The sequence below is a fragment of the Drosophila albomicans genome, chromosome X (genome assembly GCF_009650485.2).
Source record: "Drosophila albomicans strain 15112-1751.03 chromosome X, ASM965048v2, whole genome shotgun sequence".
In the NCBI taxonomy this organism is placed as follows: Eukaryota; Metazoa; Arthropoda; class Insecta; order Diptera; family Drosophilidae; genus Drosophila; species Drosophila albomicans.
Window position 1 is genome coordinate 20946660 of NC_047627.2, and position 541088 is coordinate 21487747.

Genomic DNA, 541088 nt, shown 5'->3' on the forward strand with positions numbered 1-541088 from the left:
CAAACGAATTCAAATTAAATTTGATAGTAAAGTAAATTTATTTGTGTTAGAAAAATATGAACAAAAACATTAAAAATTCATTAAACACAATTTTCATGAAGAATGTAAACAAAAAAAAAATTGATAAACAAATTAAAAATGTATTTCATTAAATTTGTTTTACTTCTTAAAAAAAAATGTGTATTTAACGATTGACAAACAAATTTAAAATGTATTAAATTGAATTTTCATACTAGTGGCGGAAAAATATGAAAGTAAAAATAATAAGCAATTTAAAAATGTATCTAATATAATTTGTTTTTTTTTTTTGTAATAGAACAATTTGAATGACAAAAAATTGAGAAGCAATTTAAAATTGTTTGAAGTCTGTAAAATAAAGTTTTAAAGTTTACCTAATATTGGAAATATATAAAAAATGTAATATTTATTAAGAAAAGTCTTAAGAATTACAAAAAAATGTCGTTTCTATGCTATTTGGTAATTAATGAATATGCGACAAAATTTGTATATTTTATTGATTATTTGTCGATTTTATTGAATTCCATTTAGTGTAAAATCCTAAAGCTCATTTCATTAATGCCAACTTCCGTTCATTGCAAATAGTAGAAGCGTTTTTGTTTGTTCTTCAACTTCTTGGTCGCGACACAAAAGCTGTGGAGTTTATGTCACGTGCAACATGCAAATGTTAGCGTCTCTCTCTCTCTCTCTCGCTCTCTGTCTCTGTCTGTCTCTGTGTTACTTATTTTTTTGTTTATTTAATTAATTTGCGCTGTGTGATTCTGTAAAAGCTGTAAAGCGGACGTTATCATAAGAAATCATGGCTAAACTTAGATTGTCTTTTGCAAGTTGATTCTTTTTGTTGGTTTCTGGTTTTGCTTTGGCTTTTGCCTTGACTTTGCTTTGCTTTGCCTTGCTTTGGTTTCATTCCATTCCGCACTGTGCGTTCGTTCATTTGTGTTCCATTCGGTGCTGTGTCTCTCGTGTCTCTCGTCTCTCTGTTATCTTGTTAATTGTGGGCACAACATTTTTGAAGTGCTTCGTAAGTTTTCGCACCTAGAAAACATTTTTGCCTTTACAGCTCGGGCGTCGATTTAATTAGTTTAATTGTTATCCTCGACACGGACACCCGATAGCAGCTCCGTCCTTCCACTTTACATCCAAATACAAGTAGTCTCTGTGCCTTTATAACTGTATCTGTCTCCCTTAGCTAGTCTCCTGCTCCTGCTCCTGCTTCTGCTCCTGCTGATGGCCACGGTGACGACGTCGATGTCGATGTCGATGTCGATGACGGTGACGATAGCTGGCAACGGAAGTGGTTTCACAATGGAACTTAATGAGTATAAGCGGAAATTTAATCAGCAGTATAAATAATGAAATGACAGCTGAATGGTTGGACTCAAATAGATAGCTGCGATGGGAATAATATATATGCTCCTCTTTTTATTGTATATATACATATATATCTGCAAGTCGGACTAGTGCTGCTGTTTGGACCTTTCGTTCGCTGCGTGCTTTGCTCCAATGAACCAAAACTCATTTGCCGGCCTTGTTGTGTGTTGTCAATACGAATTGCTGTGCAACTATTGTTGTCACTATACACAAAGAATGTTGACTTTACTTTACATTGGGCAATCAACACTGTTATCTAATTAATACAACGCAATTTAAATAGTCTCGATAATCTTACAAATTTAACATTTTTATATTTTTCTATTTGTGGTTTCATTCTTGCTTATCAGTTTATTAAATCTTTATGAGTTGAGCAAAATTCAATGTTTTTTTTATGAGTGTGAATGTTTTTGTAAAATTGTTAAAATAGACTTAAACTTTGTTTTGAACTTTGGGAGGTTATTTTGCTTACATTAAAAGTGTAAGTGTGTAAAAAACAATACAAAAATTGACTCTTTGTAAAAAGAATTCATAATTTTAATAATATGAGTTTAAAGCAAAGAAAAGTTTTGCTTAATCAGCTTAAAACCAAGTAAAAAAGTTACATCCGAGTGTGCTTGACTGTTAGATACTTGCTACGCATTTTGAATAAAAGAAAAACAGTGCGGTATAATTATTAAAATATACCAAAATAAAATACCAAAAATACTAAAATGTACCAATTGCTATATATGATATGTATACTGATATAGTACTACATTTATACTATACCATAAATAACATACCAAATAAAATATACTAAAATATACCAGATTGTCTTTGAATATAAATTAGTTTATTTTCTGCAGCTAATAAATGCATAAATTCTTAATCACAGCTCGTATGAGTAATATACCACACTACCCTATAGTATATTATTCGTATGAGTAATATACCTCACTACCATATAGTATATTATTCGCATGAGTAATATACCACACTACCCTATAGTATATTATTCGTATGAGTAATATTCCGCTCTTGCATTGTGTAGTATATTAGAATATTAATTATACGAGCTGTGCTTAAGAATCTTTATATTTTTCTCGGAAGAGTAATATACCACATTCGTATATTTTCTGTGGTATATTTTTAAAATAGACGCCATTACAGTGTGGTATATTACGCATACGAGCTGTGGTTAAGACATTAGAGCCTCTAAAATAAATATTGACTTTTTTGTTTAAATAACAAAAGCCAAATATTTATGTTGACGACTAACGAATAGCTATCGCTGACTATCGGTGGTTCCAAAATAACTATCGATGACTAACGAGAGTTGAAAATATTCGAATATCGAGGGTTTCAAAATAGCTGTCGTCGAATATCGATGAGACAGGCTATCGATCGATATTTGATTTTTCTTATAATAATTGAGCCGCACATTGTGAGAAAGCAGTGAGAGTCGAAAACACCTTTGGCGCTTGCTTATATCAAAACAAATATATATTTACATATAAACATAACAAATATGAAAAGCAGAACAAAATGAGGGAAATGGTAAAAAGTGTTTTATTTTTGCTTTGACAAGGTTTCATTTTTTAATATTATGTCAACTAGCTGTTGTTGTTCTTGTTGATGATGATGATGATGACGATGTTGTTGTTGTTGTTGTTGGCGGTGGTGTTGTTGGAGTTCTGCCCTCGTGATGGAGAAGCAACAAAAAGTTGTTCCATTTGGAGCAGACGAAAGAAACAATAGTCAAATTCAAATGAAACTTTGGCGGAGTTCTAGAAGGCTTGTTGTGTGTGTGTAGTAAGTATGTGAATATATGTACATATATCGTAGATATGCCAGAGTAGGGTTTACTGATTGTGTGTTGTGCTGCGGAGCATGCAATTTGAATTGAACTTTCCACAAGCAAATAAACACACACACACGCGCTCACACACACTCACGCACATGCTGGGAAGCGACAGTTAGAAATTTAATTTTCCAATTCATAAACAATTTCTGCAGTAAAACGAAGCAAGTATGGTAATAATAGTAAAAATAATAAAAAATAAGCATACCACAAAATAAAGACGCATTTCAAGTGTTTTCCTACCATTTTCCCTCGTTTTTTTTCTTCTTTTTTCTTTCACCCCGTTTGTTGTTGTTTGTTTCGTTGCAACGCCCAGTTTCAGTTACGAGCTAAGTCTGAGTTCTAGCCGCAGCCTCAGCCTCAGCCTCAGCGTCAGTCTCAGCCTCCATCTCAGTATGAGGTCCCATTCCCATTTGCTAGATCCATTTAGAGTGCTGGGCGTGTTTGTCGCCTCGCCTCGCCTCGCCTCGCAACGCGCTTTGATTTGCCTTTTTTTGCGATTGTTTTTGCTTTTGGCGTTTTCCCTTTTTATTTGTTTCCCGCGCATAACAAATTTCCTCTTCATAAGTCAAGTCATTCGCTCTAGAATTTTGGCAATTGCTTGCCTCTCAACCCCCCCTCCGGGAGTTCCTCTTGTCGTTCGTTTCTCGTTACTCGTTTCGTCCCCCGTTTCTGTGACTTTATGACTTTCTAAGCTGCACAAATCGCTTAAGTCGGTTTTATCACACTCTGAATTACATTGAATCACGAACTGCAAAGACTTTACAAAATTCACACACACACACAAAGAGGAAAAAAAGAATCGAAAAGCCTTTATAGTGTAGTTTACTATCTTGTATCAGAGTGTAAAAGATAAAGTGGCCAAAGGAAATCCCTGAAAACATGATGTAAACCATTTGAAGAAATCTCTTTTTTTTAGCACTTTCCCGAAATACCGCGCACACATTACGCATAATTATGTTCGCTGGAATTTGCATATAGTACTTGCATTCTTTTTATATTTTTGTTAATGTTTGTGTATTGCTGACTCAATGAAGAAGTATTTTACTATCCGAGTTTAATCATCGAAAATAATTAAAATTAAAGTTCCATAAAAACTCAAAAAATTCAAATGAAATATATAAAAGCATATGTTACTTGACGTCAAAAATATGTTTTTTAATTAATGAAATATATAAAATTAAGTCTGTATAACTAAAAAACTAACTCAATGAAAATGCAATATTATGATTAGAGCTTAGTCATCGTACATAATTTAAAATAAAGTTCTATAGAAACTCAAAAAATTCAAATGAAATATATAAAACTAAGCATATGGCATTTTACGTCAAAAATATATTTTTTCATTAAATACACAAAATTATGTCTTAATAAGTAAAACACTGAAGATGCCTTTTTATTGTCAGATTTGAATCATCTATAATAATTAAAATTAAAGTTCTAAGCAGATTCAAAAAGTTTAATAAAATATATAAAACCAAGCATATAATTTAGTTGGCATTTAACCTCAAAGAGCGTCATGCACATTTGATTGATAGAAATTCTGTCGAATTATAGGCAATGACCTTTTCGCACTTTGAAAGCTAAGCAAAGTCTGCGAACTTGATATAATTCTGCACCACTGTTGAACAACAACTGATTAAAAACCATCTAATCAAGCTAAGCAATCTTTGCTCTGCTGCCTTAGCTGATCCGCATACTCTATTTTCATGGCCCGTCGCCTAGTCGAACACTCACACTGCATATGACAAATATACTTTATAATTTTTGGCAATCACTTTTTCACACATTGCGAGATTATTCGATGATTACCAGCAGCTGTTTTCTTAAATTGTGCATTTGATTTTCTTTACATATAGTACTATATCTGCTCAGCTGTTGAGGAACAATTGAGGTGAAACACTAAAGCAAGCTCAGAAATCTTTTTGAAGCCCACCTGCCTGACCACGCCCACTAGGCACATCAGCCCACTCTAATATCTCGGTTCGCCGCCTATACAAATTTACATACAAGGTATGGCACTGATATTATACAATTTTTGGCAATGACTTTTTGACCCTTTAAATGAATTATCGACAAGCAGCTTATTAATCAATTTGCCGTACTTCTTCATAACTGTTGAGGAACAGTTGATTAAATGCGTACCTAAACAAGCTAAGCAATCTTTGGGAAGTGGGCGTGGTCAGGCGCCCACTTAGCCAGTCCAACTTCACTAAAGTCTCGGTCCGCCACATAGTCAAGCACAAACACACATATTTCCCATACATAAAGTCAAATTTTTGGCAAGCCATTTTCACACTCGATTCCTTTATAAGCAACTACCTTAAGGTTCTGCAGAACTGTTTAGTTAGAGTCACAACTGTTCAGTAACAGGTGATCAAAAACCTCCTAAGCAAGCTGATGGTAATCTATGTGAAGCTCGCCTGCCTGACCACGCCCACTTAACTCGTCCGCCCACTCTAATATCTCGGTCCGCCGCCTAGTCAGACTTAGACACTGAATATGGCGCAGATATATGCAAATTTTTGGCATCGACTTTTTTCAGTCACATATTCAACTAAGTGACCAGCAGCTTGCTCAGCCTTTTAGTTCTGCTCAACTGTTTAGTAATAGTCACAACTGCTTAGCAACAGTCGACTAAAAGTTCCCTAAGCACTTTAGGAGAATCTTGCGAAGACTATTCCGCCTGACCACGCCCACTAAGCGGATCCGCCTTTACCGATATCTCGGTCCGACGCCTAGTCAAGTTGGCATACACAATTTGGTAGACATAGATTAAAATTTTTGGCATGTCAATTTCACACTCGATAAAATGCGAATGCCTTCAAAAAGTGGTCCACTGTTGAGTAATAGTTGAGTGGAAACTAAACTGTTGAGTAGCAATGCATTAGAAGCAAACACACACATTTGAACATGAAATTCTCAATTAAAGATTCTTTGTTAAGTTCTATTACTCAGCCACGCCCACTTAGTTGATCTGCCTTTACTAATATCTCGGTCCGCCGTCTAGTCAAACACACACACAGAATATGAAGCACATTCAGTCAAATTTTTGGCAAGCCATTTTCACACTCGATCATTTACTAATATAAGTGATTGTCTACAATGCTCTGAGGTCCAGTACAACCGTTGAGTAAGAGTCACAACTGTTCGGCAACAGTTGATCAAAAATGTCATAGGCATGCTGAGGACAATCTTTGTGAACCTCGCCTGCTTGACCACGCCTACTTTGCTTATCCAACCACATAAATTTCTTGGTCCGCCGCCTAGTCAAGCACACACACTTCATATGGCGCTGATATACTCAAATTTTTGGCAATGACTTTTTCAACTTTTAAACTGAGCTTAGTTTGTCAACTTGTTGTAATTCTGCGTAACTGTTAAGCAACAGTTGATCAAAAACCTCTTAAGCAAGCTGGTGGGAATTTTTAAGAAGTTCAGCTGTTTGAACCTGTCCACTTATCACATCCAACTCTAATTTCTCGATCCGGCGCCTTTATAAACACACACGCTGAATATGAAACGTGTAGAAAGAAATTTTTGGCAAGGACTTTTTTACATAAATCGATTACCAGTTAATTACTCTGTCAATGCCTTGTAGTTATATTCAAATCATACTAAACACTAATGATCTTAGATTAACGTTTAAGTGCTTTAAAATTGGATTAATATTTATTCTTGTAATGAGGTTTGAAATTAAGTTGATAGGCAAAAACATTTGGTATTTTATGATACTTTAAATTTTCAATATTCAAATGATTCAAATTTAATAAAGTTGTGGTTGTACTAAAAAAAAAGAATAATTTTTAGTCACTTAGGTAGTTGAATTTAACAAAAGTGAAAAATATTCATTGCTTCACCTTTTAACGTAGACACAGTAAAGAGACTATAAATTGTAGACATCAGAGGCGTAAAAATGAAATAATCTCTAGTGCCTTATACTTCATTGAGAATGGACAACAATAGTCGGAGTTGGTTGATGTATTTAGAGTGTGGTTAAAGCGACACATTGTGTGCGTTTTTGATTGAGATTTGCACAGACTGCGGCTGCTGTTGCGGACTGCGGTGAAATGAGACGGAAACATAAACAGGAATCGGGAAAATCGGGTATCTGGGATCAGAGAATCAGGAATCGGGAATCGGGGACGTGGACATAAACAGTGGCGCATAAGTGGCCCTATAATCACTTCAATCACGTTTGCATAATTGTTCAATTATGAAGCAATTACGGAGAATCCGAAGCCTTCGAGCTTGGTCCCGTTGTTATTACCGTGCTTCTGCCGCTGTTGTTGTTGTTGTTACTGTTCTTGTTGTTGTTGGTCGTCCATTTGCCAGGACTGTTATCAGTAATATGCCAAACCGAAAAACGTTGCCAGGCGACCGCGCGTTGCCACCAAAAATCAGCAGACATTTGAAAATTGCCAATGGGCGCTCTTCATTGCCTCCTCTCCTCTTCCTCCCCCCTCTCTCCACTAAAACCAAACCAAAACGCGATGCCTCCTCATTTCCCTCCATCTCCGGTGCCTTCGTCTGTGCGGTTCTCTTTGTAGCCTCGACTAGAGTTTCCCATTGCGGTGGCCACTGTCCCCAATGCTTATGTGTGTCTGTGTCTGTGTGTGTGTGTGTGCTGATGTGTCATATTAATTAAGCGTTTGATTACCACACACACACACACACACACACACTCACACACACAACGCTTCTGCCAAATTTGGTTCGATATATTTGCTGCGTATTTTTCGGGTTTCCCAAAAATGTTGCTACCAGAGTTGGTTTTGGGTTTTGGGTATGGTTTGAAATTGCAGTTGGCTGGCGTTGAAGTTGCTCGACGAGTCGAGTCCTCCATGGGTTACAGGCCGGAGATAATTGCCTGAAATTTTATCGCTACCAAAATAAAATACTCAAACTCAAACTCGTTTTGTTCGCTTTGTGGCACCTGCACAAAATGTTCTGTGTAGACAATTGCACAAAACAATTCCCAAAACTCGATGGCAATTCAATTAGTTTTATTCGCGTTTCCGAAAATGTTTCATTTTATTTGTTTTTAATATGATATTGTTGGCACTTTATCCTAACTATATATGTATATATGTATTTGCTTAATTAGTTAATAAAATTATTGGTAATTGTTGAGCGTGGATATCGGTGAACTTTCATTTCATTTCAATTACTTATTGGTTTTTCAAATTAACCATAAAATTAGTGGCATCTCTTTAAATTGAATTTTTGAATTTCATAACATATAAATTACTTTCGATTGTGATTGTCGATGATGTTCGAGCTTAAGCAAAAGTGTGGAAGAAATAATTAAGTAAATCTTAAAATTAACTATATTTTTACTGATCTCTAAGCGGGCAACCTAACATACAAAATACATACGAGTCCATTATCAGTACACCATATTCTTCAGATCTTAACGTAATTGAAAATGTTTGGGGCGGGTTAAAAGAGAAGTTATACGAAGGAGGATGGCATTAGGAAGATAAGGAAACATCAACTGAAGCTGTTAAACGTACTTTGGATGAGATTTCCTTCAACAACAAAGATTCCTTCAAATCATTCTATGAAGAATCGGGTAAATGAAGTTATTACCAACGAATGAGAAAATTATTTTGTTTTATTTTCTATTTCTAATAAACCAAATACCAAAAAGAATCTTCTCTTATAAAAAAATTAAAGCGCCTAAGTACGTTTATTCATATATATCATATTTTGAGTACCTTTAGAAAATGTTTGAAAAATACAATTTTGATAAATTTCTATATATTTTAAGTACCTTGAGGAAAATGTTTGAAAAATACAATTTTGACAAATTTGTATAATCATTTCAATATCATATTTAAAGTATCATTAAATACCAATTGCTTTTGAATATCAACTTCACTTCAATCATCATGAAAATAATAAGTATTAAACATATTTTAACATAATTAAAAGTGCGTCTAATCTTGAACATTGAGCATTTTATATCATGTTTTCTATATTGGTTTTTCTCGCAAGTTAAACTGAACATTAAACTTTTTTGAACTCTCTCTATTCATTTGAAACAGTTGTAAATGTTTTGAAATATTATATTGTTATTTAATTGAAAAACGTTGTTCAAATTTAATGATGATATTCTCGTAATTATTTATATTATTAATAAATTATAGTTAAATCAAACACTGCTTAAATTCCATTCCATGTAATCAAGCAAATAAATAATTACGATTTTCGATAGTAATATTCATTTATAATCATCTCCATCTCTTCGCTTTTGCGACAGACAGCGAATGGGTAATTAGGCGAGTTTCTCTCGTGCATCAGAGAAAATTTGTAGCTCACGGTCATAATCTAAATTGCAAATGGTCGTTAATAGCAGATTGAATGTATTCACAGCGTTCACATATGTGTTTGTATGTATGTATGTTATGTAGTATGAATGTATTCGACTGGTTGCCGCTTCATTAGAGCCAAACATTTCCACCTGCTTCTGGGGCAGTTATCAAAATGAGGCATTGACATAAATTAAATGAAAGGCCACCGGTGTCAACGACTGACCAACTAACTCACTGACTGACTGACTGACTGACTGACTGACTGATTGACCGACTGATTGCCGCACACTGACTCACTGTACAGTGGTCACTAAAAGAGTGCTCATCATCAATTAACGTTGACAAATGCTAAAATTGTGATTTCGGGTGAGGAATGAGACACATCTGGTGACCGTGTGGGAAAAAGCGGCCAAAAGCGGAATGGTTGGAGGACATTGAGCTCTCTCACACTCGTTAGGCGGCTAATTGGCAGCCAGCTGAAAGTCAAACAAAAACCAAAGAAATACTATCGACCAAAGCCAAAGATTAGAGCCTGAAATCTGTTGGCCGAACGAACAAACACACACACACACACACACACACATACGAACAGGACGACACAATATCCTAACGATGTTAAAAGCTGCATTAAGTGTCAATCATACAAAATTCCCATCATCTCTCTCTCTCTCTCTCTCTGTCTGTGTGTGTGTGTATTTTACTGTTTTGTTTTAGACGCATTCATACTGAAGTGATGATAATCGTTGTGTGTTGCCAGAATACCTTAGAATTTCGGCAGACAAACAAATCAATTTGATAGTTAATTCATTTGTTCAGAGAAAAACAAACAATCTTTTCGATTTTATTCGATTACTTCTAAAATTTGCCTTAAATTTATTTTTATTTTCGATTTTTGGCAAAAAAAAATCAATTTAATGTCAGCAGCAGCAATAATAATATAAAATTAATTAATATTAATATAAATTATCTCTGAAATAATCGAATATAAATATGTATAAACATTTTTTAATATTTTTCACTTGTATTTATGATTTATAATAACTTATCAAATGTATTATAAACTTTAATGATTATCGTAATAATCATAAAATATTCAATGGAATTTTTTAAGAGAATGTTAACATAATATTACTAATTGAAAGTAAACAAACCCTTTTTTTGTATTGTTAACAATTTTTAAATAAAGAAAAGGATTGACTGAAGACTACTTAAGTTCTGTTAGTAGAAGTTTTATTAGTTTTTATATACAATAAGCAACAATTATTCAAAGACATGCAAATTTTGTGTATTTTTCCAATTTAGAATGAAAATTGCTTAATGAAGTGCATTTCTTGTAATGGAAAGAAGAATTAGGAAATAAAAAATGAAGTTTTCTTTTACAATTCATAATTCGATATTAGATTCATAAAGATTCTAATAATCTAGATTTTGTAATTTCAAAATGAAAGTTGTTTAATTTAGTTAAAATTGATATTTTTAATTTTTGTGGTTGAAATTAGAAACAGAAAATTAAATAATTGAAACTTGTTATTAAACAAATTTTGCATTATTTTCAAATAACAGTTTTTGTTATCGTAAGATTAATCCGATATTTTGGATTTTCGAATTTCAGGATGAAAGTTGCTTAATTTAATTATTTTTGATATTTTCGATTCTTCTAATGAAGTAGAAAACTGAAACATTGAGATTTCAATATTATTTTACAAATTTTGATTTAGAAAATTTACAAAAATTGGATTATTTTATATTCATTATTTATGTTTTATAAAAAATCAATGAAATTGGCAATCTGTGAATTTTAAAATGAAAGTTTCTTGACTTTTATATATGTGATATTTTTGAGTTTTGAATAGAATCATTGAAAATGAAAATTTATTTTGCAAATTTTTGTTTTGGAATTTAAAAAGATGTATTATTTAAAAATCATATTTTATGTTCTATATAATAATAAAAGAAAAACTGCTATTAATTTATTATATTATCATTATTAAACACTGTATTAGAGTGCTTTTAGTTTTTTATCGAATCTATCCTAGAAATTCGCCCTGTTGCCACATATTGGGCGTCTCTTATGACTCGCAACGTCAAGTTGCGGTGGCATTCTCCATGACCACACACTTCTGTGCGTGTGAGTGAGTGTGTGTGTGAGTGTGTGTGTGTGTGGCGTAGAGCACAAATAAAGCAACGGCAAAAAAGAGACAACCAAAATTGAAGAGGTCCTCTGACATGTGTGTTTGCCTGAATGCGTGTGTGTGTGTGCGTGTGTGTGTGTGTGTTTGTGTGTGTTGGGTGCGTATTGTGTGCGTGTTGTGTGATTATCGGTCGCTTGTTACACGTCTAATCTGTTAAATCCTGTTTACCAAGATTACAAATCAATTGTGGCCAAACATAAAAACACATGGGGCACCAAATTGTTACACCATCCACACACAAAACACGGAGACGAAAAACGCACAGGGAGACAGACGCTGTAGAGAGATAGAGAGAGAGAGGAAGTTGAGGGTAGTGGATATTAGTAACATTCTCACCGAGTCTGCCACACGTACGAACATAAATAGCTAATAGTGCCATCCTCATCCTTAGACAATGGATTTCCTTCTTTAACTTGCCCCAAAAAGTATGAGTCACTTTTTTGTTGTTATCGAGTGTTTATTAAACTTAATACACACACTTTATAGTGTATAGAGTAGGACTCAATAATAACGTATTCAAAATGGGCAAACTTTTGTTTATAAATACCATCGACAAGTGCAAACTTCAGCCAGTTGAGCTCAGTTTTGATGTGGAAGAAACAGGGTTTTAAACTCTTTGTCAATGCAAGTTGTGATCTGTTTTAAATATATTTTTTTTTATTTGAGCTAAGACTTTCTTAAAGGGTTTTAAATTGTATTACGGTTCCATCATGTTGGAATTTGGTCCAACGATCAGATCGCAGTAGTACAAGTAAAAAGACAAGCGTTGATTTCGTGGAAATTATATTAAACGTTTATTAGACAGTCAATTCATTTGCTGTGTTCTATTCAACTTAACGACTCAAAGCGAACTGATTCATTTCGCTTTATTCTATGTATACATATGATGAAATTCAATACAAGGATGCCATATCAATTAATGCTTAACTTAGAGTTACCAGATTATCATTTTCTTTCTTACGCTAATTCGTTAATTCGAAACACATCATTCATTCCGTGTTAGAATACAATTTTGTCCATTAACTATTTTCCAAAGGAAGACATAAACACTAAGGTTGATTTGTTTATATAAAGTTGCACAAGCAAAACATTCTACGTTTGAGATTAGTTGAGCTTCGAAAATTTTAATTTTTAATCCATTTTATTATACCCGCTACCCATAGGGTAGAAGGGTATTATAACTTTGTGCCGGCAGGAAATGTATGTAACAAGTAGAAGGAGGCATCTCCGACCCTATAAAGTATATATATTCTTGATCAGCGTCAACAGCCGAGACGATCTAGCCATGTCCGTCTGTGTGTCTGTCCGTCTGTCCGTATGAACACTTAGATCTCAGATACTATAAAAGATAGAGCTATAATCTTTTTTCGACAGCATTTGTTATGTTTGCACGCATATCAAGTTTGTTTCAAATTTTTGCCACGCCCACTTCCGCCCCGCAAATAAAAAAAAATCGAATAACAAGTGTAATTTTAAAGCTAGACTTGTGAATTTTGGTATATATAATAACAACTATAATAGTTATGATTCCTGAATGTTGCGATCAGATAAAAATTGTGGAAGTTATTAAAGAAATACTTTTGTATGGGCAAAAGCGCCTACTTACTAGGGTCTGAGTTGCTTTGGCCGACAATTTGGTACATTGTGCCGTCTATGGTATATTTTGAATGGTGTACTATGTCGATATACCAAATATACCATTTGGTATATTTTTAGTATTTTTGCAGTATATTTGGTATATTTTGAGAAAATACCGCAAAATATATTTCTGGTGTCTCACAGTCGAGTACACTCGACTGTAGCTTTCTTACTTGTTTCTTATTTGAATTCAAGTTTCATTTTTATATTTAACATTTCATACAAAATTCTAATAAATATATATTAGTATATGTAAATCGTCTATAAATTTATTTTACGACCTTGTTGAGCTATTCTAATGGCACTGACAAATTCTTAAAACTGCTAACTAAACTACTAAAAGTGTATTAAATATGAAATATAAAATGTAAAATTTGATAAATGGTGAAATTTGATTCGTTTTTGTCTAGAGTTTAGGGTAAAATGAAGAGCTTAATTTTTTTGTGGTTTTTCTTCCTTGCAATATTGTATTTGAACAATGAAATCCGTGTTTTTTTTTTTTGCAGAAATTGAATCAATCACATTCGAATGCAGTTATGAACGTAACGCAAACTAGTCTAATGGAGATGAATGTAGTATTTGTGTTCTGTTCGGTTTCGGTTTTGGTTTGTGTTTCTGTTCTGTTCTGAATATCTGATGGCTTCATTAGCTCAGTGCACACAATCGAGTGCACGCATAATATGTTGGCTATTGTTCAATAATATTACTCGAATTGTTGTTAAATCTCTCAGGCACAAAAAAAAAAAAAAAAGAAAAAACTGAAACGTTGACCATATAAAAATAAATTGTATGTATAAGGTTGTTTTGTGTGATATGATAAAAAAAGGAGCAAAAAAAAAGAAGAAGAAAAAAAAAATACGCATGCAGCAGCAGAAATGCGTGTGTGTTTGTGCATACGATATTTATAAATGCGTTGAATGAAAAACCTATAACATTTATTAAGGTATTAGCCGAGGCATGGGCTACCATATTATATAGCACTGATTAAAATCATGAAAATTCAGCACATACCATACTATACTATACTGTACTTTACTATACGCATATCGCTGCAACAATCAGATAAATATTTATGCCTTCAAGCTACGATGGTGTGTGGCTTGGTGTGTGTGTGTGTGTGTAAATGCCACCCTCTTTTGTTGCTGTATTAACTCAATACAATTTTTATTAACACCCATGTGTATATCATCAGCATAGAAACCAAACTAACAGTGTGCGAGAATCTACAAAATGCATCTGTATGAGTGAGTCCAACATGAAGAAATTGTTGCGTGAATACGCGCAACTATTCTATACTCTAATAGGTGAAGTAATAGAATAAAATATTAGAATATATTGCAAAATGAATAAGCGAAATTTAATTTAATTTAATTTTTATATGTAATGGAAAAAAGTTAGATAATTTGAAAATTTGTAACAAATAGATAAAAAAAGGAAATATATTATAAGAAATTTCTGAAATTTGTAAGAAAAATTTTAAAAAGGCTGCAAACAAATTTGAAGATATTTAAATTATTTAATATTATTTATGTTATATAAGAAAAAATTACTTGGAAATAAAAGAATTGTGGAAAATCAAATACAATAATATAAATATAACAAATATATAATATACAATAATATAAGTTGTAGACAAATTTGAGTTAATACCAAGAAATGAGTATTATTTAAATGCACAACTTAGTTCTGAATATTTGTATAATTAAAGTTCAGAAAATAGAGCATTATAATGTTGCAAAATTAGCGAGAAAATTTTCCAATATAATTTGCTGATATATTTTGGGAACCAAAAATGAGTAAATTTTATTTTTATAAGAAAATACAACGCATTTCGGAGTAATGATATACATAAATCGAATACAGAGAAAATATTAAAATTTTTTTCGATATACAAAAAAAAGTAAGTTCGTTTTGAATAATTAAATTTTTGAAGAACAGAAATTAACTTACTCGAATTTTTCTTAATCTAACAAAAAACATATTATTTATATTACATTATATTAAATTATATTATATATTATACTTTATTTGTATTTAAAAAAAATAACAAACACTTTTATTTATATAAATATACTAATTAATTTATTCGAGCTTATTCGAATTTTTCTTAATCTAACAAATAACATATTATTTATATTACATTATATTATATTATATTATATATTATACTTTATTTGTATTTAAAAAAAATAACAAACACTTTTATTTGTTTATTTATATATTCAAATATGCAAATTTTTTTTGGCTTTAAGTTTTGTTGTACAAATTTTTCATGGACTTGTAACATTTTGCATGTAATAAGTGAAATGCTCCATCTGTTAATACAAAAGTAAGTCTATATATACATGCTATAACATACATAAAGAGAAAGCCTTTGAAAGTAGATTGTATGGATTCGCTTTGGGTTTCAGTTTGAATCAATGACAATATTGTCTAAGGGTGCGTGGGTTAGGGAATAGGTCCCCTTAGGGGTTGGGTGTATGTGTGTGTGTGTGTGTGTGTGTGTGTGTGTGTGTGTGGGGCGAAGGAATGGAGAAAGGGAGGAGGAAGGGGTGTTGCCGTTGCCGTTGCAGCTGCCATTGGAGACTATAATTGATGTTATCAAAATATTGTGTGTGGTATAATTTATCAATAAACACCAATCGAGTGGAAATAATTTGATTATGCTTGATTTGCTTTTGAGCCATATTTGTGGTGTAAACAGTGGAAAGTTGCACCACACCCGCAGACACACACACAAACACACACGCATAGAATGTAAGCCAATTGGGTCTGTGTGACACTCATTTATGTTAACGATAAACACCAAAGAATCTGGTTAGGCAACAACAACAACAACGAAAGAAAAAAGCGAAAAGAAAAAAAACAGGAATTCATTGACTTTGCGGGCATAATTTATGCGTATTTAAAGCCTCTCATTAATTAGCTTTTAATCAAACAAATTGGCCTTAAATTATATTATCTATAAACGAAACCTAAGCTGATATTTAATTGTTCATTTGCGCCCACTTTGATGCGTTATTAAGGGCCAGGTTGTCAAGGAGATGGAATGACTAAATAAAATATCAAACAAGTAAGAAAAGCAACAATCGAGTTTGCTCGACTATGAGATACACGCTAGCTACATTCAATAAAAACCATATTATAAAATGATACCAGATAAATATAACGCAAAAATACTTAAATATACCAAAGGCTATATTTGGTATTTTGATAATGTAGTACACTTAAAATATACTATATAGTGCAAAAAGACATAGCAACTAAAACGTTTTTGTTCATACAAAATTTCTTTAATAACTTCTATAATGTTTGTTTGATCCCAACCAAATTTGCAGAAATTGCGGGGTGGAAGTGGGCGTGGCAAAAATTTAAGGCAAGCTTGACCTGAGATACAAAAAAATTTGGTTTATCCAGAGATTTATTGAAGTAAAACAAAGTGTAGTGCAATTCATTTGTGTTCAATACTTAAAAGCTACTGACTACTTAAAATATGTACATCGGACTATTGATATATATTGTAGTATAATCAGATACATATCTAACATTATGTATTCCAATACTCTATTTATACCAAGTGCATCTGCTTGAATGATGCAGTTCTATGATGCAAGTGCACCAAAATTGCATCACACGAACAGCTGTTTAAAGGTAAATAAAACTCAGGCAGTTTGAAATAAATAGAAACAAATCGTTAATTAGTAATTCAAAAAGAATAAGTATGTATATTTAAATTGAATTCATTTATTCATCAAATTGCTCTGCTTATTTCTGTTTTAAATTATAATAAGTAACTTACTTTGCAACGATCGTATTTTTATACAAAGTGGTCAAATTAAACGTTCCTTAAACATTTTCTTATGCCTTTGTTTATATCCTTTCAATCTTTCGACTTTGGTTTTATTTAAAAATAAATTGCAAAACAATTTTAAATAATTTTAAGTAAGTCGACTAATCAGCTGATTTCGATTGATATTGATTAGTATACCAAAATATTAGCCGAAATACGGTCACATTTTCCGCTTATTGAATGATGCGTCAGAAAGTTTAACTTAATGGATATTTCTGCGATGCAGTCCAGTCTAAATAGCGCACAATGAAACTTAATTAACTTATAAAACCTATGCTGTTTGGCAGTAACTTTAAGTTTTCAACCTTGATGTGACTATCAACAACTGACTTTGCTAAACGTTGTCTGACCAGCCACGTATTTAATGAATTAATTAAGCTGCCATCGAATACAGTTTAGCTGGAAGACACTCCTTGCTTTGAACTTGTCTAAATCATATTTGTAGTCCACTTAGCCAGGCCAGACATTCTCTAACCTTTGGTGTTCTCTCTTTAATTTCGTTCTTCTCTTGCCACTCACTTGTCGCTCTTCATCGCGTTTGGCTTTTGTCAGTGCCATAAGCAGCATAGTTTAACTAGCTATTTTGGTTGCTCATTTTTTTCCCTCAAGTCAAGTCAAGCGCAAAGACAAAGGCAGAGGCAAGAGAGGCAAGAAGATGGCATGTCGGTGAGACACACGTGACTAACGCTTTATTACCATTTCTCTTCATTAATTTAATTTTTTCGTCTGCAGTAAACTGATTTCGTATGCAATTTTATTGTACTTTTGTACTCGTGCCTGGTGCGCGTTGTTGTGTCGTTATGCTGCGCGACTCCGTCGTCCTCTATACACACACACATACATACACCCAGCCTCAGCCCTTGTCCTTCTTCGACACCGCCCGCCCACCTCTTTGCTGTTTTTCGGTGGTGCTTCTCGGTGTCTGTTAATTTAACGCAAGCAAAGCACAATTTTTTTTATTGCCGCGCCAAATTCAAGTTTGCCTGCCTCGCTACCCTGCGTTTCTCTGCCTCTCCGTTGTTCTTGTTGTTGTAGTTGTTATTGTTCCTTTTATACTAGTCGCATACCCTTGCTGAGACTCAAAAAATAAAACATCCTGCACTATAAAGAAAAAAAAACTAGTTGAAAGAAAAAGAAAACAAAAAAATTATAGAGCAACAATGTGTATATTTTAATAACAGTTTTTCTTAGCAAACGTCGTATTGACATTTTCATTTTTTTTTTTTTTTTGAATTTTATTTAAAATTGAATTCAATGAACTTGAAGCGTATTTCATTTTAGTCGAGTTCTGATTTCAAATTTAAGTTTTTGTGACCTTTGTGCATTTATTCATAATTTCGTTATAGAGTTGAAATATTTTACAAGCTTCGTTGACTTTGCTCAGCTGACACAATAAATTGATTCATTTTTTATTGTTTGCCGTATTTTTAACACTCAACTTTGATGCTTAAAAAAAATTCTCAGGAACATCGAATGAGTTAAAAGGTAGATTTTTAAAAGTTATTGTTTCATAGTTGTAAATGCAACAAAAATTGGCAATAGGTCAGAAAATTTGCGTATTTTATTATTTATTTTTAATGTTAAATATAACAAAATGTAGATCAATAAAAATACATATTTAAACATTATATATTATATAATATTTAGTATATCAAACAATTTTGTAGTAAATAAATAATAAATTCTATATTCTGAAAAGATTTTAAAATAAAAAATAAAATGTTTATAAAAACATTACAAATAAAATGACAAATATTATAAATATTAAAGAATATAATTCTAAATTAGCTATAAGACAAATATAAAATAAAATATAGTGAAGAGTTTTGAACAAAGAAAATAAAATGCTGAGACTTATTAGCAAGAAATTAAATAAAAAGTAATATAAAAATATATGTTTATATAATTAAAATTTAAAATTAATTCTCTTAAAAATAAAAATAATTTCTTTAAAATAGAAAATTAGCTATAAGACAAATATAAAATAAAATATAGTGAAGAGTTTTGAACAAAGAAAATAAAATGCTTATGTTAAGACTTATTAGCAAGAAATGAAATAAAAAAGTAATATACAAATATATGTTTATATAATTAAAATTTAAAATTAATTCTCTTAAAAATAAAAACAATTTCTTCTAAATAGAAAATAACATGCTTAGAAAAGCATTCATTGTACTAAAAGTATAATAAATAAAATGAGAAAAATGTAATAAACATATATATAAGAGTATTATTATAAATTTGCTTTGTAAAAAAACAAAAAACAAAATGTATATTGTGAATAGTTTTCTGCATGGAAATGTTTATAAAATTGTGGAATAAGTTAGGGTATTAAAGCAGCCATGCAGCAGCGATTTCTATTATATGCATAGGCTTTCCTTAACTTTTGTTCCGTGTTTGTTGTTATACTTGCTGCTTGCTGTTTGTTGTTGTTGTTGTTGCAGCTGCTGCTGCTGCTGTTGCTGTTGTTGTTGCTGTTGTTGTTGCTGCCTGTGCTGGCGTCGTTGTCTTTCTTTGTTTCTGTTAGCCAATAGCCCAATTTCTGCGTTTGTTGTTTGCTGCTGTTTTGTTGCTGCTTGTGTTCGTGAGTCTTACTGAGCTTTCCTTTTTCCCATGGATTCGTGCATGTGTGTATGTGTGTGTGCTTAGCGTATATGTTTGCGTTTTTTGTTGTTGTTGTTGTTGTTTTCTTGGACTGCTTTTTGAATGGTTTTCTGCGCTGGCAAATTGTTTGCATTATTTATGGCATATTTTCGAAGATTTATAATGAAGTCGCAGCCTGGTCTTTGTCCCGCTTTCTAGAGCTAGAGAGCGCTTCCTTCATCTGCATTCAACTCAATAACATATTAATGAGCACGCGTGTGTTCTGTGTGTGTGTGTGCATATTGCCAATGGTCAAACTGTGCGTATGCGCAATATATTTTACGTTCGTTTTTCTTGTTGTTGTGTTTTCCTTTTCGCCAGCCTGAATTTGCTTCTTCGAATTTTTGTTGTGCTTCTTCAGTTTCCTTTTAGTTCTCCGGCTTTTTTGATAAAAGTTTTGTGCATTTTGCAATTTTTTGTTTAGCTCCTCTGTGTGTGTGTGTGTGTTTTTTGTTGGCCTTTTACATTTTACGAGCAATTAGGTGAAAGATGGCGAAAGTACTTGGCAAACATTTTTGCGCCCAAAAGCTTGAAAAAAACGCTGGGAAAAACTGGGAAATGCAAAAAAGTTGCACACTCCCAAAAACTCAAAACGCACTCCTCAGATGCCGCCCCCTCCCACTCCCCCTCCTCTCTGTCCACCTTCTAACGTTCTGCCACGTCCCGGACACCATCATAAATATTTTAATATGCTCGAAGTAAGTTACTGTGCCTGAGCCTGAGCCTGAATATGTTTTGCACGTCACTAAAAAGACATCAAAGTTTTAACCGCACGCTTGCAACAACATATTGCTGCTGCCGCTCTCCACACACACACACACACACACACATACAGAGAGTTCGCTTCCACCTCTCTCTTTGCCGCTTCTTTGCAACCTCTCTGCACTTCACACATTCCACATTTTCACCTCATGCCCCCGTGCACAACGTAAAATGCAAAAAGTTAATTAATAAAACATCAAAAAGTTCAACATTTTGTGTTACAACAAACTTTATATAAACTCCATGAATTCTACTCTTTTAAGCGCCAACGTCAACTTCTCTGTCGACGTCAACGTCGCGGTCGGCGTCGCTGTCGCTGTCGCTGTCAGCGTCAGCATCGTTGACTTTGCAACTATTCAAAAACTGTCTAAAAATTACAATGCCAACAACAACTGCAAACGCTCAAATAGTTTACTTTACATTAAAATCATGCACTTGCCTCAACACACAAATTACTCAACCTATAGAAATTGTAGGGTAATTAAAATAAAATGAAATATACGAGAGAGAGAGAGAGAGAGAGAGCAAGCACTAGAAATACGAAATAAATTTAATGTAAAAACTCTGCAAAATGAAATAATATATTTTATATGAATATTTAAAGAAATTCAAATTTAAATTTAAACTCAAATCAGAATTAGCAATTTCTGTCGCATTATGTAATAATGGATTGAGGGCAGATTAAAGATATAAAATATAATCTTAAAATGAAATATACGAGAGAGAACCTACTAGTAAGATGAAACAAATTTAATGTAGAAGCTCAGCAAAATCGTATAAAATAAAATAAATGTAAGCTAAAATTATAAAAAGCAATTGTTGTCGCATCTTGTAACAATGAATTTGAAGAGAGATTAAAGATATAAAATAGAATAATATAATATAGTACAATATAATAACGTTCACATTAGTCACATCGCACTGTGGCGCTTTTGCATTTTCTCAGCCAACAACTTTGACTCTTAGACAAACCCTCAGGTTTGTTTGTCGCTTAACAAAGCGATGCGTCAACTAGTACAGTGGAACATTTTGTCATTTCTCCCGCCACATTAATTAGATATTTCCAATATGGTCATGGTTAAATTTATGATATATAAAAATGTTTAGCTTAAATTCATACGACATTCAAATTAACATGATTTTTAGAGTATAAGCTACAAATATTGTTAGTGTTAAGAAACGATTGAAAAACGAGAAAACTTAACAAAGGGAGTGTTGGAGTAAAGTCACATTTATCGTAGTTAATGTTTCAATAAGCCTTTTGGCGTAAACTTGTGTAAACTCGTCTTAGTGTTCTGACAGTTAGGAGTTTCCTAGCGATTCTAATTCGGTGGGTTATCAGCCTGTCGATATTTCTGAATGGTGTATATTCTTATCAAACCAGAAATATGTTGCATACTTTTCAGCTGACTAAAAGTTCTTCGACTATCATTCAATTGTCATAACTACAAATCATTTCCAGCGACTATTCTATAAAAATTGTAAACAATAATGATTCGAATTATAAGTTCTTGTCTAGTTTAAGCTTCTGAATGTTTAAAGTTGTGATTATTTCATATTAATGAATACGCTCATCTTCATACAACATATACAAAAAGTGTAGCATACTTTCAAGCTGACTCATTTGACTTCTCTCAATTGTGTTAATTCTTATTGTTGTATATAATTTCCAGCATTAAATGATTATTAAATAAATCACCTTTTACCTGCCTTAGGATTATTACTCCGTTTCGCCGTATTTCGATCCACAGTGCGATGTGCGAAAGTTTCCAGTGAGCTGCAAAAAGTTGTTGCCATTTTGCTTGGCCAACAGTGTCGTCGACGTCGTCGTCGTCGTATCGTGCTGGTCGATGGCAAATGATGCTGCAGGGTAGCTTTAATTGAAGCACGGCTGTTCATTTAATTGGGCTGTGATTTGTGGTGTGTAGAGCAAACGTATCAATAACGTCAATGTGTTTGTCGACCAACTCTCTCTCTCTCTCTCTCTCACTCTCTGTGTGTGTGATGCAAAAGAGTTAAAAAAAAAAATAGAACAAATAAAAAAAATATAGCTCGAACAGTTAGTGAACTCATTAAAGTGAACTTGTTTTTGAGTTTTGCAGCTCAGTTGTGTGGTCAGCCTATTTGACTTTGACCGCAACCATGCACACAAAAAGGTACTCGTATCTGCCCAAGCTAAAACCTCAGCTGCAATGGAGTTGTGGTCGGTTAGCAAAGGAGACCAACTCCGCTCACTCATCCGCTCTGAAATTGACAGTCACTACAACACACAAAGCTGCTGCGACTTTGTCAAGTCAAGGCTTCGATACACATAATGGATTTGACATTTGTTTTACCAATTACACAAACTTGCATCCAATGCACTTCATTATATCCGGCAATTTGGGCAACAAAATTACCTAAATAAAGGGAGAAACGTTTGTCGTTATAGATTATTTTTTGTATTATATTAAGCAAAGGATAAAACAATGTATAATATGAGCAACTTAGCTTAAAATATTAGTTATTAATTGTGTTTGCTAGGGCAAAGCTTATGAGTGATGATCAACAAATTTTAACTTTTCTTTGCGCTGGAATCTTTAAATAGTTCGTTTATAAATAACGTAGAGAAGAGGGTTTTATTTTATAACACAATTTTCTTATATGAGAGACAAATATGTATTTTATTAATAAATTTTAATTAAATACCTGAAGTTTATTATTAATTCTTTTGAAATATGGCAAAATTTTATTTTTATACCAGATACCCATAGGGTAGAAGGGTATTATAAATTTGTGCCTCCAGGAAATGTATGTAACAGGCAGAAGGAGGCATCTCTAACTCTATAAAGTATATATAAAGTAGATCAGCTTGAAAAGTCGAGGCGATATAGCCATGTCTGTATGTCTGTCTGTCCGTCTGTCTGTATGAACGCCGAGATCTCAGAGACTATAATAGATAGAAATATAATTTAGACATTACTTGTTATGTTTGCGCGCAGACTAAGTTTGTTTCACTATTTTGCCACGCCTACTTTCGGCCCCGAAAATCGAAAGAAGTAAGAAAGATACAGTCAAGTGTGCTCGACTGTGATTTAATTTAATTGTGTGTGTTAATTTAAAAATACACTAAATTAATAGACCGCAAAAATTCTAAAAATATGTCAAATGATATTTTTGGTATATATTTAAAGTATTTTACTCAAAATATACCATGGAGTGCAAAATATACCAGATGATCAGCAAAAGCAATTAAATGAAATTACATTTTTTAGTGAGAAATAATGGCCGTCTAAAATTTATGTACCTGATTAAAAGAAGTATATGGACTTATGTTTAATTTTCAAAGCAGCATATTTTGATGTTGTTTTAAGGCTACAGTAGTTTTAACATTACAATCATAATTGAATAAATATTGTATACAATTAATTGAACTTAATTCGTAAAATAAACAATATAATTTACTTTTATTCATACTCAAGCTACTTCTTAATAACAAATATCTTTAAGATATCTCAAGATGTGTCTGCAAAGTTCGGAGAAACAATTTAATCTGTATATAGTACATATATTTGGTTGAGCTTAAGATTTCGTTTTTGGACAACTGATTATAAGGGACACTTGCAATAAATCGGCTTAGTGTCTTTGTTTAAATAAAAAAAGAGTCTTTTAATCACTTTTGCAACACACTCACGCTAGAGATTTGATGGTCTCCATAGAGAAAGAGAGAGCGAAAGGGAGAGAGAGTAAGAACAGTGTTTATTTTATGTGTGCATTTTTTTTTTTTTTGTACTTTGTTGTTGCAAATGTGACAAATGTGTAGAAAGGCGCGAGTGGGAATCAGAATGGGAACGTTGATGGTTTTGACGCTGTTTGGTTTTGCTAATTTAAAACTAACATCATAAATATTGATGTGGACGGGGTATCGCTAACGATGCCAAATCGTTGTTCTCACAGCGAGAAGAGAAAGAGAGCGTTTTGTTGAAAGCAAAAGTATGGCATGCCCCCTGTGGCCTTTAAGCTGGGTTCACTGACTACTGTCGCTAAATGCTTTGGTTGCCACTGAGGGGGATGGAGAGGGGGAGGTAGAGGAATGGGAGACGGGGTGTGGCTGCTGTTGTTTTAATAAGCATGGTTAAACGTCTTCCTGCTGGCAAACATTTGCCATACGCTTAGTTAACAGCTTGCCACAGGTAACTGATGCGCTTGAGTGCCCCTCCCTCCCCCCTCCTACCACTGCGAGCAAACAAAACAGAATAGGACAGGACAGGAGAGAGATGGGAATGGGGACGTGGCAGGGGACGAACCAAACGTGGCACCTGGCGCGCGCGACTGGGAATGAGGCAAGTTTTGGGAGTGAGAACAGCTGTGGGCGATAGGAGAGTCCCAGTGAGTTGAGCCGCGTTACGTTACGTTGCGTTACGTTGCGTTGCGTTGAGCACAGAGCGAGAGTTTTAGTCGCCAGTCGCCAGTTGCTGGTCGCCATCAACAGCACGCGTGCAGCATCCCATGGCAATTGGCGTTTGGGATTCATTGCCCAGCGCGTTCTTCCCTCCCTTTCGCTTTGTTATCATTTTCGAAAACTGTTACGAAGATGAAACGACCAAAAAACCAGTTGAAAACACTAAAACACTAAAATATGAAGATGAACCGACAAGCGAGCAAGTGAGAAAGCTATATGATAGAGTAGAGGAGTGGGAGAGAAAGGGAAACGCAACGTCCGAGTTTCTATCTCTACAGTTGCGAGTTGCGAGTTGCCAGTTGCCGGTTCCTGTGCGTGTGTCCTGCTGTTACCGTTACGCGCCCCAAATGATTGATGCCCGCGCCACAGCCAGCGTGCGACAGCAGCATCACACAGCATCAGCATCAGCATCAGCATTTCACAGCATCAGCATCAGCATTGAGCAGTGAGTGTGTTTTGTCCTCCTTCCGACCCTTGCCAACTCAGCTCACACCTTGAAGTTTTGAAGTACCCTGTAGGCTAAACGGATTTAAGCGGGTTGTCCAAATTCCAATTACACTCAGCAGGCAGCTAATGCTTAAGCTCGAAGCTTAGAACAAATCGTAGAAGAGCGCTAAAGAGCCGAGTAATAGGAGGATGAAAATATCTGTTAATATCAAAAAAGCGAAAGTATATTTATTTAGTCGAATGACATGATGATAGAAATTATAATGAAAGTCGAATGTGTGTTTGTAGATTTTAGTTTTAATTTACGCTACTTAAATATATTATTCATAGATATAAATATGCATATATGTATATGATGAATACTAGTAACTTTCAATTAAATTCTAGATACCTTTTTTTTATTTGTAACATTGCTGTTAACTTCATCTTTTATGATTGGAATCCGAATGGATTTTCGTTTATTGTTTGGTTTTAACATAAGCTACTTAAATTTGTTATATATATCATTTGTGAAATACAATTATTTTCTGTAGTACAAAGCACAACTACAACAGCTGGAAAATTTATTTTCTTGTCTTGTTTTCTTAATGTGTGTTTTGTTTCTTATTTGGTGTTAATTTAAGCTACTTACATTTATTGCATGTGTTGTAAAAAGGGCAACCAAGTATCACTAATGAATAAAAACAACTAGTGTGTTTGTTTTAAGTTATTAAATTTTCGTTTATTATTCACTTGTCGATAAAATAAAAGCAATGCGAGAGAGTCAAAAGAGAGAGAAAAATACTTTTAATGTTATCAGCGTTTGATGAATTATCTTTTGCTGATAGAAAAATGAAATTAGTATTTTTCCATATTATGTTTATCATTTAGAAATTAATGCTACAGTACAAAGCATATAGTGAACTTAAACTATTATTAATTATAGTGTATAATAGCGTTTAGAAACTTTTTAAACTATAGCTGTATAATATTGCAGTTCGATGCGAATATTTTGAATATGTAATATCAAAGCAGTTGCCAAATAAATTTAGTGCTATATGCATTTTTTTTGTATTTAATTATTTTATTATTTTTAACTTTATTTATTTTCTACATTTATACTTTCTCATCCACTTACTTAAGTAATAGCTTTCTCTCTATTCCTTTCACTTTCTTGAATGTTCAAATATTTAGTATTATTTTGATTTTCATTTTATAGGATATTTGAGAGTCAACTACTGAAAAAGAATGCAATTTGAAGCGATTAGCTGTGAAGTTAACAGTTACTTTAAGTTGCCCAAGCAAAACCTGTTTTTTGTTGCATTTCTTGCGGCAGTTTATTAATTATTTATTCATTGATTATTTTCTATTACAATTATTTATTTATTCATTATTAAACTAGCTCAAGTTAAGAGTTAAATTGGGTAGAAGTAAATTAAGGAAAAACATATTTAAATAAGTTAGTATAATCAATTGCGAGTATGACAAATGAAGCAAGTGGCTCCAGAGCGAAAGTCCACTGACTAATCCTCGACAAGCAAAAGGAAGAAAAAAAAAAAACTAAATAAACCACTTGAGTTTTGACGGATAGTGCGATGTACGAATACGAATGCGAATACGGAACTGACCAAAATATATTAATGTGCTGCTTAATAATGCCGAAACACATAAAGCCTGAAACATTTCCAACGGCCTCAAGTTAAATTGTCCTGTTTTGATGTAATAAATTGCGGATTATGCTCAAACATACTCGCATGCCAAGTTTATTGAAATGAAGCTCATAAATATGCTTAAAGCCTCTTCTCTTCCTCTTCCTCTTCCTCTTCCTCCTTCTCTACTCTTTTTTTTTTGAGCAAGTGCAGTACTATAAAATACTATATATAGAGTTGGGACAGGTTATTGAATGGAGTTGAGATAGCTAAGAAGAAGAAGAAGATACTCCCGATTGATCCATGCTTAGCACAAATGTTTGCCTTTAAATTAGACTTGATTTTTGGGGCAACTTTATGTGCCTCAAACCTAAATCTTCACCCTGAATTTGGACTTGGACTTTAGGAGAGCAGAGAGACAGAGAGACAGAGGGACAGAGCGTGGCCTCACTTACGTGCTGGGCTCTGGCTGGCACTTCATTTTTTGGATGGGGTTTTTCTGGGACTGCTGGACAAAAACGAGAAATTCATTTTTCATCTTCTGGGTCGCACGTTGAGACTTTTACTTGTTAACGGGGTCATAAATCATGCGTAAATTTATCGAACGGAAAACAGAAAACAGATTTCCCAACCAAGCGGCCGGTCGACCAACAACAATGACAACAAAACGAAACCAAACGAAACGAAACCAGATGCAGCGACAGTAACTTTATTTTTTTTTTTGGTTTTTTTTCTCTGTATTTTGGGTATTTTTGTTTCGTTTTGAATCTCTGAGGAGTTCAAAAGACGAGAAACCCTTCTACTAGTTCTTTTGCGCTAATAATCGATTTGTTTGCTTATTTTTAATTTCCTTGGACGGCTGAGCTTTTGAGTCCTTTTTTTTTTGGTGAGCTCACGTCTGTGCTTCGAATTTTTGCCTAATATGATGGGACGTATACGTATTTATCTGTGCAATGTGAATGCTTTTTCTTCTATTTTTCGCATCCAACTGGTTTCGTTACGTTTACGGTCTCTGTTTCGTGTTCTTTTTTTTTTTTTGCTGTTGCTGTTGTTGCTGTTGTGTGCCAGCATGAAGTAAGCTGATTTTAAAGCGATTTCCCTTTTCCGAAAAGCCCAAAACAAAAACCAAGCCAGCCAAACCAAACGAAACCAAACCAAACTCGCGTGGTTTGTACGATGGCTTTTAGCTTTATACGTTTTGTTTTTTGTATTTTTTATATGGTTTGTTGCTGCGACCTGTGCTGAGTTTTTAATGAAAATCACATCAAATCGATATGCAGCAAGCTTCGTCTGTCTCTCTGTCTGTCTCTTCATGCTACACGCTCCATCGTTACCATCAAACTGCGGCTTGATACTCCAAAGTACGATAGTTCTTTCAATATATATATGGTATATATATGTTGGATCAGTGGCATCATCTATGTGCGAGTGTTGTGTGTGCCATCAAGGTTAGACTCACCTCGCAGCTGCTCAATATTCACTGGCGCACTTCGAACAAAGGGGATTAAAAAGGGTCCTTATGACCATCAGCCATCAGCCATCAGCAGAGCAGCAAAGCAACAAACGATGCCGTGAGTTAGATGAATGACCATAGTGATGGCCATAAATGGAGAATCGCCACAGTAAACTGTGGCTAATGTTTGCTAACGTCTAACTATTCATTCAAGATTCAAGCCAAAACACATTTAGCGTTGTCTCGTCGAGTGTGTGATTGCCTTGAAGGTAATCTTAATGGTCTTTTGTGTGCATTTATTTACTCGATGTATTTCTGCTGCTTTTTTAAATATTCATTTTAATGATTGCTAGAACTTCATTGAGTTACGCCGTGGTGCAAAAATATCTGAGGCACAAATTTCAATTCCAGCCTGCCAATCAATAAAAAATATCTAAGAAATTTTTAAGGAATTACAAAATATTTTTTATTGTAGTTTGCAGAACAGAAAGAAACAAGTAAGAAAGCTAAAGTCGAGTGTACTCGACTGTGAGATACCCGCTACCCATTTTGAATAAAAGAAATATATTTTGCGGTTTTTCTCAAAATATACCGAATATACTGCAAAAATACTAAAAATATACCAAACGGTATATTTGGTATATCGACATAGTACCGCATTCAAAATATACCATAGACGGCACAATATACCAGATTGTTAGCCAAAGCAACTAAGACGCCTAGTAAGTAGGCGTTTTTGCCCATACAAAAGTATTTCTTTAATAACTTCCTCAATTTTTATCTGATCGCAACCAAATTTTCAGAAATCATAGCTACTATAGTAGTTATTGTATATACCAAAATTCGGAATTACGCTTGTTATTAGATTTTTTTGATTTGCGGGGGCGGAAGTGGGCGTGGCAAAAATTTGAAACAAACTAGATCTGCGTGCAAACATAACAAATGCTGTCGAAAAAAAAATTTAGCTCTATCTCTCGTAATCTCTGAGATCTAGGTGTTCATACGGACAGACGGACAGACGGACATGGCTATATCGTCTCGGCTGTTGACGCTGATCAAGAATATATATACTTTATAGGGTCGGAGATGCCTCCTTCTACCCGTTACATACATTTTCTGCCGGCACAAAGTTTTAATACCCTTCTACCCTATGGGTAGCGGGTATAAAAAATTAGTATTAAAAAATTGATTGCAAATCTTGATTTTAATGCTTGAAATGATATTGATCTTAAATCAAGATTTCTATGCTATTTATTATTATACATTGAGAAAAAGATTGCAAGTCTTGATTTACGAACATTTCGATCTGATAATTGTAACTTCTATTCAAAAACATTCGACAACATACATTTAACGTATTAGAAATTATATAACTCTATTTTTTTAAGCAATGTAAATTTTACACTATTAGATCTTCATTTAGGTTTTTCCTCTTTGGTAAAAATTTATGATTTTTCCATTCTTGAAACAAGAATATTAAGTTTGAATTCAAGGATTGGACAATCTACAATTTTTGTACAATTTTAGTCTTGATTTAAGAACAAATCTTCTTGGTTGATTCAAGATTTTATTCATGATTTTAGCACGTTTTGTATTTCTGTCCAAGCTTCGTTAAAGGTTAAATAATTATCCGTTAAATATAATTTGGGTTAATAAAATATTTTATTTGATTTGGAATTTATGATTTTCGCCACTACGAAACCTTAGCTTTATATTGTATAAATTGAAAATGTGATGATAACTTTTATAGGAAATTTATCAATTGAAACTAAAAATATATGGACTTTTTTATAAAATATAATTTTTATAAGAAGCTAATTATTGCAGCATTTAAAGCGCTATGTGAGTGGAAGAACGTAATGCAACTTTTCAATACAATTTGGTAGCAGCTTCTTGCTTGATGCAATTGCAAAGAGAGTTAAAGTGAGAGCGATGGAGAGAAGAGTGTTGTCAGTGCAAATATGTGCGGGGGGAGGGGGAATGTGTGTAACTACAACACATGGCAAGGGAATATGCAGCTCACTCCGTCCGTCCAGCAGCAGGAAAAAAATGTAATACAAATATTTACTTCAATACACTAAACAAAATTGTGGCCACTAACCGAAATTGCATTGCGTGGAGGTGAAATTTGTTGGCATGCTGGGGCCGGAATATGAGAGTATAACTATATTCTATATATATATAGTCTATAGTATATATATTGTATGTATTGTATATATAGAGCATTGTGTCCCAGTTGCATTCGCAGTTGGGACTCTAATAGGAGAGCAGAACTCTTGGACGTCGACGTCGACGTCGACGTGGGCAGACTTGATGGTTGGTGGTGTTCTCATTGTTGCTTTTATTGTTGCATGTCATAAATGATGATGCTAAAAGACTCGGGCATAATCCGCTTTAGTGCGCATATCACAATCAAATGTTTTTGTTGGTTTTTGCTGATGTTGCTGTGGCTGCTGCGTCTGCTGCTGCCACTCTTGTTGCTGTTGTTGTTGCTGTTGTTGCTGCTGTTGTTGCCTTCATGCTGCTGCCACCCAAAAACATTCCACAACAACAGCGAACAAAACACCATTGCAGCTTTTGGAAATCATAAAAATTGCGAACGATGATTGACTCACAGATACCAACATTTCAATTGTACAACAAAAAATTGTTTTTTTTTTAAGTTCGTTTTGGGTTAACGAATTAATATAAATAAGTGCGTTTTCTAAATTCTTTATAAAGTACGTAGTCTTGAATTATGTTATTTATAACTATTGAAAAACAATGTAATGAAGAATTTTCATAAAGCTTCTTAAACTAAATGGAACTTAAACGAACTGCCGTTGGGCACGACAATTACGAATTTTATTTTTCTTTATTCTAACTCTATTCAAATATTTAAAGAGTTATTTTACTGTTTTACCATAATATTTATTTCATTAAATTCTATATTTCTGATTAAAGAATTTTATTGGACTTAGGGTCTTGAGCTATTTCAATACATTTTAGGAGTTGCTTTTGTTTCTTAACTCTCAATGTGAATACGTTTTTTTCTATTTGAAATCTATTGAAATATTTAGAGAGTTATTTTTTTGCTTTCGTATGAAATTCATCTTATTCAATTTTATATTTGTGATTAATGAATTTCACAGGACTTAATGTAGTTAGCTATTTCAACAAATGCTATGAGTTGCTTTTGTTTCTTAACTCTAAATATGAGTTTTACATTCCGGGGTAAGTAAAATGTCTCGATTAAATATTGCGCTTAAACTTTTCTATATTCGATTCTTGTGCTAGTCGAATTTATTAAATACACAACACCTATTTTGGTGCTTAGAAGATGAGGGGCAATGAAGTGAACTCCAGTTCCCGAAATCCGTTTGAAGGAGGCATCAAAAATAGGCTGCGAGTCGCACAGCTGAGGTCTGATTGTTGTATACGTTATGGCTTGTTGCATATGACATGACGACAACAAGAAACATCAAACGGTATAAAGATCTAGAACGCAGCAGCAGCAGCAGCAGTGGCAGCAACAGCATGTTGTATGTAGGCCACTGTCCGGTAGGTGGCGCTTTTGCATAGTTTACTTCCTGGCTTAATACGAGAGAGGTGACAAAAAGATTCGACTGCACAGCAAAAAGAAACGAAAAAAAAACTGGGTACATGAAAAAAAGGAAAAAAGTAACGGCTCAGGTCCAGCTCTAATTTAAGCTCAAGAACAGCACACACACACACATATGTACGCGCAAATAAAAATTAAAAATGCAGATTTCTATTGCAACAGTCGGAAGTACTTGCAAACTTATTGCTGCTGCTTTTGTTGTTACTGTTGTTGTTGTTGGTGCAACTGCTGCTGTAGTCTCGTCATCGTTATGCCTACATATACTATATGAATGTATGTATGCATGTGTGTGTGTGTGTGTGTGTGTGTGTGTGTGCGTCTCCAACTGTTCCTGATCTCCTTTACAGAAATAGCATCAAAATTCTAGAGAAAAACCAGTCTGTAAAATATTGTTGCTGGCAGCTGCGCAACCCCCCATAGAGGGGCCTATGATGCGTAACATGATATTGGGGCAGTGAAGGGAAGCAAAGGGAAGGGAAGGGAAGGGAGCTAGCTGGGTGGCTGGTTAAAAGCGAGACTCATAGAACAATGAAAACATCGTCGTCACAATCTTCGCCATGCGGTGTTTCCTTACCATTTATTTTCCCAAAAACTCCGAGGCAAGCATAAAGCAAAAGAGACCCCAGACCCCCCACCAACACTCACACACACACACTCTCACACACACACACACCTAAGCCCAAACTTAAACTAACAACAACAACAACGACACTAAAACGTGGCTAGCAAAACAAAGGAAAAAACTACAAGGCACAAAAAAAAAAAAAAAAAAAAAGAAATGAGAAGAAAAGCAAAACAAACATACGAATAACACACACACAGGGCAAATACTAAATTACTATTACATGCCCTCCTGACGACTTTTTGGGTAGATTTTACTTTTTTGGCTTTCATTTTTTGTTGTTGTTGTTTTTGTTTTTGCAATCACGACACATGGCAACGAAGTGAAGCATGCAGCATATGAAAGCAGAATACAACAAATTGTTTGATCTTTAAATACTCTTAGTTTCAGATTTGTACTGGCATTTTTGTGATGACATTTTTGTTTAAACACTTTGTCTGTGTATGTGTGTGTAATATTAAAGGAGTTGCTAAAAATTGCAAAAAAAATTACATTCTATAGCAGATATGAATTGTGGTAGTTATTAATAAAAGCATTCGTATGGAAATTGATCACTTATCAATATTATATATTTGCTTTATTTAGTTCCAGGAAGCTTGAAAAAATTGCAGGAAATCTTAGCTGTAAGTTCTTAATGTGAACATGGTTATTGAAATTGATTAAGTCACTTATTAAATTTATATTTGTTTTGTAATAAGTTTCTAGAATCATCAAAAAAAAAAAAAATGTAGAAAATCTTAGCTGTTAGTTCTTAATATGAGCATTAGGGCGGGTCAATTTGTTCCTGTCCAAAAAATCCTGAAAATCGTCCCCCATAATCGGAATCTACGAAGAATTCTGAGAAAATTTCACCATGAAACCATGTGTCTAAAATGAATTCCTAGTCCGCGCCGTGAAGATTGCACTATGAGGTACATAAGGTATTTCGAGGTATTTAAGGCATTTTAATGTATTAAAAAAAAAAACGCATTTTCCAATTATGTTGGAGTCAATTCTGATTCATTTTTTTACAACAAATTTTATAATTTTTTTTTTAAATTTATTTAACTTATAATTTTTTTTTAATTCAACAAAATGAGCCAAACTAGCCATGTACTGAGCCTCATATAAGAAAGTAGGAGCAATGCGTCTGTAACTTTTTAACGAAGTAAGGTATCGGTCTGAAAATTGAAATATATATTCAAAGGCATTTTAAGCAACTAAATAAAAGTAGGCGTGGCATGATAAAAGGCGGAATTTAATTTTATTTTTTATTATGTTATATGTAAATTTTGTTTGATTGCTTTTGGTCTTAGTTTTCATGCTTATTTTACATTTATTTTATTGCATTATAATTATTGACTAGATGCAATCTAAAGCATTATTATTATTATTATTTTATTTTCCACATTAACATTTTTGAAAGAGTTTTATTTAATTCACTTCTTATATCTAAATGATGATGTTTGATTTGTTCTTTTTGTTTCTACAAAAAGGGTAAAATTTTTGATGTTTAAAAAAAAGTGGCAATCATTATCCCAATTTTGGGCAGCTTCTCACGGTGGGTCACATATCATCCATCTGATGATTTGATTTTTGTTTCACTTTTATCTTAAATTCCTATGAAGTGTTGAATATCAAATTGATCGCTGTTGTTGTATTTCATCGAAGTCGGTTAAAGTAGTTGTGAAGTTGTTGTTGCAATATTCCATCAAAGTCTTGTCCGCACAACTAGTCGGGGATGTGTGGCAACCCTTGACACCGCAGGAAGCTCGACTGCCGATTTCTCCACACAAAGTATGCGCCTTTTATACTCAGACATTGCCTAATCACAACTTGGGAATTTTAAGCAACACATTCGAAAAGTAATGAAAAGTAACTACAGCTGCGCCTGCTCTGATGACTACTGATTTGTACGTCAGTATATTATTATTTATTTATTATTTATTTTTTTTTAATTTTAACATTTTTTAAATACATTATATTTGTTTAAAGAGAAATTGAACGTTTTTTGTCAAATATGAAGGAGTTTCGTAGGTAAAAGCATTTGTATTAACTAAATTAATTGGCCATGATTTTAATATAATTTGTACTCTTTTAGACAAACTCTTTATTTACTTTTTTTAATTTTCGTTAAAAAAATAAAATAGCAAAAAGGCAGTCATTACCAGGAGAACGCATTGATCGCTCCCCAGGCGCATCTCACAGCGGGTTGTGTGTTTGGTTTTTTATTCTCTAAGCAAGTTTTTGTTTGTTGTTCCAAGTGTAGTAGTTTTTATTTTCTTGTTGTCCGTACAGCTATGAGCTAACTTCTATAATTTACTTTTCGAACGTGTTTTAATCCTTACTTATAGTAGATATAGTAGACTTTTTTTTGCATTTCGTATATTTGATTTCTATTCCATACACAACACATTATTATACATCATGTAGTACTTTATATTATTCATAATGCCATTATATTCCATCTATTAGTTGTTTGTTTTCCTCTCAAATACATTCATACAACATTCCATCGCACATTCAGGGCACCGAACGATGTGTGCAGTTGTTAACACATGTCTCACGACGAGTTATGCCACAGAATCGAGATGCTGTTATGTCATTGACTTTAGAAAGTCGTTCCAAAGTTCCTCAAATCGAGTCAAAGAAAGACTTGAGATTCTAATAAGATGACGTTATATTCCAAGTCAACAAAATGCAAAAATTACCTACTTGTTGGAAAGCACATAAACCTTATAATAAAAAATAAAATTAAATTCCGCCTTTTATCATGCCACGCCTACTTTTATTTAGTTGCTTAAAATGCCTTTGAATATATATTTCAATTTTCAGACCGATACCTTACTTCGTTAAAAAGTTACAGACGCATTGCTCCTACTTTCTTATATGAGGCTCAGTACATGGCTAGTTTGGCTCATTTTGTTGAATTAAAAAAAAAATGATAAGTTAAATAAATTTAAAAAAAAAATTATAAAATTTGTTGTAAAAAAATGAATCAGAATTGACTCCAACATAATTGGAAAATTCGTATTTTTTTTTAATACATTAAAATGCCTTAAATACCTCGAAATACCTTATGTACCTCATAGTGCAATCTTTAAGCTTCACGGCGCGGACTAGGAATTCATTTTAGACACATGGTTTCATGGTGAAATTTTCTCAGAATTCTTCGTAGATTCCGATTATGGGGGACGATGTTTGCGAAAAAAAATTTACCCGCCCTAATGAGCATTGATATAGAAAGTTATTTATATTTGATTTGAAATTTTCGTTAAGAAATTTTAAAATATGAAATAAATCTGAGCTGCTAGTTATTGATATGAGCATTAAAAATAAATTGATTTAAGCACTTTCCAATTTCATAATTATTTTCTAATTAGATTTTAGAAGGTTGCAAAAACATGCACAAAATCTTAGCTGCAGAAACTTTTTATTTTCAAGTCAACACTATATTACATTTGAACATCTGCAAACCTTATACATATTAGCTTATTATATTTTATATTTTTAAATTGAAAAAATCACTGAGAAAAACCATTCCCAATGCCTTTATTTTTCTACTCTTCAAAGCTTTGGATGAGCTCAAAAGTATGCTAGATTTTGGTTCTTGTGGTATAGTTTTCTTAGCTTTGTTTTCTATTAAGTTTATATAAATAGTTCGAAAATCTGAATACTAACTGAATCTATATAAAGTTTAATACCAAGCAGATTTCGTAATAAAAACAATTTGCATTCATAATAGAAAATTATATGCAAAAGTCATTTGATAAATGTTTTTTTTACACTCCTTTGAGTGCGTTGAAAAGATTAATATTGTTATATTTTATTTTAAAATTTGTCTACATTTAACTAAACTTTATCTAAAATACTTTTAATATTTTAATAGAGAGCAGAATCTAAACAAATTTTCAAACAACGCTGACTTTGTGATATGAAAACGATGAAAACAAAAATCGTGCCAAAAGATATTGTAGTTGCATTTGAAGTGGATGAGTTGGGCACAAAAAAAGAAAAGCAAAGAAAATGAAATAAAATAAATGTACACGCATACACAATTGTTATGGTTAGAAGAGGAACAGTTTGAAACAGTTGAAGAAATTCGAGTTTAGCTCTGCAGTTGCCAGCCTGCTGACATGATTCTCGCGAACTCCTGCGATGTGTGTGCCCCCAACTGCATTGTCTCTGCCATTGATGCTGTAGTAGATGTTGCTGCTGTTGCTACTGTTATTGTTGTTGTTGTTGGACTAGTCGTAGTTACTGCTGTGTCTGCATATCTTTGCCATGTCGTAAGTGAAATGTTTCAGGCGTCAGCGGCAGCCGCTACATCCTCAACTCCAACTCATTCCCACATACATTCTCCTATCATACGTATGTGTGTGTGTCCAAGGATGCTGTAGCATACACACACACATACAATCAGAGAGAGAAAAACGTTGGCCAGACAATTAACCAACCATCAGTCATTTGGTTGCCTAGCACGCACCAGGCGGCCCACATACTCCCCCCTCCGCCCCTTCATCACGATGATGATCATCGTCATTATCATCAACAGGCAACATTACCAGTTGCAGTCTTTGTTCCTCTTTTGGGGTCACAAATAATTGTTAGACCTCCTGCCAGGCGAAAGCAGGCGAAACCAGAAACCAGAGGCAACGTCTGTTGCCTCGAACCGAATCTCGCTTCTTTTCTGCTTCACTTTTTTGTTTTTGTTTTTGTTTTTGTTTTATTTACCTCTTTTTAGTAACCCATAACTCACAGATAAATCTCTATGTTGAGCACAAACAGCATGTGAAACATCTGCTTGAAGCTGCAATTCATCAGATCTGTGCAACACTTGCGACAACAACAACAGAAACAACAACTCGAACACTTTGCTGCCGCTTTGAGGCTCATTCAAAATGCAGTTAATTCTAATTAATTGTATTGATTAGCACTATTATATCATTAGCTCTCTCAGTTGAGTGCGAAATCAGTTGCCAGAGGCGTTAACTGGATGCTTAACTCGTTCTTGTTGACATCGCTGTTGCTGTTCTCATGTGAGGGTGTGTGTGATTGTGTGTGTTTGTGGGGGAGTGCATGGCGTATACTTAATATATTTTATATGAATATGAACTCAATTAGGAAAATGTTAATGATTATTATTAGAATAAGAGAATAATAAAGGATTGACTACATATAACTATTCGATTTAACTTTTAGTACATTAAGGGATGTGTAATTTATATACATACATACATATATGAACAACAAGACTTTTGAGTATTTAATACTTCGACATGCAAAACAAGACTCTTCTTTTGAAAATTAAATGACTTAAGAGAATATCCAAATATAACTTGTAATACGTTAAAAATAACTAAATTGAATTTTAAATAGTTTGTTTTATAGGAATATTTATTATATCATCAACTTTAGACATATTGTGCCTGAAATATTTTTTGATCTAACAAAGAATAAAAGGTTTTGCGATAAAATATCATTTTATTCGTAAGCTTTATTCCACTTCAGCTATCTAAAAAGCAGGCAACATTTCATAGAAAAAATAAAATTGCTTGAAAATTGAAATTATATTATCATAATATGCTTCCAACAATTAACAAGTAAGAAAGCTACAGTCGAGTGTATTTAAGTAAGTATTTATTTAGTACCTTCCACAATTTTTGTCTGATCGCAACCAAATTTTCAGGGATCATAGTACTGTATATACCAAAATTCGTAACTCTAGCTTTAAAATTACGCTTGTTATTTGATTTGTTTGATTTGCAGGGGTGGAAGTGGGCGTGGCAAAAATTTGGAATAAACTTGATCTGCGTGCAAACATAACAAATGCTGTCGAAAAAAAATTATAGCTCTATCTCTTATAGTCTCTGAGATCTAGGTGTTCATACGGACGGACGGACAGACGGACAGACACACAGACGGACAGACGGACATGGCTATATCGTCTCGGCTGTTGACGCTGATCAAGAATATATATACTTTATAGGGTCGGAGATGCCTCGTTCTACCTGTTACATACATTTCATTAAAAATATGAAATATGGAATTGGAAACTAATACAAAATGATTGCAAATTTGCATACGTTAATCACGACAATGGAAATGTTCATTTGAATATGAATGATACGAAGTTCATAGAAAATTTTTGCAAGCAGTTGGCAATGCTAAAACGATTTATGTATAAATTGTCTATCATTTGAAATCGTGCAAAGTTCTGAAGATTGTTTATTAAGAACTACTCGTAGTTATGGCGGATTTTTTGGATAGAAAATCTATTTTTTTTTTTTTTTATTAAAATAATAACGAAATGATAACAAGAAAGGTGCACTGTTACCTAACTGGGCAACTTAAACAAATCAGAAATAATAAACAGAAAATTAATTATGTCAGCAGCACATAATAAATATAAAGTAAATAAACTTTGTGTAAATTGAACCTAGGGATATAAGGAAATCGCTGTTAATTGTTAGGTCAAGACCCGAGCCAGCAGGTCTTGAGGATGACTATAGAAAATCTAAGAAAGAAAGTTCAACAAACCGCAAAACAATTTTGCATTTTATTTTTTAGTGATGAACTTTTTCGTAGTTGTGACTTTTAGGCCGACTGCAATAGCAAGTGTGTGTTGTGTGTGTGTGTGTGTGTGTGTGTGTGTGTGTGTGTGTGTGTGTGTGTTACGTATGCGTGTATGGCCATAAATTTTTGGCCAAGTTTTAAGGCAAGCTGTAGCGTCATCCTCGACGTCATCTGTGTCAGCAGCATCGTTAAGGCGTATCCATCATATAATCTATCAAGCAGGCAGCGCCTCTAGAATAATTCATTTATATTAATAGTACATCCAGGAAGAAAACGAGAGCGAGAGAAGTTGAGTGGAGTTTTGCATCGAGTTGAGGAGGAAGCAAGAGTACAGAACAGTTTCTACTACTATTTCAATTTGTATTGCCAAAGCAGTATCACTTCAGCGGCAGTGCTTGTGTTCTGTGTGTCTATCTATTGAATCTTGCAGCAGTATCTGTATCTGTATCCATATCTGTATCTGCAGCTGCATCTAGCCAAGTGTATCCGTATCTGAATGTGTGTGTGTGTGTGTGTGTGTGTGTGTGTTGGGCGCGTTGTTCATAGTTTGCTGTTCTCGACGACGTCAACGGGCGACAGCTTAAAGTTTGAATTGCTGCACAGTCATCAGTGGCATCTACGGACGTGTAGAAAAGCGACAGCGGAGTGCTGATGGGGCAAAGCAACAAGGATAAGGAGAGTACGAGGTGTGGGGAGGCGGGAAAGGGGGAGGGGGAGGGGAGCGTATAAAAGGCAGGACTCGGCATCGGAAAGAACAGGCAGCAAGTGGAGCGCACCTTTGGCTTCTGCAGCTGCTTTCATGTGTTCATGGCGCAAATAATCGCCGTCATCAACAACACAGACAGAACAGGACGCAGGACATGGGACGACACACTCACACACACACACTCACACACAAATGCAGGACACCGACACAGACATAGACACGACCATGATGAGTCGACGCTGACGCCATTAGCACTGAGTTTTGCAGCATCCGCGACAAACTTTAAATTGTTGTGTCATTACAATTCGAGTTGGAGCTCTCGCTCTCGCTCTTAGTCTCTGTCCTCGCCTTGGGGTCCTTGCCGAGGTCCTGCCGCAGCCAAAAGAAAAGGCCACATGTGCACATTTCAGTCCAGTCTCAGTCACAGTCTCAGTCTCAGTCTCAGTCACAGTCTCTGTCTCTCTGTCTCTGTCCCCAACTCGGTCTGTCTACAGTCTTTGCGTCTTGTCCTCGTTACTACCATGATTGATGTTGACTTCAAAGTAATGGCGTCCAAGCCAAGCTAGTCATTTTTGGTCCTTGCCAGGGTGAGACAGAGCGAGTGCGAGTGCGAGAGGCCAGGTAAGTAAGCACAGTAAATTCATGTAGCGCAAACGAGTGTTAAAAAACAACACAAAACAAAAAGAAAAAACAGAAAACAAAGCAAAGCAAAGCAAAGGAGAACGAGCGAAAGTATTGTGCGATGTGCAGTCAAAAGTCCCCCATATGATGCCATATGAAACACCTACTTAAAACTATTTGAGCTAGCCATGAATCAAAGTTGCGCAGCTGTGGCACAGTTGTCTCTCCTTTCTTCTCTTTTCTATCTCTATCTCTCACTCTCTTCTTTTTTTTTCGAACTATTTAGAATGCACCGCAAAACCTGCGAATTCATTCAACTGTTTTACTTATTCGCTAGTTTTTGCAATTAGGCGAAAAATTCAAATCAATATGCCGAGTAAAAGTTGATTTTTTTTTTTCGACTGCAGCACGTTGCGATGTTTGCTAGATAACTGATGGACTAACCAAGAGCAGCAGAGAGAGGGGGGAAGTTAGCCAAATTGGCCAATGCCAGAGGCTGTGTACGTGTTCGGCCAAATAAGCCAGCCAGCAAGCAATCCGGAGCTGGCGGAGTCGCCTTTGGTCCGTGTCGCAATCGAAATCGAGGCCAGTTGGGGCCACACTGCAACAAGCCGCGAAGATGTTGCACAATGAGCGAAGTCAAAGTTGCGGAGTCGGAGTTGGAAGTTGGGAGTCGGAGATGAAGCCGTAGCTGTAGCTAATGTGATTTCGTACGTTCAATTTGTGAATTGCCTTTGCACATACGTACACGTTCACGTACAACAACAACAACAACAACAACAACTTGAACGTTGTATGGAGGTCGCAGCATGCAGCATGCAGCATGCAACGACATATGCATAACTACGTGGCATCTGAATTTTGCCGGATTTTCTCCCCCTCCCCCTCCCCATACACCTCATCTCTTCATCTCTGCGACTGGTCTGAGCTGCCCTTTTTTGGCAGCCACTCATTGTCGTGCAACAATTTAGCATACAACAACGAACGCGAGTCTCTCGCTCGCAACAATGCTGTCAGCAACATGATTACTTATACAAAATGCCACACAGTGAGTGAGAAAGAGAATTACTCTACACTGCGAGAAACAAATCTGGATTGAAAAGAAAGAAAGATTGCAAATCTTGATGTAAGAACTTTACAAAATTCAAAACAAAAAGCATCTTCAAATAAGAATTTTAAGTTGAACAAATATTAAATCAAGTTTTTATGTTAAATTTGTATTTTAAGATTGAAAACATCGTATTTTAAAATAAATAAAAGTAGATAGCAAACATTGACTTAAGATTATTTTCGATCTTAAAAAAAAGTCATCTTGAAATTAGATTTTTATGTTGAAAAATCTTAAGTCAAGTTTTTATTATAAATTTGCATTTTAAGACTAAAATTTTGCTTCAGGAATATTTTATTCTATATTAAAAAAAGATTGCAAATCCTAATTTCAGAGCGTTTCGATCTTACAAAATGGAGAATTTTGTCCTTGTTTTTGAAAATGTTGAAATTCTTTTCCATTAAAATTAGAACTTAGTTTCTGTTCAAATTCTAGTCAGTAAAAAAGTGGAAAGTGTTATAATTGAAACTTATTACAAAAATAAAATTCGAATTCGAAAATATGTAAAAAACCAGCAAGAAAGATACAGTTGAGTGTGCTCGACTATGAGATACCCATTTCAAATAATGCAAAACACTGCGATTTTATTCTTAAGATATACCATATTAACATACCGTCAAAATATCCAACATACCAAAATTTGTATGTGGTATTTTGATAAGTTCTGAATTTCAATTGAATTTGACCAAAATTTGTGTTTGGTATATTGCTATAATTTTAGAGTTTCTAAATTTCATTTGAATATTCTTCACGGAGCATTTTTGAGATTTTTCCATTCTTTAAAATTGCGTATAATATTGAATTTCAAGATTAGGCAATCTACACTTTTTGTAGATTTTCGATCTTGATTTGAGATTAAACTTTCCTGGTGCAATTTTAACAATATACAATCTTGATAATAGATTTTATTCTTGATTTCAGCACGTTCATTTCTTTCTGTGTATTTATATATACATAAATATATATATATAAACAGAAATAATGCCCATGAAGTACAATAAGAGAGGGAGCGGGAGAGGGAGAGGGACAAAGAGAGGGAGAGAGAAAGACTGGCAAGAGACGTAAACTCGACTCGATAACGCGACTTGCACTTCTTCTTTCATTTCATCTCCAAAAGCGGCTGCAATTGCTGCAGTTGCAAGTGCTGGAGGAAGGGGGAGTGAAGGGGGGCTGTATGCTGGATAATATGTGCATTATATGTAAGGCAGTGTGCCAGGCGCAGACACAGGATACTGACACACACACACACACACCGGCACACACATACACGCAGACACAGGACATTTTGAATTAATATTAAGGAAATTTATAATGAACCCAAAATTGTCGCTCGTTGTGATGCAAGCGGCGCATTGTAAACACGAATACGTATATAACATATGTATATATATATATATATATATGTGTATGTATAGAAATATATATATATCGATACATTTGTATGTAAATATGTTTTGCACTCAGATGCGCTGTGTGTCCAGTCTGCCACGATGCGCCATTATGGGTAATTTATAATTTGTACATTTCAATGATTACAATACGAGGTAGTCAACGGGTCGACTGTCGACAACATGCTCTTAAGAGCTTGTCCAAATCCCAACCCCGCCTCCTTCTTCTTCTTCTTCTTCATCATCTCTGTCGCATATATAAACATATGTAGTAACTTACTTACTTACTTACTTACTTAACAGTCAACTGCACTCTGACTAAAATTATTGCGAAAACATTTCCGTAATACTTGTACAATTTTTTTTCCTTTAATGCCATTAAATAATATAATACATAGTTTATATTATTTCTTTAGTGTATGGTTGTGTAGCTAATAGAAACGCAAAATTGTGTTATGCTTTCATAAAATTTAATACTTCTCTGGCTTATTATATTCATTTATATTATATTTTTGCAATTATATTTAAATTTGCCAAACTTAAAGGACTTTAAATTGTAGTAACTAGAACAAGAAGCTCAAAAGTTATAAGTCTGGGATAAAGAATTCAAGACAATTAAAAAAATATATATACTATGTTTGGTAACTGTATTTTTATAGAATGGTATAATATAACTTTGTGCCTCCAGGAAACATATGTAACAGGCAGAAGGAATCATCTCCAACCTTAATCATCTTCAACAGCTGAGGCGATATAGTTACGTCCATCCTAATTCGAAAATAAAATATTGAAATATAACGAAATATTTTTGTAGTATATTGTTAGATTGTTATATTAAAAAAAAAACAAATTAAAACATTAAACAATTTGTATAGCAAAATTGCAGTTTATGCTTAGAGTAAATATTTCTATATTCTTACCTTGCTCGTTGTCAATTTGCAATTTCACGGCACAAAACGAGTCAAAAATTGGTCAATTTGAAAAAGTATTTGGTTCGTATACAAATACTTGTATAATATTCACAAAAATTCACACGTAAAATACTTTTGCTTTATCTCACAATGACAGAGACAATGCTATTCGACTTTCAATTATATTTTCAATACCCTTTGAAAATTAGAAACCAGCAATTGAGTGTTTTATGTGCTAACAAAATAAATGAAGGCATAGAAACTGAGATTTATATTTTAGTTAAAAATCAAGCTGAGATAAGTTTTTACTTTTATTTTATAATTAGAATTTCTTGGAGAATTCGAGGATATTATTTGAGACGTTGCGTTTGCAATTGCTTTTCAAATGCTCTTTGTGATAATTTTTTGTTTTATTTTTATTTATTTAGGACAGAATTTCGTATTGTATTAAATGTTTGTGTACTCATTTTGTTTTTGTTTTTTGTTTCGGATTCTCATACGAAAATATTTGTAGTTGTTATTCTGGTTACGGCGAATGCAACTCTTGTTTGTTGTTTGTTGTATGTTGTTGTTGTTGTTTCTGCATATATTCATATCTGTGCAAAAATAAATTGTTTACATACAAATTGTATATTTGGTAGTTTTTCTACATTAGTTTAGCACACATTAAATGCATACATATACACATATGGAGCTAGAGCATTGGACCAAAAATATAACAAAAACAACGAAAACTAAAAAAGCGAAAACGAAAACGAAAAAGAAAAAAATAATAATGAAATGCCAATGGAAATATTTCCCCTCTACTCAAATAGTTTTCAAATTGATTTTACAAGTGGTAACCAAACAAGTTGCAGCTGTCGGCCGAGGGGCGTGGGCGTAATGGGCGTGCCCGGGATGCAACTTTATTGAAATGCTGACGAAAGTGTGCATAGCTCTTGTTGTTGTTGTTGTTGCTGTTGTTGCTGCTGCTTGAGTTCAGCCCACAAACAGACGGCGAGGCAGACAGACAATGCAACAGCAACGGCAAAAGCGTCGCCGTTGCTGTTGCCGTCGACATCGCTGCTCGCCCACGCAACAAGGTAATCAAAAGCAATTGAAAAAGCAGCACAAAAAGTTTATCCTTGCATTGCCTTGACGTCGACGTCGACGTCGTCGCACTCGCAGTTGCTGCTGTCGCTGTCGCTGTCGACGACACTGACGATGGCAATGCGATGGCGATGCGCTGGCCAACGCTAGCACGTTGCATGTTGCCCGACTTCCTGTTGCCATTGCAACGAATTTAATCAAAAGTTACAATTCCAATTGTCCGCAAGCGGGTCACTCGTGTTGCGTATTAAAAAAGTTGCACTGTGGTGGCTGCAGCAACAACACAAGCAACAGCAGCAGCAGAAGCTGGAGGAGCAATACAAGCTGCAGCATGAATTGGAGCCGGAGCTTAAGTTCTAGTTTTTGGGCATTCGATCAATGCGAGGTGAATTCGATTGTTCCTGCATCAAGCTGTCATAGCTTTAACATCTTGTAGGTCATCGGGTGTGGCATCAAAAATGAACAATCAACTTGATCTGCTCACACAAAGCTATCTAATAAATATCTTAATTCTTAATCGACTTTTTTGTTAACAGACTATTTTTTATGTGACTTCAAGGCTTAGCTACAAATGTATATAGTAGAAATGAACAATAAAATTGATGTGCGCATACAAAGTTAAGGAAGACATCTAAGTTCCATTCGTTGGTCATAACAAATTTTGATTCTTAATAGAAGATATATATATAATATAAGATATTCATCATAAATATGTAATGAATAATGATGAATAAACTTAATTTACTCATACAAAGTTGATCAACGTAAATAAATTACATTTGTTCGTCATTAAAAGTCTAATATTTTCTTGATAGAAATAAATATATAAAGTTGCACCAGCGAAACGCTATTTATTTGTGAATCGTTGAGCTTTGAAAAACTTAATTTAATTTTATTTTTTATGCGAATTCAAGTTTCATTTTTATACCAATAATTACAAAAAAAAGGTGAAGTGTCTGTTAAGATGTTTTTTATAATATTGCTGCTTATATATTAATCATATTATTAATCGAGTTAAAGGCTTAGCTTCATACGACTAATATTAAATAATTTTTAATGTATTCCGAGTTGCTATTTCAAATTTAGCTTGTATTAGAATAATTAAAGCGTCAATATTATTGATGTAACAATGAATGTTAAGCTATTATGTTAACTTTTTCATTTCGTTTTCTGAACAACCAATTTTGAGTTTGTTAATTTTGCGTTTTTTAAGGCTAAAGGGTGCTAAGCATGTGTCTCTGTATATAACCATTTACACGGTTAGGCTATATAATGATTTTTTTTTTTGGTTTTTTATAAACATAACATATATTAATTATATTTCCATCATTAAATTTATATTTGTGAATTTATTATTTTAATGAAGTTTGTTTTGCTTTCACTATCTATTTATTATTTAACATTTATATTTAAATAACTTTATTTATATTAAACCAGTTTGCTTGTTCTTTTTATTGGTAACATTATATTTTATTTTTATCTATATTAAGTATTTTTTTTTGCATTTCTCATATTAACAACCAATATAACCTTCTTTAACAATATTAATGCAGCGATTTATTGCCGAACACTTCACTATGATAGCGATAGTATATGATTACTGAAAAATAAAACGAAAGCATAAACTAAAGTCACTCTTCATTCCAAACTTGTAATTAACCTAAGAAATCTAGCAATGACTCTTAGCATATTTAAATTTTTCTCTTTTAATACCTGCTTCGAAATGCGTGCAATACGCATCGCACGACACTTTTATTATTTCCTCTTTTTTTTTTGAATTTTTCATTAGGACACGCAATAAAAAATGTTTCCTTTAAGTCGGTGAGAGTGAATGGAAGCCAATGCCACAACAATTTTTAATCAGCTTAAAGCGCATTCGTGTACAGCACATTTCTAGTTTTTTTTTTCAACTTTTTGTTTTTGTCGCACATGCACTCAAAGTGCTTCAAAGCTTTTAAAAGCTTTTAAAAACATGGAAGGTAAACTTTTCTATGCCAATTCAGCAATTCATTTATTATCAAGCGAAAAAATATAAAACTTTCCATAATGGTAAACCTTTTTTTTTTTTTAGCTCTTATCACTCAACACGTTGTAGCTGGCATACTGGTAACTTGAGGAAATGAAATAGAATTTTTGTGCGATGCTTTTCGTTAATAATTAATAAAGAATATATATTTTTGCGTTTAATAATATTAACTTAAGAATATTTGTAGCATTTCTAATGAATGATTTAGAGTTTTACATTTAGTTCATATTACCCAAAAAGTCGAAAAAGTCAAGTGTGTTTTCAATATGACAATTTTTTATGAAATATAATAGTTTTTGATAGTAGTTAAGACCAGTCTAAATTTGTTATCTTAATTATACGACATAAAACTATGCTGCAACATTTTTAATGCATGATTTACACTTTTAAATTTTTATAAATTGATACTCGGAAAAGTGGGAATTTGATTGAAGTATGAAAATTTGGATGTTATGCTTTATGCTATGCTTTTTGTATATCTCTAGCACATACATATGTATGTCATTTTTTTAACGTGATAGTATGTTGTCTTTAGTATTTACTTTAGTATTTAGTATTTACATCTTTTAGTATATTATTTCGAATTTTAATTAATTAATATTTTACTTGCTATATTTCAGTATTATTAGAATATAATAGCCCTGTTTTGTCTATTTAAGTATTCGATATACTTAAGTATGTTTAGTATATTCTGAAAACATTGCAGTCGGTATATTTCAGTATTTTTAGTATATTAATTTGAAATATTAAAGAATGATACCACACTTGAAAAATGTTGTGGATTTCTTACTTATTTGATTGAGTGCTATAAAATTCCTATATATGATATAACTCGTTTTAAATTTCATAAGAAATCCAAGAAATACATAATTCTTGATTTGCTTTATTAACTATAGCCTGAAGCTTGATCGTAATACTTAAGCGATTATTGGCATACTGCGTGCTAAATCGGTCTTGGTAAATTGTATCATGTTGCTCCTTGTTAGTGTGCCTGTTTTCACATCATCATCCTGGCTGTGTGAGTATGTGTGTGTGCGGCTGTCGTCGTAATGATGAGGCAGCCAGACAATCACTGGGAGCCATCAACACGCACCAATGTCCAGCCTCGAAGTTTTAGACCAACACAACTGTGGACTCCTGGGCAGGCCTGGACATGGTTGATGGCTGCCGTTGTGCGTTGTTCGTTGTTCGTTCCTGGTTTTTCGGAGTTTCGCTCTCTCTCCCTCTCTTTGTCCTATATCCTATCCCATTTCCCCTCTTGACTCTTTAGTCGCTTCTTTGGCATTGTGTGTATTGCAGCTGCTGCTGCTGTTGACAGAGTTTTGGTTTTTGGTTTACCACTTGATTGCGCGACCGCACGCAAAACCGATTTGCCGTGTAGCCGCCTGTGGCCTGCATTTCTCGTAGCATGCCACCTGGTCCCCTAAACTGCATGAATGTCCCTTCTCTACTTCCCTTCCTCCATTCCTCCCTCCCCCTCCATTCCAGTGCGTATCCTGTGCCCAGGCTGAGTGCTTGGTGCTGGCAAAGTTTTTCGTTCGCTTAGACAAACATTCACAGCCTGAAACATTTTCCAGCACTACTCGCTTAACTGTTTTCCTTGTTTTTTTTAATTCTTCTTTTTTTTTTTTTTTTTTTGGTTTTATGGTACTTAGTGGCAACAAAATCCATGCACAAGTTGTCATTGTGTGGCATCGATGCAGCTGAATGTGCTTGCAAACAAATGAAAAGGGTATCGCAAACATTTTAATAACACACACACTTTGATACACGCTGCCTATTCGTGATCGAAATCTTATGTTGTATCATAAATCTTAACAAAACGCGTGACTAAATACCATTTCGTGAGTTCATGTTTAACACTACATTTTCGCAGATTCAATTATTCTCGAAATATAACGTGCCTCGTCCAACTATGTAAACATTGAGTTTTGTTCCGGATTCCGATTTCGTTGTAAATTTACATAAATGGAATTTATTACAGAAATCATTTACAGCACAATGTGTCAGATATATCAATTAGTAAATTAATTAAAACATATTTTTTGTTCTGTTAACAAAGTTTTTGTATACATACTATATATGATACATAGAAGGGTATTATGATATTGTACCGCCAGCACATATGGTATTTTTATACCCGCTACCCATAGGGTAGAAGGGTATTATAACTTTGTGCCGACAGGAAATGTATGTAACAGGTAAAAGGAGGCATCTCCGACCCTATAAAGTATATATATTCTTGATCATCGTCAACAGCCGAGACGATCTAGCCATGTCCGTCTGTCCGTCTGTGTGTCTGTGTGTCTGTGTGTCCGTCCGTCTGTCCGTATGAACACCTAGATCTCAGAGACTACGAGAGATAGAGCTATAATTTTTTTTCGACAGCATTTGTTATGTTTGCACGCAGATCAAGTTTGTTTCAAATTTTTGCCACGCCCACTTCCGCCCCCCGCAAATCAAAAAAAAATCGAATAACAAGCGTAATTTTAAAGCTAGAGTTGCAAAATTTGGGTACATATAATAACAACTATAGTAGTTATGATTCCTGAAAATTTGGTTTGCGATCAGATACAAATTGTCGAAGTTATAAAAGAAATACTTTTGTATGGGCAAAAACGCCTACTTATAAGGGTCTTAGTTACTTTGGCTGACAATCTGGTATATTGAGCCGTCTATGGTATATTTTGAATGCGGTACTATATTGATATACCAAACATACCATTTGGTATATTTTTAGTATTTTTTAAGTATTTTAGGTATATTTTCAAAATGATACCGCAATATTTTGCCTTTATTAAAAATGGGTAGCGGGTATCTCACAGTCGAGCACACTCGACTGTAACTTTCTTACTTGTTCAGTATATAAGGTTGGCAAAAAAGTCTTGCTGTAATTTTATTGAATTTTCAATTTGGTTATAATAATGCGATTTAAGTCAAATATGCGCCGTTTTGTTTGATGACGAGTTCCCAACGAGATGCCAACTTCATAATGCCCCTCATGTCGCTCTCGGTATATTTCAGTAATTTTGCATTTTATTTGATTTATTGAAATAATGAATTCAGTGTATTTCAGTATTTTAACACATCATTTGGTATATCGAAATACTGAAATGTGTCGTATTTTTGTATTTTTAACATATTAGTTGGTAAATTAAAATATTATTACCACATTATTTGTTACACTAATAAAATAATACTGTCTTTGGTATATTTTAGGAAGGTAGCATATTACTTAGTATATTAAAATATTGTCAACAGTATATTAAAGCATTTGTAAAAATACAACCATTATTATTTTGCAGTATTTTAGTATGTTACTTAATATACAATTAAGTGCTTTCGGTATGTTTCAGTATTTTAAGCATATTGATTGGTATATTTAAATATTGCATCATATTTCAGCATTGTATAATAAATTATTGCCTTCGGTATATTCCAGCATTTTAAGTTTATCATTTGGTATATTAAAACATGGCTTTCGACATATTTCGGCATTTTCAGTATTTTATTTGGTATATTATAATACTGTATTTAGTGTATTTTATGTTATTCCCTTTGTTTTCTATATTTGTTACATGCGTGAGTCTTCTCTATTTTTTCTTTTTTTTTTTGTAAATGGCTTTTGACTTTTGTCACTTGTGGGTTAATTAAGTTTTAGTAAGTGTTTAACATGCCATTTGCCACAACCACTGTGCTGTGCTGTGCTGTGTGTTATGCTGCGCGCTCATAGCTAAAATTGCCATTTAGAAACAATTTTGCATAAATTTTTATGCGGCAACTGTTGACACACCGCTATAAATTTGGCTTCTCACGCAGCGTTGAACCTGCACTCTCTCTCTCTTTCTCTGTCTCTCTCTCTCTCTTCTTCTCTGTAGTTCGCATTGCAAATGGCAAACACGACTGGTTCCTCAGTAGTCATCAGAGTAGTAGTATGATGTTTGGGTCCATGCAAAAACTGCCTGACTGATGACTGACTAGATGGATGGCTGGTTGGCTGGCTGGACGCTTATTGTTAGATGGACGGATGGATGATGTGTTGCCCTTGGTTTGAGAAACCAAACAGCAGCAGCAACTGTTGCAGTTGCAGTTGTTGTAATCTATCTCCATACACACACCACACACACACTCGCACACACAATTACACTGAACGCACAAACAACAGAGCAAGAGTCAGAGCGTCAAAGCTAGCCAAAGTCCAGGGCCGATAGAGTTGATGATTTGTGGTGCAAAATGCGAAGCTGACAGCATACTTCCGTTTAAAGGAAATTGAAATTCTTCTTTCCACAAAATTGTTGACGTATTTACACACTTACATTCGTATTTTTATTCTCTTTCTTTCATTCCCCAATCTCACTCTTCCTTTTCTTTTTTTTTGTTGGTTTTTGTTAGAGTTGGACATGCGAATTATTGTTGATTATTGTTCATGTATTTGGTCAAACCTTTTTTTTTTATCATTTCTTTCGTTTATTACTGAAATGAGAAATGCCAAAATGCAAAGATTAATGAATTACGAGAAAATGCTTTAATTACGTTATGATTTGCTGTGGAAATATGTGAATTAAACTAAAGCATATTGTTGTCTATTTAAACTTAAAGTCTAATAAACGATTTTATTGTTTGGTGTAATTACTTTATAATTTCATATAAAAACAAAATAAATAAAACAGTTAAATAAACTATTTTACTACCTTAGTATTCGAAATGCAATTAGATGTACGATAATTAGAATATTTTTTTGAATTTAGAATTTATCTAATTTTCGATATATTAAAAAATGGATTTAAATTATTATTTTTTTTTTGATTTGACATTGAAATATAACGTTCATGCATATTTATTATATTTTATTTTATTTAAGAAGGTTAGATATAATTAAAATTAACACTAACATATTTGTAAAGCCCTGGGTGATAAGGCCTTCGGCTTTCATTTTCATTTATATTACTATTTGGGTACTAAAAATGTAAATGATTTAAATTAACTTTTTAATGTTTTCAAATGTACAATTATTTGTAATTTTTTAAAGTAAATAGTTTTTTTTTTTTTGTAAGCGAAGTTATTTTAATGAAAATTACGATAATTAAGGATAAATTCATGTATTGAACTACGAACTACGAGGTTTAAAGTTGTTAATGATTTCTTTTCCATTTTAGTACTGCATTTATAATAATTAAACTAATTTTTGTATATATGTGTATAAATACACTTGTGATATTTGTAATAAAGCAATTTGTTTTTAGCTTTTCAGCTTTATTTTTTATTTTTGCTATGACTGGAAGACTATTTCAATTACCAATTCTTTAAAATATATCTAACATATATTCATCTATTGAATATCAATGTTTATTTTATTTTTTTGCTACGGAAAATGTGATTTTTTTTTTTTTAGTAATCTAAAATAGCTTAAATTATTTTACAATGTTGATTTTTTTGATTTTCTTTTGCAAGACTGTTTTTAATTACATTTTGGTTTAAATATGTTAAACGCAAGTTCATGTATTGAACATTGAAAAGCGATTTTCACCCTCAATGTTTCTTTAATTATTTATTTTTATTTCATGCTGAAAATGTAAAAGATACAAAATTAAAAAACAATTTTTGTACATTTTTCAATTTAGAAATATTTGTCAATGCTCAAAATTTATTATAGTCCCAATAAGTGCATTAAATGTTTTCTTTTCGTGCAATGCAATTTTATTCACAATTCTGTTTAACACAAATTCATATCTTGAACTTCGAAATGCGATATTCATAACATACTCAGAGCTTATTTTATGAAAAGGACATCGCACATTTCAGTTAACTTCAACATTATATCTAGGCAACTCAATCGAGTTGTCGAGTTGGCTTTTGGCCTTATTTTGTGGACAGTTTTTATTTTGTATTTTTGTGGTGTTATTTTACTTTTGCATTTGATTAGCTCAGAGTTTTTGGGCTCTTTGTGGTCGCTGTCAGCTGACATATGTTGATTATGTGACTGCGTTTGCAGTGCGCGCTGATTTCTTTCATTAGCTGGCAAATGTTTGGTGGCCAACTGCTGAAACAGCTAAAACAGCTAAAACACCTGGTCAACTTCCGCTTTCTCTCGCTCTTTTTCACTCTCTTTCTCTTTTATACTCTGTGTGTGTGTGTGTGTGTGTGTGTGTGTGTGGCTGGGGAGTTCAAGTGCATGATGATGATGAGCGTGATGATAATAATAGAAGCACGTACTAGAGCGGGTTAGGTCAACAGCAGCAGTTGCATGTGTGGCAGCATCATCGCTGGACAGACAGACAGACAGACGGACAGACAGACGGACAGACGGACACATACCGCAAATGTGCGTACAACTCTCTGGTCAGCGAGATGTAAAGCAAACGATGCGAAAAAATGGTATTTGCACTGACATTTTAAGCTAAACGCAATATGTAGCGATGCGATGCGATGTGATGTGATATATATAGTATGTAGAGCTTTGTACATACATACATACATACATATGTTTATATATCTATGACAATATATCGTATACTATATCTATGTGCTTCTCTCTTAGAGGAAGGTGTACAGAGGGGGGGAAAGGAGCTTCGCTGACATGCAGGTCATCTAATTGGTTGCATTGCACGCTAGACAGGATATGGCAATCAACGAATGTCCAGCGGCTTATGTGTCCCTGTCCCAGCATGTCCTTTCTCCACTCTCCGCTCCCCTCCGACTCCACTTGCTCTACTGTCTACAGCTCGTACTTGTCGTCGTCGTTTCTCTTTCCAATTGCGGTGTTTGTTTGTCTGCAGCTAAAGCTTTAGCTACACGTACACATTCATCGAGATCTCTCTGTGTGTGTGTGTGTGTGTTTGTGCTCTGTGCTTGAGTGCATTTGTATTTTGACAGTTGAACAATGGGTAAAAAGAACATTATTTGGGCTTTTGCCTTATTATGTTCCAAGCAATTGAATACGTTTTCTCTCACATATATTCACCAAAGTATGTCTAAAGCACAAATGCATAAGAAAACTTTATTGCGATAATCTAATAAACAAGTTATTGTGCTCTAGACAGCTGAGTGAATGCTCATATTTGTGGTCTGAATAATAACAATTATTTTTCAATTAATTCAATATTTATTAACACTTCTTGCTCATGGCATTGAAATAATTGTGAAATTTGAACTTTTATATTTTCTTAATTCATGCAGTTATACTGCATTATTTTGTCACTATTGAGAGGGGAATATATTTGCAATAAAATAAAGAAGAAAATTTCAAATTGTGAGCAACACTTGAAGTTTGTAGAATAATTTTTCAGCTTGGCATAGTTTAAGAAATATTTAGCCGAAGTTCTTTGCAGATGTTGCTTTAGTACTAGGGCTAGTTTTTATTCTAATTATATCTAACTTTTTAAATAAAATAAATAAATAGGAAATATTATTTTCTTGAATTTTAATAAATTCTTAAATCACAAATTTATAAAAAAGCAAATCAAACAAAATAAAGTTCATTTTTTTTTTGTCACTATTGAAAGAGAAATGTGTTGGTAATAAAATATAGATCAAAATTTAACATTATGTGCTGTATTTGAAGTTCTTAGCATGATTATTCAGGATAGCATAAAATAAGAATTGTTGTTACCTTTAATTTTAATAAAGTCCCATATTAGAGATATGTAAATAAAAATGCAAGTGAAACAAAAAAATGTCATTATAGTATTTTTATTGACAGAGAAATATTTAAGCAATAAAATAAAGTAATAAATTGAAAATGATGGGCAATGCTTTATATTATAACTATTCAGAAAGAAAAGAAAGAAGAAATATCATTTTCTTTATTTTATAGTATAGTAAAAAAGTCAATTCCAACAAATCCATTGATATGATTTAATATTAAAGAAGTTACTATTTTTAAATTATATATAAATGTTTAGAAAACTAAACTCAGTTTTTCACCCACTGTGATTGAAAGCGTGCCTTGATAGAGAAGGCAACGAAGGGGCAGCTGGGAGCTGCAACCAAATATTTTTAGTTCTACTTGACTCGACGCACGGTGAGTACGGTGAACGTGGCGTTATACTTGGACCACACATCGATTGATGGCATAGCACATCGCTATTTTAACTACTTCTCGAATAAGCTTCACTTCATTCAGGATATAAAAAAGCATTAGTAAAATCTGTTGGCTGCCATTCACTTCAATTAAAACTTTTTGGGTTAGCGAATGCGAGTTGCCAAAACTAAATACCGAAAATAGAAATACAATTGTCTTCTATTGTCTTATATTTACAGCTCGTTAGTTGCAGTTGATTTTGACAGATGATTGAAATGATATTGCAAATGTAATAAATTGTAAATTGTCTATTAAAAATGTTTCTTATTAGCATTAGCTAGCTAATTATAATAAATTATTAATAGTTAATTATAATAATGAATAATAATTATTTTTAATTTATGAGAAGCATACATATTTTTTGAGTCTTTTTTTCTTTTTCTGTAAATTATATGCCGTATTACTTGATTAAATAAAATAAATAAATTTTACTTCATTTTCTGCTTAAGATCTTTTTCAAATTATACTATAAGATTTAGAGATTTTGTTAATCGAATTACCATTTATTTTTCACAATTTTGGTTTGTTTAATTTACATTTTTTTTAGGTCTATATTCAATAACATTTACTCAATATAATTTTGAAAAAATATTAACTTATGTTAGATGCAGTTAAAATAAATGTGTAATTGATTTTATTGCCTGCTTGTATTTATAATCTTCGTCTCGCATGTGATGCTAATTTAGTCAAATGCAAACATATTGATATGTGTATGTGTATAAAAAAAAAGTAAATGAAATAAAAGAAAACATAAATTATGCATACTAGATGCACGGCAAGTCACCTAAAAACAACCCAGATATGCAAGGCAAATGAAGGAGCAAAGGCTGACACTACGAATTTAAAGGACATTGCAGTGTTTGTTCCCATGTGCGTGAGTTTCGATGGAGTGCATTTCTGTGCATGTCCTGTGAACATGTTTGTGCCTCTGTGTGTGTGTGTGTGTGTTGGTGTGTGCGTGCGTGCGCGTCTGGCAAATGAAATTTATTGTAGCCATAAATTGTGTATTTGTATTTATTTATTGTATAGAATTAATTAATTTTGCAAATAAAATTGTGAATAAACCAATACACTGTGGACCGATGGAAATTTCAACTGCTTCACTTTATTCAAAACTCTCCAACGACAATGCTTATAATAAGCGCATTAGTTTTCCGTCTAATTTTTAAGGAAACACGTTCGAGTTTTATGATTATTGGGATTTAATATATGTACATCATTGTGCAGTCGAACTGGGCGAAGAATTTAACAAAAATAATTTTGTTAATATTTTTTTGTTGTAATATATTTTTTAAATTCTTGTCGGGACTTAGCGTTATGCAATTAGAATACATAGTTTTATGGTTTGACATTCAATAACTTTAAGAATATTCCTGCGTATACTTCATACTCTGAAAATATTACGCATACGTCATGAACTGCATTTACTTCGCACTCTAAAAATACTATGTGTATTTATTTAATAAATATACTGGGTGCACTCTATACTACAATTCTAAAAATATTACGTATACGTCATGAAACTCGCATATTTCACATTCTAAAAATTAACATATACGTGATGAACTTCTTATATTTCTTACTCTAAACGTATTGCGTATACTTTAGATACCAAACTACAAACTCTAAAAATATAATATTACGTATACTGTGTATAATTCATATTCTGAAAATGTTATGTATACGTCATATACTTTAAATACTAAATATACTGTATTCATAGAATATTACTTATACGTTAAATTCTGCGTTTACTACACACTGCAAATATTATATATGCGTATATTTCAAATTCTAAAAGTACTACGTAAACTTTATATAATAAATATATTGCGTATACTTCAAATTTTAAATGTACTACGTATACTTTATATAATAAATATATTGCGTATACTTCTTAGTTTCAAAATATTACCTATACTTAATACTCTAAATATTTGTTTAAATATGTTTAACAATTGATTTAAATTGTTACGAAGAGTTGCAACTAATCATAAATCAGCAGCAGCATTTATTAGTTAGCAAAAGTATTGTTTCTATCCATGACTGTCAAATACAAGTGTGTCTCCGTTAAAAATTAAGCCAAGTCCAAAAATATGTTCATATTAATTGCATTTTATACTAGCGACGTTCTACTGCATTTCTTAAATGTTGCTCCTAGCTAGTGAAGTGTAGCGTAGCATGTTGAGATGATAATAGAAATTGCGTTCGAGTGTTCAGAGGATCCCTCGACAGATTAACAAGAAGTGCACGAAAAAATGCTGACTCACTCAGTTGTTTGGCCAGCGTTTGGTTGCATCGGACCATCCGGTGGTGGCGGTGGCTGGAAAACGTTTCTTGTTGACATGCTACAAGTTAAATCCATTAAAAGTACGAAATGGAAATTAATTTTGGGCACACATACAGAATTTTTCGTGTGCTTTCATTACTGCATGAAAACCAGCCTCCCGTCTCATTCTTTCGTTCTCCCTCCGTCTCTCTCTCGCACTTTTTGTCACCCTGACAGAGTTCAACGCTGTGAGTCTGAGATTTTGAGCAGTTTGAGAAAGTGAAATGAGCTGTTTGTCAACGACTGAAGACTCACATCTGTGTCAGTGGCCTGCCTGGTCAACTGGGGTCTCCCTCTACTCTCTCTCTCTCTCCCCTATGTCCCCTGACACTCCTTCAGTTATTTGGCGTCCCCTGTGCTGAGGCTGCCACCCACAACGACAACGACAACGACGACGACGACAACGACGTTAATTTCAATTCCCATGGCCAGCGAAAACTGTTGGTTGCTCCGGTCTGGTCTGGTTTGGTCTGGTCTGGTCTGGTTGGTCGTTGACTCCAGGCCGCAACTAAATCAAGAGCTGCACGTGGCAGATGCGCTCAGTCTCGGGGCAGTCTGGCTCTCGCTATCGCACTTTTGGGTATGACATAGACATGAGCAATGTGCAATGGCCGATAAGCGAAAGAGAGGTAAAGAGTGCCTGATAAGAGGAGTGGAGGAGTGAAGGAGATGCTTCTCCACCTCTGGTAATTGGCCTGGCCAAGTCAAGTCAACCAACTTCGACGAATTGAAGCGTAATGGGCAACAGTTCAATAACTTTTTGGCATTGCCTTTGAGCCAAGAAGTCGTCTTATCTCACTTAGGATCCACAAAAAACACACACACACACACAAAAAAAAAAAAATTAATTATTTCCACTTGCCAACTATTCGTTATGCTCGTCAATCGCATTGCAATCTTTATGCTGCTTCATTTTATGCTATTTTTCGATTTTCTTTGAGGTAATCAAGTAATTGATTTGATGACTAACTTTATTGAAATGCTGATGTTTATCCAATAAAGTGTATTGTACATTTATGACAGCAGATCTCATAAAGTACAACAAATTACAATTGTATTATTGAATCCCCAAAGTTTATTTGCTCTTAAATAAAATACTTCGAAGCTATTCAAAAAACATATTCACCAACATTTCTAGTAATGATTATCTAATAAATCTATTAAAGTTATCTTGGCAAGCGTAGCTTCAGTTGAAGTACTAATAAAATTTAAATTTATTGCGGTTATTTAACAGTTAAGCAAAGTTAAAGGCAAGCAGCATAGAATGAAAATTCTGAAATAGAAATATTTCAAAATAACGAACTATATTTAAGTGTGAAAATAATGAATTATATTTAAGTTTAGAAAGAACAAACTATATTTATATATGAGAAAAATGATCGATATTCAAATTTGAATATAATAAATGATGTTCAAATAACGAACTTTGGCGTTAATCAATTAGGAAGTGATTTGCTGAATTTCTGCTTGCTGCTCATGTACATATGTTCGCCTGGTATTTTAAATGATGATTTGCCAATTTTACGCTTTAAGAGGCGTGAATTATCTCACATGACATTTTAGTCTTAAAAGTGCCACATCTCAAGATAACATACCAGGCGAACAGAAGTGTGCAGCAAGTAGATTAAACTGGCATTTTGTTAATCCATATGAAAGTACTTATTGTTGTTGTTGTTGTTGGCTACTTCAAGTTGTCATGAACGGCGAAAAAGTGTCAAGTCAGCTGGTGAAATACCAGGCGAACATAAATCAGCAGCAAGCAGAAATGACTAACGCAATGTTGATTTAACTTATTTCAGCCTAAAAGTATGCTGCGAAAAATGAACGCATCAAAAATTAAAATTATTGCCGTGACCTTTGCGCGGCAATTTAAAATTTTTGATTTGAAGAAAAATACAAAATTGAAGCACGAATTTACTTAAAAAAATTGAAATTTTGTAAGGTGAGCGAGAATTTGAAATTTCAAATTTAAGAGCAAATGACAGAAAAGTAAGTCCCTTGAAATAAATTTGATAGTCGTTACCTTCAAATTAGGCAAAAAGGTATTAGAAGTTTGTGACAACATCAAATAGTTATTATATATACATACATAAGACAGATGAAAGCATCTTTAACATTGTACAGTATTCATGATCAGCGACATGTCTATTTGTCTTTCTCGACTGTGGCTTTCTTAAATGTTTTGAAGCCACAATGCATTCATTCATTCATTCCTTTTTTTTTAATTCGCTTGTCGCGCATTCTCTCTCTCTCGCTTTATGCACAATGATATCGCAATACTATCGAGTGCTAGCGGAACTAGAAAGCAAATCCTTAGCACATGCATCAAAAGCCAAATTTAAAGGCAATGACTAATATTTTTGGCTATCAGCGGTGCCAAAAATGGCCAACGCTCCCTTCGACTGCATGCTGCTTGCATGCAGTTTGGCCTAGCCTCTGTGCTCCAGTCATTTTATGTCCACACACACACACACACGCATACTCTTACACATACATTCGCTGGCAATCCATACGCCATATAGCACGATATGCGCATATGTGCAACTGTGTGAATACATGGATACCTGGATGGGTTTTGCTGGGCAACCTTGTTGGGAGTTTTGCAATCCTCTTGCACTCCCTCTCTCTCGCTCTCTCGCACACTCTCTCGCTGGGGACGCTATCATTGCACATTGCACAAGTGCGCAAAATTTTGGACTCAATTCACGTGCTTGGCTGCTAAAATTGTTGGCAGCCTCCAGTCGGTCGGCTCGGTCGTCGTCCGCTTCATAAATTTGCACATTGAGTCGCCCTTTTGTGGTGTCGTGAGTTGGAGACGAAGACGGGGCGAGGAAGGAAGAGAGTCAGGGCAGTAGCTTGGCTGGTCTGTAAATGGCCAATGCCCCACAACATCGCCGCATCATGGCATCGACATTGCCATCGCCATCGACATCGCCATCGCCATCGCCATTGAGTATGGCATCGGTATACGCTATACGCTTCCTACATTACTTGCTATTTGTATTTAATTCGATATGCTGGCTGGCTGGCTGGCTGGCTCGCTGTAGCTACCGTAGATTTTTGCCGCGTCCCGCAACACTTCACTGCCAAACTCCAAACTCCACTCTCTCTCTCTCTCTCTCTCTCGCTCTCTTTCTCTTCCCGTACTTACATAAGTGCAGTGAAATAGTTGTGAAACACTTTGCCAAAGATGAAAGATAAACCACACGGACGCAAAGGCAACGGCAATGGTTGCTGCTGCTGCTGCTGCTGCTGCGGAGACGTCCATGTCAGGCACAATTTTTGCATACATATATGTCTACAAATACTAACACACACACACACACACATAGATGCACATGCACTTAGAGTTTTACATACGTAAAAGTCTTTCAATTTACAGAACTTTAAATCGCTTAACCTGAAGCGTTGATGCTGACCAAGGTGTAATTGAAGTTCCGCAAACATTTTTGCCCTTTTACCTGTCATTCACCATTTCTCAAGACACCGATTGAGCAAAGCCAACAGAGAGAGAGAGAGAGAAAGAGATGAACATTTTGCGCATCTGTCTTTGTTTGGTTGTCAATAACCAAAAACGAATAGATTTGCAGCAAAACTTTGCAGCTTTAATGTTTGTGCTTTAACTGCAAATTAACTTACGCAAAATTGATCATTTCAATCAATATTTAGTTTGCAAAAATGTTACGAATTGCGTTTCTGTTTTTGACAAGCCATCGAAAATCTTTTGTCATTTAGCTGTTAGGGATAAATCAATTTAAAATGTTGCCGCTGAGTTGTATTAAATAAAGGTTAACTTTCAGAACTTTATATGCAATTTTTTGTATTACTTAAAATTGTTATTTTAATTTGTAGTTATGGTCGATGTTGTTTGTAAATATTTTTTTAAGTTTATCGATAGGATTAAAATTGTGGAAGTTATTTAAGAAATGCTTTTGTAAGGCAAATTACGCCTACTGCAATTAGGTCTTAGCTGATTTGGCTGACAGTCTAGAATATTTTGAATGTATGAATGAATTCGGTATATTTAAGTATATATGTTATGTGGTATATGAATTTAGTATATTTTAGGAAATATTCCACACTGTGCTGCTTTTCTTCAAAATAGAAAGCGAGTATATCAATATACCAAATACAGCATTTGGTATATTTCAGTATTTTTGTGGTATATAAATTTGGTATATTTGAAAAATAAAACCGCAAACTGGGTAGTTGGTTTATCAATATACCAAATATACCATTCGGTATATTTCAGTAATTTGTGGTATATACATTTGGTATATTTTCAATTTCTGTAAAATGCTTAGCGGGTGTCTCACAGTCGAGCATACCTGTCTGTAGCCTTCTGACTTGTTGTAATAGTTATTTTGATTTACAGTTTACATTTTTATTTGAACATTAGTAGAGTTGCCTTTATCAATTGAGTTTTCATTAAACACAGGTTAATTTTAATTTTATTTTTTTTTATATTATTATACTATTTATTATTGAAGACAGAGCTGAATATACATATGTATGTATTATATGCACGCATAGATATTATATGCGAATGAAACTCAGCTAGCTGTCAAATAAAGAGCGATAAATGTTCATACATAATGCAAAAGTTTTTGTTGCTGCAGCAATTTGGCATTAGGAAGCGACAGGAATTGCATGTAAAGGACTGCGACAAAAGTTTTGTTGCTCACATTTTTTATGATTATTTTGCATTTTAATTACTCCGATTGTGGCTGCCACTCTGACGTATACTTTATATACATACGTATGCTACATATACATATGTATGTGTGTTCGATGGTGCAACGAAAGTGCTGTTGAATATGAGTGATGACATTGGCAGGCCAATGCGAACTTCAACTCTCGTCGTCTCGTCGTCTGGCTGCCATTTTCAATTCTCTATGTAGGAAGATCAAGCGCAGTGCTCTACTCAATGCAATTGGCATTATGTATACGCCTCGTTTGCCACTGCGCTGCCACTTCTTGTTGCCATTATACATATAAATATTATATAAAAAAGATGCAAAAATGAAATAAAACAAAAAACCAACACACAAAAGTTAAAAACTGCGACATGCACGCAAAAATTCCCCCCATATGCGGCAAAGGGAACTGCACTGCGAGAGTGCGGCTGAATTTTTATTTTTTTTTTGACTGAGAAGATGATATAGGATACGGGATATGGGAGGCAGCATGTCGTATCGGTGGGCGTGGCATTGACTAACATTGAACTCAACTGTGCGTTCGTTCGTTCGTTCATTTCGTTTCGTTTCGTTCCGTTTCGTTCGACTGTTGTTCAGCTTTCATTGTTTATTGTATTTTGTATTTCGTGCCGAGCGCAGCGATAAAAATGCTGCTAAAGTATAAATTATGCCAAAATGAAAAGTCCAAACGACACAAAAAAAAAACACACACACACAAAGCAAAAAAAAATTACGCGCCACGAGGGTTGCACATAAACTTGATTGCGAACTTAAGTATTTAAAAAGATTAAAAATAAAAATGTTATATTTTCTTAAGCATTATATTTATTTCAATAAAATAAAATAAAATATTTTTAGCAATCCGTCTAATAAGTGCGTATTCAAGTATTTAAAGTTATTGAAAATTACAATTTTAGTTGCCATTCTTATATAAATTGCTTTCACATTGATTGGATATTATATTGATTTAAGCATTATATTTTTTTTATAAAAAGTGTAAATATAATTAAAATAAGCAATAAATCACAGGAATATCACAATTCTTTAACAATATAACAATATATAAATAAACCAATCTTTTTTGTTTTTTTTTTGGTCCAAATTATTTGCTTATTATTAAATTATTTTATTGATTGGAGAGAAATTTTTTTGTAGGTTTTTATAGGCTTTATGTGTAAATACTTTATTTTGTAGCTAAAAATGTATTATAAATTCTTACTTCAGCTTTTAATATTAATCAACATATTATTTCCAAATACCTTTTATGCTTTTTTTTTATTCTTTTGAAATACGAAATTTAAATTTTATTATTAAAAGTACACATTTTTTTAAATCTATAGGCTGTTTTATCTTAAATAATCTTATTAGTTTGATGTGTAAATACCTTTTTGAGCTAAACAAATTATTATATTATATAATAAATGATTCAATCAAGTTTTATTTTACATAAATTTTTATATGTATATCATTTATATATTTATTATAAATATTTTTAGATTATTTTATTGATCAGCTCCGGAATCTTTCACACTCACACACACACGTACACAGAAAGTTATAACAATAATGGCGATGAGACAATGTGTCGAACCAATAAAAAGCAATTCTGTGCATACGTCTATGCATGTGTGTGTGTGTATTGGTGTCAATTCGGGTCAGGCTGGAAAAAAATGCGCATAATTGGCAAATTTAGAGTGAAATTGCCTGATAAATATGCAAAATACGAGGCAACCATCGAGGCCTAACACCAGCCAGCATCAACAGCATCCAACATCAACAGCAGCAGCAGCAGCAGCAGTCGAGCTCGCTCGATACGCTATCGTTCCATCAACACCAACACGAGAATTCTACAAAAAAAAAAAGATGCAACAAAACAAAACAACAACAACAAAGAAAAAAGGGAAAACAAACCCTTTAATATCTATCGCGAATTGTCGCATCATCATAAGCATTTAAAATGTCAATATGCGTTTCGTGAAATTTTCAAATTTTAAACAAAATATAAAGTGACACAAAAAAGAGAAGCAGCAAAATAGAAAACGTTATCAATGCAGTTTAATAAATATTGATGAAAATTTTCACAAGTGGCTATCAAAGTTTACCATATCTAATTGCGCTATACATATGCATATGCATTTCATTAAATTTCTTTTAAATTCTTTAAACGAGTGAATTCTGAGCTAGTTGATGGTAAATCTTTGCATGTTTTATAAAACAAATAAGAGAGTTGCAGTCGAGTGAATAAAAGCAAAAACAGTGCGGTATTATTCTTAAAATATACCAAATTAATATACCGCAAAAATATAAAAATATAATACTTTCTATAGTTGATATATTTTGATCTTAGGTATAAAATATATTATAGATATTATTCATAAAATATACTAAATTGACATAACTCAACAATACTAAAATATACCACAACCTATATTTGATACATTAGTTTTTCAGCAATAAAATATACTATTGTTATTATAGTTTATACCTAACATCGTGACTCTAGATTCAACATTTCGCTTGTTTTTCGATATTCGAATTTGAGGGGGTGTATGTGGGCGTGGCAAAAAATTTGAAACAATCTTGATATGCGTGCATAGCGAACATAACAAGTGCTCTCGAAATTATAGCTTAATCTTTTATAGTCTCTGAGATCAAGTTGTTCGGACAGATGGATAGACAGACATGGCTAGATCGCCTCGGCTGTTGACGCAGATCAAGAATATATATACTTTATATGATCATAGATGCCTCCTTCTGTCTGTTATATTATAATATATGTACATTTCCTGCAGCTAAATCTCTTCTACTTTTCTACCCTATAGATAGTTTTATTAAAATATATTTTTGTAAAATTCCGCATTGCAGAAGTTAACATAAAGTTTTTGTGAATTTAAGAATTGTAAAGGAGTATTAAATAATCAGATTCAAAATAAAATTTAAGGCTATTAAATTCTATTCAATCAATTTAAATCCCACTTCTTAAATATTTAGTATTAATCAATTGGTACACAGAAAGAACAAAAATGTTTATTAAAAATTAGACTGCAAATTTAGACTTAAGATTTTCTTGATTTTGATCTTGCATAATCTTGAATAATCATTATTTGATTGAAAAACATTTTAATGAAGATTTCTATGCAACATTTTTATGTTAAGATTAAAGGCATCTTATTTTATGATTTTAATCTTGCTTCACGAATGTTCTCTTCTATATTGAAAAGAAAATTGCAAATCTGAATTTTACAACTTTTCGATTTTAAAAAAAATCTTGCAACAAGAATAATCAATAAATTTTAATCAATAAAAATTTAATTTTGACATTATCTTATGTTGATTTATGATTTTATTTTTGATTTTAGCATGTTTTTTTCTATGTACATAAATGAAAAGCAAATAAAGTGCCCCATAACATGCTTAATCAGTCTAAAATTAAATTCGCCAGCCATCGAAAATTGTTGTGGATTTTTCAAATCCATCGCGACATTATTTAATTGCCACAAAATATGGAAAATATATATTTCGAATGTCTAAAAACATAAATAATTTTGAATGTTATCCGCTGTTTTTATTCGTCATAATTTTCCAACCGCAAATTAAAGTGTGAGACAATTTAATATTTTTGGTTAGCTGCAAATAAATTTGAGCTGCTTCCGACTGCAGCTGAATGTTGAATACCAATGAGTAGAAGTTTGTTCAATGTCGATATTTAAGTTATATACATACATATATGTGTATGTATCTTGTGTGTGTGTGTGTGTGTGTGTGTGTGTGTGTGTGTGTGTGTGTGTGCATTTGCTTAAGCTCTTGTTAAATAAAATGAAATGGTCACATGTGCATGTGAATGTGTGTCTGAGTGTTTGTATTTGTGTGTGTGGCATAAGAATGTTTCCAAGTGTATCAATGATATTAACTCTCTTTCGGTATGCGTATGTAAATATATATAAAACATCCGCACACACACACACACAATTCTCAGTTGCATTGAGGAGTAATACTGTAGACAGATTTAGTTGAGCATTCCTCAAAATGTTTTCATTCAAAAATCGACAAGTTTATCACACAGTTTTTATTGTAATTTTGTTATTTTAATTATTAAAATAAAGCTACAAAAAGTGGCATTAATATATATATTTTTCTGGTATGATTATATTTTATTTTATCATGTTTAAAAAATTTACAAAATTTCAAAATTATAATAGAAATATATGTCGAAATAATTGATCATTTAAAAGCAACAAAACAAAAATAATTTGATTGGTAAAGTTTTTGTTGAAATTCTGAATATCGAATTGAATATTTATAAATATATATTTTGTTTATTCCTATAAAATTAATTGGCATTTATGGCAGCAACATTTTCGATACTTATTATTTGGGTAATTGATGTCGAAGTCACAAAATAATTTTAACTAGAAATAAATAGATTAATAATTGTTAAAGAGTTTACCAACATAAAAATGAATTTATTGATCAATTGACGGTGCAACTGTAACTGCAGAATCTGCAATACGTATACGTAATATTTGGATAATTAATGCCGAATCTCATTATTGAAAGGCAACTCAAACTGCACATTAACTGAACTCAAATGAGCGTCTCACTTGACCTTAGACCTCAACTACAATGTGTGTGTGTATGTATGTTTGTGTGCGTGTGCGTGTGTGAGTGTGTAGCACTCTCTGGTTGGAGTTGAAGCATCTTGCAGTTGATTTTCGCACACAGAGTTTTAACGCAACGATGATCCGATTTCAATTCCAGCAGCGTAGTAGTTACCTTTTCATCAGCCATATTCATTATTTTGCTGAAGCATTTTATTTGGGGAACATGCAGCCACCGAATGCATGTGTGTGCGTGTGTGTGTGTGTACGTGTGTGTGTGTGCACTCACACTCTTATACGCAGCCATACGCATGAGTGTGTACTCGCATTCGCACTGAAGCGTGGGTTGCTACTTTTGCCGCAGGAAGCGGTCGCAGCTGTGGGTTTTAAAATTTCAATTCATTTCCGTTGTGCATACGCCCAACACACACACACAACACAACACATTGCACGCACACGCATATCGTATTATATTTGCAGATGTATTTACATACCTACGAACCAGACAACAACAACAACAACAGCAAAAAAACACAAAATGCGCCTAAATGGAAGACAACATCAGCAGCAGCAGCAGCAGCAGCAACAACAACAATAATAATAACAACCACAACTACAGCAACAAAACAGTGGACAGCCCAGAGGAGCCTGGCAATTTATGTGCCGAAAATGGCAAATGGTTCCAACGAAGAGCGAGGGGAAAGAGAGAGGAGCAAGGAGAGAGAGAGAGAGAGAGCTTGGCTAGCAGGAGCCGGCCAGGAGACAACGCTACGGGGAATTATTACGGGTGCGTGCGACACTTTTACGTTTAAATGTTAAATGCTTCAAGTCAAAAATTCAATAAATGTCTGGCATGCTGTGGGCGTGGCCAGACGACGATGTAGTCGTTGCCCATTGTCTGTTGCAGTTGGTAGTTGGCATTCCCATTGCCGCACCACGGTAAATTGCATAAATGCATGACAAATAAATGCGAGCTTGCAGCCGGCCAGCAGACAATAACAACACCAACAACACCAACAACAACAACCGAAGCGCTTGAAGCGTGCCCCCCAAAACACGAGGCAACAGCAAGGTGGCAAACGGCAGCCAGACAGACGGACAGACAGACAGACAGCCAGCCAGGCAGCTAGGCGACAAGGTATCGGTGTCCAGGTGGCGATGCTGATATCGATATCGACATTCGTGTGCAGTTCAATAAAGTTCGAGCATTTCTCGCCTTCAATTTGAAGCCAAGGCAAACAGAAATTTAACTTCAAAGCTGCGCTCGAAAGTATGCAATACAATTTGGAAAAACAATTTTACAATTTACTTTCGATTTTAACACGATCTTTAACACGGCTTAAACGGCAAGGTTTTGACAAGACTTTGGGACGGAAGTAAGGCTAATCACTTCACCAATTACTTCTCATATGGCTAAATACAGTTTAGCTTGCCTCAAATTATTTCCCTGTGCTATTACGGTGTAAGTTTCAACTGTACGGATTCTGTAGATTAAAATTCATTTACACGTTTTGCATTGTTCGTATAGATTCTTCAACTATGACAAATGCTTTATTTATACTTGTTCATTCATAGCAATATTTATATAACTACTGCAAAGCAAGTTCAATTCAACAAGAGCATAATGTCATAAGTACTCTCGAATTTACAAATAAAATCTGTGACAACAAAAAATATGTATTTTTCGATTTTTTTATAAATCAATAATTTGAAATCTTAAGTGTAAGAAAAAGCTTTCTATTGTGATTTTTTAAGGCACAGAATTTAAATAGTTACTGCAACACAATTTAATACATTTATGAGTGAAATTTTATATATTAATGTTCAAGACAATTTCTAACAAATATTTTTCCGTAATTATTACCATACCATAAATACTGAAGAATATTTTGCTACTAACGTTTAAGTTATTTTATATTTAGTAGAACATTTTCGAGTATTTTAAGAAATTAAAAATTAAAGATTTTCTTGCAGTTTTAAAGTAAAGTGAATTAGTTAAATGCTAATAAGTGTACTATAACCGAAATTAGTTGCATAGAATTGCTTACAATACTTAGTTTAGCTATTGAAATGGAACTTTTTTTATTTTTAATGATACACTAATGATTGTTACTTTGCTCACTCTTAGAAGAAAATAACCTTAATGTTGATATTACATTAATAAGTTTTAAATTGCTTAAATTGTTGGATGAGTTTAAGCTTCAGTTAGTTTAGTTGCGCACATAAAAGCATCATTTATTAAGTGCTGAGTTATTTTCCTACTAATATCAAATTGCTAGATTAAAGAATGCATATAAAGATAGGCTAAATCTAATCACAAGCAATATTGTTTTGGCTAAATGCACTTTTTATGTTAAGTAAATTAACTACGGCACCCAAAAGTTGTGCAGCACAAAATGCTTCATTAAAATACTTGCGCTAGAATGCATTTGCATTTGTTGTTGGAGTTGGAGTTGGAGTTGTTGTTGCTGCTGGAGTTGTTGTTGTCGTTGTTGTTGGTTTTGGAGGCAAGAAGAACTAGTGTTTTGCCAGCGAGGACAATGCTGGATGCTGGCAACGAAGTGCTGTTGGCATGTCTATAAAGGTAACCTTCTTAATTTGTTATGGCCGCCATTTTTTGGGGGCACACGTAAATGGGTGCAGCTCAGTGGCCTGCCACTGTCCGGGGCATGCCCCCAAACGTTGTTGTTGCTGTTGTACCAGTGTCTTGCCACGGAGCAGCAGCAGCAGAAGCAGCAGCAGCATCTCTGTTGTTTTGTGTTGTCGTCCTGGATGAACGTCCAGCTGCCGTTCGCATAGTCATCTCTCCCAGCCTCTTTCCAGCAGGAAGCAGAGCCCCAAGCGTTGGCGCTGTATGCGGCTTGTCACTTTGCGTTATCCACGTTTTGTTTCAGCGTTCTTCCTCCTGGCTCCACCTCCTTCTCCTCCTTTTCCTCCTTTTGCTCCATCTCTTGGTCTTTCTTTACATTATTGTTGCTGTTGTTGTTGTTGTTGGCATATTTGCATTGCGGTGTCGTCGCCGTTGCTGTTGCTGTTGCACTGGGTGGGAAGCTGCTGCCATTGCTATTTGTGTGTAGAGCAAAAAAACAACAGCAACAGCAACAGCAACAAAGAGAAACAACTTTGCATTGTTTACTTTTTGTTTGGTTTTCAGCTAAAACTTTGTTGTTGCTGTTGCTTCGGTTGCTGCTGCTGCTGCTGTCTTTTTTGCCACTCTGTCAGTTTTTGCCGCTTCCATTTTGGCAGGCTCGAAAGTAAACTAAAGCAAAAACCAAACAACTTAACAGCCAACGCAACAGCGAAGCTTGTTGCGGTCAGATAAGCAATACCAATACATACAAACAAACCATCTACACTCCCACACACACATAAAGATATATACAAATATATATATATATATATATAGAGTGTGTTTGTATACTGGGAACTTGCTGCTGATGGAGATCGAGCTTGATATGCGAATTCAGATGAAGCTGGATAAACACCAAGGAGTAGGTGTTCGCTTTCCTCAGCAAGCGAGAGAAGCATGGAAAGAAATACTCAGAATGAGTTTGATACTAAAGTTTTAATTTGAATACCCGCTAATCAAAGGCTAGAAGGGTATTATTGGAAAAGTGAAAAAAAAAACAATTTAAAACACGTAAGAAATCTTCAATCGGGTGTGATATATCATTCTGAATATATCCATAACATTTATAGGAAATACTAGAATATAATGAAGCTTATATTTTATATATCGATATAGTTCTACCTTCAAAATAAACCACAGATTACAAAACTTACCAGATTGTCATACAAAACTATTTCGAAATATCCGATCACAACCAAAATTTTAGAAATCATAAATTCTGTGCAGACGGACATGGCATAGACTATAATAGATAAAGTTGATCTTTTTTGTTGGTGCTTGTTTTAAATTTTGATTGTGTTTTCTTCTATTCACGAAACTTGAAAATAGTATATACCCAAATATAAGCGTCATTTAAAAAAGACAGCATTTATTGAGTTAGTTGTAGTTGTTTACAATCTATTTTATTTTAATAACAAAAATACCTATTAAATACTATATAGTTTGTACAACATTCAGTATATTTTCGGCTTAAAAAAGAGAAAGCTACAGTCGAAGATGTTTGATTGTGAGCTACCCGCTACTTATTTGTGATAAAACCAAATGCTAAATATACCATGAAATTACCGCAAAAATACTAATATATAGCAAATACTAAACTAGCTATATCGATATTGTACTACATTCAAAATATACCACAGGGTACAAAATATACCAAAAACGTATCCATATTTTTACCTACCAATTTTCGATATATGATTTTTCGATATTTATAGGTTAACATATCTCCGCACGCAAAACTTATTTGCAGTTTTAGAATTTGTGAATTTCGCTCTTTCTATTTGGATGAAAAACATATGTGAAAATTATATTAAAAGTGTTCAGTCCATATTTTTCATATTTTCTTTTTCATACAAATTTTCACGATGCTTCTGTTTGGGCACATAAAAAGAACATTCCAATCATTTGAAGCATTCGCATCTCGTTACTTTCTTCGACCTCTATTAGCTACGTTTAAGTAGATCGCATCGAATAGAAATGTTGGATGCTGCGTGTTTATTATAGCGAGATGTGTTGACTTGTCTGATGCCATTGTCGTTGGCGTTGGCGTTGCCTTTGCCTTTGCCAGAGACCTGCACACCTGAACACCTTGCTAGGTGTTTTACAGCAAACATTTGCCTTGCATGTGGTTGTTGCTGTTGCTGTGTTTGGCCGTGTTTGGCTGTGGGTGTTGTGTGCTGCTGTTGATGTTGCTGTGAATGTGGCCACGCTAAACAAACAAAAACATAATTGGTTTGCTTGTCATTTCGGCATAATAAGCTGACAATACTTACCAGCAGCCAAGCAATAACAACAGCAACAACCACAAAGACGGGAACAACACAACAAAAAAAAAAAAAAAAACAGAAACCGAAAAGTGGAAAGAAAGGTGCAGAACAGCGAATATAAAAATCAAGCTGAAATACTTACTCAGCTAGAGATGTGCGTGAAATTCGTGACTAACTTGCATTAATTTTTTTTTAAATATTTCCATTATATATTTTACTATTATTTAAAAAAGACTTGAAGCTTACAGGTTGAAAGAAGAAAATTTAATGTAAATTATTTTGTTTAGGCACAAAACACGATTAACTTTTAGAGATAGACCTCTAATTTTTTTTCTTCTAGCAATATACCAGATATACACCTCGGATTATTTCAGAATTTTTCTTATACGATCGCAACAGATATACTTTTTAGTGTATTTCAGTATTTTTCGTATATTACAATAATTTTGGTATATTTAAGATGTGACAAAAATTCTTATACAAATGTGTATTTATAAGTATATTAAATTGGTATATTTAAGAGGTGGTCGATATACCACATATAATTTTCAGTATATTTCAGTAGATTTTTAGTGCATTGATTTGGTATATTTAAGAAGCGGCATAATTTGGTATATAGAATATACCAAATATACTTTTCAATATATTTCAGTAATTTGTCGGTATATTAATTTGGTGTATTTAAGAAGTGTCATCATTTTATATACGAAAATACCAGATATACCTACAGTATATTTCAGCATTATATCGCTATATTAGATTATTTTATTTACATTACAATATCGTTTTTTAATTTTAATTTTTTTTATTAAACATATAAAAAAATATTTTAATTCAGATATTTCTAGCTTACTCCTGAACATTTGATATTGCTTTCGTTTTCGTCACGCTGTCATCTCTAGTCGCAAGCTAAGCTTAAGCATTACAATGTATCTGATACATAGTCAAGTACAAATGCGGCTGGATCGCATCAGGATTTTGGGAACGGATGTTACAAACAGCACAGCACAAACCAGAAAAAACACAGCAAAAAATAAAGAACAAAAAAATAGAAGCACTCGCTCTTTGGCTAATGTGCCTAAATTTTATTCAAGCACTGAGACTACACAACAACACGACACAAAACTGGTCAAATGCTCTCTGAATGCGCGCCTCTCAGTTATGCTGTTGGTCAATTTTTATTCGTTTTTTTTGTTGTTGTTGTTAGGGGGAGAAAAAGGGGGCAGAGAAAAACAAACATTTTGGCCCAAGGGGCAGGCGGAATGGTGCCTGGTGGCATGGGACATGAGACACACGAAGCGGAGCGGTCTTCAGTTCGGTGTGGCTTTTAGCTGTAGGGCATAGTAATAGTGCTTACGAATTGGTTATTATTTTGCTGTCGACAGACAGACGGACAGACAGACAGACAGCAGGAAGGCAGAGGCACAAAGGCTGAGCTTTGTTTGTTTGCCTCGCTCTCGCTCTAGCTCTAGCTTTTGCTTTTATTTTTGGCTGGCTGTGTCGACCTGTAGCCAAAATGGTTAAAAAGAAAATTGAGCGCAAAATGCTTAACAAATATTTTATGACTGCAAAGTTCAAACGCTTAAAAGTGAACCTTTGTTGTTGCTGCTGTTGTTGTTCTTTTTCTTATTACTACTATTATTATTATTATTTTTGTTGTAGTTCTTGTTGTTGTTGGCAAATTACCCACAAAGCCCAAACAACAGCAGCCAACTATTTTTGTTGTTTTTTTTTTGTGAGAGAGAGAGAGCAACAAACAAGAAACACATGATACACACAGCTCATAGCTAACAACAGCTCGGCATCGGCATCGGCTGAAGCTATAGCTATAGCTATAGCTATAGGTGAAGCTAGCTGTTGCCTCTACAATATCCGCTATGTGCAACGCAGCAGCAGCAGCCGCCAAAAAATTGTTTGAAATTCCTAACAAAGCATTTTAACAATTTGCTGACATTATAACGGCGACAAGTTGAGCGGAGTCAATAAACTGTTAACTGAAAAAACAAAATGCGCCAAAGTGAAAAGTGAGAAAAAAATGCTGATAGTAATAGACTGGAAAGACGTGCATCAATGGACCCCCAACTTTACCTCCCCCCTCCCATTTCCGACGACGGCAAACGGTCAAGAGAGAGACAGGGGGTAAGAGGGAGATGCGTGGGTGTGTGCTTCATTCGCGTTGACTGTAACGCAACGTCATGAAATTGACGAAAAAGTTTGCACAAAATTCTTTTAGCACTGACGATCAACGGCAACGATGACGCTGGCTTCGCCGTTTGCGTTGCTATTCGCGTAAATAGCAAGAAACTTTATTAAGCCAATAAAATTCAAGGAGTCAAGGTAAGACTGAAATGTATTACAAAATAACTGCGAGGCGGCTTAATAACCTTTATAAAGAAGTTAAATAATACACTTTCAATTTATGATTTTCTTATGCATTTGATTGCAAGTAATATTTAATAATTTTATTGAAATTTATTAAGCATTATTTTCGAATTGTATTTCTTTCACTCAATTAAAAAAGCAGGTATGAAGACTGTAGTCAAGTGTGCTCGACTGTGAGATGCTCAATAAAACCATAATAAAATACTAAAAATACTCAACATGGAAATTCAGTATGTTTTAAGTATTTTTTTGATATATTGATATGGTTTGGTACTACTATATCGATATACCCAACAACGTTTAATACTAAAATATGCCAAATGGTAATGGTAATGTAAATATACCAAATGGTAATGGGATATACATATATACCAAATGTTAATTTCAGTATTTCTTAATCAGGTATGAAGACTGCAGTCAAGTGTGCTCGACTGTGAGATGCTCAATAAAACCATAATAAAATACCAAAAATACTCAACATGATAATTCGGTATATTTTCAGTATATTTTGGTATATTGATATGGTTTGGTAGTACTATATCGATATGCCCAACAAAGTTTAATACTAAGATAAGCCAAATGGTAATGGTATTGTAAATATACCAAATGGTAATGGGATATACATACATATATACCAAATGTTAATTTCAGTATTTCTTAATCAGGTATGAAGACTGTAGTCAAGTGTGCTCGACTGTGAGATGCTCAATAAAACCATAATAAAATACTAAAAATACTCAATATGATAATTCGGTATATTTTCAGATTTTTTTTGGTATATTGATTTGGTAGTACTATATCGATATACACAACAAATGGTAATGGTATTGTAAATATACCAAATGGTAATGGGATATACATATATACCAAATGTTAATTTCAGTATTTCTTAGTATTTGCTATATCGATATAGTAAATTGTAGTATATTTGCAATCTTAATGTTTCTCTTGATTTATTAAAATGATGCCTGCAATTCTCAATTTTAATCTAAATCATATTTCACTTTACCATTTGATTTATTTACCTTACAAAAATTGTGTGAAAATACATTAAATAATTTCGCATTCAAATAAACCTTACAGAATGCGACGAAAAAAGCAAATGCACTAATTAGGTTTCGTTTAGAATATCAATTATTCAATGGCAATGCCATTGGAAATGAGAAAGCATGAAAAGTGCATGTGCATAATTAATAAACATATTCATTGGCTTTCAGGACGTGTAAAGCTATTATTGCTGCTCCATTGTTTTTATATTTAAGTAATGACAAACTATAAATAAATACAAGTAACTTGTGTGAGCAACGAAAACGGATTAAATTCTTAAATTTTATGTTAAAAACTTGCAACTTTAACATTCCAATTGCTAATCGATATGAGAGATGAACAAAATATAAAATCTAATATATTTTTCTAGTAAATTAACCAATTGAAAAGATTTAATATAAGCAAATTACTTTTATATTTGTGTGTATAATTTAGCCAGAGGATGGCAACTGCTGGAGTTGAGTGCTTTAAAAATCTTTGAATGACTTTTGCGTAAATTATTTCCATTGGCTGAGGGTCAATTTATATGCACGACAATTGCAGCTGTTGTCAATTAAATTGTTTATTTATCCAGCATTAATTTTCAAAACTAGAAAACACAAATTTACCTGAGGCAAAGAGTGTAAACAAAAGCAACGCATATTGAATTTCAAAACGACATTTTTACATATTATTTATACACACTTCAGTTTCAGAATAGAAAACAAATTGAGTTTTTTTTCCCCCTCAGCAGCCGGCATGTGTGTGTAATTATTGATTTCAATAATGAATTGTGTTGCTTGATGAAGCGTTTTTAAGTGATTTATAGAGATGTTGAATTTTGTATATGTTCTGTGCATAGTTTATGCAAAGCGACAGCCAACGCACAATAATGTGCGTGTTACATTTCAACTTATTGAGTGTGTGGTGTGAAAAGAGATACAAAAAGAGACACAAACACGGTCTCTAATAAACTGTATCCTGGCATAAGAAAGATTCATAATTGCGATAAACAAGGCTGACAACACACACAGAAGAAACGAAAAAAAAAAAAAAACTAAAATGACAATGGCGCCAGCGATAAGCAAATGCCTGCCTCTAGTTTTGCAACAAAGATATTATTTTTGTGTAGCCATCATCGCTGCTGCCTCTTTTCTGCCTTTGCCTTTGCCTTTGCCTCTCCCTTTGCCGTTTGCTGGCAGCTTCAAACAAACAAATGTGATAAATCACAAAGGATGCTGGAGGCAGTCAACCAGTGGGCTGCATCAATCAGGACGCGGTGCTTTTAATTGATATTGTTTGGGCACGGCTTTAATTGAACAGTGGCTGCGAATAAACCAACGAAATTATCGATGTTGTTTCGCAAAATGAAATCGCTGCAAATTCGGCAATTTCTTTGTGGTTCCAATTTACAAACTAAAAATACAATCGGGAGTAGATTTTCTTTATTTTATGCTGACAACAGCAAAAGCTGCTTTTATTTTTGATTTTAAATACGTATTTTAATTTCGTATTTATAAAAATTATCCTTTTATAATAACAAGTAAAAAACCTACAGTCGAGTGTGCTCGACTGTGAGAAACGCGCTAACTATTTTCAATAAAAACCCCATTCTACAAATATATAAAAATTTAATCGCGAAAAAATAGCAAAAATAAAGAATTAATGTGCTGTGTTCCAAGATTTCAAATTTTAAATTTGTATATTTACGTTTTTATAAGCATTTATTCATTTCATTTGAAAAGCTTTGCAGTTTAGGTTATTGAATTACAGATTTGTGTTTGATTTATAATCACAAATAAATATTATTCAATCGCTTAGAATATTTAAGCTAATAAACATTACTTTTAGTATAGCGTTAATTTAAGTTTTTCAATATTTTATTTTTCTATGAGTTTTAAATTGTGGTAACTTTTAATTTATATATTTTAGTTTTGTAAAATATTCAATCGTTTATTTTTAAAAGTTTATATACACGTTCATAATTTCAAATCAAATTTATGTATTCATTAAAATCAAAAATAAATGGTATTTATCGTTGGTTGTTTTAAACTTGGTTATTTTATTTTTAATAATCATTTAATCGTATAATATAACCATATATAAATCACTGTTGTTTTATTTCATTTGTATTTTCTTAGATTGTTTACTTGTGGTTGTTTGGAATTCGCATTTTTAAATTTTAGTAGTCGCTCATTTTGTTAACTTAATAGTTCGCTTAAAAAGGAAAGTTTTTTTTTGTAATTATTTATTTTTAAAAATAAGCAATTACTATTTTTTTACCAATAAACTTGTAGTAAGGAAATTGCGCAGTCGAGAACACTCGCCTTTGGGCCTCTTCGACTAGTTGTTGTATATTAAAAATGAATATTTATATCCTTATTCATATGGATATTGTGATATATGTGTGTCTGCGTGTGTGTGTGTGTGTGTGTGTGTATATGTGTCGCCATTAATTGGATCATCTAGCAGCGAGCACAATGAAAATAATTATAATTATAATTATAATAAGAGCGAAAGAAGCGGAGGGAAAATGTGTTATAATGATTGCTGTATGCACTTCATTTTCGCTGTTGCCAACAACAACAACGACAACGCATTAACAATACTCTGAATATTGCAGCACAATTAATTAAAAATTGTGTGCCAAGCGAGCAAGTGCAATCAATCAATCAATCAATCAATCGGGCAAGCAGCCAGTCAGTCAGTCAATCGATTTCCATCATCTTGGGCAGGATTTTTAAGCATTTTGCTGCGATTGTCAGCGACATTTTGTATTTATGCTTGCTGTCTCCGATGCCAATCTCCTGTTCCTTGCTTCTTCCCCCCCTTGGGAATAGGCCATCATCATCATTATTATCATCATCATCATCGTTATCATAATATACCCCGCTGTCTCTAGGCCAGCGACCAATCAGCCATATCATGCACTCGTAGCAAAACACTTAAAATGCATTTGCCAGACAGTTGGACAGACAGCTGAAGCGATGCTGCGAGCCAGCAAAAAGAGAAGGAGAAGCATAGAGAGAAGGAGAGAGACAGCTAGAGAGTGTGGGGGACATCGGTACACAGACTGTTTTCGGACACTGTTCATTTCATGCTGGGCTCGGGCAATGTGTTGGTCAAATGTGTGTTTGACATTTTCGTTATGTTTCTGGCTAGGAAACGTGCACCATTTAATGCTGCAGCTTTTAATGCTGTTGTTGATCCAACTGCCGTTGTTATTTTAGTTGTTGTTGTTGCTGCTGATGCTGATGCTGATGCCACCGGTTTCGGTGTCTGCGGTGTGCGCTGGCACTATAAACTGCTTTTACTTTTGTATTTTGCATGAAATTTCTCAAAATAGTGTGTGCACATTTGTTGAGGTTGTTGTTATAATTTAGTTCAACATTTCTATACCCCGCTACCCAAAGGGTAAAAGGTTATATAATATGTAGCAGGAGTGTTTTTGTGGTATATTAATATGGTATATTATTATTGTAAATAATATTGCACTCGTTTAAACTCTGTGGTAGATTTTGAATGCAGTACTCAACCAATATACCAAATATAGCATTTAGTATATTTTTGGTGTTTAGTGGTATATTATTTTGGTATATTTGAAAAATAATACTGTACTGTTTTGAACTCTATAGTAGATTTTGAATGCAGTACTCAACCAATATACCAAATATGGAACTTAGTATATTTTTGGTGTTTAGTGGTATATTATTTTGGTATATTTGAAAAATAATACTGTACTGTTTTACACTCTATGGTATATTTTGAATGTAGTACTCCACCAATATAACAAATGTGACGTTTAGTATATTTTTAATGTATTTGTGGTATATTCATTTGGTATATTTATAAAAATTACTGCAAAATTACTGTTTTGCACTCTATAGAATTTTTAAATATATAGTACTATAGCAATATACCAAATTGCGGCTTTGATATTTTTCGGCTTATTAATTTGGTATCTTTCAAAATGAATACCACACTGTTTTGTACTTTATGGTATATTTTAAATATAGTACAATATCAAAATACCAAATATAGCCTTCAGCGTAGTCTAATATTTTTGTGGTTTATTAATTCGGTATATTTTATTAATATTAATACAAAATGGTTAACGGGTAGCTCACAGTCGAGCACACTCGACTTTAGCTTCCTTATTTGTTTTGTATGCAGATGCACACACACACACACACACACACACACACACACACGCACACACATATTTGAATGCTGTGGCACATTAACCCATTAATGTTATTTGTCTAGTCTTTCGTCTTCAATTTATTAATCTCCCATATATGTTTTTTTTTCCTCTTTTGTAAGCAAATATTATATTTTATTTTACCTCTTCAAGATTGTCCTCAATTGCCGGAATGACACGAACTTGCATAATTTATACAAATTTATTCTTATTTGTTTGCAAGTTAAGCTCATTGAGTTGCCAACGCAACTGAGCTCAAGTTATTTGTATTTTCAATGGCATTCTAATTTATGCGTTTCATATTTCTATCATTTTTTTTTTTTTTTCAAATAAATGTGCATTATCGGATTTCAAAATACAAATATTAGTTTAGTTTCTACTTTTCCAACAATATTCGCTTATTTTGATACAGATTTATTTGTTGTAAATTCTTCAATTATGCAGTTTTGTTATTCATACTAAGCTTATTCCAAAACTGTTTCAACTACATAAAGCTTAATGCGTTTAATTTGTATTCGAAATATCAGAAATTATGCGATTTATATTAAGGAAATGTCAGCTTACATTTACTATAATTTGCACTTGTCTAAAATTGTTTGTTTACTTTGACATCGTTTTGTTTTATTGCAAATTTTCATTTTTCCAAACTTGTTTTTTTTAAGTTTATCTATAACTTGTATGAATGATATTATGTTTTATGAGTTAATTTGTATTTTCAGTGGTATATTTGAATAAATGTGCATTATCGGATTTAAAACTGGATTTGAATTGCATTTATTTACCATTATTTGTTTATCGTGTATTTAAAACACATTTTCGAATTCTCATATTTTGATATTGTTTTACTGTATAACACATATCCAACATAAATTATTTTAACTATACTGTTTTATGTTGGTTATTATCCTATTAGAAATGATAGGCTAATTTGTATTATCAAAAGGATAAATTAGAAGATGAATGTTGCTATAATTTTAAGATGTACTTTTATAACTTAATATAAAAATTGCATTGTTGAATTAGCAAAATGTCTAGTAAGATTTTAATATGCATTCTTCTAGCAGTATTTGTATACTAAAATTTAGTTTCCTTTAATGTAAGTTCTGTGTAAGTTTCCCTAACTTATTTTTGTACAGCCTTGCGAATACATTTTAATATTATTTTCTATTCAAAGCCTTAAAATGTGTGCTTAATCTTATTTCAAAATAGAAATGTGCTTTTAATTTACGCTTGTCTAGCATTATCTTATTTCTTTGATATATTTTCATTTATTGTAATTTCTCTGGCATTTCCCCTAACTTATTTTCTTGAGCTATGCGGCTTCGACAAAGCCTCGACCAACGATGTTAAGTATGATGGGTTAATTCATATGTGCATATATACTATTTACATTTTCAATTAAATTTCCACAAGCTTCCCCATTTATTTAGCCGCTTAGCGTTGCCCGACGAGACGGGGAGAGGAAGAGCGTGAGAGAAGGAGAGGGAGAGGGAGAAGTACGAGTATCTAATGCGATAGCCAAATTTAAGCTCTCTGTCCAGGTTCCACACAAACGCACACACAAAAGCAGTTCCCTCTCGGTGGTGTTAGCCTCCGGGGAGTAATAATAATTTTGGGGACCAAAGCAAGTGCTACAGGAAAATAGTCGTATAGAAAATGTCGCAACGTTTTGCAGTTGTTTGGCTGTGAAAATTGGACTGCAAATGCACTGCCAACCGTAATTTTAGGAAAACGCGAATTGGATTTGCGGCTTATAAGCACGTTTATAAATTACTGATTCGTCTATGGTCTATGGACTCGACGCATGACTATAAACTGCATTAGAGTGTGACTATGCGGAGGTGGTGGAGAAGGAGGATGAGCATTTTGCAGACCAGTTTTTAGCTCGACAAATGAATAAATTAAATATTCCAAAACATTAAAATTGCGTTTGGCTGTTGCTTTAATAAAGTTTTAAATAGCATTTTGTAGATGGTTAACTTTCACAATTGAATTCAGCTTCCCTAATTTGGCATTAATTTGTATTAAAAAGCATTCGACCAACAGCCAGCAAAAACCATTTCGGTCAAATGATTAAACCAAAGAATGTTTTTTTTTTTTTTATTCGGCTGTTCTGCCTCCCTTTCGGAATGAAACAATTTAAATGACTCGGAAGAGAGATTACGTCGGCTTAGTGCTTGTTATTGACCAAAATACAGCTGTTTGACCTTTTTGGAAATTAGTCCAGTCAATTTTGGTTGAATTAAGTATGCCAATAAATCTCGTCGAAATGCAAAATCATTTATTGCAACACATTACTGCAGAGCAATGTAAACAGCGCGGTTAGAAATAAATTGATTTAATATTTTCCAATTAATTCAAATAGCTTTCATTATTATTACTTCTAAATATGATTTTAATTTATTAACAATTAACGGATTTATCTGACGAACATGTCGCGTGCGTCAATACCAAAAGTGTAATTAATGAAACTAATGAAAATGAATCCTACAATTGTTTTTCCCATTTTTCCAATAATATATTCATTATACTAACTCATTAATATAAAAATATATAACAACTATTTGGCCTTTTCCACTTAATTTTCCCCTATAGTTTAATTTTGTTTATTAAAATAAAAATTTCAGGTTTTTGTTCTTCTTTTTTAATTTGAATTATTAAGATTAACTATGGACTTAACATCAATTGCAGCAGCTTTACATGAGTTAAAATTTTTGTTGTAAACTGTTCGTATACGTAATCTGAAGTCGCACATATTACGTATAAGCTTAAAGACTTGTTCTAATAAAGCACGAGCTAGAGAGTAATTGCTTAAAAAAAGTAGATGTTAACTTCTCGTATACGTAATTAGTTGCAAATGCTTATCGTATAAGTTATTTTATATTTCGCATATTACGTATACGATAAAAACATTGTTGTGTTTAGCTAAAAATTCATTGATTTAAAATATATATTTATAATATCCGTAAATGACTCAAATTAACTAAAGAATTGGGATCTACTAAACAAGTTTTAATATGTTTTCCAATTTTAACATAAAATAATTTTTCCTTGATTGTGACATTAAACTTAGAAAAGACTTTCTTAATTATGACAATACGTATTTTTTTTCTAAGTGAGACCAGATGAAAATTATGCTATATTAACGCAGCTTAAAAAGATAGATGTTAACTCTTCGTATACTTAATTTTCTACTGCATGTATTACGTTTACGTTTTAAATTTAATAACATTAACGAATTTATAAAACATTGCAAACCTATAAAAAACAAGTAAATTTTCTCATAAAATTGATTTATTTCTTTTATATTTAGTAAAGCTAGATAAGGAAAGTCTAAAATTGTTGGTTGTTCACCCACGTATACGTGATCTGCTGCCAAATAACAAATAACAGAAAATAAAAAATAATGGAAAGTGCGTAAAAATAAAACAATTAGTTTACTTTCTAAAATATGCAAATAATTTTATAAATTTTATTTCTAGCGTTAGTTAAGGCAGTTGTTCACCCTTCGTATACGCAATCTGCTGTATGCAATTGAAATTTCGTTTATAAAAATAAATATTCGCATATATAAAATATCGGAAAATGAGTAAAAATAACATAAAAACTATCTAAGATAAAAAAAATATTCTTAGTTAATTGTGTTTTATACCTAGCGATAGTTAAAGCAGGAGATAGTTGTTTACTCTTCGTATACGCAATGTGCTGTATGCAATTGCAATTTTAGTTTAATAAAATGGCAAGCTGTTGTGTGAATTAATGGCTCTAATGCGCAGTAAAGATTTGAAATGAAAATAGCAAATGCATTTTCATATCCACGCTTCACACATTTGTATAATTATCAACAGAGAGAGAGAGAGAGAGAGAGCGAGAGCGAGAGAGTTAGATGAGCAGCTTAACCTGTAGTTGCACATTTCTATACGCATTTGTATGCACAAATAAATAAACACATTAAAGCAGAAAATCTACCTTTGGATTTAAAATTGTTGCTTAAATAACATCTGTGTTCCAGAGAACAATTATAACTTAGTAGCAAATGTTTGGAATATATATGGTATATATTAAAATATATATTTTGTATTATTATTATTATTATTATTATAATTATTCAGACTTTTACAGCACATGATGCATTTGAAAAAAGCATTTTAATGCCCACACATTTAAACGAGAAATTATGAAAGAATATTAAATGCAACTGGCATAAAATGGAAATTAAATTAAATCGCAGCTGCAATGACATAAACAACAAATTATATCAGGCGCCAATCGGACTGAATTTCCGTTTGAAATTTTGTTCTATTTTGTTTTCGGGTTTGCACTCAGATACAGATACAGATACAAATGCACAGCGATACAAACGCGAATGCAGAGATACAATTACAACAAACAGAGGGAAAGGGCGAGCTGTGTGTAAGCGGGGCATATGGCTGAACCGAATGACCGATTAATAAATATGTATGTATGCATAAAATTTAATTTAAATGCTTCCTATGCCCATTTAAGCATCGAGTATTACCGGGTAATTTCATCCAGAATCTTTTCGCACACACTCACACACTCACTCACTTTTATGAGCCTCGTTTGGAAAGTGTGGAAAATAAGCCACAAAATTGCCAGCGAAAACATTCGCATCGAGTTTCTGGCACGTTTCTATGCACAAAATGTCAATTAATTTGCGCTTTTATTGCTCACATTTTGGGGTACAATCATAATTCATATTTCACAAATGTTTACAAATGACTTAAAGACTTTTTTAGTATCTTTTTTTTAGCTAATTTTCATTTTTCAAATTCAAGTTTAATGCCGAAAATATGTCTAAAGTTTTATTAAATTTATTTGCCCTTTTATTGCTCACATTTTGGGGTACAATCATAATTCACATTTTGCAAATGTTAAAAGACTTTTCCACAATCTTTTTAGTTAATTTTATTGTTAGTTTAAAAGAAAAAGAAAAGGATGAAATGTTTAAAGCTGAAAGTGTGTGTTTTCAGTTTAAGGCCGAAAATGTGTCTCAAGTTTATTTAAAATGCATTTTGCCAGCCCATCGATTGATTTTTGTGAGTTTATTCGTGCTAATAAAAACGTCAGTTGCAATCCGGTAGCTACACTTTCGAAGAATTGCCACAAAGTTGTAAGCCTTAATTAGTTTAAGAATTGGCAGGTGAGCTAACACAGAAAATGCTTAAAGAACATTAAGATGCCTTGACTTCCATGCATATATAGAATTTATATATACATTTTGCCCTAGATAACTTTTTGGTATGCAAGCATTTAGAGTACATATAATACCTCTTAGTGCTTGACAATTGCAGTTGACAGCGACTTTGCCTTCACCCAAATGGTAAGCAGAAATAAAGTAGAAATCAAGTTGAAATAGCTTAAGAAAAGTCACTTGGAATTTTAGTGAATTTTAGTTTATGCTTATAAAAAGATAAAAAAAAATATTTAACAAATTTAGTTTTTAACATTTTTTACTTGAATTTAAAAAAATAATCTTTTGTATAAATTGTTATAAAAACAAAAATATATATAAATGAGAGATATGATATTCTATGTTAACCTTTATTTTAAATTTAAGGATAATATAAAAATTCAAAGATTGGTTTTACTTTACATATTTATGAATTAAATTTACATCTCTGCATTTTTTTCTCCAAAATGTTTTTTCTGTATAAAATGCGTGATATAATTTAAACACTTTTAAAATATAAATTTTTTTTTAAATATCACGTTTAAAGACAATTGAAATTTTAAAGATTTTATTTTATGATTTAAATTTTCATCTTTGAACTTTTCATTTAATATTGAGAGCGTTAATATTGAATTTATTTCAAAAGAGTTTCTTAAATTGCTTAAAATGTTTTTTAGTTTTGTTATATGAAGGATTGCAATTAATAGTTAACTCTTTTTAAATTTTAAGTATAATTGAAATATCAAAATATTAAAATAAAAAAAGTAAAATTGAAATTTCAAAGATAAATTTATTTTAATGAATTAAAGTTCCATTTGGACATTTTATTTTCATAATTTTGGCATTAAAATTAAACTTACTTCAAAAAATTTTATTTAATATACTTAAAATATATTTAGCTATGAAATTTGTTTGAATTTTAACAGCTTTAATTTTAAATATAATTAAAATATAAAAATTTGAAAACAACATAAGGAAAGTTAATATTAAATTTCAAAGATTTCTATTTATTTTTACATAATAAATATTAATTTTTATGAATTAAAATTCCATCCATAGTTTGTTAGTGTTCAAATTTATTTTATTTAAAATATGTTTCTTTGATATATCTCAAACATATTCAGCCATAAAATGCGAGGTATTTGTCAGTTGTGCACTCGAAAAATTCAGCCGCCTAGATATATTTTTTTGTTGGTTGTTATTTATTATTTTTATTGAGCATTAACACTTGGCATTGTCAGAGTTAAGTACTTTGTAATGGCAATTATGTGGGAAAATGAAAAACATTTAGGCCACATACTCTGCTGAGGCAAAGATGAAGAGGAGAGACAGCAGCAAAGAGGGGAGAAAGAGGTGGTCGATAAAGGGGCACTTCAATTTGCACTTCATCTGTTGTTCAGCTCACCCACACACACACACACGCACACTCGCACACATACGCACACGCACTTGGAACACTGTTAATTGCAAATTGATTTAGCCATATGCATTAGTTGATACATTTCAAATTACGCGTTTCAAGTGCCTTCACTGTTGATGAGCAATGCCGCATTGCGTGGCATGCCACACGGCTATGTGTGTGTGTGTGTGTGTGTGTGTGTGTGGAAGGGGTTCAATGGCATTAAGTGATTTTCCGTTTTTTTTTTCTTTTTTTTCTCTCATCTCATTTCGTTTCGTTTCGTGGTTTGCTTTGCCACCCGGATGGGGCAAGACACTTGAGACAAAACAGCAGCGTCGAGCGACGCTGAGCAACAAAAATATATTCCACCAAAAAAAAATAAGAGCGGAGGTGGTGGAGAAGGGGAAGTGAAGTGGCAGAGGCAGAGAGCTTCAGCTCGCACCAAGACGAGGCACATAAAAACCACTATAAACTTTATTAATTTTAATTAAAAACACTACACTCATACTTGGAGTTAAATTCCCGTGCACATCTCTTCGCTCTCTCTTCACTCGCCCTCTCTCACTCTTACGCTCTTTCGCTCTTTCCCTTTGCTGTGTGTGTGCGTGACCATTGGGCAATGTTTTTGTTGGCCCGGCGGCTCCTTGCTGTGTGTGTTGTAAGCCGCAGAACGCGTCCTGGCCAACAGCAGGCGGTGAGCAGTTAAAAACAGGAAAGCCATCAAGAAATTAAAGCGGGAAGCACCGAAACACAAAATACTCTCACCTCATTAATTCAATTATATAAACTTAATTCTTAAAAAAAAGAAAATTCTTTACTTTTAAACTTTATTTCAATTGTGAGTAGAAATAAAGTGGAAATATACAAGCTTAATATTCACATTAATATTTAATTCTGTTTATATAACTTAAAAAGAGAATAATTTGAATTTTCGGGATTTTAGAATGTCATTTCCAATTTTCTGTAATTTTTTGGTTTATATAAATTTTGCATAATTAAAATAGATACCATATATTGGAATTCGAATTTTGTTGATATTTTTCTATTTTATAAATTTCTTAAAACTAAAGAAGAAATTTTGGATTTGACCAAAGAAATTTAATTAATTTTTTTAACTATTTTCTTTTGGCTTACACATTTAAAAAGGAAAATTTTGATGTTAAAAAGCTTAATTAGAAAAAATTTCGTTTTTTTTTACCTACATCTAAATTGTAAGTAGAAATAAATTGTAATTATACAAACTTCAAATTGTTTTTGTGACTGATATCGAATGTAAATATATTTATATTACCAAAAAATAACAATTAGAATTAGTGGATTTATGGTTTTTGGTTTATATAAATTTGAATGCTACGAAAGTATAAATTGCGGAATAGTTGAAGGAGAGTTAAATATAATTTTGACGATATTTTGTCGCTTTCACAAATTCCTGTAAAGTATAAATTTTGAATAACTCAAGAAATTCAATTGGAATTATTTTATTTTTGTTTTTACTTTATATACACAAAAAAAATCTTAAAATTTTGTTCCAAATGCATTTTATTATATACTTTCATTACATATAATAATATTAAAAAAATATTGCAACTAAGTTGTAATAAAAATTGCTTGGGTTTTGTAGCCATAGATAAAGGCAAAGAATGTAATCTTTTTCCTTCAATAATTTTATTTATAGTGTTTAATAAATTAATGTTTCGTTCGTTCATCTGGGAAAGCAGAAGTTTAGCAAATGCCCTAAGAAATACAATTGGAATTACTATGCATTTTTTTGCTTTACATTTAGTAATAGTAAAATTTTGAGTCTTCAAAATATAGCTTATTTTTATAGAAAATTCTTTTATATGTTATTATTTAAATGCATATGCTCCTTACCATCATCTAAATTGTGAGAACCAATAAATTAGAAATATACTTAACTCGTTAATTGTGTAAATAATGCAAATTGTTTTATGATTGAATTGCAATTATTAATGCCATGTAATGCAATTAAAAGAATTATTAAAATTGCATTTTTTCTGCGTGAACACAAATAATTAATAACTAATTACGGCCGAGGGTCAAAGGCATAATATCAAAACTAAAACAAAATGTCAACGAAATGCCGTTGATTGTAAAATAAGTTAATTAACTTATTAACAAAACAAAAAGTATTTATTAAATTTATTGTGATGTTTAAAAAATTGACTTCTAACGCATAAATGTAATAACATACAACATTCATAAATTTGTAAAAATATGTAAAAATATTCTAACTTATTGAAAGTTTGATTCTGACTTTGTCGTTAAATTTTAAGGTTTACTCTTAAGTCAAATTTGAAATTCAACAAAAACTTTAGATAGCTTAATCTTAAAATTCAACATTTGAATCTAGTTTCAAGAATTTTTCTTTCCATTCATTCATTTTTAACTTTTATTTAAGAATTATTCAATTTTGGTATCTTATAATATGGTTTCAGGATTTTGTTCTTGATTTTAGCACAATTTTATTCAGTAAAAGTAAATGTGTGCCTTGTAGAAAATTCGTTATGCTTTCATTTGGTTTGAAGTGTATGCTCATAATGAAGAAGCTGCAACTGAAAAATCTGGGCAAAGTTTTGCCCAAAAGGCGTAAGACGTTTAGGCCAAAAGCGAAACGGATGCGAAGTGCGGGAGGTGGAATGGGAATAGGGGTGGGGAAGGGGAAGGGGAAGGGCATGAGTTGGTTTTAAGGGTCAGTAGTTGAGGGTTCGCTAAGGGCTTCGCTCGCGTCTCCATCTCCATCTCCTTTGCTTTCGCCGTCTTCGTTTTGGGGTCGTCGACGCTGTTGCGAGTTGCTTATTTATTGTTTTGGCGGTGCGCGGCAGTTAGCCGCTTAATGCCATAAAAAACAAAGGTGCCACGGCGATAAACAATAAAGAAGGCGTCGAATTTTGCGGGTGGGCGACGGCGGCAAACGTTTTATGCAAATTTATGACTTAAAAAACAATTCTTGTTTTCTTTTTTTCTTCTGTTTTTTGTTTATTATTAATTTTAAATAGCCAACCAAAAAAAAAAAAAATAAATGTACAGAAATAAATGTAACAAATTCAGCATAACCTTAATAAAATATATATTTAGAATCACAAATTTCACACGCATTCATTCAAACTCAAATTCAAATTCAAACTCACACTCATTGCTTAAGCTACTGGGATTCGTTGCTGTGTCGTCGCTGCTGCTTTGTCAGATTATCAAATGGTCCCAACAAACTGAGCAGCACCGGCAACAGTATCAATCCATGCGCTGCACCAATCAGCACGATGCCCAGATACATGCGGAAGTAGAAGACTTGGAAGACTTGCGACTTGGAGAAGGCCAACACCACAATGCCCGCAAATTTGGTCAACGTAATGCCCGACAAGACGCTGCTCCCAGTCACCGTTAAGGAGTGAAGCGCTCGTTGTTGAGCACGTCCTTGAGCCTGCTTAAAGGAGCGCACAATGTGCGCCACAAACTCAACGCCGATGCCCACGCAGACGACAAGATTGACCAGTGAAATGGCGTTCAGGGTGATGCTCCATGCCCACATCATGCCGCCCATATTGATCAGTATGCAAATGACCATGAAGAGCACAATCAATGCGGATGTAATATCGAATCCCGTTAGCAGCAGCGTCACAATAAAGATGGCGGCCAGCGAGAGGCCGAGCGAGACAAGTGCATCGTCCCAGATCGTTAAATACTGCTCGTAAAAGATGAAGAACACGCAATAGGGAAACAGTTCAGTCTCGATGCCATTCTCTGCGAACATCGCATTCACTTCCCCTTGCACGCGTCGCGCCTCTCGCAGCGCCGAGACGAACTTGTCCGATGTCGTCGATGTCGTCGAATACTGCATGAAGTGCGTGTCCAGAATGGTCGCCAGTCCATCGTCGTCCAATGTGTAGATGACGGCCTGCAAGACACAAAATGATGCAATCAATAATTCAGCAATTTACACAAGTGTCTCTTAAATTATATTAAATTTCATTTTAAATCCTAATTCAACTATTATTATTGTTCTAAAAAGATTAAATCTAATTAAAATGAAGACTAAAGTATTTATAAAGTCTTGGACTTAGAAATAAACTATTTTATTATTTATTATCGATTGAACTCGTAGCTTAGAATGAATTATACAGTACAATATGTAGCCAAAGCAATTGAGGCTGTTTTAAATAAACTAATATAACATGTTATTAATAATAAAATGAGTTAACTATTAATCATTTGTTTTAAATCAAAAATGTTTAATTTATTTTAGTATTATATTATTAAGAACAACACATTTTGTGTATCGAAATCCTCCGTAGTCAAAGCTTTTTGTATTACACTTTTAGTTTAGTGTGAACGAGGAAATCTAAAACACGAGTATTTCTGTATTTTCTGTTTTAATTTACGCCTGCTTAATAAAATTGTAATCCCTAAATGTAATAAAAGTTCATTTGTGCTATTATATTTAGATGGATTTTTTTTGTTTCTTTTTTGAGAAATAGAATTTTTTAGAGTTGTGCTATATTATTTAAGAAAATAAGTATTAAGATGTTTGATATTATTGTTTCCTCTAATTGTAATCAAACATAATTCCATGCATTCATTATTTAGCATGTGCAAATATTATTGAACTCAATATTGTATTTTTTTTTAACGGGTGAGAAAAAACTTGTCAAGTGTGTCTGAGAGATATATCAATGAAGATACATCAGTGGAGATATGTCAGTGAGCATATTCAGCCGCAATTGTTTAACATATGAATAGTTGACGATTAAATTAACAAATAAAATTTGCTTTTTGTTTTGGCACAAATAAAAATATTTTTCAAGGTGAAAAACAAAGAATCAGACTCTGAATTGCATTTTGGATTAATTTCGTATTTATGTATTTATTTAAAATCTATCTTGTGATATTAAGTAAATTTTGTGAAGACATAGAAATGTTGGTATATGTAGAAAGTGAGAGAAATATTTTACTACCAATCTTTATGTGGTGTTGGGAATGAATTAATGAATTAAACTTAAAGCCTTTTTATGGGAAAAATGAGAAAATAATTTGTAATCTTATTTTGTGATGTTAAACTTATGATTTATAAAAAAAGGGTGATTTAAACTTTCTTGTACTTACGTCTGCATAAGAAGGTCGCCCCGCCTTGGCGCATTCCGCATCGGGCAGATCGGAGAGGAAGAAGGGCACGTATTTGTCGAATGTATCGGAGCTCGGTCTTAGACCATCTTCAGTGAATTCTCGTTCGCACGGTGAGCAATCGCTGCTCTTTGAATCTGTAAGGAAGTAAGCAAAACATATGTGATTAAAATACAATAAAATAAACAAAAATTAAATATAAAAATGGGGTTTTTCCACGTTGGAAAAGTTGAAATATTTTATATTTAAAATTGTTATAAATTTTCTAGTAAATCGCAAAAGAATATTTCACTTTAAATAAAAGTAAGATTATATTATATTCCAAAAGTAATATTTAGTTGTTTTTGCTTCATGATTTTATTTTAAGTGGAAGAATATGGGAATGTTCTGCTATATTTCATAAATAATTGGTTGTTTTCAATTATAAATTGGAAACAGCAGCACTTTCAAAAAAACTCAAAAGGAAACAACTCAATATATTAGGTAGATGCTTTTATGAAAATAAGAAAAAGAAATATAAATAATATTCATCAATTCCGACTATCGAAATAAATAGTTGTCTATATCGAATTGAATAACTATTAAAAAAATAAAATATTCATTAATTCAAAATATCTCATGAAATATTCCCTTTATAGGGAAGTGAATAAATCTCAAAAGTTAAAGAATAAAATAATTAGCAATTCAAAACATCGAAAGAAATATTTCTTTTACAGGGGAGCAAATAAATCTTTAAAGCTAATTTACTTACTGCTGGGACAGAAGAGGCCGGTTGTTATGTTGTACTTGCAACAGTCGGAGATGCTGATCCAATCGATATAGTCGTCAATCCATGAGGAGGCTGGTCTGGCCAGTGAAGTGATTTGTGGATAACGGGACTGTGTGTACAGCTGCACGGAGAGTGAATCATTGTTGCACTCGACGCCGCCGCAAATGTAATTCTGATGCTCTGGCTGACTGTAGTTGAGACCCGGCTTCAGCACCCAATAAACTGGGGCACCCATGGCCAGCAGTTCATCCATGTAGCGGAAATACTTGACCACATGCGAATTCTGTGGCATGGACATCTCCTGATCCAGACCCGGCTCAACGGAGGGGAAAACCATGAGTGATAGACAAGTAACGACGGTGAAGATCACCAGCACAATGATCTTGACGGGTCTACAATAAAAGAGAGTAAGAGAGAGAGATAGGGCGAATTAATAAGAAGTAAGAAAAGCAAAATATACCAAAATAATATACAAAAAAAAAATAGTACAAAGATAACAAAGTTTAAAATTGCTATATCGATAAAGAATATATAATATATCAATATAAATTAAGTCAGTAAAAGAAAAATATACAAAATGAATATACTGCACATATACTAAAATAATGCTAAAGTCTGTAATTGGTATATCGGAATATTAAAACATTAATAATAAAACATAGAGATCAAACAAATTGTTGCCCTTTTATATAAAAGCAATACATAACAAATGAATATACCACAAATATACTAAAAATACCGAATGCTATAATTGCTATATCGGAATAGTACTACATTAAATCAATAGAGAAGGCAACACTATACTGTGATTGATATGCCATATAAAAATACTGAAAAATACTTTAAAATACCAAAGGCTTTCATTGGTATCTCAATATCGTACTACATTAAAGCAAGTAAGAAAGCTACAGTCGGGTTTGCTCGACTGTGAGACACACATTTTGAATAAAAGCAAAACAGAGCAGTATTATTCTTCAAATATACCAAATAATATATCGCTATAAAATCTATGAAATCTATCTATTCGGTATATTTATGAACGTCCACAATTGAAATATACCATAGAGGTCAAAATATACCAGATTGTTAGCCAAAGCAACTAAGATCCGTCTGCTGAAGCCGTTTTCTGACACATACGATTATTTCATAAATAACTTATAAAATTTTGATAGTCATTTGATTTGGCATGCTTTTCGATTTGCGGGTCAAGAATATAAAAAGTTTATAATGTCAGAGATGCCTGTTATATAGGGCAAAAAGTTATAATATACCAAAAAGTAGAAGCAACATTTAATACTCACTTCTTGAGCAGGAATGGAGCATAGAAGTTCTTGAAGAGCTTCTCGAGCACGCCAACCTCATGCGACGAATCCCCGTTGGACTTCTTGGAGCGCACACAGCACAACATATCGAGTCGGCCATTGCGATAGCGCTGCTCATCGATGGCCATGAGAGCGACAAACGCGGTGATCTGCAGCAGGAAGTCAAAGAAAATGGCAGCAGCTGCATACATAGCAAAGGTTTTCACAGCCGGCATCTCGGAGATGGCGCCAATGGCGAAGCAGGCGAATTCGCTGCTCGCCGTCTGCAAAATCGATGGCCCCACTTGGCCAATGGCCTCGCCAATTGCCTCGTGTATCGTCGCATAGCGATTGTGATCCAAACGCTGATACGTGTGCACCATGATGAAGATGTTGTCCACGCCGACGGCAAGCACGAGGAATGGAATCACCTCGATGGCCAGCATCGTGGTGGTGATCCCGATGTAACCCCAGAAACCCAAACTGCACAGCACCGAGGCGAGCACAATCACGATGCCACTCACGGCCAACATGATGCGCGAGTCGCGAAGGAAGCCCAAACAGCTGCGAATGCGTCCCAGGGCGATGGCCACGTAGACGAACATCACCACATAGCTGATGACAACGGTGCCCACTTCACCCTCCGACAGCTCGACGATGGCATCCTGTATGGATCGTTCGGCCGAATACGCGATGTCGAGTCGTTCGCTGGTGTAGTTCTTCATGAAGTCAATGAAACGTTTCTCCCACACAAAGTTCGGTTCGAGCAGCGTCTCATCGACCTGGTTTTTGCCCAGGAATGTCAGCACAAGTCCAGTGGCAAGCATGTAGTCGGGATCCTCGCCAACTGGCACCTCGGGCATGCCGCCGACAGCGATGCCCGGCTCAATGGGGCCGCCGTAGGTGCTGAAGCAATCCTCCATCATGGGAACACTACGAAAGGGACAGATTGAAAGGTTTAAGAGGTTTTCGCTTATTAATAAATTCTTACTTACATACAATTAATATAATTAATTATCAGTTAATTAATATTCGTGTGAATGTTACATAAAAATAATAATAAATAACAACACTTAAAATAAATCAATATAAATGAAATCCTATAATATGCCAAAGTCAATTTAATCCTCTAGCCAACAATTTGAGGATTTTGTGAATTTTATATTTGTAAAACACATTTCTTAAAAGAAATCTGCATAATATGAATTCTCATTTTATATATATGTAAATAATTAAGTAAAAATAAATAAAATACCAATAAAAAAACACTAAAATCAATCTTACAGCTGTTATTTTAACATTGAGCTGTTATGTTTGTATAGTTTTTCATAATAAAATTTAACCGTCTTGGATTACGTATACGTAATAAGCCTGATTAGTACTGATTCCGTTGTTATGTTAATTTTTGCAAATAATACATTTTAAGAGTCCATAAATGATGATACTATGCATATTACGTATACGTAATAACAAGTATGCAACCCACAGAAATTGAAGTGACAGCTGTTATCTTAACAGCCCCAATTATGTTAATTTTTAAAATAATAATAAATTGTAACAGTCTAAAAATGGTAAAAACCCATTGCCGATACTTCTACATTTATTACGTATACGTACAGTGTTCAAAATAAAAGATGTTGCGTTAACAGTGAGTTCTTAAGTTAATTATTGATGTATAAAACTAAAATAATATTACTGGATTAATAATAATATTAAAATGATATGACTAATATATTACGTATACGTAATAAATTGGGTTGTCACACACATTGTTAAAGCTAGCAGCTGTTAATTTAACATTGCGTTCTTATATTAATTTTTAACGTTAAAAATTCGAACAGTTTATAATTGTGCTATTAAGGGACTGATATAACGTATATTACGTATACGTAATAAATGTACCATCAAAAGAGTTTAAAAATTACAACTGTTGCCTTAACATCGCTTTGTTATATTAATTTTGCAGTACCAAATTTTGGTCTTATACTGATGCTACTTTTAAAGAACTTAATTTTGTGTATTATAAAAGTATTTATTACGCATACGTAATACACAAAGATTGTCTATTATGCTGCTCTCTAATCGAAGTTCCCGTTACCAAAATCTCAGTTTACAAATTCAGATTTCACTCTAATTGAATTTGCTTTAATCACAATAATTTATCTCACACCACTTCACTTGAAATTTCTTTTACGGACTTACCGCAAGCAATCCTCGATTTGATTAAGATAGTTAATGGTGTAGTTGTCGTTGTCGACATAGTAATTCAGGAACTTGGACATATCATTCTGGAAGTAACCGTAGATCGATTGTATCAAACAATCATCGACTGTGGGCGTCACGCCCGGATACAGAACAGGTGCATAGCAAATCTTATCCAGTCCGGCATCTTCATCCATGCCCAGTTGCATGATTTGTTCCTGCAACTCGAATACTTCTTGGAGGAAACTTTGCTCATAGGCCGGACCAAAGGTGAGCACTCCATCGGAGGTCTCATGTGTGAACTAATCAAACAGAGAGAGAGAGAGAGCGACATATAGAGAGAGATTAAGATAAGAAACTAAAACGGCTACAAAAATAACCAATGAATAACAAAATAGAACTGCTACAAAATTTTAATAATAAATCTCTTTTTTAAACACTTTTGTTGATTAAATGTTTGATTTTTTTCTAGAGCACTGATAACAACTCTTTAAGTTAACGGAAGCAGTTTAATTATGGCTGCAGCTAATTGCAGAAAAAGTTTTAAATTTCTTGCATCAATGATGTTTTTAAAAACATAAAATATTTACAACATGTTTTAAATATAAAGTTTTTAAGTCGAGTAAAATAATTAAGTTGAGTAAAAGAATTTAAATAATGAGAAAATTTGTCCAACAAAAAGTGTTTAACAAGTTTGAAATAAAACAAAAAATAAATAAAAACTACTATTATATACATATGTTATGTAGGTAGTTCTTAGTGTTTACTCACTGTATCTGTTTTGATGGGCTTCACGAACAGCTGATTGGTGCGATAGAAGGGACCGAAACGCTGATCGAAATAATCCTTCTCGATGCGCGTTTGACTCTCCTCGCTGGCCCAGAGCTCGACCGGATCGGTGGTCACCTTCATGTAGACGACACCGTAAGCCAATCCACCAATTACCCAGGAGCAGAGGGCCAACACCAGCACCGGATGTTTGGCACAAAATGTGCCCCAAGCGCGACACCCGAGATACAAGAATTCGCCATACAGCGTTGGCATGCAGACATTCGAAGCCTTGCGATGTCCCGTTGCACCCCAAGCGATGAAGACCATAATGGCGACCGCAATGACCAACGCAACGATGAATGTGATGCCATAGAGTCCAGCGATTTGCCAAGGCGGTTGATAACCGGTCGGAGCATCCGTGAGCGGACACGAGTCGGCACAATCGATGCAGGCACAGGCATAGTTGCCCTCATAGCTCTGGCCACAGTCGAGGGTATTGAGCTGGAGATAGATCGCATCGCTGCCCTCGTCGGCATCCTCGGACCACATGTAGTTGATCACAAAGGGCACATAGTCGCTGTTCTCGGCATCGCCCATAAAGTGATACCAACGCCGATAGGTGCACGTCTTGGCATTGAACGCCCCGCAGCCCAAATCCATTGCTGGACGTCCCGTCTGCGGATGCTGAATGCCCGAGCAACTGTTGTAGATGCCCTGGACGGTGGCGTCCTCGAGGCGATAGTCGATGTGCTCGACAAAGTCAACGCCATCGGGATTGAGGTCGAAGTAGGCGGTCAAGAAGAGCGAATGATTCTGGGCACAGGTCATGGCACAAACCGTTTGAGCCATGTTCATTGTGCACGTGGGACAACGCGAATAGACGCCGTCGGCTTGCGTTAAGCCCGAGTCCATCGTATGCACTTGCTGGGCATCGCAACACAGTTTCAACTCCTCGTCACCATTCTCGCCTTTGTACTCCTTGTAAAAGGTGGGACAACGTCGAGCAAACACCGCCTCGGCGGCTTCATCGTTCAGCGGCAGCGCTTCGCCGGTGTATGCCAAATTTTGAGCGTGTTCTCCGATCTTGTGCGATTCGCCATACCAAATGCAGTTGCTGGCAACCGGTTGCAATGTTGTCATCGACAACAGCAACAACAGCCAAAGGCCAAACAGCAACTTCGGTTGCTTTCTTTCACTCTTCACTAACATTTCACCAACAAAAAAAAAAGACAAATACGAGACTATGAAATTATTCTTGTACACCTCGTTAGGTTGCCGCTTCAGTAGCAACTGATTAATCGAGTGGCACTGAAGCAGTAACAAAAGTATCGAACACTATTATCACACACGGTTCGCTCTCGGTCGCAGCAACGATAAGATATCAATGCTGTTGATTTCGCGGCGATTAAAGCGCTCAGCTCAGCCATTAAAATCCCGCTATGAAGCTTATCATTGCGATAAGCCAACAAATTCCCAGTTGCTAGTTGCTTTGGAAATCGTTTCAGTTGTTTTTTCACGCTGTACTTAATTGATTGGTAGCAACAAAACCTTAATTGATCTCCCACCTGGCGATAATGATGGATAAATGCCAGCTTATTGATCTGGGTAAAAATATATTAGCGTCATGGCTCTCAGCTCTTATCACGTATACGTAGCAACCAATTATTAATGTTTCTTTCATTTGCTTTTGTTGTACTATATTTGTTTAATGCTCATTACGAACAGTCAGTATCGGAGTTGTAAATTATCAATTGATTTACAATTGGCAAAACACATTTTACTAAATTATTCGATTGTGTATTTAATGAACGTTAATTAGTCTTTTTATTTTGTATTTATGTAATAATAATTAAGCAAATTTGTAAACTAGCTTAGCCAACAAGTAAATTATAAATTGATTCACTATTTGTAAGACACATTTAGTTAGATTATTTCATTGACTTTTTAGACAAAATATAACAACTTAATATACTATAAAATATCATAGGCTATTATTGGTATATCTACAATTTTGAGTTAAGCCATGATCTAAAAATAAACCAAAGTAATAAAAAAATACTAAAATATACCAATTATTTTAGTTTTTATATATACCATAGATTACAAAATATACCAACTAAAAATTTATTAATTATGGCTTCTTTAGTATTTAAATAATATATTTAAAAATACCATAGGTTATTATTGGTATATCTACAATTTTGAGTTAAGCCATGTTTTAAAAATAAACCAAAGTCATAAATAAAAATATACTAAAATATACCGATGATTTTAGTTGGTATATCCATATAGTATGTACTATATACGAAACATACCATAGATTACAAAATATACCAACTAAAAAATTATTAATTATGGCTTCTTTAGCATTTAAAAATTTTATTTTTATTTTATTCATCATCAATATATAGTAAATATGTTTTCTACATATGTTTTATTTACTAATTATAAAGTTTTTTTTTGTAAATACGATATATGGAAAGCAAATTTTAAATAGAAAATCGATTTACGACATTCCTTACTTTTATTATTAAGCAAAAAAAGTAAGATATACAATCATAATATTCATATTTCGGATTTAAATAAATTAGGGAAAAAATCATAAAAAGTAATCACAAATAATATTAAAAATGTAAATAATTAATTAACAATTAATAATTAAAGTACATATATGATACCATTCATTTGTTTTTCTTGAAAAAGTATTTACTTATAAAACTAATCAAAATATTTCCAAAAAATGTAATAAAAAATAATAAATATTTCAAATTTACAAACAAACGTTTGATTGATGTATTTATTTTTGTATTTATATTATATAAGGTTAAAATAATAATACAAAATTACTGGCTTAACTTTAGAGTAGAGTAGCGCTGACTACCTAAATACCAAAAATAAAATATATTTGTTAATAAAAGACACAAAAAAGTTGTTGATAATGAGCAAGGTCGTTTGTGCTGTTGTCTCTTCAAGAGCCTCTTCGTTAGTTTTAATTGTTAAACACAAGTAATTAACAACGATTGTCTTCAGCGAATTATCAATTGAACATTTCTTAGCTGAATTTTAGCTCACATTCTTCAACTACTTTTCCAGTAGCCGCAGTCATAAATAAAAATCTTACTAATGGGTTTTTTCAGTTTAAATTCAAGCGTCGTTGAGACTGATAACGCTGAGAGGCAGAAATAGTAATGCTAACTTAACATGAACAATTAATAATCAACAAGAAATGTTAAAATCTTGTTAATGCTGATGCCAGATTACAAAGCAATTTTATTTGCCAGTAATTATTGATGTCAAATTAATTGCAAAAAATCGAAAACGTGAATCATTTGGGTTAATTTTATTTTATCAATTCTTGTCCTATTGTCGCGCTGTATAATTTTTATGATATGCAAGTGTTTAAACATTGTTGAGACATTTCACATTGTTGTTGCGCGCTTATCTTGGCCTAGGAAAACAGGTGTCCACTTCAGAGGCAATCGACAACTAAAGACTGCGTGTAGCAGTCAAACACCGAATTATTTTATAGCGATATAGTACGTATACTATTCACACTTATCAGCCTCCGAAGCAGCTGGCCGCCCATCGAATGCCTCACTCACTCACCTCCAAAAAGGCACAACAATCGCAGGTGTGTCCGGTCTTCGATAAGCGACTAATATCCCAAGACCTATAATCCACCTTTTACTATGTGAATGTCTCGACTTTGTCTTTGCAGATGGCTGCAAATATTTCTAATCAATTTCATGTTTAAACAGCTCATTTCACTTTTAGTATTCTTCTTTTTCTATTGTGTAAAATTGTAGTAAATACTAAATAATAAATATATACACATATTTTAAACTTAACATAAATAATAAATCTGATTTTTATATACGGATAACTCCGATTTTTAAAGGAATCTTAACTGGAATCGAAACACAATCATTTGTTAGATATGAAGAAAATGAGTAATTCCTTTTTAATTTCCGTAGAATTATTTACTTGTTTTTTCTTTAGAAAAACAAATACAATAAGAACGTGAAAACTATAAATAAATTTTATATTTAAGCAGCTCATTCTGTTTTTTATTTCTAACTTCTTATTTAGTGTTGAAAATGTATTAAAAATAATAAATATTTTTGTGCTTAACACTAATTTTAACTAGAATCTATGAGTAACAAAATGAGTAATATTGTTGAAATTTTTTGTGAAAGTTTTTACTTTTCGTTCCTACCAAAATACTAATTAAATAAAAGCCCAATTTTAATTTAAATTCAAATTTAATTATTAACGTCCTATTCAGTAACAAATAGATTTAAAGACTAAATTGGCTTATAAAAATTTAAATTTATATTAAATAATAAATCTTAAATGTTTCCAACTTTAGCACGAATTTTAACTAGAATCTAAATCCAAGACATTTGATTGTTAAAAAGAAAATCAGTAATTTCTTTAAAATTTATGTAGAATTATTATTAATTTTCTATTGAAAAACAAATTCAATAAGCATGTCGAATTATATTATATTATTATAAGTTTCTTCAATATTATTTTTAAATGGTTTTAAATACAAAATATACACAAATGTTTAACCATTTTTACTTATAAATATCTTATTTTTATTATACATTTTTGGCATATTATTATAAAGTTAAAATGAACAAATATGTACAAATGTTAAATGCTAAATATATAAAAATTATAGATAATTCGTAATCAGTTCGTATTAAGTAATCTACTTTGTTTACCACATCCTAAAATATTTAAAAACAAATATAAAATGCAATTTAAAAATTATGAATTAAATGTTCTAACACTCTTTTTAACGAAGAAAAATTTTGTGTTTGAGTTGAATATTTCGGCTTATATTTAAAACAAATTTAAAATTTTCGAATTTGATATTCTTCGTGGATCAAGTATTCAGTTAATTGTCAGTCAGAAAGTTTTAAGCTATTTTCGGAAGTTCAAATCAAATTTAATTAGTTACATAAGATATGGAAAAGAAATTTCACTACACAAGACTCAAGAATTCCATACAGAAAGCCACCACAAGAAGCAACGACTATTGCAACTCTCTAGAGGAGCAAAACAACAACGAGCAGCAATCGGAACAGAAAAAATTGGTTGTTGACTTGGCTGTGGTTCCATCCAAACATCAAGCGAATAGGGATCTAAGTAAGTAGTATTTGCAATGGCAATCACATTTGAGACTTTCAACTAGAAGTAAATGGTATATATTTTATATATTCTCAATCCATTGTCGTCTTTTGGAAGAATTTGTAGTCGATTTAGCAGTATAAATACCAACTAATTATGGTGACATTATTTTGATAAAGTCTTTATAGAATTATGAACTATGCTTTCCATCAGCGTTAAATTGTATAAAGAAGAGCTAAATACAAAATTTGTTCATTCCTTATAACACCAATAAATATAGTTAATATAATAGAATAATAGGAAATAATCTTAAAAGTCAATATGCTTAAAAAAAAAGAAAAGAGTATTAACTAAATTATTTACTGAAAAAAATTCAATTAGTTAAAAAAAAACAAGCAAGGTAGCTGCTATGTTCAATAAAATGAACTACCCAATACCGCAAACGTATTAGAATATACCAAACACAATATTTGGTATATCGATGTTATACTAAAATTGAATACAAAATATACCATGGTAACATATATTTTGAATGTATTTCTATATCAATATATGGCATTCGGTATAAATTACTATTTTTTTAGTATTTTATATTGATCTTTTAAAAATGGCTATCGGATATTTCACAATCTGAACACATTCGACAGTATATTTCTTTCTTATTTCATAATTGTTTGTTTGCTTCGAATGAAATTGCAAGAAGCCAGATCAACTGAGGCCTCGATTCAGTTGCTCATGTTTAATTTACTTTCAAATATTTAATCACATCAAAGTGTTCGCCTTTCTCACAATCAATAGTCAACTCAACAGCACTTTTCTCTGCTCTAGCAAAAGGCAAACAGAAACAGAAACCAAAGCCGAAACGCATTCTGCAAGGATTGGCGATAGAGTATCACAAGTTGGTACGTGACATCGAGTGGCATTTGCCCGATTCGCATTTACCCAACTCGGGAGTGCGATTAGCAGCAGAAGCAAGCCAAAGAATATCGCCGTACAGACAGCTGGGCGGAGAAGAGAACGAGTTAAAGGAGAAGGAGGAGGAGAAGGACACAAGCCAGGTGGAGATTTGTTTTGTTCAGCTCTTTCGACAGCGAATGTACTACGAAGAATTGGGCATTCCATTGACACCACTCGAGCTCATTTACATGACTGACTGCGATCGTGAGTGGCGACGACGTGAGCAGGCCAAGAAATCAATGATGGATCAGGATCAACAGCAGCATCAGTATCGGAAACTCGATCGTGGCGATGGCCATGAACAAGGTAAGCACTCAACTTCTAGAGTTTTAGGGTTAAAGTGATAATACTATTAGTTAACAATAGAGTTCATTACAACCACATTTAAATAGCGTTAAGCTTTAATAGAATTCTTTAAAGAGTTGTTATTGGAAAGCGTCTTAATATATTTTAAGAAACATTGGAAAGAAATAATAAACTCCTGATTAACTAAATAGTTGAACCAGTACAATCTGGTATATTTTGTACTTTTTGGTGCTTTTTGAATGTAGAACTATAGCAATATACCAAATATAACTTTTAGTATGTTTTGCTCTCTCAGTATATTTTGAATGCAGTACTATTCCAATATACGAATTATATATATATAGTATATATTTTATTCCAATATACCAAATATAACTTTTAGTATTTTTTGCTCTAAGTATATTTTGAATGCAGTACTATCCCAATATACCAAATATAACATTCGGTATATTTTGCTCCCTCAGTATATTTTGAATTCAGTACTATTCCAATATACCAAGTATAACTTTTAGTATATTTTTCTCTCTCAGTATATTTTGAATGCAGCACTATTCCAATATACCAAATATAACTTTTAGTTTATTTTGCTCTCTCAGTATATTTTGAATGCAGTACTATTCAAATATATCAAATATAACTCTAAGTATATTTTTCTCTCTCAGTATATTTTGAATGTAGTACTATTCCAATAAACCAAATATAACTCTTAGTATATTTTGCTCTCTCAGTATATTTTGAATGCGGTACTATTCTAATATACCAAATATAACTTTTAGTATATTTTGTTCTCTATGGTATATTTTGAATGTAGTACTATTGCAATATACCAAATATAATATTCGGTATATTTTGCTCTTTCAGTATATTTTGAATGTAGTACTATTCCAATATACCAAATATAACTTTTAGTATATTTTAAATGTAGTACTATTCCAATATACCAAATATATCTTTTAGTATATTTTGATCTCTCAGTATATTTTGAATGCAGTACTTTTCCAATATACCAAATATAACTTTTAGTATATTTTGCTCTCTCAGTATATTTTGAATGTAGTACTATTCCAATATACCAAATATAACATTTGGTATATTTTGCTCTCTCAGTATATGCTGTTTTATATCAACATAACAATGTAACTTTTAGTATATATTTAGTATTTTTATGGTATATTAGTTTGGTATATTTTAAAATTTATACCGCATGTATCGAACACACTCGACTGTAATTTTCTTACGGTATATTTGCAAAATATGGTGATGTTGAAAATGAGTAGCGGGTATCTCAGATTTCTTAGCTTTCTTATAGGTTTCATATGTTTAATATAAGCATTAAATACATTTGAAGTGTGATAATGCTTGCCACACTTTTTCGTTTAATAAAATATCTCAAAATGTGAGCTCAACTAATGTAACACTTTTCACCTATAGAATACGCTTTAAAGTCGCAGCGGAATGAGGCCCAAGAGAGTAAGGAGTTGAAGCACTTCAACAACGAATGTATTTGGTGTCAGGCTGTGCAACGACAACAGGAAACAGAGTTGCCATCTCCACCTCTTGCAGATCATCAGTTTGCTTATAGTCAGCGCTGCGAGTCCACTTCAAAAGCAGAGCGACACGAGAGCCAATTGAAGTGCCATGAACTGCGACGCACACAGAAATTCACGAATTTGCCGGAGCAAGTTGTGGCGCAAATGCGATCGCAACAAGCTTGCGACAATGAGATGAAAATGTTGCTGGCACCGCGAACAACGCGAATGCAAGACGATCGCGATGTGGTTGTTGCGATGCGTGGTCAGCAGGAGCAGCAGCCAACGAATGTGGAGAGCAGCGATTCGTTGGCTGAATTCAGTACGGAAAGCAAGTCGAGTTGTTGTTCACTCACAAGTGAGATGAGTGCGTCATCATCGATCGATGAGTTGAGCGAAGTGTGGTACAATCCGTATGCCTATCAGCAGGTGACAGTGGAGAATCGTAGTTCGCTCTTTGCCGAATTCAAATCGATAGATGCCCAGCAAACGGGACACAAAGGTGCCCCAGTTTTGGATGCTCGCGCAGCTGAGTTGGCGCTGCAACGTGTCAAGTATTTGAACAATCGATACGAGTTGTTGCAGCCAGAGGAACGCACCATTGAGTTGGCGCAACGTTTGCGGCAATTGCGTTTCTTTCTGGAGAAAGCCAAGCACAAGTTCTACAAACAGTTGAAAATTGTCGAAAGTCGCACAAGAGTTCGACAACAACTTCTATACGATTGTCCCATGCATGCGGCGGAGAAATGTGCGAAGGTGATGAATGAAACGCTGTTGGCGCATTTCATTGGCGCACATTTGCATCAGGCACCAGGACTGCGGCTTAATGAGATCTCCGATCACAGCAAACAGCTGATCAAGTTCAAGCCTGTGACATTCTCACGCACGAGCAACATTTGCATGTCGATTGCGCTACTCGATGAATTTCGGCACTCCACAATTCCATCAACCATTCACAACGAAGGTTTAAGCTTGGCCTATCGCCAGTACGCCAACTATTTGCCATTCTTTGTGATGGCTCGACGCATTTGGCTGCCAACTGAGTCCGTTGAGGAGGACGGCGAGAATGCCATGGCTCTGTGGATTGTTAGCCTCGATTTGGCTCAGTGTATTTACGCTCATCTCACGGTCTTCAATCGCCGCCTCGATGTCAGTCGGTGTGGCATTGTCCGAGTGCGCGGACTGAGCTCCAATCACAAGCCCGAAGAGTTTATGGCGCAGAGCACAAACTATTTGCGTCTCACGGCTCAGGATTTGCGCGTGCTCACCAACAACTACAAAGAGTGCATCTATATGGAAGTTTATTTTCGCGAGTTCACTGATTACGAGTAACAACTCTTTTTCTTTCAGCACTTTCGATGTGCTTTTTGTCCCAACGTGGCGTATACGTAATTTATTTATTTTCGCAGTATTTAACACAATGTCTGTCGCTGTCTATCACTGTCTGTCTTTTAGGAACATAATTTTTGCCATTCTGGGGAGTTTCGAAATTATGCACAGCCATTTAAATTTTATTTGTTTCTTTTAACCAACAAGCAGGTTTCTATTCATTTTAAAATTATTAAGAAAAAGGTTTGAACATATAATTATGAAAATAAAAGTATAACAATAAGAACATCATATTTATTTCTAATGAGAAAATGAGACAAAAATGATTATAAATATTAACAATCTCAGCAACAATTCAACAATTGATAACAAAGTTATTTTATAATTGAAGAACTTCATTTAAAAATGAAAACAAATTGAAATGATGAAGTGAAAAGTTGTATTTTTATTTTATGTTAATTTTCCAACATTGTTCTGTTTCAGAATTATAGTATATTTAACGAAAGGAGGTAGAACAAGTAAAAAAGTACAGTCGAGTGTACTTAAATATACTATTTATTTAGTATTTTACTGCAAAATTCTAAATATACCAAAGACCATAGTTGGTATATCGATATACTTCAACATTTAAAATATACCATAGAATATTGAATATACTAGATTGTCAACTAAAGCCACTAAGAACCGTCTGAAAATTACTAAAATATACCGAATACTATATTTGGTATATCGATCTACGATAACATTTAAAATATTGATTATAGAATATACCGGATTGTCACCTAAAGCCACTACGAACCGTCTGAAAAATACTGAATGTTATATTTGGTATATAGATATACTACAACATTTAAAATATACCATAGAGTATTGAATATACTAGATTCTCAACTGAAGCCACGAAGAATCGACTGAAATTTACTAAAATATACCGAATACTATATTTGGTATATCGATCTACTATTACATATAATATATACCCTTGATTATAGAATATACCAGATTGTCACCTAAAACCACTAAGAACCGTCTAAAAAATACTGAATGCTATATTTGGTATATCGATATACTATTACATTTAAACCATATAAAAAATATACCAACCCTATGGACAGTGGGCATAAACACAATAATTACCATGAATTTAGTTTTGCACTTAAATTTTATTGTGATTAATAATTGATTCATATTCTTATTAATATAGTTAGTATATTTTTCAAAGGTATGCAACAAATATTTAGATTCCTATTAGTTAAAAGAAGATTTGTTCATGAAAATGTTTCTAGAGATGTTCACAGATCTTGTTGCATGTTTAGAAATGTCTCTGCAAGTGTGACTTTGATGTCAAAAGCAACTTAACAGCGTGAAAGCTTTGGCAGCTGTTAACACGCTGTTAACACACTGTTAAAGTAGTGATGATGCTGTTAATACTGCTGTTAATGTTAACTTTGCAGCTGCTGCTGCTGCGGTTGCTGCTGCAGTCTGCGTTGCTGTTGCTGCCGCTGCAAGTGGCGGCTTTATTTATTTTTTAATGCCGGGCAGAATGCTATTGAACTCACACACACACACACACACACACACACACACACACACATAGAGGCACATTAGAGCTTTGCATTTTGGCAGCTGCTGCTGCTGCTGATGATGATGATGATGATGTTGCTGCAAAATGCGAAATGCATAATGCATAAATTGTTGCCGGCATTGAAGACTCTGACTAATTTGATTAGTTTGTAGCAAGTGGCATGCGGCATGTGGCAAGAAGAAGAAGCAGAAGAAGCTGTCGGCTTGTTGAAATGACAATTGCAATACTTTTTTTTTTTGTTAGTGGGACACGTGTTCAGAGCTGCAAACAGTCATCCAGACCTACATCAACAAATGCTGAAAATGCTCTTGCAGCCGCAACGTCAGCGTTGCGCATCTGCACAGCGAGCGAACAGACGGAGAAAGAAAGGGAGAGAGAGAGAGAGAGAGAGTGAGAGAGAGAAACTCCTTTTGCCAGTTCCCGAAAATCTCAGTGTGTTCCCGTTCCAGACGCAATGCTTTTTGGCCCACGTTCCAGGCGCATTCTGGAAAATTGTGTCAAGCTGACGACACAATTTTCAAATCGCATGCCCGAAGTTGCAGTTGCTTCCCCCCCCCTGAATATTGCACTCACCCTGCACTACCCACTTCACTCACCCTTTTCGACATCATTTTGAAGTGAAATGCAAAAAAGCAAAATAGAATGTTGGAAGTAGGAAGCAGAGACTCTGAGAGCGAGTTGCTCTCCGAAAAGAGAGCGAGAGAGTTATAAAGAGAGAGAGAGCGGGAAAAGTCGCTTCGCTTTTTGGCTGGCATTGCACAAATAACGGTAAAGGTAACGGTACAGTAGCGTAACAGGAAATGGTGCATTAACACGCACCGCAAAACTGACGACGACGACGACGACGACGGCGACGTTGTTGTCCAACAATAAGTTCAACTGGCCGGGCCCGAAAAACGCGTAAATTAAATAGCAACTAAACGGCAACAACAACACGGTAATAACAACAACAGTAATAAGTAGAAGAAGAAGAAGAGCAAATGACAATAACAACAACAACAACAGCAATAAAGCAAATTGCATTTTGACAAACAACAAAAAAAGAGAAAAAAAAAAACGTCAACAACGCGCGCCCGCTAAAGCTGTGTAAGTGTGTGCGAGTGTGTGTCTGAGTGTATGTGTGTGTGTGTGCGTGTGTGTTAGTTTCTGTGCTCAGTATTTAATTAGGCATCTCTTGCGTCCTATATTTTTTTTTGCTGTTATTTTGTGTTGTTTGCTGTTTTGTCGATTGCATCACCAACCAACAAAAATGTCAGCTGCAATTTTGGAACGCTTTTGCATATCACACTTTGCTACACTGCATTTAACCTTTTCTGTGACGTAGCCAACACAGTGTTTATACATGTATGTGTGTGTTTTTTTTTTTGTTGCCTTTTGCATCTGCAGCCTTTAAATGAGCAAAGCAAAAAACGAATGACGTCGAATGGCCCATTGAAGTTTTTGGCTGCTGCAATTCGCATTTCTCATTTGGGTTGCGGCAAAATCTTCACAAAATATACACGCAACCAACAAAAAAAAAAAAAAAAAAAGAAGGAATAAAACCGGTTACAAAAATGCCAAAAGTGAGAGCGAGAACGAGGCAACCATCGCTGTGAGAGAGAGCGAGCGAAAAGGGAGGGAGAGCAAAGAGCAGAGAGATTGCGGATGCCGCTAGCAGAGGCAGCAGTGACGAAAGCCGAAAGCCGATTGCCGACAACCAAGAGCCGAACGGAATGCCGACGGTCGGTAAATTGTTCCGAACATGCAAAAACGTGCACACGTGCAGCGCGACAGCAGAGACAACGAAAGCAGCGACAGCAGCGACGGCAGCGACGGCAGCGGACAGCAGTGGGCAGCAGCATGCAGAAACTTTTTCGGTGTGAATGCCTTCTGCACAAAAACGTGGTTTTTCGGCTGTCGTTGCGTCGTTGCAGCGTTCTGCTTTTGTCGCTCTGCTAGCGTCGCCGTCGCCGTCGGCATCGACGTCAGCGTCAGCGTCGACGCAATGCGTCGCCTGCGTTCTGTTTTCCGTTTATTCTCAGTGTGTGCGTGTGTGTGTTTTTGCATTTTTATTATTGTTGCAATTTCTTAGCATTAGCCTGTTTAACAGCTTAACAGTTAACAGCTTAACAGCGTTTAACAGCCAACGCGCTTTAACAGTTAACAGTTTTATGCGCTGTTAACGACGAAGCAACTGCAAATATTCTGTTGCATACGTTGAGGCGCAAATTGAAATAATTCTTATCAACGAGATCTTTCATTGAACTTCACTTCACTACAGTCATTCGATTATTTAGAATAGTGACACTAGAAAATATTAAAAAAAATAAATTTTATTACATTTATTCTAAATACAGTTAATTGCAAATAAATATATTATAAATCGAATATTTCAAATATTAAATTTGAGTGAATTTTTATAACTGAGAATTTGACTGAACATAATTCATATTATTAATTATTGCCAGAATATTTTCGTTAAAGTTATTGTAGAAAGTCTTTAAAATCGAATTTATTATATATGTTTATTTATTATTTTATATTATTATATTAATTATATTATATTATTCGGCTGTATTAGTCATAAATTGAGACGACACGTTATGCATTGGATTGTTAAGTTGCGTTTCAATATTTTTATTAAGTAAAACGAATCAATATATATTTATAATCGTTTTCATTTATGTAAATATTTCATTTTATATGTTTTGAATAAACAAAGAACATATCAGAAGTATATAGTTAACTTAATTTATGTATTTTTTATACAGAAGACTTTATAAATACAAATTTAACAATTCAAATTCCTTAAGAAACTGAGTTTTTTATTATAGTAAATATGTAAAAAGGATTTTTTGTATGTTAGCTTAAAATCGAGCCTTTGAAAGTTTTGAATTTGAATAATTATATTTTTATTATTTATGAAACATAAAATGAAATGTATTTTTATTATTGATTTGAAGAGGTTTTCTTAAAGAGAAAACATCTTAATGAAAGTTGTATGGAAAATAACAAAATTTGATATTTTTATTTGACAAACTCGTTGACATTTTCGATTAGCTGTGATTTGATAGATTGTTTATATACATAAATATAATATGCATATTATATTGCGATAAATATTGAACACATAGATTGATTTACAAACCATAAAAATCGAATTATTAACTAATACTCGTTAAAGACTTGAACAAATTTGATTAGATGTCCTTTGGTTATTATATTTTTCTTTATTTTTTTTTCGATTCTTGTTTCAACTCGAGTTAATTTTCGATCACTCGTTGTTCATCGAGATATATTGCAAAGTACTAAGTATAAAGGGTCGGCTACGTAATGTTGCTCATACGCCATGTTGGGCACGCTGTGTCATTTAATAATGCAGCGAGTTTAATTCATAATAGTGCATAATTCTGTACACGAAATGCATTAAAAATGCAACAACAACAACAACAACTTGCCGTGTTTTGTGTCCTCCACATAAAAATGTTGTCAACTCTCATTAGCTGGCAACACCGGCAACAGCAAAGGCAACAGCAACAGCAACAGCAACAGCAGCGACTGCGTCTGTTGTTGTCAGCTCCGTTCTGTTCTGTCCTTCGCCTTCGGCTCTCAAATGGTGTGCTCTTGTTAAAGGAGTTGTCGTTGTCCGTTGTAGTTGCAACTTGCTTCCGTCAGTTGTGCCGGAAGTTGAGAGAGAGAGAGAGAGAGAGAGAGTGCACAGAAAAAAGCTTTTGGCACTATATTTTTTTGTAGTTGTTGTTGTGTTGAATTCGCGGCCTCTGTTAACGGGGCAGCAAATGCAAATGTTGTTTGTGTGCCTGGCAAAAGACAAAAGCACACCGAAAGCATCGCAGTCGCCGTCGCAGTCGCCGTCGACGCCGGCAGCAGCAGCAGCAGCAACATTTGTTGTTGGCCGCTTTGGTCTCATCGCAGTCGCATCTCGGTTCTCATTCGTGTGCGGCGCTTCACCGCTAAGCGACGTCTCAAAAAATATATTTCGCTGCCTATTTGCTGCCTGCCTGCTTCCTACGTACGTACACGGTATGTGTGTTGGTATGTGTGTGTGTGTGTTGGTGTGTAAGTATGTGTGTAAGTCTGTTTGCTTGCCTGCTTCGTGCTTCGTTTGTCGTTTCTCGTTTCTCGTGTTTCGTGTTTCGTTCTCTTCGGCTGCGTTCGCTCGTCGGCACTTTGACTTCGTCGCTTCGGCTTCGCTTCGCTTCGTATTCGTATTCGTTTCGGCTTTTGCTGCTGCGACGTCAGCGACGTCAGCGACGACGGCTGCTGCTTCCAAACGTTCGCTGGCCATGCAGCAAAAACAGTTTACATTTGTTTTTCCGCGTGCTCGCACACACGTTGACTGACACGGTGTCTGCTGCTCTGACTCGGCAGCTCAGTGTGTCTGCCTTCAGTCTGTCAGTCTGTCTGTCCGTCAGTCTCTGTGTCTCTCTAAGTATGTGTGTCTCGATGGCGTTGTCGATGTCGATGTCGATGTTGGTGGAGTAGTGAACGGAGTTGCATTGGCCGAAGAACTAGCAAAACACTCGAGCTTGTTCCAGTTACTCGCTGCACTTGCAACCTGCAACCTGCCACTTGCAACCTGCCACTTGCAACACTGCCAAAAATTAATTTGATCAACAAACACACTCGACACTCATACGTCCAGTAAGCCAGGCACCGTTTTTTTTTTCCTTCCTTCCCAACTTGATTTCAACTATTTTCTTCATTTTTTTTCTGCATTTCGACTTCGGCTCGCGCCGCGCGGAAGTGCAACCAAAAAAATTTGAAAAGCGGAAACGGAAATAAACCCAAAAAAAAAGAAAATGAAAAACATAAAAAGAACTTGATTGCCAAATTTTTTTTTACCTTGATAACTATATTTTTTTTTACAAATTTTTTTTATGTGATGCAACGAAAACAAATAAAAAGAAAAGAGAGAAAATAAACCTGAAATGAAATAGAACAACAACAAAAAAAAAAAAAGAACAACGCGCGGAGAAGGCAGCAAAAAATGTTTCTGTCAAAATGTTGAATGCAAAAAAATTAAGAACGCAGTGTGTGTGCAAATTACAAAACAACAACAACGATTACTACAACAACAACAACAACAACTGCAACAGCAACAACTTCAACAACAACTACAACAACAACAACAACAACAACAGCAGCAGCAGGAACTACAACAACAACAACTTTGGAAAACAAATAACTAAAGTGTAAAATTTTTGCAGAAAAACAAAAAAACAAGCAAAAGAAAAATCTCTCACACACACAGAAAAGCGCCGACGCAGCTGCCTTTAAGTACTGAGGTGTGTGTGTGTGTGTGTGTATGTATGTGTGTGCGATCAAAACGTTGTTAGCCAGAGAAGAAGAAGAAGCAAGTGTTTTATTCTTTTGCAACGCTTTGAAGTATTACAAAGTTGATCACAATTTATTCACATTTCTCGTCTCTCGTCTTCTTCCTTTTCGCCTTTTCGCCTGTTTTTGTATATTTTTCTTTGCGTTTTTGTGCACAATTTATTGCCGCTTTTGTGATTAAACAAATTATTTATGTGTGCGCTGAGATCTATTTTGTGTTTGCACGTTTCTCACAATTTCATTACGCAATCTATTCCACAAAAAAAAAAAATCAAAAAGCGCAATTTTATTGTGATCAAGTGGGGCTGACATTCAATTCAATTTTGAACAATTTCTAAATATATTATTTAGATAAAAAGACTGAAGATATATATTTTGTTATAAAATAAAACTATTTTTGATAAAAAAAAAGATTTTTAAAATAAATTGCTAAAGTATAAACTAAAATTTTGATGAGATCGCAAGTTTAATGAAAATTACAAATTATATTTTCATTTTATAATGAACAAGCTTTATTTCAATAAAAAGATTTTATATAATGAAATACAATGAAATTTAATTTTGATAAGAACAAATGTTTAATTGAAAATTACAAGTTATATTCTCTTTATAAAATAACAACCTTTATTTCAATAAAAATAAAATCGCAAGCTTAATGAAAATTACAAAATTTAATTTTCATTTTATAAAATAACAACCTTTATTTCAATAAAAAAACAGATTTTTTATATAAAATGCTTAAGAATACAATTTAGTTTTGATAAAAGAAAATGTTTATTGAAAATTACAAGTTATATATTTTTTAATAAATTAACAACCTTTTCAATAAAAAGCAGATTTTTATATAAAATGCTAAACAATAAAATTTAGTTTTGATAGAAGCAAATGTTTAATGAAAATTACAAGTTATGTTTTCTTTATAGAATAAAAACTTGTAATATAGTGAAAATTTTCCATATTTCTTAAATAAAACGTTCGTTTCAATGAGAACATTGTTCATAGTAATTTTTTTTTTTAAAATAAAAAAATTCTTTTCAATAAAGCAAACATTTTTTAGCCAAACAACAATTTATATATTTTTCCCCATTTTCATTAAAAAAATAACATTTTTTTTCATTGAAACATAAATCAAACGTTTCACAGAAATTTCTTTGCTTCATTTAAATGCCGCAAATTTGCTTTATTTTGAAATATGTTTAATCAGTTTTTAGTGACTTTATTTATATATTTATTTTTTTGTTTTTTTTTTTTTAACAATATTTGCTGAAGGAATTCTCTTAATTTTATTTATTCTCGAAAAGAAATAAATACTTTTAGAGCAATAGAATTTACAATTTCTGTAAACTAGCTGCAAAATTAACAAAAGATAAAAAAAATAAAACGAATTAATATTAAAGCTGCGATATCATGAATTAGAAAAATTTAATTGAAAAATTGATTTTAAATATACAAATTGAATTTGAGTTTCGTTGCCATAAGAAACAAATTTAAATATACAGAAAATTTATCAATTTTCTGAGATTTTTCAGAATTAGCCTTCAAAGTTTCTATAAAGAATTCAATTGTATGATATAAAAGTCTATTATAATGTAATTTATTAATTTATGTGACTTTTTATGTGTGCCAAATTTTCAAAAAAAAATTAATTTTTTTTTTTAATTCATTCATTTAAATGATGCCAAATTTTATTTATTTTGAAATTAGTTTAATTGCTATTAAGTAATTTGTTTTGTTTTTTAATTAAAGAATATTCGTTTTACTTTAATTTCATTTATGCTACAAATAAAATATATACTTTTATTTTATAATAAATTTGCATACATATTTTAATTCGAAAAGTTCCTCAAGTTTGTTAAGATATTCTACTTTATAGAGAGTTTTTCGCTTTAAAAATATTTACACTTAATACATTTTGTGAGAAATTATGAAAATGATTTGAAATGTTTTTTGTTTTCATTTTCGTATTTTCGTTTTTCTTGTGGTTTGTTTTGTGTGATGTATTTCAAACACGTTTTAGAAAAATTATGGCGTCAGCTGCTGTGCAAAACATAAACAAAAGAAACGCATAAAAAACAAAAAACTACAGATAAAGAATGAATGAAAAGAAAAGAGCAGAGAGGAAAATAAAAAACTATTATTCGCCGCATTTTGTTGTTGTTTGTGTTTGCGGCGCTCATTTCGCTCAACTTGTCCAAATAAAATAAATCTTGAGTTTGAAATGATTATTTCTCCTCTATTCTTCTCTCCCTCTCCCTCTCTCTTTCTCTTTATTGTTGTTTTTGTTTTGGTTTCTTTGTGAAAAGAATTCCGACCATTCCGATGTTGCGAGTCGAATCATTTCTGGTTCCACATAGAGAGATCTATTAATATAATTTGATGCATTGCCTTCATCGTCATCTTCGGTCAGTCTTCTTACTCTTCTTCTTCTTCTTCTTATTGTTGTTGTTGTCTTTGTTCTCTCGTATAAACGCTTCATATGGGGCTTAAGACCTTATGAAATATAGATTGAAACAAAAAGCAAAAAAAAAAATGATTGCCAATTAGAAATCTCTTTGATCTTTTCCACAAATTTTGCTGTGACAGATTATTTTATTGAAGAAAAACGAAAATCAAAAACTGTTCTATATTTTTTCTTTATTTTTTTTTAAGTGTTTTCGAAAGCATCATTTGGATTAGTTCGGCTGTCAAAGTTTATTACATTTTTTAAATAAAACATATTTCGTTGGGATTAAAAAATTGCTCATTTAATAGCCGGCAATAAAAGCTATTTAAATATATATTTTGAAATTTAAGGTTAAAAGTGCCATAATTAAAATCATTAAACTAATAATTGAAATACTTGCTAAAACTGACTTTTGATATGCAAAAGTGTGTTTTTGTTTTTTTGTGGCTGCAGTTTTGACTTTATGCCTGTATTTAATCTCTTTGAAGCACTCTCAACGGAAGCATAAAAAGTTGGCAAATTACGAGAGCTCTTCTTCTTCCAGCTTCCCTTAACAAATTTGATGGTGACATATGAAATTTAAATTCAATTTCAAAGAGGAAAAAAAGAGGAAATCATAAACATGAACTGAAAATTGCCTGAACATAATTACAATAGCAAATAGAGAGAGAGAGAGAGAGAGAGAGAGAGAGAGAGAGAAGTCAGCTAACAAATAAATTATGCATTTTTGCATTAAATTGCAATAATTTAGCGATTGGCGAACAGCTGCAAAAATCACAAACGCCATTTTTTATGCCTGACCCAATTTATGTATATATACATATATTAAAAAAAAGAAGAAGAAGAGAATAAATATATATCACACACACAGACACACACACACAGACAGAGAAGTGCCTGACACATTTGTCTGCTGCTGCTTTGTTGTTGTTGTTCTTGTTGTTGTTGTTGTTTCACATTTTGATATTTAATGCAGAAGCAAGCAGCAGTCGCTGCATAACGGCAAATACTCGTAATGCGGGCTAAAAACAAAAGTGACGACGCTTCCTTTATTGCCTCCGACATATCCTCGCATTGTTTGTTGTGTGTCGTTGTTCGTCGCTCTGTCGCTTCGTCGCTGTGTTTGGTTGCTTTGGCCCCGTTGTCCTACTTTAAATGGTCTTTAGGTCGTCTGGGGTAAGAGAGCGCGCATTAAACTCTCTCCAATATAAATTCATATGCATGTCCATGCATGCACATCTCTCTGTGTGTGTGTGTGTGTGTGTGTGACTTTATTTGTTTTCTACTCTGTATGTGTGTGTGTGTGTGTGTTTGGCCGCAGCTATTGCCAGCAAATCAGGCAAAGCATAATTGCATACAGCTCGTCTAAATAGCAATTACACACACTCTCACTCTCTTTACCTCGCTCTTCTTCCATTCTCTCACTTCTTCTGCGTCTCACTATCTCTATCTCGCTCTCACTCCTTCAATACACCAAAAAGCAAAAAAAAAAGTAACCGCAACATCAACGTCAACTGCTGCAAAGCTTTTGACGAAGAAGCAGAAAAGAAGGAATTGGGGGAAACAACAACAACAGCAACAACAACAACGTCACATAACGAAACGATGCGCTAACTTGCTTAAAGTGCATTCTAACAACCGTAGGAAAGAGCAAGACAGCAAGACAGCGAGAGAGAGAGAGACGCGAAGAGAAACAAAGAAGAAGACTATGTTGAAGAAGAGGTCGCCAATAGGTGCTTTGAAAAGTGGTCTAGTCAGTGCACTATGGGAAAAAAGTCGATTTTTTTGGCATAAACTGCAGTGTTGTTGTGGCTGTTCTTGTTGTTGTTGTTGTCGTCATCGTTGTTGTTGTTCTTGTTCTTGTTGTTGCTGTAAGTTGTTCGTAAATGTTGTAGTAACATAAAACTGGCGGAGTCTTTGTTGCCTGTTACTTTGTCATGTCTCCAAAAAAAAAGGAAGAAAAAAAGAAAAGGAAAAACTGAAAGAACTGAGAAACTGAGAAAGAGGGCGTTCTCTGATAATACCCATAATAAGTTAGACCCAATTTACACTTTCCTCTGCGCTCGAAACGTGCCACAAAAAATGTTTGCAACTCGGAATATTTTCTCGCTACATAGTTTGTTTTATCATCATCACTCTTTGCCACTGCGTTTCTTATGCGAATATTCTGAAAATATGTTAACTTTAAATGCAGAATTTGGTTCTTTTGAAATACATATTTCAAAAATATATGTGAAACATTAAAAAGAAATGCAGAATTGGTTATTTTTAAATGTATTTTGAATTGTGGTTTATTTTTAATTTCAGATACATCATTTAATGTATTGACACCATTTTTTAATAATAAGTTTTTGGTTTTTTATCATTCTGCTTTAATCAATTTTATATTTAGAATTTAATGAATTTTGTGTATGTTAATGTTAAAGTATTTTTTAAGGTATATATTTTTATTCTGTTGAGATCAGTTCTTGATATAAGATCTAAACCAAATTTATAATTAAAAAAAAATATAGTCATTAGTTCATTTCACAGTAAAATACCAAATTATGGTTTCAGTGTTTATTTCCTTTTTTTTTATTTGACTAAACACAACATGAAAATTTAAGACAATTATAACATATTAGAAAATACTTATAGACAATGCTTATAATTAGAGTTTTCTGCAATGAAATGTAAAATTTGACAAATATAATTTACTATTTTAACCAATATTTGAATTATGTTTTCTATATAAATGCCCATAAGTGAGTTTTCTCAATAATAACATCTCTTATTTATACCATTTTGTATTGAAATTATAGTCTAATTATTGGGAAATACAATTTTTGAGAAGTAATATTCATACGACTAATTTTATTATGTTTATATTCAAGTTATAATTTAATTATTTTCATTTTTTAGTTATTATAGTTTCTCATGAATTTATGTGCCAATTTTTTCTATAAATTTATTCAATCTTTTATAATAAGTTTATAAAATGTGCTGCAAATCAAATGTTTTCGGATACATTAAATAAGCTCATTGAGAATTTATCGATTTATTTATTTGATACTATTTTCATCTTTTGCAATTCACTTTAATTGATTGAGTTGCAAAAGTTGGTCCAATCGATGAAATGAAGTCGGAATAATTGAATAATTAATGGATTATAAATAGAAAGAAGTAGACTCGGATAATTGTCGACTAATATGATTTGAATAGGAGACGAACATTAAATATGCAATAGTCTGAGACGATTATAATTCGTGGTCTTTGGAATATGCAAATCGTTCGAAGTTAGTCGACGAAATTTAATTACTTTGGTTCAGCAGCAAACAGAGAAATCATAAACACTTAAGTCTGGGTAAAAAGTTCAGGCAGTTTGCCAAACTTCTCTCTCTCTCTCTTTCTCTCTCTGGAGAATTTCTTTTGTGTTCGGCATTACACAATATATTTGATGTTATGGCATGACTTTTAATACAACGCGGCCAAAAACATAGTGACCGACATTCCTCAACTACAACTTCGTCATCGTCATCGTCATCGTTCTGTCATCGTCATCGTCATCGTCATCGTCATTTTCATGCCTTTTGTCTTTGTGTTTGCCTCGAGAACGAAAGCGGCCCGGAAATGTTCGGTTCCTTATATGCGAGGTGTGCCTCATTATGCATATAAGTTTCCTCCTCCGCCTTCCCCCATTCGTCTTTTTCTTTATAGTTTGCTCTCTTTAAAAGGTTGCACATAAACCAAATTGAGGAGTATGAGCGTATATATGAAGCCTCTCTATATCTACTATCTCTTTCTCTTTCTATTTTCTTGTCTACTTCTCTTTCTTGTTTATAGTTTGTTGCTCCCTTTAAAGGTTGAGCTATATACTACTCTCGCTATAGTATATATACATATCTTTCTATATCTCTGCTTGCTCTCTTTCGCGCTGTCTCAATAAATTTGGGTTCTTCTTTTCGTAACGTTTCGAATTTTCATTGTCTATTAGTGTGTGTATATGTGTGTGTGTATGTGTGTGTTAAATAGCAATCTTATTGTTGCACTTGTATTTGTTGCAAAAGTAGGACATTCAGCTGCAGGTAGCAAAGAGAGAGCAAGACAAAAATACAGAGAGAGAGAGAGAGAGAGAGAGAATGTGGCGTGCATAGGCGACACGACGGCACGAAATGTGCAACACAAAAGTTTCGCCATTATTGGCTTATGAGGTGAAATTTATTGCAGCATAACTCAATGCGCTTCTCCGCCTTGCCACCTTGCCACCTCCTTGCCACATGCCACCTATTGGAAACGTTGGCTGAGAAACTTTTCAGCGCATATTGTGGCAAGCGTCGAATGACGGGCTGATTAACTTTTAAAACGCCAACCTTGGACAAGGCAAAAAAAAAAAAAAAAATAATAATAATATTAATTTTGTGAAAATATCTTTCTTATATGCGGAACTTAATAAGCACAGAGCATATATCAATTCGATTTTTATAAGCAACAGAAAACTTTAGACAAAACTTTTAAAGTTGCGTTAAGCAGATTAATTAGAAAATAATTTTGAATACCGAATACTAAAATTTTAAGAGAGAAAAGTATTTACAAAAACATAAATTAAAAACAAGTAAGAAAGCTACAGTCGAGTGTACTCGACTATGAGATACCCGCTACCCATTTTGAATAAAAGAAATATATTTTGCGGTATTTTCTCAAAATATACTGCAAAAATACTATAAAAAATATACCGAATGGTATATTTGGTATATCGACATAGTACCGTATTCAAAATATACCATAGACGGCTCAATATATACCAGATTGTCAGCCAAAGCAACTAAGACCCCTAGTAAGTAGGCGTTTTTTGCCCATACAAAAGTATTTCTTTAATAACTTCGACAATTTTTATCTGATCGCAACCAAATTTTCAGAAATCATAAATACTATAGTTATTATTGTATATACCAAAATTCGGAACTCTAGCTTTAAAATTACGCTTGTTATTCGATTTTTTTGATTTGCGGGGGCGGAAGTGGGCGTGGCAAAAATTTGAAACAAACTTGATCTGCGTGCAAACATAACAAATGCTGTCGAAAAAAAATTATAGCTCTATCTCTTATAGTCTCTGAGATCCAGTGTTTCATACGGACAGACGGACAGACGGACAGACACACAGACACACAGACGGACAGACGGACATGGCTATATCGTCTCGGCTGTTGACGCTGATCAAGAATATATATACTTTATAGGGTCGGAGATGCCTCCTTCTACCTGTTACATACATTTCCTGCCGGCACAAAGTTATAATACCCTTCTACCCTATGGGTAGCGGGTATAATTAACATAAACTATTTATAAAGAATTTAAGTGAATGCAAAATTTATAATTTTTTTAGTAATTGAAAGTTAATTAATTTACATCATTATCTATAATTTCAAAATTTACCTATTAAGGGAAAAAATTAAATTTGCGACACTGTCAATCTCAATTGAATTAGCTTCGCATCATTGTGCTATCCTTTTCTTTCATTTGTATTTCATAAACACATGTTTACATACATTCTACATGCATATGTATGTATGTCTCTTTCATTTGCACTTGCTGAGAGCAATTTGCCAAGTAGCGCAACTTTACGCCTTCTCTTCTCTTTTCAAAGTTTTTGTTTTGGGTTCAACTTCAGCTGATCAGAACAACCCCTTAATCTGTGGCTTCTTCTTTGATTTTGTCTTTACAGAGGCGCTGTTGTTGTTGCGTAACATGCGTGTTGTTGTTGTACTAGCAGCATTGTCATTGCTTTTGTGTTTGCTTTTTCAAATGCGCTGTTGCTGAACTATTCATACATACACATGTATGTGAGTTGTTGTTGTTCTCTGCATATCGCTTTGATCTTGACTTTGCATTCTGCAAATGTAAAAACCTTGTTGTTGTTGTTTTGTATGCGTGCCGTTGTTGTTCTCTGAGGATCCTTGTCTTTGCGTACTGCGCGCTTTAGTGTTGTTGCTTTTTTTTGTCTTTGCATATTGATATTGTCGAAATTGTGATCTAATTATTGTGATTTTGAACTTCTTGTTTCTTTATAGCACACAAGGTCTTGGAAATGAGAAATTGAATAATGGACAAATGAAATGAAGACTTGAAAGTAAAAAAAAAAAACAGGAAAAAAATCCAAAATGAAATAGAAAGCAAAAACAAAACGGACAACAGATGCATTAAATATTCATATAAATTACACTTATTTAAACAATTACAAATAATAATATTAATATAAAAATAATAATACAATTAATAATAAATATTAATAATAATACTCGAAGCTCAAATAGACTGAAATAGAGTCCAAATATATTACGAAAGTAAATGCAATTAATTATACATATCATAAAAAATAATTAGCAATTGCATTTAAGTTTAAACAAATAGAAGTTCGAACAATAGCAACAACAATAACAATAACAACAATAACTACAGCAACAACAACTGCAAACAAATCAAATAATAAATGAAGCAATATTCAATTGAAAACTAATCACAACAACAATAACAACAAACGTGAATTGCGTGAATAAAAGTGACAAAGAAAGTGTTTATTGTGCTAGAAGAAGTGCGAAACAGAAACACAGAGAGAGAGAGTGGGAGAGTGAGTGAGAAGGAGAGAGAAGTGTGTGAGAGACGCCCGGCGGGCGTCATGTGACTGGGCGGCCAGCAAAACACAATAAGAACAAAAACAGAAAACCAAAAACAAAAAGCAAGAACAACAACAACAACAAGCGCAATGTTCAAAGCAAGAAGAACAAACGAGACGCGGCGCCAAAGCAAATGAAATATAATTTGAAAACGAAAATGCGAAAAACTTTACGCGCCTAAAGCAACAAGGGAGCAACTGCAACAACAACAACAGCAACAACAAGAGAGCACGAGCAGCAAGAAGAAGAACAACAACAACGACAATAAATATAATAACAACACCAACAACAACAAGAAGACAAAGCAGAAGGAGAAGAGAACGAAGAACAACAACAACTAGCGAACAGTCAGGTAAGTTAGTCATGCCATAAAAGGGGGGAGCAAGCAGTGCAGAGTGTAGAGAGTGGTGAGTAGAGGAGGGGCGCATGCAAATGCTGTTGATTGATATTCTACAATATTTAAAATAATTTGCCTTCAGTTTGCTTTGCTCTGCGGCTCGAGATTCCAAAGATTTTTTCACGCTCATTGACAGCAAAGGAAACCGTCGCTGCCTCAGAGTGTGTGCGTGTGTCTGTGTGTGTGTGGAGGGTAGAGTGTAGGAGGGGTGGGGTGGGGTGGGGTGCGTACGTATGGCCAAAGGAAATTGTGTTGTGGCTGAAAAGCATTTGAACTATTCATTCCATCAATTTGAATCCCATAAAATACTCATTTAATATTAATGTATTTTCTAACAAGTGTCTGTGTGTGTGTGTGTGTGCAGCAGTTAGTTGCATTTATTTTTAGACATTTAATTTGCTTTCATTGAGAACAAAAATAAATACGGAAATCAATTTGTTGATCGATGCGCAAGGTATTCAAATCTTTTTGCACTCATTTGCAAACTGTCCGCAAATATTTTTGATATAACCACAATAATTTATTACATTTTAATTTGATAGAATTTCTATTATTTTATAAAAATATGTAAAACTAATGAAATATTTAATATTCTAAATTTCCTTTTTGAATTTAAATTCCCAAATTTGATTTTTGGCATTAGAAAATCTCTTTATAAATATGAATTTAAAAAAAAAAACAATAATCTCAGTTAAAATTGCTTGCATGAGAAATAATTTATTATTCCTTGATCTTAAAGTGTTTTTAATATTCATATATTTACATTTCAAGTACAAATCCAATCTCAAAACTTAAAATTGTAGTTTAATTTGATGTTTTGATTGAAAATATAAAGATTTTAAAAGAAAGTCTCGGTTAAAATGTTCTCAATAATAAATAATTAGCAAATACTTTGATCCTAAAATGTTTTTTTTATAGTATACTCATAAATAAAAAATGTAATATTAATATATCTCAACAAATCCAATCTCAATTTAATAGAAAAATATGGAAACCCTTGAAGAACATAAAGAAACTAACTAATTTCAAGTGAATTTCATTGAAAACTTAAAAAGCGACAAATAAAAAAAAAAACCTTAAGTTGAGGCAGAGAAAATAACGAAAAAAAATTGAATAAGAAGAAAATATCAAATCGGGTGCTGAAAAAAATGGCAATGCTTGGGAAAATTCGTTGGCCATTCATTGAGAACAGAGAATGGCAATCAAACATACTCCAGAGAAAGTCTCCACACACACACACACACACACACATAAGTATGCGAAACGTTGAGTTCTAATCAAATCAAAGACTTGCCAAATCATAAAAGTCACAAACACTTCCGTTCCCGCACTTTGCTTTAAACAAGCGAACAAACAAACAAACAAACGAACAAAAATGTCTACAGGAAATGCTGGCAATAGATGAAGAAGGGGATGATGATGATGATGCTGATGAGAAGAGGGTGGCGGAGAGGAGAAGAATAAGTTAAAGTGCGGGTTGAGAAATTCGCCAAACTCTAGAGGGTAGAATTCTTGAATCCTAGGGGCGACCCTTTGCCAATCAGTTGTAGAAATTAAATAAATTATCCAGCCAATTTATAAGCATTACTTCTGCACACACACACACACACACATACTTATGCAGATGAGTTTGAAAATTGTTAGATTCCTTAAAGTGCTTCAGGGTCATGGCTATAAAGAATTTGTAACAATATCGTTAAACTCGAAAATGTAAAATGACTTGTGATAAACAAATCTAGGAATGACTTTATAATGAGATTGTCCTTAAACAGTTAAGAAGGGTTCAGAAAAGGATTAATTTCTATATTGTCAACATAACTATAGAAATTTTATAATGTATATTTCGTTAACAAAACTATTAGAAAGCAAATGTAAAGATATTTTGATGTTGCAGTCTTTAATAATGCATAAAAGTAAAACTAATTTATAAATTAATATTCAACATTATTAAATAATACAACACATAAATATTAAATAATAATAATAAAATGTAATAAAAAAAAAAATACAAATAACATAAATTGTAAATTTCTTTATTGATCTCAGAAAATAAATTCGCAAAGATGAGATACGAATATACAAAAATAGTTCATATCTTAAAAAAAAATGATTTTTAATAATGCATTTTTGTTCTCTTTCCTTTATGTACTATATATTCTTCTATTTTTAAGTTAAATCATTGCTATATCGCTTTAAAAGTATAGCACGAGAAATTTATATCGAACAGTTATCTATATAAATTGATTATTGATATGAAAACACTTAAAAATCATATTGCTCTTAAAGTGTTTTCAAGTAATTATAAAAATTAGACACATAAAAATACAAATTATGTTAGTTCTAGTTTCAAACCTTTAGAGTAGAAGGAAATGTATGTAACAGGCAGAAAAGTATATATAATTATTCTTGATCAGCGTCAACAGCGTCTGTCCGTCCGTCTGTCTGTCCGTCTGATTAAACACCTAGATCTCAAAAACTATAAGAGATAAAGATATATTTTCTATATTACCATATCAATATACCAAATATATATTTTGGTATTTGGCTCTATATACATTTGGTATATTTTTAAAATAATACCACACTGTTTGTTTTTATTTTAAATGGGTAGCGGGTATCTCACAGTCGAGCACACTAGTAAATAATAAAATGAAACAGAAATTGAAATTATTTTACATATGACTTTATTAGTTGAGAGAAACTAAAGACAACAAACCATGAATTGATTAAATAAGAATCTGAAACCTATAAAAATTCGACACTTAAAAATGCAAATTAGTTTAATATACACAAAAATTAATGGAATCCATTTTATTCATAAAATAAATATAAATAAATATAGATATAATATATTTAAGATTAAAGCAAATGAAATTTACTTTACTTAATTTGTTGATTGACATAATTTAAGTGAAAAACAACAAAATTATATGTTTTAACTTTATAATATATTTAAAATTAAAGCAAATTAAATTTCCTTTTTAATTTTTTTGATTGAGGTAATTTAAATGCAATGTACTTAAAAGAAAAAAAAAACAAAATTGTATACTTTATCTTTATCTTTGAAACATTAAAAAAATTGTTTTTAATTGTGAATGAAAATCTAGTTTTCGATGCGCAACTTTTTTGCAGTGACACATCGAATTAAAATGTTGTGTGCTGGAAACTATTGTTGATGATAACAAGAGTCGAAAAAAGGAAAATAAACACAGAAAAAACAGTTTCGTCATAAACAGAAAATATAATTCGTTAGCAGTGCGAAGTTGTAAAATTGAGGATTGCTTTGCACTTGACGCGTGTCGAAGTATTGCAGCTTGTCAATTGAATTGGCTGCACAAAAAAAGTAGAAAAAAAAAACGAGAAATGAAATGCATTCGGTTATTTGGTTGTGACGCAAAATGAAACTTTACCGTTTGCTAAGCACAACAACAACAACGAAAGAGAAAGAGAGAGAGAGGGTCACACACCCCCTCGCACACACACACACACACACACACACCGTGCCCCTTCCACAGAGCGAGTGTCGAACGTTTCTGGCTTGTCGCCTGCCACTTTGTGGCAATAAAAAGTTCGTTTATAAACAAGCAAACATGTCTAGAGATGTTTTGTTGCTCTTGCTGTTTGCTATTATTGTTATTGTTGCTGCATATCACTCAGCGGCTTGTTGGGGATTCCCCTTCCCCCCCCAGCTCTGCCCCCTCACTCTAACAATGCCACAATCTGAGCGAGCATAATAAAATTAGGTTTTTCTGGTATCAGGAAATGCGAGTGTGTGTGTGTTTGTCACAGAGCCAAGGAAAGAATTATGTTTTAATATGACTTTCGGCTTACCGAAATGAAAGAGAGAGAGCGAGAGAGAGAGAGAGTAGAGTATGCACTGTTCGGTGTGTGAGAAATGAAAAGTATTTTTCACATTCATGTTGTGTGTCGTGTCTTGTTGTGTGTTTCTTTTTAGATTCGAAAGAGTGAAAGAGGCGGAGGCAACAGCGGGAGTTTTTTGGAGTCTGGGTGGGAAAGGTAATAAAAAGAAGCACGTGCGTTTGTGTGTGTGTGTGTGTGTGTGGGGGATAAATTTTCACGCATAGTTGGTTGACGCCTTCGGTGTTCTGTGTGTTGCCGTCTTTTGGGAGGTTCGATTCGATTCGGTTTCGGTTTGGTTTTTAGCAGCATTGCGTATACGCCCCGTGGGATGCATCAACATTTAATATATATGAGCATGCTTCGAGCATTTAATGCGATTACCCGTCACTGCCCTTTGTTATTTATAATCACCCAATATACCAAATATATATATTCTATGTTGGCTCTGTGTATTTTACTGCTAATTAATTTTAATTGCAATTGCGGCCACCCAAATATATATTGAACAAAAAACACACACACACACACAAATTTTGTGCTGTTTTGCTAATTTTGTGCAGACATTATGATTGGTTGATTGATGAATGCACGATTGCGAATGCGAATGAATGCCCAATGGTTTTGCGTTGAGTGAATTGCTTTTTGATCGATTTGCGGCGCCCATTTCATGGGGGAAAGGGGGAAAGGGAAGGGGGAAGGGGGAAGGGAATCAACAACAAACACTACGAAATCAGATCAGTGTTGTAGGAAATCACTGTCGGCAGGCACTGTTACTTTTCATTTAGGCATCATGTTTTGTTTTTGTTTTCGGTTTTCGGTTTTCGTTTCTCGTTTTTTCTTTTCTATTTGCCGCTCTGAATGATTGGAGTGTCGAAATGGGAATTCATTAAATTAGGATTGTCCGTGAGTCATTCGCATCGTAGATTACACAAAACGCGATGAACATGAGAACACACAAAAGCGATTCGAAATTGACGGCACGATAAAATAAATAAATATTTGACGAGCTAAGTTATTTTTCTGATATTTCTTTGTGATCTATTTTTAAAGTGCCACAAAACTAGAGATTCGAATATGATAAAGTAAACTAATAATGAATTTAATTGTTGTGAGATATACACCAAAGTGATTAGCAACAAATAAATATTATTATATCTGAATATATTACTATTTTTAGTACAATCAAAACTACAAATGCTAATAAGAAAAGCCAAACTATTAATAACATTTAGAATCAAGCAAAAGAAATGAAATAAATAAATATGTTAGACGCAACTTTTTTACCATTTTTTGTAAAACTAAAACAAGAAATAATAATGAAAAATGCTAAGCAATTAATAACTTCAACATTTCTAGTTAGTTAACTTAACTTAGCAATCAGACAGAGTAATTAACAATTGACAAAAAGGATGCATATCGCATGTACTTAAAAATATTTTGCTTTTATATCTAAGCTAATTTACCAGAGTTAGAAAATGAAATAAGTATAACAAAACAATTGATAAATTTAATATTTTTAGTAGTTAAATATGAAATTCAATGCAATTTGCAAGCAGATAAAGTGATATGAATTGTTGGGTTCTCAAAGTACGCAAATAAATATTACTTTTATATATAAATAGGAAATGAAATTCTTACTTATCTTTTGTACAACTAGATTAATATTTAGTAAAAAATAATAACAAAATAATTGATTATACAGTAAATTTAATGCTGTGTTCATTAAAATAGCAGTGCGACCGTTTTTTGCATTTTTTTTTTATAGTTGATCGCTTGCACATTGTTATAGTATACCCGCTAATTATAGGGTAGAACGGTATTATAACTTTGTGAAATCCAATATATTAATGAAACAGGCTGAAGGAGGCATCAACGATCTAAGAAATACTTTTATATGTCAAAAATTTATACTTCCTAGGGATCTTAGATTTGGCTGATAATCTAGTATATTTTCAGTATAATATAAACAATGTAGCTTTCGACACAGTCTAGTATTTCTTTGGTATATTTTAAAATGAATACCTTACATTTTTGCCTTCATTGTCAAGTTATATATGAAATGTGTTGAATTTTTGGGACAAACAGAAAACAAAATTTGAATATGTCTTAATATAATTAATTATAAAAATATATATACAAAAAAACACAACAAACTGTTAATAAAAATTACTGAATTTTACTGCCAATTCCAAAACATACTAAATATATATTTAACGTACAAATTTATAACTGAAATATTTATTCAATATAAATCAAATTAAATAAAATCTTTTAAGCAGAAAATATTAAAATTACTTAAGCAAAATTACGCTTGAAGTGCTCAATATTTATTACATTAAATAATATGAAATTTCAACGAAACTTTTTAATATAATATATTATATTTACTATACTATATATATTACTACATATATACTTAAGGAAATATCTACAACAAATCAACTAAGATTTCACAAATTTTGGGCTCAAGCAACGTTTCTGCACTTTTTGCTATGGTATATTTTCAATATATAAAGTATATAATTTGGTATATTTTATATCCTATGGTATATTTCAAATACAGTATTACTTCAATATACCAAATACAGCACTCAGTATATTTTTAGTATTTTGTGGTATACTAATTTGGTATATTTTAAAACTGAAAACTCACTTTTTTCCTATTATTCACAATGGAAAATTGAATTCAATTATAAATTAATTTACATTGATTATTTTTATATTAATAAATATATATTTCAAGAGTGAATTTTTTGTCTGCCATATAAAGCAAATTTAACGAAATTTTTGTAAACAGAAAATATAAAAAATATTTAAGCAAAATGTTGCTTGAAGTTGCTTGAAATTTGTTATATTAAAAATATGAAATTTCCACAAAATGATTGTCATTAAACCATTCACAAAATTGATCAATTTCGCCAGAGAGGAAGTATGTTGAATTGAAAGTCCCCAGTTGCGAATTTTAACTAGTTTTAAAACGGGCGCCATTATAGTTTTTGTTGTTGTTGCTTTTATTGTGGAAGCTGTGTGTGGATGCGAGTTTATTTTGTTTGGTTCAATGCATGAGACTCGCTCGATTTTATTATACGAGTATGGGAATTTTATGGTGTGTCTGTGTGGGACGCAAAAAGCCGACAGTGAAAGCGGCGAATTCTTTTCAACATTTTTCGGCACTTTTTGCAGCAATTTCTTTTGCCGCTGCGCATCGCATATCCGCATTTTATATATTTATTTTTTGTTATATTTTTTTTGTAGTTGATTTTATGTGCGATATATTTGTAAAGTCGACCAACTTTTATTTATTTAGCTTCGCATTTTTTGTTGGGAGTCAGTGGGCGTGGTCACTTTATATATATATATATAGTGTTTAATAAAATTTAAAGTCTCTCTTTCTTTCTCTGTTGCTTATTTGTTGTGCTCTCAATGAAATTTAACAATCAGTTGCATATTTTTTCTTTTTCGGCCATCTTTTTTTTTTCGTTTCTCCATAGTCGATAATTTATGAACTTGTCAAACGCGATGCTCCCCGTGTGTATGTGTGTGTGTGTGTGTGTGCGAGTTTCGTTGGCTTTTTGTTTGGCCAGATGAAATTTATTCATGCATCTCTCCACAGAAATACAATAATAAAACAGTTTTATTTATTGTGAGTGGCAAAAAGTGCAAAAACGTTGCTTTAGCCCAAAAACAATCCGCATTCCCCCTTCTTTCTTTTTTCTTCTCTTTCGTATTCGCTTTATTATTTCATTTAAGAACATTGCGACATTTTGCACTGACATCGCTGCCAATTTGTGAAATCTTAGTTGATTTGTTGTAGATATTTCCTTAATTACATTTCACTTGCAGTTGCTGTTTTGCGATAGTCAAAATAACGACTGCAAATAATTCCTTTGAGTCTTTGATGTCATGATAACAAATGCTTCATTTTTTTTATTCCTAAAATTAACTTATTTGAATGAGTTAAAATGCAAAGAAATAATTCAGTTAATTACAAATGTAATTGCTTTGAATTCAATTAAAATTTGTTTTTTTTCATTGCAGTATTTTTTGTACTCTTTGGTATATTTTCAATATACCAAATATATCATTTGGTACATTTTATATGCTATGGTATATTTCAAATGTAGTATTACTTCAATATACCAAATATATCGTTTGGTATATTTTTAGTATTTTGTGGTATATTAATTTGGTATATTTTAAAACTAAAGTCAGACTATTTTGCTATTTCTTGCTATATACCAAATATATCGTTTGGTATATTTTTAGTATTTTTGGTATATTAATTTGGTATATTTTAAAACTAAAATCAGACTATTTTGCTATTATTCACAATGATAAATTGAATTCAATTATAAATTAATTTACATTGATTTTAATTTTTATATATTAACTTTCTTTAAGCTGAATACAACACCAAATTTGTAATTAATAATTTGAAATTGCTAAGAGTTAATTTAATCACATTGAAATGCATTTAATTTAATTAAGTTACTATTGAATTAAAATTGAAATTAGATTTAAAGCTTCTCTTTTTCAATTTTAATTGTTGTTTGCTCATTTTTATTATTAGTAAGCATATTTATGTTAATTCGTTTTGGAATTATAACCAATTAAAGTAATTGCAAGTTAGCTGTCGTAAATTTAGTCAATAAATTTATTAAGTTAATTGTAATTGGTAATTAATTGATTATAGTTTTATTGCTTTACAATGTTATTACTTTTCTATAATTAAATAAAGTTGTTAAGCGCCGAATTATTCGATTATTATTATTCACAAAGGTTCATTAGATAAATTTAGAATTACAAAAGTCAGTTCATTAAATTCTCAATTCAGTTCTTTGGCTAATGAAGCATTTGCGAACATGGCAAAGCAATTTGTAGTGTCGAACTCTGATAGAAATTAAGCTCTAGACTCGATGTGGTTACAGTTGACAAAGTCGAGCTCAAGAGTTTGCTAATTGTGGTTGCCATTGTTTGAGCACCAAAATGCAATGCTCTCTCTCTCTATCCCTCTATCTCTCTCTCTCTCAGTCTCTCTCTCTCTGTTTCTCAGTTATCTGAGTATTGAGCAGTGTCAGAGTGAAGTAAATGTTAAGATGCCTTTCGCATCAATCATACGCCCTGTTGCGCAATATCAATGCAACCCAAAGTGCTCACATATGCAAGGGTTATTTGCTTACATTTGCACTGACCTCTCCCATTCCCTCTCCCTCTCCCTCTCCCTCCCCCTCTCTCGTTCATTTTTGCTGATATATATCGGAAAACTTGCAGCTTTTGACCCTTTCAAAATTCGGTTATGGCTTTGCTTGCAACTCTCTCTGTGTGTGTGTTAGGCAAAAATTCTTTTGCGGCCATTATTATCACAGCATTATTGAGCCATGACATATTTCACACACACACACCCACACACACACACGCACACACGCAGAGAGGGTAAAAAAAAGAAACGATTAAATGGACCAAGCCCAAGCCCACAGAGTACAATGAATAATGGGCGTGCGGTTTTTGGCCAAATTGGGGAGCTAGTGGGCGGGGCGCAGCTAACAATACAAATACGATGACGTCGTGGCGTGGCGCGTGTGTGTTGAGTGTGTCCAAAGGCTGCTTTGGCTGCTGCTTTGGTTGCTGTTGGGGCACAACTCAAGCGATAACAATGATAGAAAATATTACAAAGATATGCGGCCATAAAGAAAAGAAGAAGGCAACTAAAAGAGAAATCGTTTATTGCCAAAGAACCCATAAATTGATTTTTTCAAATAAAAATAAAATATCGGGCGCTCCGACTTCGTCTGCGAATAGAACGAGGAAGCTAGGAAGACCGCGTCAGTGACAAGCAGCGAGTACAGATAAAATAAGACATCACACAGCACAGCGAGCGATGAGCTCGAGTTACGGCAAAGGAAGAGATTGTAGCGCCTACAACAACAACCATAAAGAGCTCAGACCCAAGGCGTCAGCGTCGCCGCCTAGACGCCAGACATCGCCTTCATCTTGGGTTGCCCCATTCTTCTTCTTCTTCTTCTTCTTGTGCTTCGTCCCCAAAAAATTTGAAGGTATTCGCTGTGCGCTGAATTGTCTGCTCTGTTCGTACCCATTTAAGTTAAAAACTATTACGAACTTACCCCCAAGTACATAAATTTAAGGACACACACACAAACACACACACATAGACACTCGACTAACCAAAGAAGGAAAGAACCGACAAGAAATGAAATGAGAAAAATAGGCAAGAGAAAGGAACAAAAAAAAAGGCAACGTTCCTGAGTTTTCGCCGGAACGCAGGCATTTTATTAAAAACTATGGCCTGCGATTAAATATAGCAGCACACACACACACACACACACACACACACATACACTTTACTCTTGGAGTACTCTGAAATTTCAGCTTGAAAGTCCAAGACCATAAATAAGCCGACACACACATACATTCGAGTATTTATCTCAGACTCTGAGAATGGGAATAGGAAGAGACACAGGCAAAGACAAAGTAGTTAGGCGACAAAGATGGGGAGAGACAGAGAGACAGAGAGAGCGAGAGGGAGAGAGAGAGAGAGAGAGAGAGAGAGAGGGGGAGATGGGCTCATGCCCTGAAGGGTTTGGCGAACTTGCACAGCGAGTTGCTCCTGGTCAGCCAGCCCCTCTATCATTATTTTCCTTCTTTTTTTGGTGCTTTGACATTTGTTTTATACACTGTAAATAGACAGCGAAAGACAAGCAGCAAGAAGAAGTTTGGGTGAAAAAAAGAAAGAAAGCTTAGACTTCACGCTTTTAGAGTTAACAAATGCGAGGCATGATGTTGCAAGTAATCCAAAACATCGATTCATGTAGTCAACCAAATCAATCTAAAACACAATCTTGTTTTTCTTCTTCTCTTGTTTGTTGTTGTTGTGCGACAAACGGAAAATCGAGTGAAGGAGTTTGCTTTGTAAACAAAATATGAATCATTTCGAAGTGTACATTAATTTGTGTTAACGCTGCAAATTTGAAGGAATTTCAATTGAAATAAATACAATAAATTTATTAAATGAATTCTGAATTAAAATTCAAATATTGATGGGACATAATGTGCGTATACGTAATGTGAAGATTGCACTTTTTATGCGTATACGCAATATAGAAGCCAAATGAATTCAAAGTAAATTTAATTTCAAGTTTTCTTGAAGCAAAGAAGCTCAATTCTGTTTATTTTTACAAACTATACGTTGCGTATACGTAATATAAACACAATACTAACGTGCGTATATGATGCAAATTTAATTGAATTTAAATTGTATTTGTTGCTAACGAATAAAATTAACTTTTTGTTCATAATTTGGCGCTATGAATATTTATTGGGCCCAACGTGCGTATACTTAATGTGAAAAAAACTACTGCAAATTCAATAAAATTTGATTTAAAATAAATACAAATTTTAATTTATTCCTCTGTATTGGATACAACGTACGTATACGTAATGTGAATACTCAACTAAATTGCGTATACGCAATGTGAAGACAATACTAAATAATGTCAAATGATAATCTTGTTTTATGAAACATTTTTGCGTATTTCCTGAACCTTGCTTCCGCTAAACATTAATCTAGGCAAAATAAATATATTTAGAAAAGACGACCACAGCTTACACAATAACATAGTTTCGATGCTTGAGCCCAACTCAGATTGTCAGATTAAGTCATATGGTCGTTTATCTAAAAAAATGCCAGAATTTATGCCACCAATGCTTTCGCTCGATGATAAATAAAACTATGCAGATTCGAAAGGAGAAAGAGGGAGGGGAGAAAATTGAAGTGGGGGAGAGCATAAATCAATTTAGCGATTTATTTACGACTTTTTGCATTTGCTTATGAAAAGTTACAATAAAAACACAGAAGAGCACGAAGCAAAGAGCGAAAAGCATTATAAATGGAAATGAAAATAACTATGATCGTAACTTCAGAAGGCAAATCGAAAGTTGAATTTTGCGATTTTAATTGATTAGCAAGTTAAAGTTTTCTTTCTCGCCAACTTGCTGCGAAATGAATTGCGTTGCCATGTTGCCTCGACTCCTCAACTTCTCGACTTCTTTTCTCGCTTATAAGTAGTATATACTATATAAAAGTCTTGACGCAAATTAAAAAGAAAGTCAACGACGACGGAGGCAGATGAAGTTTGTGTTTCGTTTCGTTTTGTGTAGGTAGTTTCAGCCATAAAGTTTATGACCGTTAATGCTGAGAATGTTGAAGCATGAGAATGAGAATGAGAATGAGACTGGCTGCATGGCTGCCTCATGGAATGAAACGCAATCATACATTCATATTCTCATGTTTATTTAACGATGCTTTTTACGCTGCACGCGAAATGCAAAAGGATTAAAACGTCCGTCAGAGTCAGAGTCAGTCACTCAGTCAGTCACTCAGTCGGTGAGTCAGTTAGTCGGGAATAAGGTGCCAGCTGCCGCTTGCTGCTTGCCACTTGCTGCTTGCCACTTGGTAGCATGTGGCAGTTCTCTCTTGCGCTTCAAGTGCCACGAAATTTTTCGGCAAGTTAAGTGGCGAATACCTAACTTTTAACTAACCTTGGCTTGGGCATCAGCACTTTCATGCTTGCAGCCAGACTCCTCACATGCTACCTGCAACTCTCTCTGTGTGTGTGTGTGAGTGTGTGCCTAAAATATTAAAATCATCTTTTACTTAACGCGCATCAAATGGAAAAAGTCTTCCGCTTCCTCTTTCGTCGCTTTAATGCCGAGTGCCGAGCGTTTTCATTTTATCCATTCACGGAGCATCGCGTCTTCAATTTGATGGCTCCGCGCTGAGCTGAGCTGAACTGAACTGAACTGAACTGAGCATTTTATATGTTTCCCATAAAGTACACACATATCATACATATGATGCTAGTATTATACGAGCTTAGATTGTATCGCGCTCTGTCTCAACTAAGTCATCATGTGCAAGTACTCGAAATCAAGCGTATTCCCAACTATCATATTTATGAGCTCTTTTATTGCAAATATCTTTTTTTGGTGCCTCTTTATCAATTTGAAATACTTTTTGTATAGTTTATTTGCTATAAAACACTTTAATTTATAGATTGCAAAGCATAAGCTCGAAAGAAACTTTGAAAATGGCTTAATGTTTTCAGAAATATCTGTTAATATTAACAGTTAATGAGTTTATTTTTAACATATTTTCGAGACAATAATTTAATATAAATTTATGCTGGAATATAATAAACAACACGATTCTTAAATACACAGTGCGGTATTTATTTTAAATATACCAAATTAATATACCACGAAGCAAAAAATATACTAAAAACTTTATTCGGTATATCCATATTTTATTTTATTTAAAATATACCGTACGGTATTTATTTTAAATATACCAAATTAATATACCACGAAGCAAAAAATATACTAAAAACTTTATTCGGTATATCCATATCTAATTTTATTTAAAATATACCGTACGGTATTTATTTTAAAATATACCAAATTAATATACCACGAAGCAAAAATATACTAAAAACTTTATTCGCTATATCCATATCTGATTTTAATTAAAATATACAGTACGGTATTTATTTTAAAATATACCAAATTAATATACCACGAAGCAAAAAATATACTAAAAACATTATTCGGTATATCCATATCTTATTTTATTTAAAAAATACCGTAGAGTGAGGAACAGTGCAGTATTAATTTTCAAATATACCAAAATAATACATTGAAAAAATACTGAAAATTTACCAATTGCTATATTTGGTAAATTTTTATAATATTAAATTCAAAATATACCACAAAGTACAAAATATACCAAAGTTTATATTTGGTATATTAATATATTGTACTCATATCACAAAAATATTGAAAATATGTATATTTGGTAAATTGGTTTAATATTACATTTAAAATATATCACAAATTACAGAATATACTTAAGTTTCTATTTGGTATATTAATATACTACTCCATTCAAAATATACCATAATATATACCAGATTGCAAAAATGTTGTTAACAAATGTGAAAATTCATATATGAAATAATTTTGGTATATTTGGTTAACAATCAAAATGAATGCGGGAATCTCATAAAATGATATAAACTGTAAATGTTTTTTGATTGCTGCAGATGGAATTATAAATTGGTTTCAATGCACTCGTTTGGCAGCACACTTCATATTGAATTGCTATGAAAATGATCTGAGTAATTGAATTAGGTCAGCAAAAATGTGTGCAGACTGCGTTCGATGCACTCGATACATTATTTTTTTGTGTCGCCTTTGCTGATGACAAATGCTGAGAATGCCATGGCAATTGCAATTTCCATTTTTTTGCTGTACATATTTTCAATTTGCAATTTACAATTTTAAAATTTTTTTTTTTTTTAATATTAATGCAGAAGGGAGAGAAAGGACGGCGACAAAAGTGATTTAAATATGCATAAGCTGAGCTCCATTGATGGCGATATTTTCCCCACTTCTCCGCGCTCTCTCTCTCTCTCTCTTTGGTTTTTAGTTTATGGCATATCCTGCCATGTGTCCTTTTGCAGTCTCGTGGTTGAAGTGCAGCGACGGCTCAAGTGTCCGGGCAATTAAAAAGGCCAAACTAATTAGATGAATTTGTGTGATTTCCGTATAATTAAATTGCCCATTAACTGGGTGTAACTCCACAGGAGAGTCTGCCTCGTTGAATGTATCCGGTGTAGAGGCCAAGAGGAGCTTAAACCAAGTTGTGTGAAAAAGAAAACGAAACTTTTCCTGCTTAGACAAGCAGCAAGGATAATATGTGTGTGTGTGTTTGAGTCATGTTTAAAATTTGTGCTAACTACTTACAATAAGTTAGCCACAACAGGAAAGACTGAAGGAAGAGCGAGCGAGCGAGTGTTTAACGTCATTTTGTTGCCTGCCGCTGCAAGGATGTCCTTTTTGTCCTGCGAGCTGCACTTTCGAGCCGCCGTACTCATGAGATGACGCTGTGTCTTCTCTAGCTCTGAGCTTATAATAAATAAGCAAATAGGCAAATAAATCTTCATTTCAACTTCTTTGCGGAGTTTTCTTCAAACTTTTCTACGCGCTTTTCATTTCATTTCACTTCAGTTCATTTCATTTCCTTTTTTTGCTCTACTCTTTGGGATTTTCATTCGCGTTTTTCTTTTTACGTTTTTTTCTCTTTTTGTCAGTTCATTCATCTTTGGATTTCTCTCTCTCTCTGCTGCTTTTGCGGCCAATTCAAATTTTCCAACTTACGCTAGTAAATTGTTGGGTAACATGCACTTAAGTATGCTGCCACGCCCCCTGCTCCCTGCTTCCCGCCCCGTGTCGCACACTCGCCAAGAGTTCGCCTGGCAGCCCAGGACATGTGTTCCATGCACACACTTGTCTCTTTGCTCTTGCCATTAAAACTTCGGCCTGCAGGGCCGACATTCTTCACCTCTCCTGCTCTCTCTCTCTGTCTTCCTCTCTCCCTCTCACAGTTTCTTGGGGGAATAAGAGTCTCATTTATTGTACTGTACTTCTTCAGTACTTTTGCAGTTCGTATTTTACTTTGGAATTTCAAGTTTTTTTGTTTTTTTTTTTTATTTCTTTGTGTTTTATTTCGTTACGCTTTTTATTTATTTTTCGGCGTTCACAAGTGCAACAATTTAACTGCTGTTGCCGCTGCTGGCGGGAGGCGCAAAGGGATGTGAATAATGTGGATAATAGTCGATAGGCGATTACTGCCATGAACCACGCAGTTTCAACTGGCGGGGGAATCAAACCCAACCCAATCCACAAACGAAGTTGCACACAATTGTTTGCTTGATATCCAAAAGGCTTGAGATAGATAAAATATTGTGGTAGCCTTTCGTTGCACAAAAAGTTGCTGCCTTCGTTTGTTTTTTATGCCATTCTCGAAACTATTTCCCTCAGTTTACTTTCTGCCAAAGATAAACTTTTCGTCTACTATAAATGTAAAGTTTAACGAAAGCTTACTTAATTACAATTCTACTAACCAGACATTTCTTCAATGCTGCCGCAGTACTTCAATGTTTATCTCTCTCTCTCTCTCTCTCTCTCTCTCTCTCTCTTTCTCTCTCTCTCTCTCTCTCATTTTCTGTATCTGTCGCTGTATGTATGAAAATCAATTTGATATATTTTGCTGGTCTAACAAGTAAGAAAGTTATAGTCTAGTGCGCTCAACTTTAAGTAAAAACAAAACAGTGCGATATTTTTCTTAAAATAATATACTACAAAAATGCTAAAAATCTTCTCAAGGGTATATTTGGTATATTGATAGAGCACTATATTTAATTTATACCGTAGAATGCAAAATATACTAAAGACTTTATTTGGTATATTAAATATTAAAGTACAAATTAAACTAAATACTACATTTAGTACATTGAGAAAGTACTACATTAAAAATATACCATTGAGTACAAAATATACCAATGACTATATTTAGTATATTGATAAAATACTAAATTTAAATATACCAAAAAGATTGTTAGATAAAGTTATTAAAACCCTCAGTAAGTAGACGTTTTTACCTATATTAAAGTATTTCTTATATAACATTTACAATTTATATGATTGAAGCCTAACATATTTATTATCATTCTAAAATTAAATTCATTAAAATAGTAAAGTTTATAATGAAGGAAAATACCATAATGTATAACAAAATTGGAAAAGAAAAATATAGTTGCAAATATAAATGAATATTTTAGAAATATTTAAGCTTAAAAATCGCATCAATCGCAAATATGAATGAAACTTAAAAGTCGAATAATTCAGCATATTTTTTTAATCCACAGTCCCGTTTAGAGTGTTAATACAGTTTTTATAAAAATTAATAACTAATTTGTGTCTTGTATCTGACAAAATGAAATTTATTTTGTAACTTGACTACTTATTTTCATATATGGATTTATTCAACTTTTCTTTCCTTGACTTTAGTTTACTATAATTTCTTTAAAGCTAAACTCGACCTTAGCTTGTTTTTTAATCTGAGCTTGCAATGCTTTATGCAATGAATTTCTTGGCATCATTTTTGCACTCACTGCTTTATAATGCTCAGCAAAACAGACGAAGGAAAAAAATTTGATTAGAAACATAAAAGTTTATTTGTGTATTGTTTGCCGTTTGTTGTTTGTAGTTTTGTTGTCAGTTTCATTTGCTCACCTGGCCGCATAAAAAAAGAAGAAGCGGGCAGGCAGCTTAACACTAATTTCATTTGGATGGCGGCGACTGAAGGCATGAAGCAAGTTGCTCAACTATGCGCTTAGCCACCAAGGACTGAAGACTGACTGACTGACTGACTGACTGACTGACTCTTTATCCACATAGCATGTAATTTGTGCAGAGTCGTTGTCGCTTCGGCATTTCAATCAGACAAGCTGTTGCCTGCTGGGCAATCAGTCCGAGACTCCTGCTCGTTCTCTCTCTCCTCTATATATGAGTGAGTAGTCCAGGGATGCAGAGTAGCCATCCAAAGCATCTAAGGCAGTCAGACCAAAACCCCATCCAGAGGTAGTCAGGCATTCATTGCTTCTCTCTCTCTGCTGTTGCTCTTACCTTTTGCATATTTTTGCAATTCAGCGCAAAGCTTACTTGACTTTGCTGAGGCTCAGACTGAGGCTTTGGCTTTGGCTTTGGCTCTGGCTCTGGGAAAGCGTGTGGCATGTTGGCATTTCCTCTTTTTCGCACGTTGTACGTTTCGCTTGCCGCGTCTCGTCTCGTCTCGAGTGCAGGATGGAGGCTGCTTATGTTAGTAAACTGTAAATATTTAATTAATTTGCATGGATATTTTTATGTGCTGGCAAGTCGAGTTTATTAGTCAGTGTCGTCGTCGTCGTCGTCGTTGTTGTTGTTGGACTTGTGTCCACATCCGACGTTGGTGACGTGCCCAGGATGCCATAGCAGAGTATCAGTCACTCTCTCTCTCTCTGTCTCTTGCGTTGTCTCTCGCTCAATATGTGTGTGTGTGTGTGGACAGTCTGTTGTTTGTTCTGGCCACAAAGCCTCTTCCTCTGCTCTGCTCTTTTTTCGCTATTCACATTTCATTTTGCGTTTTTCTGCCAGCTTTTGTGGCTGCCATGCATAATTTGCAAACAGATTTAATGTTTACATGTGCACGCCATTTTGTTTGCTGCCAGCAACAAAAGCCACTTCCACTTCCACCTTTCGCATTCCATATTCCATGTACCATGCTCTACACTCACACTCACACTCACATCTACATTTCGCATCCGCATCCGCATCCGCAGACTCAGCTCAACTTCCGCTGTCCATCTGCTTGCCGCATCTGCTTCTTCAAGTCTCTCGTGGGCGATTTAATATCGTATTGACTTTGCCTCATTCTTTGCTTCTTCCTCCCCTCTCTCTCTCTCTATATCGCTTGCCCACAAATTGTTTTCACATTTTCAATCAATTCGGCTTGGAGTAATTTTCCTCAGCTTTGCACCGTAAAGTATGCAATGGATTTTGCATTCCCAAATTGAAATTCGTAATGTGACGACGACTTTCTTCAATCGCACACATATTTTGGCACTCAATTAAACTCATAAATAGCATTATAAATTGTGCAATTAAAGTTCTCTGCTGTGCAATTCAAAGTTGTCTCGAAGATCTTAATATTGATGACAATCAATTGCAAAGTTTAGCAAATGATTTTTTTTTATTTGTACGATAAATTATGTTAGCTATTAACCAAGACTTTAAAAATAAAGAACTTTAAATTACAATTATCAATTAAAAAAAAAAATAAATTTATCACAAAATTAAAATACTGAAATATACTAAATGTTGTATTTGGTATGTTGATATAGTACTACATTTAAATTATACCATAGAGTATGAAATGATCTAAACTATATATTTGGTATATTAATATAGTACTACATTTCAAATAGGCAAAGACTTCAAAAGTAAAGTACTTTAAATTACAATTATCAAAAATAAAAAAATAAATGTATCACAAAATTAAAATACTGAAATATACTAAATGTTGTTTTGGTATGTTGATATAGTACTACATTAAAATTATACCATAGAGTATGAAATGATCTAAACTATATATTTGGTATATTAATATAGTACTACATTTCAAATATACAAAGACTTGAAAAGTAAAGTTCTTTAAATTACAATTACCATAATAAAAAAGGAAATTTATTACAAAATCAAAATACTGAAATATACTAAGTGATGTATTTGGTATATTAATATAGTACTACATTAAAATTATACCATATAGTATGAAATGATCTAAATGATATATTTGGTATATTAATAGAGTACTACATTTCAAATAGGCAAAGACTTCAAAAGTAAAGTACTTTAAATTACAATTACCATAAAATAAAAAAATGAATTTATCACAAAATCAAAATACTGAAATATACCAAATGATGTATTTGGTATGTTGATATACATTTCAATTATACCATAGAGTATGAAATATTTTAAATGATATAATTGGTATATTAATAGCGTACTACATTTCAAGCATGCAATAGAGCATAAAATATACCAAATGCTGTACTTGGTATATTAATATATGTTAGTACTTCATTTAATAAAAATGTGGTTGCTTCTCTTTGAACCCTTTGCAGTTGCTACGATTTGTGTATCTGATTAATTGCATTTATTAAAGTACTCTCGACGGTTTTGATCAAAGCTCTCTTTTTTTTGATATTTTGTACAAAATTCACTTTTGGAAAATGTGCTTGGTTTTTCTTTTTTGTTTTGTCTTGTTGTTGTTGGGTGGAGAGGGGACTGAAAATATTCAAATGCTTCTTCGGGAGGCGACTTTCATTTTTTATGCTAACGATGAAGATACATACTAATAACTTCTTTCATTAAAAATTCCATGGCATCATGATACTTACCGCATTGCGCACTCTTTCTCTCCCTCTTCGTCTCTCTCTCTCTCTCTGTTCCTCTTCCTCTCGCTTCCTCGGTTTCTCTCTGCGCCTAAGCAGCTCAACAGTCGCAGAGCATACACTTGAGCGCCGCTAAACTCGTCCAATTAGTAGCATTTAATTTGGTAAACAGCAGCATTTTCGTGCTTTTGCATTTTTTTTGTAATTAACAACAACAACAACAGCAACGAGAGTAACGAGAGCAAACGTTCATGATGATGATGAAGCCAAGTGGAGAGTGAGACAGCAAGAGAAAGAGAGAGAGAGAGAGAGAGATTCGCATGTTGTAAGCTTGAGCAAGACACTGATGAGTGGGGCAAGCTGCTTGGCTGCTGCCACACTGCTTTATGTGCCACTTGCGTGCGTGTGTGTGTGTGTCTGTGTGTGTGTTGTGTACGCTGTTGCGTATCTCATGCATATGTTTGTTTATGCCGCCACCACAATCGCGCTGCTTCTTGTTACTGCCATTGTTGTTGCCGTGGCATTTTTGGGCCACGCTTTTGCTGCTGCTGCTTCTGCTGCCCGCCACAATCCACAGCCGCATGCCCCATGCCACATCCAGTTCCGTTTCCACATCCACATCCACATCCGTATCCCAAATCCCCCGACCAACAACAGTCATTATTTTGATGTCAACAACGTGCCAGCCAGATGATTGCCTCTGCTTCCTCCGCCTCCGCCTCCACCTCCCGAGTCATGTCCAAACACTCTTTTTTTTCTCGCTTTTTACTTTACTTTATTTTTGCACCTGTCCGCAGTGAAGCTTATTAAAAAACATAACACACAAAAATTCAAGTGAGCGGCAAAAATGTTACAGCAGCTTCTCTCTATGAAACCCAAACCAAAAAAAAAAACCAAAAAAAACCGACAAAAACCGAGCAGAACAAACAAATTAACCGCAGTAATGAACATGGACAAATGCGCCCCTTCAAAAAACCAAAAAAAAAGAGGAGGCTGGACAGACACGATGTAACAGCTTGGTGACTTTGCCGTGTCATGTACGCGCGACCTTTTTCCACCTGTCTTTTTACTGACTCTACCCAAACATATACATACATATGTATATATATAGTATAAAGCTTGAATTGAAACTCATGACAACCCGTAATACACTCACCAAATGTTGGGCAAGAAGTTACAAATATTTTAAATACTTTCAACTATTTATTATTGCCAAAAAAAAAGAGTAAACTTTTTGCACAAAACCTTACAAATTATGAAAAGCATTTTTCTTTGTTGGGAGAGTGTATTTAAATATTCAGTGTAAGCGTATTTGCAGCTTCGTTGTGTCAATGAGTCGCGTTAAGTTCTTGTGACACTAAAAAATCAAATTAAAAACTTTACCACAGGCACATCGGCATATTTTCCGGCTCCTCCTGCTTTTGTTGCTACTGTTGCTTTGCATGTTGTTAGCACAATTTTTCGCCTTTCACGTGAGCAATTTTTTTCGAGGCGGCGTTTTTCTTTCTTTTTTTTTTTGCCTTGTCGCAATGACACACTAAGTCCTGTGAAAAGGACAACGTTCGTGGTGCACGTTCTTCTCATGACTTGAATACATTCACATACTTATGTGTGATACGTTCAAAATATATATTTGTGATTCAAAGTTCGACTTGGAAATGTAGCCAAATGTCGATTGATCAAGTCAATTATATATGTAGCTGATATATTTTGTTCAGTTCACAAAATAATTCCCGAAAAGAGAACTGCATTCTTTTTAAAGGCGACTTCAAATACAAAATTCTAGAAAAATCAATTTTATCAATTGAGCTCTCGAAATAACGAAGAAAGCTTCAGTCGAGTGTGCTTGACTGTGAGATACTTGCTTCCCAATTTGAATTAAAGCAAAACTGTGTAATATTAATTGTAAAATATATCAAATTAAAATACAGCAAAAATACTAAATGCTAAACGCTATATTTGGTATATAGTATGACATTGAAAAATAAAAAATAAATCAATCTGAGAGTATGTATGAAATAATGAAATATGGTGTTGTTAATAAAAAAAACTAAAGCAAATGGTTAAAAATTGATAAAATGTCTATGTTAAAGTCCGTTAATTAAATATATATTGAGTATATGTCTTAAAAATTTAGTATGTATAAAGGGAAAATTGCAATTATTCTATTATTGTATTGTAAAAGAACACATAAGACTAACATAATAAGATTTGTTTAAGTATTCCAAATGCGCTTTTAGAGACAATTATATAAAATGTGTATATTTTATAAAAAAAGACACACATTGTTATATTGTATACAAATCTGAAAGCAGAATACTGAAATTATACTAATTTTAGAAGGTTTTCAGAATTTAGAATGACCTTTAAATTTATAAGACCACAAAACTTATACAGCTGTCATTAATATGAGATATTTACTTTTTCAGCTGCAAATTTCAGTATTTTATAATACTGCACATCATCATTTATATCATTCATATTCACTTGCTGACAAACCTCACAGAACATTTGTTCGTGTTGCTCACAAATTTGTTAAATTATCTGTATTTGATTTTGTTAAAAAATAATACTATGTTATATATTAGTATAAAAGCAAAAGTCTAAAATTATACTAATTAATGTATTCAGTATTTTTAATACGTTTTTCATTCGACAATAAAATTTACCCAGCATTTATACGAGTAAGTTAATACTAGATAGTTACTTTTTTAGTTGTAAAATAATTTCAGTATTTTATAATACTGCACATCATCACATAACATACTATATCATTCATATTCACTTGCTGACAAACCTCACAGAACACAAATTTGTTAAATTATCTGTATTTGACATGTGAATAACATATTTTGTTAAAAAAAAGATACTTTGTTATATATTAGTATAAAAGCAAAAGTCTAAAATTATACTAATTAATGTATTGTATTCAGACAATATAATAGACAATAAAATTTACCCAGCTGTTATAAGTTAATACTAGATAATTTATTTATTAGTTGCAAAATAATTTCAGTAATTTATAATACTGCACATCATCACATACTATATCATTCATATTCACTTGCTGACAAACCTCACAGAACATTTGTTCGTGTTGCTGCCCAAAGGGTCTAAGTAGAAATGCAAAAATGGTGTCACATGCATGAGCGAACGAATGACAAATTTGTGGACTGATGATTGGCTGCTGAGGACATCAAGTGCGCGGTTTGTTCATGTTGTTGTTGTTGTTAAGTCTGGGTTCTCTGAATGTGAAACGAACGCGAAGTGTGAGCGGCAGCAAAATGTGATTTATATTTAATAAGCCTGTGAGTGTTTTCTCTATCTCTCTTGCTCTCGCTCTTTATCTGTTTGTTTAAGCTTTGCGTTGTGTGTGCGCCAAGTTTATGAGTGCAAACACAAATACACACACACCCACACACACATACACAGGCGCAACCCCAAAAAGCCTCCCACACACACACACACACACACACACTCGTTGCTGGATTTATTTGCACAAGATTAATAATTAAAAATGCCTTTACAAAATGCCAAAGCGAAAAAATGGCTGAAACGAGACACGACACAACAACGACACGATGTTCTCCGCTCGCCCCATAAAATTGTACAAAATTTAATAAATAAATAAATAGAAAAGCCTGCAAAATTGTAATATGCGCTCAGCTCGCTGTTGAAAGTTAATTAAAATTGCCAAAAAAAAAAAACGAAAGAAGAAAAATCGTAACTAAATCAAATTTTAGAATGATATAAATGCGACAATTTGGAAACATCGCTTGACGGCAACGAACAAAATTGTTGAGCGTGGAATGTGTACAACGCTTCATACAACAACTCCCATGTTGCATGCCCCAAGCGTGTGCCGCAAGCGAGTGCGGCAAGCTTGTACTTTGCCATTGGCCAGCGTCTTAAATGCTAAATTGCCCTTAAAGCAGATCGAATACACAGATTGATGGCATTGTCAATAGGCTGAAAATCAAAACATGTGCACATGCCACACAAATACACACATGCCACACACACACACACACATACACATACACAGAAGGGGCAGCTTTTGAGGCGCGTCTAAAGCAAAGCGAATGCGGCGCATAAAAAAATAAATTATTATATTTATTGCGTGTACCAGAAGTGAGTGTGTGTTAAAGTTGGAGTGTGTGTGAGAGAGTGTTAGTGTGAGTGTGAGTGAACGTGTGTGTGAGTGTGTGTGTGTGTATCTATGTGTGAGTGTGTGTGGACATTAATGCGCGTCTGAGTGCGAGTCCAATGTTTGCCACTGGGCCAACTCACATAAACGCTTTATATGGACGTAATTTGCCATATCGCCAAACACACACACATACACACACACAGACATTCTAACACTCTAACACTCTCTCACACACTCACACTTCTGCTATACACACACTCATATTTATTGGTCATAAAAGTTGCAAGCAGACGACGGTCAATGGCGGACTTGAAGTCAGGCCTTTAAATTAATTAATTTGCCATTTTGATGGCGAGCTTATTTATGCAAATGCAGTGCTTAATAATGCCAACAAAATACACGCATATAGAGCAATATATATTCATTTGATTAAATCACTCACATGCGTCTTTAGACTCGCTAAATAAATGCAAGTTGTTGTGCGAGCCAACGAACTTTTTGCACATTTTTATACTGCAGCAGCAGCTAAATTTCGTTTCTTGGCTAACAATCTGGCATATTTTAAATATAATAGTATATTGTTATACTAAATATAGCTTCTGGTATATTTTTGTGAAATAGTTTAGTATATTTTAAGAATAATAAAGAAATATATAGAATAATAAAATTGTAGTAAGATGCGATACTTTCAGAATAATAAACATACAGCCATCAAAAGCCTTCGGTATATTTTAAAAGTAATAGTATATCAATGTACTAACTACACGATTTGGTATTTTTGTATTTTATGAGCACATTAATGAGTCATATTTCAGGGATAATGTAATAATATATCGAATTAAAACTTTCGGTATTTTTAGTATTTCATCAGTACATTACTGCGGTATTTTTTAAGAATAATATATATCTAGTATATTGATCCGTTATAATTTTAAGAATAATAAAATAGTGCAACGATTTACCAAATATAGCCTTTGGTATATTTCAGTATATTTTCAGTATATTAATTTGGTATAACTTAAAAATATTATAATATCATATTGATATACCAAATATAACCTTTGGTATATTTATTTATCATTTCAGTATAATAAGTTTGTATTTTATATAAATAATAAGTAATAGCTATGTAAATATAGCTCATGTTATAATATAGTATTTTTTTAGTATATTCATTTAATTATATAATATTTAATGGATATCTCACACTCCAGCACTTTTGACAGCAACTTTCTTACATGTTGACATCATTTTTAGTAAATAAATAATTGTTGTAAGCAGATTCAATCAACTGTACTAGAAACTGACCAAAATATGTGCAAAACATATTTGAATAAATTTGAATTTAAGAATTTGCAAAAAGAAATATTTGTAATGTGACATAAATACGAGTAGTTGCAAATGTTTGCCACAAGAAATTCTATGCAAATTGTACACACTTTTCTCGCTCTCGTTCTCTCTCTCTCTCTCTCTGTCGCTCTGAGAATCAATTCAAATTCAATTTGTTAGTCACTTGAAAAGTGCCAAGTCATTTATGGTGCAGTTTGTTAAACCTCAATGCTAAAAACTGGGTTGATTTCTGTGGCCTCCAGAGAGCACATAGACTTAATTTGCATTTTTGTTAAATGCATTTGGTTTGGCAATGCATTAGGCCATTTAAAAGCCTGCTGCTGCTGCTGCGGTTGATGTTGATGTTGATGTTGATGCAGTTGCTACATTTGAGTCTGGATACCGTAAAAGTGTTCAATTGAATTGGGGGGGAGGAGTGGAAGAGCTTGTCAAAATAGCGAAAAATGTGTGCTTTTGTATATTTGTCTAGCATTTCATGATGTTTACTGCCCAAATAAACTTTTCACACATCATCGGCAGCGGCCGCAGCAGCAGCAGCAGCAGAAGAGAGATAGACAGCGAGATGGACAGCTGCTAAACAGATATAGTAAGAGACGTGGCTGCAGCCGCAGACTGCAGTCGATTTTAGGCGAAACAGTTGTGCTAATTTTGTTACAATGTAGTTTGGAGTGGAGAGTTTGCAACTGCCACCGACTGTCGACTGACGACTGACTGTTGACTGTCGACTGAATGTTGACTGCTCACTGGTGGTTGGTTGGAACGTGCCAAGTGCTGGGCAACAAAATCAAAAGGTACATTGCACGATCAAGTGAGCAACTTCATAATGTTTTTTAGGCCACTGACTTTACAATGACTCGCCTCGACGGCACAGCACAGGAAAGCTCCTGCTCTCCCCCTCTCTCTCTCTCTCTCTCCCAACATATATATAGAGAGACATAGCATATAGAACGGCATAAAACCGATAGAATGCCAGGGCAGACAGTGTGTAAATAACAACAGCAACAAGAACAACAGAAATTTGCTTGTTATTGGTCACGTACGAGAAAAGACGCAAGTACCAAAGTCGCAAGCGAGTCGCAAGTTGCCTTCTTGCACTTTTGGCTTCTGTTTTTTTGTTGTTGTTGTTGTTGTTTTGTCGATTCAAGCTCTAAAGAATTAATAAGTGAACGTTCTCAAGTGCATTTATTAATAACACATCACGTTGTCTCTCCCCTCCACCATCGCCACCTAGCTAACTATCTATCTAGCTTCTTCATCAACGTCGCAGGCAGAGAGCGAGAGATAAACTAAACATGCAGGTGACTTTAAGTCTATTCACATGAAAATTGCCTTGTTGCAAAAAATTCTGTTGTAGTTGCTTGGCAAATCACAGAAAAAGTTATGTGAACGTGAGCAGAAAAGATACAAAAAAAAAATCATCTGAATGCGAGTTGCAAAAGTAAAGCTGAACTGGCAACTGTATCTGTATCTGTATCTGTATCTGTAAGATACATAACTACGTGAGTTTCCATGGGGATGCATTCAAGACACACACACACACACAACAACAACTGTAACTCGTGCATCTTTTTGTAATATTCATAATGAAGATACAAAGTTAATGCTCTCCTCTCCTCTACTCTCCTCTACTCTCTTCTGCTGCTGTAAAGTGTTGTCGAACAATGCAAATAACTGCCAGCTATTGAGACGTTGGCACAAAGCTTCTATCTATGCGATTGAAACGTGCTATTCAAGATGCATTGCATACTTTTGATTGGGCTGACTTTGTCGTTGTGCAACGATTTAATCAGTTGCTGCGATTTATTAGTTCAACGCCTTATTATTGTGTTGTATTTTTTAAAACTACTTTTCATTGATGTTTAAAAGGCTTAAGTTGCGATTAGTTTTTGTTATTTTCAGCTTTATTATTGTAAATTATCTTAGGATATAACTTTGGTTTCGTATTTTTATTTGAACTGGAACTTCTTAGGAATAAAGTTAAGTCTTTCATTGTTATGTTAAACAATATTTTTATTAGCAACTTTAGAAGTAAATTTAAACAGTATTATAGTAAATGTTTTTGAGAATTAAGTTAAAATTCCTTAAATTTAACCTTCTGGGAATAAGGTTAAGATTATTGTTCATATTCCGAGATATTAAAGATATTTTTCGGAATCATTATTTCTGATGTTTTTGCCAAAGATATTGAAATGAAAAATGTCATTATAATGAAATGTCAATGTCAATGAATATATAAATAAAATTCTTTGTGATGTAAAATTGAGCTTAAGTTTTATATTAAAAGCACATACAAGTATTTATTTATAATATTTGTGACTTGACATGATAAACAAAATTTTATACAGGGCAAAAAGTATTACTTACTACTAAGGGTCTCAAATGCTTTGTCTGACAATCTAGTATATTTTGTACTCTATAGTATATTTTGGATATGATACTTTATCAATATACCAAATATAGCCTTAGGTATAGTTAACCATCTTTGTGGAATATTTGAGGAATACAGTTTGGACTGTAGCTTTGTTTTTTGTTAAAATTTGGTTTCCTACATATATTTAATTTCAATCATAAACTTCAAAATTTAAATGCACTTATCAATTTTAAGTATTTTTGAATCCAAAATGTGTCTTTGAATAATAATAGATGAAAACGCAAATAATAGCTAAAAATAGTCAAGTGAAAATCGTAATGCGATTAGAGCAAGAAAAGTATCTAATGTGATCGATATCTGTTTGTAATTTGAGCGGTTTTCTTCTTCAAGTTGTTCAGTTGCGAAGCTGAAGTGAAGTGAGGTCATATTTCAGTTTTGGCCTTTGCCAAGCCGAACTGCTGTAACAGTTGGTGCTTTTATTTACGACTCTGCACAAGTCGTAAAGGTCACCAAAAAAAAAAAGCAGAAAATGTGGAAACATTTTCCGCAGTCGTGTCTGTGTGTGTGTGTTTGTTGACGGTGTTAATGCGCGCCTTGCTGCGTTTATGGCATTGTTTAAAGTGCAAATACGCGTAGCATTAGAATAAAATGAAATACACGTAGCAGGTTGAGACTGAATGGTGAAGAAGTTGGGTGAAGAAGGAAGAGGAACATCGATAGGCAAATAACGAAATGCGGCGATGGCGGTGGCATTCATAACATAAATGAATGGAAATGGAAATGCGAATGCGAATGGAAATGAAATCAAGTGAATGGCTTGAGGGAGGGGAGGGGAGGGGCGGAGAGAGAAAAGCCGCCAATGGCATTTCGCATTTCCCCCATTTCACCGCTCGCATTTCACTTCTAGTTCAAGTGAAGCGTTTACAAATTCATTTAATGGCTCGTATAATGCCCATTTACGATGCTTTAAATATTTCCACACAGAGTTAATTATGTTGAACGTTAAGTAAACATCAATTAAAAAGTTGCTGTCTGCCTGCCTTCTCGACTGCTTGCCTGCCTGCCGATTGACTGACTGACTGCCTGACTGCCTGAGTGAGTGAGTGAGTGAGTGAGCGAGCAGCGGGGCGTATGAGTAATGCTGCGTGTCAATTCGATGTTGTTGTTATTGTTGCCATGACAGCGCAGCAATGTTCGTGCATTTTAAAGACTGTTGACTGAGCCACTGACAAAACACTGGGAAACCGAATGAAACCGGCGGCATGACAATAAATATTCATAGCGGGAAATCGTAAAACAAATCAAAAGTCATCAAAAAGTGCACTTTGCTCTAATTCCTTAGCGCTCCGCTCTGCTCCGTTTTTTTTTTTTTTGTTGCTGTTGTTCTTCTTTTTTTTTTTTTGGGGAGTCTCATTTTGACAACGTCTCATGCCAAAATGCATGTTTTTTTTGTTTTTGGCTGACTTTGGGGGATTCGTTCATGACAAGTCATGCCATGGCCTCCGACCTGAGCAGGTAGCAAAAAAAAAAACAATAGCTCCAGCTGAGTGTAGCAACAGCAGCGTAGCAACAACAATTGTGCAGCCAAACTTATTAATAAACGTTATAGCTATGACGACAACAACAACAGCAACAGAAATAGTTACAACTGAACAACAACAACAACAACATTGACGACAATAGACCCAAATGAAGTCTGTGCTGGCTAAAAGTTGTGTCACTTTTGCCGACAGTGTCCAAATTGGCAAAGTTAGAACAAAAAGCAGCAACAACAACTCCAACAACAACAACAACAACTCGAACAACAACAACAGAATCAGGCAACGAATGGACAACGAAGTCGTTGAGGCATAATTACAGAACTCTTTCCCATAAAACCTGAAACGACAACGATGACAACCACAACAAGAACAATCACAGCTCTGGCAATAATAAGAGCAACTAACAACAACGAACAACGAATATTCCATATAAAAACAACAACAAAATCAACACAAAGCACAGTGGCAACAAGCCGTTGAAATTGTATACAAAAGTTGCCAGCTGCATCGATCGATGGCCAATTGTGAATCGAAACTATTCACTATTCAATTTGCCAGAGAATTGATAACTGCAAAAACTCTACAGACTCTTAATGAATATGAAAATATGAAAATATTATGAACAGGCAATTATCTTGAAAAAGTTCAAATTTAATAAATAATGATAAGGATAAAAGACCTATTATTAAATTCACATTATTTTCATATGCTTAATTATTCACTTATCTAAAAATAAAATATTAAATTAATTAAACAGTTCATATGTATATACAAATTAGGGTTAGATTTATTAATTTGAAATATGAAATTGTTCAGAAAATAAATAACCAGAAAGCGTATGTAACAGGCAGAAGCCACTTTTGACCCCATAAGCAATATATATTCTTGATCAGTGTCAACAGCCGAGACGATATAGCCATGTCCGTCTGTCTGTCTGTCTGTCTGTCCGTCTGTCTGTCCGTCCGTCTGTCTGTCTGTCTGTCTGTCCGTCTGTCTGTCCGTCCGTCTGTCTGTCCGTCTGTCTGTCTGTCCGTCTGTCTGTCCGTCTGTCTGTCTGTCTGTCTGTCCGTCTGTCTGTTCGTCTATATAAACACTTCGATCTCAGTGACTATAAGAGATAAAGCTATAAGTTTGCGTTTATATATACTGTTGTATTGCCTATAAACACCTACTTACTATGGGCCTTAGCTGTATTGACTGACAATCTGGTATATTTTGTACTCTGTGGTATTTTGTAAATTTGTAAATATGTATAACTAAAAGTTATGGTCTAATAACTGAATAAGAAATATAAAATTATGCTGAAAATGAAAAGATCATGATAGTTATTTGTGCATGAGATACAATTGAATTAATGCATGAATTTCATTTGCGATAACTGAAAGTAAAGTTCACTTAAATGTAGAAAATATTGTAATAAGATGTCTTTATTCCATAGCCAAATTTACAGCTAATAGAAATGCTTTAAAAATAATTATGCGACACACCCACGAGCATAATTAGAAAGCTTAGCAAATCAGTTTTCAATCAGTTTTCTCTACTCAAAGCAAATCACATAGCAACTGGCTTCAAATTTCCAGCGATATTTGCTGGATAAATAGACATCAAATTGAAGCGCGCTATTTGCGTGGAGGTTTAGTCGTTTGACTTTGACTATCTTTATATATAGTATGTATGTATGTATGTATATCGCGAATCCCCAATACCCAATTGAATTTTGTGGCTGTAATTGGAGCTGTGCTCCAAGTTGTTGTTGATGTTAACTGACAGTTAACTGGTCGCTGCTTTTGCAACTGGCCCCGCGGCCAGTAAACAATTTCCAATTAACAATCAATTCGAAACATGCAAATCGTCGCAGCTGTTGTTGTTGCTCTGGTCTCCTGTTTTCCGTTTCTGTTTGTTTTTGTTTGAGGGGGAGGGGGGTGTGGATAAGGTTGGAAGGTAGCGAAAGGGTTGGGAACTTTGGGTGAACTGGGAATTTGAGAGTTTTGTTTGTTTTGCGCCTGCATATGCATGGATATTATTATTATTATTATTATGAACATGAAATTAGTTCAATCATTAAATATTCATTAGCCGTGGCCATTGTAATTTGCATTAATTGAATTGTTTGTTAAATTGTAACATTTTCAAACGCGCCCAGCCATTAAATGGATTCCGCTTAGTTCTCTTCTCTTCTTCTCTTCTCTTCTCATCGCTTTGCTTTTGCCTTTGCGGTTGGTTTTCGCCTCGGTCTCGGCCTCGGTCTCAACCTCAACCTCAGCCTCAGTTTTTTGGTTTCGTCCTCGGACCGACACAATAACAAAAACACACACAGCGTTTGTGGACAATAACAATAATAATAAAATGAATTAAATATGACCGCAATGTGATTAAAATCCAGAAATTGTCGCTCAAATTGTGCGTGCCACAGAAATGTTCTCAATCTTGGCCAGCAAATTGAATTTAAAATGAGCAACAAAAACACACACACACCAACCATTCAACAACACAAAATGGGGGGCGTGGCCAAGCATTGTTTGCCTTGAATAAGTTCTAAAATGAAAGAACAAATGTCGTAGAATGAAATTTAATAATATAATACAATATAATTCACACATTTTTCTCCTCTTTTCTCTTGCAGGTAAGCGAAGAGCAAAGATTTCGTTATATTTTGAGGCATACAAATGCGAGTAAGTGAATGATACGATTTTTATATTGATTAAATTACGCATACGCACGTGTGTACACGTGAATGCGAATGTATACATTTTCCCTGATACTCTGAGTGCAAGAATGATTGAAAACATACATAAACATAAAAAAAAAAGAAATTGAAATTTATATTGTCGAGATCCTTTGTCTGTTGTATTAATATATTGTTATTTGAAAGAAGTGATAAAAAAATCTGGTAAAAGATCTGAGGTATCAATAACATAATTGTTTGCAATATTTATTCAACATTTGGGAGAACAGCTAATGAAAAAACGTAGAATTTTTATTTAATTCTATTAAAGTTTAAAAATCTTTGTAAATTTCTTAAGGAAATAAAATATTATTTAGGTAAAGAAAATGTGAATACAAAATTTGTTATTGGAAAGTGTATTTTGTTTAATACAAAACAGTAAAACTAAGCAAATTATTAACACATGATTTTAAGAAATAACTTTTTTACTGAAAATGTGTTTTATGTAGCTACGAAAATTATATAAATTACTTATTTAAATAGAAAAGCTGTGACGTATATTTTAGGTAAATATTTGGGTAAATATTATTTTGGGAAAATGTTAATAAAAATCTCATAAATGAGCAAGTACTCAATGAAGAATTTTAGAATTGAAAGAATTTTTATGAAAGCTTAGAAAACTTTATAAATCATTAAATTAATATTTAGATAAATACTCTTTCAAAAAATGATTAGTTGCATAGTCGTATTAAAACAAGAAATTAACATAGCAATTTTTACTTTTTAGAAACTGTTTATCATTAATTGATCACATTTTAAAGTGATCGATTAGGCTTAAGCTTTCTACAATCTTTTAAACTGAATCAAAATGATGTTCATAATATATTTACTTGATAATATATAGTTTTGTTGACTTTCTTTGTCTTTTTGTGTGCTCATATATTAAGATTTGAGGAAAGTGCCAAAGAATCTGAGATATTCTATAAATGTGAATAATGCTGATGGAAAATTGTAGTCCGAATCGAATGCAGTGGAAAAACTTTAAGAACAGTTTTGGACATCGCATCGTGTGTTGGATTGTTGGATTGTGTGCGTGCAATTAATTGAACTCTGTTCATCACACTCGATTGTTCCTTAGCATTTCAAGAACGTACTTAATTACGCTCATGCTGTGCACAGACATGCACACACACACAGAGAGATACAGATAGAAGAAGGCGTCTTCTTCGTAGTGTTCGAGGCGACCGCATATGCATTTAATGTGGCGCACGTAAGTATGCTATAGTTTCTGTTTTTCTGCCAGTCACGCACACAGGCACACAAAAGATCCAACACACATACATACGTAGATACGTACATAAATATCCATATACGGTGTGTGTGTGTTTGTGTGGATGGATGGAGGAAACAGATGCAATGCTTTCAACTCTGATCCCAAACACGTAAAATAGTTTTGATACCCATTTAATAAAAATTCTTTCTATGTATGTTTTTAGTTTGTTTTCGTTCTCCGTCGTTTTTCTTTAGCATTTTTGGGCCTCCTCCCTATTGCCTTGTGCTCGTTTTGTCATTTATATTGTTAGCCCCACCCGGACCATGCCCACCTGCCAGCCAACAAACCAACGAACCAACGAACCAATGAAGCAACGAACCAACGAAGCGAGCCAAGCACTTTTGACTCTCTCCATCTCTCTCTCTTTCTCTCTGTTTGTCCCTGTCTCTGTCTCTCTGGCTGTGTGACGCTGCGGCAACACTTTTCAGCACGCTGCGTCAAAGCCGGAAAGTGAAAAATCCCAAACGGAAATACATTCATTTGCTTGTTTTACTTTTCCAATTCCAACGCCGGAGGTTTCCATCTTCTTTCTATCTCCCTCTGTCGACTGCCGAGGGCTGACTTACACTCTGTATGTGTGTGTGTGTGTGTGTTGGCAAGTTTTGCTGCTGCTTTGCTGCTGGCGCAGTTTTTGGCTTCGGTGCCGCAGTCACGTTTAAAACATTAAAGTTAGATTTATGACTCTTTGGGTTATAAAATGTCTTTAGATTGATTCCCGTCACATGATGACAGTTTTTCGTTTTTCATTCAGTTCAAGGCAGGCGAATCACACTCTCTCTCTCTCTCCCTCTCTCTCTTTCTAGCTGTGTATGTGTGTGTGTATTCCCCAACATGGACTTTTGCCTAGAGGGCAGGACACGGCACCCAAGTCATGGGCACCATGTGTAGACAATGAATTTTTAAGTTGTTTATAAGTTGAGCTGCCTTCTGTCTCCCTCTCACTCTCCTACTCTCTCTCTCTCTCTCTCTCTCTCTCTCTCTCTGTGTGAGTTGGGAATTCCATTCATTCCATGCCTAGTTGGAGTCTCTTCGCTTCGCCTGCATTAATTTTAGTGCGCATCAATTTCAAACCACTTGAAATTTGACAAATTGTGTCGCAGCAGCCACATTGACACACTTAATCCAACACACACACACACACACACACATACAGTGAGAGGGAAGGGCAAGGGAGGAGGGCGGAGAAAAGCCACAAATGGAACGAGTGCATTCGCTTTTCATTCGCTTTTTCCATTCGTTTCGTTCATTCGTTCATTCGTTCGTTTCGTTTCGTTTGGTTCGTTCATTACCATTTTGGCCGTTATCAAAGGCAATTTTTAATTAGTCGGTGCCTGATTGATGGCGCTGATAAAGAAATGTCATGACAGCAGCTGAATTTCCGTTTTCCATCTATACAATACGCTTCATTCGTGGGGAGGGAAATGAAAGCTCGCTGGCCACACCGCACCGCGCACTAAATGGCCAAATGGGAAAAGTGAGGAAAAATTGCGCGAAATGGGGAAAATGGGGAAAATGGGCCGCGTTCATTAGCGTGTCGCCCGCACTGACACAAAAGGAAGCTGGGCGCGCGATAGAATTATCAAACATGGCCGCAATGACTATAAGGTATATAGTAGTAGATGGTTGAAGAGAGAGAGGGGGGGCACAGGGGCAGGTTTACGTGCCACTGCACACATTGTGGCAATGTGGAAGGGATTGGAAAAAGAGATGGAGAGCGGAGAGAGGAGGAAACCGGGAATGGTTGCTTGCAGATTTCCAAGCGCTAATTACGTGGTCATTAATTGCGCTAATTATTTTTCATTTTCTGCGCTTCGCTTTTTAATGCACAACCTCCAACCTCAACTCTCTCTCTCTCTCTCTCTCTCTCTCTCTCTCTCTCTCTCTCTCTCTCTCTCTCTCTCTCTCTCTCTCTCTATCTCCATCTCTCTATTTAACGTGCATCTCTTTCGCTGCTCTTCAGGTTTCATTTTTATTTTCAATTTCATACATTTCATTTTGCATCATTTGCATGCCACATTTGAATTCCTTTCTGTCTGCGTTGTACTTCGTACTAAATGGAAAGCCTGGAGAGCTTGGCTTGACTGCTTGGCATCTACTATTTGCAGACACTGTGACTGTGTCTTGTGCAAAGATTGTCGTCCACTTTGTGCATTGCACTTGCAAATTTCCAACACGTTTTCAACATACTCTCGGCTTATAATGAAAGAAATTAAAATATGGTAAAAACAATAAATAATAATAAATATAAATAATAAAAAATTAAATAATAATTTGTAATAAAATAAATTAAAATATAGTAACAACAATAAAGAAAATAAATAATAAAAAACTAAATAATGATAAGAAAATATAAAAAAATTGATATAATATAATTAAGGTAAAACTAATAATTAAAAAGAATGCTAAAATAGGTAAAACTAATAATTAAAAAGAATGCTAAAATAGTTCAATGAATTAAAGAAAATAATGTTAATTTAATAAACTTAATAATCGTATAAAATAAATAAAATTTCAATAGCAATAATTTAAACAAAACTTACAACGTAGAATAGAAAATAAATAAATCGAATAAAGCAAATAATTTCAATAAAATTTATAAAATATTAAATATAGTTAAATAAAGTAAAGTAAAATTGAATACTAATATTAAATTTAACATATAAAATAATGAAAAGAATAACAACATTTATATCTTGATTAAAGTAAATAAATAAAAGAATACAAATAAACTCATATCATTTGTGTATTATGCTTTAAATAGTCTCAAAATAATATAAATTAATAGCCATATGGAAATGATTAAATTTAAAATATAAATACAATATTTCACAAGAAATATCAGAAATATAAATATGCACAAATAAAATTAAACCTTGAAAATATTTAATAATCTTCCTTAACAAAATACTTAATCATATAAAAATGTTTATTTTCTTCTCATTTAATCACAAAATTCTAATTTTTCGTTAACTTTGATCATAATATTTGTATTTTTTTGTAAGAAGCATAACACATAATAAAATATATTATGTATATAATAAAATATATTATGTAGTATATTAATATTTAAATATTTTTGTGTTAAAAGAATTTCGCATTAATATTTCTCAGCCTCGTTTATGTACTTGTAGTATACTTTTTGTAGAGCATTCGCAATTCGTTCTCGCTGCGCTCGCTGTGCGCTTCCTTTTGCTGACTTTACTCGCTGAGTGTTTTTTTCATTACGTTCATTTTCTTATGCACATTTCTGTAATAAGAAAATGCGCATTAGGTAATTTTCCTGGCTATTTGCACTATTCGCAATTTGTTCGCAACGATGGTGCTCCAAAGCTTCAAGCTGAGACTGAGACTCGAGCTGTTCTCTGTGCCTCGCTGTAGAATGCCATGATAGTAAGGGGAAGGTGTCGTGTGGGGTGGGGTGGGGAGAGGAGAAGGTGGCGGGGGTGGGGGTGGACAGTGGAGGGGCTTTGCGCCGCTCATAAACCGCAAGTGACCGACATTTTGTGTCGTTGTCGTCGTTGTCGACCAGAAATGAAAATGGCTAAAACTGTGCCAACGGAAAAGATGAACACACACACATACCGTTTGGGGTGTTTACTGGCTTGTTGTTGGCTTAGGGCAGGCAAGAGTGGTGGAGAAGTGAAGAGAAGGGATAGTGGCGAGGGGAACAGAGGGGAACAGAGTGGTTGGCTTGTCGGTGTCACTGATAATTTGATGAAAATGACGCTGCTCTATATTACACTTTGTGCTAATTGAAATTTTCATCAGCAGCAGCAACCGTCAAACCGACTGGAATTTCTTTTTTTCTTTATTTTTAATTTATTTTTTGGTTAGCCACCGAAATTGCGTGTGAGAAGCACATTTGAAATGTTTGTGTGAATTTCAATAAATTAAATTGTTGATAAATATTTGATTTGCTGCATTTGAATTTGAATTACGTATTTTCATTGAAGTAACAACAAAAAGTTAAACTAATGATTGAGTTCAATTATTTATAAATATATTACTTTAAAGTAATAACAGTATTTATGAGTGTAGAAATCATAAAAGAAATTCTTTTATATGGCTAAAAATGCTTACTGTCATCAAGTCTTAGCTGCTTTAAATTAAAATCTAGTATATTTTGAATTTTATGGTGGATTTTAAATATGCCAATATACCAAAAATATGCTTCGGTATATTTAAGTATTTTTGCTTCACATACATTTAGTATATTTCAAGAATAATTCCGTTGAAATTGTAATATACCAAATATAGTATATTTTCGGTGTGTTTATTTTGTATATTTTACGAAATAATACCGCACAAATATATCAATCGATATACCAAATACAGTTTTCGGTATATTTTAAGATTAATACCAAACAAATGTGGCACTACATCAAAATACGAAGTATAGTTGTTGGTATATTTCACATTTGCGGCGAACACATTCGGTATATTTTAACAATAATACCACACAAATGTAGTAATACGTCTATATACCAAATATAGTTTTTTAGTCAATTTTTGTATTTTTGCGGTATATCGATTTTGGTATATTTTACATAAATTGTAAAGTTAAATTATTGATAAATATATTTACATTAAAGTAACAACAAAAATGCAAAACAAATTATTGTCTTTAATGCATATCAATCATCAAACTAAATTTGAATTAGATTTTTCTATGAATCTCTGCAAATATTACTTTAGTTTCAAATTTTATCTAAAATCTTCGATGCACTTAACAAGTAGTTAAACTGGATACATTAAGAAACAAGCACTTCAATTGTGTCAAAAGTTGAAGTAGTTTTTAATTGTTGTGCAAACATAATTACCAAAGAGTTGTGTAAATGTATTTTCCATCATCATCAAATCAAATAAATGAAGTACAAGTGAAGCAAGTATTTTAGATTGCTAGTTGACTATTTACAAACACATTTGTCCGAGTATTTTGTTACACACAGAACTCACACACACACACACACACACACACACACACACACACACACACACACACACACACACACACACACACACACACACACACACACACACACACACACACACACACACACACACACACACACACACACACACACACACACACACACACACACACACACACACACACAAACACACACACACACACACACACACACACACACACACACACACACACACACACACACACACACACACACACACACACACACAGACACACACACACACATAGAAAGATGGAAGTTAATTTCCATCAAGTGCAGCGACTCATTAAGTGCAATTTTTGCACTTGGCCAGTTATTTAAAAGCTTTTTCGGCTTCTGTGTTTGCATCAAAGATTGTTAAATGGCCTTTTTACGTTTTTCGTTTTTTTTTTTACGTTTTTTTGTTTTGGTTCTTTTGGCAGTTTGCTTTTCAATTCACGCAGCTGGCGCGAAAAGTTTTTAACTCGTTTCTCGCTCTCTCTCTCTCTCTTATTTTCTTGCTCAGTAGTTTTGCTCTCTCTGGCGTGCTGAAAAAGCCTGGCCACAAACATTTTGAACATTTTGAAACGGCTTGCACAAAACTTCAAATTACTTAATCAAAAAATGTTTGCCAGCAAAGTCAAGAGCGAGAGTGAGAGAGGGAAAGGGAATTGGAAAGGGAAAGGGAGAGATTGCGACTTCAATTTGCAGTTTTTGCTGGCCACAGAAGATGAAAGCAAATATGGCGGCGCATGTTGACACAACACGCCCCCCGCCTCCACCGCCCACACACCCTTCAACGTGCCACAGTTTGGGAGATGTGAATGTGTGTTGTTGCCCCATGCGGGCAGCCATTAGCAGTTGTTGCTGAGCGGCAAAGGCTGATTATGATTTATGCCACGACAACTTCGACTCTCGACTGTTGCCAAAAGAGATGCCACAGCGGAGAAAGGGGGGAGAAGAGCGGGGGGAGGCAACATAATCTGAGCTATTTTTAAAACCTCGTCTTGCAATGTGTCCTGTGAACGGCGGCGGCGGCACGTATCTAATTTATGCCATCTAACAAAATGCAAACAACAACAAAAGACCAGCACAAAACTTTTCACAGTTGCCCAGGCCATGTATGTGTGTGTTTGCGACATGTGTGTGTGTGTAGTTATTTGAGTATCTGTGAGTGTTGCGTGATTTTGCTATCTATAAAACGTTTTTCTGTCAAGTTCGTTGTTCGTCGTCGTCCAACTTTGTTTTGCGCTTTTGTCTTCGCCTCAACTTTTGCCTCGTCGTCTGCTCGCTTTATGAATTGTATCTTTTAAGGGGTCTTCTTTTTTTTTCGTACTCGTACTGTTGTTGTTGGGTGTCTGGGGGGAGGCTTATTGACGACCGTAAATAGCCAGATATCATTGTTTATCTATGTGTGTGTATGTGTCTCGATATTAAATATGTGTATGTTTTGTTTCGCCTTCGCCTTCGAGCAACAAACAAAATGAAGACATAAATGGCCAGCTTGAAAATTATTGCAGAGCCAAAGCAGAGAGAGAGAGTGAGAGAGAGAGAAGCTAAAACCCAAAAGGAGCAAATGCTTCCAAATTGGCATAAGCAGACGCCGTGACAAGACAGATTGAACCCCGACGTTTTTCTCCTCTTCGCCTTCGAGTCCTTGTCCTCTTCCTTGTTCTATTCCTAGTTGTCGTCGTCGTCCTTGTCATCAAAGTCGCCTGCCGTTACGAAAGTGTTACGCTTCAATGTGCTTTACACAGATATAGCACATATATAGCACAGACTGGCGAATAAAATGTATATATTACGCATACCCTGTATCAATCAAGTGTGTCAAACAGGGTATTCAAATTCTTTTGCTTTTAACTTACTGCATTCATTGCAAATATCAACGACTTTTTAAAGTAAAAAACTTTTATTAAAAAAATTCAGTAATCTGCTTAGAAATTTCAATATGAATTTAAAATTTCATTATAAATTACATATAAACAAATGATGTGTAGAATTGAAACATTTGATAAGAACTTCACTGAACTTCTAAGACTTTTCAAAATGCAAAACTTATATTAAGTAAAAGCTGAATCTAACATAAAGATATTAAACATTTGTTGAACAGCTGATACAAACAAATTAAATATTTAAGAAACACTGCACTGATTGAGACTTAAATATTAACTTAAATTTCATAATTGAATCGCAAAACTTTCAACAAATATGAATAAGAATTTCATTATAGATAAATGAAATGAAATATTTTTTATCGGACTTCACTGAATTTCAGTAACTTCTATAACTGCATAGAGTAGAAATATATTTAGCAATTATTGAATTTAATCAAATGACTGAAACTTCAATATTAATAACAATTTCATAATTAGTTTTATATTGATGCATTTTGCTATTAAAATCTCACTTTAACTGTTCAAATTGCAAAACATATAATCGTAAATAACTGCCTGCAAATATCACTTTCTTATGCGGTCAATAATTGAATGCATTTACTTAGGAATTCATCCCACTAAATAAAATGTTGATCATATTTGCAATTTATTTGTAACTTTGACTTGGCATAAAACCAAAAAACTGCAAATCATTCGTTAAATACCTTTTTGTGTTAATTTGAATTACATATTAAATTACTATCTTAATAACAAATTAATTTATAATCCAACGCGCTGCTTTAGACTTTGGCTAGGAACAAGATGATGAAAAAATTAAATTTCTTATTTCTTAAAATCTCGCGCTGAATCTTTTAAAAAGATAATTGAAAAACTTGTAGATGCCAGAAAAAAGCGTTTTTATATAACTTATCATAGATATCAAAACTCATCTTGATATTGAAGTGAAAGCTGATGATAATGATGATGTTGACTTCTCACTTCAATTTTGTTTAACTATAAATTTCAAGCACTGAGTATTTTCAAGTGTGTGATGTTCAAATTCTTTTGACATACGAATAGTTTTGCTTGTTTGTTTTTTTTTTTTATTGTTTTCTGGTTGTTGTATTTATATTCTCTTGGTTGTTTTTATTTAGTTTGTAAAGTTTGGTGAGCAGTGCCTATGATAGACGAGGCGTGTAATTTGAAAGTTGGCACTCGATGAGCTGCAACAACAGCAGTCAAAAAACGAGTAGAAAAGAAAAGAAACGAAAAGAAAGGAAAGGAAAAGAAAACTAACGCCAGACGTTGGCCACGTTCGAGATGCAAATGGCAAAACAAAAAAAAAAGAAAGCAGAGTCTAAACATTTCCTGTGCACTCAACTGCAAACAAATGTGTTAAAGTCGAGGCAACTCAGCTTGAATATTGCTATCACTTTTCCCTAGCAACAGCAACGGCAACGGCAGCAGCTGCATTTGCTTTATTTAATATGCAACTCGTGATGTTAATGCGCAATAATTTTGTTGATTTTATGATGCCTTTAGGCAGGAGTAACTTTTGTTTTATTTTATTGCTGTAAGAAGAGAAAGAGAGAGATGAGTGCACGAATTAATGTAAATTGATTTGCAAGCCCAAATAAGTATGCTTAAATTTTTGTATTTGTCATTTCAAACGCGCTACTTAACACCATTTCTCAATATGCGACAGCTGTCACAACATAAACTAACACTTTGCCACAATGTTAGTGCCATTAAATATGATTTGAGTACTTTTTGGCAAAAGCAAAAGCAACATTGCTGTGGACACTTGTACTTTTTCCATTTGCCATTGCCATTTCCAATGCATTTGCCACTTGCCACTTGCCACTTGGGATTTGCCATGTCCAAGTCAAGTTGCACACAGCAAATGTGACGCTGTCTAAGGGCTTCTGCATTCTGCATTTCACATTTACGGCTGCATTAATCAAAAAGAAAATCTTGAATAAGAAATTGAAATTGATTTCCGCCCAATGCGAATTGTGCGAATTATTTAATTTTTTTGATTCGCAAAAAAAAAAAAAAAAAAAAAACCGGGACCACGTTTCTCATTTTTTCCACGCTGTAAATGAAAAAAAAAAAAGAAATCTTGGTGACGGGCAGTGGCTGAAAAAAAAAAAAAAAAAAAAAATGGCAGTAGCAGCTGCATGAATTCCAACGAGCAACGAACAGCAGCAGGAGGCAACATCATTTATCTGAATCTGAATTGGCAAAACGGGTGTTGTACCAGCTCTGCAACATGGGGCAAGGGGGCAGCTATGCAGAAATGGAAACCAATTGCATTACGACACGGTTCACAAGCTAAGCACGAGGGGCAACCAAATGTAAACTTCTTCTCTAAGTAATTCAATATATTTCTGATGATATTGAAACGTCGACTTCACAGCAGATTTCTAATGAAAACCACTTGGGAAAAAAAAAAATCACATCGCATCGGCATTTATTGCATCAACTTTAAAGCTGAGCACAGAAAACTATAGCAACAAAAAATACAACAATAAATTGAAATATGTTTTGAATATTATTGCAAATTGCAATGCTTGGTTGTAATAATAATATTATTACTTAATTTACTTAACAAAGCATAAATGAAATAATGGTGTTGGTGATATTTGGCTTCTTTATATTCAATTGATTAATTCAAGTCAAGAAATTGACAATTGAAATTTGACAATCATTTTATTTTAACGACTTTTGGACATAATTAGAAATGTTGATAATTGATTAATTTAGTATAATAATGTTGTAAAATTAAAGCCATAAAACTTTAACTTACTTGGGTTGATAATTCAATTAGAAAATAAAGGCATACAAAATTATTTTATTTGTGTTTATTAATTTGTAATAAGAACGTTTCATTCAATATGAATTTAAAAATATGTGTACTAAATATTAACAATATTATAGCTTTTTGTATTAAATTTCATTTTATTTCTTTTTTTTTTAGTTTATTGCATTTAAATTTTATTTTATTTAAGTTTATTATACTATCTTTCATTTCATAAAATTGTATTTTAGTTGATTTTATTCCAGCTAACTTTTTGATGTTTTATTTTTTATTTTATTAATTTGCTTCTAAATTGAATTTTATTATATTCAAAACTTATTTTTATTAGATTATTTTATTTTACGTTTTCTCTTTTGTTTTGTCTCATTATACATATATACATTTTTTGTATTCTTAAAATTTTTTTTTTGGTAAATTTATTTACTTTTATTTTTATTAAGTACTTTATTTTAGCCAAGTTTATTTTCTATTTTATATGTTATTAGTTGATCATTATTATTTTATTTAACATGTAGTTTTATGTTATTAGTTTATCAATACTATTTTATTTAACATATGTTTGATTTCATTTTCTTCACATTTCTATAATAATTTGAAAATTTTAATTGCCATCGTTGAGGAATTATACGTGTACTTGAAAGCGGTGTCCACTAAAAATGCAAAGTGTTGAAGTGACGCAGTGTGGCAACAACAACAACAACAACAACAACGGGAAAAACATCAAGTATACGAACTGTGACGCCACTTTAATTGATTGCCAGCTTAGTGTCCCGTCGTGTGCTCCTTTTTTTTATATTCTTTCTCTTTTTCACAAATGTTTTTTTTTTCTATTTTGGGCGCACAGACGAGTGCATTGATTGGCAATTTTAGCCGGCAAACTCGACTCGACTCAACTCAACTCAACTCAAGTGTAGCGCCGTCCATTATGAGAATTTTATTTGACCAAAAAAAAAAAAAAAAAGAATTTGGAAGGAAAGCGGGGAGAAGGGAAGAGTAGAGAAATGCTTTTATCGGAAATCAGTGTCGTGTAGAATTGGTCGAGTGTGCGGCTTTTGGGCAATGCGCTAATTAAAAGCCCAAATAGTTTGGCCATCGTTGAGCATTTCTGTGGATTGTGTGAATCTCTGTGTGTGTGGCAGCTTCTTGTGGCTGAGCACTTATTAACTTGCCATAAATTATGGCATCAGAAATGAAAGAGCCAACACGTAACGAAACCCAAACGAAACGGAAAAACGTAAAGCAGCAGCAGTTTGGTCGAACAGGTCGTTGGACGTTGATAGCTATGCGGCTTCCTTTAGCCTGATTTTGAGCTGTTTTTTTCTAGTTTTTTATTGTTCCCGCTTGTTGTTGTTGGTGCTATCTTAAATACTTACTTGGAAGTGCGAGAGAGTATTTGCAAAGCTTTTTCTGTAATTGCTGTGAGGAGCCCGGTGCTGAGCTCTGAGCTCTCAGTGCTGAGCCGTGAGCTGAGTACCAAGTGAGTGCTGCGTTGGTCCCCGATGAGGGAACGCTGGATACCTACCTTCCTGTGTGTTGTTATCCCTTTGCCAGCTTCTTTCTTACGCAGCAGCATCAGCAGCAGCTGCATCAAACTTCCTGTTGCACACATGACTCTATAACTGACTGACTGACTGAGTGACTGACATTACCATTATTCGCATCAGCACGCGTAAACTTCGTTGAAGAAAACTGCACTGAAAAGTGAAGAGCTGAGAGCTGAGAGCTAAGAGCTGAGAGGTAAAAGTCTAATGGGAAAGACGAAGCCAAAGATGAAGCCACCGGAACAAGAAGTCATTTCTTTTTCTCTTTCTTTTCGTTTCTTTCCCTTTGACCAAATGCAGTTCTGAGCTGAAGAAAACATGATACTCAATTAGTTTGCAGCACTTGAGCATGGCATATTGCTTTTGATGAAATTCCAAGCTCAAACAAAACCACGAATTGAATTCGAAGCAACTTTCACGAGTTGACTGAAACTTAATGACAACTTTTCTTTGTTGTTTGGCGCTCTTTTTAAGTCACATTTTTTTGGGGTTAAGGTTTTAATGAGCACAATTTCGCTCTATTAACGTATGCCACACATTGCTGTCTGCTGCTCAATTCTAAAGCGCAGTGTGCCACACGTCGTATGCGTGTTTTTCTCAAAGCATTTCCGTTGCTTCTTTCGCTCACTTGATCTGCGCTCTCTCTCTCTCTTGCTCGCTCTTTCGTTCTCTCTTTCATTCTCAGTTGCTGCAGTTGGCTTTGTCTTTAATTTGACGGTTTGTGTCTGCTGTTGATGCTGCTGTCATTTTTTGTATATCTAATTTCAGCAGCGCATTTCATGTTTTTATTGCTTTCATATCCTTTGCGAGTTTCGTCTTGTTATTTATTTATTTATGTCTGTATGTAACATACACTTACCTACTTACTGACAGCCAGGCACCAACAACGCTCCCTCCTTCTGCTCCCTCCATCATTTGGTCGACCTCATTCTGCTTTGGATTTCTCTCTCTCTCTCTCCGGCTTGGTTTGCTTTCATTTGGTTTCATTTCATCTCATGCCTCCTCGCCAACTTACCTCGGAGTGTGTAGAGTGTGCACTGGAGACGGCGACGGAGATGGAGATGGAGACAGGGCATCAGGCTGCCTGGCTGGCTGGCTGCTGCTTCAACCCAGAAAAGCCGAGCGCAATTCTAATGGGAATTTAAAATTTTTCACCATAAAGATGTTGACTGCGCCGCTTCCCCTTCCCATTCTCCTTCCCTTTGCTACAACTACTTCGCTTCACTCCAATTCCTGTCCAGTTCTTGTTTCTTGCATAAAATGAAATTGTATTGCGTTCATTTTTGTTTTGCCTCTCTCTCACATTTCTTCTTTTTTTTTTCGCTTAACGTCTGTGCCGCTGCTTTATGGCTGGACACAGAAATTGCTGCCTCAGCAGCAACAGCAACAGCAGCAACTACAGTTACTGCTGCTACTCCAGTTCGAAACGAAACGAAACGAAACGAAACGGGTTCTGTCTTGGGCTTTGCTTTTTATGCCAGTTTCATGCCGCTGGATTCACTATTCTCTTCACGCCTCCCCTCGCCACCCCTCACCACTCAGACTTCTTTTTGCACAATAGAAAATCGCAATTCGTATTTTTAGAGCAAACGCGAAGCAACATGAAAATTTATGATACATTTGCCGCTTCGCATCCTATCGCGCCACCGCCCACTTTGCTTCAGTTGGGAGAACGAAGTCTCTTAACTCGTTTGTGTTATGGCCATGCTTTCCAAATATTTCCATTTTGTTGATAATTGTAATGGAATTTTTCCGGATTAGATTTTTCAGTCGTTCCTCTCGCTTCGCTTCGCTTCGCTTCTATTCTTAGCAACACACAAAACAAAAAAATCTCTTCACATAACGTTATTCATTTCGATTACTTAAGCCAAGCAATAAAAATAATAAAAATAACTAAGTAGCTGAAAGCTCGGCTAAGCACAAACATAAACAAATCCAACATACAAAACTGAAACTTCACTTCACTTGATATGCCAAACACACACACATTCAATCGCACAATTCTCGTAGTCTGAGTGAGAGAAGTGTGTGCTAAGTTATGTGAGTATGTGTGTACAGCAAAGAAAGCCTTTCGGCTCATAAATGCCCATGTCTATGTGTGTGTTGTGTCAGTTGCTAAACAAATTCATAATTCTTAAGCACGCAGAATTCACAATAGAGAAATTCAAGAAAATTGCTCATTTTTGTTGCCGCTAAAACGCAAACAGTTTACAATCTTATAGAATCTTTAAAGTGAAGAAATATATTGTAAATTTTTGTACAATATTTAAAAGTCCAGTTTCAATTGTGGAAGTTCTCTTCTTTAGTTTGTAGAAATCAAACGAAATGAGCAATTAAGGTATATGAATTCTACAAATGATTTATGTGTTTTCTTGTAACAAAATCTAACCGACTTGGCATATTAAATTAAATTTAATATTTCCAAATGATTATGAATTTTAATAACACAATTTTTATGCATTTAATGAAAAATAAATACTACAAAAGAAATATGTATTTTCTTGTAACTAAATCTACATATGTATGTGATTTGGCGTATTATAAAAATAGAATTAAATTCCAAATTATCAAATGAAATGGCTAACAGGTATTTCACAGTCGAGCACACTTGGCTGTGGTTTTCTTAGTTGTTTCACAACAAAACCGAATTTACATGACATCGAATCAAAATGATCTGTCATATTATAAAAAAATATTAGCTTTGAAAAGAAATTAACCATTGAAAATAATTTCTCATATTTTTTATTAAAAATAAAATCGAAATGGATTGCCAAAGAATAATTTTTTTTTTCCATATTAACTCAATTAAGAATTAAAATATGATTATGTTGGTTTTTAAATAAATTGAATTTTGAATATTGGTTTCTTCTTCACTATAAAATCTAATTGACTTGCCTCATTTATATAAAAAAGTTTTTTTTTCACATTTAAATTAAATTAATTGTTAATATTAAAATCTAGTTGACTTGGCATATTATAAATTATATTTTTTGTTTGTTTTTAAACCAAATTGAATGTAAAAATCTGTTTGGGAGTTTACATTAAAATCTTATTGACTTGTTATATTATAAAGAATATGTTTTTGTTCGCATTTAAATTAAATAAAATCTTAAAGAAAAAGCAATTAAGTGCTCTTTCGCATTTTAATCTTATTGAATTGGCAAATTGCAGAACAGTTTTTTGTGTATAAATAAAAAATAAAATGAATTTGTTGATTCTTTTTGTTTGCTTATTTTTCGACTAATTGATTTTGCATAGTGAATATTAAAGATCTTTTCAACTTTATTAAAAAACATAGACATAATTTTGTCTTTAGCAACGTGCATTTTAAATATTCAGCACACTATTTGCTATCGATGATCGAGCAATGAGAAACGAGTATTTAACAAACTCATGCATTTTTCATATGAATGAATGTGAATGTCCATATAACACACAAAAATAAATATATATAGTTTTTATTGGCCTTCGCTGTGCTGCAAAAGGGCTACAAATGCCAGCAAATAGTTTTCCGTTCCGATTTGCATTTGGTGAACGGAAAAGAGAAGAACATTTGTGAAAAACGTAAAAGGGAAAGGCTATGGAAAATAGTAGTGGAAAATAATAGAGAATGGAAAAAAAATAAAGAAAAGGAAATGTCAGAGGATAGGATTGTGTGAAAGACAGAGAGAGAGAGGGGGAGAGAGAGAACTCGTCTGCCTTTATCAATTTTATCTGTGAAATATTTCCGAAACATTTGCCATTATATTTGCATTAGTGGCCGGAGCTTTTCCTTTTGCCGTTTTGCCCCGTTTTGGTTAACTGTGTTTTTTTGTTTTGTTGCTTTTCGCTGGCGGCATCAGGCATCAGAATGGATCCTCCTACACGCCAGTTCGACGCCAAATGAAAAGGAAAATGTGGCCAACAACAACTACTACTATATAACATCGGCGAAAAAATAGAAAAGCCTAGACCAAGCAAGCAACTATTACTCGTACTTTTACTACTCGTAGTGTGTTTTTTTTTTCTTTCTTCTTTTTGTCGTTGTCGCTGGTCTATTCCCAGGCGGAAACTGCTTATCACACATTTCCACACAGCCACGCAAATTCACACAAACGAAATACAATACAAAAATTGCAAAAAACGAGAGAGAGAGCGAGTGAGAGGGAAAAATTAAAGAAGTAGCAGGCAAAAGAGAAGGAAGAGCGTGAAGTAATAGCGCACAAAGAATGATGCGTAGACATGATTTCCGTGCGGTTGATTTCCTGCCTGCCTGCCTGCGTGTCTTCCTCTCTCCCTCCCCCGCAAAACACTTCACTCCTCTCACTCAGTGTGTACATCAGTTTTGCGCTTGCAGCGAAACTATTTGCTTGGGGATTTAGTTTCTGATACCTTTTTGCCATGCGTATACGTAACGTAACGTATCTTATCTACATGTTTTTGCGGGCCTCAAGTGCCCGCTGCAGTCGTCGTCGTCGTCGTTGTTGTTGCTGTTGTTGTTGTCGGCATCTAAGCTGGCAGCTGCCTGAAGTAGCATGTAATTCATCTTATTCCCCAAAGACAACGCCAAAAGTAAGGAGGAGATGCAGCTCTCGACTCTCCCAACTACACACAATTTGTGGCTGTGAATCGCTTCCCACTCTCTCTCTCTCTCTCTCACTCTTTTCCTCTCCCTCTCTCTTTCTGGTGAAGGCGTTGCTGTCGTCGTCGTCGCGCTGAGCGTGTCTCCAATGGGACATAAATGGCATTTGGCACAGCTCTCGGGCAAAGGAGCAGGAAGACGAGGCACGCGCCTCATTACGTTGAGTCGTTACGTGTCGAGTTCGAGTTGTTTCTTTTCTCTTCCCATTTCTCCCCTCTCTGACCAGCCGCCCCGCATAAAATGCGTAATGAATTTTAGATTTCCTTTCAATGGCTGAGTAAGAAGTTATAGTCCACAACACTCATCAAGCTCAATAGCTCATACTAGACATGGACACCTTTTTCTTTCAGTTTAGTTCTGCTCTCTGCTCGGACCTTTAACAAGTTTATGTTCACGTTATGAGCAGCAAAACGTTTACCTCCAACGCCGGCAAATAGTTGTGAATGTTTCAGTCACGATAAAAGCTCGATCTAATGGCGACACGTGCTTGCTCCCCCATTGTCAGTGCTGACAACGGATTAACTAGCGCTAAATTTGGTTTGATTACTCCGTACACTGCTTTCAAAGTGTTCAAGAAAGCTTCTTAAAAGCTTTAAGCTTGTCATTAAGCACATTTTTTAGATGTGAAGTGAAACTGTTCGCTTGGTTGGAAGCAAACAATTTTTGATTTAAAGTTAAGCCAGAAGTATCTGTGATGCTTTAAGCTTGCAAAAAGCACATGAATATAGCTGTGAAAATAATCGGTTAACCAAAGATAAACTTCACAACTATTCGAAATTCGATGTCTTAGAAAAGTATATAGAAAACATTAAGCTCTCAGTTGAGATAGTTCCAATGTTGTGCTGCACAATTTTATGTCATTTATTGCATTGATTAAAGCTGCGAAAGAGTTTTAAGCTCGCAAAAAGCACATTTATGTAAACTTTCAATGAAGTTCATATACTCGGTTGTGCTTGATCCGAAGAGAAACTGACTTTTAATACCTTGTGCAGTATTTAAAAAAAGACTTATTTATAAAGCCTTAACAAAAACACATTGATACAATTAAGACGGAATTAAAACTCTTCGATAAATTCACATACTGTTCTTGTTCTTGTTTCAATTTAAAGTTTTAAGCTTAAGCTTTTCTTTCAATAAAGCAAATTTTTGTGCTGCTTTTATAATAAATTCATTTTATATTACAAGATCAGCATAAAATATCAACAAAATATCAACCATAATAAATATTGATATAAAAATCTTATTCATTTATTAACCGAATTGATTGCATAGAATATTTAAGAATTTTTTAACATATTTTATTGAAATGAATTTATTTTTTCATCTAATGAGCAAATGAAACATAACCCCTTAACAATATTTATATGATTAAATGCCACACACACAAAGTTTAATTTGCCAAATTGCAGACAATTTGTTATGCAATGGAGCTAAATGCCGCAGTTGATCCGCTTGAAATGAAGCCAGTGTCTGGAGCTTGGCACGACATAAAATTCACCCCAATTAAAAGCGACAAAATGCAAAAACACAAATAGCAAAAAACGAAAAAAAACGAAGAACTGCGAACTGAGAACTGAGAAACGCAAAACCAAAAACGCAAAACCCAAAAACTTAGCTGCAGTGGAGAATAATTTTTCATTCAGGTTCAGTTTCGTTGGCACACAAGGGGCAAATAGTGTTGTTACAGGGGAGGGAAAGAAGAAGAAGAGCTGTGGCTTCTTTTTATTACCACCTTAAAACCCTGAATGTTTCCCATTCCCATTTTTTGGACGCCAATGGAGCAAATGCAAACATAATTTTTCTTGCTCCTAATACCAGATAAATGCAGACAAGAAGTAAAATACATGCAGCAAAGCGACAGCAGCCAAAAAAAAATTTTTATATATATAAAACTACAAAAAAAAAAAAAGAAATGAAAAAAGTGTGGAAGGAAAATGGAGAAAAAATATTTAAAAAGTGCTTGCAGAAAGTTCTTTAACCCCAAGTGGCCGCCCCCCCAAACCAAGCTTTTTATTATTTTCAACATTTATTTGCGACGCGTAAATAAAAAAAAAAAACGAAAAACGAAACTCGAATCGAAAACGCGAGAGGAAAAGGAGGAGGAGAAAGAGAAAGAGATGGGGAAAATGGCAAATGGAAAATGGCTCTCTAAATAATAAAAGCAAAACTGCAGAGCAAAAGTGGGCGGACTAGTCAAATGCATTTTAGAGGTAAACATCGGCCAAAAGGTGGGCGTGACAAAACACCGCCGCCTCCAGCCAGCCAGCCAGCCACCGCTGGCTGCCGTCCAATTGACGTAAATCGTGCGCAACGTTTTTGGCAGCCAAATGACTGCGGCTTTAGCTGCGCTTCTTGGCAAAGGTCAACAAACCAAGTGAACTACAGACAACCTCGCTATTCCCTTTATCTAACTATCTATCACCCTTTTACTAGCTCTGCTCTCTCTCTGCTCTCTCTCTTTCACTCTCAACGTAGTTGGCTTTTGCTTGGCAGCCACATCAATTGTATCTCCAGTTCCAGCAGATAAGCAAATAGCATCCAAATTTCAAGCGAATCACAAAAACAAAAATAAAAAAACAAAAACTAAAAAACCTTCCACTTCATTTCCATATTTATCACAAAAGTGAGCGCAGATCAATTTTCATTCGCAAATGGAAGAACAAACTCCCCAACCCATTGGCATAGAGGCTGAAAATGCAACAACCATCGTTGTTAATGAGCCAGAAATTGCAGCCAGCTCATCGGGTAATAATCCAGATGCGGCCGATGATAGACCCGGTGTCTCTGGGGTCCATCTGCTGTTGATGTGCTTGAATACGGATCGTCATGTGACATTCCATGAGGGTGTTGTCGACAACGAGGGCATGAATCGCCGCAAATCCAAATGCTGTTGCATCTATCGCAAACCTCATGTCTTTGGCGAGAGTTCCTCGTCCTCCGATGATGAGTGCGAGCATTGCTGTGGCCATCCCGAGGTGCGTCTACGCAATCGCCTCAAGAAACAGCAGCAACAGCAGCAGCAGCAGCAACATTGCCAATGCGGTTGTCAGCAGCATCGCAATCATCATCATCATCCTCAGCCACAGCAGACACTGGAGTTAGTTCAGCATGAAACGAATGCCAACACAGAGATTGCTGGTGATTCGGGCAATGTTAAGATCAAAACCGAATCAAACACTCTGCTCTCGGCATCCTCACAAGCCATGCAGCATTCATAACTGCATTTTACCATCTCGTCTAAATATGTTTTCTTTCTTTTTTTTCGGCTATATTTGTGCATTTCATTAAAACTGTTTAAATTGTCAAGTTCAAGTTATTCGATTTGCCTTATTTATTCAAACAATTAATTTGGCACATCAGCATTGAAAATTAAATTTATGTCTGCTTTATGGATCCTAAAAGTATGCAACGTTTTTTTGAATGGAAATGAAATTCAGCTTACAATGCATTGAATTCCTTTTTATTTCAATTTAGAGTGCGTTTTAGAATGTGGTAACAGGCTACGCTAGAAACAAACAAATTAAAAAATGTATTTTAAAATATGTACTATAGAACTGTGAACATTGAAATAGCAGTGCTAACGACATATGCATTTAAAATTGAAATATACTATGTTATTATAAACAGTTTAATATATTTTTGGGTATTAATAAAAACATTTTCTCACATTAGATAACTTAATATGTGGATAACAACAAAATATGCATTTTCATTAAACTAGTTTTGTCTGTGTCAAACTGTAATTTCAAAGTTCACAGCTGTATATAAAAATATATAAGCTCAAGTCTTCTAGTTTCACTAAAAAATTGAATCAGCAGTAGTACTATAATAGTTAAAGATGGAAATATATTTAAAATATATTGTACTTCTTAATTTGTAAGCTCTTTTTGAAAAAATATGCAATTGAAACATTATCATTTAATTAAACTTCGTATACTGCTTTCTTCTATAAAGTTTCACATATGGTGAATATCTCACAAATACTACATCGAAAAAGGATATCAATAATATATATAATAATATACTACTTTATTTCGCCGATCATTCGGCGCATTTAAAACATTTTTCTATTCTGTGACAAGGCCAATGTTAGTCCCATAAAAAAGTAGGCCGGAGACAAAAGTACAGCAAAGGCAGCAGCAGCAGGGGGAGCTGTGGAAAGACAGCCACAGCTGGTACTTGGCCGCCATTAGTCAACGCCATGCCACGCCCACTGTCCACGCGCCCCTCTATTGATTGATTATGGGAACTGTCTGCGCGAACTTGTAAATAGATTAATGAACTGTTGCTGATGCACTCAGCTGCGATCTGTGCTGTCGGCTGTGTGTGTGTGTGTGTGGCATGTGGCATGTGGAATGCCTGCTGCTGTCGGCTGTCTGCTGCTGCTGCTGCAGTTGATGTTGGCAGGCCAAGCAGCCTGATGCCGCCCTCAACTGAGAACTGGGAATTTCAGAGCTGTCCCGGGGTTGTTGCAACTTTGACATGTGGCAGCTGCTGCAAGTTGCCCGATTGCCGACTGCCGACTGCTGGCTGCCGGTTTGTCGGATTGCCAATACTTTGGCCATGTCTCTATGAGGTGCAGCGCAGGCTGATTCAAATTATGCAATCGTGTATTCCTGCAGGACACAAGCGAGCAGTCGAAGCAAGTAAAAGAAGTACAAAAATGAATATTTATGCAAATTGGAATTGAACATTTTGCATCCTAATGTAAGAAATATCTTTAAAACGTACTTTACCCAAAGACTGAAAAAGCAAGAGAAAATTCCATAAAACATACATTTCATTTCATAAATTATTCAAGCTTATAAAACTACAAGCTGCTTAAAAGTTCTTTCCATTCAATAAATGATAAACTATAATAAAAATATATAATAAATATAAATAAATTAAAAAAAAAATAAAAATATTACAAGTCGAAATAACTTATTTGGGTTTAGAAAATACATTTTAGAAATCTTGGTGAAGTTCGTAGATTATAATTTAGTTTCTTATAACAGTACAAGCTATTTAGATATTGCTTAGTAAATTCAATATAAACTACTTAAAGTTAACTTATGTTTTATATGCATTTTGTTAAAATAACAAAATCAATTCCTTTTTGCAATCAAATAAGATAGAGCGACAAGAGTCTTTAGGCTACATCAAAAATTTGACTGTTGAATATTGCTTTAAGAACATGAATTTAATAAATAGAATTTTAAAAATTCATTTCAATTTTAATTTAGTTTCGTATGCATTATTTTTAAATCTAAATACAATTTTCAAATTTTAAGGATAAATTATATTTTGCAAAATGATAAAAATATGATTACATTTCATGAAATTACGCAGCAAAACAATTTACTGATTAATTGTATTTTGTAATAATGAAAAAGGTTATGATTAAATTTTATATTTGAATTAAGCATATGCAAAGTCCATAAATGATCCACTTTTCAAAATTAACTGATAAATATTATATAAAAAACAGCGAAGAAAAAACTGCATTCGCAGTTTATAACTGAAAATTTTAAAGTAGAATTTTGTTACTATTCTTATTGTAAATTTAAAATTGACTGCTGAAAAAGAGCAGCATATAAATTTCATTAATGTATTTGTTTATTATTGTTATTAATAATAATTTCCAAAAATCATTTAAACGAATATAATTAAGAAAACTGTATAAATGCATTTGTATTTTAACGTTGTGAATTGTAAATTGCAATTTCGTCGTTTCGTCTGGCGTTCAATAGTTTTTGCTTCGAAGGATATCTTGGCAACAAGCTTGCTATTTCCTTTTTTTTTCTAGTTGTGTTTGCTGTTGTTTTTTGTTTTCTTTTTGCTGCCAAACTTTGAACCCTTTGCGACTCAGTCGCGCTAGGCAAATGTGCTCTAAGTGTGAGCGGATGTATGCTAGAGTGTATGTGTGTGTGTGTGTGTGTGTGTGTGTATGAGTGTGCCATTAAACCACATTTTAATATGTGTTGGTGCGCTGTGCACTGTGCCGTTAGTCGTTTTTATGAGGTCTCTTGGCGCTTGATTCCGCGGCCCAAATGCTGCCAACCGCATTTGAAGTGGCTGCTGGAAATGAAATACGCCACAGCAAACAGTTACCACAGTTTGCATAACTCATATGTGTATGAACGCAACACACATCCCTCTCTCTCTCTCTGGCACTCTATATGTGTGTACTCTCTTGTGCTATATACTCGTATATTTGTATATTCGTATTCGTATTCGGATCTAGGCACATGAGTTGCTGCTGTTGCTGACTCTTCTCCCCAATGCAATGGGTGCAAAAAAAAAAAAAAAAAAAAAAAAAAAAAGGAACCCAGCAGATTTTGTAACTTGGTCAATAGGTCGACTCGTTGGAATTCGGAATTCGGGAGCCGCTTTTGGTTTGCTATTTTACTCTTTGCTGCTTTTGGTCCTGCACTCTTTCTCTCTCTCTCTCTCTATCTCTCGGTGTCTCTCTCTCTTTCCCTGTCATGTTGATCAAATCAAGCACTTTTGGCATTTACATTGAATCGCTGGCATTTCTCGGCTCACTTCTTTGTCCAAAATTAAATATGCTCGATTGCAAAAGCATTTTTATTTCTATTAAAGACCAAAATGACATCAAATTGTTGCTGGTTTTATTTATTTTCTTTGTTGAAATTAAGTATACCCAATCATAAGTGTTGTAGGTTTCTTTATTTTTTTTGTTTGTATTTTTAATCTATAGTTAATATTTTATTCCGCAATTGCTAAGCAATTGCTTCTCAGTTCTATTAAAGTCCGTACCAGTAAACAAATTGTTGTTGGTTATAAAATATTAAATTATATATTAGAGTTTATGTTTTATTCAGTCGTCTTTTTTTGAACAAAAACGCATTTAAATATCCACAAAATGCATTAAATTTTTGCCCTTTTCTTTGCTGAAATTAAATGTACTTATGTCATAAATAATTATATTAAAGCAAAATGTTAACCAAATATTTTTAGTCACGAATTCACAGTATATTATCTATTTTATTTAAAATTTATGAAGCAATCTTTCGCATTAGTTTGCAATTGAACTTTCCAGTAGTTTCTTTTTTTCAATTGTTTATTATTTTCTCATCTTTTCGTATGCATTTTAAATTTATTTTTAATCTTTGTCAAAATATTGAACACGGCCTTAAGTCGTATTTCGAGTTAATTTATTATGATTGAAAAATATAAAATAAATTTGTGACTTATCTTGATATTGTTGCTCGCAGTGAAGCTTGTCCCTCACGCACTCCTTGCGCCTATTGTGACTGTCAAATGGTGTCCTTTCTCTGGGTGTGTGTGTGTGTGTGTGTTTGTGTGGGTGTGTGCCAGGCTCAGCTGTCAATACGGATGTTTTCCTCTGTTCTGTTCTGTTCAGTTGTATTTTTTTGTCGGTTTGCAGCCACCATTGATGAGGTTGAACACATTTCTGGGTTGCTCCCCATTTGATGTGTTTTAAAATGCGACCCATAAATAACGGTAATGACAGATGCTGGCAACGCAGTTGGCCTTTTAACCGGCACGTCGCCCACCAAAAAAAAAAAAAAAACACACACACAAAAATAAAGTGAGAGAGGGAGAGAGAGAGAGACAAGTGTGAAAGGTACACTCGAGTGTGGTCGACTGTGAGATACCCGTAAGATATTTGCAATAAAATGATGAGAGTGTAATATTATACTGAAAAAATACTAAAATATACCGATTGCTGTATTTGGTATATGGATATACTGTTACTTTCAAAATAGATTTCAAAACCATGTCTGTTAAATATCGCAAATATACTGAATGCAATACTAAAATATACCGAAGGCTACATTTGGTATAGAAATATACTTTTACATTCAAAATATACCATATATTAAAAATTAGGCCGATTGTCAGCCAAAGCATTCAGAACCTGACTGTTAAATATATCCAATTAATATACTGAAAAGTACTAAAATATACCAATTTTGCATATTTGGTATATGTATATACTATTACCTTTAATGTACCATGTTAACCAAAGCAACCAGAACCTGTATGTAGAAATACTTAAATATACTGATTGCTATATTTGGTATATCTATATACCATTAGAAGTATACCATAGAGGATAAATATGCCAGATACCTGTCTGAAAAAATACTAAAATATATCGATTGCTGTATTTGGTATATGGATATATACAGGCTACATTTGGTATATAAATATACTTTTACATTCAAAATATTTCATACAAAAATTGTGCCAGATTGTCAGTCAAAGCAATCAATCCTTTCTTGTTAAAAATATCAAATTAATATACTGAAAAATACTAAAATATACTAATATATACTATTAACTTCAACGTGTACCATGTCAATCAAAGCAATCAAAACCTGCCTGTAGAAATACTTAACTATACTGATTGCTATATTTGGTATATTTATATACCATTAAAAGTATACCAGAGAAGATAAATCTCAATACCAAAGCAATCAAATAAACAAAAATTTGTCTGAAGAAATATTAAAATATACCGATTTGCTATATGTGGTATACAAATATACTATTATAGTCAACATATACCTTCTACCCAATGGGTAGCGGGTATAAAAACAAAGCGAATGCGAATGCGGAATCGCAGACAGCGGCAAGCCAAGCTGTGACCTCCACCCAGCTGTCTCGACAATATCTTGTAGGCTATGAATAAGTCGATTACAAAAGCAAACTGGCAGCCCAACAACAACAACAACAACACGAGGAAGATGAAGCACATCTTGAGGAGGCGAGCTCAGATTCTGGTGCTGCTGACTTACAATATTATTCCACTGCCAATCTCTCTCTATGCCTATATATCCTCGTGTCATTCTGACAGCACTTTTTATTTCTGCTGTTGTTATTTTTGTTTAACACCAGACATTTTAAAAGTGACAGTATATATAAATATACACTCTTCTCTTCTTTTCTTTTCTCTTCGGTTTTTTTTGCAAATCATTTAAAAAGCACTTAAGTGGAAATTAAAAAGAAATTATTCACTTTGGCACATTTCACTTTGCTCGAATTGAGAGAAACAATTTTACACAATGTTTCATCGGTTCTCGCTGTCTCTTTCTGTCTCTCTCTCTCTCTCTCTGTCTCTCTCTTTGCATTGCGCATTGGTGTAATTTTTGCGGTTTGCCTCATTATTCGAGCCTGGACTGAGGTCTGTGGACCACACACATTCACTGTACAGAGACGAGGAACCCATTGGAGTCGCATCCCTTTTTCTTTTTCTCCCTTTTTTTTTTGTTTTTTTTTTTTTGTTTTATTTAACCCTGCTGAAGCTGTTTGCCCTTAATTGTGGTTTACTCTGCCATCGCTTAGCCATTGGGCATCCTTTTGTCTCTCGTTTCTCGGTTCTCTGTTCTCCGTTCTCGGTTCTCTGTTGCTCGGTTTCTGTCAATGACTATGTCTGGTATTTTGCGCATTTTACCACAACATTTAGCATTATTTTAATTGTTTATTACAACCTCAGAGCCCAACTCAGACAACAAACAACAAACAACCAACTGGCATTATGGCCCAAAAGGTGTGAGCCACAGTTGTAAATAAAAGCCCCCAAAGCAATTCAAAAGACTTTGTGGCACTTGAATGCGAATGTGCGTATGGCTGCTTCTATTTTAAATATATATATTTTTTGAGCAAAAGTATTTATGGCAAACCGTTGCCTGCAGCTTCATTTGCATCAATTTTCTTTGGCAAAAGTAATAGATATCGTTTAGTGTATTTTAAATACTTAAATATTTATAATAATAGTATTTATTGCAATGTAAAAGATTCTAAGCAATTTTATAACTACTTTGTTTGAATGTTTTTGTATGTAATTTCTCATTTTAAAAAATAGTATATTTGGTATATTGCTTTAGTACTATGTACAAAATATACCAAAGTATATATATGGTATATGGATATTTGGTATATTGCTATAGTACTTTGTACAAATAATACCAAAGTATATATAGTATATGTACATTTGGTATATTGCTATAGTACTATATGCAAAATATACCAACGTATATATATGGTTTATGGATATTTGGTATATTGCTATAGTACTATGTGCAAAATATACCAAAGTATATATATATATATGGTATATGGATATTTGGTATATTGCTATAGTACTTTGTACAAATAATACCAAAGTATATATAGTATATGTACATTTGGTATATTGCTATAGTACTATGTACAAAATATACCGAAGTATATATATGGTATATGAATACAGTATATAAATATACATTCAGAATATACCATAGAGTGCAAAATATACCAGATTGTCAGACAAAGTAACTAAGACCTGCCAAACAAAAGTATTTCTTTATATAGACAATTTTTGTCTGATCGCAATCATAATCGGCAATCATAAATAGTGTAGATATTATGGTATTTATCTTTCTATTCAAACATAATTGTTAATCAACTTATTTAACCTGTGAATACTTGAAGATTTTAAGTTTTATTATTTTCTATTTTTAAATTTGATATGTTCATATATAAATATCGTTATTTTCTATATTTAATGTTGCCCATTAATCACATCATTTATGGATCAAACCACACCCCAAAAAAAGAGAGAAAAAAAAACCGTAGATACATTTGCCATGTTGATAACAAGCAACCGGCTATCGAAGGTATGAATTATTATTGGGTCTGAGGGGGTTATAAAGAATTTTGCTCGGTTTCATATAATTGTTATTTATTTGTTATAAATTTCGAGGCATTTGCGCATTATTTTATTGTTGCCGTAGGCGTCTCATATGTGTTGTGGTTGTTGTTGTTGTTGTTGCAGCCACTGGGGAACACTCCATGTAGGCCAGGCAATAATATTTGTCGCCCCCAAAAAGTATGTACTGCAAAATTATTGACATCTAAATTACAAGCATTGTGTTTGCCTCCTCCGCATTGGGTGTGTTTACCAGCGAGTGTTCCTAAAGTGAGTGTATAGCGTGTGTGTGTGTGTGTGTACGGTGTGTGTGTATACGGTGTGTGTGTGTCTGGTGTGCTTATGGCTTTGTTTGCGACGTGCCCTGCTTTGCTTTAATGCCAAAACTGCCGCACAATCAGTTACAGTCTCAGCTGTCAATAGATTGTTGACATTTTTCTTTATATTTTCATATCTCATATACGCACACACACACACATTCGCACACCAGCAGACATATGGGCCTGTTTTGTTGCCCACTTTTTGTGTTTACTGCTTAAATCTGCCAATTTACTCGTTTACGTTAAGGCTTTATGCCCCCCCTAACCCCTCAGCTTCCACACCCCACAAAGAGTTTTTCTCCTCTTGGCTTCCTTTCCTTTTCGGTGCTCCTCTTCTTCTTCTGACTGCGTCGTATGTGTCGTGACTGCGGCCTCTCTTCTTCTTCTTCTTCTTCGTCGTCGTCGTGTGTGGGGAAATTAATATCTGTGTCATTTCATTTCATTTTTTTGTCTTTTCGCTTGTTTCCCACTCGCTTCGCTTCGCTTCGTTCGCTTTTTGTTGTTGTGCTGTGTTTCTCCCTTTTGGGTTAATAAGGCTAAATTGAGAGAATGTGCGGCGCACTTAATTATCATCATATTTATTGTCTTTATTTATGGTTGAATACGAGATACTACTACGACTGTGTGCGTGCGTGTGTGTGTGTGTGTGTGCTGAGCGATACAAAGTTGAATTTTTGCGACTTTTTTCCGCTTTTATGATAGCTCATAATATTTGCAATCATTATTTATGATTGCTGCGACGCTCTAGCCTTGTCACAGCCCACAAAAAAAAAAATCCGAGACAGAGGGAAAGAAGGGGAAAGCGAAAAAAAACATAGATTGACATTAACTTAAGTCTAATTTATTGTACTATATATATAATAGAATGTAGTGATTGAACAATATTCATAATTAGCTAATTTACAGCGAATGTTGCAACTATTACAATTCAGATTCCACATAGTGCTAAATTTATTAAAGGAGTTTCCCTAACTTACAAAATATATTAAAAAAGAATGTGCTGCAGCTTTCTGTGATAGCTAAATTTAAAGACAAATGTTGACTTATAATCTCATATTCAAGTAAATTTGATTTGAAGTCAAATGTGGTTTAACTTGAATTAATAAAAGATTCACTTGAACAAAAAATATAGAAAAAAAATGAAGTGCATTATAAATAAATTTGAAATCAAAGTTTACTTTACATTCAGCTGTTAACTATTATGATGACTTATCTCTTTATATATTACAAAGATTTACAAAACACAAAAAAAAAATACTTAAAACAAAAGTATTGACGTAGCTTTTTTCTTTTCTAATCAAATGTCGATCACTTTGGACTGGACTTTATTGAATTTTCCAATATAGGCGCATTGATACAAAGTAATAAACTTAATTAAGTAATAAAAAAAATGTTTACATCAAAGTTTTGCTGTTGATTTTTCTTTTTTTTTTTAGCCAAATTTAAAATCATATGTTTCCTTAAAAAGTCGACTTTAAATAAAAATGTACTAAACAGAAAAAAAAAATAGCTTAAAAAAGTGTTGCCATAGCTTTTATCTCATTTTTTTTTTTCTATAAGGTAGGGCTTAATACAAAGGTTTACGTGATATTTCTAGTTTTAAACTATGTTGCTTTAGCTTTTTTCTATAATCAAATGCTGCTTTACAAATATTATATATATTTAAAGATTAACCTAACATACAAAATATTTAGAAAAGAGGATCTGCTTAAAGTTTATTTAAAGTCAAATTTTAAGTCAAAAATTGTGTTACTTTCTACTGCAATTTATGTATATATATTGTATGAATCTGATATAAGTTAATGTTTAGCGAGTTTAATAAAATGTGAACTCTTTATAATGTACATTTATAAGCATTTTTATTACTGCACTTTCAAGTCCACCGCAAAGTCGTTTTAATGCCTTTGCATGACTCACAGTGGACAGTTGTCTCATCGATGACAAAACTTTGCTCTTTGTGCTTTAATCAATCATTTTGCTAGCAAAGTTTTGTTCATTCACAATTTAATGGCCACTCAACCTGGCTGTTGGATATCAATTAATTTGCAGCTTATGCGAACGGCTGCAAAGACCACAAAAAAAAAAAAAAACAAGGCAAGGAAAATATGTAACTTTTTGGTTATAGAAAAGTTGTCAAATTTTGATATTGTGTATTGCTTTTGAACTTTTCTCGCCAGTCAAAAAGTATAGCCAGTAAAAATGGCCTAAAACAACAATAGAGCAAAAGACAGAGGCCATCTATCAAAGGAGCATATCCATCAAGTGGAGTCTGTGTGGAGTAACTTGAAGGCACAAAGAAGATACGATCATGTATTTGCTCATTTCTTGGATGGGTTTAAAAAGTCTCCGCAAAGTAAAAGTCAAATAAAATCTGTGCTACGTTCTCTCCGTCCCTGGCTTGTGCTTTGTGTTGGCAAAATTATGCCCAGTCAGACATGTTTTGCTGTTTGTACAACCTTAAAACAATGGCAGGAACGAGCAACAGCAGCAGCAATAATAATGCAAACTTCTTTACTGGCTCACAGGTGCACAAATGCCAGGCAAAAAGTATAACAACAAAAGCGGCGACTCAAACAGAAGCAGCAGCTCCACAAAATTTACATAGCAACAACAACACGACACACAAAAAAAAAGAAGGGAAAAAAAGAATTTGTCAAGACTTGGGACGCGGCAGGTGGCACGTGCCAAGCGAAAGCTACATGCATTATATAGTATACTATATATATATAAAAGTATATGTTTAGAGGTATATAAAGTGTGCTATATATACTTATGTTGTTACTACATCAAGAAGAGAGAGAGAGAGAGTGGGAGAGGGAGAGCAGCCAATGGGCATGAAAGTCTTACGAAAGTGTTGGCGAAAAATGTTTGTCGGTGTAGTTGTTGTTGTTGTTCCTGTCTCAAGCGTGTTGGGCAAATGTATGCATGATCATGTCTGGATTAACTTAATGAAAGCACAGCATGCAACAACAACAACAACAACAACAGCAACGTGACAGCAACAGCAACAGCAGCCGCTACAAGCGCAACTACAATGACAACTAAAGCTGCCGCAACAACGACAACAGCGAAACCAAACAGCTGATGGCGTATGATAAATAATGTTGTCTGGGGCTCGAAAATTCTGACAACGTTGCCAAAGTCCAAACATACCTTGACTCTGTTCTACTTTCCACTGCTTTCTTCAGTTTGCGATCCTTTTAAAAAGCGCTGCAATTTAATGTAGCATACTTTTTGGGGCCAAGCAAAAATGATTTTATTTCAGGGCTTTTGACGTATTATTTGATATAATGCAAACTTATTTTTACTTATTCGACAGATCAAAGAAAGAGTTAACAATTGTGAAAACAATAAGAATTTTAAAATTTAGATATGTTTGTCAACTTTTCATTAATTGATTTCATTTCATTAACCATTCGGAAATTCCGTATCAAGTGTAAATTAGTAAATGCAAATATACTTAAATAAGAATTCGATTCAAATTTAAGAAATACCTGAATATTTTTTATTGGTTATTTTGTTTTTGATATTTATTTTTCTTCTCAAAAGTTTACTGTTCAATTTCTTAATATTTATTTATGTATTCTTCATTAAAGTGGGCAAATATTGTTTTTCCTAATATTAAATTTTATTAGAATTATAGAGATAAGTTTACTGTGTTATTTTTTAAGATTTAAAGCTATTTTACATTATTTATTATTTTACTTAAGTTTACTTTTTTTTTCCTCATAAATTTGTCCAACAGTTTATTATTTGTTGTTTTGTTTTCAATGTTATTTTTCAATAACTAAAAAAATACATTTAAAATAAATACATAAATTTACTTTAGTTTAAAGTTTGGTTTTGCTATAGAAAAGATTACTATTGAATTTCTTAAGCACGTTTATTTTATAGTTTCTTAAGCAGTTTCGTGTTTGCCAATATTTTTTTAAGACAGTGTCAATTTTGATTATTTTTTTGTTGGCTCTGCTTTAGAGCAGCAGCAGTTCGAATTGATGTCGGAGTTCCTATTATCTTGCACGTCATTTCATTGTGAGAGTGTGTGTGTGTGTGTGTGTGTGTGTGTGTATGTAAGTGTTGTGAGTGCATGCATGCTGACATGCTGACGGAAACATGCAGCGAACGTGCAACAGCAGCAGCAACATCAGAGCAGCAGCAACAACAATGCGAATGGCATTTAAAATCCTTCAGAGTCGCGACGCGACATCGTCCTTGTGTCTGACAGACATTGCTGCAAAGATTTACGGAAAGTTTACAGCCCCAGACATTTGTTGTGGCCTTTATAAATTGTCTGTGCGTGGGCCAAGGTGTATAGCTATCTCGCTCTCTTTTACTCTTTCTCTCTGTGTTTTTGCAAAAGACAACGTCATGGCAAGCACACACGTATTGCTGTTGCTGTTGTTGTTGTTGTTGTTCTTGCTGCTGCCGTCGCGTCGATTGCTGCAGTGTCAGCGCCCCACAATGCACGACAGCAGCAACAGCAGCAACACGACCAAATAGGCAACAACAATCACGAAAGCCAACAACAGCGAGAACATATAAAACACAAAACACGGAACACGAAACACGTTAAGCGCATTGCCATTTGTGCCACATCATGGGGAGAGAATGCCAAGGACCCGTAAAGCAGCGTGTGAAGAAAATTGTGTGTGTTTTGCTGTGTTGTGTTGTATTCTCTTGTGTTGTGTGTTCTCTGCTTGTGGACAACAAGGGCAACGTCAACGTCACAAACATACATACGAGTACGTGGGAGTCTCAGAGTCTCACAGAGTCTTTCGAGACTCTGGGAATGTCTAAAGCTGCTGACACAATGCAGACAGCTGGCAAAAGTTGTTTCGATATTGTAAATGTGTTTTTGTGAAATCGCCGATAGCTTAAGGTGGGATTCACCTACGTCTCAGCTTGATTGCCGACGGCAGCAGAAGGCAACGAAGAAAGGCGAGAAATTTCAATTGATTAGTCGATAAGGTTGATCGATATTGTTCGTAAAATAAGACTTTACTTGCATCACAAAAATATCTTTGACTTCAATTGCGAAGTTCCTCTTGGTGAAATAAGACTTAACTTTCATCACAAAAATATATTATTAAATATCTTTGACTTCAATTGCGAAGTTCCTCTTCGTGAAATAAGACTTAACTTTCATCACAAAAATATATTATTAAATATCTTTGACTTTAATTGCGAAGTTCCTCTTCGTGAAATAAGACTTAACTTTCATAAAAAATTTACTATTAAATATCTTTGACTTTAATTGAGACTTACGTCTTGGCAGCAGCTGCCTTTAACACAAGATGCAACACACAACAAGCAATTAAGATTAATTTCGCATAAACTTTGGCAGAATGCGTATACGACGCGTATGCACACAAATTAACTACTCGCGATTGTTTTACACGTCTTGTCGTCGGCCAGTTACGAGTAAGACAATGCAGCATCAGCCTCAACTCAGCTATTATATTTGCGTATGTGTGTGCGTGTGTGTTTATGCCACACACTCCCTGTCGAGTGGAAATTGTTTGCCTTTATGCCAGCCATTTAACAAGTTTATGGCTTTATCCTGCATCTGAGAGCTGCTGCTGCTGCTGTTGCGTATTTGCCATCGCGAGTGCAAATGAGTAAACTTCAGCTAAAGTTGACTTCAAATTGTTTCAATTAACAGCAGCATCATAAACAACAGCGTCGCTGAGTGAACTCTTTTGATGATGCTGCTTTCCCCTTCTTCCTCTCTCTCTCTCTCTTTCTCTCTCTCTCTTCATTCTCCTCTCTATCTGCTTACATAAATAACATACTTCACTTATGACGAGGGTCGTAGCAAAATTCTCTTTCGGATTATGAGTAGTCAACTTTTTCGGGTGATATCAAATTTCACCAAAATTTCTCACATTCACACATCCACTTAATTATTTATCTTCATCTTTGACTTTGTCTTTAACTCTTTTCTTTTGTCGTTGACATGTTTGAAAGCGATTAAGGTAAACACAAATTTGTCAAGTCGACTTCAAGTTATTTTTGAAGTGCGTAATTGCAGCGATTAGAGTTTTGAACATCACTTTTTATACAATCAAGAAAAGTACAATCATAAAACTTGCAAGTTTTCTTTACAGCTTTACCTGTTTTTCTATGTAGTTCTTTCCTTTGTTGTGCTCACAATTAAATTATTATAGACTAAACAATATATTAACTTAAGCAGAAACAATAACCGAATAGCGAATTCATATACCGCAGAAATACTCAAGAAAATAGTACCGTAGGCTATTTTGAGTAGAATGATATGGTACTACATTCAAAATATACCATGAAATATACCAACAGTGCGGTATTAAATATAAACAAGTAAGAAAGCTACAGTCGAGTGTACTCGACTGTGAGATACCCGCTACCCATTCTAAATAAAAGAAATATATTTTGCGGTATCATTTTCAAAATATACCGAAAATACTAAAAATATACCAAATGATATGTTTGGTATATCGACATAGTACACCATTCAAAATGTACCATAGACGGCACAATATACCAGATTGTTAGCCAAAGCAATTAAGACCCCTAGTAAGTAGGAGTTTTTGCCCATACAAAAGTATTTCTTCAATAACTTCCACAATTTGCATCTGATCGCAACCAAATTTTCAGGAATCATAACTACTATTGTATTTATTATATATACCAAAATTGGTAACTCTAACTTTAAAATTACGCTTGTTATTAGATTTTTTTTTTATTTGCGGGGGCGGAAGTGGGCGTGGCAAAAATTTGAAACAAACTTGATATGCGTGCAAACATAACAAAAGCTGTCGAAAAAAAATTATAGCTCTATCTCTTATAGTCTCTGAGATCCAGTGTTTCATACGGACAGACGGACAGACACACAGACGGACATAGCTAGATCGTCTCGGATGTTGACGTTGATCAAGAATATATATACTTTATAGGCTCGGAGATGCCTCGGTCTATCTGTTACATACATTTTCTTCCGGCACAAAATTATAATACCCTTTTACCCTATGGGAAGCGGGTAAAAATATAGCAAAACAATATACCAATGACTATTTTAGGTATATGATACAGTACTGCATTTAACACATATTCAAAATATACCATAAAGTGCAAAATATACCAGATTGTCAGCCCGTTCAAAAGTAATTCTTTAATCACTTTTACAATTTTGATCTGCTCGCAATCAAAATTTTCAGAAATCACAAAGACTATACTTATTAAAAGTTCAAACATTTCAGTAAGGCGAAACAATAACAATTTAAGAAGACCAATATTAAACACAATAAATATATCATTGAATTGCAAATAGTTGCTACTCACATTTCCACTTGAGTATAATAACAATCGACTTGAAGCATTTAAAGCTCAACACTCTGAAGATGAAGGATTTCGTAATTCCTTTGGCTCGAATTGTTTTGTTATTTATTTGCACTCTTTTGCGCTTGGCTTAGTTGCTGTGCTTTAGCATCGACTTAAAGTTGTCAGCTAAATCGTCCTGGGAGCAGCTTTTGACTTTATTTTTACCTATGCCAAACCGCTTACCCACACACCTTACTACTATTTTCACCACCTCACCCCCTCACCCCGCATAGCAAACATCTTTCTCTATCTCGGCTGTTGATCCATACTTTGTAGTTGTTGCAGTTGTTGTGGCTGCTTTGTCTAGCGACAATTGAAAGCTCTAAGGCACTTCGCGAAAAGCAAAAAAAAAAAAGTGGAGGAAAAATGAAGCAGAAGAAGACGCAGCAGAAACAAAGCAGACGAAGACGAAAAGTACAAGATGAAGAAGCAGCGGCATCTATGAAATAGAAAAGACAAGCGCCAAACGAAGCGCTTGTTGAGCGTGAGAGGGAGACGAAGTTGAAAGCACAAGTTTGCGAAAGCCATAAACAAATGCTGCAATCAGAGTGAGAGAGAAAGGGTGAGGGATAGATAGAGACAGAGAGAGATGGAGCATTGCAGTGCGTTGTTGTTTGCTCTGCAACTTGCATTGTAATGACCACGAGAGACGAGACGAGAATGACAAAGAGGGGGAAGAACTGCGAGCGGATTTTGAGATAGCGCCTGGGAATATATAGGAATACGGAATACGAAATACAGAATAGGAATAGGAATAGGAATAGGAATAGGAATAGCAATGAAAATGCGAATGCGAATGTGAGTGTGAGTGTGAGTGAGAACGGGAAACCGGGAGTAAACTGTAATACCGAGCACGCTGCCTTTGCAATATTTCTTGTTCCACACACAACACACACACAACACACACATACAACACACACACACAAACATACACACAGAGTAGAGCAGAACACAACACAAGAACTTGAGTTGTTTGTTTTTGCTTTGTCGTTCGTGTGTTGACACATTTTTAGTAAAACATGCCTTAGAGTGTGTGTGTGTGTGTGTGTGTGTATTCCACGATGTGTGTCATATATGCACATGGAAGTGCATGTGTGTGTGTGTGTGTCCATGTGGTGTATGCGGATCTGCTGGTGTGCAAAACCGGAAATTGCAAATGCAACAAGATGTTCTGCGGGAGTTGCCACATTGTTTCAGCTAGCCACACTCACGCACACACAACCACACTCATACACACACACACACACACACACACACATACACAACTGCAAACTACAACAAGAGTTGCTCTTAAACATAACCATGGAAATTCAGACATTCTCTGCGCACTTTGCGAGAAACGTCGCTAACAAAAGCAAATTTTTAAGCACTCGCATAGCTGGCTTAAAAAATGCATTAATTAAATTCAAGAAATTAGCAGCTATACTTCAATAAGAAAACATATAAAAATACAAATTTTCTCTTACTTTAAACTTAAAGTATAAAATAAAAAAAAAGTATCTAACAAAAGTCAATTCAAATTAGTAAATAAACTTAAATAAGAGAACATTAAAAAATAAAAGAATGACTTTTATTCTCAACTTTAAGTATACAAATTTGGAAAAAAAAGGATCGAAAAAAAGCAGAGATGAAAATAAATTAATAAAATTCAACTCAAATTAGGAAATTTAAAAAGAAAAAATAAAAAATTAAGCCCAACATAAAAATTAAAAAAAAAGTAACAAATTTAATTGTTCCGATGCCTTGACCATAAACGAAATTGAACTCAAATAATCAATTTTACTGAAACCTTAAATTTAAAATTTACGTATAAAGAACGGAAATATTTCAAACAAAAGCAGATTTATAAGCACTTGAATTAAATTCAATTTAAATGAGCAGCTAAAGGTTACTATGTATAATAAGAGAACATCTAACAAATTTAAGCATAGACTTTTCTTTTAAGCCAACAGAGACAAATTAAAATGAAAGTTGCAAAAATCCTTTAAGTAACTATTGCTGAACAAATTAGCAGCTTTAATTCATGTGGGTAAACGAAAACTTTTAACGCTTTCGATAAATCAATGGGTTGCTTTAACAGAACTATTCTTCAGCTGACCAAATCTAAAGTTTCTTGACATTCGGATAGACAGTTAAAAAGTTGTCGCAATGCAAGTCAAGTTAGTTGCGAGTTTAAATATAAAATGGTTTCAAAGCAATTTCACTTTTTTTTATCGATGTTTCTTGATGAGCACAAAATTCTACCTAAAACTGAGAAATTGCTTAAAGAACGTTATACTAAAAAAATGTGATAATTTTAATACAAAGCTAATTTTGTGCAATTGATTTTTTATGCTACTTTTAATTGTGAGGAAACTTTAACAGTAGAATTCTTGTGTCTCTGATAAAACTAAAGTGAGCAAACTTTTAAGGCATAAATTTCTATATATTTCACCAAATTAAAAACTGAATTTTGTTAGACCTGCATAAAATGATACATTTCTATAAATTTTATAAACTTAAGGATTACAATTTTGACGAAAACTTGAATAACATTTTAAGAAATACATAATATATCAAAAGTTTCATAAGCTTGAACAAATTTCAAATTTAATCTAAAATATGTTACAAGAAAAATATCATAAGACTAAACACATTACAATCATAACTTGGCTTAAAAATAAAATGTGATCAACTCAAAATTGTATAAGTATAATCTAGAAAATAAAAAAGTATATCAAAAATATCAAAAGTATACAAAAATGACAATGATAACTTGGCTTAAAAGTCAAAATATGATATATCAAAAAAAATTGCGCTTCTAAAATTTGAATTTTTTATATTGCAAAATTCCATTGCTTTTAATTGAATACAAATTAGCTTGAAGTTTGCAAAATTGAGCACGAATTCAATTTTGTGCATTGATCTGAATTTGAAAGTGCCGCTACAAAAAAAAAAAATTGATACGAAAATATTTCTCTTCACTTGAGTGCGAGAGATTTTGTAGTTGCATTTGATCGAAATACGTGGAGGAAAGTTGATTTCTCTAGCGCAAAACTCGGCTTTGTTCATTGAGTTTGCTTTTGGCAGCGAATATTTGCAGAATAATTGCATTATTGTTGCGTTTTTTTTAATTAAACATTGTTACAGTGGGCTAAAGTGGTAAAAGCACGTGCACCAAAAAAAATAGAAAATAATTCTGCTTGCATTGCAAAATATATAACATAGTTGAGAGCAGCAGCAACACGTTTGCCATGCAGCAAACAAGAGTGGGATATGTTGGCAACCCTGGAGCAGACTCCCCCGTCCCCCCGTCCTCCCTCCATCTCTGTACAGCTCCGTCGTCGTCGCGACTTTGCAGGTCGTTGGCCATCCGCGTGAACATGTTCTCACTGTCGTGGCACACGATGTTGTTGCCCGTTTGCCCTCGGAGGCGCCCCGCGGGCAGCAACTGCATCAACAACTTTTTAACCAACTTGGCAGCCAGGCTAACAAGACCGCAGCGACAGAGCTACAGAGAGAAGGAGAGAGAGAGAATGAAAATGAGGATGAGACCGAGTAACGAGGAACGAGAATGTGCTGCGAGATGCTGAGGTTGAGGTTGAGGTTGCTGTTCATGTTGATGTCGAGACGAGGTGAAGGCAGAGGAGATGGCGAAGCAAACTAACTAACTCAACGCTTGCCACTTGTAATGCACCGTTATTGTTGCAAATGTGGCAAGAGAGAGAGAGACAGAGAGAGGCAATAGTGTAAAAAGAGTTTTGCTTTGTCCGCGAAATAATTTAATTTAATTTTTTATTTGCTGTATTTCACTACTAGTTCTATTCTTTTTTTTTTTTTGTTTTTTGGGTGAGTGTTGCGCTTTGCCATTTGCGCGAAAAACTTCAACTGCAGCTGCAGAGATTTTTGGCCAGCGTTAATGCAACATCTCCACTCAACGGGGGGCATCACATTGTTGTTGTTGTTGTCGTTGAGTTACCACACATAGAGTATATAGTATAGTCTATATATATGAAGAGAGTATATATCCTCGTTGTCTCGTTGTGAGCTGTCGCCTATCCTTAGTTGTTTTGGCTTGCTGTTGCTGCTGATGAACGCTTTATGGCGTCGCGGTCGAAGCATTTTAGTCTGCTCGTGTGTCTGCCAAGTTTTTATGCCATGCAGTGCAGCTAAATAGTTGGCAACTTTTTTATGTTATTTATTCCCCTCCCCTCTCCACCATCCTCCTTCCCCTCATGCTGCTGTAAATTGCACACAAATTGGCAGCGCTTTTTACGGCTCTTGTTGCTCTCGCTGCTGCCTTTGACAACTTCTCGCCCAAAACTTTTCTGATTGGCCACTGGCTTTTTAATAAAAACTCATTTTAATAAAACTAAAACAATCATTTTATTTTTGCTCTATTTTTGTTCTTTTTTTGTGCTTTTAATTTTTACTGTCTTTTTTCTTTTAACTTTTTTCTTTGCTCGTTTTTATTTTTTTGTTGTTGTTACATTTTCTTGCTTCCGTTCATTGCTTTGGCAACAGCTGCATTAAAATTAAGTGTGCTCGCGGTTTGACTTTTCTATTGTTTTATCATCCATATCTTTTCATTCGCTTTCCATTTTAGTTACGGCCAAAGTTGTTGCCCAATTTGCAATTAATTTCATGCTATTCTCATATTATATCATTATTTCATTTAACTTGAACTCTTTTTTATTTAGCCAAGCTTTATTTATAAATTTACCCAATTCAAATTAACTAAATGAATATTAAATTAATATTTTCATTCGTGATTTATATATAATCTATTAAATACTCTCTTAAAGATTGCATCACTTACCGGCCAAAGTTCAACTGCACTTAGCTTCATATTTTTCTGGCTAAGTGGAAATTCAAAATGACAAAAAATTAGTTTTCACAAAATACTCACTTATTGGCCACACCCACAACTGAAATTTTGCACTTAGTGGCACATTTTTTTCTGGAAAATATATAAAGATAAACAACCCAATTGAAATATATTTTGCTGTAGTTAAAATGCATTCGCATATCAGCCAATTTCGCTTGATGCCGCTAAGCGAGTTATAGTTGCAATTATGTTAAACTCAGAAATACAAACAGAGGAAACTCGTAAACACATGCTGCAGTGGAATTGCTTTCGCCTCAAGTCAATTCTAGTTGATGCTGCTAAGCGAGATAGAGTTGCAATTATGTTAATATGTTAACAAGTCATTTCTAGTTGATGCCGCTAAGCGAGATAGAGTTGCATTTATGTTAATAAGTCAATTCTAGTCGATGCCGCTAAGCGAGAGAAAAGAGTTGCAATTATGTTAATATGTTAACAAGTCATTTCTAGTTGATGCCGCTAAGCGAGATAGAGTTGCAATTATGTTAATATGTTAACAAGTCATTTCTAGTTGATGCCGCTAGGCGAGATAGAGTTGCAATTATGTTAATATGTTAACAAGTAATTTCTAGTTGATGCCGCTAAGCGAGATAGAGTTGCAATTATGTTAATATGTTAACAAGTCATTTCTAGTTGATGCCGCTAAGTGAGATAGAATTGCAATTATGTTAATATGTTAACAAGTCATTTCTAGTTGATGCCGCTAAGCGAGATAGAGTTGCAATTATGTTAATATGTTAACAAGTAATTTCTAGTTGATGTCGGTAAGCGAGATAGAGTTGCAATTATGTTAATATGTTGCTTAAAGGTATTTAAAAATGAAATATATAACCAGATGAAGCTCATAATCATATGAACACATGATGTAGCTAAAGTATTTCCACATATCAGCCAATTCCTGTTGATGCCGCTAAACGAGTTATAGTTGTAATTATGTGAATATGCGCAAACAGTTAATGAAACATTTGTGAAAGGTTTCGAAGGTTCATTTCTTCAGTATATTTGAAAGTAGTAGGCGATTTTCACCTCTCTAATCAAATGAAATTCATGTTTCATAAGATTCTCGTTTCAATGCGAATTTTGATGCACGAAAGTGGCATCGTTAAGTGGTTCGTCTAAGTTATGTTATGTTCGGTTGTTGTTGCGCTGCATTTTGTAAAAGCATCTCTTTCGTTTTAGGGTTATTGCATTAGGATCTTATTTTGTTGTTGGCATAATTTGTTGTGCATGATAAGCCACATGCCACCACATGCTACTTGCCACTTGCTACTTGCTACTTGCAACTTGGTGCTTGCTTCTTGCCACTTGTCGTTTTTCATATGCAGCAGCAAACAGCAAGCAGCACTCTTGCTTTTTCTTACGACATTAATTGAATCTGCTCACAAACCCACTTACAAAGCGAGCAAACGCAGGAGTATGCAAAAATATGTTATAAATGTATATATATATATATGTATATGTCTGTGTATATATATTCTCACAAACTACTAAACATATGTACTTTGTGTGTGTGCGACTCGATGTGGAGTATTCGAGCTGTATCATGAGCTCTGATCCCGGGCAACCAGGTCGGAATGCAGCTGAGGTTGCTTTTGCTCGTTTCTTGCATTTCAAGGCACGTACTAAGCACACACACACACACACACATAGAGTGTGAAAATTCAAACTCACACACACATGCAGTTTTCAATAAGAGGCTCTGAATGGTCGACTCTCCTCTTTCCTCCCCAAGCTTGCACTTGTTTATCATTTATTACTGCAGTTATAAAATCCTTTTTGCCTCCCCATTTTTTTTCTTGATTTTTTCTCTGTTTGCTCATGTGCATTGCAGTTGCATATCTTCTATTTATTTTATATTTTTGCATATTTCATTATGGATGCCAGCGATATGAGTAAATACATCTCTGTGTTTGTTCGTTTGTATGTTTCTATGTTTGTTTGTGTGTTTGTTTGTTTGTGTATATTATTCATTTTTCGCTGACACTTTTTGCCACCTCGCTGCTAGGCGCAAAGGCTACAAATGAAATAAAACACGACGACGACAGACAGTAGTTGTTGGAAGAAAGAAAGAACTCGGCAAATTTCTATTTCTCGAATATGCCGATACCCTAGAAATGCAGCTAAGCCCATCGAATGCTCAGGCTTAGGGCATTAAAAACATGTGTCCGTCCACCTTCTTTAAAGAAAAGTAAAAGATGTGGAAGTCTATGACAGTTTTGTCATTTGCACATTCACAATTGTAATGCTCAAATAAATTCGTTATACATTTGTGACACTCTGAAATTTGCTTCAAAATTTAATAGAATGAAAAGTTTATAGTTAAGAGACAAGCAAAAACGATTTTTTTCATTATTTTTCTTTTATTACAACGAATACACTCTCTTGTTGTTTTATTATTCTTTATTTCTTTTGTATAGTAATAATAAATAAAAATTTTTGTGGCAAATAAATTGGATTTTAGAATCAATAATAAAGAAACAGCTATCTAAAGAAGTGTCTTAATTTACTTATATAACTTAAAGATGGCAATTATTGAAAATAAAAATTATAAGGTTTTATATAATTTTATTACTATTTATAGTAGATTACTTTAATTAAATTTGTGAATGCGAACTAAAAACAGAGCAGCAACATAATGAAAATTAAGAAGAGAACATATTATACATATAATTTAGATGTAATTTAACTAAAAATGATTTAGTTTATGATGAGCGACAAGTAATAAAAATTAGACAAACAGAAAATTAGATTTAGGCACTCATTTATAACATAGGAAAGTCGAATAAGCGGAACAAAAAATAAAAAAATGCAATTTATTAGGTAAATAACATATATGTATATATGTATATCTACTATTAGTTAAAGAATTAGGTTTATGCTGCTTAAGTTAAAAAGTATAGAAAAATGAAAAGTCAACTAACTGAAGCAATTCCCAATTATAAAAATAAATACAACATTTGTTGTGCTATTTATATATGATTTTTATTAGTTGAATAAATAAGAAATAAAGTGCTCAACAAAGTATTAAATTAATTTACTTATATAAAGGAAAGTCAAAAAAGCAGAGCAAATATGAGATCATAATTTTAGGCTATTTATGTATGATTTAATTAAAAAATAATTATTACAGTGTTTTATACAGTAATACATCATTTCACTTCTATAAATGAAAATCAAATAATAAACATGAAATAATATAAATAAATAAGACAATTTTTAGGCTCTTTACTTATGATTTTTATGTATGAAATAAATAATAAATTTTTAAAGTCAACATAAAATAGAAAGTATTTGTTTAGGCTTTTTATTAGTTAAAGGAATAATAAATAAAGTGATAAATAAAGTATTGAATTAATTGACTTATAAAAATGTCAGTCAACTTGGATGGGAAAATGCAGCAAATAAAATGAATAATTAAATCGACTAGTAAATTTTAATATTTATATATTATATGTAAGTATTTATTTTGTAAGTTCCATTATCTATGACATTTAGATTCGAGAAATAGCGTATACGCCGCGTCGACTGCAAATTGATTGTCAAAGAGCATTCACTATAAGAAGTAGACAGCGGCTTGTGAAGAAGTCCAAGTGTCTGTCTCTATGCCCCAAAAGGTGGCAAAGTCGCGTCGCTGACTTCTGCTAGCATACAAACAAATGCACTTATGTGTGTGTGAGTGTGTGTGTGTTAGTGTGTGTGAGTGTGTCTCATAATATGTCATTTCTTGTTGTTGCTGCTGCTGGGTGATAAAGTTCATTTACCTTTTGTCGTTTATCTAAATACTGCTGCAGCTGCTGCAGTGGCAAATGTGTGTAATTGTCTATATTCTGTTTTACGCTCCCACACACACACACACCCACACACACACACACAGACAGACAGTGCTCTCATGCAGGCGCTAACTTTGTTTGTTTGTTTGCTTGCATTTGGTTCTGCTTGAGTTGAAATGCTTCACGACATCGTCGTCTGACAGACTCTCTACAACTGTATGTATGTGTGTATGTGTGCGTGTGTGTATCTGCTTATGTATGCGTGTGTGACATTAGAGCAGCAGGTCATTCCTGTCTATCATAGCAAGCGGATTGTGAACTTGACTAAGCCACAAAGTCAAAGCTCTCTCTCTCTCTCTCTACCATAAAAATAAATATATTCAAATATATATTCTTGCATTTATTATTTATTTTATGCTTTTGCAACAAATAATTAACAGACAGTCTGGCGTCTAAATATTTGCTATCGATTGCCTTTTAAATAATAGTTTTGTGCAATCTAATAGCTTGGCATTTACACACTCTGGATAATTGATTAACAACGATGCAGATTGTAATAATATTTTTGTGTATTGACTTTGACTTTGCCAATTATTTTTAATAACAAACTTCAATCAAAATGTCATAAGGAATTTCAACTTTTCTTCTTCTACAATAAATTTTCATGATTGAAATGTGAAGCTGCAGCTTAGCACAAAAATATAAAAGAAAAGAAAACACGATGACATCAAATGAAATATAAAATGTGAAAAGCGTAAGTTATTAAAATGTGAATTCAAGCAGAAATTCGATAGAGAAATGAAGAACTATTTGTGGGCCAAAATCACTTTGATTGGATTTACATTTTACATTTTGCAATTAGCATGCCAAACACACACACACACACACACACACAAACGTATGGTAATTAAAACCACAATCGCAATCAACATCAAAAAACGACTTCAGCTTTCAGTTATCGCATTGTGCTGTCATCGGAATTTCGTTTTAATTCCATTCACCACATGCTCTCTCTCTCTCTCTTAATTAAACTTAATTTCCATTCAATTCGCAGTTCTCTTCTATTTTTTTTTTTTTTAATCTGTGTGCAGTAAAAAATATAATTAAAATAAAAATTAGAAAACAACTGTAAATTGCATTACTAATTTCAATGCAACCACAAGCACAAAACCAAATCAAAACCGATTTAGTTGAAGTAAAAGTGTGTAAACGATTAAACGCGTTTCATTTTGGCTCTTTCTCTGCAATTCTTGGCCGCATTCGCATTGCAAGCAATCAATGCAATGCCGCACTTTGCTGCACAGTGGAACCAGATTCGTAACAAATGTTTCTTAATTGCTTTTACTTAAGGAATTTACTTTGTAACTAAGCAGACATCGTCTTCGATTGCTGTTAAAATAGAAAAGTACATTCTACAATAATAAGGCACTCGGTATTTTAGTAGTTTTGCGGTATAATATTTGGTATATTTTAAGAATATAAATGCAATGTGTTGCTTGTATTCCAAATGAATAACAATCGCAATCAAATTCTCAGGAATCATTTAAAAATCATTGAAGTTATTATAGTGCAATCTGGTCTTACTTATGTTGACTATCTGGTATATTTTGACGAAATATGACCTTCGGTATATTTTTGTATGTCTTAAGAATAATACCAAGTATGGACTTCAGTATATATTAGTATTATTTGGTATATTTTAAGAATATTAATGCACTGGAATATGATTTCTGAGATTTTGATTGCTATCGAATACAAATTGTAGAAGTTATTCTACTGCAATCTGGTCTTACTTACGTTGAATATATAGTATATTTTGAGCTCTATGGTATATTTCGAATGTAGTAATTCATCGATATACGATATATTGGATATTGAATATCCAAGTATGGAGTTCAGTATATTGAGTATTATTTGGTATATTTTAAGAATAATTCCGCACTCACAAATGAGAACATTCGACTGTAGCTTTCTTACTTGTATTATTTCGTGATTAATTTATATCATATTTATATTATTATATTAATATTATTATTATTTTATTTTTCTATTTTTTTTAATATATATTTATTTCCAAATAAGTTCTTTAACAACTAAATTGGCATAATTTCTGATTACGAAAATGTATTTTATTTTTTATTTATTTAACTTCTTTAATTTTAGATAACTGTTTTGGTTACCATTTACCTTTAACTTTTCTTTATGATTTGCTATTTGTTTGTGCGCATCTTAGTTGCATGCAATTTACTTTTCATTTAAATTTTTCGTCATTTTCCAACTGAGTTTAGCCGCAGTTTGTGTCGCTGTCACGCCATCATCAATCGTTACGATTGTTCTTCCTCCAGTCTACTTCTTCTTCTTCTTATGCTGCTGCTGCTTCTGATTCTGCCTCGTCTTCTACTACTTGTATCCATATACTCTACACTCTCTCTCGTCCTCTCTTCTTCACTCTGGCACTTTCTGTGTACAGCGGCGGCGGCGGCTCACGATTTGGTGCACCCAATCGACCCATAAACCTAGTTATTTACTTAGAAGCGCCTTTTAACATTTTTATTCCGATTTTTTGCTCTTGTTGTTGCTGTATTTTTTTTCTCTCGTTTTGTTCTCCTGTTCTCCGCATTTTCTTCTTTCGTTTCGCCTGTTTTTAGTAGCACGCCAAGTCAAGCTATCGCCGAACCGCTTTTTGCATTAAATCAACGCCGTCAACAATAACACTACGTAACAGCTAAAAACAAAAAACAGAGAAAACGAAATAAGCGAATCTATGTGTTGCCAAAAACCTACTTTCCCTGATTCAATCGAAAGAGAGAGAAAGATAGAGAGAGAGACAGAGAGGCCACAGATGTCGGAAATCTACTTTAAAAGCTACTTTCTTTCCGCAAAATCGTTTTGTTTGTCTTGTTTACTTTTATTTCGTTAGCATTCTTGGTATTATGCAAACAGACTTCAATATCTTGAAAATCGGGTACCAAAAACTAATTATTTCAATTTTTGAAACTAAGAAAGTATTGATGAGAATATTTAAGTAACGAATTGATTGTGAAACCATTTTTTTTTGTCATTCAAATATATTTATGAAATTTGAAATTTCATTAGTGAATTTCATGTTAGTAATCTAAATATTTAAGCCAAAGTAAAACTTATGCAAAACTTAATTTTAGAAGGAAATCGATCATTACGAATTATGCTGCTAAAGATCATATTTATATTTTCCATATTTATAGAATAAATAAAATTACAATTGAAATAATGAAATTCTAAAAATCGAACACAAATTCAAGTATTAAACAAATTTAAAATCAGGCAACATTTTCAAAATAAAAAAATGTTATTCTATAAATAACTAAAGAAATCAGATGTACAACTATGATTTAAGGATTGTCAAGCACAAGCAAACAATTTGAAATTGTAAATATAACGATAAAGTACATCAATTTATAAATTGCAAAAATGATTTCTCCATTACCATTAAATCAACTGATATTTTTAATGACGCAAACTTAACATTTTTATGAACATCTTATGAAATCAAGATTTTTATCAAAGTTTTCTAAATTGGAAATTTTGTTCACTCAGGTTAACTTAATAATATGATTGGCAGCCAATTGCAAGAGTCAATCTCAATCATGGTTTTAAAATAGAGCATTTAATGAAAGCCCTTCCATACTTTAAATTATCATTGAAAAAGTGAATCTCTAAAATTTATACATTTTAATGTGCAATATTTATAATAATACATAATGATCTTTAAATGTTTCAAATTTAGTTCACTCAAGCAAATATAAGTATTTGTTTTCTTATTGAAAAAGTGAAGATAGGAACTATTTTGATTAATAAAAGATTTTATTTTAAGCCTGCAATGTTTCACTTCACAAAATATTAATACAATGTTTGGCAGCCAATATCGTGTACTCCTTTAAATAAATAATACTGAAATGTATATATTTGAAATGAAAATATTTGAGAAAGCAAAAATGAAATGTTTGTTGCGTAGTGTAATCAACAACACGGCGCCAAACAGAGCGAAAAAATGGCGAGAATGACATGGAGATAAGGCAAGAGTATTTGCTCATCTCCCAAAGGGGGCTGAAAGAGGGACGTAACACAATGTGCCATGAAAAAGGGGGAACAGGCTGGCGATGATCCCATTCCAGGCAGAAAAACTGTGTGTGTGTGTGCCTCACCTGACTGCAGTGAAACCAATTTCAATTGCAATTCGAACTCTCTCTCTCTCCCTCTTTCTCTACAATACGAGAATTCGTTTCAATTTGTTGCAGTCGCCGCCCATCGTAACCGCAATAAAGCAGAGGGTGGCCATGTTGCACCCAAGAATTGATTCGCGGTGCAGCAGGTACGATGACTGTATGTGTGTGTGTGTGTACATGCAAATAAGGTCAACGTGCGCTGCTGCAGTTGCAGTTTTCCTCCTCTCTCACTCTTTCTTTGCTCCCTCCCTTTGCAATAGGCTTACAAGTAAGTTCACTTCACATCGCTTTGCCTAACTCACATTTCCCAACAGAGCGAGAGTCAGACGAAGCAAAAACCCAAACGCCAGAGAGTTAGAGTTACATTTTGAGGCAGCGCGTCAGAAAGTATTCAACACTGCAACACGGGGCGTATGAGTAATGGGAATTGGAGTGCAACGCAGAGTGAGTCTGGAATTCAGGCGGCGGCTTTCCTCTCAAGCTCTCCTCTCCTTCCCCCTCACTCTCTCTCTCTCTCTCTGTCTCTCCCTTATGTGTTTGCTCTGTGCATCTGCAACTTGAATATCGCATCTGAATCCGATATTACCAAAAGGCAGGCGAATCATGTAGCAAATCTTGTAGAGCAAAATTTGTACATGATTTGTTCGTTGGTTTTCTTCGATTAACGAATCATTCTTAATGCCTACTTAATGCACTCTTTGAATGTGAATGAATTGAACCATGATTAAGAAACAAATTTAAAAAGTAATACATTTATTGCTCATTGCATGTTATACAAAATATATTCATAAAATTGCAAGCCGGTCTAAGTTGGCTGATAATATGCCATATCTTGTTCTCTATGGTATATTTTGAATGAAGTACAATATTTATATACCAAATAAAGCCTTTACTGCATATAAGTATTTTTTTAGTATTTAAATTTTGGTATAATTTGATTTTATAAAAAAGGGAGACAATCTGGTATATTTTATACACAATGCGACAATTTTTATGTAGTACTATATCGATATACCAAATGTATAATTCAGTATATTTTTAAATTTTTAGTACATTTTCGGTATATTTTAGAATATGGTTTTATTCAAAATGGGTAGCGGGTTTCTCACGCAATTTTGGTTGTCTAATAACTTATTAGTATTTTTGCAGTATATTTTCGACATACTTGTACAATATGACTTTATTAAAAATGCTTAGTGGGTATATTAAAAAAAAGAGAGACAATCTGGTATATTTTATACACAAAGTGACAATTTTATGTAGTACTATATCGATATACCAAATGTATAATTCAGTATTTTTTTAAATTTTCAGTATATTTTTGGTATATTTGCTGAATATGGTTTTATTCAAAATGGGTAGCGGGTTTCTCACGCAATTTTGGTTTTCTAATAACTTATTAGTATTTTTGCAGTATATTTTCGACATACTTGTACAATATGACTTTATTAAAAAATTAAAAAAAGTACTAATAAATAATTTTAAAAAAATATATTCAATTGATAGTTTTGGCTATTTAAAAATATAAAAAAATATTTAAAAAAGTGCGATAAAGTTATTTGGAACTAAAAATATATAAATATATGATTTAGTAATTTCAAATAAGAAAATATATCGATTCAGTTTATAAAATGGATCTAGAATGGTTAAAGTTGCATTGATGAGTTTTCTTTTTAATTGTGGAGTTGTTAAATATTTAATAGCAGCTGCAACTATACGAGTAATTTGTTAATGATAACATCTAACTTTCTTAAGTGCGAATAAATCTGAATGTGCTTTGAGCAAAAGACTTTTAATACTTATCATAATTCATAAGCTGCCCGTCTTGCGTTTTAGCATAGAGAGTGGAAATTATTGCACCTTTTGTGTGTGTGGGTGTGTGTGTGTGTGTTGAGGATAATTAATTCCCTCGCTGTTTAGTCGCCCTCGGTGTTCACTCTACTTGAATGATTAATTGTGGCCTGATTTGAATATGCTTGGAGACCGCGAAAACACGCGGAGTAAAAGTAGAGGGCAAAATGCGAATAGATTAGCGATGTTAATAGAGGTGAATTTGCAATCTAGTGCAAAACGTTTAAGACAAAATCAACAGCAAACAAGAATGAATGGGCGAAGAGGGAGAGTGGAGAGGGGAGAGGGGAAGGCGCAACGTGGCCAATCAATAAAACTCGTTCAATTGCTGTTACCCAAACGCAATACAACAATATTCGCTCCACTACCCTTCACCCTGCTACAGAATATGCCACACACACACACACAAACACACATTCACACACACACACACACACACACACATACATACATAATTCCAATGTTTTTGGCCCTATTCATCGTTCAGCGCTGCGTACTTGCAACGCTTTGCTGCTGATATTTTGCATGCCACGCTTTGCTGCTGTTGTCTGCTTTGTTTAGTTCCCGTTGCTGCACAAAACTCTTGCTGTTGTTGTTGTTGTTGCAGTTGTTGTTGTTGTTGTTGCTGTTATTTTACCCGATTTGCGAGTATTGAAAATGGGGCAACTGGCAACTGGCAACTGGCAACGACGTCAACAACGTCTACGGCTAATTGATTTTATGAAAATGAAATGGCTAAAATGCGCTCTATTTAGCAACAACAATGAGTGCGAGCAAGAGCGAGAAGCAGCGGGAAAGAGAGAGAGAGAGAGCGAGAGAGAGGGAGAGAGAAAGTTGAATCACGATTGCGAGTGGGAAGCAGAGTGAGAGAAAGAAGTCAACGAAAAAAGGGAATGAATGGCAGCTTGTTACCGTGATGAGCGAGCAAGAGTGAGAGAGAGAGAGAGGGTGGGAAACTGCGCTGAATTCGCTTCGTTTCAATCAATTAAGCGCCAATAATTAATTCAATTGATTTCAATTCATTCGCCATCACGACCAAACACAGCCACGAGCCGCAGAGCCACGGAGCCATCTCTCGACTCTCGACTCGACTCGACTGCCACAAAGCCATGCCCCGCGAACGCCAATAACGCCTTCACCACGCCCACGCCCCCTCTACGCCTACCATCTTGCCAACGACATTAAAATGTTGCGGCTCTTCTTTCGACATCGTCGTCGTCTGTGCTGATGTCTAGCGCCATTTGGATTTCAAACGCCATTAATTCACTTTAAAATTTATGGCCTACAAATTGCCGACGTTCTGCTCATTTCGATTTACCTCCCCTGCCTGCCCCCCTCCTTCCCTTCCCTTCGCTTTTGCCCCTTCCTAGCCGCTGAACTAACTGAGGTTAGCATTTTCCGATTAATTTGTAGCAATTTTTCATGGGCTAGAGGACTTCTATTTATTATTTCTAGAGGTTACTTCCAAATGTCCCTCACTGTGTGTATATTTGTGTGTGTGTAGCGAGTGTGTGTGTGTGTGTGTGTGTTTTTTGTGGTGTGTGTGTGTGTGTGTGTGTGTTTGTATGCAGATTTTGGTCTGCGGCATTTTAATGACAGCAACAGCTGCTGTGCTCGCTCTTCAAAAGTCCAAAGCGAATAACAAAAAAAAAAAAAAAAAACGTAGCCATAGAGAAAGAATGAAAAGTAAAAGAGAGTGAGAGAGGGGGAAGAAGAGGGGGGGATGGTCAGAGGAAACAGGTCGGAATAAATTAAGTATTGGCTAGGATCACACAAGTCCTGCTTATGATTGAAATTAGAACTCATTTGGGTCATTAATGAATTGAGACTTCGAGCTGCGAGCTTTGAATTTTATATTGAATTTCGTATACAACGAATACAGTATTTGGCATTCAGTATAGTATAAAGTATATACCACAGTGTAAAGGAAATAATTGAAGCATGCTTGCGATTGTTCTCACTGACAGCAATTGACATTACGCTGATGCTCACAACGTTGTCATAACGAAGTGTTTGAAGAACACTTTAAAGAGCGTAATTGATAATTTGATAATTCAATAAAATTACATTTAGAACACGTAAGATAATTTCATAGTAAAGAAAACGAGCTTTGTTTGGTTACAGACAACTGACGTATACGTTATATATGCATTATTCATACTTAGCAAAAAATTGCGTATACGCTTAAGTAATTTATATTCTCAATAGAACACTAAAGTGTATCATTAAAAATATATCAACAAGCTCTACATACAAACTTAAATTATTATCGCTATTTTATTAAAAAAAAGTAAAACTGAAAAATTACGTATACGTTAAGTTTGTGCTCATATTTTTCTTGTTAGTCAAAATATTACACACATTTCATGCCACTAGAAAGTAATTATTTGATTTAATATTTAGCACATTAGTTAAATTACGTATACGTTATATGTGAATACCTCATACTTGGCAAAAAATTGCGTATACGTTAAATTATGTGTAAATAGTATATAATCATTTCAAAATGTTTCAATTCAACATGCTCTACATACAAATTTCAATTATTATAACTTTTAATTCAAGCAAATTATTGTTTCTCTGAGAAATCATGTATACGTTAAATTACATTTTTGAGTTTTTAAAGATAACATATTTATTTTTTCTGCTACTAAACGTTAATTATTGTTATCGATTGGCACAATCTGTGCTTTTATAAGAACTAGTCAAATTACGTATACGTTCAATATGTTAAAACTGAAATTTTGTAGTTGAATATTACATTCAACAGAATGGTATAAACGCGCATCTTCAAAAGTATTTTATAAATTTTTTATTTACTATTAATGCTTACTGTAAAAAATGCAAAATATTCATACAAATTACGTATACGTTATTTTTCAGAACATTTGAATAAATCAAGAATTAATTGAAGTAGATGCTAAAAGTGATTTTTATTTATATTCAAAAAGCTTAGTATTAACACCGTGACACTAGTTTTTCCAATTGAATCTTGAATATAATAGTTATGCGTAAATATGTGCTTTTAATTATAAAGGCAAAAGTTGAAGATGTAATTAATTTGTTACTTGCGTCGAATATAAATTGAAGAGTCCACATCCCACATGCAGTTAGCGTAACGCAATTGAGGGCAACACTCTTCAGTTGAAGCTAGAGTTTCAGTTACAGTTTCGGTATTTCAGGGGTGTAATGAGTTTTTGAAGAGTCCATAAATTATTAGCGGGGCCTGGCCGTGATTATATGGTAGAGGAGAAGAAGAAGTAGAAGGAGGGGGGAGAAAGAGAAAGAGAAAGAGAAGAAGGAGGAGAAGCGGGCTTTCACTACACGCATCTACAGTTGTTACGTTATATCTTACGTTTCCTGTTTGTGCCTTGCTTTACGCTTGCACCACTACGAACAAGAAGAAGAGAAGAGAAGAGGAGAAGAGAATGCTCCGCTAGGGGGCGCTACTTTTAAACAATTTCACACTGCAAAATCATAAATTACGCCATTTAAGTGGGTCAAATGGAGGAATTTGTGCGGAAGGCGCTTCACAACGGCCCCAAAAAAGCAAAACGGAGACGGGAGGCAAAGCCAAGACGTCAGTGCTTTACTAAGGGTTGCCACACTGCCAGGGATGGAGAGAGAGAGAGAGAGGAGAAAGAAGAGGAAGAAGGGTTGTTGTCGATGCGGCTGCTTTCCATGTTACTGGGTCACTGCAGGCACACAAATTGCGGTGAAACGTTGACGCCGCCGCATCAAGAAGAGGAAAGACACTGTGAGGGGCAACGACTTGGCTGCGACTCGGGCAAATATGTGTGTACAGTCAGTCAGTCAGTCAGTCAGTCAGTCAGTCTCTCAATATAAATGAGCAACGAACGACGCTCCTCACGTTGGGCAAAAGTCAAATAAGCCGCAATAAAAATAAACCGAAGCGAGCCAAAGTGAAGCGACGTCATCGTTGGCTTTTGCAGATGCACCAAAAACACAAAACTCGTAGCAATTACTCTATGAAGAAGGGAGGCGGAGGATGGAGGGGGCGTGGCTAGAACTATTGCAACGACCTTGTCAGCAGTTTGTGTTCTTTCTGCTTTTTTTTTTTTTTTTTGTTTTTTGCGCTTTGCGTTGACAATTTTTGTGGCAGTGCAACAACAACTCCAATACGTTGTGTTATAACTAATCAATAATGCACAATTTGTTGTTGTCTCTCTTGTTGTTGTTGTTGTTCTGGTTGTTGTTTTGTGTTACCCGTCGCAACTGAATGCGAGGAGGGAAACACATTTGTGCAGTTGCTGGGGCTTCCTTTTGGCCCCAAAAGCGGGGCTTCACTTCAATTTGCCCGCAAATGTGGCAACTTCAGTGTTGCATGTCATGTCACATGTGACACACACACACACACCAACACACACACACACACATACACCTCTCTCCCTTCTTCTTCTTCTTTTTTTTTGCAGCACTTTACGCCCTTGAACTAAAAATCGAATGACCACTTTATTTAGTTAGTTAGGAGAAGCAATTGCTGGCAGGAAATAGCAACTGCAATTGGCTATTTGGCTATTTGGAATTGATGGGGGGGGGGGGAGGGGGAGGAAAGGGAATTTCCAATGAAATACTTGCAACCTCTCTCTTGCTCTTGCTCTCCTCCTCTTTCTTCTTCTCCTGTGTCACTTTCACTTTGCGCAATTCCATTTCCATTTCATTTTAGTTACGGATTTGAATTTGTATTTGAATTTTGTCTTTTCGGGGTCTGACATTTGCCTAGTTCAGGATTAAATACGCCAAGCGAATTGTTTGCCTTGTTCTCTCCCCCTTTCTTTCTCTCTCTCTCTCTCTCTGTACACTCTATTGTCTTGTCATCATAACAATGCAGCGCATTCTGGCCACATTTCATTTGCGAGTGTAATTTTTAAATATTCCAAATGTGTCGCGCTCTCTTTCGCTCAAAGTCAAAGTCTGTTGGTCGAACGACTTTTAGCTTGACTTTGTCTTCCTCTCTCTTTCTCTTTTGTGGCGCCACCTCGCGGGCCAGCACAACCGCATAACCAGTCACGTTTCCCCCCCTCTCCACGTTTCGCTTGCCACATTACAACAACCCATCGCTCACTACGTTCCTTCCGCTCTGCTGCGAGCTTCGAGCTGCGAGCTTCGAGCTGGCATTCACTTTTACTATTGTTATTATTATCGCAGTTGTAGTCCTCATTGCTGTTGCTGTTGTTGCTGTTGTTGCTGTTGTTGCTGTTGTTGAGCCAGGATCTAGGTCGCTTTTTGAATATATTGTTTGTATCTAAGATTAGTGCGCCAGATATCAGTTTTATATAGAGCCATACACAATACACACAATATCATTTGCATATCAGTGACTCACCGACTCACTGCGATTGCCACTGCGACAGATAGCGAGTGGAACAACAACAACAACTACAACAACTACAACAACTACAATAACTACAACATCAACTACAACTAGAACAAATACACCGAACAAGAGCAAGTTGAACAATTCGTTTGCCTTTGTCGTCGAAATTTGAGACCACATTAAAGTCTCGAGTCTTCTATTCTCTCTCACGGCCATTGTAAAGCACATGAATTATGAATGAAAAGCCAAACGAGTTCAAACATTTATGCGAGAAGCAGTTAACAATAGTTGAAGTAACAACAAATTAGCCAAACGATTTATCTAAAAAGATCTCAAATGATTTGTTACATTCAGAGGGGAGAAATAAAAAAAGTTTTGGAATATTTAATTTCAAATTTTGTTTATTTATCATCCACAATGATAAATATCATTGTTGGAAATTCAGTAAAATAATGCTTGATATTTGTAAATTTGTATTCAATCAAATATTACACCATAATTTTGCATTCATTATAAACATTTTTGCAGTTTAACAGATATTTCTTAATTATCTATTTACTTTGACTTGATAAAAAGGAAAAATACTTATCGACAACTGAATTAAATCAAACTTGTTGAGCAAACATGAAGCATATTTTTTTTTGGTCTTTAAGAAATTTTTATATTTTTTTTGGTGTATACAATTTAAATGATTTCATACAATTTAATTGTAATAAGCGAATCATTTCTGAGTTGGCTTTGCACTGTTTTAAATTACAATAACTGATGAGAGGTATCGAATTGACAAATGAAGTTTTAAGCGAATGGAAGTCGCAGTCAAATTGGCAATTGCCTCGCAATGAGTTTCGTTTGGGTTTCGTTCTATGCAGTAAAGCAAAGGAGCAACTAAAACTACGACAACAACAACAACAACAAAAGCAGCAGCAACATAAAATCAAATTACAAACTAATATTACTCACAGTGCGTTTACTTTTCCGTCTCGTTAGTTTTCACTGTCAATTGGCAAAACGAGAAAGCGAAATGAGAATGGACCAAGCGAAGCCATCAAAAATTTTGTATGCCAAAGATGCTAAGCGGGGTAACTTCAGCGGGGCGAGGGGCGGAATCGGGGAGGGGGGCAACTGAGAGAAAATTGCAGTAATAGCAAAAGTGGCGGAAATCTAACAGACAAAGGCGAAAAAGCTAAAGCAGAAGCAGAAGCCAAGGGGAAAGTCAAAGAAGCAGAACGCAACAAACTCACAAAGACTGATGTGTATATAAAGTATGTGTGTGTGTGTGTGTGTGTGTGTGTGTGTGTGTGTACGGAGTGTGTGTGTGTGTGGGAGTTTTTGTATGACCAGCAAACAATGCGAAATATAGCATAACCAGAAATTGTGTCACCGTCATCGATTTAAGCCAAATAACTTGGGCACGACTTTGGTTTCAGCAGCTGAAGCAGCAGCGTCGAGCATTGATTTAGTGATGGGCTCCCATCCCCATCCCCATCCCCATTACCATTCCCTTCCCCATCCCCTACCCATTCCCATCAGCAAAAGGCGTGGGCAGTTAAAGTCTGGAGAGGGGGAAGGGACAAGGGACATGGACAGCGATTTTGCTGGAAAAGTGACTAAACATCTTTTGAAAAACCATCACGATTTTACCAAACATTCTGGCAAAAGTTTTTGGTAACTAACAAAAGTAAGCAAATTCATTTTGAGATATATATTTTGTATATAACTATAAAAACTATCAAATTACTATAATATTTTAATTTGGTATTATATATTTTCAATGAAATAGTATACCAAAAATAATCTTCTTGGTATTGATGAGAAATTAAAATTCACTTCACTTGGGTAAAATGAAATCAATACGACAAATTTTAATTTACAGCATTATTTAAAGTTTATGGCTTATTATTTTCAAGTTTGTCTTGTAATTTAATTATAATATTCACAATCGTTTTAGAACAATTGAAACCAAAGCGTAAAAGAAACAAAATCATATTAACAAAAGTTGAATTCATAAATTTTGTTTACTTTCTTACATTTTGAAAACTTTCTGTATTGGTATATCGGTATAATCGTAATCTTCTGATATTGAAATGTTATACTGGGTTTCTCATAGTCGAGCACACTCAAGTTTAGCTTTTTAACTTGTTACAAAAATATATGCTGTTAACAATTTATTTGTTTATCACTAAAATACAATTAAAATCTCATTAAGTGCATACGAATAATTTTTTCCTTTTTAATAATTAGCTTAATAGACTGAATAATATCATTCATTTATGTTTACTTCATTTTAAAATTATTATACAATTTTGTAACAATTTAAAATAATATTTATGTAATAAAACAAATTTGTTTACTTTCAAATTTTTAAGTAAGTAAAGGCAATAATATTTACTACTTATAAAGAATCTTTTTCTGCTTTTCGCTAAGATATTAGCAAAACATTTCATGTAATGAAACTAAAAAATTGTTTCAAGCAGTTTAGAGCTTCCCCAAAATGAAACTGACAAAGACAATGTGAATTTTCTTGGCTAATATGTTTGCATATTGTAGAAAGTGTGTGAGGCACTTGCTGTTATGAATTTGCGCGTCTTAATGATATCGGTTTGCTGCTGCAGAAGACGACGTGGAAAAATCATCTATACGCCACGTTGTCGTTGTCGTTGGCTTAGACAACAGTCCGTGGCTTATCTGTTGTTATTTTGTGATGTTGTTGTTGCTGTTGTTGTTGTAGTTGTTAATGTTGCGCGATGTTGCGCCTTGTGCCATAATCGCTAGCGCCATAAAATACGCATTGTTTATGCGACGTAATTGGACACCACCGCCTGAACCACCGCACTATCAACAGCCCAGCACCGTCATCGTCATCGTCAGCGTCAGCGTCATCATCATCCCCAACACAGTCTGCAGTTGGATGTGAGAAACGTCGCTGTTTGACGTCGTCGCCACACGTTTGCGTTTGGTGGACATCATCGACGCTTTTCGCTTTGGCCCATATCCAATGCCATTAAAAGCGTCCATTGAGCGATGAGCACAAAGCAGTTCCTCCTCTTCCTCTCCAAAACGGATTCAGAGAGCAGCAGCAACATTTTTTTTGTGTTTTGTGTTGTGCGCTAATCCATCGCGTATTTTATGCTGCTGACTTGGCGAGCTGCCGAAAAAAAAAAAAAAAAATAAATAAAAACCAAACCAAAATTCACATTCAACAATCGCGACGCTGACCCAGCTTACTATGACTTCCAAAAACTTTTTTCTTTCTCTGTTTTTTTTTTTTTTTTTTTTTTTTTTTGGAACAAAAATGAGGGCGACGACGACGTCAACGCAAACTTGGCTCATATAACATGCTTGTGCTCGCACATCAGCTTATGTAAATAGCTTATCAAAACAAGAGTAAAACCCACAGCACAGAACAGAGAACAAAAAAATAACACAAAAATCAGAGAAGAGAACACATAAAAATATCTCTATATGGTTGAAGGGGAAGGGGAAGGAGAACGGGAAACCGAAACGAAACTTGGCAAACAAGTTTTGCGGGGGAAAAATTTGCAAAAAAAAAAAATTGGGAGAGAGAAAATTTTGAAGCGCTTTTCGCTTTAGTTTATGATGCAACATCATTTTTGCCAAATAATTTCGTTGAACAAACTTTTCTGGCCACACGAGCACACACTAATCTCTGTCCATGTGTGCAAGTGTGTGTGTGTGGGTGTGTTTGCATGTGTTTGTAGTCACAAAACTCGGTGAAAATTTAAATTAAAATTCTGCAAACTTTTAACTCGTGTATTTTTGCGCAAACACTGCGCATAATTTTGCGCAAATCTTTGACAAATATTTTCACATGCTAATTTCACGTGTGTGTGCCAGAGTCTTTCCCTCTCGCTCCCTCTCTCTTTCTCCCTCTCTCTTTCTATCCCGCTTACCTCCTCTCTAATACTGCCTCCCTCTTACTTATTTGTCTGCTTGGCTGCGTCCCAAATACCAAAGGTACACGAAAGTTTTGCCTCTTCAACAGCCTATCTCTAAGGCAGGATCAAGAGCGAGAACGTTGCCGAGCAAGACAGAGATAGAGATAGAAAGTGAGCTTAGCAAATGGACCAAAGGATTTATTGTGGCATAATCAAATTCCGTTGTTGTGACTCGCAAGACAAAGTAAGAAAATTGTCAGCATGCCTCAAGTTTTCCATGCCACAAATACTTGAGCCAATCATTGTTCAATCCGTGGCCGTAGGAGGTGTGGGCGTGGCCGCAACTATTCTTGAATTAGGCAGACATTCCTCCGCCGGTTTTTTTTTCGGAGGAGATGCAAAAGATGAAAACTGATTTGGTTGAGAAACAAAACGTGTAACGCCAAAAACTGGGCCAAAAGCATTGCTCGACCAGCCAGACGGCAGCTGGCTGCATGCCACGCCCCCTTTTCGCCGCATGGCACGTTGTTAAAAGTTTTCGCAGCTAGCCATTTTTCTCTTCTATATAGTATACTTAACCCCTTGCAGCCTCAGCCAGGCATCAAAGTGCATGCCTCATGCTGAACATTTAAATGCGCCAAGTTTAGTTTCGTTGGGTTTCTTCTTTTTTCTCTGAATTTTTGAGCATATCTTGCATAAACTTTCAAAGATGAACGGGGGCAAGCCCAGTGGCAAAAGAGTGAAGCCAGACTGCGGCAGCAACGTCTTGGATAATCTTGTATTCCATCCATTGTTGAGCGATAGCGAGGGGGGAAGTTGAAGGGGCTGCTCAGATGTTTTCGCAAATTGAAAAGAATAATGCGGAATTAACATGCTAGACATTTGCCAGAGTCTATGGTGCATCTATGAGAAGAGTTGAGAGCAGAGGGAGAAGGAGAAGGAGAAGGAGAAGGAGTGAGCGAGAGGGAAAAGGCCAAAGTGCCAGACACCATTTGTTATTCAACTCTTGAGCCTCTGTTGAGATTTACTAAATACATTTCATTAACTTTTATGTGCGTCACTTTTTAACATCAATACTTCAATATGAACTTTAACTTTAATATTAGCTTTAGCTTTGCGGATATTTATTAATAATATTCACCCCGTTTTCTTAATTTTTTAATTACAGCTGCGCAACTATTGAAGCTGATAAAAACAGCGACAACCCTTAGAAAAGTGCACGCCACTGGCCAATAGATGGCTCTAACAAGTAAGTACGAAGTTTGTTGCCTTGGCAAATAGTAACTCTATTTTGTGACTCTGTGTGTTTTTATTATGCGATTGGAGGGCAAAAAACATTCAAGTGTTGGATAAATGAAACCCGATATCGAAATTGCGAGCACATCAGCAGTTATTTATGTGCACTTTATGGGGTGCCATCGTTGTTCGTTGTGCCTTAAAAGTAATATCTAATACCGTCTTTTCGCTCTCTCTCATTTTTATACCGCGCTACCCATAGGATAGAAGGGTATTATTAGTTTGTTGCTCCAGCAAATGTATTTAACAGACAGAAGGAGGAATCTCCGACCCCATAAAGTATATTTATTCTATATAGACGAAGAAGTTATGTCGTAGAAGTTATTTAAGAAATTATTTTGTATGGATTTTTGCTGACAATCTGGTATATTTTACACCCCATGGTATATTTTGAGTGTAGTACCATATTAATATATTAAATATAACATTCGGTATATATTTAGTAAGTTCAGGATATACTTATTTGGTATATTTTAAAATTAATTCCGCACTGTTTTACACTCGTCGGTATATTTTTAATGAAATACTATGTCAATATACCAATTATATCATTTGCTTTAATTTAGTATTTTTGTGGTATATTAATTTGGTATATATTTAAATTAATACCGCACTGTGTTGCACTCTGTGGTATGTTTTTAATAAAATACTATATCAATATACCAATTATACCATTTGGTATAATTTAGTATTTTTGCGGTATATTAATTTGGTATATATTTAAATTAATACCGCACTGTGTTGCACTCTGTGGTATGTTTTTAATGAAATACTATATCAATATACCAATTATATCATTTGCTTTAATTTAGTATTTTTGTGGTATATTAATTTGGTATATTTCAAAACCAATACCTCACTGTGTTGCACTCTGTGGTATATTTTTAACGAATTACTATATAAATATACCACTTATATCATTTGGTATAATTTAGTATTTTTGCGGTATATTAATTCGGTATATTTAAATTAATACCGCACTGTTTTACACTCTATGGTATATGTTGAATGTAGTACCATATCAATAACATCAGACATTGATTTCGGTATATTTTTAGTATTTTTATATAATCTGGTATTTTTTAGGAGTAATACCGCACACTTTTGCCTCTATTCAAAATGGATAGCAGGTATCTCAGAGTCGAGCACCCTCGACTATAGCTTTCTTACTTGTTTTTGCTGTCTTTTTATCGCATAGCATGAGTGAGTGTGTGTTTGCTGTTGCTGTTGTTTGTTGTGGTCCACTCCACACTCCACTCTCCACTCTCTCTTCATTAGATCATTTCACATGCTGAGTTCGTTTAGACGAGTATATTTTTTCATTTAATGTGCTGCAAATAAATTTCGATGGTGCGCGCATAAAAGCCATTGGCCTGAACGGACACAATCATAGTATGGTATATATATATATATATATATACCATAAGTATGCGGGTGTGTGTGTGTGTTCCATCTAATCAATATGTGGAGGAAGCTGGCAGCGAAACCGAAATCAAATTAAATGAATTATTTAATGAAAGAACATGTGAGATTACGAAATTATGTGAGTTACGCGCAAGAATGTTTTATGAATGCTTATGGTCGCGTTAAATCTATTACGTCACGCCAGCCGCCGGATATGGACGGGCAACACGGATGCGAATACGAGCACGGACAGAGAGACGGACACGGACACGGACATAAGAAGACCGACACAAGTTGAAACATCGACAGACGACGCGATGCGACGCAGCGGTCGTAAGGCAAATCCAGCTGAGATGTGAGCTGAGCTGAGCTGAACTGAGCCCAGTTGAGTGGAGAGCTCAGAGCTGCAATTCGGCAATTCGTAAATGCTTTAAAGCTTGGGCCAAAAATACATCGGGTACAATAGCTAAGTGATAAGCTTGGTGACGAACAGAAATTTGCTTTTTAATATGGGAAACGAAGAGAACTAGTTTAGGTTGATCTTATTTTTATTGTGCATTTTAGATCGTTCGTGTTCAGTTGTTCATTATTGATTTTGAATTTCATTCAGTTAAGTTCAGTTCCTCATTTCTTTTGATAGTGAGCTAGCTATAGTTCATCGAAGTAAACTAGTTTAGCTCCATCCAACATGTATTGCTTTTGTTTTGTATATAGAATATTTAAAGAATAAATTCATATGAACTAGTTCGCTGCTCAAAATTGACAGAATGACTTTATTCAATAATTTGATTCACTCCGTGAACAGAGTTGCAATTATTGATTTACTAAGAGTAAAAGCAATAAATCGAATGAAGAATGCTGTTTATACAGCTTAACAGTTTATATAGATACTTTATATTGAAGTTTCCGTTTTATTTTTATTCTTATTTAATCATTACCTCCAAGATCTTGTACTGTATTAAAATTGGTCTATTCAATTGAACTATTTGTGTGCTCAATGCCGAAATTATTGGGCACTGATGTGAAGTGTTATTCGAGAAGCGTATTCAGAAATCATTCATTCGACAAACTTTAATACAGTCTGACTGCGAGTGTGTGAGTGTGTGTGTGTGGAATGGGAACGTGTATCACATAAAACTGACTTTCATGTGCCGCCGCCTGCCATGCATATAAATGATAAAAATACATGCTAATGTCGACTCTTCGAATATTCGGCTCAGATTCAACATTCCGCAGCCACACTGCGTATGTATGTGTGTGCGTGTTTGAGTGTGTGTGTATTTTATGAGCTCGCTGCAAAGCAAAGCAAAGCTAACGGCCTGCTTAAGTTTCAATTAATGGTAATAGAGTTGTTCTCAAACCATAAAGAACATATGTCGAAATTATTGCATACTTCGCGGGGCAGCGAATTAAATTCACTTCCATTCCCGATATTAGCTAAATCACTATATTCGACATTCTACATTACTTTGTTATTCGATATATTGTTGAGATTTGTTTTGACTTCTTCCAATCATTTAGTAGAAAACGCTTGTGGAGAATCAGTTCAATAAAGTATAAAAAGCACGAAAAAAAATACAAATTAATGAAATAAATTAGATTATTTAAGTAGTAGGAGTTATTGAAAAGGTAAAGCACTCAAAAGTACTTAGAACTAATAGTCAATACTCTAAAAAGCTGAAATAAAATACACAAAATTAACAATATAAAATAAAATACGAGTATAGCATATTTTAAGCTCTTTGAGATATTTCCAATAAAAATATTCTTTATAATAAATGCGATCTATTTTGTACAGATTCATGCAATGCAATCACAGCAATACTAACAACTTGAATACTATTAACCATTTTAAGCTCTTTAAGTTATTACACACTTTTTATTCAACTGAAGATTAAAATCAATTTTTAATAAGCATAATTTATTTACAAAATTTAATGTATTTTGTATATATTAATGCAATGAAATCACATCAATAATAACAACTAGTTGTGAAGCACATTGACTTTGCGAATAAAAAAAACATAGCATACTTTATAGGGCACAAGTAAACTGAGATAAATAGAAGCACTTTGAAATATTTCATTCGCTTTATTCATAAATAATTCTCAATTTAAATATATTTTACTTAAATTATTAGATATTTTTCATGAATTAATGTAATGAAATCAAAGCAGAGAACCGATTGTGAAATGCTTTCATTTGGTGAGTGGAAAAAAGATAGCATACTTTTAAGGGCACTGCGATTGCAATCGATTGATTGCAGTTCTTTGATGAGTAGCGTGCACATTTAATAGCATTTTTAATAAAAAGAAAATGCATAAATAAATCAGTTATTATGTAGATGAAGCCAATTTAATCAGTTAAATATGTTATAAAGTTCAATACTTATAACTATGCTTTCAGAGTAAGTTGAAGCTCTTTGAGTTCTTCTACATTTCTGCATTCAAACGAGTTTTATTTTTGTGTTTTTTTTTCATTGTATTTATCATATTTTATAAAATCAGTTCACTGCGAAACGATATCTGAGCATTCAATAGACGCATTTTCAAGGTGAATAGCATGCTCATTTTTTGAGCTGAATCAAATTCATAATCGAATTGACTTCCACTGCCTGCGAATCATCGTCGTCGTAGTCGACGTCGTCGCACACATTGCAGTGCATCGAATTAGCATTTTTTAGTAGCCACTTGAGTGAGGAAGGTGGAGGTAATCTGAAGAGGGATCTCTGAATAGCAGTTGAAACAGGAGACAAGGTCTCTATTGTCTATGCATTTTACTTTCACTCGAGTGGCCACTTCAGGTTGTGCAGATATCGTCGTTTACTCTTGTTACTAGAGCAATGTCACTGTCGATGATGCATTGAGTTCGGTTCTTCTCCTCTTAGTCCTTCTCCTCCTCCTCCTCCTTCTCTATATCTGCATCAAGGTAACCTTTAACAATGTGAGTCTAATTAAAAAAAAAAAAGAAGGAAAAGTCAACGCTTGGCAGGCAAGTGCTTGTTGGCGATAAATGTGATCAGAGCGAAAGAGAGAGAGAGTGAGCGAGGGATGGGTAGGGAGGAGCAGAAGGGGCTGCAAATCCACTTACGTTCTGCATATTTCTAGCTGTCAGCAGTTTTCTTTCTTTTTTTTTTTCTTTAGCCTTAAGGTGGCATAGATGAAGAGCCTATTTTGGGTTGCATCAATCAAGCCAAATCAATCGAAGCACGCAAGAGAAGGAGACAAAGTATCCAGAGTGAATTTTTCTTTCATTTTGCTTTTGCTGAAGGGTGAAAAGAGAGCTCGATGTTGTCAGCAGAAAATCTTTTGATGCCGCTGCATAAATGCAAATCAAATGTGTGCGAGTGTGTGTGTTTGTGTGGGTGTGTGTGTGTGTGTATATTGTGTTTTATGCGGGCGCGTGTTTATCTACGCAAAAAGCTGCTTCAGGCGCTCGCATTTCGCCTTTGGACTTTGCACTTGCTGCTAATCAGTCCGAGTCGCAAGTCGAGTCCCAAAACATCATTTGTTGTCGTAGTTGGACTTTGTTTATTTAGCCCTTTGGCTCACAGCTCACACAGCTGCCTGGCCACTTTGACTAATTAGAGAGACGGCTGAAAATGATCAATTTGCATTTCACTGGCGCCAATTATCAGCCCGCAGCAAAAGCAACAATGGGCCACATCACGTGCTATGTTATATGACCTAAACAAACCAAGTGAAATTCACAAGGACGTATAAGACAAAGGACAACCAAAAAAAAAAAAAATGAGAGAAGAGAGTGAAGAGAAAAGCGAAAAAGGTCGGCAAAAATTGCGAACCCAAACAAATCGTAAACTCAGAAAAAGGCGAGCAGGAGTAGTTACACAGCAGGTGTGCGAGTGTGTGTGTGTGAGAGAGACTGTGTATGTGCTCTATCAAAAGACTTGAAGAAATTGAATTTTCAATTTATAGTCACAAATTATGTGCGATCCTTTTGGCCGCCGTTAACTGCGTATGTAAGCGAAAAATTTTATCACTTGACAAAAAACATAAATTTCTCGTTACAACCCTTTACCGCCCCTTCACTTTCACTTTCTCCTTCTTCCCACTTTCTACCCACTCTCTCTATACGCTAGCATATGGCGAGTTTTATGAGCGAGCTGACACTACTTCATATTCAACTCCCGTAAGGCTAATAAAGCATAATTTAATGAAGCATGCGGCGGCAGTCACTCTCTGGGCAAGAAGGACTATCGCTTTGTGTAAACAATAGTTTATAATTCACACACGCACGTTTCATGCATGGCCATTGGGGCAATAAATGTTTTGGCCTCGCCAAACAAGTAAGAAAGCTACAGTCGAGTGTACTCGACTGTGAGATACCCGCTACCCATTTTAAATAAAAGCAATATATTTTGCGGTATTATTCTCAATATATGCCAAATATACTGCAAAAATACTAAAAATATACTAAATGGTATATGTGGTATATCGGTGTAGTACAGCATTCAAAATATATCTTAGACGGCACAATATACCAGATAGTCAGCCAAAGCAACTAAGACCCCTAGTAAGTAGGCGTTTTTGCCCATACAAAATTATTTCTTTAATTACTTCCACAATTTTTATCGGATCGCAACCAAATTCTCAGGAATCATAATTACTATAGATATTATTGTATATACCAAAATTCTAGCTTTTAAATTACGCTTGTTATTCGATTTTTTTTGATTTGCGGGGGCGGAAGTGGGCGTGGCAAAAATTTAAAACAAACTTGATCTGCGTGCAAACATAACAAATGCTGTCGAAAAAAATTATAGCTCTATCTCTTATAGTCTCTGAGATCTAGGTGTTCATACGGACGGACGGACAGACGGACAGACACACAGACGGACAGACACACAGACGGACAGACGGACAGACGGACATGGCTATATCGTCTCGGCTGTTGACGCTGATCAAGAATAAATATACTTTATAGGGTCGGAGATGCCTCCTTCTACCTGTTACATACATTTCCTGTTGGCACAAAGTTATAATACCCTTCTACTCTATGGGTAGCGGGTATAAAAATCTCCCAAAAAGGGGACGCAAAAGAGAAATCAGACGAGTCATGTCTAGGCGGAAGCGAAGGGCAGACTAATTGTTACTCACTGAGTTGTTGAGAGTGTGTGAGTTGAATGTGTGTGTATGTGTGTGTGAGTGTGTTGGTATTTTCACGTATGTGTGTGTGTGTGTGACACGCGAAAAGGGTCGCGTTCAATTTGAAAGGCGATACCGAAATTAGATTTAAAACATATTTGAAAATTATGAATTTAAATGCATATTAATCGTTTCCTTTATATACTCCTTTTTGTGAGGGGGGGGGGGAGTGAGGGGAAGGGGTCTGTCTCTCTGGCACCTGGCGCTAATCCAGCCGCTTTAACCTGACCGCTGCTCAGAGATGGCCGATAAGAGGCGACCCCAAAATACAGGCCACAAAACGAGCAGCGACACACAATATGCTATAATTCAACAGCCGCATTCACTTTACTTTTTATTCTCTCTCTCTCTTTCACTCTCTGTCTCTTTTTAACTGTCACTTGGCCAGCTGCCCTTAACATTTTACATTTTTTTATCGCCAACAACACCGGCCACATTTTTATGTGCTTCTAACCCTTTTTCAAAAAAAAAAAAAAAAAGTAAAAACCGAGTTGAGGGCAAAATATGCTTTTTAAAAACCCCTTCTCTTAACCTCTCACCCGCCCCCCTTTTTAACCCTTCCCACGCTCTCTCTCTCTCTCTCTGTCTCTCTTCATTCTGACGCACGCAGGTTTATTGCACTTTTGTCTTTGGGTTCGGTTTGGTTTTTTTGTTCCTTTCGCTTCAAATTGAAGTGAGTCTGTTGCTTGGTCCTCCTTCTCTTTTTAAAACTGCGCCTCAGGTCCGGCTGTCCACCTTTTGACTTTCCCCTCCCCCTGCACAATGTGTGTGCGTGTGTATGTGTGTGTTGTGTTGATTTTGCAGCACTTTCAGTTTGTTTTCCCTTCGTTTCTTTTTATTATAGTATATATTTTTGTTATTCTTCATTCTGTGTTGTTTTTTTTTTTTTGTTTCAGTTTTATTCCGTATTCTGTTCAACTTGTCGCCCTCTGTTTGAGTTTCTTATGAATTGCTTCTCGCAGATTACCTGCAAAGTTAAATAACTCGGCGCAATTTCCAAGTTATTCTTGCATACGCAAAGATTCGAGAACTTTAATGCTTAGCTTGCCTTTTAACGATGCCATTTCTTTTCTTTTTTTTGCTATACTAACACACTATTTGGGAAGCAACTATAGACTCTTGAATTTTAGTTAACTCTGACATATATTTAAATATAATATATTCATACAAAAATAGTAAATAAATCTAGCAAAATTTCGATTAAAGAATCACTTAGTTGTTAATTTCAGAATAAAATTGAAAATCTTGTGATGTTTAAGCATTTTTATGATTTGCTTTATATTGTCATCCGGTTCGATTAAGTTAAAATGTCTAACGTAGGTGAATTAGAATAACTTCTCAATTCTTATAAGAAAGCTATAGTCGAGAGTGCTCGACCTTAAGATAAATAAAAGCAAAACATTGCGGTATTATTCTGAAAATATACCGAATATACCATTAAAATACTGTCATATACCAAAGGCTATATTTGTTATATTAATATAATACTACATTCAAAATTAATTAAATATACCATATATATAATCTGGTATATTCATATAATACTACATTAAAAATATACCAAAGAGCACTAAACATACCACATTGTCAACCAAAACAAAGACTTTATTGCGGAAGACATTTTTTGTCATACAAAAGTATTTCTTGAATCGTTAGAACAATTTTTATATTCTTCTCTATGGATAGTTGGTTTAAAAATATAAAAAAAATAAGGAAGAAAGGCAGAAGATCATGATAGCATCGCTAAATTATTTTCTTTAAATATTCTTTTTTATAGTAACATGTTTTTACTCTGAAAGGTTTTATCTTAAAAGAAGTATAAATATGGCAACAACGTTAAAAATATCAGCCATTTAATTAAGTATGCACTTTAGTATTAACTTGTTTGTTCTATGAAATATTCAAATTTATAAGCAAAATAGAGCAGTAATATTAGAAATAGCAAAAATTTTAATAATGGTTTCGCTTGAAACATTTCACAAAATATATGACCTAAGATGGCAATTAAATTTGCATTGCATTAAAAAATAACTTGACGATATATTCAAAGCAAATCTTTGAAGTCTATAAGATCAACCAATATAAAAATTGAAAACTGATATTATTTTCAACTTTGTTTATTTAAATTTAAATTCATTTTTATTTATTAAGTTATTTGAATTCTTTTAAAAAATAAAATGCTAAATCTCAGTATAAAGTTTTTCTTAAATTGTACTTTAAATTTGTGTGACGCATATCAGTAAAACGATGGCAAATCTTGAGTTGGTCCCCAAAATGACTTTGAATGCTTCGTTGATTCGTTTGTCAGGCAGACTCATGGATATGAGTGCGCTCGCATTTGACTGCAGGCCACTTCATTTGGCATTCAGCATTCAACATTTGCCATAAATCCATTCACCGATTCACCGATTTCAATCCATTCAACATTTGTTCAAGCCTTCAGCTATGGTTTTAAAATATATCCAGAGCCTGCTGTTGCCTCTCTGCTCCCTCTCTCTATGTTCCATGTTTCTGCTTCTGTTGCTCCTCCTCTCCTTCTTCTTCTGCTGTTCTTGATGTTGTTGTTGTTGTGACCATTTGCGGCACTTGGGACGACTGCAGCATTTTATGGATAATCGATGCTGAGAGTCGAGACGATGCTGCCTTACCATGGAATTTAGACGTCGACATCGTCGTCATCCTCATCCTCATCGTCATCGTCATCGTCTGAGGCCAAGTCATATTGCGTTGGACAGTTGGAGAGCAGCCAAACGAGTGAAAGAGAGAGAGAGAGGGGGAAGACAATGCGGGACAACAAAAATCTAACGACAGCCTAATCCTTTTAAAACTGAGAGCACATAAAAGCAGCAACAACGAATACAGAACACAGCAGCAACAGCAACAACAGCAACAACAACAGCGACGACGACAAGAGCAGAAAAAACCGCAAACAGAAAGAAGTGGGAAGAAGGAAGAGAAAAAAAACTGATGCTGATGTCGAGTCTGTGTAAGAGCGAGAGGGGAACAGCAGCAGCTGGAGGCGAGAGCGAGATGGCGGCACGAGAACAATAAGGTGCTTTTGGGATGAGACGCCAAGTGTAAGTGCGAAAGGGGGCAGAGGTGGTGGAGGAGAGATGAGAGTGAACGGGACAAGCACTGAGGCAAAAGTTAAAGCGGCAGCGTGACACAATAAAGACAACCCAAGAACCACGAAACAACAACAGCAAACGCATTGCACAAAAGCAAAGTGTAATAACTATAAAAATAAACCGGTACCGAAAAAAAAAAAGCAAAAACAAGAACAAACAATGACAAGCGGCGTGGGGAAGGGGAAAGGGGAAGGCACAGCAGCTGACGGATGAATTGGGCGAGAGAGAGAGAGAGAGAGAGAAATAGAAAGAGAGAGGGAGAGAGCATCAAAAGCCATTTTGTCATTACAAATCTTCAAATGCCTTCATCTCATCCAAGCAAGAAAGGCTTAAGGTTCACAATACCCTGGAAAATTTGCAAATAGTGAACGGAAAGTCCATAAAACTGATAGTTAAAGAAAATGCTTTTGATGCAGTGTTTAAATATATTTTTCGATTCATAATTGAAATTCATTGAATGCTTAAAAATGCGCTTCAATATTTTCTAATCATAGTTCAAAACTTTAAATTCAATTTGTTGCAAAATATAAAAATTTGAAAAGTTTGGAAATATGCTGTAAAATGTTTTTTTATTTTAGATTGGATTTATTTTTTAAGTAATTAAAAAAGACCCCATAAAAACTTATTCGGGCCTAACCTCATAATCATAGCTTAAGAACGTATAAAGTAAAGTATTAAAACAGTTTTATGAGGATAGATTCAATACTAACGAAAATAAATAAAAAAATTTAAATAAAAATAACAAGAATTTAAAAATATATTTTAGGAATTTTACAATGCGGAATAATTACAATCGATTTAATTTTAAAAAGTTGACTTGATCGTATAATGACAATAAAAAAGTTTACTCAAAGGGTATCTTTAAGTAGCACAGTGTTGACAACATCTCAAATATTATTTCATCTCTTTCATAAAATGCCCTTTGTCAAGTTTCAAGAGCAGCTTTTGCAATTTGTTTTGCTGCCCGAAATTGAAGGAATTTTGAAAAGTTCAGCATCAAGTTCTTTATCGAATATTGCAATTGAATTAATAACTGTAAAGCAAAAAGAGAAAGAAAAATCAAATTTTACAAGCAATTAGCACTGTAATAAATAGATAATTCGTAGCAAACAAAATGCAATTCGAATATCCTTGAAGGCTTATTTGTGTCCTTAAATAGTAAACACTTGCTGACAGGCGCTGTCTTCCTCTTTCCCTCAGTGTCTTTCTCTGTTGGCCCTGATTGAAGTCTGCGTTGTTGGGCCATAAAACGTAGATGGCAAATTTGTGGCTCTTAAGATGCACATAATCGGTTTTGCCGAACAAGAAGCAAAGGCAAAGGCAGAAGGACGACGACGATAGATATTAGGCAAAACGAAACGTTTTATGGCTTTAAGCTGTTTTGCTCAAATTTCACCTAAATTGATTATTATCCAGCTGCCTGCCAATATGAGGCTGAGACTGAGGCAGGACATTGGGGAGAGGGAGATGGAGAGAGAGCGAGAGTGGCCAGAGAGAAATGGAGGAGGACAACAAAAACTTTGTTAGTTTCAACACGTACACAAATCCCATAGCAAAGCCTTTTAATGGCAGCCAAAAACTAACAAACCACATTAGCACAAGAGGCTGTCGAGGAAGAGGGAAGAAGGAGAAGAAGTAGTGGGGAAAGGGGGAGGGGAAGGGAGGGGAGGGGAGCAAGTGTGATGAGCAGGATGAGCGGATCAAGCTTTAAGCAAAGCTTGCCACCAAGTTGTTGAGATTTGCCAGCCAAAAACAACAACAAGAGAAAGCGTCAAACATACATCCTTTCACACACACGCACACTCACACATACACACACTTACGCACACACACACACACATCAGCATACACAAAGACAAATCTAATAATAAATCCAAGACACTTAACGCCTTAGCCGCCAAGCATGACCCACAAAAGCAGCCAAGGAAGGGATGGATATGCTTATATGGCAAAGCAATACAGAGTGAGAGAAGGAACGGGAGAAAGCTTAAGAGAGAGAGGGAGAGAGAGAGAGACGGAGAGAGGGCAGCTTGGTTACTGTTGCCAAGGCTCCTAAGGGAAATGCAAATCGGCGAAAACCCAACGAAGCGTCAGGGCGCTGAATTGAGTTGAAGGATGATTGCCAAAGGAGCAAAAGCAATGCACAAGAAGTAGCAGAAGAAGAAGAAGCAGAAGCAGAAGAAGTGGATTGGCAGCGCTTGCTTCACTAATGTGCCACAAATCCATAGCACCCATTTGGGGATTTCATTCAGCATTCCTTTCTTTCTTTTCGCTCCCCTTTCCAAGCCACAAGAATCAAGGGCATAAATATTTCCCAATCGAATTTGGCCCCCCTCACAAAGATGAAAGATGAAAGCAAAGTGAAAGAGTATATGCGATTCGGTGTGCGGTGTGCGGTGTCGAGAATCGTTGTTCTTTCTGCAGTTGGTAATTTAATTGAGCTTGCGGTCAAACGTTGGGAATCATGGGAAAATTACTTGATTCTGATTTGATTTGCCTAGACAAGAATCTGAGTGAGCTTCCAGACTTCGTCGACTTCGACATCGACTGCAGACGAAAGTCGATGTCTGCAGACGAAAGTCGATGTCTGTGAGGTGCTTGGGGTTTCCTTTTGTTTCACTTGGTGCTCAAGTGGATTAGGCCAGCAAACACTTTTTGGCCAAACTTTGGTGTTGTATCAATTTGGATCCCTTTTTCTTGTTTTTTTTTTGTTTTTTTTTGTGTTATTTTGGTTTGCCGACCGCTGAAATGGATAAATGATTGAACGCCTGGTCGAACAACAATGGCAGCGAGAAAAGTGCGAACCCGGACTTTGTTCTTCTCTACTCTGTTCTCTCTCTCTCTCTCTCTCTCTCACTTGGAGCAATGATTACCCAAAACTAATTTGAATTTTATTGATTCAATTCGGCTCTGCGGCTGTCTTAGCAAGTGTGTATTTCATTGTTGTTGAACCCCCTCATCTCCCACCCCTCACCCCTCATCCCACTCTCTTATCCGCATCTGTCCTTGATGATGTGTTGATGATTTTGCCTGAGCCTAATCTGCTTTTGGGCCAAAACTACTTGTGAAGGGTTTTGACAATTCGTTTGATTTTTATGCTGACTTCGGCTTTGCCTTTAATGCTGCAAATTGTATTTTAATATGATAAACGCATATGCCCATTGAAATCGCATTATGCACGCTTTTCAATTTCGACAACTTTTAAAAACATATTGACAGAGAGAGAGAGAGAGAGAGAGAGGGGAAGGAAAAGGAAGACACGAGAGTTTAGATTCTCATTCCATTTTCGATGACAGGCTTAACTGGAGTGAATAGCTGAGTGAATGATAGTGTAAACAGCTTGCCAATCAAATTAACCAGCCTCTGCTCTCTGATTTGCCATATCATTATAAGTTTAACAGATAGTCATACTACATTTCGACATATCATTTCCCTGTCACTCTCTCTGTGTCTGTGTCTGCCTTCGACATCATTAATCAGCTGCAAATACATGCTTAAGTAACTCTATTTTGATATATATCAGTGAATACCTTTTGCATTCGATTTGCTGACAAACTGCTAAATTTAATGTGATTTGCTTTTTGCTTTTTGTACGTTTATTATTATTGAATGTAATTGTTGTTTAAGACACATGACAAGAAGTGGTTTCAACTTTGAGAAATTTCTATTTAATTATCAAGATTGATTGGAAAGCTAACAGTTCTTTTTTTTATCATAAAACATTCATTGATTGTCATTGTTGTTTAACTGCCAACTATTTGTCAGTTGAATACATTAAACATGACAAAACGTGGCTTCAACTTTCCAAAAACAAAACACTTTTAGTGTTACAAGTTCTTTTTCCATTAAATGCATTTATTGATACTTTCTAGCAAGCAGGATTGATTTTTTTACATACTGCAAATGTAGCTCCGGAAAGTATGCAGCAAAAATTTATATATTCAATTAACATTCAGCAAGATATTTCGAGTTTGTTTTAAACTTTTGCCACGTCTATTTCTGCCTACGTTTTTTTGTACATACAATATTAACTAAAGTATTTATGATTCCTGAAAATTTGGTTACAGTATAGTAACAAGTTAACAATAAAAAAATGACTTATAAATAAAGAAATTAAATGTACATTGTATAGACATAACGAGTTATATGAATTATATTGGAGAGCTGACGTTTATTTCTAAAAATACTGTGTTTTATATACTTCCTAGCTAATAGAAGACCTCTTTTAATCAAGAGTTATAGAATTTATATTCTGGAAAATGTTTTTTTTATCGTTTTTTTAATCAAGAGTTATAGTGTGTGGAATATTTTATTAACGTTTCAAGTTCATGATGTAATTTGGTTTGTTCAAAGTTTTATAGATGTAATATTAAGCATATTAAAAACTTAAGAGACTGACATCTTAAAAGATATATATGGAACTATCGATATCGATATCAATATCTATTGTAGGATTGCCAGATGAATATCTAACAGTTCAGTGCAATATAATTAAAGTTAAATTGTGGAAAAATACAATTAAAGTGTTGAGTTTACATAGTATATCAGTTTTTAGTTATATTTCAATTTAATTATGAAGCAAATATCGTAACATACATTATTGAAAATACTTAGTTGCTGTCAACTGCAATTCTCTTGCAACTTGACGCATCATAAAATGTAAACACTCAAACAGTCGCATATTTAGATTGTGTTTGGCAAAGATTTGGCAAATAACCGCACGAATAATTAAACTTGAAAAACAAAATTGGATTAATTCAATATTTGCAAAGACTGTTGAACCCCAAAATATGTTCTCCTCTTTCGCACTCTTCACTTCACTTCACTTCACTTCGCTCTTTTGTTGCCTGATATCAAAATGGGTTCAGTTGTGTTTTCCGCTGTGGCAACGAAACGTGCCTCAACACTCAACAAAACTTATGTGTGTGTGGGTGTATGTGTGTGTGTGTGAATTTCAATGTTTGTTTAGCTAATAAATTTTCGGGCTGAAGTAATCAAATAATTGCCGAATGTACGAAAAACACAAGAGCATAAGAATATGCCTTGTTTTATTGCCATTTTATTTCGCAAAATTTACGAGCGGCCAAAAGTTTCGGTTTTCCCTTTTTATATGGCCCCATGAAAGCAACTACAACAACAATAACAATAACAATAATAACAACAATAGCAACAACAGCTGAAAGAAGAAGAAGAAGTGGAACAAGAGCAATAACTTGAAGCTCAACATAATAAAGTACTCGGTATCACTAGAAGTACAACCCAAAATCATGTAACCGTATATTGATGACGATGTTCCTCTAATGACGTCGCTTGACATGACAAATCGCAACTCCCCCTCCCTCCCTCTCTCCCTTCCTTCCACATCCTTACTCCTCTTCTAAGTACGAATGGACAAACAATTAGCTGACTGTGAATAAACCATGCATGGCTCTTCCTCTCTAATTGGAAGGGAAAGAGAATTGTCATGGAATCGTGAGATTTGTTTTAATCAGATGTTAGTCCACTAAATGCGTCCCCAATCTCAGCTCTCCTCTAATTATGAGTAAATAAAAACAGTTGTAAAAAAATAAAACAGTACGAAGTTATTGCGATTGATTCCAATTAATAAGAGCATAAAAAAAGAATAAGAATTGAAATAGAGTATTGCGATTAAGTATATTTTGTTATTTCATCAATGTCTAAAACCAATTCAGTTGTTCAGAAAAAGGCTAGTTTAATAAAATATAGAAATAAGTTAGAAAAAGCAATATAAAATATGTCAAACTAAATACAGTAAAAGTACGTTAGAGAACAGATTAGTTTTCTATATGGTTTCCAATCAATCAAATCCAATGATATTTAAATAAATTTAAAATACTTTAATAAAATCTGAATTAATTTTTGTTAAGCTTTCAAACTATGTTATGTTTATGGTTCACAATAACAATACTTCATTATAAATAATCATAAATAACTTCATTTTTAGAATTCTTTATTATTTAAAATCGCTCTATGTTATCAATCCTTAAACAGTTATCCTTCAATTTGAAATTTACTCACATTTTGTTGATTTATAATTTTAAATTGCATTAAGCTTTCAACTTAAATAGCAAATTTCGCTTATTGCAAATTGTAAATGATTTGCTTCTAAGATTGCTTATGCATTGCAGTATTTAGTTTACTTTGATCTTCAAAATATTTTTAAGACACAAATTTAAAGATTTCAGATTGTAAAAGAAGCCTGAACATAATCACAAGTTTACTCTAAACTATCTTTGCTTTCACTGCAAAATACAGCTACAATTCATCGGTTATTAAAGTATTACAATAATGCAGCTTAAGTCGAGCTTCCATTAAGTGGAAGATGTAAGCGAAATTGCAATTGTTGAGAGGACAGAGAGAGAGAGAGAGAGAGAGAGAGAGAGAGAGAGAGAGAAAGAGAGAGATAGACCTTGCAATCGATTTGAGTGCAGGGAGTATGCAGGGCATGAAATTAGAAACCTAAACTGTTCAAGTTTACAATCTGCTACAGTTAGCAAGAATGAAATGTTGCTGCCATGGAATGCCAATGGTTCAAGAGGGAAGGAGGAAAGTAGAAGAAGGAGGATAAGGAGGCTCGAGGGAGGAGGGCGGTAACATAAATAAACGTCTATTTGAGCGTAACGCTGTTGAAATTGTGTCATGAACTCCGGAAAAGAAGACGCGTCGACACAATCTCACACTTCTACACACACACACAGAGAACATACACACACACACACACATACACAGAGCAAGCACACACACTATAAGCAGACACAACAAAGAAAGTGAGTCGGTCTCTGTTGGTCGCTTGGTCGCTGGGTCGTCGCTGAGTCAAAGGAGCGTGTCGTATCTACAATCAGTTCCAATCTCCCAAGCGCCCGGCGTATAAAATTGTTTTGAGCAAAAATTACAAATTCCACAACTAACGTGACACAGCAGCAGCAGCAGCTCTCCTCTGTCTCCCCTCCTCTCTCTCTGTCTCTCTTGTATCCCTTTTGGCTAGTCCACAAAAATACGATATAACGCTTCTATATTCTCATCTTGCCTTGCTTGGCCGAAATATGTATATATGTATACAAAATAGCGTTGCTGCTGTCCACGTTGTTGGCCATCCAGCCTCCATCTTTATGCCACATGCCACATGCCACATCCTTCGGGCCTCCTCGCATCTGGTTTTTGGTTTGCCGTCTACCACAAATGTTTTGAGCCACTCAAATGCAGCTCTGAGGCAAGTGGCCTCCACTGCGTGTGTATGTGTGTGTGTGTGTGTGTGTGTGTGCGATATGAGAGCACATAGCCAGCGGCTGGTGGAAGGAACAACAACAATGCACGAAATTTAATGCCAACAGCAAAAATAATGAAAGTATTTGCTTTGCTAAGCACAAAAATATGTCAAAGTAAATTTCACTTCATTTTTTTTTTTCTTTTTTTTTTTTTTTTTTGCTCTTGCTATTTTGCCTTGCTTTTCTGCTTCTTGCTTATATCCTTTCACTGTATGCGTGCGTGCGTGTGTGTGAGGCGTTTACGTTGAGTAGGTTGACTTCGAGATGCGTTGCACGTAGCCACGTAGCATGTAGCAGATTTTTCTCTGTATATTTATGCATACTCTTGCAACGCAATCTAAACGTGGCGTATTTGTGCTTCACACCCAGCAAGCGTGGCAAACATATGAGCACATTTCTGTACTCAAGCAACGAAGTTGAAAGTTTAAAAAAAAACGCAGCATACTTTTTGGGGCTCCATTGAAAATTGCTTCGCTAAGATCTTTTAATGCTTGACTGATAACTAGGTGAAGCTACTTTCAGCAAAATAAATACCAGAAATCTTAAATAAATTGTAATATTTTTGAAAAATTGCAAACAGTTCATCATCGATCATTTATGTCAAAAGCTTGTGATTCTTCTGTGATCAAAATTTTTATTGCTAAGAACATAGATGTGCAAAACTTTGCACTCAAATAAATTTATATAAAAATCAAGTAGGAAAGCTAATGTCAAGTGTGTGAAATATCCGATTTGGTATATTGAATAGTTCAACATTCAAAATATACCATAAGGATCGTTAGGCAAAGCTGCTAAATCTCGTAGTAAGTAGGATTTTCATAGATAACTACTTTAAGAGACATTTTAATCCTGAGTTAGAAAAAATAAATACACCAATAGCTTTAGTAAAACTTGTATTTGAAATTACAAAGCAAAAAATGTTTAATTTAAGTCAATTTAATATCTCTTTATTTCAATTTATTCAACTAAATTTTTATTTTCATTGTTTTCTAAAAGTTATATAAATTTGAAAAATGTATATTTACATTTGTATTATTTATTTAGTACTTTTTTTTATTATACAAATTCTACACTATCTCATGTTTAGTTATATGAAATTGTATAAATAACTTTAGTAATTTATATTAATATATATTTTCAACAAATTAAATGGTAGAATTATACAAATTTCAGATTTTTTTTGCACTTATTTAAATACGAAAAAAGCGAATAAATTTCAAGTAAATACTTTCAATCATTGTTAACACACGAATTTCCCGGCTATTTAAATGAATAATTTGCAGGGTAATCAGCAATTCGTCATTGTGCTGGGGGCACTTTAGCTTATTAATATTTATATAACCAACTGCAGTTAGTTACAACAAGTTGTTTGCTGTTGTTCTTCAGCACTTCGACTTCAACTTCAACTTTGTTCTTTTCGACTGGCCGCATAATGATGTCAGTCAATAATTTAAGGCACTCCACAATGAGAAGATGTGTGTGTGTGAGTAATATGTTAGAGCCGAGCCAAGCGAAGTTTTTTGGTTAAATTTATTGCCACGAAAGTTGCATGCATCAAATTGATGTCGAAGGAGCGAAAGAACTTTAAACTGTCACAGCGAAATGATATCCCTGGAATTCGTGAGACAGACAGACGGCAAGCAATTGAAACTAAGGGATTATGATATATCACGATTATTACTTATTTTCAAATCTCTGCGTACGTGTGTGTGTGTGTGTTGTGGGGTGTGTGTTTTCCCCTTGTTGTGGCCTGGCGGGTAAACAAGCGAATCCATCAATCAAACGCACGTAAGCGCACACAAAAGTGACAATCTAAATGGATTAGGGAAGCAATGAGGGTAAGCTCCAAACCCAACAAAATACAAAATACCAAAAACGAAGAAAACCCCAAGATCCCAAATCCACAGTCAAACCCCAAATCGAAGCCGAAACGAAAACCAAAACCGAAACCGAAACCAGAGAAAAAAATATGCACAACAAAAAAAAAAAAAAGAAAGAAAGAAGATAAAACGAATTCAATATGCATGTGAGCACGTCGTTCACTCAGGAGAAATGAATGAAATTTTTTGTCATATATTTATCGGGTATTACCCAAAGGAGCGCTGATGTAGAGATGAAGAGAGCTGAGAACGCAAATGAAATGAATAAAAATGAAATAAAATAAAATTGTATGAGCAAAGCAAAAGTATTAATTTATCAAATTAAAATGAAATTATATGAAAGCAGATGAAGAGAACCTATTTGAACAAGTAAGAAAGTTACAGTCGAGTGTGCTCGACTGTGAGATATCCGCTACCCACTCTTAATAAAGGCAAAATATTGCGGTATCATTTTCAAAATATACCGAAAATACTAAAAATATGGTATGTTTGGTATATCGATATAGTACACCATTCAAAATATACCATAGACGGCACAATATCAGATTGTCAGCCAAAGCAACTCAGACCCATAGTAAGTAGGCGTTTTTGCCCATACAAAAGTATTTCTTTAATAACTTCCACAATTTTTATTTGATCGCAACCAAATTTTCAGGAATCATAACTACTATAGTAATTATTGTATATACCAAAATTCGCAACTCTAGCTTAGGCTTGTTATTCGATTTTTTTGATTAGCAGGGGCGGAAGTGGGCGTGGCAAAAATTTGAAAAAAACTTGATCTGCGTGCAAACATAACAAATGCTGTCGAAAAAAAATTATAGCTCTATCCCTTATAGTCTCTGAGATCCAGTGTTTCATACGGACGGACGGACAGACGGACAGACGGACATGGCTAGATCGTCTCGGCTATTGACGCTGATCACCAATATATATACTTTATAGGGTCGGAGATGCCTCCTTCTACCTGTTACATACATTTTCTGCCGGCACAAAGTTATAATACCCTTCTACCCTATGGGTAGCGGGTATAAAAATGAATATTCATTCATTTATCTAATTTAAAATGAAATTCAAATAAAGCAGATGAAGATTGTCTTTGCTTATTAATTTGTAATATTAATAATCGCAATACAAAATGGGATAATAAACAATTTAATTTCTTTCTAATTTATCATATTAACAACATGTTAGAAATATTAATAATATAAATCAGAAATTAATGTCCGAATGTATTTGCTTCTTCTTTGCAGTGCATCAAATGCGGATACGGATTTGAAATCGCAATCGCAATCGAAAGTGTGTTATCGATAAGAGTGTGTGTATATCGGTGTAATCGGCCGTGTTCAAAGTGTCCGCGACGAGGTTATTTTTTTTGTACATTTTTGTTTAGTTTGAAAGAAGTTGAAGTTGAAGACGATAACTGAGAACGATTGCAGACGAAATACACAACACGCACATACACGCGGTGCGGTGTGTTGGTGTGCGTGGGTGGAGAAGGCTGCAGAGCAAATGGTAAACATGGATTGGACTCGGTGGCAACAAGACGCTAATGCCAGAGACAGAGCTGGCAACAGCAACAGCAACCGTAATAGCATCGACAGTGACAGCGACAGCAGCGAGAGCAACAACAACAGCAGCAACAACAATAACAACAACATCCGCAACAGCAACAGCAACAGCAGCCTTTGCGATTGCGAGCATCAGCACAGCCAGTGGCTTCCCATTTGATTCGTTTAGCTTCACATCTCGTAGGTTCAATCAGTCAGCCAGCCAGTCAGTCAGTCAGTCAGTCAGCAGTCAATCAGCAGTCAGCAGTCAATCAGTCAGTCAGTCAGTCAGTATCAATCGCAGTCGCAAGTATCAGAATCAGTATCTACAAAAATATCAGTATCAGTCAGTGCACCAATCAAAATCAATCAAATTCAGCTAGTCAGATCTGTTGATCAATCGTTGATAATCGTTCAAATCGATAACATAACTGTAACTGTAAATACTATCAAGCAGACATCATTCAGTATATATATCTATATATATATATATACTATAGCATATAGTATCAAGTAGTGCAGTGTGGCAAATATATATTTCAATCATCAATCAACAAAACAAGAAACAGCAAACAATATTATTGGAATCAAGTGAACGGTGTCCACGGTGCGAAGGCAGCGGCGAAAGCTGCGGGCTGTGTTGTAGCCAACAACAACAACAACAACAGTAGCAGCAGTGGCAACAGCAACAACAACATCAGCAACTACGACAATAACATCAACGATCGCGGCTGCAACAATAAGAATAAAACAACAACAACAGCAACTACAATAAATCTCTAACAAACAGCCGCCTCAACACTGCCAATGCCCTCATTGCCATCATAATAATCAACAACGTCATCATCGTTTGTTTAGATTTGATACAAGTGAGTTTAGAAACAAGTTAATACTGCATGCCCATATCAATATACATCTATAAATATATACATTCTCTATATATAGAAACTTACCTTAGCTATAAGTAATCGACAATCCTTCATGTCCATAATTCAGACTGCGGGATATTTGCTGCAATAGTGTCTCTTCATATATGTCTCTGTATATTTAACTACATTCACATAACAAAAAAAAACGAACAAGATTTGATGACCACAAATCCCAGCACAGAGAACATTAAATATTTCATCAATGCATTGAGTTTAGATATATAAATATTTAACAGACTTGACTTGGATTATTTGTTGACCATTTTTTAAACAATTTATGAATCGCATCTTAACGAATATTAGAAAAATCCTAAACAAAAATCGTTATAGACCAAGGTGGAGCTCATTTAACTAAATAAATAAATTCAAAACTTATTTAGTTTTGTTTATTGCAATACGAAATTATGTTCGAAGGAAGTCGTCTTTAAATTAACTGAAATATCATTCGAAGAATATTTGCCATTGTTGTGATAATATTTCTTCTTATATTTCTCTATGTACATACATACAAATATATGTATGGAGAACTTTTCAACTCTCGTAATTTGTACACACATTCATATAACACGTTATTTGTAGTTGTCACAAATGGCATCGTATTAATATTCTGGCTGTTGCACTTCATGTGTGTCTAGTTGCATTCATTCGCCTTCATTATAAAGATGGGAGATTCTATATTCATCAAATATAGTTTGAAGTATTCAATTTGTAGCTGTCGATTGTTGCGATCTCTTAAAAAGTTGGCTGTCGCATTCGTGTTATAGCATTTGAGAGTCGCAGCATTCAGATAACTCATTACAGTATCAATGTATTTAGGGTTCGATGAAATTGGGGCACAAACCATGTGGCACAAGCATAACACACACACTCTGCACTTAGATCACACATTTGCAACTTAGCTTAGCCGCAAAAACATTGCAGCGACTTTTCTTGCCACTTTCTGTCCCGGACTTTCAATCGCAAAGAAAATAAATCTCATGCAAATCATATGCAAAACACTTTGTTTACTTTACGTTTGTGTGTGTGTGTGTGTGTACTATATGTTATAGTAGAAGTCAGGCGACAAGCGATTTGTACAAACATTTTACGCTAACAAAACGCAAGTGGTCACGATGTTTGATGTTCGCGTGACTTGCAACTTTTACACAGTCGCCAACACGTAATTGTTCATAAAAGAAAAAAAAACAACAGCAACAACAAATTCAAAGTGAAGTCGAAGGCGGGGTTGAAGAAAACAAAAAGAGAATTATATGTAATACCTTTTTAAAGTGTGTGTTGTGTGTGTGTGTGTGTTGTGCATGCTCCCAAAACCCCGACCCACCCCACACCACAGCACACAACACCAGAGAAATCTGCCATTGGCAGGCCACCCGCAATTGTATCTAAATGTATAAATCAGATACTTTAACGCGCCGCGGCAGTCTGAGATCCCTGCGCAGCGCACCGCTTCTGAGCACGGTGTTAGAGAGCACGCTCTCGCTGACCCGCATCCATCCGATTGCATCGCTGGAGCTGCCCGGCCTCGACTATGCTGTCCAATCGCAGTCGGCCATCGGTGCCGCCTTCCACCATCATCATCGCGAGCTAGGCACCTCGCTCCGCAGCGGCATCGCTGCCATCACAGCGGCCAGCGCCAGTGCCGCCGGTGGCATATCGCAATCGCAGAGCGCCCTCTTGGGGCGATACGGTCCCAACGCCTCCATACGCAACAGCGAGCGAAAGATTGTCAAGCCCAAACGGTATGTCGAACGAACCTCTCTCTCTCCCACTCTCACTTTCACTTTCTCCCACTCTCACTGCCTCTAAAAATGAATTCCTAAATATCCACTGAGTACTCTCATTTCGATTTGCTGACAACATTAATAATAACTTTTGGAAACCAATCAATTAGTTGCAATTTATTATAACCAATAATAAAGTGTTGTGCTTACTTTCGAAATGCAGAACATCTTAAAAGTTAAATGAAAGTGTCTAAAATATTTAGATCAGAAATTGAGCTAAGTACTTTCCAAATAAAAATTCAAACTCTTTTAAGAAAAACTAAAAAAAAACCAACAAAAAAATGTTGCATAGGAATTCTGCTGCTTCCCTTCTAAATACTAATTCAACCTCTTAAAACCCTTTTCAAAAGTAATATATGTTAAAAAGATTGTTAGAAATGTGGATTGTTTTATTTTTATGTAGTTTAGTTTAATAAAGTTAAATGAAGCTCACAGTATTGAGCAACTATATGCATATATGATATATGTATGCAGGATTCTTCAATTCACGTCATTCCCAAAACAAATAATTATGTATACCCCATTGAAAATTTTATTTATACTATTAATACTAAAACCATCGATGTTTGTTATTCCTAACTTCACAAGAAATGAAAATAAAAGAACGTTTTTGGAATTTCGATTACCATATTCTTAAACAAGAAAGCTGCAGTCGAGTGTTCTCGACTGTGAGATACCCTTTAGCCATTTTAAATGAAAGCAAAATAGTGCGGTATTAAAATATACCAAATAATATACCACAAAAATACTAAAATAAACCAAAAGCCATGATTGCGAGATACCTGTTACTCGAACTAAATAAAGGCAAAACAGTGTGATATTATTCTAAAAATATACCGAATAATATACCACAAAAATACTAAAATATACCAAAAGCCATGATGGTTGAGAGATACCTGTTATCCAATTTAAATAAAGGCAAAACAGTGTCGTATTTTTCTCAAAATATACCGAATAATATACCACAAAAATACTAAAATATACCAAAATCAATGATTGGTGTGACTGTGATATAACTGATACATATTTTACATAAAGGCAAACCAGTGTGGTATTATTCTCCAAATATACGGAATAATATACCACAAAATACTAAAATATACCAAAGGCCATGATTGCGAGATAACTGTTAACCATTTGAAATAAAGGCATAACAGTGTGATATTATTCTCAAAATATACCACAAAAATACTAAGATATACGAAAAGCTATGATTGGTGCGGTTGTTATAAAGGCAAAACAGTGTGGTAATATTCACAAAATATGCCGAATAATATACTAAAAAAATACTAAAATATACCAAAAACCGTGATTACGAGATACCTGTTCACCATTTTAAATAAAGGCATAACAGTGTGATATTATTCTTCAAATAGACAACAAAAATACTAAAATATACCATAACCTATAATTGGTATATCGATGAAGTAGTATATTTGAAGTATATCATAAAATTTATATACGTTATGGGGTCGCAGATGCACAATTGTTTAGTGTGAATTCGATTTATTGAAATCACAATTGAAATGACAAGTTGATGCACAATTCCCGAGACTACCAATCGCGCACAGGATTCCATCGCTTGAGATTGCCATCCCAAGCGAGATCCTCGATGCCCGCCTGAGCAGCGATGACAGCTTTGGCCCGGTTGGCAAACTCAATGGGCGATTCGTTAAGACGACGCCGCACCGCCGGCAGATACCAGATGTCGCACTTAATCGACCACGACGAGATGACGTGCAGAATGTAGCGCATCATCGAGCAGCGCGTGCTGTCCCAGAAGGCGTCGCCAAAGCGTCGATCATAGAGCACAGCGACTGGATAGACGACATTGCAGATGGCGAAGCTGCCCTTCTTGAACTGCATGACCGCCGTGTTGTTGATGCACGTGCCCTCGGGGAAGAGCAAGATGGGCGGCCGACCACAGCCGGCGGCATGCAGACGCAGCACCAAACCCAACGATTCGCGATCGCCCAACGCTCGACGCTCGAACCACAAATGCGGCGATGCCCGAGCCAAGGCCCGTTGGATGAGGCCAAGGATGCCATCGTGTCGCTGGCCGGTGAGTGAATAGTGGACATCGCACATGAGCACGAGCACATCGAGCGGACTCGTGTGGTTGCACACACAGATGCCCATGCGTGGCCGCTGCTCCAGATTGTGCACGCATCGCACCACCGGAATGCACATCATTGTGAGGCGAAAGCACGGCCTCAGCGCCAAGTGCACCAGCCGTCGCTTGAAGCGCCACTCGGGCAGATGGCCGAGCACGCCGGTGACCAGCGTGAGCAGCAGCAGACAGCTGGCACAGCCGACGGTGCGCAGCGGCACCAACAGCAGATAGCGCCACAGAATGCCCAGCAGCCAGAGCAGACGCAGCTGCCAGTTGAGCTGACGATGGCGATGCCGCAGATTGCGTGTCAACAGATTCCATTCCCCAGGGGGCGGCGCTGCGGCCGCAAATCTCGTGGTCACCTCATCGTCCAGCACCAGACGCAGTCCATCGGCCAGCAACTCGCAGCACTGCTCCATGCGCTCATTCAGTGCATCCTTCTGTTGTCCCTTCAACTCGCTTGGTTTCGGCTGCGGCTCCTTTTGGCTCTTGTTGTGTTTCCTTCGGCTGTGTGTCGCCTGCAGTTGTCGCGCGGTGTAGGCAAAGAGCAGCTCCAGCAGCTGCAGATAGCAGTGATTCATGCACTCGACACAGCTGCAGAGCAGCACGGTGCCGAAGAGGGTTAGGATAATCACTTGGAGCCACATTGAAAGCGCTAGGCAATGAAAGTGATTTGTGGGGAAACAGAAAAACACAAGTGAATTATGAGGCGAAGGAGAGTAGAGCAGTGAGTGGAGGGATGGAGACCTGGTAGAGGTGGAGTGAATTAGGCAGTCAAGTAACGAGTAATAGAGAGAGCAAAGAAGCGAGTAAGGAGTATGGCATTAAAGGAGCGAGTGAAAGCAACGGAGAGATGCAGACCTGGTAGAGGTGGAGTGAATTAAGCAATGAGTAAAGAAAGCAGTTAAATAACGAGTAATAGAGAGAGTAAAGGAGCGAGTAAGGAGTATGGCATTAAAGGAGCGAATGAAAGCAACGGAGAGATGGATACCTGGTAGAGGTGGAGTGAATTAGGCAACGAGTAACGGGGTCAGTTAAATAACGAGTAATAGAGAGAGCAAAGAAGCGAGTAAGGAGTATGGCATTAAAGGAGCGAGTGAAAGCAACGGAGAGATGCAGACCTGGTAGAGGTGGAGTGAATTAGGCAACGAGTAAAGGAGGCAGGTAAATAACGAGTAATAGAGAGAGAGTAAAGAAGCGAGTAAGGAGCATGCCATTAAAGAAGCGAGTGAAAGCAACAGAGAGATGGAGACCTGGTAGAGGAAGGCAGTTAAATAACGAGTGATAGAGAGAACAAAGAAGCGAGTAGGGAGTATGGCATTAAATGAGCGACGAGTAGAGGAAGTAAAGTTATGAATAGAGCAGAAAGTAAAGGAACAAAAAAAAAAACAACGAGTAGATGAGTAAAAGGATGATCGACTTATAAAAGGAAAAAACAATGAGTAGAGGAGATAGTCAAATAACGAGTAAGGAACGAAGTAAAGGAGCGTGTTAAAGCAACGAGTAGAGACAGAAAAGTAACACGATGGACCAAAGTAACGAGTAAAAATGAGCAAAAAAGCGAGTAGGGGATAGTGTGATATGGACAGTTAAGACTATTGAAATAAACTAGTGACGACACGTATAAAAGCGAAGCGAGTAAAAGGCAGAAAAATAAAGTAAATAAAGCAGCGAATAGTGAAGACAGTAAAGATGCGAGTAGAGTTGAATCTAGTAAAGAAAAACAGAGTAAAAAAAACAGAAATGAAAATATGCAATGATTGTAAGTAAAGTAGCGACTAAAGTAAGGAGTAAAGAGAGGAGGATAGAGTCAAAAAGAGCGAAAAAGTGTTGCAACGAGTAGGGAATATTGAAAGAGATATAAAAGAAGCCACTACTTAATAAAGTAATGAAAGTTGTGATTATTGTAGAAGAAATGAATTTCTCCAGAAGAGGCAAGCAAGCAAGCAGAGAAATTAAAAGATGAAATATTACAGGAACGAGTTAAATAAAGAGAAGATAGTGAAGCGAGTACGGCAATGCGAGAAGCATCGATCAAAAGCAAAGAGTAATGGAGTGAGCAAAGAATGAAAGAGCGAGTGAAATAGACAAAATATGAAGCGTGTAAAATGGAGAGTGAAACCAAAGAGAGGGAGTATGTGGTAACAATACATAGAAGCTAGCAAAGGTAAATGCATTAGTGCAAAAGAGATAGACAGCAAGGAAGCGAGTGAAGATGAGAGTCAAGTAGCGAGTGCGGAAAAGAGAGAGAACGAATGAGCGAGAAAGCGCAAGCAAACAAATTCTCAATTAAAGTCCTAATTCAATTTATCGCCGTCTTTTTGGCTTTGCGCCTCTTGTCTTTGTCGTTTTTCCTAACGTTTTCCACGTTTTCACGTTTTCCTTCTTTAATTTCATTTGTTTTATTATTTTTTCGGGTTTTTTGTTGTTGTTGTTGTTGGTTTTGGTTTTGTATTTTGCTAAGCTACGCCGACTTTGATTTATTTAACAAGCAAAAGGCGCCGAAATATAAAAAGGCGCAAGAGAGAAAACTTTGCCGTCGTCTCGTCTGTCCGCTCTGTCTGTCCTTTGGGTTGTGCTGTGTGTTGTGTTGTGCCGCGCCTCCAATCCAATATGCCTGGGATCCGCTTTTGTATATAGTCTCTGTGCTCTGTGGTTTGCCCTTATCCCCATTTGGTTTTGCATATGGCAATAATTCAATTATGCACAAGGCCGCAAAATAATTGGGCGCCGTTCGTTGTCGCCCATTTGCGCCGCAGGTCCTGGGCCCTCAGACGCGGCCTCGTTTTTGATCCTGAAAAACCGAAATCACTTAAAAAAAAAAACCGCAAAAACTTCTGGCTTTGTTAATTCGTTAATTAAATGGGCCTGGCTGACTCTCGATGACAGCTTGTAAACAGGAATTCAACTTTAAGGATTACGCAATGAGTGAGGCCACAATAACACAGGAAGAGCGGGGTTAACCCCTCTTCACTTCCCCCTTCCAGCCCATTCACCTCCTCGACAGTTTATCCGTTTGCTGAGTTCCACGCACATTGATGACATTGGCTGCTAGCAATCTTTGCTTATCAAAGCCAAACAACGACATCAACGTCGTCCACAACAACAACTCATTTAGGCAAAGTCCCTCTCCCCCTCTCTCTCTCTCTCTCACTCACTCTCTGTCTGTCTCGTTGTCTCTTTTCCTCTTCTACCGCTTGTTGTCGCCCCCTCAAGCCAGACTCTTAATTAGCATAGAATGTGTTTTAAAAAGCCACTTGAGCTAAACATTCAAAACACCTACACCACAACGCTCTCTGCAGCAGCAACACACACACACACACACCCTCCTCTAAGCCAACCCCTCTTCGTCTTCAACCCCCTTTCTAGGCAGCCTCCTTCGTCCAGCGTCACTCGAATGACTGTTACGACCTTAGACGCTTGCGGCTAAGACTTTGTGCGAAGACTGTGTGTGGCACAGTTAAGCAAGGCCGTCTACTTTCACACGGGCTCATTCGCTATTTCAAAGCTTTTGAGCTAAAGTTAATTTAGATATTTTGGTTGAAGAAAGATTACAATTGATTTCGAGTCGGTTAAGCAGAGCGTCTTGACAAGGAAAACCAATAATAATATTAGTATAAGGTACAAATCAATAATAGAATAAACAAAATAAACAATAAATCTTTCAATAATAAAGACAGGCAAAAAATAATATTATAGACAAAGAAGAGACTGCTTAATAAATAGAAGAAAAAGAGAGGAAGCAAATAATATTATAAACAATAAATGTATGAGTTTCAAAACATACAAAAAATATTATAAAAATATAAATTGAGGCAGTTATATATCAATATCTATATGTTCATAAGTTTTTGTGAATTTACTATTATATTATTTTTTTTTAATAACGAATACAATTCCTTATTGAAATCAGTTGAGGCAGAACGACTAACCCCTTCAGGCTTACCTTCTTAGTTAATTTAAATGCTTCACTCTGCTCAATTGAAATGAAAATAATTAAGCAATGTAGCAATCACGTGTTGTATAATTTTTCTTAAATTACGTACAAAGAAATGAATGTGAAAATTTATATTTGCAGCATTTTAATCAAGCGTATGCGTAAATGTTTATTTTATAGGAATTTTGATGTGTTTGGTTATTCACTCTAAAGCTTGACTTTAAATCAATAAATAAACCATATTCTTCAACCAATCTGTTTGAATTTGTAAAAGTAAAATATTATTGAATTACTACACAAATTTTCAGAGTGTTCAATTCATTATTTTGCACAAACTTGTGTGTTTATTCGTATGAAAATTGTATGTTACCTAATCGAATGTTCGAGCTGAAGAGTTTGCATTGCAATAACTACGAGTATTTTGCAAATTCAATTTACGTTTCTCACTAATTAATAGTTACAAGTGAAGCAAGGCATTGAAAATATTTGAAACATTTTTCAAATGTTTTAAGTGAAGAGCAGCAATATGCGCAGGAATTTAAAAAATATTCAATTCAATTTTTACAACAAATACAAAATAAATCCAATACATAAACTATCTTTAAATTCTACCACAGATACAAAATACTATTTTAATACCTAAATCATGCACTCTCTAAATAGCGAGCAAACTGCTTCGCATGGAATACAAAAGAGTGGATAGAGTATTACGCATACGACGTGGTGTGCGGTGTGTGTTTTGATAGCTGGCAGTGTGCACAATGTAGTCGACGTCGTCGCGTCAGCAGCAGCACGTGATGCTCAAGTGTTGGGATAAGCATTTCCGCTCTTCAGACATAACGCGAAAAACGCGCCACGCCCACCCTCCGCAATGCCCGCCCTCCCATACATACATTCGCAACTAGAAGCGACGCCGCGGTGTTTAGAAGTGGAGGAAGAAGAGGTGGAGGAGGAGGCGGCTGATGGGTGGAGAGGGTGGAGAGGTAGCTACTAGGTAGATGAGGAAGCACAAAATGAAATTGTGACGTTGCTGCCACGCCCCTATCAACGCTCGCCTCGCACGCCCAGCTGCCATTCAAAAGTAATTTAGCGTTTAAAAAACATTTTTCTGCCTCGACTTTTAAAAAGTTTTGCATAATGCGCCGTCGCGTTTTCTTTGTGTGTGTGCGAGTACGTGTACGTATGTGTGTGTGTGTGTGTGTGTGTGAGTATTCGAGGCAGTGAGGAGGTGTGTCAACACTCACCTGTTTAATGTGGACACGTTTCGTCGTCTGATTCAACTGATTGTATTAAAGCACCTACTAAACTGGGAAAGACTGAAAGCTAAAGCCTCTCAACATTTTTTTTTAGTGTATATTGACTTTGACGTTTCACTGACTGCCTGCCTAACCATGTGTGTGTGTGTGTGTGTGTGTGTGTGTGTGTGTGTGTGTGTGTGTGTGTGTGTGTGAGTGTGAGTGTGTGCTAAGCAATTGCTTATGAAAATTACATTCAGTAATCTGTAATCACTTAAGGCTTAGCTTATGCCCAATATATATATAACCCCCAGACAATCTTAAAAAAGAATATTCAAATTCACAGAGGATTCATTTTGGACGGTCTTAACTTTGCTTTTTGGCCAACGTTACGCACAAATTACTAATTTACTTTGGCAAGCGAGCGGCAACTTCTCAAAATACTCTCGTAATCTGTTTCGGGCCACTTTAAGGGGAGCTCATTAAAAACAAAGTGGAAACATAATCGCTACTCGGGTCGGCAGCCAGATAATCGCTTTAATAGCAAAAATAAATATTTCAACAAAAAACAAAAATGAAAACAACAACAACAAAGCACTTCTAAAACTCGATTTTACTCACAAAAAAAAAAAAAAAAAAACAAAAACAAAAAGCACATTAAACACACTCGTTGAGCCATGTTTCAAATATATTGTTATTTTCATTAAAAATAATGCAACTGAAATGTTTCAAAATGGGTTCTCGGGTTGAAGCTTGTTTTGCTATTGTTTTATTGTATGTATTTGTTATTGAAAATAAAATTGTTATAACATGTGAATTATTTTCTGTTACTTTCAATGAATGTTTTTACCCACCCATAGAGTAAATAACATAACTAATGCATATGTGTGACAGGGAGAAGGAATAAACTCCGACCCCAAAAAGTATATGTGTGTATTCTTGACCAACATCAACAGCCAAGAGGATATGGACATGTCCGTCTGTACAATATTAACTAAATATAGCCTTCCATATATTTTAGTGTAATTTTTCTGACTATTTTTGGTATATTTTCGGAATTGTAGAAGTCATTTAAGAAACAAAGTACTTAAGCATATTTAGGCAAAAACGCCAATCTGGTATATTTTGAATATAGTACAATATCGATATACCACATATAACTTTTGGTATATTTCAGTATTTTCTGGTATACTAATCTCATAGTCGAGCACACTCCACAGTAGCTTTCCTACTTCTTTCATTTGCAAGTTTATTATTTAAAATTAGCTCAAAAGTAAACGATTAATTTTTAGTAAATTTCTTCTGCAATTTTCGTATTGAAAATGAAATGCAAAAAATTTATAAATTATTTAGTTAATTTACAATTAATGTTTTGTAATTTTACTTGAAATTTTATTATTGAAGTGAAATGTAAATTATTTGTACATTATTTTCATTGGCAATTGAATTATCAACAATGATATGTAAAAATGTTGTAAATTGTTTAGCCGGTTTTTTGCTTGTTGAGCACACTCAAATCAGCCATAAAACAAAGCGCGTTGAATATAAAAAATATGAAATTCGTAATTAATTATAATTTTGTGATGACTTAACTGCTGTCTTGATCCACTTACTTAACTCAGCGACTCAGTCGACCGACCCATCAATAATCTGCTGGCGGCTTTTTAATTGGTTTCCTCCACCGCAAACCTCAAGTTTTCTTTTGCTAAGGGAAAGGAATCGTTGTTGGTGTCATCTACTCATTATTTAATATAATCTCAATTTGATAAATTATTTCCGATGGACACAACGTGACGAAAAGTTGTCAGCGTCTACTTTGATTTGTGGCCAAGTTGTTGGCTTAAAGCATAACGAGTTCTGAGTGCCAAGTGCCAAGTCTCTCTCTGTGTGTGTGTGTGTCAAGTGAGTCCTGAGTGTCCTGAGTTATCCAGACGCAGCGTCTCGACTATCGCCACTCGTTTATTTACGCAATTAATCAATTTATCTAGCTCTGTTTGTTGTATAAGTGATAAAGATTTATCACTCAACCCACTGAGCTTGCTCTTTGCTTCGATTCATTCACCACAACTTTTCCACTTCTCCTTCTCCTTCTCCTTCTCCTGTTTCTCCTTTTCTCTCTCTCTGGTCTTCTTCTGCTGCTGTCCTGTTAAAGCCCTGGACAGACCCTCAGCATTCAGTGAACCCAGAGCTTTGACTTTTGCGTCTCGGCGCACATGAAAAGCAGCTGAAAATGCTTCAGCGTTAAGCAAAGTGGATTCAGAGACGCACAACTTGACATCGACATCGACATCGATGATGAAATTGCAGCTGAAGCTGTAGAACAGCGAGTACACAATGTTCTGCTGTATTTACTTTGACTTAATCAAGGTAAATCGTTAATAAATAAATCCAGTCGAGACGCTTCAGGCATTTCAATTTAATAGCATGAACTTGCTGTAAAATCTTTCAAATGGTTCGTTATCTACGATAACAGATACTAATAAAGTATTTTTTGAGAAACGTGATATAAATTATTTATTACAAAGAAATGACGAATTTTAATTTTTTTTTTTAATAATTACATTTTATAGATTTATTTAATATTTACGTTTAATAATTTATTCATTTAAGAAGAGTGCTAAGCATGAGTTCGAAATTATTTTTCAGACTTAAGAAATTTCCAAATATGAATGAATTTGGACGCAAAAATTAACGAATTTATATATTTTACCGAAAAACAAAAAAAGTTTCTAAAATCAGATTTAGCTATACCTTTTATCTTTGCCTTTACTTATTTCTTAAATTGTATCAGTTTATGTTCTTCTCATTGGCCACAAAATTTTCTATATGTACTCGTAAAATTCTTTAAATTTGAGCATTACAAAAAGTCAAGTTTATAACAAAATAATTTCTGATTATACAGAACAACTTTGGCAGCGTATTTCACTTTTCATTTATTAAAACCAATTATGAAGCTTAAATTTGTAATTTTAATTTAAATCCTAATTTGAATTTTTCAATATTATTTAAACAATTAAACAAATGGGTTACAGCCTATAGTTGCATTTTTTTTTATTATATATTTGCATAACAATTCGATAAAGTTAGTTCTTATATATTATATCTTATTTTGTACAAAACAAAGTCATATTTTGTTCAATATATTATCACACAATAAAGTATTAACATTTGATAGTATTTATTATAATTTTGTGTTTATATAAATTGATTTATACTTTAATTTTTAATATGCCTTACTATCTATTTTGATTTATACTTTAATTTTTAATATGCCTTACTATCTATTCAAATTTGTATAATACTTTACATGTCAATAAATTTTTACAGAATATATCATTAATATTAAACTTCTTAAAACTTGTTCTGCAAAGTTGTTAAATAATTTAAAGAACTCTTTAAAACATTTTCTGCTATTTACTGACAGCTCTAAGAGCCGCCTTCTGTTGGCCACTGAAACCTCGTTTGCCATTCACATTTTCGTATTTTAGCTGTGATTTTTGTATATTACGCAACGCTGGGCGGTCGATGGGTTTGCCACGATGGTTGAGCTAGGTGGTGTGGAGGGTTGGGTTCGTGCTGCATTTTGTGTGCAGCCGGTCAATGCACTCGGCGTAGCAAAGTTCTCGTCTCTCTTCACCCCCTCCTTCCGCTCCTCGCACAGCCGGCAGATGCGAATGCGGATGTGGAAGTCGAGCCGATGTTTTTCGCATCAAGTCGCGGCGGCATTGGCATTTTGGCATTTTGGCTTGTCAACACTACACGTCGATGATGATGATGACGATGGCAACTGTTTGGGGTACACTTATTAAAAATTGTAAAGAGAGAGAGAGAGAGAGCTTGGAATGTTGCACAATTTTCTTAGGTGCAAAAAGTTGCACTTAACGAATGACCAAAAAGCGCATTGAACGCGCCGCGTTTTGACTGATTGAGTGGCCACACAGATTCCCTCTCTCTCTCTCTCTCTCTCTCTCTCTCGCGCTGTCTGCCCGCATTTTATTGCCGTTTGCTTTTGCTGTTAAGTGAAGTGTAGGCGCATGAAACGAAACACGCGAAGCTTGTCGGTGTCGATGTAATAAATTTTCAAAATGTCCGAGCATACGAATAACGAATGGCTTGCCCAACGCTCAACGAAAGACACCAATACCAAAACAGCAGCAGCCACCACACACACACACACGCACACATTTAGTGGCTTTAAATTTAAGTGTCAAACACTACAACTTAAATTCGTACTTGAAGCTTTAAACCAAGTTAAAAGCAGTCGAAAATAAATTTGCAATTATTTGTTATATACATTTATTTGTTGGCAAAGAAAAGCAGCCGCAAAATACTTACATTTTAGACAATGTTTAATTGATGAGCAGGCATAACTTAATATGCATACTTACGCAAATATTTGAAGTGAATTACATTACTTTACTTTACTTTACTTTATAACAACTTATGCATAATATAACAAGTAAGAAAGACACTTAGAGACTGTGAAATACCTGCTACCCATTATCAATAAGACCATATTCTACAATTATACCAAATTAAAATACCATCGGCTATATTTGGTATATTGATATAGTAGTACATTCCAACAATAAAGTAAGCTACAGTCGGGTTTCCTCTATAAAACCACATTCCAAAATTATATCAAATAAATATATTGCAAAAATACTAAAATATACCATCGGCTATATTTGGTATATTCATATAGTACTACATCAAAATAATTAAGAAAGCTTCAATCGAGTTTGCTCAATAAAACCATATTCTAAAATGATAGCTAATTTATAAACCGCAAATATACTAAAATACCACTTCTACATTGATTGAGAATCTGGTATATTTTGTACTTATATACCAAAAAATGAAGTGTGTTACGTTATATTTTGGATTATTTGTGGTATATTATTTGGTATATTTTGTGGTATATTATTTGGTATATTATTTGGTATATTTGTGGTATATTATTTGGTATATTTTAAGACTAATACTACACTGTCTTGCTTAATTTCTTTATTTTATTCACAATGGGTAGCTTTCATATTGTTTACTTTTATTTTTGTATAATATTTTATTTAAGTAACATTTTATTTAAAACTTAGTTTATCGACACACTTTATTTATTGGCTCTTCTTTTCAATTCAAATCACAATTTCCATAATTAATTACTTCTTATTCTACGCTGTTACATTTAGTTTAATTCAAACACTAAACTCAAATGAAAGCTTTTATTCATTACTCGATTAGCTATCTCAATGCTTATCTTCGTTCTCTTCAAGTTTGCCATCGTTTTTCATACATTATTGCTACTTTTCTTGTTTTGCTTTGCACTCTTGTGCACTTTAATTATCTTTTGCAGTGCGCCGTTTTTCCAACCTCTTTCATCCTTTTGCTGTTGCTGCATTCCATGCCAAGCGCTGTCACCTGCAAATATATCACGTATACGTAACGTATACATACGTATTTCTCTGCTGTCTTGTCTCTCTTTTTCCGCATCATCGCTATTCGATAATTGAACTCTGTTTTGACAATTTGTGCACACACACACACATATACACATATGTATAAGCATGTGTGTGTGTGTGTGTGAACTGCAGCCAAATAAATATTTCGTTGCCTTTTATTGATTGCGAGTGCAATATTTCACAACATTTCGCAATACTCTGATAATCTCTTACCGTTTTTGCAACATTTCCATTTCGTTTTCTCTCTTTCGTTTCTTTTTTTTTGTGTTGTGTTGTGTCTTTTGGCAATTTGTTAATTGTATTTCATATGCAGGCGGATTTCAGATTTGATTAGCTTCAATGTTGATGCCAAAGAGCTTTCCTCTGTCTGTCTCTATCTCAGCTTATCTTTGGTCCTTTGTGAGCTGTGTTAGAGTTCTGCCTGCAGCTTGCAGTACTATATACTATACTATACATATACATATATATATTGTATTTGCCTGTCACAAATTGAAACGTAAATGAAATGAACTTAAATATGCATACAATGTAAATAGACGCGAACACAACTTTTGCCTCGGGGACGCAGCTGGTAAATGATTTTGCATAGTTCATAAAACCTCTGCCTTGTATTCTTTCCACTTTCCACTTTCCACAGCATCTTTTCGGGCTCGCGTCTCTTCGTTTTTGCTTATCGGTAATGGCAATCAGCATCGCAAATTCCGCGAAAATCAAAAATCGAATTGCTCCGAAAAGAAGACATTTGAAATTCATGGAAATTCGTGGCAATGTCAATCGCATTGCCTTGCGCCTTAATTAGCCGCAGCTGTTGAAGGGAAATCCCTTTAAAGCTCAGTTTTCATTTTGTTTCACTTCCACACACACATACACACATACACAATTACAAACAACGAACGCAGTGCAGAGAGTGAAAAAAAAAACTAAAATAAAAGAATGAAAGGAAACCAAGTAAAAGCACACACAAGTTGAAAAGCATACGAGTAAGGGGAAAAAAAAAGAAGAAAATATAACTGCAAATATTTTCTTATGCTTGTATGAAATGTAAGCATGTAAATACACCCCACACACACACACACACACGCGTACAGTATGAAGGCACAGTTTCGTGGCAGAATGCTTTGCAGTTGCTGCCAAAGTCGACACAGCTCCGAAGACAGAAGCAGACAAGCGGCAACGAGAGTTGCCTCAAGAAATTCGAATTGTTTTAGAAATGATTTGAATATCATTTTGAATTTCGAATTTTTAATTCTGATATTAAGAAAACCTAAATAATTTTAAAATGCAGGAGAAGCTGATTTTTTCTTTATAACTCTGTAAAAATATGGCATAATTGTATAAATGAAAAATACAATAACTATAAATACTTGAAAGCCGAAACAAACTTAGCTCTGAAATTCTACAAAAAAAGTGTTGAATTCTTCTTAAAGTTAAAATGCTTAAATACCCAACTAAGCAAAAAACGATTAAAAAACTTTATTTGAGTCCAAAATTCTGGTAAAAATAAAATATCAGAACTTTTTTTTGCAAATAAACGAATTTTTTTTGGTATATCGATGTAGTAATGCTTTTAAAATTGTCTGCCAAAGTAATTAAAATAAATAAAACAATATATAAATATATATATATTTAATCAATGTTATATAGTAAAAATATGAAAGACTATTTTAAAATGCAACAAATCAAAATTCTTAGCAAAAAAACTTCATTTTATTTTACATTTCTTTTAGAAAACGTATATTTAGTCACAGAAGAACTAAATATTTGTTTAAATCAAACTATCTTGCCAGTGCGGTATTATTCTTTAAATATACCAAATTAATATACCCCAAAGTACTAGAATATACAGTTTGTCGAAAGTAGTACATTCTAAATATACCATAGAGCTAAAAATATACCAAATATATGTCTATATTGTCTCAGCTGTTGACGCTGGTCAAAAATATGAGATCGGAGATGCTTCCTTTTAATACCATTTAATACCATTTGAATAGCGGATATAAAAATAATCAATGTGAACTACAGAAAATGCAAGAATTGGTGAAGCAACCCTCGTTGAAGTCACCAAACAGACATCACTGCAGACTGCTTCAATTTGCTGGATTGCTGCGAACTTTTAAAATATTAACAACAAAAGAATTTAAACTTTCAATGAAGACAACGCAACGCGCACAAGCTCAATTTGCATGTCGCTCGCTGTCTGTCTGACTGACTTTCCTTCTGCATATGAATGCGTGTTGTATGTATGTATTATATTTGCTATGTCTGTATGTATATATTCCTCCTATATAAATACTCTTACAACGGTTGTCTGTGGGGAATGTAGATGAAAGTAGCTGCTGGCTGTGAGCTCTGACTCACGACTGAATGACAATCAGCAACGAGTTACCATGAGCCAAGAGCCAACAGCCAACTTCTGCCTCTTATATATACATTTATATATATTCAGATTCATATGCATATTTTTTGTGTGTGATGTGTGTGCTAGTCCTTAGCATAAACCAAAGTCTGCAAGCCTTGCACTTCATTTCCATAGCAAGCAAGCAAGCAAGCAAGCAGAAGAGAAAATACTTGTCAGCTGGAATTGCAACTCAAATTGGCATCAAATCGATTTCAATTGCTCAACCGAGATTCCTCTGCCGCTGCCGAATGCTTAACACAATCACAATTTAATATCATGGAAGTCACAATTGCATTTCAATTAAAGAGACGCAAAAAAAGTCGAATTTACTCAGCTTTAAGGCCACACGGAGTTGGAGCTCATTAAATCGACACTCGTAAATGAAATACTTGAATCTCATGTTATAATTGCTCTGCATAATTAAGAGAGCGAGAACGAGAACGAAAGAGAGAGAGAGAGAGAGAAGGATTGTCAAATTGATTTAATTAGCAAACGAAACGAAAGGAAATAAGCATATGCAATGAGCTTCAGGATTTGCATGTTTTGCAATTAAATACGTCGAAGCAAACGTAAACTAAAGGCCACTTGAGGCAACTAAATGATGAAGCTGGCAAATTACACCTACGAATCTCGAATCTGCCTTTCAAAATTGTAGCCACAGATGCTTGTTGCTGTCAATTAAATTGTTATGAATCGAATACAATTTGCTTACACACACACACACACGCACAGAGAGAGAGAGAGAGAGAGAGAGAGAGAGAGAGAGAGAGAGAAGTCTCAAAGGACATTTGCAAATGGATTATACAAATACCATGGTAATTGCTTGATTGGGCTTGCAATTTGATGGTATTAAAATGCAAAATTGCGCATACGACGTGAGGGATTCTCTCTCTCTCTCTCTGTCGCACGAACAAAAGTTTCGATTAATCTCACTTTGTGTACTACATATATACATACATTCTATATACTTAGTATAGTATATGCTGCTTAAGTAAAGTTGAAACTTTGTAGCCGCATTATAAATTCTGATACTGTAGTTGCTTCGATTAGCATAAGCTCGACTCGGCAAATCATAAATCTTGCATTCATAGTTTATAAGTATATTTAAGTCGCCAGCCACTAAAGCAGAGCACAACACACACACTTCTCACTCCAATTAGCTGCTAAAATACCTCACCTGAGCTCTGTGCTCGTTGCTCAGCTGCAAGTTGAGCGGGCAACAAAGTGTAATTAAATATCCATTTAGTGTACATTATGTTTTGCCACAGCGCAGCGCGTTAGCTAGACACATTACCAACTTTTCTCTCTCTCTCTCTCTGTGTATTTTTTTCTCCACTCTGGTCACTTTGGAACCCTTTAAGCGCAAAACTTAAGCAGCGATTGCAGCGCTACTTGGGGGCAACTTTAAAGAGCTTCTTATGTCTAAATTAATTTAAAAGTTCGTTCACTTGAAAAATCGTGGTGCTTAACTCGCTTCCCACTCGTATCTCCTCTCTCTCTCTCTCTATCTATCTCTCTCGCTTTGCTTTTGCTTTGCTTTCTACCCTCTCGGCGTCCATTTGCGGCCGCTTGAGAGTTGCCCGCGGACAACAGTCGAGCAGTCGAGCTGGAGCTCGAGTCGAGGGTACGGTCAGGAAACGGACAATGATGCTCCCAGGCGCTTACTCGTTTATTAAAGATTATGCTTATAATGACGACGACAATGACGACAAGCAGCAGAATGCGCTGCTGCCTCTGTATATGAAACACTCGACCCAAGCTCAAGGATGACGGTCCCCATCGCTCCCATCGTGATGTTGATGATGCTATTTTTCGAAAATATTCTCCTCATTGTATGTGTGTGTGTGTGTGTGTGTGTGTGTGTGTGTGTGTGTGTTTTCCCTCTCTCTTTTTTTCCTTTTTTTATGCCATGTTTTATTTTATTTCATTTTATTTCATGGCTCTTTAGTCGCTCGTTTCATATTTTCGCCATTCTTTCATTTTTTTTATCTTCTGCTTCTTTTAAGCCAATAAAGTTGGTTTTCTGCTTTTGTTTATCATCACACTGGACTTGCACTTGAAACTGGACGAACCACGAACAAGACCGAAGTCCAAAGAACCAAAGAATCAAAAAACCAAAGAACAAAATCATTTCGCGTTGCGATTCGCGAATGTGGAATGCGGAAGTGGAAGCCACACGTAGAGAGTGTGACGTGATTTGTGTAGCAATTTTCATTCTTCACTTTCCACTTTTCGCTTGGCTTGCTTTTCCCGCTGGCTAAAGCCATCACTTCTCAGGTGTCGAAAGCACTGATAACCACAATAAAATAAAGAAGAGAACAAACTCTGCGTACAACTTAATAAAAATCTATTTGCCTATCGAGCTCAGCATTTTGAGCACTTCAATATTCCAAGTGCATAGCATATTTCGTTTCATTGACAAACACAAAATACGAAATATTTTACTCGGTTTGTAAACAATTCGAAATTCTAGCATTTTAGCTTAAACAAACATTTGTTAATCTAACAAATTTATTTCAATCGCATAAATAAATACTTCACGCATTTTTTAATATTTCTTGTTATATTTACTTCTCTACTTCATTTGTCAATATAATCATTAAAAGTTGCTCTTCAGAAATAAATATCCTTATACAGAGTTTGGGAAGTAGTTCCTTCAACTTATGTCCTTATAATATGAGTAAACATAAGTAAAAAAGTTTCACATTTTTTTTTGTAAATATTAAATTCATGTTATAAATAAATATTTATCTTCAACATAAAGAAGAAACTAAGGAGTAGAAAAGTTTTGAAAAGGATAATTTAACTTTTTTTTTGCAATATAATTTCGATAACATTGTTGGTTTCTTTTTTTAAGATGATGTAAGAGAGATTTATATTTATTTTTTTTTAATTTCCGTTTAAAATTCAACGTAGTTAAGAAGTTCTTTTGTTCGTGGGAGAGTTTTTCGATTTATCTAAGTTAGAGATTCGAATTTATGTGTAAAATAAAAAATGTTTAAGCATTCGAAAAATCTTAAGAATTTTATTAATTATCTGTTAACACAATTTCGTATATTTGTATATGGAATGTGAAATTGACTGAAGACAATTCATATTTGTATTAAATTTCCCATGCTTAATATAATAAAAAATGTAGAGCAGTGAAGTTTTGTTAGTTTCAGCAATTTATGGCGATTCATTTAATATACTCAAATGGAAAAAAATCTAAATTGATAATTAGATAACAAATCTTGATTTAAGATTTGTTTTTAACTTAAAAGAAAAAAATCTTAAAATAATATTTTTAGGTTCGAAAAATCTTGCATTCAAAGTTCTTATGCTTTCTGGGTTACATTTTGAGATTTTGAAATTCATGATAGAAGATTCAAATGATTAATTTTAAGATTGAGCAATCTTGAAATGTCAGTGAACTTTTAAACTTGATTCTAGAATCAACCTTTTTGGTTTGGCATTTTGACTTAGTAATCTTGATTAAATTTTCATTCTCTCTTTTCCTGTGCAAGTATTTAATTAAATTTCAGTTGCTGAAGCAAAATCAATGGCATCAAAGTCTTAGCTTATAAATCACGTATTGCATTTGCATTTTCTATCTACTGTTGTTCGCAGACTTTTGTTGCGCAGTGTTTTCACTGTGACGTAACATATATTTTGTGGTACACTTTCTGTGGCGATAATAATCGAGTAAATGGGTCATATGCGGTTGGGTTGAAATTGTGCCACTGTCGACGATGACGATGACGCAGTGGGGATGACTTTGTTTCCATTATGCGACGGTTGAAACCTTTGCGGCATCAAGGAGAGAGGAGCGAAGAGCGAGGAGAGTCGAGAGTTGGTCGCAGATCCTTTTGTGTTTGTCCTCGAGGTGTCGCGTCGGCCAACAGCCGTCTCAATCGCTCATACAATCAACATTCTACCCCCACCTCGATCCCTTCTCTCTGTATCTCTCTCTCTCTCTCTCTCTCTGTCTGTCTTTTGTTGCTGTTTCTGTTGTGTGCTGCTGCTGCTGTGAGTCAACCCTTTCCTCCTGGTCGGTCATATTACTCGTAGTTGCCCATTGTTTCTCTACTCTGTTTCATTTCTATGTCATTTCCTCTGTTGCAAGCTCTGCTCGGTTGCTGGTGGCATTTCACAGCTAATTTCAACGAGAAATTTTTGGATCGTGAGATTAGGCGATGACAAGGGGGCCAAGTTTGGGGGGTCTGTGACGAGTGAGCGGGACGAGGCGAGGCAGGACTACAACCATAAGTCATCCGACGACCGCTTGTGCGACGCTTATGCAAATTTGTGCCAACTGACAAATGGGGCAGCATTTGCACAATGCCGACAACAACTAAGAGAGAGTGAGAGAGTGAGAGAGTGAGAGGAGGGGAAAGAGACTGCGACTGAGACTCGAGAACTCACAAAACTGAGCACGAAGAATGTTTTTTTGCGGGGGCGCTGGGGCGTGTCTATATAAATGTCATTTGTGTGTGTGTGTGTTTTTCTGTTTTTCTCTTCTTTGGATTTTGTTTGGTTTCTTTTTTGATACGTTTCCTTTTCTTTTCTCGTTTTTTTTTTTTTTGGGTTTTTTTTTTTTTTTTGTTTTTGGGTCGCCCGCTTAGCCCGACATGATGATGATAAAGTGCACATTAAAAAATATATACATTCATATATATATTTGCCATTGCCTTCTTTCTTATTGTGAAAAGCGAATTTATTTATTTGCTGAGTGGAGCGCACGCTTTGCATTCTCAACTAGGCAGCAGCAGCAGTGAAATGAGAGTAGTTTCCATTTCCATTGAAGCGTGCGGAAAATCAATGAAATTTGTGCACTCCACGCGAAACTCTCTCTTTCTCTATGTGTGTGTGTGTGTTTGTGTGTAATCATTATTACTCGTTATTGTATAATATAGTAGCGCATATAATTCACACTTGCACCCACTCACACACACACACACACACACACACATGCACGTGGCACGCCCACAGCGGCCATTGAGCTTGTCAGCTCTTATCAACATGCTGCAAGCCGCACAGCAGATGAAGTCTTTGCTTTTAATTTTTTCCCTCTCCTCTCTCTCTCTCGGTCTCTTTGCCTGCTGCCAACGACAGAACGCGGCTTGCTGGAGCCACACTAATACACAGACACAAGCACACACACAGACACGCACATAAAATTATTTTCTTCATATAATAAGTGTAATAACTTTCATGTGTCGCCCCATGTGGAATGTGGCACGAAGCTAAAGCTCTTGCAAATACCACGCGAGGGTCGATTGTAAAATATAGAAAAATCGTTATATATAAAATATATCAATTTTCAAATTTTGCATTTTTCGTTGCAAATCTAGAACAAAAATGTATATTAATTCAGTTTTAAAGTCCAAAATAAATTTTAAAATTATTATTGTTGCATATTTACTAAAGAGTTACAGCAGATATTTTATAATGAATATATAAATGAAATTGTATAAAATGAAAACTCAAATATTTCAAATTTCAAAAGTTGTAAACAGCGACTGAGAAGAATTTCGAATTTGTTCCTACAAAGCAGAGTATCGAAATATTGAGATTATTGCTAAGTAATTCAACACAACAATGTTTTTTTTTTTTAAGAAGTTTTCATGGATATTGAAAATGTTTTAATTAACAATAAGAAAAATACTTCTGGCATTTTTTAAGTGAAATTCTTGAATTTAATATATTAAAAAGAAATACCTAATAAGTTAAAAGATATAGCTATATTGCTATAGTATACAAATATAGTATAATATTTTGTTGTATCATATACCAAACTACAAACACTTTTCTTTTATTAAAATCACAAGAACAGAAATTACAATATTTAATTGTAGTTTTTTTTACTGAAAAGGTTTTAAATAGTTTGCGTCTTCAACAATGCCGGAAATTTGTTTTTTTCTGTTTTTTTTTTAAGGGAACAATTATTTGTCATGCTTCTTAATATAATCTATAAATAAGAGAGAAGTTTGAAGACTATTTATTTAAAACAAATCTCTATAAAGAATATCTGACATATAACATAACAAGATCTAGTTGTCTAGTACTTTAGATAGTTGGTTAATTTTGCCTAATGTCTGCGAAGTTGAAGTATTCATAAGCAAACCCACGAAAGCGAGTATCTGTTATACACTTGTGTGTATGTGTGTGTGTTAGTGTGCGTGTGTAGCACTTAAATAGAATTGAGTGCGGGAGAGAGTGAGAGTGAGGAGTCAGAAGAGAAGAAGAGTAAAGAGAAAGACAAGTGCGTTGTCCTCATTTGGCACTTGGCGCACAAATCCAGTGAAAGACAATAAAAATCGCTGTAGGTGAAGTGTAGTTAGTTGTACCTAACAATGTATAAGTATATGTGTGTGTGTGTATGTGAGGTTACTTAAAGCTTCATGGGTATTTAAATAAATAAGAAACGAAAGCAACTACGAAAAATGCCCAAAATAAATAAATAAATAAAAGAAAGCGACAACAATTGGGAAAAAGGAAGGCAGAGAATGGCGAAAGCAATTGTTAGACTCGCCAACGAGGCGTGCAATTGTGAGAGACAGAGGACAGAGGACCGAGGACCGAGGCCAAAGGCGGGGACAACAGGACAATGACAGGTAGTCGTAGCCTGGTCTAATTACCAGCCAAGTTGCCAAATACAAAACGAAAACGAACTGAAAAGCAACGAAAATCAAAGTCAAATACAAGCAAATCAGAAAGGCTAAAAACACAGATGTTGAATGCCCACCAAAAAAAAAGAACGAAAAAAAAAGAAAAAGGCTAAAGAATTGCAATGCGCTGAAGGCGTTTTCTGAAAAGAAAAACAGTTTTCCACATTCATGTTGCCTTTTTATTGATCGCTCTTTGCACTTGTTTAGCAACTTGTGACCCATTCGGGGCCAATAAAGAAAAGAAAAAAAAAGAAAACACAGCACACACAGAAAATGAGAAACGAGAAGTGAATTGTCAACTCGTGAGTAGCCTCGGGCTGTTTTTTTTTTTTTTTTTTGCTTTTTCCAGTTGCTATGGCATTGACAATAGGCAGCACGATCATGATTACAAAAAAATACCGTTGTTCATTATGCACTCTGCCTTATTATGTACATACATATGTATTTATATAACTTAATCGCTTTTCCCTTTATGCGCAATTATTTTGACATTGGCATCTTTTTTTTTATTGCGTCGTCAGTCATGCAATGTTTGAGTGGCATAGTTTGGCAATCGTTTGTGAATACAACTCTGAATAGGACGGCAATTAAGTTGGGAAGCTAATAAAATGCTGCAAATTGAATATGCATATTAGCAACTGTTTGATAATTCAATTAATTGCAATTGTGGCCAAAATAATTGTGCACTAAAAAGCCGCTTCGTTAGCGGTTCTGGCAAGTTAGTTATTAAAGGGTAGTATTAAATAGTTGGAATATAAATTGTGAATCCTCAAAACTCGCTTAAAGGCCACACTTTACGCAATGAACGAATATTTGACTTACCGGCCACACTTGATTTTTCATGTTACGCAAGATGAAGTATTTAAATTGTACATTTGCACTTAACCGTTAGTTAAGGGCATCTGTACTCGCTTAACGGTCACACTTTAGTTTATGCGCCACTTTCTCACTAAGCGGACACACTTAATTTTTCGGCATATTTTGCACATATTACACAAGAAGGAGTAATTTTAAATGTGTCTTTGCAGTTCTGGTCATCCGTACTCACTTAACGGCCACACTTTAGTTTATGTGCCACTTTCTCACTTAGCGGACACACTTAATTTTTCGGCATATTTTGCACATATTACACAAGATGATGTATTTTTAAATGTGTCTTTGCAGTTAAGAACATCTGTACTCGCTTAACGGCCACACTTTAGTTTATGTGCTACTTTCTCACTTAGCGGCCATACTCCATTTATAGTGAAAAATATTGCACATGTTAAGTTAAATGAAATATTTGATTAATATTTGTCTTTGCACTTAACCGCAGCTGTGGCCACTAAGCGCAATGCTGCTTTATTAATCAATCCAACTAAATCTAACCATTGCAATTAATAAAATTGCTTAATATAAATGATATGCAACTAAATAATATATATAAAATATCGTTGTCGCTTCCGTTTCCGGTTCCAGTTCCGATTCCGTTCGCCATGACCAAGTCTGAGCGGATTTTCGCATTTTGGCATTTTCGCTATTGCCTTCTAATTGCGCTTATTATGCGCTATTTAATCTCAGATGTCATACATACAACATAATAATATCGCAATCTCAGAGCAATTTCGCTGTTGTTGTCTTGACTTTGCCTTCGCCTCAGTCTCAATCTCAGCCTCAGTCTCAGTCTTTTGTTGATGCAACTGTTAACTGACAATTGACAATTGCATCACACACACACACACACTCGCATATATATATATTTACAGTTTGTTGTGCAAGACTTCACTTCCTTCTTTGTGTCAGCGAAATCCTTACGATTCGTGTCCATCGTTCATTCTCTGCGCAATTATCAGTGGTCTCAACGGTTTCGCATTCGCGCACGCAGCATTTTGCTGACGTTTCTTTATATCGAGGGTTGTGTTAAATCGGTCCAATTAACGATAGTTGCATAGTTGTGCTCTCTTTCTTTGTTGTCTCTGTTGTGAAGTGCATTAAATAAGTTTAAAGTAAAATGTACATCTAATTAAGGCAGTTAAATGACAACTTCAAGTTGAAAACAGCAAAAAATACGAGAATAAAATAAAGAAAATATTCTTAAAACGTAATGAAATAATGTGCAAAACTAAAGGCAAGATAATATTCAATAAATTACGAAAAGCTTTTAATTAAGGCATCCAAATAACAAGTTCAAATTATAAACAAGCAATAAATATGAATATCAAATATACAAATAAAAGAGACCTTGCTAAAATTAAGAAAATATTCCGAAAACACGATGAAATAATGTCAAATTTCAACTCAAAAGATTTCAAGAATTAATATTCTATAAATTATTGAAATTCAAAGACATAATCTCAGTTAAAATTTTAAAAAGTGTCATCTTCGAGCTTGGAACAAATATCTCAAATAAAGTTTAAGCGTTCTTATACTTACATATACATATATTCTTGCCAAAATTGAACATAAAACAAAAAGTCACAAATCAAGATTCAATTTTCATAAATTTAAATTAACATTTTCTTAACCTCAGCATTATTAAATGAAGATTGTATTTAATAATTTATCATAGGTATACCATTTTAATATACCGAAAAAAAAATACTGAAGTATACCAATGACTCTATTTGATATACCATACATACATATACAGATATAATACTACCTTCTAAATATACCATAGAGTACAAAATACCCTTTTGCAATAGGCGTTTCTCCCATATTATACCAAACAAGTAAGAAAGTTACAGTCGAGTGTGCTCGACTGTGAGATACCCGCTACCCATTTTTAATAAAGGCAAAATATTGCGGTATCATTTTCAAAATATACCGAAAATACTAAAAAAAATACTAAAAATATACCAAATGGTATATTTGGTATATCGATATAGTACACCATTCAAAATATACCATAAACGGCACAATGTGCCAGATTGTCGGCCAAAGCAACTCAGACCCCTAGTAAGTAGGCGTTTTTCCCATACAAAAGTATTTCCTAAATAACTTCGACAATTTTTATCTGATTGCAACCAAATTTTCAGGAATCATAACTACTATAGTAATTATTGTATATACCAAAATTCGTAGCTCTAGCTTTAAAATTACACTTGTTATTCATTTTTTTGATTTGCGGGGGCGGAAGTGGGCGTGGCAAAAATTTGAAACAAACTTGATCTGCGTGCAAACATAACAAATGCTGTCGAAAAAAAATTATAGCTCTATCTCTTATAGTCTCTGAGATCCAGTGTTTCATACGGACAGACGGACAGACGGACAGACACACAGACATACAGACACACAGACACACAGACACACAGACACACAGACGGACATGGCTAGATCGTCTCGGCTATTGATGCTGATCAAGAATATATATACTTTATAGGGTCGGAGATGCCTCCTTCTACCTGTTACATACATTTCCTGCCGGCACAAAGTTATAATACCCTTCTACCCTATGGGTAGCGGGTATAAAAATACTAAAAGCTATTCTATATTTGATATATGTGGATATAGTACTACATTAAAAATATACCAAATTGTCAGAAGCAATTAATTTTTGTTTTTTTTTGCAGTAACCGTTTCTAGCCATACAAAAGTATTTCTTAAATAACTTCGATAAAAATACTTATTCCCCGTTGAAGTCAAATGCTTAACTTCTATCACAATGGGAAATCTTTCCCCGCTTTAGATCATTGTTTGATATTCCCAGTGGATTCATGAATTCTACCTTAAGATTGCGTGTCGCAGATAAGATGATTTCTTTTTCTTTTTTTTTGCTTTGCTCCATTCTAGTTCAATTTCAAGAATTTATTAGACAGCGATAAATATAGTCGAAATGTACATAATAATATATGTTACATACGTGCACATAAATTACGAAGTATTGTTTATTTGCGACAGCACACAAAAGTGTAAGAATAAGTACGCTGTATGGTTTAAATCTGAAAAGTATTGTATTCATTTTTGAAAGAGAACTTCATTTGGTGAGCACACGAAGAGACACATAAATTGCGAATGCTCGTATTTCAGAGGCGGCAATTATAACGCTTAACAGGTTAAGTTATAGAGCCAAAAAGGTAATAAAGAGCTGAACATTCCTAATTAGTCTCATCTGTAATTTCCTTGGCTGTGTATGCGTGTGTGTGTGTGTGTGTGTGTCTGCTGTGCGAAATAATATTCACAAGTTTATTACACAAGAGTCGCTTGGCTTTGGTTTAATGTCTGTTTGCCTTCGCACCCTCGACAAAGCTCGAAAAAGCTGTTAACTTAAAGTGCTGCTCGGTAAATTGTGCTGACTTGAATTTCCGCGAAGAATTAAAAGAAACTTAAAAGGAAAATCGCGAGAACGAAGCAAAATTGAATGAACTGGAAAGAACAAATAATGCAAATTCGAGTACCCGAATTTCGTTTTGCGGCACTCTTTGAATTTATTTGTGTATCAGGGTCGGTGGCGGGGTAACGCGATGACTTCTGTCTTTGATACCCTCACCCAAAAAGGTAGTTCAACTTTATGGCAATTTATATTTTGAAGTGCGTAAATATTCACACACAAATTTAAGTGAGATTTTTGTGGTACCGCAAAACACTTTTTTTTTTCTTTCTTGTTTCCATTTAATCACTTGACCTTTTACTTGCTGTGCGCTTTTAATTTATTATTTTTTCAGCGGTTATTTTTTCTGTGGTTTTCCCTCGATTTTCATTTTGGGGACGACAAGCGTAACAAAATGTTTAACTGACAAACACCACAAAAAAAAGAACAGAAATGAAAAGAAAATCAACAACAACAAGAAAATAAAACAAATCTTGAAATTGACTTATTTTTTGTGAGATGTTGTTGTTGTTGTGGTTACCTTTTTACAAACTGTCGCCTTTTTGAGTTGTTGCTGACAGCGTGAAAATCAAGATAAATGTGTCGACTCCCGCTTTCCACTTTTCCACTTTCCGTTTTCCTCTTTGCTCGCCTTTTTTTTTCGTTGGTTGGGTTCTTCTTCTTCAGCTTCAGCTTCAGCTTCGGCTTGGTAGTTAAAAGGACAGTTTATTTAATTTAAGATACAATTTTATTTAAAGATCTAAATCAGCCAACTTTGTGACTGAGAACAGAACACGACAACTGAGTATTTGATTTACCTTTTTGCCCATTTATCTCTCTGCGCAGATTGTTCGGATTAAACGTGTTTTGTAAACAGTATTTTTGTAGCTGCGCCAATTAAATAATTCAAATTCTACAACTTTTATAAGCTGCAAACACGCAAACTTCATAATTTTGTATTTGTGGCATGCGATAAATTACTTGAATAAGTTGATTACATGTTTAACCAGATGTTTTGATTTAATTCACAAGTCCTTCGACACATTCATTTGCTGTTTTCATATAATTAGATGAACGACACGAGGGAATTTCGTGTCGTGTGATATCTGTAAACTTGTTATTTTAATTGAGGTGAAACGGAACTTGATTTCTTTTAACAAATTCAAATTTAAGCTTCTCGTGTGTGCAAATCTAATTGAACTTGTGCTAAATAAAGCTCAACTTTACCACATCCAATTTAAACACACTCGCACACACACACACACACAGAGAGCAGAATGAAGTCCAATTAATCGCGCCACTAATCCACACAAAATCGCTGGAAATCTCACGGTCTACTTGGGTCAATAGAAGAGGCGAAAAGTCCGTTTTACCTTTTGGCCAGCAGATTGGCAGCGTTTTTTTTTTTGCTTCTTTTTTTTTGGCTTCGACCAACTCTGTGCAACCAGTTGAAACGGCAATTGGCAGAAAATCCAACAGAGCAATCGACAGTCTCTGACAGAGCACTATGTATGGAATAAATTCCGATTTCAGGAGAATTTTAAGTCTTTTGGGTTGAGTTTCGATCAAAAGCAGAAGTATCTCAATAAAACAAAGTCAGCTAAACTTTTGGCGTTTTAAAATATATTTCGAAAAGGTAGAAAGCAATGCATCACAAGCATTTGACTTCGAATCTAACTTCAGGCAAATATCTTTTTTATTTCACAATATTAATTGCAACTGATGTTGGCTATAAACAATAAAGAGCTTTCACAATTTATTTTCTATAATATCGACTAACATATTTAAAGTTTTTCTACGTATGGAAATTTATTCTTTTAAAAAATGTAATTCAGCATTTCAACTTTGGTAAAACTCTACCAAATTTAGCGATTTGTACCAGAAACGTGAACGTAACAGACCACAGAGGGGAATTAACAGTTGTTAAAATCTGGCAATAAAAGGCAACAGTCAACATAACAGAGCACAGACTTAAGTTAACAGTTGTTAAAGTCTGAAGCAGATTTCATAACAGAGCTTTGTTAAAGTCTGACTATTACAGGCAGCTAACAGCTGTTAAAGTATGTTTCTAACAACAGTAGTCGCTGCAGTTGATCAGAAGCACACATTCAATCTTTGCGAAGCTCCTCTGATTGACCACGCCCACAAATCAATTCCGCAAACACTAATTTCTTGGTCCGCCGCCTAGTCAAGCATTTACACTTCATATGGCAGACATAGCTTAACATTTTTGGCATCGATATTTTCGACACATCTGTTAATGGTTTGCATTTCTGTTCAACTGTTGAGCAACAGTTGAGTAGAAGCACCAAACCAAGCTCAGAAATCTTTGTGAAGCCCACCAGCCTGACCACGCCCACTTAGCTCATCCGCTGTCACTAATATCTCGGTCCGCCTCCTATTCAAGTTGACACACACAATTTGGTAGTCATACATTAAAATTTTTGGCATGGCATTTTCACACTCGATCAGTTGCAATGCCTTCCAAAAAGTGATCAACTGTTGAGTAATAGTTGAGTAGATGTCGAACTGTTGAGTAGCAATTCATTAGAAGCAAGCACACACATCTGAACATGCATTTCTCAGTTAAGAATTCTTCGTTAAGTTCTCCTGCTTGACCACGCCTACTTACCACATTCGCTCATACTAATATCTCGGTCCGCCGCCTAGTTAAACACATACACGAAATATGGTTTTGATATACTAAAATTTTTGGCAAGCCTTTTTTTAAAGGAATTGCTTGCAATGCTCTGAATTTCTGCACAAGTGTTTAGCAACAGTTGATCAACTACCTCTTAAGCAAACTGGGGGCAATCTCTGTGAAGCTCGCCTTCCTGACCACGCCCACTTATTCCTTCCGCACAAACGAATTTCTTGGTCCGACGCCTAATCAAAATCACAGACAGAATATGAAACACATTCATTCAAATTTTTGGCAGTATCACACCTTTAAACGAATTGGACTATGAATAGGTTAGTTAATCAACTTGTTGTAATTCTGCACAACTGTTGAGTAAGAGTTGACTAAGCTTGGTTGTTTTTGTGAAAATATTCTGTCTGACCACGCCCACTTATCAGGCCCGCCTTCAATAATATCTCAGAATATAAAGCACATTCAATTAAAATTTTAAAATTGACATTGACTATGTTATTTCGTACAGTTCATTACCAGATGATTACCAGCAACTTAGTTAATTGATAACGATATTTATTGTCAGTTATTTATAGATTAAAAAGATTAGATATCATAAAATAGATATCATATTAGATATCACGCAAATATCTTGGGCTTAGTTTTGTTTCCATTCTATTTGATTGAATGCAGCCGATAGAGTAAAGAATTTCAGCTTGAAGTTGATGTTTTTTAATTGGAAATTGCGAAATCTAATTTCTCAAAAGACATCGTAGGAAAGTGGCCATCCATGTGCTTGCGTGACTTCGAGACTAACTGAGTTGTTAAGCTGCTCGCAAATGTGTGTGTGAATGGGGAGTGTGTGTGAGTGTGTGAGTGAGGAGTGTGGAGTGTGTGTGAGTGTGAAGTGTGTGTGAGTGTGGAGTGTGTGTGAGTGTGAAGTGTGTGTGAGTGTGGAGTGTGTGGAAATTTTTGGTCGCTGACTGTGAGAGCTGCTGCTGTGCTTGGTTTGTTAATCGCGGCTTAAAGGCTTAGCGTATAAAACTCAAATTATGCGCATTTTGTGAGTGTGAGTGCTTAAGTGTGAGAGTGTGAGTGTGCGTGTGAGTGTGTGAGAGTGTGCGTGAGTGGTTCCTGTTGCTTAGAGCAATTAAACGATAAGCGTAATCTACGGCGTCAATTTGCCAATTGTCGCTGTCAGAAGTGCGTGAAGGCGTCAGCGCGCCATTTCAATTTGCAGGCAATTCCAATCCAAACACCAGCAGCACTCTACACACACACACACACACACACCAGCACACACACACACATACATACACATTTTCGCTATGCTTATGCTCTCCTCTCCTCTGGCTCCCACCGCCCTTTGGCTTTGTCTCACCCGTTAAGCTCGCTCACAATACGCGTGTGTGTGTGTGTGGCCTTTGCGCATATTTCATGAACTTGAGAACGAGAACAAACACGACACACACACACACACACACACATATGGGAGTGTATTCAGCGCAGCAGCAAGCGAGGAAGGGGGGTGAGGGGACACAATGCTGAGTGCGGCCAATTAGCACAAAGGCATTTGACTAAGTACACAAAAGTGTTTCCGTTTAGGCAGCACGTCAAGTGACAATTAGCCAGGCACCAGGGCACCAGCCACCAGTCACCAGTCACCTCACCCGTCACTTCACCCGTCACCCATCACTGGAGCACCGCAGTTTTGGCCCCTGTTTCGGGTTTCTTCTTTTTTTTATACCCGTTACCCATAGGGTAGAAGGGTATTATAACTTTGTGCCGGCAGGAAATGTATGTAACAGGTAGAAGGAGGCATCTCCGACCCTATAAAGTATATATATTCTTGATCAGCATCAACAGCCGAGACGATATAGCCATGTCCGTCTGTCCGTCTGTGTGTCTGTGTGTCTGTCCGTCCGTCCGTATGAAACACTGGATCTCAGAGACTATAAGAGATAGAGCTATATTTTTTTTCGACAGCATTTGTTATGTTTGCACGCAGATCAAGTTTGTTTCAAATTTGTGCCACGCCCACTTCCGCCCCCGCAAATCAAAAAAATCGAATAACAATCGTAATTTTCGGTGTGTACAATAATATCTAAAGTAGTTATGATTCCTGAAAATTTGGTTGCGATCATTATTATTATGTCGATATACCAAATATAGTAGTATATTAGTATATTAGTATATTATTAGTATATTTTGAAAAATGGGTAGCGGGTATCTCACAGTCGAGCACACTCGACTATAAATATCTTACTTGTTTTTTGTTGAAGAAGAAAAGAGAAAAGCCTCGAGGCCGCCTTTCTCTGTGTCTTTCACATACTAACCTCTCTCTCTCTCTCTCTATCTCTTTATCTCTGTCTATTCGCAGCGTTTTATCGCGTAAACTCAAGCCGCATCTGGTCGCCGATACCGTTAAGCAGTATATAAGTCGGGCGCAACGAACAACCAAAAAAGGTTCTCAAGATCAACAAAATAACATGGAGTTTTTACGTGGCGTCTATGCGTTTATGCAAGTGAGTAGATCATCGGTGAGTGTCAACTGTTTCCATTTTAACAATTGTACTAATCCATATCAACTTGCTCTACTTTTTTGATTCCGGCAAACAAATTTGCTTCTGTTTGTGTTTTTAAAACCAAAACCACAAAATATATACCATACATATGTTTGATTCGAACCCAAATTGCGATTCGAAAAAACTACTGCAAAACCATCTCCAAAAAAACGAAAAATATACAAAATAATCAAATGATTAAAATACCAAAAAAAAAAAAAAATACTAAATATATAAAAAAAAAAACAAATTAAAATGTAACTACTATCTGCTACTATCTTACTTATTACTACTTCTACTACTACTACTACCTTTTTATGTAAAACGTACTGCAAACAAAAAAAAAACAAAAAAAAAACCAAATACGAAAATACCGAAAAAACCTAAAAATACCAAATACTAAAACAAATACCGAAAATATCAAAATGTATTCTTAACATCAATGTATATATTCAATTACACCACATGACAACTTTATGTCTCTTACTATCTTATGTAATATATAAACAAAAAACAAAAACAAACAAACAAATTAAAACCATATCAACATAATCTTGCTCTGAGATAATACTGATAAAACGACGAGATGAGAAATAATGCAATAAATCAATAATTGTGCTGCTCAAGCGGGTTGAAAACAGGGTCAAGAATACCATAAACATAAACATAAACAAAAAGAAAAAGAAGAAAGCCAATTCTCAAAATAATAACATCAATATCATTATTATCATTATTTTTGATTAAGGAACTTTCTCAACTTTTATTAGTATTTTGGTCGATCTATTAGGAGAATAATGTATCAGAGTTATAAAACAGATTGAAGGAAGGAAACTGCTCAGCTGCAATTGCATGTCTTTCGAATACATATAGAGATCCTCAATCAATGAAAGAATGAATAATCATTCATAACTTAGCCTGATGTGTGATTCTAACTAGCGAGCGAGTGAGCGTGCGACTTTAAGCAACCATAAAAAAAAACGAAAAAAACAAAAAACAAATCACTTTCATAAACAAAATAAAATCAAATAACATAAACAAAAATAAAAGTAATTCAACAAATTGGTCATCATATTTATCATGTCTAGTATTATTCATATAAAACATCGTTGCTCTGATAACAATAACTAATTAACAATAACAACAAGAAGGAGAGAATAGCATACGTATTCTTTTATGCACTCATCATAATAGGATTTAAATAAATGACAGTGAAAACGACAAACAACAAAAATGCAAGAACAACAACAACATTAACAAAAGACAGACAAACAAGAAGAAAGAATGAAACGAGATGAATGAAAGAATGACCGTCAACGCGAAACTAAGAATCGCGTTGAGCAACAACAACACAGCAAGAAAACAAGAACAAAATATATACTATAAAAAAAAGAAAGAAAAAACTACAACAATTGCATAAGCGTAATGGCTGAAATGAGCAAGCATCTTCATAGAACGACCACTTGCCCATTGCCCATTGTCCATTTACCCATTACCCCATTTGCCCATAGTCCATTTTCCATTGTCCATTGCCCATTGTCCATCTAATAACCATTGTCCATCTGCCATCCCATTCAAATTCAGATTCAGATTTCAGGCTCTCTCTCTCTCTCTCTCAGTGTCTCTCTTGCTCTCTCTTGTCTCTCTCTCTCTCTCTCTCTCTCTCTCTCTCGCTGTTTGCAGAGATATTTTGTTTCTTTTGTTGAATATACATAATAATAATAAAAAAAAAACAAAAACACACACACAAGTTGTCTCGCTCTCCTTCTCTCTCTGTCTCTCTCTCTCTCTCTTTCCGTCTGTTTCTATATATTACTATATCTTGTGTCTATACAATTTAAATACACATCTTTATTAATAAATGTTTGTTACTTCCCAATTTGTGTTGTACCTATCTCTATCTCTCTCTCTATCTCTCTCTTTGTAATTGGCTGTAAATCTGTTATGTTTAGCTCAATCTAACTATTTCTATACGTTTTTTTTTGGTTTGATGTGTTTTATTTGTGTGAAATTGGCAAAAGTTTTGTAGCCTGTAAATTAGTCATTGTCTTTGTCTGTATTTGTGTGTATGTGTCTGTATGTGTGTGTGTGTGCGTATGTTGTTTTTTGATTTTCAAACACACACACACTTACTTCTCCTTATATACATACATAATATACTATCTATTATTGGTCAAAAGTATGTGTTAAATATTACGTATACGCCCCGGAGCATCAAATGGTCCCCCAAATGTTTTTCCCCCACCTAAAACGCAACGAATTAAAATCAATCAACTACTTTGTATTGTGTATTTCTCAATCAAACAAAACCGAAACCGAAACTGAAACCAAAACCAAAACCAACACACAAAAATGATCGTGAAGGTCGACTACAGTAAAGACAGCGGCGGTTACGAAGCGACCCTTAGCGAGCTGGTAAGCGATGCGAATGCGACGAATGCGACGCAGGCGACGACCGTGAGAGAAGCTGACACAACAGCAACTACAACAACAACAACAACAACAATAGCGATAACAGAGCGACGCACAAATCTGCTGAGTGAAATAGCTGAACTAGAAGTCGAAGTCGAAGTCGAAAACGATCAAGAAGAAGAGTCTGCCTCAAGTCCAGGCCTGGCTCCAACGCCTGCCCAAAACAAACAGAGCCAAAGAGCAGCAGCCAAAAAGCAGCCAGCCAATAAGTCGACAACAGACAGTTGAGAGTGAAGCATACAAAATTGAACAATGAATGAATGAAAGAACGAAACGAAACGAAACGAATCGATCGATGATGATGCTGATCCTCTACTGATCACGATAGAAATGTATATCAATAATCTGAAATAATGCTAACCATGTGATAACTCGTATGTATGTATATGTATGTGTATATAGGCCATATACTTATGTAAAACAATTCAAATTATCATACTCAAAACTGAACTGCGATCAAGCAAACACGTGACGTGATCGCGACGCGAATCGAATCGAATCAAAATCGAAAACGAAGCGAAACAAAGAAAACTGAAACTGAAACTGATATAAAGAAACACATACACAGGGCAATTAACCCAGTGGCCTTAGCTTGTGCGACTGAATCAAAAATCGAAATCAAAAATCGATAGACGATAACAAACGAAACTGATAACTGATAAGCGATTGCTGTTAATCGACACTCAAATCAAATCAAATCAAATCAAATCATACCAATAATCGATCATCGATAATCAAATGCAAATGCAAAATCATCAACGTGTAATCAAAACAGAAATTATCTAATAACAACCAACCATCAGATCAGCTGCATAAAACTCCACAACAGTTCAGAAACAGTTCTACTTACAAACAAACACACACAATCGAAACTCGAAAATCGAAACTCGAATCTTGAAACTCTCAGACTCTCAGATCTGTTCTGTTCTGTTCTGTTCGCGTGCGTGCGTCGTGCGTGTGTGTGCGTGCCACGCCCACCACCGACCACCGCGTGCACTCAGAGGGTTGGTTGGTGCCCGCGGTGCCATCCCCCCAAACGCAAAGTGATAGAAAATGGTAATTACAAACAAAACAATTTTAGTCATTAAAACTATCCTCCAAAAAAAAACTGATTACAATCAAAAAAAAAAAAGTCCTTAAACTCTACCCAGATATCCAAAGTTCATCTCTCTCTCTATCTATCTCTCTCTATCAATCTATTTCTCTATCTCTCTCTCTCTCTTTATCTATCTAACTATTTATATCACTGTACCAAATGCGTTTCTTTTCATAATATTTGCATATATATTGTAGTTCAGATATTTATTAGCTGCAAATTTCCGTTTCAAGAATTTTCCTTTTAATTCCGATTATGATTTATCGTTTTAGCGATACCGATTATAGCTGGCAGTGTAACACTTTGGTTACCATTATTAATTTTAATCTTTTTTTTCTCAATTAGATTATTTTTAGTTTGATTTCGCTTTGTCGCTTCTCTCTCATTTAGTTAATGGCGTTTTGAGTCGGATAACATGAGATCAAACGCGAGATCACAGACGCGGAAACAAAACAAAACAAAAAAAAACAGGGGATGCAAATTGTTTTGCGTAATTGAAGCGTAATCGATAATCGATATTTTATCAAAAGCAACCGTTCACGTGAGAATTGAACAGATAACTCAGATTGCTCGCCTGCTACCAAGAATATGCTGTCGCCGCCAACGAGAACTCTCAATTAAAATCAAATTAACTTCAAATATAACAAAGAAAAAAATGCAACACAAGCGAGTCAAAAGCAACTATAACAAATAATGCAAAAAACTATATATAAATCAATTAAATGAAAACATAATCAAATTTAATACAATGCAAAAGAAAAAGAAAAAAAAAAAAAAAAAAACAGACGTATAAATGTGAGAACAACCCAGCCAATTGTTGAATTGAAGAACCTCCACCAAACTGCTTCTCTATTTCTATCTCTCTGTCTTTGTCTCTGTCTATCTCTAAAAACGATCAAGCAAACTGTATATATATACATATATCCTTTATATATATATATGCATATATACCATATACACCAATACACACACACACTCATGTTTCTCATGTACTCTCTCTCTCTCTCTATCTATCTCTCTGATGAGACACTTTGTAAAAGTATAGTAAAGTGTTGCGAGTGCCTCTGAATCAACGCTCAACAACTTGAATATACCATATATAAATCGAATACAAAACGAACTGGCCGAAAGCAAAAAAAAAAAAAACAAAAACAAAAACAAAAGAAAAAGAAATAAACAAATATCAGCTAAGTTTCTTTTCATTTAATTTCAATTATACATATATAATTTTCCACATATATCAATAACGATGACTATTTATGCGTATCAACTAAGCGAAACAACAATATAATCAAATCGCATCACAAACAAATCTGCTGCTAACTAAATAAATAGGTACAGCTAAAAGGTTTAACACTAACTAACTACTACTACTACTACTATTACTACTACTACTACAACTACTTTTATTAACCAACCAATAACCAGCCGATCCATTAATCCAAATCCAAACATCGATTCACAAAACAAAAACGTAGCCCCTCAAATAGCTCTATTGCCGCGTATATGTTGTTGTGTGTAAACTCTCGTAATTTGTCAAAAGCAAAAAAAGAAAAGCGAAAAAAAACATATGATATATCTATAAAAATTATATAAAAAAAAAAAATCATAAAAAAAGAACACCAAAAATCATGCAAGAACCAAATGAGAACACACAAGAAAGCAACTTGAAATTAAGCAAAAGCCCATCAGGGAACAAAGCCCACCTCTCTCTCTCTCTCTCTCTCTTTCTCTGCCTTTCTCTTTCTCTAACTGTCGCTCTTTTTAAAAAGGAAAAAAAAAAGAAATTTGTAAATTAAAAAGTAACTATTATTTGTATTTGAATTGAGCCCATGATTATGCTTTGCGTTTCAGTTTTAATTTCAAGACACTGAAACACCCTCAAAAAAAAAAAAGAACAACAAAAACAGAAAAACAAATAATAATAATCGAGTTAAATCCCCCAAAGTTCCCCTCCACTCCACTAGCGCACACCTTGCAGTTCTTTTGAGAAGCATCGATCAAAAATAAACTAAATCTACAGAACAAATGTTAAAAAGTATGAAAGATAACTAAATCGCGATGCTATTTTTTTAATGCAATATCGTTTAGCAGATTTGAATGCAATTCACAATTTCCTCTTTGCGTATTAACTTGACAATAATTCTGATTGAGTTTTGATATCAATTTCCTAATTTTTCTTTCCTTTTTGCGTTTCGTTGTCCTCTCTCTCTCTCTCTCTCTCTCTCTCTCGTAGTAAAGAGCAAATTGCACGTGTCAAGACTCAGCGTATATAATAACTATCGTATATCTAACTATCGTATTCGTAATCGTAATCGTAATCGTAATCGTAATGTATTCGTATTCGTATTCGTAATTGTAATAATCAACTACTGAAGCCTCTTGTACTTAATCCGTATATAGATACAATATTAATTATATAATTTTTGAGTTGATTTATTTGTTGATTTTGTCGGCGCTTCGAGTAGCTTTTCAATGTACACGGCAGATGAATAAGCGTATCGTATCTTGTATGTAATTGTAACAGTAATCGTAACCGATCAATCGAACCACAAGGCAACGTACTATATGTATATGAACAAGATATATAAAACTCTCTATCTATCTCTCTCTTTCTCTCGCTCTCTGTCCACTATACTAACCCAAGTCCAAAACTCTTTTATCAAGCAATTAAGCAAATTAAATATACAATATATATATGTATATACATATATATTTTACTGACACATACATCTCCACATACATACCAAAACATACATACAAAAGTATACGAAAAGAGAATCGAATTGAATTGATATTACGCATACGACGCGCATTACGCATACGCAGCGTGGTGCAGCATCGAATCGAATCGAGTCGAATGAAAGCATGCTGTATTCAGATCGCTGCGCATGCTTTAACTAACTACTATTTGTATATGCTCTCCTCCTCTTCACAATTTTCCCACACTGCGGTATGTACAATGTATTATCCTTATGTATGTATGTGTGTGTGTGTGTGTATGTATGTGGATGTGGATGTGAATGCGTTTGTGTTTGTGTTTGTGGCGATGTATGTGTATGCGTATGCGTATTAACATTAACTCGTATTTATCGAATATGCAATATTCAATACTATTCAAATACCCAACTATAATCTAACTAATCAACTAATATGTATCTGTATCTGTAACCGTAACTGTAACTGTAACTGATTTTGTGCATTGTAAACTAATTTTGATTTTGTTTTTTGTTTGTCATATTTAATGTATACTCGTAATTTAACATGCATAAATCGTTTATGTTCTCCATTATTTTGTATTGTTTTCCTCGTTTCGTTTCGTTTCGTTTCCATTTTCAATGCTATATGCGCAACGTAAGCGATGATTACTATCGATAGCTATCGATGCGATGATTGTGCGTGCGTACACACACACACTACCATATCTATATATATATATATATATATATATGAATATATCGTATATACTACACACGTTATAACTACTCGTACTTGTACTCGTAACTCTAAACACAAGCCTAACTAAATCTATCTATATATGTATATATATATATATATGCTGTATTATTATGTATGCATATATCCATGTGTATGTTGTCTGATTTTTATATATATATATATATACATACCATATGCATATACATATATCTATATCTAAATGATATCAATATAACAATAACAATAATTATTACTCATAATACCAAAAAGTAGTTGTCGTTGTTGATGTTGTTGAAAATGTGCAATTTTTAATTATTCGAAAGCAAAAACCAAAAAACCAAAACAAAAAAATTATATATAAATATGTAATGAATTTTTATCAAAAGAAATGCCAAACTGAAGCTGAAGCGAACAAAAAAAAAAAGAAAAAAAGCTATAACAATTATCATAATTAAGCATAAATCAATACAAACAGTTGAAAACTGTATTCTTTTTGTATGCCGCCGCCCAAAAATGCAGCTGATATTTTTGCAATGAAAAAAGCTTTGTTTTTGAATACCAACCAACCAGAAACATAACCAAAAAAAAAAAAAAAAAAAAAAACACAAAAGAAAAGAAAAATATTACAAAAACCGAACGACACCTGAAACCAAACACCATCACAATCAATCAAGCGAACCAACCACAAACCCAAAATGATCCTCAGCCCCCGCCACCAGATTAAAAAAAAAGAAAAGAAGACAAAAACTATATATTTCCCTCTGTATTTCTCTCTCACACTCTCTATCTCTCCCTCTTTCTCTCTCTGTATTTCTCTTCTCTTCACTCACTCAAATGCTAATTTCAATGTTTTTCTGTGTGTGTATGTGCGATTGTGTGGGTGCGTGAGCGTGTGTCTGATTTAAAAAATTATTTGTATTAAATTTGGTTAACTAAACAAAAAAAAAAAAAAAAAAAAAAAAAACATATAATATATACATAAAAAACTGAATTATAAAAGCAAACGGACAGGCAGCATATATGTTGGCAATCGAGCAATTTATACCCCCAAAATCCTCATAGTGTTGTAGAATCAGCAGCTGACCAAAACAAGAAAAAAAACATAAGAAAAACCAAATAAAAAAAAGGAAAAAAAAGCAAATATACTCAAAATCAGAGAAAAGAATCTAAATGAAAGTGTATATCTGAGCCTTAACTCAGACCTCTTTCTATAAATGTATATTTTTTGATATATTTTTTATTTTGAAATTTCGATAACTTCAAAAAAAAAAAGGAAAACAGAGAAAACAAAGTGTCTAACGAAATTTTTACAGTACGACAAACCCAGAAATGCAAATTAATTAAAAATACACACAATATACCTACACAAAATACTAAATACCTACATCAAATACTACAAATATACCAATATCTACACAAAATACTAAATATCCACATAAAATACTACCAATATGCACAAAATACCTACACAAAATACCAAAAAAATGTCATATACCAAATAAAAATACCAAATATACTAAATACAAAATACCAAAATACCATTACCAATTCCAAAATACCAAATATACAAACACACCGACACTTGCCAATATTGTATACTACAAAATATACTATATAACATATAATCTAATGCCTTCTATATACTTAATAAATAACCAACTAACTAACTATTTGCTAATCACAATATATTAACACATCATACTGGGCAATCTTTAAACTTTGATAACACCAACACATACACGCACACGCACACGCACACACACACACACACGTATACACACGTATTTCTAGTGACTATGTACTCATATTGTATTATATACATAGACTTGTATTTATGTATCTTGCCCTAATCCTTTAATATACTACACATAAAGAGCTGCTCTATTTGCTCGATATACTCGTAATAAATACTTATGTAATTGTATTCGGATCGTACTACAATTGTATTTCTACTGCGTGTTTTTTTTGTCATTTCTTTTCTTTTTCTTTTTGATAATCCATTTTGGTTTCCATTTTTGTCGATTTCTAATGTCGAATGTCTGCAGCTGGGGCAATTTGCATAATCCGCTGCAAAATGGAATTGCCAAATGCTTTTTGTTGTATGCCTTTTTGTGCGCAAGGACCTGATTCCCCCCGCCCGCCCCTCACACCACAGAAAGAAGCATGCAATGCTATCGTGTTTTTGTGCCGCTTGTACTTCAACTCTCTAAAACTCCAACTCGAACTCGAATTCACAATCACAATCACAAGTCACACACACTCGCATTCATACTCATACTTCGATGACACTCTTGTATTTGTGTAGCAAGTAAGCAAATTGTCTCAGTACACACACACACACAGAGACAATTAAAGCACATAGTATTATTGCTCTATTCGAATATGTAAAATGTAAATACAAAACACACACACATACACTAAAACACTCTGCACGAAATTACTTGCATATGTACCACGTAAATCTTTGTCGAGCTTCATCTCCTCATAAATTGTATTCCCTTAACGAGAGTATTCTACATTAATATAAATAGATTTGATTTTCGTTTCGATGCCCTTTAATTTTTGCTTTATTTTATATTGTTTTCAATTTCGATTTTCTTTTCTTTGGTTGTGCACTTTGGAGACGTATGTAATGTTTAATTATCGCATGAGTTGTGTGTAAGAGAATCTCGTATAAATCAGAGGACGTTGCATACTTTTGGGGGATGCCAACCAAATGAGAAATGTAATATTTAAATAACGAAACATTTGCTGTGTATTTTGGATTCGATTTTGTTGTTGGCTACAGTCTCTTAACACCTAAACTGAACTGATGTCGATCATAGAAAAAACAAACAACTTTGCACACTGCTACCAGATATTGTAATGCTGTCGAAATATGAAAATACTACAACAACACGAAAATACACAAATATGCTTTTGTCCCTCAAACAGGGGTCAAAGGGCGAGTTCCTTATGTAAAATAGTCTCAGCAAAACTTCGTATAAATGTCACAAACACTAGTTAACGTTAAACTAGCGACACACACACACAGACACACTCGATTTACCATAGATATATTATGGTATATATAATATACATATGATATTTGTAAATGGTTTGCATAAAAATACAAAAGCAAGTGCTTGCGCCCTACTACTACTACTACTACTGCTCATCCAAGTATGTTGCTCGATAATCTCTGTCTCTATATTATATTTACTACACACTACACTAACAAACACAACCACACACAGATACACACACACACTTAACCCCAAAAACAGTTACACAAACATGCACTTGGACACAAAAAGAAAAAGAAAATAGATGATTATTAGTTCGTGTTCGAAATGATTTAAGTTTTGTTTCTTATTTCATTTCCTTCCGAATTGTATAATTTTGATTTGAGTTTGAGTTTTATATATTTTCCTTCGGAGTTTTGTAGATTTGCGCAGTCAATGACCTGTAGCGCTTTGTGTTTATTGACACACAAAACACACAGAGACACACACATTCACAAACGCAGAGAGCAATCGCCGCTATTTGGCCACTTGGCACTTTGCAATTGCTTTGCTACTTGGCGCTCGTCTTGCTACAATTTATTATTGAATTGCTGCAAGAGTTCTTAGACGCATCCTAATGAGGCGTAAGTGGCAAGCACCAGTAACAGTATCAGCATCAGTATCAGCATCAGCACCAGCACCCATAATAATAATAACAACTCTGACTACTGTGGCAGCAACATCATGTATGAGACGCTTAAGGCACTCGCAGGACACTTGAACTCAGGCAGCTAAGCCAGCGAGCCGTATTGTAACAAAGCTTATTTTTATTGCCCACATATATTGCCAATGTTGTTCTAATAGCAGAAACGAGCACCAAGCTCAAACTCTCTCTCTCTCTGGCTGTAAGCAATAAGCAGTAAGTAAAGGCAGGCGGCAGTGACTGTAGATGTAGCTTTGTTTCCTAGTTTCGCTGTCGGATGGCGGGCATAAAATTCATTGTTATGGTTACTGGGCATAAGTCAGTCAGTCGCAACGGCCATTGCAGTCTCACTCTCAGTCTCATTCTCAGTCGCAGTCTCAGTCTCAGTCGGGAAAAGCCATTTTGTTAATCAACCCGTAAACGTAAGTCAGTCAGTCAGTCAGTCAGTCAGTGAGTCAGTTAGACAGTCAGCCATTACATGCCCATATGATGCTTACACACACTCGCATAATAATGGGTGTGGGCATGGGAATAGATAGCAGATAGCTTTAGGAAAATTCGGACCTGGGGACTTGAATACAATTCAGTTCAGTTCAGTTCAGTTCAGTTGGGTTTGCCTTTTATGCATTGCTTTGCTTTTGCCCGCATCATTTGCTTTTGTTACGTAGCCAAACTTACAATATACAATTTGTTTTTCTTAGTTTCAGTGTTGTTATGCTTTCGATTGTCGGCAGAGATCATTCTTCTATTTCTCTCATACCAAAAAAAAAAAAAAAAAAAAAAAAAAAAAAAAAAACAAGAATAACAACAACCAGAAATCAAGGGAAATCAAAACGCTTAACGCAACATCGTTTATCGTTTGTGCTATATATTTTTACTTAATATTAAATATTTCTCAATTTAAAATCTAAAACCCATCCTTAATCCTCAGGAAATCAAATTGAAAATGAACAACAAATTACAATGCAAAATCATAAATCAAAAAAAGAAAAAAGAAAAAAGAAAGGAAAATATAATACAAGCAACTGCAGCAGACAATTTAAAGCAACAAATACACCAAGCTACAAAAATGATAATACTCTACTTATAATTAGAATAACACACTGAAAGCCGCACACAGCTAAACTCTTAGTTCACTCAATGCAATTACTTTTACACTCACTCGGTGCGTACTCGGACACTCACATCCCGCTTCCCAATTTCCAGTTGATGCTTCACTTTATATTCTGCTTTGAAATTCGCTTCAGATTCCCATAATCCCTTCCCTTCCTGCTCCCACTCTCTCTCTCTCTATCTCTGAAACTGTCTCTTGTTCTCTCTATCTGTCTTTATCTGTATCAATCTGTGTCTTAAAATGCGTCAACTCTCATTTTCACTTACTAAACATGACACTCGTTAAGTGCGCTCACTCGTTAGCTAATCATGGTCACTTACTTACTCTCTCTCTCTCTCTCTCTCACTCACTCACAACTCACTCGCCACTCGCCACTCGTTACTCGTTACTCCATACTCTCTATCTCTTTATATATATAAATATTATATATAACTCTCTCTGTATCTATCTCTCTCACTGTGGAATGGCCAAGTAATACACGCTCTCGACGATAAAAAAGAAAATTAAAATAAAAAAAATAAAGAAAACCAAATACAAAAACCAAGAAAGAATAAACACTCTCTCGTATTTAGCAAAAAAAAAAAGAGAAAAAGAAAACGGATGCGACGCTCACAACGTACTCGTTTAGTCCATAACAAGAACAAGAGCAACAACAACTAATTCTCTTTTTATACTCGTATCTATATATTTATATATGTGTCACGTCACTCACTCCGAACACTTTTTACTTACTATATAACAAACAAACAAAACAAAACAAAACAACAAACAAAACGAAACAACAAAATCAAAAATGAAAAAACCAAAAAAAAAAAAAAGAAAAAAACAAAAACAGTAATAAACAGAAAGGTAAACGCAAATTAAACCGAATCACAATTAAATCTATGTATATATATATATATATACTCTACAATATACAATTACTATTTTGATAAACAATTGATTAAACTAAACGACAAATTTGATATAAACTTACTCTATCTATCTATCTCTCTCAATCACTCACTCAACCACTCAATCACCAACTGTCACAGTTACTTTATCTTTATCTATATCACGCAGTCACTCAATCACGCAAATCACTGACTCTCACCCAAGCTAAGCCAAAGCCAAAAAAAAAAAAAAACCAAAAACCAAAGCCAAACCAATAAAAAAAAAAACCAAAAGTCAAAACTAAAACTGATCCAAAATACCAAAAACAAAAAGCAAGAAGAGACCAAATACCAACAAAAAATATATATACCAAAATACTGTTAATTGACCAAACCCAATAAAGCAATTATAAATTATATAAACGATAAATTTACGCCTCTCTTTGTATTCTTATATTTATGTATATGTATTTAACATTCGTTTATTTCCTAAAACACCAAATACATATGATAAATAAAAAAATAATAATATTCCCCATACAAAATGCTAAAATACCAAAAAGCCAAACAAGCCAAATCACACATACTAAAATACCGTTTCGATAGCGATAATCGATATCGATAACGTTATTGATACCTCTACAAGGCTACACAAGAAACAAGTTAGATGAATCATTTGCAGTTTGTTTCCATTCTCAATTGATTCGTGATCCAATTAGAAATAAATCAAGAATGGGGAATATCCAAAAAATACAGTATTGTAACCAAAACAATGAAACACTAAGCTTGAGAAAATATTATAAAATGCTTATATACAATATTTATGTTATTCGCCGATGTGACGAGCTATTATCGTATTTATATATTATACTAATTATAGTATATAGTGCGAGCTATGCAGCTCGATGCGTTTGGCAAGAGATTGAAGTTCTAAAGGAATTCCATATTTTATTTTATTTTTGGAGATATGAACATTGCCGCAATAACGCATCGATCTGCAGGTGAATTTAAGTAAATAATTTGTAGCATATCCTATTAAAAACATAAGCTAAGTCCCCGCAAACTGAGGAAAAGACAATATATATATACCATATATATTTCTTTTTATACCCCAAAAATTTCTCTAACTAATATATATGTATATGTATGTCTATATATGTATGTCTCACTTTAACTTGTATTGATTTGAATTTTTAGAATCCAACGTTCTGAAATTTTGAACACCTTACTTAAAATCTGTTCGTACATATTTTTATCCATTCAATTCAAGTTCATCTAGTTGTTCACACACCATCTACTATTATCAACTATCTAAGTATATAATATTCTTTTCATTTGTTTCTTTTGTTGGAATATGTTAATTTCTGTGTTCAACACGTTCTCACGTTCATATTCAATCACTCTCACTATATCTCTCTCTCTCTCTCTATTTCTAACTATCTCTCTAACTCTCTGTCTCTCGTTATCGCTCTCTAAATATATATATATATATATCAAATATATCTATATCTCAGTAATTTCAATCTCTCGCAATTTTCTCACAAATAACATGCACAGCTTTCACAGCTGTTGCACACATTTTTATTGCTCACTGTGTCACAATCACAACTACCACCACAAAAAAAAAAAAAAAAAAAAAAAAAACACCCCCGCAGTACTCTCTCACAACGCTCACAAGCCAACTCAACTCTCACAACAAATCACGTTCATATGTTTCACGATCACAGATCACCGATCACCGATCACAATCACGATCGAGAATCTTCTTCGTTCACTCTGATCACCGTTCACCGTTCACCGGGCTAGACTTTGATCACTTTTGAAAAGCAACTTGAATACAAAAAAAACTACAAAATAATAATTCACCACTGCTCAGCTCACAATTCACCTCAGCTACAAATTAGCCTCAAGCCTCAAATTTGTTTTGTGACACTTTTGACGACCACATTTCACTTATTCACGCAACAAGCAAAACAACATCTTAAACTAAAACTAATACAAAAATCCAAAAAAAAAAAGAAACTCACCCCAAAAATATAAAAAAAGCAAACTAAACTAAATAAACAAAATACCAAATCCAAACCAAAAACCACAAAAAAAAAGAAAGAAAACCATCATGACAAATTTGTGCATTCAATAATAAGAAAATTGATAAGTTATTATCGAAATTTCATGGGTGTGATTAGACTGTTTCACGAGATGATTTATTCATTTATTCGTTCGTTATTCGATATTCTATTTTGAAACGTTTGTCATACTAGTCAGCCAAAAAAAAAAAAAAACAAGTCACAAGTCAAGTTATTAAAGTGAATACATTTTATAAAATATCGATTAAGTGGTCATCGTTACGAACAAATTCGAATTCGAATTCGAATTCAAGCTCAAACTCAAACTCAAACTCGAAATTCCATTTCCAAATACTCGAACGTATTTTGAAAGCCCCAATTGGTAGTCAGTCCATTAAGAAGGCGACCGAACTGAAATGATATCTATTATAATATTGGCTTCAGTCAACTTTCAATCCCAAAAAATCCTTTCAGTGGCCGCCAATCATTCTCAGTCAGTATTGAAATTTGCATTCCCAGCAGTTTTATTCAATTGCTAGCGAACATACTCGAAATTCGTTTCACACTTCACACCAAAATTTTACGTATCGTTCTTGATTTCCAATTTTTTCGTTTACGATTTATTGTTATTGTTTTTCCTTTTTGTTTTGTAATGGCAAGAATGTGCCAGGCCCAATCAAATCAAATTTCTGTGACACCTTACTATACTTAAAAAGATAATTTCAAATTAGATATTAATTCGAAAACTCCGAATTGCAAATTGTATTTATTTCGTATCAATTGTTTCAATTTCTCTAACACACGAATGCTCCCAAATTGAACAGTCTGTTAAATACAAAAAAAAAAAAAATAATACAATAAAAAAAAATTAATCTATTTAAGCATTTAATTTGACAAAAGACTGTTCAGAGTGGGTGTTGTTCTATTCTGTGTGCGTCAGCTCAGATCAGAAAAGTAAAATACCTTTTACGAATACATAATTACTATATGAAAACTATACGTATAGCGAAAGTTTTTCTCTATTTGTTAATTTGTAAGTCAGTTAATTTTAATTGTAAGGCAAATCGTTAAAAACATATCCAATTGTTGATGAACAAAAATAAAACAGAAAACGAAAGAAAATGAAAGTAAACCTGCCATATAAGTAAATGTACATACTTATAATACTTATATAAAGCACACACAAAAAAAAAAAGAAGAAACTAACTAATTATGAAGACAGACATACTTAGCAAATTTGTATTACAGTTTTGCATTGAAACTCTTTTCTATTTATACCCCCCAATTCAAAAATTCCCCCTCTGCCAATTCGCTTAATAATAATGTTTTCTCTCTTCGCTCCACCAAACAAACAACAACAACAACAACACACAATACAACAACTATCGATGATCGATAACGATAAATCTATAGGTGTCTCATGTCAAAATCGATTCACCTGTTTTTCGCCTGCACACAAACGCAACGGTTATTTTACTGATCACATTCTCGATTGCCGTGACAACGCGGCAGTACGTAGGAAATCCCATAGACTGTGTACACACAAGGTAATTCAACTATATACATACATATATCTATATCTAATTTATCCGAACTTTATTTATCATACATCAATTTCACAGAGACATTCCCGAAGATGTTCTCAACACATATTGTTGGATACACTCAACGTATACAGTTGTGGATGCGTTCATGAAAAAGCAAGGTTCAGAGGTGCCTTTTCCTGGAATACATAATTCACAGGGGCGTGGCCCTCTAACAATAAAGCACACAAAATATTATCAATGGGTAGCATTTACACTATTTTTTCAGGTAAGTCTAACTAAACTAACTACTTTTCGGTAAATTTACAATTTGTATGCTAAGCTTTCGAAAGTTGCCTTAGTTGAGTTATTCACCGTGGTTTCTGACGTAGCTAACAAAAGCGATGAAAGCACTAAAGCTCACCGAAAGCGCTAGAGAGTGTTGCAACCATGTGAAAGCTTTTTCGTTTTTTCAGGCCAATGTTATCCTTATCAAAACTTTCGCTTTAATTTGAATTCATATAAGTCCATTTTAAGCCAGAAACCAACTAAACTTTTCAGTTTCTTTGGAATTTGGTGTCCTTAGCAAAGCTTAAAATTGCTTCCAGCATATTTCTAGAAAGCTTACACAGTTTATTTCGAAAGCTGCAAGCTCTTCAATTGAATTAGATATCTAACTGATATTTTAGTGAACTTTAAAACAGTCTTAATTTAATATGTGTAAAATATACTATATGTAAAGTTTAGTAGATTCTTGTTTCAGAGTTGAAAAGCTCTTTATTTTGATTGTATTATTATTGTAGAAGAGTTTCGAAAAAAAACATTTCCATTTAGTTTTTAAAATAAATAATGATATTTCAGCGAAATTTCAAAGATTTCCATTAAGTTTTTAAAAGTCTTATTTTAATATATACAAAATATACTATATATAAAGCTTTCTGCTTTAGAGCTTTTCTACCCATTTCATCTTACTTTAATATTTATGAAGTTTAATTTATATAAAGTTTAGTAGATTTCTGGTTTGGCGCTTCTCGAAATCGAAATAATCGAAAATATATATAGTATATCTAAACATCAAATGGGTTTTAAAGAAGAATTTCCGTAATTTAAGTCCTTAAAATATTAAACTTTAATCAAAATTTCATCTTAACCACTTCTATCTGAGACGTGACCTAACGTTTAAGAGGTTTCCAAGCCATTTCGATTATATATCTCAACATCAAATGGTTATTGAAGAAGACTTTCAAACAGTTCCTAAATTTAAGACTTGAAAATATCAAACTTTATTAAAAATTTCATCTTTAACACTTCTAACAGAGTCCTGAACTAACCTTTATGAGCTCTTCGAACCATTTCGTTTATACATCTGAACATCAAATGGTTATTGAAGAAGAGTTTCACACAGTTTCATAATTTATTTCATGAGAATAGTAAACTTTATTGAATAATTCATCTTAAACAATTCTATCTGAGTCCTGAACTAACCTTTATGAGCTCTTCGAACCATTTCGTTTATACATCTGAACATCAAATGGTTATTGAAGAAGAGTTTCACACAGTTTCATAATTTATTTCATGAGAATAGTAAACTTTATTGAATATTTCATCTTAAACAATTCTATCTGAGTCCTGACCTAACGTAAGCAAGCATCTGCCGACGATGCAACTGTTGCATCGTCTGGTCTGCTTGCGACAGGTGTGGCTGGGGTTGCGTTAGTCTAGTCGTATTCACTTGGGAGTCTGCGGCGCCAAAATCTCAATGCGAACAACGCATTGTTCAGTATTGATGATGATGATTATGAATTAATGCGGCATAGACATCGATATAGACGCTGATAAATCTATAACTCCCCGCTGTCCAGACAGCAGACTCCAGACTTTAGAGTCGTCTCTCTCTCTCTCTCTCTCGCTCTTTCTCTTTCTGTGTAGTGCATTGCGTGGCGGCTGTAAAAGTGCGCAACTATTTTTGGAGCACGCGCCACAGAACTTATCAATTCTTTTACTTTTACTCTAACTTCAGGCAGCACAGTTTCCTCCCACATCAGTGTTTGCTTGTTATTATTATTTTTCGTATGTCTGCGCTATTTTTGGGGAATGCAACCGCTTGACCCCGATTAAACTTCTCCCGATGGGCACGCATCTGAGGTCTGAAAAGACTTGTGGGAGGCACCAAGGGAAGCCAGCGGGAGATGCCGTTGTTAATTGCTTGGATTGCTCTTCCTTTTTGGGGGTGGCAGGCACGCATTAAATTGAGCGTTGTCTTTTATCAATTTGATGCATGATCTGCCTGATATGCGTATTAATTTATTATCAAAGTCTGTGCACAACCCAAAGGCGAAAGGCGCCAAGAAAATATATATCTACATACATATTTAAAGAATAAGAAAGAGAGGAACAAGAATCACTTAATTTACGAGGCATTTTGTGTGTGTGGCCAAAAAAAAAAATTATTTGTACGCGTCTCTCCCTCTGGGGAATACCCGGCAAAAGCATGTCGTTAAATTATAATATCCTATTTAACAAATCATATTTCTTTTTGATCGCAACAACAACTGACGCAACCGTTTGACATCTCGACCAGATCTTAACGAATCAAATTGTCCATCAGCCATAAAATCTGCTTGTGCGGTTTCTTTCTTCTTTCTCCTCATTTCCTCTTGATTTAATTTGATTTCTTTTGATTTTATTTTCATTTTTACGAGTTCCATCGCATGTGGGTGTTGATCACCACAACAAACACACAAAATATCCATTACAATGTTCGTATTGAACAAGAGTACTTTAAGTATCTTAACATTCCAATCTGGGGTCCCAGGTGTCCCATAGATTGCTCAGCTTTACTCACTAAAAGCATTATGTTATTTTTGCTGTGCAAAAGCTACATCGAAGATGGTTTAGTCAGTAAGGTAGTCAAGAAGATGAATTCAATACAAGAACAGTGAACAGAGTGTGCTGCTAGTAATCATCTGATAATAAGATTGGATGAAAAAGTCGTTGCCAAAAATTTGACTGAATATGCTTCATATTCTGTGTGTGAGTTTGATTAGGCATCGGACCAAGATATTATTGAAGTCGGACCTGATAAGTGGGCGTGGTCAGCAGAAGGCAGTTTCACAAAAATTACCGAGCTCAATTACATGGCCATTGAGTCAACTGTAACTCAACAGTTGCTCAGAATAACAACAAGTTGGTTAGATTAGTTAACCCATAGTCAAATTCGTTTAATGGTGTGAAATAGTGACTGCCAAAAATTTGAATGAATGTGTTTCATATTCTGTCTGTGAGTTTGATTAGGCGTCGGACCAAGAAATGTGGAAGGAATAAGTGGGCGTGGGCGTGGTCAGGAAGGCGAGCTTCACAGAGATTGCCCCCAGTTTGCTTAAGAGGTAGTTGATCAACTGTTGCTGAACAGTTGCAACTCTTACTAAACACTTGTGCAGAAATTCAGAGCATTGCAAGCAATTGCTTGAAAAAAAGGCTTGCCAAAAATTTTAGTATATCAAAACCATATTTCGTGTGTGTGTTTAACTAGGCGGCGGACCGAGATATTAGTGTGAGCGAATGTGATAAGTAGGCGTGGTCAAGCAGGAGAACTTAACGAAGAATTCTTAACTGAGAAATGCATGTTCAGATGTGTGTGCTTGCTTCTAATGAATTGCTACTCAACAGTTCGACATCTACTCAACTATTACTCAACAGTTGATCACTTTTTGGAAGGCATTGCAACTGATCGAGTGTAAAAATGAAATGCCAAAAATTTTAATGTATGTCTACCAAATTGTGTGTGTCAACTTGAATAGGAGGCGGACCTAGATATTAGTGACAGCGGATGAGCTAAGTGGGCGTGGTCAGGCTGGTGGGCTTCACAAAGATTTCTGAGCTTGGTTTGGTGCTTCTACTCAACTGTTGCTCAACAGTTGAAATGAACTGGGCGAATGCAGGTAATCAGCAGGTAATCTGTAGGAAATCGATGTGTGTGAAGAAAGTCAATGCCAAAAATTAAGAGTTGAATTTCATACGCAGTGTGAGCGTTCGACTAGGCGCTGGACCAAGAAATTTGTGTGGGCGGATGAGCTAAGTGGGCGTGATCAAGCAGAAAAGTTTCACATAGATGTTATTTGTGCATTTGTGTGTATTTTTAAATCAACTACTGATACGCTACTTTCTCTATCTATCTTTATAAGCAAGTTTTTAAGAATAATCGTGAAAAATGGGGAATGACAATTAAGTTTCCTAAATATTTTTCTTGTAATATCTTTCTGCTGTGCTCTTACAGCAAGATAAGTAAAAAATATATATAGAATATTTTGTACAACTGTATTAAAAACAGTGCTAAGAATTAACTGATTTAAGTTAAAATTTGAAAATTTCTTTACTTGTTTGATACTTTTCTTATCATTGAAAGATACTCATCTTTGACTTCGACAAAATTGCATATCAAAAACATTGCCAACTATAATGTCATTGCCCAAGGTTAAGAAACAACAGCATAATCATTTGAGAAGAATGCATTTTTGCTTAGCGTCTGTTTCTTCAGTTTTCGCTTCGCGGCATAATTGAGCAAAAATGCAAGATTTGGCGCAGGGCCCAGAAAACAAAGTGTTGAGTGTTGAGTGTTCAGTGTTGTTGTGCATTTGGATAGAAATCCGGCTATCTGCGATATCCGCATTTGTGTACTTTGTGCATTAATGAAGCGAGACGTTTTTCCGGCTCAGACGTCGCGCCGCCTGCAACTGCACTAAAAAGCACCAAAAAAGAAGGAACATTTTAATGGCCAAATTATGCATTGCTTTTGTCTTAAGAAGGCTGCTCACGTAGCTTAGATATTCCCAAAAAAAAACCAATTGAATTTTAATGGACCGAGTAAGGGAATGAGTATATCCCCAAGTCCATTCACCATTCATAATACTCGCTTATTGTGGATGCAGATGTCAATAGAAGAAGAGCAGAGAATGGATACTAAATAGACGATGCGGCAGCTGTCCATCATGGCGACATTTTGTGTTTGTGCTGCGACAAATGACAACTTAATCAAATCGCCACGGATGTGAGACAACAGTTTCGCTTCAATTTTTTTTTTTTTTGTTGTTTTCTCCGCGCTCTCAGTTTGTCCCCAAGCCTTGCAGACCTTATTGATATGCTGCACATGGTGTCTGGGTGCAAAAATCAAAACACGCATAAATTCTATGGCCATGGCCATGTCCTGTCCATGTCATGTCCTTTGTCTGCCTGATTGCAGCAATAATGAGCGGAAATCATCGCACAAGCAACACACAACATGAAGAGACAACTAGACAAACAGCTGGACAGCTTCTCCTTCCCATCTCTAGTTCCAACTCCAACTCCGTCTCCAACTCCGATTCGCATCCACAGCTGCTGTTGTCTCCGCTGTTTTCTATTTGCATTCAGTCTTTTGACTTTTGCTATGGGCTTTTTGTTGATATCTCTTCTGCCTATGTATGTGTGCCTGTGTATGGCATGCTGTTGATAGTTGCGGACGTCTCGTGAGTGCGCGAAATAAATATGAACATCATGTAAATAGTTTGGGTCAAGCACAGTGATTCCAATCGATTGTTTACTTGTTTCCAAAAACTTGCATTTCTTTTTACTATTAATAATTGAGCAAAGTTGTGTTTAGGAAAGTGAAGACACTTTAATAAATTAATAATATCTAAAAAAAATACAAGTGTTTATTTAGAGTTTGTTCAAAATAATACAAAATAGTAATTATATTATAAATAAATAACAAATAATAAAAAATAAATAGTAAATAAATAAAAATAAACATTCAATAAAAATAATAATTATTTTATTGAGACACCAAAATAAAAATCATAATAAATAAAATTATTGGAGCATTATTTATTTAATAAAAAATTTAATAAATTGAGAATACATAATATACACATACATAAAATAAATATTCAAGAAGTGTATCTCAACATTAAAAATAATGAATTATGGAATTTACGATTTTATTGAATTAGAATTTAGTATTTTAAAAACGTGGATAATAACTGCATTTGCAATTACACTTGGCTTCAATAGATAAAATATTTGAAATATAATAACTAAATATATATAATACAATTCCTTTTGTTGCTATAATTCAAATATTATATAGTTCAATATATTATAGGTAATATATTGTTTTTAGATATAAAGATGGTATTATAAAGATGGTATTTGCATTAACATGAATGAAATTATTACCATAATTTCAAGTACTTAAAAATGAAGCGTATACATTTTTTTTTTTAATTTAATTTAAGTAATTGATGGCATTATTTATGTCTAGCATTATAGTAATGTTATTCAGATTTTTATAATAAATATATTATTGCGGTAATATAATTACTTCTTTTTCGATGCTCAAATCACGCTGAATCTAACAAATATTTTAAACTCGTTATATAATTAATTCGAAATACATACAAGTTTAATAAAAATTATTCAGTGTATTTTATTATCATCTATACATTAAAAGACATTTATATGTTTGTATTTGTATGCGCATATATTATATTCATTTTTTTTTTTAATATTTTATTATTATTTCTTATCACTTTTTAATCAGACAAATGAATTAAAATGTTAAAAAATATTCGAATAGCATGACAACATAATTGGAGTGTGCAATTTTTGACGGATCTTGGACCACTGTGCCTTCAAAGGCTTCGCGAGCCCATCGGCATTTGGTTAGGCGGTCTGCCAATCGCCATGGCACTAATGCTCATGCTGGAGCGGTCTATTGTCGTATGTGTGTGTGTGTGTGTGTGTATCTGTGTGTGTGTGTGTGTGTGTGTGTGTGTGTGTGTGTGTGTGTGTGTTGGTATGTAACTGAGTCTGTGTAGTGAGTGTTTGGCATGCTGCTGGCCACAGATTGTTGCAACAGCAACAGCAACAGCGACAGCAGAAAAGGCATCGTTGTAGTTGTGGCCGAGTCTATCGAACGTTGTCGTCAGTTCATTGTTGTTTACAGCCAACAACGGACCAAACAGACATTCACACAGTACATACAACAAGCAACAGCCCGTTCACACACACACACACACACTAGCACACATACACGCACACACATACTTGCAGAGAGAAGATGGAAGAAATAGCCGACCGCCAAATGCAACATAGAAAAAGCACTGAGACAGAGACATCAACAACAGCAACAACAACAGCCGGAAGTGTGTGTGGCTCGCGAGTGAGAGAGCACGAGCATAAATAGATGGCGAGAGAGAAAGAGAGCGAGAGAGAGGGAGAGTGGGATGAATCGGATAGAGTGAGCGTAGCTAGAAAGAGAAGGAGCAAAGGCAGAGAGGCAGCTGCTGCTGGCAAGGGAAAATGTTGACAGAGATCTGTCGAGAGAGACAGATAAAGTGAAAGAGAGAGAGAGAGATAGAGAGAGATAGAGAGAGAGAGAGTGAGTGGCAACACAGAACTGAACCTGGACGTGGCAACGTTGCGGCCATTTCCGCAGTGTCTTTTTGGTTGGCGAGGCGAACGCGCGCGCGCTTTTTTTCTGTGATCTCGAAGCCAACAAAACAGAAAACAGAAAACAGAAAGCCGAACAACAGGCAACAGAGCAAACACAACACACAAGATACAACAGCAGGCCGACAATTGCCACAAAACCGTCGAACAACGAACACACGGCGCGTATCGACGAGAAACTCGACAACCGGAACGGAACGGAACGCAACGACGACGACCCAAGTTCTCTTTCTCTTTTTCATATTTTATATTTAATTTCAATTTTTTTGTTTTTTTTTTTTAATTCAATTTCAACTCTTTTTTCCTGTTCGTGTCTCGGTTCGGTTTATTGGCCAGTGAAGCAAGTTTTCGTTTCTATGGTTTTTGTTTTTTTTTTTTTTTTTTTTTGGAGACACACAAAAAAGTGCGATCGAAAAATGTGAAGAGTCCTGTGTGTGATTGGATGATGATGTCTGCCTGCCACACGTGATCCCGATGCTGATGATGTTGATGCAACCGTTCGCATCAAGCCTCGTGCGCGTCCGTGGCAAAGACGCGACCGACGAATGCAAACGTATGACAAAAAAAAAAAAAACACAAAAAAAATGAAAAAAGAAAAACGAATTTTATTCACTTGTTGTGCGAAATTTGTGATACGAGTTCTCATCATCAGTTGCTCAGTTTTTTCCAAATTTTTTTTTGTTGTTGTTGTAGTCGTTTGATATGCATCATGCCCAACCGCGCTCCATCATAATTAACTCTACAAAGTAAATAAACGGACTTGGCTAAATGGACCCCGGCCATGTGTTTATGATGGCCAAAAACTGGTGGTCGTGGCAACAGTTTCACATTCACCGAATTCACATGGCTTTTGTTTTTATTTTTGCAATATTTTTCTGTTTTTTTTTTTTTGTTTTTGGTGTGCTCGGTGCACATGATGCGCGATTAGTGTGGATGAGAGGAGAAGAGAGAGAGAGAGAGAGAGAGAGAGATCTCTGCGTTTGCTTTTGGGTGTTCAATCACCCACGATTTTGCGCCTTCGAAAACGACCACGCCCACCTCATTCAATACAATACACATTCGCAGAACAGAACAGAACAGAACATGTTTGCCTTTGGGGCAGAGATCTCAGTGATTGTCGAAACGTTTTTACGTACACAAAAATTTTAATTTTTCATTTTATTTTTATATTTTATACACGCGGCGACGTCGACGTCGACTGCGACTGCGACGTCGACTGCTCTTCCTCTTCTTGCTATTGTTGTTGTTCTTGTTGTTGCTTTATATCATTCACACTTAGTCTCGAATGATAAATTGGGTCCAGGTCTCTTGTTTGTAAAAGCGTTGAAAGTGTTTTAATACTCATCTCATTTGTTTTGGGCCCCCTTTCCCTTCCCCCCTCGGTCAATCGATTTTTAATAAAGTATAGCAAACAGCTATTGAGTTAATTATGGCATGGAAATTGAGTGTCTTCTGAGGGTTTTTTTTTATAAAATGTTATTCGTTTTTTTTCGTATTTTTCGCATTCTCATTAATTTCAAATCAAATCTGTTTTGTTGGCAGCAAGCGGAAACTTATTGATTTAAGTAAATATGCCAAGCGTTTGATCTATTCTACATTTTACTCAAGATCGACATTTACCTCCAACTGCATATATATAGTCTATATATATATATAGTATTTCGGCATATGATATGCTTTAAGAACTTAATCTTATCAACCTCAAAATGTCTGTGGCGCGTCTTTTTGCTTTTCATATTTTTATTTCCACGTTCACAACTTATTTCAAAATCGTTGTGTTTTCTGCTTTTGTTTATATTTCTTTTAGTTGTTGTTATTATTAAAATGCCTCGCAACCGCAAGCCAAAAATCTATGACAACTGAAGCTTAGGAAACCAACAAAAAATAAATGAAAAAATCCTATGACAAATTTATGTAAATTAAGCGATCTTAGAACACAAATTTTGTGTTATAATTTCATCGAAATTCTAAAATGAATAAATACAAAATAGTTTTTTTTATGACAAATTCATGTAAATTAAAAGATTTTCGAATACATTTTTTTTTTAAATATTTTTACTGCAATAATTTCATCAAGATTCGAAAAAGAATAAATACAAAATTGTAGATTATTTTTGATTTCAAAATTCTATGAAAAGTGTATGTAAATTAAAATTTTTATTTAACTACAATAATTTCATCAAATTTTGAAAAAGAATAAATACGAAATTCTGGATTATTTTTAGTTTCAAAATGAAATGATAAATTTATGTAAATTAAACGATCTTAGCAAAAAAAATTTGTTGTAATATTTTTGCTGCAAGTATTTCATAAAAATTCGAAAATGAATAAATACAAAATTGTAAAATATTTTGACTGCAATAATTTCATCAAAGTTCGAAAAAGAATAAATACAAAAATGTATATTTTGGTTTCAAAGTGAAGTAGTTTAACAAGAGCTTCGATTTTAGTTTAGTTCAATATTAATATTCATATTCATTTTTCTTTAGAATGATGTATATTTTTGTTTTGTTCGTCTTCGTCTTCGCCTTCGCCTTCGCCTTTGTATTCATATTCACTTATGACCACGCAAATATTTAGTATCGCTGCTAATTTTTCCTCGAGATTTTTGGTCATTGCTCACATTTGTCAGGCGCCGAGGAAAACCCAATTAGTCATTTGAAGAGGGGAGAATGCCGAGTTTTGGGATTCCCGTTTGATAGCTGCTCTTCTTCTAATTGCCTTCATCTTTGTTGTTGTTGTTGCTGTTGTTGTTGTTGTTGTTGTTCATATTTTGTCTTTGTCTGGCGCACAATTTGAAATCATAATTATAGATGCGTGTGTATTTAATTTTAGACGCGCATTGTTAGCGCCTCTTTGTCGAAGGAGGGAACTGGAAAATTGAAATGAGAATTGAAAAAGTGAAGAAGTGGAAGGTGGGAAGTGCGAAGAGAAGAAATCGAATTAGAACTCGTTTAACTTAATTAGGCATGCGTAGCGACAACAAACAATAACATTTCGTGAAAGTCTTTTCGAGGAAAATCGGGGAAAATTTGGGAATTTTGGAATTTTGGAATAACTGGGCATTATCATGGAGCATGCTTGGCATTCTTCCAAATGCCCTCGCACCGAAAATATTTGTTGAAATGTCAAGTGCAGTAGTCGACGATGCTAAAAGCGTATCATCTTATACTATAAACAACAACGGGGTGCTTGCTGGCAACAACAACAACAACAACTACAACTACAACAAGAGGAGCAACAAATTACAAATTCAACACGAAAATACAAAACACAACAGAAGAATAGACGAATACAAACAAGAGAGCAGAAAATGTTGATGCTGATGCTGATGCTGGAATAAAACTTATGCGATTTGCTGCTGTCAGCGGCGTTACGAAATGTTTTCTTTCACGGGGCCTTGAGTTCGATCTTCTTCATAGTAAAGTTATTTAGATTAAAGTATTTACACACACACGCACACTCTTCGACTTCTCTTAATCAATAGCAAATGGAGTCTTCAGTCAACGATCCTCCGATCGATCGATCATCTCTTCTCTATACTTGATGGCGCGTTAATTATGGCAAAAAGCCTTCGCCATTGACTTTGGGCGCTGCTTTATTGGGCCACGTGTGCGTATACGCAACGTCGTTGTCGAGACGCATAGACAGACATAGTTTTTTTCGGGCTACGGACTACGGGCTACGTCTACGCTTTTATTATGCCTTCAGCAGACTCGCCTCAAATTTGTTTATAAACATTGCAATTTTTAATTTTACTGTTTCTCCGCTCTGTTCTGTACTGTTTATTTCGTGTAGCCAGCTGCGTGAGCATAAATTTATTAACATACATCCATATACATATATGTATATAGATCGATGGAAAGATAGATGAATGGCTGCGTTGAGGGGTGAAACGGGATGAGGGGGTGAATGGCAACCCTTCGAACTGAACCAATACAGAACTGAACTAAAGTCCATTTAATGCCGCATTTTTTGCGTTTTTTATTTGTTTTGTTTGATTACGAAATTTCAGTGGTTGCCGATAAAATAAATATTTGTAGCTTAGTGAGTTGAACTACTTCAAAAATTGCTTTTCAATAAACAAATCGCAAGAGAAACTCGTACAAAACAAATTTCGCACGTTTCAATGTTTGATTCGTACAATTTATTTTGATTGTCATCGTCATCGTTGTTGTAGTAAGAATTGGAATGCCAATCGGTGATCAGATTTGAGTTCAAACCAAAACAATGCACAACAAATTTACGCGTAATCTAAAATCTGAAAAGAAAATAAAATAAGAAAACAACGAACAAAAGTAAAACCAAAACCAAAATCAAAACCAAAACAAAACATAAATCGAAAAGAATTCACCCAAAAATGCCAAGTTCCGTGAAAGGGAAACGCATAACAAACAAGTGTCGAACGAATCCAGCAACGCAGACAAAAAAGAATACCACACAACAACGAATCACAACAACAGCAGCCACTTTCATCTTAATCTCAGCTGATCAGCTGCCGATGATGGGATTGCCGCGCAAGAGAAAGAACTCCAATCCCACCCAGGCCTTAAGGCAGCACAACAAATAAAGATAAAGCGAAGAGACGAGAAAAACTCCCCCTTTTTCAAAAACGAACTCGATATTATATAAATATATATATATATATCAAAACACACCAACAACACACACCAACAACACAGAGATACCAATTGAGACTTGGTAAAAGAGTCGACGAGCACTCTCTGTGTTTAACAAACCATGTTAGATATATTTCGTGGATTGAAAAACCTTGTAAAGGTCAGTCACGTTAAAACCGATTCGATAGTATTCCGCCTGCACTACTCAATAACTGTGATGATTCTGATGTCATTCTCGCTAATTATAACCACACGCCAGTATGTGGGTAATCCAATTGATTGTGTACACACCAAAGATATTCCAGAGGATGTGCTCAACACACATTGTTGGATCCAATCGACGTATACGCTCAAGAGTTTATTTTTGAAAAAACAAGGCGTTTCGGTGCCATACCCGGGTATTGGTAATTCCGATGGCGATCCCTCCGATAAGAAACACTACAAATACTATCAGTGGGTGTGCTTTTGCCTATTTTTTCAGGTGAGTTTCGGCATCGCATAAATAATAATAACTCTCAGCGGGCAGCCAATGCAATGTAAATCGACGCAAGGTTTTACGAAATTTTCAACATTTCCAAACAAAAAGTTTTCCTAAATCTCATTTATTAGTTCAAATTGGTCAAAATGTAAATCCCATATACATAATATCCATAATAATGATCATCATCATCATCATAATAAACCAAGAAACAAAACTTAATTAATACATCAATAATTTGTGTTGCTTCATTCGTGTAAGTTCGATAAACAAAAATGTTTTATAGAGCTGAAAATTATTTGAAATATTTTGTATATTTAAAACAAAATATAATTTTTACTACTGCAGCTTATTTAAATAAGATTTCGCTCTCTCTCTCTCTCTCTTATTATGCAATTTAAGCGAGATAATTAACGAATGAATTTGCACAAAAATACGTATACGCAACGTAGGCTGTGTTTATTTTATATTTATACAAATCGAAAGCAATTGAACGTTAGCGTTAGCATATAAACAAATTTAATTCAAGTTTTTAGAGAATTCACAAAAATTAAATATAACCGAAAGTTTCGTTTCTTGATTTATTGTAGCTGCTATTCAAAGTGAATTTCAAAGAATTCAAAGTACTAATCAGAATGATATATTCATAAAAATTATATCATTACTGAGATTTTTTTTTATTAATTAGTAATCAAATGAATATTTCAATGAATTCTACATGTATTATAATAAAATATATATTCAAAATAATATATGTATAAGATTTGAAATATTAAAGATGCTTTAGAGATATCCCCTTGATTACCAACAAGCATATATTTTTGGATCAGGCGGTCCAATTCTGCATTTCTCTTGCTATATCGATGATATATTATCGTAAAAAAAAAATAAGAGGAAGAGAAGAAAATGACGTGCTAGTGCTAGAGTAATATAAAAGTTAATTGCTAATTAAGTTTAGTTGTGAAGTCAATATTGAATATTTTCAAAATATAAGTTTATTTAAAATTGGTAGACGGTATCTCGCAGTCGAGCACACTTGACGGTAGCTTTTTAACTTGTTTGTTAAAATGGAGTTCGTATAATTAGATCATTTTATATTTTTGTATACTTATATATATGTAGTTTTTTCAGCTGCAATATATTAATGATTATGATATTTGTGAGATATGTTTTACAATGAATTTCATATAATTATATACTTGTAATAATGTTCTATTTTATACTGAATCATAGAGTTATGCTAGAGGAATTATATTTATAATATTGGCTTGTAATTGACTGCATTTGACAGACACACACACATACAGAAAGAAGCTCTTTGAGGAGATTGCCAACAAAATGAATTTGTAATCAACCTTTTTGGGGGAAAATGTTTGCACAAAGTGTAAATGGACTTGAGTTCAGCGGAAAGGAATCTATTAATCAAAAATCTATAAAGAAATTTAAATGGGTTTCAATTGATAGGAGTCTCAATCTAGAGATGCAGCCGCAATATTGTATGCAATGCATATACAATATATATTTTATTTTGGTTGCATTGCAACCGTTTGCAAGTCTTTGTTTCGCCTTCGTCTCTCCACTCTCCGCTCTCCGCTCTCGCCACTCTTTTGGCCTTTATTTCAGTCATCGCCAGTCGGTCGAGTAATTACATGCCACAGATGAGTTTATTGTCGTGTGGTGAACAGAACAATTTGATGGATTAAGTAATTAAGTAAGAGAGTATTTTTGTGTGTGCCATTGTGATCTACTTACATACTTTGTGCACACACTTGTATCCGAGATTGTATTGTATATACTACATACAATATATGTATATACATACATGTGTATGTTTTATGAACTCGTTCGTTTTTCTTTTCAATACAAATTTGAAATCCCCAAATATTTGTGCTACTTATTGTTGTAGTTGCTATTGTAATTATTGTTGTTGTCTAGTTTTTTTTTTTTTTTTTGTATTTTTGTTGTTTTCGCTCTAAGCGAAACGCAAGCAATTTGAATGGCCAATGAAAATGTTTAAACATGTCCGTATAACCCGAATTGTTGCTGTTGCTGTTGATGTTGATGTTGCTGTTGCTGTTGCGAACATTTCACTTACGCACACTCAAGGCCAGCGAACAGTTGACTTGCTTGGCCCATAGTTTCACTTTGTTGTGACGTACTATACACTATTATAATATACTATATACTAGATTATACTCAACTCTCGCTCATCGATCGAATCACACACCAATTTTCAGTTGTTTCATCTGCTGTTTGCTGCAATCTCCAAAATGATTAGTCTTCATTATAATTAAACAAAACAAAACAAAACGATCGAAATGAACGAAAAACACTCAGTGCTATCTATGGTTTATTTTAAGTGGCTGAGTGCTCTCTCTGTTACTTTCGTACTTTCATCTACATCTAAGCATATTCATTATTTTTATTGTTGGCATTATCACATATTTTGTTTGAACTCAGTTCCATATTTATATTTATATGCATAATGACGATTCAGTACATTTTTAATTCAATTACAATTCAATCAGTCAAATCAATTTTAACAAAAGAGTTTCATTAGTCATTTAATTTACATTTCTTATACTACAGAAAGATTTATTTTGTAGAATAATTCATTATTCTTTCACATACATACATTTGATATTAAAAAGGACTTAGAATAAAAATAAAGTCTGAGCTCAACTTATCGAAGTGATTACGAAATTTTGTTTAACGATTTTATTAAATTTAAACAGCAGAAATAGTTGGTGTTGCTATTTATTGCATTCGCTTATTTTCGTTACTTTTCTGAAATTGTAAATTTTTATATTAAAATTGGTAAAAATCTGTATAGTCCACATTTCAAAAACAAATCAAATGAAGTGATATATCAATATGGCTAATATAGCCTTTAATATATTTATATATTTTTTGTGGTATATTAAATGCAGTTAGTATATTTTAAATGCGGTATTATATAAATATACCAAATATAACTTTTGGTATATTTTAATATTTTTATGGTATAATAATTTGGTATATTTGAAGAATTATACCTCACTGTCGAGCACACTGTACTGTAGTTTTCTTATTTGTTTGAATCAGTACTTAACCTGTTCAGTTTATCGATTTAACTATCGATAGTATTTTGTTTAGCATCGAATAAAATCGCAGCAAACATGGAATATAGTTTCAAAGGTAATTTGAATCGCATTTCAAACTAATCTTGTCAATCCATTTTGAAGACTTATTACATTGCCGTGGATCACACCTCGAAAATCAATTTGAATATCGAAATATCTTCCCAGAATATCCAGTAATGAAATCAGCTTAAGAATTCTATACTATAATTTCTTAGCAATAGCCTTGCTAAAGCGATAACTAATCTTGGCATGCCTTAAGTTGAAGTCTTTTATAGCATACTGTCTCCTTTTCCCTCATACGATTTTGGTATAGATCGCATTTCAAACTAATCTTATCAACTCATTTAGAAGACTTATTACCTTGTCATGGAATGCAGTTCGGAAATCAATTTGAATATCAGAATATATTCCCAGAATATCCAGTAATGAAATCAGCTTAACAATTCTTTACTCTGTGCTACAATTTCTTAGGAATCGCTTTCCTAAAGTGATAACTAATCTTGGCATGCCTTAAGTTGAAGTCTTCTATAGAATTTTGTATCCCTTTCATTCATGCAATTTTCTTATCGAACGAATTTCAAACTAATCTTGTCAATTCATTTTGAAGACTTATTACCTTTCTATGGGCGGGGAGACTATATGACGCGATCGAATTGGGAACATCTGAATTGGGAACTGATCGGCGATCACCTCATCCCCTTGTTTGCATTCGATGACGTTCTTGTTTGCTCCAATTCGTAAATTCTCACAAACGCACACACTCACACACATTGAGACGAATATTATATGTGTCGGATCGCGTGGCGATCGTGAATCGTGGAGAGGGGCGCTGCATGGTTACACAATAATATATCTTCCTGCTAACAATGTACAAATATTAAATGTATATTTTTATCACACTTTTGTCACAGTCGAGTCGAGTCTCCCCACTCGATTTTTTTTTTTTTTGCTCTGTGTGTTCGTCCAAAGGGAGCCGAGCACAAAGAGTGCAAAGAGCGCAACGAGAAAGAGAGAGAGAGAGCGAAAGAGAGAGAGAGGGAGAGAGAGAGAGAGCGGAAGGAGGCTTCGGCTCGTCGCGTTTCTCGGTTAGTGTCACAGAGGCGATTATAGACGTCGCCGTCATAGTCACCCAAATACCTATAAATACATTTATTATGGTATTCTCCCTGCTTAATGACGCGTAGACGGCGTTTCTATAATTTACACATCTTCCATCCATTCTGCTTAATTTGTGGATTTATTAATAAAAGCGACAGATGCGACCTGAAATCGAATACAATGCATCAATCCAAGACTCAATGCTTAAATGGTTCATCGAGCACAACACCTGGAATACGTTTTCTTTTCTTTTCTTTTCTTTTTTTTGGCATAAGACGTTTCTTAGGACCTTGAAGATCTTGGAGATCGATAATCGCAAATGGGGGACGGGCAACGATCAATCGATCATCTGCTGATCAGCTAATGGCCTGGCCATTAAGTTGGACAATGCAGCTATAAAATTTTAAAAGCAAAATTGCAGCCATGATCACGAACTTGTGCCCAAAACAGATATTCCATCAATGGATCGCCATTGCGATCGCGATCATATCGATCAAGCGTTCCCCTCAGATATGTCAAAAATTGAAATCTTTTCTCTGGATATTTATTGAAAAGGCACAGACAAACATAAAAGTGAACAAAAAAAAACGAATAAACGCAAAGGCAAAAAGAAAACCAAAAACAAAATAATAATAATAATTCTGGCCAAATGCCAGCGTAATGCTGAAACACAAAATTGTGGACCCCAATGAAAATGGGATGCGTAACGTTCCAATGAGTTGGGATAAGATTGAGGATGAGTGTTGGGCGTTGGGTTGGGTTGCTTTTTGGTTTCGGTTTTGTATTCCAATTCGATGAGTTCAGGAGACGGGTTGGCAGCAGTGGAAAGTGGGAAGTGGGTAGAGGGAGTGGAGATGCCGTCGCGACGGCTGGACTCCCCATCGACGATGCATGGACATGTGTTTATATTTGACTTATGTGGATTTATTTTCGTTCACACTATTCGAGAGCAGGGTGGGAGCAGCCAGCCAGTCGAAGACAGCACGGAACCTGGGCTCAACTGGCCACAGACTGACAAACTGACAAGCTGGCAATCTTTGGGAGCAAACAAAGACACCAAAGACTGAGAAAGTTACCCGCCCGCCCACACAGCTCCTTGGACTTTGGCATTTCCGTGTGCCTAATTGAAAATGCAAAATGTTTCCCTTATTTGTGTGCACTGCGTACTGTGGATACTTTCGACACTTTTCGCAGTAAAATAGAGATACAGAATATATTCATTACACACACAAACTCGCTATAAATAGTTTCTCTTTTTTCTGGTTTTTATGGAGTGTGTGAAACGAGCTGCACAAGTGATATTTTCGAAGTTTGCAAGGCAAATATATTTATTACCGACTCTTTTATGAGCATGAGATATGGGCATTGTGAAGGCCATATATTTTTAGTGTCGTCTCTCAATGCGGCAGTTGCAGTGCATTTTGTGTGTGCTGGAGCATAATTAAGAAAACTCATTTTCATTCTCATTTATGGAGTGTGCATTTGTCCGATCTCGAAACGCAAAAACGAAAATAAAAAGGAAAACGAAAACGAAAAATAAAATGAAATGAAATACTAAAATCTGAGTGCAACAACGAAGCATTGGGACCGGACCACATATTGTGATTTACTAAAACATTCATTTATTTCAAGACCATTTATCACAGGCTATCAACAGCATCGACAATAAATAGCTTATATTAACAATAAACAAGCATTTTGTGTGGTGTGCAAGTTGAACAGCATTATTGATGAAAGTATTGAAAGCATTCGAAAGACGATCTTTAGCAAATGACATAAGATGTTTTAGTATGGAAAACATTTTATTTAATCAATTTAGATTGCCAATGAAAGATATTTCGAATTTGCAAGAATTTATTTGTAAAAGTTTCAATATAATTGCAAAATTATATTATTAGAATTTCTTTCTTCTTTCAAATTAAGTAAAACTTAACTTGCATTCTTATAGTATGAAAAACATTTAATACATTGAAAAAGTGCTTAATTATCTTTTAATATTTTAATATTTTAATTTAGAACAGCAGCAGCTCTCATTATTCTAATGTAATGTAATTTTTATTGATTTGCAAACTATTCCAAAAACAAGAATGCAATTTGATGAATCAACTTAACATAAAATCTGTTGAAGCATCATTTGAAGTAATGTAATTATAAATATAAAAATATTACAAACATATTAGTAAAAAGTATTCAACAATCTTCTTCAAGTTTCGTTTGTAATATTTGAATCAATTTCAAATTTAACTGTTCAAAGATTTACAAACGTAAGCTAATCAAATTCATAAGCATTAATATATATTTATAAAAGTTTTAGAAGTATGTTTTAAATGTAGTGCTTTAGGAATATACCAAACATAGCATTTGGTATATTTTCAGTATATTTGCGGTATATTAATATGGAATATTTTAAAAATGAATACCTCACTGTTTTGCTTTTATTCACATTGGGCAGTGAATATCTCACAGTCGAGCACATTCGACAATAGTTTTCTTTCTTGTAGCTATTAAATTTGCACTTTGCTGACGCTGGTTCCACTGTGCAATGTGCAATGTGCAACGCAGCCTGTGGCTGTGGCAGTGACGCAAGGAGGCAACGCGGCAACGCGGCGTATGTTGACTTTTACTTCATTTAGCTTTGATTGCAGTTGCATTTATGCGATGTTTTTATGGCAATTTGAACGCTTGCCAAATTGCTTTTCATACGCACGCATATGCGTCTAAGGCCTCTTGCCTCGTGCCTCTCAATGTAGTTGCCAGTTGCTAGTTGCCCCTCGTTGTTGTCCGTTTGCCCTTTGGCCAGCCACCCACAAAAAAAAAAAAAAAAAAAAAATGAAATGAGATAGCTACAGTTGAGTGTGCTCGACTGTAAGATACTCGCTACCCATTTTGAATAAGGGCGAAACTGTGTGGTATTATTTTTAAAATATACCAAAATAATATTCCGTAAAAAATAGTGAAATATACCAAAGGCTATATTTGGTATATGGGAAATATACCAAAAGCTATATTTGGTATATTGATATGGTCACACATTTAAAATATACCAACTGAAATTAATATACATAAAAAATACAATATACCAAATGCTATGTATATGTGATATACCAAAGGCTATATTTGGTATATTGATATAGTCACACATTTAAAATATTTCAACTGAAATTAATATACATAAAAAATACAATATACCAAATGCTATGTATATGTGATATACCAAAGGCTATATTTGGTATATTGATATAGTCACACATTTAAAATATACCAACTGAAATTAATATACATTTATAATATACCAAAGCCTATATTTGTTATATTGATATAGTCACATATTTAAAACAAACTGAAATTAATATACATAAAAATACAATATACCAAATGCTATGTATATGTGATATACCAAAGGCTATATTTGGTATATTGATATAGTCACACATTTAAAATATACCAACTGAAATTAATATACCTTGAAAATACTAAAATATAGTATGCTGCCCTCTCTTTGTCTTCATCTATTCTTTAAGATTTCTGTGGTATATTTTTTATACATATCATATATATGATATATCAAATGCTGTATTTGGTATATTGATATACTACGGAGTACACAAAATACCAGATTGTCAGTCATAGTAACTAAGATCCGTAGTAAAAAGGCAACAAACTTAATCAACGTACAAATATGTATAGCAAGTGGTGTCGAAAAAAATGATATCACTATATCTTATAGTCTCTGAGACCTAGGTGTTCATACGGACGGACAGGCGAACATGGCAATATCACATCAGTTGTTAACGCTGATGAAGAACATATGTATGTATATACTTTATGGGGTTCTTCTGAATGTCACATACATTTCCCACAGGCACAAAGTTATAATACTCTTCCATCCTTTGGATATCGAGTATAAAGATTATGTCGATTGTTGTTCTTCTCATTACTGTTGCATATCGTCGGGCCAGGCCAATTGGCAAGGCCGACAAACGACGATAATACAATATGTTTAGCAGGCGAGAACAAGATGCAAATAGGAAAAGAAAATTCAATTGAATTGTGTTCGAGAGAAGAAGAAAAGGGCGCAATCCGAAAACCGAAAGCCGTAAGCTGAAAGCTGAAAGCCAAAAGGGAAATGGCAATGGCTGAGGTTAAGACAACTTGGCGCATAAGGCCACAAAGCACATCAAACGCATCATTTGATTTCCGGCAAGACGTTGCAACAAGCTGTGTGAGTGTCTGTGTGTCTGTGTGTGTGAGTGAGCACATCACTTGTCCGCTTTTTGTTTTCTTTTTTTGTGTTCTGTGTTGTGTTTTGTGTGTGCTGTGTGTGCTGCCGTCATAAGGCGTTACAATGTGCCGCAGATGTTGGCCGGCCATAAAACTATGATGCGACGCGACGCGACGCCAATTTCGATTCCTATACAAATATTGTTGCATCACTCGGTAACAAAATAATGCGAAACATTTCGTGGCAAGAAGCACGTCGAAATTCGCATGCGAATGCGTCTGACTGTTACTTATTGTTGTTTTGCAAAAATTGAAATAATATTTGAAAATTTGAATTGGAAATGGAAATGGAAATGGGGAGGAGGACACTGTGCGCAGACAGCATCCACAGCAGCCACAGCATCAGCAACAGCAGCAGCCGCCGCCAATTGGGCGCCCACTAAATAAACTGAACTCTCACCTCGACGGGCATTAGAAACTGTTGTTAAGCATGTGTTAAGCTCCTGTCGCAGACCAATGGGGATTACCACCTGCCCACATTTGTGGCAGAAAAGTCAGTGACAGTCAGAGACCATGGAGACCATGAGATGGAGATGGCTGCCAAAGTAAACAAGAATTTTCACAATCTAGCATCGAAATTTACGATACAAGTTATTATTAATTTGTCATCAGTCAGCGCACACATAAATATATCCCCAACAACAACCGACTGACAAAGATCCATATAATTGGGCAAGATTTAAGTCTTTGCCCGCCTGTCTGTTGGGTTTATAGTCATTGTTGCTGCTGCCCTCTCTTTGTCTCCATCTATTCTTTAAGATTTCTGTGGTATATTTTGTTGTTGTGTTTTTTTTTTTTATTTATTTAACGCATCGCATGATTTGGTTGCTGTTTCGCTAATGGATCACGGCTAATTGTTTTGATGACACGTCTATAAATATAGACAGTCAGACAGACGGACAGACAGACAGACAGATAGAGTCTGAAATTAGCAAATAAGTAATAAATGTGCATGAGAAGGTCATCCAAAGGCGATCTTAAGTATATAATACCATTGTGGCAATGCCATCTCTAACTGGAATTACGAGATGGAAGAGGAAGACGGAAGATGGGCCCATCAAATGAACTCAACTAACTCGAACCGCAGCGTAAAACAGCTGGCGATTGTCACTTGTCAAATTAAAGCGCTTTTACGACAGACGACAGACGCCTACACACACACACACACACTCACCTTTACCCACAATGTATATTGCTCTCTTTCTTACTTTTCGCTCTCTTTCACTCTCTTTGCAGGCAATCTTATTTTACACACCAAGATGGCTGTGGAAATCTTGGGAGGGTGGCAAGATTCATGCGCTCATCATGGACTTAGATATAGGCATTTGTTCCGAAGCCGAGAAAAAACAAAAAAAGAAATTACTTTTAGATTATTTATGGGAAAATTTAAGGTAAGTGAAAGTGTAATCACATCTCTCTATCTCTCTCTCTCTCTCTCTCGTTACACATCTCTAACTTGGATTCCTTTTAGATATCACAATTGGTGGGCGTACAGATACTACGTGTGTGAGCTGCTAGCCCTGATAAATGTGATAGGTAAGTGCGAACGATCAGCGATCGACGATCGACGATCAACGATCAACTGCAGCTGCAAATGCCAGCGTCGAATCAATAAACAAATTTGGGGTTAACCAAATAGTCATGCGTATACGTAATATTCCATATACTACCATATACTATCGCATTTATATGTTCGACACTCACTCGCTTTTCTCTGGAAAATCAATGACGAATTTTTATCGACTAACCGAAACGAACTGAACCGAAGCAAAGCAAAGCGAAAACGTCGGCGGCAGCCGCATCAAAATAAACAAATTTCACTCATCGCTTTTTCCTGAATTCCTGGCTTCAATTTGCCACCGACGCCGCGTGCGCTGCGCTGTGCTGAAATCTGAAATCTGAAATCTGATTTCTCATTTCTGATTTCTGACAAAATAATTAACTGTCAGAAGACATAAAAATAACAAAAATAAACAATAATCGAGCAGCAACAGACTGCACACAACTATTATCAACATATTGAGAAATGGTTCAGAGCTCGAGAGTTTTTCCGTTCGAAAACAATCATACTAATTGAATCTTGACGTTTGATTGGCCCCAAACTAAAATTACCAGTTCACAATTCAGTTATCAGCCGACAGTTTAACATTACAAACATTTCACATCCCAAAAAAGAAAGTTCAATTAGCTGAGCATAAACATTCAAACCTGAAATATGAATATATTGAAATTAATAAACAGTTTTGTATTAAACATAATAAATTATATTGACTTGAACTTTCAAAGAAAAGGAACATATATATAAATACTTAAAATTTATTTTGATTACAACATAAAACTAGTAAGAAAGCTACACTCGAGTGTGGTCGACTGTGAGATTCCCGATATTTTGAATAAAGGAAAATAGTGCGGTACTAATTTGAGAATATACCTTAAAATATACTGGTATATTGTATATAAAGTAGTATATTCAAAATATACTATATTTAAATTAGCTAAGATCCTAATTAATTTCGACAACTTTTATTCAATCGCAACCAAATTTAAAGAAACCACAGAAACTGTAGTTATTATTGTCTGTTTATCTTATATCGCTATCTCTTATAATCTCTGAGATATATATAGTTCATACAGACGGACGGACAGACAGACGGACATGGCTATATAATCTCGTCTGTCGACGCTGATCAAGTATATCTCCTTCTGCAGCCACAAAGTTATTAAACTCATCAACCTTATGGGTTAAAAAAGAAAAATATAATTTCATAAAATATATTTTGTTCACATCATAAAAATATGAGTTCAGGAAATGCAGACATTGATAAATTGAAATGGATAAATCCGCATATAATCCATTTCCCAGTATTAATCAGAGTATAACAAATGACTCTTCATTTCTCAACCCATTTCAAAAGAATAAATATATAATTTTGGCAAATGTATTATGCAAATAATACGATAAAGAATCACATCCGCTTCTTCATTCTCATTTCTGCGAAATAAGCAAATAAAAATATATTGCCATATATTTTATAAAAACAATTACAATTTACTCTTGAATTGATGAACCGGTAATACATCATTTAGGGCTAACAAATTGCTTTGCCACGAGATGTAAACATTTCATTTTACATAATAAATTAGAATTGCTTCCACAATTTAAAGTTTGAATTTCGCGCTAATTGCTCTTAATTGGAATTGGAAATGTATTGATTTTTATTGGGGAGGGCCTTACAACATAACGTAATCACAAGTACTGAAAATCGTTTGCGTTTAACTGCAAGATTGATTGATTGTTCCTTTATTTTTGGTAGTACGAAAAATTGTTTAAATAAATAAATCGCGAATTGCAATTATAAAGATACATGTTAATAATGTGGCTGCTGTGCGGACTTATTTACAACGTTTTTATCAACAACACACATTTCCCTGAGATCATCAACACATACACAAACACAAACGTACAGACGGTATAGAAAGGAAAAATCAGAGGCAGAGACAGCAATGAACCCATAAATTTGGGGTGGCAATTATTCTTTTTGTTGGTGGTATAAACACTGACCACACTGCGTATACTTAATGTTAACAATTTACAATACATTTTATATATTATATGCACACGCTTGACTTTTCTTCTTCTTCATCTATTCGGATAGGTCAAATGTTTCTTATGAATCGATTTTTCGATGGCGAATTTATGACATTTGGCTTGGATGTGATAGATTATATGGAGACCGATCAGGAAGATCGCATGGATCCGATGATTTACATATTTCCCAGAATGACCAAATGTACATTTTTTAAATATGGTTCAAGTGGGGAGGTGAGTTTTTTTGTTTTTTGATTTGTGATTGGTACTATTATAAATATATTCCCTTTTTTTTTTATAGGTGGAGAAACACGACGCCATTTGCATTTTACCATTAAATGTTGTTAATGAGAAAATTTACATTTTCCTTTGGTTTTGGTTTATATTATTAACGTTACTCACATTATTAACGCTAATATACAGGGTGGTTATTATATTCTCACCTCGAATGAGGGTCTATTTATTTCGAATGCGATTTAGGTGAGTCTTGTATCTTGTATTGTATTTATCTTGATACTATCATTTTGACTTTTCTACTTTTATGTTTTACAGGTTAGTGCGTCGTGACGCTATTGAAATAATCGTTCGTCGTTCCAAGATGGGCGATTGGTTTTTGTTGTATTTACTAGGTGAAAATATAGATACAGTTATATTTCGTGATGTTGTACAGGATTTAGCGAATCGTTTAGGACATAACCAACACCACAGGGTGCCTGGATTGAAAGGTGAAATACAGGATGCATGATATTGGGAGTATTAGAAACAATACAAAATGCAATATGTCGTCTCCATATGAATGCAACAACAACAACAACAACAACAAGAACTTTTAACAAATTAGTACAACAGTAAAATCAAGAAGAAAAAGAAGAACAACAACATCAAACAAACAGCAGCAGCCGCTTCATAAGTTCAAAAATAAAACTGAAAAAAAAAACGTATCTTACAAATACAACCAAAAAAACTATCGTCAATGCTAACAACAACTCATCGAAGTCATTTTCAATCACAAGAGAGTAAAACACACAGATAGATAGAACGATAAAGGATCAAGATTAAACATTAGAGTATCAATAGAAATCCATAACCGAAAATGAAGAAGAAGAAGAAGATGAAGCAACACACACAACGAACATTTCGGAAGAACCACAAGTGAAAAGTGAAAGAAGCAAGGCAAACAAATCAACCAACAACAACGAATATTTAAGGCAGTTGAAGATCAAAGACCAATCATGAAAGAAGCAGCAGGATAACAGGAGAACAGGTGGACAGCAGCAGCTGACCACAGGACACAGCCAACCGGATGCACGTGGCAACTGCGTCTGGGGGCGTGGCCCATGGATACAAGTGAAGTCAAGAAGTCAAGAACTAACGACGACGACGAAAAAAAAAATAGCAAAGTTGCCCAAGGACAAGAACAAAGGGTGTGTGCCGAACCGAAGGAAAGGACATTGAAATGAAGGAATTGAAGGAAACTCTCTATCATATAAACACAAACAAACACTCACACTCACACACACACACACACACACACACACTCACACATGCACAAGACATTTATGCGGCATTACTCATACCGCACGTACGCCCACACCCACAACCACGCCTACGCCTACGCCCCGCCCCGCCCCGCACTTTGCTTGTCATGCAGCAACATAACAAAACACCAACGAAGTCGAGACGACGCCCGCGTATAATTGCATTTCTGTATTAACGACAAAAAAACAAACAACAACAACAACTGCAACATCATGCACTATATTTTAACACCAACAACAACAACAACTAGAACATCAACAACAACAACAACAACATCGAACGAGCAGCAACGACAGCGCAAAAGAAGAATCAGAAGAAACAAAGACGATCATCAAGAAGAGAAGAGCTGCAAAAACAACAAAAGAAACTGTTTCAAGTGTAGACGAGAAGAAGAGAAGATGATCTCCTCTCTCTCTTCGACGATACGATTGAATAGGAACGGATGGAATATCGCATAATGAATAGAGTAGAGAAGCAGTTGGGGGGATTGAAGTAGAAATAGAAAAGCGAAGAGGATGAAGAGGATTGATTATATAAGAGGAAAGAGGAAAGCGAAATGAGAAATGAGAAAAGCAGGCAAAAACAAACGTTTAATTAAATTAAATTCAACTCAATTAAAATCACTTATTATATTTATAATAATAGTCATTACAAAAGTAATAATAATAATTACAATAATAATAATAATATTAATATTAATGCAAAATGAAAAACAACAAAACAAAACAAAAACGATATCTCGAAGTGTTCATGTATTCGAATGTAGGTTAATTAAGAACGGCATATAAATAATTCTAAATATAATACACACTTATACATACATATATATAAATATATATAGTATATATATATATATCTATATATATACACATGCATACATATATGTATATGGTGTGTACATATATATATATAGATTCACGTACTTATACATATATGTATATACTACATAAGTATACATATACATACATATATAATATAACGATAAACAACAAACAGATTTTTTTTTGTCTAACTCTAAGTATTTGTATTACCCGCTAAAGAAACCAAAGGTAAAATAAAAAACAAAAACAAAAACAAAAACCAAACAAAACAAAACAAAAAAAAAGAGAACACGAAAAACAACACAAAAACAAACAAAAAAGCAACAAAAACAACAACAAAACAAAACCAAATTTTGTATACAAGAACCACAAACAAAACAAAGAAAAATACAAAAAACATAAAAAACCAAAAAAAGCAAAATGAAAGTGAAAATGAAAATGATACCGAACTAAATGTAAAGATCAACAAAAAATATCAGTAAATATCAGCGACAGTTTAGTAAATGGAAATAAAATACAGAAAATACGCATACAAATACCATAAAACGAAGAGAATACGAAGAGAAACGAAACAAAACAAAAGGAGAAATAAATGCAGAAATTTTAATGAACCGTACATACATACATACATACATACCTACATACCTACTTACAAATGCATACATACATACAAACATATATAGTTTAATTAGATCAAAAATCTAGCTCGCATCATTATATAACCATTAAAATAATAACCAACATTACGAACACAGACGGACGGACGGACAGACAGACGGACAGATCATGGATCATATTTTAAACATGCATAAATAGATTCAGAAATTGAAATCCAAATGAGAACGGAAGTTCTATAAATCATGACTTTGATTCTCCAAATACACAAAAACATATAGAAGAAGGGAAATCAATTAAATTAATGGAGGGGATTAAAAAGCGGGCTCAGAAATCAATTAAATTAAATCATTTTCCAATTATCAAAAATGAAAAAAAAAAACTTTAACACAATTTGATGCATTATGATTTAATGATTAAATAATGAATCATTATTTTCTCACTTCAAACGTTTGGCATTGCGGCTGTCACACAAGAGCAAGCGAGAGCGAGAGCGAGAGAGAGAGAGAGCGAAAGAGAAAAGGCTCTACGATTATCATGTGCAGCGAGAACAATCTCTCAGAAAAACAAACAAACAATGAAAAAAAAACAGAATAACGCTCATTCACATCGAATTGACCACACGTCACATGTGCTACAAATTGTAATATCCGTCCAGAAAACTTTTTGAAGCACATTCTAATTTGTAAGACTTAGGTTTTGTTCCCAGTCAGTGAATCTCTTGCCCCAAAATATTACTATATATGAATGAATGAATCTTCAACAAACGCTCGTCTGATCAAATTCTCCACAACACTCATTATGCAAATGCAAATGCAAAAACGGACCAAAATAAGTCACAAACATTTCTTTGAATTCTTTCAGTAATGCTCAGTTCAGCTCTCTCTTTCCAAGTCCCCCACCCCCTCCCTTTCCCCTTTTTTCCCAAAAGGACATAAGGATGAAAGACGCATCAGACACAGCCAAAGAAGCCAAGCCAATGAAAATAAATGTCACTGCCAGCTAAAACAGCTAAAAACACACACACACACACAAATGTAGTTTAAAGACTCGCAACAACAACAACAACATCTAGTATGTAGATACGATCTCCCCCAGAGTCTCTTCAGAGTGCAGCTGCAATGCCAAAGCGATTCCTTCAATGAGTTGAGCTCACTTTTTATCCCCACAGTTCTCAGTCTCAAAAATACTTATACTTTTTATATAGATCAGGGTATTTCGGTTTATGTACTCATGACAACGCATACTCAAAGACGCATTAGATTTTAGCTAACAAGGTTTTGGATGTAATCATAATAATAATAATAATAATAATAATAGATAAAGGGAAATCGAAATAACTAATTTCTATGTCGCCATACAACACTTAATAGAAGATGAAAAAAAAAACAATAATTATAACAATAATGATAACGAGTAATTTTAGCGTATTTTTTTTAACTGCTTATAGCCAAATATGTGTAAGCTTAAAGTCTAGTTAAAAGAACATAATGACGGAATTTAGTCACTGAAAAAAAAAACAAAACAAACAAATTAATTTCTTTGATTTTCTTTCTCACATTTTTTTTCGGCTCTGTTTTGACTATTGTTTTACTATTTTTTTTGTTGGGTTTTGAGTATGAATGATGGGAATAAGTAATAAATTTGAATACAAACTGAATCTATGCAATACCGAAGAAGAAGATAAAGACGAGTAATATGAAAATAATTAGTGAATAATCAATGATAATTTAAATCGAATCGAAACGAAACGAAACGAAGCATAATTGATATTCAATGTAATTTTATGACAGAGAGGAGGAGAAGAGAACCGTGAAAAACATAATTACACTGGAAATATGTTATGCATATATAAATACAAGGAAATTGCCATTAGTTGTTAGTGTTAATGCGATACGTACATAAATATAACAAAAAAGAAATGAAAAGAAAAGAAATGAAATGAAAAGAAAAGAAATGAAATGAAAAGAAAAGAAATGAAATGAAAAGAAAAGAAATGAAAAGAAAAGAAAAGGAATATCTATCTATCTGTATATGAACTCAGCTCATAATACTCTCACATACCACACATACACATACTCATACAAATACAAATACAAATACATACTTAGTTAGAGAGGTGCAAAGGTGCAGGGTTCATTCAGACAAAAAAGAAACGAGACAAAATGAGACGAGACGCATATTGAGAACAAAAAGCAATTGTAAAATATCTTAACTCATCATCAGGTGACGAGTAACGAGTAACGAGTAACGTGTAACGTGTAACGAGTATCGAATGTCGAGTATCGAATATCGTATATCGACTAGCAAGTATATTATATTGATTAACGAAATATCGATCATAATCTTAATATATTTTCGTTTTTCCAATGCAAGACTTTATTTTTCAAAGTGTTTGCCGCAATATAAACTACGATTTAAATACCAAAAAGAATAATGAAATCAAATACGAACTGTATTAGTTACAAGTATAATAAGTACTTATATGCATACATACAAACATATATTAAAGAAGAGGTAAACCAATTGATTATGTGCATGAGATCACACACACACACATACAGAGACATTTCATAAGCATAACATAGAAGGAAAGCAGAAAGAAAATCCCCCTAGAAGCAGCAGCCAGAACATTTTTGGACTTTCTCCTGTTAACACGAGTGACTTCTTCAGGCACAACACAGATCGCATCGATTCTATATAGCTTTCTACACACACACAACCGAAGAGGCAAGATCTACTACTATAATACCTAATACAATCTACGAATATATCTGGTATCGCTCCTGCGACTGGGGCGAATCTTCTTTATAAGGCAACAGGAGCAATAAATGTGACAACGAACTTGAAACTTGAAATGAAGAAGAAGAAATGAAGAAACCCTTTCTCTCAACTTATCCTCACTTACTTAAAAAATAAACACACACACACACACATAGTTTATACTCTATATTTAAATGCACCGAGTGCTATTCAAATCTCACGCTCTCAAATCAAACTGACTTTTGTTTTGTTTTCTTTCTTTTCGTTGATTGGTAAATTTATGCGTTCAATTTCGAAATGTCGCTGAATAGATTTTTAGATTTTACCTTATAGATATTTATATATTACATTTTATAAAGATTCTTTTTTTTTTGTTTTCCTTTATTTACGACTTTAATTTATGTTGATTTTGTTTCATTCGGCAATAAAACGAATACATATCATTGTTTATTGATTTTTATTTACGATATTACGATATTCATTCAGAAGATGAGATTGGAATGCGCGCTCCCTCAATGATCCCACAAAAAAACGAAAAACGAAAAAAAAACACACTCTCTCCTTGCTTCTCACACACCTTTCCACACCTCTACTCTCACCTCTCTCTTTGCTCTGTTTATTCCTCCCCCTTTTCCACCCTCAGCCACCCTCAGCACATCGACCATATATAGCAAAAAGGAAAACGAAAAATAAGTAGGTCAATTGTCTATGATCAAGAATTATCAAGAAGTATATTGGTGAAATTTTTCTCAACTTATATTTTAAATCAAATATATTCGATTAGAAAATGCAATAACATTTAGTTCAGCTCTTTGATGAATACATATAATAATTATATAATTATAAATAATAATAATAAAGAATGTATAAATAGTGCAAATCTTTTTATTACATACAAAAAAATGTAAGTTTAGTTTTTTATTCTCTTTTTTTTTTTTGAAAATGTAATTGAAATCGAAGTCGAAATTGTACAATACGAAGTTCTAATAGAATACTAAATATGATAATGAAAAATCTGAAACTGCCAATTCCCATTCTCAGACAAAGTTTAAAAATAAAAATAATAGAAGATAAAGAAGAAGAAGAAGAAATGAAAGGCAAAGCAAAACCTGCAAGCATATTAAATTAAACAATATACAATACAATACTTATACACAATACATGCAAAAAACAAAAAAAAAAAACCAAAAAAAAAAAAAAATGAAATTCAAATTGAAATTGAAAACAATGAAAATTGCTGAATATTTAGATAAAAAACGAAAACCAACAAAAAAAAAAAAACAAAACGAAGAAAGAAAGAAAGAAATGGTATAAGTAGTTGGCGTGTGTTTGTATCTCTCTGTCTCGCTCTTTTTGGATCGGTTCAGTTCGGTTCGCTTAGTTTGTTCGCTACTTTAGTTAGGAGGAGCAGCATGTCAGGTGTGAATTTTGAATCTCTTTCGAGTTTCAATTTGTTCCCCATTCTCATTCAATTCAATTCAATCAATTAACATGCTTTCTTTTTTTTGTGTTCTTTTCTAGGGTTTACCTTTCAAATTTGTTGTATTTGTGTTAATTCTGAGTGTGTGTGTGGGTGTGTGTGCGAGTTGGTGTGCATGCGTTTGTACGATGTGTGAATAAATAGCAGACAATAATTAGTAAATTTGCAAAAACAAAAACAATATGAGAAGAAGAAGAAGAAGAAGAAGGTGGAAAAAAACAAAAGAGAAAATGAGAAATAAGAACTAAAGGCAATATTTGTGTGTGTACAATGCGTGAGCATTAACTTGCACTCCAACCACACACACACACACACACGCACACATATGTATATATCTGTGTTGTATCTGTGTATCTGTATCTGTGTATCCGTGTTATCCGCATTTAGTAATCGCTTTTGTGTGTTTTGAAATCAAGAAACTCAAATCGCATCGAGTTTCTGTTGTCTTCCAAACTTTTTCGGCTAGCTCCGCAATTAGATCGCAAAAACAAATGATTTCGGTTAAATGCAGTTAGCTGCAGTCGCAAAGTAGTTCCTAAAAATGTATCCAAGCATCTCAGTTGGATCAATCTCGAGTTGCAATCAATTTTGTTCGATCTTCAATTCAATTCATCCTCTCACATCTCACACACAGTTGGCAAACGATTATTTCATATTACATTTTCTTCTTCTTAGTTTTTTTTTTTTTTTTTTTTTTTTTTGGAGTAGTAAATCTAGTTGAATTGAGTTTAGTGAAGATAAGTACTAAGTTTTGAAGAAAAAAAAAAAAAAAAAATGAATGTAGTTCCTTTCTCGTTAGCACAACAATTTTGAAGTATAAGAAAACTGCCTTAAAGTGATTTTCAAATTATATAAACAAAAACAAAAAAAAAAAACGAAAACGAAAACAAAAAACAAGTTAAACTAAAAGATTGTACATAAATAGTGCCCAAAATCATATTGGAAACAATTTTTTTATTAACAATAATTAGAATGGTATTTTAAACGTAAGCATGACTTTTAATTAACACCTAAGTATGAAGACGCATACGATTGTATATACGGATTATTATACTTGAACTTATATGCTTACATATATATATATATATATATATATGTGTATATATATATATTTATATACATATGGTAATTACTTATACTTATAGTCAAAACTTATACTTATATACTTATATACAAGTACATATACAGTGAATACATGATATGATATGTATTTTGTAACGAATTAGATCGTAATTAGAAATGAGAAACGTTCAGCAAAATTACATCTAAGTTTTCCAGATTCAGATGACTTTTGCAGATGCAGACAAAGATCATTATAAGAAATTGAGAAATGTTTTCTTCTTTGGTTTTCACTTCTTTTTTTTCTTTTTTTTTTTTTGTTAGTAAGAACTTTTGTTAAGTCAAAACTAAATGCAAAACACAAAGAATATGAAAATTAAACTAATTATATTAATTCTAAATAATAAATAAATAATACTAAATAAAAACAAAAACCAAAATGAACAAAAAACGTATGTAAAATAATTGCATAAATAATTTCAAATATATTCGCCGATTGCCTTCAACTAGAGGAATTTTGATTACAAAATTAATAATGAATATTAAAAATGAGAATTATTAAATATTGCATTAACGAAAAAGTATTTATACAATGAATGGCAAACAACTTATAAAGATAACAGATAACAGAAACAGACAAGACGACAGCAAAAACAGGAAAACAGGACGAACAACTGGAAGAAGAAGCAGCCGAAATGACAAAACAGGAATAAAAGTCGACGCAAAGCAGAAACAAAATGAGAAGCAACAGCAACAACAACAACAAATCTACACAGACAAAAACAAAAACAAAAACAAAAAACCCAAAAACCAAAAAAAAAAAACAAACAAAACAAAACAAAAAAAAAAAAACAAATACAAAAAAGAAATGTAATTCAAAAAGAACTGAAGTAAAAACAAAGATTTTAAAAGCAGTAACAAAAACAAAGAAAATAATTACAATACAAAAACAAAAACGAAAACAAAGAAAAGAAATAACACCATAATACCACAAAAGAAAGAAAACAATTATACACATTTAAATAGGTTATACATAACAACAACAACAACAACAACAACTATTATATAGTACACACACACACACACACACATCCATACATTGCATTCTCGGTTATCAACTATTCCACAAAATAAAATTAAACGAATTCTATTCTATTGAGAATCCGAGCGAATATCTCGACTATTTCAAATCTCATTTCATTTCGATTCGAACCAGAGAAATCTTCAATAAAGTATATATTAAAAAAACAAAGCGAGTAAATACAAAAACAAAAAAACAAAAAAAAACACACACACATATCCAACAAATCTTTTCGTCAACAAATCCTTCGATCATAATAAGAAATCGAATTAAATCTAAACTTGACCATCTCTCAGAGAATTTCTCTGGTTGTGTATATTTCTCTCTCCCTCTCGTTCTAGTTCTCTTTCTCTTTTTCAATCGTATTCGCATTCTCTCCTTCACATTCTGATAAAGTGAACATCCCTTCACTATATCTATTTCGCTCTCTCACTCACTCTCTCCCTGTTTCTTTCATACACAACTCGTACTTAATGCCGCCATAAGAAAAAACAACAACAGCAGCAAAAGCAACAACAACAACAACAACCACAACCAAAAACCACAAAACAAGAAAACAAGAAAACAGCAAAATAGAATGAGAAGAAGAAAACGAAAAAGAAAGAACATACATAAGTAAAAAATATGTAATAATAATACTAAAATAGTTCGTATTTACAATTTAGATACTAAGCGTATCTCTAATTTGTATTAAAATTCTTATAAGCATATACAAACAAAAATATTGAAATTAAAATATATTATACTTAAACAAATACCGTATACATAAAACTAGTTCAAATTGCGTGCTACACAAAAAAAGTTGGCAGCTCGGATTAGTGAATATTGTAATGTATTTTTTTTTTTTTTTTTTTGTCATCAACTTTAACTAGTTATAGCAAAACTAATTATAATAATACAATATAAAATAATAATACAACAAATACACAAACACACACACACAACTATGGATTCATAAAGATTTATGTAACTCTTGTGTACGATTATTATGAAAAACGTTTAATTTTGTTAATACGAAAACAAAACGCGAGCATGGTTAATAAAGCTTTAATTTGAAGCTATATATTTGTATGTATATACATATATATGTATTTATATGTATCTATGTATTTGCAATACAATATATGGTATGTATACATATATACGCATAAATATATACATATGTATGTATATAAATGGAGCAGCAAGAAACGTCCTCAGTTTATAAATTTTTAATGAGTGACACGAAAAAAGAAAACAAAAACCAAAAAACAAAAAATCGAGAACGTAAAGTACTTAAACTTAAGGCCCATACACGTATATATTACGATTAAAATTATTTAAACCAAACGAGAAAATCAATTTATTACTTATAAGCAAATGGAATGCAAAAGAAAGATGCAAGCAAGCAAGCAAAAAATGAGAATGATCCCATAAGCGAAAACGAAAAACGAAAAACAAAAATCGAAATCGAAAATCGAAAACAAGTTATTTAACACAAATACTTAGCAGAATAGTAAAAGGCATCCGTGGAGGGCATATCGGGAGCAGAATAATAATACTATACATGGTATACATGTCGTATGCGTAACATCTTGTTATGATGTATGTATCTACAATATAACGACGAGATTTTTAGTCTATACTAATTATGAAGCAAGCCCCCAAAAACCAAAAAACCAAAAAAAGAATATGCAAAACAAAATCTATACAATATACATGGCAGTAAACACATATATGAAGCCCCTATATTGAGGATATAAACGTGAATTTTTAGCAGTGTAAGTAATAAATTATACACAAAAACAGCTACACACAAGTTAAAGAACATAAAACGAAACAAAAATATACCATAAAACAAGTCTATGAACTAGTGGAAAAGCAAAGCTAATGCAGAATGAAGATGAAGATGAGATGAGATGAGATGGGAAGAAAGAAGAAAGAAGAAAGAAGAAAACTGGAAAACTGATTGACAACCGTACAGCATACATCATTTTCAGGATCACAAAACATATTCTTATATATATAGGCGAGTGTGCAGCATACAACACATACATATATACATAGAGTATATGCATATAATACTACACAATAATACAAATAATAATATGATAATATGATAATATTATACAATAAATCGAGGAGAAATGCAGAGATCCAATAGTAAAATTTAACTCTAAGCATCCTTACACACACAAACACACTCACACATTGACACTGAACATTGACACACAGATACAAACACACTTTGACTTGTAAATAACATTCACACACTCACACACATGGCATTCAGTTGCTCACACTACTTTACACTCACACAGACACAGACACACACTCACTCACTCACACACACACACATACAGACATAAACAGATACATCTATTTTACAATTAGTTAATTTTACTTGCTAAAAATATTGCAGAAAGCGTATGTCGCATTACACATAACAAGTAAATGGCAAAAGAAAAGAAAATCAATTGAAAATGAAAATGAAAATGCAAAATGAAAATGCAAAATAAATGAACGAAAATCGTATGCATCAAAGTAAAGTACATAAAAAGCAATTAAGTGCTGAAATGCACGCATTGATATAGGCACGGTAAATGGTAAATGGTAAATGGTAAAAGTAAAAGTAAATGGTAAAAGATATATGGTAAAAAAACAAAAACAAAAACAAAAACAAAAGGTTAAAGGGGTCATTCGGGGTGAAATCAGCGTGTGAGGCCGATTTATGCCTGGTAATGCCAGTAAGAAAGAGAGAGAGAGGGTGGAGCATAATGAGAATTAATAAATTACCAAGTAATATTATACAAATATTATTATATAAATTATTATAATTATAAATTACTATTAAAGAAACAAAACAAAAAAGAAAACAAACAAGAAACCAAACAACAAAACAGATAAAGAAACACATTATTATAATGCGATAAAAACAAAAAAAAAACAAACAAAATAAAACGAATTGACAACGTTGTATGATTTTGATCAGAAAGTAATAAAAACAATTTTCGATTTGTTACGAAATATACATAAATATAAAGTGGTATTTTTCATTGGGTATACCGTTGGGAACTTTAAAGCATTCTACTTAAGTCGATGAATAAGTATTTTCTTGCAGAATGACGCAAAATTAGTCCAACACTAAAAAACCGAATCTGCACTATTTAATGGTTTCGTTGGTTTTCGAACAGAAATGTTATAAAACAATTTACTCAACTTTTTGAAACAGCACTACCGCCATCTATCAGCAGATAGCTGAAATACAAACAAACAACGCAAGCAGTGTGTTTTAGTTTGTAAGCAGTTTCTTTTTGATGCACCTCTTTCAAGCAGTGAAAATGCAAGTAGTGTAGTAGCGTCATCTATGTTTTTTGTTGAAACTACGATTTTAATTGTTGCAGCCTGAAAGTATGCTACACCAAATTAAAATTTGGTAAATACCTTTTGATCTGGAGGCTAAATCGGTCAGCCTGAAAGTATGCTTCACAAATGCGTTAACTGCACGGTGCAGTCGTGTTATTTAGAAAGCTGAAAAAGAATCCTATCTAGGACATATCCTTACGCCTTTCGACGGGACCTGTCACATACGATTAATGGGATCAAAATCTTTCGATTGGAATTAAATAATTAAGGTGTCATCTAAGAATCCAACACTTGCGAATTTTCGGCTTCAGGGCGAAAGAAAAAATATCAAAAATATGAAATTTGTAATATCTAGAAAAGTAGCAGGACGATTTGGATGTCCTTTGGTCAGCCGATAGTGGGTACAAATAGAAGTTATTTGTCGTTAATATCAGCTTAATCCTGCGAAGGACTCTAGAGATATAGCTAATTTATTATATACGAAAAAATCATCTTATCTCAGCCGTTTTAAGGACATTCAAGGATACTGTTATGGTATCAGCATGTTTACATCAATAAATATCAGTTTACAAAAGGACATGTAAATCGTCCTTAAAATGGCGAAGTTACAGTGAAAAAATTGAATTAAGGACAATTTTTGCATGCCACCCCCTTAGAAAATTTCAAAGCTGCAAATAACATAATTTTAAGTAATTTTTAAGTTTTAGCGGTTTGCATTACTGTCGGTTATTTTTCAATTTGAATATTTGTATTTAGCCCCTAAAAATATATTAATTATGTATAGCAGACTTTGGGGCTGCAATAATTTAAGTCTCGCCACTTAGCAAGCAACAAGTTACTAAAAGCGCCATCTATGTTTCGTTGTTGCTGTGACTACTTAAATAAGTTCAGCCCGAAAGTATGCAACACAAAATTGTTTGCTGTCGATGCTGAGGTGTTATTTATAAATTATTAAAATGATCCTAGTTCGGGCATATCCTTACGCATTTTGGCAGGACCTGTTGCATTCGATTTGTCTGTTCGAAATCTATCGATTGGCATTAAAAAAGTTAGGGGTCATCTAAGAATCCAACACATGTAAATTTTCGGCTTCAAGACTTAAGGGAAAATCGTTAAAAACACAAAATCTTGAATATCTCGAAAAGTAAAAGGACAATTTTAATGTCCTTTGGTCAGTTGATAGCTTTATTAAATATAAGTTGTTTACATTTTATATCACTTTGATCCTGTCAAGGACTCCAAAGATATAGCTAATTTTGTGTAAACGGAAAACATATTTTATCTCAGCCGTTTGAAGGACTTTCAAGGATATTTTTATGGTTTCAGCACACTTATATCAACAGCTATCGATTTGGTAAAGGACATCCGGATCGTCCTTAAAATGGCCAAGTTACAGTGAAAAAATGGAATTTAGGACAACTTTTGCATGCCACCCCCTTAGAAAATTTTGAAAAATTTTGAAAAAAATTTTTTCTTCGATCCTGCAAATCCTTGAATGCAAATCGGTAGTGCTGGATTCTGTGAACATAAAAATGCATGTCCTTTGAAAATCCTTCAAGAACCTGCGCAGTTATAGATATAATAAGGATAAATGTTGGCATTTGCGCACCCTCAAAGTATGCTACAAAAAATTATTTACCACACAAAAATTGATTTTTTTTTTAATTTTAACGGACTTTTTATTTTGTCAGTTTTTTTTATTTCCAAATTTATTACAAATAAGTATTGTGTTTTTGTAGCATACTCATTTTAGTATCGTCATTGAAAGCAGACACTTAGTGTCTGATAAATAAAACTTCTTTGGGTGGGAAAATCAAAGACATAATTCGACGTGCATATCATAGAGTCTAACAAAACTTGTTTGTCAATCTAATTTTTAACATATTAAGAGTGAACAAAATCTTTGATACATATAATTTAAAAAATTTCTGTTTCTTCATCAGATTAAATTATTAAAATGCATCTATTAGGGTATAATATTCAATGAATTCCACAACCAATTATATAAAACATACATTGTATATTTGTGACGATTTATCTTAACTCGATCTTCTAAAAAGTGTGCAGTATTGCGTAAATAAGCCGTGCAGATCTCAATTTATGAAGTAAACGATGTTGTTTGGTGTCGTGTCGGGTTCCGATTCAAATGTTATGAAAACAAGATGGACTAATCCGAGCGGCTTCCGGTAGAGATGAGAATCACTTGTTATCGGCATCGCAATCATCGATCGATCTACATAAGTCTATTGAATAAATAGGTAAAGGTATTACATGTGACATAATTACCGCTGATTGGGTTGAATTTCCGTAAAAAAAAAGAAGGTGATGCCTCAGCATCATCCTCTCACACCCCGCACATATCGTATGCCAAAAAGCAATATGCCGCTATACTCTACTCAATTGTTTCTCTCTTCTCTTTCCCTCTCTGTCTCTCTCTCTCTCTTTTAACCTCGACTGCATTAGATGCCTCTTTGACGATAAGCGCCGCTTTCCCGTGTTCGAGTTGGTTCCTTTTTTTTTTTAATTATTTTGGGTGTTCGTAAACGGAAACGCACAAACCCGCCAAAAAAAAAAACAAAGTGGAGAAGAGTAGAGAAGCGAAAATGTAAGTGTAACTACAACTAGAAATGGACACTGGTTTGTTTGTTCACTCTGATTTTGTTTTTGCATTTGCATTTGCATTTGTATTTGTTTTTGACGGCTACTCAACATTCGCCATGCCATACACTTTGACAATGATGGCAAATGAAAAATAAAACACTAAACAGAGCACAAGTGAGAATGAGTATTTGAATATTCAGTATATTCAGCGATTCATTCGTCTCCCATTCATTAGTCAGCGTGCCCATTCAGAGTTTGTTTATGCTGCGCCCTCTTTGAGCCCTGATGAGCTTGGCGCCTATTTGCCAAATTAAACACTTCGATCCGGCAGGCCCGACTGCACCCGATGGCCTCTCCAACGTCCACAGATCATTGCACATCAATCGCATCCTTTTCAAACTAACCAACTGTTTTGCTTCCCCACCCCCTTCCCCTTCCCCTTCCCTCCCCTACGCTCTGCAAACATCTAGTCATCAACACAGTTGCAAACTCTTGCAACATGTAAAACGCGTTGAGTTTATTTCCCTAAAAAAATACAAAAATGGTTAGTGCTATTTCGTTGTTGTTGTTGTTGTTGTTGTGTGTTTAAATGAATGCAACGTTGGTTTACTTAAATAGTATATAAATTGAAATGTACTGCAAGTTTCACAAATATTTTAGAAATTTATTTTAATATAAACATTCAATTAAATAAGAACATTTAAACATTTCTTAGAAATATATAAATATAAATTATTATTTTTTTAAGGTATTAATATAATATTATCTGAAATAAATATTTTGAATTCATTATTTAAAATATTCCACTCACTTAAGTTCAATTTAATGTAATTTAAACAATTCTTGGATAATATTTTACATGTTTTGAAAGTATATTTGTAATATTTATTTATTTCATTTTATACATTTGAATGAACATACAATTAAATACACATATTTGAAATATTTAAATATAATTTTTTGAATTTATGTTAAAATTAAAGCAGTGCTTATTATTGCTTTTAATTCACTATTATTAATATTTTATTCATTTAAGTTTAATTTAATGTAATTTTAACATTTCATGGCTAAAGTAAAGTGTACCGAAATTATATTTGAAATATTTGAGAGTTTTCTATTAAATTGAAAATTAAATTAAATACAAAATTTCCAATCGTTTCTTATAATTGTATACTATTAATTTATATTTGCATTTCTTATTTATTAATATTATATACAATTACAGTACTATATTTTAATTGAAACTAGTTTTTAGATAAATTTAAATCATCATTTAAAATTGTTATATAAAAAAACGTAAACTTCGAATCACATATTTAAGCAAACTTTCCGCTTTCTCTCCAAAGATCAACATGCATAAAAAGATAATAAATAAATAATACATTCAAAAAAAATTCAAATATTTATCAGTCTGTATTTGTTGTTATATCAAAGAGTGGAATTTTTTCAGTAGTTTGCCTAATCCAAGGAAAAGTGCTTTTAATACGCTGCACAATTGAAATCCAAATCGGAATCAAAATCACACATAGAAACACAAAAATGGAGTCCTTCGTTTTTTTTTATGGTTATTTTTGATTTGTTTATTTATTTATTATCACATTTGAGTGATTGCCATGCGCCGCGTTGCGAGCTGAGTGCCACGCCCCCTTGGCAGACAGCTTTCCCGCTCTAAACTGATGTATTATGAATAAGTTTATTGTCGTGTGCTATGTCTATTTATTTAGTGGCAACACAGCAGGAGCGGAGTAAGAGCCTCTGACAGGAGTTGGCATATAGAATCAGAGTTATGGGACTTGGGAGCTGGAGGAACTGGGAGAGGGCGGGGGAAGCGGGCGGAGAAGTGTGTGACAAACAACCGAGCTCGTCAAAAAATCAACAAAAAGTGCGTGTTGATTTTCGTTTTATGTAGCTGCCAAATCATATTACGACATTTGTTATGTACCCAACAAGGGCCCCATTTTCACATCTCGAAAATCCCATTTTACGAGAGACCCAAATTTCGTTCACATGGACAACTCTCGACAACTCTACAAGATGTGGAAGGAACAGACTTACATAAATTGATGATGTATTTCATAACTCTTTACTGCATAGAAGTCTACCTTAAGGAATCTGCTTGATTAGCGTAGTATTTAAGCTCAGAAGAAGAAAGAAAGAAGAAATATTAAAGAAAAGAAAGAAGAAATATAAGAAATATTATAGAAAAAGCCAACAAAAAAGAGTTGGCATTTATTGCTAATTCTTTTCATAATTGTAGTTATCTTTATAATAGATCAACACATAATCTTAATGAAAATAACATTGTATTAAACAAAGAAATAGATTTACAAAAGCATAATATACATAAAAAAAATACATTTGAAAAGCGTGATGACCAAATCAATAAAAGTAAATATTCAAGATCAAAGACTGTATTATTTTCTATTGAAAATGAATTTCAATAAATTACTTATTAAAATTCAAATATAAAAATTAAATCAATTGTTGATAACACAATAAAATGTCAAATAAAAATAAAGCTACAGTCCATTTTGAATAAAAGTAAAATAGTGCGGTTTTATTCTTAAAATATACCAAATTAATCTACCGCAAAAATATACCAAAGGCTATAAATAGTATATTTATATAGAGTGCTATATTCAAAATATACCATTGAGTGGCAAACATAACGTTTTCCCCATACAAAAGAATTTCTTAACAACTTCTACAATTTGTATCTTCTCCCAACAAAATTTTTAGGAATCTAAAAACAAAATTGTAATACCCTTTTAAACAAATTCTAATTTTAAGAGTCTGATAAGCAATTATAAATAAATGTTTTATTAATTTCCTTAAATAAATACAAAGTAGATAACTAAAAAGTGTTGAGGTTGTCTTCAATGTGAAAACTAACGAAATGGAGATGCTATTTTGCTGGTCTTGATTTGAGCCATTAGTGGAATCAACAGCAGTGTTTACACACACACATACACACACACACACGCACCGACACAAAGGCATTCACATGCACACACTTAGAGAAAGGGCAAACGCTGGCCTAAATAGAACATTCTGTTCCCCTTTTGCTGCTGCTCAAGTTGGTCTCTTTAGAGCGACGCGTCGCTGTCGTCAACGATGTGGAAAATGTTACGCTACATTTTAATTGAAAGGATAATCAGGCGCACAGCGGCAGGACATTAAGTGAGGAGCGCACACTCATTCAAAAAGGGGCAAGCATGAACACGTTGCAAGGAAGGACACAAAGCTGTGCAATAAATTACTGAATGTTGCAAATGGAAATAAATAGCGAACGCAACTCAGTCGCAGTCGCAGTCGCAGACGCAGCATCAGCTTTTGTTGTGCTCGTCAAGTGTCCTTTTTGCATGATGATGATGATGAGGATGATGACGTTACGGGGTTTGCTTTGGTAGACCTCGCTTGTGGCCGAGCATGTGAGCCCACAACGTGGCTGGCTTTTGCTTCCGTCCGTCCTAGCAGCGATCCTCAAAGAGGCAGCCGAGAGCAGAGAACGGGGAAGGGGGAAGGGAAGGTGCGCGCTACTTTCTATGGCGCCTGTGGCGCAAGGCGTGTGAAGGACACGGCAGGACAACACAATGCTGCCAACTAAAGGGGTCGCCATCGTCATCGTCATCGTCGCAATCAAATAAAAAAGCCAAAGAAAACGAACACAGACTGAGCTTGGCAAATGAAACTAAATAAAATTAAATGTGTTGCACAAGTTGCAAATTCATGCACAATCAAATGGAACACATGCTGCGTCCTGTCCAGGTTCTTTCGAATCCAAAAAAAAGGCACAAAGGCAACCCAGCATCAGCATCAGCAGCAGGCGGCAAAAAATCAAAATCAAAATAAAATTGTAAAATGAGAAAAATGAAGAAATGTAATTTTAATCGAATTCACTCGCCCCTTTCATACGAATAGTTTTTCCATTCATTCAAGACACACTCACACACTCACACTCACACTCTCACACTCTCACACTCGCACACTCGAAACAGTTAAGCATTCAAGTGCTCAGCTCAGCGAACCTTATTAGATTCGTTCTCACCTCGTCTCGTCTCTTCTATTCAGTTCTGTTCTCTGTTCTCTGTGTCGTGTTGTTTCTCTTTACGCATCCCCTTCAATGATTTGTGTTGTGCCAACAATAACGCTGGATGCGCAGCATGCTCCCCTCCAACCCCTCCATCCACCCCTTGGAAATGTGCTCTGTCAAAAAGCATTCTTCCACGAGCAATGCAATTAACTGAGCAACTGACTAACTAACAAATCTCTCGCTACGCGAATAATTAAAACAAGGCGCAACCCATCGCTAATTAACAAGGGTTTGCATTCAACAAAATAAATCAAATAAAAAATGAACCTTTGTTTGATCAGACTTCAATGCAATACACTTATTATTTTTATTTTACAAATAGCATTACATTTATTTCAGATATTAAACAAAAAATACAACAAACTATGTATTCTATTCACACATGAAAATAGTTTTAGAATTCTTACATAAACATTATTGCACTTAAATGCAAAATAATCTTACATCGAAAATAGAATTTGCCCTTTAAGATTTTAAATATGTTATTTGAAAACTTAAAACATTATTCAAGAATGATTTGATTCTAAATTGGAAAGAAAAGAAAATAAAAGGAAAACAGAAAAGAAGAAAACATATTTTAAGCCATCCAAAGGTAAATTAAGTTTGTTAACTTGAAATACTTTCATTTTATACTTATTTTTTTGTTTATAAATAATAGCAATTTATATGAAATTTGGTATATAGCCCATAAATTAATGATTTGTATCATTTGTATCATTTGATTCGTTTATTTTATTTATTTTTTTTGAATTTATTCATTTTTAAATTTTTGACATCCTTCTCCTAGAGAAAGAGTTGTGTGTTTTACAAATTTTGGGTTGACATTTGCTTACAACGTTTAACCAGATTTTTTGGGGAGCTTTTTGCATTGTTTGACAGTTGTTAAAAATGTAAATAAAATGGGGGTAGCTTAATTTTTGTCGCTTGCCAGTTGCGACACCTTCAGTCAGTCAGTCAGTCAGTTAGTGAGATTATTAAAGGCCCCTTGTTTCGGTTACCCGATTTCACAATTGACGCGACACATTCACTGTGTGTTTGCCCATGTAAAATATTATTTTATTTGACAGTTTGTCGTCTATTTGCAGCGTGACAATGTTGCCTTAGGCTAATGAAGGGGCTCGTCGCAAATAAAAAGGGGTTTCAAGTCGGGGGCCTCAAGAGTGAATCGGAGGCGGAGGCAGTCAGTTAACAACATGAGTGTTAATATGCAGCATATCGAATGAAGAGTGAATGTTATTTTGATCCTCTGATAGACACACAGTCTCTCTCTCTCTCTCTCTCTCTTTCTCTCTCTCTTTCTCTCCCTTTCCTTCGAACGTCACTCGACATGTGCAACGAACGAAAAGGAATTCTGATTTATGTTGCGCCCGATGCCCGATGCCAAAACCAAACAGCAGTTGGCTGACATGGCCAGGAATTAATGGGAAGCACTTTGCAATTGAGTTGTCAAGCAGAGACGTTGCACATTCAACAAGAACAACAAGTGCGACGGCGCCAAAGTCTCGAGTCGAGTACTTCTTTTCCCTACCAGGAACTTGGAAATTAATTTGAGCAGAGAATCCTGTTGTGTTCTTTGGGTTTCTCAGCCTCAGTCTATTACTTAATCAATGTGCTCATTTGTTTTTAACTGGAACTCAACTCCAAGAGGCTGAATGCTGTTTTGACACAAGGCGGCAACAGCAATAGCAACAAGAACTGAGAACAGAGAACTGAGAACTATTTGTAATCAGCTCGAGCTGTAAGTGGACACTGCCAACTGTTATCCTTGCTCGTTGTGTAATGCACTGTAATTGGAACTGTGATCTTCTTGTTTTTCCTTTTTTTTTTTGTCGGTTGCTTGGTTGGTGCTGTTTCTAACGCGCCCCTCTTCAAGTAGCTCTGCAATCGCTACCTGATCTGAACTACTCACCATATATAATATATTTGTATAATGAGGCAGTTGCTCAATGCATATTTATGATTTGCGATTAGGCAGAAAAAGAAGGCAAGAAAACAAAACTGAGCTCAGTTTTAGATCGATCTCAAACAGCAACGGGAGCAACTGTTGATCTCATTGCATATCATGATCGCAATTTGATAAGTCTGCGCATATATTACACTTAATCCTGTAATGAATTCTTCGCATACTCTTCCTGTTTTCTCTTTGTCAAGTGCTTGACCTCATTTATTTTTCCAATTTAACGCAAATCTATTAGCGTTGATCAGTTTTTTCTTTGCTAACATTCGATTGTTAGCACATGTTATATACAAATTATTGTATACTTTTTGAGGTAATTTTAGTTTCATTTTTAGTTCGTCAGCCTCAATTTATGTGATTTTACTAAATAATGTTTTTCCTACAAATTTAACACTTGAGAATATTCTTTCAGATTTTCGAATAACAAGTTCAAATATTTTTCCGAATAATTATAAATCGTTCAATATTAACAATTTTGGAATTGAGTTAATTCTAAGAAATTTTCTGCATTGAAAATGCTTTAGAATTAATTCAATTCCAAATTTGTCAACAGATTCTTATCAAATTAGCTTATAATCGTAACATTCTTGATTCACAAAAAGTTCAAGATTGTAGCTTTTGAAATCTTTAATAAGTTTATAGATTTTTTTGTTGTTGAGAAGTTGAATAAATAGTTAATTTTGTATAATACACTTTCGTTTGTGTTTTATACCTCATATATTGAAGTTCGTTTGATTTGAAATAGTTAGGCTAAGCGTTTTCCAACTATTTTTTAATTATTTAACTATATTTAGTCCTTATGATATGAGTATGAGGTTTGGCCTGAAAGAGTTTTGCCTAAAATGGGATGTCATGGTGCTTCATTGCTTTGCTGGTTCAACTACTTAAACCTAAAATCTAAAAACAAAAGTATTAAAAATATTGCTTAGAAAATGTATATCAAATATAGAATCAGCAATCCATCAATATTGATTGCTGGCAACAATTAGCAATGTTTAGTCTAACAATTCTAGTTATTATGCTGAATTGTCTATTGAAATTTCTGCTGTTGATGCGTTTGGTAATTATCAAATGAAGTCTGTAAAATAATCAAAGTAGAGGAACTAGCTACAATTATAAATTGCCAAGTGAAGTCTATATGAATGGACAATGGAGAGGGGCTCGCTATAATTATAAATCAAGACATTTTGGAGGGGTGCAGAGTCTGCTAATCAGCTGCCCAGCTGAGCGTTGGTCACGCACATAGGCCAGCTCTATGGCAAGGTTTACTTAGCTGGTGGTTGTTGATAGAAGGAGAGAGAGAGAGAGGAGGAGTGAGAGGGGAAGCTGACCAAACGCTTGACCGCTGGGTGCGCATGATTGGCCTCAGCATTGGTCTACCGCGGAAGTGACCAAAAGGCGACGCGTCGATTGCGATGCGACTCTCAACGCATGCGCAGCAGATTAGCAGCCAGAGTCGAGTCGAGTTGAGTTGAGTCTTTGATCGCAAGCGGATCTCTTTTGGGAGTGACTGGAGAGGGGAGCAGAGGCGAGGCGAAGCGTCTTCTTTTGTTCGCACACGGACCGCCTGGCATGAAAATGAAGCTGTTTTCGGGGCAGGCAACGTGACAACAATGCCCCAGTTACGAGTTGCGAGTTGCGAGCGAGCTGCGGGAACTTGCATTATTATTGTTGCACTCGTAATTGTCGCTCTGAGACCTAGCATTAGTGTCACGGCACGCAGTCACCCCTCCTCCCCTCCACCTCTTCCCTGCTATAGGTTGCACATCCCTTTTGCCTTGCCCCCTACGGTCCACGGCTTCCGCCGCTCGGCAACCGCATCAAGTCGCATTGAGGACAAAGTTTCTTTTACTTTTTCTCTGTTTACTCTACTCAGCTTGTCTCTCTCTCTCTGTCTGTGCTTTGGAACTTTATCGAGGCGCTGGCATGCAAATAAAAAAAAAGATACAAGCAAGGTTCTATGTAGTAGAGAGTTCTCGACTACGAGATATTTAGATATTTCTAGTCTGACTGCAAATGTAGTTCTGAAATGCTTGATACTATAATGAAACAAAATTTAATATGAAAACTAGTAATCTCTCCCTCTCTCTCATTCACTCTGTTTCAATCTCTCTGTCTTACTTTGAATCTCAAATAGAAAAATAAGCGAGAAAGCTACAGTCGAGTGTATGTGAATGAGAGCTAAATAGTGTGGTATTTTTCCTTAATCTACCAAATTAAAATACCGCAAAAATACCAAAATATCGAACGTGAGATTCGGTATATTGATATAGTACTACATTCAAAATATATCAACACTAAACATATCAGATCGATATTTTTGCGGAGGCGTGTTAAAAATTTGAAACTTACTTGATTTACGTACAAACATAAGAAGTGCTGTCGAAAAAGAATTATATCTCCTATAGCCTCTGAGATTTGTGTGTTCATACGGACAGACAGACAGATGAACATATCTATATCGTCTCGGCTGTTGATGCTGCTTAAGAATATATTTACTTTATAGGGTTGAAGATATCTCCTTCTGCATGTTTCATAGACGTACAAAGTTCAATACTCTTCTGGGTTTAAATATCACTATTGAATACACTTATTTTATTGAGTTATGCAACAAAACTAATCAAGAGAATATGTGCTTTAAATACCCATTTCTATTATACTTGCCTACAGGGTATAAAAAGCATGCAAGTCCCTCACACACAACAGGCTAACGGCTGACAGCAATGCGGAATTAAGCGACCGAAAAGTGGAAGTACTTTTGCTGCCAAACACACTCCACAAATGAGAGACACTCGACCAGCAGACGGACGGAAAGGAAGCTGCATTTGGCCAAAAACCAAAAACGAAAAAAAAAAGAAAGAAAGAAGATGCTATCATTGGACATGGCTGTGTGTGTGTGTGTGTGTGTTGCAAAATGCCAAATGGGATCACATTATCACACAGGCAGTTGCACAATAGTTTTTGAGGCAACAACCCGCTGTTGTCTCGCTGACTATGAAAATTATAATTTCTCGCCTGATAATTTCAGTTAACTCACACACAATGTTGTCACTGTGTCTCACTGTGTTGCCCACTGCTGGTCGATTTCACACTCACAATTGCCCAAAAAAAGATGAGAATGAGAAACACCGATTGAGATGGAGAGAAACAAGTCCGAGCAATTGATTCGTTGCGCCATCATCATCATCATTATCAAAAGCAGCAGCAACCATTAACGAGACACAATGTAGCCTTAGTTTTTCTAGTTTCTTTGCTGCTTTGTCGTGGGGTCGACCACAATGATTTGGCCACAGCGGGTACTACAAATGCTACAGCTACTCATTCGCATCGGATCGGATCGGATCGGATCGCATCGGTTTGGTTTGGGATTGTATCGAATTGGCTCTCGTTCGATCGCAGCTCCATGTGATGAGCGTTTCTAATGCGTCCATTTATGAACTCTAAAGTGAAATCACAGCCTTCTTCTCTCTCTTTTTTTTTGCTCTCAGTTTGAGCCTCTGGGCATTTGTCATTTTGACATTTTGTTGGGTGCCGCAATTTATGGGCAATTTGGCACATTTTTCCATGCACTTTTGCTGATGTATTCATTTTTGCATTGGTCGATGACGATGACGAGGACACCCTGCTGCCACAAATGCTTGCCTCGCTGCTTGCCACACGTTGCACGTCGCATATTGTCTGAAGTGCTAAGTGGCCGCGTGTTACCAATTTGTTGAGCACAGCTGCCAATGTACTCGTATACTGTTTAGTTGGCAGCACTTTGTGCTCTTTCCCTATTGTCATTGTCAACGGGAGCAAATGTTCAAATTGTTCACAAGCCTCAAGCATTGCGAAACCAGATTGAACAATTTGACAATTCAATCTAAGAGATTTTACTATAAACGAAACATTTCAACTATGTACTAAATTCATTTAAACATCAGCTATTTAAATTAATTTACTTAATTTTACTAATTAACACAAACTTAATATGAAGTAGCTAAAAGGTACTCTCTTTATGTATTGGAATAATGTAAGTTTGACTTTAATCTTGAATAAAGAAATACCAATTTTGATTTAACTTTGTTTCCTAAAGTCACTCACAACATTATGTAATGCATTCACAATTTTAAACAACTCACATCTCTGTCGAATGAATTTTTTTAATCCAATGGATCATATTGATTTAAAAGATGTTGAATAGAAAAGTTGAATGAATAAATTAGTATATATAAAAACTTGGCTTTTAATTGATACATGAAATATATTCAAACCTTTATTGAAGTTGTTTTCAAGCATAACAATAGGTGCTTAAAATTACATTGAATGAAAGCATTGCCACAGTTGATATTTTCAAGGAATAATTATAAATTAATCTGAATTAAATGATACGGTTGTTGTTTATACTTTTCCCATTAAAAATTGAGTATGTTTCTCATATTACTTATTTGTATTCATTTCAAATGATTAAGTAGAATTGACAACATGCCCAGTCTTTTTTCTTAGTTTTTCGTTAACATGCTTACTTCTAATAATTTTTCCTTCAGATTATCCTAATAAAGTGCTCATAATAAAACACGTGTGCTCGATTTTGAAATATTCACTACCCATTTATAATAACACAATATCTTAAAATTATACCATCATATCGATATATATCGCAAAAAATAATAAAATATTCTGAAAGATATGTTTGGTAGATTTATATAGTAGTACCTTCAAAATATACCATTGAGAACTGTGTCTGAAATCTAGTTTTAGCATTATTACTATCTGTAGAAACCAAAAACATATATTCTAAAATTGTGGCTTATTTAAAACAAATTTTAATTAGGAAATATTTATTAACAAAAAGCGATTTGTTCTTTGTCTTGCTTATTAATTTTTAATTTTTACAAACAATATTATTTATTTTTAATAGATTTTACTTGCAATACTAATATAAGTGCTGATGTAACAATGATTGAATAAAAACTTTATGCTATAACTAAAACTGACTTAGAATTCGTTATTAAGAAACGGACTTTAATGTTGCAATATTATTCCGACCGTCTCGGATATTTAATATAATATAGTATGCTATGTACTTGAACTTATGTATGCTATGTGATGCATTCATACATATATGTATAAGTAATTTGGTGAAGGCAAAAAGGAAATGAAATGACCGGAAGTTAAATCAAAGCAATTCAATGCCAGGCAAAAAGAAAAAAAAATCCATCGAAAAGACCAGAATCAAATTGAATATAAAAGTCGATGGCACAAAATTGCATGCTAGCCACGTAACAAAACTAAATACAACAAATGTGTGATGTTGTTTGTGTTGTTGTTGTTGTTGTTGTTACGGTCACCCTTAGCGAATAATTCAAATAAAATTTACACCTTTGACCGGTTGCCTTCAGTCAGTCAGTCATCGCCATATAAATACGTAGATAGACTTTTGGTTGCCTTGGCTGACCAAGGGACGACAAACGGAAATCCTTTTTCAATTTTATTTTATAGCAGAATGCACACACACACACCAACACACCAACACACACACATATGCGAACTCTTACACACAGATGTTGCAAGTTATAGCAAAAATATAAATTGAGTTGCCGGCCACTGAAGTTGATTATGGTCTACGCTTCACCGAATCTGAGCCAACAAATTTTCTCAATTCGGTTAAAAATCAACACCAAGTCTGCCCGCACACAGTAGCTCCCTTTCTCCCTCTCTCCCTCTCCTTCCTTTTCCCCGCACCCAACCAAAAAAGTCAGCTCTATTAAGGGGCTGTTTTCCTCCTCCAGCAACAACAAAAACGATGGCAACGAAGTCGCTGCCAATTTGGGGGCTGGCCAATACACACACTAGACTAACACGCTAAAGATGGACGCACACACACATATAGTATACATATATAGACTATATTGTTTGTATGTGTGTGTGTGTTTGGGGCTAAGCCCTGCGGCTCACATATCAGCGTGCATTAAAACAAAGTGGGTATCGATGTAGAGTCCGGGTCCGAACCGCACCGAACTGAACCGGACCAGACCAAAGCGAACCGCACCGCACCGAACCACTCCGCCACCCTTCTGGTCGATGGGGTGTTGACTCAATTTGCACAAAGGGCAAGACACTAGTTAAAACTCGAAGTCATTTATACCGACGCATAAATACACTTGAAGCTTTGTGGATCGATTGTTATTTCTTGTTCTATTTAAGAGTGAAAGCAAGAGAAAAGATTCTTATTAAGTTTCTCGTTTGTAAAGTGCTCAAATTTTCCCTACAGACAGAAGGTAGCAAGCAGTACTAGTAAGGAAGCAGTAGTATACCGATATACGAAATATTCCATTTGGTATATTTTAGTATTTTGTCATATTTGTACCGAAAGGAAATTTATGGAATAGAAAGAAGTTATAATTTTATGATATTTCATGTTTTGAATTTAGTGGTATAATAATGTCCTTAATTACGCAAAAAAAAAGAACAAACTTTTCTAAAATGTGATTTTTCCAAAATATAAATTAGGCATAAATAGTCTGAAAAATTATAGCTCGAATGTGAATTTCTTGTTCTGTTTTTTTTTATTTTTTATTATTATTTGCAGCACAAGAAAGTAAGCATAAATTATTGCATTCACGAGATTATTATTGTTGTTATCCGCACAACATCTGGCATATAAAAAGTTAAATAATAATGAAATTGATTTTACTAAAAAAAGGTTAAATAAATTTGTCAAAAATAGATTGTATAATAATGATAGAATTATATATTATATACTTTTAAATTAGACTGATTTGTGTTTTGTGTCATTTAGTCCGAACTTTAACAAACATATTTGAAGTACCTTGTACATTGAGGAAATTAATTTGCAGTCTACATTTGTCTAAAAAGTAGTTTGCTTGCAGCAGATAGTAAAAGATAAATCCTTTGTAAATTGAGTGATATAATCTATGTATTCATACTAAAATTGCCATTGAAAGACATAAGCTGCGCCTTAATCTATGCTTATTACTGGGAACTTAGCGAAAGAGTATTGCGAATGTCGAGTGACGGTAATGAGACTCGCAGTTTTTTTTGTTAGGACATATTAAAACAAATAAAAAGGGTCGTCGCTTCTGGTTGGAATGGGATGGGTGATGTGTGATGTGTGATGGGTTGGGTCTTCTTTGCGGATCAAAGTGGGCAGTGGCAGCTTTCACTTATCACAGTAGTTTGGGGTCCAAATTATTTACGCCTTAAGCCCCAAAGCCGATTTGTCCGCCCAGTCAGTCGATGGCTCGGCTCAATGATGCAACCCCCATTTTCCCAGAGTTCCCCCCTCTCCTTCACTCAGTTCCCATTTCGAACTAAACCTATCACACATTTTCCATCTATCCATCCATTTCGATTACCATTTTACAAAATGAAGTGATTCACATATGTTATGCAAGCGTATGATGAAGTTAAGATCTCTCTCTCTCTTGCTCTCTTGATGTATGCAAAGTGGTCGAATTCTGGAAAATGGAAAATGGAAAAGTGCGGAACACCGGTCGCAGGTTAAGTTGCACTAATGACCTTCGCAATTCCCTTAAGGATTTCCCCTTCCCCATTGACGGAAGTGTCGGTTCCACTTGAGGCGCTAAACACTGGCGCCGGAATTCGTGTGAAAAGAGGCTGGGAATTCATTTGAGAGCGAGGCAATATCAGTTTGCATAAAACATAAACAGCAGCGGGATCAAGTGCAACACAAGGCAATTGGATACTGTAGGGATAGAAGGACAAGTGTCAAAAATGTTTACACACACACAGTCGATGTCTCATTTGTCTCACTTATTAATTGCATTTCGATAATAATTTCATGCTCGTTAACGAGTCGCACCACGAACACCGAAACAGTCACAGTCACAGACACGGGGTATCAGTTACAGGACAGAACAGAGGAGAGAGGACCCGCGTCCTCAGTCTCGTTTGTTGTCGTTTAACAGTCGCTAATTAGACGCACATGTGTAATACAAAACCGCATTAAAGCGTCACGGCCTTACCCCCGGTCGAAGGACCCAAATGTCCAATGTTGAGGGCAGGTCCTGCTGCAACGCTTTGCAACGCGTTGCATCGGTATCGGCAACGGACCACGATGAGTTCAGTTCCGGCGAAGCACTAAAACTGTCCCAATTGTAACGAAATTATACACTTGAACTTCTTAACTTAGCCCCGGGGTCGCACATATCACTCTTTGCGGTGACGGTGACTGCGAATGTGTGAGTGTGAGTGTGAGTATGAGTATGAGTGCGACAATGAATGTGTGCGAGTGCCAATGTGAGTAAGTGGATTGTGGTGTTTGCTGTTTTCCTGCAATGCAATGCTAAACTTGACTTCACTTGCACGACAATGATACACAACAAAACCCCAAAAGTACTCGCAATGGTTATCGAAAGAACATTTAGGTATTCATTAGCTTCAAGCACGCGTTGCCAATTAATTAGAATAAAATTTTCTTAAAGTAAGATTTTAATCGCCAAATACAATTTTTGGAATCTTCAAATGCTAATTTATCAACGAAATTTTGTTTTAAAGTATTTTCAACCTCAATTCTTGTAACAGAGTTTTTTTTGGTAACATTGAGAAGTTTTTAAAATTAAAAGTCTTAATCAATGTAGACTTTACACATTAACTAGACAGCTTGCATTGAAGTTGTTCTTTATCGTCAAGTTATTAAATATTCAAAAATATAATCAACTATCCAAATAATCTTCTTTGGCTTCTTATATTTCGAATTTTGTTTATTTATTTGACATTTAATGCCATGTTGACTTACATATGTATTTTTTTGGAAAAATAGAATAAGGGAACGAAATAAGTAAGTATAACGTACTTGAAGTCTAAGATTGGCTATTCTAATGACCAAAAAAAATGCATCTTATTTTGAGTAGCTTTAAGAAAATGTTTAAAGAATACAATTTTGTTACATTTGTATAATAATTTGAATATTGTATTTAAAGTATCATTATATAGAAAATGTTTTTGCACATCAACTACTTTATAAATAAAATAAACAATTATAAATATTTAACAAATTTGAATGCAAGTAAAAGCAATGATGGTTTGAAATAACATTTTGATATCTTCACACCTTCGTAACCAATATAATAATAGTTATATTTACTCATTTGTTAATCTTCTTTATGAATCCCTTTTACAAAAAGACACACATTAAACTTTTTCAAATACACCTAATAAAATTACTTATTTATTGATATAATTAGTAAATTTGTTGGAATTCAATTGAGTATTAATCGATATTAATTTAAATTGAATGATTTTGATTTTTAGTCAAATTTTAATATTACTTTTCACAATCATACTTACGTGGCAAAAAAAATGTTGCTTTGCTCAGCTTAAATTCTTAGAGGGCAGCTTTAAATAAATCGTTGCCAACAGCTGGCTCCAAAAGCCGTGCAATCACATTTGCCCCCTTTCCTCTCCACCTCCTTCCATTCCCGTTCCCGTTCCCGTTCTTCACCCCACGTTGGACAATCTGAGGGCGATTTTCAGTGTCAGTTCTCGCTGCGTTTGTTCCACTCTCATATTTTTATAAAAATTTATTTCAATACTGAGCGAGTACATTGACGCTGTCAATGATATGGCTGTTGACTCTCTCTCTCACTCATCGGTTGTTCCTCTTTTTCTCCCTCGTCTGGGGTCTCGTGATGATGCTTGGTCATCGGCAACATTTGCATGCCTCATTTGAGGACAAGTTCCTCTTCATTTATTTATTTTATTGCGGCCTCATTCGCGTTATGAACTCAATGGTCTGTGGACATTATTTTAATAATTGCACTCTACAAGAATAACAACAAACAAGAGCAATAACAACAAACCCACTCTGTTGTCCTCCCACCGTCTTGTTTATTGTTGTTTGCCGCCATCGTCATCGTCATCATCGTTGTTATTGTTGTTATTGTTGCTGTTGCTGGGCTCTCTTTATTACTCGCATTCCATTGATTTTTATGGATTTTCGTAATAAACTTTTGTATTGTAACTTTTTATGTAGTACTTGCCTTGCCCTGTTTGCTCTCGCCCAATAAACGTCCAAAGAACAAGAACGAGTTTCACTTGGCAAATTATTACAAACATTTCTCTCTCTCTCTCTCTCTATTCGCTATTGCTGTCTCGCTTTGGAGGTAGGTAGGTGATAAACAAACCGGAAGACAAGTTGTCTAGCATTTCGGTTGGCCGGATAATCCATGGGCTAAGCTTTCACAAATGTTGTGGCCTAATTTATCTTGAGTGGATCAATTTGGTTTCGAAAACAAAACAAAACAAAACAAAACAATCCTTCGATCGATCGATCGATCGTTCGTTCGTTTGCTTGGCAATCCTTCGGGTCCTTCGAGGATCGGATGACGTCGGCCAGGTTTTGTTACCATTGTGAATGGGTGTGCTTTTGTTTTGCTCCTGCTGCCGTTGTTCATTGTGTGTCCTTTCCTTTGCTGCTCAGCCGAAAACGAAAGGGATTAGAACAAGTGGCTGAGGTTGCACAATGCACAATACGGTTCACAATGCCAAGTGTAAGTGCATGTGATGTGCACACATATGAAGCTGGTCAAAACAAAACAAAGAACATGCACGATCGATCGATCGAACAGATTTGAGATTTGCCGACAGTTAGTCTGGCATTCTGGCAAAAAGAGAAACATGTGCATAAACTACGCATATTAAGCCTAAGTGCGGCTTAGCCAAATGCTAATAGGTTCGCTAATATGAAAGCACCGGCCACACATGCTCTCTCCATCTCCATTTGTATCTGTATCTGTAAATGTATCTGTATCTGCTGTTGGTTGGTTGTTGGTTTTAAGGCTCTGCCACACAATGCTGAGCGGTGGCTTTTATTGTGTGCCGCCCATTTTTGTTCAAAATTTGCAATCTCCATTGTTCGACAAATTGCTGAACAATGCCCAAGCCAAGCGCCGGCGCTGCACATCGATCCCCAGGCTCAGTGCCATAGAAATTTGCAATGGAAATGCAACTGCAAAATATGCTCAGGTTCAGTTCAGTTCAGTTCAGTTCAGTCTCTCTCTTACTCTCTCTCTCTCTCTCTCTCTCTTTTTCTCTCTCTAGTCTAACATTAATTTTTCAATCACTAAAATATGCAAGCCTAAACTAACAAATCGCTTCGGCGGTTCCGTTCATCGATTGACGATGCCGCCAGGATGTGAATGCTGAACAAAGTATGATGAATACACAATGCACTTACAGGTGCCTCTGTTATTTCTATTTTGTAATAGTTTCCTGAACACAAATTCTCAAACTAGAATAAACAATTCTAAATAAAATACAACTTTTTAATTTCAGTTTTGTTTTTAACTTATCAATTGTATTCTTTAGTAATCATTGTAATGCTAATTGTGACACACGTTTTAGTATAGAAAAATTAAGTTAAAATAGTTTATTTAATACCATTTATATTACATCTATGTTATGTTCATTTAACTTTATTAAAACATCTACAAAATCTTAAAACTATTTAACTAAGAGAGTAAGTATTATAAAGATCCCAACAACAACACTTTATTTTGTTTTACATAGTTAGCTTTGAAATATAAGAATCATGGAAATTAACTCTGTTATTCTTATTATTATTATATTATAATATAAGAATCATGGAAATTAATTCTGTTATTCTTATACAGCAATTTAATATCAACCAAAAGGAGCTAATTGCTTTTTAGATTTTATATGATATTTTATAACTAACTTTGACACAAAATAAAAATAATAGAAGTATAGTCATTCTGCTTTATTGAAATACTTTAAAAGATATTAAATAGATTAATAATATAATATTTACATAACTTCAAATACTTACATAAAAACAAAACAAACAATTGATTTTTAAAATATTGTTCTTTCCTTAAAATACTATTGAGATTTTTATCACAATCTTAAATATATTACTGATAATGGCATTGTCATAAAATTTCAACCTGATATCATAAACAGTCCCACCAACTCAAGAAATAAGAACTAGCCCAAAATGTTTAGTCCGCGATGTTTAAATTGAACTTTACTCGATACTTTTTGCCCACAGTAGAATTCACCTTATATATAAAAAACCTTTAAGATTTTGATTTTAAATTTATTATCATCTTAAATCATATTTAAATATATTATATAAAATATACATTTTTAAAATAATTTGAATATTATTTTAATGTTCGGTCTTGGTTATTTTATTTATTATAATTTCAGTATGTCGCTTTACAAATTTAACGCAGATTTGGAATTCTCATTAAATTTTGCGTGCAATCAAAATAATAAGCGCTTACTGAGTTATTTATATATCTAAGCAGTGAGTGGCTTATTTTCATTAGAACTTTTTATTTAAATTGCTTAAAGTCTAAAAAAGTCTGCCTTCAATAGGAAACTTTGGCATATCTAGTTAATCCAGTGAATATAATACTTTGAAATCACTTTCGTCAGCTTGGGAATGGAGTTCGTCGATGCGTCAAATTCAAACGCACACACACACACACACACACACACACACACACACACACACACACACACACACACACACACACACACATGCACACATGAGGAGGAGTGATGCGATGTGATGTGTTGCATATTCACACAAAAACCTCAATATACCCGGGCTGAGTTATGGCTTAGTTAGAAGCGCAGAGCACAGAACAGAGCACAGAGCATAGAAATGTCAAAGTTTTTTGCCCGGATGTTGCCGTCCTTTCTTGTTCTTGTTCTTTTTTAGCGATCTGTTTTTTTTTTTTTTGTTTATTTGCAGAGTGTTGTGCGCATTTTTTAAGCCAAAGCCAAAAGAATTTTTTGTTTTACGTCAATTTTTGTATTTTTTGTGGAGTTTTGTGGAGTTTGTGGAGTTGACTGTTGTCAGAAGTGGAGTGGAAATGGAAACTGAACCGGAATCTAGAGTGGACAGCACTAGGTTTCTAATCAGTGCAGCTTCCGTTTGCCGGGCCGTCAGTCAACAGAGCGCGATATTTGTCAACAAGCGGAACTATAAATATGCATGCAGTTTTCCCCCCACCCTCAAAAAAAGCATAGATAGATAGATGTAGTAGACCCTTGGGTCCCTTTTTTTTTGTGTTTGTGTGTGGGTGAAGCAGGCCTTGAAAATGCACTCAGACGAGTGTATTTAACAGAGGGAGAGACAGAGAGAGAAAAGAGAGAGAGAGAGAGAGACAGAGAGAGAAAAGAGAGAGACAGGGAAAACTCGCCTGTCGGAGCATTTCATTTCATTTCTACTTTTATTTCTGGGCAATACATCAATTGTTTTTTTGTTTCGGACAAACGGGAAAATAAAATATATACGAAAATCAAAACTTAGTCAACAACAGCAGTAAATTTTTGTTTGAGCTGCAACAGAAAAGTAAATTAAATAAAACACAACACACAACACAATTGAATATTGCGCGAAAATTTCAAGTGGCAATCCTCGGTCGAGAGTTTTTTTTTTTAAACATTTCAAGACGAAGATGTTGCGACAACTGCAATTGAGAGTTCCCATCAAAGCGGTGCAGCTCAAGCGTTCCTTGACTTACAGTGAGTGCAAACAATAGTTCAACTTATCTGTTAGTTGCATTCCTTCCTCTATTACAAATGCAGCTCCCAAGCAATGGCAATCTCGTGCCTTGATCGATGTGCTGAAGAAGCAGCAGCAGTCGAAACAGATGCAACATAAGGTGGAACAATTGATGGTCATCAAACCCGTAACCTTGATGGGAGGCTGCTCTAATGTGCCACGCCTCGAGTTGCCCATCAAGCGGCAGTACAGCGTTTGCCCCAAGCCCTACGAGTTGCAGTTGCTGCCACGTGGCAGCAGCAACCAGAACGGAGGAAACAACAACACTTGCGATCAACAATCATCGAACAATGTCGTGGCTTTGGTGCCCTTGGAGCAGTCGCAATCGGATCACAAGAAGCCGCAATCGAAGATGCCGGAACAGCAGCAGCAGCATCAGCAGCCATCGACTCGCAAGATTCCATACTACAATCCATTGAGGCGTCGCAGCAACGTCGATCCGGCACGCGTTCAGTACATCAAGGATCGCTTCAAGGAGCGCAACATTGAGTCCGATGCCAGCAAAAAGACGTCGGCCAAGAAGTTTGTCTCGCGCACCACTTTGCACTCGGGTCGATTGGACAAGATTGATTAGATGAAGAAGAAGATGATGATGATACGACCTCTCCCGACTTGCCCCCGGGATCTGTCCTGCCCCGTGTTGTGAATAGTTAGGCCTTTCTTCACTCTCCACTTCCTTCACATACAACTCCAAACAATTCCCGAATCTCACTACACAAAATGAACAAATGCGAATGCGAATTCGAATCGAATCGAGATTCGCAAGCTCATTTTACTTGAAATAACCATAAATATATATTTTACTGTTTGTTAGCATTGCAAAACATCAATTCTATTCAAATTTAGAACGGAATTCAAAGATGGTTGAAACTCTACTCTGAAAATTTACTATTAGGAATATGTGCAAAAACTACTTTATAAGCATTATATAGGTTTATTTTAGAAAGCTAAAAGCTACATATATTATAAATTACGAGATGGTTTAAGATATCATTATGTAGTATTCCTTATTAAGGTTTTCTTTTGTAATCAATTAAGTAAAGAAGGTAAGTAAAAATATTTAATAACATTTTTGTTGTTAAAGTGACAGTTTAATTTTGAATGTCTTGCAAGTTTAAGAGTTATCGTGAAAAGTCACTCTGTAAATGGTTTTTTATAGCCACTACCAATATACCAAATATAGCGTACGGTATATTTTCGTATTGTTGGTATAATTTTAGAAGATGGTTGTATTGCAAAATCGAGCTGTAGCTTTCTCTTATACAAGTTGCTGTTAAAGTATGCAATGAACTTTCATTGCTCAAATCTCTTCATTTAAATGACAAGTTTACTAATACACGAGTTTATAATAAGCACAGTCTCCACATTAGTATAAAATGATATTCGATTACAGGAGCTGCATAAAAAGTAAATATACTATAGTTCAGCATGTAAAATATCTTTCACAATTGCTGCAACCTAAAAGTTCTTTACTTATTTTAATTGAGTATAATTCAATTGTAATTTCACAGGATTACTCTTAAGTCGCACAAAAGATATAATATTTGCAGCATATTTGAAAACTAATTAGATAGTCAAGCAATTTTCACACTTTTGATACATTTCTCGATAAATTTGCTAAATGACAACTTTAACTAAGTATGTCAGAAAATCAGAAATACGCAAATCAGAAATTGTTGAAAATTGAAGCATTCTCAATATTTGATGGCTGCCCCGTTCATTCGTTCATTCATTCATTCAATCGTTGGCCTAGTAAAGTGACTTTTCTTGCTTTCCTCTGCTCATTGTCCGTTGTCTGTTGTCAGTTCATCTGTATTTCTACATTTTCTTTTTGTTTTTTGTTTTTGTGTTGTTCGTCTGTCCATTCAGCTGATTTGAGCTAAGTGTTTCACTTTCAGCTCCGTTTGATGTGCACACCCAGAAGAAGAAGAAGAAGCAGAAGTAGTAGCTGGAAGCTTTTTGGCTGTTTTGCTTTTTCGAGTGTGTGCGCTCTCGTAAAATCGCAAAACTCAACTTCACTCGAATGCCATACACACACACACATACACAGACATATATTCAAACGCGAAATGGGTATGAGTGTATTGGGTACAAATCACACTAACCGAATACGTCAAGGCAGTAGCAGTAGCTTAGCTACAACAACAACAACAACAACAACGACTATAACAAGTATACGAGTAGTAGATAGCTTGGGCTTTCCCTTGAGTGCGTCCAACAGCAGCAGCCAGCTCAATATCACAAAAAACAAAACAAACAAAAAAATACCCGCAAAAAATCACATGACCATAGAAAGAGGGAAGGATATGCAAGAAGCACAAAAAACAATAGCAGCAACAACAACAAAAATGAAAGACAAAAAGTGCCAAACAAAAGCTGACTGACTCTCTACAAAACCAAGTTGGAACGGAACGGACGCGGTATCGGCACGCTTGGCGCTTCAGAGTTTGGCTTGAGGGGTTCGCAAAGAGCAAAGAGGTTGAGGGTGGAGGCTTGGGATTGACTTTGACTCCAGCCTTATATCCTGTTTGTGCAGAGATTTAGCTTTGAGCTATGGATATCGCCTGGCGATGCTTTGTCAGTGTTCTGCTGCTGCTGCTCATCGATTCAGTCGTCGTCTCAGTCGATGAGGAAGACAGGAAAAGGGACAGGGACAGGGAGAGGTTGGGAAGCATTCATTGAGGCATTGAGGCATTCGAGTGCGAGGCCCCGTTTTGAGTGTCGGTGTCGTGCAGCAAGTTTACATGCTGTCAGTGCAGCTTTTTTTTTTGTTTTTGTTTGTTTTTTTTTGTTGCCGTTTTTTAATTACATCCTTCACCGTTGGGGTGCATCAAGCATACGTCGCTTATGACGCGCCTTTGGCAAACGGACACAAAACAACAACAACAACAACTACAACAACAACAAGAGAAGCAGACACAGACACACAACAATGACAACGAGAAGCACTAAGAAACAAAGGGCATACCTCGTAGACGGATACTGCAACTGCCACAGCCACTGAAACTGCAACTGCAACTGCAACAAGCTGCATCGAATACATCAGTGCAAGTTGGCACAGTTTGCTGCTCATCGCTGAGGCAGCCCATTTGCCTTCCACTTGTTGTAGAGGGTATTAAAGACCCACAAAAAAAAAAGGGACTAAACTTTTACTTGGTTTGGCTTTGGCCTATGTGTGGCATCCTCTTGATACCATTTACTTAGTAGGCGAAAGGAGTTTTATAACTGTGTGGCAACAGTCAACGAAGTATATAATAATAACATTTATACACAGAGAGAAATATGTAGATTGAAAAGTAGATTGCAAAATCTTGATTGAAGACTTTCTCGATTTTAATAAGAAAACTCTTGAAATTAGATTTGTAGCTTGAACAAATTTTAAATCATGATTTTTGTGTTCAATTTGCATTTTAGCATTAAAAACATCTTATTTTAAGATTCAACTCTTGATGCAAGAATGTTTTATTCTAGATTGAAAATTTAATTGCAAATCTTGATTTAAAAACTTTTCGATCTTTGGAAAATTTATGAAAATTTATAATAAATTTAAATTTCTAGATTGAGCAATCTAGAATTTTTTTTTTAGAATTTTGATTCTCATTTAAAAGAATAAACCTTCTTGGATCAATTTTGATATTATATTATCAAGATTTGAAAATTTTATTTATGATTTTAGCAGGTTTTTATACCCGCTACCCATAGAGTAGAAGTTGTAGACGGCTGAGACGATATAGCCATGTCCGTCTGTCCGTCTGTGTGTCTGTCCGTCTGTCCGTATGAACACCTAGATCTCAGAGACTATAAGAGATAGAGCTATAATTTTTTTTCGACAGCATTTGTTATGTTTGCATGCAGATCAAGTCGAATAACAAGCGTAATTTAAAGCTAGAGTTACGAATTTTCGTATATGCAATAATAACTATAGTAGTTATGAGTCCTAAAAATTTGGTTGCGATCAGATAAAAATTGTCGAAGTTATTAAAGAAATACTTTTGTATGGGCAAAAACGCCTACTTACTAGGGGTCTTAGTTACTTTGTCTGACAATCTGGTATATTGTGCCGTCTATGGTATATTATGAATGCGGTACTATATCGATATACCAAATACACCATTTGGTATATTTTTAGTATTTTATTTATATTTTGAGAAAAATACCGCAAAATATATTTCTTTTATTCAAAATGGGTAGCGGGTATCTCACAGTCGAGTACACTCGACTGTAGCTTTCTTACTTGTTTTTTTGTGTAGTTATTTCTGAAAATATTATTTTCATTTTCAATATTCCAAAATTGTTACACAAATATCATTATTATAGAATACAAATTTATACTTATTCAGAAAACTAAAATATACCGAGGGCTATATTTAGTATATTGAGACAGTACTACATTAAATATATACCATAGAGTACTTAACATACCACATTGTCAACCCTATTGCTCTAAGCGTTTTCTGTCATACAAAAGTATTTATTGATTAACTTCATTTTATTTTTATCCGATTGCATTCAAATATTCAGTAATCATAAATATTGTAGTTATTATTGTATTGTTATTGTGATTCTAGTACAGAATTATAATAACATTAATTAATATATAGTTTATTATAAAGTTGTCAAAAAATATCGCTGGAATTTTTTCCTAATTTTTTCAAGCTTTTCTAAAATTAACTGTTAGTAGAATTAACCGCTTTGAAAAACAATTTAAAGAATTGTCTTTCCTATTTATTATAATATTAATTTATTATACCATGATTAATTATTTTATTGTTTATATAAATATAGTTTTGATGTGTTTGAAATTGTGATGAATCGTAGAACTCAAAGGAATAAATCATAATGACCAACAACAAATATTTGCTATATTAGGTATCCCACACACACAGCATTAGCTTGCTTATCTCTCTGGGATATTGAGGACTATCCGTGTGTATGTGTTTGTATTAAGCTAGCATCGTCCTTGCTCTTCGTTGTCCTCCGTCGTTGACGTGGAATCGTGGCGCATCGTTAGTTTATTGTAAAATTCCAATAAATGCAGTTAAAGTTGAAGCGTCTCGCCTGTGAAGCCATTCCATGTTCCCTGTTCCCTGTGAAAATCAGCAGAGCAAAAAGTAAACCAAAAAATGAAGGGAGAAACTATGGAGTAACGAATCCATTCCCATCGACCTCTTTGTGGGGAGTGTGGAGTGTGGAGACTGAAGCTTCCTAGCTAAAACTGCGCAACTGAGCGGTGCACAATAAAAAAAAAGAAAGAAGAACACAAAAAAAGCAAGCGTAACGAGCGAAGGGAAAGCGGAGAAAATGGAAAAATTGGCCACTCCACGCAGGAGCAATGATAAAGCAGCAGCTGGCGTAGGAGAAGTGGAGAAATAGCGCAAGACAAAAGGGAGGAGAAGGTTGAAAGTGGAATTGGAATTGGAGAAGTGGGAGAATATAAAACTGTAGGAGATGTTGAACCAACGCAAGTTATGGTTAGCCAAGTCTTGGCCAGGTGAACCAGCGAAATCAGCTTTTTGCTTAACAATCACAATTTGTTTATACTTTGTTAACTCATCAAGTCCATTTATCACTTTTTAACAAACTTAAATATATGTCGACTCAATTTATATTTGTAATTTTTTCTACTATTTGATTTGCATTTTAATTGCTTATGGACAATAATTAGTCTAAAGTAAATAAATTTATAATTAAATTGAACTGACAATTTTATTACACATAAACCTGGCTATTACATACATAAGTATTATATACGTAAGTAATTAAATTAAAGCAATGTAAAATGTAGTAAAATGGTATTCAATAAATGCTTCACAATTATGTTATAACATACTTTTCTGCAATTCGAAATCCAGTTTTTGAATAATTGAATGGGTTGCTGAATTAGCTTAGTGTTTACTAATTTGATGAATTTAATTTAAATTAATAAACATTTTCATTTTTATGTAATTACTTTTTAAACAAAAGAGTGCAAATTTTCTTGTATGAAATAAATCAATTTTATTTTTTCATAATTCAAATAAAATTTCTTATGTTTTTTTTTCACAAATATGAATTACTTCACAAAGTAATTTACACTTAGCCAAAATAAAGTAAGAACATAATACAATAAATCCATTATTTGAATTTTCCAGAAATGTACTTTACAAACGAAGGGATTCATATTTTAAGGAATGTCAAAAAATAAACTAACATATTAATATCGTTGCATTCGTTAGAAATTGCGATGACTAAAGTAAAACACTTTGCTGATGAAATGTTATAAATATTATCTACTCTATACAACAATTAAATACACTAGTCATTAAACATATGTAAGTTGAATCAAAATAACATTAAATTTTATTGATTATTTAATGAAACTAAATGAAATACATTAAGCATTAATTGGGAATTAATTATTGTGTTAAGAAAAACTAAATGAAATACTTTAAGCAAATAATATTAAATATCATAATCTAAAAACCTAATCTACAAAATGAAATGTATTAAAATAATAAAAAACTTTGCTTTTTCTTAAATAATGTAATTTTTCTACATTAAAAATTAAATTTCACACAAATTGGACTTTTCTCTCACAGATTATTTATGTTGTATTGCTAATGAAATGATATCGCAGATCATTTTTTTGTATTTTAATTTAACTATTACTGTGCTGTATTATAAATGTTACTTATTGCATTCAACACAAATAAGATGAAATGAAATTCAATAAAGTGCTTTAGTTCTTTGCAATGTTGTTAACTGCTCGAATGTGCAGCGCAATCGTGAGCTCCAACTGGCTGCACAACTGGCACAACAGAAATGGCGACAAACCCACTTGACCAGGGGCCGACGGAGGTCAGGTCGGGTCAGTTCAGTCCAGGCCGAGAACAGATTGAAGAGATTGGCACCCAGGCACTTAGCTCAATTGTGCACAGCATTGGGGATTGGGGGATTGGGGATTGAGGATTGTGCGATGTGTGCCGATGTCGATGGGCGATGTGCGATGGCGATGCCGCATCCAAGGCCATCATCGTAGTCATCATTATTGTTGTAGCCATGCAACAGCAACATCATCATCATCATCATGTTGTTCGAGGGAGTCGCTTGCAGTCGTCAACGCTTGGGCAGGTAACGGTAACGGTAACGGTAGCGGTAACGATGCGGCCCAGAGCAGTTGCCGCTGTCGCGTTGAATCCCGACATCCTTTGCATCCTCTGGCGCTCTGTCGCTCTGTCGCTGTTGATGCCATTGGTACTTTGGGGATTTTGTGCAGATTTACATGCAAACAATCAAGATATGCCAGGCTTTCAAGTGCCACTGCACTGGGACCTGAATCTGAATCTGAACCTCAACCTCGCCTCCACATCCACATCCACGACTTTCGTATCTGACTCTGACTCTGACTCCGACATGGCCATGGACACGGATACGTATGAGGAAGGGGGAAGAGGGAAGGGGAATGGAGGATTGTGGCCCGTACTTTTGCCAATACGTCATGTGCGCAAAGGGCAGACAGAAAGAGACACAACTGAACTGAACTGAAGTGGAGGGGAACGGGAGTGTTGCCATGTTTAGCGATGCCCTCGTTGCACGTTTGTTTGCTTTTCACATCTTTTCACCTTTGATTTGCCATCGTCTCTCTCTCCCTCTTTTACCTCTCGTTATTTACAATGTTTGTTAAATAAATATCTACACATGTTCGAATCCTCCTGCTTCACAATCCCCAATTGGCAAGTCTTCGAACTTCGAACTGACGTTGTCTTTGGTTAATATTATTGGGTTTAATTCAATTGCTACTTACGTATGCTAAATGCTAAATGTTTTCTTTGCTTCTGCAATTTGGGATTACTTTCTCTCTCTCTATCTGTCTCTTCTCTCTGTCTCACACTCTTTAGTTTCTATCTGTCTTGTCGCTCAGTTCTCTTTTTGGCCACTTGGTGTTTGTTTGTTGGCCTTGTGAATGCTAAAGGCGAGTTAATTATTTAATGCCTGTCACCCGGTGGCTAACACTCGGTGTTAAATGCAAATTGGCATTGTCACTGGACAGCAGCAAGGACAATAACAAGGATATCAGCGAACAGCAAAGCAACACACAGCTTGAAACATGGCACAGTTAACCCAAGCGACACATTCTCTCTCCCTTTCTCTCTCTCTCTCTCTCTCTCTCCTTCTTTCTCTTTCTGCTGTCGAGCAGCAGGACATCGCGACATCTGTAGACCTGACTCTTAACAAAAAAAGGAGAGAAAAAACTGTAACAGCAACTGGCAGTCAGACATTGTAGTAAACCTTTCTTTTTTTTTCTTTTTTTTTTTTTTTGGTCACTCGCCCCCCCACCAACATTGTCCCCACAGTAGCCGGATGAAACAGGGTTGCTTTAACTCAACGCCAGGGTTGCATCGCCATTGCGACTTCAGGGTGGGGCTGAGATTTTAATGCGTGTTTCTTGCCACTTTTTGGGTGGACAAAAGACACAACAACATGGTGTCGCGCATGTCAAAGACTATTCTTGATCTGGGGTAGCTCAGAAAAGTGTTGCCAACTCTTGCTCTTCCATTGGCCACAGATTATTGCAGTAATTAACACTCATATTATTATAGCATGCGATCGGAAGTAAAGAAACATTTAGTTGACAGACAGTTTAACAAAGAGAATTTCACTGGGAATCTGAAATGTGATAACAAAAATTTATTTTGGAAATCATGTTGGTGGGAATTTTTATTCGATTAAATAAATTATTATGGAACAAATCTTAATAATATTCAAATATTTACTGAGCTTGTAAAACACTAAAATGAAATATTCATTATTTGATTTAAACAATATTAAAATTATAATGGAAATATCTTAAGCATTTACACAAATATAAAATAAAAAAAAACATTGCATTGAAGAATATTTACCAATATTTGTCAAACTTAACAAAAATATAATAATAATTAGGTTATTTGTGGTCTATTTTTCGTATATTTATAGAATACGATTTTACTGAAAATAAGTAGAGGGTATCTCATAGTAGAGAACACTTGACTGTAGATTTCCTTTTAGTTATAAATGCTTTCAAAATTACCGCAATATTAAATAAACTAATAATGTTAATCAAACGGTTCGCCAATAAAATAAATTTCTACCCGGCACAATATTGAATATTTTTTATGAAAACTGCTATTTAAAAGCAATTATTTTTTGTAGGTATTCATTCAAAGTCTAATTTGTCAAGCTAACAAAAATATAAATGTATTTATAGAGCATACAAAAAGCAAATTAAATTAATGTAAAAAGAAATGCTTATCTTAAAGAGCATACAAAATAGAGATCAAATTAAAAATAGAACATATATTATACTTTAAATACAAATTTCAATTCAATCAACAAAACTTATTAAAATACTCGTGATTAAATGCAATTATTAAAGTGTAAAGCTAATATTTAAGAAATATATTTTCATAACATTAAAGAATACTTACATTATTACCAACATTTTAAGAAATTGATTAGTTGCATTTCAATTATTAAATATACTTATTATTTATAAAAGGAAACTTTGGGAAATTGATTAGTAATGTAGTAATTAACTTATTTAACTAACTTATTATATTTATACTTTTCGTGTTTAGTAATTATGCAATAGCCGTTTTTTCTTAAACAAAATATTATTTATATAAAAGCAATTTTACTTATAGAAACTATTCTTTAACTAAAGAACTTTGCGAGTGTGAAAACTCCGCTAAAAGATTTTGAGAGATTTGTGTATGGTCAGCAAATTGGGGACTGAGTTGTTAGACCAGAAGAATGTGTCTCTTTTTTTTTGAGACCTGAGCTGATATTTATGAGTTTGCTGCGCACATAATCATTAATTAAAGAGATTAGGAAGCGGAGAAACCACAGAAACGCTTCGAAGTAAAACACTTCCTACAAAAAAGAGACAGAGAAAAAAAGAGAAATACAACAACAGCAGCATAACAAAAAGAAAAAAAGGCCAAGAGACAATACAAAAGTGTTCTCGGTATTTTAATTGAGTTGTACGCATGCCAGACTTGAACTAGAACAATGCACAATTTGGGCACGGTGCGTGATTTAAGGCAAATCCCAAAAATTGTGATAATCGACTTTGATGCCGCCTGTCGCCGCCGACAGTGCATGTAACATTTGGATGTAGATGTCGTCGCTCCAGCTCCTTGACGTGGTATCTCCTCGAGATGCACTCACAATTGGCCCGAGATGTCGCCTTTTGCACCGAGACAACGACTGCGAGAGAGAGAGAGAGAGAGAGGGAGAACAAAGGACAGTTGTGAGATGGCTCTGCTGATAGCCTAAATATCCTGTTGTGTTTTCCACATGCTTCTCCTCCTTCTCCTCCTCCATCTTTCCACTCAGCATGGCTGATGTCTGAGATTCGGACAGCCGCTGCTGCCGTTGCTGTTGCTGTTGCTGCTTTTATTACACAATGTCAGCAACTGCGATTGCAACAGCAACAGCAACTGCGACTGGGACGACACTTGGGTGCAAACGAGCCGATTATTGCCGCCTGATAATGTTCTAATTGCCCTGCAGTGAAAACTAGTCGGCACCCGGAGACAAAAACTAGCGCAAACCAGGACACAACCAGGGCTCCTACTGTTTGGCCTTCGCTGCGGGATCGCCTTTTAGCCTTTTGCCAAGAATAAAATAAAAGGAATGAAAAAACAGACGGAGCCAGTCGAGACAGAGTTAGTTGAACTGCACTTCGCTTCGTCTTTTTTGGTTTTTGCGCCCCAGCACACACACACTAACACACATAACATGCTGTGTCTTTGGTCTTCTAACATATCTTATATATTCCATCTTCTGTTTCATGCCATCCTTCTGTCATTTGCTTGTAGGTGTTTTATTTGTCGTTGTCTTTTCTAACATACTTTATTTGCTGTTTAATATCATGCCGAGTGGCAGCAGAGCACTTCATTAGTGTCGTACGACTGCATATGGTTTAGCTATCTTCCAACTTCTTCTTCTTCTTCTTGTACTAGACAGTCGGCAATCGGGAGTCTGAAGTCTGAAGTCTTCCGTCCACTATCACTAACCGCAGTTGGTCGCATTCTTGGAAACAAAGCGGCATTCCTTATATCACAAATAACTGCAATTCTATTTATTTTCCAATTTCGGAATTTTGTTCATGGGTTTGCTATTTGCTATTACCAACATTTTAAAAGAGAACTTAAGGAAATCGATTATTTAACTAAATTATTCTATTTCCTTTCTATATTGTCAAACTTTTTTATTCATTATTTCATTTACAAATTATTATATATTTTAGTATTTCTGAGTTAAAAAAGAACAATCATATTGAAGCTTAAACTATGTTATTGCATCCCATGTTTAAGTGTTTCAATATTATAAAATTATTCTAAAGCAATAAATATAAATCAATTTATGTATACATAATAGTTAGATATAATAAAAATTTATACTAACATATTTCTAAGCTTTCGCTGAACTTAAAATTAATGGAATATAAATCGTGAAAAAACTTGAAAGTAATAATATATTTAATTCATATTCAAATGTTGAAAATCAAATGATTAAAATATATTTATTTAAAGACTTTAAATAAACTGTCTTCTTGACAGTTCTATACAGTTTATATTTTGAAATACATTTTTTTTGTTTTAATACTAACTGATAAAGGATTTTTTAGAAGGCAGTTGAAACTAGATAAGATTCATCTTTATTCAAAATAAACAAATTTATTGGTATATGTTTCAGTTGAAAATTAAGACGAATTCGAGTTCTTTCTGGAGAAATCACGATAGCTACTTTTATTATATGAATATATAGATTTAATTGGTTATAGTACAAATGTTTTATTTTATCGGTGAATTATTAAAAAAATAATTTATGGAAAATATAGAATTCATCTGTACAAAATATAGTAAAAGTTTTAGATCTTAATAAAGTAAGAAATCAAATTTATAAAATTACTTTTACTGCTTACTTTAAGTTGGCAGTTGTTAAAGAAAAGGATTTAAATGTCTTTAAGTCCTTTTCCCCTAATTGTTTCATTGTTAGCATTAATATTAGGTACAAAGCAAAACGAACATAAGAAGCATAAATGGATTAAAGACAAACAAAAAAAAGGTACTTTTGAATCCATTTTTGTTGTCGGCCATTTACTAGCATATTTTGAAGTGGTCGACAGCCTTTGGCCAATCAATTGAGCGATAAAAAAAAGAAGCGATTTTCGTTATACGCTTTGCAGGTGAGTGAGCAAATTTTGTTCAACTATTTATTGTTGTTGTTGTCGCAAAGCGATTGAAAGAAAGGCTTCAAAAAAAAGTATGGAAAGCAATTGCGATGGTCAATCCAGTCCAGTTGGTTGGAGGAGCATAAAAATAAAAAGAAATGGCAAAATAAACAGTTAATGAAATGGCTAAATAAACTGTTAAATGGCAAAGAATTCACAGTGCTTTGCGTTTGCGTTTCGAGATTCGATTTTGCATTAGGCTGCTGCTGGCTTTTGCAATTTTGCTTGCAGTTTTCCCAAATACAATTCGCTTTCATTGCTCGCATCCTTTCGCTTGAATCCTTTTTTCGCACGAAATCGCCGGAAGGAGTGAGAAAAATGTAAGCCTCAAAGTACTCAAGAAAAAAATGAAACGAAACCGTAAAAAGCGAAAGAGTTTGGCCGCGTGTTCGAAGCGTGTCAGGTAGTCGAGAACTTCACGAGGATATGTTGCAAATGTCCTTGACTTCAGCGGACCATTGCATAAAGTTGCCTGGCAATAACACACAATGACAATGGTCAGGTAGATTTTAGCCAGAAGATGATTCAACTCTATGCAACCCGCAAAAACCTCAGCCTCAGGATAGTTACTAGAAAGGACTCTCTCTCTCTTGTAATTACCAAGAAGTTGAGGCCACGTTGAGGCTAAAGAGAAAGACTTTTGTTTTCTTAAACGCATAATGCAATTGTTATCTCAATGTTCAGCTGAAAGCAAGTGGCGATGCCGCATTTCGAGGTCGGGTCGGGTCGGGTCGGGTTAGTTGACTCTTTGGAGCCGAGAGTATTCGCTTTCTTTAGCAGTGATCCTTTGGCTTCAGCAACTTTTGGAAAGTCTTCTCAACGAGTTGCACTTTGTAATCCTTGTTGATTCGCTGAATTTCAGTCTTGAATGTTGGATGATCTTGGTTAGGGGTCGCAGTTGAGAATCTCTAAGGAAGAATCTACCACAACAAATTGTATTCAAGTCACTGGCACTTTAAATCTAGGCACTTTCAAGATCCAATCTTAAAAAACTACACAGAAAAATATAGATTTTGGCCTTACCACTAAGAATTTGCACTTAAAAGTGCGTGTTGAACATGAAAACCTTAATGTTTCATTTGATATAAGACCCAAGTTCTTATTAATAAGAGAAAAAAGAGAAGACCAAAAAACTTATTATGATATCGACAAATATTGCTCTATATTTTGCTGATTGTTTTACTATTTATTTATTATTTAATTAGCATATTCAGTTATTCAGTTGTATTGTTAGTTAATCTCTCTACTTACAAAATACTTATCACCGATTCGCGCAGCATTTGAATCTCGGACCTTTTATCTTATACTGCAATGAATAGTTCGAAAAAGCTCGACAAACTGAGCTGTGAACGAAAATACTCAAAACTAGATAAAAACTTTATACGAACTTCGATGGATTACAGAATTTTGTAAGCTAAATTTTTAATTTATGGTCTTATTTTAAGAATCTGACATTTTTCATACCAATATTTAAAGATTTAAGAATTTGTTCTTAAAGAGGTTTAGGAACACAATTCTTAAAACGAAAGTTCTTCATTTAGAAACTGATCTTTTTTTTATGTGTATCAACTTGAAAGTTAGTTCTAAAACTCTCTTTGACTGTTCTAATTTCTACTGCAACAACACTTTTCCCATCGCTTGCTTGGGTTGTTCCGTTTTTTATATATGGTACATACACATTTTTTTTTGTTGGTTATGCTTAATCCTAAATGCTAACCCTAACAGGAGGTGGTTGCATCATAAAGCAATTGACTTTCTGACCGTACAATAGCGCACTAAACATTAACAAAACGATTGCCAAAAAAAAAGCCAATAAAATATTGCGGAAAATTCAGCGAAAAAAATGCAATTTAATGTGCCAAAAAAAAAGTGACGAAAAAAAAAAGGATTTGTTCGCAATCGAATTCGTGCGAATTAGATTTTATGACAGGGTTAGGTTACGACAGGGTTACGACAACGAATTTTGCCTTTCGGTTTAGGGTTATACCGCTTATAACCCTAAACGTAACCCTAAAACGCAATGCAACAACGACAACGACTACGACTACCTGACCCTTGCCTTAATTATGTCATTTTCCGTCAAGTCAAGGCTGCAAAGTCAATTGCAAAAAAAAAAAAAAAAAAAAAAAATGTATAGAAAAAATTTGGAAAAATGGGGAAAAAAACACATGTAATAAAATTACATGAAAGTACATGGGCTTTATAATGCAGTCACAGACGTATGTATTTCTCTGTGTAGTATATAATATACAAGTTATATTTTCGGTTTTTGGATATTTCTGAGTGTGCGACTGACTCTCTCTATGTGTGTGTGTGTGTGTGTGTGTGTGTGTGTGTGTATGTTGTCCTCTGCTCTTCTCTTTGGTTTGGTGACACTTGCCTCCGCAATATTGCGCTGACAGCAACGAGAAATAATAGCCCAACAATTTAAACAATTTATGAGTTTGTGAGTTGTGCGACAGCAGCAGAAGCAACAACAACAACAACAACAACTCGTAGGGGGAGCCAAGGGTGAAAGGGTTATCAAAAAATGTGTGTGTATGGCCGAGGAACGGGGGAAAGGAAAGAAAGAAATCAAAACAACAATCATAAATTCGGCATGTCTAATGACAATTTCGCCTGGCTGTGTGTGTGTGAGTGTGTGTGTGTGGGGGAGTCATTTTGAATGGTTCGTTTTTTTTTATAGCTTTGATTCCTTGATTTACCCCTTTTTATGCCCGTTTACCAGAAAGGGTCAAGGAAAAGCGTATCACAACAAAAAATGCATGTAACAGGCATCTCTGAACCCATAAACTATATAAACCTTGGATCAGTGTCAGCCACGATCCGTTCAAATAATCATCCAGTACTCACAAATATTAAAATGTATTTTATGCTCAAATTTGGTATGTGAAATTTCAAGCTTACTTAATTTTAGATCATTTTTATTTGGGAGTTTTCATATCTTAACCAACTAAATTTTAAAGAAATTCAAATTATTTCTAAATTTTAGAGAAATTCAAATTATTTCTCTAAAATCTAGTTGGTTAAGAAATATAAACTCCTAAATAAAAATGATCTAAAATTAAGTTAGTTCAATAAAATTCAAACACTTAAATAAGCATTCTTTAATGGTATAGTTGATTCAAAGAAATAGAAACACTTGAATAATAATGCTCTTAAATTCAAATTCTGTCGAAATTATAATTAAAATTTTTGATGCATTTGAAGTAAATCTTTTTGTGTTCTCATTTAATGATATGAAATAAAACTTACTTGTTTTACCACACAGAGCTACTGAAAGAAACAAATAATTTGAACGTTAATCAAAGATTTCAATATTTAAATATTTTCAAAACTTGTTTCGTTTAATAATTATACTAAATTGGTATACTAATAAGTACTAAAATATACCAAATTTGTATATCGTAAATCAATACACTACATTTAAAACAGACTCCTTTTGCCTGCTACATGAACTTACATACTGTTATAATACCATTCTACTATATGTTTAGCGGGTATAAAAATACATTTACATATGTACAAGCCATAATAATCATTTTCTTGGACCACAGAGCAATGTGGCCCAGCTCCAAATCTAGAAAAGAAAATAGACTAGGACTAGGACTTCTTTTCGATTATGTTGAGTGTGGAGAGCAGTTGCATTTGGTCGAGCAGCTGATAAACTGTTTACAGTCGAAAGCGGAGGCTGCATCCGCAATATAAATCAAAACTGGCTCAAAACAGAATGGACCGAAAAGAATTCCATTGAAATGGCGAGTTGCTACCAACTGGTTGCTGGCTGCTCGTTGCTCGTTGCATGCCACACAGTGGCAGCATGCTGCTAAAAATGAAGCAATCAAGTGAGAACAAAACTGTAGCAGTTGCATTGTCTCTGTCTGGTAATTGTTATGTTTTATATGTGTGATTGTGCTTCGTTTGCCCAAAAATTATAATGGGCCATGATGTCACCACACACGGAGCAAAGAAGAGAGCGAGAGAGAGAGGGGGTAGATAGTAAGTGGGGGAAATACAAAGTGGCTCAAGCAAATGTCGAAGGACCTTGCGCCATTGTCGTTTCCTGTTCCTGTTTTCTTATTGTCTAACCGAGTCTTTCAGCCGTTTTACGATTATCTAACACTGGAAAAACTCACCGAGCTGTGGACCCATTGTGGCCAAGGCACTTTAGTGCTCTTAGCCACACACACGCACACACACACACACGCAAACAGTGCGTGGGTGGGCTCCATTGAAGTTGTCACATTGCATTTAAGTCTCAATAAAAACGCATTTGATATGCTTATGGCCATTGCCTTGCCCCTTGCCGCCGATTCGTTGTCCTATTTCAGCATCAAACAGATAATAGAAATCGAAATCGAATACGTTTCAGATTCAGATTCCCAACTTATTAAATCAGCCAAGGCTCGCAAAAGCTAACGAAGCATGTCCTTTGACCAATTCCAACCCCTTTTTATACCCGTTACCCATAGAAGGTAGAAGGGTATTATAACTTTGTGCCTCCAGGATATGTGTGTAACTGGCAGAAGAAGACATCTCCGACCCTATAAAGTACTATATATATATATATTCTTTATCAGCATCAATAGCCGAGACGATCTAGCCATGTCCGTCTGTCCGTCCGTCTGTCTGTCCGTCTATATGAACACCTAGATCTCAAAAAGTATAAGAGACTGAGATATAATTTTTTTCGGTAGCAATTGTTATGTTTGCACGCAGGTCAAGTTTGCTTCAAATTTTTGCCACGCCCACTTCCTACCCCGAAAGTCAACAACAATGTATAACAAGTCTAATTTTAAAACTTTCGATTTTTGGTACATACAATAATAACTATAATTTTTATGATTCCTCAAAATTTGGTTGCGAACAGACAAGAATTGTAGAGGGAATTTAAGAAATACTTTTGTATGGACAAATCTGGTATATTTATTTTGTCCAATATGGTATATTTTGCACTATATGGTATATTTTGAATTTATTACCATATCAATATACCAAATATAGTCTTTGATATATTCTCAGTATTTTTGCGTTTTATTATTTTTGTATATCTTCAAATGTTCTGCTTTTATTCACAATAGCTATCAGATATTTGTCAGTCGTGTACACTCGACTGTAGCTTTCTCACTTATTTTTCGGCTCAGCAACTCTTGTTTACCCAAACTATTAGTTGGCCAAGCTAAAAAGACAAAAAAGAAAAAAAAAAAAAGGATTTCGATGTGCCTTTGCGGCCTCTGATCCTGACCATGCGATGGGCCCATGCAAAATGAAATAAAAATGAGCATAAAATTAAATGTGCTACATTGATGAATGGCCCCGTGGGGCAAGGGCAAGGGCAAGGGAAGTGGCAAGGGAAGCGTCTGTGGCTGTGCCACTGTGGCAAGCTGCTTGTCGCGCTCCTGGGACTAGTTATTGTGGACTGTGTGTGTGCTGTACCCCGGGCATGCAGCGTTTAGTTTGATTTCGTTTTGAATGTTTATTTTATTGCGTAGAAAATGACGCCAACGTGGCCAAGAAATGTCCACGTCGCCGCCTTATCGACTCGACTCCACTTTCGTCCTGCTCCCATCTCACATCTCGCATTTCTTCACCTCCCATCCAGTATTCAGTCGTCCATCTGCCAATTGAGTAAATCGGCCTCATCTGGGGCCCCAACCGGCGGTCATTTGGCAGGCGACGCGACGTGGACATGGCTCCAGTCGCTTTTTATGGCCACTGATTCTGATTCTTTCGAAAATTTCGTACGCAATAAAATTCAAATACGAGTATACTTACGATAAAAATCAAATCTTGTTGGACATTTAAGCACCCCAAACTCCCATCTTCCATCTCCCCGACTCCCCAACTTCCCGACTTCCGTCTCCCTATACGAGTATCAAGTCCATTCCCATTGCGGCTGTTTTGGCTTTTTCAATTTTCCCTCTCTGCCACGTTTTGGCATCGCTGCCAATTGGTTTTTATTGGGCCAACCTTATGGTTAAGTAAGCTTCGCTGCTTTCCTGCTTGGCTCTGCTTCGATTTGCTTTGCTATCTAACATCAGGTGCAACTAATTAACAACTTTTTTGTATCGAACAATAGCACCTCCTTAGAGTTCATAGCAGAGAGATTATTGAATGTACATTTATTATAATTATTCTAAGATGATTTACATTAAAAAGTAATATTTTCACAAATTTAAAATTTATATTACTGCCACTTCTAATGATTGTTGATGTTTGTTGTCAGCAAATGTAAAATTAGTTTAAATTAAATAAGTGTTGGTTTAATAAATGAGAATATTTTTAAATAATGTCAAAGCGATAGCAAAGTCTAGAATAAATTGTACGATAATTGAATATGGAATGAAAACACTCAACTTACAAAAAAAGTAATTGAACAAGTGAAAACATTAAAGTTGAAAATATTCGCAGTGCAATAAATATGTTGGCCAGTTTTCAATGAACACTGCGTATAAATATTAAATTGAGGCGTGTCCTACATTAAAATCAAATTAAAAAGCGAATAAGCAAGAGAGAGGAGCATTTCATTAGTGAGCCAAACAAAAAATGTGTAGCTCATTGAGGGGTTGTACATAACATAGGCACATTGATTAGCCAGCCGCCCCGCTTTGCCAGCCAATATGGCGATGATGGTCCTGATGCCATCAGAGAGGATGGATCAGACAAAGTTATGTGGGTGCTGCCTGCTGCTGGCTTCTTTCTGCTTTCTACTTTCTGCTTTTTGGGGGTTGCCCTCTGATTTTTTAGCTCACCGAATTACCCTGTCAAGTTCTGGTCATTGACTGATTTCAACGATTCGTTTTGTTGTTGATTTCATTTACAATGCTTTCACTCCGCATTGAGCACATCAGCTAAAGCATTTATTTTGCAATTCACAAAGTGAGAAATAATTACAACATTATTCAAGTAAACCAATGTTTCGGCTTTATTGATTTCATTTCTTCACTTATATATTTTTTATTGACTGTTTTCATTCGATATTTAATTAATGAACAATTTATGCGGGACTTTTCTAACGTTAAAATATAATAGCGTTCTCTTTTAATAAACCAAAAAATGTTTAGTTTATCTTATTATTTAGAAGAACTACTTTTTGCAACACTTGCTTAAAAATGTTGGAAACTATAAATAATTAAAATTCTTAACAATGTTGAAAACTTTTAACTTTACTGATGTACAAATAAATGAGTGAAGTGATGACAAAATAATTCGAGAAAACTCAAATAATTTGTCTCAGGAAAATTACACACTATTTGTTGTATACTTTTAATATATTTTATAATTAAATTCGTAAACATGCTGCTAATAAATGTCACCAAAATAACATAGAATTATATTAACCGTAAAAATGAAGTACGACTTTCTTTTTAACATTCATTAGAAATTTAGTTAAAGTTGATGTGGTAAAAAATTGTAAGCAAGATGCTATATTCATTCATTAAGAATTGCATTACATTCTTCAACATCCAATAGCAATTTAGTTATATCGTAATAATAATAACTAAAATATGTAGTTCAATCAGAATATGTTATATTCATTCGATTGTTTAGCGGAAAAATATTAAATATGGTTTCGGTTGTAAACTGAACTTTATCACTTTATAACATACTGGAAAATGTAAATCTAGAATTGATTCCGATTGCCCGAAAAAAGTGAAATAAGTCATACGAAGACAGGGGCTACAATATTCGTTGTGCTCTATACCGAAAATTCAATTTTTTTTGTATTTCTTTTCTTGTAAGTTTGTTTTTTAATAAAAGCCAGCAATTTGCGCATCGCTTGCACGCCGCCCTCCTCTGCTATTTTATTAATGTTCTTGCTGCTATTTTCTAATTTTTTGAACAGACGAAAGGAAGTGTGGATTTTGTTCATTCTGTTTTCGATTTGTTGCAATGAATTTGGCTTGTGTTTGTTTATTTTGTTATGAGTAAAGTGAAAAACTTGCGGTGTTCGCAACGAAAACTGATCTAAGACAACAAAAGTAGAGAGTGAGACAGAGGTGAAGATAGACCACAGTGCACAGCCACACGGCGGTCAATTAAGCAGTTAATATGGCACTGACGAACCGGTTATGATGCTCAGGTCATAATCCGAAACTCCAACCGATGCCTGGTCCCCAGTTTTGGGTTCAAAATCCGACACAATGTCTGCGGCTGTCATTGCAACTGCGACTCTGCGACTCTTGGCTGTGGCTATTTGTTTTGGCTCCAAATGCTTTGGGACCCCCCAGCGGTTGCCCAGCTTATTGTGATAGATATACTTGTATGTATATATAGATGATGTTTTTTCTAGCATTTCTTAAACCGAGTCTCAAACGACAGGACACAATAGGCTAGGCTTTGATTTTGGTTTTTCGGTTTTTATTTTTTTATAACACTTTTATTTGTTTGTTGCTGTTGCTGTTGTTGTTGTTCCTCTCTTTCGATTCATAAATCATGCCACAAGTTGCGGTCGTCTCGGGGCATCGGTGCCAGTCAGTCTGGTTGGAAAACAAAACAACAACAACAAAAGTGGAAAATACAACACCAAACAAAAACAAATAAAACCGAAGAAAAAAGTGAAATCAAAACTATTATCGATGATTTTCCCCCTCGCCATTGTGCGGTTTGTGTTGAAGTCACAGCTCAGAGAGCTCACAGGTTACTTCTCTGGCGAGCGACACAAATAAAAACATCAAATCATTCATAACACTTGTTTGGCTGGCATTGATTGAGCCAACACACACACACCCCATGGATCCTGTAGCTAGAATCCGTATCAAAGAAATCGAGTTACCTGACCATTTCCCTTGCATTGTTTCGCTCCCCCCCCACAAACAAAAAATAAAATGAAAACGAGTTTCCAAAATTCGATCTCAGCTTCACTTTCATTGAGAAGAAGAATTTTTTTTAGTACTCTGCGATTTATTGTTTGTGTATATAAATTGGTTTATGAAAACATTACCCCGAGTTCTCTTGAATTTTGATTTTCTGAGCTGTGCTATGTTGTGTTGTTTTCCTCTCTGATTGTTTGTTGAGATTGATTAATGCTCTTTTGGCTCTTCTTCTTTTTTTTTATATTAAATACTGGCAGTTGACTCTTTTTTTTTTATCTATTTTTGTATACTGTGTTGGGGGACTCCCTACCTCGGCTCAATGTTTTGCTTTTGTGGCTTGTTTCTTCCCCTATTTCCCAGCCAGAGTCTTAGACATGATTGAAGGTGGCACAACTCATTCTCCCACTTGTTGTTTGTCAGTGATTGTTTACCTCGTTTCCACGCTGCGTATTTAATAAACCCATCAATGGGTCAATTAGTTGGTTTCCCTGCCTGCCAGCCAGCCAGCCTGCTTAACATGCTGCGTCATAAGCAGCCAAAGTGATTGAGACAACAAGTTGTCCATTTAGTGTGGCAGCCACAGGAAATCAATGCGTTGCATCATCTGATCCCAATTATTAATGGTTTTTACCGCGATACATAAACATATCGGAATTCCCTTAAATAAATACACTTCATTCATATCGATTATCAATATTAAAGCCAAGTTTAAAATGATTAGTTCTTGAGTGAAAGCAAAGCGATTCAAATTAAAGAGTTTATTAAAAAAACTAAATCGACAAACTAAGCTGTAGTCAAATTCGTTGGAAAAAGTAAAACAATCGTTGCCAAAAATTTTCAGATAATTGTTTAATATCTTCTGTGTGGGCTTGACTAGGCAACGGACCAAGAAATTCGTGTGGGCGTACGCGTTAAGTGGGCGTGGTCAAGTAGGTGAGCGTCAGCCTGATTACGATGCTTTTGATCAACTGTTGCTTAACAGCTGAGACTATTGCTAAACAGTTGAGCAAAACTAAAAGGCTGAGCAGCTGGTCATTGGTTTTAATATGACTGAAAAAGTCGATGCCAAATTTTGACTATATCAGCGCCATATTTAGTGTCTAAGTTTGACTAGGCGGCGGACCGAGATATCAGTGTGGGCAAATGTGATAAGTGGGAGTGGTCAAGCAAAAGAACTTAATGAAGAGCTCCTAACTGAGAAATGCACGTTAAAATGTGTGTGTTTGCTTCTAATGAATTACTACTCAACAGTTCGACATCTACTCAACTATTACTCAGCAGTTGATCACTTTTTGGAAGGCATTGCAACTGATCGAGTGTGAAAATGCCATGCCAAAAATTTTAATGTATGACTACCAAATTTTGTGTGGCAACTTGAATAGGCGGCGGACAGAGACATTAGTGAAGTTGCACCGGCTAAGTGGGCGTGGTCAGGCAGGCGGGCTTCCCAAAGATTGCTTAGCTGCTTAGCTTAGTTGTGCTTAGTTGTGCAAAATTACAACAAATTGATTAATAAGCTGCTTGTAGTTAATTCATTTAAAGGGTAAAAAAGTCATTGGCAAAAATTTCATTATATCAGTGCCATATCCGAGATGTGGGCGCGGTCAAGCAGGAGAGCTTCACAAAAGATTGCTCAGCCTGATTCCGATGCTTTTCATCAACTGTTACTCAACAGTTGAGCAGAACTACGACATGTAAGTTTAAACGTGCGAAAAAGTCATTGGCAAAAATTTGACTATATCAGCGTCATATAATCGAGACTAGGCGTCGGATCGAGACAATAAGGTGAGCAGATGGGCAAAGTGGGCGCGGTCAAGCAGGCGAGCTTCATAAAGATTTTTCAGCTAGATTACGCTGTTGCTAAACAGTTGTGCAGAACCTCAAGGCATTATATTGCATTGATAGTGTCGGAAAATGGTTTGCCACAAATTTTAGTTGTTGGGTGCGGAATGCATGTGTGTGTGTTTGACTAGGCGGGGGACCGAGATATTAGCGAAGGCGGACGCGTTAAGTGGGCGTGGTCAAGCAGGCGAACTACTCAAAGATTTTCTAGCTTGTTTTGCGCACTTTTGATCAACTGTTGGTCAACAGTTGCTTAACAGCTGGGCAGAATTGCAAGACGTTGGTTTAGACAAGCTGCTGAAAAAGTCATTGCCAAAAATTTGTCCCAAAGTGGCTGAGATGCAGTGTGAGTGCTTTATTAGGCGGCGGACAGAGATATTTGTGTGGGCGGCACTGTTTAGTGGGGCGTGGCGAAGAAGGAAAGCTTCACTAAGATTTTGTATGTGTATTTGTGTGTTTTTGTAATCAACTTTAGATGCTGATTTGAGACAAAAATGTTAATAACTCCTAAGCTATGCAGGCTTTTTAATATCGGTTTTATTCTTTATATTAAGCAAGCTGTTTAGTACATTTCTAAAAAGAAAATGGCACAGTCTACTTAAACTATATTTAATTTAATAGAAAAGCAACAAGCAATAGATTTTAATTTCTGATGTTTTTAATTCTGATGTCATTCGCTTAATTTTCACGTTATTTATAAATTATGATTATTATTACTAGATCAGAAGATAAATATATTAAAATTGTTTGCCTTGTGCTTTAAGAGTCAGCTGGATTTGCAGTTCGCCTTAGAAATTTGACAAAAATTTACTGATTTCTTCTACAACAAGCAAGGGCTAAGATAAGAATACTATGAGGACAATTGAATTGTATTATTTCATGATTATTTGATACTGTTCTTTTTCTTGATACTTGATATTTAAAAATATATTAATAACTAGAAGGACTAGTATGCTAATAATAGGATCTTTTCATCATCTTCATCTTTTTTAAAAATTGAATCCCAGCTGGAAATTTAAAAACTAAATTGAAATTTGTGCCACAAATCAATAGTCTTTAAGCTTGAAGCGTTTAATTTGTTGAATTATGTTCTACTAATTAAACATTTATGGCAAAGTATTTATAAGTTCAGCTTAATTAATATAACATTTGCTATTATTTATATTGTGTGTTTTTGCATTGCCAACTTCCCCCATTTAAAGCAATTAAAAAACAACAAAAAAAAAAAAAGGAGAAATCAAATCAAAATTGAAGGACTGCGTGTAATTGGTTCATAGTATTGGCTTTGACCTGCTATCGAGCTGCTTTTAACCTTCAATTAACAGCATGCTTGACCCATGTCATACAGCATTTAATATTAGCCACCTTCTTCAGCCCTCAACGACGTCTGCCCCCCGCTTGACCTCGTGCTCGATGCTTTTGCTACTTTCGTTCGCTCTTCAATTCACTTTTTTTTTTTGTATTTTCGACTCGGCTTTAGGGCAATTAAAATTTCACGCTTTAGAAAAAGGCCATACACATGGTGTATGTGGGGGTGTATGTGTGTGTGTGTGTGTGTAGTATATTGTGTCGCTTTTGTGACGGTGTCAATCAACAAATTTATGTGCAAATTATCGCGGCAGCTATGACAACCTCAGGTGGCTTTTTGTCGAGGTGGTTGCTTTCCGCTTTATTCATGGTGGTGCTCTCGTCACTCGCCACGCACTCTCCACTTTGTGCACCACCAGTGTTGTAGCATTATTGTTGTTGCACTTGTTTAAACGCATTTGGCACGCCTCGAAATTGGTAACTGTGTGTGGATCTGGAAATTGGGATGTGCGAACAATTATATAAATGATACAAAGTCGGTGACAGCGTGTTGTTGTTGTTGTTGTTGTTATTCACCGAGGGTTGTCTCAACATCCCTACCACGATCTCTCCCAAATACAATCTGAAAAAAACGAGAACTGAACTCGGTGATAACGCGAAATAATTGCGTGACAACCATGTTGCGATAATTTTCAATTAAACGGCATTTTCTTTTTTTTTATTCTTCCTTGTTGCCGAAATAAAACGCACACACAGAGAGAGAGAGAGAGAGAGAGCGAATGAAACAAAACGAGGAACAAGCAAAGAAAAAGGAAAGCGAAGGGAAAGGGGCGAAAGCTGAGGAGGTGTGGGCTGCAAAATGAGCCAAGCAGCGAAAGAGCCAGCGTGAAATTTCATATTAAAATCAACTTATTTTCTGCTTTCATTTATTCATGCTCAGATTCTTGTTGTTGTCGCTACCAACGCACACTGTGATAAAAAGCAATTGTAACAATTTGCTTGTGTTTCGTGTTTCAACTTCACAGACGAAGCCGCCGTCGCCACCGCCAAAAAAGTGTCACACTTGTGCGTCATTAACACCGCCAGCCAGGCAGACAGGCAGCCAGGCAGTCAGGCAGCCGGTCACAGCTGGTGGGTGGGTTGAGCTTGGGTTGTTGGATTGTTATTTGGTTTGGTTTCGGTTCGGTTCGGTTTGGTTCGGTTCGGTTTGCTACTGCTGCTGCTCTGCTGCTGCCCAGGGCTAAGCTGCTTCATTTGCCGCTCTTTTGGGGTGGCATTGGCGGCCATGTGGTTGCCAGTTGTGAATGTTCTGAATTGTGAGCTGTGAGCTGTGAGTTGCCGCCGCCCTTTTTGGGGGTTGCTGCTGTGGTTGGCAGCGACATTGCCAACCATTTTTCTGCGGCCAAAGGACAACAACAACAAGTGCAACAACGACAACAGAAACAATGGCAACAGAAACAGCAACAACAACGACAAAGGCACAGCGCATGTTAATTTGATTTGCGCGCTTTGCAATTTAACAATAATATTGTCATCAGCTTGAAGGTTTGAGGCATATGCCTCAGGCTTTATATTTTTTTTTTTTATTACGACACTTGCGACACCGTAGCCGATGTCTATTTAATTGTCTGCGACTTGACAACAAGTTTCAAGCAACACTTAAAACTCGTTTTTCATTTATTCGCACAAGCGAAGCTTCTAACTTCCTCGTGGAATACATAAATATATGGCATTATTATTTATATAATTGAAATTATTGGTTCTAATGGGTAGAAACCTACTAATACATATTTCATAAGTTGAGCAAGTTAAAATTTCTCTTTATCTAAGTGTAGAAATCATTTTGAATCCCAGATACTTCAAATGATTTATTAAAGAATTCGAAAGTTGACAGCAAGAAGTTAGCCTCTTAATTTGCAAAAAATAATATTAATTAACTACAAAATTAAAAACTAAGTTAGCTAGTTTAAAAAAAATATTAAATAATAATATTAAAATATTAAATTACAAAAAAGACTATTTGTTAGTCCAGAAAATAACTCAGTCAATATGATCGAATGAAAAACAATGTACTATACTATGTACTCTTATATCAGATTGATAATAATAAATAATAATAAATGTATGCAATATCTGCTAATAATACATAATAATAAAGGTACATACAAATTATAAGTTTAACCAACTACAACTTAGAATTGCAAATAAAAAGTCTCCAGTTATGAAAAGCGTTACTTAAGCGATTGATAATAAACAATGTAGGCATAAAGGTACTATTTATTATAAAAAAAAAATATAAAATTTGTGACAAACAATGCAATTAGAAATGCAAAGTGTTAAGGCCTTTATATCGCATTTACAGCTCTATAGACTGATCCACATATCTTTTTATACCCGCTACCCATAGGGTAGAAGGGTATTATAACTTTGTGCCGGCAGGAAATGTATGTAACAGGTAGAAAAAGGCATCTCCGACCCTATAAAGTATATATATTCTTGATCAGCGTCAACAGCCGAGACGATCTAGCCATGTCCGTCTGTCCGTCCGTCCGTATGAACACTTAAATCTCAGAGACTATAACAGATAGAGCTATAATTTTTTTTCGACAGCATTTGTTATGTTTGCACGCAGATCAAGTTTGTTTCAAATTTTTGCCACGCCCACTTCCGCCCCCGCAAATCAAAGAATCGAATAACAAGCGTAATTTTAAAGCTGGAGTTGCGAATTTTGGTATATACTTACTACTTTTGGTATATATTACTATAGTAGTTATGATTCCTGAAAAATTGTGGAAGTTATTAAGGATATACTTTTGTATGGGCAAAAACGCCTACTTACTAGGGCTCTTAGTTGCTTTGGCCGACAATCTGGTACATTGTGCCGTCTATGATATATTTTGAATGGTGTCCTGTATCGATATACCAAACATACCATTTGGTATGGTTTTAGTATTTTTTTTTTGTATTTTCGGTATATTTTGAAAATAATACCGCAATATTTTGCCCTTATTAAAAATGAGTAGCGGGTATTTCACAGTCGAGCACACTCGACTGTAATTTTCTTACTTGTTTTATTATTGACATGAACATCACTTAATAGCAGTCCACAAAAAATGAAGCAAAACAAAATGAAAAAGATGAATAATTCAAAATAGTATATTAAATTACATTTTAAATGATTAAGTTATGGATATTAAGTTACGAAAGAATTCTTCGAAAATAATGCATTAATCTATACAGCTTAGAATACAATTTTTATTAAAGAAGACACAAATATTAAATAAATATTATTGTTGATTAAAATAAAGCGTTATATACACATTAAAATTCTGAATTTCAGTGAAGAATTATGAAGAAGGAATATGAGGAAAAATTAGTCTGGGATAAATAATAAAAATGCTTGACAATCTGTGTAGCAAAGAGCAGGGTATCGTCTATTAATGGATAAAGTCGGAGAAAGTCAGTTGCTGGGCTGCGTTGTGGATTTAGTTTTACCTGTTTGAGGTCATCCCAAGCATTGAAGTCGAAATGTGGCAACTGAATTTGGCGCGCTGTCTAATTATGTCACACTGACAAAGTGTGAAAAAAGATGACAACACTGAGCTGAGAACGGATTACATGGCAAATGTTGAGAGTGTCACCACATCCGCATCGCATTCGCATTCGCATCCGACAAGCAAAATCCGCAAAACCCAAGACACACACACACACACACACACACACACACACACACACACACACACACACACAGAGACAATTTTTTGGCTAATGCTCTTTTGCGGGCTACGCGCAAGGACATTGTAAAGGATGCCAGCAAATGTCAAAGTACAACAAATAATAAGTGCAAATGCAAACAACAAACAAACCAAAAAATAAAAGAAAAGAACAGAACAGAAAAGAAAAGAACAGTGACAAAAAACCAAGACGCAAAAAGGAAGCAACAAAAGTGAAGAGAAGTCGGAAATTAAATTTGCTTTTCGCCAGTTGGAATCATTTCTTCTCTCGTCTTTGGGTAATTGTGCACTGCGTTTGGCCAAGCAAGGATAATAGGGATGAGAATGAGGACATCACATAACTCAATTTGTTTAAGACAGTCTTGATGACGGTAGCGTTGTTATTGACTCTCCTCATCGGCATCATCGGCTTCCATGTTTCTTCCGCTTTTGATTTCCTTTGCAATATGGAATACCATATGTCGAAGGCGAAGCTGCCAAGTGGCACGACTAAGGGATACTCCTTAAATTCGCTTTATTTACAATTAGGAGTATATGAATATATTAAATTCTATATGTATATTTGAACATATGTACATAGAATTTAATTTAAAATGAAATCAAATGAAATTTAAAAAACCATTTTGTAAAACATTAAGATTAAAACAAATTTAATGAAATAAACAAGTAAGAAAGCTACAGTCGAGTGTACTCGAATGTGAGATACCCGCTACCCATTTTGAATAAAATAAATATAATTTGCGGTATTTTCTTAAAATATACCGAATATACTGCAAAAATACTAAAAATATACCAAATGGTATATTTGGTATATCGACATAGTACCGCATTCAAAATATACCATAGACGGCACAATATACCAGATTGTCAGCCAAAGCAACTAAGACCCCTAGTAAGTAGGCGTTTTTGCCCATACAAAAATATTTCTTTTATAACTTCGACAATTTTTATCTGATCGCAACCAAATTTTCAGAAATCATAACTACTATAGTAGTTATTATATTATTCGGAACTCTAGCTTTAAAATTACGCTTGTTATTCGATTTTTTTGTTTTGCGGGGGCGGAGGTGGGCGTGGCAAAAATTTGAAACAAACTTGATCTGCGTGCAAACATAACAAATGTTGTCGAAAAAAAATTTATAGCTCTATCTCTTATAGTCTCTGAGATCTAGGTGTTCATACGGACGGACGGACAGACACACAGACACACAGACGGACAGACGGACATGGCTATATCGTCTCGGCTGTTGACGCTGATCAAGAATATATATACTTTATAGGGTCGGAGATGCCTCCTTCTACATGTTACATACATTTCCCGCCGGCACAAAGTTATAATACCCTTCTACCCTATGGGTAGCGGGTATAACAACTTTTTAAAACACTACAAAATGTTTAGAAAATCCTAATCCATTATCAGAGATATATACATATACAATTATTTAATTAAGATTTATGTTACAATGATTTGACTCATATCGTTAATTTTAATATAATCGATGTTCTCTTCTATGTATCCCAAAAAATATCAACTTCTTATTTATTTGTCACTCTCCTCATTTTTATCCAACATTATACATAAATTGGAAATTTGTTTTACTTTTACTTTCTATTTTTTAATGTATCCTGTCAATTGGTAATAAATGTTTTAAAATCAATATAAAATACTAAAATTAGAAATTAAAATGTTTATTTTGGAATTGAAATGAAAGATGATAATAATAAATAAAATCGAATATATAATTCAACACTTACTTTAAGTCTTACTTCGAAGTATGTAAAATACCGTTTGTAATTTGTTAGCAGCAAAAGGCAATAAAGAAAAGAATATTTTGCAATTATTATTTAACTTAAAAATTACATACATATATCTATAGTTCTTATAGGAATACGAACAGAGTTGTAAAAAGTACCTCAAGCCAAGTATCCAAATATAAAAATCAAATATCTAATGGAATTGTAGTACAAAGTTTTTGCGTTAGATTCTAGAATTTGGAAATATGTAAAATATGTTTTGGCTTTTGATGGCAATCAAAAAGGTGGTTAGTTTGGAACATTTAACATTTTGCAAAAGCCCGGCCTGCTATCATTTATCAAACTCAAATTAAGGCTGCCACTGCAGTCGGCAATTGTTCGGCAATAAGTCCTGTCATTAACAATGAGGCATGACAAGTGAGTAACAGCGGCAGCAACAACAACGGGAATCAGGAAGCGGGAACAGGGAACAGGAACAGGAGCAACCCCCTTTGCGCCTCATTGAGTGACATATGCGAGTACGATTATATATGTACATATATAGAGTGTGATTCCTTGGTTCATATTCAATTTTTTTTTTAATGAGTGCAACGTGTTTTTGTTTGCATTCACAAAAATACTTCGACTTGAGCACCCACTGTCTGTCATTCATTCATTCATTCAGTCATTATTCTGTTGTGTTTTTTGGTTTTTTTTTTTAATATTTGCGGTTGTCGATGGTCCCGTTGTTAAGCATCCGCAACCACGACTTCAACTGCGACCCCAAAATGCGAGGTAGAAGCATTCGCAGTCGCAGTCGCAGTCGCATTCGCATTCCAACCATCCGAGCGACGACCATCAACATCAACTTAAGTTCAATTAAAATCCACATCAAACAATAAGCGGGCACGTAGCTGGAACCATCAACTACTTCAAAATTGGCACAACAATAACACAATAACCAACAATGCGTTTGCATGCTTCTCGTATTCATATTCACTCCCGCACTCACACTCACACTCACACTCACACTCACATTCGCTCGCGGCTTTTGTGGGTGGTTGCTCGTGCCTGGGCTTAAATCTCACCCAAAACAAGAAACGACGCACACGTGTCCACCAGGGCGACAAAACTTGTTGCCCTGCACTTCTCGTTAAGTTGAAATCAATGTCCTTGTCTTCTTTTCTTTTTTCACGTTCTTTTCTTTTTTTTTTGACAATCCATCCATGGATCATATGGCTTGATGATTAGGCCGAAGACCTTTCTGGGCACGCAGCTATGCCACAAAGTGGTGCACCCTTTTATATAGTACTACACTTCCTAACATATTACTACTCCTAATACTGCGATGTTATGTGGTTATGCGGCATGTCTTTTAATACACAAATTCCCAGCACAAAGCACTTGGCATATTACCACAGCAATTTTCTCATTTTGTACATTTTTTTTTTTTCGTTACGCATATCGCGGCATTGCACGTGCTTTTGAATTCATGGCATTTAACCTCCTTCATTATCCGACTCTGGGGTTGCATTATTAAATCATCCAGAAAACATGTGCCATTATAATATTTTCAATATTGCCAGCGCAAAACTAATCTTTTGCTGATTGAACTATGCGTGCACTTTGAAATCATTAATTTTTTAGAGCAAAGGTATGTCTCGAAAGTACACAGATTGTAGAATTTAAATAAATGCATAAAAATTGTTGCAAAAAATAACTAGTTTAATAGCTATATAACATAGTTCAAGCTGAATAAAATAATTAAGAAAGCTACAGTCAAGTATGCTGGACTGTATGGTATTAATTTTAAAATATACTGAAAATAACGCAAAAATACTAAAAATATACCGACGACTATATTTGGTATACTGAAAAGGCAAAATAGTATGGTAAATGTTTTAAAATATACCAAATTAATATACCACAAAAATGCTAAAAATATACCAACGACTATATTTGGTATATTGATAGAGTAGTACATTCAAAATGTACCATAAAGTGCAAAATATACCAGAATATATACGCATTGCAAATAAAAGCTAAGCAGCGTGGTAATCATTTTAAAATATACCAAATGAATATATCACAAAAATACTAAAAATATACCTCAGTAATCATATTATTATTGTATGTAAATGCCAAACATCGCGACTTGTTATTATTATTTATTGATTTGAAACAAACAATATATCTCGACCTCGTACAATCTCTGAGATGTAGGTGTTCATATAAATGAACGGACAAACGGCTGATAATGTTGATCAAAAATATATATGCTTTATATTTAGGTTCGGAGATGCCTCCTTCTGACATCTGTTACATACATTTCAAACTTATAATATACCCTTCTAGCGGATATCAAAATGAATTACTCAATTTCAAAAGTCTTCAAATTATTAAAAGAATTTGATTGAAGAGAGTTTATATTTCTAATTAATAATTTATCTGCAAAATATTGTAAAAAGATTTAGAAAATAATCACTGAAATTATAAAAGCGGAAATATATATATTTTCAACATAGTTGTTTACTTTTAAAAGCTTTAACAATAACAATATAAATATTCATATAATATTATATATAAGTTAAATTGCTGCGCTCCTTTCAGCTTTAAATAAAATACTTAATTAAAGGAATAGAAGCAAAAGCTAGTTGTAGTCGTGATATGAAATAAATTCAACTATATGCGCAAGCTTAACGCAGAGCTTAGGGTGGGTAAAGTAAGGAACAAACTCGTTGGGGAGAACGTCGGTTGCTGTGCTGGCCGAGTGAGCTATGCGGGGAATTCTTGTAAGCCAATTAATGCGTCAACTTATTAGTTTGTGCCAGGGTAAAACAGAGCAGAATCCGAATGCAGAAGCAGAAGCAGACGCAGACGCAGCCTCAGCTGTGGTTCGTGCTACAAGTATTTCGCGTGGGCAAAACAAAAAAGCAGAGAAATTGAAAAGCACATTGGGAGGCGTGGAGGCGGTTAAGGTAGAAATGCTAAAAAGGGCGGAAGTGAATGCTGGAGTACCCGAGAGTGCGGAGAGAGGTCAATGTGCAATGAATGTGGAGGAAGTGGACGTGACTGTGGCCTGGCAAGAAGAATGCCGAGCAGCGAGCAGTGGCTTCATTATTGAAATAATGCCACAAGGCGCGAGGGCGAACTAGAGGGCACAGCAACAACAACAACAACAACCACATAGAGATCACATCAAAGCTCTACCCAAATCCAAATCCAAATTCAAATCCAAAAAACTCCTTCGCACCCGCACCCAACAGCATGGCAATCGAGAGCAACAAGAGCATCAACGCTGGCTGCGTTTTGTGGCCAATGTGGCACCCCCCTCAGCTTGTAAAAAGAGGTTGGCAGAGAGTGTGGGGGGAGGAGAACTGAGAAATTTGTTTGGGCACGGGAGCAGCCGTTCGCTTTCTCAGGATGCTCGGCTCTTGTGGCCCACACAAGAGGACATTGAGGACATGGAGTGCAATTAATGTTAATGTTGAGATATTTATGATGCAACCCCCTTTGTCGTGGCGAGGGGTGCACGCCACCCTTTTCCATTGTTACCCTCGCTCCTCGCTGCCAAATGCGCGGCACTCGAAAGGATGTGCAAGGGTAGCACAAGTTTTTGGAAATGCAATCTCGCTTAGCGGCACTTCAAAAAATGTGGCAGTTAAGCGAAATCAAGAATACAACTGTTTTTTTTGCCTTTGCTTTGTTTAATTTTAACTTATTTGTTGGCCGCTAAGTGCAATTCGTAGTAGCCGTTAAGTGCAATTTGTGTCATTAGTAGCAAATTTCACCTGTGTTGCGTATTATAAGTTTCTGTTATGTTATAGTTAATGTATTTAGCTAAAAATCATTGGACGTTGTTTAATTTTAACTTAATTGTTGGCCGCTAAGTGCAATTCGTAGTGGCCGTTAAGTGCAATTTGTGTCATTAGTAGCAAATTTCACCTGTGTTGCGTATTATAAGTTTCTGTTATGTTATAGTTAATGTATTTAGCTAAAAATCATTGGACGTTGTTTAATTTTAACTTAATTGTTGGCCGCTAAGTGCAATTAGTTGTGGCCGTTAAGTGCAATTTGTGTTATTAGTAGCAAATTTTGCCTGTGTTGCGTATTATAAGTTTCTGCTATGTTATAGTTTATGTATTTCGCTAAAAAGTATTGGCCGTTAAGTGCAAATTTTTGATTTTTAAACATTTTACTGACTACCGCGTATTTGCAAGTCAGTCATCGAAACAAGCGCTACTGTAAAACACTTTTTTTGTAGTCGAATATTTGCGAATGAGCTTCGAATGTAATTTAAATATAACCCTGGCCTGGGCACTGTGCGTCGCGTCCACCCTCGATTGACGTTGCCATGGCCACAAAACAACATTTCAATTTCTGTCAAATAGTTTTGCAGCCAGAGCGAGATAGCGAGAGTGTGCTTCCAGGATTTGTCAAATCAAAAACTTATGTTACAGCTGGATTAAAATTATACATGTCACTGCATCCTGATAGAGGCAGCAGCAGTGCCACTGTTGCTGTTGCCACAGACGTGTGTGTGTGTGTGTGCCCCTTTCTATATCTCAGTTACCTCTCAGTCTCATTCTCTGTCTCGTCTGTCGTGTATTGTCCTCACCGTTGTGTTGTTCCTGTGCTGATTTAACGCATCAGCGCGCCAAATAAAACTTTCAAATGAACAGTTAAATGCGCGCTAATAGGGGTTCAGATTTCAGGCGGCCAACTTCAGCCCTCAACTCAGCTCAACTCAACTCAACTCAACTCAGCTCAACTCAATGTCCCAATGCCATCGCCGTCGCATCCTTTGTGCCAGTTTTGTTGCCAACCTTCTACTCCTTTTTTTTCTTTGTGCCATTGTGCTGCCACGGATTGATTGTGACATTAAGTAGGATTTATTTATTTATTTACTCTTTTTTGTAATTTTAATTTTCAAACACAAGATGCAAATTATGTTTTCAGTTTGTTACACACTTTTTTCGGGCACTGCACTGATTCCTGAACAGGATCAGCTGGGATCAGCTGCGAAAAACGCGAAATGTTGGATAAGATTTTACTTGGATCAGTTGCACACTGCGATGGGGTTGTGCTTTTTATTTTTCTATTTTAATTTTTGGATTGTCGCAGGTTTTTCTATTTGATTTTTGTATTATTTGCGATATTTAAGATTTTTAGCAAATATTCAAATAATAAATAATCATCAAATATGCATAGCATATTGTTCCCTCACCACCACCACCACCATTCACCTCCTCCCCCTCCACCCTCTCGGTGGGATGCAAATGTTATTTCATTTTCAATTTTCAGCAACTCAATCAGTTTAGTTTGTCGGCGGGCTTAACATTTGAAATTGTAATAAAGCCATAAGGAAATTGTGCAACAAATTTTCTCTTAAAACAAAAACATCAAATAAAAAATTCAATTATAAATTCGTAAATGCGACTAAACGATGCTCTAATTTTTAGCATCATATCTAATCTTCAAGTTTCTTCTGCTACAATTAAATATTCAATACTAGAAATTGAGTAGAAATTTATTTATTAATAATTTCATGTTATTAATGCGCACAGACTTCAACATTATTATTCTTATATTTATTTAGTTTGCAACTAAACTCAAAACAGAATCTTTATAAGAATTTTAAACTTTAAATTTTCTTTTAATAACTTGATATTTTTGTCAAACTAATTTGAAAGTTGGTTTTCCTTTTTACGTTATTATCAGAATGAAGTTATTCTTTTGTAGTTATTTAAAGTTCAATAAATGCAAATAAATTTATTTCAAATTATCAGCCCAAATTTTAAGATTCATTTTCAACTAATAATCTCTGAATTTTGTAAGTAAACACATATTAAATTATCACTCAAATTTTTAATATATTATACGAATTTAGCACTAATTTTTTAATCTCATTTCAGGCGCAATAAATTTGAATATTTTTAAAATGATGAACCAAATTTGGAAGTTCGTTGTTAGCTAAGTTTTCATATCAAGTTGATGTAAAAAAAAAGGTAATTCAGTCATCAAAAAATAATTTAGTTTTACGGTTATTTAGTATTTAACAGCTGATAATGCAATAAATAATATAATTAATTGAATAGATAAAATCTCAAAGAAATCTGTGAACATAAAGAAGAATCATTTAATATTTTCACTGGTGTAAAATAGAGAAAGATAGAGAGATATAAATGGAATACATTAACTACTTTATACTCAATTAATTAAATGTTAACAATTTTGTGTATGTATTTTTAGCTGAAATTGTCGTTTCAGAGATATTTGGACTAACAGCAAATGGCTTATGAAACCAACGACAACCGTCGACTATTCTTTAGGATACACAAAATGCACTCGCATTGTTCCAATTTCCATATCTAATTCTATGCTATGAAGTTTGCGCTAAGCTCCGAAAAAATGAATGACGCAAAGTAGCGCAGCGACCTGTAAAAATCTGCCCAAAATCTGCAACACATATTTAGAGCCAATAAAAAAGTTAAGCCAACAAAAAGAATGCATATAAAAATGCCAAATCAATGTGCTAGTGTGTGTGTGTAGTATCAAAATTTTATACAAAATAACGTAACAGGAAAATGGGAAAAGCTTTTCGTTCGCTCGCTCTCTCGCTCTCGCTCGTGCTCTCAACGTTTTTTCGCCATTCATGGTTTAGTGATTCAATTATTTTTGTGCGCAATTTAGATTTATTGAGTTTACAGTTGACGTTGTTGTTACAGTTGTTGTTGTTGGCATTGTTGTCGTTGGTGGTGCACAGAGATTTGCAACAACAAACTGCATAATCAATACTAAAACGCGAACGTGTTGGCAAAGTTTGACAGAAAAGTAAATAAAAAGTGCAGCATTGAAGCTGCAGCATGCCTGATAGCTAGGTAGTAGTTGCCCCATTTGAGGGGGGAGAGGGAGGTGAGGGGTGGCATGCCCCATGCTGCAAGCAACGAGTATCGCATATCGAGTATAGCCGCTAAAAGCTTAACGCTTCTCCACGTTGCCAGCGTCGTCGACATGCGTCCGTGTGTCACGTGACGCATGCAATTCGCATCCGTTTCCGGTTAAGCACTGTGCATAGTATGTGTGTGTGTGTGTGTGTGTGCTGAGAGAATGGGTTGCAAAGCAAAGCAAAGCAAAGCAAAGCGAGGCAAGCGAACGAACGCCTGCAGGGTTAAAAATCATTTTAAAACCATAAAAATAAACTCGCGTGTCTGCTAAAATAAATAAACAGAGAAAAAGGCGCAAGTTTATTTCTATCTATTCGTGTTGTGTTCGTATTTTGTTTTGATTTTTGTTTAAGCTTCACACATTTTTGTTTTTAAATCCTTTCACTCAGCACAGCACAGGATGCATTTGTTTGTCTCTCTCTCTCTCTCACACTCCATGTATGTGTGTGTTTGCTTATGTTTGTGTGCACGCGCTTAGGCACAAAATGCAATTTAGAATATTGCAATTCCCTTTGGCAACAACAAATCTGCCACCGATTGCCCGTTTCCGTTTCACTTTCTCACAACAAAATCAAAATCAAAATCGAAATAAATATAAATTTTATTTCATTTTTATTTACGTTGCCAATCGAATGCTTTAGCAAGTGTGCAATGTGCAACAACAACAAAGCTGTTAATACTATTACACATCGGCATCGGCTATGCATAATGGATATTCAATAGAAAATCTCTTTCGAAACTAGGCTACAACAACATTTTGATACCATCAATTACATGCTAATCTCTGCAATATTTACAACATTTATTTAGCAGCTAGTTTTCACGTTTTATTTGTAAAAAATATATTATTAAAAAAATAGGTTCGATATTATTTAAATTAACACCAATGTACTTCTAAAGCACTGGCCTTGAATTGAAAATAAAAATACAAATTAAAAATAGCATATAGAAATATAAATTAAAATAAAAAGCCCATAATTAAAATATGTTATGACCTTTAATGAATTAAGTTTTTATATTTATAAGTACAATTTCAAATGTTAAATACATTTTTTATTCCAACACTTTAAGAAAGAAGAACAAAGTTCTTGAATTTGAAATCTTTTCGAAATTAAAAGAAGATTTTTTTAATTTAAAAATTATAATTGATTATTATTGATTTAATTATTATAATATATTTTAATCAAGAAAAGACCATTCTTAAAGCAAGATGCTAATCGTAAAATTGAAATTTAGCATGAAAATCTAGATTTAAGACTAAAAACGTATTTCAACATTTTTGGAAGATTAAAAAATCTTAAATCAAGATTTGCAATCTACATTTTAATCAAGATTTCTTTCTTTCTGTATACCAAAGTAGAAATATATGTATATAATGAAATAATTGCAAGACTTTCAAGAAAATATTATACATTTTTTTTATCATAATTTTTATTTAGAATTCTAAATACTCATTAATATAATAACTAATATAAATTTATATTAATTTTGATCTAAGATTAATTCAAATTGGAGAGAGTTTCTTTTATAATTTTTTAAAAAGCACGTATTTAAATTTATAATATTGTTTATTATTATAATTTAGAAGTTTTTAAAGTAACTGACAACCTTAAATAAACACGTCTTAAATTTTGCACCGTTTGTTATCGAATTTGCCAAAAACTCGCCCCCCCCCCCCCCCCCCCCCCCCCCGCCCCGTGCCCCTGGCGAATGACCTTTTGTGATTAATTTTTTATGGCATTACGATTTCATTCTATTAACGAATGATGTTGGAAATTGTGCAGCACAACATCAACACGCTGTTGGACAACTTGTGAACATGACAAAGCAATTGAGGACGCAACAACAAACGGGTTCTCTTGAGGTTTATGCTGAGGGTTGGATCGCATTTTTTGTATGCCAAATCTCTCTCTCTCTCTCTCTCTTTTTCTTGTTTTTAATGGGTAACAAGGGCGCGGGGTGCGGCGCATTGATTATAATTATGAAATGTTTGAAGTGAAGCCGATGTCGAACCCTTTTTTTGCTGCGCATCTTTGACTCATAATTTGGACGCTGTGTGCGCAAAATTTATTGAAGTTAATATTTGTCGCAACTTGGGAATGGGTAAACGGAGGGCGGAGGGCGGAAGGTTGGCTAGATTGCTTGAAAATTGCAACAGAACGAATCAAATGAGATGAGAATATGGAATAGTATACAATATACCGCAAAAAAAAGGGTGCAAATTCTTATTGTCTTCTTTTTTTGTGTTTCTAGGAGCATAAATCATGCAACATATTGCATTATCATTCAGCTAGGACAGCGCGTGATTTGTCCTGCCTGCTAATGGGAATGGTAATCGGAGTGAGTGCGAATGAAAGTCGTAACAGTAACCGTAACAGTTACCATTAAAGGGGTAACAAGAAGCTGAACCAGAAGGGGAAAGGGAAAGATTCCTTTTTTTGTGGGTGGGCGTTAAAATGTGAAAAGACTCTTTCTCTACTTCTTTTTTTTTGTTGTCGTTTGGATGAGTTGTAAATGGGATTTTGGACTGGCAATTGATACGTTGCGAGTATTCGTTTCGTAAAAACAATGGGAAATATGTGTCCCAAGGTCGCGCAACCTTTGAAACGCAATTTGCATAAAGGATTTTTCGAGGAACGCATGTCCCGCAACATTGCGTCGTCGTATAGTACGGACAATATTTTATGACTGCTCGGTTCAGTTTTATGATGCAATACGAGGAGAGTACAGAAAGGAGCAAAAGGAGAGCAGCACTTTTCACATTTAACAATTTAACAATTTCACCATTTCACCATTTCACAATTTCACCCGCTGCGTGGTTTTCACTTCAACGGAATCGCAATAGTTCTTCTCAGAGGGTTTAGCAAAATTGGGTTACGACGGTATAGACACACACACACACACACATAAAGGTAACTTGTACGCTAACGGGTCATTATATAAAGTTGCGCATACTTTGCCCAGCCTAATGAAAGGAGCGAGCGGGTTTTTATCACCCACTCTTTTCGTGCTCTCTCTTTCGCTCTTTCTCTCTGGTTAAGGGACAGTTTTTCTTGGGAAATCTTTAAGATCTACCTTCTCTTAACTCCTCTCGCGCAGCCCTTGTCTGCCTTTCGATTTCTGTGTTGTCCTTTTGCACCGCTGTGTGTCCTCTCTCTATGCAAATATTTTATTGTTTCCCTTGCCCAGTTGAGAAATGTAAATGAGAATGCCAGCGAGTGTGTGTGTGTAAATATTGGTTATTAGGCCAAAACTAGCCCATTAACAATCCCATTTACCATTTTCTCATTTACTATTTCCATTTCCCACTCGCAATGTCCTCGCCTCGCTGTCCTTTTGTCGCAATGTTATACAAATATGCGTCAATCGGTTGAGTTACATATATAGTACCTTCTTCTATAGTACTTCCTCGATCTATTGTCACAGCGGTTGCGTGCCCGCATTTAGTTGTCCGTTTTACACACCGATCGTAAAACTTTTGTGGCTAGCGACAATTCTTCTTCTGCTTCGCAGAAATTTGATAATCAATTTTTGCCTTTTGCCTAACTCAATTTTCAACTACATGTAATTGAGGCAAACGAATGTGCATTGAAATGGGCTGAGCTCACACTTTTTGGAAAAAATATACTTAATATTCATGAAATTCTTATTTAGTTGAATTTTGCCATGTATTGAAGAATCTTTTCAGTTCTGTAATGAAGAAAATTGATTAAACATATTTCACAATATTTTACGAAATTAGAACATGCTGTGTTTTGTTAATTTTGATTATTTAAAATTAAAAAAAAAATTTGCTTCATAGTAATATTTATAAATTAATAAATAAAAATTAAGCAACGAAAATGTAATTTAAAAAAAAAACCTTAAAATTATTTCATGTATTTTATTGTTATTTTATTAATTTCAAATATAAAACAAATAATAGAACTAAAGTCTATATAGTACTACATTAAAATTATACCATAGAGTACCAAGTATAATATAATATATAATATAAGGTATACAAATAAAATTGTTTAATTTTAAAGCCATGTTGTCTTTACCGATCGATAAATTCAATTAAATGCATATCCTTAAAATGCAAATGTAAATTAAAATTAAAAAGCACACAATATTTTATTATTAAAAATTCATAAAAAAAAAAATGGGGCATATAAATATATATTTAAAATGAATGACAAAAATAAAAAAATTGTATTAAAATTTAATAACTGCTAACCAAATTAATGTAAAAAAAAAATAAAATTGTATGAAATGTAGTTCAATTCTTAGTTCATATCTTTATTATTTATTTTTTTGTTTTTTTTTTTTACAATTTTTGTAAAAATAAGGTTTACAAATATTGTGTACCAAAATGGTATATTATATTTAAACATTAATCATTAATATCAAATATTAATTAGTATTAAAACAAAATACCAAAATGGTATTTGAAATAGTATATTATTATGTTTTAAAAATTGCAATTAAAATAGTTAAACACTATATTAATTGATATTAAGATTATATACCAAAAATGCACTATAGATTGTTAATACTAAATAACGATAATTAGTTTTAAAATAAGATACCTAAATGGTATTTTAACTTAATTGCAGCATACCAAATAAATACCGTGTTAAACACATGTTTCTCGGTAGATATTGCAATTCATCAAAGCGTAATACTATAATATGGGAACTCAGCAAATGAGAAATGGCATAACACTAAAAAAAAACAAAAACGAAATGGGAATGGGAATGAAAATGTAAATGAGAAACAGGAAAAACGCTTGTCACCTTCAAATGCGGAAGACATACAAACATTAGGAACGCCCATTTAGCTACTCTACTTACTCTAAAAAGGGTTTGCTTGCATTTCGCATTTTTGGACCATTTACCATTTACTGTGGGCCCATGTTGGTTACGGCGGCGGTTGTTAATCTCTTAATTTATCAATTGAGAGACAGACACATCATGCCACTGCTCGGACGTGGACTCGAATTCAGATTCAGATTCGGTTAAGGTTTAGGTTTCAATTTCAGTTGCAAATTAATTTCCATAAATGCGCGACGAAAAAGGCGCACGAAAATTTGTCGGTGTTGATGCTGATGCTGATGCTGTTTGCTGGGGGGGTTGTAAAAAAAGGGTTTCTCGACAAAAGTTATGTTTACATAATTAATTAAACAACACAAAGCAGCAGCGGACGGACGGACAGACGGACAGACAGACGGAAGGTAGCACATGTGTGTGTGTGCTGCAATATAGAATTCATACAATTTTCACACAATGCACAAAAGGAAATTGGGAATAGTTGCATGGCAAAGGGTTGGCAGATATCGCATTGCGTAATAAACTCATAAAAAGCCAACCAAATGGGAACATTAAAACAAAACTATAATGTCACTCTCACCCCTTCCGAAAATCTTGTGTTGCAACAAGATGGGGCAACAATAGGCGCGAACAAATGTTTGAACCAAAAAAAAAAAAAAGAAGAGAAACAACGAAATCGAAATTAAATAAAGGGTTTTCTCAACCAACTATTTGTCATCCACACACAAGCGACAAAGTGGGCGGTGGGCGTGTGCATTTGTCATTACGATTGGCCAAGAATATCATCAGGGAATCCAGTGCAAAAGGGGAGCTGAAAACGCAACCGAAACCGAAACCAAAGACCGGACAAACTGGTTCGCCAAGCTGAGCTGAGTTGAGTTGAGCTGAGCTGAGGCAGACTCCTAACAACCAAGAACATCACGCACAAATGACTTTTTGATTCACTTGCCTGTGTCTGCGTGTGTGTGTGTGTCTGTGTGTGTGTGTTGACTACCCCAAAGGAGTCGACGACATCCTTCTCAGATCCTGGCTGCTGCTGCTGCTGTCGACAGTGAATTAAATCGTTGGCATTTGGCGTCACCATTTTATGGCACTTTTGTAACGAACACATTCCTCTCCCCCCGTTGATTGTCTGCCTGATTCAACAACAACTCCTCGGTCCCATTTCCTTCCCTTCTCTTTCCACTCTCTCTCTCTGCTGTCACCTACGCTCATTGGGTCGCCAGGTGTGAAATTAGCTCAATTTAGCAAATGTTTCAGAGTTTGAATGCGAACTTCTGTCCACTTGTTTGACTTACTTATCACCGCTGCTTATCTTGTAAGAGAATGGGATAGAGAGAGAGAGAGAGAGAGAGAGAGAGAGAGAGAGAGAGAGAGAGAAAGAGAACGTTAGAAACAGAGTTAAATAGTTGATGCTCAAGCGACGTTATCTAAATAAAATTAGTCGCAAAGTGTCATTGATAAAATGTTAACTGATGAAATGCAACTTAATTGACGCTGCTCTTATTTAGTTTGATTTAAATCATTGTTTTTATTGGTTTTCTATTTTCAAGAAAAAAAATTCTCGTTTAAGAGCCAACTGCATTTGCTTGAAATAAATATAAAAAATAAAAATAAAAAATCAGAAAATAAAAATTGATTTACGATATAACCATGTTCGTCTGTCTGTACGTATGAACATCTAGACTAACATATAGGAGATTGAGATATAATTTATATTTATTTTATTATATTAAATCTAATATTTAATACTATATTTAAATAGAGAAGAGAGTACTGGCTGTTGGGGCCTTCGACTCGAGACGTAATTTGTTGAAGTTATTAAAGACATAATTCTGTATGGCAAAAAAACTACTGATGCAATCGGGTCTAAGTTGCTTTTGACTGACAATCAGGCAGATTTTGTAATCTATGTCATATTTTGAATTTAAAACATAGAATATAAATATACCACATATCTTTTGGTTTATTTTTATACCCGCTACCCATAGGGTAGAAGGGTATTATAACTTTGTGCCAACAGGAAATGTATGTAACAGGTAGAAGGAGGCCTCTCCGACCCTATAAAGAATATATATTCTTGATCAGCGTCAACAGCCGAGACGATATAGCCATGTCCATCTGTCTGTCTGTCCGTCTGTCCCTATGAAACACTGGATCTCAGAGACTATAAGAGATAGAGCTATAATTTCTTTTCGACAGCATTTGTTATGTTTGCACGCAGATCAAGTTTGTTTCAATTTTTGCCACGCCCACTTCCGCCCCCGCAAATCAAAAAATCGAATAACAAGCGTAATTTTAAAGCTAGAGTTCCGAATTTTGGTATATACAATAAATACTATAGTAGTTATGATTCCTGAAAATTTGGTTACGATAAGAATTGTGGAAGTTATTAAAGAAATACTTTTGTATTGGCAAAAGCGCCTACTTACTAGGGGTCTGAGTTGCTTTGGCTGACAATCTGGTACATTGTGCCGTCTATGGTATATTTTGAATGGTGTACTATATCTATATACCAAATATACCATTTGGTATATTTTCAGTATTTTTGCAGTATATTCGGTATATTTTGAAAATGATACCGCAATATTTTGCCTTTATTATAAATGGGTAGTGGGTATCTCACAGTCGAGCACACTCGACTGTAGCTTTCTTACTTGTTAGTATAAATGTGGTACATTAATTTGGTATAATTTAACATTAATTACGCACTGTTTGCTTTTACACAAAATGGGTTGGTTGGTATATTACAGATGAACATACTCGACTTTGCTTTTTCCATTTTTCACATTTCATTATCAATAGTGGAAAGTATTGTATGCTCAAAATGTACTCAACTTATTTATATTCAATTATTTGTTTTACTTAATTCAATCAGTAATTAAAATCACTTTTTGTACATTATTTAGGAAATCTTTTTATAAATAAAATATTTTTATACAATTATTATAATTTGTTAAGTTATTATGGCTCTCTCCAAATCGTTTCCCTTTTTGTACACTCTTTTTTTTTGTACACTCAATTCTTAAACTCAAGTTATTTATATCTATGCCAGCTTCTTTTAAAGATATGCCATAAATGCATTTAATAATTTCTCTTTCGAGTTGATTTGTTTTATTTATTGATATATATGTATGTGTATGTGTGTATGCACTATGTTATGCTATAATTAGTGTTGATCCATGACATGGAAATGCTCCTTCAATTTAAATATGATCCATTTAATGCTGCCTCAGTGTTTATTCATTTACATTTTCCCTAAACAGAACAGGAAACTTTTCTTTGCTGTTCTGTTCTGTTCTGTTTTGTTAAACTAAAAGTATTAAATACTTAAGCTCAGTTTGCTCATTTATCAGCGCGAAGCAAGGCATTTGATGACCCACAGAATATGCTCTGTCGCTGTTGACAAAAGCATCATTCAAAGTTTCAATTGCGTCAGAACAATTATCAAAACTGTGCCTAAAAATAAGGCGCTAATCAATTGAGAGAAAACGAGAGAGACCGAGCGGTGTCTTTAACTCTTGTGCTATCAAGTAATCACTTAATGCCACACACACACACAAGCACACTTACAACGACCGAGGGTTGTAGATATATACATAGATATATATGTCTGTATCTAAGGAGGACACCAAACACGTCGTCTATTTGTTTTGTTAACAACATTCTTGAGATGCTTTTATGAGGCAACGGCTAAATGCCTGAAGTATCGACGAGGCTTTACTCTAAATCACATGACCCTCGACCTGCCATCCCCCCCCCATTTCCTCCACTCCCTTCGCTCCCTCTTCAACTGCTTCGCTTACTAGTCGTTGGCGCGTGAGTAATGCGCACGGCTTAATTTCATTTTGTTGTCACATATTTGGAAGGCGCCCCGGCACCGAAAATACGCCGAGCGCATAAATATTTATAGTCCCCCCACCCCACCCCACCTTCTATCCATCCATCCATCCATCCATCCGTCCCCCCTTTTTGCAGCTCCTTCACTACAGATTAGAAAGCGCTTAAGTGCGACTTTTGGCTCGTGACTTGTCTTAAGTGTACCGAATAGCAACGTCCCCCTTTCTACACACAAACACACACACACACACACACACACACACAGCGCCTATTCTCAAATGTCAAGTTGCCGTTGACGGCACGCGTCATCTTTAGCTCTTCACTCCACCCTCCTGGCTTCCCTCTTCGAGTGTGTGTTGGAGGCGTCACCCGCATGTTTTTAATAGTTGGGCAACAAATATGAGAAAAACGGTTCGTGTAATTTGAGGCATTTTGAATACAAACAGCAGCCTCTCTCTCTGCCCCCCCCTCTGCTTGATCCGTGCTGTTTGATTATGTTGTCACACGCACTGTTTAATGCTGTATGAATATGAAAATAACACCACCAGTAGCTTCAACATTCGCCACCGCTGCTCCTCTGATGATGCCACCACACGATGCGAGGGTTGTTCCCAAGACGTTGACGAGTTAATTGAAAAACTTAAGTGGCAACAGTCGCTCCGGATAAGCCACATAACAACATTTTATTAACACTCTCTTCAGTCAACTATTTCCACATTTTCAACGCAATGCATCCTATATAGTTAACACCTTGTTTTGTATTTAACAAACGCAATTTGGAATGCTGATTAATAAATTGTGTTCTTCCTTTGATTGAATACTAAATACTAAATACTAAATACTAAATACTAAATACTAAATACTAAATACTAAATACTAAATACTAAATACTAAATACTAAATACTAAATACTAAATACTAAATACTAAATACTAAATACTAAATACTAAATACTAAATACTAAATACTAAATACTAAATACTAAATACTAAATACTAAATACTAAATAAATACTAAATACTAAATACTAAATACTAAATATTAAATACTAAATACTAAATACTAAATACTAAATAATAAATACTAAATACTAAATACTAAATACTAAATATTAAATACTAAATACTAAATACTAAATACTAAATACTAAATACTAAATACTAAATATTAAATACTAAATACTAAATATTAAATACTAAATACTAAATACTAAATACTAAATAATAAATACTAAATACTAATATAGAAGCATATCATCACATTTTCATAGTCATATGAACTGACTTATCATACATACATCAGTAATATTTCTACCATTAATAATGACGAGAAAATAAAAATAAAATGATTGCAACATTCATAATTAGTTAGCAACAATTAATGTGAAAGACTTTTCATTGTAGTAAGGGAAAGTGACATATTCCTCAAACCAAAATTAAATTTCTAAAGTTGCAGCCCGATGACCATTCAATAAATGCTTTAATTGGCAGAACTTCTCAGCGGTAGAGTGAATAATCAATGAAGCATAAAATATGCAGTTGCCATTGCTGTCTAGAGTGAATAAAGACATTGTTTGATAAGAGTTATAGTACGATGTGGAAAGTTGAAGTTGTTTAAGCGCCATTACAGCCACAAGCGCAAGCATTTCACTTATCCATGTGTGATGTGGCATGTGGCATGAGGCATGTGCCACACACGAATCACATTTACATACATGCTCGTATGTATGCAGATGGCCACAGGGCATTTTACTTATATGTAAGTAAAACACTTTTGGTAATTCATTAAGTTACGGAAGTTGAACTCAGAACTGCAATTTCCCCTAGAACCAATTATAGAAAAATTTAAATTCGTTTTAAAAGCAGACCAAACGCATGTCCCATGTCCCGTTGTCCAGTGCTTGGCCCCAGACAGACGACGACGACGATGAGGACGACGAGGACGACGAGCTGAGGGATGAGATTGAAGAGACTGAAGAGAGACGACGATGGTCACTGCCGTTGCCTCTGATGGATGAATGTAATGCCGTGTTTGAATGTGTGGGTGTGTGGGTGTGTGTGGACAGCGGCATGTTCATAAATTGAAATCACTTCCATATCCAGAGAAAAAGTTTGGCAACAAAATAGAGCAAAAAAAGAAAGTCGTTCCACACTCAAAACAAGGCAACGTAAAAAAAAAGATGGAGATGTGGCTCTCACACCTTACACCACCTACCTTCCCCCTCCCCCCCAGGGAGTCAAATAAAAAATTCTGTTTTTAAATCGCCGGCATTGGACCACGACCATGAAGAGAGAGAGAGAGAGAGAGAGAGAGAGCAAGAGAGAAAGGGAAGCTGGCCATGTACGACAAGTAGGCAACACTTGACACAGTTGCCACTTTCAATTGCCAACATAACTCGAGAGTGGCGCTCACTAAAGAAGAAACGCCCGCTATTGGTTGCAACACCAGCAGTTGGAGAAGCAGCAGCAGAAGCAGAAGCAGTTTTGCAGCTGTAGTCGTAGTCGTAGTCATAGTCGTTGCTTCTGCTGCATAGTTGAGGGCGGCGCTCTGTCTGCATATAAATACCGCCTGTGGCCATAAAAGTGGAGACCAACCGACCGACGTGTAACAAGCCCAAAAAAGTTCAGCATCCCAGCAGTGGAACGAATTGCCAATCCTTTTGCCCTCCCCCCCCCCTCTCCCGCTCTCTCGCCCACTCTTTCGCCCACTTTATATGCAAGCCCGCACTAAAAAATGGCTAACCGAATGTGTGTGGGCGCGGCTGTGGGTGCCTAGGTCAAGCTTTGGCTGTGAGTCTGGGTGCCACACACTGAATACGAATACGAATACGAATGTGAGTGTGAGTGTGACTGTGTTTTTGGGTGGTTTGAGTGCTTGTCACACCACTTAAACAGCCAACAGCAGCAACAGCAGCCAGCGTACCAAAGACTCTTTTTTATTTCACTGCCGAGTTGTTCACCAAGAATACTCTATGAACCATTTGGGAACTTGCAACAAGGCGAGAAGTATAAATTAAAACATTACTTTCACATTTCTACATCTCAATGCTAACTCACTTATATTTATTTAAATATATTTCATTTTAAAATCTAGAAATTTGACAACATGCTTCAGTTATTTACCTTTAACCAGGCAAGTAGAAAAACAATTTTATTTATTTTGCATTAAAATAAATTTCATTTCCATTTAATATTTATCTGTTCTTTTATTCTATTTTTTTGTATTTACACATTAGATTTATGCTTGTTTCTGCTTATTTAGTTTTTATTTTTATTCATTTGATATTTATTTACAATTTTTAAATCAAAATGTTCACATACGTAATTTATATCATTAAAAAATGACAAATATAGAAATAATGAATATATTTATTGTTATTATTAATATATATATATATATATATATATATACAAATATGTATTTGCAATTTAATTAAAACGAATGTAAACAAGAAAAAATTAGAATAAATGCATTTCAATAGAACTTCAAAAACTTTATTTATTTATAATTATTTGAATGTAGAAATTAAAGTAAAGTTTTGATAGTCAGATAAGGCATTAAGATTTTGTAATTTGTCAATTATTTAAAGAGTATCACGGGCTTGCTATGCTCATGCAAATGGAAACATGCTCTTTGATTTTTCCGTGTATTTGTTTTTTTGTGTCTGTTTGTTTTGTTTGTCGTTTTTGTTTTTTGTCAACTTGTTGGGTAGAGAGAAGTCCCTTCAGCTATGCTGCCTGGCTGTGAGGCTGTGATGCTGTGATGCTGGCAGTATCGTCGTCCTGTTGTTTAGTTACTTTGGTAGTTTCGTTATATTTATTGGCCCACATCGGGTGAAAAATGTTCAACGCTTTGGTAATTTAGTTGAGTACCGTTATATGCCGACAGGCACTCGCTCCACACACACACACCCACATTGCAGCAGCAGCAGAAGCATGGTGCAACCTGCTTCACTCTCCACATCTGCTGCCACAGATGAAGTGACCCTCGGCGTTGCAAGCTGTCCTGCTCATAAAATGCGAAAAAGCCAAAGCAGAACAATGAATGCCAGCAGCAGCGGCTTCCACCTACAGAGGTGGCCAGCAATGGAGTAGTTCCAGTGGGGGGTGAAAGGGGGGGAGGCGGAGGAACGTGCTGGCAACGCTTGGCGATTTACGAGTTGCCATTTTACTGCTCAACTGGGCCGTGAAGAGTAAAACGAAAATGAAGGATCGTTGCCCACGTTGCAACGTTGGTTGACGTTGAAGTAGTCTCTATGCCACTGAGAATCATAGCAGATGAGTACTATGTACTCTGATGTATGTGTGTGTATTGTGGCTCATCACTCATCGACCTGCGTTTTATTTCATATTACATAATTGGGCGTGTAATGAGTCTAATTGAGTTTTTATGTTTTGGCCAAAAGGATTCGCAAACGCGTCAAATTTTCTTCTCTTTGCCATCATTTTTTTTGTTGTTGTCCTTTATTTAGCAATCGCTTAAGTCGGATGTGAGCACGACAGAGAGAGAGTGGGCGTTGGAGTAGGCGTGTGGACGAGTTGTAGCCGCTGGTCATTTGACAGACACACCTCCCCAAATGAACCAACCCAAAGCAACAGCAACAGCAACAGCAATTGCACATTTCTGTCTATCCCATTTTCGTGTGAGACACTAACTCAATTAACGTGGCTGGCAACATGTGTTAATATCCTCTGTGCTTCCGCTTGTTCCCATTTCGAAAGCCAAGAGCGGAGCCACAACTGAAGAAATTGCACTGCAGACAGAGTGTGCGTTATTTTCTATATAGATTATATATGTATATGTATGTAACTTTAAGCTAAACTCGTTTAATTAACAACTATTTCTTAGGGCAGCTTACAAGAAACAAATTGAAAGGATGTCAAAAAATCAACTTAAAAGTCGAATTCTAAAATCAAGTTTGAAATTCTTTAAAATTCTAGACTGGACATTCCTTATTTCTCGCTCGTAAAAGTGTGAAAATAGAATCCAGAACGAAAAAATCTCAATTCGCGATTAAACATGTTTACATTTTATTTTGTTTAAAGTAAGTAATAAACAAGTAGGAAAGACATACTTTTTACCCATTTTTAATGAAAACAAAACCACAAAAATACTAAAAAGACGTCAAAGATTGTATTTGTCATAGTTCTACAAGCAAAATATACTATAAAATGCGAAATATACCAGATTGTCAGCCAAAGCAACTAAGTAAGCGTTTTTGCCCATACTCAAATATTTTTTATCTAAATACTACGCAGTTTAAAAAGAGCCAATTTCTTGCCGTCATATACGAATCATTTTGTGGAAAATTGAAATCGCTAATATAATCATTATATTTAGTTTATAGGCTAGACAATTTTTCTTCCAATAAATTCATAAATTAGTTAGTTAGTTGGTAGGTGGATTATCATGTAGAAAAAAGAGTTAAGTGATTAAGCCAATAAGCTGTATAAACCCTGTACAAATTGAAATTGTCTATATTATTAATTTGTTACTTTCACTAAGTTTAAATAATTAAAGTGACACTTTCTATTCTCATTTTTAAACGCGTAAACTTGCAAATAAGCCTTCTAAATATACCATATAATAAAAACATTTTCGAAAAGTCTAAATAACTAACGTAAAACATTGTCTCAGTCATTCAGTTTTTAGAAGAAATATACAAAATTACCCTACTACGCAAAAACGTTGAACAAAAACACGAAAACAGAAAAACGTACAAATTTTGATTCTTATCTCTATGTTTTTACATAAATAAATAGTTTACAAAAATAATGTGCAAGTGATCCACTAATAAAAAGGAATATGCAATTTCAACTGCTATTTGAACCTACATAACGTAAATAAATAATAATGAATACCAATTAATTATTTAGATTGATTTAATGTTGTGTTGTTGTTGTTGACGGAAGGAAGGTTGCGAACATCTTTCTTCGATTATTAGCAGTCGCTCTTTCGAAAAGTTTTGAGGCTGCAATTAGGAAATTGGATGCGTTTTGGAGTGTGACCGCAAGATGGCGCCACAGAGTTGCGCGAGACACGCGTTTGCCTTAGATGGTTGGGCACATTTTGCAACACAACTCCCATTTGCAACTTGTGTCCGTCCTCCGTCCACTGTGTTGCAGACTGTTTATTGTTGGTGTCCTTGGGCGCGTTTTCATGCTAATGCGTATGTGTCGGACGCACTGCTGCTGCGGACCAACTGCTGTGCCATGTCCTCGACTATTAACTGCCTCAAAAAGTCAGCAAGTGGGCAAAGAAGGATGCGATGCCGAGGCTTGCACCTTTTTGCCGTGGCTGCGCGTGCACGGAAGCTGGCTTGCTGTCACGGCACTTTCTCTACCTCTCCGCACAGCACGCAAAGACTGTTTGCCACCCGCTGAGTAGCGCACGCGAAGAGCGAAAGAGAGAGAGAGAGAGTGCTAGAGAAAGGTAGAGAGATCCGTTTACAACTTTCTACGAACACTGCATGCGCCTGCGGCTTCACGATATGCGCTTCATTGGAACGCGATTTCAGTTGCCATTGCCGGCCGCTTAGGATGCAGCATGCGGCAGGACGCAGGACACTGGGTGCAGCTCCCTCTGGGCAGCTCAGCTGGATCTCCGTCGCAGTCGCCGTCGCCGCCGCCGCGCTGCGCAAGTCGCGTGCATTTCTAAGCACACCCAAAGCGTGCTGAGCGCGCGACCAACGAGGGACGATGAGGGACGAGTATGAGGATGAGGGACATCCTCCATGTACAACAAGGAGCACACTTTTTGATTTCAATTCACGCTTATGCCCAAAACATTTGACTAAACGACTTTAGATCGCACCCATTGCACCTCATGCAGCGCAATTGATTTGCCCATCAATGGAATCTACTTTTGCTTATGTTGTTTCTTTTTTTTTGCACTTCAATCAACACAACGTGAAATGAATTTGAATGTTTAGAAAACAAAGAGACAAACACTCTCAAAATTAATTACTATAAATATTTATAGATTATTTTACATATTAAATGTGATGTAGGAAATACTATTTATAAATAAATATCATATTGAAGCAAGTCATTAAAAACATATTCTAACAAGTAAGAAAGCAACAGTCGAGTGTACTCGACTGTGAGATACCCGCTACCCAATTTGAATAAAAGCAATATATTTTGCGGTATTATTCTCAAAATATACCGAATATACTGCCAAAAATACTAAAAATATACCAAGTGGTATATGTGGTATATCGATGTAGTACCGCATTCGAAATATACCATAGACGGCTCAATATACCAGATTGTCAGCCAAACCAACTAAGACCCTTAGTAAATAGGCGTTTTGGCCCATACAAAAGTATTTCTTTAATAACTTCCAAAATTTGTATCTGATCGCAAATTTTCAGGAATCATAACTACTACAGTAGTTATTGTACATACCAAAATTCGTAACTCTAGCTTGAAAATTAGGCTTGTTATTCGATTTTTTTGTTTTGCGGGGGCGGAAGTGGGCGTGGCAAAAATTTGAAACAAACTTGATCTGCGTGCAAACATAACAAATGCTGTCGAAAAAAAATTATAGCTCTATCTTTTATAGTCTCTGAGATCCAGTGTTTCATACGGACAGACGGACAGACGGACAGACACACAGACGGACAGACGGACATGGCTATATCGTCTCGGCTGTTGACGCTGATCAAGAATATATATACTTTATATGGTCGGAGATGCCTCCTTCTACCTGTTACATACATTTCCTGTCGGCACAAGGTTATAATACCCTTCTACCCTATGGGTAGCGGGTATAAAAACAAGTCATATGGCGCTTTTGTGGCTACTATGGATATGAAGTCCTCCACACGTTATTTCTCTTCAGTTACTGAACATTTATGAACATTCATGATTTAAACAATCTAGAACCAATTGAGAATTGCAACATAATGGATATTTGCTTGGCTGCCTTCGCTGTTGCACCGCCCTTTGCAACGGTGGGCAAGGTCAAGGCTGTTGCCACCGTCGATGTTGTCTCTGGCGTGTGCTTGGCAGCGGAGACATTCTCGTATCCCGAAGGAGTATTAATGTTGAAATGCTGCAAATGTCCGCTGTCGGGAAAATCGGTGGCATCATCGAAGGTCTTTATGATCGCGTTGAAGATCTTCTGCTTGAGTCATGAAGACCGAGAATTTAATGTTCAGTTTGTTAAGATTTTCCAGATTACGATTCAAATAAAATTTGTAGCACTTAAACTCAAATCGCAAATATTTTCATTGGGTTTCGGGTTTCCGCAGCTGCTTCCAAGATGCTGGGTAGTCGACTTGGCAATACGCTTTAAATGAATGCAATGAAGTATAGAATAGAATTGCAACAGGTCATTGTCCCTCTCCGGTAGTCAGGGAATACAATATACTACGCCAAAAATTAATTCGGCTATTGGCCAGCAGCTTAGTCTGGCCTAGATCGATAAGCACAATCAATGTACATATAGCATCAATGTTTTTAAGCAGTTACAACGAAGTTGCGAGGGTTGCTCGATGTAAATCTGGCATGAAGCAAACATATCCTTTAATTAGAAAGATGTTGTTATAAAGGAATAAAGAGGAATTTGCATATTTAAATAAATATATTTGTATGGGCGAAAACGCCTACTTACTTGTTTATGCTTTGGCTGACAATCTTGTATATTTTGCACTCTATAGTGTATGCCACTCGTCCAAGAACAAAAACAAGTCATATGGCGCTTTTGTAGCTACTATGGATATGAAGTCCTCCACACGTTATTTCTCTTCAGTTACTGAACATATGAAGGGTCAGGAGCATTATAATTTTCTGCGGCAGGAAATGTATGTAACAGAAGGAGGCATCTCCAACCCTATAAAGTATTTATATATATGTAAATATGTATATATTTATATGATAACTTACATTTATTTAAAATAAGTTGGAGTTCCGAATTATCCTTTTTCTGATTGAGCCCTCTATTTAAATACTAGAAATTTATAAGCTCCTGTATTTCTAATCCAAAATCATGGCACTCTAGATGCGAATATTTTTAAATTTTTTTTTTCACTTTAATTTTTTTTGTCGAAATTTAACATTTTTTAGCACAAATAATTTTGGGATTTTAAATTTTTTATACTTTCACTTCAATTTTTTTTTGACGAAATTTTTATTTAATATTTTTTTAGCACAAATAATTTTGGGAGCTGTTGCTCGTTCGAGACTTGAACACAGAATGAGCTCTAGAGATGCTTTCTCAAGGCTCATTCGTTCTATGCCAATGGCAAAGCCTACTAGATCCAAAAAATTTTAAGAAAATTTCAACCAACTCTATATTTTTCGTTTCTAGCATAAACTCAAAGATATCACAAGCAATTATCGCAAATAAAGCAATTTGGTCTACTTGTCATGTTATTCGCTTCCCACAATGACCAGCAGTAGTTCATAATTACTTGCTGAGTATGCGACTATCAAATACCCTGCACAAGAGAGAGCACATGTCATATGTTTGTGAATTGAACAATTTAATCAACCGTCAATACACACCCCATAGATAAACGAGTACAGGGTATGCATTGCTTGCCAAGTGCAAGTGGGCACGCGACGCCGACTCATCCATCCGTTTAACGAGGGCAGCTCAATGGGTTCATAACAGGGTAAGATTTTCCATTAAACGGGCCTTTGGGTCTTTAAGGAATTATGTCTTATTCTTTAGCCAAGTACGTTCGTGGAACAACCTCTCAATTGCCATGCAATTTTCATTTCAAGACAGTAATAACGTTTTCAAGAACGCCCAAGTCGAATTATCAAATTACCTCTAAAAACGCAGATATGTCTCGGTACCCAAAAACGCTTGAAGGCATTATTACACATCTAATTGTTAAGTGTAAACACTGAAATGGTGGAAAAGTCACAGGTGAATGATGTTTGGAGTTTCTATTAATGAGGAGGTACAATGTAAGTGTTGGAAAATACCTTCATTTGAATGTTTTAAATGAGAATGCAGAATAGAATATTTATTTCTTTAATTTATTTATTTAATTTATTTTATTTTACCTTTTGCCGATAAGACCAATATTGAAATTAATGAAAAGCCTATACAAGTCCCAAGTGGTTCCGAGTCATGATCGTATTGTTTGTTTCAAATTTTTGCCTCGACTACTTCAAAATAGAAAACGCTTCTTCTTACCGGAGAAGGACAATGATAGTGCGACCATAGGAGTGTAAGGACACTATGGGAGGAGCAAAGAGTTAATAAAGTTTGAACCAATTTACCAGTAACAACTTCCAATCATACCAGAACTTAAATTTCTTTTACGGTTTCAGGTAGTTCCATTATATGCCACAACAAGTAAGAAAGTTACAGTCGAGTGTGCTCGACTGTGAGATACCCGCTACCCATTTTTAATAAGGGCAAAATATTGCGGTATTATTTTCAAAATATACCAAAATACTAAAAAATACTACAAATATACCAAATGGTATGTTTGGTATATCGATACAGGACACCATTCAAAATATATCATAGAAGGCACAATGTACCAGATTGTCGGCCAAAGCAGCTAAGAGCCCTAGTAAGTAGGCGTTTTTGCCCATACAAAAGTATTTCTTTAATAACTTCCACAATTTTTATCTGATCGCAACTAAATTTTCAGGAATCATAACTACTATAGTATTTATTGTATATACCAAAATTCTAGCTTTAAATTTACGCTTGTTATTCGATTTTTTTGATTTACGGAGGCGGAAGTGGGCGTGGCAAAAATTTGAAACAAACTTGATCTGCGTGCAAATATAACAAATGCTGTCGAAAAAAAATTATAGCTCTATCTCTTATAGTCTCTGAGATCTAGGTGTTCATACGGACAGACGGACAGACACACAGACGGACAGACGGACATGGCTATATCGTCTCGGCTGTTGACGCTGATCAAGAATATATATACTTTATAGGGTCGGAGATGCCTCGTTCTACCTGTTACATACATGCCGGCACAAAGTTATAATACCCTTCTACCCTATGGGTATCGGGTATAAAAAGATACAAAAAATAAACCGCATGTATTTAGTATATTATTACAGTACTGCATTTAAAATATGACATATAGTACAAAATATACTAGATTGTCAACCAAAGCAACTAAGACCCAATTGCAGTAGTTGTTTTTTTCCATACAAAAGTATTTCTGCAATCTATTTATTTAAATTCGAAACTAATGGGTATTGCGGAAAACTAGAAACTTGGTATTCAGTTATTCAATTTTTAGTAGAAATATATATAAAAAATAAAGAATACTAATCATATAATTATTACAATTTCTGATAAATATAAAACTATTTTTATACCTCTTAAAATTCCCAAAGATAACGTGAATAATAATATTGATAAACAAAATTGTGTTTGTTAAATTTTTCTTTATTTAAAATTTTATTCGTGTTCTTTTATAATTTTGGTTCATTTTATACAAATTATTTCAAATGTTTAAGTAAAAAAAACAATGACAATAGTCTGTACGTTTTTAGGGGAATAAAAAAGGATTGTGTTTTAACGCTTACCCTGAGTTTCAGCTATAAGGCAGCATGCTTTGCCTATCTCAAACCATTTTATCCTGTCTTATCCTCTTTTGTTGCCTTATCAATGCTAAGCAAAGCACAAAGACCAAGAGGGGAGAAGAAAAGGAGGAAGCAAAGTGTTCAGCACCGTCTGTTGCTTGCTTCAACTGCATTTTTTGCCAGGCTCCTCCCTCATTTTTTGCTATACTTTCTCATTTTTGCCTTTGCTTTTGCCTTTGGCAAACTATTGCGCTTTGTCAGCCGCTCAATTTCTTTTTTGTCTGTTCATTCTTTTTTCGTGTTATTGGCAGTTCTAAGACCCTGTAAATGCCATATAGATGGGATATACTAAATTTGCCAAAATGCATGTTGGTACCTCAAGCATTTGATTAGCATCTGACCATCATGATGGTCCTGATTTCGATTATGTATTTTAAAAATTTGCAGATTACTTTGAATATTTGAAATACAATTATGTAAAACATAAAATTAAAGAATTTTATTTTTTCTCAAGATTTCCAATTCTATAAATATTAATTATTTGCTATTATGTTAAGTGTTATTTGTTTTTACAAATTTGTGGAATACGTGTTGAACAATAGAAAATAATGACAGAAAAGCAACAACATGTCAAATAAATAGTTTAAATGCAATAAAATAAAATATAAAATTTCAGTAACTAAAAACATTCAAAATACATTTTTAAAACTATGATAAAATAAAGTGTCAAGTTATCAAGAATTATTTCAACAATTAACCACAATTAGCATTAATTTATTGGAGCCAACTTCGCAGAGCAAAATCACCAAGAGTTATAAAGTCGAGTAGGCTCGACTCTTGATTTTTGTCGATATGTTTATACCCATAAGCCTATAGGGTAGAAGGGTATTATAACTTTGTGCTTAGAGGAAATTTATGTAACAAGCAGATATGATGTAAAGTATATATACTAGATCAGGCTATATGAAGAATAGAATGTATATACTTTACTTTACTTCATATCTGTCTTTTTAATGGGGAAAAACGATTACTTACCTTAGTTTGGCTGACAATGTGGTATATTTTAATTGTAGTACCATAATAATATACCGAATATAGCATTCAGTATATTTTAGTATTTTTATAGTATATCATTTGGCATATTTCAAAAATAATATCAATAACACATTCTATATCGATATACTAAATATACATTTTGGTATATTTTAGTATTTTGCGGTATATTTGTAGATTATCATTTCAGAGACGGGTATCTCACAGTCGAGCACACACGACTTTCGTTTTCTTACTTGTTTTTTTTTCAGTTTTTCCCATTCAGATTTTGCATTTTTTTCTTTTTTTGGGCCAAATGTTGTTTGGATTTTTTTTGTAGCTGGCAACAACAGCATCGACATCGGCATCAGCTTCTGTGTTCTGCAACATGCTGCAATTGTCTAACCAGCCTGCAATTTCGCCTCCTACTTGTCTCCCCGCTTCCCCTTCGCATCGCGCATTTTGGCCGCCCACTCCATAAAGAAAATTTTTTTGCGGGTATCCGATATAGTTGGGTCAGTGCTTGTGGCCAGAACGGTTCTGGTTGCGGCCTTAAGCGGAGTGGGTTCTCGATATATGTGTGTGTGTGTGTGTGTGTGTGTGTGTGTGTGTGTGTGTGCGTTATTGAGTGCAAATAGCAATTTCGCAACAATTCTGCCTAGCAGCATCTGGAAATTTGCTCGTTTTGCCTTTCAGCACTTTGGGCCGGAGAATTTGGTTGAGTTTCCACAAGGCAACTGATCCCAGTCCAATTCCTCTCTCTCCCCCTTTCCTGCTGTGCTTCCACTCGCGCCTATCCAATTGACTTGGACTGCTGCCCATCTATTCATTTTGGTGATGGAGCTTGCATTGGGTTTCCCGAGCGCATTGTAACGGATTTCTGGTAACTGTTTTTGGTTGCCGTTGCCGTTGCCGTTGCGTCGATTTTTGCTGCTTCAACTGCGTAGCGTGTGTGTGCATCCTGCCTCCTTTTCGAAACTGTCAAATCTTTTTGTGTGTTGGTGTCTGCTCACCCTGGAGTTGGGGGCGCAGCATTCCTACAGTCGATTTTATTGGATTACGGTTTAGATTGCAATGGTAGCAACAACTGCAGCACTTCATGTTGTTTATATTGTTGTTGTTGTTTGGGTTGTTTAGAAAACATGCAGCATGCACGCTACAAAAAAAAAAACAAAAAAACAAACATAGAAAAGGATAACAACGCTTTTTTGACGGCACCACTCACCGCTTATCACCCTTGTGTGCATCGTTTTATATGCGCCTTCCCCCCCTTTGGGGGCTATTGCCACATTTTGTTCTTTCTTAATTTTTTGGCATTTCTCCTCTCTTTCTCTCTCTCTCTGGGCAACAACTGCAACAAGCGAACGCCAACCAACGAATTGAAATTTGTTTGTTTGTTGTTGTTGCTGGTCATGTTGTTGTTTGATGTTCGATGCTATGAGCTTCCGTTGCGCTGCTGCTGCTGCTGTTGCTGCTGCTGTACGTGCAACTTGCAACAGACACACACACACACACACACACACACACACACACACTTAGAGACAGCAGCTGGGGCTTCTGGAATTGCGTGTGTGGCAGCCGAGTTCAATGATTATGGGTGACAGTTGTGCTGCGTTGCAAGTTCTCTTCCATCGACAATGTTGTGCAACTATTCACAGCAACACACACACTAAGAATTTATGAGAGAAGCGTATTTAATTTATTTATTGTAATTTATTCGACCATTTTACAAAATCATTTGCTAAACCAAAAATATATATTTAGTAGTAGTGCTGAAAAAATGATGTTGATATTCAGCAGAAGTTCTCACTTTCACTAGTTTATTTTCCTTTAATAATTTATTATTATTTTATATTAATATAAAAGTGATTACTTCACCTTAATACTTACCGGGAAATTACAAAAAAAAAACACAAATTTTTACTTCTACTCCTTGTTGTTTGTTACATAACTAATGGCTTTTATAATAAATTTTCGAAAAACTCATTTTCCATATATAAGTCAGTTATTTCTTAATCTAATACAAGTTAAATTGTAATTTTATTTTAAGCAGTGTTTTTTTTAGTAAAACTTGTTTAGCAGTAGTTTTTTTTAAAGTGGTGATATTTTTAATTTCTTAGATGAAGGTAATATCTTTGCTTATCTATATTTATTGACATATTTTTTTTTATATTTCAATTGCAGTATATACTCAATCTAACTTGTTAGTTTGATTTAACAAAATAATTAACAGCAACAACAATAAATGCTCTATAGAATGTATTTTATTACTCTTGTTTTCAATAAATATATTATTTTGTACTCCATTTTATTATCAATAATTTCAATATCATATTTACTGTCAATTTTATTTAATTTAATGTTTAATTTATTGTTATTTTCGTTATGATTGCTATCTATCAAGATTCGATTTTTATTCCATTATATTAAAAATAATTCCAACATGAAATTTGCTATCAAATTGCAGCTTTGAATTATTTAATCACAGTTTAATTAATATTATTAACTTAAACGTCCTTGTGACCTAATACGTTGTTTTCCCCTGAATAAAAAAAACTAGATCTCCAAAGGTAACAGAAAATTTGTTATACAAAAATAAAAAATATAAAAAAAAATATATTATTAATGTGTTAAAAAGTCAATTAATATCAAAAATTGCAATTTTAAAATGAAGAATATTTATTTATTTTTTTTTAAGTTTTGAAAAAGGCTTATGTCGAAATATAGAATTAAGCAATCCTTAAACCTTATTTCCAAAGACATATTTCAAGTACAATTTGAAAAGGGTATTTGACAAGTCGTTGTTTTGCTGTTTGTTACTTTTGCATGTTTTTTATTATTTTTGATTTCATTTTGAGTAGTTTGCTGTTGCGGATGTTGGCATTTTTTCACTCGTTGCTTCGTCCAGGACATTGTCACGGTTGTTGCTATTGTTCATGTTGTCATTTTTCTAATGCATTTTGCATGGTAAGCGTGTATGTGTGTGTGTGTGTGTGTGTGTGTGTGTGGGAGTGTAAGTGCGATAGTGTCTGTGTGTGTGTGAAGTTATGCACTCTTGTCACATGATTCGATGAAATCCGATTTTCAATTATTGGATTTTGTTTTTAGCGCGTTGCAACAATTGTTTCGGAGCAGACACACACACACACTCATACGACTAACAGCGAGCCAGTGAACCAATGAACCACCGAACCAACTACTGAACCGGTTCGCCAGCTTCTTTGAAAGTTTATTTGATTGCCACCGCATTGCGTGTAAGCGGATGAAGAGAGGAGTTAGCGAGGGGGGCAAGAAGCGGGACGAGACGCTGTGTACACAAATAAACACACTCACACACACACACACTCATACACACTCGCACACATGTGATGCTAATAATGATGCTACATGCGGCGTTTCGTGTTTGGCCGTTGTCAAAGGATTTGGCTTGCTTGGACTGTGGCCCAAACTAAGCTAATTAAAATTTGGCCACGGCGCACGGAGCCAGCCAAAAAACCCCCAAAGCGGGCAGCGGGTGGTGGACAGCGGATAGCTAAAAAGCGTCCAAAAAAGAAAGCAAAGCAAAAGGTCAAAGAGCAAGGACCAAAAAATGAGGTACAGCTAAAAAGCGTGTTTTAATTAAAATTTGTACGCGCGCCGCCCCCCGCCTAGAAGTCAGAGTTAACCCCATCTATGTGTGTGTGTGTGTGTGTGTGTGTGTGTGAGTATGTGTGTAGTTGGATCAAAGGATCAAAAGCTATCGCTGATGATGCGGCAAACGGCAAACAACCACAAGCTGCAGCAACGGCAGCATCTGATATGTATTTTCTTTTCGTCTAACCAAAACACATTCGCACACACTCACACACTAACACACACACAGAGAGAGACTCAGTGGCGAGATAATCCCAATTTTAGACTAATTAAATTGTCAAATATTTGTTGAGGGCGGGACGCAAAAGAGCTGGGCGTGGCTGGGGCGAAAGTAAACAGCAAACAGCAAATAGCAAATAGCCGAAAGGGAAAAATCTTACAAAATTCAAACGCGAAGGCAAGCCAATTGAGCGGGTTAAAAGCAAAGGCGAGGCGAGGAGAGGCGAGGCAGGTAAGAAACTCACCAAAAACTCGCGAGTCAAAGTTGAGACGGATTGGTTTTGGTCAGCCAAACAATATGTTAACCGGGTCAGAGGTTTATGGCCCTGCTTCTACTTCTAGTTACTACTTGCTTAACCCAACAAATTTGCCATTTCAATGCCAAAAGCGGCAGCCGAACGAGTTAAAAGGAGTGAGCCGCAGTCATAAAATTTATAAGTACATATATTCTCTACCTTTTGCCAAACAACATTTTGTTGTTTATTTATGCACTTCGCATTGTGTGGCCAAAGCAAACGAGTCTCTGCCACTTACTATATACATACATACATTTATATATATATGTACAATATGCATATATATGTCCCTTTATGGCCCCTATTGCCATAGAGGGACAACCCTTTTTCATTGGAAATTTGCAGTCTCTCGTCTTCTTTCCCCTTTCCCTATTTGGCCAGCACCTTTCTCTATAGTACAATTCATGCGCTTTTACAACTTGTCAGTCATTTAAACAAAACTAATTTGCATGTCATTTCTTTAGCACTCTTGAAAATTTTTGAACATTCTGCACGAAATACACTGAATGGCTTCAGTTTCTATGTGTGTGTGTGTGTGTTTGTGTGTTGTATGCACATTTATTTGAGGTATTGGGGTTTACAATTACAGCAGCAAATTGCCAACGATGCACATTTGTAAACAACTCGACAAAGCCCCATAAAGTTCACCTCGAGCCGGAGACACCAAGGTTTTCCAAGCATGTGAATAAACCTGACACCCCATTCAATTCGTTTCATTTTTTTTCTTTTTTTTTTGGAGGGTGTATTAATCGACATACTATATGTTATAGATACTCAATTTATACATATGTATATCGCTAAGAACAGTTTTAATTACGACCAAAAACATTATGAAAATATACCAAATTAATATACCAAAACATACTGAAATATACTAATAGCTATATTGATGAACATACCAACTAATGCAAAAATATACCAGCATATGTATTTAATATATCGATATACTACCACGATCAAAGCATACCATAGAATACAAATATACTAAAAATATACCAAAAGCAATATTTCGTTTATCGGCATACTAAATAAACTAAAGACTTCTTAAAATACAATAGAATACAAAAATTCAACATATCTTCTGGCTGTTGCATACAATTGTTATCGGTACAAATATAATAAAACAATCAAAAATATACTAAAAAATATACAAAACATACTATAGCTTACCAAAATGTCTGCTGCATATATTTCCTGTTAATACAAATTCGAAAAATTTACCTTAATCTATACTTAGTATATCGATATGCTACTACATCAAAAATATACCAAAGCATAGAAATATATACCAAAAGTTATGTTTAGTATATCGCTATACTACTACATTCAAAACATGCCATTGTATACAAAAATACTAAAATTCTAAAATATACCAAAGGCTATACTTCGTATATCGATATACTACTACATTAAAAACATACCATTTAATACACAAAAAACACAATATACATTCTGTGTGCTCTCGGTATAAATACGAGAAGGAAACTAAAATATTATTTCGTTGAATAATATATTACTTCATTCAAAACCAATCATAGTATACAAAAATACTAAAATACACCAAAAGCTGTACTTCGTATACCGGTATACGACTAAAATCAAAACATACCATATAATAGAACAACAGAATATACCTTCTGGGTGTTGCATAGATTTCTTGTCGGTATGAATATGAGAAAAAAAACTAAAATATTATTTTGTTTAACAATATACTACTCTATTCAATACATATCATAGTATACTAAAAATACTAAGAATTCTAAAATATACCAAAAGCTATACTTCGTATAACGATATACTATTACATTCAAAACATACCATATAATTCACAAAAAAAACACAATATACCTTCTATATGTTGCATTCACTTCTTGTCGGTTTAAATAGGAGAAGAAAACTAAAATATTATTACGTTTAACAATATACTACATATTCCATTCAAAATATATCATAAATTGCTAAAATACAATATACCTTCTATCTGCTTTATACTAGTATCCTGGCAGCTACCCTTTGGGTATAAAAAGTAAAACATTTATTTATGTATTTATTTCAAAAGGATAATTATATTTTAAATTAACGCTAACTCTATTCCTAAAGAACACTCTTCAACAAAAATAATACCTAACGTTATGCAGATAAATAAAAAGGCAAAAAGTATTCTTGGAGCGCATACAGTTTACTTGCTTCATTTGTGCGTCCAACGTTAACACGTGCACTCGAAGCCAATTTTGGTATTGAAAGGAAGATTGTTGATATAAAAAAAAAGTGTGTGTGCAAACAAAAAATGAAACACGCCAACAATTAGCAAATGAAGTGCGAAATTCAGATGCCGAAACAGAGCCGACATCTTGACACCAAAACTGTACGATCTCTCTCTCTCTCTCTCTCTCTCTCTCTCTCTCCTCTCCTGTCCCCAACCCAACTCTAACTCCAGCTCGAACTCTCTCCATTGTCCAAGAGTTGTGCTGCACTGCACTGAATCTGGGCAATAATAATTCTGGTTGTTGGTCTCTTCTCATTTCTTTTCTTTTATATAACATCACCGTCGGGCTCGGGCGGCGATGGCGATTGCACATTGTGCTGTGTCAATTTGCGTTCGTAGGCATCAATTCGGGCGGCAATCGTTGCCAGCTGTTGTTGTATGAAATCACAGAGTCGCAATATTTGTTGCACGCTCCGCTCGCGTCGCTGTTCCAAAGTCTCACGTCGCGGTGGCTGGATCACTTGCCGCTGCTGTTGTTGTTGCTGCTGTTGTTGATGTTGCTGTTGCTGTTGCATCGTGGCATCTTGAACACCATCGCCACCGCCATGATGTTGGGGCACAGGTGGCGCCTCAAACATCATCTCAGCATCGCCGCCGCCCATGTGCGCCATCTGGTTGGGTGAGAGGACTGTGGGTATGCCGACCACATGATTGCTATCACCGATGTTGCCCACATCGCCCGCCTGACCCTCATCGTTGCCCCAATCACCGCCACCGCCACCACCGACGCGTCGGTGCCTTGCTCCATTCGGCTCCATTTGGGCGGTGAACAGCGAGACGGTTAGCTGCAAGGGCAGCGGCAATGGCAACGGCAGCGGCAACGGCATCGGCATCGGTATCGCAGCAGTTGGCAGCGCCATTGGCAGCGAAGTTGGCATCCCCATTCCCATCGTCATCGTCATCGTCGTTGTCATCATCATTGGCATCGGCATCGGCATCGGCAACATCATCGGCATCGTCATCGTCATCGACATCGGCATCGGCATCGGCATCTCCATGCGTCTCATATACTCAAAAACAGATTGTCTTTGACGGCGTCGACGATGCACCGAAATATTGTTGTTTATACTATTAATATTATCATTATTATTACTGTTGTTGTTATTACTAATGTTGTTGTTGTTGTTGTTGGTGCTATTGTTGTTGCTGCTGCTGTCGTTGCTGTCGTTATTGTTGCTGCTGCTGTTCGACGCCATTGCTATTTTGATGGGCGTTTTGAATTTTTAAACCGAAACAGAAAAAGTTTTGCGAGCGCCAAGCTAATTTCTAAAAGTTTGAAGCGTGCTTGTAACCCGATCTGTATGCCGATGAAATATAACTGAATACCAAAACTAAAAAAAACTAGACAAAATACTGACACAACATCGAATTACGCTGAACGCTAAACTCAAGCCTACTTGCTGAAGCTTGGCTTGGTAACATCAAGAAGGATGCACGAAATTTCACTACATCGCAACACGAGAGTTTACTTATTTATTTATTTCATTTTTGGGGCTTAAGTTAATTACTATCAAATACATTTCTTAAAGAGAGAAGAGTTCAATTATTATATATTTCAAAATATATTCTTTAATCTATACAATTTACAAAAGCGAACAAAATGAATTATGTTAATAGCACAGTACTTTTTAAATACTATTTAGCAGCAGATATAATTTACTTATCATTTTATTCTTATATAATATTATTATTTTCTTAGTAAATACAATTTACAGAATAAAAGGTAATTTAATTAAATGAAAATACGTACTTAAAATTGTTTTAATTTAACGTGTTCAATTTAGTATTTTTAAATACTATTTACTAGCAGGTATAATTTACTAAGTATTTTCCATATTTTATATATTATTATTTTCTTAGTAAATACAATTTGCAGAAGAAAAATAAGTTAATTTAGTTAAATGAAAATACGTAATTGAAATTATTTTAATTTAACGTGTTTAATTTAGTATTTTTAAATTTTAACAGGTATAATATACTAAGAATTTTGTATATTTATTTTGCTAGTAAATAAAATTTACAAAACAAAAAAGAATTTAGTTAAATAAAAATACATATTTGAGAATGTAACGTCTTCAATTTAGTATTTTTAAAATACCAATAGCAGGTGTAATTCATTAAGTTTATAAATAAAATTAATTTAGTATTCAATAAAATTACTCTTAGGTTACGATTTTTTCATCACATAATATTTAAATGTAACTCTTTTTAGAAATTTAACAAGGAATTGGACATTTTTCTAATGAGAAAAGAACGCAAAAGTTACATTCCACTTTATAGCCAATGATTTATATGTAAACTAAAATAACTTGCAATATTAATCTTATTTACAAAATATATATATTTTTTTAATTTAAATTAAACAAAGTATAGTCAAATGAAAGCTAAAAATAAAGCAAATACACTCGTGTGTTATATTTTAAGCATATTCTTAGTTTAAACAAATTTAATTCAAAGAATATATAAAAAAAATTCAGCAACATCTGCTGAGGAATATATTTTCATTCGAGCGTCAGTTGAAAAGTAAAACTAGAAATAAATAAATAAGTTGAAGAACCGTACAAAGCATGTGCCCCAACTCGTATGTTGTGTGTTTAGTTTGAGTGAGTGTATTATGCATGGTAGTAATCATGAAAATGGCAGCACAGGTAAAAAAAAGGGGTGAAAGAGAGGGGGGAAAGGGGGGAAGAGAGCGCATTGGAGTCACAAAAGCGGCCAACACAAATCATATTACAAAACTTTACACGCTTAAGAGCGCATGTAATTGGCTTTTGAAATGTACGCGCGCCAAAAGGTTAACACGTTTCTGGTAACCAAGAGGCGACCAGACAGCAGACAGGACACGCCAGGACAATGGAACCAGTGGACAATGGACGGGCGAGAGGGGAAGGGGAACGCTTAGCCCGATGTGCTAATAACAATAAGTGTCGTTGTGCCAGTAAAATGTCGCCATGCCCTTCTCTGTGTCTGTGTGTGTGTGTGTGTCCTGTGTCCTGTCCACGTTTGAAATATGAGCAGAGAATGTTCCAGCAAAAGGATCGAGCAAGGACAACCGCCTGGCTGCCTGGTTGGCAACCCCTTTATGCCACTGGCTAATTTTGCTGCCGCTTCTGGTGCTGCCAACAACTTAACGTGTGTTATTGTTGTTGTTGTTGTTGTTGTTGTTGTTGTTGTTGTTGTTGTTGCTGCTGCTCTTCATGTTATATCCTTGAAACTTTTGGCGCTAGACATGTGCTCGTTTTAGCTGTGACGTATATTTAACATGCCACACCGCAACTCCAGCTCCAACAAAACTGGCCAAAAACAACAGCTCAGCTACCCCAAACAGTACAACAAAACAGCCGAACAGCCGAACAGCGAAACAGCAATTCAAATTCAAACCCCTTTGGCAACCGACAATTGCGCCCCAAAAAAGTATGCTATGATTTTTGAGTGTTGGCATGTTTGCTGTCAGAAAATTGTCAGAATTTTACGGCCCCATTGCTTTTGCTTTACGTTTTTCTTCTCGACTTTGTTCATTCATGTATTACCGCATCGTTGTTGCTGTTGTTGTTGTTATTGCTGTTGTTGTTGGTGCTGCACTAGAATTTTCATTAGGCTTGATGATTGGAAATATTGACAGGCAGCGCGAACACGCCTTGCGATCACTTTATAGCACTTTATCGACGACTCAAATGTGCCAATTGTTTGGCCAGACAATTGTGTAACATTTGCCATTTGTTGTCGTTGTTGTTGTTGTTGTTGTTGTTGTTGTTGTCGTTGTTGTTGTTGTTGTTAGCACCTCAATGGAACACAAAGTTCCATCTGAAACCGCTTACCGATTGCCTTGAACAATAACAACGTTTGACAGACTTTGCATTGGGTATATCTGAATGCAATCGATAGCTGGCAATAAATATACATTATTGTATTTAAAATAAAAGCTGCAAATGCACGTCAATCATGGGCAGAGATCGAAGAGGGATTCAAAGCGTTTTGAAATCTAACAAACTACTTTAGAATCGAAGGCATATAAAAAGAACTGATGAAGCTAAAAGCAGCAATTTAAAAATGAAAATCTAAAAAACATAAGTAATAGCTTCATTTTTAGTAAATGAAATTAATAAATATATAAAATATAAAAAAAAGAAAAATATAATAAATAAATTTCTTACATATTTTAAAATAGATTAAATAAATAATAACATAACATACAAAAACTGTAAAATTATGTTAAATATAATTCAAATGTAATCATATAATATACAAACAATGTAAAACTATATTAAATATAAATCAAATACACTAAATTGTGACAGAATATGATTAGAAATATCAGCATATATTCTATAATTAATAATCGAGAAATAATATTATAATCGTTACATAGAAGACGAAAAATTGCATTGCTATTAAACTTGTTTGTATTAAGAATAAACTGTATGTGAAGAATAAACTAAAATACACATTAAGTGACTGCCTTAGGATACCCTAAAAATATAAAAGTTTTTATTTCTAGGTTCCAAATATATTTTTAAATTTGAAAATAAATATTAAAAGTAAATAAGTACAATTTGCGTTAGTTTAGCGAAAGAATTAATTCAATTCAAAATTTGTATAATAATAAGAATGCGCTTCAATCAAATGCCTACAAGATATGAAGAGTATAATAACATACTCATTTCTTAATTTTACAATTAACAGTCATAGCACATTACAAAAATAATACTTTCTATAATTTGCAGCAAAAAATGAGAAGCTTTGCTTGGCTTTTAAACCGCAGTCTCGCCTCAACTTCCCTGTTGAAACCTTGACATAGATCTGTTCAAAAGCAATGGCCGACAGCTGTAAATTGGCTTCAGCAGAGGAAGTGGAACTTCTCCTTAAATCGTCTCGTATCGCGTTACGCATTTTAATGATAGTACTCAACAGGACACTCGAAGTACAGTTTCAACTTCTTGTCTCCCCCTTTTTTTTGGGTAACGGATTTTGTCATTATGTTTTTTATACCCGCGACCCATAGGGTAGAAGGGTATTATAACTTTGTGCCGGCAGGAAATGTATGTAACAGGTAGAACGAGGCATCTCCGACCCTATAAAGTATATATATTCTTGATCAGCGTCAACAGCCGAGACGATATAGCCATGTCCGTGTGTCCGTCCGTCTGTCCGTATGAAACACTGGATCTCAAAGACTATAAGAGATGGAGCTATAAATTTTTTTCGACTGCATTTGTTATGTTTGCACGCAGATCAAGTTTGTTTCAAATTTTTGCCACGCCTACTTCCGCCCCCGCAAATCAAAAAAAATCGAATAACAAGCGTAATTTTAAAGCTAGAGTTACGAATTTTGGTATATACAATAAATACTATAGTAGTTATGATTCCTGGAAATTTGGTTGCGATCAGATAAAAATGTCGAAGTTATTAAAGAAATACTTTTGTATGGGCAAAAACGCCTACTTACTTAGTTACTTTGGCTGACAAGATGGTATATTGAGCCGTCTATGGTATATTTTGAATGCGGTACTTTATCGATATACCACATATACCATTTATATATATATTTTTAGTTTTTTTTTTGTAGTTTTGGTATATTTTGAAAATAATACCGCAATATTTTGCCTTGATTAAAAATGGGTAGCGGGTATCTCACAGTCGAGCACACTCGACTTTCTTACTTGTTTTTTTTTCTATTTGGGTTTTTTGCATCTCGAGCGGTGTTGAAAATGTGCTTGTATCTTTTTGGCCTATGTCCTGTGTGTGTGTTTGTGTGTCGCCATTGTTTGGTTATCTAATGCCCGCCTCGACTAAGAGAATGGAAGCCAAAAAAAAAAGAAAAAAAAAAGCATCATAAGTGCGACGTTGCCTTTTGCCAAGCGAGTCACAGTCTGCATATGCCTGATAATGTTATCCGGGCAGCGTTGTTTTCGGGCTGCGTGCCCCATCTCCTTGGCTCGCCCTCGTGTTTTGAAGTGGTTGTATGATTTGGATTTTGTTTTCAAATGCCACTCAACAACTGGCCGCCGTCGCCACCCTGGGAAAATCGCCTTAAACAGTCCATTTCGAAAATGCGAAAAACGCCAAAAAGCGATGTGTGTGTGTGCAACCCCGGGCAAAGGACAAGGGAGTAGCATATCACAGCGCAAAGGGGATAGGGAGAGGGAGAAGAGCGCGTCAGTCGATCCATTGGCCATGCATGGGGTGGTTTTTCATTATCATTTGCGCTGCACATAAATTATTTATTGTTAGCGATTTTCCAAAAAAGATAACACAGTAGCGATGTGAGGCTAGCTTTTATTTACTTTGGTCGCGAATCCGCCAGGACAAGCATGACGAGAGCGGTAAGGGGTGAGGGGGGATGGAGAGGGCACGGCAAGGACTTCGATGCGTTTGCTGTCTCACTTAAATATGCTTTACATACACACACACAACATTCACACACACACACACACACACATGAGAGTAACCGACAAATATTTCGACTGTGAAGTCAGATATGTGTGTATTTGTGTTGATGTGTGCGTGTGTGTGTTTGCATCTACCACTCGATATGCGGAGTAGTTGCTAATGTTTGTTGTGCACCCGGATATACATAAATATTTATAAGTTGCGCCTTTGCCGCATAATGCGATGCCACATAAAAAGCATATTAATATACGAATATTGCGATTTCCAAGTAAATAGCCGAGGGATAACTGCACACACATACACACACACACACACACATACACTCTCTCTCTGTGTGTTTTATCCTTTGAGTAAAATTACATTTTTGTAAATGCTCTAAGCTATATACAGAAATTTTAATTTTGATTGGAAATATTATTGTGCTTTATTTTATTGTTGTTGTGTTGAACACAAACAAATTGCAGCGATTTAAAGCATTTAATTTGAAATATAAAATCTAAATAGACAAAGGAATTGTTGACAAAACTCTCGACTAACAAACATCAATGGAAAATAAAATAAAGTTATTCTCTTCTGGAGCATTGGTTTAATATAATTTAATACTTCTCAGCACAATTTGTAGCTGAGACAAGAATTTGCACTTAATATAGAAAAAACAATTGTTTGCTATTTATATAGAAAATGTATTTATTTATATATTTTTCATTCCTCAATTTAGATTTTGCATAAAGAAAGCTATTTTATTTTATTAAAAGTAAAACAGTGTGGTATTATTCTTAAAATATAACGATTCAACATACCAAAAATACTGAAAATATACCAAATCTACCATTTTTAATAAAATTAAAAACATGTTTTGGTATATTTAAAATACAATAGTATTTTGTTATATCAAATATAGCCATTTTTATATTTTTGTAATTTTGGTATATTTAAGAAACAGTGCAGTATTATGAAAAAATACTAAAATATATCAATGACTATATTCGGTATATCAATATACCATACAATATACCGCAGAATGCAAAATATACCAGATAGTCAACTGTCGTTTATTGCCTTATAAAATGATTTCTTAAGAAATTATTTCTACAATTTTATCTAATAAGATCAAAATTTTCAAAAATCTTAAATAGTGTAGTTATTATTGTACTACGGATAGCGAGTATGACAATTTGAATTTTTGTTGTAAATCAAATTCGTAACAAGTCAATGTTGTAAAGCAATTTAATGAGCAAAAATTAATATAAGCTGTCGAAATGAATTTGTGTTAATTAATTAATAATTGTGCAACTAAATATTTATTCTACTTTTTATACACGCTAGCCAAACGATAATATAGAGAGATACAAATTATAAAAGTGACTTAAGAAATACTTTTAGATGACAATCTGGTATATTTTTCGTACTTTATGTCGATATATCAAATATAGCCTTTGATATGTTTTAGTACTTTTCTAGTATTTTATTTTGATATATTTTCAGAAGATGGTTTTATTCTTGACTGTTTTTCTTGACTTTTTGCTTGACTAAACTTTCTCACAGTCTGAATTCGCTAACCTATTTCTTAATTTAATGCGTCACAAATTACTTTAAAAATACTTAAAATTTCGTTTTGCATTTCATGTTCGACAATTGACTTGTGATGGCAAAAATCACCAACAAATATATATGCGAATCAAGAATGAGAACAAAAAGAAATCTTTTCCGCTGTGTGTCTGTCTGGTCGGTTGGCTGTAACCGCCAAACAACGCCACTACATTAGCAACAGCAGCAACAGCAGCAGCAACAGCAACAGCAAAATAAGGGGCACCAAAAAGAAAAAAAAACAAAAATGAAAACAATTGAAAAACCCAACATGTGGCTCCCCTCTCAACCGATTTGGTATTCTCCTCATCGCTGTACAAATTGAACTTTCTGCTGATGCAGAAATATAGTACAGTATACACTGTGAATCTCTCGCTCTCTGTCCGCAAGAGCGGAAGTTAACTTGCGTGCCAGTCGCAGAGCCCCCTCAAACTACCCAAAAGAGCCACGCCCACAATGCATTGCCATTGCTATTGTTGTTGTTGTTGCTGGCAGCTCGGCTCGTTCGGTTGCGGTTCAAATTTAATATTCACTCGCGCAAATAATCCATGCAGACGGACAAACGTGGACAAACAGAGTGGACCGGACCGTGGGGTAAACACAATGGTGAAATGGCGCTGCTAAGCTGACATGAGTATTGAGTGGGTCCAGGACGCAGGGGGAGGGGTGGAGAGGGAAGAGAGTTAGCGAGGGGAGCAGAGGCAACCCCTTTTTGGGTGCAGCCACAGCCGGCAGCTATGCAAACTGCAAACTGCAAACTGCAACTGCAAGTGAAGTTTGTCTGTGGCTAGCCCCGGCTGACTGTGACTGTGACATTGTGGGTGTGCGTGTGTGTGTGCGTATGCCATATGTGCGTGTGTGTGTGTGTGTGTGTGTACATTTGTTTATTATTTGCCAATAGCAAAGCAACGTCTCAAGCTTTCGGTTAGAGACATCTCCCAGCATATTGCATTAAACCTCTAAATAATTGTATTTGACAGACCAAAGTCATCAAATATTCAACCAACTTTACATTGTCAAAAATTAGCATTTCTTTTTTTTGTTGTATACACATTCAAAGTGCGAACCCAAAAGTAATAACTTAACAATGGAATTTCGCATCAGAAATAGTAAACAACCAATTATTTAGACTATATATTTATTATTCTCTTCTTCTCTGGCTTTCCTCTCGACAAGTTAACAAGAACAAAAGTATTTTTATACTTTGTAATAAAATAACGAGTATAAATCTTGCATTCACTCACAAACCACTTTTTTCAATAAATGCTCTTAAATCCAAATTTGATTTTCAAAATTAAATAAGACTTTCAGTTCAAAAAAGACTTAAATATTTTTTGCTTTCGTATTCATATTAATTATATATATTTTTATATATTCCCTATTTAAATTTAGTATTCTCATAAAAAAAGACTTTCAAATCTTACAGCATAGAAAAAATACTGAAATGTTTTACTACACTATGAAATTGTACCTTTATTTCAAAGATATACACGGTTACAAGTTATGGATAGCGTGTATAAGTATAATAATAACATAATGAAATATAATAAGATATGTAGAAACTTAATGCCACTTTTTTCCACATCTTTACTTGTTGCAAATATATAAATAAATAAAAAAAAAAATGCGGTGTTCAAAGATATATTTGAAACAATTAAAGTGTTTTCTTGTTATCTTTAAAATGAAATTGAAAAATTTGTTGTTAGAAAATGCAAAACCAAAAACTTTTTCTAGCTTTGTGACTGCACTCTAAACAAAGACATTTCCCTGCTACATTTAAGAGTAGAAATATAAATACTGCATTTCAATTTTCAGACATCAAAATTGCAATTTGTATTTACTTGTTTGTTTGTTACTTGTTTGCGCTGCAACGAGACACGTTAAGCATTAAGCCTGCTAAGCCAGCTGACAGATTGCGCATACGCCACATGAGCCGTGGCTATTTAAAGTTTGTTCACCGCACATTGAATATGCCGCAATCGAGAAGTTTTCTGGGGGGGAGGGGAAGAAAACTTGCAGGATGATGATCGTTAATGGCTCGCTCTCTCTCTCTTTCTCTCATTCTCACTCGCTCTCTTTCTCTCTCTAGCGGAGATGGCAAATGCAGCGTCGTTGTCGTTGTCTGCGGTTCGGACGTGTTAGGTTAACAATTAGCAAAAGGATAAAATGTGGATGGATGGATGGATGAATGGATGGCACGTGTATTTGGCTATAATTTGGCTTGATTTGCCAGCTGACTGACCAGAGTCAAAGTCAGTTAATCTCACCTCCCCCCCTCCCGTTTGGTCTGTCCCCCGCTCTCCCCACTCTTACTCTCTTATGCAGCTGCTGCAGCATTTTTGTCAAGTCACAGACCCCAAAAAAAAAAGAGAACGTGGTAAAAAGGCATTTGCTTGTCTGCCAAATTGCAACTGCACGCTGACTGACCCCAGTAGCCACACACCCCGCGACCCCTCCTTCTACTCCTCAAAAATCCTCTCGTCGCCATGTTGTTGTGTCGCGGCTACTGTTGTTGTTGTTGTTGCTGTGGCTGTGACTGTTTGTTGTTAGTGTTGCTTCATTTCACTCGTTTGTTTTGTGCCTTTTTCTCGACGCGTTCTCCTCGTACAACTGTCCAAGTGACAGCTGCCGCCGTGCCTGACAGGCCGCTGCCTTCATTGCTTCCCCTTCCCCCCAACACACACACACTCAGTTTGCCACCAATCAAACTCTCCCCCCTTCCATCCATTTGGTGCTACCTTCCTTTTTGCCCACCCAATGCGCAATCAGTTGCAACGCAATTTGATTTTGTCGCTTCATGGCTCGTAGCAGGCAGCAGCAGTCTGTCCATCGTTGCCACACATACACACACACCATATATATGTATGTATGTATGTATATGCTGCAGTCGGTTGTATACCCCCGATCTTTTGTGGCAATAGCGGCGTCCATCGCGCGCTTGGCCGCCATAAAGTGCACATGTCGCTTCGTGTTCGCAGTGACATTCATTCGCCGTTACAGTGCTTTCTTTTTCGCTTGCATTACGCATACGACGAGTGGGCCATAAAAACTTTTCAACCCCTCTACCACTGCAATCTCTTTGCTCTGGCGATTGTGTTTCACCTCCGCAAAAACTCTTTCTCTCGTTGCATTTTTCGACAATTTATTTGATGGCTTCAAGTTGCCGACGTTGCTGCGGTTGCAAAAGTGCATTAGCCGCTGCCTGTCACTCAACAACAATAGAGAAAGAGTGCCCCAGAGCGAGAGAGCGAGACAGAGAGAGTGAAGGAGGTGTGGCATGCCTACAGTTTATTGCAACGAGACAGTTAGTCAGACAATCAGCCCCATCAAAACTTATACACATACATACATATTTCTGTGTTCTAGCCAAAGTTGTTTTGGCCAAACAGCGTTTCAAGTGGCGAATCGAAAACTTTTTTTTAGTGTTGTGTTGTCTTGTTGTGTGTGTGCCACACTCGAAACAAGCGAATCAACTGTCACAGAAGTACCTAAAAACTGAAGTGCAAACAGGCTCTAAACATATAAAAAGACTTGATGACATTATTTCTTTGCATTTGGTTCAACATATTCTTGCGGCATTGATTTTAAAATATACCAGATTAATAAAGCAATAAATACTCAAATATACCTAAGGTTACTAGTGCTCCTAAAATATACCACGCATTTTTGGTTCAACATATTCTTGTGGCATTACTCTTAAAATATACCAAATTAATATACCAATAATTACTCTAATATACTGAAAGCTATATTTGGTATATGGATATACCTTAGTACATTTAAAATATACTACGCATGTGGTTCAACATATTCTTGCGGTATTATTGCGATAATGATCTTAAATATACCAGATTAATATACCAATAAATAGTCGAATATCACTTAAAATATACTACGCATGTGGTTCAACATATTCTTGCGGTATTATTGCGATAATGATCTTAAATATACCAGATTAATATACTAATAAATACTTAACTATACCGAAGGCTACTAGTGCACTTAAAATATACCACATATTCTGGTTCTCTCTTATTCTCAAAATATACTAACTTAATAAACCAATAAATACTCTAATATACTGAATAGCTTTCAGTTTGGTATATGGATATAGTACATTTAAACTATACTACGCATGTGGTTCAACATACTCTAGAGGTTTAATATGTATAATAGTTTAAAATATTCCAAAATTAATATACCAAATAATACTCAAATATACCGATGGCTTTATTTGGTATATCAACATACCAGTACATTTAAAATATACTATGCATTTGGTGAAACATATTCTTGGCTTCAAATACGTGAAAAAAAATATAAATTTTAAATATATACATATATCAAACAAATTATTCTCCAGTTTCCTATATCTCAAAACTAATGCACAAATGAAGCTGTATAACAAAATCATTTCGACAATCTTTGTTAAACCCTCAGAGGAAAAATTTAAATACGTCAACAAAGGTAAAGACACTGTTTTGAAAAATTTAGATTGAATTACTTCTGCTGGACATGTGATTATTATATATGTATATTAAGTTAAGCTGAGTCTCTGGATAATAAATATTTATTTGTTAGTTATCTATTTGAATAACTTTAATAATATTTTAGTGAAAAATTTTTGGCAATTTTTATTTTGTATTTTCCAGCACAAATATATTAATTGGTAAATATATATTAACGGGTCAATGGCATTTGCCAATTAGTATTAAATTTAGTATACAATTAAATACAATAATATGAAATACATGTAATGTTTGATTCCCTAATATTTTCCGTCACTAAGTATAAATAAACTAGACTTTTATTTCCTCTTGTGATTAAAATTTATATTAGTTACTGAAGAGCATCGTTAATTAGTATGATGTTTGTAAATAAAATGATTTTATAAAATCTAAGTTAATTTCCAATTTGTTGACATGCATTTTGTGTATTGTATTGGCTTCTTAATTTCTTATAATTAAATATACATTTTGTTCTTTACTCTGCCTTCTCTGTAGTTACCGAAAAAACATTTCGCCTTTTTTATGTTTCTAATGTGAGCTTAGCTTTTAAAATAATATTGATTGGGTCTAAGTCATAACTTGATACTCTTTAATTTGTCTTAAATTTTTATTTTTATTAACTTCCATACAATATAGATTATTGTATGTAACATAATATGAAAGTCCTTCAACTCTAGATGTTAGTTGGCATTGTATTAACACCTGTACAATTAAAAATAGCACCAATTTATTGTAGAACCTTTTTTATTTAATACACAATTAATAAGAACCAATAATATAAAATAATAATAAATATTTAAAAAAATTTAGTTATTTCTTAATGTAATACAAGTTAAATTGAGATCTTGTGTGAAGCGGTTGTTTCTTGGTAACATTTTTTTTTTAAAATAGAATATTTGAAAGTGGTGCCAATTTTAATGTAGCATTAAACATTATATTTTGATATTAAACATTCTCACGTTTCACTATTAAAGTTAGTTTCAAATGCATTTCGATGGTCTCCTTATGATGATCTCCTGCAACATCAGCAGCGAAAAGTTTCTGCAGCTAAAGAATGCACTCGAAAAGTTCAACAAAAAGTGAGTACAAATTCATTTTAACGACAATGGCAGATGTTGTTGCTGCTGTTGTTGTTGTTGTCGGTGTTGCTGGTTTTAGCACTCAATTGATTTTTGGCTGGCATTGTTGTTGCTGTTGTTGCTGCTCTTGTTGTGGCATTATGGCTGGACCAACAGTGTGTGTGTGTGGGTGTGTGTGTGTGTGTGTGTGTTGCCGTGTTGCCGCGATTGCCCTGGTTATCATTTTCCTTTCCTTTCCTTTCATTTCATTTTTTTCCACCGCTGTTGTTGCTGCTGTTGCTTTTTAGAGCTGCTCGGCAATGACGATGCCGTAGCATTGCGGTCGCCATATTGCGTTTGCATGCACGCCCACAGTCAAACACACACACACACACACATACGCACACACACACACACACACACACATACGCATACACACACACAGACACTGAGACAGAGAGACAACGACACAGTGACGTGACCATATTGATGGCCATGTTTCATACGCCGTTGTCAGCCAAATTTAATGCCCGCCGCAAATATGCAACAAGCCCACCCGAAAAACTGTCACCCCCGTCCCTCACCACTCCCCACTCTGCATCCCCCTTGGGTGCTGCTGCTGCTTTTGGCAGAAACTCTCGGTGCAACGTGCAACGTGCAACGTTGGCAGACAATAAGCGCGACTTTTCATTTGGCCATTTAATAAAATGCAGCACAGCCGCCATTTCACAAGTTTGACTCACCACCCACCTCCCCCCACTTCATTCCCCTCCTCCTCCTTCCATCTCCGCTCTCTCTGCTCCCTGCGCTGAAATTGTTGTTGGATTTATGGCGGCATTACATGACATGATTAATGGTCATTTTTTGGGTGGTCCTCGGCAGCCTTAACTGCCCATCAAAGCAGCTGCCATTCGCGTTTCTCCTCCCTGTTTCTTTCTCTCTCCTTCTCGCCACTCCCCTCCTTCTGTCCCCTTCCACAGCTGTGCGAAAAACTGGAAAACTCGGCAACATTAAGCCGTAAAGGACTCCACACGCGACAGCTTAAGATGCAATATGAGAATTGCTCCGAACCAATTCAGTTCAGTTGCGGATAATCATAGATTGCCCGCTCAGAATACTCTGCCAAGTGCAGCGAGTCCCTCAGACAACTCAATGCGAATGGCAACCAAAGAGTAAAAGTCAGTCGACAAATTTGAAAAGCTTAAAACTAAATATGAATGTTTAATAGTGAATATATTTGCAATTATTTTCGAAAATGTTTATCAAATAGAATTCTCTCTTATCAACTTCAGCAATATTATATTATATTTAATAACATAATTCAAATATTTTTTTATTTATATTTTAATAACTTAATTTCTCATAAGGAACCCTGTGAACAAAGCTAAAATTTACAAACTCTATCTGAGATTTTATAGTACGATTATTTTCATTGTTTGTACAGCTTCTTTACTTAATAAATAAATAAATATCTAACAATAATTTTTATACATAATTTTTAAATTTCATTTTCAGCTTTTATTATTGCAGCAAAATTAGAATTTTAAATTCAAAATAACTAAAGAAACTTTATAGAAAATAATACTTATAACTCAACTATTTTTCAAATAAATAAAATGAATATTCGGAAGAACATCGAGAAAAATTACTAAGCATTTATCATCATCATCATGGATGTACATTCCTTTGTTGCTTTTCATTTTAATAAATACAAATTGATAAATTAAACTGAAATGCTTATTATTATTAAAACTTTCATCTCTAATTTAACAACTTAATCGTTTCATTTTGAGAATTTAGAGAAATTTGCAACGAAGAAATGTGAAATTCAAAACTTGTTATAATTTAAAGGCTTGGATGTGTGAATTCTCGATTTAATTGAAGGCAATACTTGCGTAAGTGTTCAACCAGAATTTCAGTAAAAAAATTCCTCAATTCTGAGTAATTTGCAAAGAAATGCAATGAAATGAATGCAAATGCGAAAACGACACAACATTCACCTAAAACCTGCCACGTTTATCCTGTCCGCCAAGGAATTCCCACAAATATGAGACTCACAGATGAACTGTGACAATCAGCTGCAAGAGTTGCAAGAGTGAAACTGCAAAAGGGGGCAATCGAAAGGCACCGAAAAACTGGAAACTCAAATTCAAATTCAAATGCAAACTCAAACCCAAAAACCGAATTCCCAATTACCTCAATGCTGGGGATGTTGCCTCGCTTACGATTCGTTTATTCTGTTGATCCATCAAATTAAAAATGTAATGCTTCAACATTTAAACTGGCCACCCCGTTAGCTGTAGTTGCAATCGTAGGTCAAGTGGCATGCTACTACTAATAAGGGCAATCAGTGTGGCACGGACGATGTCTACGATGACGACTGTTCGGTAGTTGTTGCAACAACTGTCTCTCTCTCTCTCTCTCTATCTCTCGCTTTTGCTCTGGGGCACCTCGTTGGGGTTTTTGTTTTTCATCATTCGTCTCCTAATGAACTGAGCGCGCAACAAGCTGGGGCAAGTGGCATCAGCAGAAGCAGAAGCAGAAGCTGAAGCAGACCATGCCGAACCATCAAGTGCCATCCACGTTGTCATGATTTCTGCTTGTTAACATGGCTACCATGGCACGCCCTATGCTCAACACCTACAACAACAACAACAACAGCAACCCCTAGTTGGAGCTTGCCACAACCCTGCACCCCCCTCCTCACCCCTCTTTTGACAGGTTGCAGTTCACAGTTGGTTTTGCCATCTTGCGAATTGTGAATTCTGAAAATTTAACTCTTAACGTAAAATGTTAGCTCGCTTTTTGGTTGCTATTGACTTTGAGAGACGCCAGCGGAGGGAGAGAGAAATGTGAGAGGGTGAAGAGAGAAGAGAGTGGAGAGGGGAGAAGGTAGAAGGGAGAGAGTTGAGTTTTGCCTCTGCCATAATTCGCCGACGACATGTCAACAGTGCGCATTGCTCCACATCCGAATTGGATGCTTCGTGTGGCATGGGGCATGAGACGGTGGCAGGGGAAAGCATGAGACAGTGGCAAGGGAGGAGAAGGAGGGAATCTCTGTAAGCACACACAGTGCAACGAAGCAACGGAGGCAACGTGTTAGTTCATTTTGATTGCTAATTGGTTTGTTACACAATGGCGCAATGGGTTTTAACGAATTGGCCAAAGATTTATCAGAGACACAACTGTGAGCAACTTGCTGCCACACACACACACACACACACACACACACATACAGTTCAAGGGATGTGCACACAAATGCAACTTGACTGTTGGTGATGCACTTTAAGTCCCTGTTATTAAAATGTGGCAATATCTCACTTAACTTCCTCAAAGTAAAGGAAAAAAGTGAGTGCATTTTATTAATTTATACATTTGTTTTGCTCTTAAGTTAATTGTGCACTTGCCGTTAAATAAAACTGAAAAGAAGCTTATACACAGTTGCTTCAAAAGCAACATAATTGTTACCTCACTTAATTGCCTCAAAAAAGTATAAAAAAGAAGGGAGTTTTTATTTTTATGTCATTCATTGAAATATTATTATCTTGCATTAAGTAAAGCAGAAAAAACGAAACTTTGCAACATAGTTGTCACCTCACTTAACTGCCTCAAAGTACTACAGAAAAACTATTGAGATTTTTGTTAATTTTTTAATTTTGTTCGACTCTTAAGTGAAATGTGTCCTTTAACCTTTAACCTAAATTGAAAAGAAGTGACCCAAATGCTGTTCCAAATGCAACTTGACAACATACCTGTTACCTCACTTAAGTGCCTCTAAGTCGCAGCGAAATATGAATGAATTTTAAACAACTTTTAATTGTTGTCGTACTATTGAATAAAGTATGTCTCTGTTATTAAATGAAATTCGAAAGGCAGATATCTAAATTGTAGCTTGGCAGCTGTTACCTCACTTAAGTGCCTCTAAGTCAGAGCGAAAAATTGGTGCATTTTAATTGCCTTTCTTAAATTTGTCTATTAAGTCAATAGATAAATACATTAAATGAGCACACAGCTGCTCCAAAAGTAACTTGTCAATATAACTCTTTACTCACTTAACTACCTCAAATTGCCATTCAACAATTAATGAAGTAAATAAATTCAGTTTCATTCATTAATTTGTTCACTTTTTTTGTTTGTAATGCATAAGTAAATAAAATGTTGCCATTTAAGGATACAAGGCTGAAAGTAGTGCACTTAAATGCAACTTACATTTTTGCCTCTAAATATAATGCAAATTGTTGCCTTTCTCTCGCCGAGTTTTATTTTATTTTTCCCAATTTTTTATTGTAACTGCTAATTGAATTTTATACTAATACATAATTTAGCCTTTAAGTGAGCACATATTATACTCGATATTATTTTTCAAAGGTTACACAGTTTTAAGCCACGTTTATAAGAAAAAAATTCTATTTTAATTTTACATTATTCAACATATGGAAATTAGAGAATCGCTTCACTTACCTTTACTACGATTAAATTCATTTATTTTCCAATTTGAAACCTGAAAAAACGTAAAATTCCTTGTCATTAATTTAACACTAATAATGTAAAAATATTGATTTAATAAGACATTCATTAAAAAACTAACAATTCAAATATCATAATATCATAAATGATTTTTCTTTAAGCTTAAAGCATTTCATATTCGCTTCAGCATTTTTGCCAAAAGACTCCTAAATATAGGAGGGAAAGGAGCTTGGAAATCGAAACTTTTGCACATCGTAAATCTTGTAGCATTTAACGTCGAGTACCAAGTGGCAACTGCCAAGTGGCAAGTGGCAAGTGCAGCGGGGACTTGGTCAGTAAGTGGTAATGTTTGTTGCTTCTGGGATGGCATTGGGATGCGCAATTAAGCCGAAGGACTCGCTGATTTTACAGCCTAATTGTTGGAAAGGACAGACGGACAGACAGACAGACGGACAGACGGAAAGACGGATGGATGGATGGACGAAACATTTTCGCAGGTAGTGTTGTGATTGTCGGAGTTGGGTTGCAATTCCGTTGGCAAATGAGTTGCCGCAGTCGCCGCGCTGCAATCTGCAACAAGTGAGCCAACCGCATAATCCACAGCAACCACAAAGGTCACACTCGCACACACGCACACACAGATATATACGCTATTTTGCATTAATAAATTTGCAGGAAAAAGCTGTTGGAAAATATTGAAAAAGCGATCTCTACACAATGTGTCCATAAAAGGGAGCACAGCACACAGATGTGGCTGCGTTTTTTGCGACCACATCAAGGATTAAAGTGGACACTGTACAGCAAGAATGGCCAACAACCGGCAACCGGCAACCAGCAACCAGCAACCGACAACAACAACAACAACTACAAGAGGTCAAATGTTCATTGTTGTGACAATGTGGCAAACAAAAGCAAACAACAACAATGCTGACTCGTTGATATTGACAACTTTTTAATCACTTAATAAATTCAATAAAAATTAAATGCGGTCGCGCGTCAACAAGGACAACAGCAATAGCATCGCCATCGCCATCGCCATCGCCATCGTCAACATCATCGACACAATAACATGAACAGATGAAAGGCTGCCAACAAATGGCAGCCCCTTTCCTTACCCTTCCCTTCCCTTCCCTTCCCTTCCTTTCCTTTCCTTTACGCCGTGTGCTCTGTAAAGTCACTCAGTCAATCAGTCTGTCAGTCAGAGAGTCAATCAAGCGTTTGACAAAAGTCAAAGCTGACAATGAGCAAAGCGACTGCAAGCACACAAAAAAAAAAAAAAACAAAAGGGTTCAATCTCGTCTCTTGTCGTTCTTCTTCTTCAAAAAAAGCTCAGTGAGAAAGAGACCGACAGAGCGGGGAAAGAGCGAGAGAAAGTGCTGCCAAGCTTGGGCAAAGTGCTTGGCTTGTCTGAGCATATAATTAAGTTGGCAGCACTTCACAGTTAACAGTTAACAGTTAATCGCCACTCGTTAGCATCGTGTGCGACATTCGACATTCGATTATCCTTAACTCTAACTGATATACTACTCAATAACACCATAGCACAACAATTAATCAAATTTGCCAACGGCTCTTGTAATTATTAATTACTGAATTTCCCCAGTCATCAATTTTTTTCAATTATATTAAATTTTACTTTAATCGGGACTTTCAATTGATGAATACAGAACATCAAATATAATTATATTCGCATTTTGAAAGCAACGAGTCTTAGAATTCATTTGAATCCAAATTTTAAATACAAATAAATTTCTAACTTGTTATTTTCTCTTTTTTAATTTTATTTAAGTTATTTTTCCTCCCATAAAATTTACTTATTATCTTTAGAAAGATATGTAGATTGTACATAAAAAAAAAGAATAAAAAAAAATGTTTCCCCTTAATTTTGTTATTTACTTAAATTTTAATTGATTGTATATGAAAAAATAAAGAAACATTTTAAATATTCATGTCATTATTGTAAAAATTTGTTTTAGACATTTAGAAATTCTGATACATAAATCATGAACATATTGTTTTGAAATATATATATTTTTTTTATTATTTTGAATCATTCTTAATGTTAAAACTGTTACTTATAAATTTTCAATCAATTTAAATAATGAATTATCAAAAAAGAACTTGTTTTTAATATTATAAGTACACTTTCGTGTTTAAAATGAAAATACAAACATTTCAAATAAGAAAAAGTAATTTCCAAAATTGATTTCAACATTAGAAAAATAAAAGTAAAAATCTTTTAAATTTATATTTATTCAAATTAATTTAATTTAATCAATATTGAAATGTCGATTTTTTCAAGCAATGAATAATTGTAAATTAGTGATTTACAAAAAAAGATTTCAACACAAAGATAGCGATCATCTCAAGTTATAATTGACATTATTTTAATGTTGATTAGAAAACTCTACTATTTTATTTCATTAAAATAAAGTAATCAAATTTAGATTATACAAGTTTTTTCCTCTTTACATTTGTTTAATATAATAACTTATCGAATAAAAAGTTGTTTCCAAAAATGAAAAATAAAGAGCATTTAAAGTTTTAATTAATAAAGTTTTAATGTTCAAATATAATAGTTCAATTCTTTAAGAGCCATTAATGTTTGATTACTAAAGTTTTTTGTTTTTTGGAATTTTGTAATATAATGAATAATCATAAAAAAAGAGTTTCCAAAATAGAGTTCAACATAAAAATGTGGATAATCTAAAGCTATATTTAATATATAATAATATATAAGGTCAATCAATAATAATTTATTTAAGGTAAGGTAAGTCATTTTAGAAATATTTTTAATATAATGAGTTATTAAAAAAAGTAGCTTACAAAGTAGAATTTAGCGTAATAAAAATATTTGATTTTTCACAATAACATTTGCTTTATCTGAAAATGTAAGCAATCTCGTAAAGATTTCTCCCAGCAATCAATAAATTAGATTGAATCTAAAGTTCGTTGATTGCTGTTTAGCTGGTTTTGTTGTTGTTGTGTTAAATGGGTTTCTTTGAAAGTGTGTGTTTGGGTTCCCTCAACCTTGAACTGTGCCAATTGAATGTCATTTAATTAGCGTGAAATATTTTTTGCAGCACTTTAATTTGGCAAATTAAGTGGATCTCCAAGGCCAAAACACACACACATACTTGCACAGAGGGTTGACGTTGACTGTGTCTGTGTGTGTGTGTGTGTGTGTGTAAGTGACAGTTGTTGTTGCTTCGCTGTGGTCGAGTGTGGGGGCAGATTATGGGGTTGGGATTGAACTTAAGCGAATCGCAAGTAAGGTTTAATGATAGCAAAATACGTTTGCTCGATATCGATAGGTAAAGCAAATCTCAGCTATTGCGGATTACGCCGATTCCACTGGCTTGTTTTTTATACCCGCTACCCATAGGGTAGAAGGGTATTATAACTTTGTGCCGGCAGGAAATCTATGTAACAGGTAGAAGGAGGCATCTCCGACCCTATAAAGTATATATATTCTTGATCAGCGTCAACAGCCGAGACGATCTAGCCATGTCCGTCTGTCCGTCTGTCCGTCTGTCTGTCTGTCCGTCTGTCCGTCCGTTCGTATGAACACCTAGATCTCAGAGACTATAAGAGATAGAGCTATAATTTTCGACAGCATTTGTTATGTTTGCACGCAGATCAAGTTTGTTTCAAATTTTTGCCACGCCCACTTCCGCCCCCGCAAATCAAAAAAATCGAATAACAAGCCTAATTTTCAAGCTAGAGTTACGAATTTTGGTATATGCAATAATTACTGCAGTAGTTATGATTCCTGATTTGGTTGAGATCAGATAAAAATTGTGGAAGTTATTAAAGAAATACTTTTGTTTGGGCAAAAACGCCTACTTATTAGGGCTCTTAGTTGCTTTGGCCGACAATCTGGTCCATTGTGCCATCTATGGTATATTTTGAATGGTGTACTATATCGATATACCAAACATACAATTTAGTATATTTTTAGTATTTTTGCAGTATATTTGGTATAATTTGAAAATGATACCGCAATATTTTGCCTTTATTAAAATGGGTAGCGGGTATCTCACAGTCGAGCACACTCGACTGTAACTTTCTTACTTGTTTTATTTTGTGTTCGTTCAATCCCTAAACTAAGCGCATTAGAAAAACAACAACAACAGCAACAATAATACGGCTAATGATTAAAAGTGACCAGCCCCCAAATCGGCTAACCGCGAACCCATAGGCCGGACTGGTGGTGATGTCAATCTCTCTCTCTCTCTCTCTCTTCCCCTCTTCCCCTTATTCTCTGTTCCCCTCTCTGCCACCTCACAACCTTCGGCCCTAGAAAACAACAACTGGATGTCGCATAGTGACAAGTTACAAATCGCCAACACTGGCATTTAAATTGTAAACCGGACAGCTTTAAAGTTGCCCAGACAATTGACTTCGCTCGCGTGACATGCGACCAAATGCACTTAATTTTCGAGTGGATGGGCAGAGAGCATCCACACAGAGAAAGAGAGAGAGAGAGAGCGGAGAGAGAGCAGAGGATGGGCAGGACTAGGCCACATGCAATCAGCGTCGCCAATCGCATTTCATTAGCGTTAAATTAAGCAAAAATCAAACCAAAAATGCGCGCACAATACAAGAAAAAAAATCAAATCAAATGTCTGCCGATAACCGATCACACAAATACGCTTGCCAAGTTAAGTAAAGTCCATTATAAAGTGTTAAATGTTATTTAAAAATAATAACAGGTAAGTAAAAAATAAGTACTAAAAATAGAGCAAATTATAAATGAATAAAGTTAAATACAAATTAAAATGTTCTTATGAATTAAGTATGATCAATATTCAAGCAATTCATAAATTAAATAAGTTGAATAGAAACAAACCAAATAACAATGTTATTGTGAAATAAATTTGCTAAAAAATTAAACAAATCATAAAATAAATAAGTTGAATACACGCAAAAATGCTTTTTGGGAAGTTTAGAATGAAAATGTAGCAGCTCATCAATTAAATAAGTTTATCGTAAATAAAAATGTTATTCTGAACTAAGAAAGATTAAAAATCAAGCAATTCATAAAGGAAAATAATTAATTTAAGAAAAATATATGTTTTTGTGAAATAAATATGATTAAAAATCGAGCAATTCATAAATAAAAAAAGTTAAATAAAAACGTGTTATTGTGAATTCAAAATGTAACAAAGCATCTGTTGGATTTCAATGAAATAAATTTGAATATCACATACATTTAATTGAACTCAAATATTTGTTTGCTTTTTCTTAAATAATCTAAAAAATAACAAATATAATAATTTAATTTAATATATTTAATATTTAATTTATCTTATTTAATCAAAAATATTTTAGTAATATATCTAAGTTAGTACCAGCAACTAATTAAGACTTTAAAGCCATAAATCAAATTAAACTTTATATAATTTGTTTAATGTTAAAATGAAGCAGCCTTCGATATTTGAATCTTATGGTATTCCATTCAAAACATGTAAGTTATAGCTCTGATAAATATAAATTTTGATGTTTTAAAACAGTAAAAATATATCAATTAATATAAAAATAAGCAAGAAAAATATTTTAAACTTTAATTTGATTTATGTCAAAATATTTCACTAAATTCAATAATAAATCACTTTCATAATGTAACACGCTGGCAGTGCTGGATAAATAATATTATGTCTAGCGATATTATAACATTAAGATAACTATTCATAAGTTATATAATTAAATACTGTTAAGATTTGAATAAAGAGGACATGCGTTCACAATAAAAATCAAGCAACAGACTCGGCAACAAATGAGTTTGCAATTATTTTTATTTACAATCTGACTTATCAAATTGTAATTATAATCAATCTGTAAAATTTTTTGATAATATTCGTATAAAGCAGATTTATCAAGTCCTTTTATAAATGCTTAAATACAGACGAAAATATCACCAAATATTTCTCTTTAATTTCAGATCGTTTTCATAATAATTTACTGATAAAATATCATCTATTTTCTGTTTATTTTCATCTCATATTTATAATAATCGAATGCAGTCTTCAAGTGCTCAGCTTTGTTGATGGAATCACAGCGTTAGTGTAGTAATGCGAACAAAGGCGAATGCAATTCATTTTCCAATGTCAGGCGCCCGAAAACTCTCTCATTTCGTTTGTAATTTGTATTGCCGTAGGCGGTGTGGCAAGCAGGTTGAATGTTCAATGAAAGAGTGTGTGGGTGGTTGTAGAAGGGGAGGAAGGGAGGTAGATGTGTGTCTGGTGCAGTGTGCCGCACCTCTACTCCAAACCAACATCTCTTCGCTCCCCTCTCTCTCTCTCTCTCTCTCTCTCTCGCAACACGCTGTCTCTCGCCAATTTCCACAGATGCGCTCTTTGTAATTTCTGGGCAACCATTTTCCATTGCAATGCATTTTGGTCATTTTTACACACGTCACCCATGACCAAGTCGAGTATAATAACTTCGTAACCGTGAATGCCAGAAGAACACATCCACATAAAGCCATAATTATAAAGTTAGCAGTAGTTCAATTTAATGAATTTAAAGCAATGAATACTACAAAATGTTCAATCGCATTAATTTCACATAAAAGTATTAAAGAATATCAAATATATACGAATAATATGTATACAATAATACAATTATATTTATTGTTTGACGTAGAAAACAAATCTGACTTCATTCAATTTGCAATATTTTCTTTTTTTAATTTAATATTTGATATTATCATTTAACATTATATAGATGCCATGAAACATTTTGTAACTTTGAAAATTATTAAAATTTATTTATGTATGAATATTCATATTTCATTTACATTTACATTGAATTTTTAAAAATGTATTAAAGTATGAATATTTAAAACATTTCATTTTTTTTATATATTTCTGATCATGCCACTAATATGCTTCCAATTGTTATTAGTAAATATCTCACTTCTATGAATTGTATTATAGATTTTTTCATTATTTTGCCTTCATTATTAAATATTGTGAATTAAAATAAATCTCATTTTAAGCTTAAGAAGCTTTAGGAATTCAATCTAAGTAAATAAAACCAAAAATGGATTTTATATTTTACAATATTTCGAGGAAGTAGCTTTCTTTTTTCTATGGCAAATAATAAATAATTTAATATATATATTAAAATTAATATATATATTAATTTTATTAATTTTTAAATTTAATATATAAATAAATGTTTTAAAGAATTCCACTTACTATTTTACATTTTATAATAATAAAACCGAAAATGCTTTTTATATTTCTTTTAAATTCTTACAAAGTGATTTTCTTTATTTTATGGTAAAAAATAAAGAATTTAATAAATCAATTAATTGAAAATTATATATATTCATAAATAACCCAAAGAATTCAACTTACTCTTTTAGATTTAATAATACAACAAGAAATATTCTTAAATATTTATAAGAAGTGAATTTCTTTATTTGATGGTAATTAATATAAATATGTAATACGTAAATAGATAATTTAAATAATTACACCTAGTATTCTTATTAGTTAAAATATAGATTGTATAAATAAAATAAAATAATATAATTTTTTTAAATATTCTTCCTATTTCCTATACATAGAATAATACGCGTGTTTAACTGTCGAGTTCACTTGCTTGTGGCGTTCTTGCTTGATATATTTTCAGTTGATTTCTTTTCGTTTTCGCAGCTGTTGTTGTTGCTGTTGCTGTTGCACGTTGCGTCACGCGGTTTTTCGTATCTGAATACGAAAATATTTGTATCTGTCTGTGTGTTGGGTTGTCACTGTGTGCGTAGGCATTTTTGACTTTCACAGTTTTTCGCTTACCGCCGCCAACAATCACACAGTCAACCTCAGTCGCGGCGGTCGCTGAGCAACAACAATAACAACAACAACAACAATAACAACAGCAACAATAACAACAACATTCAATGCTAAATAGTCAAATAGTTTTCCACGCGCCACATTTTACAACAACGAAAATGCATCGAAATACTCGAACAACAACAAATGCAATCTCAAAATAACAAAAAAAAAAAAACTATTCCTACCCCCTTCCCGTTTCCCCAACTGATAAAAAACATGCAGAAAAGTGTAAAACACATTGTGAAAATGTAAATTTTCCATTGATTAAAAGCGAAATTCACACAGTAGTCACATTCCCAAATTTCTGCTTCTGTTTCTGTTTTTTGTTTCTTCTTTTCAAAATGGACTCTCTCCAAGAGCAGGAGAAGTTCATTTTGTTCTTGTTGATGATGATTTTGGAAGCTACCTTATTAGAAACCAGCATCAATGATTGTAGTTGATCGATATATATTTCACAGACAGGCATTTAATTTCAATGCACGTATTGAGAACAATGAAGAGTGGAAACAAATTGATTGCTCTATTCATGTAATGATCGGGGAGTAAATCTACAAACACTTTGATAATATAACTATAGAAAATACATTTCTGGCTTAACTACAAGTTATGATTCATTTAGCTGACTCCTTTTTACTCAGCTCGAAAACAAGTAAGAAAGTCACAGGCGAGTGTGCTCGACTCTGAAACATTTTGGATAAGAGCAAAAAAACGGCGGTATTATTCTTAAAATATACCAAATTAAAATATACTGCAAATATATTTAATAAAGCTATATTTAGTATATCGATATAATATTATATTTAAAATATACCAAAGTAATATACCGAAAAAATCCTAAACAAATGTCAAATGCTATATTTGGTATATTAATGTTGTGCTACATTCAAATATACCAAAATATATTAAATAATATACCAAACGCAGTATTTGGTATATTGATACAGTGTTATATTTAAAATATACCAAAGTAATATGCCTAAAAATCCAAAACAAATACCAAATGCAATATTTGGTATATTGATGTTGTACTAGATTCAAATATACCAAAATATATTAAAGAATATACCAAACGCAATATTTGGTATATTGATGCAGTATTATATTTAAAATATAGTAAAGTAATATACCGAAAAGATCCTAAACAAGTACCAAATGCTATATTTGGTATATTGATACAGTATTATATTTAAAATATACCAAGGTAACCGAAAAAAATCTTTAAAATATCAAATGCTATATTTGGTATATTAATATTGTACTACATTCAAATATACCAAAATATATTAAAGAATATACCAAAAACTATATTTGGTATATTGATACAGTATTATATTTAAAATATTCGAATGTAATATACCGAAAAGATTCTAAACAAGTACCAAATACTGTATTTGGTATATTGATGTTCTGCTACATTCAAATATACCAAAATAATATACCTAACCATATGCCAAACGCTTTATTTGGCATATTGATACAGTATTATATTTAAAATATACCAAAGTAATACACCGAAAAAAAATCCTAAACAAATACTAAATGCAATATTTGGTATATTGCTGTTGTACTGCATTCAAATATAACAAAATAATATACCAGGAAAGTCCTAAACACATACCAAATGCTTTATTTGGTATATTTATATAGTACTACATTCAAAATATACTATTGAGTACTAGGCATACTATCATAGATTGAAAACTGAAATTATATCTATATTTTTTATATTATCACGGACAAACGAACATACACATATAGTATACATATTTTATATTTGAAATGGTTGATTTACTTTTAAAATGACTTGTTGCATATAATAAGAGCATAAATGCAGATTAATTTGACCATTTCTATTATAAAAGTTTAATTGAAACAAAAATAATGTAAGAAAAAAAATCTTAATATTATTTTTTGTAGAATAAAAAATATTCAAAGAAACTTCATAAATGTAGACAAAACAGTTTCATAATTTTGTTTCTTATTCATTTTTATTTTCAGTCGCAAGCCAAACAATAAATATAATATAAGAAAAAACGGCACCAATATGAATGTTTCCTTTTTTTATATATATATTAATAATAGTTTAATTCTGTCGCGGCCTGCACATTAAACAAAATACTTTTGGTATATAATTTATTCATTCCTTATGCAATAAAAGTAATATGTTTTGGCTTTTTCGAGAGTAGCGTTTATTTCGAATTTCGCAGCTGCTTTGCAATGAAACCTTCACATTTAATTTACCAAGATATAAAAACATTATATCAATACATTGCCGTAGATATCCAATAAAGAGTTGTATGCACTTATCGCATCCTTCGACACCACAAACAGCATTTAACCTTACAAAGGATTATGCACACAGATTTCTCGCCCAAGTAAATTTGTTGGCCAAGATGTCAATAATAATGTCAGATGTTGGCCCTGAACTATGGCTAATTGAGCCATGAGTTTTTCACTTTTGCTCGCTCTCAATTGTGTGTCCTTTTTTCCTTTTTCCTTTTTCTCTTTTTTGTTGATGTCACTCTTGGTGCGGTTAACGACATCAACTCAACAAAATGCTCTGCGGTTGTCCGATTTATGAGCAGCAGGACTTGTTGTCCTTGAGCAATTCAGTTCCCTGTTGGTTTTTGTGATGCTAATTAATGCGACAATTGTGCCAAAATTTGCAGAGAGAGAGACAGAGAGGAGGAAGAGACCACCTAGCTTAGTAGAAGAGACCCCCAACTTGAGCTCATAATCTATAATTAGGTATGCGTATTAATTGCCATTATCGATGCGCCCAGTCAATGGCCTTCAATTTGCTTCCTGGTTCTCCACAAGTTGGTCAGAGAGACCAACAGGCAACAATAACAGCATTTGAGTGAAAATTGTGAAAATTCGACTCGCAGTGACAAAACACAGCGCAAATAATTCAAGGTCAGCACAGTGCAAGAAATATGTGTTTCAGAAATCAATTCGAAAAGAAAAAATAGAATACAACAATATATTAAACTATAGAAAGAATAATTGAATGAATTCAAAACAACTGTAGAAATTAAAGTTAAGCTAAATCAATTGCAAATAATTGCAGCTTAAACATATCAAAAACACAAAAAGAACGTTGATATCATGACATATTCTCCATATGCTAAAGTATTTCAAAATGTTTGGGAGGAAATAAATTAGAAAATAAGATCACATTAACTGAAGCTTTAAATGTGCTTGGAGTGAGTTTTCCTGGAAGTGCATAGATTCCTTGTATTACCAACAAAAGATTACTGTCTTATTACTTTATTTATTTCTAATGAATCGAATGTTAACACCAACTAAAAACTTAAATTAAAAAAAAAATACTCCATTCTATTGACAAAAAAAAAACTTCACCTTATTTTGAGTAGCTTTGAAATAATGTTTAAAAAACAAAAAACAAAGTTTGGTTAAATTTGAGGAAACATTTGAATATTATATTAAAATTATCATTAAATACCAAATATGTTTGCATATCAACCTCACTTCAATTCTCATTAAATAAATAAATATTAAACAGCAAAGAAAATATACGATATAAAAACTATGATCGTGAAATATATGCTTAAGAACTAAAGTAGAGGAAATCATTTCGAACTATTTACATTAAACGCTTATCACCAAATAAAGCATAAGATGAATTGGTATTATTTTGAATGATGGCAAAAAGAATTTCACACCAATAATTCAAGGTGAAAACAGACAACATAATCACAGAAAAATGAAATGAATGAAATATATTTCCTTTAGCTTATCACCAAAAATAAAAAACATTCAAGTTCAATTGTTCTATATTTTTCTCATCGACAGTTATTTAAAGTAATAAAGATAGAACAATTATAATAATATAAATAGTAAAAGTAAATAGTTCATGATGAATTTATATATTTTTGAATCATAGCAGTTATAGCAAGAAATAGAATTTTACTCCAATTATTCAAGGTGAAAAGAGACAACATATAAAAAGACAGACAAATAATGAATGAAATACTAAATGCTTAAATTAAAATAAAAAACATTCTAGTTCAATTGTTCTATATCTTTCCCATCGACAGTTATTTATAGTAATGAACCTAGAACAAATATAATATTAAATATAGTAGGTGAAAATAGTTCATTTGAATGAAAAAGAATTTTACTCGAATAAAATCACAGAAAAATTAATGAATGAATTATATTTGCTTTAGAAATAAAGTAAAACAAAAAACATTCAAGTTCAAGTTAAATTATTTTCCATCGACAGAAATGAACCTAAAACAAATATAATAATAGAAATTGTAGGTGATAATAGTTCATGATGTATTTATATAATTTTAAATAATCAAGTATAACAAGAAAAAGAATTATAATCCAATAAAATCACAGAAAACACAATGAATGAAATATATTTGCTATAGCAATATATTAAAACAAAAAACATTCAAGTTCAATTGTTCTATATCTTTCCCATCGACAGTTATTTATTGTAATCAACCTAGAACAAATATAATAATAGAAATAGTAGGTGAAAATAGTTCATTTTGAATAATCGAGTATAGCAAGAAAAAGAATTTTCTCCAATAAAATCACAGTAAATCTAATGAATGAAATATATTTGCTTTAGCATTTAAGTAAAACAAAAAACATTCAAGTTAAATTGTTCTATATCGATATCAAGTTCAATTATTTCCCATCGACAGTTATTTATAGTAATGAACCTAGAACAATATTATCAAAGCTAAATATAGACAGATCTCAAAATTACTATTTTTTTTTTTTTGTTTGGGAAGGGGTTATTGAAATCGAAATCATATCGTCTAACCGCAAAGTGGTCGTACTTCAATGATAAGACATGCTTCAAGAAATTGTTATTTTTTTTTTTTTTTTTTTTGTTCGTCGTTTCGTCGGTCATAATTATCAAATTATTGATTGGGCAATTCCCATCTCGTTTGGGTTATTTCACTGTTGAGATAGTAAAGCCAAGTCCCCAAGTGGTTAAAGGTAATTCCAATTTAGTAATAACAAATATGCATGTATATTTTTTGGTTGATTTTTATTTTGTGTGTGTGTTGTGTTTTGTTTTTTTTTTTTTTTTTGGTTTCAGAAATTCGTTTTGTTAATTTTTTCGCACTAAAACTTAAAGCTATACAAAAAAACTGTTTTTTGTTTAATTTTTTCATTTGTTTGTTTGTTTGTTTCTTCTTACATGGCTAAGACAAAAAAATACTTAAACATTATAGCTAAATTCGCATTATATAAAAGAAAAAATGTATATATATTCATAATTATGAGCTATATCCGATGACTATTTACACTTCGAAAATAATACAAAATTGAAAAAAAAAAATCGTAAAATAAAAATAAAAAAGTAAATAATTTACACTATCGAAGACATTGAAATCGAAAATAATAATAATAATAAAATAAAATTAAAAAAAAAAAGATGAAAATAAAAGCATAAAATTGAACTATACATTTTTGTGTTTTTGCGGATATCGAAAGGGTTTTTTTTTTGTTGTTACTAAATATTTTCCTTAGCGTTCGCTGCGTGGCGATCGATGAAATTTTTGTTTAAACTTTGTCTATGTTTTTGTTGTAGGGTGTTCATTTCTACCTTAAAGTGCTTGGTGTGTGTGTGTGTGTGTGTGTGTGTGTAACGAACTCAACGCACGATTTTATGAAGCGAGCATAAAACTTCGAGGGAGCTCGCCGTCACTTCCCCATTCATAATAATCCACAAAAAAAAAAAAAATAATAATAAACCATTTCCTCCGTTTGCCGGCCGGAGTCCTTTTCCTCAGTTGTTGTTGTAGTGTGTGTGTGTGTGTGTGTGTGTGTGTGTGTGTGTGCTGTGTCTAACTTATATGACTATATCACAATGTTGCTGCCGCTCTGCGCCTCCATATTAACTTTTGTTTTCTTTTTAACTGCATCGAACTATCACTCTGTGTGTTTTTGTTTGGAAAGGGTATTCTTGAATGGATACCCTTACTTTAGTAGGGTCGCCACACAGTCTTCTGCTGAACGGCAGCGCTCTTGAGCTTCGTTGCCGCCGGCAACGTTGTCTCCGTCTGCGTTACACCAACAGTGGCTGCCACCACATTTGTCTCATGATACAGCGGCTTCAATGCCGACGGCGCCTTCAGATCGCAACGCATGCGAAGCGGCACTTGAATGTGTTGCGTTGGCGAACTGCGCGACGAATCGATCGATTTATCGAGTTCATACTCGGACTTGACCACATCGATTTGCTCATCATCGGAATCGGCATCCGATGCCGATTGTTCGTGTATCGAACTCGTCTCGATCGATGTGTTCAACTTGAGCAGAACATGCGGCGTAGGCGACGAACTCGATGGACGCGACGATGCTGGACTCAGATGCGAGGAGACAACTTCGGTGGCACCGTGTTGATGCTGATGTTGCTGATGTTGATGCTGCTGTTGATGTTGATGCAACGTTGCCACAGCGGCGGCTGCGTTGCGTGCCCGCAAACCGGCAGCGGCTGCAAAGTTGTACGGATGGAAGGCGTGGGGCGTGGACTTTGCTGCCGCAGCGGCAGCGGCCACATGATTGAATGGGAACTGTGGCATGCCATACGCAGCGGCAGCAGCCGCCGCAGCAGCAGCAGCAGCCGCTGAGTTGCCCGTTGGTGATGCCATCATCGATGTACCGGCAGCAACCGTTGCTGGCTGCTGTTGTTGCTGTTGCTGTTGGTGCTGGGGAGTTGTTGTTGTTGGTGGCGGGGCATAATCAACAGCGTTGGGTGGCGCACCCGATGTGGCCTGTGCCACAGGCGGCAATTGTTGGGCACCAGGTGAAATGGCGCTGCCATTGGGCGAGCTGGCGGACTTGGAGAGCGCTGGATGATGGACGGCTGCGGCGGCGGCCTGTTGATGGCGGAAATAGTCTGCATAGCCGTATGTCATGTAGGCAGCATCAAGCCACGCGGGATTCAGCATAAACGGATTGAAGGCGCCGGGATGTGGATAGCCATAGCCTAGAAAAAATACAAATAAAAAAGACATTCAAATTAGTAAACAAGTCAAACAATAAAGTGTTTATAAAAAGGTTGTAAGGAGGGGACTTGGGGGTTTGGTAAAACGAAAAAAAGCAGTCGGTGTTTGCAAAATGGAAACTAAAAAACTCACTTTGCTTACTTCTTGGCTCCCGCGGCCCGTCGACCGTCACTTTGATCGCCTTGCTGTAGCTGGCTATCTGCACCGGATACGTGGCAATTGTGATGGTTAGCGTAAACGATTTGCCCCGACCGGAGCGTCCAACGAAACGCAAATCATTGAATTTCGCCACCTGATTCTTCATCGTCGTTGTGCAATTCCTCAATTCGCCGCAGTAGTTCTCATCGTTGCCGCATTTGATCGACACCAATGTGCCATCTGGGACATCATCCAATGCGATCACTTTGAATGCCCCTGGCAGCGATTTATTCGAACGCCAATGATTGGGCAAAGCACTGCAAAGGATCGATGGTGATCCTGTCTGGGCCAATTCGCCGTGATATTCCTGCAGCATTTCGTGTAGGCTGGCAAACATATCGGTCATCGAGCTTGGCATTTTCGCCGAGTTCGAATTCGAATTCGAGCTGATTGTTGTTGTTGTCGATGATGTTGTTGTCGTATTATTCTGGCTGCTGCTGCTGTTGCTTGTGTTGTGCTGGTTGTTGTTGCTGTTGCTGCTGTTGTGGTTGCTGCTGCTGTTGTTGTCGGGTGTGGAGCTGCCCGTGCTGCTGCTGGCCGAATGTGTGCTAACATTTGTGGCTGCCGCTGCTGCGGCTGCTGCCGCCGCTGCCGCTGCCGCTGCGGCGGCCAAAACTTGTGTGTGTGCATTTGTGTTTGCCACCATTGTGGGTCCAGCGGGCAAATGCATTTTTACAAAGTTTTTCTTTTTTTTAACTTTTCTTTTCGTGCACAAAAAAAAAAATTGTTGCTGCTGCTGTTGTTGGTGGTAATCCAAATGTTTTCGTAATCCTTGATTTTCGTATTTATTTCGTTATCTTGCACTTCACAGTAAAAAAAAATTAATTGTTGTTGTTGTTGTTGTTTGTTGCAAGCTGGCCGCTGCCGCTTAACACGCCGCACAAAAAAATAATACACAATTATTTTGTTGGTTGTTCGTTCGAAAACAAAACGCGGCGAAATTTTGTTGTTGCGTGTGGTGTGTGTGTTGTGTGTGTTGTTTGTTGGTGTTTTCGCTCTGTCTCTCGTTACGTTCTCGACACGTTAAAGTCGCTGTGTGAACTGTTTCTCAACTGCGATCGTTGGCAGTATTTAAAGTAGAATGCGCTGCGTCGCTGCTCGTCGAAACGTCGACGTCGACGCTGCCTGCTGTCCAAGAAAACGAGCGAACGCTCTCTCTCTCTCTCTTAGTCTCAGTCTCAATCTATCTCTCTCTCTCGCTCACACACGCAGCAGCAGCTGGTTGTTGTGCTTGCTCGCTCGCACTTACAGCAAGAGTTCAGGACGTTGCTGCGTGGTTTGGTTGGCTCGTTCGCTTACCTACGCGTCACTGTGTGTGTGTATGTGTGTGTGTGTGCGTAAGGGTGCCGGGGCAGGTATCAAGCAACCACCATTGCCACAACAACAACCACAGCGAAAAAATTTTCCCATTTTTCCATTGCGGTGTACACTCGCGCACACAAAGCAAGCAAGCAAGCCAGAAAGCAACAACACCAACAACAACAACAACGTTGGCAACAAGAAATAAGGGAAGTCGCTAACTGAGGCAGCGACAGCGACTGCGGCAGAGGCGTGTTGCTCATGTTGTTGTTGCTGCCTTGCTACTTGTGGCCAGGGGCGCGCGGTCAAACCGACAAACGGCATAAAAAAAACACACACACACACACTCACAGCAAAGGCAAAGAGGGCAGCAAAAAAAATATATATATAACATTGGAAACGACATAAAAATGTGCCGTGAGAGCACGGCACTCTCTCTCTCTCTCTCTCTTTCTCTCTCGCTCTCTGAGCACATTTGAAAGGCGCAGGCGGCAGCAGAAAAAAATCACAAAATGAAGAAAAAATCAAAAAAATCTCGCTAAAAAAGAAAATAAAAACAACGAAGGAATAACTCAGCGCTCTCTCTCTCTCTCTTTCGCTCTCTCTCTCAGCAGCAGCAGCTCCTTCGCCTTTCCTTCTCTCTGTCTCGACTCGACACCAAGTTAGTCAGTCAGTCAGTCACTCCACGGGCGGCTGCTGGTCGAGCAAAAATCGTGCGGCATGCAACAGTTCCAACTGCGCGCGTGCAAGGCACCCCACGGTCCTAACTGGCAGAGTCCTTGTCTCAGCCAGGACACCGACAGCATCCCACAGGTAGACATTTCTCTCATGGAGTGCGGGGGGGGGAGGCGGGGAAGAACATCTTCATCGTCATCTCTTCTCTTATCACGCAACAACAAAGTGATCTCGTCCAACTAATCGTTAACAAAAATATTTTGGCTCGCGCCTTAAAGCTTAACGCTAATCAGCAGATTAGTCGCAACGTTTCCTGTTTTGCCTGCTCATCTTAAGCTTCGCTCTTAATCCACCAAGTAATCCACGGAAGTGATTAAAATTAGGATTAAAGCGCAACTCAACATTTCATTCTTCATAGTTTTGCTGAGCGGATATTCGGAAACACTTTCGGTTATGAAACATTTACAAATTCAATTGCAAAAAGTTGATTAATTTCCAACACAAATTAATCAATTTTAATCAAAAAGTGTAAACTGATTTTTTAACTTAGAAATTTAGCAATTCAACTCACTTAATGTCAGCACTTTTAAATTCCAAAGTGTAATTTCAAAGTAATCTGATTAATTTTCAAAATATTTAGACCGTTCCTATCAAAAATGTACATATACTCTGCAAATATCTTTACTTTGCTTTACTTTTCTAAACAATATTAAATTGTAATCTTAAATGTAATGCTTAGAAATTATAGAATGCATTTACAATAAAACATATGAATAACAAATATTGTTTTTTGATTAATTTCCAAAAATTAATGACCAGTTTTAGTCTTAAGCGTCTAATTAATACCAAAGAATTCTTTTGAATAATATCCCAAAATTGTTGTTCAGTTTTAATCATAAACATTTGATTAATAGCAAAAATTGATTAACAACCCAAAAATTAGATTCAATTTCAATTTTAAACATATAATAAATATCAAAGAATTCTTTTGATTAATATCCTTAAAACAGCTCTGTTCTGTATGAAATCTTGGACATTTTGAAATAAAAGAACTGATTTCAAATGTAGTAACATTAAAAAACAGTTTACCACAATAATCATATCATTGCACATGAAATACTCTAAAAATTCAAGGAATTTTCGTGAATTTCGAAAAAGAAATTGGTAAATTTCAATATTAGACGTTGGGTAATAAAAATAAATATTTAAAATAATATTTAATCAGAAATAAAATGAAAACCTCTTTTAAATAAATTCCCAAATATTTAAAGTACAAACGAACTTGTAATTTTATTTATAAATTTGTAAATTTCACAAAAATCGTTTTCTTTTTATTCTTTTCTCTAAAAAACAAACATGGTATTAATTCATTTTATTCGTATTTTGCACAATTCGTTTTTTTATTTATTTTCTCTAAAAAAGATTCATCTATTTTTCTACATAGTTTGAACAAAATTTTTAACAAATATGTAGACTTAAAATAATAGTGAATTATTATTTTTATGACAACGAATATGGTTAATTGTGATTTATATGAACTACCATATAATGTATGAAAATCAGTAAATAGTGCAAAAATAATGATGCCTTGGCAGAGTATTGAAAAATGAACATGGTCGAAAGGTATTTTTGCCGCGCGTTGAAACAATTTGAAACTCGCGGCAACCCGAAAAATTGCGGAGCACCAAGCAAGTTAAAACGAGGCCACAAAACAGACACACAAAATGGATGGACAGCAAGAGAGCGAGAGCGAGATGGGGAATGGGGAATGGGAAATAGGGAAATGGGGAATGGGAAATGTGAAATGGGGCTGTGGCAACCACAATGAGGAGCACTTGGCGGGGAGACTGGAGGAGACAGCTCAAGACTGCTGTCGAGATGTTGTCGAGCAACCAACCAAAATGTCGCGAGAACGCGCCTCGCCGCAGCGGGGGGAAAAGCGGGAAAGTCCAAGCACACTTCCAGTAAAAACAGACATCGCAGTTGACGTCGCTGCTGCCGTCGTCGTTGCTGCTGCTGCTGTTGATGCGTGTGCGTGTGCGCTCGCTTGCTGTGCGAGGCAAGGACGCCGCCACAAGCAGCGAGAGCATTTGTTGGTGCCACAGGTTAGTAGTGTTCAGCGTGCGCAAGGACGCAAGGACACAATTCCGGGGCAAGGCTTTGATTTTTCCGCGGAATTCGCTCCTGTCGCGTTTCCACAGCAATTCGTGTATTCGTGCATTCGGCATTCGTGCCGTCGTCATTCAACACCCGCTGATCTCCAACAGAAGCTGCACGTTGCACGTTCCACGCGCATCACGCGCCACAGGAGGCCAGAGATCACTGTCAAGACACATCCAACAAAAATACAAATATATATATACATTTATGTATGTATTTTATAATCGCACAAATTACATTTCGATACCTGTTTTCTCGACCTCATTATTGCTTTGTCCCTTTCCCTCACAGCTGTGCCACCCTTTTTTATTGCCGTTTTTTTTTTTTTTTTTTGGCTTTGGTTCGTTTTGCAGCTTCTGGTTATATGGTAAAAATCTATTTTGCAATCAGGTAGCCACCCACCCGAATTTCAACAGGTAGCAAACCACATTCAGGTCGATCGAATGTGTGTGCAAGAGAGAGAGAGAAAGAAAGAGATAGTGAGAGAGCGCCTCGTTAATCCTTTACTTATGAAAGTCAATCGCCTGGATTATCCAGCACGCCCAACAAATATTTTGGGCGATTAGCCGCCCCCGCGGCATGTCATAAAATCTTGTCTTCAAACATCCTTGCGAGTGGCAACGCCTCTCGAAAGTACCGTTTGAAAGGCGAGAGGTAACGCGATGTTGCTACACTTTCCCCAGTTGAAAGTAATTAACCCAAACTCATTTCGCAAATATTCGACAGCAGCTGATCAGCAAAAGTGAGAACTTCAATACATTTTTGACAACATCTAAGATGATTTCATATTATTATCATCATCATAGAACACTTTTTTATTTCTTTCAATATTGAGAGCTTAAAAGATTGTATTCTATTATTACATAATCCGGAAACTAATGGAATAATATTGAATAGAACATTTTTTTACTCATTTTTCAAACACCGATATAATAATATAGAAGTTATATTTATTATTTCAAAGAATCCAACAAATTGTAAATTATAAAAAACTTGCATAAAACTTACATTTATTTCAATTCATATTGAGGGCCAAGAAAATTATATAACTTTTATGCTATTTTTGCCTTCCGACAACTGACATAATAATATATAATTCTTAAATAATTATAGAAAATTTTTCTACTCATTTTTTCAAAAGTCGAAATAATAATATTGATGTTCAAAATCCATTATTTGTTCAAAATTTAAAAAAAAATTGACAATTTTAAAAAACTATTATAATTATTATTAAATTATATCGTATAATGTTATTGCATTGTTTTATTTTTACTCTAGTAGTGCTAAGTTTCAGACCTTGAAGTCTATCATAGTAAGAATAATTATAATTGCCTATATTTTAACATTTTAAGTAAAAAAAAAAGATACAAAATATATAATCATAAAAATTAAATATATAATATTACTTCATATGATAAAATACTCGTACTTTATATATTCATTAGCTTACAATCTCTATTTTTCCATATTATGAATGATACTCATATTTTGAAAACTTGCAATACTAACACGTTAAAACAACTAAATTCCTTCCCTTAAATACGAGTATGGATCGTTCTTAACCAATCCTTCAACTTTATTGGTTGTGAATAGAAGTTGATAACTACACATGTTTTGTATTGAAAACTGCCAATTGCTCAAATAACATAAGGCCAGCAAAAAACATTTGATTCCTTTAAAAATTCTTTAAAATAATTATTAAATTTTAGTATATTATAAAACACCATGTTGAATAATAAATAAATAATATGAATATGAACTTTATACTATTCAAATTTCACTATAAATTAAGAGCTGAATGAGCTGCAAGACGATCAAGTTGAGGTAATCGAATATTACGATAAACCCAGAGTTGAATAAGCTGCCTGATGATCAAGTTGATGAAAGTATTCCAATTACACCAGTCTGATCAATTGACTTCATTTGTATAATAATTCATTCAAATTGATCATTAAAAATTGTCCACTCTATAAGCTTCATCTGTTTAAAGATATTCTTTTCGCAAATATTAATGCTATCAACGATCGCGCACAGATCGACGCTCGACAACCAAGCGAAGTGATGCGTGGGCATCCAGTGCAAGCAACTGTAACGATTTCGAGATCAGTCCAACCCTCAATCACACACAACGAAACGTGGGGAATGGGAGACAGCCAACCACTGCGTGTTCCTCTCTCACGCTCTCGCTCACTGCCTTTGCTCAACCACTGAGAGCACGCGAGTTTATCAACACGATCGATCAGTGGCGGTTTGCAGTGCTCATTGAGGGGTTGCTTATAAATAGACTGGCAGCCAAGCGTATAATGAGTGAGTGCGAGAGCGAGAGTGAGGCTCCGCCCCAAGTGTGGGCAAGCGAGTCACACACATACACGGACAGAACGCACACACGCACGCACACAGTGATCGAGCGATCAGAATGCAGAATTTTGTTGTTGTTGGTCGATGATGCGCTGCTCCGCTTTGCTCCAAACGCCGCCGCTAACTAGGCAACACTGAATAAGCGAAGCGAAGAGAACTGGAAATCGTCTCCATTGAGAGCCGTTTTACAAAAACAACAAAAAATACTACACTACACAGCTGCGACGCTGACGTCGCAACGTTGGCAGCGACCGCGAACGTCGCTTGTAAGTGAATTGTGGTTTGTTGTTTTGGTTGGCGCACGCTGCCGCTGTCGCTGTCGCTGTCGACGTCTGCAGCCACTGTCGACGTCAACGTCAGCGTTGGCGCTGCCAGGATCAACCACCGAGTAGCAGACGTAACAACAACAACAACAAAAATTACTGTAGCCTTTGGCGTACTTTTTTTTTTTTTTTGTTGTTCTTCTTTGTGCTGTGCTCTGCTGTCATGAATGAGCCTCGTCGCTCTCGCTCTCTTCGTGTGCGTGTGAGTGAGCTGAGTGAGCCAAGCGCAGGCGAGCGAGTGAGCTAGCGAGTGAGTGGAGTGTGTGCGAGTGAGTCCTTGGCTGAGCGTACATAAAAATCACCACACTTCCATTGGAGGCCAACTTTCCATTGAGTGTGTTTTTTTTCTCCTTTTTCTTTGAGTTGCGTTTTTATTTTCATGTTTTTTTTTTTTTTGTTGGGGTGGCTTTGCGGGCAGCGAGTTTGAGCGTGGTGGGTTTATATCGCTGTTGTTGTTGTTTGGTTTTTGCTCAGCACTTTGGCTGCGGCGGCAGTTGGTGGTGACACTCCCACAACACACACACACACACACATATATACAGAGAGTCCGCTTGCAGGCCACAACATCGACAATTGTGCCCACAAGTTTGTGTAATATGTGTTTGCCTTAGTATTGTTGCTGTTGCTGCTGCTGCTGTTGCTGCCAAGCATTGGCTGGCTCCTTCTGCCCACGCCCCTCCGCCTCTGGCTCTGCCATTGCCACGCTGCTACTGCGGTAGCCAAGTGGCACGCTACATGCTTCCAGCTGCCGTTGCCTGCCATGTGCGCTACACTCTCCATTCTACACTCTACGCATTGTCTTTGCGTTCTCTCTTGCAATTTGTTCGAAACTCCACAATAACAATAAGCACATGTACTTTCTCTCTCTCTCTCTCTCTCTCTCTTTGTCGCTCTCTATGATTGTGTTTTGATCAGCTGCTTTGAGGGAGCCCGCGACATTTAACAGCTGCAGCTCATTGAAATACTAATGATTGTTGTTGTTGACATGTCATTTAGGGCATGAGAAATGGACAACAACAACAACAGCAACAAAAAAAAAACACAACAATGGCGGACTATGCAACTGCAACTTGTAATCCCTAATCATTTATTTTTTTACAGAGTGAAGACAAAGAAATTGATGATCTGTTGAGTCTTCATAAATTTACAAATTAATGTTTGAACACCAAAGAAAGCAAAGAAATTCTTAAAGTGTTTAAGTTTCTTTTGATACTTTACCGATCTAATAATTAAATGGCAAATATTATGTATTTAAAACATTATAATTAATAATTATAATTATAATAATAATTATAATAGATCCAATGCGAAATCCACGAATCAATTGAATTAATGTTAATTATAATTTTCTAATATTACTTTGAGCAACATACATATTTGTTTATAAAATACATAAATTCTTGCTAAAAAATGTCTAACTTCTAAGAAATACAGCGAAGTATTCTATTTCTTTCTATAGTTTGTTTCGATCATAATGTGATCATGCCGATCATGTGATGATCATGAGTATGTTAACATTGTTTAGGTCTAGATTCCAATTTATTTTAAAACTAATAATAACGAAAGCTTATTAATTTTTTGCTATTTCGCTAGAGCTTTGACAACATACTTACTTCATTATATACTATATTCATAATATACTATATTTGTTATATGTTCAATTTTGGTATATTATATTACTATTTTAAACATCTGTGTTAGCTTAGATCAGTTAACTACTATATTCAGAATATACCATATTCGTTATATACTAGATTCTGGTATATTATTATTACCATTTTAAACATCTGAGCTAGTTAAGATCAGTTAAATACTATACTTAAAATATATACCATATTTGTTATATACTAGATTCTAGTATATTATATTATTATTATACCATATTCGTTATATACTAGTTTCTAGTATATTGTATCACAATTTTAAACATCACTCTTAGCTAAGATCAATGAGGAAGTTATCTAAACAATTACATTATTCCTAAAATCAATTTTGAAGCACATTACAAATATGCATGTGAAAATAGACGCAACCATAAAAAACTAGACTAGGCAATTTTCGTTTTCTACATTTGCCTCGCCATGTTGTTGTTGTTGTTGACTTTGCCCCTGGGCCAAGTTTTGGGCATTTGTCATGCGATACATCATATTGTTAGCAATAATGATACTAAGTCATATTGAAGAGAGCGACGAGCACACTCCACTCCACACCACTCCACACTCCACTCCACTTTGGAATAGTAGAACCCTCCCCTATATATTGTATGTAGAAGCGTTGCACTCGAGAAATGCGTAGACAATATAAAGATTAAAGTTGAAATCCGTTAAGCCCAGCAATGGGCCCTTAATGCGATTGCGCCCTATGTAAAAAGTATCAGAAACAACAATCAGCGATAACTGAACAGGAACAGGAACAGGAACCAGTTTTATTTGTAAATTTCTCACACACACACATACATACACAGAAGTTGCATGAAATATCAAATTTCATATAATTGGCAGCCATTTTGAAGTTTTGCATTAAAAATGGAATTGGAAATGGAAATGGAAATTGAAAAACTCGTCGTTACGTATCGCTGACCAGATGCAAAATGCCGTGTCTTACTGTAGAGCACAATGCCAAACAGATGCCTCAAGGGGAGGGGTGGGGCCGACTTTACATGCGGCATGCGGCATGTGGCATGTGGAATGCGTTTGATGGAGCGCCACTTGCAGTTCACATCATTTCTTTTTCGCCTCAGTCAGAGGCGTGCACAAAGGGGGATCAAGCGTGAAATGTACAGAAAATATGTGTAAATAATTATTACATAATAGATAATTAGAATTGAAATAAATTTTACAACATTTATAATAAAAAAAATCTTACAAACATAAATATAAACATAAGAAATGTTTCAGTTTAGTTTTAGTTTACAACTCGCATATTATTAAATATATATTAATTTTTTATAATAATTAAAATTATCAAAATATGGAAGTATAAAAGTTAAGTTTTAGCTTAAAACTCGTCTAATTTAACTTTTTTTTTATATATACCAATTTTTTTTATAATGAGTAAAAATTAAATGATTTCAAACTGTTTTTTAATTTTAAAATATCATATATCAATACTGAAAAATCACTTGCGAAATATCTAAAATAAATATTTTTGATTTACTAAAGAAAAGGATTTCTTCAAGCTGTTTAACTACACAAGGATACAAAATCTATATTGAAATGTAGATTAAAAAAACATAAGGTATATAAAAAATAATTTGAAATATGATAAGATTGAATGAATCTTAAATCAAGACTTGCAAACTTAATTAACATTTGCATTGTAAATATTCATTTACGATTTTTCCGATCTCAAACAACAAATCTCGAAATACAATTTTTAGATTGAATAAATAGTTCATCAAGATTTGTATGCTAAATTTGCATTTTAAGATTAAAAATATCTTATTTTAAGAATCAAATATTTTGGTATATAAAATATCATATCATACATATACATTTTTATTGTCATATACAAATTTAAATCACTTGTAAAGATCTTGTTTTTATTAAAGATTCAAATGATCAAGAAAAAACAAAATTAAAAACAGCACAATCTTTTAAAGCTTAAGGTTGAAAATGATTCAAAATGTAATTTTTTATCTTCTTTAGTTGTTCCTTAATGAATAAAAACTGAAATTAAAATGAATGTTTTGAATTAATGTTGAATTCATAAATCTTTAAGCTGTTTTGTAATGAATTTAATGTATTTTTAACTACAGAAAAAATCTTATATACATAAATTCGAAGTGCCATATGAAAATATAAATCATTTTTAAAGATCTTATGTTTTAATTAAAGATTAAAATAAAATAAAAACTAATTATGTGTAAAATTAAAAGTACTTTAAGCTGTTTTGTTGTGTGTTAAATTTGTATTTTGCTACAGAGAAAAACCTTATATACTTATGAGAATCGAAGATAATCAAAATTGAGCTATAAATTGTGGTAATTTTGTGTTTTATGGCTTAATCTTAGTCTTTAGATCGATTTTAGCAAATTTGAAGATGATTTTGGGGAATTAAAGCTGAACCCCTTTTTGCTAATGCCACTGCAACATGGCTGGCAAAAATGCTTCCATGACAACTCTTTTTTTATGTTTTTTCTGTTCATTTTTTTGATGTTTTTTTTTATATTTGTTGTTGTTTTACGCGCAGAGAGCGCCAGGCTGGAAATGCTCAGCAGAGCGGAGAGCGGAGAGCTGCGTCGTCGTCTTGGAAATTTGCAGTCGCGTCGTCATCGTTTTACCGTTTTTTATACTCACTCGCTATACTTGTTGTTGTTGTTGTGAGGGTTTGTCGCTGCCGCCCCTTTGCACCCGTTGTCAGCCATCAATTCTCTCTCTCCCCCTTTTTGTTTTTGGTCGTCTCCTCATCGTCGTCGTCGTCGGTTTTGTGTTGTCGTAGTCGCTGCCGAGTTGGGCTGCCACAAAACTAGTTTGGCTTTGGCAACCGACTTTCCACCCACTTTTTTTTGGTTTTTCTCTGGTTATTCCGGTGGCTGTCTTAGAGCTTTTTAAGGGTTGCAAATCAAAACGCGGTTTGTTGGTTTGTATTTTTGGCCAAAGTCGTCGTAACTTTATCGTTCCCGTGTGAGAGCGAGACCGAGCAACTGGGTGTGAGTAACTGAAATAGACTGAGCGTGAGCGTGAGAGAGTGAGAGTGAGAGTGAGAATGAGATAGAGAGAGAACGGGAGTGAGTGAGAAAGGAAGCAAAGGGTTGTGCTGACTGACTGACTGACTGACTGACTGACTGCTTTTGCTTGTGCTTTGCCTTTGGCCCCCAACGTTAAAGAGTTTTCAGCGCCATTATTGACACTTACCAAGTGTCGGCTCCCGAGTCATATCCTCCCCCTACCCCTACCCCTCCCCCTCTCCCTCAGCCACAACTGCTCGTGGTATCGTCCTGTGTGCTGGAAGCTGTCAACTCATATGCATAATTGCCTTGTATTTTATTTGGGGCGCCATCGCTGCGCAGTTTTCTGCTTCTGCTCCCAGTTTGGAGCTTTCTCTCTCTCTCTCGCTATCTCTCTCTCTCTCTCTATCGTTGGGGTTTGCTGTCCCACTTACACTGAATGTGGCGTGCTCTTCTCCTCGACTGTTTGTGTGCATTTTAGTTTGGGATTTTCGTGGCATTTTTGTGGCCTTTTGTCTGGTTAACCGTGGTTGGTTATTGGTCAACACGCACACACACACACACACACACACACACACACACACACACACACACACACAGAGACACTCACACACACACACACTCGGATACACAGTTATTTTCAACCCACATGCGACCGCTAAAAAAATATTGACTTAACCAAAAATGCTTGATTAACTGTTATCGTTTAAAATACAAGCCCATTTAATAAGCGCAATAAAAACACCAACAACAACAATAATAAACAACAAATGGCGCATAGAGGCTACCATAAAATATGGCGTGCAAAATGGCATGCCATAAATTGATCATATGAATTATAGCAAAAGGGTGTGAATATATTATTTTATATAAAACAATGCTAATGATAAACCATTTCATGCCAATCACATTGATGTAAGACAGCCCCAAAAGTCAATTAACAATCAAAAAAAATAATAAATACAAATATTTACATTTCACAGCATGAAGCGAGTCCTAAATAAATATTTATGAAGCGAGACCTTTTAAATAAGTTAAAGCATTAACATATCAAACACGAATTGAACTTGAGCTAATAAAATCTAAAAGTTTACTTTGAGTCTTAAGAAATTAACCAAAGTATAACATATTTAACAAATTAATGTTTATGTTATTATAAACATTTTTACATTTTAAGTTTAATTACTTAAAACAGTCATAAAACATTATTTTAAACACTTTTTACTATACAAGAAATGTAAAATAATCGAAGCAAAGAAACTTACTTTTTTCAATGACAAATTTTTGAAGACTTCAGCCACAAAGCCAAGAAATTTAAGAATTTCAAACTAAATTACATGTTCACCTACAAATTTCTTTGGAAAATAGCAAGTTTATAAAACAAATTTTTAATATTAAAAATAGGTTATTAAATACTACATTAAATACTACATTTTATTATACAATGCTGCAGTCTTCGACTCGAAAATATTTTCTATGCTTATCATATATTAAAAAGTAAAAACTAAAGTTATAAAATGTTATAAAATTTTCCAAAAATATTAATGAATGTTATGTTAAATCAGGAAATATGTTGACTTCTTATACATAAATTGCAAATAAAATTACTCTCTTCATTCAGGTGTAAAAAACGTTATGAATAATGAGATAAATATATTCATATCTTAATAAATTTATGGTAATATTAATGATGATTTCCTAACTTACTTAGGACACTTTTCAGACACATTATAAATGAAACATAGTATAAACCAATGTCAAAGTATGAGAGAAAACAAGATTACTATATTGACAAATAAATAACAAATAGATAAATAAATAAACGTAGTTAATAACTTTAGAGCTATATTCCTTGCAAAAATAGTACAGAAATTCGATATCTTAAGAACAAATTTTTAACAAGGCATACTTTTTACTGTAAACCTTCGATGCTCAATAACAATTAATATACTTATATAAATTACATTACATTTGTTGTAAAGAATACTCAAAGAATTTCTTATTAAAGTTGCCAATCAATACAATGAATACATTATACAAAATGTTATGAAATAAATGTTCAATTAAATTGTTTGACAAGGAAAAACTAGTAATAAAGCTATATCTACAGAGTGTGCTCGACTTTGAGATACTCGCTACACATTTTGAATAAAGGCAACGAAGTGCTGTATTATTCTAATAATATACCAAATTAATATGATACAAAAATACTAAAATATACCAAAGGATATACTTTGTATATTGATATAGTACTACATTCAAAATATACTGTAGAGTACCATAGAAATATACCAAATTGTCACCCAAAGTAACTAAAGTCTTAAATAAATTCTACAAATTCTGATCGCAACCAAGCTCTTAGGTACCAAAAAACCTTTTTTTTATTATTATTCTAATTAAAAAACGAAAGACACAATTCACATCATTCTATAATGAAATAATACACATTTTTTTGATGAAAAATTAATATAATAATAATAATCAAATGCTTATCACGCCTTTATTTGTCAACATCTTTTTACGTTTCATTTGTTGTTCTTGTTGTGCTCTAACCACATAAAGAAAAAATCCAGATAAAGACAGTGCAACAATAGTGGCTAAAAAGGTGGCAAAAAAAAAACGAGAACACATCCTAAGCAACAACTGACAACAGCAGAGAGCAAAGAAGCATAGCAATGACAAACGGGCCACATAAAAATTGTACTCTAGTTTTTTGACCAATTTTTAGTGCTGTTTTTTGTGGCGCGCTCGTTTTTTGTTTTTTTCTCTGTGTACCAACAATGGATCAACAATGAATGGCCAAGATTGATTCCTGGTAGTTGTTTAGGCCACTTTTCAGACCAATTACGTTGAAAACAAGGCGCAAAAGTCGCAACAATTTTTCACCCAAAAAAAAAACTTGTATGTAATAGAAAAACGCAGCAGCAATGTTTTATGATCTTGTTTAAAAAAAATCATAAAAATTATGTTCGATATTTTTATTTAAATCAGGTCAGGGGTCTCATTTGAGTATCATAAATCTTCACAAAAATGATCTACAAAAAAGAAGAGAAAAGAAAAAAGCGAAGCGAAGCGCAGCGAAAAACCAACAAAACAGTTTCCCGGAAAAACGGGCCAAAAAGGACCTCGCTGAAGAGAACTTGCGTAATAATTTGCATTTTCATTTGCATTTGGATTTTTATTTGCATTTGCATTTGTGTCATTTTTTTGTTCGAGTTTTTGCGACGCTTCATTCACGCGGCGAGGCGTGATCTTCGATCTGACGAAAAATTGGCCTAAAAATCTACAAAGATGCGATTACCTAAGAGAGCATCATAAAACTGCATCGACGTCGTTACGTCATCAGGACAAATTAGAGAGGACCTCGACCCGCTGTGCGGTGTGTTCTACTTTTTTGCATGTGCCACAATAAAAATCCATAGAATCTTTTTCTCTTCTCTCTGACTTTTTTTTTGTGTCGAATTTTCGTTTCATTTTTGTATATTGTGTTTTTTTTTTTGGTGTCCGCATTTCAAACTAATTGAGGCGGGTGGTGATGTGTTTATAGCTTCCTTGATCCTTGGACTGTGCGTTAATCCTCAAGATCTAGTTCTGGTTTTTTGGTTTGTTTCATTGTTTTTTAGGTTTTATGTGTGTTCCATAAAAGTGTCGTAACAAAAAACAGAAGAAACAAAACTAAAGAACGCACTAAAAATTGGTCAGCAAACTAGAGCACAACGTTTTATGAAGATCATCGCAAAAAAAAAGAGACGAAAAAACTAAAGTGTGTGTGAGAGAGAGAGAGAGAGAGAGAGAGTGAGATGGCGTTGTTGTATAATTCATTTGCAATGTCAGCGCCACCTGCTGTTTATTGCCAATATGTCGCGATTTTTACCCTATACACATGTTCCCAGTGGGCTCTGCATGTAATTGGGCCATGGGCGGGGGGCGTGGGCGGTGGTGTGTGATTGTGGGTGAAGCAAATGTTTGCCTTTTAACCCCAACAAGCAGTTCGCAGGGCAACCGAACGGAACGACAAAACAAAAGATACAACAACACCAACAAAATTACACAAAATAAAAAACAAATGCAAAGCAAAGAAAAGGAAAGCAAGTATGAAGTGTGCTCGACTGTGAGATATCAGTTACACAAAAATTGAATAAAAACAGTACGGTATATTGTTTAAAATATACCAAATTAATATACCACAAAAATACTAAAAATATACCAAAAGTTACTTTTGATATAATAATATAGCATTATATTAAAAATATGCCATATCATACAAAATATACCAAAAACTATATTTGGTATATCAATATGGTACTACATATACACTAATATACCCCAAATATACTAAAATACATATATTAATATAGCATTCAAAATATACCACAGAATACAAAATATACCAAAATCTGTATTTGGTATATCAATATAGTACTACATTTAAAATATACTATATTTCTACATTTCCTTTTAATACCCTTCCAATTAAATACCCTTCTACCCTATGGGTAACGGGTATAAAAAACGAAGCAAAAGCAAATTGACAGCAACAACAAGAAGTTTGTGTTAATAATTTGACATTTTATTTGTCAAACACGAGCCAAACAATCAACAAAAAAACGCCAACACTTTGAGCCAAGTACCAAGTTGTGGCAACATGCAAAGACAACAACATATCACAATTCCTAAGCTACTTAAGAGTTTGATGATAAATTTCGATGATTTTCTTTAATTTTGGATATGCGAAAATGTTTTTTTTTTTTGTTGATAGGTCGTTAAATTTCATGATTAGATAGTATTATAGATCAAATTTTAAAAACGCAAATGACAATAGTTGAAGGAGTTCAGTTATACTTATTCTTTTATTTATAATAGAATTGTTTAATTGCTTATATTGTTTTATTATATACACAATCCACTTTTTCTTTATACATTTTAGTTACACATAATGCATTCTATCGCTGAGATACATACATACATATATTTTATTAAATAAGAAATACTTTATAAAAGATTTAGACCATATTTGAAATAAAATTTGTAAATTGTAGAAATCGAAAATGAATATATGATATTGGATTTACAGTAGAATTCAATTATACATAATATTATTTCAAATTCTTTCTAAATATATAAAGAAGTTATTTTAATACACTTCACGTTAAAAGAGATTTTGTTTATTGAATGCAATAAAACAATAATATTTGATATAAAATTGCACTTTTCTTAATTCTTTCAAAATTTAGAATAGAGTTTTTTATGGATGACATTTTAAAAATTTTTCAGATTCAGTTTGAACTCGTTTTCAGTTTCATAAATATATATTGTTAAATTTGTATATGTTAAATGCATGTTTTGGTATTGTACATTGTTGTAAAAGTGCTTAAATTGTCTGGCACATATTTTATATTGCTTCAGTTTTTATTTTTAAACTGAAGTTTTAAATATGCTGAGCTAACAGTCGTAATTTAGGTTTAGAATTATAAATAAGAATTAATTTATTTATTTTAAATTATTTATTGTTCTGCAAACTCTTAATAGCATTAAGTATCTTTATTGTTAAAAAATTATGACTTATTTGAATGATATAATATAACAAACATTCCACAAAATCGCACTCGTAGATTAAATACAAATTTCCTGTTTTATTTATGTATACATTTTTATTAAATAATATCATGTATTCAATGCTTCAATGATTGTATTTCTGTTACACTGCTATTTTAAAGAGCACAGATGTTTATGGGGCTTATACTATCTTAAAGTAATGTTGATAATTATTAAATTATCTAGTTGTAAAGAGCATACGCAGGTTACCATCGCATTTTTGTCGTAACAATAGCAATTCATTATTGTTGTTGATTTACTTCACCTTTGCCAACCCCTTCTTGGCAAAATAATCCTTTCCGGCTGGAAGGAAAAATAGCAATCGCCGAAAGCCTCAAGCTCCCATGTAGAGTTTACATATATTGCGATTGCGATTGCGATTTACCAGTTCTTGAATTGTGCGCTGACATTTTCGCGTTTGGCTTTGTCAGCAACGTCCTTGCTGCTGTCATTTGTTTGCATTGCAGGCAACAACAGCAACAACAACAGCAACAACAACAGCAACAGCAGCGAAACAACACTCAAACAACACAAAAGGTGATTGCGATTGCGAATTCCGTTGACGTTTTTATAGCGCATTCAGCAAACCTAACAATTGCGAAACCAAGGAAAGAAAAAGAAAGCCAACTCCTTCGCCTGAATGCAACGAGCTAGCGAACCAACCAAGCAAACAATCAACCATCCAACCAACCAACCAACGAACCAACCAAACAGTCAGTCAACACTCACACTCACAATCAAACACTCACTGGCACTCACACAGAGTTGAATACACAACCCGCGAATATGAACACTTGCCTTTTTATTTAATGTTGACGCCGTCGATGTCGACGTCGATGTCGAAACGCGAAGGCAGTTGGAAGTATTTTGATGCCAAAAAAGAACAAGCAACAACCATGGGAAGATGGCAAGCAACGAAGGAAGGAAGGAAGGAAGGAAGGATTCACTCATGCATGACGACGCCGACACCCACAACTCAACCTCGAGCCTCGAACCTCGAACCTCGAACCACGCCAACAACAATTGTTCGCGAGAGTCCTTTCTGCATCCTTTCGTTCTTTTGTTTATCGTCGCGGCATTCCACATTGTTGTTGTTCTTCTTCTTCTTCTTCCTCTGTTGTGCTTTTTGCAATTTTTTATGACTTGCTTAACAACACGCAAAGTTACACAATTATATGAAGAAGAAGAAGAAGTAAAACAACAACAACGAGAACGAGAAAAAAACCCATCCATTGGATTGCTAACTCCTTCGTCAACTACCTGCAGGACAACGAGTTACATTTAGCAGGAAATACACTTTCGAAACTTCTGACGAAAAGACTCTGAGATTCGGAAATGAGGAATTTAAATAATGCTCAATATAGTGATTTTTGGATAAATAAAAAAAGAAAGTCTTACGAAAGAAAGTCTTACTAAAATAAACAAATTTGAATTATGTTAAACATATGTAAATATATTTAAAATTTATATCGGATGGAATAATTTAAATCATATATCTATTATTATTTTTAAACAAACTAAACTTTATTTTATTACAATATTCATATATGAGGAGTTTATAAAGTAAATTCGAAAACAATTCTCATTAATTTTGCAATGAATGTCTTATAAATTATATCATTAAAAATAACGTCTAAACGGCTAAAGAAAATATCAAACTAAAATAAAAAGAAAAAATTATATTTAATTTTCAATGACATCTTACATTAATGATAAATAATTTAGATGATGCATTTCAACGAAGTATTGAAAGTACTTTTATTTTAAAATAAAATTTTAAAAATAAACAATAATAAATTTAAAATTCTTTGAGTAATATTGAATTACAAAAATGACAACAAAGAATCTTAAATTCTTTCCTTAAAGTACTAAGCCTGTAGTAATTGCTTTATATTTATTTTATTTACTATTTTCATAAATTTACATAATTAAAAATCTATTTATTTGCATATAATTTCGTTTGCGATTTTTCTCGTTAGATTGTCAAAGCAATAAATTTTTGACCGATTTGATAACTGCAATATCATAATAATAATAATAATAATGAACATAATTAAATATATAATCATTTTATGGCACGCAATATGTTTGAAATGTTTATTGATCAAAATGCTGTTTAAGCTGATTTAATTAACTTTGTTTGTTGCAACGTTAGCAAATTAGTTTGTTGCTGTTATTAAACAATGAGAAACAATATTGGAAAACCAATAATTCGCAATTGATTAAATTATTCTAAATTATGTTAATATACTCGTTGTGTCATCGCTGTGCTATCGTAATGTTTTGCTATCAAATTTAATTCAATTTTTGGGGCTTGAGTTATTGAAGCTTGACAGCAAATTTCACATTTAAATAGTACAGATTATTTTATTGATATGCAAATAGTTTGAGAAGACTGTGTGAAAGTCTGTGGTATTAAAAATAAGTAGAAGAAAAAAGAAACTGAAATAAAATAATAAAATGTAAACGAAAATAATTAGAACAGTAGAGAATTAAAAACAATGAAATTCAAAAGAAATCAAAAAAATAAAAGAAAAATGAAGAAAGTAAAGAACAGTAAAGTAAAATAAAATAAAATAAAAGAAAAATAATAATAATAATAATAATAATAATAATAATAATAATAATAATAATAATAATAATAATAATAATAATAATAATAATAATAATAATAATAATAATAATAATAATAATAATAATAATAATAATAATAATAATAATAATAATAATAATAATAATAATAATAATAATAATAATAATAATAATAGTATTAGTAATACTAATGATGATGACGATGATAACAGTAATAATAATACAAAAGAAGAATAATTAATAAAAAAAGAGTTATTTTTAAGATCACAATTCATTGTGAGCCAATTTTAAACTGAGATATTCAGTTGCAGTTGTCATCGAAGTCCAAGGAGTTGAGGAGGGATTATTGTATCACATTTTGAGCAACTTTAAAGCGGCGGCTGCTCAGCCTCAGTCTCAGTCTGAGTTGATGCGAAAAAGGACATTCGGTTGTTGTGCTGCTCCTGCTGGTATCCTCAAGTGGCCACTTGGCATTTGGCACTCATGTAAATCGAACACAAATCGCTCGACAAATTTGCGATAAATCCGAATCATTTGCCCGACATTCTCATTTCACAAATGTCAAATGCACATTAACGACAACCCTCCACACACACACAAACACACACAAGCAGAAAAAACTATTGACGGGGGTTACGAAACCCGGGACAGGAAGGGAGAAAGGAGAGTGAGAGATTATATGAGCTGGTCGGTCGACAGCCGTGCGAATATCGAAATTGAAAATATGACAACGCAACGGGTCTTAAGCTGGACACAGTGTTTATGCTTAGGGGCGGTCTCTCTTCCTCTCTCTTCCTCTCGCTTCCTGTCCACCCGTCTGTCTGCCCAATATTGTCAATGCAGTTTGACAGCAGTCGAAAGTCGTGGCAAGGAGGCAAACTGTCATCCATCGTACAACAAACAGAGCGAACAACAATCGAACATATTTTGCTGACATTTTAATTAATTTGACACTCGTCGATGCTGCTTTTCGCATTCATATTCGTAAGCCAGCATTTATTAAAAGAGCAATCAGATTGCAGCACACACTCACACTCACACTCACACACACACACACTCATATGGTTGCAACGTTTGAGGCGCGTCCAAAGTCAGTTAATTAAAACTAAACCCATTCCCCTTGACGCGCCCTTCGAAGTTCGACTTTCGCCTACGACTTCGAGTGAAAGCAAAATGCAAAACTTGTGTGTCCACTACTCGAAAAAAGGGGGCGTTCCATAGGCGTAGGCGTGGCAGGGCAGCTAGCCTTTGGCTTAGCTAAGGGCAGGATGCAAGCAAATGTTAATTGCCAACTTGAGGAGAGCGGAACCAAAGTAAGCCACACTTTCCGGAAAATGCGAATATTTCAAAGTCAAAGTCAACGTGAAAGTCAAAGGATTAAGGCGCAAGGATGTGCGCGATCAGCCAAGGATCAGGCAAGGAAAGGGGTGTCGTTGTGTTTTCAAAATAAACAAATTGCCAACACAACGATCGCAGATCGACGACTTGTCAACTTGGGAAACTGGGAAAATGGCAAATGGCAAATGGCAACGCGACGACGCCCACAAGACACGATGGAAAAGGACTTCGCAGAGAGTCCTTGTGCACAACTCGACCGCGAGTTGTTCTTAATTGCCTGCAACTAATTATGAATAGGCTCAGCCTGATGTGCACACCGAAAAAAGGATTGAGCGCTGAAAGTGTTGAGCTGACAGGACGAACGAACGAACGGACGGACAGACGGACAGACAGACGGACGGACGGACGGAGAGAAAGGACAACGGGTAGGCGAACACTACTGTTTGTCCTTGTCGCAATTGTCGTCATTGTTGTTTGCAATTGTCATTTTATAGATGATGCCTTTGTTTCAGACGATTTCAACCCGCTGAAAAACGCCGCCGCGGCTGCCGCACCCGTAAAACTCGGCCGGATTAGTGGGCATGAAATCTCGGCAAAAGGATTAAAAGTAAATTAGTCTGCGAAGCGCGGGGCGGGGAGAAAGTGGTAGCCTTGTGTTCGCTTTAATCTTGCCAACGGAAGACACACACTGCAAAAATGTGCTACACAGTGAGAAAACAAAGCAGCCACATTTTGAAAATCAACTTTTTTATAACTAAATTTATAAAAGAGAAGAAATCGAATTGTAATAATTTAAGATGAAAATTAATAAATGATAAATAGTCTCTAAAATGTGCTACACAGTGAGAAAAAAGCAGCCACATTTTGAAAACCAACTTTTTTATAACTAAATTTATAAAAGAGAAGAAATCAAATTATAATTATTTAAGATGAAACATTCTTGAATATGAAATCTATAATCTATAATGAAATCTATAATCTCTCTAATCTATAAATCATAAATATTTCCTCTTGAATCTAGAAATGATAACTAGTCTCTGCAAATAAAAATTTAACAATGCATACCTTGAAAAAAATTATTTTACTGAAAAAATCAAATTCAATTTTTATATCATTAAGTAATCGCTAAATTATATATGCAAAAAAAGTTTTTAATTTATGTATTATATGAAGCATTAGACACATTCATAAATATTAAGAATATAAAACCAAAAATTTCGTAAATAAACCAAAAATACTATACAACATTTTAGTATTTCTTTAAAAGAATTGTTTGTCCAACTAACATAGAAATGAAAGTCATTTTTAAAACAGAACCACATAAAAAAATGCCAAAGCATAAGATGAAGTTCAAAAATGAATTCTTTTTCTTTGCATTAATTATTCAAAACCTTTTTTCACGTACTTTATTTTTGTTTTTGTGCACTATTTTCAAAGTAAAGTTTGAACCACAAAAGAAGGATTCCATAAAGGATTCTATATACAATAGCAAATATTCTATCTCATTTATTTTGCTAAGAATTCTTGTCATTATACCCGTTATTTACTCATTTAAAATTTAAATTGGAAAAATCATCTAAATTAAATACAAAAATTTGTAAAACAAGATTGAAAAAAAAACTGATCTTGTTTTCGATTTCTGTTTAGACTATAAACTAGTTTTTATCCAAAAAAATCGCAAGAATCATATTATTTTTATTTGTTAAACATTATTTTTCTCTCTGTGTATTTGCTTTCTCTTACTCTATCTCTCTCTCTCTCTCTCTTACTCTCGCTCTCTGATCTTAAGGATGCAAGGTGTTTGCAGGCAACAGCTCCAAATTAATTATGTTGAAGGGGCGCACTTGAGCTTGAGTTGATCAATTATGCTGCCAGGCAAAGGCAAACTTTCGAGTGGGTTAAATAGCTCATCATTAATGCAGGCAGCATAAAGAAATTAAAGTGATTTCTGCTGTCGCAAAGGAAACAGACTCCCAAAGAAAAAAAGAAAACACTGAGCTAAAGCTGGCGAAAGGATTTCAAGGACAATGTGAACCACATCAAGAACCTTAATATCCACATCCATTTTCGGGCATACGTCAGAGCCAAAAAAAAAGAAAAACCGAAAAAAACGAGAGAAATAAAAATCAAGTGAACACATAAAATGCCGCTTAATGCGACTTTTCTCAATAATCAATTTTGCGCTGAGCTTCGCGCGTAATAATGCCAATTTATTTGCTACTCCAGCCCAAAGAAAAAAGGGTTGACTGAACCAAACACACACACTAGTACACCACATGTGTGTGGTAAAGTGACGCACAGTGAGTCACAGCTGCACGTGTCCTTTTGGCTGGCACTGTGTCTGAGTCTGAGTCTCAGTCTGTGTCTGCTGCAGCCAAATACCCGCAATTTATCTATCTGATTTTTAGATATGCGACATCGACATCGACATCGTCTGAGCCTTTGGCAAACTTTCGGCTCGTTTGGCACGTTCCCTCTTAAAGCTTGGAACGAAACGCAAACGCAAACGCAGATGATGCCAAATGATATGCCACTGTCATTTGGCTCGATTACTCAAACTGCTGCCTGCCGCGGATTATGTGCAATTGTCTTGAATTCAATGCGATTACGAGTATATTCTAGCCCTGACAAAGAGTCACAGAGATGAATATCTTTTCGTAGCTTATATAAACTTAAGAAGCTAAATATAAGGTTGAAAAAAGTATTTAATTAGTTGGCAATCAAATATTTCAAAGTTAAGATGCTAAATATATATAACATATATGTAAAACAGAATTCAATAAAATATAATATTAATTGTGAAATAGAATTCAATTAGTTTTCAATAAAACTTCCCAGCAATTTATAAATGGAATAAAAAGAATTACAACTATTTTCAAATGATTTTTAATTTCCTAAACAAATAATTATCAATGATCAAAATATAAATTCTAGCCCTGAGAGAGAGTCACAGAGATGAATATCTAAGATGAATAGCTAATATAAATAAACTTAAGAAGCTAAATATATGTTTGAAAAAGAATTCAATTAGTGGGCAATAAAATATATATAGTTAAAACAGAATTCAATTAGTTGGCAATAAAATATTTCAAAGTTAGGAACCTACATTTTATATATGTTTTGAAAAATAATTCAATTAGTTATCCATAAAATACATATAGTTAAAATAAAATTCAATTAATTTGCAATAAAATATTCTAGAAAATTTATAAATAGAATAAATACTTTCAAATTTTTTTTCAATTTCCTAAACAAATAACCCCTGATACTTTGGTATATTTTGAATATATACCAATTAAATCATTTGGTATATTTTTAGTATTTTGCGGTATATTTATTAAGTATATTATGAAAAGAATACCGCACCGTTTTGTTTTGAATTTTAATATTCAACTGTATATTATTTAATTATAAACAATTCATTTTTTTTAATTTCATAGTATTTGAATTTAATTTAAATTCAAACAAAATTCAAATATTCAATTTAAAACGTTCAATATATCTTACTTAATTATAATTCAGAATGAACTATAATATATTATATAATAAAAAATAATGAAATATAGTTAAATCATAATTAATAATGAAATATAATCATATAATAATATAATGACTTAGGTCGATTCTTTAAAAATTTTTTGAAATTAGAATTACACAGTAGTTTTTATTTTCTGTAACACTTTTATTTCGAACCTTTGTGGATCGTAACAAATAATATAATAATGATATTATATTTAATATATCATAATTAATAATGAAATATAATAATAGAATAGCTTAGACAGTCGATGCTTGAAATGATAATGTCTTGCAAAAACTGGGATTTTTCTGAAATTTAAATTACTTTAAAAGCAAAGTGGTTTTTATTGTCTGTGACATTTTCATTTCGAACCTTTGTGGATTGAAACAAATAATATAATAATGAAATAAATTATTATATATCTTAATTAATAATGAAATATAATTATATATATCAATATAGTCGATGCTTAAAATAAAAAAGTGTTGCAAATTTCAAATTGAGATTTTTCTGAAATTTGAATTACTTTAAAAGCAAAGTGGTTTTTATTGTCTGTGACATTTTCATTTCGAACCTTTGTGGATTGAAACAACTAAATAAAATGTTTGAAATGCGCTTTTGTGAGTTGTTTGACAATTGAGTTGCAACTTCTTTAAGATGAAAATGTGCTGAATTGAAGCAAGAGCTGAATGGGAGGTCTGTATTCAGATTTGAACAGAATGAGAACAAGGACGAGGACGATGTTGAGGACGTGGAAGAGGACCTCATTAGCTGAATAGTTTTGGTCGTGTGAGGGCAAAATGCGGTGCTCAAGTGGCCCGTGGTTAAAACGTTCAAACTGTGGATGACAATGCAACTTTGGTCTGTGTTTGTGTTTTGTGTGTTTGGCCAGTTGACTTTTTGGTGACTTCATTTGGCAGCTGACCACACGCCAAGCCGGCTGCCGAGGCTGACGATGCTGTTGTCCGGTTTTAACCTTAATGACAACAATTAGTGCAGATTTTTGGCTGCATTTTTGTTCCCTTTTTTGCCAGACTTTTTATACAGTTTTCTGAATGGTTTGCATGGAAAAACTAGTGAAACAAACAAAGATGGAAAGGAAAAAACCCCGAGAGTATTTCTCATTTACGGGGTCAAAGCAACGGGAGACTTTGTCGGGCAAGTGCAGCAGCATCAGCAGCAGCAGCAGCAACACACTCGACAACATAATCAGCAGCAACAGCAGCAACAGCAGCAGCAGCTAAGAGAACTCTTAAGGGGCCACAGGACGCAGTGCGTCCGCTGTGCAAAGGATGCTGGAAGCCATTTGCCATTGAGGCCGCGAGCAAACGGCGTGAAGCGAAGCGTGAAAAGGCACAAAGAGCGAGAGAGAGAGAGAGTAAGGGGGGGAGGGGAGAGAAGAGCATTCACAAATGGCGCAAAAATTGCACACCAGGATGCTAAAAGGATGCAAGCGTCATGTCAGCACACACAGACACTTCAATTATGAGAAAGGTAAATATTTTGTAAAAACAACGCAACAGGATATCAAATGAAGAATTATCAAAATCAACCCATGTGTGCGTCTCTCTCTGTGTGTGTGTGTGTGTGTGTGTGTGTGTGTGTGTGTGTGTGTGTGTGTGTGTGTGTGTGTGTGTGACTGAGTGTTTTGTATGCTGACATTTGAATAACTCAATTTGACACAAAGTCAATAGATGAGCTGCAAGCAGCCGCTTCGCCTGCGGCTCTCTTCCTCTCTCTCTCTCTCTCTCTCTCGCTCTCTCGATCTTTAGGCCACCCCGGAAGCCAAAAACTGGAGTGCCAATTGTATGTGTGTGTGTGTGTGTATGTGCTATGCGGACATTGTCCACACACACAGCTGTCTAGAGCTGCCTGCCAAACACCACGCAACATTACGTAAGCCATAAAAATTGCGATCGCGTCCTTTTCCCGTGAAAATCTCGCCCGCAATCGTCGCCGCCGTCGCCGTTGCCGCGTGTCAACCTAAAAAACTAGAAAACTCAAAATAGATTTGCACGCAACTAGAAGTTCCACTAGCTCATAAACATAAACCCAGAACCAAAAAAACTCAAAATGAAAATATATAGAAGAAGGACGAGGCCTAAAAAAACGATCTACCACAAAGGGCTGACACAAAGGATGTCCAATAAAAACGTAAAAAAAAAACTGAAACCGAAACGTTGCCCAAAAATTGCATAAAACGCGAGCGTAAAAAATTCACCGAAAATTCGCAGAAATTGCATCACAAAAGATGCTCAAATAAAAAAACAAGCGAAAACCAAAAAAAAAAAAACGATCGTCGCTGTCTTGCGTCATGTTACGTAAAAAAAAGGACACACTTAATGGTTAGCAATTTTTTATTTCTTGCGTGTCTTTTTTAGTGCTCGCTTTTTGTCTTGTACTGCATTTTTTTTCTTAGTGTTGCAGTTTTTTCTTCTTACCAAAAAAATAATTTTATGACGCGTGCAGCGTTGAATTTATGATAGGGATTGCAGTCGAGATTAAAGATCAACGGTTCAGAAATTTTACTAAGAAGAAATTTAGCAAAACAAGCTAATTACATTCTTCTTTTAGGATATTCTCTTATTTTGAATATATTTCTAGATTTCCAAATTTATCAAATACATCAATATTTGATTCGTATTAATAATTGGGAAAATAACTATTTCAAATCTATTATTTAACCTTTTCATTCAAAACAAAAAGCAAATTTGTTCTGAATTTCAAATTTTTTCAGTATTATTAAAAATTTACCATTGAATTCAATTTCAAGTAATTGTTATTACACTTACCCTTTTCTATAATTGCACATAGCGACTTACTTAAATGATCACACAAAATAAAAGTCTTATACGAGAGCTCATATTCAGCTAAATTGCTCATTTCGACTTGCACACTTATATCATATTCACCAAAAATAAATATAACAAAAAAAAAAACACATTCACCTTTTCTTTTACTTACACACACTTAAAAGCACAGCAAAAAAATAAATGAAAAAAAAACCCACACATTAGTGTATAAGACCGACTCTTATATTTGCTTTTTTACTTTTTTGCATAGCCTGCGAAACAAAGAAGAAATTAGGTTATGCGAATCACCTGCACCAACACAACGATGAACTTGCTGCGAGAATGTGAGAGCGAGACGAATAGACCGCGTGACACTTTTTGCATTTTCACAGAAAAAAAGGAGAAGCAGAAACTGCGCATTAACATAAGTCATACTTCTAATCGAATAATAAAATGCGAATTGATAAATTGCGACTAGCTTGCAACACAATACACAACACTTAAAAAAACAGTTGGCGATTTATAATACGTATCACAATAATTATTAACAATTTAAAACGAGCATCGTGCTTTCGCGGTCAATTTGCGTGCAATACTGAGCCTTGAAAATTCCCCGAAGTCAACGGAGGGACTTTTGGAGCCACATTGCTAAAGGATTTTTTACTGTCGCTTTCGTTTGTGATCTAATCACACGCTAAGTGAGCGCCACTCACATAGATATGTAAATATGTGTGCATAAGTGTTGACAAATATCCCTCATTATGGGACTTTGCGGTCGGTGCATTTTTATGTACATATGTATGTTAGTATTTTGCTCACAGGTGTATGCTTGTAAAAGATCCTTGCAGTTTAAGTATGAGGGAATATTTTATTATTAGCAGCGTTTGCATTGTAATTCGAGAAAAAACTGTTTCGTACTTAAATTCGATGCAATTAATATACTGCATACATACAACTATCATATATTATATGTACATATGTAATTGAACAATAACAATAAGCATCATCATGATGGCAGCTTAGTATTTTATTACGTAATGCTAAAAGATTTTTGTGTGAGGGCCACGGAAATATGTCTATACTGTATACATACTCTCATTCAGAAGAATTTAAATCTAAAAAGTGCTAATGCACATTAAATGACATTTAAAAATGCAATTTGTTTGCTGTGATACTAAAAAAAAAAAACACAAAAGCGAGTTATTGGAGTTTCTTCTTCACACTGTACTGCTGCAAATTCAGAATTACATTGCGTCTTTTTGACGCACAACACACACACATACGAATTCACGATGTCACAAAACGGTTAATAAGATCGCAACAAAGCAAACACCTAAAAATCCTTTTTCAATTGCCTTTTGGCTCCAAATGTCCCTACGGGGGAATTTTCGGGACTCAGTATTGGACACAAATTGACCGCGAAAGCACGACGCTCGTCTTGCTCTGTTAATAATTAATGTGTTACGCAGTATAAATCGCCAATTTTTAATTAATTTTTTTAAGTGTTGTGTATTTTGTTTACCAACTAATCGCTATTTACCAAGCTGTCTATTATTATTCAATTACACGGGTTGGTAAAGTTAATGCGCAGTTTCTTTTTCTCCTTTTTTTTTCTGTGAAAGTGCAAAAAGTGTCGCGCAGTCTTTTTGTCTCGCTCTTACACTCGGCTACAGCAGCAAGTTCAAAGTTGTGTTGGTGTAAGTGATTCGTGCATCCTAATTTCTTCTTTGTTTCGCATGCTATGCATAAAATTGAAATGTAATTTTGTTAGTTAATTTTAAGTGTTTTGTATTTTGTTCTTAAGCTAGTCGCAATTTACCAATTTGCCTTTCATTACTCGATTAGAAGTGTGGCTAATGTTAATGCGCAGTTTTTATTTCTTCTTTTCTGTAATATGCAAAAACTATCGCGCGGTCTATTCATCTCGCTCTCACATTCGGCTGCTCATGCAAGTTCAAAGTTGTGTTGGTGCAAGTGATTCGCGCATCCTAATTTCTTCTTTGTTTCGCATGCTATGCGAATAAGTGCAAGGAAATATAATAGTCCGTCTTATACGTTTGTGTGTGTGTTTTTTCTTTCCTTTTTTTTGCTGTGATTATAAGTGCGAATATTAAAAGGTATAAGAATCTGTCTTATAACTATGTGTGTGTTTTTTTTATATTTCTTTTTGGTGTTTATAAGTGAGAATTTAATTCATTTTAATTGCATATAAATTTTAATTATGGATATCTGCAATTTTGTTGGCGTGTAAATAAAGGTTAGTAATTACAAATACATATAAGTACGTTACATATATTTGTACATATTTTTATGCCTTGCCTTTCTTTGTCCGTTAAATGTATGGACTTCTATTATTTTGGTAGCTCACTCTTATACGGCAGCCGCAGCTTAGATTTCTCTATGCCGGTTATTCTCATTAAGAAATTTAAGCATGCTCTCTATTTAATTTTGTCTGTTGTGTTTTTTTTTTTTTGTTAATTAGAAAGTGTAATCAAAAGCGTTTGAAGTCCTCTAAATAATTGATTGATACATTTTGTATTGTTTTATAATACACTGTTAAAAATATATTAAAATTAATGAATTTGTTTCCACATTGATGTTGACTCCCGTAATGTCTTTTTGTTTAGAGTTCTATTTTTCTCACAGTTTGTTGACTTATGCAGGTTGTATTAAAGTAATTAAATCATATTCTGAGCTGATCATTCAATTTAGAAATAAATCCTTGAAGTTAAACGACTTATTTAATTAATAAATCTGTCATTTATTCAATTTAGGAGGTATTCATTTCAGGCACACGACACCCTCACCGAAAAAGGCTCATTGTGTGCCTATGTATGTGAATGTGTGTGTGTGTGTGTATGTGTGTGATCATTTTTTGACATGTCAACTAATCTAAAGCGCCAGATGATCTCTCGTCGCGCCAATAACAACCCTTAACGAGGCACAACAATCAACAGAGAGCGCGAAATAAGAAGAGAGTGTGAGAGGGGGAAACGGTGTGGATAAGAAGACAGGGACAGGGACAGGGGCAGGGGCAGGGAGCTAACAGCTCAATCTCACTCAGGGCTATATATAATTAGTATAATTACCTCAACAGCCTACTAAATTCGAGAAAAATGCAAACAAAAATTAAGAAATCACAACATTTATATCCCCCTGTCAACGAGCCAATGAGTCTGCTACCATTGCTGCTTTTGTTGTTGTTGTTGTTGCTGCTGCTGCTGCACACAAAAGAAACTGGAAAATGTTGTGTTGTGTTGTGTTGTGGACCCTTTTGAGGCAGCAGGCCAACTGGCAAACAATTGAATCCACATCGACAGGCATCTCTAATGACAGGGTGGATTGCAATTTTTCGCTTTAATTTCAGGACTAGGCGAAATAACTCGAGTCCCGCTTCTTTTCTCAGTGCATTGTCAGCAAAATGCTGCTGCCGTTATAAATTGCAGTGGCTGCTGCCACTTCCGTCGGCTAATTGTGGCACACATACTCGTATATTTCAGCTCATGATTTGCCAAAAAAGTAAAAAAAAAAAAAAAGAAGAAACGTTGCGAACCTTAACCTTATCATTAGTCACGAAACAAAACGTTGCCACATTCCGGCGAAGACCACCAGCTAAAATGCTTATCATCCTCAATTGTCCCTTTTACTTTTCGCCTCCTTGGCTCGTTGTCCTGTTCGTTCATTAGCCCTTTTTTTTGGCTGCCTAGTTACGACGCATTTACATGGAATCCTTTTTGCCATTTTGCCGCTCACTTGCTGCTAAATATTTTGGCTCAAAACATAATTAACGCCTAATGAAAATATTTTGGCCATCGGCCACTTTGAAGTCAAAACAGTAAGCATCAAAAAATATCAAATCTCATTCACATGGGAATAACCCACAAAAAAAGTGCAGTACAAACGTCTGGAAATTTATTTGAAATTTTCTTTCATTAATAAGAGTTCTTTTTATGGAGTTTCTAAGATTAAAGTTTTTCAACTTGTACGCTGAAATAACTTTCCATAAAGATAAGAATAAGAAGAATCCGAAAATTTATTAAATATATAACCTTTATTTTATAAACAGAACTTTATTGAAGTAATAAATGATAAATAAATTGGAATTTTCGTTGATTGCGTTTTGCTTGAATTCTAAGTCCATTTTATGTCTGGTATATTTTTAATGTAGTACTACATTGTTATACCAAATGTAGCCTCTGGTATATTTGTAGTATTTTTGCCGTATATTCATTTGGTATATTTTAAAATTAATACCACACTCTTTTGCTGTTATTCAGAGTTTTTATACTCGCTACCCATAGGGTAGAAGGGTATTATAACTTTGTGCCGGCAGGAAATGTATGTAACAGGTAGAAGGAGGCATCTCCGACCCTATAAAGTATATATATTCTTGATCAGCGTCAAAGGCCGAGACGATCTAGCCATGTCCGTCTGTCCGTCTGTGTGTCTGTCCGTCTGTCCGTCTGTCCGTATGAACACCTAGATCTCGGAGACTATAAGAGATAGAGCTATAATTTTTTTTCGACAGCATTTGTTATGTTTTCACGCAGATCAAGTTTGTTTCAAATTTTTGCCACGCCCACTTCCGCCCCCGTCAATCAAATAAAATCGAATAACAAGCATAATTTTAAAGCTAGAGTTACGAATTTTGGTATATACAATAACAACTATAGTTATGATTCCTGAGAATTTGGTTGCGATCAGATAATAATTGTGGAAGTTATTAAAGAAATACTTTTGTATGGGCACAAACGCCTACTTAGTTGCTTTGGCTGACAATCTGGTATATTGTGCCGTCTATGGTATATTTTGAATGGTGTACTATATCGATATACCAAACATACCATTTGGTATATTTTTAGTATTTTTTAGTTTTTTTTTTGTATTTTCGGTAAATTTGAAAAATAATACCGCAATATTTTGCCTTGATTAAAAATGGGTAGCGGGTATCTCACAGTCGAGCACACTCGACTGTAACTTTCTTACTTGTTCATATGTCGAATTTGTGTCCCAGTTATAAATTCTAAATAAAATAAATCATTTTTTCAATGCTTAATTCTTAGAGCTATCCACCTTACTTTCACATAAATATCCGACGATAGAAATAATTAATAATTACTAATCTAGATTTCTTTTTAATTGTTGTACTTTCGCAAGATCGTGAATTCAAAAGTGTATTAATAATGTTAAGGCCCATCTGAAGTGCGCACTTCAAGGCGAGGGCATTACACATTTAAGTAGGAAATGGCAAACAACCCAAAATCGCATTGATAATGAGGTCAGATCCCTGTCGATGCTATCAACAAGCCTCGATTATATATTTACGTGTGTGTCTCAATTACATACTCAGTCACGGGGTGGAAAATAAAAATGGGAATTGATATAGAGATGTCGTAATCGTTGGTAGTAAGTAGTAAAAGTAAAAGCCACGGTTGGTTGTCTAGTTGTCTAGTTGTTCGAGTGTCTGGCAGGGGGTTGGTTTGGTTTGGTTTGGTTCGGAACACAACGTAAATGACCCAAAACAGACATTATCATTATTGGGATAAATGGGCAACCATGAAAATTGTGAAAATCCCGCGGATGCAATGCATACAAAAAGCTGCGTTTTTCCCTCTCCTCTCTCTCTCTCTCACACACTTTTGAAATAAGAAGAATATTCGTTCTGACATATTTTATGCATTTGACAATTGCCACTTTAGAATTCCAAAATCAAAGCGAATTTATGACTACAAGAAAAAATACAAAATCAGCATATGCATAATTTATGCATTTAATGTAAACAGACAATTTAAAAGTACGTCAAGATGCTGATGGCAAAGTCAACGAACTAGGCACAAAATAAAAAATAACTGCAGGGGAGGACTGAGAAAGTGCCAGAAGATGGGAGTGATGTGAAATGAATGTGGAACTTATGAGTCGTAACAATGACACACAGGAATGCGCGACTCTCTTTGCGAGGGTAGCTCAGCGAGTTCACATTTGCATCGTGCTACACAAAAAGGACTCATGATTCAGTTAATATATAAATTTCCAACATTAAATTTCTTAACGGGCAGCAATCTTTCGCATTATTGCCACATTCATTAGCATTTCCAAGTAATGCAATATGCCTTCCTCAAAATCAATAAGATCTTGGTTGGGATTCTCTTCATCAAAATTGAAAATAATACAAAGTTAATATTGAAACAGTTTACTGCAATTGTTCACCAAAAGAAAAAAGAATTTGTACAAAAATACGGTGAAAAATATTATAAAATTAATATTGAAATTAAAATAAAACGGTTTACTACGATTTTTTTTGCTCTTGAATTGTCAATTATCAAACTTACAGCTGTTAACTTAGAAATAGCAGTGCTTACGACCTAAGTGTATTCTATTTTTGGATGTTTGCCTTTTAGAAGAAACAATTTTTATATGTATAATTGTTTTTTTAAGCAGCTACGTCAACTTCATAATATATATTTTTTATAAGAGAAATTTAAATTAGTTTGTAAAAATATTTAACTTTTTTTTTAAATTTAAATTCAGAAAATTACTCGAAGAAGTATAGTTTAGAAAATTTAAATTTTATGTTAACTTAGGTAAAATAAAACCAAATTAAATATGTTAAAATATATTTAAATTTACTTTATACATTAGAAAATTGTAATTATATGTTGGCTTAACTAAAAAATACAAACAAATTAAGTATGGGTAATTCCCTGACGGAATTTGTCCCGTGCGAGACTCTTTACATTAAAAATAACATAAACTGAAACAATTTTGAAAATAAGAAAAGTTTATTTTTATAGCTCTAGATAAGTACTTTAGAAATTAGAGCTAAGAATGGTTTTGGAATTTTCTTTCTGTTTTGTTTTCTGTTGTGATAATTGCAAAAATTAACCAATTCGTACGCAAAACCAAAAAATTAACGAAATTTTATATTTTAATGTAAAATATTTAGAATTGTTTGTTAGCTTGGCTAAAATTGAAACAAATTATATACATACATACGTTTAAATAACTATTTTTCCATTATTAAAGTATTATTTTGTTATAAAGAAATAAAGTTCAATAACAAACATAGTTTGGCTTTCAGTTGTGGCAACCCTCGCAGCTGTAGCTATTAAAAAATTATTTCAGTTGACAGCCAGCAGTCAGCGCCGCGTCAGAACTCGCAACAAGAACAACAACAACAGTGACAGCCAAAAAATATGGCGAGAAGCGGATAATAGGCTGATCAGGCTCATTCACGGGGTGGGACGAATGCAAAGCAGACGGTTGCAGGCAACAGCAAATAACAATAACAAATACAATGCAAAACTACTTGAAACGGTGTCAGGGGAAGGCAGAAGTATGAAGGGAGGAGCAGAGTGTGTGATAGAGAACAAGAGAGAGAGATACTTGATGGACGAATCAGGAGGCATGGTTCATTGACGTAGCAAATTGGAACATCCTTTGGGAGCGTCTTTCAATGATGTTGATGATGATGATGATGATTATGTAACTCCCAAAACGTAGCAAAACTAATACGTTTCTTGTGTTACATCTGGAGAGAGACGGGGAGCAGGTAACTGCTGCAAAATTGAGACGGCGGAAGTGCAGCAGCAGCAGCGAGTATCTTACAGATACAGATACGCATATTAATGCCACTGATTGTGCCGCACTGATAGTCGACCGGCTACTTGAATTACATTTACATGCGATGAAGATGATGATGATGCCATCTCCTTCCCCTCTCCCCAGCTCGCTAAGTCCCTCCGCCTCAACACAACGTTTGTTTATTTTTTTGTCAACGAACATTTTTCGTGACCGCCCGCACCCAAGACACAGAGCACAGCACACAACAAGCTGACGGCAATCCGTCAACCCGTCCTAAGCGCATTACGACAATCTGTTTGTGTGTGTGTGTGTGTGTGTGCGAGATGTGAATGGAAAAATGGAAATGAAAACGAAATTGAGAAGCGACGACATTCGACAGCAAATTCGCATTCATTCATGAAAATCTGAGCAGATCTTTGTATCTTGGCGGATGAGATGAGTTTGTTTACCTTACACAGATGCACAGATACGCGATACAAGCTGAGATACAAAGATACTGATACACACTACTATAATATGGTATAATGTGCGAATTGTTGCAAGGAATGCCATTGAGATTGAGAGCCGCCTCGGCATTTCTCATCCCTCTCCCATCTCAGGTCGTAAAAATCATCCGGCCACTTGCACAACATTGCTGTAAATCTTTGACGACTGCAGTCGACTTGGCTTGGGAGCCGCACATGGATGCATGGATACATGGATACATCAAAGTGGCGCCCTCAGTGCAACCACATGAAACGCGAATGCGTCCGAACATTGTTGCACAGCGGCAGCGGCAGCTCGGTGGCAACCACGAAGCAGCCGAAGCAAACGAACTGTGCAACATCAAGCCAATAAACAAACAAACAAACAAGTGCATTAAATATAATGCTTAATATTAAGTGAGATTCACTTGTATCTGAGGAGTTGCTTTATTGATTTTTTTCCCTTTTTATTTTTCTTTTTAATTTTTGCAATTGCGAAATTGTAAAACGAGTTCATGATTCGTTACTTAAGGGTTTCGACATCGTTAAATTAAATTCTTTTTATTCACTAATTTCATTATTTTATATATTTTAGTGTTACTTTCCGCTATTTTATGTGAAAAAATGGTTCGTTATTTATTATTATTTTTATTATTGTCTTTTATCTTCAATACATTTTTATCAATAATTCAAACAGTTTTTTTGCATTCTTTTATTCAATAAATTTAAAAGTCGCAAATTTATGTTTTTATTCTATGAGTAATAAATATTTATTTATATAATAATATTAAATGTTTTTTAATATGTTTATAAATTGTAGAAGTAATTAAAGAAAAAAAAGCTTAACTCTTAGCTGCTTTGGCTGACAATCTGGTATATTTCTACTCTATAGTATATTACCAAATGCAGCCTTTGGTATATTATTGTATATTTTGAATGTGGTATTATGTCAATATACCAAATAAAGCATTTGGTATTTTTTTAGTATTTTTAGTATACCACAAGGTATATTAATTTGGTATATTTTAAAATGTTTTGCTTTACACACTCGACTGTAGCTTTTGTATTTGTTATCATATTATTTTTAAAAGCCAATGTTTTGTACAGTAATCAATATTTATTTTGTTTGCCCTTATTAAATATTATCAAAGTTTAGTAAGCCATTATTTAATTCATTATTATATAATATTTGATATCTTAATTGCACTTGTTCTAAGTATTTGAGTTATTTTTGTAAACAGAAATCATTTTATGGATTTTTATCATATTATTTTATTTATTTGTTGCTTCATTAATTATTTTTAAAATTCAGTAAGAGTAATTATTTTATTTTTTAGTTTATGCCTTAAGTTCCAATTAATAATTTTGTGCATTGAGAAATCCTTTTGGTTTATTTATATAATGTTTTATTTAATATTATTTAAATCGAATAGTTTTCCATCTGTCAGTAGCGAAATATTAAAAACCAAGTCTTAAAATGCAACACAACAAGTATTGTTGTTGTTAATCGTGTATAATATTATGACTACCTGCTGCAAAAAAAAAGAAGAAAACAGAAAAAAGAAATACACATCTGTTGGCATCGTAAAACAATTGATGGGCGCCCATTAATAAACGCGTAAAATAAATTTGGAAATATACATAATTTCCGCATGGTGTTTTGTAAAATTATTTGACAGGCTTAATTAGTTTGTAACGTCGCGTTTTTAACAACTGTTAAATTGGGAATGGAATGGAATGGGAAATTGGTCGCAATGATAACTTGGTTGGTAAGCAGTGGAAATTGGAAATTGGTAAACTGGTAAACTGCTAAACTGATAAAGGGCAACATCCGTTTCCCATTTGACATGTGCATGTGGTGACTATTGTCGATTTGGGCGATTGAACTGCGCTGTGTTGTGTCTCTGCTCTGAGTGTGTGTGTGTGTGTGTGTGTGTTGTGTGTGGTGCCAGCAATTTGTGATCATTAAAATTGTTTCGCTGGGGAACTGACTAAAACAAAAAACGTTTACACCGAAAAGGAGAAGAAGGGAAGTCGTAGGCTCTCTAAAACATGTGGGAAATGAGCAGTAAAAAACGAAACGCAGCCAGGAAATCGAAAGACAATAGAATTGCGGCGATCGGCGTCGTAATTGTTGGCGTTGGTCATGGTGAACCGTAACAACAGCAACTGTCAGCCATCATTCCGAGATGGTCAAAGAGGGATCGCTGCTAGACTGGACAACAACAACAACAAGTGCAGAGCTAACACGTGCGTGGGAGCTGCACTTGCCAAGGGTCTAATTAAGGGCAGCAGCATTTAAGAGAGCGGGGAAACAACCGACAACCGGCAACCAGCAACCTGCAACATTGTTGGCCAACTTGCAACAGCTGTTGTCCGAGTGTGTGTGTATTTACGTAGATTTATGTAAATTAGTAGTTGACCCGCGCGTCGTCGTCCTTTTCAAAACAAAAAAAAGGCGCAAATGATTCCCAGAAGCCAGAAGCAGCAGCGGTGTGGCAAACGGGGCAAAGGGGGCTAGGGTTTGGGTTTGGGTTTGGACTCGGGCTTGTTTGGCCGCCGTGTTGTGGCAACTCTTTCGCTTTCCTATATGTGTGTAATTCATTTCATTCAAGTGAAAAGTGATTTTTATTTAATTTACATACACACACAAGACTCAAGAAATATTTGTGCAGGAATGCGCATTGCTTTATGACATTGTTGTAAACCCTTTTAGCACACACACTCACACTCACACACACTCGCGTGCATATCCTTTATATGCCTTCAAAAGCAAATGCAACATCGTAGCGAACTGCTTTTTCCTGACCACCCTGGGCCACTGTTGATTTTTCGCGGTCTAATAAAATAGCCCGAGAAAAAGGTTTCTTTCTTTCTTTTACTTGTATATTGTTGTTGTTTTTTTTTTTTTTTGGTGGCCCGCTTCGTCTTTTGATTTTCCGTGTTCCGATGCAGCCAAAGAGTTGAGGCTTCACATTCTGCCACCGCCGCCGCATTGTGTTAAATGGTCAGTAAAATCAGCGCATTTTTCCATGGAAATCACAAAAGAAAAACCCTTTTTGGTTTTCCGCCGCCATCTCTGCCCTCCGTTGTCTTGTTGTGTCGGTGTCTCAGTGTCGGTCTCTGCCCCTTTTGTGTGTGTTTGCGGGGTGTGAGCATTTGCATAACGCCCTTAGTTAGTTATTTTGTCAGTAGTCGCTGCTGTTAACTATTCTAATTCCACAGCCCAACCTAATCAGCACAGCTCAGCTGTCAAGTGTTTGCGAATAGATTTTCTTGTTGCAGTTGCTTTTATGTGTACTTTTGCTTTGTAATCATGAGTTGTCAAAACTTAAAATACAAAAACAAAACAAGTGAGCAGTTGAGAGTTGAATGAAAGCAAAATACTGCAAAATACTATCAAAATGCTGATTTGGTATAGTGATATACCAACAAATGTAAAATATACTGCATTCGGTATTATTTCTTGAATAACTTCCAAATTTGAATACGAAAGCACCCGTATTATTATCAGATTTGGTATATCAATATACCAATAAATGTAAAATATACTGCATTTGGTATGTTTTCCCCACACATGATTATTTATTGAATGACTTTCACAAGTTTTTCACTGATTTCAACCGAATTGTTTCTTATAATTCGGTATTTTGTATAACGATTTACCAATAAAAGCAGAATATGTCACATTTGGTATGTTTTCCATACCAACAATAATTTTTGGAATGTCTTTAAAGTATTTATCTGATAGCAACCGAATTCTAAGAATATTTGGTATAACGTTATACTAATAAATGTAAAATATACTGCATATGGTATGTTTTTCCCATATACAATTTTTTCATGAATGACTTCCAAAATTTGTATACGATAGCAACCGTATCAGAATGAGATTCGGTATAACGATATACTAATTAATGTAAAATATACTGCATTTGGTATGTTTTCCCCATATACAATTATTTCTTGAATGACTTTCATAGCAACCAAATTATAATTATTATACTTACCATCAGAGTTATAATATGTTTTTATCCAACACTCAAGAATGTGTCTCTTCGAATTGTCTAATTCTCTGACACGACTGAAATTTTCAAATTTCTGAAATCTTCCCTCAAAAAACACTGTTTAAATTTGAAAAGCATATTATATTTAATATTAATAGCAAAAAAAAACTTAATTTGTATAAACTTCATCTTTGGAAAAAACGTACTTAAATTAGTAATTTTAAAAAATTGATTGCATAAATTTCAAAAATATAAAAAAAATTCATGATTTGTCATACTAACATAATTAATTTGTTTTTTGTCTAAGTGTGCAGATGTTTAGAAGTCTTGCCCCAATGTGCGGGCGTGTTTGTGTGTTTGCGTGTGTGTGTGTATGTGGGGGAGGCTTGTCGCAAGTGCCACAGCAAACCGATGACACACATAGTGGAAAGTGTGTCGGAGAGAAGGGAGTGGCAGATTTGAGGGGCGCAGTTCGGGGAATGGGAGCTGCTAGTCTCGATCAGGCCACCAGGGCAAAAAGTGAAAAAATAAAGAACACACACACACACAACCAACTGATAAGCTATTGGACGATGACGAGGCCAAAGGCATGAACAGAGAGAGGAAAAGAGAGAGAGAGAGAGCAAATACTATATATTATTTTGTAAGTAATAATATTTTTAGTGTGTGTGGCAGCTAGAGAAAGACGATAAAAGAGCGCTGTTTTTTTTTTCTTTTTTTTTTTTTTTTTAAAAAAAACATATATCAATGTATCGTTTTTATTTTGAGGCATACCAAATATTTATGTACAATGCGGCCCAAATGCTGTGATGTGAATGCGTGTGTGTGTCGAGTGTGTGTGTGTGTGAATAAGTCTGTATCTGAATGTGAATAGAGGGTGGTGGAGGGCTCGTCATGAGTGGATGCTTCGTGAACTTGTGCTATAAACAGTCTACAACTTTGAGGTAAATGCTATGCTCGCTGGCAAGCAGCGCAAACTTGGCATCGAAACTGATGTGATCAACGGTCTGATCACAGAACTCGACCCGATGCTGACGCAGAAAGTAGATGAGTCCCAGCTTGATCTGCAACAGCGCTATCTGCAGTCCAATGCAATGATGCGGCCCAGCGCCAAATGGCAGATACGACATTGGTGTCTGATTTGATTTGTTCTCCGCATTGAAACGCTCCGGATCAAAGCGTTCCGGTTCCGGCCAGTACTGCAGAATATAATGAGAAAGCATATGTTTATGAGATATACATTTAATATACATTTGCCTGACTCGTTGCTCACCTTGGAGTCATGATGTATGGCCAGATTGGATATGAAGACGGGCATGCCACGGCGTGCATAGCACTCGGCATGGGGACGCAACGAATAGAAGCGCTTCTTGTTGATCGGTGTGCACTCGCGCTCCAGCAGCGGCACAATCGGATACATGCGCAACGTCTCCTCGACGACCATATCGAGATACTTCATGCCGGCGATCAGTTCATAGCTCAAACCAGGACCGGCACCGTGCGATCCATGGGCGGCGGCGATGGCAAAGGCGTGACGGATTTCGCGACGTAAGCGCTCCTGCATTAGGGGTTGCTTTGCCAGCTCGTAGAGGGCAAAGGACATGGTTGAGGAGCAGGTCTCAATGCCTGCCACCTCAAAGCTGGCCGCTTGGGCGGCCAAAAAGTCTTGATGATGCGTAAAGTGCGATTTGTCCTGCTGCAGATCGGCCTCCTTTTTGAGGGTCAACAGCATTTCAATGAGATCATTGCGCAAAATGCCGCCACGTTCCCGCTCCTCGATCACCAGCTGAATGACGCGACGCAAAAATTCGGAATGCGGCTCCGTGAACAGCTTGGAGCGAAATAACGGCACCAGTTTCGGCAAAAAGAATATCACAAAAAAATCGATTATTCGCCGCACATTCGGCTTAAAGATGTCCTGACAATGTGAACCGATTTCTGATTGTGTATTCCGTAAACTGTATGATCGTAATCCAAATGCAATGCTTGCAATCATATCCGTGTTATAGAGATCGCAAACATCCTTAATGCTCACGATCACACCGCGAGCGGCATCGCCACGTCGCAGATCTCGTGTCAAACGCTTCAGATACCATTCCAGATCGCAGCCAATCTACAAGTAATCAAATATGGGTATTACGATCAATATATTGTGATCACACTCTCTCTCTTTAAATTTCTATGGAAATGCAAAAATAATATGAAAATATTGATTGAAGGCGGTGAGAGATGCAATCATCGATTGGCCAAAGTTTATTCAAGTTTTTGCTGACATCATCGCATTGATCGTACGTTAAATTCACTTTACCTTAACTTCAAATATCAAAGGTGTCTTGCCTCGAGAATCGACAGCTTATCTACGCACTAAGATACGGCTGTGTAGTGGTTACACGTGAAAATAACTAGCTAACTTTTTCGTTTTAGGTAGCAGTATTAGCAGTATTTGCATATGGAAATTGGGAATGGAATGAAATATGCTTTTAATTTCACATCTAAGATAAGATAAGATTGTTTTAATATGAAGTTTAATTGCTTCTTTTTTGTGTGCAATTATTTATGGCAAATTAAAATAATTAAATAATTGCGTTATAAATCTCACTAAATTGAATGGAACAAACATTAATTTATATTATTATTAAATTTTGAAAACCGTAAATCACGTTTAACCTTTTTTTTCATTTTGTATATTACAAATTTGAAATTTTGTAATACTTTTTGTAGAATTTGAATAAGAAATTTAAAAATAAAAATTGAAAATAAAAGTTATCTTTCAAATATTTAATAATAATTTGTTTTTTGTTTATCTTTAATTTTTATATTTCCAATTTTATAATCAATAATAAAAAAATTAATTAATTTTTCAATGTCTAAACTCTTATTTATGAGAGTTATTTTTCTATTTTATCAAAATAATCAAAAACAATTTATTTTTTTTTATTGTTTTTGAATAAAAAAAAAAAATTTTACTGTATTATTTTTACTTTCACTATCGTACTCGTTTAAACTGTGACTAGATCTGATTAAAAATATATATATATTTGAATATGCTATGCAAAAAATGTCATTTAAAATGAAATAGGAACTTTAATTTATATCTATTTCAATTTTGTCTAATTTGCTAATTGCGATAATTTACTTGTCATTTTAAGGTTGTGAATAAAAAAAAATAACGCTTCAAAAATTTAAATAGAATACTAAAGAACTACATATAAATTTCGACCAAGCGCTAATAATATATTTGTGGCTTTTAAGCAACGCACAAATAAGCTGTGACCCACTGTTCAGCGTGCACACTCGATCGTATATCGTAAGCGTCTACCGTAACTCAGTTGAGAGGGGACAGAATGTGAAGACATGTTCAAATAATTCCTTATATGGGGCGTTGTCACAGTCAGAAGACTGACTCAAAAGAGTTGTGAAGTTGTTGCTCGTGTGATTGATTCAACTTACCTCTTCCATGAGGGAGAACATTTGCTTGATCTTGGCCCCGGTAAAGACCGGCGATAGACGTGTGCGAATCTCACGCCATTCCGGCTGGCGGGCAAAGAATAAATTCAGCGAGCCCATCTTATCGTGACGCATATCGCATTTGGCAAAGCGATTCGAGAAGCTGACGAAATCCTCAACGAGAACGGTGCGAACCAGCTGGAGATCGCGTATGAGCAGAGCCGGCTGATGGAAGAGATAGATGCCGACAACGGGTTCGTTGCGGAAGCGATCATCGAAATAGAAGCGACGCAGTTGCAATGCAAACGATTCCTCCAGTTTGAGCACCTTCTTCAGGTTGCCCAAAATGTGTGTGGGCTGCACGAACTTGACTCGACGTCGCTGCCAATAGACGTAGGTGCGACGCGACCAGATGAACACAGCGGTCAGTATGGTGACAATGGCCAGCAGTATGTTTGTTGAGTACACCATGGTGAGTGAGCGAGACAGCTTGACAACAGACCAACGACGACGACGGCCGCAGAGCACTTACAGTCAGTCAGTCAGACGCACAGACAGTGTGGCCAGACCACAGAGAGACGGAGACGAAGAGCGAGAGAGAGCGATGGCGATGGATGTGGAGCCTCGTCGTCGGTGAGCTTTTCAGCTGTTTGTTTTGTTGTTGCGCTTCGTTGCAACGCGTTTGCAATGCGGCGGCCACAGCGCGTGTTCCGTCGTGGCACGCTTCGTGTGCGCCCAAAATACACAATAAAAAAATATAAAACAAATTATACAAATAAATACTTAACAAATTATATCACAATCAAGTTCTGTTTTCTTTTTCGTTTTTTTTTTGTGGTCTGCGCGGCGGCCACGACGGCAACGACGATAATAATAAAAACAATGCGACGACAACGTCAACAACAAGAACGGCAAGAAGCAGATGATGAAGAAGAAGCAGTAGCAGCAGCAACAGCGGACAGAAGAGTATCAAACACACACACACACATGCACGTATAGAGAGGCACTCACTCACACATACGCAGACTCGCACTCGCGCATTTGCAAAAAGAATCGAGAAACAAAAAAAAAATAAGGAACGAAAAACAACAAAAAACGCGCTAGCAAGCTCTACAAGCCGACGCAATGAACTGACGTGACGTCGACGCCGCCACGGGCCCCAAACAACACACAACACAGAAAGCGAAAAATAAAAAAAACAACAACACTAACTTAAACGTTGGCGTCGACGTCGAAGTCGCCGCAGCTTGCGATTATCAACAAAAGCAGAATACAAAGCAAAGCTAACGATTGACAGGCCACAACAACCGCAACTGGCGTCGCAAACGCCCCCGTCATCATGATTAACCGCAAAGTATTCACGCTTTTGTACGGCAAGGTGCCATGGGGGGGCTCTCGGGCAACGACGCTGACGCCGACGTCGCTGTCGCCAGCACTGAGATCTACTTACGCTCTCAAAACGCAGTCATGTCAAAGCAACGCAACACAAGAGTAAAATCAGAATTGAGAGAAAGAGCGAGCGCACAGGCAAGCAAAAGCTTTTTGCTAAACTCAGCACATGTGCGCAAGCACACTGGGTACAACACGATTAAGTCATGCTTGACCATCAAATAAGTAGTGCAAAGCAAAAACTAGCACACTACATTTGGTGCACAGTTTATTGCATATGCGCATTATATTATTGGAAAAAAATTATTTTGTAATTCATGATTTTCATAGTGCTTGCCCCACGGTCAGAGGTAGTCTCAGCATAAGTGCCGACCACAAATAAAAGTGAATATTAAAAGCGAAACAGCGATAGCGACTCCACGTGACAAAGCTGTTGACGAAAACAAACTGCGCTCGCAAGCACAAAGAGTGAGTAATGAACAGAAAGAAAGAGAATGAAGTATGTAGGTGTCGCAATCAGTGTTGCTGACGCCGCTTTTTTCCCGTCAAATCTAGAGTGTTTTATGATCGATGTGCGAAATGTTTGTAAACCGCAGAAAGTCGGATACAAGATTTTTCCAAACATAGATTTCCATTGAGTATTTTCATAAGAGGTGTCGATTTTCGTATTGTCACCTGTGAAATGATCAATTCGAAAAAAACGTGTAAACCGCAAAAACATAATTTTGATTGTTGTTGCAATGATATAAGACCGATTTAGTTCATATTGTGTTGTATATGCTTTAACTTACTTCTTTTAACGTTTTTGTTATAAGATATTTTGCTTTATTTCACCTTTCCGTTAAAAACAGCTTTTTTTCTTCGCAACACTGGTCGCAATATCAAAACTTTCAACTGTGCACAAAGACAAAGAGATTGAATGAGCGAAAGAGAGAGAGTGCGAGATGGAGAGCGATAGCGAGCCAGTGTGCGAGAGCCACGTCTGGTTTTAAAAATAAACTCATGTTCGCTGTGGGTCGCCTGATGTTCTTATTACTTGCGTTGCGTTTGCGTTTTGTTTTCGTTTCTACTTTAGCAAATTCCTCTTTAATAATCAACCTTAACCAGGGCGGCGAGCAACTCTAAGCGAGCACAACTTTGCTGACCAGGGCTACACACTCGCCTGTCCCATGCAACGTTGAAAGCCCGCGCTTCAATTCAAATTGAATTCTTTATTTATTCTTCCTTATTTTTTTTTGGTTGTGTGTGACGTTCAACACAAAGCTGTTGAAGCTCAAGCCAATTGAACAAATAGCTTATCAATTGTTGAATAAATTGCTGCAGAGACGGAGCAGACGCTTTGTTGAGAGCAGGAAAAAGGAAACTCCATTTACAACAATTGACAGAAATTTGCACTTGTGTGTAAAACTTTCACGTTCAGCTGTTGTTGCCTCTTTTTAGGTCCAATGCTCTACAACTGTACACAGTACATTGGTTATGTTATCTCTCAGGGTTGTCATTGATAAGTACTATAAAAATTACCATATCTAATACCAACAATATCGGCGTTAACTAATCAATATCGGTTTTGTGTATAGTATAGCCAATTGCAGCCAATAATTGTCACAGGGCCACCAATAAAAAAGGGTGTGCCAAATTCGTTACACATGAACAAGAAAAAGAGTGAGAAAAAAGAAATAAACCGTTTTGTTTCTTAGGTAGAGGCAACATCCGAGGCAAGTTAGTGAGTGTTACAAATGTGCAACATTTCCGGTTGCTTCAGTTTGGGATACCAAAATCTGTTGGCCACAGTGATGGACTGGCTGAGGACTGAGGGTGTGGAGGTGTGCTTGGGTTTGGATTTTGGTTTGGTTTGGCTTGGCTTGGCTTGGTCAAAGGGGTGGTGGTGGAGGAAGGGGTTGGTAGCGATGGCATTCGCCTTGCTTTGATTAAATTTCATGCACGACCGCATAGCAAGGCAAGGAAAGGCAAGGGTTGCACACGCGATTACAGTGTGGGAAGCTTACTCTGCGAATCGCAATCGGGAATCGGTATTGAATATTGAAATGGAAATGGGATAGATAACCTTAAAGAATGTAGTAAGCTAGGAAAAATCACTGGATTTGTGCTTCAGACTGTCTATTTTTACTTGCTAATATTATAGGAAAAGGGAACTACTCCGGCATCAGCTACCAGGTGGCTGGTTCGTCACCAGTCACCTGCTGTAGTAAACACTCACCAGCGAATAAGCGACTAAGGAAAAATCACTGAATTTGTGTCTTACTTGCTAATGTTGTAGGAAAAGGGAACTACTCCGGCATCAGCTACCAGGTGGCTGGTTCGTCACCAGTCACCTGCTGTAGTAAACACTCACCAGCGAAAAGGCGACTAAGGAAAATCATTGGATTTGTGTCTTACTTGCGAATGTTATAGGAAAAGGGAACTACTCCGGCATCAGCTACCAGGTGGCTGCTTCGTCACTAGTCACCTGCTGTAGTAAACACTCACCAGCGAAAAGGCGACTAGGGAAAATAGCTGGATTTGTGCTTTAGACTGTCTATTTTTACTTGCGAATGTTATAGGAAAAGGGAACTACTCCGGCATCAGCTACCAGGTGGCTGGTTCGTCACCAGTCACCTGCTGTATTACTACAGCACTTTCCAACGAGGGCAGAGTCCACACACCTACATACTGAAGGGTGTGTATTTACCCACACACATGCGCCTAAGCTTGAGCTGCAGTTCGATGATTTGCATTTATCTTCGTTCGCGCAAAGTGTTTGCCATTCAGCTCAAGAGCACGCCGACCTCTCTGTCTCTTTCTCTCTCTTTCCACCTTTGAAAGCGCTTCGCATTGCGTCACGCGTTGCGTGTAGAGAGCGCAGTGTAACCGGTGATGTGTCAATAATCGGCGTTGCTTATGCACACAACGGCTTTACAAACACACGCGCACTTGTCGTGATGATGATGATGATGATGATGATGACGATGATGATGAGAATGAGGTGGGTGTAACAAAACCCCCCGCTTTCGTCTGAAGTTTGGTCGGTGCACAAATCAAAGCCGTCTTAATAAACAAACAACGTGCGCTTTTCATGCTCTCGATCCCATTCTCTATCCAGCTGTAACATCCAAACCTCTTAATTTCACCCCACCAGCGACTTGAACCCACAGGATTTTGTCACGTTGAACGTTGGTGGCATTTAGTTTTAGCTGTGACTTTGTTTTGATTCCATTTATGCTGTTGACACTAGAAATCTTTTAATTATTGTCACGCATTGTACGCGAGATTCTGATTCCGATTCCATCCACCCAAACCACAGTCACAGCCCCCATTTAACGCACGCATCCCAAAACAAATACCAAATACAACAGTTAAATTGCTCCTACACGCTCAGTTTGCTTCGTAGTTTTTTTTTGGGTGTGTGTGTGTTGTTGACATTTTGGTTTTGCGCTCTGCCCGCTTGTGGGAGTTGCGTCAGGTGGCAACACACTTAAGCGCTCTAACGCCTCCAAAGTGCTTTTTCAGTTTTCTCCATAATGGTGATAGCGCTTATGGCGTTGCATCTACTCGGGGGGTAGTAAATACATACATAGTTACATTAATTTGTGGGCTTTTTGGATCAGCGTGCATTAGCAGCTAACGATTGTTCGCAATACAAATAAGAACAAGAAGGCGTAATACGAAATAATTAAGTGTGACCAGAGTAGTGTTATAAATTCATAGAATCCTTTTAAAATATACATGTAATAAAATTGTTGTCTCAAATTTAAATTCAAAACAATTAAGTGTGAGTATATTGCTATAAATTCATGAAATCGGTTAAAAATATATAACAAAATTGTTGTCTCAAATTTAAATTCAAAACAATTAAGTGTGACCAGAGTATAGTGATATAAGTTTATAGATATATAAATTGTAGTCTCAAATTAAAAAACAAAACAATTAAGTGTGATCAGAGTTAGTGCTATAAATTCATAAAATCCTTTAATATAAATATAAATATTTATTTTGGTTTATAAAATTGATGGAATTCTTAATATTAGTTTATTTTTAATCTAAATTAATGTTGAATGACTTTAGCTTTAATACTAATGATTCAAGAGAAGGGTGTATGTTTTATGTTTATTATAAAATTATTATGATTAAACACTTTTTATAACCTCAAGAACAATAATATACAAATTTCACGGGATTGAATTCAATAAAACTATTTTCTTTTGCATCTCCTCAAATATATATACTACATATACATACATACATAAATAAGGCATATTTCTCTTAAACAATATAATTTTCTAATAAAAATAAATGTTGAATACGTTTTACTTTAATTCCTCATAATAATGAGTAAAGAGAAGATGTAATTATTAATGTTTATTATAAAATGATCATTCTTAAACACATTTAATAATTCTTAAAACAATAATATATCAATTTATTAGGATTGAATATACTAGAAATGTTTTATTTATCATATTTTTAAATAACTATGTAAATAAGACGCATCTCTTGATGTTTGTGAGACACTTAAAGCATTTCTTTAAATATATGATTTGAAGAAAAAATTAATGTTCTGTTCCTTGGCTGTTGAGAAACAAACGGATTAGTTGTTGATGCTCTCATTTGTTTGTAATATTCTCACAATAACAATGCCGACTTACACATGTGCTTATCATATTTAACTACCGCTCGTTTGCCTTTGATATTACAATAATTTGTGTTGTGTTTGTTCTAAATACCTGTGCAACTCGTCGGACTTTGTATTGTTGCACATATGAAGGTCCAGTTTAGTAATCTCAGTAAAATTCATTACGACAACAATGGAACACACATGATGAGAGAGAGTGTGTGTGTGTGTGTGTGTGTGTGTGTGTATGTGTGTGTGTATGTGTGTGTTTGCTATGATTTAGATTGAGATCGAGCAGAAGATTGAGATTTCGGGTCGTTGGATATGTTGAGATAAAGTGCGCAAAAATAGATACGTAATTTGACGTTAATGTTACGCTAATAATAATCTGTCAGCTCGCATTAGCCATGGCCCAAGCAAAGGCAAACACACACACATGGGCAAAAAATTTGCTACCTAACTACCCTGAAAACTCATCCAGGCAGCTGATCTCGTGTGCATCGATTGCAATCAAAATGCGAATGCATTTCATAATGTGCTTAGGATCAATGTTTGAGGCGACGTAACGACCTTACGACGATGTTTTACTTCTGTTACTTCTTGGATTGATCTTGGTCCGGTACCGCTCAGGAGTTCGGGTCTGCTTTTTTGTGAGGTATAGTGTCTTGGGTCCGGTGTATTTCTATTGTTGTGCTTGCCATTTTGACGGGTTTCGATTACGTTTTCTTCCTCCGTCTCCGTCCTCCTTGCTACTGTGTGCATACATAGTAGATGTGTGTTTATTATTGGAGATGCTCTGTCATGTGTGTAATCCACTCTGCTCGTTGCTCAAAGTTAAATGATGCGCGCCTAAGTTGAGCAATTTTCCAAAAAAGGAACAAGGAACGAGAAAAACGGAACGGAGGTCGGAGAAGACCAAAGAGACCGAGTCCAAACCAGTTACTGATACCAATTACACTGTTTTCCTTTTTTTTTATTTCTATACGATACGCCTTGACGGCTGATAAAAGCAAATTGTATATGAGAGCAGTCCAGTCGAAAATTGAAAATCGTAAAAAATAAGAAATGGATGGAAAATGCATTGCAATTACAGATGTAACTCGACTCCCAAATGGGACTTTCGCGCCGGCAAATTGCCCGAAATTTGTGCTCCCAAAGGGGAAGCTGCAGGCAAATGACATTTGGTCCTTGACTGCAGGGTGCGAAGTGTCAACTACCAACTACCAAGTGTGGGACTACCAGGCTACCACCAGGTTTGGTCATAAAGTCAAAGCCCAACAAATGCAAAGTCAAAACGCAGCGAAAGTGTTTTCCACACACAGCCTTAAATGGAACTTCAAAATGTTCGCTCTTCTGAGAAACACCACAAACAAATAACAAAAACAAAAAATCAGAAACGCTAAAGAACTGCAAATGAAACTATAACGAACTAACTAGCAAAAAGGATTTTGCTCTGAAAACCTAGAAATCTAAATCGTTTCAGTTCAAGGAACAGTTGAGCAAAAAATAAAAAGACACAACAAACGACGTGCGAGACTAAAAAATTAAAAAACTGAAAGGATTGACATTGAGGGCATAAAATGCATTTCCGAGTATTAACGGGTAAAGAGTGAGCGAGAGAGCGAGAGAGAGAGAGAGGTTCGCCTTAACCCGTTACTGCCGCACAATTGCAAATTGTTTTGCTGGACGCGAATGCGACCGCTTGAAGGGGTTAAAAAATGAAAATGTGCCCTTTTTTTTTGTAAGCGCTCGTAAAACAATAAAGCCATAAACCTCGGAGCGACATAAATTAAAAGATGTGGAACACTCAGTGCGAAGGACATCATGTGCTGCCTGGACGAAGGGTTAAAAAGTGCACGAATTACATTTTTCTATGCTCTTCCTGTGTTTTTTTTTTGCTTCTTTGTTTTTTGTTGGTATTCCAATTCTTTTCTATTTTTTGGCAGTTCGTTGTTTTTTTTTTTTGTAATTGTTTTAGGTTTTACAACTCGGTCAACGAATGGGTTAAGCAATACTAATTTCGGGAGAATACTTCGCGGAATTGAAACCATCTACGCGGAAATTGTAAAAAGTAGAACATTGAACATTGAATATTTCAGTTCAGTTCACTTTTAGTTTTTTTTTTTTTTTTTTATTTCTATTTCTTCAGTTTTGACTGCTGCGGCGGAAAAATCAACTTGCGCGTCTGCTTAACATAAAGGCGCAATTAACATTAACCCCTTTGTGCCCCTGACTCTGACTCTGACTCGACATGCCGAAAAGGCAACCGCCGCAATAGCCGATGATGCCGCCTTTGAGTTTGGCCAATAAAACTGTCGCATAAGTTACCAACCAAAAAAAAAAAAAAAAAAATTCCGTTGCGCTTTCAAACAATAGAAATTATACATTTTAATTAGCTCCGAACTCTCCGATCAAAATTGATGTCTCAACCTGCTGTCGCCTTCATATTTTCATTTCATATTTTTTCCCCCCCATTTTTCTCTTCTTTCATCTTCTCACTGCTCACTTCTCGTCAATTAATTTCGTTCTCAGGGCTTCTTGGCTACTCCAACGCCATGTGTTGCTCAACGACGCCGAAGACGCTCAACATTTTTATGAGCCTTAACAAATTTGTACAAATTGTTTCGTCTGTTGTTGCTGTCGAGTATTTTTTTTTTGTTTTTTTTTTTTTTATATGTGTATTTAGCCGCTGTGTCTTGACCAAATTGGACCACAGCAGCAGTTGGGGCCCCCAAAGCGATCCGATGCGATCCGCTTTCAGGTTAATCGGGAAATAATATGGGAAACTGAGGCCAAAACAATGGCAAGTGGAAAAGTGTTAATGATTATTAAGATTGGAAATGGGTTGGGTTCAACTGCAAACTCTAAAAATAGTTTACAACTCATTTGTTCCTTTGTTGTAATATTTAATATTTTGGGGGTCTATAATATAAATATAATAGTTCGAATTCTCAGTTCAAAAATATTTTAAAAATAAAGAAATACATTTTGTTTTGTGGTGAAGTAGTATTTAATTTAAAAGTTGTTTTTATTTTATAATATGACATCGTTTTTAGGATATCTTTAAATTGTTTCAATGGTAAACCAATACATTTTTGATTTTCTTTAGGTAAGCACACAAATATATTTATACTTCTTGAAATGTTAAAGATTCGGGGAATCTGAAGAATCTTTTAAATAATAAACATAGCTTGAAGTCTTCATTAAAAAGTATTTTATATATTAACCGATACATTGAAGTTAGAAACTTTATATGTTATGCAACGAATTTTTGTTATTTTGTTTTTAGAAAACTCAAAGAATGTATTTGTTTTTGAATTAAAAAAAAATTTTAATTCAAGAATATGCTAAAAACTTCGAAATTGCATGGTAAACCTTTCTTGGTATAAAAAGAATTGCAAATATTGGAATGAATATTTAACATATTCTTAATTTACTTAGTAACATCAATTTATTGCATAACAATTAAGAAAACTACAGTTGAGTGTTCTTAACTATTGTATACAAGCTAACCATTTTCAATAGGAGCAGAAGAGTGCGGTATTATTGTTTAAATATACCAAATGAATATACCGTATTAATACTAAAACATACCAAAGGCTATATTTGGTAAATTGATATAGAACTGAATTTAAAATATTATATTATCAATATATTATTCGTAAATATAGCTAAAAAAACCGAAAAAATACCAAAACATTCCAAACGCTATACTTGGTATATTGATAAAGTACTTCATTCAAATATTAAATATTATTCGTCAAATAAACCAAATTAGAAACCGCAAAAAATACTAAAATATACCAAATGCTATATTTGGTATATTGATAAAGTAATACATTCAAAATATTATATTATTAATATATTATTCGTAAATATATACCAAAATAAAAACCGAAAAAATACTGAAAAATACCAAAAACTATATTTAGTATTTTAAAAAAGTACTACATTCAAATATTATATTATTAATATATTATTCGTAAATATATACCAAAATAAAAACCGAAAAAATACTGAAATATACCAAAAACTATATTTAGTATTTTAAAAAAGTACTACATTAAATATTAAATATTCGTCAAATATACCGAATTATAAACCAAAAAAATACTAAAACATAATAAATGCTATATTTGGTATATTTATATGGTACTACATTTAAAATATACCATAAGCAATGCAGCTAACGCGTATACAAATGTGATTCCTTCTGATTGAGATGAAATTGAGTAAAGTTGCAAACTGCTTTGCTACAAAATAGACTCATTGAGGCAAGGAGTGCGTTTAATTTATTAACACTTTCTTTGCTAAGGCAGAGGCACAGAATGCACACACACACACACACACACACAAACACAGAGGGAGATGTGTATAAGTAGTTGCCATTAAATTGAGTTGGCAAACAGTCTCCCGCTTTGTGCCACACCAGAAGGTTTGTCCTTCAGTTTGCTGGTGCAGCGAGTGATAGATAGGCGACTAGCAAGTGGCAAGTCGGCAAGTGGCAAGTGGCAAGCGGCAGGCGGCATGTGGCAAGTGGCAAGTGGAACAAGGGGTCAAGTCGACTCAATCAACATGTCGTGGCCATGTCTAAACTGAACAAAGCCGCCTGCCCAACATTTGGCCACAAGTGCAAGCCCGCAAAACTGCAGTTTTGCAGCACAACAGTCGAAAAGTGCAGCAAACAGTGCTGAGATAGAGAGGGAGAGAGAGAGAGAGAGAGAGTGGCACCTCCAGGACCAAAATGGCAACCGTAAATGCAGCTCAATCTGTGTCTGCGTCCCCAAAAAAGGGAAGCGACAATGTTTGCTTTAACTAAGTCTGACCAAAACAGAGGAGCGAGGAGGTTGCAAAAGTTGCCCAATCTTCTCATTGCCGTCTGATTAATGGCAACACACTGTCGTGACCTTGTGCTATCTGTGTGTGTGTGTGTGTGGATATCCTTTCTGCTCGTTTTTCACAGTTGCATTTTCGCATCTTAATTAAGCCGACACGTTAATGCAGCCGTCGCGTCGCGTCGCCAATGAGAAGCCAATTTTTTTGTTTGTTAATAAAATCAATTTCGTGGCATAAATTTTAAATTGCCTCCACTGCAGCTTCCTCTCTCTCCCTCTCTCTCTCTCTCACTCTCTCTGCGCTTACCTCAATGCCACCCAGAAACTTGCAACAGCATCCAGCTCCCATTTCGTGGTCATGTCAGCAGCAGCGCTTTGTTGATCGTTTCGCCCGGGTGCCACATATTAATTCCAGTTTCGCACTCTCTCTCTCTCTGTTGCCGCCTCTTGCAAACAGGACATGCCGTAAATAGTTGTTCATCTCCTTGTTCCCTCCTCCTCCTCTCTCTCTCTCTGTCTCTGTCTGTCTGCCACCCTCGCATTCGCTGCTTTTGCATTTATTAATAATTATAATATCTGCGCTTGTCGTACACGCAGTCGACGCCATCGCATTTTGGCTCCTGCCTGGCATGGGCATGTGGCCGTCCTTGTTGTTGTTGTTGCTTGGCATCTACGGCTGCAGCATGGCATTCATAAATCGCAGCTCATTTCGGCGTGGCCACGGAATGCACACGCATAATTATTTCAACATGCAGTTTGCACTCCGCTCTCAACGTGAATGTGAACGAGGTCCTGGACATGCTCCCATGTGGAGCAGACACACACACCCACACACACACACCCACACACACACACACAACTGTATGTATATGGTGGAAAATGAGGCTGTGTTGTAGCTGCCACCATGGCCATGGAATGCGCCTCTAGAGGCGAATCAACACATGATTTTCATTGCTCTGTCATGTATTTTGGCTGCTCTTCGAGTTTCTCCCCCCAACTCACTTATCTGCATTATATAGTTTGCTCTGATATCAGCCTTAATTGTACCTAAAACACGTTCTGATTCACACTTTTTTTTGTGCTTAAAGTCATCTAGAAATTTTTAACTTCTTAAAGTCGCCTTTATATAATATTTATTTGTCAATATTCAGTATTTTTTATATTCATTAATATTTAATTGTTGTTAAGGTATATTTTCTGTTGTACTGTTTCTTCACTTCCAAATAAAGTATGTACATATGTAAAGAAAAATAATATTTCATATTTGGTAAACCTTTAAATTAACTAAAAATTGAGACTAAATCTGTGGATTTTAAATTTCTTAAATGCATCTTTATATTTATTTATCAACATTCAGTATTTTTGTATATTCATTAATATTTCATATTTGGTAAACCTTTAAGTTTATTGAAAATTGAGATTAAATCTGTACATTTAAATTGCTTAAATTCGCCTTTATATTAATTTTAAAATATTCAGTATTTTTTATACTATGTACTTATAATTATTTAATATTTGGTAAAGCTTTAAGTCAGCTATAAATTTAATACGAAATCGCCTTTACACTTATTTGTCAATATTCAGTATTTTTTTATACTATTTATAAATTATTATTATTTTATTAACATATTAACATACTATAAATTGAGATTAAATCGATTAATTGGATTCCTTACATAATATATTTATTTATTTTTGAATATTCAGTATATTCTTCGACTGTATGCTAAATATTATTGTACAAGGTGCGTTCCAAAGTAAACAGGACTTTTAACAAAAAGACAGAACAAATAGTTTTTTCGGCAAAATCAATTTATATTATTCAAAATAGTCTCCTTCTGCTTTAATACAGCTTTTTGCACGGTCCAAAAGCAAGTCGAACGAGTGTTTTAGCTCGTTGCCCGGTATGGCCTCCAGTATGCCGGTGCAAGCCTTTTGAATGGCCTCGACGTCTGCATAACGCTTTCCTTTTATCGGCAAATGCATTTGTCCGAAAAGGTAGAAGTCGCACGGTGCAATATCAGGTGAATACGGGGAGTGGTTGATGGTTAAAATGTGATTTTTGGTCAAATAGTCGGTCCTTCGAATGTTTAATTCTGAGCAATTTTTGGACGTCAGTCAATTTGTGCGGAACAAACCGTGCACACACCCAAATGTTCGGTCAAAATGCGATAAATCGATGTTTTAGAGATGTTCAATTCTATTTCCATTAATTTCAATGATGATTTCGTCTGATTTTTTATAAATTCACGCACAGTTTCGATGGAATTTTCGGTGATCACGGATTTTGGTTGGCCCACAAATTCATCGTCCTTTATGTCCTCACGATCACTTTGAAAACGTTGAAACTACTCGTGCACTCTGCTACGGGATAGGCAACCATCGCCATAAACTTGTTTCATCAATTGAAACGTTTCGGTAAAAGTTTTAAAACAAAATTTAGTGTTGGGTTTTTTGTTCGAAGCTCATTCTCGCACCGATGACAAAAACATACTGACACTTAAAAGGCAATAACTTCACTTCCAATAGATGAAATGTCATGAAATTTTTACTGGAAGTCGATAAAGGATAGCAGATTCTAACGCACCAGTTGACATAAATATGGCGCCACCAGAGGGCGCTAGATTCAAAAAGGCCTGTTTACTTTGGAACGCACCATGTACTACATGGTTTTCATTTTATTTGTCACACATTATTTCATAATTTGTTAAATTTACTTATTCTTGTTAAATTTTCACATTAAATCTGAGATAAAAGGTATGTTGAAAATTTGTTAAATAAATTATATAATAAATAAATTATAAATAAATTAAATTAGTGATATTATTGTATATTACCTTAATGTATATACATAAGTGGAGAAATTTATTAGCTTGGAAAAGCAAAATAAATTGTTTTTCTGATACGAAGAAAAGTTTTTCGAAAAGTATTCTTAGTTCTTTTTACTGTATAATGTGATGTGATATTTAAAGCATTTGCTGCAACTGCAGTTAGCATTATTTAAGGCAAGTGTTGTTCATATTTGATTTTAAGTAGCGACTTTGCAGGCAAGTCTTTTGGGGTTAACCAGATTTCTCAATTTGAATGCATATTGCAGAAGCCAAAAAGCAGAAACCAGAAGCAGAACTCACAACCCGTAATAAAAGTGAGACGCATTTAAAGACAGCTGATGTTGAGTTCAGCTCAGCTCAGTTTCCTCCTTTCATGTCCTTTTCTCTCCGTCTCTCTCTCTCTCTCTCTCTCTCTCGGTGCCCGATTTATACCGTTACAGTGTAACCAATTCTCCATGGTTGCGCAATAACTGCAAATTTAATTTTGCAATTTCGCGCCTTGCCCCGCCCCGCCCTTGTCTCTTCATCGTCTCGGTCGACGTCGTTGTGGCATTCGCATCATCAAAGTTCGCACCCTCCGAACTTGCCGCAATTTTCCCAGGCGCACATAAAAATCTTTCACACATACACACACACACACATACACTAACTGAGATTAGGTGTGTGTGTGTGTGTGAGTGTGCTATAAATTTCAAAATAAATTGGCAAAATGCTCTAAAGCCGTGAAAGCCTCAAAAAGCATTGCAAAAATTAGCTGCAAGTTCAATGCAAACAGAAAAATACACAAAAAAAAAAAAAACAGAAAGTTAAACCAACTTTTGGGACCCGCAATTTGGAATTCGCTGGGTTCTTTCACTGTTTTCTTGGGGATTACTTTTTTGGGGTCGACTCTTGGGAGTCTTTTACAAATTGAGGCTTGCATAATTATTTTGATGTTTACAAAGGAAATGTGGCAGGCAACGAATTTTGAGCTCGTTGTAATACTTTAATCACTCATCTTAGTTTTTTCACTTCTAGCTTTACAAATTTTATAAATCATTAGTAAACACGGTAATTATAATTAATGCAAACCTTTTCTTGCAGTTTTGCAATATTGATAAATTTCTTAAGAACATAAAACAGTTTGTAATGTATTCAGATATTTGCGAAAGTAGAATATTCTATAATATTATACATTTCAAATAAAATCATTAAATTGCGAAATAGATATATTTTAAAGCGCACTTTTTTTTACATAACAAATTATTTATATTGAGGAAAACAAATTTTTTTTTCATTTTATAATTACTTTAAGAAACTAATTTAAAACATTGGTCAGGAAAAAAGGTTCAGGTTTATAAATTATGGGCATATATAAATTAATTCCATGAAGAAAGCATAGTTAATATGTGGCATAAATCTATCATTAAAATATTGGCATTTTCTTTTTTTTTAAGTTAAGTTGAAAAATATCAACATCGACTAAGTCAAGTTAAAAAGTAAAGATATGTTGTAATTTTTTTGGTTGAACTGCATTTACAAAATAAAATAGATATTGCAATTGAGAAAATAAAGTGTAATGGAACCAAAATCTTCAAACCTCTTTATACAATATTTACAATAAAAATTTTTGTAATACGACTTCCTTTCTGAAAGAACAATATTTTCTTCTCAACAAAAAACAAGTAACCAATATACAGTTGTGTGTGCTCGACTACGAGATACCTCTACCAATTTTGTACAACAGCAAAATATACCAAATGAATATACTGCAAAAATACTACAAAACTGTGCACGCCAGTGCGGTATTAATTTAACAATATGCCAAATAAATATATCAGAAAATACTAAAAAAATATACCAAGGACTATACTTGGTATGGTGATATACTACTACATCCAAAATATACCATAGAGTGCAGACTACAACAAACTGTAGATTTTAATTTAAAAATATGCCAAATAAATATATCAGAAAATACTAAAAAAAATATACCAAAGACTATACTTGGAATAGTGATATACTACTACATCCAAAATATACCATAGAGTGCAGACTACAACAAACTGTAGATTTTAATTTAAAAATATGCCAAATAAATATATCAGAAAATACTAAAAAAAATATACCAAAGACTATATTTGATATGGTGATATACTACTACATCCAAAATATACTATAGAGTGCAAAATATACCAAACTGTAGCTTTCTTCTCTTATAAGAAACATCAAAAAATAAATTATCTAAAAAATTATAATCGATGCTTTTGCTTAAAAAAGATGGAAAGCAATTGATTGTAATGTAATATGTAATATACACTTTAACTAAACTAAACTATTTTAAGGCTTAAAAGAAAGAGGAAGTTCAAGTGTAACTACTTTTAAGAGATTGAACAATAAATAAATTCAATACAATATCCGTGTGTTTGTAAGTTGCCCCAAATTGAAGTGAAGCAAAGTCGCTGCATGGAAATCAGAGTCAGGAACGTCGGTTATGGAAACTGTCACAGCGAAAAGGGATATATCTGCATATATATGTACATATATATATATATATATATATATGTATATATTGCCACCAAAAAGCAATTGTGGAGAGGAAAAATCCATTTCAGGTTATCCGCGAATTTCAATCAGTCCCGCGATGGTTAACAAAGTGAAACATGCTGCTTGCTGTTGTTGTACAGTAAATATAAATGGCTGCTTCTTGATGCTGCCTGGAGATGGGGAATATGAAGGGGGAGGGGAGCAAGTGGGTGGGGTTATAAAAATAAATAAACACAAAGGGCATACGTGATATGCAGGAGAAGGAGAAGAGCGTGCTGCCTGAAACTGAATCTGAATCTGAAACTGGGTAAAGTGGGAGACAACAAACACGGTATCAATGTTGCGCCTTGTCACACAAAACAGCAACAATAACAACAACAGCAACAATAAGAACAACACTGATTGCCACGTGCGGCATTTAAAGAGACGCTGAAGACGAAGGCGAGTCGATTGGAGATGCTGGAGTTGATGAGGAGGTAAATCCACTTAGGCTCGTTTGACAAAACTACTCGTCAAACAGAGGTGCACTACCATGAAGGAAGGCAAAAGGCGAAAGGAGGCGGGGGGGGGGGGGCGTGACACAGCTGGCAGCGCGTGCAGCAGGCAAAAGATTTATGGCATCTTTTACGTGGCAGTTTCAACTCTTTTAGGGCGACGATGAAGACTTACGGCAAAGGAAAATCTCATCAAATTTATTTAAATGCACATAAATCTTGCAAACAGCTGCACATACACCCAAAAACTGTAGATACAGCTACAGATACAGATACAGATACAGATACTAAAGCTAGAGATACACACTGGCACATAGAGGAATACTCTTGTCTTGTATAGTTACAATTTGCGCGCGCTTAAGCGCATTGTAAACAATTTATATTATTATGGGGGCCTGCCAAACTAACCATTAAAAACTTTAACCATTGGCGCCACTTTCTGATAATAAACAATACGTATGTATGTGTGTGTGTATCTCTGGGATACATGTGTTGAATTTGTTTTGGCATTCAGCATTTGGCTTTGTTTATGCATTTCGCTTGGCGTGAGAAATTTTGCTCGTGGCCACGCCTTTCGACCAGCGGCCATAAAAAGCCAGAACCAGAGCCAGATATAAACAAATCGAACAGACAACAACAACAACAACAACAATGAGAAATGTTTCAAACAAATCGCCAAAGGAATAATATTTGGTTTTCTGGTCATGCCCAAAAGAGTGAGGCGCCAACAATTTTGTTGAATTGATACCATGGATTACAGCTTTGTGACTAGACACAAAGCTACACACACACATACATACACATACATATATAGAAGGAAAGAAGTCTCAATATGGTACTCGTAATACTCCTGGAGAAGCGTTTCCATTTAGCCCGATTTTTATTAAAACACATTTTTTACGGCTTTGCGTTTTTATAGCCTTCGTAAAAACGCCAGCAACAAAAACAAAAACAAAACAAAACAGCAAAATCGAAATACAAAAACAAAAATCAACGAAAACAAAAAGCCAAGAAAACAAAAACGAAAAATAAACTGAAAAGCAAATCAAAATGGTAAATTGAAAATAAATTTTTGTTTTTTTTTTTTTTGTTGTTGGAGGAAAACACGAAACAAGAATGTGCAATAAATAAAGCACAACGACTTTGAAAAGTATGAAAACCTACACAAATAAATAAATAATTCATTTGGACAATGATTCAAATTACTTGCAGTCGAGTTCGAGTACTCGTAGGTGTTCAAAGCAAACTTGGTTTCGACATCAAATTTTTATTTACTACACAAAAATATAAACAATGTGCAGCATGTGCGAATTGATAAATAGAAATTCTAATTTTCTTTTTTTATTTTTAGTGTAGTTTTGTTCTTTAATTTTAAATGTATTTAGTTTGCAAATATGTCTTCTTTACATTTAGCAGTATTTAATTTGCAAATATTCTTAAGAATTAAAGAAGAAAACTATACTAAAAATAAAAAAAAGGAAAGTAGAATTTCTATTTATCAAATAAATATGTAATAATATTATATTTATATTACAAATAATCTTTACTTTATCTTTTTTTCTTAAAATTATTTAATGCGTTATTGAATTTTACCTTTTAATTATTAATCAACAGTAATTTCTATCATTGAAAAAATTGAAAATTTGGATATTGTGAAACTATTTTAATGCCACTTATTTTAATGCAGTATTTATATATTATATTTGAGAACAAAAAGAAAGCCAAAATGATGATATATGTTATAAATTTAAATACGTTTCTTTGTAAAAATGGTTTAGATAAGGTTATTACAAGGCTAAACTGTTTTTAATAGTTGGGTATGTAGAAAATATGAAAAACTATTTAAAGACCTAAACTGTTTACAATAGTTAATAGTTCATAGTTTTTGGAAAAGAATAAAATTGTTTTGTTTTAATCAATTTTAAGCAACTATTCGTGTTTATTTGTTATTAACTTCTAAGAAACATAGATTTTTTTTAAAGAATAAACAGTTTGTTATAGCAACTATAAGGCAAAATTTGCGGTGCACTTTATTTTATTTTATTTTGAGAAATAACCACAAAATCAAACTATTATTATTATAGCTCTCTTTAATTATGTCTCATGTTTTGTTAATACAAGAAAACATTCAATTATAATTCGATTAATATAATGCCAAAGAATAAACAACTTTTGTAGAGCGATTTTTATGTGACATTCGAGATAGACACTTGAAATCGAAAATCGAAAACATTTTAAGAGTGTTTTCACAAGCAAGTTTTTATAACTTTGTGATTGTAATAGGCATAAGAAGTCATTTCTGACCTTATAAAGTTTATATTTTTTCGATTAGCATAAACAGCCGAGACGTTAAAACAATGTCCGTCTGTCCGGCTGTCTGTCTGTCCGTATGAACACTAATATCTCAGAGGCTAAAGTCTTTGAGATTTCTAAAAATTTGGTGCGATCTCTTAAAAATTTTAAAAATTATTAAGGAACACTTTTGTTTGGGCAAATCTGGTATATTTCATACTTTATGGCATATTTTGAATATAGTATCAATATACCAAATATTGCATTCGGTATTTTTGAATATTTTTGCGGTATATAAATTTGTCAGGTCTTATTATTTTTGCGGTATATAAATTCGGTATATTTTAGTATTTTTGTAGTATATTAATTCAGTATATTTTACGAATAATACTTCATTTCAATATTGCCTTCGGTATTTTTGAATATTTTTGTGGTATATAAATTTGTCAGGTCTTAGTATATTTTAGTATTTTTTGGTATATTAATTCAGTATATTTTACGAATAATACTACACTGTTTTCCTTTTTCTCAAAATCTGTAACGAGCATCTTACATGTTTTTTAAAGCGCTTGAATTATTTCTAACTTTTATTTACTATCCAATTAATAATAAAATAGCAGTAAAATATCGAATTTTGGATTATACTTTGACTAAAGTTCACTTTATAAGAAGTTCGACTGTTCAGTGTGTTAATAAAGCAGCCAGATACTCAACTTTATCTTAAAGTTTCGCTTGTTTTAGTTGAATTTAAGCAATGAAGAAGTCGCATAATGATGCTGACTATTTTGGGTGATTATTTGAGCTGCCTTTAAAGCGACATCAACTGATTGACAAAGTTGTGATACTTGCAACAACCCCGCAAGGAACATTGAGCCTGATTTGGTTCTGTGGCTGGGGCAGGAAAGTGAGACAGAGAGAGAGAGAGAGACGAGAGCCTTTTATATCGCAATAAGGCTACGCAGGGAACATCAAAAGTGACTGGGATGTGTTCTTGTAGCCAGGGCTAAAAGTTTGCGAATTGAATTCGCCACACGACTATGCCACACGCGGCTCACCAAATTTCGCACAATTTTGCGTGCGAAGCGGCCGTGTAATGATGCCATGTGGCATGGGGCAAGAGGCATGAGCGGCGACAGGAGACGACGATGTGCTGCGATGGTGCATGATGACGATGACGATGACGATGTGTGTGTGTGTGGGTGGGTGGTTGGAGGCGTGGCAGTGTCAAAGCATGTCAAAGTACCGCATACGACTCGCTTTTGGGGGTGCAATGAATACGTGTGTGTGTGTGTTGGTGTGTTGGTGTGTGTGAGGCGCCTTTGCAATGAACCCAATAAAGTCAACATGAGGTCTGTCTACAGCATTTAAAGGAGGAAGAGTCAGAAAGAGGCATGCGAATTGCAGTTGCTTAGACTGTGGCACGCACATAAAAAAAAAAAAAAAAACCGGGGGCAGACAATGAGCACTACGCCCTCAACCAGCCAAACTTCCAGTTCCCCTCCCCCTGCCACACACAAAATGAAAGGCAATAGAATTCAACTATTACAGTATCCATTGTGTGTGTGCCTGATTTTTGATTATCGTGTGCCCAAAGTATCAAAAGAGTCACGTCATGGCCCTTGGGCTGTGTGGCTTAATCGAAGATGCCGCTGGCAAAAAAAAAAAAAACCAAGAGACAGAAGCAGGCAGAGGTTGGGGGAAGGGTGATGGGGATGGGGAGTCGTGTGGCATCATCAAAGTCAATTGTGTGGAAAACTGGCAAGAAGAAAGCGCGTAAAACATATTACGCAGATTGTATTGATTTCTTATTTTGTCGCGTACCGTTTGACGCTTAGATTTATGGGCCAAGCCGATTGCTCCCCCCTTACCCCCTTCCTCATCTCCTTTCTAAAAATGCCAGACAAAGCACTCAATGTGGGTTTATGAGCGGATTGTGGAAGTGGTTGCGGCTTCTTGTAAGTAGGATACTTGTAAGTAGCTATTACGTGTGGATGTCGCAGATTGCTCAGCAGCCAGCGCAAAAAAAAAAAAAAGATACAAAAATAACTCCCAAGTTGCTGTTGATGAGACATGAAATTGCACACGTTTAAAGAATTTCCTAAAATCAAAATATTAACTCAATTGCATTAAGAAACATTTGCATCTGTTCAATTTGTAATTTTTTGCTTAAATCAATTTATATTTAGTTATTCCTTAAAGGCCTTTAAGTTTAGTAATAGGTTTCGGGTATTTTATTAAATTTATACAAAATTCTTCAATTCGAAATTGCAAGCATTAATTTTTTGTTGCAGATTAGAAAAACTAATTTGCGACCAAATTGTACCTTTAAAATCATGAAATATTTACCTATTCAATATTCAATAAATAATTAGTATTATTCTTGCGTTTATTATAACGAAATCAATATATAATAAATAACATAAATATGCAAATAATCTTTGAAAATTAATTTAAAATTCTTCAATGAGAAACTTCATATATTTTTTTTGTTATTCATTTATTTTGTATGCTTTGCTTGCCACTTATTTTAAAAGAAATTATATGTGGAAAGTGAAACAATTTTTATTTCTCGAAAATCGAAGACGTTGTTGCCTCTGTATGTTATTATTTTTTTACCAAACTAATAAATAATTAGCAAATTCATTATCACGATAATAATTTCACCTTTAACTGTAAATTATTATCGTGATAATGAATTTGTTAAAGTTATTTAATCATTTAAATATAATTTGTTTACTTCTTGATACAAATTTGATTATCACTTCTCTTTATTTAAATTGTTATTCGCAATTCTTTTCGGTATTTAAAAACAATGGTAAAAATATTCCAATCTTTCTCTTGTACATTTTATTTATTTTTTATTATTTATTTTTATCACTATGAGTCTAATAGTTTTTATTTTGTTTAGAGTTTGATTCTTTTTCTTGAAACTGAACTCCACAATTTGAAAAGTTAATATTAAGCTACAAATTAAGTAAAAACTTTGCGAGATTTTTTTTTGAAGAACAAAAGCATATTATTTATATAAATTTGGATTGCCATCTAAATTAAAAATCATCGTATTTGGTTTTTTTTTTATTAGAGTAATGTTTATTTTAAACGTGTTTGTCGTAATTTAAATAAAGTATTATATTTTTAGTCTTTTAATATATAAACGGAAATGAAAATACAATTTGTAATAAAATTCTTTGCAATTTTTAAAAGTCAAAAATTGGACTATTTGATTTTTGATTATAACCAATAGCTAATTTATAAAATATCTGGAGACTCGAGTTCGGGATTGTTGGTTAAATATGAACACGTCGTAGTTCCAAACAATTCTTAATTCGACCTTTGTTCAGTGAATTTGTATATTTTTCTTTACTTTATTACTTTCCCTCTTCAATGCTCGACTCTTGCACATGCCAAAAACGAAAAAAAAAAAAACAACAATGACAACAAGTAACAAAGTGAAAACGAAATGAATTCCAAACGAGCGAAACAAAAAATAATAAGAGGAAACACAAAAAAAAAAAAACCATTTTGGCCAAAGAAGCGCGGTGCGTATTGCAACCCGCAGATTGCTACGGTTCCCCCCTCTCCAAATGCACGTTCACGTTCCCTTCTCCACCTCCTCGTTCTTCTTTTCCTGCTCCGCCTGCTCATCATTCTTCGCTTGATAATTTTGTATTTTTGTAACACAACAGTGGCCGCCATTTTGCTCAACTCTCTCGCGTGTGTTTGTATACAAAGTAGCCAGCGCTCACCCCCCAAAAAAGAAGGAAAGAAACAAAAAAAAAAACGCGCGACCCGCTTCGATTTCATTTAGCCCTCGTGTTGTTGTTGTTGTTGTTGTCGCTGTTGTATTCATTGCTCTTGCTCGTGTTGTTGTTGCTGTTGTTGCTGTGCGGCTCTTGAAGAGCTCGTCCTAACAAGCATAAACCACCGCGTGGCTCTCACGCTGTGTTCTCTCTCTACACTCTCTGCACACGCAATGCAAGCGAGGTGAGTGCGCGCGTATGCATGTGTATGTGTGTGTGTGTGTGTGCTTGTGAGAGGGGGAGAGCATTGAAAGAGAGTGAGTGAGTGTGTGGAAGGCCGCGCGTTTTTGGTTGGTGACGGCGTGCCACAGATGATCATCAACAGCAACAACAACAACAACTGAATATCAAGAGCATCACCAGTCGACGTTCGTGGTGATGGAGATGATGGTGGTGATGGTGGTGGTGATGGTGATGGTAGCTCTGCTGTTCGTTGTGGTGGTTGGAGATTGCCGCGTGTCATTCTACACACACGCACACACACATGTGTAATGTGTGCGCTTGTGTGTGTGATACTAGTTGTGATAATGATGGGCAGACTCACAAGGGGGAAGAGCAAGAGCTTGCAGTTCATAAATAACAACAAGAACGCATTAAGTATTCAAACGTCTACGTAATACCGATTGTGTGTGCATATATAGAAAAGTAAACAAAAATGCTTTTTTTTTTTGTATAAACATAATAGACTATTTTATATCCTAGACAATGAATTCAACCTTAATGCTTTATTACTATTGCGTCTATTTATAGAGCATCGAGTAGTTACGGATGAATTACGCATATTACATAATAATAAACGTTTTTTCGTCTTACTAGAATGTTTTGATATTCTTTAATTTATTTTTATAGGTTTGTTTAATGACTCCAAAAAAATGAGTTAGGTTTCAAAAGTAAAAAACTTTCCATAATATTTTTATGAATGCTAACTATCAAAAAAATTGTTTTTTGAATTTAAAACTGATTAGTTTGGCTTAATAGTAATTGTTTTTAAACATTTTTTTTATGAAATATGTATTCTCTAAATCTTTCTCTTATAAGCTGTTGCCACAAAACAAGGACAATGCATATTTTTTATCAGTCAAAGCTAAAAACTTCATTATAACAAAACATTTTTCTAGAATTAGTCTTACAATATTTAAAAATTATAAAATTTTATAACTGTAGAGATAATGATTAATTAGTTGGACTATTGAAAATCGACTTACGACATTTCTTTTCATATTTATAGTTTTTTATATTAAGTATATAAGAATCTTTCAAAGTTAAGTAAAAATAAATGCTGTTACTTTTTCAATCCATTGTTGCAACTTTCATCAGGTCAGATTATATTTGATCCCCGCTAAAGTCGCATCTCGCTTAATGCCACTTATGTACATAACGTGCATATAATGTAAATACATAATGAATAAATATTAGGGTGTGATCAAAAAAGTAGAAGGAGAAGAAAAAAGCTGCGATTTGCGATGTTGCAACAGTTTCCCGCTGTTGAAGTGCCTGGGCGTGCAGCACGCCACTTCAGCTGTCCGTCCGTCTGTCTGTCTGTCTGTCCGTCTGCCACATCAACCCCCAACCCCTCGATAACAACAACAAGAACAACAACTACGAAATATGGCCATTGCCCTGAAACAGCCCTCGAATGTGGCACACAGCTTGTAGTCTCGCATAATCGCAGCAAGGTATCAAAAAGAGACTTTCAAAATAATAAAAAGGGCGCGTTTACAAATATTTGCCGTTGCATCCGTTGCAGCAAAAAGGACATTAATTTTTTTTTTCTTCGTTGCTCTCCTCTCACTCTCTCTCTCTCTCTCTCTCTATATTTCAATTTTTGTATTTTGTATTTTTTGTTGTCACTCGGCAACATAATTCTTAGTAGCATTGCACGACAAAGGGATAACATTGCATTTGTTGTCAGCCCAAAAACTGTCACAGCTCGCAGCCAAAAAGGATCACATTTTCATTCAGCAAGCAGTTTTCATTGATTCCCGTTCTCCGTTCCCCGTCTCCCTCCCCGACGCCGAACAATAGACGCATTCGAATAGAAGGAAAATGTTGACAAGACACACATTTTTCACAAAATGCCTACAATATTTGGCGTTTTTGGAAATTTTATAGCGACAACAGCAGCAGCGAGAACTAAAGTCAACAATGTCCTTTGCATTTGCTCTCTATATATACACGATCAGCCCCCTTTTGTTGTCAGCGCCCAGTTGAGTTTTGTCACCAGACAATGCGGAGTCAGAGACGATGAAGACGCAACCTTAGTTGATGCTGATGTCTTTGCTAACGTCTTACCTTACCTTACCTTTTTTTTTGTTGCTTCGTCCTGCAGCCGCATTGTCCTTTGCTTGCTTTGCCGCTTTTGTCACGTCAGCGTCGCATTGTCTACGGCCAAAGTCAATAGATTTCCCAAAATGCCTGTAACAGTTTTTAACTGCTACTGCCACAGTTATAGTTTGATTTACGCTGCCATATTTACGATGTCATCAGCCCGAGGCTGATGTTTTAATTTACGCCTTTTCGATGCGCTTAATGGCGACAGTTGCCTTTCATTGTTCTTCGCAGCATCTCTCATCAAACAAATGGATCACAGTCTCAAGTTGTTGCCTTAAACACATCTTATTATCTTTGCATTTTTACGATTTTAAATTCATTGTTTAAGCGCATTTTATCAGTCGATTTGATTTACTTTTAAAGTTCTTCGCAGTAAAAGACATTGTATCTGTTGAGTGCATGTTGCTTTGTTATCAACTATCTGGGAGGTGTCGAGTATTGAAAGTAATTTTGAATGAGTAAATAAAACAAAGTTTCATTTGGAATACTTTGGGTTGTGCTACGGAAATTAAAATATATAAACAACTAAAGGCGAGGATTATTTTTTATGTATTTTTTTTTTTATTTGGAATCTAATTTTAGATAATAAGTAAAATTTGTGAGTGGCTGTCAATTATTAATGTATTTATAATTTCTATAAAATTATTTTTTTTTTTACGAAAATATATAACAGAAATATCAATTGGTATACATTCCATAAATTGTATAGTTTTTACTAACTTAATATACCGTAAAATACCGTAAATAAATATACCGAAGGCTCTATATAGAACTACATTTCAAATATACCAACATAATATACTAAAAAATACTAAAATACACCACATACTATTTGGTATATTTTGAATGTAGTACCATACCAATATACCAAATATATCCTTCGGTATATTTTTGTAATTTTCAGTATATCATTTTGGTATATTTTAAGAAAATCCGATCAATAAAATCTAGTCTTTGGTATATTTTTATATTTTTGCGGTATATTACACCACCAGCAATCATATCTTATCTGAATTCTCTGACAATCTGGTATATTTTGTACTATATGGTATATTTTTAATGTGTAAGTGAAGCCTTTGGTACATTTTAGTATCTTTGTGGTAACTTTTGCGGTTCTTTGGTATATTTCACGAAAAACACCGCTTTGTTTTCTTTTATTCAATATGCGTCTGTAGCTTATTTACTTGTTTTTTTTTCATCATATAAATAATAATATAAAAGTAAGTAGTATTTATTTACTTAAATGCTGAACTATACAATTTTTTAAAAATTGTATTTATATAAATTAATTGAATTTTTATTATAAAATGAACAAATTTGTCAAATATGTATTTCAATCTCAAACTCCAACTATAAAAACTATTCGCTGATTACAATTGCCATGTGTGTGCGTGTGTTTATAAAGTAAAAAACTTTTATAATGCCCACAAAACCATCTGCGTGAATTCACAAAAAAAAAAAGCTGAACAAAGTCCGGAGGTCATAAAGAACCACGAAATAAACTTTGTCATTTTGTGTGAACAACAGAAAAAAGGCATAAAGAATATTGATGCAAATTTCAGTGAGTCGACTGGCAAATACTCTGAGGTAGGAAAGAATAAAATTAGAGATGAGAGATATATGAAAACGTAAAGAGATCTTTCAAAATAAGTACTTTGAAAGCAAAAAAAAAATAGCCTTAAATATATTTATCTAAAAATTTATGTGTTTCACAATATATAAAAAACATACCACTCGCTATAGTATGTATATATGCTATATTGTTTTTTCTTTGGTTGTTTATTGTCAAGTTGTTGTCTTTATTCTATATATATACAAATATTTTTGTTGCTGCCCGACTCGTATTCGCATTGATTTATGCCATGGCCATTTTGTGGGGCGTCGCGCTTTAAATTGTGGCCGCATTTTGGCGAGCCGCAAATATTGAGTAATATTATGTATGAAACACTAAATCAAGCAAACAAGATATGTATATATTTTTAGTTGTCAAGGGAGGGGAAACTTATACCAAAAAACAAAACACATGCAGAAAATTAATGAATACATCAATTCATTCTTGAGTTTCTTGGTAGCATTCGATAGTAATTCAGAAATGCTTTTTTTTACCACATTGCCAATTCCCACGCCCCGATTTGGCACTAGGACAATGTAAGTTAGATTTACTTTAAATTGAGTTCAAACAGTCGACAGTCTCCAGTCAAATGCCAAATGTTTTGTAAACATTTTTCCAAAAACATGTCAATGGCTTGAACCGATGCCGAGTTCCATTGTTGACCATTTGGAACAGTTTTCTGACCTGTCGCTTTGTCCAGCATCATTTGTCATTATGTTTCTTCTTTTAGCTGCTCATTTATATTTCGTTATACCTTTTGTTTTTTTTTTTCTCTTTTTTTTTTTTTTTTTGGCGGCAAAGATGAAACTCAAAATTGACTTGTTACAATTTCGTTACTGGTTAGTTGGTGTCTCAATGTCTGGCCCCGATGACCACTTAAATTTCTCTGGAATCACACCTTGCACAGTGGTTTGAGGCTGAAAGAAAAGAACATTTCATGAAAGAATCATCAAGGAATCGAAGCAGAAGAAAAGAAGGCGGCTAATTTAATGCGGCGGCAAAACTCTCTGTTTTTCTTTTTTTTTTTTAACCTTTATATTTATATTTATTTTCCTTTCATTCGGGCGTGCAACAAATTGTCGGACAACTATTCAATAGAGCATGTGTTTTGGATTTCTTCGATTCCTCAAAATATTTTCGTTAAAATGTCATTTATTTTTGTTTAGAGAATGAAAGTGACATCAAGTGCTAATGGCCGGATTCCAAACGAATGAACAGAATGTTTGGGCATTTCATATGAATTGTTTTCTTCTGTTTACGACCAGAGATAATATATTGAAAAGATAGTTACGAGTTCTATCATCATATTCTGCTAGCAACGAACTTGGCTTGTATTTATATTTAGAGATAATAATTGCACTTGTAAAAAGGATTTTATTCCCATAATTGAAGTTGTTGCTTTGAATTTTAAAATTATTCTTTTCATATTTTCAATACAAACAATTTGATCAACAAAAACATTGGATAATACATAATTTTTCAATTGGTTAAATTATTCATTTTATTAAAATTCTTTTTTATTCATGTATGAGAAACTAAAAAATTTAATACATAAAGTAATATAGGAAAGTATTTCCTTTATTTTAGTAATTGATTAGAAATAATATATGAATATTTTCATTATTTTATAATTCTGTTATTCATTAATTTAATATAAATTGTTTTTGCTTAGTTGTATCATTGCCATTCTGATCGTATGCTCAATATAAAATAGTCCATTCTTAAAATTAAAATTTAAATAAATTTACCCAATCGAATTTAAATTCTTTGGTGATTAAAAAAATAGACTTTTTTTTTATAACTATTTATAAAGGCAATATTTGAAATATATAAATCATCTTAAAGTGTTGAGAAATAGATTTACTTTTCAATCAAGCAACTCAATATTGAATGAATTTATTACCATGGAACTTTTGTGGACCATTTGTACTCCCAACTAGATATTTTTAGCTGTTGTTTCTTCTTTCAAGTGTTAAGCACTTTAGGACGCGGCGTCTGTGACGGAAATGTGGGTGACAAGCGGGCAAGCAAAAGAGTTGGGCCAAAAGGCTTTAAGCGCCTGCTGATTTATGGGCTCGATACCAAAGCTAAAGCCAACGCCATCGTCGTTGTCGTTGTCGTTGTCGTCGTTGTCGTTGTCGTCATTGCCACCCAACACAGTTGTCACTTAACATAAAGAAACAATTAAAAAATTGCCCAAAAAGCCAAAATGCTTTTTTGGGGGTAGCCGCATAGTCAAGAGAAAGACAGAGAGTGAGTGAGTGAGTGAGAGAGAGTTAAAGTTGTTTGGGAATTAAGTGCACCCGATGGTGGCATTTGGCAGGCGCAAAAGCGCGAAACTCATTAACTTGTGTCAGGCGCAGAGCTCCCCAAAGCAAGGACGAAGACGAGGACGAAGACAGCGACAGCGACAGTGAGAAAGCCACCCCCAAGTTGTTGGGAAAGTGCGAAAATTATCATTATCACCAATCCGGCTAAAATAAGTTGAGAAGAGGAATGCGAGACGCTTGCTTCGCTCACCATTGTTGCGCTTAATTAACAAGCGGCCTCGGTCTCGGTCTCGGCCTCGACTTTGGCTTTGGCTTATGGTCTGGGATTCAAAAGAAAGTGGGTTCGGGGGTGGAGAAGGGCGGGGGGGTCGTTGTAAACGCAAAGTACTAATCATGAAAATTAAAAATAATTAAAACTTTTCTTTCAATTTGCGCGCCTCTGAACTCCTCTTTCGCATTTTGTCAAGTGAATTTCCTTGGAGGCCATAAAAACGCTGCCGGAAATGTTGATAAAGTGCCCCATGGCACACAATGGGCACAAGACGGTTGGAGATGGAGGGGGGCGGGGGGAAAAGTGGGTGGTGTAGGTGGATTTGGTAATGGCCGCCGCGGTTAAATGGCGCTCCAGCGATTTTAATCACAATTTACGCGCTGCCTCTTAAAGGGTTCATCCTTCTGCTGCTGTTGTCGTAAATTATCACAACAAGTGGACGAGTAGAGAGAGATGGTGGAAAGGGGCGTATGGGGGGGGGGGAGGAGCTGGGATGTTTGTTGAGCAGCTTGTTGCTGTGGCAGGATTAGCGCTGCTAAGCCGCAGGCAGTAAGGCAAGTTAAGTCGCATAAGAGGCCTAGCAAAATGAAAATGAAATGTGTCCCCCTCGATTCTGTCCGTCTGTCTGTCTGTCTGTCTGTCTGTCAATTTGTCAGCGCCATTCTATCATCTTTGCCGACGCTTCAGGTGCTTCATTCATGGGAAACTGCTTTCGCTCACTCTCTGCTCTCAGCTCTCAGCTCTCGGTGCTAATCGCATCGTAATCGGCTGGGTAATCAATCCTGATCCTGAGGCAACTGAGCTACTTGCCAGCGTTGCATTGACACAGGTTATGCGACCAGCGACTTTCCCATCATGTCCTTTTTGGGTTTTTGTTTTCGTCGATGTCGTCGATAGCTCCGTGCGCACGGCTAACTGCATTGTCCTTTTCTTGACTGATTCCTTGAGCCAAAATGTAGTTGCTGCAGTTTGTATGCAAGATGATGCATTATCCACTTCCGACTCCGTTCTAAGCCGCTTAGCCAAGTGTCCTTTGCATTGATCCTCCTACTTCTACTTCTATTTTTGTATGTCGTTTTTGTTTTTTGCCTTCTAGCTTCTGTTAGCTTCTGGCTCTGCGTTCTCAGTGTATCTTCATTTCACATTGACAATTTACCTTTTGTATGTTGTTTGGTTTCGTTGGTTTAATGCATTTTAGCAAATGCGCTTGACAGCTGAGGCCGGCTCAATGTCAGCATTCAATCATCGCTTGACGAGGACCCGAAGTCGTCAGGGTCGGAGCCTCTTTTTGCTCTCACAGCTGACGGAGCTGCGAAGCGCCAAAAACCAAAAAAAAAAATAAAACGTGTTCGTGTTTTGATGACCACCCCCGCGTTTTTAACCGCTGCCTTTGACCGCTGCTTTTGCCAAGCAGCCAACATAATTATGTAATTATGTTGTCAAAGAGTTAAACGTTCGTTGCTCCTACCACTTTTTATACCTGCTATCCATAGGGTAGTAGGGTATTATAACTTTGTGCCAGCAGGAAATGTGTGGAAAAGGTAGAAGGAGGCATATCCGACCCTATAAAGTAGATATGTATATTCTTGATCAGCCATGTCCGTCTGTCCGTATGAACACCTAGATCTCAGAAACTATAAAAAATAGAGCTATATTTTTTCGACAGCATTTGTTATGTTTGCACGCACATCAAGTTTGTTTCAAATTTTTGCCACGCCCACTTCCGCCCCCGCAAATCGATAAAACTCGAATAACAAGCGTAATTGTAAAGCTAAAGTGGCGAATTTTGGTGTCTAATAACTATAGTGTTTGTGATTTCTGAAAATTTGATTGCGATCAGATTAAAATTGTCAAAGTTATTAAAGAAATAATTTATATCTTGAATGTAGTCAATATACCAAATATACCATTTAGTATATTTTTAGTATTTTGTGGTATATTATTTTGATATATTTTTGGAGAATAATACCACAATATTTAGCTTTTATTCAAAATTGTTGTAGTACCATGTCAATATACCAAATTAGTATATTTTTAGTATTTTGTGGTATGTTATTTTGATATATTTTTGGAGATTAATACCATTTATATATTTAAATTTTATTCAAAATTGTTGTAGCACCATATCAATATATCAAATATATCATTTAGTATATTTTTAGTATTTTTGTGGCATATTATTTTGATATATTTTTGGAGAATAATACCACAATATTTAGCTTTTATTCAAAATTGTTGTAGTACTATATCAATATACCAAATATATCATTTAGTGTATTTTTAGTATTTTTGTGGCATATTATTTTGATATATTTTTGGAGAATAATACCGCAATATTTAGCTTTTATTCAAAATGGGTAGCGGGTATCTCAGAGTCGAGCACACTTGACTGTAACTTTCGTACTTGTTTGTTGTTGTTCTTTTTAGCTAACTAATCAATTTTGTGTTGTATTCTATGTGCGTTTCATTGCCCTCTCTTGGTCTGTCCCTCTGTCTGTCTGTCTGACACTTAAACACTCCAACTGGCAGCCCGTTGCGGTTGACCAATTCGCTGGCCATTCACTTGGAACTTTCTCGACGCGCATCTTGACGGACGTCTTGAGCAGCAGCAGCAGCAGCAGCGGCGCAACGAACCACGACAAGCACACCCTAATATCAATTTTAAAGGCGTGGCTAAGCAGCTGCTGCACATTTTGACTGCGCCAGAGATTTGCAGTTGCTGCCTAAAGAAGAGACCAATTAAAAGACTTCTTTATATTAATATTTATTTAAGCAAAATCCAAATCAGTTTGGTTCAAGTTTTGCATAACTGCACTGAGTAAATAATTCACTAAAAGAAATTGAAAGAAATCAAATGAAATTGTTGAATCACGTCAAATCCAGGACAAAATTTAATCCAAAAATTTCATTCTTAAATGATGAACACAGTTCTGGAAATGTGATTTGTTTGTTTTATGATAAGTTATATTACGTATTTATATAAATATTTATATATAATTATGATAAATGATATTCTACGATTATGATAAGATAAATTATATATTAATATATAATAATAAATATTATATAATGATATAATATTAATTCATATTAATAATAAGATAAATTCTCATTTCAGGAATAGATTCTGCCTTCAGAGCAAAAACTTTTGAATCATTCTTTTTGTTATTTGAAATCATTTCGTTGTTTAAGTTCTTATAACATAATTAAAATTGTGGAAGTCATTCAAGGAAATACTTTTGTATGGCAAATCAAGCCTACTTACTTTGGGTCTTGGCTGCTTAGGCTGACAATCTGACAATTTCAATACATCTATATATGTATTGAATATATATTTATATATATTTTCGTTTTTGTGGTATATTATTTTAGTATATTTAAAGAGTAATACCGCACTGTTATGCTTTTATTCAAAATAGGTTATGAGTATTTCGCAGTCGCACAAACTAGACTGTAACTCTCTTTATTTCTTAGCTGCTTAGGCTGACAATTTGGTATATTTTGACCTCTATAGTACTTCATCGATATACCAAATACGACAATTGGTATATTTTAGTATTCTGCTATGTACTCTGTATATTTTAAGTATTATACCGCAGTATCTCACAGTTGGGCACACTTACTTTCTACTTTTATTTTCTTTATCATTCGAATAATTTATATTTTCATTTTATTATATGAATATTAATAGAAAATCCTGAGTTCGCATGTTAATGGGAAACTAAAAAATCACTTTAGTATTTATTAGCAGTGCACTGTTTATAAATCGCCAAGTTAATCGAATAATTAGTTAATAATGCTTTTCTATGACATGTGCAAACTAATCTAAACTTGCTTGGTCATATTAAAAACTTCATTTACCGAAGTAGGTGTTGAATTATCTTGTGAATTGCAAACTGAGTTGTTGATTCATTTTAAGTGTTTTCAATTACGAAAGGTGCACGAATATTGTAGTTACACGATTTAAATGACTATGATCGAAAAAGCAATGAAAAAGTCTTGAGTCATTCCAGAAATCATTATCTAAATTGTGAAATTGTCGTGCATTCTGAAATTGTTTTCAATTATCACTTGAAAATGTCATAATTGAGTTTGCAATTTGTCTACTCGTAAATATCAAATGCATTTGTTATTAGTATAAGTACTAAACTTGCTTGATTTTAATTGTTCAAAAATTCCATTGCACTTGCTATAAGAATTCAGATTAAATTTGATGATATGCAAATTGGCAAACAATGTTACATTAAATTGCTTTTAAATAATGAGAAAAAATATTAACTCTGATTTACAATAGTTGAAGTTGTTTTTTTTCGCTTTTGTGTATTATTTATTAATTTTCAATTAAAAAATTTTCTTTTTATAAAAGTTGAATATGTTTAAAGATCATAAATAAATTTGTAATCTAGCTAATCTTATTGCAACAATAAATTTTATTCGTTATTACAATAAAATAATAATAATAATTTTTCATAATTCAATAATTAAATTTTATTTTATTAATTTTACATAAATAATGTTTTTATACATTTTTTTCATATGTTTAAATATTTCATTATTAAATTTAAATAATTATATGAATCTTATTGTATAGATTTTTTTTATTAATTTCATTAAAATGAGCAGATAAAATTAATTCATTTATTTCATGAATTTTATATAGTGTTTTATTCAATTCAAAGATATAAATTTTAAATGCATTTTTTTTATCATTTTTTTATATTAATTTAACTTTGTTGAATAAAGTTTTTGCCTCATTAAATTGAAACATATATTTCACTAAAACTACGAATTTCTTTTTAAAAGTGAATAATTTTATTTTGCAAAATAAGAAATCATTAATGTGAAAAATATTTTTCCACTAAAACCAAGATTTTTTTTAAAATTTCATTATTTATTTTTGCAATGTTGGCAATCTTTTACGCAAAGCGAAAAAAGTCTCATCAATGGAATTTGTTATTTTTGCGGTTTGTGTGTTTGGTGCTTTTGGTTGTTTATTTGATAAAATACACAAATAAATACTTGGGTTTCATGCTAATGGCATAATTGTTGTTGGCTACATTATATCGTATTTTTGTAGCTTCTCTCGCTTCTGTAGTTGTTGTTGTTGTTGTTGAGGTTGATGTTTATGCTCTAACTATTGCCCTTTTGTTTGGTCTCATGTCGTGTTGCGTTGCTGTTGTTGTTGTTGTTGCTGTTGCTGCCGCTGCATTTTGACATTTTGACGAAGAGGAAATGTCACGTCACGTCGTGTTTTGCCGCACACCTCCAATTTCCGGTTGAGTGAGCTGCTGCCGTTGTCGTTGCCGTTGCCGTTGCCCAGTCAGACGTCCAACGTTGCGTGGTGAAGTAGTTTACTCAACTCCAATTCCAATTCCAATTCCAACTCCGACTCTCAGCTCCCAACTGCAACTGCAAAATCGATGCCAACTGCGCTGTGTTGCACATTGCAATCAAAAATTGCACGCACAAAATCATCATTCGCCAGCCTTGGCTAAACGGAGGAGTCTCATGTCTCTCTCTCTCTCTTTCTCTCCCCTTTTCTCTCTCTCTCTCTTTCTAGTACTTAGTCGCCTCGCCTCGACTTTGCTGCGTTTGGTTGGCATTTTTGGTCGTTTTGTGGATGCATAGCGACAGACACATGGAAACTACGCGTTGTGGTCAACCAGTTGCCTGAGGCATTGCAGCTTCTCCTCCTCATGCCAATAAAGCAACAGCAGCTAGTTAGGCCAAAAGATTGCACAAATTAACACCACTTCGAGTAATTGAGTAAACTTTCCAGTTTCCAAATGTATTCGTTAATTATTTATTTCGTTAATTTGATTTGATTTTATTTCATTTGTGCCTTAAACTTTAAGAAGTTTCGGTTCAACGTGTAGCGCCATCTGGCGCACAGCATTTGAAGCTGCTTTTGTACCGCATTTTTTTGCAGCGCCAAGAAACACGTTTTTTTTTCGCTATTTGCTGCGCTTTAAAACGTTGCTTAATAATTCATTATAAATTCACATTAATATACATATTTTAAGTATTGATACAGAATTAATTGTTGTGTACATTTAAATTGTGTAAACTTTTGATGGCGTAAAAAACGCACTCGCACTGTTGGCTGTTGGCGCCATCTGACGGCAAGCGCCGGCAAGCACAAGCATTTTTATTTAAAATGGCGAAAGCTTTGGATTCATGGCGCTCTTTCGTTTTTGGCTTAAAAAGCGAAAGGGTTGCGCTGTCTGTGTATGTGTGTGTGTTGGTCTCAAAAGCGAAAAGTTCTCTGCTCGAGACACTGACTTAGCAGTGGGTGGGGGGAAACGGGGGGGTTGCCACAGTATCCCCACGGGGAGTAAGTTTTGGGTGCTTTTGCTTGAAAGTTGTTCGCGTACCTTTTTTTCTGTGTTCGTGTGTGTGTGCGTGTGTGTTTGTGTGTTTATAATGTGCTTAACTCAATTGTTGTGTTTTTCACATTTTTATTTAGTTCTAGCATAATTCGTTTATTTCAATGCAAATTGAATATTATTGGAAATTATGGAAAATCATAATTTGCAGCATAATTACGAGGGGGAAAATTTATGATTTTGTCAAACAAAAGTGAATTATTCACATTGTTGAATTATGGCAACCACAACAGAGAATACATAAAAAAAAAAAATGTATAACAAGGTGCATTTGACCCAAAAATTCAATGCCTATGAATATATTGAAATCATAAAATTTACTTATTATCTTTAGATAGATAGATTGTAAATAAATAACGAATATAAAAAAAAGAATATATTGAAATCTATATATAACAAAATATTATTTGATATCTTTATGTTCAACTCTCTTCTACATTTGTTTACTTATTAATTACTCTAATAAACTAGCCATGGAATTTGTTTGTCAGATGGACGGGTAGTTGATTTCGTCATGCATTGGCCACACCCCTCGAAGGTCTTTCATCTTGATGCCTATAATTTGTGGTTGAAGTTGCATTTGCATTTGGGTTAGCGACAAAAAGGGGCGTGTCACAGCTGAGTCTTAAATATGACATGTTGAATTATGAATATCGTTTTAAGGCTTTCTGCGCAAAGATTAGTTAGATATTTCTTTGCAGTTAGTAAAGAAATAATTTCATATAATATATGTATGTATATTAAATTCGATTTTACAATTTGTGTAAATTTTTAATTAAATATTCAAATATGGAGAGAATTTCAAAAATATATGAAAATTTTAATTAAATTTATGAAAATATTAAGATTTTCACATAAATATTTTTAGTTATTTTTTTTTTATCGTGGTTAAAGAATTAGGATACGTACTTATGATATGAATATGAGGTTTGGCTTAAATGAGTTTTCCTAGAATGTGTTGATATGGTACTTTTTTTTGTAGTACTGGTTCAACTACTTCATAAAAATAAAATCTCAAAGAAATAATTAGGGTTTTAGGATATCAGAAATGTTGAAAATTTTAGTTTAATTCGTAATAAGATTTAACACTTTAGAAATATTTTTTTGTAATTGGAATACGTTTAAAAAGAATGTTCAAATTAAAAAAAATAAATTAAAGTATTAGTAGTTTTGTTAAAGATCTAGGCATTCTAGTTGAAATTACTTTATAATTGATGTAAATATTATAATTTCATATTTTAATAATAATCAATGCAATGCAAACTATGAATCTATGTAATAAAATCACGTAAGTATTGTTCTTCGGTAGTATTCTTAAAATGTACCAAATAAAATACCACAAAAATAAAATATACCAAATACCATAATTGGTATATCGATCATACATTTCAAAAAATATCAGAGAGGTTAAAATGTAACGAAAGTGGGTATAAAAATGAATAATCATAATAATAATAAGATTGCAAAATCCAAATTAAGCTATATTCTAATTAATGTATCAAAAACTTTGTCTGCATTATTTTCTTTCCTTCCCTTGTATTCCTAAAATATACCAAATGAATATACCAAATGAATGAATGAATGAATATACCATATGAACTAATATACTAATAATATACTAAGATACTAATATATACCATATGGTATATTTTAGCATACCGACGACTATATTTGGTTTATTAATATATTCTTACATTTAAGATATTTTATAGACTACAAATTGTTAACCAAATAAAAAGAGAACTGATTGCTATTTTTGGTTTATGGATATAAAATTTTCTCATTGAAGATATACCATAGAGTATTTGCAGCAAGTTTGATTTTTAGCCCAGACTTGGCAGATGTTTGTGTGGAATTTAGTGCATTGATAGAAGGGGCAAAAAGGATCAAGACTTTGACGTAGTGCAGTGTAGAGTTGAGGAGTCCTTTTCATTTGAATTTGCAATCAATATACATATATATGTATGTATGTGTATATACTTGTAGTAAGTATTTGCAAGTGCTGGGGAAATGCTTTAGCAACTTTTTAAACGAACATTAAATTGGACAAGGGAACTTATGGGGCTCTTGTGTGTGCTTGTGTGTGTGTGTGTGTGTGTGCGTGTCTGCACATGATGTGTGTGTCCGCAAATGTGTGTGCGTGTGTGTGTGTGTGTGGACTGGGTTATATGAGTTGGCTTGCTCATTAAATAAAAGCAGATACCCTTGCAGCTGGATTTAAACAGCAAAAAACGTAAAGCAAAAAAAAAAAAACAAAAAAAAGTGAACAGGAAAAAGAGATGCAAACGCTGGGATTGGCTTTTTAATGCCACTTGCTTTTTTGCCTTGACTGGCACCGGTCGACGTTGCAAGGCGCAGACAGCCAGTCAGCCATCCAACGCCACCCCACCCCACCCCGCACTTCACTCCACTTCATTCCACTTTATCCAGTTGCCCATCCGTCGTTTCGTCTCTGTCGTTTTTTGCGCATTTGCGAATTACACGCATTAATTTTCTTTTGTAACCCTTCTTTGTACTTAGCATATGTTGTGTATGTGGGTGTCTCTGTGTGTGTGTGTGTGTCTATGTGTGTGTGTGTTGAAGGATATACATATGCGTATGTGTGTGTGTGAGACTATTTAATGAATTGTTACACATGTTTCGAACAGCAATAATAGCAACAAAGTGCGCTGCTTTGTCTGCTCATTATGTCGATATTTTTGAGGCGCCTTTCTCTCTTTTTTTCTCGTTTTTAATTGCGAGACTTTCAAATTTGCTGAAAAGACGCCTCAACCTTTGGCTTCACAGAATATGTTAGCTTAGCAAAATACCCTTAAACCATATGAAAATCTATGGAGAAGCTTTAAATTGTTAGGGTACAACTTTTATTGGCGTATTATTATTGCATTTTATTGAAGTACAATATTATAGATAATCGATAAGAATGACTAACTTTATAAATATATTCAAAAATTTTAATTATTTTTAAATATTGTTTCTCATCTTTGTAATTAGTTTATTTTAAAAGCTTAAATGGTTCAGTATTTTCTTTAAAAAATTAATATTAGCCTCATTCTCATTATTTGTGTCTGAGGTTTTGCACAAATGAGTTTCCTTATAATGGATTATTGAGGGACTTAATAAATCTAAAATCAAAATAAAAAAAAGAAGAATATTATGTAATCTGTTTAGGTGTGAAAGTTATACCATGTTTACTTGTGAATTTTTTTTGTCATAGTATTCCAATAAAGTGTTCTGATTGTCATTATAATATTTAATATTTATGTTAAAATATCATAATTGCTTTAAATTTCTTTTGTGTGACTTTGAGTTGGTTTTATTGTGGTATTATAAATATTTAAACTTTCGTATTGAAGTATTGTATTGATTTATATTTCTATTGGATTACTTCTTTACAAATTTAATTTTGGTGTCCAGTTTTACTTATTAGTTTGGTTTGTATCGTCTATTGTATTAACTTGTTCACTCTTTATATTACTATTTTTTTACTGTTTAATTTTTATTGTGAACTTTATCTTATCATTTGTCTATAATTTCTAAATAGTTTCTATTGACACCTTAAATTTTATTATAGTTTAGTATTGTATTTATAAATTTTGTTTTAGTAGTGCGTAGTGTTAATTAATGTACTAATCTCTTATAAATTAAACTAGGCACAACAATGTGAAATTATTATTTTTCAATATTTGCCGTATTTTTTCAATATTTCAATATGATCTGTGTACATTTCAGTATTTTGCGGTATATTTTTAGGAACATGGTTATATTAAAATGTTTTTTTTTTAAGATATTTTAATATTTTTACTGCATAGTTTAGTATTTTTGAAGCATGTGTTTGGTATATTTTGTAGAATAAGTTTATATTGAAAGTGCGTTGCGGGTATCTTATAGTCGATCACACTCGACTGTAGCTTTATTACTTGTTTTTTATGTTTCAGTATTTTTTCTTGATATTATAGCATATTTGTGCTATATTTTTGGTATATTTTTAGGAATATGGTTATATTATATTAAAATCTTTTTTTTAAAGATATTTTAATATTTTTTTTCTGCATATTTTAGTATTTTAGAAGTATATTTTCGCTATATTTTGTAGACTAATTTATATTGAAAGTGCGTAGCGGGTATCTTATAGTCGATCACACTCGACTGTAGCATTATTACTTGTTTTTTAAAATTTCAATATTTTTTTCTATATTTGTGATATATTTTTGGTATATTTTTGGTATATTTTTGGTATATTTTTGGAATATGGTTATATTAAAAATGGATTTAAAAGCAATTGGTGGCTTGTTTATAATCTGTATGATTGCACGTTTAATACGCCAAAGATTTCACAGATTGTATTCAATCTATATTGCCAGTGGAAATGCGGAAACTATTAAAGCGAGTTATTTCGTCTCTGTGCAGGCAACTTCAAAGGCTTTGCTAAAAAGGAGATCCGCTTCCGCACGTCTGCATTTGGTCCATAAAATACAAGAGCAGCATGTGTGTGGTCGATGTGGGTCCTTTGCATGTCCTTGCGATCGCATCGATCTGTTTGCCTGTTTGTTGTTGCAACTTGGCAGACAGTTGTTGCAACTCAAGTGGCCACTTGAAGCCGCCAAGCTGTCTGGCTCGACGTCATTTTGCCCCTTGTCAGCTGACAAATGCCTTCTTCGAGTCGATCTTCTGCTTCCGGTGCTTTGCCAGTGGCGGTCAACCAACAAACATTGGCCGCCCACTTGACTAGAGTCGCGGATCCGGCTACTGCATCTTTTTTGCTTTATTGCCCTTTGCTTTGATGCGGGTCACACAGAGAGAGAGAGAGAGACAGACAGACTCTCTGGCGGCATCGGAACTTTGCCTATCGCATTTCAAATGCGACGATTGAAGAGGATCGCACTCACAACTGATCGTGTTCGCATTTAATTAATGATCTGTTCTTTTTCACTCTCAGGGGTTGGCTTCTGTTGTGACTGCTTCTGGGAGTCTTTCGCATCTGTGAGTCACTGCTAATCGATGTAAATGAAATACTGTTTGTTAACTATTAGTTATTTCTACTTTGACAAATTACACTTGAATTGGAAAGTTGTATTATTTTTTTTTATTTTGTTATTGCAAACATTTGCATGTGTCTTAAATCTTCTCTCTTGTTATTTATTTATAGTTTTTCATCAACTTCTGTTGAAATTTATGGAATTTTGTATTCGTATAAAGAGCTTAAATATAATTTGTACATCAAATACATTACAAACTATAAAAAAAAGCAAAATTAGTTGAATTTGAAATATATGAATAATATGATGAACACAAGTTATTCAAATTATTTGATTCTTTTTAAAGTTTTTAATTATTTTACCCGCTGCACATAGGATAGAAGGGTATTATAACATTATAACAGGCATAAGGAGGCATCTCCGACCCTATAAAGTATATAGAATCTCGTTAAGCGTCAACAATCGCGATGATTTAACCAAGTCTGCCAGTCTGTCAGTCTGTCTGTATGAACATCAAGATCTCAGAGACTATAACTATTTGATTGCGATCAGATGCAAATTTTAGGAGTTATTTAAGAAATAATTTCCAAAGGGTAAAAACGCCAACTTATATATATGTATAATATATATTAGGTATATTTTATATACTATATTTATATATTATGGTATACTTTGTACTATATTCAAAATATAGTATCAATATCAATATATATAATATTAATATACCAATTATAGCATTCGGTATATTTAAGTATTTTTGCAGTATATTAATTTGGTATATCTTAAGAATAATACCGCACTATTTTGCTCTTATTCAAATTGGCTAGCGAATATCTCACAGTTAGTCTTAGATGTTTTTAATGTATTTATAATTAATATTATTATTTTGCATTTTAATCAAATGAAATTAAATTAATGATATTGACTTGTAGGTGAATTATTCAGTTTGCTAATGAATTTGTTAAATCTGTTTTCGTATGCTGCCATCGCGAATGAAAATCCTAATTAAATTTTGTTGATATTTTTCTTCGTGCACTTAAACTTTTTTCTTTTGCACATGAGTTCACTTTGCGTCTAAAAGCCTTTTCAACTTCAAGCGGCTTCTGGGAGACAACAAAGCATCCGCACAAACATTAGTAATTAATGAGCGAGCAGGCAATACACACACACATGTGGCACACACACACACACTCTCACACATGCTTGGTGGAATTTTACCCTTTTGTTTTTTCGGCGGGGGTTTAACTTGTAGTCTCGGAGAAAAACTTCATTTTAAATTGTATAGATTAAAAGCCTCATAGTTTAGTGCCATGCACTTGCAGCACAGTGTGTGTGTGTGTGGAGTATGTGTGTGTGTGTGTGTGTGTGGGTGTGAGTGTGAGTGACAACTCATACAACTTTAGCGCGCTGTCACTCACTTTTGACAAATTATCCACGTCATTGGCATGGACTTTGATGAGTTGTGTGTTGGCTGAATTTGAAAGTTAACCCGCCTGATTAATGCGATAGTTTTCCGCTAGCCTCTTGAGCTTGTGGCGTGAAATTAATTAAAAATTTGTTCCCCTTCCTGCCCTCTCACTCCCCCCCCCCCCCCCACACACACACATAGAACACGTGACGTGCTAAGCTGAACTGAACTGAATTGAGAGTCAATAATGTTTAGGAGCTCAGCTCAACAATGAGGATCATAATATACTGACAGCCTGTCAGCGCCCCCAGCGATCCTCTCTTTTTTTTTGTACTATTCTACTTTTTTACAATTTCAATCATTTGTTTTCTATTTTCAGTTGCGGAACAATTGTTGAATTCCACGTATTTTGGATGTGCCAAAAAAAAAATGTAACAACTGTCGATCGTGCAACCCCTGAAGGTCCCCGAAGGCACAACAAACAACGACAGATGAAATTTAATAACACTAATAAAGCGATCGAAGAGGGAAAGGGAAAGGGAGATGGAGATGGAGGATCATCGCTGCTTCGACAGGACACGAACCAAACAAGACGTTTGGCGCAGGCGTATAATAAATCAATTAACGTGCGATCAATGAGCGAAGAAGAAGAAGAAGAAGATGACGAGGGCCATAACAGTTAACGATTAAGAAGCGGACTTAGGATCACAGTATTTATTGTTTACAGTTCCGGCTGGACGAGCGTGCAAAGGATGCGCAACGCTGCGTCTGAACCATGACAACACAACAACACAACAAGAAACGAGGCGCTGGAGGGGGAGAGGGCAAGCGAGTGCCAGGATTATATGGAGGATCAGCATGGATCAGATCGGGGAGATCGTTGAAGAAAGACAGGAAATGGCATGCGCTGACGTTGCGCACGCGTTTAAAGAGTTTCAATTAGCGCGCGTTTAGTTTACTGCTTTATTCCCCCTTTTATGATCCCCCTTTTGGATGTGAAGGTGCCTCGAAAAGGACAACAGCTGGCGCACAGACACAAACACAAGCACACAAACACAAACACACACTTCGCCCACCATCGTCGAACGTGCCTTAAGAACTGTTAATTGTTTTGCAGGGTAAGTGTTTTATTTGATCTCTTTACAACCTTGGCACTGGCCAAAGGTTTATTAAGTTCTGTTTGAGATGTTGATCATGCTGCAGATCAATTATAAGCCATTTACATCGTTTGGGTATTTTTCTTGCTACAAATGTATCATCTAAATATATGGAGAATGCTTTGACTTGAATCAAAACACAGTTCGAAAAGTAACATAAGGTTAATTATCAAGCGAAAATGTCGTGAAAAAATATCGAAAATTTAGTTATAGATTTGTTTATCTCGCAAAAGAAATCTTGATCAAGAATCTAGCATAGTTTAGAAGATATTTCGTTTGGCTTTCTATGACAGCAGTTACTTCAAAGCACACACAAACACACATACAAATTCTTTGTGTAGTTCTTCTCTTCAACCACGCCCACTAAGCCATACCGCCCACACAAATATCTCGGTCCGCCGCCTAATAAAGCACTCACACTGCATCTCAGCCACTTTGGGACAAATTTTTGGCAATGACTTTTTCAGCAGCTTGTCTAAACCAAAGTCTTGCATTTCTGCCTAGCTGTTAAGCAACTGTTGACCAACAGTTGATCAAAAGTACGCAAAGCAAGCTAGGAATCTTTGAGTAGCTCGCCTGCTTGACCACGCCCACTTAACGCGTCCGCCTTCACTAATATCTCGGTCCGCCGCCTAGTTAAGCACACACACATGCATTTCGCACACAAAAACTAAAATTTTTGGCAATATAATGCCTTGAGGTTCTGCACAACTGTTTAGCAACAGCGTAATCTAGCTGAAAAGTTCTTTATGAAGCTCACCTGCTTGACCGCGCCCACTTCGCCCCTCTCGATCCGACGACTAGTCAAGCACACACACTTCATATGACGCTGATATAGTCAAATTTTTGGCAATGACTTTTTCGCAGCTTTAAACTAAGCTTTGTTTGCCAACTAGTTGTAATTCTGCGCAACTGTTGAGTAATAGTTGCTTAAAAATGCATCCTTTCAAGCAATATTTGCAGAGTTATTTTCTTATTCCACTCATCTTCGCTAATAACTCGGTTCATTGCATAATCAAACTCACTCACTTCGAAATTTTTAATATGAAGGCAAATTTTTGACAATTATTTCTTTCAGTCACAAACTTAAAATCAACCAACAGCATAGTAATAATGTCTTTCAGTTCTGTAAAAGTCTCAACTGCTTAGCAATGGTTGAACAAAAGCATCGGAACCAGGCTGAGCAATCTTTTGTGAAGCTCTCCTGTTTGACCGCGCCCACATAACACCTCCGCCCATCCTAATATCTCGGTCCGCCGCCTATACAAATGCACACACAAGATATGACACTAATTCAATGAAATTTTTGCCAATGACTTTAAATGAATTAACTAAGTACAAGCAGATAATTAATCAATTAGTTGTAATTGTGCACAACTGTTGAGTAACAGTTGATTGATAACAGTTGGTCCGCCGTCTAGTCAAACAAACACACAGATTATTAATCTTATTCAGTAAAATTTTTGGCAAACGACTTTTTAATACAATCGATTACCAAATGATTACCAGCTGCAATTTCAGTGTTCAATGTTATTATGCATATTGTATTGCTTATCTTTGTACATAAATAGTATGATGTGTAAAATTTGTTGTCTTGACTGAAGCATCAAAGTGGAAGGGCAAAATTGATCATGTAAATGTATGCAACTTTTTTTAATACATGTTTAATGTATATTAATTAAAGTAATGGATGAATATATTTCAATAAAACTAATATTTACTTATTTTCTATTTGATTATTTATGGTATTTATTTTTCAATATCACAATATCAACTACGAAATAAATACCTCTATTAATTAAGTATAAAATAAGTAAATGTACGTTTTCATATTTACATATATTACAATAGAATTTTTATATAAGACGTATAGCAATAAGTGAACAAAAAAAAAGTTGTTTCACAAGTTTATTTAGAATATATAAGTTATGTGAAGAGTAAAATTTTAAGAGGCATACAATTTTGTTAAAAATGTAGATGTTCATCTACTACATCGAAGCATTTGATACGAATTCTTAAGGTGGCAATGAATTAAAAATAGAAAATTCAAATTATTTAATAAGTGAATTAAATTGTTTCTAATTAAGGTTTACAAATGTACATTTAAAAGATTCGATGCACATATTTTCTTGCTTTTTAAAAAGTAGAAATCTATGTAAGGCTTTTCACAATGTCTGTACTTTAATTAAACTAATAATTTCAATAAGGGATTTCTTTGTTTTCAATTATGAAACTATTATTTAAATATGTAACTCAGTTTAATAGTGCAATTTAAAATTGAAGCCAATTTCCTTCTGCATAATAATCAGGCGCAATTTCTGATGCTGTCCTATTCATTGCATATTTTTCGGCTGATTCGAAAAGTCCGAAATAAGTGCGTGGAACAATGAAGTGTAGATGGCGCCACAAACGATCGCTGCGGTCGAATATCAGCTGAGTTAGACAAAAAGAGAGAGAGAGAGAAAGAAATTGTGAATGGACACGTTCAGCAGCATAAAATTGTTGTAGATTAGGAATATTTTAAATATGATGCTTAGAAACAAAATTAATTATTTGCTAGGAATGTTTTGTGGAGTGAATAAAATTTGCAGCATAAATTCTTGAGTGACTTTAAACAATTTATGTTACCCCTCGATGATATAATAAGCTAATTTTGTGAAACAAACTGGAAGGATTATGTGCGATGACTGCCATTCAGTTAAGTTCATACTCGTATGTAGAATGCTTAAATGAACGGGCATTTAAGGTTGCAAAGTCCTCTGGCTGTTATCGTGCCAAGCAACAAGAAAAGCGCTTGCCTGGAATCTCCATTTTCACAAAAGCCACAGACTGCCCAAAAAAACACACACACACACACACACACACAGAAATAGAGGAGAGATGCGAGATGGGGGGAGAATCCAAACAATTGCCACACTAATACAACTAACGAAGTGGACAAAGGACAGTAGTAATGGGGTAGCAAGTGTGACTTCCCAGTCCCCCCACTCCCTTCCCCTCTCCCCATTCCATTTCAGAGACTGAGGTCCAGCTTTCAGCTTTACGATATGACACAACGATGGCGACGATGGCGACGACGACGTCCACACGCGACTTTGCTCTACGCAGCCATATGCAAAGTGCTGCGAGGGGAAGAAAAATGAAAGCAAAAGTGAAACTATGCAAAGGTACTCCGAGGGGAGGAGAAGGGGAGAGGTGAGTGGCCTGGTGAGTTGGTGGCTAAGTGGAACACCCATAAAGTACTCTGTGCCAGTGCAAAGTGGAGGCAAAATATGGTCAGGAGTTAAATGAATGAACGGATGAATGAATAAAGGCCACCGCATGTTACACAAGAGTCTGCGTAGACCCCACACACACACACATACATAGAAAGTGTATGTGTGTGTTTGTTCATTCTAGTTTACTTTGGGATTTATGAATGCTTTATGGCGGATGTCTGGACAAGGTCTGTGGAAGAAGGTCGGTCGGTGGATTCGGTGTAACCCAACTAATTTATTGCCAACTTCCGGCAGGGCAAATAATTTTGTTTAGTTTTTGGTGTTGATAATGAACGAAATGGTCAAAAAAGCGCAGACGGACAAAGAACGTCAGTTGCTCCCTTTGCTTCCCTTTGCTCCCCTTACTCCGCACACTTACACACTTTGTTGGATCACCGTCTTTTAAGCATGCGGTGCCTTTGAAGGGGTTGGAACAACAACAGGCATGCCTGGAGAATTGCTATTTGCCTTAAGCTTTGGGTCTTTTCATTTGAAGCTGGTCGAATGCTTTTCATTGCCTGTCGACTGTTGACCACCATTGACTTTAAGCACATAGCACAGAGCTGTGCTACCCTTACTTAGGGGCTGACCAACCCCAAGGCTCTCTCTCTGTGTGTGTGTGTGTGTGTGTGGGTGAATGGTCAAACGGATGAGATGCTCATTTAATTTTCAGATATTTTGCGCATAAAACTTGGCTATGAATTTATTGCTTTTTAAATAAATATACGAGCAAATAAAGTGAAGACTAAAGAATAGTGTGTGTGTGGAGGAGAGAGTGAAGGGCATTCCTCCCCCTCCCACTCCCCCACGCCCCATCACCCTTCACCCCTTGCTCAGTTGTAGTTGTGGCCCAACTAATTGAAAGCCACTCAAGTGTGCGCCACACTAAAGGCGAATCCTTTTTTATTTTGGGGGGGTAATCTCATGTTTGCCTAGTTGAAAGAATCAAAACAAATATTTAATTAAAATATGTGCGCGCAAAGTATTGAGAAGATGTTTCAAGCAACCCCTTCTCGTTGCTAATCAACCAACTTTGCTTTGCTTTTTAGGCACTCACTTCCTCTCTTCCTCTTCCTCTCTTCCTCTTCCTCTCTTCTTCTGTCGTGTGTGTATATTTTAATGCTGTTGACGTACAGTAAAAAGCTTTCAGCAGCAAAGCGCAACCTCAAAATCGTCTGCCATAACTAATTAATGCTACACTAATAGTGATGCCCCTCCCCCCGCCACCGCCTTCTCTTCCGCCGTCTCCTATTGCTTCTTGTTACATTTTTAGTTGCTCGCTCACAACTTTCTACGCTCTCTACTCTCTTCTGTCTTTTCTCCTCTTTACGTTTTGTTGTTGCTTATTTTGATATTTGTTGTCGTTGGTGTGTTTTTTTTAGACGCCCCCAGAAGCTAAAGCAGCCAACCACAGCCACGCTGGAGGCCGCACCACCAGCGCAGCGTCACAGTGTACCCAAACCACTCGCTAGGGGGCGCCACTTAGAGAGATGCGCCCCGGACCAAAGAGCTGCCAAAGTGCTGGCAAATGAAAAGCACGAAAACTTTCCTTTTTCTATTTTTCACAATTTTGCATTGCATTGCACTTATTTTTCCTCCACTTTCCACCTCTCTACCCTGTCTTTACTTCTCTCTGCACTGTGTGTTTGTGTGTGTAGCAAATGCAAACGACCAAGGACAACGACGAGGACGAAGACGAGGACGAGGACGAGGAATGTGGCTGACGTTCGAGGTAGGTGGCAGGTTTTTGCACTTGCAATTTTGTCTGCGCATGTTCCCTACCAATTGGTTAAAAATGAAACAAAACAAAGCACAAAATAAAAAAGTTGAGTGGAAAAAAAAAGTGTAAACAAAACTAAAAAGAACGACAACGACGACGACGACGGATGCAAGCTGCAAGCTCAGCAGAGAGACAGACTGCTAGACTAGAGCACACAAAAATGGCGGCAGTTGACGTCTGCTGCCGGGTGGCAACGACTGCCAGATACCCTATACAACATTATTAGCAATACCAAAAAATTGATAGCTTAAGCATATTACGTATACGTCACATTGCATGCTGAGAAGGAATAGCAAAAAAAAAAAAAAAATAATTGTCCAGCCATAGTCATTGCATGTTGGTGCATGCCCCGCCGTGGCGCCACCGAGGCCAGCCAGTGGCACACGGCCACAAAGTGCAGCATGATGACGACGACGACGACGACGATGAAGGGGGACGAAGGCGCATAGAGTCGGGGCGTTGCTGGTGTAGACCACCTACACAGCATGCACACACACACTAGCACACTAGCACACACACACTCGCACACCCGCACACACAGTGTGTGCTCTCTCTCACCCTGGGTGGAAACTATAAAAGCAGCAGCATCGTCAACGGCCCTCTTCCAATCAGCGGATCCCATTTTTCTCGTGGCCCACAGAGAGTAGAAAAAAGACGCAGAAATAAACTAGAAAAACAACTGCTCCGCCTGCTCCACAGACAATGGGGCGGCATAGTGTGAGTGTGTTAGTGCCTGTATGTGTTTGTGTGTGTGTGTGTGTGTGTGTGTGTGTTTTTGTCTCATTGCAACTCTGCATCTGTGTCTGTGTCTGTTAGTGTGTGTGTGTTTGAGGAGGACGCTCGTTTTTCGAGTGAGTATAAACAGAGATTTCGAGTGCGGCCGCCGAGTGCAGAGCAATGTGCTCCGCAGCTCTGCTCGCATAGGGTTGCCACCTCGCTTTACAAATTTAGAAAATATCTGTAGTTTAGAATGTGTATTAAAAGAAATTTAATCATAAATTAGTTACTATTAATTTACGACAATAAATATTATTCACATCTTTATTTAGGTACATATAAAGTTTTAGTATTATTATACATATAAATATTTATACGAAAAATCCTTAATTTGTTTTACGAGTATATTGTATTATACAAATTCATGTTATAAAAATATAATAAATTTGTAATAAAATGTTATAAAAATATTTAAATTTTTGTAATTTCGATAATTAATATTATTCACATCTTTATTTACGTACACATAATGTTTTAGTATTATTATATAAAAACTTATTTATACGAAAAATCTTGAATTCATTCATAATAAAATAAAATCAAGACAAAATTAATAATTTGTTTTATATTTTCATGTTACAAAAATATAATAGTCTCCAAATTACTATTTTTTCTAATATATTTTGTTAAATTTCTATAATTATTATTAACATCTTTATTTAGGTATTTATAATGTTTTAGTATTATTAGAAAATTAAATATTTTTACGAAAAATCCTTAATTCATTCATAATAAAATAAGTGCACGACAAAATTAATATTTTATTCTATATTGTATTATACAAATTCATGTTATAAAAATATAATAGTCTGTATATTATTGTTTAGTTTATTTTTTTTTCAGTGTTCTAATAATTATAATTATTTTTACATTAATTGTGATATTGTGACTTAAAAAATCTTTGAGGTCGCATTAAGAATAATATGGAAATAGTACACAACATTTTATCAAGACTTAAATGCAAACAAGAAATCAGTTGACTCTATTGAAATTAGTTATGCACATAGATAAAAAAAACGAAAAATTCAAAAATATCTAACAACATCATTTTAATTTGACATTTTTAACGACAATATTTGAGACGAACAAGTTAAATTGTGATTCTTAAAACAAAAATTTCAAATTCTGTAATTTCTTATTTTTCTTATATTATATTTTTGTTTTTACTAATTATAATATTTATTAATTTAAACTGGCTATCGATTTCGAATATTTATTATATAATTTTGTAGCTTTTTTAATATATTTTGAAAGAAAAAAGAATTATTTTTAATAATTAACCATAAACATTACCTAAGTAATATTATCACAAAATAATCTAGTACAAAATTTCCATTAAAAATCACCCACAGAAACTTGACAACTCTGCACTGCTCTGAGCAATTGCCAACTGCAAAAAATTGAGTGCAAATGCTTTTGGTGCTGACATTTTCCTTACTCAGCAGCGTTTGAGTTGATTTCTGATACCACGCACTGATTTAAAATTATTAATGTAATGTTAAATCATTTAATGAATTTGATGTTCAATCAAATAAGTGAAACACACAGAAGAAATTACAATTTCAATTTATTTTTTAATACAAATAGAATAAATACATTGCACTCAAATTTATTTATTCCAAATCTTATTAAACATTTTCAGCTGCATAATGATTAATTTGAATATTATAATTAAATCAGTTAATCAATTGCATATTGTATAGGGTACATTGCAGTCGTGCAACATATTGTTGAAGTTGTTGTTATTGTTGTTGTTGTTGCTCCGTTTGCACGAGGCACGTGGCACAAAATGTAAACAAGCCGCAAAAGTGAAGCGCGTAAGAAAACGAAGATGGGAGACAATGTTTGAAGTGCTTTATGTTAATGCAACGAATGCTGCTAAATTGAAATTGAATTCAAATTTAGATATAATTTAGAAATACATTTTTGAATGAAATGAATTGTAAATTAGCAAATTGATTTATGATTACATTTGATGTTCATTTAGGAAAGAAATATTATTATATTATTATTTAATATTATTATTAGAATTATAAAATAGTTAAAGCGAAATTCATTGTATTGTTAAGATTAATATTATTATTATTTAGTAGTTAAAGCAAGCCAAATTTATTTATTATTAATTGCGATTATTTTTTAAACTAGTTTTCAATGATTTTTAGACACACATTAAGACACAAGTTGGGACACTTTTTATGATTTAATTTGGTGTTATATTTATATAGAAATTAGGATAAAAGTTTGATTAAATTTAGTATTTTATTTAGTTCGAAATGAGGAGAATAATTTTATGAAATTTGGTGTTATATTTATATAGAAATTAGGAGAAAAGTTTGATTAAATGTGGTGTTTTATATAGTTCGATATTAAGAGAAAAAGTTGATAAATTTTGGTGTTATAGTATTTAAAGAGAATCTTTTTTATTTAATAGTTGAAATTATTGTGGGTAAAATGTATTGTTTAATAGTTTCGTCTATTACATTACTTTTCTGTTTTTATACCCGCTACCCATAGGGTAGAAGGGTATTATAACTTTCTGCCAACAGGAAATGTATGTAACAGGTAGAAGGAGGCATCTCCGACCCTATAAAGTATATATATTCTTGATCAGCGTCAACAGCCGATACGATCTAGCCATGTCCGTCTGTCCGTCTGTCAGTCTGTCCGTCCGTCCGTATGAAACACTGGATCTCAGACACTATAAGAGATAGAGCTATAATTCTTTTTCGACAGCATTTGTTATGTTTGCACGCAGATCAAGTTTGTTTCAAATTTTTGCCACGCCCACTTCCGCCCCCGCAAATCAAAAAATCGAATAACAAGCCTAATAATAGCAAGCTAGAGTTACGAAATTTGGTATATACAATAATTACTGTAGTAGTTATGATTCCTGAAAATTTGGTTGCGATCAGAAAGAAATACTTTTGTATGGGCAAAAACGCCTACTTACTAGGGGTCTTAGTTGCTTTGGCCGACAATCTGGTACATTGTGCCGTCTATGGTATATTTTGAATGGTGTACTATATCGATATACCAAACATATCATTTGGTATATTTTTAGTGGGTAGCGGGTATCTTACAGTCGAGCACACTCGACTGTAACTTTCTTACTTGTTTATTTAATAATTTCGTTTATTACTTTATTTTTTCTGTTTTTTATTCAATATTTGTGTTATTTATATATGATATTATAATGTATTATGTTATTTAATAGTTTCGTTTATTACATTATTTTTCTGTAGCATTTTGTGTTGCAAGTCCTTGGCTTACTTTTGCTGTCAGGGCAACTAAATATTCCCCCTTTTCGCCTAGGCTAACTATTGATAGCAAACGGAACTAGCCGACCTCATGTGCGTTGCAACAGCAGCAGCAGCCCCCATTCAAGCCATGCAACACCACCTTGCCACCACACTCTTTAGCCTCTAGCCTGTGCCACGCACTATGTGTGTGTGTGTGTGTGGCGGTCGGCCTACATCTCATGTTTGTATGTAGTCCTGTTTCTGGAGTGAAACTTGCTTAACTGGTTTTCGTTTCAGTTTGGTTTACTTTGCTTGGAAATGGGAATGGGAAAGGGAATGATGCCCCGTGTGTGTGTGTGTGTGTGAGGAAAACCATTTAAAATTGCTGCAAAAAAGCAACAAAAAGTTCTAGCTGAAAGTCGCGAGTCCTTCGCGTTTGGGGGATGGTGGCCAAAAGGGGATGGCAAGCAGTCCAGGACTCGCCTCGACTCGCCTCGATTCGCATTGCGTTGCGTTGCTTTAAATTAAAACGCGCATGTTGCACACATTAATTGTCAGGAAGTAAATACGAGCCCAATAACAACAACAACAACAATGCAAGGCGAACGTTGGCCAAAGCTTTTTCTAATCATTAACACTGCCTCACACACACGCACACACATCGCATGTGTGTTTGCTTGAAAATTAGAAATGCCCATCAGAGAAATACGCGACGTATGTGGCCCCCATATGAGCCACGCCCCCTCATCGTTGCTGTCGCTGTCTCTAATGTTGGAAAAGGTCGCTTTGGCAGCGGCCGTTTTGTGTGTAAGGATAATGCTGATGATGGTCTGCTCTTGCTCTTGCTCTACTCCTGAACTCTGAGCTCACGCACACAAACTGCGGATAGCTGGTGGATAGCTGTGTGTGTGTGTGCCAGCAGCAGCTTGCAGCACATGTGGAAACAAGCGCGCACAGCACACTGATCAACTGTCTTTAGTTTCGACCACGAAATTCATTTCAGATATTGCTGCAATGTGAGTTACACGAGAAAGGACAAATGAATAATTTTGTATTATTTTTTAATAATAATTAATAAAATATATTATTTTTTGAACACAGTTCAATCACAAATTATATAACAAAATATATAAGAAAAGTTTCATTAATATTTCAGCAAAATGCCTCTTAAAAGTGAAATTAAATTGAGATTCGAGTTGAAGTTGAAATATTTTCTGTGGCGCCTCTGTATAAATAACTATAATTCTCAGTATTATTACTCTTATTAATTTTATTATTATTATTACCAAATTTTCAGAAATAAAAAGCGGATATCAAAGTCCCTTCATATTTATTAAAGTTTTTTGTGGTATTTATATATACATAATTATATATATAGTGGAATCCGGTTATAACGACGTCGCTTATAGAGTCCGTCCGGTTTTTGTGACGAAAACTCGATGACTTCGTGGCTCCCCATACAAATTAAATTGATTCAAAAATAAATTAGTTGTGTTTTAAAATCCTATGGCAACCATAAAATAAACAAAATTTTATTTTTCTACTTTTGGTTTGTGGGTCTTTCGGATTTAACGACGGTATCTTGTCTACCTAGACAGTAGACAGTAGTCTACATCTACTGTATATACTATATATGGGGCGTATTCTTTAAGACAGGAATATTTTTGATGTTTGATAATAGTGTTAAGCTAAGTAAATGACATTTCATAACTTAACATTTGAAGAGTTAAGTATTACATTATTTAACATTCTTTGAAATATTGAAAAATTATATTTACAAATTTGTACACAAAGTAAAAACAAATTCTATTCATATTAAAGAAGAAGCTAGAACAGTTTAAATTTCCCTGTTTATTGAATTCTAATGTGATATTAAATTAATACTTTAAAGTACAATACGGCTTAAAAACTTTGTCGAGTCAGCACAATTTGCTTCAAATCAATGATTAGTATTAGTTAGTATCGATTGATTTCTTTTATATATTTAAATTGTATATAAATTACTAATATAAATATAAAAATTAGTGGTGATAATTTAATATATAAAATTTAGCAATGTTTCTAAGACTTTTAATGATGAAACAAATATGTTAAAATCACACCTAATAAAACTTGTATGGATGAAGGATTTTCAAGTTGTTGCACTTGCAAATGCGAACAGGTGAAATTTGGTTCCACTGTGCAGGACTTGTTTAAAAATAATACATGTGTGGATATGTATGAATAGAAAATAAAGAACAATCAATTTAAATAGAGTTGTGTGTTCGGCACTTGCATAGTTAAGTACAGTCTCGCTTTGCTCTCGCTGTCGCACGCACACTAGCACACACACACACACACACACACACACACATAGTTATACTCGTATTCAGAGTCACATTCACATTCATAGTCAGCGACTCATTCCAGCAAACAAAACTCGAACTCACCTCCAATCAAAACTATCGCTGAGGCTCCCAGCGGACACAATGAACAGTGCTTGTGTGTGTGTGTGTGTGAGTGGGAGGGGGAATGGGAAGGGGAGACGTGGAGGTTGTGCAAGCAACTTTAGCAATCCGCAATGTTTCAAGTCGAAACGCAGCTGCAAACTAATGTGGCGAATGGCGTTGACTATGCGATAGTTTTCTCAATAGTTTAAAATCCATTTTATATGCAAAACTACAACACGCACACACACACACATACAGTACATATTTATATATATGTATATGTATATGTGAACTACTCTCAACTGTGCCTGAGTCGAAGCTTTTGAGTTGTATATAATTTGAGCGGCGTTTTGTATTCTCTAACTATATGTATAAATTTGCCAACTATGGCGATATATCTACATATACATAAGTAAATGAGCACGAGTGTATGTGAGTGTGTGTGCGAGTGTGTGTGTGTGTGTGTGTGTTTAAGCAGTGAAATGTTTCTTGTATATTATGTAAAATGTTGCAGCGAACATTTTGTTCGGTGGATGGTTGCCCGTTGCTCATTGCTGTTGCTGTTGCTACTGTTGGCGATGTTGTTGCTGTTGTTGTTTATGATAATGAGTATTTCGCTCATGTGGGCCACACTCACACATACAAACACACACACGCATTCATTAATATAGCCATCTCGCTTCATTTGCCCCCCAACCGCCAAGCGACGTGGCCTCATGTGGGTGTTTTTTTGGGTGGTTTTTCTCATTTCTAGAACTGTGATGCGCAGCTCGAAGGCTCGAAGGCTCGCAGCTCAACCCGTTTCTGTTGATAATGATGGTAAATTTATGTATTTTTGGTGTAGAAATGAAACCTGATTTTGAGTGAAAATTGCCTTTTGAAAAACCGGAAAGCGTTTGAGGAAACGAGGAAATGAGGAAATGAGGAAATCGAAATGAGCAAAATGTGAGTGAGCGCCAACCCTTGACCAAGTGACCAAGCTGGCCAGCAACAACAAAACGGGGGTTGACCTTAAAGTCCGAGCTCCCCAGCTGACCACAAGTCTCTCCCCCCCCTTTTCCCCTCTTTCCCACACTTCAATCACTCACAAACAAAACAAAAAAAAAAGCAAAACTTATTTGCTGTCTTCGCGCGAAACTGACCAAAAAAGAAAAAAAAAAAAAAAAAAAAAAACAAAAGTCTAGTCTCTCTTAGCTCGGGACTCGCACACACTTATTATTGAGCTGAGCATTTCCGTTTCCGGGGCGCGCGCGCGCACTCACACCAATACACATGTAAATTTATCGTCGCTTTTAATTGTTGCATAAATCTGTAAACACACACGTAGTAAAAGCAGCTCGCTCAAATCCCATTTTTGCGCTCAAACTCAATTTCCCTTTTGAGTTATTTAAAACCAAAACAGACATGCGAGTATGTCTGTGTCTGTGTGTGTGTGTGTAGGCGTACATGCCACACACACACACACACACACACATACGACGGCGTCGTGTCGCTGCTTTGAAAATTTGAAAAGTTTTTTGTGTGAAAATTTCGAAAATTTTCACGAAGCATTTTCATTCCGTGTGCGTTGTTATCATTTGCAATTGTGCTGTTAACCGGTTCAAAGCGCACGCACGCAGCAAACAGCGCCACAGCAATAGCAACAGCAACAACAGCA

General features: G+C 34.6%; 9 protein-coding genes and 2 long non-coding RNA genes across 29 annotated transcripts; 5 read left to right on the plus strand and 6 right to left on the minus strand.

Annotated features, from left to right (window-relative positions):
• Positions 1–57586: 57586 nt before the first annotated feature.
• LOC127566188 (uncharacterized) lies at positions 57587–58307 on the minus strand. The gene is made up of 3 exons (XR_007955470.1): positions 57895–58307; positions 57715–57833; positions 57587–57658 (listed from the first exon to the last, which is right to left on the minus strand). It is a non-coding gene; the product is annotated as an uncharacterized LOC127566188 (long non-coding RNA).
• A 30740-nt stretch (positions 58308–89047) lies between these two features.
• On the minus strand, positions 89048–97382 carry LOC117577549 (NPC intracellular cholesterol transporter 1 homolog 1b). The gene is made up of 6 exons (XM_034262380.2): positions 96212–97382; positions 95441–95742; positions 93239–94171; positions 91920–92329; positions 91151–91305; positions 89048–89945 (listed from the first exon to the last, which is right to left on the minus strand). The coding sequence occupies exons 1-6, from the start codon at positions 97349–97351 to the stop codon at positions 89196–89198; spliced, it is 3690 nt and encodes a 1229-aa protein (XP_034118271.2). The 5' UTR covers positions 97352–97382; the 3' UTR covers positions 89048–89195.
• A 3732-nt stretch (positions 97383–101114) lies between these two features.
• On the plus strand, positions 101115–105757 carry LOC117577747 (uncharacterized). Of its 2 annotated transcripts, none has more exons than XM_052007946.1 (3): positions 101115–101368; positions 102161–102613; positions 104045–105757. In XM_052007946.1, exons 1-3 carry the CDS (start codon positions 101188–101190, stop codon positions 105472–105474), a joined length of 2064 nt encoding a protein of 687 aa, XP_051863906.1. In that variant the 5' UTR covers positions 101115–101187; the 3' UTR covers positions 105475–105757. The 2 variants fall into 2 exon arrangements, with proteins under 2 accessions (XP_051863906.1, XP_034118550.1); XM_034262659.2 differs by having other exon boundaries at positions 101117–101368; positions 102179–102613.
• Positions 105758–107856: 2099 nt separating this feature from the next.
• On the plus strand, positions 107857–214320 carry LOC117577937 (putative uncharacterized protein DDB_G0280331). Of its 10 annotated transcripts, XR_007955456.1 has the most exons (4): positions 111362–111485; positions 111962–112341; positions 120881–121835; positions 214243–214320. XR_007955456.1 is itself a non-coding variant. In XM_052008019.1 (3 exons), the coding sequence occupies exons 2-3, from the start codon at positions 112058–112060 to the stop codon at positions 120927–120929; spliced, it is 240 nt and encodes a 79-aa protein (XP_051863979.1). In that variant the 5' UTR covers positions 107857–107993; positions 111962–112057; the 3' UTR covers positions 120930–120964. The 10 variants fall into 10 exon arrangements, 3 of the variants coding, with proteins under 3 accessions (XP_051863979.1, XP_051863974.1, XP_051863976.1); XR_007955457.1 differs by lacking the exons at positions 111362–111485; positions 111962–112341 and adding an exon at positions 107857–107993; XM_052008019.1 differs by lacking the exons at positions 111362–111485; positions 214243–214320 and adding an exon at positions 107857–107993 and having other exon boundaries at positions 111962–112248; positions 120881–120964.
• LOC117577858 (E3 ubiquitin-protein ligase PPP1R11) lies at positions 173301–174110 on the plus strand. The gene has a single exon (XM_034262807.2). The coding sequence runs from the start codon at positions 173463–173465 to the stop codon at positions 174027–174029; it is 567 nt and encodes a 188-aa protein (XP_034118698.1). The 5' UTR covers positions 173301–173462; the 3' UTR covers positions 174030–174110.
• A 20172-nt stretch (positions 214321–234492) lies between the features above and the next one.
• On the plus strand, positions 234493–314079 carry LOC117578135 (innexin shaking-B). 4 transcript variants are annotated; one of them, XM_052007992.1, is made up of 10 exons: positions 234493–235652; positions 268586–268745; positions 271131–272294; positions 284925–285058; positions 285134–285323; positions 307357–307511; positions 307592–307656; positions 309777–309943; positions 310011–310189; positions 310262–314079. In XM_052007992.1, exons 3-10 carry the CDS (start codon positions 272292–272294, stop codon positions 310452–310454), a joined length of 1086 nt encoding a protein of 361 aa, XP_051863952.1. In that variant the 5' UTR covers positions 234493–235652; positions 268586–268745; positions 271131–272291; the 3' UTR covers positions 310455–314079. The 4 variants fall into 4 exon arrangements, with proteins under 4 accessions (XP_051863952.1, XP_034119233.1, XP_034119236.1 ...); XM_034263342.2 differs by lacking the exon at positions 271131–272294; XM_034263345.2 differs by lacking the exons at positions 234493–235652; positions 268586–268745 and having other exon boundaries at positions 270808–272294.
• Positions 238950–244923, minus strand: LOC117564549 (glycerol-3-phosphate acyltransferase 4). The gene is made up of 2 exons (XM_034243376.2): positions 244788–244923; positions 238950–240261 (listed from the first exon to the last, which is right to left on the minus strand). The coding sequence occupies exon 2, from the start codon at positions 240251–240253 to the stop codon at positions 239048–239050; it is 1206 nt and encodes a 401-aa protein (XP_034099267.2). The 5' UTR covers positions 240254–240261; positions 244788–244923; the 3' UTR covers positions 238950–239047.
• A 30191-nt stretch (positions 314080–344270) lies between the features above and the next one.
• On the plus strand, positions 344271–345448 carry LOC117578137 (uncharacterized). The gene is made up of 2 exons (XM_034263346.2): positions 344271–344587; positions 344651–345448. Exons 1-2 carry the CDS (start codon positions 344521–344523, stop codon positions 345199–345201), a joined length of 618 nt encoding a protein of 205 aa, XP_034119237.1. The 5' UTR covers positions 344271–344520; the 3' UTR covers positions 345202–345448.
• Positions 345449–397526: 52078 nt separating this feature from the next.
• Positions 397527–399084, minus strand: LOC127566185 (uncharacterized). Of its 3 annotated transcripts, XR_007955468.1 has the most exons (4): positions 399030–399048; positions 398810–398953; positions 398538–398756; positions 397547–398447 (listed from the first exon to the last, which is right to left on the minus strand). It is a non-coding gene; the product is annotated as an uncharacterized LOC127566185 (long non-coding RNA). The 3 variants fall into 3 exon arrangements; XR_007955465.1 differs by having other exon boundaries at positions 397527–398447; positions 398810–399084; XR_007955467.1 differs by having other exon boundaries at positions 398412–398426; positions 398810–399084.
• Positions 399085–440166: 41082 nt separating this feature from the next.
• Positions 440167–442967, minus strand: LOC117578027 (segmentation protein Runt). 2 transcript variants are annotated; one of them, XM_034263127.2, is made up of 2 exons: positions 441883–442967; positions 440167–441722 (listed from the first exon to the last, which is right to left on the minus strand). In XM_034263127.2, the coding sequence occupies exons 1-2, from the start codon at positions 442607–442609 to the stop codon at positions 440716–440718; spliced, it is 1734 nt and encodes a 577-aa protein (XP_034119018.1). In that variant the 5' UTR covers positions 442610–442967; the 3' UTR covers positions 440167–440715. The 2 variants fall into 2 exon arrangements, with proteins under 2 accessions (XP_034119018.1, XP_034119017.1); XM_034263126.2 differs by having other exon boundaries at positions 441874–442967.
• A 38532-nt stretch (positions 442968–481499) lies between these two features.
• LOC117576750 (probable cytochrome P450 6v1) lies at positions 481500–486106 on the minus strand. 3 transcript variants are annotated; one of them, XM_034261806.2, is made up of 4 exons: positions 485972–486106; positions 484763–485482; positions 482586–483425; positions 481500–482511 (listed from the first exon to the last, which is right to left on the minus strand). In XM_034261806.2, the coding sequence occupies exons 2-4, from the start codon at positions 485228–485230 to the stop codon at positions 482233–482235; spliced, it is 1587 nt and encodes a 528-aa protein (XP_034117697.1). In that variant the 5' UTR covers positions 485231–485482; positions 485972–486106; the 3' UTR covers positions 481500–482232. The 3 variants fall into 3 exon arrangements, with proteins under 3 accessions (XP_034117697.1, XP_034117688.1, XP_034117678.1); XM_034261797.2 differs by lacking the exon at positions 485972–486106 and adding an exon at positions 485771–485902; XM_034261787.2 differs by lacking the exon at positions 485972–486106 and having other exon boundaries at positions 484763–485875.
• Between the last annotated feature and the right edge of the window lie 54982 nt (positions 486107–541088).

Excerpts from the sequence above, each read along its gene's own strand:
- LOC117577549 (XM_034262380.2), bottom strand. The coding sequence starts at position 97,351 with ATGACAACATTGCAACCGGTTGCCAGCAACTGCATTTGGTATGGCGAA. Across the intron at positions 92,330-93,238 it reads GCTCCATTCCTGCTCAAGAA|ACCCGTCAAGATCATTGTGC; the intron begins GTGAGTATTAAA and ends CTTTTATTGTAG. Across the intron at positions 89,946-91,150 it reads GGCGACCTTCTTATGCAGAC|GCCGTCATCTACACATTGGA; the intron begins GTAAGTACAAGA and ends TGTGTCTTGCAG.
- LOC117577747 (XM_052007946.1), top strand. The coding sequence starts at position 101,188 with ATGGAAAAGAAATTTCACTACACAAGACTCAAGAATTCCATACAGAAA. Across the intron at positions 101,369-102,160 it reads TCAAGCGAATAGGGATCTAA|CACTTTTCTCTGCTCTAGCA; the intron begins GTAAGTAGTATT and ends TCAACTCAACAG. Across the intron at positions 102,614-104,044 it reads TGGCGATGGCCATGAACAAG|AATACGCTTTAAAGTCGCAG; the intron begins GTAAGCACTCAA and ends TTTCACCTATAG.
- LOC117577937 (XM_052008019.1), top strand. The coding sequence starts at position 112,058 with ATGTTGAATGCAAAAAAATTAAGAACGCAGTGTGTGTGCAAATTACAA. Across the intron at positions 112,249-120,880 it reads GGAAAACAAATAACTAAAGT|CACACAAGGTCTTGGAAATG; the intron begins GTAAAATTTTTG and ends GTTTCTTTATAG.
- LOC117577858 (XM_034262807.2), top strand. The coding sequence starts at position 173,463 with ATGGAAGAACAAACTCCCCAACCCATTGGCATAGAGGCTGAAAATGCA.
- LOC117564549 (XM_034243376.2), bottom strand. The coding sequence starts at position 240,253 with ATGTGGCTCCAAGTGATTATCCTAACCCTCTTCGGCACCGTGCTGCTC.
- LOC117578135 (XM_034263342.2), top strand. The coding sequence starts at position 268,695 with ATGGAGTTTTTACGTGGCGTCTATGCGTTTATGCAAGTGAGTAGATCA. Across the intron at positions 285,059-285,133 it reads ATAGACTGTGTACACACAAG|AGACATTCCCGAAGATGTTC; the intron begins GTAATTCAACTA and ends TCAATTTCACAG. Across the intron at positions 307,512-307,591 it reads TATTTATGGGAAAATTTAAG|ATATCACAATTGGTGGGCGT; the intron begins GTAAGTGAAAGT and ends GATTCCTTTTAG.
- LOC117578137 (XM_034263346.2), top strand. The coding sequence starts at position 344,521 with ATGTTGCGACAACTGCAATTGAGAGTTCCCATCAAAGCGGTGCAGCTC. Across the intron at positions 344,588-344,650 it reads CAAGCGTTCCTTGACTTACA|CTCCCAAGCAATGGCAATCT; the intron begins GTGAGTGCAAAC and ends TTACAAATGCAG.
- LOC117578027 (XM_034263126.2), bottom strand. The coding sequence starts at position 442,609 with ATGCATTTGCCCGCTGGACCCACAATGGTGGCAAACACAAATGCACAC. Across the intron at positions 441,723-441,873 it reads GGAGCCAAGAAGTAAGCAAA|GCTATGGCTATCCACATCCC; the intron begins GTGAGTTTTTTA and ends TATTTTTTCTAG.
- LOC117576750 (XM_034261806.2), bottom strand. The coding sequence starts at position 485,230 with ATGGTGTACTCAACAAACATACTGCTGGCCATTGTCACCATACTGACC. Across the intron at positions 483,426-484,762 it reads TGTTCTCCCTCATGGAAGAG|ATTGGCTGCGATCTGGAATG; the intron begins GTAAGTTGAATC and ends GATTACTTGTAG. Across the intron at positions 482,512-482,585 it reads CCATACATCATGACTCCAAG|TACTGGCCGGAACCGGAACG; the intron begins GTGAGCAACGAG and ends TATATTCTGCAG.